Source organism: Tribolium castaneum, chromosome 4 (assembly GCF_031307605.1).
Source record: "Tribolium castaneum strain GA2 chromosome 4, icTriCast1.1, whole genome shotgun sequence".
Taxonomy (NCBI): domain Eukaryota; kingdom Metazoa; phylum Arthropoda; class Insecta; order Coleoptera; family Tenebrionidae; genus Tribolium; species Tribolium castaneum.
Window position 1 is genome coordinate 11397938 of NC_087397.1, and position 470717 is coordinate 11868654.

General features: G+C 34.1%; 42 protein-coding genes, 4 long non-coding RNA genes and 2 other non-coding genes across 79 annotated transcripts; 21 read left to right on the top strand and 27 right to left on the bottom strand.

The window, feature by feature from the left end:
• The first annotated feature begins 11594 nt into the window (after positions 1 to 11594).
• LOC107398531 (uncharacterized) lies at positions 11595 to 12900 on the top strand. The gene is made up of 3 exons (XR_010333780.1): positions 11595 to 11820; positions 11876 to 11953; positions 12659 to 12900. It is a non-coding gene; the product is annotated as an uncharacterized LOC107398531 (long non-coding RNA).
• Positions 12901 to 66608: 53708 nt separating this feature from the next.
• On the bottom strand, positions 66609 to 67549 carry trk (trunk). Its single transcript, XM_966853.4, has one exon. The coding sequence runs from the start codon at positions 67428 to 67430 to the stop codon at positions 66792 to 66794; it is 639 nt and encodes a 212-aa protein (XP_971946.1). The 5' UTR covers positions 67431 to 67549; the 3' UTR covers positions 66609 to 66791.
• Positions 67550 to 68839: 1290 nt separating this feature from the next.
• amrt (amaretto) lies at positions 68840 to 69660 on the top strand. The gene has a single exon (XM_966799.4). The coding sequence runs from the start codon at positions 69118 to 69120 to the stop codon at positions 69634 to 69636; it is 519 nt and encodes a 172-aa protein (XP_971892.2). The 5' UTR covers positions 68840 to 69117; the 3' UTR covers positions 69637 to 69660.
• RpS30 (Ribosomal protein S30) lies at positions 69646 to 70621 on the bottom strand. 2 transcript variants are annotated; one of them, XM_015982945.2, is made up of 4 exons: positions 70545 to 70621; positions 70285 to 70370; positions 70068 to 70233; positions 69646 to 69868 (listed from the first exon to the last, which is right to left on the bottom strand). In XM_015982945.2, the coding sequence occupies exons 2-4, from the start codon at positions 70357 to 70359 to the stop codon at positions 69708 to 69710; spliced, it is 402 nt and encodes a 133-aa protein (XP_015838431.1). In that variant the 5' UTR covers positions 70360 to 70370; positions 70545 to 70621; the 3' UTR covers positions 69646 to 69707. The 2 variants fall into 2 exon arrangements, with proteins under 2 accessions (XP_015838431.1, XP_971838.1); XM_966745.3 differs by having other exon boundaries at positions 70549 to 70617.
• Positions 69972 to 70061, bottom strand: Mir3833 (microRNA mir-3833). Its single transcript, NR_038655.1, is given in 1 exon segment — positions 69972 to 70061. It is a non-coding gene; the product is annotated as a microRNA mir-3833 (primary transcript).
• Positions 70622 to 70645: 24 nt separating the features above from the next.
• On the bottom strand, positions 70646 to 72476 carry Cdk8 (Cyclin-dependent kinase 8). Its single transcript, XM_966689.4, has 5 exons — positions 72083 to 72476; positions 71381 to 72036; positions 71136 to 71317; positions 70827 to 71086; positions 70646 to 70780 (listed from the first exon to the last, which is right to left on the bottom strand). Exons 1-5 carry the CDS (start codon positions 72299 to 72301, stop codon positions 70685 to 70687), a joined length of 1413 nt encoding a protein of 470 aa, XP_971782.2. The 5' UTR covers positions 72302 to 72476; the 3' UTR covers positions 70646 to 70684.
• Positions 72477 to 72703: 227 nt separating this feature from the next.
• eRF1 (eukaryotic translation release factor 1) lies at positions 72704 to 78704 on the top strand. Of its 4 annotated transcripts, none has more exons than XM_015982929.2 (7): positions 72704 to 73100; positions 73178 to 73353; positions 76325 to 76794; positions 76843 to 77193; positions 77242 to 77389; positions 77463 to 77573; positions 77757 to 78704. In XM_015982929.2, exons 1-6 carry the CDS (start codon positions 73015 to 73017, stop codon positions 77540 to 77542), a joined length of 1311 nt encoding a protein of 436 aa, XP_015838415.1. In that variant the 5' UTR covers positions 72704 to 73014; the 3' UTR covers positions 77543 to 77573; positions 77757 to 78704. The 4 variants fall into 4 exon arrangements, with proteins under 4 accessions (XP_015838415.1, XP_971668.1, XP_015838413.1 ...); XM_015982927.2 differs by having other exon boundaries at positions 72741 to 73100; positions 76316 to 76794; XM_966575.4 differs by lacking the exon at positions 77463 to 77573.
• LOC660280 (uncharacterized protein) lies at positions 78531 to 80121 on the bottom strand. Its single transcript, XM_966523.4, has 2 exons — positions 78964 to 80121; positions 78531 to 78920 (listed from the first exon to the last, which is right to left on the bottom strand). The coding sequence occupies exons 1-2, from the start codon at positions 79972 to 79974 to the stop codon at positions 78705 to 78707; spliced, it is 1227 nt and encodes a 408-aa protein (XP_971616.2). The 5' UTR covers positions 79975 to 80121; the 3' UTR covers positions 78531 to 78704.
• Positions 80122 to 80176: 55 nt separating this feature from the next.
• Positions 80177 to 84654, top strand: fbl (fumble). 6 transcript variants are annotated; one of them, XM_008202639.3, is made up of 9 exons: positions 80177 to 80296; positions 80352 to 80447; positions 80692 to 80827; positions 82791 to 82969; positions 83062 to 83235; positions 83284 to 83528; positions 83575 to 83751; positions 83840 to 83990; positions 84157 to 84654. In XM_008202639.3, exons 3-9 carry the CDS (start codon positions 80707 to 80709, stop codon positions 84322 to 84324), a joined length of 1215 nt encoding a protein of 404 aa, XP_008200861.1. In that variant the 5' UTR covers positions 80177 to 80296; positions 80352 to 80447; positions 80692 to 80706; the 3' UTR covers positions 84325 to 84654.
• LOC103315029 (uncharacterized protein) lies at positions 84592 to 87541 on the bottom strand. The gene is made up of 5 exons (XM_008202672.3): positions 87178 to 87541; positions 86847 to 87131; positions 86449 to 86745; positions 86124 to 86397; positions 84592 to 84832 (listed from the first exon to the last, which is right to left on the bottom strand). Exons 1-5 carry the CDS (start codon positions 87369 to 87371, stop codon positions 84665 to 84667), a joined length of 1218 nt encoding a protein of 405 aa, XP_008200894.2. The 5' UTR covers positions 87372 to 87541; the 3' UTR covers positions 84592 to 84664.
• Positions 87542 to 93771: 6230 nt separating this feature from the next.
• On the bottom strand, positions 93772 to 95218 carry LOC135266002 (uncharacterized). 2 transcript variants are annotated; one of them, XM_064356486.1, is made up of 3 exons: positions 94650 to 95218; positions 94513 to 94604; positions 93772 to 94458 (listed from the first exon to the last, which is right to left on the bottom strand). In XM_064356486.1, exons 1-3 carry the CDS (start codon positions 94912 to 94914, stop codon positions 93802 to 93804), a joined length of 1014 nt encoding a protein of 337 aa, XP_064212556.1. In that variant the 5' UTR covers positions 94915 to 95218; the 3' UTR covers positions 93772 to 93801. The 2 variants fall into 2 exon arrangements, with proteins under 2 accessions (XP_064212556.1, XP_064212555.1); XM_064356485.1 differs by having other exon boundaries at positions 94513 to 95218.
• A 198-nt stretch (positions 95219 to 95416) lies between these two features.
• Positions 95417 to 98185, bottom strand: LOC660090 (uncharacterized protein). The gene is made up of 4 exons (XM_015983115.2): positions 98041 to 98185; positions 96310 to 97992; positions 95621 to 96262; positions 95417 to 95570 (listed from the first exon to the last, which is right to left on the bottom strand). Exons 1-4 carry the CDS (start codon positions 98053 to 98055, stop codon positions 95445 to 95447), a joined length of 2466 nt encoding a protein of 821 aa, XP_015838601.2. The 5' UTR covers positions 98056 to 98185; the 3' UTR covers positions 95417 to 95444.
• Positions 98186 to 99109: 924 nt separating this feature from the next.
• On the bottom strand, positions 99110 to 100994 carry LOC135266000 (transferrin-like). Its single transcript, XM_064356481.1, has 2 exons — positions 99640 to 100994; positions 99110 to 99592 (listed from the first exon to the last, which is right to left on the bottom strand). The coding sequence occupies exons 1-2, from the start codon at positions 100964 to 100966 to the stop codon at positions 99162 to 99164; spliced, it is 1758 nt and encodes a 585-aa protein (XP_064212551.1). The 5' UTR covers positions 100967 to 100994; the 3' UTR covers positions 99110 to 99161.
• Positions 100995 to 101491: 497 nt separating this feature from the next.
• On the bottom strand, positions 101492 to 103364 carry LOC135266001 (transferrin-like). The gene is made up of 2 exons (XM_064356484.1): positions 102023 to 103364; positions 101492 to 101976 (listed from the first exon to the last, which is right to left on the bottom strand). The coding sequence occupies exon 1, from the start codon at positions 103347 to 103349 to the stop codon at positions 102048 to 102050; it is 1302 nt and encodes a 433-aa protein (XP_064212554.1). The 5' UTR covers positions 103350 to 103364; the 3' UTR covers positions 101492 to 101976; positions 102023 to 102047.
• A 510-nt stretch (positions 103365 to 103874) lies between these two features.
• On the bottom strand, positions 103875 to 107036 carry Tsf3 (Transferrin 3). Its single transcript, XM_015983124.2, has 6 exons — positions 106587 to 107036; positions 106025 to 106133; positions 105850 to 105977; positions 105671 to 105804; positions 104406 to 105624; positions 103875 to 104359 (listed from the first exon to the last, which is right to left on the bottom strand). Exons 1-6 carry the CDS (start codon positions 106660 to 106662, stop codon positions 103929 to 103931), a joined length of 2097 nt encoding a protein of 698 aa, XP_015838610.1. The 5' UTR covers positions 106663 to 107036; the 3' UTR covers positions 103875 to 103928.
• A 703-nt stretch (positions 107037 to 107739) lies between these two features.
• LOC659960 (uncharacterized protein) lies at positions 107740 to 112963 on the top strand. Its single transcript, XM_064356482.1, has 8 exons — positions 107740 to 108010; positions 108067 to 108303; positions 108837 to 108915; positions 108965 to 109251; positions 109339 to 109639; positions 109690 to 109868; positions 112164 to 112659; positions 112706 to 112963. The coding sequence occupies exons 3-8, from the start codon at positions 108858 to 108860 to the stop codon at positions 112909 to 112911; spliced, it is 1527 nt and encodes a 508-aa protein (XP_064212552.1). The 5' UTR covers positions 107740 to 108010; positions 108067 to 108303; positions 108837 to 108857; the 3' UTR covers positions 112912 to 112963.
• Positions 112964 to 113049: 86 nt separating this feature from the next.
• On the top strand, positions 113050 to 116881 carry LOC103312139 (major facilitator superfamily domain-containing protein 6-A). Its single transcript, XM_064356483.1, has 5 exons — positions 113050 to 113166; positions 115285 to 115851; positions 115899 to 116327; positions 116374 to 116619; positions 116665 to 116881. Exons 1-5 carry the CDS (start codon positions 113109 to 113111, stop codon positions 116838 to 116840), a joined length of 1476 nt encoding a protein of 491 aa, XP_064212553.1. The 5' UTR covers positions 113050 to 113108; the 3' UTR covers positions 116841 to 116881.
• A 3040-nt stretch (positions 116882 to 119921) lies between these two features.
• Positions 119922 to 120969, bottom strand: LOC135265918 (uncharacterized). 2 transcript variants are annotated; one of them, XR_010333789.1, is made up of 2 exons: positions 120751 to 120969; positions 119922 to 120331 (listed from the first exon to the last, which is right to left on the bottom strand). It is a non-coding gene; the product is annotated as an uncharacterized LOC135265918 (long non-coding RNA). The 2 variants fall into 2 exon arrangements; XR_010333788.1 differs by having other exon boundaries at positions 120383 to 120969.
• A 4501-nt stretch (positions 120970 to 125470) lies between these two features.
• LOC103315025 (uncharacterized protein) lies at positions 125471 to 127107 on the top strand. Its single transcript, XM_008202645.3, has 3 exons — positions 125471 to 125721; positions 126367 to 126507; positions 126556 to 127107. Exons 1-3 carry the CDS (start codon positions 125598 to 125600, stop codon positions 126891 to 126893), a joined length of 603 nt encoding a protein of 200 aa, XP_008200867.2. The 5' UTR covers positions 125471 to 125597; the 3' UTR covers positions 126894 to 127107.
• A 270-nt stretch (positions 127108 to 127377) lies between these two features.
• Positions 127378 to 134377, top strand: FANCI (Fanconi anemia complementation group I). Its single transcript, XM_008202664.3, has 15 exons — positions 127378 to 127757; positions 127805 to 128135; positions 128189 to 128472; positions 128520 to 128687; positions 128736 to 128974; positions 129023 to 129362; positions 129466 to 129689; positions 129739 to 130194; positions 130239 to 130399; positions 130444 to 130596; positions 130642 to 130982; positions 131031 to 131721; positions 132034 to 132208; positions 132254 to 132470; positions 132837 to 134377. The coding sequence occupies exons 2-15, from the start codon at positions 128043 to 128045 to the stop codon at positions 133252 to 133254; spliced, it is 3960 nt and encodes a 1319-aa protein (XP_008200886.2). The 5' UTR covers positions 127378 to 127757; positions 127805 to 128042; the 3' UTR covers positions 133255 to 134377.
• Positions 133251 to 133973, bottom strand: LOC659696 (U4/U6.U5 small nuclear ribonucleoprotein 27 kDa protein). The gene has a single exon (XM_965975.4). The coding sequence runs from the start codon at positions 133860 to 133862 to the stop codon at positions 133419 to 133421; it is 444 nt and encodes a 147-aa protein (XP_971068.1). The 5' UTR covers positions 133863 to 133973; the 3' UTR covers positions 133251 to 133418.
• Positions 134100 to 150204, top strand: hts (hu li tai shao). 5 transcript variants are annotated; one of them, XM_064356461.1, is made up of 11 exons: positions 134109 to 134373; positions 141959 to 143215; positions 144662 to 144788; positions 145318 to 145431; positions 145485 to 145770; positions 146016 to 146135; positions 146183 to 146254; positions 146515 to 146577; positions 148965 to 149032; positions 149079 to 149189; positions 149238 to 150204. In XM_064356461.1, exons 2-10 carry the CDS (start codon positions 141966 to 141968, stop codon positions 149187 to 149189), a joined length of 2211 nt encoding a protein of 736 aa, XP_064212531.1. In that variant the 5' UTR covers positions 134109 to 134373; positions 141959 to 141965; the 3' UTR covers positions 149238 to 150204. The 5 variants fall into 5 exon arrangements, with proteins under 5 accessions (XP_064212529.1, XP_064212531.1, XP_064212532.1 ...); XM_064356459.1 differs by lacking the exons at positions 146515 to 146577; positions 149238 to 150204 and adding an exon at positions 146703 to 148898 and having other exon boundaries at positions 134100 to 134373; positions 149079 to 149161; XM_064356462.1 differs by lacking the exon at positions 146515 to 146577.
• Positions 150205 to 158869: 8665 nt separating this feature from the next.
• On the top strand, positions 158870 to 187604 carry Vmat (Vesicular monoamine transporter). Of its 2 annotated transcripts, none has more exons than XM_008202659.3 (11): positions 158870 to 159043; positions 167509 to 167666; positions 179577 to 179741; positions 179790 to 179943; positions 180052 to 180110; positions 180636 to 180902; positions 183935 to 184036; positions 184090 to 184316; positions 184367 to 184550; positions 184660 to 184793; positions 186574 to 187604. In XM_008202659.3, the coding sequence occupies exons 2-11, from the start codon at positions 167531 to 167533 to the stop codon at positions 186640 to 186642; spliced, it is 1497 nt and encodes a 498-aa protein (XP_008200881.1). In that variant the 5' UTR covers positions 158870 to 159043; positions 167509 to 167530; the 3' UTR covers positions 186643 to 187604. The 2 variants fall into 2 exon arrangements, with proteins under 2 accessions (XP_008200881.1, XP_064212235.1); XM_064356165.1 differs by lacking the exon at positions 158870 to 159043 and adding an exon at positions 159585 to 159601.
• LOC659361 (pyruvate kinase) lies at positions 184799 to 186539 on the bottom strand. The gene has a single exon (XM_008202658.2). It carries the CDS (start codon positions 186514 to 186516, stop codon positions 184843 to 184845), a length of 1674 nt encoding a protein of 557 aa, XP_008200880.2. The 5' UTR covers positions 186517 to 186539; the 3' UTR covers positions 184799 to 184842.
• Positions 187605 to 190928: 3324 nt separating the features above from the next.
• Tc004500 (cuticular protein-like) lies at positions 190929 to 192023 on the top strand. Its single transcript, NM_001145915.1, is given in 2 exon segments — positions 190929 to 190949; positions 191406 to 192023. Coding segments are annotated over 2 exon segments (633 nt in total). The 5' UTR covers positions 190929 to 190934.
• A 2514-nt stretch (positions 192024 to 194537) lies between these two features.
• LOC659146 (uncharacterized protein) lies at positions 194538 to 201322 on the top strand. Of its 2 annotated transcripts, XM_008202655.3 has the most exons (11): positions 194554 to 194799; positions 194846 to 195236; positions 196958 to 197006; positions 197090 to 197198; positions 197247 to 197672; positions 197727 to 197994; positions 198046 to 198654; positions 198758 to 198908; positions 199915 to 200445; positions 200525 to 200815; positions 200867 to 201322. In XM_008202655.3, the coding sequence occupies exons 4-11, from the start codon at positions 197105 to 197107 to the stop codon at positions 201164 to 201166; spliced, it is 2670 nt and encodes an 889-aa protein (XP_008200877.1). In that variant the 5' UTR covers positions 194554 to 194799; positions 194846 to 195236; positions 196958 to 197006; positions 197090 to 197104; the 3' UTR covers positions 201167 to 201322. The 2 variants fall into 2 exon arrangements, with proteins under 2 accessions (XP_970568.2, XP_008200877.1); XM_965475.5 differs by having other exon boundaries at positions 194538 to 194799; positions 196958 to 197198.
• A 1066-nt stretch (positions 201323 to 202388) lies between these two features.
• On the top strand, positions 202389 to 203748 carry LOC659067 (uncharacterized). The gene is made up of 2 exons (XM_965401.4): positions 202389 to 202525; positions 202571 to 203748. Exons 1-2 carry the CDS (start codon positions 202456 to 202458, stop codon positions 203701 to 203703), a joined length of 1203 nt encoding a protein of 400 aa, XP_970494.2. The 5' UTR covers positions 202389 to 202455; the 3' UTR covers positions 203704 to 203748.
• A 3213-nt stretch (positions 203749 to 206961) lies between these two features.
• Positions 206962 to 209359, bottom strand: LOC103315027 (uncharacterized). Of its 2 annotated transcripts, XM_064356212.1 has the most exons (6): positions 209065 to 209359; positions 208685 to 209018; positions 208380 to 208639; positions 208166 to 208326; positions 207226 to 207556; positions 206962 to 207176 (listed from the first exon to the last, which is right to left on the bottom strand). In XM_064356212.1, the coding sequence occupies exons 4-6, from the start codon at positions 208301 to 208303 to the stop codon at positions 207070 to 207072; spliced, it is 576 nt and encodes a 191-aa protein (XP_064212282.1). In that variant the 5' UTR covers positions 208304 to 208326; positions 208380 to 208639; positions 208685 to 209018; positions 209065 to 209359; the 3' UTR covers positions 206962 to 207069. The 2 variants fall into 2 exon arrangements, with proteins under 2 accessions (XP_064212282.1, XP_008200875.2); XM_008202653.3 differs by lacking the exons at positions 208685 to 209018; positions 209065 to 209359 and having other exon boundaries at positions 208166 to 208445.
• A 4821-nt stretch (positions 209360 to 214180) lies between these two features.
• On the top strand, positions 214181 to 222259 carry LOC658704 (uncharacterized protein). 3 transcript variants are annotated; one of them, XM_064356132.1, is made up of 8 exons: positions 214181 to 214568; positions 219246 to 219397; positions 219520 to 220544; positions 220595 to 220772; positions 220888 to 221052; positions 221096 to 221408; positions 221671 to 221814; positions 221863 to 222259. In XM_064356132.1, exons 1-8 carry the CDS (start codon positions 214360 to 214362, stop codon positions 222179 to 222181), a joined length of 2505 nt encoding a protein of 834 aa, XP_064212202.1. In that variant the 5' UTR covers positions 214181 to 214359; the 3' UTR covers positions 222182 to 222259. The 3 variants fall into 3 exon arrangements, with proteins under 3 accessions (XP_064212202.1, XP_064212203.1, XP_015839059.2); XM_015983573.2 differs by lacking the exon at positions 214181 to 214568 and adding an exon at positions 218262 to 218888; XM_064356133.1 differs by lacking the exons at positions 214181 to 214568; positions 221671 to 221814; positions 221863 to 222259 and adding exons at positions 218257 to 218888; positions 221482 to 221664.
• LOC658642 (aldo-keto reductase family 1 member B1-like) lies at positions 221988 to 223483 on the bottom strand. 2 transcript variants are annotated; one of them, XM_064356135.1, is made up of 5 exons: positions 222984 to 223483; positions 222752 to 222937; positions 222341 to 222696; positions 222249 to 222295; positions 221988 to 222193 (listed from the first exon to the last, which is right to left on the bottom strand). In XM_064356135.1, exons 2-4 carry the CDS (start codon positions 222854 to 222856, stop codon positions 222250 to 222252), a joined length of 507 nt encoding a protein of 168 aa, XP_064212205.1. In that variant the 5' UTR covers positions 222857 to 222937; positions 222984 to 223483; the 3' UTR covers positions 221988 to 222193; position 222249. The 2 variants fall into 2 exon arrangements, with proteins under 2 accessions (XP_064212205.1, XP_064212206.1); XM_064356136.1 differs by having other exon boundaries at positions 222179 to 222295; positions 222752 to 222933.
• A 148-nt stretch (positions 223484 to 223631) lies between these two features.
• LOC658558 (aldo-keto reductase family 1 member B1) lies at positions 223632 to 224911 on the bottom strand. The gene is made up of 5 exons (XM_064356134.1): positions 224763 to 224911; positions 224437 to 224721; positions 224196 to 224390; positions 223794 to 224149; positions 223632 to 223748 (listed from the first exon to the last, which is right to left on the bottom strand). The coding sequence occupies exons 1-5, from the start codon at positions 224847 to 224849 to the stop codon at positions 223703 to 223705; spliced, it is 969 nt and encodes a 322-aa protein (XP_064212204.1). The 5' UTR covers positions 224850 to 224911; the 3' UTR covers positions 223632 to 223702.
• A 4610-nt stretch (positions 224912 to 229521) lies between these two features.
• LOC658097 (aldo-keto reductase family 1 member B1) lies at positions 229522 to 230880 on the bottom strand. Its single transcript, XM_964508.4, has 3 exons — positions 230706 to 230880; positions 229710 to 230545; positions 229522 to 229664 (listed from the first exon to the last, which is right to left on the bottom strand). Exons 1-3 carry the CDS (start codon positions 230778 to 230780, stop codon positions 229619 to 229621), a joined length of 957 nt encoding a protein of 318 aa, XP_969601.2. The 5' UTR covers positions 230781 to 230880; the 3' UTR covers positions 229522 to 229618.
• LOC658019 (aldo-keto reductase family 1 member B1) lies at positions 230874 to 232175 on the bottom strand. Its single transcript, XM_964433.5, has 4 exons — positions 232002 to 232175; positions 231662 to 231946; positions 231065 to 231615; positions 230874 to 231019 (listed from the first exon to the last, which is right to left on the bottom strand). The coding sequence occupies exons 1-4, from the start codon at positions 232071 to 232073 to the stop codon at positions 230971 to 230973; spliced, it is 957 nt and encodes a 318-aa protein (XP_969526.2). The 5' UTR covers positions 232074 to 232175; the 3' UTR covers positions 230874 to 230970.
• Positions 232176 to 234527: 2352 nt separating this feature from the next.
• Positions 234528 to 235994, top strand: LOC657943 (aldo-keto reductase family 1 member B1). The gene is made up of 5 exons (XM_964363.5): positions 234528 to 234665; positions 234731 to 234829; positions 234874 to 235158; positions 235301 to 235851; positions 235907 to 235994. Exons 1-5 carry the CDS (start codon positions 234585 to 234587, stop codon positions 235950 to 235952), a joined length of 1062 nt encoding a protein of 353 aa, XP_969456.3. The 5' UTR covers positions 234528 to 234584; the 3' UTR covers positions 235953 to 235994.
• LOC657859 (aldo-keto reductase family 1 member B1) lies at positions 235946 to 237194 on the bottom strand. Its single transcript, XM_964290.4, has 3 exons — positions 236971 to 237194; positions 236445 to 236924; positions 235946 to 236393 (listed from the first exon to the last, which is right to left on the bottom strand). The coding sequence occupies exons 1-3, from the start codon at positions 237040 to 237042 to the stop codon at positions 235989 to 235991; spliced, it is 957 nt and encodes a 318-aa protein (XP_969383.2). The 5' UTR covers positions 237043 to 237194; the 3' UTR covers positions 235946 to 235988.
• A 1318-nt stretch (positions 237195 to 238512) lies between these two features.
• Sou (Souji) lies at positions 238513 to 456813 on the bottom strand. The gene is made up of 6 exons (XM_964215.4): positions 456807 to 456813; positions 240054 to 240209; positions 239414 to 239968; positions 238985 to 239253; positions 238777 to 238931; positions 238513 to 238724 (listed from the first exon to the last, which is right to left on the bottom strand). Exons 2-6 carry the CDS (start codon positions 240187 to 240189, stop codon positions 238661 to 238663), a joined length of 1179 nt encoding a protein of 392 aa, XP_969308.1. The 5' UTR covers positions 240190 to 240209; positions 456807 to 456813; the 3' UTR covers positions 238513 to 238660.
• Positions 244828 to 249977, top strand: LOC657700 (NHL repeat-containing protein 2). Of its 2 annotated transcripts, none has more exons than XM_964143.5 (5): positions 244828 to 245012; positions 245064 to 245309; positions 245357 to 245523; positions 245573 to 246637; positions 249134 to 249977. In XM_964143.5, the coding sequence occupies exons 2-5, from the start codon at positions 245102 to 245104 to the stop codon at positions 249893 to 249895; spliced, it is 2202 nt and encodes a 733-aa protein (XP_969236.3). In that variant the 5' UTR covers positions 244828 to 245012; positions 245064 to 245101; the 3' UTR covers positions 249896 to 249977. The 2 variants fall into 2 exon arrangements, with proteins under 2 accessions (XP_969236.3, XP_008200647.2); XM_008202425.3 differs by having other exon boundaries at positions 245146 to 245309.
• LOC107398668 (uncharacterized) lies at positions 253726 to 260341 on the bottom strand. Its single transcript, XR_010333841.1, has 5 exons — positions 257679 to 260341; positions 257015 to 257632; positions 256866 to 256967; positions 254291 to 256822; positions 253726 to 254245 (listed from the first exon to the last, which is right to left on the bottom strand). It is a non-coding gene; the product is annotated as an uncharacterized LOC107398668 (transcript).
• LOC656649 (tubulin alpha 1-like protein) lies at positions 260980 to 262714 on the bottom strand. The gene is made up of 2 exons (XM_961399.4): positions 262573 to 262714; positions 260980 to 262418 (listed from the first exon to the last, which is right to left on the bottom strand). The coding sequence occupies exons 1-2, from the start codon at positions 262573 to 262575 to the stop codon at positions 261069 to 261071; spliced, it is 1353 nt and encodes a 450-aa protein (XP_966492.1). The 5' UTR covers positions 262576 to 262714; the 3' UTR covers positions 260980 to 261068.
• Positions 264672 to 265126, bottom strand: ATPsynE (ATP synthase, subunit E). Its single transcript, XM_964072.3, has 2 exons — positions 264999 to 265126; positions 264672 to 264920 (listed from the first exon to the last, which is right to left on the bottom strand). The coding sequence occupies exons 1-2, from the start codon at positions 265041 to 265043 to the stop codon at positions 264729 to 264731; spliced, it is 237 nt and encodes a 78-aa protein (XP_969165.1). The 5' UTR covers positions 265044 to 265126; the 3' UTR covers positions 264672 to 264728.
• Positions 265331 to 272169, top strand: Gpat4 (Glycerol-3-phosphate acyltransferase 4). Of its 3 annotated transcripts, XM_064356376.1 has the most exons (8): positions 265331 to 265649; positions 266903 to 267154; positions 267208 to 267453; positions 270276 to 270512; positions 270610 to 270843; positions 271078 to 271193; positions 271244 to 271594; positions 271641 to 272169. In XM_064356376.1, the coding sequence occupies exons 1-8, from the start codon at positions 265497 to 265499 to the stop codon at positions 271726 to 271728; spliced, it is 1677 nt and encodes a 558-aa protein (XP_064212446.1). In that variant the 5' UTR covers positions 265331 to 265496; the 3' UTR covers positions 271729 to 272169. The 3 variants fall into 3 exon arrangements, with proteins under 3 accessions (XP_064212446.1, XP_008200643.1, XP_008200644.1); XM_008202421.3 differs by lacking the exon at positions 270610 to 270843 and having other exon boundaries at positions 265332 to 265649; XM_008202422.3 differs by lacking the exon at positions 270276 to 270512 and having other exon boundaries at positions 265336 to 265649.
• mRpL43 (mitochondrial ribosomal protein L43) lies at positions 272067 to 272931 on the bottom strand. Its single transcript, XM_963924.4, has 3 exons — positions 272699 to 272931; positions 272546 to 272652; positions 272067 to 272498 (listed from the first exon to the last, which is right to left on the bottom strand). The coding sequence occupies exons 1-3, from the start codon at positions 272833 to 272835 to the stop codon at positions 272185 to 272187; spliced, it is 558 nt and encodes a 185-aa protein (XP_969017.2). The 5' UTR covers positions 272836 to 272931; the 3' UTR covers positions 272067 to 272184.
• On the top strand, positions 289434 to 404561 carry cpo (couch potato). Of its 7 annotated transcripts, XM_064356019.1 has the most exons (12): positions 289440 to 290146; positions 309471 to 309560; positions 328570 to 328599; positions 368369 to 368404; positions 390256 to 390333; positions 390536 to 390589; positions 393501 to 393563; positions 394084 to 394225; positions 398429 to 398577; positions 398930 to 399141; positions 401370 to 401550; positions 402215 to 404561. In XM_064356019.1, exons 2-12 carry the CDS (start codon positions 309528 to 309530, stop codon positions 402245 to 402247), a joined length of 1011 nt encoding a protein of 336 aa, XP_064212089.1. In that variant the 5' UTR covers positions 289440 to 290146; positions 309471 to 309527; the 3' UTR covers positions 402248 to 404561. The 7 variants fall into 7 exon arrangements, with proteins under 7 accessions (XP_015838930.1, XP_064212089.1, XP_015838924.1 ...); XM_015983444.2 differs by lacking the exons at positions 309471 to 309560; positions 328570 to 328599 and having other exon boundaries at positions 289434 to 290146; positions 394087 to 394225; XM_015983438.2 differs by lacking the exons at positions 309471 to 309560; positions 328570 to 328599 and having other exon boundaries at positions 289444 to 290146.
• LOC107398639 (uncharacterized) lies at positions 299312 to 300647 on the top strand. Of its 2 annotated transcripts, none has more exons than XR_001575440.2 (3): positions 299312 to 299752; positions 299802 to 300300; positions 300355 to 300647. It is a non-coding gene; the product is annotated as an uncharacterized LOC107398639 (long non-coding RNA). The 2 variants fall into 2 exon arrangements; XR_001575442.2 differs by having other exon boundaries at positions 299808 to 300300.
• On the top strand, positions 329941 to 331176 carry LOC103313123 (uncharacterized). Its single transcript, XM_064356020.1, has 6 exons — positions 329941 to 330166; positions 330224 to 330371; positions 330429 to 330476; positions 330526 to 330594; positions 330650 to 330774; positions 330835 to 331176. Exons 2-6 carry the CDS (start codon positions 330224 to 330226, stop codon positions 331144 to 331146), a joined length of 702 nt encoding a protein of 233 aa, XP_064212090.1. The 5' UTR covers positions 329941 to 330166; the 3' UTR covers positions 331147 to 331176.
• LOC135265829 (uncharacterized) lies at positions 338009 to 339343 on the bottom strand. Its single transcript, XM_064356018.1, has 2 exons — positions 339143 to 339343; positions 338009 to 339085 (listed from the first exon to the last, which is right to left on the bottom strand). Exon 2 carries the CDS (start codon positions 339083 to 339085, stop codon positions 338033 to 338035), a length of 1053 nt encoding a protein of 350 aa, XP_064212088.1. The 5' UTR covers positions 339143 to 339343; the 3' UTR covers positions 338009 to 338032.
• Positions 406597 to 408027, bottom strand: Prosalpha2 (Proteasome alpha2 subunit). Its single transcript, XM_963634.4, has 4 exons — positions 407887 to 408027; positions 407689 to 407765; positions 407226 to 407637; positions 406597 to 406844 (listed from the first exon to the last, which is right to left on the bottom strand). Exons 1-4 carry the CDS (start codon positions 407925 to 407927, stop codon positions 406670 to 406672), a joined length of 705 nt encoding a protein of 234 aa, XP_968727.1. The 5' UTR covers positions 407928 to 408027; the 3' UTR covers positions 406597 to 406669.
• Positions 430684 to 431907, top strand: LOC135265928 (uncharacterized). Its single transcript, XR_010333801.1, has 2 exons — positions 430684 to 430857; positions 430906 to 431907. It is a non-coding gene; the product is annotated as an uncharacterized LOC135265928 (long non-coding RNA).
• Positions 456814 to 470717: the final 13904 nt, after the last annotated feature.

Below are 470717 nucleotides of genomic sequence, written 5' to 3' on the forward strand. Positions count from 1 at the left end.
TGCAAATAAAAATAATAATTGATAAAAAGTAATTTTCGACCAAAAAATCAAATTCTAAATTTTATACTAAACCACGCGTATTCACTTCAGATAATTGTTTACGAAATTAGCGAAGAAAAATACCAATCAGATTTTGAATTAAACGCACTTTTACATTTTAACTTTAAAAATTATTTTTATTTATGAGTTGCTACTTGTGGCGTCGTAAATTTAGGTGATAATGTGAACTGTAATTGGGGTAAGATTGTAAAAGATTTCGTTGGGATATTTCAATGCAGGCATCAGTTTAATTGCAAGACTGTAAATAAGGGGCTTCAAAAAGATCGGCTACTGGTAACTGATCCCATTGTTGGCAAATTATACCATCTTCTAATAAATCACGCGTCTAGTTTGCGTCTAAATAAAAAAGACCGATTATTTCACCAACTAAGTAAAAATTTATAATTCTGATACCAGCGTTCGATGGGCTAGCAGGTAAGGATTAATTTGGTCTAAAAACTTTGTAGTTAAATTAACAGTTAGTGCCCAAAAGCTCACAAAACTGCAACGACTTTATTTATTAACAAAAAAATTTAATAAAAATCGAGAATGGTCCTTATCAATGTACAGGGTCGTGTGTAAAATTTCAGGATTGTTATTTTAGTTATACTTCTAAATTATATTTATACTTCTAAATAACTGCAAGAAATTTCGATTGAATTCCAAATTGCTGCACAGTTGCCGACCTTCGTGCAGTGACAACGGCGAAAAATTGCTCCTCAATTCGAGGCAGATTTTAAATGAACGTTGGTGGGGCTTTTGAGTGGGCGTCGGCAGAAATATTTCAAACAGAGGCACCATGACGAAGTAAATAAAAAAGTAAATAGAACCCCTCCGAGAACGACACGCCTGAGAAAAAAACGACAATGAAATGCAACTCATTTACCACAGCACCATGCGAGATGTTACATGGCGGAAAATTAAGTTGGGGTCGGGAAATCCACTCGCCTCCCCGTGTAAAACATATTTTCCACTTGGCTTAAAAACGCGATGGCAACACACTATTTTTAAAACATGATTTTTACACGTACCTTGTCGCATTTTCCACAATACACCTTGACACGGCGAGATGAATTATTAATAAAAAAATGTGGAAGGAAGATGCACGGATCCAGCAATAAATTTCAAAAGCGCGAATAAAACTGGAAATGTTTAATTTGTCGCATCAAATGTACAAAGTCACGACCGTTTTCATATTTTATAATGCGACTTTTTAAAGTTGGCAAACTTTAGCTTCGTGCAAACATAAAAAGGGGCAAGTTTATGGCTATGTTTTGCTTGCATTGTCCCAATGTATTCGGAAGCACACTTTTGAAGCGAACGGTTTTAAATCGCGGGAATTGCGCCCAATTGAATCAGCTTCGTGTAATTATGTCAACAGGTAAAATCGATTACGATTTTTAAGACTTTTACCAACAAAGTTTCAAAGGTTTGCAAACTGGAAAAGCCTTGTTGAGAGCATTAATTTCAGTCTACCACTTACCGTTTCAACTTCTATCTAGTTTGCTTTCGGGCTTTATGAGGAAATACCTGCCACAGTGTAATATTTATACGCCTAAGACGCTACTTCCCTAGATCACAACTCGCTTAATGCAAACGGACCAAATATCCCGTCTATCAACAGTTTTTGATTTGTAACGAAAATATAACCTCATAAATCAGGCTAGACAATACCATTATCCATTAATCAATGTGAGTGAATGCATTTTTAAAAGAATTAATACACGTTTGTCCATCATCCCCGAATTTACTGCAAATCAATAAAAAAAAGTTGATTTGACAGAATGGACGGATTTGTCGGGCAGTATCAATAATTTTGAAATTTGGATCGATTACAGCTCCGATAAAACAAAGAGTCTATCCAATAGGCCTTCGTACGTTTAGGAAATTGAAACGCTTGTAAACCTGCTGACTTGCAGCGTAGCAGGAAATTGAAATGTGATTAAAGTAAATACAATCCTGTAAGTTTTCGGACTTTCCAGTGTTATCCAGCAAAAACTAACTTGGGTTTGATTTTTATTCTATTTGTCGAGCATAAAACAGACGATTCTATTAAAATGTGTGGACTTTTCGGCACAGAGCAATCAATTTGTGTTGCCGTGTTGTGTATCAAACATTGTCATTTTATAAAATAATAAAACTGATAGAAATAAGGCGTTTATTTCGTTGAACACATAAAACTGGTTTATCGGACAAAGTACTCATTATGGCAACTTTGTAAAACGGTAACAAACTAGAGAATAAAATTTTAAGAGCCCGATTTTATTGTGTTTAGCGTTTTCAAGTAACATTTTAGTGGCAATGCTGTTTTGACAGGGAGATCGGACTCGGGCTGATAGTGACTGTTGACGTTTGTAATAATAAAGGCATTATCTTGCCATTACAGTTCATGATTCAACGCTTTTACCGATGATTAATAAACGAACTAATCAACATGTTGAGATTAATTTACAGCGGGCAAGATATTTCTTTGTGCTTGTTTAGTTCCTATTATTACGATTTTTTTCCAACTCTTATAATAGAATTAACGGGACGTTTGTTGAACTAGACTTACGGTTTAATTAGAACATCAAGCGCGTTCAACAATGGATAAATACTAATCACTCCCATCTCTCAATTTCATTTAATAGAAAATCGGAGATTCGCTTTTAACAAGCTCGGGTCACGGCCACAGGTGTGTGTATGTGTGTGAAAGCGAAACATCAAAATCGACTCGATTTCGATATAATGATGCTTTATTTGTTAAAATTACGACGTCGTGTTCTACGAGCCTTGTTGCTGCATCAAATCTGAATTATAGTCTAAACTTGATGTTACGGAGGGAAATTCGCTGCACGTATATTGCACACTATTATCACTCGGGATTTTTAAGCACAGAGAAAAAAGCTAAACCAGCAAAAGCTTTCCTCTATTTACGCAAATTTGCTAAATCTACATCACTGAGTGCAACTTTGAAGATCATACAAAGTGTTCTTGTGCGGTTAACCAATGTTTCAAGTAAGACAGTTGTAACCACATACCCCTATGGTTTAAATGAAACATTCCACACTCGTAAATTACCCGTATGACAATCAGGTTAGCGCAAACACAAAAAACTGTCACCGCATCGGGGCCACTCTGTCAATAATGAATTTCTTGTATTTTGTAATTAACATTGTGAAATGTTTTTGAATTATTGTGGTTAGATCGCCACCCACATAAATCACTCTGTCTTTGAATTTAAGTTTGAGGCAGCTACTGAAAATTCTTTCTTGAAGAGGGTATAACTCCCACTATTTATATCGATTTGGTCCCGACCTTAGCCCAGCGATTTTTTCTGAATGTAAATAAGCGTAAATTGCATCCGCCCCCGATTTAATTTGTCTGAGAGTATTTGGTTGAGAAGATCGTCAATCATGAGCTCGGCGCTGAGTAGTGCCCATTCCATCATATTTCTCGAATATTTTCGTTTATGGGGCCAATAATAAACACTGAATGAGCGCAACAGGAGGCCCCTTTAATTTGCCAGTCAAAGCCAAGCGCAGTTGGAGTCTCTCGAGATTGGAATAATAAAAAATCGTTGTTGGTGATTTTTCCGCAAAACTTTCGGAACGTTACAAATAATGCGAAGCGCTCTGTCAGCGGTCTACTTTCAACTTTATTTTAGAATTATTATAGACTCGGCGGCGTTTCGAGAAGGGGCCATGACGAATTAACAAAAGCGCGAATTAATACGGTCTCGATCCGAATTCTAAACCCACAACATGTGTTCAATAGACCTGTGCATCATTTTTTAATAAACCAATTCGAAATGACTGGCGCAGTTGGAATTCATTAGTCTGTTGCTTGAAAAATGTTGATAAAGTTTGCAGCTTAGTGTCGTGAGCTTTGAGTCAAACTTTTGATTGAAAATAAACAAATATTGAGAAAACAATTTAGACAGTAAAACGAAACAAGCAACTTTAATATCACCGCAAACCTGAGTGGAAAACTTTCAGCGAAACTGCAACAATACGCTGCATGGATAAACGAAATTATGTTGAACTTTCCTCGCTATTATGTTTTGGGCGGTGTCTCATCCCAACCAACAAATTACTCGCTCCTTATTATATATTTTTTTAATAAACGACTTTCCGCGGCTTTGCCAGCACAATATATATCATCAGAGCGGAAATCACCGGTAAAGTTGTAGATATTATGTAAATTTCGTCCGATTTGCATGAAACAATTTTACAAAGTTATATAAAACTGATAAACCCGGACGTAATGTAAAATATGTTAACGAACAAATCAATGCGATCTGGTGGCCCAGATAGGGCCAAACACTCACATAAATTTCGCCTGATTAATTGTAAAACGCAGCCCAATCACACAGTTTTTAATTCTCTTGATCTAAAAATTCGAGTGTCTAATTACTTGTAATTACCCCGTCTGCGCCACTATGTGTAATTAATGGAACATCTTGTGTTTGTTCCATCTTCGTTGCATGATGCATGACACCAATTTGTCATTGATGACGCGAGTCTTTAATTTACTTCCCCATCTTTCACTTTGTGCCGTTCCGTCGGACGTGGATTCTTTAAATAACTTCAAATCACCAATAATTAAAAACAATAAAGCGGCGAAATTTTCCAAACTGATTCAAGTGGAAACTTATTTTTCTAATCATTTTTCACTCATAAAGAGAACGTAATAAAACAGTTGAAAAGTTCCGACTTTAAGAAAGTACAAAGTAAACAAGTGTTGTGGACCAGAAGTTTCTAATTAAAGAGTAGCTTTGTTTAATCAGAAGTTAAACTTTTGTAATTCAAATTAATTGTAACAGAGGCTAGGAAAATTTAGTGCGCCAGCGGAATTTGTTTGTAGGTAAATAGGATATTTTAATTACGTGCTTAATTGGGAAAGACTCAATTCAATTCAAAAACCGTTTTTTAATCCGTGCGTCGACACTGCACATTACCAGTTTCTTGGGCTTAACAATAATTCGTTTGAATTGTAAAAATTATCAAGCTTTATTCATGTTATTACAAAATTTAGTTGTTATGTGCATTGATTGAAGCATAATGCAAATTTTCTAGCAAATATTCACTATTATACAAAATAAACATTGATTCCGATAATACAAAACATTTCCTATTTTTATATGCGTACTAGTCTAATCACAACAGATGCATAAAACAGTTTTCATTAATTAACATTCTGTGTTTTTACTATATTTTCTCTACACAGTTGCACAAATTGAATATGCATTTCACTGTTAAAATACACTGCTGCATCAAACACAACTTTTATTATTACTATTAAACGTTTCATGTCGATACTAAACAAAATTTGTGCTTCCCGATGGGTATTTTTTACCAGAGACCCACGATTGATGAAATTTATGATCTAATGATACCGTCAAAGTTCACACGGCGCCATAAACATCAAAGAAACTCGGCAAGAATTAATGACATAATTACCAGAGTGGCAGTAACTTTTATGTGCACACACTGCCCTTCTCTACCTGATGAACCAATAACAACGTACAAAAAGGCGAATTAGCAATAAATTAGGGCCCAACATCAAAAAGTGACATATCAAGTTAGACTTTTGATATTTTGTAGACGTTATTTTTGCTCTAAAACGTATTTCAGGAAAATATTTTTGATTATACAGAGTGGCTCAAAAAAGGACGTCATAATAATAGTCTTTTTTTGTACAGCATGCTATTATGTTTTTTGTGGTCATTATGATACCTTTTTAGCTTCTTACATGTTCCTAAATTTTTTTTTCTATTCGGTTCTGGAATTACTGTTAGAAAAATAGAAATAAAAAAAAATCGGTTTTACACCTTTAAAAAGTAAAATCAGTGCTTTTTTGACGATGATATTACTACGTAAGTGTTAAACAAGGTTTAACAGACTTATTAAGTAAGTTTGACTGATTTGAATTACTACAGGATGTTCACAATTTATTCCCAAACTTTTTAAATTTTACAGCTTTTTATTTTGCTTATTTCAAATGACAACCCCTGTGTGTTTTTATATCATCCGATGCAAAATTAAAAAACGAACATTTTTTCTTATTACAACCCTAACGTAAATTCTAACACATTCGAAGTTATTTACAAAAAACTTGTTTTTGTCTGCTATTTTATTAACAAATATAATGAATAAAAGTCGAAGATGGCTCCGACCCTGTTTATTTTTATATCACTCGATGCGGTATTAAAAAAGCAACATTTTTTGTTATTACAACCATTTTGCAGATTCCAACACTTCCGTTGATTTCCAAAAAACATTAACCATGTTCGACTTTTAATCATTAAAGTCATTTGTCATTGACTGAATGAGTTTTTATCAAATAACTCCGAATTTACTAGGATTTACGTTGGAGTTGTAATATAAAAAGTTGTTTGTTTTTTAATTCTGCACTGAATGATTTAAAAATAAATAGGGGTTGGCATTTAAAATAAGCAAAATAATAAGCTGTAAATTTTTAAAAGTTTGGAAATAAATTGTAAACACCCTGTAGTAATTCAAATCAATCAAACTTAATTAATAATTTTCGTTCAACACGTACCTAGTATTAAAGTCATCAAAAACCCACTCTTTTTACTTTGTGGTAATTTTTAAACCTAATAAGTGTAAAAAAATTTTTTTTGGTTTTTATTTTTTTAACAATAGTTCTTAAACCGATTTAAACAAGTCTTTAGAGACATGAAAGAAGCTAAAAAAGTATCATAACGAGCACAAAAAAGGAATAGCATGCTATACAAAAAGTTGATTATTATGACGTCATACTTTTTTGAGACTTTTTTGTATAGTCCAAAATATTTTTCTGAAATGTGTCCTAAAATATAAATAACATCTACAAAATATTAAAACTCCAACTTTAATAGTAACTGAGATACAGAAAACGGGAGCTAGGCTGGACCCACCCTGTAGGTATAATCTTCCAACCGAATTAGTGAAGATTGACTAAAATAATAAATCGCTGAATAATGCTGTTAAGGACAGATGATTAGCCTGCAGTTCGGCCTACAGTAATATACAGACTGATCCAGAAATACTGTGCAACCGAATTCGATTTTTCTTGGCAATTATTTGACGTACAATCCCACAAGAATGTTAAATTGTTGTTAACTGGATGCGTACCCCATTGGTATTCTTAAAAATTTAAATCCAGTGTTGCCAACAGATTCAGTATTTCTGGATCAGTCTCTATTTAGGGTTGCCTCGGGTAAAGATTTGTATTGCTTAGTTGGTCTTATTTTTCGAAACAGATGTTGTTGCAATACTTACTGAATAAAATTCTAATTTGCATTTTACTACAGACAGATTATCTTCTACCCTAAGCTGCATTGTTGCATATGATTTTTTACTTTAGTCAATCTTCACTATTTCGGTTGGAGGACTGTACTAGTAGGAGGTGAAGCACTGTTTGGTGATGTGTTGTCGTTTTTCCGCTTTGATTTTCCCTGATTATATCTTGTAGCAACGGCGTGACTTAACTGAGGTGAGAGGATGGTTCAACAATCCCTTACAAGGTTGTTACACAAGCAACTATGTAAATAATCGTCCCGTAAATATGACATTATTGTAGCGTATCTATGAAGAACTCCGGTCCCGATTCTTGTGATCTACTGCACTTAGCAGTCGATTGCAATTGCACACCGGTGCATGAATCACGTTCACCGAAATTCGTGACTTTCACTCGTGACCACAAGCATGGTAATAATGTTGTTTCACTGTCACTGCTGGAAGATGACCGATAGAGGAAAGCGTCATGACATCGAGCTTTCAAAGCTAAGCGTCTCAATTCGGCAGCTTTTCGCAGAAAAATCCTAAGACCACATTTTGCATTAAATTAGAAGTTTCGTTCGGGCATCACTTCAAGCACCAACTTTGGCGTTGTTCACGTTACGTGACATTAACACGTTACATCAAGCGACTAGACACGAAACGAGACAAGATCTTCCATCTCCGGTTCAGTTTTAAACTGATATATGACGAGTTGAATGCAGTACACACGCAATCCCCAATTACTTATGGAAATCAGGAAGTGGTACGGCATTGAACGCACGATTTGACTCATCTAATTCGATCAGTGGTGAAAAGCGTTTTCCTGTCTCGAAAAGATCACTCTCGTTTTTCTATTCGCTTATAATTCATTGTCATTATCGTGTTAACAACGGTCATCAGCCGGCGACTTTGGGTAGCGTGATTACGAAGCACAGGCGTAAACAACAAGGCTGGTGTTGCGAGGTTTCAGCCTCCATCCAGGTGCGGAATAAAATTTTTATAGAACAATCTGTTTTAAAAAATGCGCGCCACTTCAATTAATGCGTTTGTAATTAAACAGTGCAAAACATCGAATTATTAATTAAAACACCCGGGCGCCCACCACATCATCAAACCCGATGCATTATTTAAACAGACACGTTAATTAACGTAACTCGTTTCACACTTCTCCTTCGACAAGCTCCACTCACAATAATTCTTTTCAAAGCCGGTCCTGCGATCTGGTAGATGCAGAAGATAGTATAAGGTGTTATTAGGTGCACTAAGCAGGTGCCGAAAGCGACCGGCATCACGTCTGCTTATTACCAGAGTCATTATGTTGTTTGAGGCTGCTTAACCAGAGACCTTGCAGACCCACCTAACTCGAACACATGGTGTATTTATTGGAATAGCTCAGAGCCATCGCGGCAAAACTGACCCGCTCATCACGCCAAATTAAAAACCATTCTTTACAAATTAGAGAGGTTTGCACTAATCACCTGATAATTTCAGGAAGTGGCCCGAAGAGGGGAATTTCAGCAACCAGTCGCCAAATAAATCATCCAACCTTCAACTATTTTATTCCAACTCAAATCGTCCTGTGCTTCAGGAAATCACTTATTTGTACTACATTGCATAAATAGAGCGCTGAACAAATTGTTCTTCGTTATGAGGAATCCAAGCAAATGTGCTAGAGGTATCACGGTATGTGATAACGCGAAGCACAACTGTGGTGACAACGGTGACATCCGGAAAGAGGTCAATTAGCTATTTGCGAGTTTTTTGTTTAAATCTGACAATATTCGGGTTTTTTAAAATTCGAAATGCATTTGGCGCAAGGGAATGTTCCGTGCTAAACTTTTATGATTCCTGTGTGATTTCAAATCCACTTGAATTGTCGAGATTGGGTTTTGTCTCAACACGTATTTTGGAAGCGGGGCTTAAAACCTACCAACTCTATTTATACATTTCACTTTGACATCATTGCAATAAACGTGTGTGCGCTCAATCAATTAAATGAGTCGATAATAAATGGACAGCGAGATATAATTGAGGATTCCTGGAGAGTCAAAGAGTTTTTCTCGATGTCAAACGAGTTTAACAAGATAGATGAGAATCTAATCCCGAAGCCGGTAACCTAAATAAAAAGGAAGCGTGAGAAAACACAGTCGTATACATTTTATTTCCTCTTCGATAAATTACAATACCATTTACGTTCGGTGCGGATTTTTCGTCGCAAATCGATGGCAAAAATTTGCTTTTTGTCGAAAGTTTTGGAAGTTGCTTGGAAAGTGGCGTAAATAGGGGTTATCTGCTCTCCAGCGCATTGGAAGTTGACGGTTTTTCTCCAGCTGTCTTTGAAACAAGTCGAAATAATAAAATCAACAAACGTTGGTAATGAAACAGCGCCTTATTCATTACAGAAGACTCGGATGAAGTGACCATATAAAGCAAGCCCTGCTCGTTCAACTCCTATCAATCTTGTTCTTGCAGAGTTGAAGTTTAACGCGAAATTGCTTCCTGAAACGGTCTAATTGCAAAATGTTTTATTTATCGAGCTTTTTTAAAATTGATATCAGTAATTTATTTGAAAATTTGATGCGGTGATCCTGTTTGCTAATGGAGTAGAACATTGAACTATAACAGTTAATTCATCAAAGTGCTTATTATTCAATTTTTCCATCGGCATGCAAATGAAATCGCTACATTAACCTAATCAATTTGACCGTGCTAATTGCGATATAAACACCCCATTTACTGTTTTAATTAAGTTTTCGTCAATTTTACACTACTTGAATAATATTCCCCAAGTACGTGTAATAAATTATTTATTTTCGAAGCGTATCTCAACTTTTAAATTATGTTAATGGCTGCAAGTTAGAGAATTCATTAGGTTCAGGTACTGAGCGTATCGCAGCTTTAATTATAATTAAGGGCGCTATTTAAAATGCTCATTTAACTAATAAATTGCCTCGCAGCAATTAATAAAAATCCGATAACTTCCAAAAGCAGTTGAAGGGCTATTCGTTTTTTTTATTGTTTTCAAATTAAATTTAATCAACGATTTAACTTTAATGGCCATTTTCGCTCTCTTATCACACTCGACGAATTAAAAGTGCATTTGAGTAAATTAAGCCACCGATTCTAGCTAATCAACTCATAGTTATTTGGGCCTCGTTAGGGTAGAAGATAACGACCGGAAACGACCTGCCCTTTTCAAGTTATGAAAAGCCCGGCCAGTTCTGACGGAATATTTTAGCACAATTAGCCAACGTTTTCTACAAAATTATTTATTTCCAAAGTAAACAAACGCCTGAATAAATTTTTAGTTTTCATTTCAGTGTATCGCAATTCAGACGTAAAGAATTAATTACGAACTGTATGAGAGATTTCCCATCGCATTTGCATAACATTTTCTAGTTTCCAGACTACATTATTTATTAAACTAAACTGCCTTTCAATAAACGTTCGCCAATTAGCAACTGAGTCAAATTGGCCATTCTGTGCGACGTAAATCTGGAAAATCCGGGCATTTCCATGTTGAAAAACAAATGTTTGAATAAATCTTATTAAACTGGGAATAATATTGGATCGATCGCCGACCGCTAAGCCCTCTAATGTAGTCAAAGCAAACTGGTTCGAATAGGGATGAATATTGGCGAACGGTTTTGAATTTATTCAGACTCTCTAAGGTAGAGTCGTTGAGCGATCCATCGAAGCATCAAAACGAAAAGGAAAATAAGTGATTTTACAAACTGGACTCCGGAAGGCAAACAGGAAATCGCCCGGATTCTCTTATCGTCCCTTTTCATGAAATAATTGAGCCGGTGACGCAAATTTTATTTTTTGACACAGTAAATTACCCCGTGTAGATGACAGCTTTAAGAACCTGTTGACGTTTAGTTGCCGCCTCTGAAACCGCAAACAGGAAACGCTGTCAACTGCTTCGATAACGTGTTCGACTTTTTTCAGTTTTTATTTTAATTGCAAGCCGTATGTTGGGGAAATTAATTACTCTAAGTGAGCAAGGAAAGTGTTTTAAGGGTGCTAGATAAAAAGTGAATTCGCCCTCACAGCGCCATCTGGTTCTTTTAATGGTCGGAAATAATTGGCAGCTTTTTAACAGCAATAGTCAGACGGTAGATGTGTTAGTTAGATAAAATCGAGCACTGGAGACGATATATTTTTAGCCAGTGTAATTTAAAAGTTAAATTATTTTGTGAAATTTTGCTTTTGATTTGACGCTGAACTTCAGCCCACGCATTATACTCGAAAGAGCAAAATGATTAAACCCTTAATTAAGGTCAAAGGATCAAGGATAATCCGATCCAAATGTCACACATGTTCTAAAAAATCCAATTAAATTAACGATTGACTTGTTCTAAAGTCATTCCAGCGATAGATTTGACTTTCAGTTAAAGCCAATGGTTTTATAAAATTTATATTTAGGCTTTGGTGGTGCAAAAAGGAGAAGAATGTGTAAATTCAGGTCTCATCGCATCATTATTCATGAAAAGGCGGCTATGCTAATGGCAAGGTAATCATGAAAAAGGGTTTTGTTGGGACAGTTTGTGACAATCGCTTATAAATAGGTGCCATTCTTAACCGGATTTAAATACTTCTCGGGAACAAGAGGTAACATTACATGAACACCTGCCTACAATTCAATGGTAAGCTTTTTAAGTTGCAAATTTTTCATCGTGATTGCTATAAAAATTAAGCTTAAGGTGTCACCTTATAAGGCATCGTCATTATTTCCCAAAGACAGCCAATTTTTAACACAAACATCGCACACGAAGGCGAATCCATTTATTGCGATTTTTAAGTACGATTTAAGCACGCCGAAATCATACATGCAAATCCCACGACACACTTTTCCTTTTAGTATATTTATTTCGGTAATTTATACTGAAGAAGACACAAATCCAACGAAAAATTACGCGACGCTGAAAAACGACCTCTACATATTTAGATTAGGCAGCACATTTGAATTTCTGATTGTGGCTTGTTCCTGTAATCAGACACTATTTATTGGGTTTGATTCTTCCAGTTTCTAATCACTGCTTCAACTGGCTAATCCTTTATTTTAATTGCATAATGGAAAACGTGTAGAAATTAATTTGAGGCAATGTGGTTGAGTGCAAACCGCTTGAGCAGGATCAGGATGCTTCGGTTACTAACATATTTATGTAAATCCGCTCAACTTATTATTAGTCGAAACTAACGGTAAATTTAATGTAGATATAAACCGATGTAAATTTCAACCAACCATTCCGATAATTAAAACAGAACTTCAACCGCAGGTAATTTAATCTAGACGTAATGCAATTGGGTATCCCAATAGGTCTAGCGTTAATAACGAATGTTCATTTTAGTTCATTAAGGTCTGCACTTTTAAATATGGTGGTCGGCCAAACGTGTTAACTGTTGACGGAAGTAGGAGGTCCTAAAATTCATGGAAGATTAATCAAACCGGTCAGTGGGTGTCCATCAAAGTGGTAATGAGCTTCCATGTGAACATTTATTACCAGATCTTGATCAGCTGGGGGTGTTATGCTGACATATGACCAACATTACGACCCTATGCCCACAAGACCAAGTTTTGCTTGCGAATAAATCTGTGTAACAAAGAATGTTTAATGGTTTGCTGATCTCGTCGTCGCCGTCGGCTTTATTAAAATTCACATTTTAAGTCGCGGAATTTAAAATCATTTAGCACTTTTCACCCGCCAGCGCACCTCAACAATTCAACTTAAGAGTATTACACAAATGCAGCGTTTTTAAATAAAATACTCCGTATCCAGGAGCATTTTAAAACGTTACGGTCCTAAAATCCGACTGTAAACCTTTCGGATAGAAGCCCCTGGGTTTTAATTCGACCGTAATTTCTCCAACTATGTGTTTACGACAACACATTTCCAGCTCGTTCTTCCACATAGAATATTTCGTTCTTGTTACGAGACAATGTGAAAATAACACCCAGCAGTTTGAAATGACACCACAAGGAAGTATCGTTAAAAGTAAATACTTGTTTGACTCGTTAAGTCTTATCTAGGCCCCGGTGTGAATGCGACAGGGATCCATCTCGGCCATAGTTGCCTCCTATTGTAACTCCAGGTGCTTCTCAAGACAATAACCCCATTATTCGCCCAATTAACTCCACAACTACCAACATTATTCAGCTCTATTTTTGAGCGGCATGCGTAACATAATAAAATCGCCATTCCCAAACAGAATCAGTCCTATAATCAGGGGATTTCTCAAGTCGATAATTGCGAATTGAAAATTTCGGCAGGTCTCGACCGTAGCGCGCCCCAGAGCCCTGCGGGAATCAACCGAACTGTATTTATGCTGAATATGTTTCCAGAAGAGGCGCGGACTGAATACGGATAATAGAATTAAGGAAATCTCGCTCTTAGAATGACAAAGAAGAATGGTGCCTCAGAAGCGCTCTAACTTGTTTACTTTTATATCACGCTTGTTTTAAAGCTTCATTCCGACGAAAAAGGACGTGGTGGAAGAACACTTTGGAGCACGGCAACCAGGAGTCGAGTGTTGTTTATTGCAGGTGGAGTTGCCGACTTTATTCCATAGACGAGATAAATTCTAAACTGTGGCTAAATTATTTGGAAATATCCATAAATTCGGAAGTACTTACTGCAGTACCGGAATCGCCAACAAACAGGAACCAGAGCCAATAATTCCATCGAACGAGAGCTCAAACGCTCTTACCTATGAATTGTTCATTGGATTGCGGATACGAGCACATTAAAATTGAAAAGTGAACAACCAATCGACTCGATAAACGCAACCACACGGCATTAAGCCCGATTTTTGGACAATAACTTTGCTACTAAAGCCGTTCTTTATTAAACGTAATTGCTTGCTCTTCAGCAAATTCAAATTCTTATTTCATACAAACTGGGGCTGAACTCTTAAAACCTTTTAATTGCGGATTGGCTGTTCCTTCCGGACCTTTGGTTATTGGAAACTAGGCCAATTAATTAATTAACTACATTTTTCCCGAAGCAATTTGTAATTGTAATTGAGACTGGTGATGCTGATAAATGATATTTATTTAATTATTTTCTTTTCGTCTGGCGCGGACGATAACGATCGTTACCATAAATTGCAGCTTTCCTCGGATGTTTTCTTGGGTACAGGTAGAGGACACAAATAGTTTAATTTTAATAAAGCTCGTTGAGGCCGCTGATTTATGTTTAATGTAGGAGTCGGATGGACAGCGGTCGATCGTAAATTGAGCATCTGAAGCTGAAACTTCGCAGATTGCTGTGAAATATGGTCCTTCATTCACAGGCCGGATACATTGGCATGCATGACTGATTACAAATTACCAATGTATAGGGGCCTTGTCAATAGCTGCAATATGCAGGTCGCTGATATGATCTCGTTCGAGATAAGAGAAATTGACAAACTTTTTACGATTCGAGGAATTCGAAGCAATCGCGGCAAAACGGAGCTTTTTAATGTCGTTAACTCCATTAAGCTGTTGCGTGCAGCGAATAAATTTTATTGATTTTATTAATTATTAAAAGCCGGGCTTTGAGCCGTGCTCGGACTATTGAAACAAAATTGAACAATAAACTTTACAAAACTTTCTAATTGCAATGATCGTAACTCTTGTTTGATACAGCAAACGACGTCTGGAAAGTTGGAAAAGTTTGCCTTCATTAATAAATATGGGAGACAAAAAATAAGGTGGCCGCCGAGTGTGATTTATCGACGTATTTGTTGAGAGTTTTTCGCGGCGTTTCACCCTAAGATAAATAATAAATAAGCCACATTCCATAATTAGTGCAAAATTAATTTTCCTTGAGGGAATTCCAGCTACAAGTAGAATAAACAATTTCACGCTTACTTTGGTAAATTTCAAACGGAAATTTAGAGCTGCCGGCATCACCTCCTTAGGGAATAAATGTGCCAATCAAATTAGTTGCCAATAAGTCCCTGCAATCCGGAGTTACTTGTGCGCTTGGCGGCAGTTTATTTACCGTTTCCCTTTAGAGTCGTTTAAGGAAAAGTTTCGAGGTCTTTTAAGATTTGCGCGGCTATAAACGAAATATCATTTCCAAATCGACTACGTTTTAATTAAATCTTTAATTAATTCCACATTGAGAGGCAGAAAGAAGGAGGCGCTTGCGCTCGATTGCAAGGAACGATTCATGTGTTTGCAGTGAAATAATTGCGGTTGGTTGACAGACTACTTTGGACTAGCATCCTAATCCAGAGCACGGTTATTAATTTTAGAAATTCATTTCGCGAATGCAAAGTTGAAGATAAAAAGTAATACTCTTGGGGGTTTAATTTTACATCGTAGGCAAAAGCTCTTTCAAATTAAACGTCTACATGGTGATTACGGTAGACTTGGATATGGGAAGTTATATATCAGGAATAATCCTCTTAAACAAAGTTGCCTTTTTAGAAGACCAGACTTTCGGTCAGATTAAAGGAGATTATCCTAAATTCCGGAGAACCCTTTTGCCAGTATGTTTAAATTTAAATTGTTTAGATTGACTTTTTACACAGCTTTCTACTTTACAGATTAAAACAACATCCAAGTGATCATTTCAAAAAAATCCCACTTTTCAGCAAATTCCCGCATGTCATTAGAAATTCCTGACAAATATCCCTGCCATACCCCCAACTTTATTTTCATTATTTAGTACGAGAAGAAATCGCCCCCAGCTAACACACCTACAACAATCAACTGTATCTACCCCTCGAATGCACCCTCGCTTACTTTTATTACATTCCTTCTCACGTCAAAGCCAACTACCACTAAAAGGTAACATACCGAGCGAATTCCCCACGATACATCATTTCGCCGGCCCCACACATGGACTTTTTAGCTACACGAGGGCAAAAAAGTGTTGATTTGCTGAAGGGAAACGTCCCTCACTTGTAATCGTATGTGGTGGTAAGCTTTGTTCATCACTCGGATCACGATTCCTCCCTTGGGACCTGTCGGGATGCGCATGTTTCCCAGAATATCGTCTTGGGAGAGCCCGCATCCCCGAGGATTGCTCATTCGACGGGGCTACTTCCCAAATCTTCCAGGATTTAAAAACAAATACCTTAAGTTAATTGCAAGGTCTAGCCCCCTGACGGTTTAAACAAATACACTCCAAAAGAACTTTCCAAGTTTGCAAAAAGTGAGAGTGAAAATTCGGTGTTTTAAACTGAATTCCTTTTAAAGCAAATTGGAATGAAAAACTACATTCGCGGATATTTTAAGTACCATTTTGCGTTTGCATTATAATGGGTGATGTTCTTAAAATCAGAACATGCTTATATTTATAATTTTTTAAGTAAGTATATACTTTTGTAGCAATAAGTAGATGCTAATACTTAAGTGGTATTAGCATATGCTTAAAAAATATAAAAAAATAAGTTTCTACTTATGTCTATATTCATAAAATAGAGAAGTTACAAATAAAAATTAGCATGTACTTATAAAGTCACTAGTTTGCTATTCGTTATACATGTTTCTGCAGAAAATCAATTTACTGAAAAAGGCTTCGTTTACCGTATTAAGAACCCCAAGAAAACAATAGCGTTTTTCGGCAGAAAGTGTGCAGTGGTTGACAGTGATCCGGTGGGCTCACAAAAGCCGATTTATCATTTTAAATTTGTTATTGAAATTGATAAACGAATTTTTAAAAGCTTTTATTATTATCATTATTATTATTTCCATTATTTATTATTATTAAAAGCTTTTATTTAACTTGTCTGTTTTTAATTATTTATTTTTATATATATATATTGTTTAACTTGCTTTGTAGTCTGCCTGTCTGTTTCATACTTTTGGAGCCAAATTTGAAAGGGTTCCCATTGTCCTAATGAATTGAAATTTTGCATACTTACATAATGTGTGTGACAATGCAATCCTATGTGTTTAAATATCTCCTAAAGGGGTTAAACGGGGTTTTCCAATTTTAAGTTATGTTTACAAATGAGTTTTCGATGTGTGCATATCGTAACTTAATTCAACATTAACGGTATGTTAGTCATTGGGAAATATATTAATACCTAATCATTTTCATTATGTTTTGTTACAAACAAATGTCACTATTTTTTTTAATTCATTTATCTTGGATGATAGAGTATAGACACAGAACAGAGGTTAGGATGTGCTTTCAATGCTCACAGCTGTTTTCTATCACATACCCACTAAACAAGTTTGCACAAATCAGCAAAATAATAGTGTTACAATAATACGGCAAAACTAAATCTCAGAGAAAAGATGTTTAAAATAAGTAAAGACTAAAAAGCAATAAATGAAAAATTAAAAAAACATTTTTTTAGAAAAAGCTTTTATCTGAAAGATGCACTAAAAAGTAGAAAATAATGTTTTCCAATCAGAGGAGAATATTTTTGCTCATAAACGCTTTGGGAACAATGCTCAATTTAAAAAAGTATAATTCTGTAATGTAGTATTGTTATGACTTATGATGGTTCTCCAAGCTTTTATAAATTTTAAAATCCTAATTTGTAAACAAAAATATTCTCTTCTGATAAAAAAACTTTTTTTTTATTTTTTTATTGTGTTACGTTAATAGGCTGAAAACCGTCAGCTGTAAGTAGAGTTTAATAGTTTCTAAATTTTCAAGATGATTTTTCGTCGATTTCAATGCGTTTTGGCTTTCTCTGGGCTCATCATAAACAAACGAATAAGTTTGGGAGACATTTTTTTGAACTATGATGTCCAAAACGAAATACCGAATCTGCGTTTAAAGTCTACCAGATAGGAAAAAACCCGAGTAAATAGCTGGAGTTATAGGTTCGTCTGCAGATACCAAATTTTTTTATTTAAAAAAATATTACTCAAAACATTTATCAGTCTTAGATAAACACTCTTTAGATGTTTGGATTTCCAAAATCCTGCCAATAAGCATAAACAAAGTTTATTTTAAATAGGTCAATAATTCTCGAAAACTATCGGTACTAGCTAATAATGCTTAGCTTGTTCAAATTTTTGACGAGATTATTAAGTGATTCCGGGCAAAAAAAATTTCGTTCAAAAACGCTTACAAAATCATAAAGGTGTTTCTGTTTCTAGTTTCCAACTTGGCACATCAAAAATCTAGATAAGAACTCCACAGGCTGTTTTATCTTTTGAACGTCAAAATTATCGATTTTTGCCAAATCTGGCGGTAACCAAACAAGCAAATTAGTAGATACTTATGTATATTATAATGTATTTGCTTACAAGAATAAGATAAGCATTTCTGTTTGCATATGGGTTCAGGTATTTACTTTTAGGTTGAAGTAAATACTAATTTATAAGTAGATACAACTTAGATAGCACTTATCTGCAGATACTATTTTAATGAACATCACCCACTATGTGAAAAAGGAGCAAATCAAAACTGGAACAAAGGCGCAATATTCCTAATTAATGGCAAGCTTTTGCTGTCCTCATTTAACACAAGTGTGATTTCAGCATGTAATACTAATTAATTTTGTACTAATCCTGTACGAAATTAGACCGTATGTGGAGCAGATGGAGGCGACTTAGTTTCCTTTATTTTGGTTCATGTTTGAGTTGCTCTCCACATCAGTGCACAAAATTCAAATTTAATTAACAGAATGTTGTCTCGGACACTAAACGAATACAGTTGACCCGACCTGTGAAAGCAGCTCAATACTTTCCAAAGGTTAGGAAGGGAAATAGCCGATTGTCGAATAATGGGCTTCCTGTGAGTGTTCCAGCAGTTTCATTTCGCGAAATAGGGATTTGACTTGTCCCGATTTGCATTACAATCCAGTGACAAAATTGTAGTTATTTTACACAAGATCGTGGCGAGGTATTTAAATAAAAAAATGACACTCCCATGATGTATGAACCGCTCGTCATTGTGTAGCCAGTTGTCAATCCTCCGCAGACTTGCGATCGTCGATATCATTAGTTATGATTCAATCAGGCTAATCCGCGTTTGGACACATATGATTGATATCGGGATTCGTTTAGTGCCGCCATCCGATAAAAATGCTCCTAGATAGATTACGCCCGGAAATATTCGCACTAATGCTCCAACTTGTCTTTCCCAAAAGTAAAAGTTCAAAACTCAAAGCCTTATTTATTGTGCCATTCCAATAATACTCTAAAGATATTGGATTTTGCAATAAATGGAATCGGCTCTAATAAAAAAGAAGCGCTTTATTGAACGAAATTTTAAGTACCCTCTAGAAAATTAAGTTATAATTTTTTCTCTCAACGTCAGCCAGGTGCGTATTAGGCTTCGACTTAAAATAAAAAATTCTTGAGTGGATTTTCGGATTTTTCTTAGTAGTAAGAGGGCCTGTTCAAGACACACCAAAAAAATGTAAAAACACCCTGATTTTCAAGGGTAAACAAAAAAGCACAAAAATCGTTAAAACACCACCGATTTTCCAGGTAGTTAAAAAAACATCAAATAATCATAAAAACACCCCGATTTTCAAGGATAATCAGAAAAGCACAAAAATCGTGAAAACACCCCCGATTTTCAAGGCATATTTTAAAATCGCTTCGCTCATGAGGGCTTCGCCGGAATGTCAGCTCCAGCTGACGCTAATATCCAAACGGTATTGTATCATAGTTTTCTAAAACAACCCTCTTATCATAAATAAAACCAAATTCTTTTGTTTCTATTTTATTTAAAAGTTCTTTAGTTTTGGTATCTCTCGTAAATCGGTCAACAACCACTTTAAACAAATTTTAGGAATTCGCGGACAGAGTCCGCTCATGAAGCGAAGCGAATTCATACATATGTTTATGTGCTACTTCTGGAGCTAATTTTGTGAGTATAATATCATTAATTTTTAGATGTAGTTCAAGTTCTTCGTTTTCTGTTAGGTCAATTTTAGTTTCTTTGCCGTTTACTTGACAACAAAGATAAGGTTTACCGTTCTCTTTTAAAATTAAAGTTATTTTGTTATCCATTTATATTGAAAATTATTTAAGTTTATTTAGTAAAATCATAATCTTGTCTATAATACTACATTTAATTCCAAAAATAGATAAATCAAATTTATACGATTTTGTCGTTTGCAAAAATTCATGATACTCGTAGTAATTATTGTCTTTAAAGAAATAAATTTTTCCATTAATATATCTAAAGGCTTTATCAACATTAGAAGGAATACTAGAAAACAATTCAGCTATCATACCATGTTTCTTAGGTCTAAGCAGACATTCATCAAATTGTATAAACATTGTGTTGTCATAAAATATATAAGTTTGACCAGAATAAGTACTAAATATTGCATTAATTTTCTTTCCACTAGGAACACCCAAACTTGTGATAGATCTTCCATTATAACCGTTTTTAACAACGAAATTAGGAAAATCAATAATATAATATAAGTTGTTTGTTGTTAACAAAATAGTTCCATCTGGTCTCTGATAAATTTGTGATATTTCTTGAAAATTATCTGGTAAAAAAGTTAAATAATCTGTAATTAATTTTGGTTTATTATCATAGCTCATGTCTTTTAAATTAACAATCCAGACATATTTCTTGTAGAAAATATATAATTTATGATTTGCTATTAAAAATGTGTTAATAGTTTCACTTAAGCTGCATAAATCAGGTAATGAATCAGTCTTTCTAGGAGTCAAAGTAATAGGTTTTTTAGTTGTGGTAGATGTAGTAGTTGTGGTAGTTGTAGTTGGTATTGATTCATATTTTGACCGTTCAGGTATTCCGTATAAATATTGAATTGCCCACATATCGTCTCGAGTTAATTTATCAATATCACCTTTATAATATGCGTACATAATTGAATTATTATTGGCAGAGTGCTCAATACCTAATGTATGTCCGATTTCGTGTAATAATACTGTATAAAAATTAGTTTGATCATCAGGTGTATTACTTGATTCACCAAAATACCAATTTTCTGATTTATCAAAATGAATTCCTAGACATTCATCATTATTTGGAAAGAAGCCATGTGCTAAGACATTACCTTTTCCGTCAAAACTGCTAGAACATATTCCTTTTTGACACCTTGAATTATGATTATGTTGAAACAGCGTATTAGAAAATGAAATAAGTATGTCCGGTTTAACACTATTGTACTCGCCTACGGCGCTGGGCTGGCTGTGCCAGTACTCAAACTTTAAATTTGAAACAGATTCCCATTGAGCAAAGGCTTTTTGTGCTAATTCTTTCATCTCGTTTGTAGCTAACGAAAAATACCATTTAAGATTTGTTTTATTCCATTTTTGATAATGAACTCTATAAGCTGTTGGATTATCTTTATTTCCACATCTCGGCTGTTTAATCAAATCAAGTGTTTCTTGATTTAATGTTCCATCAACAGGTAAATTGTAATATTCTTGAAATCTAATTAATGCTTCATTTATTTCTATTAATGATTCAGCATGCGAGGCATTGCCAAGTTTTGTAGACGCTGACGCAAAATAGCCAAATTGTTCTAAATAACTCTGAATCTTCGATTCATCGTAAGGCTTTGCTGAACTCTGAATCTTCGATTCATCGTAAGGCTTTGCTGAACTCTGAATCTTCGATTCATTCGTCCGAATATTAACATCATCTGAAGATTTTACAGTAGCGAAAAATAGAAAAAGAATAATATAATATTTCATTTAATAGTGTAAATTTCGCTACGCTCATGAGGTCTCGCCCATTGGGCCTCGACTGGCGTTGCCAGGCTTCGTCCGAATTTAAACAAAAATCATCAATTACCGTTTAAGTGGGCTTTTTCTAGGTATTTCTCTCTAGGAAAATAGTTAAAGTTACTGACAAATTCCTCTTCACGTAAATTTATTTCTTTTTCATTTATTTTATCAGCCTTATATAAATGCAATAACTGTCGATAAAATTTATAAACCAACTTATATTCTTCAATTCTTTCTGATATTTTTAACCTCTTATCTAAGATTTCTATTACCCCTGCGCCAAGAGATAAACAAACTAGTGGAGGTAGTGCTAACGATGATAATCCCGATACACTAAATAATAATTTACTAATAGATAATCCGATTCCAATTTTATAAAAATATAAGTAACTTTTTCTGTATACATACAAGCGTTTTTGTAGATATGTTTCCATTTATAACATATAGATAATATATTTTTTTAATTACGTTCAAATATTGAAATAGTAGTTTTCTCATTTAAACGACACGGTATCTGTTTAAAAGAATATAATATATCATAAAAATCTTTGCCTCTGTTGACATTAATTATCACATATATACAGTAATGACCACATAAAACAGAAGAATTCATTTGTAGCTGCGTGCTATTCCACGCAATATTTTTTCCACTTCTTAATAAATACTTTTTAATTTTTTCTGGTGGAGAAATACCAAAACTGTCAAAATATAAAATATGTCTTAAATATGGTTTGTTTATGTAACATACCCAGTGTGATCCATAACAATTAGAAGGTTGAAAATTAATTATGCCTGATTCATCTTTTCTAATTTTTTTTGGTAACATGTCAATTGCAAAAACACCTCGAAAATTTCGCGTAGCTTCATGAGGCAAAGCCGAATTCGTCTTCGACTCATGAAGTGTTTCACACGAATTCTTCTCATTTTTCATAATATTAGATATTTCTATATTACTTAACCCCTTTTTCCTATCAATTTTATTCCTTGTCCATATGCCTTCGTCGTCTTTTTTTTACACCATCTCCAAAAGCTTTTTGTGCTAATTTAGTACCTGCATAACCAGCAGCACCTAACCCCAATGCTTTGGCTACAGCTAACGCTGCAGGAATTAAAGCAGGTAAAAATCCACCTATCTGTGTTGGAGAAAATTTTATATTACAATATTTTTTCTTCTCTTTTTTACACTTTTTAATTTCATCAATCTGATTTTCTCTTAATTTAATAGTATTATTAGGTCTTTCTGTTAAATCGAATCTTATATTACAATCTATTCTTTTTTCTTTACAACTTTGGAGTTTCTTCATTTGATTGGGTGATAAATATACTCTATAATCATTCATTGTTTTCGGTTCAGTCATCGTCGTCTTCGACCCTTTGGTTGACACAGGACTGGCCTTGCCAGTCATTTATTTAAATTAAAAACCCTCTACTTCATTTCCAAGTAAATCTTTTCATCTATAATATTCATATTTGCAATTCTTTGAGATTCAACTACAGCATATATGTAGTAATTAACATTTTGATAATCTTTTAATGTCCAATTAACTTCTAGTTCAGATGATTTTGTTTTACTAAATAAATTTTCATCATTTTCTCTTGTTACATCAAAAGCAACAACTAAATAAAGGTTACAAAAATCTTTATAGCTAACACACGTGCCTTCATCCAAATCTTTTTTATAATTACATGAAAGGAATGCTGCATACAAGCGTTGTAAATCCCTATTATTCACCTGATATTCATAAGTAGGATGTTGGGTACCATTGATTTTAATATTTATTCTTTCTAAATTCATATTATCAAAAATCATCAGTGACTTGGTAAAATTATCGTTTCGTTCGGCTCTAGAAAACACTATAAAAACTCTAGATATTTTATTTTGATTATTTACAACGCGCCAGTTTCCACTTCCAGAAGACCACAAATTACTACGGTAACAGTTAAGCGCATTCCATCCACAAAGAAAGTTAGATTTGCTAACTAATAATGAAGATAACATTTTTTCAGTTTCTAATGAGGGCTTAACTATTGGGATCCACAAACTAATATCAGATATTTCATAATCATAATTTCCATCAACTTTAGCGTGTAATATATTTTTTACCCTATTTTTACGTAATTCGATACGAATTTTTCCATTCAAAACTTTGTTACAGTCTCGTACAAACCGGAAAATTTTAGATAAAGGTATAAATTTTGTAATAGTTTTTTCATCTTTTGTTAACAACCATCTCTCTAAATATCCTTTATTGAATGCAGAATTATTTGTGATTTTTGAAATAATAGTTTTTATATCAACGTCTAAATCTTTAAATTTTACCGATTTATCTTGTGCCTCATATTTGTATTGAGACGTATCTGCTGAATCTGCTGTGTCTGGATACCAACACAATTGTGATGCTGAAGTATCAGAAACGTCTCCAGAAAATTCAATCAGATTTGAAATTAACGTAGCAACACCCACATAATTTGTTTCTTCTATTAATACCTCTTCATAGAATAGCCTCACATAGTCAAAATCATTTATCCCATTGTTTGATATAGTTGCATAATTATTTGGATTGTTTTTAATTTTAGATTTGACAAAAATATAAGCACCTGATAAATGTTTCCATCCACTTATATTAGTTTCGAGCGTATACTGTTCAAGTTCTTTCACATTGATATTACTTTCTCTTATTTCATTGTAAGTATAACTTTTTGTTGATTCATCGGTTACAGGCATTTCATCAATACGCCATAAATTGTCCACAACGCTTTCCATTTATTTAAATAAAAAGAAGCCTGGCAAAGCCAGTCAGAGGCGAAGCCGAAGTCTGATGAAATCAGCCCCAGAGCGTCCCTGAAAGGGACTACGGCTCCGCAGGCCAAAGGCGAAGTCTTTTAAGAAACTTAAGCATTCAACAGATTTTTAATGATATCCTTTGATTTTTTAGTTAATCGATTAGCTTTCCCCTTTTTTAATCCGTCGCCTCGTAAATGTTCATTCCACGATTTTTCTTTCATTTTGTTTAGAATAGGATTTATAATTTCTTCTTTATAAGTAGAAAAGGGCGGCGATTTTACGTATGTAGACGCTATATTTTTAAGCCCTGAAGTTACACCTTGAATGATATCTTCTTTATTATTTTTCCAAAAAGGTTTTAATATATTGCGATATAAAAAACCCAATGCTGGTATAGCAAATTTTTTTATAGATTGAAAAATATTTCCACCTCTAATATCTCTGTGATATTTAAGACCAAACCCATATTGTTTAGGAAATAATTGTTTTCTATGAACAACAAGTACCATTTATTCTACAGGAAAGAATAGCAATGACAATTACTGAATATCTAGAACAAAATTTAAACACTCTCCATTAAAATTTATCAATTGATTTAGCTGATTTGTAACAGAAATGCGAATATTAAATATATAATCCGTACGATTAATTGGTAAATATTTCGGATGCGTCGGTTCAATATTAATTAAAGATCTAGGTGAAATATTTGGGGTAAAAGCGTATATAACATCACTTTTGAGATTATTTTGATAACTAGATGAAACTAGGGAGCAGTGAATCAAGATTTGATCAATATCTTTGGTGATGTTACCAATTTTTGTTGCATAGTTTATTCCTTCTTTATATATTTTTTTATCAAATCCTAAAAGCTCATGTATCTTACCGTGGGAAAAGTCAATTTCATAGTCTTTGTCGCGTATAATTAGCATAAAACGATTAGTTGCATAATTTACATCAAAATTAAACGGGGGTGTTTCAAACGTTCCAAAATATTCTTGGATATAATTATTTAATTCATTTTCATCGTACAAACCGTTTGGTAATTTTAATATTTTCCACTCCGATTCATTTCTATCGTGTTCTTCGTCTTCGACTCTGGACACGCCTTGCCTGTCTTTCTTGATTTCGTTATTTTTGAGTTCGGTCTGCGGAGCCTTTTTACCAGACTTGTATTCGCTTCGCTCATGAGGGCTTCGCCTAAATTTTATTTCGTTATTTTTATACTCTTCGGTAATGTTATCCCAACTATACCAGAGACTTGCTGTCTTTAAAGCAATTTCACCTTTTAATCCAGATAAATTAATAGGGTTTTCAGAATAACTTATTTCAAAATCATTTTCTTTAGATCTAATGTGTATTAGGCTCATTTATTCAGTTTAAAAAAGCCTGGCAAAAGTTCCCGAGGGAATCGAAAGATTCCGGAGGCGAAACCGAAGTGGACTAGTGCTCCGCATGCAGCGTAGAGAATATCTTTTTGTGATCTGATTTTTTTATGAGTTTCAGGTTTAACAATTTATCAAGTATTTCTACGCATTCATTATATACCTCGATTGAATCATTTCCCGCATTTTTTGACGCAATTAATAGATCAAGACGTTCTACCATTTCATTCGGATCTGAAAAAATCAGGCATGGCCTGCTGAAGACCGAAGGTCGAATCTGGCCGCTTCCTGTTTGCTTCTCATAGAAGGGAATTTTTCGAATATCTTCTAAAACACTTTTATATTTTTTCAACTGTGAATACACATATTGTAAATTATCAATTTTTTCTTGTTCTTGTGATTTCTTTGCGTTTGTAAGGTGCGCATTTAATGATTTCAATTTAGTTGATATTTCGGGTATCGTCGTATCAATTTTTGCATTTCGACTTCTAATGTCTAACGATAATAAATGTGAAGGTTTTTCAAATTTAAATTGTTTTTCAATAATATCAAAATTTAAATCTTTATTAGGATCTAAACTTATTGAGGAAGGTGATTTTGGTAATGGTAATAAATTCGCTGCGCTCATGAGGACTTTGTCCGAATTATCCGATTCGTTTACATCATCTTCCTCAATTGCTAAAACATTTTTTGGATTCGTTTCGCTCATAAGAATTTGTTGCGTAAATTCAGTAATATTATCAAGTTTGTCAGTTATAGGTTTTTGTAGTTTTTTAATTTCTTCCTTCGTTAAATGTTCTTTAAATTGTTTTAAATGAATCCTATTCTTAATTATTTCACGATTTTTTAAAATAGCGTCAATTATTTCAGTTTTACTATCAGTGTTATTAGTCATTTATATATTATGAAAGACCGAAGTCTGATCCAGCTGCCATCTAGCGTCAGCTGGAGCTGACTCAGGTCTGCGACTAGTAAGGAATAGTAATAGTAATTAACAGTACTTTGCATACTGAAGTAGATTCCTGTCTGCATAAGGCCCTTCAAATTTTTTTTGAATTTTTGGATTCGTTTTGAATTTTTAGATTCGTTTTGAAATTTTATTTTACAACTTGAAACTTTTATTTTTGTTTTTATTTTTGACGTCATCAGGATTCGAACACGCAGCAAATGAATGCTCATGTTGGGAGTGCGACGCTTTAACTTCTGTGCTATCGCGGTTTAGCGATAAGCGTGCGTATTTGTGTTACATAAATGAATACGTCTTTGCCTATTCATTTTATTAAAACCGATGAAAAAGAACATTACAACATTAATAAATTAGCTCCAAAATGGCCTTTTATATTAATAATTATAGGACGAAGCGGTTCTGGTAAAACAAATACTGTTGTCAATCTATTAAAATATTTATTTTTTGATACTTTTTATTTGTATGCAAAGGATTTAGAAGAACCTTATTATCAATTATTACAAAATGTATTTGATGATGAAACGATTCAAAATATAATTGAATCGGATTTTTCGTCAGATATAGAAGACATAGTCAATGTAGACGAATTAGATAGAGATAAACAAAATTTGATTATTGTTGATGATTTCGTAACGGAAAAAGATCAAAAGAAACTGATAGATTTAGCTATACGAGGAAGAAAAATGAATGCTTCGATGATCTATATAACGCAGGATTGGTATAGAGTACCAAAATCAATTCGTTTACAATGTAATTATCTTTCAATATTTCCATCATGTGATGGTAATGATATAAGCTTGATATTTAGAGAAAAAGGATTGGATAAGAAAGTCAAGGAATACTATGAAAATAACATTAATAATTTTGATTGCTTAACTATTGATTTCAAAAATCCTGAAATAAAATATAGAAAGAATTTTACACCAATAAATGACTGGCAGGTCGTCAAAGACGATGACATCTGAATACGTTCTTAGAAAAAATAGACAAAAAGGTGGAAAATCAACAAGAGGACCACCTGGTATAGGGTTTAATTTAACAGAAAATGGCGATTATGATATCACAGGACACAAATTAGTTAATGTAAAACAACCAGAAAATCCTGGCGATGCTGTTAATTTACAATATTTAGCGTCAGCAAACGATAATATGATCAAAAAAGATGATTCAGAAACCGTTTTAAAAATGGTTAAACCTGAACTCAGTAACATGATCAAAAAAGATGATTCAGAAAGCGTTTTAAAAATTGTTAAGCCGGAACTCAGTAATATGATCAGAAAAGATGATTCAGAGAGTATTTTAAAAATCGTTAAACCTGAACTCAGTAATATGATCAAAAAAGATGATTCAGAAAGCGTTTTAAAAATTGTTAAGCCGGAAGTCAGTAATATGATTAGAAAAGATGATTCTCAAAGTATTTTAAAAATCGTTAAACCTGAACTCAGTAATATGATCAAAAAAGATGATTCAGAAAGCGTTTTAAAAATTGTTAAGCCGGAACTCAGTAATATGATTAGAAAAGATGATTCAGAAAGTATTTTAAAAATTGTTAAACCTGAACTGAATAATATGATCAAAAAAGAAAAACGATATATTGATATTGGTAATAGAAGATTAGTTAAAACTGCCGATGCAATTGATAAGCATGATGTTGTCAATAAAAAACAACTAGATATTTACGGAGAAAGGTTAATTAACTTGGAAACTGAATTCATGAAAAAAATTCATTATTCTTTTTTACAATTTGTAGGAAAAATTCATTTTGTTAAAGAAGTTCATGGACAAAAGGCTGTTACTTTGCTTGACTTTTCTTTTGATGGTGAACTATTTCTTAGAATACCAATGAATGTGGAAGTTATAAAATTCTACTCAACGGCTAATTTGAAAGATTTGGATATTAGTAGTAATAAAGGAACAATAGATCTTTCAAAACCCTTTACTGTTAAAGAATTTGATCTTCTATCTTTTAGAATAAAAAAAGAAAAGGTAAACACAGATGAAAATCTAGGTGGTTATAACGATAATAAACCTTATCTATTAAGAATTCCAATTTTTTTTTATATGCTAGTTAAGTTTTCGGTATAAAATTATGAAGATTTTTTTAATATATAAATGAGTGACTTAAAAAACAAACTAAACAGTTGTGGATATTCTTTAGAATATAAAAAACTTGTTGACTTGGAAATTAATACACCCTATTCAGTGACAAATTTCGAAAATGTTAATACACAATATGGAAGTAAATTAGGTGTTATTTTGAATAATAAGATTAAAGTAATTTTACCAGATAGATTTAAAAATATGTCCGTCAATTTTTATTATCCAGATTCGTTAAATATGATTTATAAAGGTAAGAAGGAAATTACAAATAATAGATCAATTCATGAGATTGTGTTTGTTGATTCCGACGCAGGCGATGCGAAACACTAGTCCGCTTTCTTTAAATCTTTTTAATAAAAATTCTTTGAAATTATCAATTGTTAATAGTATCCAACGTGTATGCGATTCATTGTTTTTTAAAACCCCGTTCTGACAAAAGTTGCCTTTCGTCTATAAATTATGGTAACTAAATGGATTATTGCAAAAAATGTAAAAAACAAACTAAAAGTATTGGTGAACCAAAGTTTGTAAAAAGGAGAAGAATATCTACTTGCAGAATTTGTCAATCAGAGAAAAATAATTTTTCTAAATCACCAGAAGATATTTTAATTTTTGAACTATTTAAATCCGCTAGGAAAAAATATCCAACACGTCGCTTTCAACACAAAGGTATTGACGATACTTGGCAAATAGATATTTATGTTTTTTATAGACCAAAAGGAAAAGCAGAAGATCCAAGCTATTCTTTAAGAACAAAGACAGAGTCGAAGACGAAGCCGAATGATTTTAATAAATTTAAAAAGATCAATAACGGTTTTATCTATATTCTAGTCGCTGAAGACACCTTTTCTAAATTTGTATGGGTAGAACCTTTAAAAACTAAATCAGGATTAGAAGTAGCTAACGCGTTTTTAAAAATCATACAACAAGCGATTAAAGATAAACACAATCCACCGAAAAATTTACATGCTGATAGAGGAAAAGAGTTTTATAATAAAGATATGAGAATCGTTTTAAATAAGTACAATATCAATCTTTATAGTACTGGAACAAAAAATAAAGCTTTCTTTGTTGAGAGGTTCAACCGTACTTTAGGAAATAAATTCAAGCCAATATTGTATGACAGTTCGCCGAAGGCTCACGAGTTGGCTCCGCCAAGGAGTTTTAATTGGCTTTCGTTACTTCCAAAAATTATAAAATCTTATAACAATTGTTATCATTCTACGATTAAAATGAAACCAAAAGATGTTAATAAAGAAAATGAAAGGCAGTTATTAGAAACCGTATATATGATTACATTAACAAATAAAAAACCAAAATTTGAAGTTGGTGATAGAATTAGATTGTCTAATATGGTTGATATTTTTCGTAACAAATTAAAAACAAACTGGACTGAAGAAATATTCACAGTTGTAGAAAAACGCGTATATAATGTTTGGATTTATTTTGTTTCTGATCTTAACGGTGAAAAAATTAAAGAGGGGATATACGAAGAAGAAATGCAATTAACATTATTATAAGAATTATTGAAATAATACAAATAAAAATAAATATAATTTTTTTCTTTTCTTTTTTTAATTCCACAATCTTTAAGTTTGCCTTGATTAATAAATTCGCTGTGTTCATCGTCGTCTTCGACACTGGACTGGCCTTGCTCTGTTAAGGTATAATCTTTTTTAATTATTATATTTATCTTTTGTTTAGCTGACTGTTCCCTTTTGGTATGAGCCATTTATTATGAAATAATATCTTTCTAATAAATGGGGAATAAAGATTGTCAGATTGATCATGAACAAACATCTCCGAATAATGAGTCGTTATTAAGAAAATGTTCCATTTGTCAAACCATAAAATCTCATTCAAATTTTGTTAAAAGTAAAAATCAGAAATATGGAATCGGATACGTGTGTTATGATTGTAAAAAAAGACGAAATGATAAATTTACTTGTAATATATGTTTTATGGATGTTCCGATACGATATAAAAAAAGACATTTCAAAAAAATATGGCATGAAAAATTAGAAAAATATATTAACGACTTAAAAGGATAATCTCATTCATAAATTCGCTTCGCTTCATGAGCGGACTCTGTCCGCGAATTTTTTTGAATAATTTTTTCCCTAATAAATGGGGCTCTCGAAAGATGAGCTTCGTAAAATGACCCTTGAGGAAATTATAAAACTTACTAATGGTGATTTAAAAAAAGTGGGCAACATAATTGAACAAATTAATAAAGAAAGTTCGTCTTCGAGTTCGACGAAGTCTCACGATGAATCAAAGATTCAGAGTTCAGATAAGAGTTCATCTTTGACACATGAGTCGTCCTCGATGGATAAATATTTTTTAACACCACAATCAAATAATGAGATTGTGCTAAATAAACTAAGTTTAAAAAAAATAAAAACCATCGCAAAAAAGATGGGGTTAAAAAACTATTCGCAATATAACTCAAAGACTAAATTAGATCTTATACAATTAATTCTAAAAGAAGAGCTCATCAATGCAGGCGATTGGTTTAATAAATTAAATAGACTCAATATTAAAAAATTAAAATCAATTGCTGAAAAACTAGGTGTAAAGATAAAGCAAAATAGTAAAAAGACAGCTCTAGTGAATCGAATTTCAGATAATGTAAACAATGAAACTTTAAATACTCTTCTCAACGAAATCGGGTCGTCAAGATTAGAGGAAATATTAGAGGAAACCATGTCAAAAAACGAATCGACTCAGAATACGTCTTTGACTAGTGCTTCGCATACAACTATAAAAGAATTAAGAAAAATTGCTAAAGAAAAGAATATCAAAGGTTACTCTAAAATGAAGAAGGCAGAATTATTACAAAAAATTGAAGAAATGGAGCCTTTTGCGTTCGAAGATAGTTATTTTAAAGAGTTTTCAAAAAAATCTAAAATTAAAATAATAGAAACAAATGCTGAATACACCAAAAGATGGAGGAAACATAAAGTTTACTATAAAGTTATATTATTGAAAGCCGAAGAGGAAGATTCACCCAAGTCTGATCTTTCAGACATAATAATGAAAAAAATAACTGTCATTAGAGAGGGTTTAAATGAAATGATTAAAATAGTAAAAGAGAAAACAAATTTCAAAGAAGGAGATTTAATGAATATAGTGGTTAATCATCCTGATCTTTGGAATCCTATTTCCACAGGGTTATCAAGAACTACTGAAATTGATAATTTATTAAACAATATTCAAAGTATCTTAACTTCAAATCAAGATTTAGATATATATGGTTGCACATTTCATGCCGAAGTTGTTAATATGCCTAGAGGCGCAGGTAGTGGGGTAAAGATGTTAAATATAGCTGAAGACTCAAGAACAAAGAAAAGTATAACACGGATAAATAATAAAGATAGATTATGTTGTCCAAGAGCTGTTATTGTTGGACTAACTTATCAAACAAATATAATACTCGGTAAAGAATTTAACGACAATGATATAACATATATTAGAAAAGGAAGAAATTTACAAACTACTTTAGCTCAAGAACTATGTAATCAACTTGGGGAATATAATAGAAATTATTTTACTTTAGATGATATTGCAAATATAGAAAGATTATTAAATATTCAAATAAAAATCGTAGCAGCCGAATGTTTTAATTCTATAATATATTCAGGACCTGAAAAAGATGTGAAAGTTTATTTATATAAAAATGGAAATCATTTCGATACAATCAATAGTATGACAGGTTTCTACGGTCAGTCTTATTATTGTAAAAAATGTGATAAACCATATCAAATCAAAGATGACCATAAATGCTTAAAAGTAAAGAAAACGTGCCTAATGTGTTTTAACCCTAAACACGAAGAAGACTCTAAACAAAGAATATATTGTGAAAAATGCAATAGATACTGTTTTAATCAAGAATGTTTAGAAAATCATTCAGAAGTTTGTGAAAGATTTTACAAATGCTTAAATTGTAATAAAATACTCGAAAGAGGTGATAAAATGGTTAACCAAGGTAAAAAAATGATTGAAGCAGGAAATAAAATAATTGAAGAAGGAAATAATAAGAAGGGTAATCAAATCATTAAAAAAGGTAACAAAATGATAGAAGAGGGTAGTAAAGAACACAGATGTGGATGGGAAAAATGTCGAAATTGTTATAAAGAAGTTGAAATATTAGAACATAAATGTTATATGCAATGGAAACGACAAAAAGGCGGAATATGTGAGACAATAATGAAAGACGGTGATAATAAATATAAAGTAAAAGGTTGTCAAAATTGTGATAGAAAAGGCTGCACTGTAACATACGACGCTTTTCCTGATGAAACAAACAAACAAACAAAGAAAGGAAAAGAAACATTATCACTTAAAGACTTGGAAAAGGGTTCTGAATATACCATAACAGATTGGAAACTTATTACTAATAGAGACGATAAAGAAATAGCTATAGTTACATTGAATGATAAATTTAACTTGTTTTTACCAGATAGATTTGCTAAAAGGACTGATGAATTTATAGGCTATATGTTAGAATATGATTTAGTTATGACTTATAATGGTTTAATAGATGTGAAAAATAAAGCAGGATTTACATATAAAACTCATGATATTAAATTTAAAAAAATGGACAAACGTCCTGATAAAACAAACAAATATCCTGATGAAACAAACAAACATCCTGATGAAACAAACAAACATCCTGATAAAACAACCGAAAGAATAAAATATTACATTTATCAATGCTGTGATTGCAAAAATCTTAATAAAAAACCACTGAATGATACGAAACCGTTTGAATGCGTTAAATGCCGTTCTAAATACCATACAACTAAATGTTCTTATACAGAAAAATATTTATTCTTTGATTATGAAGCGATGCAAGAAACAGGCAAACACATCGCTAATTTAATTATATCTCACGATTTTAGCGGAAATGTTAATTCTTTTAAGAGTAACGAAGATTTTTGCAAATGGTTAATTTCTAGAGATGATAAAGGATGTACAGCTATTGCTCATTATTCTAAAGGTTATGATTCTTACTTTATTCTGAAATATTGCGTTGAAAATGGTATCAAACCTTTCTGTATATATAACGGATCTAAAATAATGTTAATGGAAATAAAATCAATTAATTTAAGAATTATTGATAGTAGTAATCTTGTTCAAGGACCTTTAAAAAATTTCCCTAAAACATTCGGTCTAAAAGAACTTAAAAAAGGATATTTTCCACATTTCTTCAATACAACGGAAAATCAGAACTATATTGGAAAAATACCTGATACAAAATACTATGGTGTTAATTCTATGAAACCAAAAGAAAGGGAAGAGTTTTTAGAATGGCATAAACAAAAAAGAAAAGAAAATCTGACAAAGTCAGCTGAGGGCAAAGCCGATTATTTGTTTGATTTTAAAAAAGAACTTTATGATTATTGCAATTCTGATGTTGATATATTAAGAAGAGGATGTCTTGAATTAAGGAAACAGTTTCTAGAAATAGCTAACATAGATCCATTTAGATATGTTACAATTGCAGGGGTTTGTATGGCTATATATAGATCAAAATATATTAAGAAAGATACAATAGCTGTTGTTGATAATCTGAAAAAAGATCAATATTCTCAACAATCAATTTCATGGTTAAATAGTTTTCATAATCCAAATATAAAACACGCATTAAACATTGGTGAAGCGAAAATATGTGGATCAAAAGTTGATGGCTTTGATGAAAAATCCAATACTGTTTACCAATACCACGGTTGTTTTTGGCACGGTTGTACAAAATGTTATAGTTCAGATTTTATTAATAATAAGAATAACACAACTATGGAAGATCTGTATGAGAAAACAATAGAAAGAAGTGAGCAAATAAAAAAAGGTGGTTATAACTTAATAGAAATGTGGGAATGTGAGTGGACAAAGTCAAAAGAATATAAGAAAGAAATGAAACAAATTGAAGAAGAAATTAAGGAATTGGAAGAACTTAATCCTAGAAACGCATTCTTTGGTGGAAGAACGAATGCAACAAAATTGCGCGTTAAAAGAAAGAAATTGAAATATATAGATATTTGCAGTTTATATCCAACAGTACAATGTTACGATGATTATCCAATTGGACATCCTACTAAAATATTCAAACCTACGTATGATCCTGAATGGTATGGATTAATAAAATGTGCAATTTTACCACCAAAAGGTTTGTATCACCCCGTTTTACCTGTTAAAAATAAAAACAAATCTGGTGATGAAAAGCTAACATTTCCATTATGTCAATTATGTGCAAAATTAAATAATCAAAAAGATAAATGTTCTCATACAGAATCTCAAAGAATTATCAGAGGAACCTGGTGTACCAACGAAGTAAAAAAAGCAATTGAAAAGGGGTACAAAATAATAACTATTGATGAGGTTTGGCATTTTTACGGAAAATCATCAAATTTATTCAAAGGATATGTGAAAGCGTTTATGAAAATTAAATTAGAAACAAGCCCTTGGCAGGATGATTTTGAATCAGAAGAAGAATATAGAAAAGCTGTAAAAGAAAATCTAGGTATTGAATTGGGTAAAATAGAAAATAATCCTGGAAAGAGAGCTGTTGCGAAAATATGCTTAAATTCCTTATGGGGTAAATTTGGGCAAAGACAAAATATGGGTGTAACAGAATATGTTACAGATGTTAAAAGATTTTATGAAATTTTATTAGATGACAGACTTGATAATATACATATAAACGATATAAATGAAAATATGTTACAAATTGATTATAAGTTAAAAGATCGCTATATAGAAAATGATTTCAATACCAATATATTCATAGCTGCTTTTACAACTGCAAATGCTAGACTAAGATTGTACGAAATGTTAGATAAATTAGGAAAAAGCGTAGCATATTATGATACAGATAGTATTGTATATATAGATGATGGAAAAAACACTGTTAAAACAGGCTGTCTATTGGGAGATTGGACAGACGAATTAGGTAAGGATGTATGGATTGTTGACTGGTTATCAACAGGTCCTAAAAGTTATTGTTATAAAACAAACACAGGTAAAGTTGTTTGTAAAATAAAAGGATTTACGCTAAATTATGAAACGTCCAAAAAGATTAATTCCGAAAGTATAAATAATATTTTAGAAAAGAAAGACAGTAAAATCAGTACGCAATATAAACGAATTACCAGAGATACTAAAACTAAGGAACTCTTAAATAAAATAGAAACAAAAGAATTTGGTTTTGTTTATGATAAGAGGGTTGTTTTAGAAAACTATGATACAATACCGTTTGGATATTAGCGTCAGCTGGAGCTGACATTCCGGCGAAGCCCTCATGAGCGAAGCGATTTTAAAATATGCCTTGAAAATCGGGGGTGTTTTCACGATTTTTGTGCTTTTCTGATTATCCTTGAAAATCGGGGTGTTTTTATGATTATTTGATGTTTTTTTAACTACCTGGAAAATCGGTGGTGTTTTAACGATTTTTGTGCTTTTTTGTTTACCCTTGAAAATCAGGGTGTTTTTACATTTTTTTGGTGTGTCTTGAACAGGCCCTCTTACTACTTTTCTTTTTGCATTTATGGCTTCAAAGTTTGAGCTAATTAATCAGTTTACATACAAAGTAGTATTTTTGCAATTTGGCAAAGGCTGTGAAACCTGTTACTGCGCATACATTTATGCGAATATAAAATTTGAAATTGAGACAAAAACCGAGTAAAGTTCCTCCCGCCCCATAAAAAGGACAATAAAAAATTAATTATGTATTCTGCGAATTGAAATGGGGGCCGCCGAGGGACGTTCCGGCAATACGCCCCTGAAAAGCAGTAAAAGACTCTTTGTGCAATTTTGATGAGACTGGCCGCAATGTAGAGCACACGCAATTTGTTTTTGTGTTTTTATGTCCATCTTTATTACATCTAGGCAGCAGCTGCTTCGCGAAGAGTACATTATGTCGGAGCAGGATGGGACTTTTCAGCATGTGGACTAGAAAAAGGCAGACGAACAAATCCTCGTGATAGAATAACACGCCCTGTTGAATTTAGCTAGTGTATACCCGGAAATGAGAGATACCACCAATGTTTACCGGACTCTTGTGGACGATGAATTCGGCTCATCAATATCGCACATCCACGGAATGATGTTTGCTTGATATGTTAACATTTCGACGATCATAATACTTTTAATTCGCTTTGCTGCGCTGTGATAGGGTTTATGGCCAATTTCAACGCGATTTAGATGTGCTAAAACTGTTTTTTTACTTTTCAATATGGAACACTGGATGGGGCGGAAAAATGGACACACATAAATTACGCGCGCATATCTACCGAAATTCGCAATTTGTCGGAAAAATTCCGGATAATCCCGACAAAATTAATCAAGGCCCTATCTCCACAACTTTTTCCCTATTACAGATAACGGCTGTCTGGAGTCAATAAATTTACAAACTTAATTGCCGCATCCGCCAGAAACGCAATTTTGCACAAAACCCACATTGAAGCAGGCATTCTATTTTGTCTATTACGAGTAGCAAAAAACCCACCAGAAGCCAAATTCCAGAAACATAGTTCTTTAAAAACTGAGAACATTGGACAACAAATTTCAATTTTTTTTAATAGATTATATCCAAATTACTATTATCCTTTATTGTGGTAATAACACGTCAGGTTTTGTAGAAAATAATAATAATAATATGTCATTTTCTATCAAGTCAGTCATAGAAGATCCTAGAATTTGGAATTATCGAGGTATTCGTCGATACTGTGAAAAGCCTTATCCTGTAGAAATAATGACAGACGAGTGCGAAATATACTAAAAGACTTAGATTCCTTAATTTTTGGTTCCAAATTGTACAATTTAATTCCAGCATATGTAGGATCATGTTGACCAATATCCAACCTAGAATGTGGCAGCTTAATGTGGTTTCTTGTCCTTGTATTTACATATGAATATCGCTTTGTTTATTAAAAATGCCTATATGTTAAATAAACAAAAGTAAGAAATATATACGTTTTTGTACTACAAATACATTATTCAAAAAGCTGCTGGATCCCCAAAAAATAATTCTATAAGTAAGTACAGACTCGACAAGCTCAAAATATAACATTTTAAGAATATCACCAGACACAGTGCGCTTTAAATTTCTTATTGAAAAACAAGTTCCACTTAGCTTATTACACAACTTATTTATATGATTTTCCCATGTTAACTTAGAGTCCAAAGTTATCTCAAGAAAATTAATTTTGTTTACATTTTTATCGACATTCCACATAGTTTAATTAAAACACTTTAATCAGGCGTAACATTTTTAGGTAAAAATTTAACCATATAGGTTATCCAGATTAAGTAACAGCCCATTTTTTTACACCAGTTATTTAGACCAGTAGTAGACACATAATTTCCATATTCAACCAAGTCTTCATGATTCTTGTTAGTTCTTGTTGTTCTTGTAAATTATTGAAATCAATTTTATTACTTTATGCATCTTCGTGCTAATAAAATCTGTATACAGATGGATGTTCCGTCTAAACCTTACATTACATTAGAAGTATTGAAGGTTTTAATAAAGATATTTATTTGAAAGTTGGTACTTGGACATAATCCGTTAAGTTCTGTTAAATGAAAATATTTTCAAGATGGCAGCACTTCTGGTTATACCAGAAGTCGCTGTTAACTTTTTTATTTTAAATGGAAACCTGCGTTTTTGGATTAGTTGAGTTATTTTAAGAGAGTTTTTATTAGTTTTCTCTATACCTAAGTTTAACCGTTTTTGAGATATTTAAGATTTTTTAAAATTTCTTGGGAGAATTAAAAAAGAAGGCCTGTATCTGTTTTTCAGTGTGTTCAAAACTGAAAATGAACTTAATAAACCCAAAATTTTAAGGTTAGGTGTGAACAATTTCAAGTACTCATAATTTTTTCAAATGGGATATTCCAATTTTTATTTTACTAGATGGAAGAGAATTTTATTCTGCATCGATTTGTGTTAGTTTTTTCTACATTTATCTGTGATAATTTTCAAATTATGTTGTTTTTTTGTCATTGTAGGAAATTTCTTACTAACCACAGCTATTTTTGCAAAGTTTGTCATAAAAATATTTCTGATTAAACCGATAAACTCTGTCAAAAATTGTGTTATCCATCCTCTAAAAACAAAATAAATTCATTGAATGTTGGTTTAAAAAACTTTAATTTTTCACATTTTTTCATTCGTTACCATGGCGAAGTATAAGTAAGTGAGTATAGACCTATGACAAATGAATTTCTCAATCCCAACAAAAAGTTATTGTAACTTAAAAACTATTATACACAAGTACATGGAATGTTGATACAGATCGTTGGAGAAATAAATTCTCCACCATTTAGTGAAATAAAACTTTTGGCATTTTATTTGAAAAAATGAGTTATGGGTGCTTAAGATTCTCCAAACTTAACTTTAAAAATTTAGAGTTTGTTATTCTTTTTTAGAAATCTGAAAACACCAAAAGAAATATCTAGGCTTCCTCTTTCAAATGAGTTGAAAAATATTTCCAAATTTTTAAAAATGGCAAAGTTATCGATTTTTGAACTGGAAGATGTAAATCCAAAAAAGTTTAAAAAACCATAAATATTCCGTAAACGACTAAATTGAGGTATAGGGAAACCTTATAAAAACTACCTTAAAATAACTCTATTAATTAAAAAACGCCTTAAAAAATGTTGTAGCTTTCCATTTAAAATAAGAAAGTCGGTATAACTGAAAGTGCTGTCATCTTGAAAATATTTTCTTTGAGTAGGACCTAAAAGAATATGGTTGTAAACAAATTTTCAGATGACTATCATTGTTAGAACTCCTAATACTTCTTATGTGGGGTTTAGACGAAACAGCCTGTACATTGTAGCGCTCATTTATAAAGATTTTCTTTTTACTTGTCCTTAATATTGATTTTCAGAACATTCTGAAATATTTTAGTGCAACAAAAGTCACAATTATTAATTTTTTGAATGATTCGTTTGAGCACGCAAAACCATAGGTTTAGCAAACGGCATAGCAATGCTCTTTTGATTTAACTAGCTTCTGAAACATGTTTGAATGTCAGTTAATATGACTTTTTTATTTTTTTCTTTCTTTATTCACACTAATAAAAGAAAATACGCTCACATACAGTGAAATCCATGAAACATTTATTAAATTAAAAAAAATTCAGTGACCTTACGTGATGGCCAATTTTTGAGTTTATTTTTAGAATGTTCATAAAAAGTACATAAGAGACACGTCATGTTGCCCAGTAAAATCAAGGTATAGAAAAAATAGAAAAGTAATTAATCCCAGATTATTCCAGATTAACTTTGAATTTTGAAACAAGAAGAGTTTTCAAGGAAAGCAAAATGAGTAACACGCAATCATATGCATATGAATATGTAGTTTGCAAATCATCTGTTCTTCGTCTGTTCCACGTCGTTGACTTGTTATGCCTCCGAGCTAATATCATCGTGTTATTTCCATAAAAATGTTGTAAACTCACTTTGATCTGAGGTAATGAATGTGACCACTTTGAACTCTGAAATTATTACAGTGGCAGTGTCGGCAGTTTGAGACATGATTAACAAAAATTTTACGACGGCGTCGCTCGTCGTCAGAAAATTAAAACAAACATAAATAATTTTTCTTGAAGTAGAAATATCGGCAAGTATCCGCTAACATTGAATACTTTGTCCAAACTTACATACATTCTTTGGAAATTATTTGCTTCAGTCTGAAAAAGTTCTAGGGGGTCCGGATTGTTGGTTCAGGTCTTCAATAAAATACAAAGTAAATATTTTCTCATTTCGGGTAAAGGGAAGTATACAGTATACGACTTGCAATAGGCGATGGATAAACAAAATAAAAATATATTTGTTTGTATACAGAACCCGATGCGAGCATGAATGCTTCGAGTAAACATTTTACATGTTCACCCTGCATTTAAGGCCACCCCTGCCTTTTGTAATGCAGCCCGGGGCGTTTTTCGTTTTTCTGCAAATTTAATAAAATTTTATTGATTGGTAGAGACGACATTCTTTCTTTGACGTTGAGAACAATAAGCCTCGTCCAATTCAATTCAATTTTATGCTATTTGTGGAATTAAGCAGCTTCGACTAATCAAAAAACACTGCATTTTTGGTTCATAACGAAATGTTTAATTTTTGGGGCCGGCGCCATATGCCGCCTCCACCAAACTCACGATTGCAATAATCCTCCGCCATCTGCCGCCTCAAATAATTGCCGCCGACCAGAATTATTGTGCTTTAGTTACTTTTAGGGTCAGCGGCGGATGGAACAGATCCATCATTTTGGAACTGACAGCCCAAAAATCGCTCCAAAATAAATACGAGTTATTTAGTTAAGTTGAAATACGGACGCCAAGATATGATACAGAAAGGGTAAATTTTATTGGGCAAAAAATTAATACCGACCGAGGGCGGAACAGCGCTGTTTACTTTTATTGCTATTTATGGCTCACAACCGTAAGTTGGCGCAAAAACAGACACAAAAAACGACATAACTTGGGGTTGTCTATGACGAATAAAACCGTTAATGTTGACCCCAACTAGGGGCAGACTCAAGATGACTCAAAACTGAATAAATTTCAATAAAATTGGTTGCCGAAATATAGCAAAGTAACAGGGAGGGCAATCACTTGGGAATATTACATTATAAAATCAAATTTATTTCGTCCCATGTTTCTAATCATAACAGAGGATGTAATATTTTAAATTTCGAATACATTCCTAAAAGCAATTCATTGTACTGCTTATAAAAATGGCCGTAATAAATCATGAGCTAGCAAACGATTAGTTCACAAAAGTTAATTATCAAATGATAATTTCAGCTCACCTGAGCCGATTTTCAGGTGTTCTGTAATATTATATATTGGTTATTTATTCTGATAATAATTAACTTTTAATTATATTCACCAATGTTTACCCAAAAGTACTGTTCTAATTTATGCGAAATTTAGAACAACAATTCCCTACATGCGGAATTAATTTTAAAATGTAAATAGCAAGTTCGCGTTTTTAATAATAAAAATGCAATTTTATCTGCGTTAATAATGGCTTTAGTGAGATTTAATTTCGGAATCTTTCGGGCTGCGGTATTTGTTTTCGCTCCTTCTTTCGGTATTATGTTAATTTTCTTGTTCCAAGTTAGTAATTTAATTTCTTTTTCGGGAAAGAGCAATTAAAAGAGATTTAGACTGTTTTGTAATAAGGAATGTGCGCCAGCGATTCACGATTCTGTGAAACTCATATTAGTGATTTTATGAGAACTAGTTTATCTTCTAAAATAAACCTTGATGGAGGAAATTATTATTAGGTTGAAAGAAGCTCACATTAGTTTGAAGCAATTAAAATTCTTTTGGCAAATTGGATGTGCTCGTGTGAGTGTGACAAGCCTGGGATTGATAAATATAAGTGTGCGTTTTCAATAATTCTGCAATGGAATTCATCAAGGGAAAGATTATTTTGGATCAGGGAACATAAATGAGCGCACTTTCCTCAGCTGCAAGAGAGATTTGTCTCTGAATTTAAAAAGCCGCGTTATCTTTGCTACAAATCCCTAATATTATTCCCCGCGAACAGGCCAATATTTCATTTGTTCTCCGTCTGATGCAGCACCATGTCTCGTTTTGATAAATTGAATTAAACGAGAAATAAGCGTCTGGTGCACCAGTCTTGCAATAAGTCCCGTATTTTAATAAAACCCGAGAATTTTCGAGTTTTGTCTGTTTAATAATGCCGATTCGGACCAACGGCGTCCTCCACATGTTATAACAATATTCATATATTAAGGGAAAAACGCTGCAAAGCGTTTGATTAAACCGGCGCATTGTTCTAGTTGATCAAAGAATCTTGTCTGTAATAACACCCCCATCGTTGTAATTAATTTTTTCTGGACAAATCCAATAAACGCTACTTTAAACGGTGTTTTCCACTGAAAATGCCTTTCAGACGTCTCCCCCATGTATGTTAAGCCAAGATTAATTGATTGATGACTGCTGCAGGGGATGAAATTGTCACATTGCAAAGACACGAACGTTGTGGGTTTTTAGCACAAAATCAATACCACCACACGCGAGACAAATTTAATAAGAAAATTTACACTTTGTTACAGTGATGAAAAAATTTGCAAGTAGAGGTCGGTAAAAAATGCCCTTCATATCAAGCACCACTTGCGCTCCTCCGACCGTAGTGTCTATTTAATATGGTTCTTTATGAGCTGCTCTTATTCAAAGGACTTTGTTCTACTCTGTAAAATGGCTTTTTCAAATCCTTTCATCCAAAGTAATTCGTCCATATTGGACTTTTCCAACTTTTATTAAACTTGAAAAAATTTCGATAACGTGTCGGGTGGTAATTGAATTAGGACACGAGGTTGCGTAAGACGCTGTTTGAATCACTCTTGGTGGCAGACATGTCGGTAAACAAGACAGCCCTAGAGAACAAATGTCGTCGAAGATATTGGAGTGGTCGCTGAAGCGAAACTTTTATCTAGTAATTGGCCTTTGATTTCCCCGTCAGTCGGCCCTCGATAAGAGAATCGCGTCACGGAATCGTCAAAATTTAGGAATCAGTGTAATAACGACACACGTTGAAAGGCAGTGAAATAAAATAATGCAAAGTCTTGCTTCCCAGCTCCGAAAGATTCCAATATAAGATGAGAGCTTTTGCTCATTACAACGACAAAGGAGGCTTTTTGTTTTTATTATTGAGCTTTGAGTTATTTTTATTTCTTAGATTCCAGTGTACTTAAGATTCACTGGTTGCCTTCTCAAATAAAAAGGAGTTCGTTAAGAAGTATTTGATTTTGATGGCACAAAGCGAAATTTGTCACTTTTATGTATAAACACAATCGCACCGGGAAAGATCAAAAACAGCCGAGTTGTGCTTTGTCACGTCGCAATAATTGTTATCGATACAAATAAAATGTGGAAGAAGTTGCCCGCGGTTGGATTAAATTAGGTGTTTCAGAAGTTGCGGAATTAATATTTATTAAAGTTGACTGAGATAAATTCGTATTAGTACGTTATCTTATGAAGCAAGTTGTTTGTGGCTTAAAGTTTGAAACAAAAATTCGCGCTGTGTGTCGGGAATGTTTCTAATTTGATGGCGTTAAAGCGCCATTCTGAAGCAGGCATAAAGTTTAATCGGTTGGAAAATCTAGTCGTGAAACAAATTGCTTGCTGACTGAGCTCTGCTCAAAAATAACCAAGTCTCGCACCCCATAGAAACCTGAAAAATACACACAGAGCGTACAATCTCTCATAAGCAGGTAGAGTTGCTCGTCTGCAGACAGTAATCGGATTTCAGCCAAGCTCTGCATTCATCATCAAGAGAAACTATCAAAAGTGAGACTGTGTATTCGCGGAATTTGATGGTGCGGCAATCCACATAACAAAGCAATGCATCCATTTCGTTTGCGGCATTGCGCACACAAAACCAACTTATTATTAACTTTCATAATTATCTCGGAACTGGAAGACGCGTACAGATGCTAGTGCTTCTGATTAGTTTTGAAATGGCATGGTTAATGCATTACACTCAGAGTTAAACTAATTTCTCTGCAATTCTGAGTTTTGTAATCCTGGATTACATTTATGCAACACACAAGCTGAAATTTGTCATCGGGGGCTTTGCATTTACACTCTAAACGCCCGATCTGGGAGATGTTTGCTCATCAACTTCACATTTCTCATTTTTGCCAGGAATTAGTGAAATTAATGTCTGATTTCCCACCACTTTAATTTCTAGTAGAACGTGTTTAACCCATAATATTTAATATGCTTGGCCTCGGAACAATACGACCCCAGGGATAAAACTTTCTGAAATGTTACGTCAAAAGAGCCTTGTTTGCCTCACATTCGGAGTTGTGATACGTATAATAACAGCCCAATATACACGAAACAAAACCCAGTAATATAGTATGAAATGAGGAAGCACATACAACTAAAATGTAAATGAAGTCAATGAATTACCCATTAAATAAATGATACTCCACTGCAGTCCTTTATTGTAGTATTCTCCAACAATGCATTCTGGCACAGAATTTTACTCAGAATTGCGCCTCGTTAATCAATAATACACTAATTCGTGCGTAAAAATCACGCTTTAATTAAGTCTTAATGGAATTCCAAAAAAAACAAAATCTTTTCCGATAAATGCCTCAGATAGGAGATCTTGGCACCCTTCAGCTCACTAATAAGTGGTATGTAAGGCTAACGAGGTGTTCATCTGCAGCTGTTCGCTTTCAAGGCTAAGTCGGGTGATCCAACGCCGGTTAATTGCCATAATAACACAGTGTCCACTGTTTTTGCAAAAATAATTTTTAATAACCACCCGTGTTGATTTTGTAAAGAGTGCCAATTTAGTTTAGTTTTTGTTGCTTATTGATAGATTTTCGATTTCAGTGATAAAATGCCTCTTCACCCGACCATGAAAAGGGCAAAGTAGTCCGATTACCCAAAAGATAACCAGCCACCTAAAGCAATTATTAAGTGGACGAAATCCGCTCCTACAACCCTATAATTACATTTACCGAAACAGATGTTTCTGGATTGATTTGGCCGAAGAAGCTCAAACTATTACCCATCGGAGAAAGAAAGTGGCACACGCTCATTGAATCCATTGAAATTCAGTCCTTTATTGAATCATAACTGGCGAGGAAGAAAAATTGGGTCACTTTTATTTGCTTGACGAAAATTAGACTTTTCAGTCCAAGATAATTAAATTAAAGATAGAGACTGGAATTTTAGTCCTTTCTCTCAATCGTCTTTTTACTAAAAAGCTTTATATTTTAATGAGCTGAAATGGAGGAAATCCATTTCAATTGATCGCCTTGAAAACATTTCAAGAGCTGCCCCTTTTCATGACGGCAATTAAATCACACAGACTGCGTCATACGCTCATCTCAACATTTCCTTTATCTAACAAAGTCAATTGTCGAATAAGTGAAACAACACGCTGTAGAGTAGTCGCCTGAAATTCTTGAAAGAATGTGGGACTTTAGAAACGAGACAATGCTATCTTTTAATGTAACAAATAGCTCATCAAACTACAAAGAAACGAGAAGCTTCAGAAATGCTTTCTAAGAAATTATAACGTTTCAGTCTGATTGCTTCACGTAGCTGCAGCTGAAGCAATATCGGTGCTCAAATTTTCATTCGTTTAATGATTGTTGCCTCATTCGATGCGTTTTCATTTCAAACTTGCTGGAATTTTTTAAATGACTAAAAAATTATTAAACCACAAGCAAACTTCTAATTTTAGACTCATTAGCTTTTACATCAAAGCTCGTGTTTATCTATTTAGTACGTAAAAATCTTAATTAAAAACTTTGCGTCTAAATCAAACAAAAGTTGAGTTAAGACTCGCGATTCACCTGTAATAAATTATCATGTTTTCCTTTCATGTCGGCCAAATTAGGGTTGTAATTGAATCTGACGTCATTTTCCGCTGAATCATGCTCAAAAGGAATACTTTTTACGAACCCCTCGATTTTGTCTAAATTGACTCACTCTCCGTTATCGATTCCTTTCGCGCAGATCTGTCGCTAGTTAACACAAAACTTGAAAATTGACGAAATGTCGTCAGTTGTGTGACACCTCTATTACCAGAAGCGATTGGATGTCATATGATTCCGACATGTCTCCGAATCCAGCATGTAGGTGGTGCAACAGCTAATAGTCCCGCTCGTAAATCTCGCCGAAAAAAGAAAATAAAGCGAAAGCACCCCTGACTAGTATTTTATAGCAATAACTGCCTTTGTGCGATAAGTGTTTATTGTAGTTTAATGATGTGACGGCGTGTGGCGCTACCAACATTAAGCACACTTCCGGAAGCTGGCAACGAAACGGATGCGGAAACCGTTGTCTACTGAACAATAAGTCATTGCTTGTATCGTTACTTTGTGCGAACAATTGACAAAACGGGGAGATTCCGAGATGCTCCTAAAAAATACACCCACTTGTTTAATTACTAAAAAACTTTTACCCAAAGATCAAAGGGCATCAACTAAGCAAGCTGGTGCTCCTTTGATGTCCTTATACAGGTTGGGTGGGTTGAGAGATTATTCTAACACGCTTTACTCGTTGTCTAATAATAGAACGTGCTGCAGTAGAGGCGGGAGGTTTTCAAATATTAATTATTATTACTGCAGCTCTGCACAACTTTTACAATTTTAAACACCTTTCATTTGATACGGAACATTAACCGGGATTATCTAAAATTGGAAATTTCGCAATAAGGGACCGTTTATCCTTTTGTCTGCTCCCCAAACATTAGCAGGAGTCGACGTTCGATGAAGCAACATATTAAATTTTGGCATTCGCAAATCCGAAAAACGCGCCTGAAATGACCGGAAGCGTAAAATCTGGGTCAGTTCCGGCGATAGCTCCGGAGGGATGTCGAATCATCAGCATCTCGCTAATGGACAAGTTGGCTAATGACGAACTGCTGTTTACGGTAATGTGTAATTCCGGCGCCTCCGGACGAGAACTCCGGTTTCTCAATTTGTATAAAAATTAATTTTTCGGCTGAGATTCCGGGTCGTCACCGAAGGACCAGCGTGGCACTTGGCTGAAAGGGACAATTAAAAACGCATTTATCACCCGGAACAAAACTCGAGCAAAAGAAATAACTGAAACAAAGACGCTGCAATTAAAAGGAACCCACCACCACCGGTCGGGAGTTTCATCAATCGTCTTCTTTCTAATTGTTTCCTCGTGCCATTTTAATCATCTCGCCGTTACCTGATTTTGCGATGAAAGGTGTTACGAAATTGTATTAGTTCATTAGAGCAAACGTTTATCAAGCTATTAATTAAAATGTTCCCCTTCTTAAAACGTTATTCTGGAATAAAATTCATATTACACATTATTTATGTTTAATTAGCTAGTTGTAAACGGTGGAGGGTTGTGTTTTTAACGACGAAAGCAAATAAAGTAATTAATTTGATAGGCCGAGTTATTATAACAAATCTAAGGCAAATCTTAATGATTTTGCTCCGAAGTGAAAGGAGTAAAGTTTGCGGGCCTTCGGGGTACTTTAACTCAGAAATTAATATACAATTTCCAAGTTTACTCCCAAGTTCGAGACCCGAGGGGCAGGCATGGAATTTGTATGCGCCAAATGCAAAAAAACGCGAAATGAGCATTCTTGACGGCAGCGGATTCCATCGCTGTTTTCCAAAATATGCATTTATTAAATTCTACCACATGTTGGTCCAACAATTACTCCAAATTTTGTGTGGAAAGCAAGGGAAAAAGGATTTATAATACGCTTGATTTGCTTTATCCTTTAATTTACTTGAGAAGTTTCCCTTCTAGTAACGGGATCCTTCGTGAAATTTGTTCGAGTTTCAGGGGAAAATAAAAATAAATTCGACAGCCTCACGAAAAGCTAGTGAATCGGCGCTTGATTCAACTGACCTACGAAATCATACCGGAAGTTTTCAGTTGAGAGAAAACAGGAAATTGGGTGAGTATATTAAGAAATGTGAAATGCTGGGGTATTTTTCGTCGAAAGCTTCATTATCATTCAACGTCGTCCGATCTATCGATTCGATCCCAGCTTGCTAACGCTGTTATCTTGATTTTTTCCGGGGATATCCGGAGTTATGGTCTTTTTGCGAAAATAATAAAAGACACTCTAATTAAACGTCAGGATAAATCTATTGTCGGTCTGTTTGAAGGAAATCCTTTGTCTCATACATCCTCCTTTAATGAGAACCCTTAGCGATCTAATATATTTAGTCACAGACAGGAAAATTATCGAAGCGTTCATGCGATTCAGAACGAAATAATAAGGCACACTCCTGGAAAACCAACACCCCACACCCCAATGATTTAAGATCCTGCCCTCACAGAATGAAAGATTTGCAACCGTGGGGCTCGCAAGCATCATTTACTGTACATTTTTATGACTCTTAATACAAGTTACGGAAGTCAATGGCTCGTTCAGTCTATACGACCGGATTATTTGAGCTTTTTTCAAATATGGTAGCAGGGGGTCGACGAGCGAATGAAATATTTCAAATATAATTCCAAAGAAAATCACACGAACATACCTGCAAAAGAGATTTAATCGATTTAATTAACTTTAACGAACGAGATCCTGATTACGTATGGTGTAAAAGGAGAGAGCACAACATAACAGCCAATCATCATTATACTAACTATGCCAATTAAGAACTAAATAACTCGGCTAGATGGGAGCAATGTTCTTTCGTGATTATTACAAGATATTCTGGTTTTGCCAATCGGCTGCAGGAAAATTCACTCCAAGATGTAAAATTCTTGTTTATGTTCAACTAGTCTAGTTTATTAACAAACATGTACAAGATTTAGTTAGATACTTGCACGAACAGTTAGACAATACTGCAGAGTTGCTAAAGTTTACTCGCAAAACACCGATAATCATCAAATTGAGACACAATAAAGACAGGCATTAACAATTTAATCGATTTCCTCGTGTAAACACAAGGAGCAATATTTTATCCATTTCATGTAACACATACCACGTGCGCAGTCGCTTTAATAAAAAACACATCATTAAAACTTAATTGAGCACTTTATTCACAAAGTCAAAGCAAATATCTTCAATTATTAAAGGTGCACGAGTACAAAAGACCCAATTAGCGATTACACATTTCAACAAAACAATTACAGAACAACTTTATGTTCATACCCAAGAAAAATGATTGTTATCGCCGGAACATTCCACATTAATTGAGATTTTTATCCACGACATTATTTAAAGCCGGAAAATGTCACAACGTCTAATTTTAATTCGTGAAATAAGAAAAGTTTGCAGAAACCCAATATGCCCATCTTTAAATAAGAAAAAAGCCGGGCCTCATGTTTCACAAACTTTGTGTTACTGTATCGGGTTACGTACCCTTTCGAAAAATTCGATAGACGATTAAATAGTTAAACGAAAAGTAAATAAAATAACCAATAATGCGAGAGAATCTTGACCTATATAACCGCTTTACTGTTGGAAGTAATAAAGGAGGATATTATTTAAGTAAAGTGGAGTGTAACGTCGGCGATAAAATTTGTTTATCTTCTTGCAGCTTCACGGTGGCCAGTAAACCTAGTTTCATCGGCAATACACTAATAAATCGTGGAATAACATTAAGATAATATATCAGTTTCTTTACCCCAGCAACGTTACAGCGCGTACATCCCGTAGATAAGCATTAAATTACATCTAAAATACGATGACGTCAACATTTGCGACCTGATCTCACGTGTAATTACAAGATTAGGAGACGCGCTGATAAGGTGCACTAAAGTCCATCTCGTCTCGAGATCTGGAAATTGCATAAATTACTCCCAGCTAGACTTTGGCTTTTTACATCGACTAATTTACTTATCTGGAAATTGGTCTCGTATGATCAAATGAGGGAGATACAGCCCCGTAAGACTCACAAAATTACCTGCGAATAATAAACTCGATCTAATTTGCTGGTTGTCTTGGAGGAAAAGTGCGAAAATTGAGCCAGGTTGTGACAATCGAGAGCAAGCTCAGATTAATTGAAATTATTGTATGGTCGAAAGTACGTCGACTTTGGCCATTAAATTAATTAATTAGCTAGGCAGCCCTTTGATGTGCCTGTCTGTCATGGCAACACAAGTTTTTTGGCCAAGTGGTAACTGTATACCCCCGAGAATGTTCCAATTGTGAACAAATCGCAAGGTTAGTCGCGGACGTTTCGTACAGAATTTCAAGCGAAACATGTGGTCGTCCTCGGAGCCTTGCTGTAATTGTATATTCTTTAGTTGGAAGCACTCACAGGGAAACAGAGCTAAGTTTTCCGGAACTGAGGTTCTTGGCAATTAGTGATGCAATGCGCGAGGGTATCATTCACAACAGTATTGTTCCTTACACTTGGCTCGGCAACTATTAAAACTTACTTATAATAACTATACCCCAGCGGCTCGCTGAAACCCATCTACGACCGAGTTTCCACTTCTTAATAACATCCGAACAGTGCGCCAAGTTTAATCATTTTGTCATTTAATTAAAAAGCGGGGGTTTTGCCCTATTTTGCAAAGACCTGAAGTCGACCAAGGAAATTTTTGGCATCATTGTTTTTTTTTTGCTTAGGTAGGTATTAGGTATCAACTTATACAGTTTCAAAATTACTCCAACTCTAGCCTGAATTATTTTTATTTATAGCTAAACTAGCAGTTACTCCCGTAAATTTTAATTCGAGTGCTTATAAACGTTTTTTATCCAGTTGATGATGAAACTCTTTGTTCCAATGCTTATTATAGTCTCTGAATATTGTTATTAATAATGAAACCTTTTTCTCTTTTTTGTTTGAATGGGTAAAGTTATTTTATATTTTTTTTAAATACAGACACACACAACAACCGAGTCATTTGGACACAGCGGTGCAGCGAATTAGAATTACAAAGTTCATGAACATCTACAATGTGTTTTTAAATGATTCTCATCTAGTCGTCTGACAATTTCACATGTAAAATCAGAAAATGCTGCTTTATTAATTTATAAATTAAAAATTTAAATTTAAAGTTTTTCTGTGCTGTTTGGTTGCAATTGTCACCCTTATACCCAATAGAATTCACCAACATCGTTTACAGAAAAACATTTCTGAACAATGAACAAAATTTGATTTCAAATAAGTTTTATGACTGCGCAAACTTAAACCAATACGGGACCCTTTTTAAATGTATTTAAATTAGTCACTTTTTCTGAAAAAGACACATTGCCGCAAAATTCAGAAATACTTATTACCAACTATTTTATATTTTGTTTTATGTGTTGAAATAGATTGTGGAATCTGCAGTCCACTTTTGTTTAAGTTGGGCATCTTGAAAAAAGCTATGTTCTTATTACTAAAGACATCAGATTTTCAATCATGTTACTTTTATACTTATATAGAAATATAGCAACATATCTGTAAGTTTGTTATTACTGCAAGAGTAATCCAGCTGTGGCAAGTTTTTTGATTAACACCAATGGCCCTTTGATTCTTTTCTTTACATTTGCAAATGTAGTAATCAGTAATAAAAAAGTCATTATCATTCAAGTAACATCTATTTTATCTTCAACATTTTACTAAGGTGTTTGAGGTTAAAACGTCTAAGAAGAAAACATGTTGAAAGTAATCCCTCAACTCGGCGAACACCCGGAATGACTTAAATATTTAAGGATTACTTAGTCCCATTGCGAACAGCTTTCCAAAAATCTCAGAAATATCAATTTTCTCAAAAATATTTCTTTTATTTTTAACTTTCTTGAGGATAGAATTTTGAAAAATCCTAAAACGGGTGTTTTTTTTAAACCGAAAGCCCAAATGCCAATTTTTTGTAGATATTTTCTTTATAAATAATGACATTTCATATAAATTTTTACACCTCATTTAACCAATAATTCTGAAAAAAAATGTTTCTTTATTTTTAACCGAAAGCCCAGATACCAATTCTCATAAATATATTAGTTAAAAAACGACGGATTTTCGTATTAATTAACTCTGTTGGGAGTGGAAGTTTAAAAATTCTGAACTGCACAACTCTTTCTTTTTAACCGAATGTTCAAACATCAATTTTCATTATTATTACTTCAGCAATGAAGGATTTTTACATCTAACCCTCCTGGGAGTGGAATTCCAATAAAGCTAGAACGCGCGTTTATTATTTTTAACCGAAAGCTTAAGTCAACTTTCATGGATATAAGTTAAAAAATGAGGAAATTTTATATTTAACCTCTATTATAGAGGTGGCATTTCCGAACAGTGAAACACGCGTTTTTCTCCTTCCTGTAATTCCAAGTACCAATTAGCGTGATAATTTTGACACCCTAATTAACCCTTTAGGAATTGATTTTGCGAAAACCTGGAAATACGGGTTTCTTCATTTTTTAACCTAAAGCCCATATACCAATTTTCATGGATAAAACTTTAATATTTCGATTTTTATTTAATATTTTTACACCACATTTCTCCCCCTTAGAGACTGAATTTTAAAAAATCCCTTCTTAGCGGAACTCTACACCCTCTAAGGAACGTATCTTCCAAATTTCATGTTTCTAGCTTCAGTGGTTAAGTTTGTGCGTTGGCTGTCAGACACGGAACTCTTTTCTATATAGAGACAAAAGGACGATGGTAGCTCCTTTTTAATTGAATTTGAATTGAAATGAATTTTAATTGAAAATGGATGTGATTTTAAACTAAAGTTAAAAAGATTATTTTCCAAAAGTTTTAAAGGGTAGTAATAAAGCGATCAGTAATAAATTCGATTTTGATCAGTAAAAAATAATAAATGATCAGTATTTAATTAATTTTTGCACAATAAAAAATTTAAATGACAAGTAAACCATGCACAGTATTTTATTAAAATTTGTTCAGCAAAAAATCGTATATGCACAGTATCTAGTTTCAGTTTGCACAGTTTAAATAATAAATAAACGCTCAGTAGCTAGCTAGCAGGCTGGGACTTCGCCCCAGCGAACTAAAAGGAAACATACCCCTCGAAGGATTAAATTCGAAAACGTAAAACTCGAAATGTAGAATTCTGCACTCTCTAGTTTTGAGATGCTATTATTTACTGTGCATTTATTATTTTTACTGTGCAATTATTACTTTTACTGTGCATTTACTATTTTTACTGTGCATTTATTATTTTACTATGCATTTATTATTTTTACTACGCATTTATTATTTTTAGTGTACATTTATTATTTTTACTGTGCAATTATTACTTTTACTGTGCATTTACTATTTTTACTGTACATTTATTATTTTTACTGTGCAATTATTACTTTTACTGTGCATTTACTATTTTTACTGACATTTATTATTTTACTGTGCATTTATTATTTTTTCTGCGCATTTATTATTTTTACTGTACATTTATTATTTTTACTGTGCATTTATTATTTTAACTGTGCATTTATTATTTTACTGTGCATTTATTATTTTTACTACGCATTTATTATTTTTAGTGTACATTTATTATTTTTGCTGTGCAGTTATTACTTTTACTGTGCATTTACTATTTTTACTGTACATTTATTATTTTTACTGTGCAATTAATATTTTTACTGTGCAATTATTACTTTTACTGTGCATTTAATTTGTACCCAGTTTTAAATGTGGAAAATGATTTCGAACTAAAAGGAAACATACCCCTCGAACGATTAAATTCGAAAACGTAAAACTCGAAATGTAGAATTCTACACTCTCTAGTTTTGAGATGCTATTATTTACTATACAATGTATTATTGTTCTTTTTTTTTTGTCATTTACTATGTTTACTGTGCATTTATTATTTTTACTGCGCATTTATTATTTTTAGTGTACATTTATTATTTTTACTGTGCAGTTATTACTTTTACTCTGCATTTACTATTTTTACTGTACATTTATTATTTTTATTGTGCAATTAATATTTTTACTGTGCAATTATTACTTTTACTGTGCATTACTATTTTTACTGTGCATTTATTATTTTACTGTGCATTTATTATTTTTAGTGTACATTTATTATTTTTACTGTGCAGTTATGACTTTTACTGTGCATTTACTATTTTTACTGTACATTTATTATTTTTATTGTGCAATTAATATTTTTACTGTGCAATTATTACTTTTACTGTGCATTACTATTTTTACTGTGCATTTATTATTTTACTGTGCATTTATTATTTTTAGTGTACATTTATTATTTTCACTGTGCAATTATTCCTTTTACTGTGCATTTACTATTTTTACTGTGAATTTATTATTTTCACTGCGCATTTATTATTTTTAGTGTACATTTATTACTTTTACTGTGCAGTTATTTCTTTTTCTGTGCATGTACTATTTTTACTGTACATTTATTATTTTTATTGTGCAATTAATATTTTTACTGTGCAATTATTACTTTTACTGTGCATTTACTATTTTTACTGTGCATTTATTATTTTTACTACGTATTTATTATTTTTACAGTTCAATTATTACTTTTACTGTGCATTTAATTTGTACCCAGTTTTAAATGTGGAAAATGTTTTCGAGTAACAATTTTTGGTGCTTATATTTTCGAATAAGTTTGTTAGTTTAGAGCAGATTGCTAGTAATTGTAGTGCGAACAATGTCTGTTTGCGCCCATTTGACGGCAAACAGACGTGAAGCTGCAAGAGCTTTAGGTATGTTGTTGGTAGCACCCTTGCAATAGATGCTATCAAAACAGCTGTCATCCGCGAAGCTGGCCGTCACCGCAAATATGCACACAACAATTTAAATTCTCGTGACAGCGCGCGTTGCACAAATAAATTCCATTAGGACTCGCCCTATGTTTCCCTAAATAACTGTTTAATAATAAGTCAAAGCGAGTCGCCTAAAAACAAACCGTATGCATGCAAGTAGATTACCCGTCTAACAAATTAAACAATTTAACGACTGGCACAAGCGCCCCGATCATTAAAACCTGTACAAATCATCATTGCCACCAACTGCTGCTGACTTGGATTGCTTTACAGTGGACCTGTCGGGATTTACGCGAGGACTAAACACTTCCGATAGGGGGCCTCAAATATATTACCACTAATAACGACTTTTATTGCGAGCTTGTTTTTGCCGCTCGCTTCATTCCGGAGCTCATTTTTAGCCCCGGATGCGAGCTTTTATTACGGCCGGAGTTTATTCACGCAGCTGCCTATCACGCGCTTTAAGAAAGCTCGATTGATCAAAATTACACTGACCTACCGTCGCTGAAAATTTATTTCAGGATGTCCAACCAAAGGGTTCTCGAGCCTGAACTTGCTTTATTATTCAGAAATATATGGTTTCCGGGTTAATTTAGGGCTTGCAAGCGCTTTAACTCACCTACGCTCTACATCCGAATAATATGGGGTGTTTACATTACACCCTCAAGGTCACTGAATAAATTACCTAATCCTTACGGGTTAGATTAATCACTACAATAATCTCTTTTTTAATTAAAATTAATTCCGCTTTATTAGCAAAATTAATTTAAATCTCAATCTTACATTTATTTATTTTCCCTTCTTTGCAAAACACTTGAAGCGATATCTTTATCGAGACTGCCATTTCGTTTGCATATACAAACACCGAAATTATTTTTTCTCAGCTAGGTACACCGCTTGTTTGCTCTCCAATTTGTTTATTGTTGTTTGTTTCGTGTTACTCGCTCCATAAATATGTAAATGAAGTAAAAAGTGTTTTTTATTATAAATAAATATTCGTTAAAACAACAAGATGGAAGCAAGAATAATAATTTATGAAATTTAATATTTGATATGATGTCTCGTCTGATGGGAGTTGGTTTTTTGTTATTTTTGTCATCTTTACGCAAAAAACAAAGTTGTCTCAAAGGGAAACTGCTCTTAAGTACTTTTATAATTAGGTAGAGATATTTTTGCTTAAGATGCTGTAGAAGCTTTTAGCATAATTAATTCCAACATCAAAAATTAGGTACAAAGTAGAAAAACATCAAGGTTTGATTGAGTAAGAGTCGTTAATAAATTAAACGCTTGATAAATATTTAATTTGTTAAAATAACATAAACAGAATAAGAAACAGTCGGGAGTTGAAATTTAATTAATTTTTTGTCATTCTGCTGAATAAACTCTGAAAAGGAACGTTTTAATTATTGAGTTAGTGCAAAAATAATCCTAAAATATTCAGCGAGTAAATAAAAAACGTGGAGTAATGTACGCCCGCGCGAATTAATCATAACAGGACATCCTTGCTCGTTTCCTAAGGGATGTCAATTATCCTGCAACATGGTAGCAAGTTGGAAATCCTGCAGTCTCTCGGCGACCGCGCCTTCAAGGAAGTCCTTTAGGAGAGAAGTACACGTATTTACTTATGCATAAACTTTAAATATGTCTCTCCAGCGACTTATGTTAAAATTTTATCTTGCCACTTGAAATATTAATAAATTACGACGGTTGTTGCTTCGCACCTTGATACAACTTTTGCGGAAATGTCTGCCCCTTTGTCGACGTCTTTTCATTTAGAGACACAACAAAAATGCTACATTTTGTTCACAAACTTTTCACGCTTTGCCTACCATTTTAACTTTACAGCAATACTAGCGGAACGACGTATTTTATCGCGCAAATTCTTCGAACTTTGAGTTGAATTATTTCGGAAATAATCACACAACATTGTATTTTACTGTCACCAAAACTGTACTTTATTGTTATAGACTTGATGTGAACGACTTTTGAGCCCTTCCGTCATATTTCACTTCTTTTCATAGGAAAAACGTAAGGATCATTTTTCTCATGCTCGACCATGTAATAAACTTAAAGGGCGCTAAATGTAAAACCGTGACCTCGCCGCCAACACTTGGAATCAATTTCTCCAACTTTGTGCAAAAAATTCCACTAAACTCGATAACCAAGTTGTATAAAATTTTAAACAGAAAGGAAAGAATGTTTTAATTCAACTTCTACGTTGGTTTTTTTTTGTATTTTGCTGCTTTAGTCATGGCTACGATCCAACATTATGGTTAAATAGAAATTTGATGGTTTTTAACATGAAATTGCATGTCAATGGAATGTTTTTTAGTTCTGGAATTATCCGAAGAGATTGAAAACCTGCACGATTTTTACCAACTTTTTGCTGCAATCACGTAGACAGTCATCGATTTCTTTCACAGAATGAAACGCATCTTTAACTTCTTACCGTCTCAAAGGTATAATTGGTTTTTTCTCAGTCGAAACTTCTTACAACGAAATATAATAAGGTGTTGAAATTTAAATTATCGAGCAGTGGGGTTGGCCCGACATATCTATAAATCAACTTTTTTTAATTTCTTCGGCTTCCATCTTATATTTAAATCGCTCCACATGCTTCTGTTTCCAAGTTTCCTGTTATGAATATTTATAAAACCGGTGCTACTGCCTACAAACAATGTTTTATAGATTTGTCCCTTTTGCGGCAAGCCCTTCGATAATAATAAATAAGCTTCAAGTTGGTTATCGAATATTTCGAACGGTCTAAACTAAATTTAAATTAGCAGCGATAAGGTGCATGCCCAAGAGGCGGTAAATCATAGCAAGTGACACGATCGATGGTGGTAGTGTTTTATAACTTGGGCATTAATTAAAGTGGTGGCTATTGTCACACAATAATAGGTGCGCCCTAGGCATTACCAATCAATCACAATGACTGAAGTTCGGTTAGGTGACCACACCCGTTCTAATTACCCCCGCAATGGCACATTGCACATAGGCGGTCAGCTAACCCGATACAGTTTACAACATGGATTATTCAAAATATTTATGAAAACAAATCACCTCATGCATGATGTTTTGATTTACAACGGCCATTCCAACTCACCGAATTAGCCTCTGCTCTCGCATGATTTATTCCTTGCGGTGACGAGCCGTGTCGACCCATAATCATTCCCGAAACACGAATTTACTAATTAATGGAGGAACAACAAATCTAACAAAGGTCTAATCGCACCGCAAGCTCGGACAATATCATATACCAATTACGGATTTGATGCAAACTTACCTACACCAAAAAGCCCAATCCCGACCAGTTTAATCGCGATATAATTAAACACAGAGACATGGGTTTAGACAATTTACCAAAAAACCAATCAACAGATTAAAAACACACAGAAAAATTATTTCAAACTGGCTAGTAAGTAATGCAATTTTTCCACTGCCTGGGCCTCAAATCAAATCAAAACGTTAAATCTACACTTTTTTCAACAAAATTTCCTGAAATACTTAATTGCGTTTCCTCTGTTTCTTGTTTCCAGCTGAAAATGTTCTAAAACTTTAGTGATTTTGTGGCCCGGTTCTAGCAGTCTCGCGAAAGCCTCTGTTTTAAGCTACAAACGTGAGAAAATAGGACGTTTTTTATGAAATACTCGTAATTGCGTTCATTTTTTTATTTTGTTTGGTTTTAACAAAATCTCATGAAAAGACTGAGTTTCAAGAATAAAAATGTGCTTACAACCTTGAAAAGACAAGAATAATCTGGTAGATTTTAGATTTACTTTTGATGGAATTGTGAGCAATAGTTGTTTTAAAACACCAAAAAAAAATATTTTTACATTTTTGAAAGAATTTTAGTGACTGTTTAGTCTGGTTTAGCACAAAGTACACAGTTACGAAATCTGTGAGCTCAAAAGCATGCTCAAACGGTGGAAAAAGGTAAAAACTGCACTATTTTTCAATTAACTTATTGATTTTTTTTCGGTTATTGTTGACAATTTTGATTTAACAGAGCTCGAAAAATAAAAAATTAATGCCATATTTAACATAATGTATTTTACTATTCTTTAAGGTATTTAGTAGGCACATAATTGCGTTTCTTTTTCAAAAATATACGTTTTGGTTGTTTCATTTCAGTTCATAGTAGAATTGCAACAGCGCATTTAAAAAATAAAGCACAAATTGAGAGATTCTCTAAAATAAAGAAAATCTGTGTTAAACTAAATCTCAGCAACAAGTTTTGAGAAGAAAACCCACCAGAATACCATCGATTTGTGTTCCATTTCACTCCAAAAAATTCAAATGCGCTGTTGCAAAATTCTACTACTAAATATGGGATACACAGTTTTTCTCGTTATAACTTACGTTTCTAATTAATTATTAAATTTCAAAAATATAAAACATGCTTTTTATTAATTTTAGTGTTTTTTTATAGACAACAAACTGTTCCACAAAGTGTGCACGTGTGAAATGTTAGTTGCATAATGTTTAATTTTTCATTAAAAAATTAATATTTAAAAAAACGTAATGTTGTGAAGTTACTTTTTTACACCCATTACTGGTCATTAAAAATTCAGTGTTAATACTATATAATTATTTAATTAAGTATTTTTTTGATTAAAAAAAATGTAATCACTTAATCAGCAAAAAATCAAATCTTAAATAAATTAAATTATTAAATTTATTAAATTAAAATCTTAAATAATAGTAATACAGTAAAACCTCTTTAAAACTGACCCTCTGTGTAGCTGACGCAGACGAAAAAATATGTCCCAATTACCATAATAATGTCATACAAATTGACCTCTTATTATACATTTTATTATTATTATTACCTCTTATTATATTATTATACATTATACATTAAAACGATTTAAAGTAAAAAATCTGTTTACATATTTCCTTCTATAATGATTTTAATTTAAATTTGAAAAGTTTTATAGTTATAATGTTATAATACTATAGCTAATAATAAAAGATTTAATAACAAAATGTTTACTGTCACAAAAGATTGAAAGAATAAAATTCCCCTATATAAATCATATTTAACATATTAGATGTTTCAAAACAATAAAAACGCCAACGTCGCATTTACCAAATTATTTTTATTCTTCAACACTGTCAAAATTTACGGTTTTTTTCTGTGTAAGAAAGTTGTATCTGGCATTTCTCAATACGAAACGTCAGATTAATTTTAACAAATTTATTAACGCAATTGTAATCCTTGTCAAGTCTAATTTGAAGAATAAAATGTTGTATTCAACTCGTTTTCGTGTAAATCGGTTCATTTATTTCATCTCGACAATAAAGCGTCCGATTCACACTCAAACTCGGTAAATAAATACTAACTATTTTATATAAGATTTATAAAATTGTAAAATAATTGTTAAATTATTTCATTAAAGTATAAATTACATTAACTCTTATTTTTTTGGAGTGCATGAATAATTTATAACAGATAATTTTAAGAGGAAATGCGACGTTGGCCTTTTTATAGTTTTGAAACAGCTGATACATACTTAAGTTATTCAAGAATTCTGCGTACGAGTAAAACATTTTTTTGTAGAATAAAGTTTTATGTCGTTTTAAATGTGAATACAAACGTAATTTAGTGAATAATGCTTATAAATAACGCTTTTTTGCGAATTTTGTGGTGTTATGTTGAGAATTTTGCAGATCTTTTCTATACCTTCGGTGGCCACTTTGTCATATTCATATGTCATAGTACTTATAGTTGCACCGATTTGTTTATTAAAAAAATACATATTTTTATATTAAAAGTGCCCACTTCCAATTAGTGGACACGTCTCCTGAACAGACAATTGAAAATTCCCCAGCGGTGTCCGTTGTTGGGAGGTTTTACTGTAATAATAAAAATTATACAGGGTGTCTCAGCTAAGACTTTCGAGTTATTTGTCAACGGATTGTTATGAAATTAAGAATGCACATATTTTAGGAGGTGGTCTTTCAATTAGGGGCAAAAAATAACCTCAAGTTAAAAAATGAAATTTTATAACACATTTCTTTTATTCAAAATTAGGCCAAATTACCGTTGGATCATTAAACCCCCGAAAAATAAATGGCGACACAAAAAATTAACCAAATCGCTCGGCTGATCCAAAAAAAAATTAAATTTTTGTGTTAAAAGCTTAATCCAAATTTTGTTAGTAATTTGGGCAGTCACCTTTTGAAACAAGTGATGAAGCATTTCTATGTGGCATTTTGTGTATAGTCGATTTTTTTTATAATCAACTTTCTAAGAGCCGTCAAGTTGGCATTATGATAAACAGTAATTTTTTTGAATTAAGGTTGCTATAATTTTTAACCTGGCAAATTCAATTTCCAAATCTTTCAAGTTGTCTCCAATTTAAAACACGTACTACAATACATTTAGATATTTTAGACCACCTTTAGGCTAACGAATTAACGATTAACACGAACGTCCAATTTTCAAAAATGTCAAATCTGGTGTTTAAAATGTCAAATACAAAATACAGCCAGTTTCAAAAGTGGTTGGACATGAACTTTTAGGGTGATAGAGTCTGGTTTTTATCAGAATTTGGACACTGACAGTTGATTATATAGAAAAAAAAACATTTCCAAATACATGAATGTTCAACTGTCTAGAATTTTTCAGTTGTTGTTCAGTCTTTTAGTCCTTTTTAAAAGAATTAAAGCATCTAGTACCAAAAGTAAGTCAAAAATATTGTTTTTTAACTTTGTATGGGTGAGAGATAATTGTGAAATGTCCCTTGCGTGACAGTTACGTTTCTGCGAGTAGGATTGACCAAAATTCAATGGTAGTGCTCATTTGTTTCATAGAGATCTACGCTTTTGCATCTGTACCCACGTTTAACAGTTTATTTCTCATTTTTCTCGCGAAACAGACGTCTTCCACGTACGAGTTTTTTCTGACAGCATTTTTCACTGACGATAATTTTTTTAATATAGGTCTTAAAAGACTTAACATTTTAAAAAAAGTATGTAAAAATTACGTTTTTAAGACTTGAGTTGTTGCATTAATTGGATTTTAATCTTTATCTTCTAAAATATCTGCATTTTAAATTTCATAAAAATCCGCTGACAAATGTCTGAGATATCAGGCTCGAAGGTCTTAACTGAGACCTGTATAACAGAGCAACATTTTGAGCTTTGTATTTAAAAAAATAGAAAGCTCAAAATGTTGCTCTGTTAGAAATACACTCATTAGAAAAATAGTGATGTTGCGTCTACATCATTATTTTTATAATAAGTGTAATACCAGGTGTAGTACAGAATATTCTTCTGTTTGCTTTCATTGTCATTTTTAACTTACTTTATTCTTTAGCTATTGACCGTATTGCGAAAGTTTAATCTTTGGCAGTTCAATCAAATAATTAATTCGTTTGCTGATTTTTTCTTCAACTTTAAAGCCACTTTGCTCTTGGAATCGATATTTTCTTCAAGAGAAGGCTTAATCGGCCTCCACCCCTCAAAAAATAAGCAATTCGCGTTTGTGCATTTATCATCTCGGCATTATTTACTCTCGGGTAGAGAAAAAGTTGTCGGGTCCTAATTTATGCCTCGGTCGGCCGCCACCGATGTCAGTTCCACACTTCTCGAGCAAAATCTTGGGCCTTGTCGTCCATCTGAATATTAAATTCGGCAAAAACAAGGGTATTACGATTTTATTCGTAGTGATTCAGTCGGCTATCGATTCCCCCCAACTTTGTTTGGTTTCAAACTCCCCATATCTCTTATTGTTATTATCGATAATGCCCCCTCCCGCCGCACGTGCACCCCCAGGCTGCGTTTCCGCTTCCGCTAATTACCGGCCCGATAAGACTACCATTTTTATGGGACAATTAATGGGCAGTTTTTGTGACTGCGCTCCAGGTGAAACGGATGATCGAACAGTCGGGGTTTTTGCGATGAGTGTAATTTTTCGAAAATATTCAAACGGTTGTAATTGTTACTGGGTGGTTCCCATGTCAATTTTGGTGAAATTTATTTAGCTACGCCCTGCACGTGGATACAAAACACGATCTGTTCCATTCCATCCAAAACTGTATCGGATTTAATAGAGGATGCGCCGAGAAAAATTACACTCGATCGATTGGCTTTCAGTAATTTATCATCGGGCTGTAATATGATTATTATCGCAGCTCGAATTTTAGGCGAGGTTAACGATGTTTTGCAAAAAGCGGACCGTGGACTTGGTGGAGAAATATCAAATTTAAACCTATATTTTACAAAAGGAAAATATGTGTAAGTACATGCGATTTATATTCAACGTAGGCTTCATGATGTATTTGAAAACCATGAAAAGCTTACTCAGTTCGCTAGTTTCCCTCACAAAAGGAACAAAAACATGCAACCTGGCATGAACAAAATACAAAGTGGCTCGAGAGAATACTTTTTAAACGTAAATTCGTGGCTACTCTACAATTTTAAATATATTTTACCTATTCACACTGTTCAGGCTAACGACGTGATGCGAATGAAAGTCTAAATTTAGAAACACAAAATCAAAACATTCCCAACAATAAAATATACAAGTTTCAGAGCTGAAAACCGGACACAACATTCTGAAAATGAAAATAAATAATCCTCAAAAGAACTGCGAGCGACATCTTGTCATGCGGATCAGTATCTTTCGCTTCACTTTCGAAGTTATTAAAAATGTATAAGGGTAGTAAACTACAATTTTATATTACCTTGCATTTACCAATCATTTTTCCCAATTTTTTACGACCCAAGTAAAACGTCTGAACTAAATAATATGGGTATTTTTGCACGAGAGTGATAAAAATTGCCATTTTAAAATTTGTTTTGTATTATTTCCTCTGTCAGAAAATATAATACTTACTTTTACAATACACGCGGTGGTTTAGCCCAGTTCCCGTCTTCTGTAACTCAGTTATTATTTAAGTTGGAGTTATGATATTTTTTTGATCATTAGAATGCCTTTCTAGCTTCTTACATATCCCTTAAGTTGGTTTTAAAATCTGTCCAGGGATTACTGATAAAAAAATAAAAACCAAAAAAAAAACCATCGGTTTTGCACCTTTAGTTTTAAAAATTAATAAAAATAGAAACGGCACATTCTTGATGATACTATTACGTACGTCCTTCTTGAACTAAACCTTGACAACACAGATTTATTAATTAAATTTAATTGATTTGAATTACTACAGGGTCAGGGTGTTTACAATTCATTTTCAAACTTCTTAACTTTAGAACTTTTTACTTTGCTTATTTCAAATGGCAACCCCTGTTCATTTTTATATCATTCAATGCAGAATTGAAAAAGGAACATTTTTTCTTGTTACAACCCTAACGTAAATCCTAACACATTCAGAGTTAATTGTCAAAAACCTTAACCATGTTCGACTTTTAATCATTAAAGTCATTTGTCAATGACAGAATAAGTTTTTAGCAAATAACTCTGAATGTGTTAGAATTTACGCAAGGGTTGTAATAAAAAAACGTTCATTTTCTAATTTCCCATCGAATGGTATAAAAATAAACAGGAGTTGTTTCTGAAATAAACAAAATAAAAGGCTCTAGAATTTAAAAAGTTTGGAAGTAAATTATAAACCCCCTGTAGTAACTCAGATCAATCAAATTTAATTAACAAATCTGTAAGACCTTGTTCAACACGTTCCTAGTAATAATGTCATCTAATAAACGTTGCTTCTATTTTATATTTATTTTTAAAACTAAAGGTGTAATATCGATTTTTTTATTTTTTTAAGTGATTCTTGAACGGATTTGAAAAAAACTTTAAAGACATGTAGCTATTGCAAAACTATAAAAACGCTAACGTCGCATTTTTTCTCAAAATTAGCTGTTACAATAAATTATTCATGCACTTGAAAAAAATTATTTATACTTTCAATAAGAGATCTAAACATTAATAACTATTTTACAATTTTATCAATGTTGTTTAAAAAAATAATTCGGTAAAATGTGAGGTTGGCGTTTTTATACCAGCTAATAATAAAAAACTAAAAAGGTATCCTAATGAGCATGCCATTAATAGTATAGTCTTACATAACGAGAGTTGTAACATATTACGAGTGGAAAAAGTTGTGCACAAGCCGCTAGGCGAGTACAGTATTTCCACGAGTACGTAAGTGACTTACAATTAGAGTTGTGTACTATACTTTTTCTACGACCATCCAATACTAAGGTTACATTTTACTACCAAAACACTTTGCAGTATCAAATCAATGGCCCAAGGAGATGAATTGCTTGCTCACTTCCCCAAAATAGGCTAACACATTTTCCGAAAAAAACTAAACACTATTTAATAAGAAGATCCACTGTTGTATTTTCTGCTAGATGTCAAATTACTGGCGGAGTTCCAACAATTTCTTCTGTGGAGTCACTTTCACTCATTTTAACAATGAATAAATTTATTATTAATAATTATTAAACCAAAATATTGATAACTGATAAATATCAAATTAATATGTCTAAACTACTTGATTGATGCTTTGTCATAATAATTGATACGTAATATTATTAATTGTTAGTTTCTGTTCATTACGTGCATGTTTCATAATGCCATACTTACTAGTCAACAAACGATTGCGTTCTTGCCTACTTACTACTATGGGAGCAGAAAAAAATTATGTTCTCATACTTTTTTTGGGACACTCTGTATAATTAGTTAATCAAAAATATTTTCCTGAAATATGTCTTAGAGTATAAATAACGTCTACAAATTATCAACATTACTAATAACTCACCTACAGAAGACGGGAGCTGAGCTGTACCATCATCATGTATAATTTAAAATAATTCATGTCATAGGATTTACTACTTTGTCTATAAAAAGTGATTTTTTTCCTTTTTTTAACGGTTAATCAGTGTTTTTTGCTCAAAAATTATACAAAAAGTACCATCAGTGATCTATTTGATCTAAAAAATGCAATTGCGACGTTTCGATTTCCTTTATAGTTTCTATAAAACAATTTTTGGAACAAAATAACTGTTTAACGTGTCTTTGATAACGATAACACGTAAAAAAAAATAGAAAGTTTCATGAATTTACTTGTTTATCTATTCCCTGAGCATCCTTTTACCTGCACTCTACCCTAAAAATTTATGACACTTTAATTTATTCAAATATTTGTGAAGCAATCATTACAATAGGATTAAAAGTTGACTTTTAAATCTCTAGTTATTAACAACTTAGGTTAGATTACAAGACTTGCATTACCATGTAATAATAGATAAATGTTTGTACACAAAATGTTTTATTTAGAACTTATCAGATATACATCAGACATAATGCACTGTTAGAAAATTGTTAAACATAACTTGATTATGTTACAATTTTTAACATCAGGTACAGTTTAGGTCATTATTAAGTACTTAAGTTATGTAAACACATAATTAAAACTAAAATAATTTGAATATATAACAATATAACTGTTTATATTCTCGTACAGTCGCAGCAAAAGTTGACAGCTCTCTCCTCCCACACCCACAGCTCCTTTAAATCGTTGGGCAACCCCGCCACCCCCACTTTATGGTTATTTTTGCCCCCATTGGCACAAAACCCCTTTTTCCGCCGCAACAAATTAACCGAAAAAGATCTCGGTTTACATTTATATAACCCGAACCAACAATTCTCACTCAAACACACCACCGATTTCAAATATCTCGGAAAATAGTCCGGGCCTAAATCCGTCCATTCAATTTTCGATTTGCAATGCCACTGTTGCAAATAGTCAACACCTCTCTTGCTCCGATGCAGACCCAATTTCTTCTTCGAAACAACAACAAGATTTGTGACATCCCACGCGGGCTTATCGTCGAGTTGCTCGATAAAATCCTCGTCCACGTAGAAATCCTCTCCGAAGGAAACTCCGCGTTTGCCCCCGGTTTGGGGTTTGTCTTCGATAGGCTGCTCGATGCTCATGTAACGCGGGTTAAAGGCACCTCCGAGGATGTTTCCAAGAACTAACACCGGCAGCTCGTCGCATATGGAGTTTTTTTCCCAGCGGCTCAGCGGTGCGCTATCAACGACGCTCAGAATTGATATTGTCAACAAAAATAGGATTAGACACATTTTAACGAATGTTTGGACCACGGCTGACTGGTGGTTGACTGGTGGAGATTTTGCCCCTCTCTCGTTGCGTTGAGTGTTTACTAAGGATTACTTCAGGTAAAATGATCACTTTCTGGGAATAAGAGTTGTTAGAAACACAGCAGTGCAAGTTTTTTGCGATTAAATCGCTGAAAATGTGTCGTTTCAAGTAGCGGTTGAAAAAATTAGCCAAAAAATAATACACTATCAAAACTTAAAGAATAAATAATTTCATATACAGCTGTCCCAACTAAAATTTGCACCCCCTGTAATCTCCAATTCCATGCAAGTTTGGAAAAAATGCTGAAACAGGTCACTTTTGGTTTAAAAGGGGGGCAAATTGTATGTTAGTTTCAAACAAGGACGTTTTCTGCATTCCAGACCTACGTCTTCAAAAAATTTAAATAGTAAAAGGGGTCGAGTGACATCATTTTGAGTGTTATGCAACGATTAAGTAAGATGCGACAAAAACTAAAGCCAAAAATTTCAATACTTTGTTGGTGGAAAAATAAGTTGGTTTGTTGGTGAGGTCATCAAATAAGATGTTTTACGGTTGCACTGTCTTTTAATTAATGAAATTATTTAATTACAAAACAAACCAGCAAGTTGTTTAGCTTGTAAACTTGTCAAAGCATTTCTATTTTATTTTTTTTTTATTTTATTTTATGTTACGACAAAGTTTGTTTTACGTAGCCTTGAATATATTAGCTGTTTCAAAACTATGAAAACACCAACGTCGCATTTTCTTTCAAAATTAGCTGTTACTCATTAAAAATATAAATTACATTATCTATAACTTTTTTGAAGTGCATGAATAATTTATAACAGCTAATTTTGAGAGAAAATGAGACGTTGGAGGTTGGTGTTTTTGTAGTTTTGAAACAGCTAATATATACTTTTATATTTTATATTACCGTCACTTGTATTTTTTAGGAATGTTATTTATTTTGAAATAGTTATTAATAATACAATTGCGAAAATACAAGCTTGAAGTTTGAGGGCTGTCGGGTATGCAATGAGCGTTGTTATTATTATTCAATTTTTTTTTGTTGAAACAAAATTTTTTCAATTAGTTTTTTCAATTAGTTTTTTTAATTTATTTTAAATCATAAATTTAAACGTGTTTTAAATTAAGTTTAAATTAATTTTAAATTAAATTTAAAACACGTTGCTTTGGGAAGCGTGTTTTTATAATAGTAAAAACATGTTGATATGGGAAACGTGTTTTAAAATAGTGCATAAAAAAATCTAAGATTCAGATATTAAAAAGAAGCCTTAAAATGTTATTATACCCATTGTACCAACAGAAATAAAAGTAATAAAATAAAATAACACAGGATAAAAGATTACAGATTTCTGCACAAGATTTTAAGGGTTTGCAATATGTTTCGGCAGATGTCACCCGTTTAGACAAATATTTTCGTGTTTCCGCCCTTGTGTAAAAAAATTCACAATTTCGAAAGTTGTGCATTTGCAAATTATTATGATAAATAAATTCGAGACTTGAATATTTTTTCCACTGGTGTGCCATTGGAAATTGCGAAAAATCCCAAGTGTGGCAAGAATGAAATAATTCGGGTTTTTCTAGCTTTGGCAAATTTTTTTTGTATATTGTTAAAAGGTGAAACAACTCCCGTTGCTTCATTTCTTCGCTAAATAATGAGTGACAATGATTTCACTTGTGGTATTTTTGATCTTTCTTCAAAGTGAGGTTATATGGGCCAATCATACATTCAATCCTAGAGGCCCCCTTGTAAAGTGTTCGTTCCTCCCTTGGGAATTCATCACTTGCAAGGACCCAGTTGACCACAAGGGTAATAGAACGGCAAAGGAAGAGTTGGGTTATGGTTGTGTTAAGTTTGGTGGTATGAAATACGAAGATGTTGAAAGGACTAAAGTGGAGTGTACAGTTTTGGATAGGATAGAATGTTACGGAAATCGAACTTTTCTTAAAGAAGGCGTCGCTTGTGTGAAATATTCCGATCAGTATTTTACAACAACGTTGTTATACAGCATTTTATTAGGTTTTCTTGGGATGGATAGGTTTTGTTTAGGGCAGACAGGAACAGCAGTCGGTAAATTGTTAACATTAGGTGGAGTTGGTATTTGGTGGATTGTTGACATTGTACTACTTGTAACCAATAATTTAGGGCCTGAAGACGGCAGTAATTGGAACCCTTATGTGTAAATAAAAGACTTGTTTTACTTCTTATTTTATTTATTCATTGCAGTTATGAATATAAAACTTAAAATACGAAATTATGACGCTCCAGCGTTTGAGTTGGGGCCGCGGCGACGTCCAAAAGTGGCCACAACATTGACGAATCTTCTGTTGTACTGAATACGTCTCTTGGCGCGACCTGTCTTCTTCTTCTTCTTTTCTTGTTTTTCAACTTTGGGGGTCTGACCCTTGACTTTGCCTAAAAAATACAATACACATCAAACATCGCCGACTTACATTCAGAAATAAAAATGTCTGATACTTTCTATAGCGGCTTTAAAACCAAATTAAAACCACCTCAAACAGTTCAATTTTCTCTTGCAAGCTTCAGGAAGGCTGTTACTGTGATTTCCATACCAGCCTGCTGTGACTTGCCGTTAAAACTAACAAAAAATTACCTGCACGTGCCAAAGAACCGTGGACTTTACCACCCAACAAACCAACAGTCAACTCAATATCAGTATTTTCGAATTCTGACACCAAACTGGCATCGGCCACGGGAACACCGCTGGCGTAGAGACTGATTTCGCTGCTGTTCAGGTTTTCCAAAGCCGCAATGCGATCCTAAAATTGACCACTTGGAGAGAACATAACCTCACACTTTGATAAAATTACCTTGATTTCAGCAATGGTCTCATTGCTCTGGCACTCAAGCACGTGCGTTGATAGTCCGCGAAAGCACAACTGCATTTTGCTCGGTTCTGGAAGAGAAAAAACAATTTTTATTGCATCACATGGTGATTTTTACAAGCGCTTAAGTCTCGACTAGCACTAATTTTATTCAAAGGGACAACAACCGCACACATAGTACGACCCCAATCTTCAATTTTTGACCCAAAAGTCATAAAAATTTGATATAAAACGGAAAAACATACCTACCGCAAGCACTAATTTGACAAAAGGAATTCAAAATGGCGGATTCGAGGAAACGGAAATGATAGTCAGAAACTAAAATCCCTAAATAAAAAGCGCTCGATACGATTTATAGAAATTTATTAATGTCTTAAACCTAAATTTAAAATCTTTGTTGAAAATTCTGTTGTTGTTGCGACCCGTTATTATACATCATCTGCTGCTGATGAAACTCCTGTTGTTGCGATATTGGAATAGCCTAAAAATCAGTCATTACTTTGCCACTTAAATCAGAGAAACCCTACTTGTGGATTGACTTGGCCGGGATGGGCATTCCCCGACAATCTCACACGTTTTGAGGGATTCCCGTGATTATCCCCATTTCCAGATTGTTGCTGTTGGGATTGCTGTTGTTGTTGCTGCTGCTGCTGTTGTTGCTGTTGCTGGGATTGCTGCTGTTGTTGTTGTTGCTGTTGCTGCTGGTTTTGACGTTGCTTACTTTCAGCCTTCTCTTCCTGATCGTCATCAGTCAAAAATTCGCGCTTGGGATATGGGATTGGACAACCTGTGATTATTTATTGTTTTTTTTTATTTGAGAAATTTGTTAAACTGACCCGCGAAAACGTCCTGCGTAGGTAGAGGGTCTTCAGAAAAGTAGGCATCTTGCATCGCTTGTTCTGAAGTAATTCGTTTATTTGGGTCCATTAATAATAACTTTTGTAATAAGTGAAACGCTTTACTGTCAGGTTTAATCTTATGTCTATCCATGTATTTTACTAACGAACAGTTGATATAGCTGGAAAAGATTAACAAAATGACAAAAATTAATTGGCAACAATTTAATTTCCATTGTCTGTACCTTTGTTTTTTAAAATCTTTAACTAGTGTGGGATGTTCGGGCATTTTTTTGATATCTTCCCAGTCCTTTTCAAGGGGGAATCCCATAACGTTAAAAATCCTGTCTAACTGGTCATGATGGTACGGATTGCTGGTTTTGATGTCTTCTTGCCGACAATGAAAAATTGGTTCTGAGGTCAACAGTTCGGCAAAAATGCATCCAATGGCCCAAATATCAATTGCTTTCGTGTAATGGCGAGCTCCGAGCAATAATTCTGGCGCTCGGTACCAAAAAGTGACCACAACGGGGTCCAAATCAGCTAGAGGTTTCAATGGTGCGTTAAAAAGTCTCGCAAAACCCATATCTGCGATTTTAACACGTCCTCTCTCCGGCCCTTCACCCATAACCAGAATATTAGCCGGTTTTAAGTCCCTGTGTAACACCCAATTTGAGTGCAAATAATGAATTCCGTCTAAAATTTGGTAAAGCAATGACTTCACCATTCCTTTAGGGACCATGACTGGCTTCTTATTAGCTTTAGCGGCTCTGTGAAATTTAATAATGTGCCACAGGTCGTGTTCGGCGAAGTCGAATAAAAGCCACACTTTTCTATCATTGTGAGATAAAAAGACTCTAATTAACGTGATAACGTTTGGGTGTTTCAATTCCCTTAAAAGCTATAAGGCAATAAGGTTTATTAATAATACAGCACGCGATTTTTACCGCTATTTCTCTGCATGCTGACATGGATAGTCCTGTCCCCTCGATCTGTTTTAGGGCATAGTCTCGATTGTCCGACCCGTCTTTCCGCCGCCCTTTATACACATGGCCGTACGTGCCCCGACCTACCTTACAACCTTCGTAATCGAACAAATCCTCCACCTTTACCCGCTCATTCTGAGTCTTCATTTTAAATTCGTAGTCCATCATGAGAGTTGTCATAATATTCAATTGATCAGAAATTAGAGCACTTCGCGAGAAGTGCCAAGTTTATATGATAACACCGGTGATTCCCTAACAAATTTGCACTTCACTATTGGGAAGAACAGGAATGTTTGTAAATAATAATAATTAATCAAAATTTGTTTTTGACAAACGTCAACGTCTTGTCAAATGTCTAACCGCGACGAGCATGCGCAAAAACAACGCACAAACTAAAGAAAAAATGAAATTTAATTTTTAAATATCTACTGTTAATTTAATAATTAATTGCAATCAATACGTGGAAGTTTGTCGAATCAAGCAGAAGAAGTATCAATTATTTGAAATAATTATGATTTTGTGGTCCCGAGGTCGGGTTGGGCAACGTGGCGTGTCGAAATTCCCCCAGTTTGATTGAATAAATGGGAAATTCCGGTCGGAAAGTTGGGAAATCGTAGGGTCCTTTTCGAATTTCCTTCTGCGAGAGGCTGTCACCTGCCAGTTTTATTTTGTGATTCCCTTTGTTTCGGCATGTGAGTGACTGGAATATTTTTTCCCGCACTAACCAAGTCTCCGGGTCGCGCATTTCTGGTTATAACCAGTTAAAGTGGTTAAGTTACCTGCATAACCAGTGAAAAGTGACTCAATCAAGTAGTTCGTCGGCATTGGAGACCGCGCCATTTTGCATCGGGTCACATTTTTCGTATTTTTAGTTCATACGAAATCCAGCAGAAATGTCAGGAGAGGAGACTTCAGCCGACCGTAATGTAGAAATCTGGAAAATAAAGAAACTGATCAAAAGTTTGGAACTGGCGAGAGGGTAAGTGCAACGTGGTTAGAAATCCTTCAACATATGCCCACGAGTTTCAAGTAAACGGTTTTTTTGGCCTTTTGCAGCAATGGAACCAGCATGATTTCGTTAATTATACCGCCCAAAGATCAAATCTCGAGAGTTAGCAAAATGTTAGCTGATGAATTCGGCACAGCCTCCAATATCAAGTCGAGAGTTAACAGATTGTCAGTCTTGGGGGCTATCACCTCAGTCCAGCATCGCCTCAAACTCTACACAAAAGGTAAGCGCGAGGAGCCCCAGCCTGTGACACACCCTACCAAAATACCAGCGTTGAGCAATCGTTTATAATTAAAAATGCATACTTTGTACAGTTTATTATTTTAAAAACGAGCCTTTCATGATCACTTAGATTGCATGATATCCGCTTTAGGTAAACCCTAATTTTCCAAGCTGAGATTGCAAAAATAAATTGCTACCAATTAATTAAGTGGTGAATCCCGCTAATTTAAAACAAATTGAAAAATCTTTACTCATTCAGTTGTCATTTCCGATCCAACTATTAGCTGTTTCAAAACTATAAAAACGCCAACGTCCCATTTTACCGAATTATTTTTTAAATAAGGTTGATACAATTGTAAAATACTTATTAATAATTAGGTCTCTCATTAAAAATATAAATTACATTAGCTATTAATTATATGAAGTGCATGAGTAATTTATTTATTTATTTAGCTAATTCTGAGAGAAAATGCAATGTTTTATAGTTTTGAAACAGCCATTTATAGATTTTACAGTCCGTTCAGTCAGTACCTGAAATTTTTCGCTAGCTTCAATAGTTTCGAACTATAAGACAGTTATTCAGAGTGGTTTTATTTATTAAAATAAAATATATATTAAAATTAGACAGTGTACATTAAAAATTCTTGGTTTTGTTTAACAACGTAAGAAATAAGAACAACATTTTGTGATTGCGATAACGGACGGGACAGCAAAAGTTATAAAGATAAAAAAGTAACATTACTAATAATTTTATTTGCCGATTTCCATTTTTAAAGAACCAGAAGGAGAAAATACTCTTCAAAAAATATTCATCTGTTGTAGTATGTCAGTATTTTATGTTATCACCTAAAAGACATATATGCCATTTCAGTTCATAGTAGAATTTTGCAACAGAGCATTTGAATTTTTTGTAGTGAAATTGAGAGTTTCTGGTGGGTTTTCTTAGCTCAAAACGTGTCGCTGGGATTTAGTTTAACACAGAATTCTTTTCTTTTACAGAAGCTCTCAATTTGTGCTTTATTTTTTACTCCGATAAATTCAAATGCGCTGTTGCAATTCTGCTATGAACTGAAATGGGATTTATGTCTTTTAGGTGATAACATAAAATACTGTCATACTGCAACAGTTGAATATTTTTTGGAGAGTATTTTCTTCTTTCTGGTACTTTAAAAAATAATATAATTATAAAGTATAAATAATTTATACTTTCAATGAGAGATCTAATCATTAATAGCTATTTCACAATTTTATCAATCCTATTAAAAAAAATTATTCGGTACAATGCGACGTTGGCCTTTTTATAGTTTTTAAACAGCTAATATATTTCTAAAATTTAAAATATTCATTCTATCGAAGTGGGATTGTTATGATCCGGAAATACTAAGTCTGTTGGAAACACTGAATTTAAATTTTAAAATATACCAATGGAGTACGCTTCCCGTTAACAACAATTTAACATTCTTTTGGGGTTGTACGTCAAATAATTGTCAAGAAAAATCGAATTTAGTTGCATTGTTGCAAATTACGAGCAAAAATACTTTAAGATCTGTTGCCAATAGACCCAGTATTTCTGGATCGCTCTTTATTTAATGTCCAAAGAGGGGTGTTCAGAGCGCTTTCGGGATAGGATCCCATCATCAGTGTCTTAAAATTACTATGGTAGCGCTCAGCTCCGTTTGCGTGTGCGTCATCTGACATTTCTGTCACTACGTTTACATAGCAGGGGCATAGCGGTGACAAACTATCAAATATTTTTTGAGGTTACGAAGTGTTTAAATTATGAGTTGTTACAAAAAATACAGATTCACAAAACAAGAACTAATAAACGCAGAATCAAAAACCTAACGAAACGCAAACCACAAAACACAATAAACGAACAGAAAATACTTGCGATTAACACCGATAACACTTTCGACAACCATGCGACGACGTCTATAATATACTGTCAATGTCAGTTTGACAAATTCGTGACACTTGACGGTGTTGTCGAAGTGCACATGTAAATTAATGTTCAAGGATACCACCCTTAGATAGCCCTTAGCTGTTTAAATTTGCATTGTTTTTGATAATTTTTTATAGCTTTGTGTTGGTAATGAAAAAATGAAATTGATGACGCACACGCAAATCGAGCTGACCGCCACTATAACATCATTTTGAAATTTCGGTGTCAGGTTGCATTTTTCCTGGAATGGTTGACGACTTAATTTGTTATGTAAAGGACAAAAAATTACGGTTATCTGTACGCAATCCCTGGTCTAAATTTATACCACGGATAACTTATCGAAGGTTTATCCCTGCATTGCAAAAAAACAATTACGAATAACGAATAAAGATAAATAATATTTTGCAAAATATTGCATTTCTGGTACCTAAATAAAAAAAAACAAAAAGGGGAACACGAATATTATTTTTGACCCAACTTTGGGTAGTATGGATAAAAAGTAGCAAATGATTTTACTATAGTTTTATCTCTTTCTCTCTTAAAAAATATAAAATACGACAATCTTTTACTATTACAACAAAAAAGCATTTATTTCATTTTATTCATACGACGAAATTTCGAGTAATCAACTGATCAAACGCTTAGGTGAAATTGTGTCTAGGTTCAATTAACTTTGAAATAAAAAATTATTCATAATACCTATTAACTTTAATAATTATTATTAAAGAAGTAGAGAAAGTTTTGTAGTGTTAAATAGATAATGTTCGTTGTTGTGAATCTCAAGGATTTTTGATTTATTGTTATAGAAAGCGTAGTTTCCGGGCATAGGAAAATTAGTTTCCTAGAAATTTAGGGTTTCAAACATTGAAAATTACTTATTTTCAATTGAAGCACAATTTTTAATTACAAACGTGGATTTAGTTTTTCATGTTTTTGGCCTATTTTCTCCTTTAGATGATTACTTTAGTTAATTCATCTCTGGGAGAGAATACCTGTCTTTCCTCTTTTAGTATACAAACAGCTGTTTCAGTGCCGCCAAACGGCTTAGTCATCTACTGTGGTACGATCGTGACGGATGAAGGTAAAGAAAAGAAAGTCAACATCGATTTCGAACCGTTCAAACCTATCAATACCTCTCTGTACTTATGCGACAATAAGTTCCACACGGAAGCTCTAACGGCCTTACTGGCTGACGATAATAAATTCGGTTTTATCGTAATGGACGGTAACGGAGCATTATTCGGTACATTACAAGGCAACACTCGAGAGGTCCTCCATAAGTTCACCGTCGATCTACCAAAAAAGCACGGACGTGGTGGTCAATCCGCGCTGCGTTTCGCCCGTTTGCGAATGGAAAAACGGCACAATTACGTGCGAAAAGTGGCCGAAGTGGCAACACAACTCTTTATCACCAATGATAAGCCCAATATCGCTGGCTTGATATTGGCGGGAAGTGCTGATTTTAAGACTGAACTTAGTCAATCCGATATGTTTGATCCTGTAAGTCATTTTGCCCAATTTAGCAATTTTCATGACCAGCTTTTGTAGAGATTGCAAGCGAAAGTTATAAAATTAGTCGATGTGTCGTACGGGGGCGAAAACGGGTTCAATCAAGCGATTGAACTGGCGGCTGAGTCGCTCCAAAACGTCAAATTCATCCAAGAAAAGAAACTGATTGGCCGATACTTTGACGAAATCAGTCAAGACACCGGCAAATACTGCTTCGGTGTTGAAGATACGCTAAGAGGGCTCGAATTAGGTGCTGTTGAAACGCTGATTTGTTGGGAGAATCTTGATATTCAACGATACGTCTTGAAGAACCACACGACTGGTACAGAAACCGTATTACACCTAACACCAGAACAGGAAAAGGACAAGTCACATTTCACTGACAAAGACGTTAGTTGCGTGCCCAGTTTTATTTTTATGACTAATTTTTTTTAACAGAGCGGCGTGGAACTGGAATTGGTGGAGTGTCAGCCTTTGCTTGAATGGCTTGCAAACAACTATAAGAATTTTGGTGCTACTTTAGAAATTATTACCGATAAGTCGCAAGAAGGGTCGCAGTTCGTTCGAGGTTTTGGAGGAATTGGAGGTCAGTGTTGTTTGGGTTAATTGTTGATTTGCAAATTTTAAAAAATGATTTTGTTAATGCTGCAATCGGATAGGCATTCTTCGTTATAAAGTGGACTTTCAATCTCTGCAAGCAGATGAGCCCTTGGATGATGTAGATCTTGATGATTATTAAAGATTTACATGAACCAGAGCTCCTAAATCAGGTATAAGTGTTCTATGGTAGGAGTTTTGTTGTGGAATCTTGCACTTATTTTTATTTCCGAAATTTGTGTAGGTTTTTGTTTGTTAGATGATAGTACCATGCTTTGAATTAGTGTAATTTAAAGCATGGTATTTGTGTGTCTCGATTGTAAAGTGTGTTACTTATATCATGTTTTTTTTTACAGGTTTGTTACGATACAAAGTGGATTTCCAGAATTTACAGTTAGATGAAGAACTAGACAACGGCGATGATTTTGATCTAGACGATTATTAAATTCCTTGTAAGGACAATTAAACCAGCATTTTGTAGGAGTGGTGCCGTTTAATATAACGTGAAGTGGCCGTATTTTGCTCATATTAAATGTGTTGTTACAAATGATTGATATACATAATTTTTTAGTTAATTGTTAATTTATGTAAATTTCTGATCATAGGTGATTTTGTACAAGCCTTGTTTTATTTTCCAGTTTTGCGCAGTAAAATGGATTTGAGAATTGATACTTTTCATAATTATTTTAAATTCAAGGGTCAAAGTTCCCCGGGGATATATTCTTGTATGTTTGCATGATCTGTGAGTTTTTACCAAGATATTTTTTATTTTATCAAACTAAATGGAATTGTTTAAAGTACTAAATATAAGTTTTTCTTTTTAAATAATTGGATTTGTTCCTTTTGACAGTTCCTCAACCTCCACGTTGTAGTATAGTAGATTTACATTCCTTAAAAATTCAAAGGCAACTACTTCTATGAAAGCTTGCGTCTGTTTTACCAGTTTGTATCAAGCCGCATAATTTTACATACAAATTGTCTAAATACGAATTTTTACGTAATAGCCACTCATTGTACTTTTTAACGAAATTAAGGATCTTGTGCAGGGTTAGTGACCGCAGAAGACCCTTAATTGGGCCAACGACCTGTCACCACGTGTTGTATTTTTGTTTGTAATAAAATTACCACCATACAAGAAACTGCAGTTTATTTGCTGTTTCTACCGAGTGATCAAGAATGACTGTCAGCTGGCAACAATTCAGTTGTATTAAAACAAAATTCAAAGCTGCCAACTCACAGTCCTTGATTATTTTGTATAACGTGGTTTTATAAACTTTATTTAAAATAAAACAATTATAAATCAATTAATGTATAGAGGCTTCTTTTAATGACACATCTGGGTTGGGTAATTCTGGCAAGTCCGTGATGTCCAAATTGGCCAATTGCGCCTCCAAGTCGGTGGTACTTTTTGATTCGTCTTCACTTTTCATCAGTTCTGCTAATTCTTCCTCCAAATCATCGTTTTCGTTTGAGACAGGACCAGAAATCGCAGTTTGAATCTCCTCTTGGATGTCCAACATCTGGGGAAAAAAATTAAAAGAATTCAAATAAAAAATAACATACTTCTCCTAATTTGAGCATGGTGTCTTCAACGGCGTCCTCACTCAAACCGGTCTCTTTGAAGGTTGCATTAAAGGCAGAAAGGGCATGTTTGTAGGACTGCCACACGTTTGAGTCAGTATGGACGTCTTTGAGTTTCTCAATCAACACTTGTATATTATGCAAGGCATTGACCTTATGTGTGAGACGTTTTTCAATCTCGTGTTTTTTCTTAAGGCAAGTTTTGGCCAATTGTCTATGATTTTTCAATAAATGACCTTTCACTTCTTTAACACAATCTGAAATTTCATCTTCCAGATCCGCAACGTGTTTGGTGAACAACTTCTCGTTTTGTTCCAAAACATAAAGCGCAATATCAAACTCCGAAATCGGGTTTGTTCCCAGTTTGATAAGAAACGACTCCACTTCAAACGTATTCGGTTTCAAATTATAAACGTTTGCCTTTTTCTCACGCACAAGATAGTGAACTAAAAGTTTCATGTCCTCAGCTTGACTCAAATCTTTATTGACGTATTTCAAAAACTCGCCGAAATTTAGGACTTTATTAGGGTTTGCAGCTATTTTTTGCGCCTCTTGCCGAATGACCTCAACGTGGACGTAAGTCCGATTTGAACTGACTCGAGTCGTGAATAACGTGCGTTTGACTGTGTTAAGCGACCACGAAAGCGGCTTTTTGACTAGCAAATCGGCAGCCCAGCTGCCCCAACCTTGCGGCCCCTTCAGAAAATCCTCCAAATACTGCAAATCGCCAGTTTTGACCAACTCCTCCAGCACGAGAGCTAGACAACTCGGGGGCCGTCCATTTCGAATGAACTTCTGGCCCAATTGAGTTAACGTAAAGCTGTAAACCCCATTATTGACGCAATATAGCGAAATCAGATGTTTCCAAGAAGTAAGTTTCGTGTCCCAGTCGCGGGGGTTGACGGTGGCGCTGCGGACGGGCGAAAATAGGGAGTCGAGTCGGGCTTCATCTTTGAACTCTTGAGGCAACTTGTCTTCGGGGATATTTAACATCGAGGCACTTTACATGTCACACTTCTAACCTCAAAATTTGTTTACGTCGTAATGTTTTTATCGGCCGCTAGAGGGCGCACTGCCGCCACTTTTTTGAGCGATTAAATTGCGCATTCCTTTGCTGAATATTCGAACAATTGCTAATTTATGTTAAATAGGCCGGGTTATCACTTTGTAGTTTATTAAAATTTGTTATAATTGTGTTTTTGAGGTCGTTGTTAAAGTAGATTTCTGTTGTGAAACGTCACATTTTGCAAACGTCAAATTGTATGTCATGACTTGGCGTGTGGGTTTTCGCACTTTATTTCGCGTTTTTATTCATGTAAGAAATAATTAGTACCGTGCCTTCTTTTTCTAAATGACACGTAATGATCTAGTTGTGAAACACCAGCAAAACACATATTTCACCGTCGAGTGTAGTGTCATTTTACTTTGCTTCAAAATCGGCCAAAACGATACAAAAATGATGGAAGGTAATAGGTCGTAACATAAGTTAAAAAAATTACATAACAGGATAGCTCGTCACAGCATGTTTAATTAAAAAGCACACATTTCTAGCTTAATGCATGCAAAGTTTTATGCTGATATATTCAGAGGTCAAGGGCATTAGCCCCCTTCAGGATCACTTTTTGTCACTGACACGATACGTGTGCACAGTAAACATTCTTACACTTTAAACGCCTGAACTGAGCTCTTCATTTCTCATTTCGGTTTCAGAGGTCGTACATTACAATGGCCCCTCACAGCTGTAAACTTTACTTAAGTGATATTATCGCGACAATGGCCGAAGACAATAGAAAAGTCTCAATGGAAGTTAATGGGGTGAGCGAAAACGGCTTCACAGACGCTCCCTGTAAGTATTTATTTTACCAACAACTCATTTCTTTGGATTATTTTACTATTCACAAAATACTGTACAGCATTGCTTATAATGGCAAATTTGAATTGAATCGCTAATATACACTTTTATGGCTTATAAATTCAGTTACAAGTGCTCTAATTCCTACCATTTCCTTAATTGAAAAAAAGTGTAAATGTGGCCTTCGTTGTTCTCATTTTTTATTTAAATAACGCCTAACGAAACAAAAAGTAATTTTATTTAGCGTATTTGGCTCAGTATTTGTATAATTTTTCTTGATAATTGGTTTAAAAAGAAACTACATATTTTCCAATTGTATCAAACGTATTTCATAGTCGATTTAAGCTGTAATCGAGTCACAAAAATGACATATTCTCATTTTTTATAGAAATAGCTTATTCAAATAGAAATAAGCACATTCATTTTAACCAATTGATGCCAATTGCAACATTATTATTGTTTTATTTTTTATTGATAATCTATATTGCTTATTTAAAGCACGCAGCCGTGTGTTTAAGTCCAACTTTAAAAAACGCGCGTTTTTTAAAGTGTCCATGGCAACATCAATAATCCAAGAAACGTGAAGATAAATGGCAACTTTTATACTGATCTCACATTACATTATTTCAAATTTTTGTAATATTCATATCAGTATTTCTGTTTTCAAAGTGTATCAAATAAAAAATATTACGTAAAGCATTCGCGGATATCTGGTCTTTAAAACATTTGCTTTATTTCGAACACTCCGGCTACGCTGTTGTGCTATAAAAATCGCGCGTGTTTTAAAGACCTTAATACCCACTTATACTTTAATATACTATTTTGTGAATAATACTCAACAAGTTGTAAATATAAAACTTCGATTTGTTATCCAGTTAATTGTACTTTTAATATTATTTGGAAACAACCACATAGTTATTTTTTGTCGTAAATTTTGTGATTGCGCTGACTTCGCTGCCTTACTTCATCATACACTAGCACAATATTCCCACACTATTTAGAATTATGTATTTTTAGTCAAACAATCTTACTTTTCAAAAATTATTAACAGTTAATGGGTTCGTGCAGGACTCAAAAAGGGCACAATCAGTCGTTCTCGTAACAGTTCCAATTCATCGTAAGCCCGTAACTCGCAACGAGATACAAATTATTCGATCGAATTACAAAAACCAAAAAAAAAAATCTGATTTTCTCTGCCGAATGATGAAGTTTTATCCTTTTTAAAAATTCATAACTAGATAACTAAAATATTAAAAGGGTTGACAAAGCCAAATTTTTTAAAAGAACTTTAACCGGATTTCTTTTTACCGTAATTCAAATTTCAAAACTAAAAACGCATTAAAAAACTATAAGATCAAAATTTTGTTCTAAAAAATTCAAAATAAACTAAAATTTTACCTTGGAAGATTCGCTGGCCTACATAATATCAGAATTCGTCCAATTGTGACGTCTATCCCCGGAGAAAAAGGTCATAATTATTGCCATTAAGCCATTATGTAATTTTAACAAAAATCTTATTTTTTCGTTCATTATCGCATCAATTATTGTTTGGAGTAATTAGTGTTTTCGAGTTAAAAATATCAGCAATGCTAACCACACGTGCTTAGCACACATTGATTTTTTGTGAAAGAAAAAGATAATGCGAGTTGTTTATACAAAATACAACACACAAATTTAAATGTTATCAGTATTCTTCCACAAAAATGGTGACTACACAACATTACATGTGAATTTGACAAGTGTGAATGCAAAAATAACTTTTATCAAGATAACCGTTCCGACAGAAATCACTTTAATGAAAGAAAATGCGATAACATGGACGATTATTATCATTTCGACGCGTAAGTCCGCGATAAAAACCGGTGTTCATGCCTGAAAGCGGCTGCGATGGCTGAAATCGCGCACCCGCTAGGTGCGTTGAATATTTCACGTTGTCGTGAACCGATTAATGTTTTAGCGATGCCGTGGTTTGGAATGGACATTGGCGGCAGTTTATGCAAGTTGGTCTATTTCGAACCGAAAGACATCACCAAAGACGAGGCCGATTCCGAAGTGGAAACCCTACGCAACATCCGGAGATATCTAACAAAAAACTCAGCATATGGGAAAACCGGCCATCGAGACACCCACTTACAGGTGCGTAACGCTCGCGTAGTTTGGACCATCACGTGTCGCTCAAGCCCTATCAAAAGCCGCAAAGATAAGATAATGATTGTTTTGGTTTTAAGATGGACGATGTTTACATTCGGGGCAGGAGAGGCACTTTGCACTTTATTCGGTTTCCGTCGAGCGAAATGGTCAACTTTTTGGCTTTGGCCAAGTCCAAAGGCATGGCCAACTTGGTTACGACGGTTTGTGCGACGGGAGGGGGCGCTTTCAAGTTTGAGGAGGACTTCAGAAGGGTACAAGTCACTTGAGCCGCTATTTCATTTAAATTGGGCGAATTGCAGGAAGTTAACATGAAGTTGGAAAAATTTGACGAGTTCGATTCGCTTTTGAAGGGCTTGCAGTTCGCAGACGCCCAGAACCCGTCCGAGTGTTACTATTGGGCGAATCCGACCGACGATGCTTGCTGTTCTAAAGTCAAATACGACTTCTCGAATCCGTACCCGTTTCTGATTGTCAATATCGGGTCAGGTGTTAGCGTTTTGGCCGTCTATTCGGCCACCGATTACAAGAGGATCTCAGGGACAAGGTTTGGCGTTTAGTCTGCGGTCCGCCTTTCTTAATCCTTGTTACAGTTTGGGCGGAGGCACTTTTTTGGGCCTTTGCTGTCTGTTGACTGGTTGCAATACGTTCGAAGAGGCGATACAGTTGGCTGCAGAAGGTGATAACACACGAGTTGATAAGCTGGTGCGTGATATATACGGTGGTGACTACGAACGGTTTGGGTTACCGGGAGATTTGGTCGCTAGCAGGTAATAAAACCAGATTGCTCGCATGGCCTTTTCTGTTTCTTCTTGCTTCTTGTACTCTAAACTTTCTTTTCTTTATTTCGTCATTAAGTTTCTCGGGCTTTAGCTTTGGGCAAATGAACTCTCGCGAGAAGCGCAGCAAAGTCAGTCGACAGGATCTAGCGAGGGCTACGTTAGTGACCATCACTAACAACATCGGGTCTATTGCTAGGATGTGTGCTATTCAGGAGAAAATTGACAGGGTAAGTTGGCTTCTTTACTACGGAGGACTAAGAGGGCGCTGCGAACGTTCGGCCCTAACTATCTTATTAAATTAATTTATTTTTATTGAACTGAAAACTCGTAACCCCCTCGTATTTAAATGGTCCTCCGTGTTTTTTACTTGAGGCGTAGTATTAAAAAAATCAGGTCGTTTTTATGGGCAATTTCCTGCGAGTAAACCCCATCGCCATGAAACTGCTGGCATACGCCATGAACTACTGGTCCAAGGGAACAATGAAAGCCCTGTTTCTGGAACACGAAGGCTACTTTGGTGCTATTGGTTGTCTCCTTCAATTTCACGAGGCCAAAAGATGAATTATAAACATTCCAGTGAAAGGTGTTGGAGTTTAGTACAAAATAAAACAATGTTGGACATTTTTAGCAAATGAGGTTAATTCTTGGCGTTTTATTGTAGATTTTGTACACTGCTTTTATAAAAATAGTACGTATGTTTGAAGGTGTAGATTTTTTTAATGTATGGTTTTTCTACATTTTTTAAATAAACTTGATAAGTGAGAACTTGGTGTAGGCTCATCGGTACGTGAAATGACGCACATGTTTTATTTCAAAGGCACATGAAACTATTATTAAATTATTTATTGATGGAAATCTAAACAGAGTATGTGAAATATATTATTTTATTTACTTCAGACTTTTATTTCTTGAACCAAATACCATAATCCCTGATTTTGCCCCGATTAACTGAAAAGTTCAGCACGTTTAGGTGTTGATCAGTGACGGTGAACAAAAATTCCGCGTCGAATGACAAACCATAGACTGGGGAGCTTCTCCCGCGACGACGACAAGACTCCATAAAATACATCTTAGAAAACAAAAACAGTAGTTATACGCAAAGCGTTGTCTAAACTATATAAACAGTAAAACCTCCCTTAATAGACACCTCTTCACAACGGACATTTTTGTGAGAACGTAACAAAACCTATATTAAAATTTCCCACCTCCCATTAGTGGACACCCCTCCACATTCCCTATCGGTGTCCGTTGTTGAGAGGTTTTACTATACCGGGTTCGTCAAGTTTTACACTCAGGCACCTTTCACCTCTTTGTAATTTATCTGAAATTCTAAAAAAAATCGTAATTGATTTTATTGTATAGAAGAACGATTTGACCAATTTTTAAGATGATTACTTGTATGGTGTGTTTTTTCACATTCGCTTAGTTAACTATAGTCTAATGTCAACGATTTTTGGTCCATAGGTATATTTTGAGGTAGTGCATCGAAGTGCCTAAATAAATTTTTGGGAAAATGTGTCGTTGATTTTTAATTTCTGTTTTGATATTGGGGCAGCTTTTTTCCCATGAATTTTGGTAAAATTATAAATCTCTTCTACAAAAGGTCTCCATCAGGGTGGTGGTTTTCAAAAAATTATTGCATTTGTCGTAAAATTGGCACGCGATCGTTGTTGGGTCTAAAGGTTGAGGCAGCTGGTAAGAATTTTTCAGACCCGGATTACCATTTATTTTATCTGTTTACTCAAAATGGAATGTTAATCTTTAAATCTTACGGCAAAGGTTCATGCGAATTGTAAACGAAGAATTTGTTTGTGCTCAGACCACAATAGTCATCAATTTGAACATCTGATGTAATTTTTTAATAAAAACATTTTTAACACGTTAGTGTGCTTATTCCGGTCCTGGCTTTAAAACCGCCCGATGGGACCGTGCCGCTAGTTGTAAAATTTCTGCAGTCATTACTGTTATTGGGGTAGGTAGTGGATCCTTTTGTAGCGAAGATTTATTACTACTCAATCTTGTCCCTCATAAATTATACTGAAATTTCCGATAAATAATATCAAATTGGCTTTTAATCCAATTCTAAGGATTTTTTTCAAGTCAAATTTTTGCAGAATAATTTTATTTCGTATTTCCGATCCATTGATGTAAAAAACAGCTAATGCGATTTTTTGGTCAAATGGTTTTATCTTTTTTATTGGACAAATGAATCAATAGAAAAAAAAAATTTTTCCTAGCGAGATTGGATATCAGTGCAGTGGAATATATTTATTTACACATTTTTTTTCTCTCTTCTAAGAGGTGTAAAGTGCCTGAGTGTAAAACTTGACGAACCCGGTATAGTGTACTTTATGACTCACCTGGACACAATTGCTTCGTCTTGTATCCCACAAAACCGCCCTCCCATGATTATGAGTCCCACTGACTATAGTATTGAAAAAATCATACTGGAAACAGTAGACTGTGGCCCCATAAGGATCCTCCAGCACTTGCTCACAATTGCCAGTCCTCAAGTCCCACCTTCTTACACAACTGTCGTAACCTGCGGACCATATAACTGACGGATTTTCCCATCTGATGTCCAAAACACCGGCCCCCGAAATTTCGGGCGTAAAATTCAACACCGTCATGTGTCTAGAAGTGTTTTAACAAAAAATTTAAACAAAAACTGTGACGGGATTATACTTATTTAAATCAAAAATAGTTAGAGGGGGTGTAGGGTGTACCCCTGCTGTTCCTATGGCGAGCAACGATTTGTCTTCTTCACAAAGAGCGACAGACCATACGCGGTCACACAAATCAATTTGCTCGATAATGCTTTCATTGAATGGATTTCGCCAAATTCGGACAAAGTTGTCTCGAGAACCAGAAACAAGAATATCGTCTAGCAAGTCAACAGAATTGACATCGGCCCCTTGAGACACCTCTAAATCAGTGACAAATTTTTGCGTGTTTAGATCCCACAAGAAAAGACTTCCGTCGCTGGAATGATTTTTTTCTGAAATCGGCCCCAAAGTGACTAGTCCGTAAAGTAGACAACAGTCTTTCGCTACTTTACCGACGATTTCAGAAAAATTACTTACGTTTGTCCACTCAAAACTAAATTGTTTCTTTTAACAAAACGGAAAATGTCCGCATTGTCCCGAGATGTGATAGTATAAACGGGATTTCTAGTATCGATTCCCGCTCTAGTTCGTTTATATGCAAATATGTGTGCCCCTCTACTAAACCACAACAAATCGTTCTCCAACTGGAGACACGGAAAATATCTATCCTTGTTATAAAGTAACCGTTTCTCGTCATAAAGCCCAGAGCACCAATTTTTCGATATTCTGAGACGCTCAAATTGAGACAGCAATCGAAGAGATCTGCACAATTGTTTGAATTAATCGATTTTTGAGTGAAAATAAGTACCGATTGCTGATGACTGGATGCACTTGATTTGTGACTAGAAGCCCCACATTTGAGATAAGTAGGTGACCCCAAGTTTCAATAATTTCGTTAAATCGCTTACATGTTTGTTTAAGCCTGTACAAATCACGGATATCTAAATATTTGAAAATTTTGAGTAACAGTTCAGTGGAAAGAACGTCCAGTGATAACACCATTTTTCAGATAACACTAACTTAGGAAAAGATTTTTCTTTAATGCTAACACTGCCCATATTCATTCAACACTCGGATAAACACATTGTTGTGAAATAATTCGCAAAATATGAACACCACATAACCTCAAAGGCTCGTGGAGGAAGCAATGTCACCAACTCTGTGCATTTGTCAGGGCTGGGGTTGGCGACGCTGGTTTTTCAAATTTTTTAATTTTCCAAAAATAATACAAGACAACGTAATTTTCGTAATTAAAATTATTTTTGATCATTCTATGAAATTCGGAGTATATTGCATTTCAAATAATCTCGCATATTTCAAAAAAACAATTTAGTAAATAGTCATTTGTAAAAATTTGTCCAACTAATTCCAGAGCTAACGGCTCCTCTGGTGGCCCCTCGTAATATAAGGATAAGTAGGTTTTGGTGTTGCTTTTTATTATCTGATTAAATTCTACAATGTTTGATTACGATTATGAGATTTCTGGTTGTTTTTTGCTGCTCCAAGTAAGGGAGAGTCGCGCAAGATGAACCATCTGGGCAAAAAATAACCGGCAAAATAATTTCAAATGTAATTTAAATTTTTGTGCAGTATGCGCGGTAGCCACCACAGTTCTCTAACGTTTGTTGTCAAACTTGAAGAGGTAAGTCAGTTTTCTAAAATTTTGTTAATAAAACTAAATAATGCTCTTGCTGAATAGTTAATTTTTATAACAAATATTATCTTTTTTAAATTTACTTGAATGTACTGGTAGACCCATAATACATGGTGCGCAAAAAGAACCGGCCATAAAGAACCAGGTCCTTTATGACCGAAAATCGGTTCGTTTTTCCCGATTTATGCTAATTAAGTAATAATATTTAATTAAATACTAACAACAAGAAAGACAAAAATTGACGAAATAATAGAATCAATCAAAGAGGAAAAATAAAAAAACTGCCAAATCAAGTAAGCAGAAGAAGACTGAACACACTCTGATTTTTCCGAAACCTCCCATAGACTCACTAAACGAGCCATATGAAGCAGACGTTACTTGTTTGATTTGCGACGACACGTAAATCTGGTGAATCCTGGATTCAGTGCAATCACTGCCAACAATGGGCACATCAGTTGTGTGCAGACTATAATACTGGGGTATATATTTGTGACAACTGCAAATCTATGCTAAAGAGATTAAAATAAGATTTTTTTGTTGAATTTAATACAAATGACAGTCAATGCAACGTTGACAATGTATTAATTATTTTTTTTAGTTTGCATGAAATATTTCAGTTCATAGTAGAATTGCAACAGCGCATTTGAATTTTTTGCAGCGAAAAATAAAGCACAAATTAAGAGTTTCTGTAAAAGAAAAAAATTCTGTGTAAAACTAAATCTCAGCGACACATTTTGAGATAAGAAAACCCACCAGAAACTCTCAATTTGTGCTCCATTTGACTCCAAAAATTCAAATGCGCTGTTGCAAAATTCTACTATGAACTAACATGGGATATATGTTTTTTTTCCATAGTTTGTTATGCCCAAATTACGAATAGCCCAAATGTATTATCTACAATGATTTTTTTTTCCTGGACTAATGCTTTTGTGCAAAAAAAAAGAAACAAAAGCAACTTTTTGTAAATGATTTTTTTACGAAAACTATCGATTATTTTTGATGAGAAATTACTATTTTTGAATGTTTGTAGTTTTTGTCTAAATTTTTGCCACATTATGAGCCTAAATTTCATCATACTCTGTAAACTGAAGTGTCTACAATATTTGTAGAATTGCAAAAATTACAAATGCATAAAATCAAATTTTCTTTAATTCTATCTCTAACGTGACGCTTCTGATAAATCAAATCATGAATATCTGTAAAACGCTTTAAAAAGAGAGGCACTACTATCTTACAGTTAATGGAACAACGCAAATACGCTTTAAAAGAATGAAAACCAATGAAACGACAAGTTAATCAAAAATTCCGAATAAACAATACAAAAATTGTTTACAAAGTCCGCCCTTATTTGTTATTAGCTTAGGTATTCCACACGAAACAACCCGCCGAACATTTTTCGCTATACAATATGTGAACCCTTGAGAGAACACCATCTGCACTTCCGTAACACAGAACCATATCGGTCATTTCAGGATTTGTTTGATTTTTCATGATAATAAAATGGTCCACTGACACACAAATCAAAGCCGAACTAACAACAAACTAATCTGCACCTAGTATGGCGCTGGCGATAACACAAGTGTTTGCGCCTTTTTTTTGCTTTTAAATGTAGTTACCAGTGGCGTACTCATCTTTTGTGCTTAAATTTTACATAGGATTTTTGCCTTTATACGTCCATACGCATCGCCGAAAATGGCCTGAAGACTCTCCATTTTACAGAGTATGATAGAATCAGACTCACCCTGTATAATACACGGTTACTTTTTTTTTTTATTTAACGGAAGAAGAGTGCTTCAGCTGCGAGGCTATTAGCACCCGGTACAGTAATTTGGAATTCTATATACAAAGTTTCTTGAATAATTCAATGGTTAAATTTTGGATATCAGATTTGTTCTTTTAAGGAAGATTAGTATTTTATCTTCGTTTTTCGGGCTGAGAATATCTTCCATACGGTTGGGAAAATTGGCTTCGTTTAGCATGTCATGGTATTTTGGGCATTCGAGTAGGACACGGTTACTTTCTGGCAAACGATTGAACTAAAGTGGTTCTTGTTGCCCGAGTTTCCCCTGATCATACGATGAATATGTGTATAATGCAATTTCTAATGTTTAACTTGGAGAACAATTAAATAAATCATGTTTGTGAAAATTAATAATCAATCTATCGAACTTTACAAAAAATTGTCCAGCCGCTATGGCGACGTGGAATTATTTGCCGACTTCCGAAAAGATGAATTTCTCATGTCATTCAAATTTCTGTCACATTTCTCGACGCGATTTAATTAACCCGATTAAATTACCAGTTGTCGATATGATAAAATATGTCATGTAACTTTAAAAAATGCGTGTTTGTGCCCCGTTCGAGTTTTACGAGTGCGTTGTTTAAAGTCTTGGTAACGCTAAAGCTACTCCATGGAAGTCGTACCGGAGCCAAAGGGTCCACTCTGGAGGACATCGCCATGTACATGATCAAGCACTTTTGCTTAGACGGCGACATCAAAAGTCAAGTCTTGGCGTCTTTAAAATATGGAGTCAAAATGCATTTTATTCAGAAAAAAAAGGAGAAATTCAGTCTAATCTTGCCAGCGTCGTCCATCCACCTAGCACCTTGTCGCTTCAAAAACGAGGAAATGGAGCGCATTCATTGCCTTTTCCCGGCCAAGTGGCAGAGCAACGCCTGCAACGACGTGTGTGCGAACGAGGCTAGCTGTTGCGGCAAAAGGAGAAGGCAGGTCCCCAGGCCTTGCTGCCAGGACAGCGACGAGGAAGACGCCGAAGGAGGGACCTGTTTCACGTGCCCCATGAAGAAGCGCCCCAAGTCCATGTGCGCCCAAAACACCTGCCCCAAACCCCCAGCCCCCTCGAACAGCTGCGCCACGTGCCACACCACCCCGCAGAAAAACAAATCGATGGCGCCGTGCCCCAAAGCCCTTCCCCCAGCTTGCCGAAGGCGCGGCCGGCCCACCAGGTCCAAGTCCCTCTACGACGACTACTGCCAAATGTGTGGTGACTCGGAATCCGACGATGCATGCGATACATGCAGTCCTGCGTACAGTTACAAGGCTTACAAAAATTGTTCGTGTTGTAATAAATAAATCAATCGAGAGTACTGTTCCTCATAACACCAGTTTTTGTTTTTGTTATTCAAAATTGACAAAATAATGTCAAAATTATTCAGTTTGTAGCATTATGGCGCCTTATCCCTCTTACAAAAAGCACGTGAAGTTTGCAAAGTCGCGATCGCCTGTCGCGCGTAAAAAAGTCCCGAATACGGCCGATAGTTATGCAAATATTGTGCTCTACTACCTGTCCAAGTTGAAAGGTCTGTTTCACTCACCGGTAAACCACGAAAAAACGAGTTACTACGCCCGGGATGCGTACGATTCGTCCAAACCCATCTTGAGGAAAGATTCCCGAAAAATGGGCTATGGAGATAGTGACATTGATGCAAAGGAAAAAGCTTGTGAAATTGTTAACGCAGCGATTCAGTACGGATGTGCCAATAATATCATAGAAAAAGTCGGGAATTATTTCCTTCTGAAGAAGTCTGAGCAGCCGAAGCAAAGAATGGCGGTCCGGAGACCCACTCCAGGGCCTGACTACGTCCGGTGTGCTAGTTGTAAAAACTTGACCAAATTTTCCAGAAAATATAGTGTAGTGAATGTAAGAGAAAATAGACACAAATCGAAAAGACATAGGGGGTATTATGATGATTATGGACACACTTCTCCAGTTAGAAGGAAAAGAAGCGCTTCGAACACATCCACCATAAACTACTGCTCAAAGTGTTACGCACGCATGAGGTCCAGTAGGAGGTAGCCGTAATGTTGTTTTGTTTAATTGTCCGAGAATAAACCCGTTTTGTCCTTTTATTTAAACGTATTTTTTTTCTCTTTTGTCATTTGGTGTCATTTTCAGTTTCGGGTTTGGGGCATTTCACGCGAGGCGGACAAGGAAAAAAAATTAACATCTTGAAATTCGGTTATATTAGGGATTATTCTCCTAGAAAGCTTGATTGGAAATACCTAATGTTTTTTTGTATGACACTTATTTGTGAAGATATTGACGAAATATGTGAAATTTGACGAAATATGTGAAATTTGACGAAATATGAGACACAGAGTTTTTGGAAGCTATTATTCAAAAAAATAATGCATACCAAAATATCTAAAATAGTGCTTTATACAAGAAATTCTCTGTTCTTTTTGATTCTGAAATCAGTTTTGGAATTTGAAATTTTTTTCGTGGAGAAAACGGAAGTGAAGTTTTAAATCCAAATTTTAGTAACTTGGACAATTTTTTTTTAATATTTTTATTTCAAAAAATAGGTTATAATATCTAGTTTACGCAAGAAATTACGCGCTTTATTATTCATTATGTACTATATCTCCTAACGAATGGAGATCTCATTTTGCGACTTATAGTGTAAACTCTATTTACTTTAAGCAATTTTTTAAAATAAAAATAATTTTTAAAAAATGGTCCAAATTACTAAAATTCGGATTTGAAACTTCACTTCCCGTTTTCAATACGAAAAAAATTTCAAAATTCAAATTTGATTTTAGAGTTGAAAAAAACAATAAATTTTGTGTATAAAACACTATTTTAATTAACAGTTTACAAAAACTTAATATTTGGTCAATTTTTACGAGTCAATAACTTTTTTGATAAGTCGCTCACAAAAAAATCATTACGTATTTACATTCACACCTTTTGAGAGAATAATTGTAACCGAATTTTAGGTTGATGCATTTTTTTGAGTAGTTCGCTTCACGTGAAATGTCCCGTTTTGGAAATGCTTTGTTTTGGGCCATTCCAGGAAAAATGAGACACCGGAATTTTAAAATGATTTTAGCAATGTTAAGTTTTTTTTAAAACACACGATTAGGTTTATATTTAATGTATTTTGCGTCAAAAGAGTTTTTGCGAGAGGATAATCATTTAAATTGAAGTCATTTATTGAATTCTAACATTTACTTACATTGCCTTATAGGCGATAACATAAAATATTGCGTACTACAACTGTTGAATGGTTTTTTAAAAGTATTTTTCTAGTTTAGAAAATGGAAATCGGTAAGTAAATTGATTAGTAATATTTTTTTTTTATTTTTATAACTTTTGTTGTCCCGTCCGTTATCGCTAACATAAAATGTCCTTATTTCTTACATTGTTAAACAAAACAAGAATTTTTAATTTCCACTGTCTAATTTTAATATTGTTAACATTTTTAATAATTAAAACCTGTCTGAATAAATTTTTAGAACTATTTTCACACACATTTTTTTTGTCCCGTCTGTCATATCCCGTAATCAAAAAGTAAATTAATCAGAATTCGTTGTACATTGCATTATTTTTCGGTTTTGTGATTTCGAAATTTTTTACATATTCCACCTTTTACTTCAAAAACAGTTGTTGGAATTAGTGCCGTTTAAATTAACAAAATTTTAAAAAGATTGTTCAACGATAAAAATCTTTTTTCTACAGCCGTCAAAAAATCGTGACATTTATGCATGGTTACCTATGCGCGAAGTTTGACGTTTTTTCACTGTGAAAAAATATTATTTTTTCACGGTTTCACAGTGAAAAAATAATATTTTTTAACTGTGCAGGCAACTCGATTTTTCAGATCATTTTGTTCCAACTTATTTCTGTTACAATTTTAGTAACACGAAAAGACATCAACAGCAACCGAAATGAAGAGACGGATCGATAATGAGAGGTAGTTTTAAAGGTTTTATAATTATACAGAACAATATTACAAAACAATAATAATAGATATTTACTTTGACATATGAAAATTAAATGTGCATGACGAAAACGTGCCCCCGTTTATCCCCAGAGGCCTGAGTGAAGACGCTTGTAAATGAAAGTTATTTTCGCCATTAAAAGAAGCCGATGTAGAAGGTTGAGTGATTTTGTTTTCTTCTGTGGAGGAAGAAGGTTGAATTTTATTGGCAATTTCAATTTTATTATTCAAAGAGTCCTCGATGTAACTTTCTGCCACTGTGCTGCTTCTCCAGCCCCCATGACGTTTAATTGAAATTAGATCACCTCCAGCATTCGCCAAAAGAGTGGCAGAGCTTCTTCTGAAGCAGTGACCAGTATATTTTTTAGGTTCGTCTTTGTTAAGCCACTTTGCAATCAAACTTGGTATCTCTCCGATTTTGTTAATTCCAACATTTTGATTCACACATTTTCCGTTGGTATACTTTAAAAATAAACGGTCACTAGTCGCCCGTGGAGGCCGCAAAGCTCTATATTTTCTGACAATTTCTATATTTTCTAAATTTGAAACAGTAAATATTCGTTCGCAGTGGGTTTTTGTATCAGGCACCTTCACAATTAAGACAGACTGTTTATCTTCTATGTCAGTTAGCTTCATTTTAACTAATTCTTCACGTCGAAGGGCTCCCGATATACCCAAAATTAGCACAGTCTATAAATAAAACGAGTTGTTTTGATTTGTATTACACTAATATGATAAGTTTACCTTCATCAGTAAATATATCTTGTCATCTGCTTCATTAATAAACTTGCTAATGTCTTCTTTGTCTAAAATTTGCGACTTCTTGCTTCTGTAACCTACGCTTTTGCTTTTCAGGTAGGGCACTAACTTCGGAAACTTACGTGTATCGATATTCTCTTTAACGTTTAAGGTGGCTTTCAACATCGCATAAAGGGCCCAGAGTGTTGGTGGCTTTAAGGTGGTAGACTTTTCTTCCAAATACGCCAACAAAACATTTTCCGTTACTTGATCAATCTTTTTCATAGAACACCACTGCCGAAACTGAAGATACGTTTTTTCGTACTGCGGTCTTGATTTAGCAGGCAAAAGATTCGACACTGCCGCGCTTGCAATTGCATCTATTTCGTTTTCGCTGCTAAAATCCATCACACTTCTTCAACAAAAATACCTATTGTGACAAATTTTTCGCAACTATCACTTTTATTTATCATCGTAACCATGCAAGCAACTCGATTTATCAGACCATTTTGTTCCAACTAATTTCTGTTACTTTTTTCTTCATCTGGAGGCTGTAGAAAAAACGTTGTTTGTATTTCGTGGCGAAATTCATGTTTTAATGGCGCCTTCGAATGTCTTTTAGGTCTCGACCTGGCGGTCTCGACTAAAATAACATTCTCAGGCGCCATTAAAAAAACACTCATTTCGCGCACTTAATACAAAAATTACTATTTTGTGTCCCGTCCGTCATCAGTTTGTATTTCTTTTTCCTGCTCGTTTTCAAATTTTAAAAATATGGCTGTAATTGTAAGTTGCAAACAATTTGATTGCTACTAAATTCCTATTAAGAAAAATTCACGTCTCAAAATTTGTGCAAAGTGTCCCGTCCTTAAAATGTAATGGTCGTTTTTGTTCGAGAGAAACGAATGTGCAAGAATAAACAAGTTTTATTTCATAATTTAAACATATCTATCAATATAACTTAAAAATTTCTTTTTGTCCTTTACGAAATCATCGACAGGTTGTTGGTCATAGTCCTCGCTCAGTAGATGGACGTAGACTGAACCTTTCTCAGTGGCAATGATCTAGAAATAACGTCGATATTCATGCAGATTGAGCCAATCAACCGACTTACCATATACGTTTGTTCAGGAACACTTTCATCACTTGTAATTGTGGACAGTTTCATGCGCACAATATTTTCCTTGAAAGGAATCGAATAAACGGGAAACATATCACTCGCCTTCAAATTCCACACATGAACAGTGTTTGCTATATCTTTCGTGTAAAAAATAAACGGCCGGTTGTGGGACCATTGGATAATTTCGACTTTGGTCCGACTTTCCGCCGTTTCTTTATTGAACAGTACCATCAAAGGTCGCTCGATTACAGTCGAGTAGAAATTTAAATTCCCGTTATTGAATCCCGCGACGAAATATTGCGACGAAAAAGGGCACATTTCAAGGCAATTGGCTTGAGAGTCGCCAAGAAATTTTTTAACACCGCTTTTACCCCCACTCGTCAAACAGTGAATAATGTGACCATGATTGGTCGAAATGTATAAATTATTCGAGTCGAAATGACTCAACGCTAGATCAGTGCAGTTAAAATCGCCGATTTCGGGATACAACTTTTTCAGCGAAATCTGGACGTTGATGGTAATTATCACAGAACCCCAATGAGCCAAGCCTTGCTTTTCGACAATTCTGCCACGACTCTCCTCTTTCGAAATAACACTCCAGACTATAACTTCCCCATCCTCGTCCAAACTACAAACCTGCGAAACAATAATTAAATGAATTAATTTCGAGTGATTTGTTTTACTTCAGTTGCTCCATGGGCTTGAAACACATCAATTTCGGACTCTTTCCGCGACAAAGATTGAACCGAAATTACTCTAGACGAGTGTCCGTGATTTATTTCAGTCGAATAAGTTGGGCTCCGCGCTAATAAATTTTCGACCATTTCCCCACAAACATTTTCGTGACTTTTCGAACTTTCCTTCACATCCCATACGACCAGTGTCCCGTCCTTGAGCCCCCCCAGAATCAAATTCGGACACTCAAAACAACAAGTACAACACAAAACGTGCCCAAAAGCCACCAACACTGTCTCAGGCTTACTAACATCGGAAATATTCCATAAACAAACAAAGCTATTTGAAGAGTGTTGTGGACCGTGAACGGTCAAAATTTTCGTCGAATTGTTTGCACAAAAACAAACATCATTGAGTGGACGGTTTTTCAAAAAATCAAGCTTTGTGGTGTCACACGTAATCTGGCCCTTGCTGAACGGAATGTTATTTTTGTTGGTTTCGACGTTTGTCCTCATGTTGGCTTCCATTTGCAGATTTAAAATCAGCCCCCCTGCCCTTAATAAAAATGTCTCAAGGCTAGTTTCGTTGTAACAATTTTGTAATTTTTGTGTAGTGAGGTCGTCCCCCCCGACGCCCAAATAATCACACTTGTAGCGCTCCCAGAAAGGTTCCTCGTCTTCAATTTTGGTGAAGCACGGAGGGAATTGCGTCCACTTATTTTGATGCGTTATTTGATCAGTTTGTGTTTCTTCATCTGTGTGATCACCGGTTTGTACAGATGCTTGTATGGTGTTGCTTTTTCCGTAGTATTTGATAAAAATGTCGTAAGGTACCGGAGATAGCTCAAATAGTGTGAAACTGTAATGATCGAGTCGGATCATACTCAGAATTTCTTCGCCTCGTTTACGTCTCAGTTCCACGCTTTTGCGATGTTGGTACTTTCGTTGCGCCCCCAGAAAATTAATGAACTGCAACGATTTCCCGTCCTCGAACCCCTCGTCCGACAGAGAACCCAAATTGTTCGCAAAGTTTGCATTTTCCTTCTCGATTGATTCTTTGATGTTGTCCAAAATTTGGCGATGCCTGGGCTCGGGCAACTCGTAGTTGCCCGAATCTAACTTCTTCTCATCGTCGGTTCCAGCTGAGTTCACTCGTTTGGTGCCCGATGTTTGCCCAACACTTTCGGTACTTTCAGAGGTAGTACTAGTTGAAAGGTTTGAATCAGTCGAGTCGTACTCTTCAAAATCCGATTCATACGAATCAAAATCGTCCTCATATTCCACGGATGGTTCCTCCAGCTTGATTTTGGGCGCATCTGGTCCTACTATATTCTTATTAACGATGCTACCTTTACGCAAAGTGGCCGTTCTGGGCCTTTCCGACATGGAACTAGTCTCTGGGGACACGTCATTTGGTACTTTTTTGAGTGCATTAGAGTACATTTTTTTGCTGGGAAAAAACTGCGATTTAGTGACTCGACTACTTGGTGGCGTGGCAGGTGCTCGCATAGAACTCGTTGTTTTTTTGGTTGGTGTTGGTTTAATTCGTTTAGTTTTGGTTTTGTCTTCATCTTCTTCTTTCTTTGGTAGCCTTGACGTGGTTTTTATTTTAATAGTTTCTTTTTTCGGCGTTTCTGTCGGCTTTTTCGTTCGAGTTGGAGCAAGTGTTCGTTTTGGAATTGCATCTTTTGCCTAGCAAAGTGACAATAAAGCAACAAAGGGAAAAATTGATAAACCCACCTTTTTTGTAGACATAAATTAAGAGAAAAATGTCATTGAAGTGTGTCAAGTGCCAACTCTACGCGAAACTAAAATGTCCCTGAAATAATCAATATGAGGGTAGAATCTATTTCACGGTTCGTGCTTCTAAATCAATATTTCAAGGCGGGGTAAATGAAACACTCAACTGGCATAAAAAAATATTTAATATCACAGTGATCATAAGTACTTTTGGTTCCGAATTACTGTAAATTAAATACAAATAAATACATAACGAAGAGATTAAATACTACAGGAATTAAGGAAGACGCACCGTTACAATCAATATCACTAACAATAATATCTTGATACAGGCGTTTCATTTTATCAAAATTTCTAACAATCGGGACATTTCTCAGCCTTACAGTGTTATCATGAAACAGAATAATAGGCCTTCCATTATAAGGCCCAAAAAGCAGGAAAGGAGTCGTTAATGACTTGTAATTCCTTCTGCATTATTCTTAACTGCGTCCATGCAGTGTGTTGTGTTATCCGCTTTGAGACAATCTAAATCTGGTTCAACACCATACACAGCTGCCGATTCTCTCAACCACGAACATTTGGCGTTTTCAAGTACCGAAGTGGTACAAATCCTGATTGTTCTTGAAGGATGACACCCGGAAAAGCTATTAGCGTTCAAAAAACCAGTCGCTTGTTCGAGAAAACTCTCGATAGGTTTAATTGGTTCAAGCTTATTGATGGTCAAATGGAAAGTCTCAATCAGATTCAAGACAGCGGATTACCACGAGTAGCTATCCGCACTCGACAAGGAACTAACAAACTCTTGTACTTCTTGCGCTACTATTCGTTTTGACGAAACCACAGGCCATGGTTTCACCACCCAAACACAGGGGTTTGTACCCATAATCGGTTTGGTGGTACCATCCGGGCACAGAAAACTATAACCCTTAGGAGATAATTCAAAGGGAACAATTGATAAACTCACCTTTTTTGTAGACATAAATTAAAAGAAAATATGAAAGTAGAATCTATTTCACGGTTCGTGCCTCTAAATCAATTTTAAAGGCAGGGTAAATAAAACACTCAACTAGCATAAAAAAATATTTAATATCACAGTGATCATAAGTACTTTTGGTTCCGAATTACTGTAAATTAAATACAAATAAATACATAACGAAAAGATTAAATACTACAGGAATTAAGGAAGACTCACCGTTACAATCAATATCACTAACAATAATATCTTGATACAGGCGTTTCATATTATCAAAATTTCTAACAATTGGGACATTCCTCAGCCTTACAGTGTTATCATGAAACAGAATATTAGGCCTTCCATTATAAGGCCCAAAAAGCAGGAAAGGCGTCGTTAACGACTTGTAATTCCTTCCAAACAGCGTATCTAATTGTAGAAAAACATCGAGGGTATCTTTCATCCAAAGATCGGTACTACCAGACCTGACCATGGCTTGGCCAACTGGAGCCCAACTCAAATGGCAACCTTCAGCCTTATTCTCGCACAAAATATTAAACGAATTTGACTTAACTCGACCAAATTTATTTTCAATCGGACCTGAAAGAAATTTTGTAAAAACACAACTATACAAATTCGGTACTTACTATCGATAAAATCAATAAGTGAGTTTTTTGAAACGAAAGCAACATCTCCTTTCCCTTCTAATAGACACCTCAAAGCTCCAAATTCTCCCAAATACGCGTTACTATCGCAATTTTGGTCGTTTTGGTGCAAAGTTGGGATACAACTCGGGCCGAAGAAACTTCGAACACCTTCCGTGGAAGGACAATTTAGAAGTTTCTTCTCATGTAGCGTATGGACGACTGTGTTCCACGCAATTCCATCAAAAATTGGGAAACAAGCCTTGAAGCCTTGCAAATCTTCAAAATTGGAGATTTTGGTCGTGTTTCGAGTTACCGCGACCGTGAGGTACTTCCCGTTGTCATTGACCGTTTCATAGAAAAGTGTTTTGAGCTTGTAGGAGTTTATCGCTTTGTTTAGCAAGTCTGGTGGTACTATGACAACGTCGGCTGCATTATTCTTAACTGCGTCCATGCAGTGTGTTGTGTTATCCGCTTTGAGACAATCTAAATCTGGTTCAACACCATACACAGCTGCCGATTCCCTCAACCACGAACATTTGGCGTTTTCAAGTACCGAAGTGGTACAAATCCTGATTGTTCTCGGAGGATGACACCCAGAAAAGCTATTAGCGTTTAAAAAACCAGTCGCTTGTTCGAGAAAACTCTCGATGGGTTTAATTGGTTCAAGCTTATTGATGGTCAAATGGAAAGTCTCAATCAAATTTAAGACAGCGGATTGCCACGAGTAGCTATCCGCACTCGACAAGGAACTAACAAACTCTTGTACTTCTTGCGCTACTGTTCGCTTTGACGCAACCACAGGCCATGGTTTCACCACCCAAACACAGGGGTTTGTTCCATTAACCGGTTGGGTGGTACCATCCGGGCACAGGAAACTATAGCCCTCAGGAGATGATTCTGCGCCTCCTGGTACTAGCCCAAAGTGAAGCTTGACATTGTCCAAACGCGCCCAACTAATATCCCCAGCACCGTCTGTCAGACAAAAAAGGGACCCTCGACGCCCCCAGTACTTATCGGACATTTCGCATCGCGAGGGGTTATCGCAAAGTGCGCACAAATTCGGATATTTGGCCTTCAATTCCTGGTCGAGTTTTGGGTTGTTGACCCAAGGCCCGGCTTTGCACGCACTTCGGAAAAATTGCGATGACGATCGGATGCGATTTTCGGTGATGGTGTACTTAGTTTCCCAACTTTGGGGAATGACTGAAGCTTCCAAATACCACAAAAGTGATATTAGTTGGGAATTTTTTTCTGGAATTGGGTTCATTTGAGAGGATTTTGGTCCAATCAGTCTCGTAACCGTAGCTAGGTTGGCAGAAGTTTTCATTTGGCCCTACTATATTCTTATTAACAATGCTACCTTTACGCGCAAAGCGACCGTTTTTGGTCTTTCTGACATAGAACTAGTCTCTGGGGACACGGGATTTAGTATTGTTTTGAGTACATTGAGTACATTTTCTTTGCTGGGAAAAAACTGCGTTTTAGTGACTCGACAACTTGGTGGCGTAGCAGGTGCTCGAATAGAACTCGTTGTTTTTTTGGTTGCTGTTGGTTTAATTCGTTTACATTTGGTTTTTTCTTTATGTTCTTCTTTTATTGGTACCCTTGACGTGGTTTTTATTTTAATAGTGTCTTTTTTTGGGTTTCTGTCGGCTTTTTTGTTCGAGTTGGAGCAATTGTTCATTTTGGAATTGCATCTTTTGTGCAAGTGACAATAAAGCAACAAAAGGAAAAATTGATAAACCCACCTTTTTTGTAGACATAAATTAAGAGAAAATATGAAAGTAGAATCTATTTCACGGTTCGTGCTTCTAAACCAATATTTAAAGACGGGGTAAATAAAACACTCAACTGGCATAAAAAAATATTTAATATCACAGTGATCATAAGTACTTTTGGTTCCGAATTACTGTAAATTAAATACAAATAAATACATAACGAAAAGATTAAATACTACAGGAATTAAGGAAGACGCACCGTTACAATCAATATCACTAACAATAATATCTTGATACAGGCGTTTCATATTATCAAAATTTCTAACAATTGGGACATTTCTCAGCCTTACAGTGTTATCATGAAACAGAATATTAGGCCTTCCATTATAAGGCCCAAAAAGCAGAAAAGGCGTCGTTAACGACTTGTAATTCCTTCCAAACAGCGTATCTAATTGTAGAAAAACATCGAGGGTATCTTTCATCCAAAGATCGGTACTACCAGACCTGACCATGGCTTGCCCAACTGGAGCCCAACTCAAATGGCAACCTTCAGCCTTTTTCTTACACAAAATATTAAACGAATTTGACTTAACTCGACCAAATTTATTTTCAATCGGACCTGAAAAAAAAATTACAAAAACAAACTATACAAATTCGGTACTTACTGTCGATAAAATCAATAAGTGAGTTTTATGAAACGAAAGCAACATCTCCTTTCCTTTCTAATAGACACCTCAAAGCTCCAAATTCGCCCAAATACGAGTTACTATCGCAATTTTGGTGGTTTTGGTGCAAAGTTGGGATACAACTCGGGCCAAAGAAACTTTGAACACCTTCTGTGGAAGGACAATTTAGAAGTTTCTTCTCATGTAACGTATGGACCACTGTGTTCCACGCAATTCCATCAAAAATAGGGAAACAAGCCTTGAAGCCTTGCAAATCTTCAAAATTGGAGATTTTGGTCGTGTTTCGAGTTACCGCGACCGTGAGGTACTTCCCGTTGTCATTGACCGTTTCATAGAAAAGTGTTTGGAGCTTGTAAGAGTTTATCGCTTTATTTAGCAAGTCTGGTGGTACTATAACAACGTCGGCAGCATTATTCTTAACTGCGTCCATGCAGTGTGTTGTGTTATCTGCTTTGAGACAATCTAAATCTGGTTCAACACCATACACAGCTGCCGATTCCCTCAACCACGAACATTTGGCGTTTTCAAGTACCGAAGTGGTACAAATCCTGATTGTTCTCGGAGGATGACACCCGGAAAAGCTATTAGCGTTTAAAAAACCAGTCGCTTGTTCGAGAAAACTTTCGATGGGTTTAATTGGTTCAAGCTTATTGATTGTCAAATGGAAAGTCTCAATCAAATTTAAGACAGCGGATTGCCACGAGTAGCTATCCGCACTCGACAAGGAACTAACAAACTCTTGTACTTCTTGCGCTACTGTTCGTTTTGACGCAACCACAGGCCATGGTTTCACCACCCAAACACAGGGATTTGTACCATTAACCGGTTTGGTGGTACCATCCGGGCACAAGAAACTATAACCCTCAGGAGATGATTCTGCACCTCCTGGTACTAGCCCAAAGTGAAGCTTGACATCGTCCAAACGCGCCCAGCTAATATCCCCAGCACCGTCTGTCAGACAAAAAAGGGACCCTCGAGGCCCCCAGTACTTATCGGACATTTCGCATTGCGAGGGGTTATCGCAAAGTGCGCACAAATTCGGGTATTTAGCCTTCAGTTCCTGGTCGAGTTTTGGGTTGTTGACCCAAGGCCCGGCTTTGCACGCACTTCGGAAAAATTGCGATGACGATCGGATGCGATTTTCGGTGATGGTGTACTTAGTTTCGCAACTTTGGGGAATGACTGAAGCTTCCAAATACCACAAAAGTGATATTAGTTGGGATTTTTTTATTGGAATTGGGTACATTTGAGAGGATTTTGGTTCAATCGGTCTCGTAACCGTAGCCAGGGTGGCAGAAGTTCTCATTTGGTCCTACTATATTCTTATTAACAGTGCTACCTTTACGCGCAAAGCGACCGTTTTTGGTCTTTCTGACATAGAACTAGTCTCTGGCGACACGAGATTTAGTATTTTTTTGAGTACATTGAGTACATTTTTTTTTGCTGGGAAAAAACTGCATTTTAGTGACTCGACAACTTGGTGGCGTAGCAGGTGCTCGAATAGAACTCGTTGTTTTTTTGGTTGCTGTTGGTTTAATTCGTTTACATTTAGTTTATTCTTAATCTTCTTTTTCTTTGGTACCCTTGACGTGGTTTTTATTTTAATAGTGTCTTTTTTTGGGTTTCTGTCGGCTTTTTTGTTCGAGTTTGAGCAATTGTTCATTTTGGAATTGCATCTTTTGTGCAAGTGACAATAAAGCAACAAAGGGAAAAATTGATAAACCCACCTGTTTTGTAGACATAAATTAAGAGAAAATATGAAAGTAGAATCTATTTCACGGTTCGTGCTTCTAAACCAATATTTAAAGACGGGGTAAATAAAACACTCAACTGGCATAAAAAAATATTTAATATCACAGTGATCATAAGTACTTTTGGTTCCGAATTACTGTAAATTAAATACAAATAAATACATAACGAAAAGATTAAATACTACAGGAATTAAGGAAGACGCACCGTTACAATCAATATCACTAACAATAATATCTTGATACAGGCGTTTCATATTATCAAAATTTCTAACAATTGGGACATTTCTCAGCCTTACAGTGTTATCATGAAACAGAATATTAGGCCTTCCATTATAAGGCCCAAAAAGCAGAAAAGGCGTCGTTAACGACTTGTAATTCCTTCCAAACAGCGTATCTAATTGTAGAAAAACATCGAGGGTATCTTTCATCCAAAGATCGGTACTACCAGACCTGACCATGGCTTGCCCAACTGGAGCCCAACTCAAATGGCAACCTTCAGCCTTTTTCTTACACAAAATATTAAACGAATTTGACTTAACTCGACCAAATTTATTTTCAATCGGACCTGAAAAAAAAATTACAAAAACAAACTATACAAATTCGGTACTTACTGTCGATAAAATCAATAAGTGAGTTTTTTGAAACGAAAGCAACATCTCCTTTCCTTTCTAATAGACACCTCAAAGCTCCAAATTCGCCCAAATACGAGTTACTATCGCAATTTTGGTGGTTTTGGTGCAAAGTTGGGATACAACTCGGGCCAAAGAAACTTTGAACACCTTCTGTGGAAGGACAATTTAGAAGTTTCTTCTCATGTAACGTATGGACCACTGTGTTCCACGCAATTCCATCAAAAATAGGGAAACAAGCCTTGAAGCCTTGCAAATCTTCAAAATTGGAGATTTTGGTCGTGTTTCGAGTTACCGCGACCGTGAGGTACTTCCCGTTGTCATTGACGGTTTCATAGAAAAGTGTTTTGAGCTTGTAGGAGTTTATCGCTTTGTTTAGCAAGTCTGGTGGTACTATAACAACGTCGGCTGCATTATTCTTAACTGCGTCCATGCAGTGTGTTGTGTTATCCGCTTTGAGACAATCTAAATCTGGTTCAACACCATACACAGCTGCCGATTCCCTCAACCACGAACATTTGGCGTTTTCAAGTACCGAAGTGGTACAAATCCTGATTGTTCTCGGAGGATGACACCCAGAAAAGCTATTAGCGTTTAAAAAACCAGTCGCTTGTTCGAGAAAACTCTCGATGGGTTTAATTGGTTCAAGCTTATTGATGGTCAAATGGAAAGTCTCAATCAAATTTAAGACAGCGGATTGCCACGAGTAGCTATCCGCACTCGACAAGGAACTAACAAACTCTTGTACTTCTTGCGCTACTGTTCGCTTTGACGCAACCACAGGCCATGGTTTCACCACCCAAACACAGGGGTTTGTTCCATTAACTGGTCTGGTGGTACCATCCGGGCACAGAAAACTATAACCCTCAGGAGATGATTCTGCACCTCCTGGTACCAGCCCAAAGTGAAGCTTGACATCATCCAAACGCGCCCAGCTAATATCCCCAGCACCATCTGTCAGACAAAAAAGAGACCCTCGACGTCCCCAGTACTTATCGGACATTTCGCATCGCGAGGGGTTATCGCAAAGTGCGCACAAATTCGGATATTTAGCCTTCAGTTCCTGGTCGAGTTTTGGGTTGTTGACCCAAGGCCCGGCTTTGCACGCACTTCGGAAAAATTGCGATGACGATCGGATGCGATTTTCGGTGATGGTGTACTTAGTTTCGCAACTTTGAGGAATGACTGAAGCTTCCAAATACTACAAAAGTGATATTAGTTGGGGAAAATTTATAGGAACTGGGTACATTTGAGAGGATTTTGGTCCAATCGGTCTCGTAGCCGTAGCCAGGGTGGCAGAAGTTCTTGTCTTTGAGGTCGTGTTTGCTTTTGATGCCTGACGCATTCTGGATTACAGCCACCACCTCGTATTCATACTTGTCTAAAAGTTTTAATTTGGTTTATGTTTCGGAAAAGTTGTATGTACCTTCGGTGTAACGCAACTCGTTTGTGAGCAAAACCTCAATCTCGGAGTTTGTGGCCGTTACTAAATCTTCCGGGGTAAAGACTGAAAAATCGGCTTTTCCTTTGGAGATTTTACGCAAACAGTCTAGCCTATGGAAGCCAGTAATTAACTCAAGAAATTTATGAGTTGAATATACCTGTCTATTCCAAGAACACATTCAACTTTACTGTCTGGTTTATCCAGAATTGGGCAATAACGCCCTGAGCGTTTGAAACCTCCTCGTCCATCAACTACACACAGTTTGTCTAGAAATGCGGAAAAATTGTGTCAGGGACCAAAAAAATTTGCATTTTATTTAAATTCTCATCAATACGGAAAAACGAAAAAACCTGTTCTTATGAATCTTATGACGGCATTAAATAAACAAAATAAAATAAATACGAAACATTTTTATCAATTCCTGGTAGCACCAAACCTATTAAAAACTCATTATCATTCTTCTCTTATCATTTGTTGTCCTGGCAACATTTCTGTCTCCCGAGTTCATTCAAATATTGTTTACGTTTCTCCGTAAAAAAGGATGTGCAGTATTTATGGAACAACTTAACAACATATTAAGTTCAAGGTAGCGTAAAGTCTGACCTTCAGGTTTTTATTGTATCCCAAAATAAAAGAAAAGTGTCCGGTTTTGGGATAAACACCAAAAACGCAATTCAGTTATGATAAATGATAACAAGGTAGTTACCTAAAAGACTTACATTTCTCTCCATAGACCCAAGAGACGAGGAAAAAAAGCACAAGTAATAAAATAGTCCTCTCAATTTTTGTACTCATGACACCAACTCACTACTCTGCGGTATGAAAAACACTGATTATAGTTAATGCGTCCGTTGAGGGTCTATTCTGTTGTTTCTGTTCTTGATAAATGAAGGACATTGCCGCTGAGAGATTGAACCGCAAAGGTAGTAAGATTGGATGGATGGGTTTCCCGACATGTGCTTGGGGTTTTACGCATAGGTGGGAGGACCCAGCGACTACTGTTACAAGAAAAATAAGAAGTCGCAGTCAATTATCCTCGCGGGAATTCGCAGTAAACACATTACAAATAATTAACTGAGATTTGCATAAATTGTTTCCATAAAATGTTGTCCTTCAATACAGAAAAATAGAAATTGGGGTAATGTGCAAGTCGATGTCTTTTCACTTTCCTTGATAAGAGATTTAATAACAAGGAGTTTACGTCATAATTGTGTCGTATCTCTTCTAACATTTAGAATCTAATCAAATGAGTGAGTAAGCGTAAAACGATTATAATAAATCCTTCATTCAGTATGAAGAAATTAAGTGAGTTTTGTTTTCTGTTTTAATTGTGTAATTAATATAAATGGCATGGGACTGAATAGGCTACTTAATTAGGTTCCTCTTCATCAGCGGGAAGAAAAACATTACGCAACGCTTGAATGGCACTACAAATGTATTTTTAATAAATTACATAAGTTTGAAAGTTCTGACGAGAAACTTACACTTTTTATTTAGCGACTTTAATTAAATGTACACAATACGACACTAAACCCAAATTAAGGAAGAGCCAATTTAAGAAAAGAATAAAAATTCTTTTGGGTTTATTGCCACAGTAGATAATTATTATTATTAATTAAGACCGCTTACGGGAGAAACTACTATATTCAAGTTTTAAAGCGATACCCATTTTTAGTTTTGAAAACTTATGAATTTATGTTACTCAGGTTGAGAGTAATTATTATTTAATAATATTGTTGTTATTATTATGTTATTAGGCAACATGTCGCTTGGTTTATCTGTATTACGTGTTGCCTACCGTTTATCCATTTTTTAGCAAAAAAATTAGTTGCGAAAAATTCAAATCAAAATGCTATTTATACAAATTTATGGAAAATACATCGTTTATTACAACTTTAAACAATTTTTGCATCTACTTGTTTTAAACCTAGACTTTGTGGTGTTTTATGGGAATTTTCGAAGGGCTCAGGTAGAAATTCCTTTCACCCAACAACTTTCCCACTTTAGCATCAAACCGCTCAAAATGAATTAATCGTGTCAATGTCCAGTTAACTAAATGGGTCAACATTCTTAACACGAATCCATGAATTCATTAAAGTCGATACGGAGGAGAAAGCCGAGCAAAACTTTGTGCAAATTGAATGTGCGACAACTAGTGTTTATTTATCGTTACTGACTTCCCATTATAATTATTTTTAGAACAGTGTCAAAGTTGTTGCGTGGAGCGGTGATGTGTACGGTTTGCAATTATACAAAACAACTACAAGTATACAAAACAATATGCTATACCCTGCAGATATACAATAATCAGTTGGAAAGTGATAAAGCATGAAAGATGCTGATTTTAGTGGCAACTAGTGACAAAATAGGCAAAGGAGTTCAACACTTATCGAGGAACAGGCGGAGTAGTTTAACCAGACAGGAATAGATCGGATCGTGAGTATTTAAATTCAATCGGAGTTTTAATAATACGAGCAAAAGTGTGGTAAAAGTTATGTAATGTTTGGCTAATGATAATTTAAATGGACAGTTGACATTAGATTCCACGTAGTCATAAATTGAGCATTTTCAAGACACTATTTTCAGATTCAATAAAATGTTTGAAATAACCCATGATTCGACTTCTACGTTTATCTATTTACATTCAGATTAACACGTTCATTCCCCTTATTTTTTACATTGTTATCTCGGTTAGGGTTGTCTGTTTCAATTTTATTTAAAAACAGAACGGATTTTACAATATTTACTTATTTTAATAATAGCTGTAATTAGTGAGACTTAAAAGTTTATAATGACATAATTATAATGAAAATATCAAGCGCTGCAATGAAGCGAATTTGAATAGACAATAAAATTAATCATTAAATTAAGTACAGCAGATAAATTTTATCATTTAGTTGATAAAAATATGAAACTTGGCATTACCCACTCAACCTTAGAATTGAATCCTTCCTTGTTTTACCTTCCAGTCGAACCTTCATGTACTTAAAATGCACATAAACAAGAAACTGCTGCCCATAAAGGCGCACTATTTTTTCTTCATGGCAGGTGAGTCAATCCTGATCAGTTTTGCATTATTCTGTATTAATAATTTCAGCAATGGGGCCCATTTTGCCACAACTCTCCGTCTATGGTAAAGAACTGGGCATTTCCTCGGTCGTGATGGGCACAATTACCGGAATCTTACCATTTGCCTTTCTTTTTGCCAAACCTTTGTTCGGACTTTTGGTCGATATTTACCGAGATTACCGCAAAACAATTTTCATGATGCTGATTATTGTCATGACGGTTTCTTATACTGTTATGAATTTTATACCAGCAAGGGAGTTGCTAGAGATGGAGTTCAGGAACGTCAGCGCTGCTGTGGATTCATGTAATGTTACAGTCAGTAGATTAATGTTGCACAATTACTGATAATAGAGATAATTATGTTGTGGTTTTGTCTATAATAGTAATTAATTTATTTTTCAGGATGAATGCTCGAATCGCACTCGAGTGCTGTGCAAAAGTGATTGTTTTGCCAACAATGAGACGAGTTTTCTAGTCACGAGTGACTCAAGACCGCAAATTTGTGCCTTGACTGAAATTTCGAATAAAGCAAATTCGTCAAAAACGTGTGATATTTTCTGTAGTAATAAGGACTCGGAGATCCATCCCGGATGTTTGTACAAATCAATCTCTTTTTGGAGCTTTGTGATACTGATGTCGATCGGGACTATAGGTTTCAACGTTGTTAATTCAATCAGTGATGCGATTTGTTTTGACGTGATTGGTAACACTGTCTTCAAAAACGGAAAAAGCCTCTTAAATTCGAAATTTCAGGAGAAGACGGTGATTATGGTAAACAGAGAGTTTGGGGGACCATTGGTTTTGGCCTCACTGCTTTAATTTCCGGATACGTTGTTAACCTTTTTTCGGAAAATACAGTCAACTATACTCCAGCTTTCATAATTATTTTCGTCTGTTCAATTATAGACATCATCGCCTGCATCAAACTTGAGGTAATAAAGTGTTAACTTTTCAAGAAAAAAATTACCAGATCCGAACTGATATACAGGGTCACCTAAGGGTGCGTAATCGGTCTATAACTTTTTTGTTACTATTATATTGGTATATTGCTATATCGTTTCCATTATCCGATAGATCGACCAAAAGTCCACAAAATAATTGTTATTTATTGTTATTTATTTATATATGTGTTTTTAGAAAGCATTTTATTCACGCAAGAATGAGTAAGTCCGAGGGCGTCAGCCCGAGTGTTTAATATTTTTAAGTGGAAAAAATGGGTCCAAAACACGGATGCAATACAAAGCTTTATCCACAATCACCACATTGACAAAATGGAATTAATCGAAATTAAATTTTAATTTTTTATTATTTCATTAGTGGATAATACAATGTGTTCAAAAATGGTTGTTCATCAAGTCGGCTATGGAATTTAAACTCAATGTGCCGCTTCGTTCAAATGACTATTGTAGTCTGAATATTGCCACTTTTCTCAAATCTTTTAATTCGCTTTTTGCTCACTTTTTTGCATTCTTTGACAAAGCTGTTTTTAATTATAGGGTTTGTCTTTATTTGTATTTTGTTTTCGGGGTTTTTTGTTTGTAAATGAAGCCTTTTTACGGATCTGTAACTTTGATGGCTTTCACAATTTAAATTAAGCGGCACATTACGTTCAAATTTTATAAGTGACTTGGTGAACAACCATTTTTGAACACATTGTACATAGTAGTGGAATAAAGCTACTTTACTTAGTGAGTAATAGGTCTCTTTATACGCTTCATACGCTTTAAACGCGTAAGTGTGTATAAAACTTCAATTATAATGTGATAATGGATAAAAATATTTGTATTATACACAGGGTGGTGAACCAAAGTTCAATTTTTTTATATACCATGCGATTTTTTTTTAAATTTTGATCTAATTATCCATGACAGTTTCGCCAGCAGTGAAACGAATTGCGTAAATAACTTCAACATTCATAAAAATATAACATAAAAAATTATATTGGGATCTTATTTCTGTAATGGACATCGGGTTAACGCAACTGTCATGGATAACTAGATCAAAATTTTAGAAAATTGCATAGTATTTTTGCATAATTAGATTTTACACAAAAAAATAATGTAACTTTATATAAATTTATATGAGCCTATCTTTTTTCGTTTCGGAACTATTCACGTTTTGGCCAATTTTTGAAAAATCTCTGCAAAGTCGCCTATGATTATTTTTCGATAAATTTTTAACAGAAAAATTCAGAATGCCTTGCTGTTTTAGCAAATAGTCAACCTTTACTTTAAACACGCCGATAATGTACAGGGTGTACCAAAACGCAAAAAGTAGAATAACTCTTTTTTTTTTTCAAATTTTAAATGTACTTCATTACACGCATCGATAGCATTTTTATAAGCTTTTTAACGATGTGCGGTTTGTATAGAAAATTAGAAATATTTCTTAAAGTGTTAAATTTTTTTTTCTTTTTTTTAATTTATTATTAATTCTTGATGAGTAAAATTGATTTACGTATCAAATAATAATTAAATTACTGATGTAATTAGTCACATTAGTACATATCAAAAAAGAAATAACCATTTGACTTATCAGATTCTAGGATAACAAATTTTCATGTAATAAAATGTTTTTTTTGAAAAATCTCGAAAAATGTTTTAAAATTGTTATGAAAACCCTAAATCATTAGAAAGCTTATGTTAACTGTTATCGATACATGTAAAAAAATACATGGTGTTCCATTTGAAAAAAATGAGTTATTCAACTTTTTGCGTTTTGGCACACCCTGTACAAGCAAAAGTCGACTATTTGCAAAAACTGCAAAGTATTCTGAGTTTTTCTGTGACAAATTTGTCAGAAAATATTTATTGGCGACATCGTAGTGATCTTTCAAAAATTGGTCTTTTTTATAACAAAAAGTTGAATATTTCCGAAACAAAAGACATAGACCTATAATAATTTACACAAAATTACATTATTTTTTTATGTGCAATCTAATTATGCAAAAATATATAAACTGTTTCATTTAAAAAAGTATAATTTTGATTCTCCTCCGTGTATACAACACCCTTTGTATAGTAAAAATATTTTTAGTTTGTGTACTTTAAGTCGATAACGTATAATGAAAACTCCAGAGCAATATTTTATACAGCAAAAAAGTTATTGACCGATTGATTACAAACCCTTGAGTCACCTTGTATGTAAAAATTTGTCAGGTTTCTGTTTTTTTTATCTACTTCTATATTATAACTAAAAATATTTTATATTAAAACTAATTATTGCAGCTTCCTGTAATTCCGGTCCCCGAAAACATCTTCAAGGACTTGAAGAAGCTCTTGAATAATCGCTACGTGGTGACTTTCATCACTTTTGCCATTTTCGCTGGGATTCTCGACGGCTTAATTATATACTTCCTTTTTTGGCACTTGCAAGAACTGGCGGTGGCCACAAACACCCCCAACGTGAAGCTAATCGAGGGTTTGGTGGTCGCTGCTGAAACTCTAGGTGGCGAAGTAATTTTTTTCTCAGTTGCGGGGAAAATCCTCGACCGAATTGGCCACGTGCACTGTTTCAGCATGTGTTTTATTAATTACGCCCTTCGCTTGGGGTTAATTTCAATCGCACCCTCGCCGTGGTGGATTGTCCCGATTGAGTTTTTTATGCAAGGGCCAACTTACGCTCTTACTTACACCACCATCGTGGCGTACGCTAATGAATTGGCCCCACCAGGAGCCTCAGCCACTATGCAAGGAATTGCAGCAGGGATGGACGATGGGATTGGTGGGTTTTCATGGTTAAAAAACATCAAAATTACAATTTCTTTTAGGATACGCCATCGGGAGTATTCTTGGAGGAGTTTTGTACGAATATCTCGGAAGTCAATACACGTTGCAAATTTTTAGCGCGTTTGGGCTGATTTGTAGCCTTTCGCATTTATTGCTGCATAAGACTATACTTCGGCTGGAAGTTCCCGAAAAAAGTGTGGAGTACAAAAGCCCGGAAGAGGCCTACAAGGCGGCGGAGATTAGTTGATTTTTTGTTAATAAGTTATACAGACAGAATAAAAGTTTATTTTTTGAGTCAATATTATTTTTTTCCCTCAATACAACTTAAGATTTTAAGTACACACACGTGCGACCCCAACTAAATCTCTTAGACACACATTTGATAAAGATAATCTCGGAGACAAATTAACAAATGTCTCATTATGCGAGTAACATTAGTGCAACATGAAAATAAACACGAAGCTCCTACCCATTAAATTACACTATTTCTTTTTTATGGCCGGTGAGTGGCATTTACCAGTGAGTCTCTTAAAAGTCTGTACAGGGTGTTTCGCGTCATTTCAGACCTGCGTCTGTGAAATGCAATCAACAATACATATTATAATACAAACTCGTTTACAAACTTTGAAAAATTGAAGTCTTCTCTAGTTTGTTAACCGCTTCAAAAAAATTTCACGTTTTTAGTTAGTCAGCGAGTGAGTTAGATAAATTAAACTCATATTTATTCCGTCTCTTGATAGAACACATGAAAATTGTTTCCAAAAACACTGATTAGTTTGACAACTACCGTCATGAGTTTTCAAAAATTAAATAATTCAGTGTTTATTTTTTGTATCTGGTGTTCTGTGACTTTTGTACATTTGGGCGCGGGGTCGTAAAGTTGTGTGAAACACTCTGTATTTGCTATATCTCAAAAACTAATAAACATACTAAATTTAACGTTTGCGATCAAATTACTTTACATTTTTCCCCAAGCATCTGATGTTTTTCTTAATATTTCTTATTTTTGCTGTTTCAAAACTATAAAAACACCAATGTCGCATTTTCTCTCAAAATTAGCGGTTATAAATTATTTATTCACTTCAAAAAAATAATAGCTAACATAAATTATACTGTCAATGAGAGATCTCAGAAACTAGAAAAGTTCTCTTGAAAAATATTGAACTGTCGTATGACGTCAGTATTTTAAGGCATTGCATGCAAATTTTAGAATTCTATAAATTACTTCTGTTTCATTGATTATCTTCTCTCAAAAACTCTTTGGTCGGAAAATCTTTCGTGTATTTTGAAAAAAACTTAAGATTACTAAAATCATTTTGAAATTTCAGGATTAGGTTGCATCTTTTTTGGAATGGCTGATTCACCTAATTCCAATTAAATTGATGCAAACAATTATTTAACAACAATTTTTTAAGACTTTTTGCTGAAAACAATAATAAGCATATTTTTATTTAGAATGACATTGGAAATCATGAAATTTCGATTGAAATTTTTAATGTTACTGATGTTATTAATACAGAGTGATTCAAAAACACCGGACCAAACTTTCGGGTGCTGGTAAACGACATTAAACTGAATTAAAAGTTCTTATTTCCTAGGTTAAAAAAACTGTTTGAGCCTTTTTTCACGATATATAATACCTCTTCAAAGTTAATTTTTTAAATTAAGTTTTTGGTGCTTCATATCATATTTTTTTGACTTTAGTTAGCGAAAAAGACAGCTCTTGGAACATTATACGAATATCTCTTGAAAAAAATCAACAAATAATGTTTTATGAACCTTATGATGTACAAAACAATTAAAAAACTTCCAATTTGATAATAAATTAAATTCGACATTAGAGAAACCAAAAGGGCAAAAACCGATACCGTTGCGAAAAAAAACAAATTAAAAAATATATCAAAATTGAGTTTTTTGAAAAAAAATCTGACTTCATTTTTGTGCTTGACTGAACAACTTTAAACACCTTACGAGAGTTTGTCCGTCACTTTTGAATCATCCTGTATTTTCAATTAATTTTTTTATGAGTGTTTTTTTATTTATAAGCAAAGGTTCATCTGTGAACAAATTCCGTAGTCATTTTTTAGTTTTAAAGCGAGAAATTGCCTAAGAAATAGAATAAATTTTCTCCCAAAAATAATTTGGGTAGAATATTTAAAAATCAGAATAATTTAACTAATTATTATAAATTAATTAATCTAATTAATAATGTTTCAATTAATAAAATTAAACCGATTAAGAAAGGTTGGTAAATGAAAATAAAGATTAGTTTTTTTTGTTTTTTTGCTTATATCTCGAAAACTGTTACTCCTAACAATTTTTATCTTTTTACCAAAATTAAAGCTGATAAAATTTTCTACAAAATAGTTATTTGTAGGACTAACCATAAGCGAGTTATAGGGTTGGATATAAATAAACTTTAAAAAGAATGTGCTTTAAAAAAATGTTTAAAAAACTGAAAATAAACTAAATTTATTGAGTCCAATACTTTATTCATTGAAAAAATTCACATGCAGGGAAAAAACGCGAATTTCCGAGAGTTTATTACTTTTCGCGATATAGTAAAAAAATACTTTTAGCAGACTCATCTAGTATATAAGTTCTAACGTTTTGCAATCAGCTGTAGGTCCAATCCTCCCCCAACTGCCCCTTTTCGGGAAAGATCTGGGCATTTCCCCGGTGGTCATGGGCACAGTAACCGGGATCTTACCCTTCACATTTTTACTAACAAAACCAATTTTCGGCTTGGCAGTGGACGTTTGGAGAAACCAACGAAAAACAATTTTCGTACTTGTGATAATCTTGATGACTCTCTCTTTTGGCGCTTTATATTTTCTCAAATTACCATCAACAGTCACGTTTTACTTCCAATTTTCGGAAAACACCCACCTGGATTCGTGCCCAAACGCTACGATTTCGGTAGTTTGCAATTCGAGTTGTTTGACAAAACCGACTAATTTTGTGGCGAGTGTAATTGCGCCTCGGGCTTTTAAAATTTGTGCTTTACCAGTTAGCGAGTTGATTTGGTCTAAAAACTCGACTTGTGAATTTATTTGTACCGGGGAATCGGACTTGAATAATTCCGAATTGTTCACTTTTTGGAGCTTTATTATGCTCATGTCTGTGGGGACAATAGGTTTCAATATTGTTAATTCGATCAGCGACGCTATTTGTTTCGACGTTGTTGGTACGTTGATAGTAACAAATGGCCAAATTTTTTCGATTTGCTTCCAGACGATCAAAATCTTTACGGCAAGCAACGACTTTGGGGATCAATCGGGTTTGGAGCCACTGGATTAATAGCAGGATATGCTGTTGATTTGTTTTCCAAAAATCACACAAATTACGCCGCAGCTTACGTAACAATGCTTATTTGTTCAATGTTTGATTTACTGGTATGTTTTAAATTGAAATTACCGGTCATTGAGGCCCCCAAAAACATATTCAAAGACTTGAAGGTGTTACTAACTGATCGATACGTGAAAACTTTTATCGTATTCACAGTTTTTGTGGGAATGTTGGATGGTGTAATAATTTATTTCCTCTTTTGGTACTTGGAAGATTTAGCAAAAGAAACACACACCACAAATGTGAAACTAATCGAGGGTTTAATCCTCGCAGCTGCTTGTTTAGGCGCTGAAGTCATATTCTTTTCAATATCAGGTGAAACTAAATCCTGTCACGCAACGAAATTAAATTAAATTTTCAGGAAAAATTCTAAAACGTTTGGGACACGTCCACTGCTTCACTTTGTGCTTTTTTAATTACAGTTTACGACTGGGGTTGATAGCTTTGGTCTCCAATCCTTGGTGGGTCCTTCCAATTGAATTTTTGTTACAAGGGCCCACTTTTGCGCTAACTTATACTGTGATAGTGGCTTATGCTAACGAAATAGCCCCTGCAGGAATGTCCGCTACGATGCAAGGAATCGCAGCTGGAATGGGAGACGGCACTGGTGAGTTAATCAAAACTGGGAATTTTTTATCAGTTAAAATTTCAGGTTATGCATTGGGGAGTGTCCTCGGTGGTGTGCTTTACCGGTTTTGGGGCGGAAGAGTGACTTTTGTGGCCTTTATGGCCTTTGGAGCGGCATGTGGAGTGCTTCATTGTGTGTTTCATAAAACTGTTTTGAGATGTGATAATGGGAAAAAAGCCGGTTATGAAATTCTAGACTGATTATTTTTTATATGTATGTGAATAAAGAAAATCGCGCTAAATCGTTTGATCGTTGGCTTGGGGTGATTTTATAATAAGTAAGCGCAACGCAATAGCCTTACGTGTCGCCGCGTCACCTGTTACAGCTCGATAAGGTCTCACGGCTTATGACTTCGCATCAAGCTGTAAAAATCCTGTCACATATCTTTCGCTCCTTTTCGTGAATTTCCCTGTTAATTAAGTTGGATAACTTGAACCGACGAGACTTAAAAAAACTAAAAGAAATTGTGATTTTTTTTTCTTTTTTTGAATGGAATAAATGCTGAATTTAATACTGTAAAGTGGCCGTGGTGCATTCTCGCTTGATACAATTAGTAAAGTATCACTTGATCTAAATTCATACATGTTAAGCTAATTAATGTTCTTAACATAAACATATACTCCATACCGAGTGTGATATTACACTTAAAAAGCTTGAATTATGAACTGAAAACAAATATTCAAGGAAAAATTTTACGGTCGTGGTTAGCTGTCCGCACATTTGTTTAAGAAGTTTTTTAAAAAGTTGGCAGGCAATTTCCTGGAGACCCTAGGGTTTGAATAGACATTGGTAATGACAACACGTTTAAGAAAACCTATGGAAAATATTGTTTTAATTTATTCCCACTCTCGTGTGGTGTTCGACAGACTAGTTTTTGTCATTTTTTTCGAATATTTTGTTAAACTTGTTGTATTAGTATACAGGTTTTTGTAAAATCTGGTGGTTTTGATCCACAGACGTGAATTAAAAAAAAACTTATTCAAAAACCAATAGACTCAGAGCAAAAATTACGGATACTAATAAACTGCTAGATAAATAATATAGTCATTTTCTAAGTCAAACACTGTAAATTCTAGAAAAATAATCTAAACGCTAAGTGATAGGTAAAGTATTTTTAATAAGATATGTTAAAAAATAATAATAGTACTATATCCCTGGATATTTAACACCCACTTGCTAAGCTAGACATCTGCTATACTTGACATGAACTAAAAACAATTTTTGACGTAAAGATCTGATTGAAAACCATCTCTCTAAAAAAACCTAATGTTTTTTTAAAGAGGGAATGGATAAACAGCGTATTTAGAAAGGGAAATTAAAAAAGGTAGTAGCCTCTCTTTTATAATTAATCAAAGGGATTTGCATTGATTTAAGTATTATAAATTATCTTCAGTTATACTTACTGTTTTCACAAAGTGTTTGTAATTTTTACCTCGCATTTAATTTTTTCCCAAAATGGTAAATGTTGAGTAAACCAAATGAAATTAAAGGTTTTTTGGTTTTCATAATCGATAAAAAAATAATTGAAAGAGTACTTAAAGTGATGTTAATAAAACTTACTGTATTTCCCACTGTGAGCCCCTATACAGAAAAAACGTCCGCAAGTACGTTGTGTGGACATGTATAATGTGTATCAGAAACACGTGTCTTAATTTTAACAGGAAACAGAGCTCAACTGCTCAACAAATAAAATATCTTTTCTATTTGTAATTTTTCAATAAAAAATTCGCAAATTTACATAAAGTTTGGAAAAAGATAACATACTGAAGCGTGTACCCGCCCATGGGTACAAAAATAAGAGAGCCGAACTATTTTCGTTGTGATAGAAACGGACAGTTTAAACAATTTAAAACAACAATGAAAATTGTTGCTATAAATACAAACTATTTATTAAACAATGACCGGCTCATTTATACAAAAGAAAGGAAGAAAACAGTGAAAATTATAAAGAAGAATTTTGCAAAGTATTATATAGAAAAGTTGAATTTGAGTTTTGTTACGTGTTAAAATTAACACACGTATTTCTGATACACCTGTACAGGCTGAATTTAATAGTTTGGAATATAAAGCGTGTTAAGGAATGTATTAGCAAAAATTTAAAGGTAGATAGGGAATGACAAGACAAATCGATTAAGCAAAAATTTATGTAAATCAAAAATGCATAGTTTTACCAAAAAATTAAAGTCCAAAATTTTGAGATCCGCTGAACTAGAATTATAAAACAAAAAATTAAAGTCTCAAATTTTGAGAACCGCTGAACTAGAACTATAAAAATTAGCGTAAATGTTAATATTATTAACAAAACAGCAGAGGTAAATTAACTTCTTGATTCACTATGTTATTCTTCTAGTTCAAATTGTGTTTTGTTAATATGTTTTACAAAAAAAACACAAAAAATTTTATTGCCACAGGTTAGTCACAATTTTGAAAAATTTTCAAAACGTTTATGCACCACCATTTCCATTTTGTTTAATAAAAAAATTAACTGCTAATTCATTACCATAAGCCACACAGTGGCTCTCAACAGGTGGGTTAATAAAAATTTCTGAAGAAAGCACGCAATTTTTGGAAAAATGATATGAGGGTTTTTAACTTGTCTGATCATGACAAATTCACATGCGAAATATTCCTAAACCATGATTGTCGAGCTCAAAAGAATTCAAAATAGCTCAATTTGCTTTATCCGAATGTTTATACAATGTGTTTTTAAATGATTCTGATCTAGTTCACTATTTAAATTTAAAAAAAAAATGAATTTTCCAACTGACAGATGTGTCATTTATTGACAGACGATTCAATTGAGTAGAGCGGCACAATTTTTTTTACATGTAAACCAATTTCATAGTTAACTAGATGAGAATCATTTAAAAACACATTGTATAAACATTCGAATAAGGCAAGTTGAGTTGTTTTGACTTCTTTTGAGCTCTACTTATCTACTAACAGCCCTTAAAATATATTCCAAATTAACAAATTCACCCTGTATTTGGTCGATATTTAGCCGCAATAATAATGTTCGTACAATTAGCGAGTGTTATATATTCGTCCGCAGGAATGTGCGGACGGATAGCCAGAATGATATCCGTCCGCACAAATGTGCCGGTGGTAACACAAAGGTATAATCGTCATCACAAATGTGCGGACGGCTACCCACGGCCAAATTTTATTGTATATTTTTTGTATTGAGTTTCGAATTTAAATTCGAAGCTTAATAATTTTTTCTCGGTTGATTGAGTTGTGCTTGGGCTAATTAAAGGTCATTTAAAAAAAAAACGACAAAATGTTTGGGTTTAAAATTTGGAACATTTGGAACAACATAATCTTATTAATACTTTACATAACATGTCCCCGTAATACATAATTTTAGTTGTATAGCCCATTTATGTAATAACTAATAAGTTTAGGTCGTGAAGTTTAATTTAGGCATTTTGGGTCAAAACGAAGGAGTATCAGTGAATAGAATTTTTATGCTAAATATGGATATAATTCGAAAAATAATTTGCATGTCGTAATTACGAGTTGCAGACGGTGCAATTAGTTGGTGAAATACGTCCTGTATGTAAAGATCGGCCAGGTCATACCTAATGACCCTAATAATGACTATTTTAGTGGTAATTCTGTTTCCATAACAAAGTTGGGGCACACACACCTGAACATTCTCACCATTTGACGCGCAAGACTGGAATATCACCTGAAAGATAATCACCTAATGCTCTGCCATCTTTACACAACTTTACCCAACTTTAAACATTACACCGAACGGCGTTGAATTACAAGCAAAAAGGGGCACGGAACACTCATTCCGGAAGTATTTATGGACGGCTTTCTGTCGCCAACAAGTCAAAATTAAAAATTTTATATTGATTTTTAATGAAAATTTTAATCAACAAGTTGGTTTTTAATTTTTCGATCAAACAGGCGCACCTGTCCACATTATCAATTATCGCAAGTGACATCATCAAATGGTGTTACCACATGTGGAATCACACGGCTGAGGGTTGATTCGTAGTCCGGATGTAATAATTATTCGACGCGATAGCACCGCAGGACATCAAAACGGTCACACGCCACCGACAAATTATGCCAGTCTGTAATATTACAACCGCTTACCTCTGTGAATTTTAAATACCATTACACTAATTATGGTCTCTAAACGACATCACGATTTCGAAGATTGAATATTCCTTTTGATAACAGACCTGCGACAACGTAATTGAAGACAAGTCCACACAAAAACTGGAAATATTCCATGTTTGATTCAAGTCCCTTCAAATTATCGGCGTGGTTTATTAATGAAATCTTATGATATGTTGGTCGAACTCGCCGACATTAATAATAAAATTTTGTTTGTTTAGATTTGTTTTTATTATTACAGAATGCCGTTTGCGTAAAGACAACATAATATATCACAATGGCTAAATAATGGAAACGTGACATTCTGTTTACTTTGACATCAGACGACATGTAGACACAAGGCGATAAAAATCTCATCACGAATTTTATTTATTTTCTCTCTATACTTTGCCTTTAAATTGGCTGTAATCAACATTGCTTATTACAAAACAACCAAACATCAATAAAACAAACTCGCTCCGTCAATAATAATGAGACTAACAAAAGAGTTTTTTATTTATTTTATGATTCCTAGTTTTAAATCCTTTGTTTCAAATAATAAAGAAAACATAAACACATAAAACATAAAAACATATTTAAATGACAAATTTGTTGCCGATGGCCGTTGTCGAATACAAATTTAATTACAAGTAGCCTATTAATCAATTAACAATTATTATTTGTTTAATTCGTATGAATATTAATTATTACTCATTTGTCTTGTCTTTTTTTATATAAATCGAATTGTCCTCTTGCAAAGCGTTGTCTACTCGCCAATATGTACAGAAATTATGAATTTTGAAAACGGTATAAAAAGTTTATTTTACTCTTTGAAAAAAATCTCTACTTTGTAACATCTGAAGAACGACATTATTTAATCCGCTATAATGGTATTTTTTCGAAGTGATTAATTTTCATAAAAAACTCAAGTTTTATCAGTTTTTCTCAAAAACTGTTGGCATTATTTGGTCAAGACTTAACTCATTATAAATAAACGCTGTAAATATTTATAAATGTGATTTTATAATAAGGGACTAGTAACATCGGTTATGACGATATCAAAATAATATTTGCACATTTTCTAGGAAGATTTTGTCGATTAATATTAAAATAATAATAAATTCGGATAATTTTCATTGTCCTTCTTATAAAAGTAAAGAACATCAGTAGCATTAGTTTACAATGAATATCTTACTTCAGTTTTGCTGTTTTTGAGATTTAGTCAATAACTCTTACAAAATTTATAGGTCGATAACGTTTCCTCGTTATTACATGTAAATACTGAGGGCATGTTCTATTCCCTTATCACGACCAGGTAAAAATCGGCTTATGTAAGAAGAGATTTACAATCTTTTCATTCTCGTACATTCATAATTTATTAGTAGTAACAAAGGTAAATGTACCTACGTAAAACTTTCAGACAAAGTCTACCTGAAACACTAACGATTAGAAAAGAATAAACAGAATTACCAATTTAGAATTTTTCTAAAGAAAAGACCCAACCTGTGCATCGAACTAATTAGTATCGTTACGCCTCGCATTTTTATAGTAAATTAACAACTTGGTAGGTCAAAAATTTTGTTTTTTTTTGTCAGCTCAAGTGTTGTGACTAAGTTAAGTTATCTTATAAGTGCGATGTGTGTCTATTAAAAAAATAACATGGAAAAATAAAGTCTTTAGTCATTTCACGCTTTAACTGCCCGCAGTTGACAATGATCTAGGTGTCCTTGTTATTGTTTCAAATGTTTCAGTATCTACCTTCTCAAAAAGACAACAGACTGAAAAATGACTTCTCACAATTCCATCCAAAAATTAACGTAAACGTACAAGAGCCGATTTCAAACATCCACCTCTTATTTTTTGAATTTGGAATATTAGTTTCTAGCTCGCAAAGTCCTTCAGTTCCACGTCAAAATATAATATTCAAGAATAATTTTGTTAAAAGAGCATTTCGGTCCGGTTTCCGGCTATTTTAACAGAAAACGCAGTTTCAACAAAAGTAGCGGCTAGTTTACAAAACAACTCGCTGGCTAACTTAGTAAATAATTTCATTAGCAATAAACATATAGTCCAGCCGCAAAACATCATATTTGAGATCTAATAATTACTTTTCCGTTAAGAAACCGGTAAGAAAAAGCCAGACGTCAAAATCAGATTTTTTTTTAATTTATCAGGTGTCGAGTTGTTTTCTATGAAAAAAAATTAATAATTTGTGTGAAACAATGAATCATAATGTTTTTTCTGTTGCGGAACGCATCCCTCTAATAGCTAATTCTGAGTGAATAGGATTGCGATTAAAATTTTTAAACGGCTCCTACATAAACTATTACTTTAATTGATTGTTTTGACACAAATTAACATAAGTTTAAAAGCCAAAAGTCAACAAAAAATAAAAGAAAAGTTAAATTTTATATTCCACTCAAGTCCAAGTAACCATTTGCGAGCTAGCAACTAATATTCTAAGCATTTTTTTCAACAAAATTTGATCCCAAAAAATTTTGGTGCTACCAAAACATCAAAAACAACGTTGAATTACGTAGACTATGTATCTTTATTTTTAAAACAGATTTTCACAAAAACATCAATTTGAGAAAATGAGTCGATTTTCTAGTTTCAGTTGTTGAGTTTGAAATTGGAGTCTTTTCAAAAACACAGAAAATTAAGAAAATAACCTGTTTTTAAGCCCATTTTATCTATTAAAACATCATTTTTTTATAGAAAATACGGATTTTTATGCCAAAAATAAGAAAAACCACACTATTTTTGAATTAGGGCACTTGAGCACACGTACAGCCTGTATCAGAACTCGCTCCCCACCGGAAAGGTGTGTATAGCTTAGGAATTTCTGAACTTCCTTTACAAAAAATTTTAACTCTTTGCGTTTGGAAGATAAAAACTTTTGAAAGTAGCCAATCATGAACAGCCTCGCTCCGAAGAACTACATGAATAAAACACGTTGCTAGGAAAAAAATAGGTAGAACGGACAATAAAATAAAGTGAGCACGGACAATAAAATAAAGTGAGCATTTGAATTATTTTTTCTTCCTTAGTAACACATCCACTGTATACAATACACCTGGAAGCAGGAAGAGAGCTTCTGAGGTTGGTCACTTTAAGACCTTTGTATCTCGCAAACTAAGAATAAAAAGCCTACTTTATTGCATTTTTGCCATCTCCATTGCACCTTTCCGGTAGGGAGTGAGTTTTGATACACCCTGTATGATTACAGTTTCAGAAAATGAAATTTAAAAACACTTAAAATTATAATGAAAATCACTTTTTATTACAATTGTTAACAAAAATATTTGTGTTTATATCAAAGACTACAGAACCATTAACAGAAATAACAATTTATTTGGTACTTGTTATTTATGTAATCAATGATATGAGTGTAAAAAACAGTAGTCAAAGGTTTCTTTGTAAATAATAAATGATCAATACAATATTTTGATTTTATATTTTTGGACATAAGGCGATGTACTGTGAGTATCGAGAACATCAGACTTTTTTGAGTTTCATTTTAAACAATTTGTCAAGTATTTTTACTTTTTCATTATATACTTTAATTGAATCAAGGCGTTCTACAATTCATTCAAATCTGAAAAAATACCGGTTCCGGTTTGCTGTCCACTACTATCCTTTTCATAGAAAGGACTTTTTCAAATATCTTCTAAAACACTTTCATATTTTTTCTACTGTGAGTACACATATAGTAAATTATCAATTTTTTCTTGTTCTTGTGTTTCTTTAGTTTAGTTTTTAGTTGATATTTCCGGTATTGTTGTATCAATTTTTGTACTTCTATCTATTGAAATTGTTTTTCAATAATATCAAAATTTAAACCTTCATTTGGATCTAACTTATTGAGGCATGCGCCGAAGGTGTATTATTTTTGGAATGAAATAAAGCACAAAATGAGAGTTTTGTATGAGAAAAGAATTGGGTGTTAAAATTTTTGAGTCAAGAAAATCCACCAAAAACTTTCAATTTGTGCTCCATTTTACTCCAAAAAATGTAAATGCGTTGTTGCAAAATTCTACTATGAACTGATATGGGATATATTTTGCAAAATTATTTTAGACGGAGAAGAGATACATATTCACATTTCTCGGCCAAATATTATCTCGGAACAACAAATTTAACTTGGTCTTGACAAAACGAGAAGAGCATTGTTTTTAAATAAAACATATTGAATGAAAATGAATAAAAGTGACATGTAAATTAGGTGAAATATTAACAAATTAAAATCAACAATCCATTAATTTTATTGATTGTGAGAACGTCCTCAACTCTAATGCCTCTTGAGCTAATCGCCAGGTTTCATTACCCATAACAAGTTGGCGTATTATGCACATAAATAATAAGTTATAACAAGATACAACGGAATTAAAAATAAAGTAATTCATGCATAATAGAACCGGTTAATGCGTGTATATCGCTTTGGAACGATGGAAAATAATGGTTACTGTGTTGCAGTCATACATTTGGTCATATTATCGTCGAACTCGTTTAATAATTAACGAACGTTCTTCATGATTTTCACTCTAGAACGTGTTAGGGTGGAGTCTAGAAACCGTATTGTTCCAGCTCTTGGCAAACATACTTGTTGGAAAGACCGTTTGACCAATAAATTCCGTCGACTTTGGCGCAAGTCGGAAAAGGCGGGGTGTCCAGGACGCCGACGCCCACATTTTTCATAATAAATTCATAGCAACGTTATGTTATCGTAATATGAGAACATTGGGATCAAATTATCACGTGCCCTGACCATTGGCAGTGTTTATTTAGACTTTTGCGACAACAAACCGAAAGATTAAGTTATGTAGTGTTGGTGTTTTTTCCAAATGGATCAAAATGTTCACTACAATTTTGGCGGAGGCGCCGGGAACGGCCTCCTGCCAGTGTCGGCTTTCTCGGCCTACAGCTTGCTGAGGAGGTGCAATTATTTTCTGACACCACAAGCACCAGGTTTGTGAAAAAAACCAAAACCAAAGTCCGAAATACTAGCTTTTTGAGAGTCGAAGGAGTATTTTTTTATACTGTATTGTTTTATTTTTTAACAATACCAATTCAAGTTTGTCTGTATTCAAAAAAAATATCTCAAGATTTCTTTTAACAACTGATAAAAGAACAAATGATTTGTTTGATTTGTTTTTTAAACAACGAAACTTACATTTATTTCTTAATCTTATCGATTCAATCAGTATTTTTTGTATCTAAAAAAATTATCGTAAGTTTTTTTCAATGTTTAGGACATTTTATTGTTGTTTTAATCGTGACTTTGCGGTTTCTTACATGTCGTGTCATTTAATTAGGCAAAAAAATTAATTTACTTCTGAAATTGGCTTTATGTTACAATTTTTAAATCTGACAACTTATGCATGTTATCTGACCGCATAAAATTACTTCAGAAATTGGCTTTATGTTACAATTTTTAAATCTGACAATTTATGCATGTTATCTGACCGCATTAATTTACTTCAGAAACAATTTCTAGGAATAGTAGTAACATGAAATGATGATCACGCCTTACAACAACACGCAACACCTATCTCATCCCTCACAAGCCTTATCATTTTCTTAATTCCGGAAAAACGGTGATTTACGTTTCAGAAATTCACGCCAAAGCAGCACCTGTTCAAAGAATCCCTCCTGAAGATATCTCGTGCAAAGATAACGAAAAATGTTTCTTAAACCTACCATCACCACCCCTTTTTGGCTACCCTCACCATCTTCCACCAAACGAGCAACTAAGTAAGCCCCGAATCATTTTATTTTCAAAATCAGCATTGAAATATTTAGATACTCGTCTTAATGCAACATCTCCGTGCTCGTCTTTATATTCCGCCAACTTTCGGCGACAAAGAGGTGAGAAGAAACCAATACCGGAGGAGCAAAAAGACGAGAAATATTTCGAACGAAGACGCAGGAATAATCAAGCGGCGAAAAAATCAAGAGATGCGAGAAAAATGAGAGAAGACCAAATTGCGCTAAGAGCCACTATTTTGGAGCACGAAAATGCGATTTTAAGGGCACAGGTGTTGACTTTAAGAGAGGAAACGTCGTCTCTGAGGCAAATGCTGCTCCAGAAGAAAGCGCTAGAAATCGCCGCAAGAGACACGCAAATTTGCGGCTCTTGATTGGGAAACAAGAAGGAAACTGCAATCTGTGATTTTTTTATTTAGTTTATTGTATTTACATAAAAACACAGTTTTTACAAAATGATACTATTCATTATTAAAGCCTAGGCACAACTATCATTAGTCTTTAAGCAGGTACCTGACAATTGTTATTTTTTCTTTCAATAAATAAGCAAATTTAGCAAATATTGATTCTTCCAATTTTTTTAAAAACATTTTTAATAAAGTTAATTAGGGGATCATCATGAAAAATGAAAAATATTGGTGTGTGGGGAAGTTTATACAATGTGTTCAAAAATGGTGTTCAAAAATGGTGTTCAAAAATGGTGTTCAAGTTGACTATAGAATTCAAAATTAATGTGCCGCTTAGTCCAAATGACTATCGTAATTTTTGGGTCTTTTAATTAGATTTTTACTGACTTTCTAGCATTTTTTGGCAAAGTGTAGGGTTTGTCTTGCTTTGTGTTTTATATTTCCGTGATTTTTGTTGTTGAGTATTCTTTCGTTTTTGAATTCGAAGCATATTTGCATTATTTTGACGGATCTGTCACTTTGACGGCATTCACAATTTAAATTAAGCGGCACATTACGTTCAAATTTCAAAGGTGACTTGACCATTTTTGAACACATTGTACAATTTAGAAACGAGTTTTTTTCTATAGCAACAAATCATTCTAAAAGTTGACAGTCAACTGAAATAAACAATTCCACATTCAAATTCTACAATTTCTGTGCATTTTCCAATAATTCGGAATGAATTCGCCAATTTCGCGAATTATTAGACGAAGCCCCTTGCTTCTGAGACAAGGAAGTGTTTCAAAAAATTTCGTACGCACGGAGCTATGCGGTGGAGTCCTTGGAGAGGTAATTTCGCCAATTATTCGAGATGTGGCTCAATTTTTATTTTCCAGAATATGCCGTTCAAGTTTCACAACAGGTTCACTTTCACCCTAAAATGTTGGCTATTTTTTGTGCCCGCATTTTGGGCCCCTCAAATCGTCGTGGCTTACCAACTTCTCAAATAGTTATCAATACAAATTGTAGTTTTTCTAATAAATGATTGCTTTTTAAATTTAGCGCGAAATTTCAATAGTTTACAAACAACTGCCCACGACATAACCTCATATTTTCAAAAAGTTTCGCTCCAAAATGACTTCCATTGAGGAGAAAATACGTAAATTGGGCCAAAATCGCGACATTGAGGGCCTGCAAGACTACGTTAGCAATTTAAGTTTGGAGGAAGCAAGTAAAATTTGTTACTTTTTTAACTTTCCTAACCTAAAACTTCCTTAAAGCTTGTAAATGTGATTCGGACACGATTAACTAACTCGAATTTTACGTATACTTGGAATTACATTCTGGAAGGTTTGGCGGAAAGTCCCAACTCTCATAACAAGCGCTATGGGGTTGTTTTGAGTGTCATTGAAGAATTGGACAGGAGTGAGGTTTCAAGCTTTCACAGTAATGCTATTACGAGCCGAATTTGTACGGAACTTGCTAAGTTCCAAACGGAACATTTGTTAAAATTGTGTGATTTTTGTGTTGAGTCTTTACAGTCGGGCAGAGTTTCACAAATGAGGTTGGTAAAGGCCCACTTGCCACCAATTTACTACACCCTGATTTCAGTTGGAAAGAGATATTGCCCCAATTATTGAACGTTTTAAGTAAGAAAGAACATGTTGATGTGGAGGGTGAAGAAATATCAGGCATTGAATATAGGCATCAAGTCATTAACAACATTTGCACTTTGCAGTGGTCTCCTAATATCGTTGTTAATTTAACTCAGATGTTTATGTAATTTTCTCGCTTTATTGTGGACAGTTTTCAAGTTGATGATTTCAGCGACCTTTCTCTTTCTAAAGAAGAACACTTGCAAGTCGTTAACAAGTTGGCAAAACAGTTGGAAAAAATGACGCCGCAAGAGGTCCCACCTTTTGTTTACCAGTTGCTTAAATTTTGTAAAAATAGCAGTGCTAGCGTCATTTTCATAAAATTGCAGCACTATTTCGCCCTGCGATATCATGATAAATTCTTGGACCAAACCGCCTCAAGTTCAGAGAGTTCAGAAATGGATTTAATCGGTATGTCCACATACAAAACCTATCTTTCCGAACAATAATAATTTGTAGAGGATGCTTCAAGTCAAGACATTCTAGAAGCAGAAGCAACAGTTCTGTACCACATCCACAGTTTAGCTTTCGTAGGCCACAACTGCATTAAAGACCATTTAAATTTCCTAAAAAACATGTTGAGGACACCCGAATTTATTCTCCACCCCTTCCAATTGAGTGTCCTACTGACCCTATCCACAATACCACGCTACGAGGAACGAGTTTTTGAAATCATCAGGTCGTGTGTCTCTCGAACATTTCACGAAGAACAGAAGAAAATTTCCTCGGCTTCGTTCAGGAACTTGGTGCCTGGCAAAACCAGACTTGAAATAATTTTCGGACATGTTGTGACCGCAAGGTTTTTTGATCAAATTACCTGCGGCTTTGAAATTAAGTTGGCAACCACAACTTAAGTTCAAAGTCATAGTCCACTCGAAACAATCGCTACTTGTGTGTTTTAGTGCCCAAGACCGTGACTTGGTTCTTCAGGGACTTATCAATTTTGCCTTTGTGCTACTTGGAGTGGGCTCTGCTTTGGGTCGAGACCCAATCGCTGAAAAACAGTGGCAATTAGGGAGTATTATCTTAATTAAGATAATTAAACGGAAACGGCACACTGCGTCCATCATAGTGGAAACTCTGTGTAATAAAATAGTGACCGAACAGTCAGTGACTCAATATATTGGTATTTAACACACAAAATATTCAACGAATTATTCTAAAAATACTTTCAGAATGTCTTTATTTGATGACTCGAAAATTGGCGCTTCTAATGCTAGAAAACAAAAATACGATTATTTCGCTAATGGGAGGCTTGATTGAGATACCATTAACCAGTGCTTTACTAGTACTAGACGCGATTATTCCACTCACTAAAGTCTCACCTACCATCCGAGACCATTTCATTCTCTTGTTGCACAAAGCACTCCATTCAAGAGTGACCGAAACGCGCCAAGTTGCAGTCACTGGTTACTTAAAATTATTAGCAAATTTAAAAATCTCAGATTTAGCTATTTTGAGTCAAGGTTCTTACTCATCAGGTTATTCGTTATATACTCAAATTTCCATTACTCAAACATCACAATGCACACCAAGTGCCTTCAGTAACGAAGCACTCTCTTTAGAAGTTTTGAACAACCTGGAGGCGTGTTTCATGCAACCAGCCGAAGTCAGAATTCAGCTATACACAGGTAATGAAGCGGACCGCAGACTAAACGCTACCATTTCACTTTAGGTCTCTACGACGCTGTTTGTTTGAATCCCGATTTGGGGATCGCAGTTTTGGAAACGATTTGGCCACATTTTTGCGATTTTTACAATACTGACGAGGAAACGGCCGTTCCGTTGAAGTTTGATAAAATTACACTCACTCGAGACATCAATGTTTCGTTACAAGTTAGTACAATCGTCAAGTTTATGGTTATCTTATGCAATTTTAGGAGCCTTTGGGTAAATTAATTTACACAATCGGGCTTATTGTCACAAAAGTGGCGAAAGATAACAACGAAACTCCCACAGTTGCCCGAATTCTAAAGGTCCTAGAATCAATTTGTCAAAGAATGATTAAGTGTGAATTGGTTCATTTTGAATTGGTAAGTTTGTAAAATGATAATCAAATTGTTCAACCGTCATTTCAGGATGACGGTACCGATTTGGGCGATGTAATGCCCGAATCTCAGCACAAACTTTTCGTTCTGAAGGAAGCAATGAGTGTTTATGAGGCTTTGATTGGGTACAAGTTTCACTCGTGGGAACTAGACTCGGAAAATAACGGCAAACAAATCAAGGGTTTGTTTGAAGGTTACTTGCGACTGTCCAATTGTTTAAAAACCGTTAACAAACCAAAAAAATCGGACAAGAACAAAACAGAAAACGACACAACGTTGAAAAAAGAACAAAAGTCATCAAACAGATTAAAATTACCGGAGACGGTGCTCGATTTCCAAGTTTTGTCAAAAATTATGAGTTTTCTACACGAGTGAGTTTTTCAGTTTTTTGACCAGAAAAATGTAATTGTAATTTTAAGGACAATGGTTTCGTGGACCACATGCGTCCAAGCCAATGTTGTTAAATCAAAGAGAGAATTTCACCAACACGCCATGCAAGCAACTCTCAATTTAGTTACCTCACTAAAACACAAAAAAAATATTGAAACGCAGACTGCTAAAGTACTTTATGACCACTTGTGCGATATTGCGATGGTCATTTATGAAAGAATAATCAAACGAATGGACGAATTTGCAAGTTTTGATTGCACAACAGCTGTTTTAGCAGCTGAGTGTTTTCTGTTAATTTTGAACATTGTTAACAACCACCATGGGAGTAATTTGAAAGCATTTTTGAGTCGAGTTGGTGGTAGAGACACAAGCGAAGACCTTGTCAGCCATTTGAGCGAGTTTATCCAAACTTATCAGAAATTATTTGAAACGGATGAAGACGAAATTTCCGAGGATCCAGAAGTTAAAAAAATGTCGCTCATTGTGATCAATACTCTGAGCTTCTTCGCACATCAAATTCCCCCAAATAGCAATACCTTAGCGTTACAAATGATGGAATGGACGAAAAATTACGCTCTTAATAACGATTTAAAAGGCAGACAAGTCGTCAACGGGTTTATCACGTTATTGTTTGAATGCCACGTTAACTTCAAAGTTAGTTTAACTTTTTTTGAACAGGTGTCTGACCACATTGGTGATGTCACAGGTGTGATCACTGAGGTAAGCACAATTTAAATGTTTAAAATTTAATTTAAAATAAAATATATTGACGTATTTACTTGCCTTAAAAGCCAAGAACGGTTCCAGTAAATAAAACTGTTAACTAATAATTAAGTGACTGAATAAATTGTGAAACAATTTAATAAGTCGTCATTATAAAAACAATCTAATTGCATCAAAGTTATAGACAGAGTTACAAGTGGTATGCATAAATTGAGGGTGGAGATGAGCTTTTCCCTTTGTTATTCATGCCATAAAAATCACTTTTATTTATTGTGTTATTTTAATTACCGTCACAGTCGAATTTTTTAGGAGGAACACACCAGTGAAGAAATGAAAGTTTTGAATGAACAAACCGTAAATACCGTTTTTACGTGTTTGTGTAACAATATCAAATCAGTTCTTGAAGATATCGATTGGGTTATCGCACGTTTGAAAGCTGAATTTTCTCTAATGACTTATCCCAATGATGAAGGTTTGGAGAGAAGTAGGTTTTTCTAGTTTCAAGTCCAGTTTTTAATATAAATTTCAGGACGTGAAAACTTACAATCACGCGAACGTGGAGTTTGTTGCCAGTTATGTTTCATAGTCACAATTTTAACAAATTTGAGCAATTGTACTATCCCTCCCGGGGGGCTGTCTGAGGCCCTTTTAAAAAATTTGTTTTTGTTGTATTGCACGTTGAGTTCGCTAACAAAACATTTCGTTTTGCGGTCGTCCAAAATCAACCCGGTCTTCCAAAATGCCAAGTGAGTAAATGAAAACGTGGTCAACGATTTTAATCCACTTCTTCTCGAAAAATAAGCTTCTAAGAGCATTTTAACCAGTGATTTTAAATCGCTTTACGCATTTTTTATGGCACTAAAACCTTTAAAACTGCAAAAATGTCTATTATTTCGAAATATTGGATTCTTTTGATTTTTATCGAAATTCTGGTCGATTATCTCCCAGTAGCAGTTCTTTTAATTTTAATTAATTATCTACCTTTTGATAATATTGTTCTACGACCAATAGTTTTCGAAAGAAGTGATGCTAACAAGCCCAAAAAATTTTTGTTAACTTCAACACTTGATTACTGATTATTGTTTTGCGATACATAATTCTGAGTTTTTTAGATTTGAGCGATTAGTTAAATTAGCTGGCAAACAATTGGCTCCAGCTGTTTACAAGCTGATTACTTATATCGAGGAGACTCAGAAGGAAGAGCCAGAATCGCCGTCGAAAAAGTCAAAGAAAAAAGTTGAATCGACCACTTTGAAAAGCAAAGTGCTGAAGGAGACACGACTTATACCGAAAGTAGTTTATGAAATTGAACAGTTTGGTAAATTAGTTGCGCAGTTGTCTAACAAGACTAAAATTGATTTGGCCAAGTTCATGGGTCAGGGGACAGTTCGAGGTTTTAGGTTTTTGAATTGGGAACAAGTTGTGGAGAAGGCTAATGATGGGGCACCACAAACACAAGATAGTGAAGAAAATAATGAAGAGAGTGACGAGGAAACGTCACCACCTCCGTCAAAACAACGCAAAACTTAATTGTTACGTTTATTAATACAAAAGTTATTACAAATAAAATTGAAACTTAATTACGATGAACAACCCGTAAAGTTCTTCCCTTAGAAACAACACTTCAAAACTTTGTATACAACATAACACCATGAGGTATAGTCTTTCTCCTGATGATTGAGGTAAATAAACCTTTATGCCACAAAGTCCAAGGGGCGGTTGAAGCCCCCTTTGCGGTTCATGTACTGTCTGTATTTGCGTTTCAAGATAACATGAACCCCACCCACGTCATTACCTTCAACTTTCTTCCCTTTGGTGGTATCAAAACTACAAAAACCCATCAACTTCATCATTTCCTGTTCATCGGCACTTTTACCCTCCAAGTCTGCGGCAGTGACAACCGGTCTTTCCGGCTGCAGCGGTTTTGATTTTTTCTCGACGGATCTGGACCTGGACCTCGTCAAGGACCGGGAGTACCTCCGTCGGGGTTCCCTCTCGTGCCGTCTTTCCCTATCCCTGGACCTCTCCTTCGACCTTTTCCGTCTGTGGCGTTCTCTCTCTCGCTCCCTATCCCTGTCCCGTTCCCTATCCCGCCGCCGAGACCCGTAGGGCGATTTCGAGCGACTCCGACGTCCCATCACTCACAAAAACTCAAAAAAAAACAAATTTTTTCCACAAAAATTTTGACAACTGTCACGATCGATTGAGAAAAACGTCGATTTTAGTTATGATTTTTTACACGAAAGCGCTAGTGTTTCAAAATTGTGGCAGTTGGACGCCATTTTGACGCTTAAATCCCCTGGTGTTTAAGGCTCAGTTTCGGGTGCAGCCCCCACGTTAGGCTTGATGCGTATGCTGGGGCGCGCCCGCGCACTGCTTTCGGAGTTGGAGTTCGGTGGAAACTGCAGAGGGTACGCGAAACGAATTTCTAATTTTTAGTGACCGACATTGTAATCGTGAGTGCTCTCAGTCGGTATTTTTGAAGTGAAGTTTGCGATTCGAAGCTTGTTGAGGCTTCGCAGGGCCCCCGGCGACCGTTGAATCGATGGGGCGTATGCTCGCCTTGTGTCATTAGTGCATAGAGAAACATTACCGTCAGTTGAGTGATTTAAATAACGCCGGTCTTTAACCACATTCGAGGAAGCAACGGTAAGTGGATTCGCTAGGTAAGGGGTGTGTCCCCACCTGTTCCGGCCCGGAACCCCCTGAAGTTGCAGGGGTGGGCAGTTGACCGAAGATGTAACACCCGAGTCGGGCTGGGGCCATTATCAAACCAGTATTATAGAGGATGATCTCATCTTCCAATGAAAGTTGTTTATTATAATAAACGGACAGTTCCCAACGAAATTGCAATTGGGAATTGTGAAATAATTCTCATTGTGCCTCTAATAACCGTCTATTCTTCAGATTCCTTCGGCATTAGTCACGCCGCTCGTGTTATATAAGATAATAATATGTAGATTGTGTGAAATTGGAGAAAGGTGCTTCTCCACATTTCGACTTGTTATCCTCACGTTTACTGCATTTTCCGATTAGATACAATCGTTTGTTTGTTCCCATTTGATAAAAGACAAGGAACTCGTCCTATTGATTCGGTTTTCGGGGAACTGAGGTGAACGGTCGCCTCTCCAACAAAGAAAATAAATACACATGCTCAAAAAATTCAATCCAAATTGAGTTATTAATTGAAGCTTTCCAGTTGACGCTAACAGCATAATAGATGAGTTAATAAAGCAATAAGTCATCCACTTGGTATTCTCGACTTTCGAAATGTTGGTACCTGTTATCAGTACACACCTTTAATGATTGATTGTAATGTAAGTTTAGATAACTTTGTACTTTGAACAGACTACAAGTTTTACGGTGGATTAATTATTCGAACACGCGATGTCTCGGTTCAGACAAGTTCTTGTATTTCTTGGTGTGATTGTGAACTTGGATTCTGTTCAGTTGACTTCAGTGACTAATGTTGCAACGCGTTCAGAAAGAAACTGATTCAGGGGTTTATTTTTATCACTCACTGTTGTATCGAATGTTCTTCACATAGTAAATAGCGTAGTGGTCTATTTTGAATACAAAAAACATTAAATGCATTTATTTTAAAAGTAAACACGCACTGTGTACATCACTTATAAAAATAAATGTTTTATTCCTGGAATTCAAACTCTGCAGTCATCAAAACTGGACGGTTTGCTGGTAATGTTAAAAAATTCCGTTAATTTTTGTAATACACATAACTTGCTCTTTCCAATAATTATGTTCCATTAATGACACGAATTACATCACCACCGCTTTATAATTTGGGTTTAGCAATTTGCAGCAAATTGCGATTTGTTTATTATATTTGGAACAAAATCACAATCCAACTTGCCGAATTATAGAGTAAATGTTCGTTGAACCTGAACAAAAAACCACATTTTTGATACCTAGACAAATGTCCAGACCATAAAATGGTGCCCGAGAGCGGCATGTATTATCATTATCATCATTTAATGAACCCCTTGTGAAGAACGTCTGTTACAGATGACCTGGATGGAGCCAACCCGGTTGACCCTTGCATTATCATAAGATAATGTCATTCAGTAATTCGAAAATAAAAACACATTGAGAAGGGGATTATGTCATGAGTTCATCCGTCTACGTCACTTACCTATCAATTATTCATGAGCGTTTCTATTTCACTCGGGTATCGACTGAGTGAAATCAAGGGCTCGATCACGAAAAATTGACCAAAATTTATGATTTGATTATTGAGTAAATGTATTGCAAACAACATTTTGTGGGTTCTTATCAGCCTTTTAAACTTTATTGTTGTGTGGAATTTGCGGTTAATGGTTGAGTGTTGTTTTTTTGTACAAAATGTCACGGAAGTCGTCCGGAAACCGTTGGAGTGTTTAGTAGCTCAGTTACGTTACTTGGAATAATAAAAATTGGAAAAGTAGCTCACGTTTTAATATAATTTATCGATTAATCTAGATATTTGCAAGTTTTTACGTCTTTTTCATAATTTGAAAGTGCGAATTTAACTTCCCTGGTTAAATGTGGCAAACACCTGATAGCAAAGTAAATATCCACTTACCGGTTAATTAATTCCCTTTATTGACTTTTATTTCGTTAACGTCTGTCCGAGCCAACGATAAGTCACAAACTGAATAAATTGCGAGAATATCGATAAATCGTCATTTGCGAAAAATGATCAGCTTAGGTGATTAACTGATTATTGATTAATTGCAAAGGTGCAGACAAGGGAATTTGTTGGCATATTAACAAAAAAAATATAAATATGTAACAGTATTCTAGAAAATTATAAATATGTAACCCAAGATTTGATTGATTGGTTTTTGTGAATCTTGCAATTCATCATTAGGTTTTTAATAAACTTACATGGGCTTGGTTCGGCCGTAAATTAATGTTACGGTCTTTAGTCTTAACCATCTTACTCATTGCCAGCATTTGACGAGAGATTTATGGTAATGGAAAGACAGGTTCTGCTAATTTAAATGTTTTATGTTATTTTAACGATGAATACAAATATTTTCCATTTTCTTTAGTAATAAAACGACTTGTGAATTGCACTTTGTCGAAGACTGCAAGCCATATGTTCCAAAGCTCAAGTGCTACTGTCAAATGATTTGGATTATAAGCAGCAGTTTGAGAAGGAAATTCAAGCAATGATTTAGAGGCAGTAATGTCGATAATCTCCGGGTTGTTCGTGATTCAGCACTCTTTATTCTCTTGTAGTTAGTTGATGGTAAAATCCGTTCCAACACAGAGGAGGGCACCTGTTCAATTATGCAATTGAACTCTCGAACGCTGGTTTAACACATTTCCCGTTGTTTGATGACACCAGTGACGTCAGCAATTTAAATAATTTATATTGTATCGGGGCGTTTGTAGTGGGATGTGTTAATTTTGGAAGCGAAATTACAACTGTAACCTTGTAATTTTGGCCGTGGGCCAAATACTCCTCACCTCTCGTTCAGTTTTCCAGTTGCCAGTTTCATTTTGAATTGAGAAATGGGGCAAAATCGCGTCTCGTTCTTCGATGTGGGTGTTGGAGAGGATATTCAAGTTTGTAATTAACGGTAAAGCCACAAGGAAGCGATTTTTTGTCTGGGTACTTGCGTAGAAAGTGTATGATTATAATATCCATTGTTTTGTGTGGGATTTGCGTGCGGAAACGAAATTTTGGCAATTTGGTTACTACTCCAAGTTATAGACAAAGTGAATTGTTATCTGCACGCGAGCCCGAACATTGAACTTTTGACGGACGTGGGGTGGATATAGGAAACGCATTTTCCATAAATAAGGTGCAACAGGAAAAAGTTTGTACACGTTCGGCGTGTCTGTCGTCTGGCGAGGGGTTAACCACAAAATAAATATTTACGAAATAATTCTTCGTTGTGGCAAGCAAGCGTTCTTCAAGACATTATCAATTCTTTCGATTCGGCTAAATATAGACTTGATACAATGTTTATGCTTGGTGATAATTGAATTGAAATCACTCGTATCTGCTATTAACCCAGTTGCTTTTAATGATATGGTATTAAATAGGCGATGGTCGCGTAATTGCACTTGACTGGTCGTGAAATTAAAAATGACCTTGATTGGGCCGAAAAGCTGTAGGGATTAGGAATCCTTACGAGAATTTAGGTCGTCCACTTTCGATTTTATTCCAATTCGGAAGTAAAAAGTTGTAAAGAAATACGCATTTTCGTATCGATTTTGCCGGTGTTTCTTGGAGCAAAGCGACTCAATTTACGTCTTTTTATGGCAAGTTAGGCCGCAATCGATATTCTAGGATGGTTGTTCTACCATAACTTGGTATCAATTGGGGTCACTTAGCACGCATCACATTGGCGTGTTGTAAGTCAGGTTTTTATTACCCACTTCTGGGTTGTAAATCTTGACGTTATAAAGCTTCATGTGTACCTTACGTTTCTTATTGAATCGTAAAATTATTACGTTACTTCATTGTTACCACAAATAAACGCGGTGCGAAAAAAATTACTGAGCAAATAATACACAATGCGAACCGTTCTATAAATAATCTCGTTATGTCAGGATTGCAGTAAATCTCGCAGCTTTCTAATTTTTTGAGTTTGGTTTCCTTATCTTGAGTGTTTGGCTTTAATAATCACGTTTGAAGCCTCATATGGGCGATAGTTAATAGGTTTACGCGGATATAAAATACGTGATTGGTCGACAAATTTAATGTGATAAATGATGCCACTTGAAAATCCCTGAATTTGTGTCAGGTCTTGGATGGTAAACCAAGCTCATCATCATTACCCTTTCAACTTCCGCCGTTGACAATGTCTTGCAAATAATGATGTTTTAATCGGTCGCACAGGTTGACCATTTGCAGGTTATTGATCCTGCAGCATGTCTGCAAAAATGGCAGTGGTTCTGTGGGATTTTATTTAGGTTTTATTTTCGGGACAGAATTGCGTCAGAGACTTTCATCAAACGAGATTTTTACGACCGCTATCAACGAAGATAAAGCGTCGCGACGCCCTAGGTCGTTGACATTCACTTCTTGTGCCAACAAGGGATTGTCTTGTTGGTTTTTTGCGCCGATCGATTGTCCCCAAGCGAGCAGCACTATTTAAAATCTTTAACCTCAAGGTAGATTTAGCGATGTTAACACCTACTTGGTCACCAAGTCTATTTCTGTCGTAATTGGAATTGCATGAGGGTTTATCTTGTCGAGTTGATTTATCGCTTCCACTTTTACCCATCTATTTTTGGTGCATGTTGAAAAAATATTTTCGTCGATTGCATCTCCGTCAACATCACATTCCAGTGATCGATGTGGTTAGAGTCACTGGTTTTTCCTGGATTATTTTGGCGGTTCGCAACCTACTTCCTCCAGGCCGCCGTCCTGTTTCCAGGGCAACTGGACGGCGGCAGTGGATCGATCCACCACCACCACCGCAACAAACATCTGTTGAAATTTGCTAGACGCGTCGATTCTTGACCTTCTTTCACTTTCCGCATTCGAGAGGAGAGAGATGCGTGAGAATGCCAAGGAAATGGCATAAGACCACAAAAGCCGTTGCTTTGGACGTGCTTTTGATGACCTATTTCTGGGTTTGTGGAAAGTAAAGTGGGACGGTAGACGGACACTTGTTAGCGTTAATGGAAGACGAGTCATGTGCTCAAAATTAAAGCAATCACTTGAATACCACGAGGATAACCTGTGGGTTAAATTTGAACCAGTGGCGGTTCGACATCAAAAAAATTATGTTATTGAGTTTAGAAATACATTTTTTGTTGGTAACATTTTAAGCCTTCTTTTTAATACATGAAGCATAGATTATAAACACGTTTTCAACAGCAAATTTTGAATAACGCTTATGAGAAAACGCTGAAAGTTCTTGAGTATCTAGGTATGCAACTCGCATACGCTCGTTGCATAACGACAAGCCTCGAACTTTAAACTTGTGTTTTCGCACTCGTATTATTAATAACAATCAGACCATGTCTTTTAAGAAAAATATTTTTTTGTTTCAACCCTATTAATTAATTCCAAATCCCATCTAATATTATTTGTAACTCCGTCCTTATACAGGGTGAGTCAATAGTGGGTTATTTCTGTCCTAAGATGCAACAAAAAATACTAATTGCACTTAGAACTTAAAACTTCGTTTAATTTTTAAGAACATTAATTGAACATTGTTTTTTTTACTTTTAGATAATAATATTAGCTCTCAAAACTATAAAAACGTCAACGTCGCATTTTTTCTCAAAATTAGCTGTTATAAATTATTCATGCAATCATTAATAACTATTTTACATTTTTATTAACATTATTATTTTTAGAGTTACGAAACAGCTAATAGTCCATAATGAAATTTTAGCAAAACTGTTAAGATGTAATCGTGAATTAATTTTGAAATTTTTTAATGATTACCCATTTGGTCAGCTGGAGGCAGTATTATTGGCTGCAATTTTTTGCTCAAAACGACGTAACTAGATGATTTTTCGCGGTTTCAAAACAAGAGTTTTTCCTTTAAAAAGTGAGCTAAACAACAGATCACAGATCAAGAAAAGGTCAATTTTCAAGTATCTCGCTTAAGAACAAGATAAGTCTGATAAAAATCCCCAAAGCTTTGGTTTATTTAGTCCTATTAGCAAAATAACTAAGTTTCTCGCTTTAAAACAAAATAAATCTGATGGAGGAAGGGCAGAATAATGTAACTTTTGAATTTTATTTGTGATTTTTTGACTTATTTTAACGACGAACAAAAAAAAACAGTTTAATACCTAAAACACCAAACTTTTTTTAAATAAATAAATTCTTAAAATAAAAGTTTGGTGTGTGGGGTAATTAAACTGTGGTTTTGTTCGTTATTCTCACGCCAAGGAAATCCAACAAAAAGTACTATTCTAACGAATTTATGCGATAAAAGTGAATTTTTCGATGAAATATTTGCAGCAATGCTTGAGAAATATGCGTAATTTTTTATTCACGCTTAATTTCTGAACCAAGTTGAGCAAAATTTTGCAAAAAATTACCTTAAATGTGAGAAAGCTTAAAAATATTGTTTTCCTACTTTGGTTTCACAAATTGTTCATTGTGAAACTGAAAGTAGTTTCACAAAGAGAACTTTTGTGCAACTTTTTTTAGTAAATTTTTAGGTGTTGCAGATTTTGCAGTGCTGGGCTGGGGTGTCATCGGTTGTCACTGTAATTTAATGTGATCTGTCAACAGCGTCAAGTCGTTTATTGATAAAGCCCAAATAATTAACAACATTAAGAGGAAATAGTTTGAACAGATTTTGATAACTTAAACAAAAAAACTCGTTTTAAAAGACGTTCTATTGTGGCACGAATGGTTTTGGAGCACGACGAAGGAGTGTTCCAATAGAATGAGCAATATACTATTTTTAAATAATAATTATTAACGTGATGGTTTTTCGCACTTTTTTAGAGAAATTCGCAAAAATATTAGTTCCTTATTAAATTTTGCGAAACTGGTTAAGATAATATCATTTTCCATCATAAGAAAATTTTTGAAAATAAGAAAGTTTTTAACTCAAAATTAGATGTTTGGAACCCATAAGTCGTCTCTGAAGACTTATTTGGCCAATTAAAAAAAAACGAAGTGTTGTGGTTTTTCTACATATTGATAATAAGTGAATCACTGTTTTATAGCTAAAATTTGTTTACCAATTTCTTTGTTACATTTCTCTTAAAACTACTTTGTGTTTTATTTTTTTAATGATTAAAGCAAACCAATTTACTTAAACGAGGCCCCAAAGGTTGACGAATCGCGTGTTTGGTCTGGTTTTTTCCGTGACTGGAAACACCACTCCTGTTTTAAAGCCATCTCTCGTCAATATCACACATCCTAGTCCCCAGAGTCGTCATTTATTACTATGTCATAGATGTTTTTATTGCTTGTAATAACAAACTCATTACGGTTTAATCGCTTTTACTTCTCAAAAAGGCCATAATTTCAAGATTTAAGAAACGACACAAATTATAATTATGATCAACATTTTATTTTGTAGGGTAGTACACTTTTCCATTATTATATTTTTTCATTTTAAAATATTCGGTAATATTTAATCAATGCTGTTCTATTGTTTTATTGACACTGCAATTCAGTGTTTAAAAATAGAATTCGAGCCATCTGTGGACACTTAATAATAAATATGAGTCATGCATATTTTACATATTTGCAAACTGTGGGCGCTTGCACTAACTGTAGTTTTTGTTGCTTCAGATAAAAAATGACCGACAGCAGCGAGGCGGAATTGCCGCCCCAGACCAACGGTCTTTCCGATAGCATGGACGACGAAGAACGCGCTAAAATTCGTCCTGTGGACATCGACGCCGACGTGAAGGAGATGGAGCGTCGCAAACGCGTCGAAATAATAATGAACAGCAAAATGTTCCGCGAAGAACTCGAACGAATCATCGAAACACAACTACGCGAAGGCTCCGGCACCTCCGGCCTCATGCAACAAATCTCGGACATGATGGGAGTGAACAAACAAGCCGGAAACGTGTTCAAGAATTCGAACTGTGTGGTTCCGATCAACGACATTCGCGGCATCGAAGCCATGGGCTACAGCAAAGGCGAGAAGATCCTACGGTGTAAATTGGCGGCTGTTTTCCGACTGATTGACTTGTACGGCTGGACCCAAGGCACCAGCACCTTGGTCACGGCGCGGTTGAACCAGGACGAGGAGCACTTCCTGGTGAACCCTTACGGGATGATGTTCCACGAAATCACCGCTTCCAGTTTGATTAAAGTGGCGATGCAGGGCAACGTGATCGAGCAAGGCACCACAAACTTTTCCGTGAATATTTCAGCCTTTTCGCTGCATGCTGCCGTTCATGCTGCACGCCCCGACATCAAATGCATCATCAACGTCCACACGCCGTCAGTGGTGGCGATTTCCGCCCTCAAACACGGGATCTTACCGCTGAGTCAAGAATCGGTGGTTATTGGCGACGTCAGTACGCACACGTACCTCGGCGGTTTGCTCGATCCCGAGGAGAAGGATAAATTATCGAGGAATTTAGGACCGAATAATAAGGTTCTTTTGTTGTCGAATCAAGGGGCACTCTGTTGCGGAGAGACAATAGAAGAGGCGTTTTTCAATGCGCGAAATACCGTCCTAGCGTGCGAGTCCCAGCTCAAGTTGATTCCAGTCGGACTCGATAATTTGGTGCTTTTGAATGATGAGATCAGGAAAAAGATTTATGATGCGGCGCATAAACCGCCAGAGAGTAGTCCAAGGCCGGATCAACCCTCCATCTTAGAAGGGAAAGTTGAGAGAAAGTGGAGGGTTGGTGGGATTGAGTTTGAGGCCTTGATGCGAATGTTGGATAATGCGGGATTCAGGACGGGGTATATTTATAGACATCCCCTGGTCAAGGGGGATGTACCGAAACCGAAGAACGACGTTGAAGTACCCCCAGCAGTTTCCTCCCTTGGATATTTGCTCGAGGAAGAGGAGCTTTACAGACAAGGGTAAGAGGAAAACTAAATTTTTACTGTCTCTCTAACTTATTTTTTTCTTATTCAACTGAATTTTGTCTTTTACTACAATAAATTTAATTAACTAATACAAGGTGTATCAGAACTCACTCCCCACCGGAGAGGTGCTAGTGGTAACAACAATAGAGATGGCAAAAATGCAAAAAAATTTAGGTCTTTTATTCTTAGTTTGCGAGATAGAGAGGTCTTAAAATAACCAATTCCAGAAGCTCTTTCCCAGGTGTATTGCATACAGTAGATGCGTTACTACGGAATAAAAAATAATTCAAGTGCCCACTTTTATTGTCCGTTCTACCTATTTTTGTTTTCCTAGCAACGTGTTTTGTTCCCCTAATCCTCCAAAGCAAGACCTTTTGTGCTTGGATATTTTCAAACGTTCTTATCTTCCAAACGCAGAGTTAAAATTTTTTTGTAAAGGAACTTTTGCTTTAGAATTGCCTAAACTATATGCACATTTCCGTTGGGGAGTGAGTTCTGATACAGGCTGTATTAAATTATTGAAAAATAGTATATTAAAAAACAAGTTTCTTAAGACCAGTCTTGAAACACGAATTCAATTTCAAAAACGAATGGCGTTAGCCAGGAATTTTGTGAAAGAATGTGTGTTTCAAGATGAAAAGAGTTTTTTTATTTTATTTTTTGTAATTTACCTCCTTTTAAGGCCGTTTTTAAATCAAAATTGTTATTTTAATCGATTTAGGAGTTTTTGGTAATGAAGTGACTCAATTTTGAAAGTGATAAATTGATTTTAAATATTTGTTTTATTCAAATTCAGTCAAAAAACAGGAGTATGGATTATAATAGGAGGTAATGTTGTATGAACATTCCTTGAAATTTGTGAAAATGGGTAAAAAATACTGTCGCGAATTTGCTTCCTGCCAACTTAAAAATTTTTGTAAAATGTTCCGTCAAATAATGACCATGATAACATCGCACTTGATGTCGTTGCGTGCTTTAGTATGGCTATTAAAGCATCAAAATTAATAATAAGTAATTTCCTTCCTTTTTACGGTTTTTAAGTAAAAATTGTTATTTTAATCGATTTACGGATTTTTAAGACACTTGGTAATATCTCAGTTTTGAAAGTAAAAAATTGATTTAAAATCTTTGTTTTATCAAAGTTTTGTCAAAAACAATCTTCCATGAACACTCTCTGAAATTTGTGAAGTTCGCGAAAATACGGTCCCAAATTACTTCTTGCCAACCTAAAAATTTTCGTAAAATGTTGTACTATTTTCAGCGACTTTGTTTGTTAATTTTATTCTGAAAAAATTTACATTCGCTGAGTATAAGGTATTTAATAGCAAATCCTGATTATTAGTTCTTGAGATTCAGTAAAGTACTACTTAGCAGACTCGTCTCTGTATTATGGAGCGTCTTAAATATTTAACTTTGAAATGACTATTGATTTTTTTTCAGACTTTGGAAGAAGTTGGAAGGTGGGAGGAAAGGACACGACCGCAGCCGCTGGTTGAATTCGCCGAACGTTTATCAAAAAGTCGAAATTTTAGAAACCGGCACACCTGATCCTAAAAAGATTACAAAGGTAGAATATATTAAGTTCGAAGATAAGTAAAAATTTTATTCCCCATTCCCTTTGATATTTTAGCGTAAGTAGATCATTCCATGTAGGTTTGCTGCCAGGTGATTTTATTTTTTCCTCACTTTCGAAACAGATTTGGATTTTATCAAGTTTCGAAAGTCGGGGATAAAAGTTGAAATGATATTTACTCGATTTAGTGCAATTTAAGTTTATGTATATGTGCCATTTCGTGTTTTGCTACGCAAATCTATATTTTTTGAATTGATTTATAGCCATTGCGTCTAGTCGTAACGATCTGATGCCCTAAGAGTGTGTGTAGCTCTTGTAATCATGTAATTCGTGCTAATTTTATGCTTAGCTTATAACGCTCCTAATAATAAACACGATGGAAGTAACATTTTTGTATTTTTTAATCCTCTTCCTTGCATTTGTGTGGCAAAACCAGTACATTAGATTTGGCACACATAACCAGGTTTTTGCTCCTTTTTTATATTTATAACCGCATTACTAATGTGCTGGTTTTGTCTTTCAGTGGGTTGCGGAAGGATCACCAACTCATTCCAGTACACCTGTGAAAATCGATTCGGCCTTGCAGTTCGTCCCTAAAGGTACAAACCCGAAAGAATTCAAATTGAAGCAACAACAGGTAATTTATTCTCTCTAATCAACGAAATTCGACTCATTCATTTTTGTCTCCAGATCAAGGATTACCGAAGAGCCGATAAAATATCAGCCGGTCCCCAGTCACACATTCTCGAAGGTGTGACATGGGAGGAAGCTCGCAAAATGCAAGATGCTACCGTTACCCAAACGGGAGATCAAGTCGTCCTAATGGGGGCTGCTTCCAAAGGGATTATTCAACGCGGACACCAACACAACGCAATGGTGTACAAATCCCCCTACGCCAAAAACCCATTCGACTCGGTCACCGACGAGGAGCTTGACGAGTATAAGAAAGTCGTCGAGAAAAAAGTCAAAGGCGAATGTGAGTATTGCCTAAATCGCTCGAAATTATTTGCTCTATCATAAAAAGTTCTGCCAAGAGAGCAAGTAATTTGAAAATGTGAGATGTGTAACGGAGCACAACACTAGACCCCACAGGAACAATATCTGCACAAACCGCTTTACTGTTTGTAAATAATTCGCACGAGTTATGAGTTATAAAAGTACCGTTCACATTACAAACGTTTTATTGTTGCACATAATTACAGTCGCACTCTTTGTTTTCAGATGATACAGATTTTAGCGAGTCTGAAGGTTTATCTTCGGCTCAAATAAACAAAAGAATGAGTGATCACTTCAGGTCACCGACTTCCGTTACTAGCGAAACTGAGGAGGAGAGTAGAGATGGTTGGTACAACATGCAAAAAATTCAATATACAATTTTAATTTTTTAGAACCACAAGTTCTTCGGATAGAAACCAAACAAGCCCCAAAACCTAGCCAGCCCGAAGTTGTTTTGAGTGATGGTGAGTATCGATTTTTAATTTATTTTTGGGTAGTTTGTAGTTTGAGTAAAGCGTGCTTTATTTATATCTTGTTACAAGTTTGTAAAAAACGAAAGTGATGGACGAGGGGTGAGTGTTCATTATGGGAGCATTCTCATTTTAGAGAACAGATGAAATAGACACTCACTTGAATTTAACACTTAGTTATCATCGTCCATCAGGGTTTTTTAAGCGCTAGAACCTTTTTTTGCATGATAATTCCTTGTATTTTGCATGATTAGTTGAAACCTCACCAACCGAACGTTTCCTAAGAGCCGAGCGAGTTTCAGTCAACAGCCATCACAGTAAGTCTCGTAGTCGCTTCGCAATGCTTTGTTTTGCTTTTTCCCATTATATCATTACAGAATTCGATTTTGAGTTTTTTTACGTTTTTGACACGCTTCTTATCCACATAATCGCTTTCTTCCAGGTGTTAAAAAAGGGAAACGTCTACGTGTTAACCCAAGCTTGCCGTACTATCGCACCAACAATTTCGCTGGGTTACCTAAAGGCTCATATTCCATACCTAATCCTCAACACTTCCATATTGTGCGCCAAAATAACATACCTAAGCCTTTGCGACCCCTTCTTGTAAGAGTTGCCCCACAAACGCGTGCCACTCATTACGTTTTCAATCGGTTTAACATTAATTGCGATCGCAATAATCAAACTGTTACGATTAATATTGGCAATTATCGGGCAGTCTCCCTCGCCATGTCTATGCAAACGGTTGATGATTTTATCAGACCGTTTGCTAACGCTTTGAATATTTTAAATTCGACGAATTGTACGACCCGAGAAGCCCAAACTTCGTACGTTGTGCAGGACAATTCAAACGATTCGAGTTTCGAAAAACAGATCCTGCAAAACTTGCAGGCGAATCTCATCAATGACCTGACGAAAAGCGATTCATACTCGAGTGAATGTGAATCACAATCATCCGAAATTGATAAACACAACTTGCCAAACTCCAATCTTGATTTACGTGAAAGTGAATCCGAATCACCTGAAATCGTCGAATTCACTGAGGATCATTCGGTGGTCATTAATGAGCATTTGGCCGATTTTTCAACCAATCAATTTGATGATAGTAAACAGATGCAAAAATCGAATCTCATTATTGACTTGACGAAAAGCGATTCGAATGATTCGAGTAAAAGTGAATCAGCGTCACCCGAAGTTAACGATTTTCCAAACAGTTCTTTCGATGAGGGCTTGGGTGATTCGACCAAGTTGTCGCCACCGGCCCAGAAAGCGCCACCTGACGACCGAGTTGTGAAACTTGGCCAAATGATTTTCGAGTATATGTCCGAGCAAGGGTTTGAGGACTCGGATCTTGTGATTTTCCCCGAATTGAACCATGATGTTAATACAACCAAATTAATATCAAAATTGGTTGAAACGTACGGATGGTTGTACGGTGATGGTTTGACGAGCGAAGAACGCAGCGATTTGCGAATTGTGATTTCTTCGTACGTTTTAAACTTGATTGAGAAAGACGACCGAATGGTTTCGTCGACCGATTCGCTCGAATTTCCAATGGTTTCGGACAAGATTTTCAGCATTTCTGAAACACTCTCGAGTATCATGGACCAGTTTTTCGCCTCAATTGATACTCACTTTAACGGTAATCTGCACCATTCGACCCCCGAACCAATCAAAAACCACTACGAAGTAGTTGAAGAAGTGACCGCGTTCAAACAAGACAAGCTGGATAAGCCCGGGTTTGAATCTTACTGGTTTTCCATCGGTTCCCCGAGGGAACAAAAGATACGCGAGCCAACTCCGAAGAAGATTATCAATCTTGATGATAGACCCTTACCCCCACCCCAAAATTTTGATTTTAACGGCTCTGAAACCTTGTCACCAATCCCAGAGAAAGTGAACCGCAGTTTATTTAATTCTCCAAGGGAGCAAAAGATACGCGAGCCAACTCCGAAGAAGATTATCAATCTTGATGATAGACCCTTACCCCCACCCCAAAATTTTGATTTTAACGGCTCTGAAACCTTGTCACCAATCCCAGAGAAAGTGAACCGCAGTTTATTTAATTCTCCAAGGGAGCAAAAGTTACACGAACCAACTCCCAAGAAAATTAATGTTGATGATTATTCCTTACCTCTGGCACAAAATCTTGATTTTAACTGCTCTAAAACCTTGTCGCCGATCCCGGAGGAAGGCAGTCGCAACTTATTCAATGATTTTTTGGACGAAAACGAAAATATTGATATCTTGGCTGGGGGTGATTCATTTTTGTCCGATTCGTATGTTGCTTTCGATCAACCCGAGACTAACATAGTTGTGTGTTCGAATGTCTCGTTCCATCGCACTGTTACAACAGTAAGTTCGGCCTACGTCAAGACGGAGAATGTTAGTTTTAAGAAAAGTAATTCCTTCAACGATGATAGTTTTTACAGCGTTGAGGACGAGGGGGATTGGATGGGTTTTGAAAAGGCCAAGTTTTAATATTTTTTGCTTTTTTTATGTGTTTTGTATGCAAATAAATGTTTCATTGCATGTTTGGTTTAATAAACAATAAAACAAAAACAGCACGCTTAACCTCACTAATCACCTTACGTAACAAGAAATAACGACACACTAATTGGGTGGAAGTTGAGTTCTCAAGGTATTTATGTTGTTTTTGTGGCTGCTTTCAAGTTTTTGCGCCGTGGTCTAGTTTTGGTTTTTTTAGGTGAGAACACGGTGAACGGAGACCAATCAGATGCTCATATTAGTACCTTGTCCCAGAGTAGCAAAGAGGTAAACTTTCCGATTGGTTTGAACTTGTTTAATTGTGTTGGTTTAGGACCGCTCTATTTCTGAAGGGTCTCCCAAGAAGGACAAGAAGAAGAAGAAGGGCTTGCGGACGCCTTCCTTCCTCAAAAAGAAGAAAGAAAAGAAGATTCGTGATGCATAGGTATGTGGGTGGCGGCAAATGGTCGTGTTACTGTCTTTTTTGTTGCAGGCACTGCCTCCGTAATTTTTATAAGATGCCTCCATCGAGACTGCCAGCGACTCATTTTTTTAGTTTAGTAGATTCGAGCGCAGTGGCTAGAATTTTGCACTAAATGTGACAATGGACTTTGGTCTAATTATATTTTAGCTTTATCTGTACAGGATTTAAAGATTTATTATAATTAATAACTTCAAAAGTGCGAAATGTAGGTGGAGTTGAATAAACAAAGCAATTTTCTGAAATTTTCTTGACTGACATCACGTATTGGTTTGTTTATTCTCGAACGTTTATTTATGTGAAAATTTATAATTGCTTGATTGACTGCAAATAAATAAGTTTATATTTGAGATTAAATTAAATAGGCCATCATCACTTCTTATTTTTGTTTCGTAATAACGGGAGAGGGAGCACATATTTCTACTTTATTATACATACTACATACTTGCACAAAGTACTCTTTTTATGTATGTTTTCTTAATATTTAAGAAATAAAAAGCTTTTCTCGCTATTTAGTTCTGTAGTTTTTTTTTGTAAATAACTTTCTTTTAGGTGAAGTACCGTGTGATAAATGTTCCCTTTTTATACTTTACTAAAATGTTAACAATTTTCCGTTGTGCTCTGGGTAGTGGCTTTACGATGCTTTGTGGCAATTGCGCTTTAAAAACAATATGGAAATATTTTTATTCATGAAATTTAATAAATCGTAATGTTTATATTTTTTATTTAAAATGTAAAAAAACAGTTATTGTGCCGTAGTTTGTTTGATCTCATGTTTCTTTTTTAATGGATTTACCCACTTGTTATTGTTTGTTTAGTTGACACGAATCTCACTTTTTCAGCCGTGAAATGGTCAGATATCGTCTGAAATAGCTGTAAAACCTACCATTCTTGCGTATTAAGAATGCAATAGGGAGTAACTAAATGTAAAATTGAGTTATGTTATTTTATCACATGCAAATAAATTATGTTACGGACATTTTTTTCTTTATTTGAGTCGCAAGCAGCCCCAGAAATTAATTATCGATTTGTCGGCCGCATTGAGATATTTGACAATTTAATTTGCGCGAGTCCTTCTGGCAAATTGCTGTGGATAAAATTCGCGTTGCTGTTGAATAGGATAGCAATGAAGGGCCACTTGAGAGTCAGGTGGTTGTGTCTGCTCTCTTGATGTTCTAAATTGCGCCAATTTGAACCGCAATCGTTCCGGCTTTTTAAAGCAAGCGGAAGTGCTGAAAAATTGACTTGAATTTTTTCAGCTGGAAATTCGGACTTGAGTTCGAGCATTATGTCTTGGATTGCGTGAATTTTGATTGATTTATGTGTGCTGCGGCGTGACGCCCGCCTAATTATCCTTACCATGAAATTCCATTATTCAGATCATTTATTATGGGTTTGATTCGGCGACAATTAACTTAAAAACGCGATATTAATCTTGCGGCGACGGATAGCCTCGGAATTATAAACAAATATTTACGCCAAATTACACACAAGGGAGGTGTTTGTGTGATAACGCGCTTTCGCGTGTCGAAAACACGCGGATTACCATCTTTATGTAACGGTACAGAAATACCGGAATGTTACATAAAGGAACTAAGCTTAAATTAGACCTATTTGTTAACTGTTTTAATCGGTTTTGCTATCAAAATAAATACAGTTACTATATTTAACTTACGACAATTTCAGTTATTTTTTTCGTTTAGTCTTCAATTGAAAATTAAGTTATTCAAGTTTTACTGGTCATGAATTACGTTATTAAATTGTCTCTTGCAGATTACTATCCGAACCCTCGTACTGTGTTATAAATTTATTTTTGGGAGGTAGTTTGATTATATCACAGCTGTATTTCAACAAAGGCGATTTATGTGTCTGCTTAAAGTGAATAATCACCTTGTTAAAGGTTATCAGTACTATTTTTAAACATTGGTCATCAGTTATTATCATCACTAATCATAAGTGTTAGTATACAGAGTGTATCAGAAATACGTGTGTTAATTTTACCACGTATAAAACTCGTACAACAAATACAACTTTTCTATAAACCGTTTTGCTAAATTCTTATTATAATTTTCACTATTTTCCTCCTTCCTTTTGTGCATACTAGCGTTCCTATAATTGGGAGACTTGGAACACTGAATGTTAATTTTCGAAATTTTGTGTCATATACGTCCGTTGAAATGTGTAAAAAACAGATTGGAATAGAAATCAGTGGTGTTACACTTCAAATTTGGCGAAAAATCAAATAAATTTGTCAAAAAATGTTTCTATTTTTCGTCGACTAACTGCATTTAGAAATGGTTTAGACTGGCAGTCGTCGTCAATTCACGGTTTTGATATGAACTTCAAATCTTAAAAGAGATTTCTTTGTAAGTACAAGTACTTCACGTCTAAACTCTTCATCATAAACATTTTTCTCTTAACTTTAAGAAATGGTAATCATCGATGTAAGAGAGAGAAATTGAACCTTTCCTGCCAAGTTTTACGTTTATTATTAACAAGCATTTGGAACAGTGGATTGTCTAAATAATGTTATGTACAAAATCTATGAGATTTTGGGAGTTTGTCTATGCATTTACAAAATATGTAGGTACTTGAATCCAAAATTGGGTCTAATTTTTAGGAAAGTTGAACCTGTCGCTGCTTGGCCGCCTTTAGCATCTATGAGAACTTTAGATTCTGTTTCGAATTATAAAGTTATTGTAATTCACGATTTTGTTACGTTTTTTAGAAGAGAACACCTTCAATATAATTTTTTTTGGAAAATTTAAAAAAACGACGGGAAATATGAAGGGTTCTTGATAACCAATTGATGGGGCGATATGTTTAACTAAAATGTGACTGAAAGAAAAGCATTTTTAGCATTGAAGTGTGTGTTATGTTATGTATTTAATATTAAAATAAATATCGAAAAGTTTCAGAAACGTGAACATTAATATTTGTAGGTATTCAATTATTTCCTTTTTTGAAATAGTAATCCCAAAATTTCTACGTTTACTACGTCCCTGGTTAAATTTTAGGTAAAATTATGTCATTTTATGCACTTGACAAAAATATAACCTTGAAATTATTTTCGACATAAACCTCTGACATTGTATTCATAGCAACTATTGTTATTTTTGCACCCATAGGCGGGTACACATTTCAGTCTGTTATCTTTTTCCAAATTTTAAGTGAATTTTCGAATTTTTTATCGAAAAATTACAAATAGAAAAGTTGTTTAATTTGCTAAAACACCTATTTCTCATACACCTGTACATAAAATAAAAAAATGGTATTGGGCTGGTTGCATATTTTTTTATTTTTCCAAATGTAAAAATATAATTATACTTCTAATCAAAAATTAATTAATGCAAACCACAGGACCTTTTTTAAATATTCTTCAAATTGAACTAAAAGGAAGATGTAAAATTAAGAATAAGACAAAGTTGAAAATCCTAAATGGCATTCTTTTTATCTTTCATCAACTTAAAAAATACCCCTTTGGCAGTTTTGTTCAGCTTAAAAAACGCATTCTGTGATATTCGTATTCACTTTTTAAATATTTTGAAAAAAGCTATTCGAAAACCGGGAATAATTATTAAGAGTGCATCATTTCGAAAATTAATTAAACTGTGGTTGGCCAAAAAGGGGTTTATAATCGTTAAAGAATTTATATTCATTTTAAATTATTGATGAACGACTTTAAAAACGTCTCACACGCGTCGTTTTTTTTTGCATATAGTAGACTAATAGACTAATTAATACATATTGCTTTTCACGCATAATAGACTGAGTATAGACCAGCAGTCAGCGTTTTAGACACGGACACGTGCTACTACCCATAAATATAAGAACAAATGCAAAATCATTACATCATCAATGGGAACAACGACATCCAAGGTCTTTTCTAAAGATATAAAAATCTGGAAAAATTAGTGTAGAGAGATCAGAAAACAGTGAGACCAGTTCTAAAGAACTTCTGTTTTTAGTGGTTAATAACCAGTGTTTATCATCGACGTTCCAAAGAAATTGAAGAAAAAATGTAAGTTTTGATTTGTTTAACTTGTTCGCTTTTCCATCAAGTGATTATGACTACATATGCTGTTTTCCGGTTAATACATTATGATACAGTGTGTTCACAAATGTTTGTTCATCAAGTCGCCTATGGAATTCAAATTCATTGTGCCGCTTCGTTCAAATGACTATTGTAATCTGAGTATTGTCATCTGTGTCAAATGTTTGAATTAGCATTTTACTCCCTTTTTTGAGTTTTTTGACAAAGTTGTTTCAAGTGTTGGGTTTGTCTCCATTTGTGTTTTATATTTCCGTTATTTTTGTTGTGTAATCTTTTGTTTTTAGATTCAAAGTCCCTTTGCATTATCTTGACGGATCTGTCACTTTGACGGCCTTCACAATTTAAATTAAGCGGCACAATACGATTAAAGTTCACAGGTGACTTGATGAACAACCATTTTTGAACACATTGTGTTCAAAATATAATATTATTTGTTAATCGTCGAATATGTTCATTTTAAAACATGAATTTAAATATTTGACATAACTTGGTTGGCATGAGCTTGAGTTTTTTAATCGTGATGTTGAAATTTGAATTTACTTGGTTTTAAATACAGTAAATAATGAAATACGTTCTTCTTTGTCTCTCTACTCATAACCACTCCCTGAATAAGTTTCAATTTTAATCCTTATTTAAACATTGTTCATTATTACGTAAAAAAATGTTGACTTTCTCTGTACTAAGAACTTACAATAATTGATAAGAATAATTTTATCTCTTTGGAATTAATTTCAGACTATTATTGAATTATTGTTGTTGTCACAAATGTCCATTTTAAGTTTGTCATAGTTAAGTTTTTGGTGATTTGACATAAACTCTTTATGCACTTTAGAAAAGCAGTGCAAATTAGAAGTGTCCAGAAAATGTAATCTTTTTATATAACTTTTCTTTATGTTATCTTTAACAGATTCATATTTCTATACTTGTAACCATTATTTTTTATATTAAAATAGTTTAAAAATTATTAGAGTTTTTATGACTGCAACTCCTCTCTTGGGCACCGCTCGACCAAAAATCAGAACTGAGTCAAAAGAAATTACTCAAATTGCTCATCACAAAACCTCCGCTTGTTTGAAAGTGAGTTTGCAGGTGTTAACATCGCTGATTTGCCTAATAACTTCCCCAAATCAGGCAATTAATGAACGGGCACGTTACTGTGCCAAAAAAGTGCCGTCAAATTGCGGCTTATAATTTTTGATTTGCAAGTTTTTTAATTTCGCGTGCATATCTGGTAATCCAGGTCACGCCACCGAATTACTTTATTACTCGAATACTTTCGCGTATTCATCGAGTCGAAGACGAGCTTCACATGGACATTCCGCCTTGCTCCAGCTGGATGATGAGTCTTTATTGAATTCAGACGCCTCGTGTCTAGGAATTCCACAAATAGCAGAGATCGCTATAAGCACTTAACGACTGCAAATGACTTTCCTGACAGCTACCTTGAAATCCCCCAATAATTAAACTCCCATATCTGCGATAAACTTCCAACATTAATTTCGAAACATATCGACGGATGTCATCCTTGTTACTTTTTCCCGAACAAATCGTCCGGCTATTAGCTCATCGTGCGTTTAAGCACGGCCGTCGTTATTCTTACGTACCGTTGCAGCTTTCTTTCATTAGCTGGGACTCTTTTCCGACACGTTTTATTTTCGAGATTTGATTCTTTTCACGGAATTATGCTCTAAAGAGCGAAATGGTTTATGCATTGTCCGCTCTCATCGCGCGTAATCGCCTCAAACTCCAATCCAACAAAAATTCCAGGCATGCTTTATTACTACCCAAATATTTCGCGCAAGGATATCGCAAATCTATTAACTCTCCACGTGTAAACGAATGTGGAGGCCAACTAACATTTTTAGTGGTTTTCCGTGTTAAAGTCGTTACGACTGACACCGGATATCATCCTCCAATTCGAGTACTCGATCATGTGCCTGAGACCCCGTTTCACACGTACCGTCTTCGCCTTTCTCATTGCTCTGCCGTATTATTGTCGACACGATATCTCCGAATTTATTTCCCGCACGTTTTTACCATTATTTCACGATTTTTTCATCGGTCGGTTTGGAAATAGTGAGGAAAAATAGCTATGTAACAGCCACTTAGACTTGTTTATGGCATGCAATAATTATGGATTGGAAAATGGAACAATCAATTTTGTTAATGACTTAACCCACAGCGGCTATATTACCATCAATAATAATAATTAGCTGAGTGGATTTGCCTTTCGGAAGTTATAACCGTTGCAGCCACCAGTCGGGATTTATGGCGGCTAAGGACCAATACGGTCAAGTTTTCAGGCGAAAAATGGAAAGAATTTAACAAAAAAATACGAAAAAAGAGCGTTATCTACTTTTTAATAAAACCACGATTTTTTCTGTTCACTCACTCAAATATCTGGTTATTTTGTACGTGAATGATTTCTGTCAAAAAATATTTAAAAATTAAGCAATGATACCAAGCGTTAAGGATGGTAATTTACCAAAGCACCTTAAATCACAAGATGTTCCGAATAACACTTGTAGCTTATTTAGTGACATTTGAGTTAATTAACTTAATTAATATTCAACATCTAGAGTGTTTCACCCAAATATACAAAAGTCACAAACTTTAAATACATAAAACAGACATCTCATTTAATTTTTGGAAACCCATGGCAATAGTTGCGAAACTAATCAGTAATCAGATAATCACTGTTGATTTTAATAGACATAAGTTATAATTTTTCAGAAACAATTATCATGTATTCTATCAAGAGACAGAATGAATATGATTCTAATCTACCTCCCTTAACCAAAACCAAAACCTAACCAAAAACCTTGCAATTTTTTTTAGAACGCAAATCTATTTTAATAATATTTGGTTTGAATTTGAAGTTTTGTGCGAATGAATTGTTTCCACAATTAGTATTTCTCGACAGTGAAGGAACAGAGAAAGAATATTTTTCAAAAATTAATTTCTAAATACGGTAGGTACACTATTGTTATTAAATTCAAAAATTAAAATTTCTTTAAGTTAATATTACTTTTTCTTCTGATGGCTGTTACTAAGAAAACTTGAAGGACTTTCCTTCCTCATAATAAAAAAGATTGCTTGCATATGCTATTCTAATACCACTCTTAACTATAATAACTCTTCAGGTGATTTGATATTTACACTTGTTGAATACTAATATTAAATAAAATAATTTAATATTAAATAAAATATTAAATAAACTTGTTAAATACTAAAATTTAAATATAATATAAATAATGATTAAATAATCCGTAGGATTTTTAGATTAATAATAATGCGGAAAATTCCAAATAAATTTTTGTAATTCCAACATATTCTCGTAATTCTACCATAAGTTTGTTCATTCCAAAATAATTCTTAAAAGTTATAGCTCGGCTATCGGCCACTTTTCCCAACTTTTTCTATATGACATAGTGAAACCTTTTGATCAAAATTTGTCAGTAGGGTTCAGTTCTAAAACAAATAGTACTTGTTTTACAAAAATTCAAATGTTTGTAGCCTACTTTACCTCAAAATATTCAAAAAGTATTCCAGTAATTCTAAAAAAATTGTATCACGATTCCAATAGTAATTTTTAACCGAAAATTCTGCAATTTCAGCTATTGCCAACGTAATTGCCAAAACACTTTCTAGATCTTTTTGGATTTACCACAGTTTTCACCAAATTATTAAAAATCAATGTATTTATCATATATGATTTGAATTTGAAATTTGTTTATTTCAGTGCGAATGAATTTTATCATTAGTTCATTATTTTATTTTATTGCGATTAAAAAAGTTACTTATTGGACCTTTGTATTTGTTAAAAAAAAATACTTTTGGCTATCAGGTCCGTTTATTAATATAATAACGAAAACCAAAAGAACTAGACGTTTTTAAGTAGAACATTCTTCAGGCACTTTTTAACATGAAATCTAAATCTGTTATTGTATTTTTCAAAGCATTCTTGATGTCATAGTTGCAACACTCAATTTTGGTTTTTCTAATGGACGCAATATTTGACATTTGTATTTTTGAAAAGTGTTTTTGTTCCCGATTCCAATGATGTACCTACTACTTAAAATGATTTAATCTTAGATGTTGATTAACATTTAAGAAAAGCGTTTTTGCTAAGAGTGCTTTGAAAAAAAACGTTAAAAATGTTGCTTAATAAACTAAATTATAACAGTTCTATTAAATATGCGAGCAGAATTTTTTATAACTGTGTCTTGTTTTGTTTTACGAAGAATAAAATTGTAGCTTATCATGTCCTGAAGGTCTACATTTTCGCCAAGCTTACTTATTTAAAAACTAAGAGCCGCTTTGCAGAAAGCGAAATTAAAATTTAATTTAAAATTAAGCTAATTTGAATTAAGTTGCCATTTAAAATGCATTGACAAATGTCAAGTTCATTTCGAATTAAATTTTAATTGCGATTAAAACGTTCTGCAAACCGGTCCTTCTAGATCAAAATTCAGTTTTGTTTATAAACAAATTTTTTGTCGTCTTGTCACAAGCACTCTTCGGAAAAATGTTTTTTTCTTAATTTTAATCAGCACGTAAGATTCAATCGTCATGTGATACTTCGTTATAATCAGAAATAAAAACACTTTTCAAAAATACAAAAAGCGAATATGGCTTCCATAAGAATAACCAAAGTTGAGTGTTGTAACTCTGACATCAAGAATGCTTTGGAAAATACGATGACAGATTTCGGTTCTTGTAAAAATGTGCCTGAAGTTAAAAAAGTCTAGTTCTTTGGGTTTTCGCTTGAAAAAATTAAAACGAAAATTACAAATTCACATTTTCTTTCTATAATTCAAAACAAAAACCAAAAATGCCACATCAAATTTTCTTGCAAATAATTATTCAGCATAAAAATGCACAACTTTGCTCTTTTAACTGACCCCGTATCTCTTATAATAACTAAGATCCCCATGGTGGAGCTCAAAAATCAGACAGCCTATATATTATAATATACAATATAATAAAAGTACCTGATAGCTAAAAGAATTATTATTTTTTTATTTTTATTTAATCGCATTTAAATAGAAAAAAGCCTAGCAGAACTTACTAATTACAAGATTTTAAAATGTTTTACCTAGTGTAATAATAATCAAATTTAAACGTTTAAAAAACCGAAATCATCACGAAAGCAAGACGAAATCACTTTTTGGAATTCAGCTTACTGGTTTTAAGTGTAAATGTTTTATTAGATCTTAAAAATAACAGCGCGTGAGTTATTTTAGTTTGGAAAATTGGTGGATGCGCCGGGCCAGTCTTTATTATGTGCTCGTATTTAATTATTACGAATGTTAGCCAGTTTCTATTTTCTTAAAATGTGGGTTACTGGGGGCGCAAAAAAATCGATGAGCCCGCCTTGATAAAATTATCTTCCCCTAAACCCAATTTAGCAAATGTAAAATCTTCCTGCCCCCGATATGGTACGACCCTCTTCCTGGGTGTAGTTCACCCTTTGGTCCAACAAGTGGCCAGACCATAACAAATGGCATGCGTGAAGCGACCAATGGGGCCGTTTTGAGTGGGCCGGCGGGGATGATATCAGCGACGGAGACCTGGTGATGCCAGTCGGCGCGTGGTGACCGAGTCCTTGCGCAATCGCGAATCTGCAGGACCAGAGTACGTTCGAGTCGGTGGCGCGAGTCGGAGGCGACGGGCACGACGAGGCGGCAGGCCCCTGGCAGCCTGTCCGCCATGGACTAGCCACTCGCCAGTCCGCTGCAGGGGCTCCTCGCCACCCGCACATGTAAGTACCACCGCATGCTCACGTCTCCTACTACTCTTCCTGCGACTGACTTGTTGATTCGGGACAACCAAAGCCGGAAAACGCTTAATTCCATTACGCGAGATTTTCTTTTCGAATTTATCAACGGTTCGTCCATAACTTGCTTAACTGAGCTAATTGCTTCGGACCGACGACGAATTAATTACATCCATGCAGCGACGGCGCGATTTAATTCTTCGCAAACTTGCGCCAAACTCGATTAGCCATCGCATCGTTGGGTATATTATTGCATCTCTATATCGAACTGATTTTTCTTCAAATCTGTATCATATTTTACATTACATCATTTTTAATGATCATGTTTAAATAACCATATACCTCTTATCGGGTTTATTGTTTCTTCATAAAAGTGTTAAATTAACCATATACTCATTATTGGTTCCATTGTTTCTCAATAAAAATGGTGTTAATTACAAAAATAACAATTACGTTGTTATTCCGAAAACAAAGAGTGAGTAGCAACAAGTTAAATTCCGTAGTGGAACAGTTCTGAAATTCGTCGCATTAGAGGATTCATAGGTATAGTAACGCTTTGTGGTATTTTTTCTATAAAAAAATATTTTTTTATTGTAAATACTCTTGTAATTTTTTTGGAAATTTTGCCACTACTATTATTCGTCGTGCTATTACAATTATTAATGTTAACAATTGGTGGATGCGCCGGGCAAATATTTTATTCCATTCTAAAACACAGGATGTTTAAATATGTTTGTGCAAACAATACGTTAAAAAATTGGTACATGCACCCAAAACTATTTAATGAAATAAAAATAAAAATTCAAACAGATGTTAGTTTTTGGCACAAGACAATCTTTAAGCAACATTTGTCTCAGAATAACAATAGAAACCATAAAATTTCGATTAATTTATATTTTAATATTTTTAAGTGGATAATACAGGGTGTATCAGAAATGCGTGTCTTAATTTTAACATTACATATCTCAACAAATAAAACATCGTTTCTATTTGTAATTTTTCAATAAAAAGTTCGCAAATTTACTTAAAATGTGGAAAAAGACAACATACTGAAACGTGTATCCGCCTATGGGTATAAAAATAAAAGAGGCGCGTATTTTAGTTGTGAAAATTGTTGCTATGTATACAAATTAATTATTAAACAACACAAAAGAAAGGAGGAAAACAGTGAAAATTATAAATAAGAATTTTGCAAATCGTTATATAGAAAAGTTGTTGTAGAGAAAAACTAAGATAATTACTGTTTTCTTGTAACCTGTCACATAAGCAAGATGACAGGAAGTTAAGATTTCAAAAAAGTTTTTGGTGTAATGATCTTTTAGATATGTCAGCCATTTTATTTTAACGGACGGGACACTTTGCAAAAAGTTTTAGATTTTATTTTCAGTTACGAACAGAATCAGTAGAAGTGATTTTTTCTTTATAAGAACTTACAATTTGAGCCACATTTTTTTAATTTGAAATACGAACAGAAAAAAAATACAAATTGATGACGGACGGGGTTCAAAAAATACCTCACATTTTTATCGTTGACATTTGTGTTAAAATTCTGTTAATTTAAAAGGCACTAATTCCAACAACTATTTTTAAAGTAAAACGTGGAACCTGTTAAACCACAAAACCGAAGAATAAAACAATGTGCAACGACTTCTGATTAATTTACTTTTTGTTTACACATGACGGACGGGACAAAAAATTTTGTATGTGAAAATAGCTCTAAAAATTGTATTCAGGTAAGTTTTAGTTATTAAAGACTTTAACAATATTAAAATTAGATAGTGAAAATTAAAATTTGTGGTTTTGTTTACCAACGTAAGAAATAAGGACATTTGCGATAACGGACGTGAGGTTATAAAAATCAAAAATAATATTACGAATTAATTTATTTCCCGATTACCATTTTCTTAACTACCAGAAACTAGAAAAATGCTTTTCAAAAATATTCAACAGTTATATTACGCCAGGATTTTATGTTATCATCCTCTTTCAAAAATTCTTTTCTCGCAAAATACATTAAATAAAAACCGAATCGTGTATTTTGGAAGAGACTTAGCATTTCTAAAATCATTTTGAAATTTCGGTGTCAAGTTGCATTTTTCCTGGAATGGGCTGATCTGTAACATTTCCTAAGTTATTGCAATTTCAAGTTGCTGTTACCCTGGCCACTAGCACGGTTAAGCGCTGTTCGATTTTCCTATGTTGCGCCTCATTATTTCTTTTTCAAACATTTCGAGAGGAATAATCAAAAAATCAATTAATGTTAACATTTTTTACGTCTTAAATTGCTTAAAACTACGTAATTTAGTTCTAATTCATATTTTTTTGAACTTGTTTTGTCGATTTTTTTTTTAAATAAGTGGCTGTCTACTATGAAGAATTACTCACAATTGCCTGAAATTACGTAAGCGTTTTTCGATTAATGAGTGATTTTTGTGTTGGCATTATTTGGCAACGAAATTATTGATTGTTTATATCTGTTTAAAACAATTGAGCAGCTAATTCAATCAACTTTAATAAACATCACAAAATTAGTTTAAATTATGTTTGAATTTAAAAAAATTGTATCATTATTTTTTCTCATAGGTATTAATAATGTTCTGGCTTAATTTATCCCTAGATACGAAAAGAAATAGTAAGTCTTTATTCTACAAGAGGTTACTATGGTACATTATTTAATACCAAAAATTTATCAACCAAAAGAAAAAACGTTGTATTATACACGAAAAGGAAAGTTGACACCATCTGTTCGTGATCCCTTTCTGAAACACTTCGCCCACAGACAATCAACAACTTTTTTTACTTATATGATAAACTACTACATAGTTCTGCCAAAATAGTTACTTACCTAACGTGTTTGGAAAGTGCAATTTTCCACATTCGCACTTGATGCAGCACTCGCTGCGCTCGTGCAGCAAACAAGGTGTGGGAAATTGCTTTACAAATAAGTTAGGTACAATATTTTTTGTAACGAATATCTCAAAATAAAATATTTTTTTGATAATGTAGTTCTTTTTGCTGATAGGTTGGTATCTGATCAAACAATTACATGTCGAACCATTTTAAAAATATTATGGCTGTGTACTTTTATGCAAATGCTTCAGAGTAACTTAAGAACAAAAAAGACAATCATGTGTGATAATTATTCACTCTTGGCCCAAATATCGATTGGGGTTTTTCCCTTTCTGGTTGGTTGAATCAAATTCTGGAAAAGACGCAGCGAAAGTGAGAAAATTTTCCTTTTCGTCTTCAAGCACAATTTGACTGCATTTACCAATTTATGAACAGATTTTGCATGAAACCCGAAATTTTATTACAAATTCGCTCCATAAGAGCAACAAGTGCGTTCTTAAAAATGAAAAAGAGCACCACTTAGGCAAATCCACGACTACACTTATCCGTTTTACGACGTCAGCGAGGTCCAAATTACATTATCAATTTTACAACAGCGAACATTCGATATTAATGCAATTAATCGAAAATGGTGGATGCGCCGGGACACGAATTTTTCTAATTTATCATTTTTGCTAAATTGGAATAGATTAAAAGTGAAATAATAGTCGTAAATGACATTTTTGGGTTCGGTCTATTGATCGTAAACGGACGCTTCAAATCCGGAGATGCATACATAAAATAAGGTTCACATGTGATGCATTGAAGGGAAATCATTCGCCGTTGTTTATTTTCCGACAGGTAAGACGCCGGATTTGAGTAAATCAGCCGCAGGCTTACTCACAGAACTTTACGATAGGGTTTACCTTTCTTCCAGCACAATCAATTTTGCCGATCAAGGACACAATTGATTATTTTATGAAATATTACACCTCATCATTTAATACATGTTTCAAACTTTGGCTCAAACACCATTAAGGCAGCACGCAGCTTTAAAAGCTTCGGATGATTATGAAAATGACAGGTGTACTTGCAAAATTGCCGACTTGAAACTTGTTTTAGCGGACAGTTAAAAGTTTTTCACGACAAAATTTGGAATCCCGATTCTTGGAATTGTATTAAACCGGGCGTTGTGTAACCTAGTTATCACTAGCGAAGTTAGTTAATTCGGTTAAAACAAAATTAAACAAAGTGATTGGTTTTACCGAGCAAACACGTCTGATGAAGCGTATTGTGTGTGAGTACAGCAAGTGGTCTTGACTTTGTGTCAAATCGTTAATCCAATCGGGTAATTTTAATACAACAATTGGCAGGAATTAAGGCTTTTGAAGTCGAAAAAGTCGCCAGAATGGGGTTAAAGCGCTCGAATATGAAGAGCGAATGCCTCTGAAAGCAGGAAATTAAAAGTTCAAACGTTTGTGCGTGAGACGAAATTCATTTTGCACCATTATAAGAATAGATCAAAGGGTATAAACTCCAATGTGGAATTAAAAATTCAAGCAACAAAGAAGTGAGCGCAATATTTACGGCGGCGATAAAACAAGATGTCTTACTATAAATTTCGGTTATTATAGGAGTTTTATAAGGGAAGGTGAAAGCAGTGAAAAAGTAACAGCTTTCGGCATAGTTTTGTGATCGACAGCAGGATCAATAACGCAGCCAACAATGACAAACTCGTGCACTGGACCGCAATATTCGGGAGTTATTATTTTCGAAGAAAACCTATAACAGAACTAGTCATAAACAGAGGCGTACTAAGCGTATGGTAGCCAAGGGCCTCAAAACTCGGTAGAAAAAGTAATACATAAATTAACAAGTACTTCTTATGGCGTAAAAACAAATTTTTATTTCGTCCTAAATACACTTCCGTTTGATTCTTTAATTTTTTTTTATACTGCAAGGCATTGAAATGCGAAAAATAAATTTTGAAAAATGGTACTTTATTATACAAGAATAGTTGTTTATTGTCTGAAACGAGTGCGGAGCACAAGTTTCAGAAAGGAATCACGAGCAGATAATGCCAACTTTTCTTTACGTGTATAATACGTTTTCTCTTATAAGTACACTGAGAAATTTTTGTTAAATTTTTTCACTTTTATATAATTAGGTGTATTGCTCACCTCAAATCAGAGTACGTAATGTAAATCTAATTTCTCAGTTTTCTTTTTTAAGGCAATATGTACTACTTTAATACCCGATTTTGACACTGACAATTGATTATAAAAAACAGACCATAACTAAATGAAATAATGTACCATAGTAACCACTTGTAGAAAAAAGATGTACTACTTCTACTCGTACCTATGGAATAAACAACATTATTAATACCTATAGGAGAAAATAATTTTCAAATTATTTCAACCGTTATTACATAAAAATAGTAGTAAAAAAAATTGTTCATTATCTTGGGTAATGCCAACTTTTCTTTACGTGTATAATACATTTTCTCTTATAGTTAGCACTGCGACATTTTTGTTACAATTAATTGTTGCAACAAATAAGAATATTGTAACCACGACAGTGAAAAACGTTGCTGCATAATTTTGACACTGTCATGATTTCATTTGCCTTTACTGCAGTTTTGATCTGCTGGTCGCCTGTTTGATTATTTTAATTGAAATCGTTTCGAGCAAGTTTAGTTTGTGTTTTGTGGAGGTTTTTCATCAAATTTACGTCTCTGGACTACAATTATTGAAATACCGAAATGGTTGTCATAATTAGGACTTACTGCGAAGCACAAGGTAATAGTAATTGTTGGAATCGAAGCAGCAGTTCACAAACAAATCATGTAAATTTAATGATTTTCTGTTATAATATGAATTTTTATTTTAAGTAGCGTTTTGGGGTTCTTTTATCACTCATATTATCCTCTTTAAGTTTCAACCCCAGGACCGTAAACACCCTGTAGAAAACTACCAAACGCTATTTTATTATATCGTGTAAGATAAAAGATAACTAAATCAATTAATGTACAGCTGCTCAAAGAGAAAATGACGCACCTTTGACAGCATCTTTCATAAGTTATAAGAGATCGTAAACTAGTTTTGAATGATGTTCCACATTTCGTTTATCGTCTTTTGAAATGTTTAAGAATTTTTTTCAACTGGTTTATTTCATTTGTTAGTTTTTTTGCAAATTTAATTTATTATTTGGCTAATACAAACTAATTTTAATATGCAACTAAAATTTGCCGACTAACAACCATAGTAAACTCGGATTCTTTCTTCATTTAGATTAAATTGTTACTACGAATTCATGAAAAAAATGAAAATTTTGAATTTTTTAATATAATTATAAAATTAATTATTTAATAGGCTTTTTATATACTGGGAGTGATGTTTAATACGTTTTCTTAAAGTAAAAGTTTTTTGCAAAATAAAATAACGTGACAATTAAAAACAGTTTCGTTTAATTATCTTTTGCCACAATCTTTTTACAGTAAAAATAATTTAATGCAAAATAAATAAATTTTAGAACCGGTTTATAGAAAGCTTTATTAAATTTTAATTTGTTAACATCGTGAATAGACCAATCAATTTGATTCATTTTGGTCACGTGGTAGGTTAATCACGCATTTAATCACATACTAAATTAATGACGCTTCTATCAACCGGTCCTAAAAGACGGTTTACAGAACAGTTTAATTGCAATCTATTTTAATTCCTGATTAACTTGACATTTGTCAGCAGTGTATTTTAAATAGCAATCTTTTTAAATTGTATTACTACTAATTTTTTGAAAATAAAAAATTATAATTGTAAGCCACTTTACCAGGACTTTTTTTATTTCCGGAAATATTCAATTATATTCAACAAAACCATTTACTTTAAGTAAACATATTGAATAGCACTCCCAGCAGTTGGTAAAAATCTCGGTAAAAATTAAGTGAATCTTTAATTTTGTTCACGGTTTTGTTTACACGTTAGGCGTTCGTTTAAAGACGTGTTATTATTTTTTTTGGGTGACTATACCATAGTAACTACTTATAGAATAAAGGTGTACTATCTCTCCTCGTATCTATGAAATAAGCAGCAACATTATTATGAACATTTGGGATAAAGTTAAAGCATCAAATTAAAGCGGGTTAGAAACTCTATCGTTTCAATATCACTTTTTTTTAACAACTACAATTATTTATTTTTTCACTGGCACTAAAACTTGAAACACCCTGTATAATGTAAGAATTTTGAAATTACATTACGTAATAAAAATGGAAAAAACAGTAAAAAGCCTGTACGGGGTGAGAAAATTGGAAGATTTTTTTACATTGGCTAAAATTTACGTTTTTGCGGTGAGCGCACTAACAGAGACCCTTATTGCGATACCGCACTTCATCTCCGATGCAGCTTAGTTCGCGATTGCTCCGATTCGATAGCATCGCCGAATAATTCAGGAATTGAAAATTTCCAAGCACTTGGCTAAACTAGGCTGAAAAATGTAACACGCTGAAATTGAGAATGTTTTATCTTGCAAGTAACGAGGTTATAGTAGGAGGGAAATAGAGTATTTCGTACCATTCCAATCATGATAAGATTACAGCCGACTTATTTTGTTGACGTTATTGGATTTAGATCTGTGAATACGAGCAGATGGCTTCCGCGAGGCGTGCTATACATACAATTAGCAATGATGATCGGTTCCATTCATGCCTGGTTAAACTTGTCTCTTGTGTTTAGGGATCTTGAATTATATTACACAGCGTAATTTTTTTCAAGTGAAAATTTAGACCCAAACTGGGTGTTTGTTTCTCCAGTTATCGTTTTTTCTTGCTTTGCTGAAGTTGAGAAGTTTATTCGTTAACAAATTCCAGAGTTATTCGCGAGTTGTCGAAAATTAATTAATTACGCTTAACGATAGTGATGTTTTACAATTCGCAGAGTATTCCCCGTCTCTGGAGACACAATCACTAAAGCACTCTGGTTTGGATATTTTCCCATGCGATTTAAGTCGGTAAGCTGGAAATGTATTGTTATTACCGCCGTCCTCACTTAAAAACGGGGGCGATTCGTCATTCTCACTCATCACAAAGTACAATAATACGCTTTCAGGTTGGAACGGGAAAAAGATTGAGAACCACCTTCTCTGGACGCGAAATAAATAAGAGACTTGGCAAAATTAATCACTTTTTAGTGAAATCATTATTATGGCAATTATTACTAAGAGCGGCTTATTGGATTTGTTTTTATTGCCGGTATAATAGAAGCTTTAATAGTAAACGTCAAAGAGGAAATGCAGCAATAAAAGAAAATCTTCCGCGATATTGCGGTATAATCAGATAAGATCTAGTCGAGATTTTTGATTCTTATCCTCTCGGGACTCGCGAGTTTCTTCAGTCAAATCCGGGCAAAATTGCTTTTGTTGAAATTAATCTAAATCAATTCGTCGACACAATATGACTATGTTTTTATGAAACATCAGTTGTTTTCTTGGTGGTAACGCAGCCGGTGTTTTAATGTTCCCATCCAAACACTATTTACATAATCACCCTCTCTGAACACGGGAAAGTGAGACCTTTTCATTTTTGGCTGAACAAACACACAGTGATATAAAGTGTGTTTTAGATTTTAGGAGTTTAAAGTCATCATGACCGTGGTCAACGAATGGGTGGCAGGGACTCGTTTCGGCGGTTGGGTGCAGAGATGCCGGGAGTCGCGCCGCCTCGTGCTCGTCATCGTCGCCATAGCGCTGCTTCTGGACAACATGCTGCTAACCACCGTCGGTAAGTAACAGATTTACGTTTTAACCCCAAAAAGGTGTAAAACAGCATCCATTTCGATCAATTTTTTTATGCGGAAGAAGTAAAATGCAAAATTTAGGATTTAGACAAGAAAAAAAAAGTTTATTTTTAAAACAGACTTTATACATACAACATGGCTTCAGCATGATTGCAAAACGTGTAACAAAAAATAATTTTTGATTTTTGGGCGAACCATCCATTTTTTCCTGATATTTGCTGAAAACAAAGCTTATAAAGGACCTTCCACAAAAAAATAGTTATTAATGAGTGCGAAAAACAAGCTTAAAGTTTGAGGGCTGTCGTTATGCAACGAGCGGATGCGAGTTGCTTACCTAGACACCCGAGAACATTTTAATATAAAACACGTTGCTATGGGAAGAGTGTTTTAAAATAGTCCAAACGTTAATTTAAAACACGTGGCTATGGGAAGCCTGTTTTAAAATAGTGAAAATACGTTGCTATCGGAAACGTGTTTTAAAATAGTGTTTATAATCTATTACTCAGATATTAAAAAGAAGGCTTAAAATGTTAACAAAAAATATTCAATTAGGATCATAATGAATTTTTGGGTTTCTGAAACTATTAGTGTTTTGACATTGGCTCATTATTAGGCGAATCATGTCTGAATTTTTCCGAAACAAAGCTTGCCCAAAAGGACTTCGACTGTAAAAAAGTAGTTAATTGACAATTTATTACAGGTTTCGCTTCGTCCAAATGACTATTGTAGATTTTCTGTCAAATCTTTGAATTAGCTTTTTACTCATCTTTTTACATTTGCAAAGTTGTTTCAAGTATAAAGGTTTGTTTTGATTTTTGTTTCGTTTTTGGATCCACAGCCTTTTTGCATTATTTTGACAGATCTATCACTTTGACGGCATTCACAATTTAAATTATGCGGCACATAAATTAATTAATTAATAAATTAATTAAATTTCAGAGGTGACTTGATGAACAACCATTTTTTAATATATTGTATATCGGGTGATTAAAAAATATGTGGCATAATTTTAACCACGAATACCCCTCTAAAAATGAAAATAGATAGGATAGTATTTACTGACCCACCTCAAAAAATTGAAAAATTACAATTTTTCAGAAATTGGTATGGAAAAATGATTTTTTGAAAATATTTTTGTTACCGTTCATGCGATTATTATGAAATTTTGCATGCCAAGAGACACAAAGACGCTCTTTGATCTGGTGTAAATGGAAATCTTGTAAAAGCTATACATTTCCGGTGACAAGGGGGCCCTTCCAGTTTTTAGGTGATAACTCAATTTTTCGGCCTATAAACACGTATTTTTGATGTCAAAAATCAAAAGCCCAATTATTTTTTAATAAAAAAGGTACTCTTGCTTTATGTCGTCAAACTGTACCGTTTTCTAGTTATTTGGGATTAAACTAAACTCTACACTGCACTGCAGAATAGAAAAGTATAAATTTTGAGCGTACCATTACCTTGGAAACAGTTCACTACAAATGACACAGCTATCATTGCTGTCACATTTGATGTCAATTTCATTTAATCCAAAGTAAATTTGATTATTGGTTGTGTTCTTGGTCTCTGATCGTTTTAATTCTTCATTTGGATTATAGTTTTATAATGCAAGTATTGAAATATCGATAAAAACAGCGATTTGGAGGGAAAATCGTTTTCTGGTAGTGTGGCATCAGATCAAGTTGTGATGCCGGAATGGCTATCGCTAGCTCATGCATTATTTCTTCCAACACATAATCATGTCTTTTACTATTAATTATCATCAAGAAATAATCAAAATTTACTTTGGATTAAATGAAATTGACATCAAATGTGACAGCAATGACAGCTGTGTCATTCTTAGTCGACAGTTTCCAAGGTAATGGTATGCTCAAAATTTATACTTTTTTATTCTGCACTGCGGTGTAGAGTTTAGTTTAATCCCAAATAACTCGAGAACGGTACATTTTGGCGATATGAAGCAAGAGTTCCTTTTTTATTAAAAAATAATTGAGCTTTTGATTTTTGGTGTCAAAAATACGTGTTTATAGGCCGAAAAATTGAGTTATCACCTAAAAACTAGAAGAGCCCCCTTGTCACCGGAAATGTATAGCTTTTACAAGATTTCCATTTACACCATATCAAAGAGCGTGTTTGTGTCTCTTGACATGCAAAATTTCATAATAATCGCATGAACGGTAAGAAAAATATTTTCAAAAAACCATTTTTCCATACCAATTTTTGAAAAATTGTAATTTTCCAATTTTTTGTGGTGGGTCAGTAAATACTATCCTATCTATTCTTAATTGTAGAGGGGTATTCGTGGTTAAAATTATGCCACATATTTTTGAATCACCCGATATATTATGAACTAACTTGATTCTTCATTTGACTTGCAGCAAAAACATACAAACGTGATTACGTAACCTATGTTTAAACATTTTAAATGTGCTCAATTTTTACAACACACTTTACATTCAATCTGTTGGTCTCTCGGTCGTGTATTTGACTCCGAATCACTGCAGACTTTATAGTACCATTCGAGATCATCTTCAGTGTCAGTTTTGCTTTCTTCTAGCATTCGTTTTCTAACTTTTTGTTGAAATTTATCTTTTCATTTCTCTTTTTTATTATTTTTATCCGCATTGTTCTTTACTTTTTTTCTCCTTGGAATGATCTTCGGCCACAACTTTTTTTCGGCGTATCTATTATTACCACGATGTATTTTACATCCTAAATGGAACTTTTGAAAAAAATTCACAATTTTCGATGAAAATGTTACTTTTCCGGGGAACCACCAGCCCCATTTTAACGGAACTTTTGTCCCCTATTTCGCTTTGTAAAATGTTACACATATTCTGGCAAAAGTATTCAAATAAAGTTCGTATTACTATAACGACGTAATACCTGATAATGTTTACCACAGGTAAACGAGATCGAAAATATACTGAATTAGAGCAAGCCTTGAAAGTGAAGTGTAACTTTAGCCACATCTTATGCTGTGCCAAACCAACTAACAAAACAAAACCTCAGAAGAGCGGCCGCAAATAAACGGATAAAATGTCGCTAAAATTTTGCGAGCACAGCTTACTCTAATTGAGAATATTTTTGATCTCATGGTACAAATGTGATGTAAATAGGTTTTTGATTAATGGAGCTAGACAAAAAAGTTCAAGCATGGAAAAAAATACTTAGCTGACTGTTTTGTAACTCGGTGCATACAACCAGTCCTAAGAGCAATTAAAATGGCTGCAGAATGTAATTTTAGTAGCATTTCGCGATGTTTTTTACCACTGTCAGTACTTCTTTTTCTATGGCAAATATTTGCATGGGAACAATCAACCCCGGTAACTTCCAGCCCCGCTCTCCCCTACATTGATAAATGGCGCAGAAATTAAGACATTTTCAAGGAGCTGAAATTTTTTTCCTAAGAAACACAACTGTTTTTAACTGACTTCTGACGTTGTTTTATTATTGAATAAACTATTGAGCTTAATATCTCTTTACAATTCTTTAATCCCTTTAATCAAAATCAATCATTTAGCATCGTTTCTCATTCCTCCAATAAATTCCGACCTTTCTTCCCTATTCCTTAGTTTATTTTTAAACGTTTGTTTGTTTAGCAATGATTTATGGGCTTTTGCAGCACTTTATTAAATCAACTCTTCGATTTTATCAAATGAGACACTGTAATTAGGTACGTATTTAAATTGATTTAAAACCAGAACTGTCTACTTATTTGTTATTTGGTGATTTCGGTCTTGCTGATATAAACAGTCTATGAGCTTCTTATATCGTTTCAAATAACTTTTTGATCATAAAACTCAGGGGTTGTGGATTCAAAACTTTGAAAAATAATATATTTTCTTACAAAAGGCGAAAAACTAACGATTTTCAGCCAGAAACTTATTTATTTTGTATAGTTTTCGTTAAAACAGATCACAAATCACAAATGAGGTTCGTGAGAAGTGATATAATTTTGGTGTTTTTTACTAAATTTATCTTTAATGAAATTTCACCTAAAATAACCAGACTAGACAGAAATTTGACGTATTTTTGATTTACTCAAAGTGATTTAGCTGTTTTTTTTTGAGCTACAATACAAGCCTACTTGTTAACTTCCTTCCTGAATATATTCTTGCGTAAAACTACGGAGGTGTGTAATTAGGTCAAAATAATTGTGTTTGCTTTTTTAAGTACTTGAGCACTTTTTTCAGTAAAAATTTGGCCAAATTACCGACAGCTTACCGAAGTCAAAAATTGCGTCGTCAATATGAATGTTGCTTTGGTTTTTCGCGTTACATTTATCCTGTTTTTAAAAAGAAATTCACTTATTTTACGAAATTTTGTAAATAATTACCAGATTTGACAGTAAATGGCCTGTTTACAGTGATTTTAGCTGTTTTTTTAATCGAAAAACTCACATTTAAAAAACAGTAGTATTAACTGGATTACCTACAGCTAGATTTTACATATTTTTTATGTAAATTCCCAAAATTGTGCACTTTTGTGTGCAAAAATTTAAACGTGGGTTTACTTTCTGTTTTTTATTAAAAATATTGTTCATCGTTTACTACTCCAATTTTTCCGGCAAGGTTGTGTAGTTTCCTAAAAATAAATCCCTCGTCTATGAGCTTTTTATGTGGTTTCAAATAATTTTTTGATCATAAAACTCAGAGGTCTTGAATTCAAAACTTCAAAAAATAATATATTTTTTTTTTATTAAAAATATTGTTTATCGTTTACTATCCCAATTTTTCCAGCAAGGTTGTATAGTTTCCTAAAAGTGAATCGCTCGTCTATGAGCTTTTTATGTCGTTTCAACCAATTTTTTGATTATAAAACTCAGGTGTCATGGATTCAAAACTTCGAAAAATAATATATTTTCTTACAAAAAGCGTAAAACAACGTAGGTAATTAATTATTTTTGTTTATTTCAAATACTTAAACACTTAAAAAACTTACAGTTCTCGAGAATATTTGCTCAAACACACCGAAAGCTTACCACTAAAGCTAGAAATAATGTTACTTTGGTGTTTCTGTTGGTGTTTTTTTTATTAAAAATATTGTTTATCGTTTACTATCCCAATTTTTCCAGCAAGGTTGTATAGTTTCCTAAAAGTGAATCCCTCGTCTATGAGCTTTTTATGTCGTTTCAAATAATTTTTTGATTATAAAACTCAGGTGTCATGGATTCAAAACTTTGAAAAATAATATATTTTCTTACAAAAAGCAAAAAACAACGTAGGTAATTAATTATTTTTGTTTATTTCAAGTCTTTGACCACTTTTTTCAGTAAAAATTTGGCCAAATCACCGACAGCTTACCGAAGTCGAAAATTTTGTAAGTAATGACCAGATTAGGCAGAAAACTGCCTGTTTACAGTGATTTTAGCTGTTTTTTTAATCGAAAATCTTACATTTTAAAAACAGTAGTATTAACTGGATTACCTGCAGCTAGATTTTACCTATTTTTTTATGAAAATTCCCAAAATTGTGCACTTTTGTGTGCAAAAATTTAAACGTGGGTTTACTTCCTGTTGGTGGATTTTTTATTAAAATATTGTTCATCGCCTACTACCCCAATTTTTCCGGCAAAGTTGTGTAGTTTCCTAAAAATAAATTCCTCGTCTATGAGCTTTTTATGTGGTTTCAAATAATTTTTTGATCATAAAACTCAGAGGTCTTGGATTCAAAACTTCGAAAAATAATATATTTTTTTACAAAAGGCGAAAAACCACGTAGGTAATTAATTATTTTTGTTTATTTCAAATACTTAAACACTTAAAAAACTTACAGTTCTCGAGAATATTTGCTCAAACACACCGAAAGCTTACCACTAAAGTTAGAAATAATGTTACTTTGGTGTTCCTGTTGGTGGATTTTTTATTAAAAATATTGTTTATCGTTTACTATCCCAATTTTTCCAGCAAGGTTGTGTAGTTTCCTAAAAGTGAATCCCTCGTCTATGAGCTTTTTATGTCGTTTCAAATAATTTTTTGATTATAAAAATCAGGTGTCATGGATTCAAAACTTTGAAAAATAATATATTTTCTTACAAAAAGCGAAAAACAACGTAGGTAATTAATTATTTTTGTTTATTTCAAATACTTAAACACTTAAAAAACTTACAGTTTTGGAGAATATTTGCTCAAACACATCGAAAGCTTACCACTAAAAGTTGAAAATAACGTTACTTTTGCCTCTTTTAAGTGTTTTAACGATCTTCAGCCAAAAACTTATTTATTTTGTACAGTTTCGTTAGAACAGATTACAAATCATAAATGAGAAGTCATATAATTTTGGTGTTTTTCATTAAATTTATCTTTAGTTAAATTTCACCTAAAATAACCAGACTAGATAAAAATTTGATGTATTTTTGGCTTTTTCAGAGTGATTTAGTTTGTTTTTTTTTGAGTTACAAACCCTTATTTCACTAAACTTTCTTCCTGAAAATATTCTCGCGTAACCATTTAGGTAAGTAATTGGGTCAAAATAATTATTTTTGTTTTTTTAAGTCTTTGACCACTTTTTTCAGTAAAAATTTGGCCAAATCACCGACAGCTTACCGAAGTCGAAAATTTTGTAAGTAATGACCAGATTAGGCAGAAAACTGCCTGTTTACAGTGATTTTAGCTGTTTTTTTAATTGAAAATCTTAGATTTTAAAAACAGTAGTATTAACTGGATTACCTACAGCTAGATTTTATCTATTTTTTTATGAAAATTCCCAAAATTGTGCACTTTTGTGTGCAAAAATTTAAACGTGGGTTTACTTCCTGTTGGTGGATTTTTTATTAAAATATTGTTCATCGCCTACTACCCCAATTTTTCCGGCAAGGTTTTGTAGTTTCCTAAAAATAAATCCCTCGTGCAAATTCCGGGTCAAGTGTTGGAATTCTGTGGATGACGTAGCCGGCTGGTCTCATTGATGTATGAAGAGTCCTTTGGTTTGCGGTGGTCAAAGCACTCCAAGTCCGATTCAATTAACACAGTTTTACGTAATTGTGTTTTATCAACATTATGAAACATTGCTTGATCTAAGCTTGAAACTTTTCAATTTGGAAGAATATTAATGAAGTTTGGGGATTAGTTGAAACGTAGTATAAACTGGGTTGGTGAGGCAGCATCTCTGAGTCAATTAGGCATTTTCGTGCCTAGTTGCCGGACGTTCGGAAGCTCTTGTGCTAACCCAGACTATTACCTCTGCGGCCACATCCATTGCAAATGTTATCGCCGTCGATATTTCCACACTGGAGTGTATTTCTTATCAGTGTAATGGTTTTAGTTGGAGTTAACAAATGCGCTCATCCATTTTTAAACAGGCTGTCAACGGTTGGGAAACCCTTATTCTTTTTCATTGAATCAAACGCTGCATTTGTTGATCTTTCGTTCGAGGTCGGTTGGGATAAATTACCGCAAGATGGTAAAGTGCGCCACAAATGAGTCGTTACACGCTCTGCTCGTCTAACTAATGACTTGTGCATTGTGTACGTTTCCGAAGAGCGGATTTTTTCGGTAGTCAACCACTTCTTCTGGTTGATTGCTCAGGCTGACGTATTGCATTAAACATGAAAAGCGAGTGGTGGCTTTTAGGAGTTACCCAGGCGATAAGTTCACACCTCACCCCAGCTCTGCAGCTCACTCTCATCACACTTTTGATAATATTATCTGTTAAATTCTTTGATACAGGAAACTTCATTTTCTAAACATATAAAAGAGAGGCAATATCGGCGCAACCTTTGAAAAATTTCATTCGAACGAAGCAATTTTCACTTGCTTGACAAAAGCGGTGCAGTAATTGTTTTAAAAGGGAGGGCCCTTGAATTGTAAATGTAGTGAAGCAAAAGGTTGGAAGTGAAGTGGCTCGACAACATAATGGCACAATTTACTGTGAGAAATAAAGTGTCATAAAATTATAGAATTTTATTCTGCTCTAAAACGGAATCACCATCAAACGCTTTAGATCAAACATAATGACCAGGAATGGCATTCCGTGAAAGCAAATTTAATGGACGCTTTTATTAGCGACCTTAAAAACCCGGATTATGTCACAAGAATCGCTTTCATAATTCAATTATCCGAATTTTCAAAATCAATTTTACGTCTGCTTGAAAAACACATCAAATTCACACACCGAGCCATTGAATTAAGTCCCGGCAGCGAAATCCATCAAAATCTTAGGTTTACGACCGAAGACAATCCCAATCCACGTTATTGTAGTCTCGCGAAATAATTAAAACTTTGTTAATTTGTTGGAATATGGAAATGCGTGACAGCGAAAAATGCCGAGATAACGATTTCCTCAATTAACACAGTTATTTTTCGTGGAAATCCCAAGATCTGTGAAATGAATTAACTGTAAACGCTTGTTATCGTCCCTGAGGGCAAGAATAATAGGGCGACTGTAAGGTCGAGTTAATTGTTTCGCATCTGTGGTCATTCTCATTAGTCTAGATAATTGCTCTTCTCCAAGTTACAATAGACGTACAGTTACTTATCAACACAAAGACTCATTTAAATTGACCATTGTTTAACCAGATGCTCTGTATAAGATGTTTACAGTGATACAGCACTGCAAGTCTCAGATCCAATGAAAAAGAATCGGGGGAAAGCTCCGGAAAAGCCCCGATAAGAGGATCCAAGGTATTATTATTTTGGGAAAAAATTCCGATACAATTGGTTGCCTATCTTAAACCGCAAGTTATTAATTGCACTCGCGGGAAACATAATTTGCAAAAACAAGTTCAATCGATTTGTGTGGGTGTTTTACAACCCTATGACATTTAAAAATCAATAGTAATGTGTGTCTTAATTTGTCATTTTATCCCTTCAGGAATCCCAGCTAGAGGGTGAAAACATTTTATTAACTGTGACAATTTTACGATTCAATAAAGAGAAAGTGAAAAATGTCACGATTTAGAAATTTATAATATATCACACACACCAGCATTGCAAGTTACGTCACTAATTTCATGTCGTATTTAAATTCAGTTATGTTTATTTTTGTCTTAATTGGAAATTGTAAGAAACACATTTCTGGATAATTACACATTTGCATTATTTTTCACTTTTTTGGCGGTTGTACTAATCAATACACTTCACTACGTGTTAGGATAATTAATGTATTGCACGCAGTAAATTAATTATGTAATTAACTTTCCTAATCGCGGGTTAATTGTAACTGCAATTTGTTCATGTGTGATAGTTGATAACTGAAAATGCAGCATCATTTTATTTTTAATTTCATTTGCATGGTTTATTTCAGGGGCGCCCCAACACAACATGTTTAAAAAGATGTCTTGAAATAATATTCTTGTTGTTTCAAGCTTCACTCTAAACAGGCGAAAATAATACCGTTTTTGACATGCATTTTGAGAAATCTGTAAATTTTTGGCAGAAAGACGTACTGAAACGCTCCTTTTTTGTAAAAAACCGTAAAAAGACTAAAAATAAAGACTAAAAAGCAAACATTTTCTAATGAAAATTTAGGGGATTGTTATTGGACTCGCACTAAGCAGAAACCATAAAATTAAGTTCGATGTGTCTTTTTCGAGCTTGTTTTGTTTATTAGGGAATTACCGAATTCTGAAAAAATCCATATGCATATATATAAAGTATTTATCTCAAAGTAAAGTAGTAAAAATATACTTTTAGCAGACTCAGAGCATTTCAATAGTCCAAATATAGAAAAAAAAAAAATATTTGGGACTTTCCCACAAAGATACCTTGGTTTGAAGATTACTCTTTAAATTGCGTTTTCTTTAAATGTAGGCTAAAAGTTTTAGTATTTATTGTTATTTTTGGTTTAGTCGGTTGTAAAGAATAATAATATAAAACAATCTCTCAAAAAATAGTTTTATTTTGAAATAAAAATGTTTTAAATTTTTGTAATGTGCTTTTTTTATTTTAAAAAAAGTGACAAAAACTTTTTTTATTGCAAAATAAGGCCGCTTTTTCGAGAAACTGTTTTACATTATTATTCACCACACTCATCTACATCATAAATAACAATAAACAATTCAAAGCGCATCTTCAAACCAATAAATCTTTGTGGGGAAGTCCCGAAACTTTTTTTGTTTCTATTGGGTGTTCATTTTTCGAGCTTCATCACTGGGATCTTAGTTATTATAAGGAATACGAAGTCAGTTAAATTAGGGCAGTTACTCATTTCTAAGCTGAACAATTATCTGAAAGAAAATTTTGTTATTTTTAGTTTTTGAATTAAGAAAAATCAAATTTTTTTAATTTTTGTTTTTATTTTTTTAAGCGAAAATCAAAAAACTATACGCCTTTAAGAAAGACATTCTTCACACTTTTTTTTATAAGAAATCCAAATCTGCCATTGCCTTTTTCATGGCGTTCTTGATGTCAGAATTACTACACTCAACATTGGTTTTTATTATGAACGCCATATTTGACATTTGTATTTTTCAAAACTATTTTTGTTCCTGATTACAATGATGTATCACAAGATATGATCAAATCTTACATGCTGATTGAAATCAAGAAAAAATGCTTTGGAAAAAAACGCAAACAATTTGTTTAACAAACTAAATTTTGACAGTTCTATTAAAAATAAGAGCAGAATTTTTATAACCTTGTTTTTTTTTGTTTTGCAAATCTAGTTTGTTTAAAAACAAAATTGTAGTGTCTTTTCCAAAGCACTTTTCGCAAAAATGCTTTTTTTAATTTTGATCAGTATGTGAGACTCGATCTTATCATGTGATACATCGTTGTAATCAGAAAGAAAAACACTTTTCAGCAATACAAGTATCAAGTATGGCGTCTAAAAGAAAAACCAATGTGTAAGGTTGTAACTCTAACATCAAGAACGCCTTTGAAAATAGATTAAGATTCCTTGTAAAAGTGTCTGAAGAACGTCCTAGTTTAAAATGTCTAGTTCTTTTGGTTTTCGTTTGAAAAAATAAAAACGAAAATTACAAATTTCCGATTTTTTTCAATAATTCAAAAACTAAAAAAGCCACTTTCTACAACGCTCTGAACTCGGAATTCGCCAATTTTGAGACACGCTGTACACTAGGTGACGTGATCGTGACATTATGGATTTTTTTATTTGTTATTGAACTCAGTGCCGCAGAATTTGTAAGAAATTATAAATTTCAGCAAAGGAATAAGTTGTCTAAACTAGTTACTTTAATTAATACTTGACGTATTTCATGTCCGGGAAGCGCATTTTATTGTTATCAACTTATCAGTTGATGTAAAAGTGGTTTCTTTGCGACTGAATTGAATTTGCAAAGAATGTGTAGCGAAAAAGCTGAAACGCCGTCACAGTTTGTTGCTCGAGTTCAAGTGGCGCGTGGCACTTACATAATGTCATGCTCGAGCTGCATATTTTAGACAATAACAGCAATCTAATGAAAACGTTTTTGAGATTGCAATGATAGAAATATTGCGAATTGCGAGAGAAATTCAGCCGCTGAAATAGTTTTAATGAAAGATTAATAAATTTAAAATTACGAAGGAAATATCTTGTCCGCGATGGATATTAAGGTCACCTAATTGAAATCAGTAACCATGACGGCGAAACCTAATTCAAGTCTCAGTAGCTCATCATAATCAATTTCGGAATCAATTTCAAACTCAAAACACTGAAACAGCTTCATAATCGCCTCTTGCGATCCGGCGATCGATAACTCGCTTATTTTATTGGCATTCAAAACGTGTGTGAATTTTTTCCAAGTAATTATTACGTTAAAGCTCACTTGGAAGTTTTAAGCGTCATTAATTAAAGTTCGAACTCTTGGAAGATGGAAGGAAAATCCGCCTATTGCCTCAACTAATTAGAGAAGAAATTCTCTTTGGCTCCAATCAATCGTCCCAATATTGGCGCATCCGATCATTCCTCAACTTCTGATTAAAAATAAAACCAAAACCGCAATCCTGTTTTCAGTACCGATTATTCCGGAGTTTTTGTACGACATCAACCATCCCGACGCACCTTTGGATAAACCGAGTCGGGCCATAACAACCAAGGCCACACCAACTCCGAATCCATGTGCAAAGTATATGAAAAACCAAGATGTCAACATCACTGCTACGACATCGAACTATTTGGGTGCGTGAATCCGCCAGTCGAAAAAACGCAAAACATTCTTTCTTGCAGATAACATAACAACAACGCTAGATCCCGAAGCGGAGGAAAAAGAACTAAGACATAAGGATCTAGTCCAAGAAACGGTGCAAGTGGGAATGATGTTTGCTTCGAAGGCATTTGTGCAGTTATTGGCAAATCCATTCGTTGGACCTCTAACTCACAAGTAACTAATAACTCGATATTTTTTGCCTCTCATGCAATTAGAAATTGTTTTCTGGGAAAATTGGTGAAAGTGAATAAGAAGTTTTAATTGATTTTTATTAATTTTCAGAATAGGCTACAGCGTCCCCATGTTTGCCGGTTTCGTCATAATGTTCCTTTCAACAATAAGTAAGTGAAACTTTCCTGCCTAAATAACCGATTTAATGAAAAATTTTGTTTACATAATCGCCTATTTTAATTGTAAATTTTCGCGGTGTCGTCCCGGTGAAACAAACTCAATTACATCTTCAATGTAAACTTTCATAATTAGAAGGTTTCACTGTCTCTTTTAATTAAGGGTCGTAATAAAGCGTTGGGCAATCAATTGCGTCCACCAAATCTCACGAAAATCAACAAACAGTAGATTTTGGAAACTCATTTCGCGAATTTTTCAAGTCGGATCGATCCCTCTCGATGTCCTGATTAAACACCCGATAAATTGGTTAGTGTAAAAGGGCGAACATCTGAAGGCGCTTTGTGATAATTCCACGTATAAGTGGTCTTAATTAAATCACTTCCGGAAGCTGCGCTAATAGGAGTCGACTCCGAGACTAATGGAGGTGCGCCGTAGGCAAAATAAAACACGACTCGCATCCCTTCGAGGAATAATCTCGGATTTTTCCAAATGATTAATTGGAATTGTGTCCGTTTCAGTATTTGCATTCGGTCGAAGCTACAGCGTTTTGTTCATTGCGAGGGCACTCCAAGGAGTCGGATCTTCCTGCTCCAGCGTATCCGGGATGGGAATGTTGGCTGAAAGATATCCCGATGACAAAGAACGGGGCAATGCGATGGGCATTGCACTGGGTGGGCTGGCACTTGGGGTGCTCATTGGGCCACCCTTTGGCGGCGTCATGTACGAGTTTGTGGGCAAATCTGCTCCCTTTCTCATCCTCTCGGCGCTTGCTCTCGGAGACGGCCGTAAGTTTATTCAAAAATAATAAATCAAAGATAAATGTGTACAGGGTGCTGCATTTTGAATCTACGAATAGGGGATCTCTGAAACTAAGAGGTTAAGAGAAAAACGAGTCAAAACCACATCCTGCTATCGTCTTTTGTTTTCGACTTATCAACAAAAGTTGACATTTTAGCGAAATCTTTAAAAAAATCATATACTTCCTTATTATAAAAGATACTCATTTGAAACAAAGACATTATAAGGCTTTTTTACAGAGAATTTAATAATGTTATTAGCGTTTTTTTAATCATTCATTTTGTTGTAATAACGTAAAGTTATATTTTTATGAATAGAAATCATAGTTGGCTACAACATTTTTGAAAAGCTTATTTTTTTCTGACCCGAAAACAATATAAATACAGTTTGATATTTTTATATACTTTTTATAAAAAGACCAATTTTTGAAAAATTATTGCGAAGTCGCCTGTGAATATTTTCTGAAAAATTTGCAACCGAAAAACTCAAAATTTCCTGTAGTTTTAGTAATAGTCCACTTTTACTTGAAACATACAGATAATGTACAGGTGTGCCAAAACGTAAAAAGTTGAATAACTATTTTTTTTCAAATGGAACACCATGTATTTCGTTACACGTATCGATAGCTTTTTTCATAAACTTTCTAATGATATGCGATTTGTATAGCAAATATTTCTTAAAGTGTTTAATTTTTTTTCTTTTTTTGATTTATTTTATTATTAATTTTTGATGAGCAAAATTCATTTACGTATCAAGTAATAATTAGATTACTAATGTCACATCAGTACATATCAAAAAATAAATTACCACTTGACTTATCAGATTCTAGGATAACTAATTTTCTTGTAATAAAATCATTTTTTGAAAAATCTCGAAAAATATTTTTAATTTGCTATGCAAACTCCATACCATTAAAAAGCTTATCAAAAATGCTATCGATACATAAAAAAAGACAGGCTGTTTCATTTGAAAAAAATAGTTATTCAACTTTTTGCATTTTTGCACACTCAGAGTAGACGCAGAGTAGACACGCAGACAATATACAGAGTGTGACACTCTGTATATTGTCTGCGTGCTTTAACTAAGTCGTCTATTTGCTAAAACTACAAGGTATTCCGAATTTTTTTGTTGCAATTTTTTTTATAACAAAAAGTTGAATAATTCCAAAACGAAAAAAGATAGACTCATAATAATTTATATAAAGTTACATTAATTTTTGCGTAGAATCTAATTATGCAAAAATATAGGATGTTTTATTTAAAAAAATATAACTTTGGTTCACCCCCCTGTATACAACACCCTGTGCATAATAAAAATATTTTTAGTTTGTGGATTTTAAGACGATTTATCGCATAATAAAACCAGCATAACAATATTTCAATTACCAAAAAAGTTATAGTCCAATCACACACCTCCGGGTCACCCTGTAGATTTAAAATATTTGAAAGTATTTGGCAATAGAAAAATTATTTCACATAAAAGGTGTGAATAATGTAGAAATTTTATGAACGATTATTAACGTAAAAAATGTGAAATTATTAAAATACGATATGGTAAATAAGTTATTTTCACTTGAACAAATATACAATCGTCGCAGATTTAAATTGCAGAAAATTGAAAACGATGTGTCACTACTATTTGATTATTTTATGATTTAGTGAAGTCGTGGTGGTGACGTTGATAATGTTATGTATTTTTTTACCGCAGATGAGATTTAATTTTGGTGTTTGGATTGACATTTTTTTGTAAAATAAAATAAAAATATACTTTTGGTTCACTTTCATAAAAACCATTGTGGTAGAATTAACTAACCTGTTCCCATAACAACTCATAAAAGTTAATGCCAAGAGTACCCAATTTCCACCACAATGGTTTTTATGAAAATGAACTGTATATACAATTAATAACATTTTTTTTCCGACATTTCATGTTTCATTAGAAAATAAAATGTCAATGTAAGCTTGCCATTTTAAATCTAAAATCAAATAATTTTAGTTAATCGCAAAAATTTGATCTAATAAAAATTTGTTATGCTGTTTTTGAATTAATTAGTGTTTAAAAAATTATTAAATTATAAATACTTGTTAGGTAATATATTTTTCATTGATTTAATTGGAAATCCAAAAATTTTTCATGGCCTACTATAAAGAAAACGTGGAATGTTATGTTTTCTTTAATATTTAAAAATAATGTAATAATGTCACAGGTAGACATATCAAATCAGAAAATAATAAGATTTTCAAAAATATCACAGCCGCCTATGATTTCTATTTAAAAAAAATAAAACTATGATATTTCAGCTAAACGTTTTTTAAAGAAAATTGTTTAAAATGTGTATCTTTTATAATACGGATACAAACAAACAAAAGACGATAGCGGGGTGCGATTTTGACCAAAATTATTTTCTCAAAAAACGGACTCGAGGATGAGTCACTAGTTTTTTTCTAAACCTGTTAGTTTCGGAGATCTCCTATTTGGACAAAATGTACAACTAATTTCACTCCAAAAAATCCAGGCTAATTCCTACAATTATAAATTGGGCTAAAATTATTGTTTTCGGCCAAATAAAGCGACTCAGCTACTCCCAAGAGATTTTTAAGGAACCAATGCTTTTTTTTCAAGAAAATCAAAATTAAATATTTCGCGAAATCATTCCTAAATTCGCTGCGCTTAAACAATCCCTCGCGTCGCACCTCAATCAATACTGAAAATTGAAAAGGAATTGCGAGGGCAAATAAATCCTTCATTTCTCATCTCCACACACTAAATTTGCCGTAAAATCTTGAGTACACATCTAGAAGTAGAGGGTTGAGTATCTTTGAATCGTTTTTTATTTGTTGCAACTTTATATGGTGCTTGCGACTTTTATACGTTATGCTTCATAAACATGAAGGTTTTTCTCAGGTTGTGATTTCATTCGTTCCACTACAGTAAACATGGCGCCATAAAACACATCACCCATTGTCACATAACTAAAAATCGTAATTAATTTTGCAATTGGTTCGATTTCACTTTTTAGTCCTTCAGTTGTTGATGTTACAACCATCCGTCGTCCGACAGGAGTCCGACCCGCCGTCGCTAAAGGCATTAATCAGCGATCCTTATATAGTAATAGCAGCAGGTAAGTGACAGTGGCTAGACTAAACAATGAGAAAAATACTGTGATTGCAAAAGGTGCAATAACATTCGCCAACATGGGCATTGCAATGCTGGAACCTTCTCTTCCCATCTGGATGATGGATACGATGGGAGCCGAGCGATGGAAGCAAGGAGTGACTTTTCTCCCGGCGAGTATTTCGTACCTCATCGGTACGAACCTTTTCGGACCGTTGGGTCACCGTATGGGGCGATGGTTGGCCGCTTTGTTGGGCCTTGTCATTATAGGGATTTGTCTAATGCTGGTAACTTACAGAATTTGTCCCAAAACTTTTCGGCAAAATTTCCAATTCAGATACCGCTCGCTACAAGCATGAACCACTTAATCGTCCCAAATGCCGGTCTCGGGTTCGCAATAGGGATGGTCGATAGTTCCATGATGCCCGAATTGGGGTACTTGGTCGACATCCGACACACCGCGGTTTATGGCAGCGTCTACGCCATCGGCGACGTCGCTTTCTGTCTTGGTTTCGCTATTGGTAATAATTATTATTAACATAATCAGGACTTGCGTAACGAACGCTTTCTTTATCGCATTTTTGCGGCTTTTGGTATTTGTGCGTGTTGACTTCCTGCTTTCTCGTGCAGGCCCAGCTTTGAGTGGAACTCTAGTTAAGAAAATCGGCTTCGAATGGATGCTTTTCGGCATTGCCATACTCAATTTCCTGTACGCACCGCTTCTCATCAGTCTGAAAAACCCACCGACCAAGGAAGAGAAAAAGGTAAGTTATAACGGAGACGTTTTATTGTAGAAAAATTTTGTACAATAAACTATACGTTTTGGTCACCCGTTTTCTTATCACACGTGCAGTCCCCTTCCACTATGGGCCTCATAACGTACAGGACTCGGATCGTATCAGTGTACCCCGACCCCCTTTGTGACCCATTCACTGCCACGATGGGGTCCCCCGACCTTACAAACCCCCTCCACTTTCCAAAACTGATCCCGAAACTGATCCTAGCTTCAATATCTCGCCTCCAATCGTCTTTCCTCTCGACTTCGTAAAAAAGGGGGATGATTCCCCGGAATAAGTTCGCTTGTTTGGCGACAGTCGGATCACGTGTCACTAAAATAATAGGGCAGTTGGGCCGATACTTTGCCAGTGAATGGGCCGAACGTCCCGAAACTGACGTGACAATAATCGCAGCTGCTAGACACTGATTTGCAGCTTCGACTGCAGCTATGCAAATTGTATGCGACGTCTCTAGCGGAGGTCTCGCATGCCCGATCAATTCCCGAAAGTGGTGTTTGTACCAAATGGCCCCTTCGGCCTCTTTGCAAATTTTGGACGCGGCCCGAATGCACTCGATCGGGTGCTGGCCAAGAAAAGTTTCCCCCGTCAACATCACGCAGTCAACACCGTCAAGCACCGCGTTTGCAACATCGGTGCATTCGGCCCGAGTGGGTCTTGGACGTTTTATCATCGAGTAGAGCAGCTGATTGGCGCAAATGACCGGTTTCCCCGCTTTGTTACACTTAGCTATGATGCTCTTCTGGGCGAGGAAAAGCTTCTCAGGGCCGATTTCCACAGCTAGGTCGCCTCGCCCGATCATAATGCCGTCGGAAGCTTTGATTATTTCGTCGATGTTGTGCACACCTTGGTGGTTTTCGATTTTCGAAATGATCAAGATCTTGTTACCGGCCCGCCCTAGCACGTCTCGAACCTCCGACACATCGACAGCATTGCGGATGAATGAGGCGTGAACGGTGTCAATGCCGTGTTCGACGCCGAAAAGCAAATCCTCCTTGTCTTTTTCGGACACCACGGGTAAGTCGATATCGATTCCGGGGAGGTTCACGTTTTTGCAACTGCCAAGCATTCCCCCGTTTTCCACACTACATGTCAGGACCGAGCCTTGGACGCTTGTGCAAATCAGGGAGATGAGACCATCGTCCAGGAAAATACGGTTCCCGGGTTGGACCACTTTCTGGATGTTGTCGTAGTCGACGTAGATCACGCTTGAGCTGCCTTTCTCCAGATACGCTTTGTCTGTTGTTAGTTTGATTTGTTCGCCCTTTTTCAGCTCGACTTCGGCGGCGATGCCGCCTTCCATGTAACCGGTCCGGACTTCGGGTCCTTTAATATCAAGAGCGAGGGATAAGGGGTACATGACCCCGAGTCTTTTGCTGTAATTTTCGACGGCGGTTCTCACGTTTTGGATCAGTTCGGTGTGCATTTCCTGGGTGCCGTGGGAGAGTGTTAGGCGGGCAATGTTCATTCCAGCCTCGATCATTCTTTCCAACGTTTCGACATCTGTGGTTGAAGGTCCCAAAGTGCAGATTATTCCAGTTAGACGCATTTGTGGTGGATGTGATTGAATGTCAAGCAGCGAGTTGTGGTCGAGTTGTGTGTAAGCGGCTCCTGCTGTGAGTTGTTTCGGGGGTGAACAATGCAACGGTTTAATTTGCTCGCTATCGTCATTTTCGCGCGTGTACCAAACCATTTTGATTAAAAAAAATGTCAAAAAAATGTCATGATAATGACAATGCGTTGATTTCAGATGCTGCTGATGGAGGAGAAGACTTCGGTGCGTTATGTCACGTACCAGAACGAAGACGAAGAGGAATAAACTGGCAATGCATTAAAGATAGTTAATGTTCCAAAGAAAATTTGGATGAGGTATTGTTAACGCGCTCTGGGAGCGTATGAACAGTCTTTCAGAGTTTATTTGTGTTGTTATTAAGTTTTAAGAAAGATCGTGCTTCTGTACCCGAAATCGACTCTTTGATGGGAGTTGCAACCGTCAAAATTGTTTGTGTGGGGGCCCTCGTTTTTGGATTATTGTGAATGGCTGCACATAATCCAGTCCTGCGGGAGACGAGGCAATCAGAAGTCCCCAAATTCCGAAACCTATTGGCTTGAATTTGTGAAATACTGGCGCTCCCATCTCAAGCCCGGCTAATGATTGCCATACAGCATAATATTCATCAGTGTCTAATCTTATTTATAATTTGTGTAGCAACTATTCGGCTGAAATATGCATATAAGAGAATTGCTGAGCCAATCAAAACACATCATTTTGGGAAAGCCTGGTGTGCGGGGGTCAGCCCCCGAGGATGCAGTAAGGGGACCTTAATGTTGATGCTTATTTATCGTTAATTATGTATAACCAAACAGTATAACCTGTGACTCGGTCGTTGTGTTTTTATCTGTCTGTCGTCTCCGCAGATATTTTACCTTCAGGAGGTCCGAGCTCCAAAGAAGATTATTGTGAAGAGACAATAATCAGCATTGTAATCAGTCCCAATATACCTGTGACCAAATAAAAACATTTTCGTTTAAAGCTGGTAAGGGTCCGAACAACAAGGGCAATCATGCACAGCGCGTGATGCCGTTAAGTATTTTTGCTAAACAATAGGGCCGCAACGTGGCACCTGGTTTAGATGTAGTCTTAATTGCATGTTAGACATTATTCTTAGAGAGATCTATATAACACTCGATATGTAGGGTGGCTATAAGTGGTACTCAATGTTCGATGTTATGTCTATCTAATTTGTGGTGCAATAAATGGAACAAAAGTTATTAAACTTACACGATGCTCTTTTATTTCTCCCTTCTCCCCCTTTTTGTAATTCATAGTTTCAATAGTTTTCAACAATATTTAGCAAACATCCAGTCAAATTGATGTAATATTATACAGATTTTGAAAAGGCATTCGATAGCGTAGATCATCAATTGTTGCTTTACAAGTTAAATAATATAGGGTTATCTTTTCATCATGTTAAGTTTTTTGAATCGTACTTAAGCAACAGAACTTCAAAGGGAGTGATCAATAATGTGCACTCTCATTCGTATGTTCCAGCCAGTTCCATCCTTTAGTGTTCCGCAGGGTTCCAATCTTGGCCCTCTGCTTTTCACGTTATTTGTAAATGGTTTTCCGCCTACACTAAACTGTAATAAACTTTTGTTTGCTGATATTTTTAAAATTTTTAGTTCTATTACCAACATTGATGACTCTATTACTTCAACATCAGTTGAACAAGCTAATATGGTGGTGCAACAAAAACAAATTAAGTCTTAATGCATCTAAATGTACTGTCATCTCGTTTACAAGAAAAAACATCATTGACATTTGATTATCAGATTATTGATCATATTGTTGAGAGAACGCAATGTGGAAAAGATCTTGGAGTTACTTTTGATCAGCGACTAACCTTTGAAACACATTAATATATACAATAAAAGACTTCGAACAATGGAAATTATCATTCGTACCTGTAAAGATTTTATTGACGTAAAAGCTATTAAAATGCTATATTTTGTCTTTGCAAGATCGTCATTACAATACGCTTCTAAAGAAGACTAAAATCTGGTATCATATTTATAATTATCAAAAATATTTGTTAGTTTCGGTGCAAAAAAAATTCTTAAAATCTTTATATTTTAAATCTTGCAGTCGATATCCAAACAGGAGAGAATGTTCTTTGAAAGATGGAAGAAAGTTTTTTAGTAGATAAATGATAAAAGACGAATTTCTTCAGCACTAATTTATTTATTTAAATTAGTAAATGGTTTTATTAATGACTGCGCTATGTTATCTAAAATAAATTTTCGTGTACTATCTAATACTAGACTTAAATCAACATTTGCTGTTCCAAAGGTTAAATCAAACTTATTAAAAAATTTGCAGTTTATGCAATGACATCACTATTCAACGAAATTTCATCAAATATAGATATTCATTTTCTGTTCTGTAGTTAACCTGCTGCTAATTGCTCTATATTGTCTATATTGTCTGGCTTTTAACTGTTAGACAACTATTTAATAATAACACAGATAATAATAATAATTCGAAATTAAAAATGTTTTTGCCATCGAATTTATTTTGATTAATTTGCTTACCAAAACTTAAAATATGCTTTTATAAAAAAAATATGGCCCTATGTATTAAACGTTTATAGTTTTTTAAATTTTACTTTCTTATGAAACCCTAGATTTTAAAATACTAATAAGAGCCGGATAATACAGAGTGTTCACGAAGTTGAGGCGTTCCATTTAAGAGGTGATAGCATGCATTGTTCTTAAGAGTTTTAGCCTAAAACACTTTAGTAAAATGTTGATGATAACGAAGATACAATAAGTTCTTTTTTTTTATTTTGAAGCCGACCCTGTTAAGATCAAAAAAATCAAAGGACCAGTGGCGTAATCAACAAAAACTGTTACAGTTGTCATCTAATTAGTCGGAGAGACTTTATTTTACAATAATAACAATCTTGCAAATTTCTTGAAATTGAATGGGCAATGTTATCAGAATGCAGGTGAGGCATTTAAAGTGTACTTAGAGTATGAAAAAATAAAAATAAAAGGTACTTTTTTGAAAATTTGGTATCTACAATAATGAGGTAGATTATTTTGAAGCACTCATCTCAAAACGGCAGTTAGACAGAACCGGACTCAAGATTTTAGAAAAACTTAAAATTAGCTTTGTTATTAAAAACATTTATTAAAATTATTAAAAACTTCGCGAACAACCTGTAGAAAGCTTTGTTAAAATTTAATTCGCTACAGATCATATTTTTTTGACTTTAGTTAGCGGAAACATTGCAACATTAAACAAATACCTTTTGAAAAAATCAACAATTAATGTCTTATAATGTAAAACACGCTCAAAAAAACTTGCAAATTCGACATCATAGGAATTAAATGAGCAAAAATCAATATCTTTTCTAAGGAAAACAATTTAAAAAATATATGAAAATTAAGTTGCTTGAAAAAAAATCTCAACTCATTTTTGCGCTTAACTAAACGTCTCTTACCACCATACGAGAGTTTGTCTGTTACTTTTGAATCAGCTTGTATAAACCGACCTTACGATATGCGATTTGCTGAAAAATTAACTCTTTCACTCTAAACCAGCTAACAACTCAAAAATTACCTACTTGTCGTAGAACATTTTAGCTAGAATTTAGAGAACACGTACATCTCTTTTTAAGAACCAAAAATTGTGAAATTGTGTTAAAAAACCTACTGATGATATCACGAAAATTTGCCTTCATTTCAGGCCAATATAAAGATATACATATTTGCCAAGTTCGAATGTTTTAATTAGTTTCTGAGCTAACAGGAAACTCGGAAATCGGCAAAAAGCTGATTTTTTTGTAAAGTATTCCGAATAATTAGATTTAATATTGAAAAAAACCTTTCAATGGTTATTACTTTCTTATTCTTTCTCTTTGCATAGAGTCAGCAAAAACTGGACGTATGAAATCCATCTCATATCTGTGCAATCAAGCGCAAATTCCTCTTACCGATGGCCTGATAATTTTCGAATTTTTTTTATAACAAGTAAATGAAAAGTTTCTTTTTTAAATGTGTGCTTGCGAACTCTTGACACACTAACTAATCACTCACATAAAATGCCAAACAAGCCCTTTCGTAACAAATAACTAACGCAAATTGAAATGACAAGTCATTAAAAACTACAGGTCACTGAGACAAGCCCAGAAAGGCTTTAGAAAGGATCATTCGGAAAAAAATCACTTTTGCCTTACAAACTAATTTACTTAATTTATTGTTGTAACTCGTACTACAATTTATATCGAGTATTTCCGTTCATGTAAACTCAACACATAACTTGCAATCAACAACAAAATACACATTTTCCACTGATTTTTATGCATGCATTATGTACTTGATACATAGTAATTATTTCCCTCAGCCTGCATTACATATTTGATGAAAGTAATTCGCGTTTATGTAATGAACGTGTAAGTACTCGACGAAAAAGTGCAAAGTCGGGACACTTTCTCTATGACAAGGGCAATCGAATTCGTGGTAGATACGAGCCCACCCACCATATCTATAAAGCTGTGAACGCGCGCGGTAAGGGTGCAGTGTTGTTTGTAATTGTGTTTGGACATAATGGAATCAATCAAAGTGAGTATACACACTGTTCACATTTATTAATAAAATTTATCCCAAATTTTCAAAACATGGCTTGGTTCTATTTGGTATTAAAAACATCATGCAAACACCATTTATTATTTTGATTCAGAAATCATTTAAATTGTAGTGTAGTGCCTTTTTCCTCTAATGAGTAAAAAATAGATACATATTTCATTTCAAAATTAAATTAAATATCGGCTAGATTTCTGCTCTATCTCTGGAGGTTTTATTAAAAAAATTCGAAAAAGTGATTTTAAAATAAGATATTTTGGCTCAATAATTTCGTTTGAAAAATTATTTAACTTGTTATGTGATTAGCCGATTACACACATTTCAGCGAAAAAACCAATCGCTGGAGTAACCAACTAGAACAATTAGATCTAGTCGCATTTTCCGCTTTAATGGTTCAATTTCGGTTGCGTAAGTAATTTTTGCAATTTTCCATAGATTATCGGACTTTTGGCCTTAATCTCGCCCTCCTTGTGCCAATACGGCGGCCAGGGCGGTGGAGAGGGCCAATACCAATACCAGGACAATTACAACAGACAACCGCCGCCTCAAATCCTCACCCACAAGCAAGCGTTGAACCACGACGGCAATTTCAAATACTTATTCACGTCTGAAAACGGTCTCGCCCAAGGAGAAAGTATCGCACCGGACGGCTCTCGCAATGGGGGCTACTCGTACGTGGACCCCACCGGCCGCAAGATCTCCGTCAAGTACACAGCAGGGAAAGAAGGCTTTAGAATACTCGAAGCCGACCATTTGCCCAAAGCGCCCCAACCCGTGCACCCCGTCCCTGGGGCCGGTATTCCGGTGCAAGCGGGGCCCCAGAGCTTCGGGGCCTACGGCCGACAAGACGACGGTCAGTACAGGCCCGAGTTGTACACCAAACCGCAGCCCTATACTGGGGGCTTCATTCAGACTAGGTCGGCCTACCAGCCCCCGCCAGCTCCCATCGCCTCGAATAACATCGGGGGTGGTTTGAAGGAACCGGAATACAATGATGAGCCCGGGAAACCGCACAGTTTTGGCAACGGATACGTGTTTGAATTCGGAGGGTAGAGAATAAGTAACTGATAAGAGTTGAAGATTGTTTTTCTGTCTTTTTAAAGGAATTACATACTTGTTTTTTTCTTAAGCTTTTGACTGTTCGTCTTGAAGTTTTCAGACGAATTTTTTTGTTAGTGTTTTTACGAAATTTTGTAAATATATTTGTGATACAAATTTGTACTTCCTTTGCTCGCGCTGTAATATATTGACAGTATCAATGTGTTGTATTTTATTCTGTTTCTGTTCTTAATAAAAAGATTTTTCATCTATAATTTTTTTTTATTAACGCACTTCCGCTAAAACCTGTACCCGTCTAAAGTAATGAAAATAAATTGTAATAAACTACGCTTACATTAAACTAATAAACATAAAATGTTCAAATTAAATTTAATGACAAGAAGAAATATTCTCTTGGCTTCGACCTTATTTGCAATTGTTGCGCAACTGAGTTTTCAGCTTAAAATACCTAATGTATTTTTTATATAATTTGCTACATTTCTATGCAGGGTGATTCTCTCAGGGCCTACATTAAAAACTTTTTGGCTTCTAATATTATAGTTAGAGCTTTAAAATTTTGTATATGATCCAAATCGACCATTCTGAGTTCAAATAAATTATTTTCAAAATGGCTGAGCTTCCAGATCTACAAAAAATTGGCGCCAAGTTTGAAATTTTAAATACTAACCACACATTTTTATTGCATATTTGAATTTACCTTCTCAAGCTGAGTAAAATTTACCTAAGTTGTTGGTACTTATCTGTTCTAGTTTTTGACATATGTCAAATTTTTTGTTAAAATTCTTATTTTCAAGGGTTTATCTAAGATATTACAGCTTTTGAACACTTTGCGATAAGTGAATAATTTTTTTTGCATTCGATAACGGAAGGTTTGAAGAGTCTTCTAGAATTTTCAAAATTGTCAACTGTTTAAATTTATGGCTAGTATGTTTTTTTCAAAATGGTTTTCAAAATACTGCTATAACGCACTTTTTAAATGGAACGACCCTATTTTCTTAACGGCAATCGAAAGAACATCAATATTTATGGTGACTTTTATCAATACATTCTATACTTATTATCTCTTACAGTTTTTGAAAAAACTCACAAGAAACGGATTTTACTTCGTAATTTTTATAGTAATCAAGTAGACCTTGCAAATTCGTCAACAATTGTCAACTTGAACATTTTATTTAATTTTTTGACTGATTTATTAATTATCTAATAAGCAGTAAAATATTAATATTTAATTATGGTTTATTATCATAATTTATGTAAAGTAACTCATTCAGTCTGCCATCGAATTTTGAACTTCTTGAATGAAAACGGTGATCAAATAGAATTTTTTTTTAATTAATAGCACAATTTTATCATATTTTTCGAAAGTTTAGTTGATTAAAAATGAAAATAATTAGGTAAAATTCAATTTCTTGCGATTATTCCAAAATCTGTAAGAGATAGATATACAGGGTGCTCAAAAACTGGCGCACCAACTCAGTGGTACGTTATTGAGAAGCAAGTGCAGATTACGGGAAAAATGTTGAAAAAATTCCTAAAGTCGTATTTTAAAAAATCTGAAGCTACAAACCTATTGTGTTAACTTCTTTAGTTTTCATTATTTTTTTATATTATTATGTTTCATACCAGGTAATCGTTCCGTAACAAAACGATGAACAATTATTTTAAAATTTACTATCAGATTTTAGCAGTTTTTTAAATTTAAAAAAACTAAAATTCATCCAAAAAATCACAATGTGTAGATGTGCCAATACTGGGAATTATTTCCTAGGAAACCGTTTCAAAAATAATTTATTTTTATTGTTGCTCAAATTCTATTGCGATCATGACTATTAGACAACGTTGCCACATATCATTTACCTAAAATTAGTTATTTATCAATAACTTTAATACAAAGAATTTTTTTACTATTTTTACCTTTATATGTAACCACTTCTCTGCCACACACCATTGAGTTGGTGCGTCAGTTTTTGAGCACGCTGTAGAAGACTGTTTTATAATCATTTTTTAAATTATTTATGCACTTCAAAAAATTGATAGATAATGTAATTTATAGTTTCAATAAGAGATCTAATAATTTTATTTTACTGTTTTACTATTTTACAATTTTATCAATCTCATTTAAAAAAATAATTCGGTAAAAAATGCGACGTTGGCGTTTATAGTTTTGAAACAGCTAATACTAACAACTAGGGTATATTTTACTAATTCAAAAATGCAATAAAAATAGGTGGTTACTATTTGAAAATTTAAAGAATCAGCCTGTATGAAATGATCATTTGTGGTATTTCTTTGTTGGCGAAAATGTTTTATTTTTTTAAGGCGTTTAAATAAATTATGCGGAACAGTCGGTGGGCAGTGTTATGTTTTAAAATTTGTTGTTTTAATTATTGTTTTTAAAAGAAAATTTATGTAGAAATCATCCAAAAAATTCAAACCTAATTTCGCGCGACTTTTGGGGAAAATTTGTCGCTTGTGGTTGGTATCTGGGAATCAACAAACAAAAAACGCGCATGCGCATTAACGTCATAAACCGAAGAAGTGCATTTGTTGACGCCATTTTCCGAAAAATAAATCTTAATTGACTCTAAATGGCTAAATCGATTGAAATTAAATAAAACACAATGGAAGAAACAGACGTCTCCATGGAATACGACGGCGCCGACGTCGACGGCGTCGCCCAAGAGGAATACGAAGAGGACGGAGGCTTCGAAAACGACATTGAACTCGGAGATGACTTCCAAATGCGAGGCCGAGGACCTTCAGGGTTCAGGTATTCAAGTTTTAAACCGCCACACTTCCTAACGGTGTGATTACAGGGGCCGCGGACGCGCGTGGCCGGGTCCTCCAGGTCCGCCAGGACCGCGTGGAGAAGGTCCCCGGTTTCGAGGAAGGGGATTTGGGCCCGGTGGCCCTCCTCCGTTTCGTGGACGTGGAGGACCACCTCCTCCGATGTTTGGACGTGGGGGACCTCCCAGAAACCCACCACCAGGGCAGGGATTCAATGGACCTCCGAATTTTAATGGGCCTAACTGGGGAGGACCGATGGGGCCCCCGGGGACGATGGGTGGACCGCCCAATATGATGGGACCCAATGGACCGCCGTTCGGACCACCGGGCATGATGGGGGCGCCCCCGGGTGGACCCATGGGCGCTCAGGGCGGGACGACCAATGGGCAGTTTCCACCAGTAGGGCAAAATCCCACAACAGTAAGTTTTTTCGACGAGATTTTGCGAATTACCATCTTTTTGGAATTCGAATTTTTCAAGTTTATCTGTTCGAGTTATCAAATAATAAATACAGATAAGAATTTCACGTAGGGTTTCTATTGCCTACACTTTGTTTTTCTTGATTTAAAGTCTAGGTATTCCCGGGAAATATCGAATTATTACTAAATCTTAATCAAATAAAGAATTAAACTAGACTTTTCCAAACATTTTCAATAAAGATAAACACTTTCTTAAAATAGACCTGATATAACATTAAATTTTGCGGAAAACATGTCACCAAAAATAAAGTAGAATATAATTTATTTCGTAGTTTAACCCATCGAGAGTTCATCGGACGATCGGAGATTTGATTCTTCGGAATATCCTGATTATCCGTAGTTCATCTTTATGTAAAAATAACATAATTTTTGCTTTTTCCGTGTGCTGAAGCACGTTTGTTTGTCACTTCGATACATATTTTTTTCGAAAAATTGGCTGATCAACATTTCAAATCCAAACTGACATTATTTTGACTTGTATTACTCGATTAACACGTTTATGAACAAACCAAAAAAAAAAAAGGTAAAATAGGATTGAAACAATATATTATTATACGAGTTTTATAAGACGTTCTATTGCGGCACGAATGGTTTTGGAGCACGACGAAGCAGTGCTCCAATAGAATGAGTGTCACAATTAAGTCTTATAAAACGAGTGTAATATACTATTTTCTATTTTTGTTTGTTTCTGTTTAGTTTAACTTATCAAAATCTGTTCAAACTATTTTCTCTTAATTTTGTTAATTGTTCTTTTTCAATAAACGGCTTGACGTTGTTGATAGATCACACTAAATTACAGTGATGACTGATGACACCCAGCGCAGAACTGTCAATATAACTACAAATTTACTAAAAGGAGTTGTACAAAAGTTCTCTTTGTAAAACTAACAAGCGTTCATTTAAGAAGTGCTTTGAAAATAAAAAACAATTGATTACAAATGTTTGTGATTAATTCGTTCTTTTATAACTTTACTTTTTGGCAGTTAAAAAGATAACAGATTTTCATAAAGATATTTATTTATTATTTATAAAAACTTTTGGAAATGTTTTTTTTTGTTGTTTAACACACGTAACACATGGCCTTTGAACACTATTTATCACTCATAGGTTATGATGTTATGAATTTTGGTGAACTCGTGTAGTAGGAAATATCAGGCCATTCGGAGAGTTTTCTTAATAATGAACACATGATACTTTCAGTTTCACAATGAATAATTTGTGAAACCAAAGTAGAAAAAATTTTACCTTTCCAAACTTTTAAGACCTTTAAGCTGGTATTTGAATCAAAATCTCACCGTTTTTTTGCGAGATGTCATTAATACATACAGAAAAATCGCCAAATTACATTATTTTTGCCTTTTGGAGCGTTTTATCTTTTTTTAGCTATAAGCGGAATTACTTCGCAAGCCGAATAAGCACTAAATGGAACCAAAAATTGAGTTATTTTTTCACACTTTCAAATACATTTTTGAGTTACATATTTAGTTTTTTTCTTGTGAGTTTGCTGCACCGTGCTGAAAAATGACTAAATTAATTATTTTATTTAATTTTATAGCCTCGATATTATTTTTCCTCTTTCGTATGTTTTACCACTTTGTAAATAATAATTTATTATTTATCGAAGTTCGACTACAAGAATTCAATTGTAATTGTTTTTTGCAGGGGTTAGATGCAAATAGTGAAATTTGGGTAGAGACTAAAACCTCAGAAGGCAAGTCATATTTTTATAATGCTCGTACTAGAGAAACCACTTGGACTAAGCCAGAAGGTCCTAATGTAAAAGTAATCTCTCAGGATCAAGTGGAAGCAATGGCACAAGCGGCCACCACAGGTTTAGCCCAAGGAACGTCAACTGCAGCTCAGGCGGCGTTAGCGCAGGCTAACGTTTCAAATAAACCTGAAGGTACCTCTAATCCAATTTCTATCCCAAAAAAATTAACGAGAAATTTAGTTGAGTCAGAGGAATCGAAAGGCGATGCCAAACAAGCTGGGAACGCAATGCCTCAAAACATGTTAGCGGGTCCTCCGCCAGGTATGCCCCCATTTGGGGGTCCCCCAGGTCAGTTTGGAGCGCCTCCATTCGGCTTACCACCGCCAGGATTCCAAGGGACATGGCCGGCTCCAGGTCAAGCAGCATGGGCAGGGGGGCCACCAGGGGCTGCTCCGTGGGGTATGCCGCCAGGTCTTCTTACAGGTTTACCAGGAGCTATCCCAGCGATTGACGAAGCAGCGGTTTTGGCTAAAGTCGATCCGGAAATCATCGCCAAAGCGTCCGAATGGAGCGAACACAAAGCACCCGACGGACGCTTCTATTATTACAACGCCAAGAAAGGGGAATCGGTTTGGGAAAAACCGCAAGCTCTCAAGGATTTGGAAAGTAGGTTTTTTGCAACAAATAAAATAGTTTGTTTATTAATTATTTTTTGCAAAGCTGCGAAACTGGCTGCAGCTCAAGGGATTTCAACAAGACCGGGAACCGAAGTTATAGCTGCTGTTGAGACAGGTAAGCCAAACGCTGCAGTTGTCCAAGTGGCCAATGGGGACGCAGTGAAAGACATTGTCATAAAGGAGGAAGATGACAAGATCAAAAAGCCCCAAGACGAAACGAAAAAGAAGAAGGAAGAAGAAGAAAAAAAGGAAACTAAAAGTCAAGATAAATCGCGCCCAGTGTCAAGTACCCCCGTCCCAGGAACCCCATGGTTAGTACAATTAAAAAAACAAGTTTGAATTTTAACTAATTCTTATGTCAGGTGTGTTGTGTGGACCGGCGATGGAAGAGTTTTCTTCTACAACCCATCGTCAAGGACATCCGTTTGGGAGCGTCCTGATGAGCTAATAAAACGAACAGATGTGGATAAAATGGTAGCGACACCTCCCGATTCCGTCGGATCTCAAACCAAACCAGACGCTGAAAGTCCGTCGAAAAAACGCGTATCCGACGACAGCGACAGTGAGGAAGAAACCCCAGCTAAAAAACCGAAAAAAGAAGAAATAACCAGTACGAACGGTACCACTCCACAATCAGCTCGTAAAATCGATATTGGCAAAGAAGCAGCCATTGAAGCGGAAGTACGTGCGGCCAAAGAACGTGCTATTGTCCCACTGGAAACTCGAATTAAATCATTTAAAGAAATGCTGGCCGAGAAAAACGTTTCCGCGTTTAGTACTTGGGAAAAAGAACTACATAAAATTGTTTTCGATACACGGTATCTCCTTCTAACGTCCAAGGAACGCAAACAAGTGTTTGAAAAGTACGTTAAAGAACGAGCCGAGGAAGAGCGAAGAGAGAAACGGAATAAGTTGAGAGAGAAGAAGGACGCGTTTAGGAAACTGTTGAGTGAGTCGCATCTACACGGCAAGTAAGTAATTTCTAATTTATCTTAAGAAATATATTCTTAAAAAAAGCAAAACAAAATATTTAGTTTTAAATTATTCCACAACTAATAGAATAAATTGTTGCAGATCGTCGTTTAGTGACTTCGCACAGAAGTTCGCAAAGGACGAACGATTTAAAGGGGTTGAGAAAATGCGCGAACGGGAAAGTCTCTTCAATGAATATTTAATCGAAGTAAGAAAGCGCGAAAAAGAAGAAAAGAATCAGCGACGAGAACAGGTGAGAATGAGATGTTTTTTATCCCAAACATACGAAAAAGTAACGATGTAACAAGTTCCTTACTTGTTACATTATCGGCTTGCAATAGTAGCCTTTTTTAGTAAGTGTTGGTGATCTAATTTTAATTATTTATGTTAATCGATGCGAACCTAATCACGCGCACAATACTAAAAATTATTTACAGGTTTTCAGCACTCGGTATGTAGATGTGTTAGATTAATTTTATTTAAGGATTGTTGAAAATTGTGTTTTTGCCACAATTTTTATAACAGCGCTCATTAATATTATAAAGCAAGAGTTCATTAAGTCCGATTAAATCAATTCCACTTTGTAGCAACTTACTGAACTGTTGTTACCAAAGTTTGACATTTGTAACCAACCACAAACCATTTCACTTATTTTTTAGTGCAATTATGTTTGTTTTGGTTTGTTGTTGGTACGGTTGCTGTTTCAATGCCTATATTTTACGACCAATCAAGAACGCTAACAGATTGTAAATGATGAGTCTCTTATCCAGCTTCATTACTTTTTCAAGAGATGTGGAGTACGGGTGAAACACGATTTCTTCCATAACCCGAGGCTAGTGTGCATCGAGTCAGAGAAGTCGTCCCGAGGTGTGTGTCAGCGCTCCTTGCCGGCAATGGGGCTAATTTTTATTTAACGGTACTTAACCTACAAGTTAGTTGTTACATTTTTAAGAACAAAAATCAAGTAATTAGTAAAGATTTTTCGTACAAATACAACACAAATCGAAAGAAAACTACCATTTCTAATCATTTCAGTGCCCTGTGGAGGATGGATCCGAACAAACATTTTTCAAATTTGTGATTGATTCGTAATAAAATAATAATTGGAAAATGTTTGAAGACTCACTAATGTTGCCTTTTTTCCAGCTCTAATATTTTTTTCAGGATCGAGTGACCAGTTAGTGATAATTTAGTGATAAAACATAAATTTAAATAAAACCCTGTTGGTTTCTCAAACTTGATGATATACGTGTTTGCAGGTAAAGAAAGATTTCTTTGCAATGCTACGCGAACACTCTGATATCGACCGTCATTCCCACTGGGCCGATGTGAAACGAAAAGTTGATTCGGACGCTCGATACAAAGCCGTTGATTCGTCCGGACAACGTGAAGATTGGTTCAGAGAATATTGCAAGATACTTAAAGAAGAGAAAAAGAAAGCGAAAGAGAAAGATCGCGAACACAAACGTGATAAAGAAAAGCATAAGAAGAAGGATAAAGATAAGGATAAGGAACGTCATTCGAAAGACGAAAAAGAGAAAGATAAAGACAAGGAGAAAGATAAATCGAAGAAAGAAGAAGACGGAGATGTGTCGAATAAAGAAGTTGAAGAAACGGAACCGGAAGAAACCGACGACGAAAAAGCACAAGAACAAAGAGATAAAGATAGGCAAGCCAGGGCGGAGGCGAGTCTGAGAGAGAGGGAGAAGGAGGTACAAAGGACTCTAGCGACGCATATGAGGGACCGAGATAAGGAGAGGGAGCAACACAAACGGGACGAGGCTATACAAGTAATTAAAAGATTTTTTATATATTTTATCGACTCGCTCGTCTTTGAATAATTTTTTTTTACCAAAACATTTCTTCCAGCATTTTAATGCGTTATTGGCCGATTTGGTGCGCAATCCCGAGCTGAGCTGGCGCGAGGTTAAGCGCATTTTGCGAAAAGACCACCGTTGGGACTTGGCTGATTCGCTGTCGCGTGAAGATAAGGAAAAATTATTCAATGAACACATTGAACATTTGTTGAGGAAGAAGAGAGAGAAGTTCCGCGAGTTATTGGATGAAACCCCCGATGTTACTTTAACCAGTAGTTGGAAAGAAATTAAAAAAATTATAAAAGAGGATCCCCGATATACGAAATTTGCGTCAAGCGAACGGGTTAGTTGTGTTATTTTTGAATTTATTGAAAATAATAATTATTCTTTGCAGTGTGAACGTGAATTTAAGGATTATCTCAAAGATAAACTAATAACCGCCAAAGGACAATTCAAGGAATTGTTACAGGAAACTAAACTTATTACACATAAATCGTTATCTAATCTCAGAGAGAATCAAGGATTTATGCAAGAAATTGAGGATATTTTAAAGAATGATAAGAGATATCTTGTCTTGGATCATATTCCGCAAGAGAGGACTCAGTTGATTCTGAATTATTTGGAAGAACTCGATAGAAGGGGACCACCTCCGCCACCTACGGCTAGTGAACCTAATAGGAGATCTATTAAATAGGGAATTACTTTTTATCGTATTTATTATATTGTCTGGATGCTGAAGTTGTGCATTTTATTGTCTTAGTGGCTCCAGTTGTAGCTATTTGAACTGAATGTGTTACACGATTAATTAAATTTGATTTTATACTGTAATAGAATAAAAACTCCGTATTTACCAACTTGTTTTTGTTACCTCTCCCACTTCAACCAAAAAATATTGAACTTCTTACAAATATGCGGACTGGCTATCGCTTCTTAATTCTTAAAGCAAAATGTGTTTACATCTATATTTTTTATAATAGTTGTCACTTAAACGAGACAAAGGCAGCACTGAGGGGTGCCACCTGTGGAGAACTAAAACGTTTTGAACGACGAGCTGGAGATTAAATTAAAGATCAGCAGACTCTAAATTAATTCAAAACTTTTAGTACGCCAGTGGTTTTTAAATGTCTAAGAAGTTGCAGCAAACTAAAAGACAAGACTTAAAGCTTAAATCAGAAAAATGTAACAACATATTACAGTTTATTTATTCTTTTGACTCATTCCAAGATAGCAACACTTTTGATAATTGTCCATAAAAAAACAGCTTCCATTTGAAAAATGTGACTTGGAATAAGTATGCATTATTGTAGCAACGTTTTCTTTGTACACCATAAAGTTTTAGAACAGATAGTTGTGTTTAAGATAAGCAGTCCTCACAACAAGATGTTTTGACAAGGTGACAATAAGTCTGGCTGAGTGATTAGCTTGAAGCTTGAAGGGTCCTTGAGATTTGGAATAATCATAATAAAAATTTAATGGTGTACAAAGAAAGCGTTGTTACAATACACATGTGGACTATTTCGGTCACTTTTCAAACGATTTAAGTTCATTTCGAAAAAGTTCTACTATACAAATTACAAACGAATTAAAAAAACGTTTACGAATTTTTTCCATAAAATAACAAAAGAGAAAAATTAGCGCGGTATCGTATTAAAATGCAAAACGATTAGGAAACGAATTTTTGCCATGCTCATTAAACAATCAATGATAAAGGTCGCCACTTGTGTTCAATTTACAATTGAATCACTTGCAAAAAAACAACTAATCGGATAATCCGTAGACGGATTAGTTTCAAAACTACAACACTTAACAAAGAAATGCGTCAAACTGTCCTATCTGGGACGGCAAACAGTTAATTACTCACAGATCGACTTATTTATTGTCAAAAACCGCTAACCACTCTGAGTCTAAAGACTTATCTCTGATTAGTGGCAGGGGAAGCTCTATAAATTCACCCACGCTTAATTTTTTTCTTAAACCTTTAAAATGTTGCTTCCTGCACTCTTCCTCCTCTTGCAAGTTTCATTGGGAGATTTTTTCATTCTCCGAGCGCCAGGTATATAAGCACTTGTAAAAAAACGCAACTAATTGGAAATTCCAGACTGCAACATCCAAATCTCGAATTTGGACCCTGAACCCATTGTTGTGGACGGCACTTACACGTTTCTTTATGCCGCTCCGGATGCCTCATCAGTACTTGTAAAGTCGGGAGAAACAATCATAATTTCCTGTCCCGGAGGAGAAATAACAGTCGGTTCGACTAGCTTTAATTCAACCGTTTCAGCGACTTGTGTTTCAAACAGCGATTTTTCGGTTGGTTCCGCCACCATAAATTTCAACCAAATCGTCTGCTCCTGGAACCCGTTTCACACAGCGAGGTACACGGGAAAATCATGCGAAAAACAAGGCAAAGAAATCGAAGTTGGGTTCGTCATTAATGAAAATTTCGCCCGCGAAATTACAATCTGTTTCGACAATGCTAACTTGAACACTTTGTACTCCTCGTATGAAATCACCAAGTCTATAGGCCACCACGAAAGTGGCGTAAGTCGCCCGTTTTTCATCGAAGATGACTTCTACAACCTCGACGTAAAAGTCAACAGTTTGTATGTGCGAGGGGGGCAAAGAACCACAATCAACAGTCTGTTGGGGCTCCCAGCTGACTCAACCAAATACATTCAAGACGGCAACGACTTCTACCTTGCAAGGGGGCACTTTGCCGCCAAAGCCGACTTCGTGTACGCCCCCCAACAGACCGCAACCTTTCACTACGTAAATGTCGCCCCCCAGTGGCAGAGTTTCAACGGTTACAACTGGAACCAAGTCGAGAGTGATGTCCGGGATTACGCCGAAAAAAACGGAATTGATTTAAAAATGTACACCGGGACTTACGGTGTCACAACTCTGCCGCATGAGGAAACGGGGGAGGAAACGCCGCTTTATTTGTACATTGGGAGTAACGGGATTCAAGGGATTGCAGTCCCGGAACTCTACTGGAAAGTGGCCTACAATCCCGAAACGCAACTCGGCGTTGCGCTGCTTGGGATTAATAATCCCTATCAGAAAGATATAAACAAGAGTATTATTTGTGAGGACGTTTCGGCGAAAATTAATTGGCTGCATTGGAACGCATCTGATACAAAAGCTGGGTATTCGTACGCTTGTGAAGTTGACGCGTTCAGGAAACGAGTCACTTATTTACCTGATTTTGTAGTTAAGGGACTCCTGTTGTAACTGATAAAACACGATTGAAAAACAATGATAAGAATTAAGTATTAACATTTCTTTGTTTTTCCGATTTCGTAATCTACAAGTGGCTCATTTCCTTGATCAATTGAGGCCTCGCAAGGTAGCAGATTACTAAAACTATTTGTGATAAAAATTCACCAATAAATAATTACCCGTCCATTTGATTTTGCTACGACTATATTTACGAATAGAGCAAATAAATCTAAAGTTTTATATATTTTTATCGTATTACTGCAACCACTGTGCAGATAAAATTTTAAAAAATTAAAATACACGTGCATACTCACCTTGAGACACCTATTCTACTATTATTACCTCTCATCTTCTGAACGGCGACTTACTGTAATTAAAAAACAATGTCAGTGCAATGTACCATTAGAGTTAAAAATATACATACCCAGGCGTGTGTAATCGGTCTAGAACTTTTTTGCTATTTAAAATATTGCTATGCCACGATAGATCGATTTAAAGTACACAGTTATATTTTTTTAATAGAACGCCCTATATATTTTTGCATAATTAGATTCTACACAAAAAAATAAAGTAACTTTGTATAAAACTAAATTATTATAAGTCTATCTCTACGAAGTCACGAATGAATATTTTCCGATAAACTGCTACAGAAAAATTCAGAATACCTTGCAGTTTTAGCAAATAGTCGACTTTTACTTGAAACACGCAAATAGTGTACAGGGTGTGTCAAAACGCAAAAAGTTACATAACTCATTTTTTTCAAATGGAACACCATGTGTTTTTTACAATGATAGCATTTTGCATAAGCATTCTAATGGTGTAGGGTTTGCAAAACATTTTTCGTGATTTCTCAAAAAAAAATATTTCAAGAAAATTTGTTATCCTAGAATCTGATAAGTCAAATGGTAATTTATTTTTAATATGTACAAATGAAACTAATTACATTAGTAATTTAATTATTGCTTGATACATAAATTAATTTTACTCATCAAGAACTAATAATAAAATAAATAAAAAAAAGAAAAGAATTTTTTTCCACAAACTAAAAATATTTCTATTATGCACAAGGTGTTGTATACAGGGTGGTGAACCAAAGTTATATTTTTTTAAATGAAACACGCCATGTGTTTTTGCATAATTAGATTCTACGCAAAAAAATTAATGTAACTTTATATAAATTGTTATGAGTCTATCTTTTTTCGTTTTGGAATTATTCAACTTTTTGTTATAAAAAAGACCAATTTTTTAAAAATCACTGCAAAGTCGCCTATGAATATTTTCCGACAAATCTGCAACAGAAAATTCAGAATACCTTGTAATTTTAGCAAATAGACGACTTTTAGTTAAAGCACGCAAATGATATACAGCGTGTACGAAAATGCAAAAAGTTGAATAACTTATTTTTTCAAATAAAACACCTTGTAACTTTTTCATGTATCGATAGCATTTTTGATAAGCTTTCTAACGGTATGGAGTTTGCATAGCAAATTTAAAATATATTTCGAGATTTTTCAAAAAAATGATTTTATTAATTACATTAGTAATCTAATTATTACTTGATACATAAATGAATTTTGCTCCTCAAAAATTAATAATAAAATAAATAAAAAAAGAAAAAAATTTTTAAACACTTTAAGAAATATTTCTAATTTGCTATACAAATCGCATATCGTTAGAAAGCTTATAAAAAATGCTATCGACACGTGTAAAGAAATACATAGTGTTCCATTTGAAAAAAAAATAGTTATTCAACTTTTTGTTTATGTCACACCCTGTATACATTACCTGCGTGTTCCAAGTAAAAGACGACTATTGCTAAAACTACAGAATATTCTGAGTCTTTCTCTTGCAAATTTATCGTAAAATACGCATAGGCGACTTCGCAGAGACTTGTTTTTTTTTATACTGAAAAGTTGGATAATTCCGAAACGACAAAAGATAGCCCCATAATAGTTTATATAAAGTTACATTATTTTTTGCGTAGAATCTAATTATGCAAAAATATATAGACTGTTCTATTCAAAAAAAATATAGCTTTAGATCACCATCCTGTATAGTATAGTTTTAGTTTGTGGACTTTATGTCGATCTATCGGATAATGAAAACGGCACGACAATATTTCAAACAACAAAAAAGTTATAGACCGATTAGGCATCCCTGGGTCACCCTTTATTATTATTATTTACACAAAATTTAATTTAATTTCTAAAAAAACTAACCCTTTAATCTGGATTATTTTCTTCGGTGGTTTTCCTGCATTTCTCCCTGGAAACCCATTTCATTTACACACACTAAAAACCACTAGAAAATCTTATTAATCAGCAAAACTTTATTCTTTTATTTTAACAGTTTATGAGAAGAACGTTCGCGACATCAAATGGCAAACTGAATAGTACCATGAACGGCACATCAATGATTGTGTAAGAAAGAATAGTGATAAATAATTAACAAAAAATTAAAAAAAAATGTTAGGGTAATAAGAACAAGTGGATAGAGGTTTGGTCTGAATCGTATTGATTTTTGTTACATTACTTAACATTTTTTACAATACATATCTGATTTTTTCAGGACGGTGCATTTTTTTGTATTAAGAGTGTTTGATAAATGATCATGAAGAATAAAGGAATGAATCAACAAAGAAATAATGAAATAATTTCAAAGGAATATAGAAAGGCCATTTTTAAGTGACAATCAAAATTACTTAAGTAATGACGCGATCTCAGTTTTCTCAAAGGTGACTAAGATAAAACATTTATCTGATTTTAACAAAATTAAAATTTCAATTTTTCAAAACGCCTTGAGTTTTTTACTATTCTTGTTTCACATTTTTTATTCAAAAAATAAAGGAATTTTATAGCTACAAAACGATTACAATAATTTAAAAAAATATTTTTTTAATGTAATTCTTTACATTTTACGCTCAAACCATAAAAATTTGGGATAACTTTGAAGCATCAAATTGGAGCATATTAGAAACTCTATTGTTTGCGATATATTTTTTTCTTGTGGGCAGCTAAAAGTATTTATTTTTTGACCGGTACTAAAACTTGGAACATGCTGTACAACAATTCCACCGCAGTAGTTTTATCAAATGATAAATAATAACAAGTCACGTCCAAATAACCAAATTGTTCTACGAATAAATTAACAAAATTTAATCTCATTTAATCACCAATGAATTTTGCATTAAAAATCATATTGAAAAACAAGATTTATTTTAAATTTTCAATGCGAAACAAATCAAAAAACATGAGGCTGTTAAAAAATAAATGATAAAAGAAAAAAATATATATTTTAGGAAAGTCTTATCAACATATAAAAAATAAAACTGTAACAGTCTTAGTATAACTAGAAAACATTACATGTAACACAGTTTAGTTATTGCAAAGGTGAAACGCTGTATCCATCATTATTTTTGCTGATAAGGACTCCCACCCTGGGACTAGACGAGGCGCTCGAATCGTGTCCACAAACATCAATGAATGCTGAAAATCATTTTATAGAAAAATAATAATGAACGTTCTTTCTATTTACACAAATCAGCATCATTTTGCTCCCCCGGAATTATATTTTCAATAACCACATTTCTCACAGTCGGATCCAGTTGTTTGTCGTCGTACTTTAAAGTGATCTGAATATTTTTCAAATAAACCGAATCATCCACCTGAGTATGAACTTTCCTGCGGTAGCAACTAGACACTTCGAGAATAATTATTGCCTTATCTAATTTATTCTCAGATATTGTTAAAGCCGCTCGAGCTTGGTATTTCTTCAAACCAGGAAATCGAGCCATTAGGGATTCTATATTTTTGTTTCTTAGAGCCTCCCGTTCCGTGTTTGGCACCGAAGCCACCGGATTGGCTTTCTGGAAGAAAAATGCGGTGATCAGGAAAATACAAAACGATCGATAAAAAAATAAACATAAATAGAACAGTAATAAAGCACAAAAACGGTCCGCCTTTATGTTTGTATAAGGGACTGTTCACAGAATTTTTTCTTGGTATCAAGTTGAAGCTGCTTATTCGAGTTATATAGAAACCCAAAACAACGTTCTTTGTTGACTAACAAAGCAGAAGAAAAACAAAAAATTCAACGAAACTATTAATAAGGCAAAATTACCTACTTGAATATGACCATTACAAAAATTGGCTGGAACATGTAGGTATTTAGGTAGCAACTTATGTCATAATAAATATTAAAAAAAATAAAACATCAAAAAAAAATTTTAGGAGAAAAGGACATAACTTTGATCAATGAATCAGAAATACTAGGTTCAAGGTCTTGTTTTGTGCCTAAATATTATTATTAATGAATGATACAAAATAAACGTTTAACGTTGCAATTCGTTAAAAAACGTTTTTGAATTGCGCGGCAAATTCAAATGTGGCCCTAAGTACCGGTCTAAATCACATTTTAGTAAAAACACTCAATAATGAGCGTAATTTGTGGATAAATCGTGGGAAATCAAGCTTACCCTAACAATTTTTTGCTTTCGCTTTACAGGACATGGTAGGTTGTTAGCGGGATTTTCGTAGTTTTTCTCCTGGATTTTCCAAGGCGGTGTCATAACAGGATTCAAAATAACTTTCTTTGGGGCTGTGTTGTCACCCATTGTCTAAGTTTTACACTAACACACTGAAATTTTTCCAAGTTAACCTCTCAAAGGGTTTAATTTAACAAAACGGAACCAGTGAGAATTCTGCAATGTTGCCTCTGTCCTACCGGAGAAGGGAAGGGATGAGTAGGGATGGTTGGGAAAAATTCAAATTTTGAAATAAAACCATGGATTTGATTATCACATTTTGATAAATAATAATGCTAACAATAATTCATAAAATTTCAAAAAACAACTAATCTTGAACTGAAGTTTTGTTTATTGTTGACAAATCTTCAGCCTTTTCGACGAATGAATTAAGAACATTGCGCTCTGGCACGTCTTGGCTTGTTTCTAAAATATCTATTAAAACATATTTTGCGAGGAATTGCATGTTACCATCCGTTTTCTTTTCCGTGGTCACACAACTGGTTTGTTTTTTACTGATCTGATTAATCCTAATCGGCAAACTCCTCCGGTTCTGGTGCGTCTTCTGAATCAGATTCTTCTTATAGCACAAAAGCTTGCACCGCTTGGCATAGAGCATTTTATCAACAGCACAAAAGAAATCATTTTTGCACAAGACTAAAACTGTATGAAGTGTGGCTGGATGAGTATCGGGAAAAAGCTGCATCAAGCGAAGAAAATAGAAGAACTGACTTGAAGATTGTTGAATTGACGGTAATTGTTTGTCTTGAGACCGTGGCATCCCTAAGGGCATCTGTTTGTTTATCTGGGGAAGGAAATTAGTTGGGTGGAGTCGTGAAAAGTGATTTTACCCAAGGATTATTTAAAAAACGGTTAGGCAAGGTGGGCTCACTGCTTTGGTTCGAAGCTCTATTTTTATTACAAAGTGATGAATGATAAGGCTGCGAAGTTATCCAAGGGCACAAAATTGGCTGCATTCGGAAAATTCGCGAGTTTTTTTGGTCGTCCATGTCTGCGGAACCGAATAAAGCTTTCAACAATTTTCACTGATTGTGGAGTAAACAATATTTTGTTTTTTTCTGTGTTGTTTATATTGTTGACTTTTGGGGGTTTTGACAGATAAAAGGCACAGAAAGCTACGATTATTTCTAACAATTAGTGAGCTAATCACGTAAAAAAATCCAAGCACTTCCTATCGGCACTTTGCTAATTTCTGATTTCAAATGCAAAATTTTACTACGCCGGAAGCGTAGGATTGTTATCCTATTGTTTACAACCCAGGTTACAACAACCCGCGTTCATTCATAAATCCCATCCCAGGTCAAAATTGCAGATTAGGGAAATACTAACACAGCAACACAGCATGAGTTTTTCGGAAGGGTAAGGGTTGGTGATCTGTTGTAGTTATCAATGAAAAAATAGATCAATTGTTTATTAAGAAAAATGTTCCAACAAAAGTTTTTATTTTTACTTCATTCAATAAAAAATCAAAAGGGAAAGTCTAGTCTTTGTCCTCAATCTTCAACGCTTAATTTTTTTAACCTTTATTAAACTGAGATTATACAGAGTGTATCAGAAATACGTGTCTTAATTTTAACAGGTAACAGAACTTAACAAAAAAACATCTTTTCTATTTGTAATTCTACAATAAAAAATTCGCACATTTACTTAAAATTTGGAAAAAGATACTGAAACGTGTACCCGCCTATGAGTATAAAATAAAAGATCCAAACTATTTTCGTTGTGATAGAAACGGACGATTTAAACAATTTAAAACAACAATGAAAATTGTTGCTATGATTACAATTATTAAACACTGACCGGCTCATTTGCACAAAAGAAAGGAAAAAAACAGTGAAAATTACAAATAAGAATTTTGTAAAATATTATATAGAAAAGTTGTTGTATTTGATGAGTTTTATGACGTGTTAAAGTTAACACACGTATTTCTGATAGACCCTGTATTTTTATAAGAACTCATTTTTAAAATGTTAAATGTTTTGATGTAATTATTTCGGTCTTTTTCCAGGGCTTTTCCCTTGTAAAGCAATTAATTTGATGGACTTAGTAAAGAAGAACGATTTGATTTCTGTTATGTGCTATGTATATTTTACAAAAAAAAATATAAATTAATATCGGACCTTATTTTGATTATTATTATTATTATTATTATTATTATTATTATTATTATTATTATTATTATTATTATTATTATTATTATTATTATTATTATTATTATTATTATTATTATTATTATTATTATTATTATTATTATTATTATTATTATTATTATTATTATTATTATTTTACTATTATTATTAAAAACCGAATATAAATTTCGTATGGTGTGTGGTTTTTGTACCAGTCTGGTAGCAAGTTGGACAATTTCTTGCTTGAAATCCTGTAAATAGTTTATTGACCGTAATCATCAATGTACAAACGATTATTACTTTTGAAAGAAGAAATTTTTTTAAACCAAATGAAAACTGTAAATTCTGGTTCAAAGGTTCTGGTTCTGGTTCTTTGCTCAAAAAAGAAAAAAAAAATTGAGAATTGCAGATAAAAGCTTCATTCCGCCTGAAAAGAATATATTATGTTGTAATTTTGACGAAACGGCTTATTTCAGTCGATTCTTTGCATAGAAAGAAGTAAGCTTTTATAGAATCTACAAACATGCCGTATTCAGGTACAAAAAACCGAATTAAATTACAGTTTTTCTAGAAAACAACAAACTTTAGAAGATTCTTTGCTTTGAAACGAATTTATTTTTACTTCTTACTAATTTGCTGCGAATTAGGCAATTAGGAATTCAGGATGCTCAAAAACTGGTGCACCAACTCGGTGGTACGTTGTTGAGAAGCATGTGTAGATTATTGGAAAAAGCTTAAAAAAATCAGTCATATTTTAAAGAATCTGAAGCTCCAAACCTATTAAACTTATTTTGGTAACTTCTTTAGTTTTAATTATTTAAAAAAATAAAAAATAAAAATAATTTATGATTATTTTTAAATTTACTATTAGTCCCTTACAGGGCCGTCTCTAGTCTTACAGCCGCCGGGGTGCAAAGTTCTGAGTGTCGCCCCTGTTTTTTTTTTCTATTCAAAAATTACAGTCTTTTATTTTCAGTTTTCTACATTCATTCAAAAAAAAATTATCCAACATTTTCGCACAGATATTTTACTAACTTCTGGAAGAATCAGAAGATTTAATTAAAAATAATTTTTAATTAAATGTTGTAGTAGGTAATTTATAAGATATTAAAATAATATTTTACCTTCTAAATAGTATAAGTAAAAAAGAATTTGCTAAATGTTTTGAATAATTATCCAAATATGAATTAGAATAAATAAAAAATCATGCATACACTTTTTCTAAATTAAAGCAACGATTTTTTGCAGCATAAATTCTGCGTTACATCGCTTACCTATTTGAAAGTTCAAAGTTATGTTTGAAGTTCTTGTTTATCTTAGTGTTGAAGCAGAAAAAATCAAATACTTTCTGAACAATAGAAAAAAATTGGTTACATTCAAAGAATTTTTGGCAGCATTATTATGGTTATTTATTATATTATATTATATTATATGGTTATTTAGAGTTGAGCGTGGTACTAAAATAATGATTTGTTGAAATTTGATATTACAAACAAACAGTACAACAGATCAAATTTTCTATTACAAGATATTACAATGTTTTAAAAAAAAAGTACAATTTGATTGGCATTTTTTTAGTTTCTGATAAACCATTTAAAAAAAAATACCAATTTATTAAAATATTTTACATTTTTTATTTCAAAGAATCAAATATACTCGTAAACACAAAAATTGTATTAGCTGTTTCAAGACTATAAAAACGCCAACGTCGCATTTTCTCTCGAAATTAGCTAATGTAATTTGTACAATGTGTTTTTAAATGATTTTCATCTAGTTAACTTTGAAATTGGTTTACATTTCGGAAGTAAAATTACCGTTGGAGGCGCCACTGAGCTAGGTCGAAAACAGTAACCATAAATGGCGGGAAAATGTTTATTCGGATGTTTTGAGCGTTGTACGAATTTTGGGGATTCACAATTATTACATTGCCTATGCGGAATGATTATTGCATCTTTGATGCAAGAAACTTATGTTGACAAATGAGAGATGACGAGGAAAACACGAATAACGAATGACTGTTTGGTTCACTTTCTTTATTGGAAAATTATTACAAAGACATTGAAAAGCCTACCTTTTGGCATAATTTACGTTTAAATGTATCAGCAGTTGTTAATCTTTATTGCAGTTTTGTAGATTTACCGCAGCATTTCATGATTTTTTCAGTGGAAAATTCTAACCTAAAATTCATAACACTTCACTAATTTATTGGTTTCTTGAGCCAAACTTTGTGTTCGCTGTGATCCATTACTTATAATCTTTAATTAGACAACTGTTTGATAACACTTTGTAATCAAAATTTAAATATTTTTCACTTTTTATCCACTTTCAAGTTCCAACAATAAACACTTTATACCACGAAAAACTACAGAACCAAAGTCAACGCTAGTATTTACCACCACGTACTTTTAAAGTAATTCTTTCTATTGTAAGTAATTAACACTATACACGCAAAATTATTGAACAATTCATTAAATGTCAGTTAAATGTGGCATTACGAAAATTTCTTTACTGTTTTCGACATAGTTCAAAAGTCATTACCAGGGGGCGTCTAGTTAATTTTATTTCCGATTTAAATAAAATTGTGCCGCTCTACTCAACTGAATTCTGTCAATAAATGTCAAAACTGTCAGTTTGTGAAATTCACAAATTGTCAATTAATTTCTTTCAAAAATTTCGTTAAAATGCAACTAAATTGTTACATTGTTCCACTCCTTGCATTCCCGCTTAAGACAATCCGGAGTCCCTAGCAGATTTTTTAATTAAAAAAAATAAAATTCATCAGAAAATCAAAATTTTTAAATGTGCCAACACTGCTTACTATTTCCTAGAAAATCGTTTCAAAAATAATTAATCTTTATTATTAATTGCGATAACGATTGTTAAAAAACCTTTATTTGTAATTCATGAAGCATTTCTTTACCCAGGGCCGTAGCCAGCTCTTAAATGCAGGAAGGGCAGATGATTTTAATAGAAGGTCCAAGAAAATTTAAATGTATTTGTGTTGGTAAATTACCATTATTGAAGTTTATAAACAAAAATACATATTAGTCATATCATAATTATGTATACTATACATACTTTAACCAATCAAAGAAAAACAAAATATAAAACCAATAGAGTCAAAATCAATTTCCTGTGATTTTTTTTCTCGAAAGCCCAGTAGAGTAGCTAGATTTATTTTTCTTGGAAAAAAGTCATTCACACTCGATGTTGCATATCCGACCTGACTTCCCGGAAAATAAAAATACGTCTTTGTTTATGGTGCTCTTGAATTATGTCAAAATATACTTAAATAATTCAAAGAAATTTCGACAAGGCAAACATAATTTTATAATAATTATTATAAACTTCCTATTTAAGTTCTTTTATTATAAAACGTAACACCTGAAATTTGTCTGGAAAGGGCAAGAATTCTAGAAGGCTTCCCCGTGTGTTGCCTACGGTCCTGACTCCACCACACCACTGAGTTGGTGCGCTGGTTTTTTAGCACCCGGTATGTCGCAAAACCAAAAACATTCTTTATTCAAAAAATAAAAATAAAATACACTTCAAATCTGCTTTCTGGAAATAATCTTATTATGTAATATTGAGTTCTTCCCAAGGATCCAGCCTTTGAAAATAAATATTAAAATAAAGTAAAACAAATTATCCATCCTCTCCCGAAGGTAACATAAACATTCGCAGTATTGGCGATGTAAAAATACCCAGCAAATGCATTAGAAGCACGTTTTCCACATGTCGAGCGTTGGCATCTTCGCTGAAAAACTGGTGTCAATCGTTTAGTGTGTGTGTCTTTTTAATTGCTGATTTATATGTCAGATGGTACAGTATTTATACATTGTATTATCCCAACAACTGGCACTAACCGTCGACCGAGTCCAAGGCTCGCATGCTTGAGCTGCAAATAGCAGATTTCTAAACGTGAAGTGCCAAAGACGAACGCGTCCACGCATTAGACTTGTATATCGCACTGAAGTAAATGACTTTTATCAAGTTATGAGTTTCGTGAAGAAGATCTTCACTAAAATGAGTGGCCATGAAGATAATAAGGACAACGAAGTGGAGGAAGATGACGATGTCAGTGAGGAAACGTCCACGGAATCTTCAGACACCGGGATTTTCACCGGATTAAACAGCGATTTGGAAAGCTCAGGACATAGCATCGACACGGATTGTTCGCAAATTTCGAACTTTTTCGGATATTGGTGAGTGGTGTGTTGTTGTATTTTTGTCGATGATTATTTTTCTTGGAAGCCTTTTAATAGCCCGATTTTCATAATTACATTCCGTGTGACGTAAACACCCACCGCTTTTGGGCCGTAAAATTTCGACGCGATTTTTCGTAAAAATAGTCCAATAAACGGCTAACCAGTGTTTAAATAAAAAAAGACCCCAAATTGCAAAAAATTGACAAAGAAATTGGTTTTGTAGGTGATGAGAATCTATTTCTGGCTTGGGTCAACGACAGCAACTGCATTTTATAGCACTATTTTTGTTCATCATTAAAACTCATTTTAACGCCGCTATTTTTCATTCCATTTAATTACACCGGTGTTGAAAATTCGAAGGTCGCTTTACACAAAGAAATACGGAAGATAATTCTCGAAATTTACATTGGCGCCGGTTGTGTTTATGCCTCTATGTAGTCAAAATAATAACTTCCTTTCGGTTTCAAAGGATTAAGTTCCTCATTGTCTCTTGCCAAAACGCAAATCACTCAAAAGGAGCAGCTTTGCACGCGTTGAGTAAATTTAGATTTGTTTTTATAAACATTCAAATTAACAACTCATCCTGCGTCGAAATAATTTCGATTTTATTTACCGAATTGGAGAGATTGTTGATCCGGAATCAAAACTTTAAAGTAACATAAATTTGTTGGCTAAAAGAAATATCTGTTTGGGTTGGACTACAAAAAACTCATTGTTAAAAATGTGATGAGATATTAATAATCCACCGCCTCGCAATAATTTATTTCATCTAAAAATAAGGTGTGTAACCTTAACACCGTGTTCTAAAAAAATGTATTAAAAGGAACATAACTCGACCGCATGGATCGTACGGAACTCATGTTTTCATGCCACTGACGTCTGTTGGCGTTAAATATAACTAAATTGGAGGTTTTCAGATACCTAGAAAATAAAAGAGCTTATTTAAACTTTTCTATTCTTTTTTTGAAAGATTTATGAGCTTTGTGCTATTTTTATTTCGCGTTCACGCAATGTTTGTTGGTTGAGAAAAGCGCGAGAGCATTGCTTCAGAAAACATGAAATTACGAAATGTAGAGGTCCCCAGTTGCTCAGTTTACAGGTTGTTTTAGCCTTTGTTCTTCTGAATAAGTGAAACGAACCATTTTTTCATTGCGGGAATTCAAAATCCGATAAATTTGGAAAATTCAAAACAGTATTCTCGAAAAACTTCGTAATAATTAACAAGAATATTGTCGAATTGAGTCAAAAATCTTATTATTTTTGCATTTCGATTGAGTATGTTTTTTAAGCCAGATTTTTTTTGTATTAAAAATGGGACAAAAACGAGGGGTAAACCGCAACCCTGATTTTTCCGAATTTCCTCAAGATATTCCTTGATTTTCTCGAATTTCCTCAAGATTTTTCTTGATTTCCTCAAGATTTCCTCAATTCAAAACTATTTCCCATGAATTAATAGCGGAGAGAATGTTGAGACAATGTACATTTATATTATACATAATATTAATAATATTATACCATACTATTCAGGACAAAAACATGTAATAATTTATTAAAAATCCGAAATTATCTATTTTCTGTTTACTCGTTGTTACTAGTTACCATAGCTCTAGTTACATAAATCACTGGACAATTGATGTCAATACAAAAAATGGAAGAACGAGTGTTCTTTCCATTTTGTCGCTTTAAACCGAAGCGCAAATATTTATTTTGGATAGCGATTGTAGAAAAATACCTATTACCTGTTCACCGTAGATTTTTTTCAATCTATTTTTAATTTGTAATAAATATGAAATCATTGGAGATGTTTATCTTATCGAAATCAAAAGATAAGTCAAATTCAGAAATTTTAATATGATTATTTGATAGTGTTTTTTATCTTTTTCGATTTATTAAAATGCTCATTTGGTGATTTTTTTATTCTACTGGTGAAAAATTAATCCCAAAAATTTATGAATGTATCTACAAAAGAAAACGTTAAATTATACACGTAAAGAAAAGCTGGCACAATTTGCTCGTTATTCTTTTCTAAAACTCGTGTTCCGCACTCACTCACTTTACGTGTATAATAATAATGAACTACTATTGCTGTCTTGCAACATCCGTAAATAAAGCGAGATTAATTATTGAAAAATCAAAATCAAATCCGGGGATAAAACATAATCGGAATATAAGCAAAAATATTGGGTCATGTAACTTATACATATACTTACAAATTATACGAGTCTGAGAATACTTGACGATGGTGGTGGTAATAGGATAGCAAAACAGAGCTCTAGGAAATGTTATTCAATTTAGAATTTAGCAAAAATTGTACTTCTAAGAAACGCAGCAATATTAGAAGACAGGTACCTTGGTTGAAACCTACTGAATTATGATTACACGTAGGAGTAAGGATCTGTAAAAGATGTTTTCATACAATTTTTTGCTATTTGTAAATTTGTTAATGCATTTGTTATTTGTAACGTATGCAACTCATAAAACACACGAAGTTCAATCGTAGCGCCATCTTCCGGCAAAAACTGACAAGAGAACGCGTCGATGCCAATTGACTTCAGTTTAAAATAAATGAGTAGAGTGCCTGCACCATCCTATTACCATCACCTTCACGATCTATTGTGTTTTAGGTTTATTATATAGAGCGATTTTTTAAAACGAGACACCCTGGATATTTCAGAAAATAAGCAACCCGAACATATACCAGATTGATTGTGAATAAAACATTGTAAAATTGCTAATTAGTCTAAAATGACAGCGCATTTGCATTTCTTTGGAGTGAAATAGAACACAAATTGGGAACTTCTATGTAAGAAAAGAATATGTTAAATTGAATCCCAACAACAAATGTAGAACCAATAAAACCCGCTAATTTAAAAAAAATAGAAAATTGACAATTGTTGTTAAAAGATGAAACAGATCATAAGCATTTTTACATCAAAAAGCGCGTGAACATTATTTTCAACAGCCTTAATTCACAAAAGACATCTTTCGTCATATAGATTTCATTAATTGAAAAAAATGTTTTCTTTAGTTTTTGCTCGCTATAAACAGTGTAAATTGTACTCTTTATCATCATTCATCCATCATAAACTATGCATTATTGGAAGATTTCCTCGAATTTTCACTGATTTCCTCTGATTTCCCTTGAATTTCCCTGATTTCTTCTATTTTGTTCACCGATTTCCCCTGCGGTTTACCCTTCGGACAAAAATAACTAAATTCTGTCCCAATAATATTTTTGTTTTTCTGAGCGCTGAAGAACGTTCTTAAGCTAGAAACCAAATTGAATACTTTGATAGTACATCTACCAGCAGGTTTCTTGTAATTTGTCAAATGCGAATGCGTGAAACTACGTTTTGCAATATAGTGTTTTCCATATTTTTCAATATTTTCTTCAGTTAGTTGCGTTTTTGGTACTGAAATACTTATTAGCAACAGGTGGTTTCGACATGATAATTTTAAAACATGCATATACCACGAGTGTTAGAACCGTAGAATTGTTGTTGCCTCCCAATTATCTGAATTGCAAGGCCGTTCTATTCTATTTTGATCTTCTGGCCACTAGATATTATTTCAATTTCTTGTCGGAGTTTAAATTAACTCTATTTCCAGCTCCCCCCTCCAAAGCAGTACCACTGGATTTTCCAAATATTCTTATTGCTGAAATCCGTCTTGGATCCATCCCAACAAAACCCGCCAGTCGTTGTCCACTTACAGATCCATCATCCTCTCCAGATAAAACCCATAAATCGCACTTCGAAAAAAATCGCGTCAAGTTGTCTAAATTTAAACCCAAGTGAGCGTAACAAAACTTCAGTTGTGTTTTACGAATCGTCAACGAACGACTATGTTCTCGCTCTAAGTCCCTCAAAAAATGTTCAATTTCTTCCGTCGCTCCAAGAAAGAAACCGATCGCACCAAGTACAAAGACGCAGACGCATCTCCTACATTAGATATGTGTAAAAATAATAAAGTCGAGGATATCGTCGTGCCCACGACGTCGGAAATCGGGCTACGTAAAATTCCAACGAATGCAGTGATTAGTGACGAAAAAAACGACTCGAACGAAACAATGTGCGAAAACACTGCTCCCGTTTCGTACGCCAACATTGTGAAAAAACCGGAAAGGGAGTCCAGAGGGGTGAGTGTGAAGCCGTGCGGGCACGGGACCACAGCGATAAGCCCAAGTGTGCCCATTCTGACCGGGAAAAGGGACACCAACACTCCGCCCTCAAGCCCTAAACTCGAACTGAAGAAAACCACCAAAGCGGAAGTACCAGACTCCAGTGATAATTTAGTGAATGGAAACGATAGTGAGAAGTATGTTTGCGTAATTGTGTAACTCTAAGAGGGCTATTTTTGGGCTATTTGACGCCAAAACTGATTCAACGCGCCCACTTGAACCTAAATTTAAAATAAGTGGAGATAATGAAGCCTTGCATCCGCGATGCAAGCCTATTGATGGATTTTCTTACGTCAGAAAAAGAAAACCTTGTTTACTTACACCTGATATCATGTATTTTTAGTTTTGCAATCGAATCAAAATTTTCGAAACGGAAATGACGCACTTTGTTTTTTTTTTATTTAGAAACTCGCAACTCAATTTATTCAATTTGTTGCCTTTGATTAAGTAAACACCGTAAAACTTTTATTTATTGAATAAGTAACTCGTTTCAGGAAAAATCTAATAAACCAAGAAGCGAAGTTTCAAAGTCAACTCAACGATTTATCCAAACAACTATCAATCCGAGATGCAGAAGCAACCAAACTCCGTTTCCAGATGGAAGAACTCCAGCGAGATGTTTTTGCCAAATCTGCCGGAATGGATCGTAAGTTACCTTTTTCTTCTTTACGCAGAACAGCTTTTTTCCCGCCCCCCTTGCAACTCAAATGGCACAGTAAAACACAAACCACCGTTAAACATGCAGAATTGTTCTAACTGTTTTTTCAGGACTCGAAACTGAATTACAAGCCGCACACAAGGAATGTGAGCTTTTGCGTCAAAGAATCCGTTATCTCGAGAATGATCTTGAAAGTTACAAAAAAAGAAACAACGAATTACTGACCGAACTGACTGAAAAATCGGAATTCGTCACCAAATACGAAAATGACACCAAAGCAAAAATCGAGGAACTTGAAAGCACAATCAAGGAACTCGAAGTGAAAATCACGACTTTAGAAAACGAGCTGGACACACTGAAAAAGGAGAAGGAAAAACTGGAAGAACAACGCACTGTTATCCTCGCTGAACGCGACGCCGAGAAGCAAAAAGTTGACGAGATCCTTGAACAAGCAACAGCCCAGAAACAAGAAATTGAGAAGAAGTGGAAGCAAGATTTTGAGAAATTACGCACAATTAACATAATGAAGGAGCAACAACTCCTCGATGATTTCGAATGGAAGCTTCGTGAAGTGCAACAAACTTGTAAAAAACGCCTCGATGATAAAGACAAGAGTATCGAAGAGCGGCTCCAAGAGGCGTACAAGGAAGCAGAACGCAAGATGCAAGAGGCCGAGAAAATGATGCAGCAAGTAGAAGCGATGAAATCGTACGAAATTGAGATTGAGAAATTGAGAGGGTTGACTGAGGACCAGGAAAATGCAATCAAGGAGATGATGGAGCAACAGGAGCAAATGAAACAGGCGGAGAATAATTTGAAAAATGAGACGAAACGACTCAGGAATTTGATTGAGTTGGAGAAGGAGAATCTCCAACACATCCAATTAAAACACCACCAAGAGATTTTAGACAAGGAACGGGCTTTGCAGCAAACTTTGCACCAGAAACGGACTGAGATTGCGATGTATTGGGAGGAACGGCTGTTACGAGAGTGTGGCCGTTTGAAATCCGAACTTGAACAAATCCATAACGAGGAAAAACACTACGCTATGGAGACCATCAGAAGGGATAAAGACGAAGAGTTTCAGAAAGCACAAGCAGAGTGGGATAAAAAATTAAAAGAGTGTCTCAAAGAGGTTTGAAAGGCGGGTTCTTAAATTTTAATACCAAGGTAGCTAATTTGTAGATAGCCAATTTAAAACGCGCCCTAGTTCAAAAAGATGAGTTCTACCGGCAGGAGATGATCCGAACTCAGACCAACACTGACCGCGATATTATGGAACTGAGACGTTTGATGGACAAAATCGACATGAGTCACCACGATCGCTTCGAAAAACTGGTCCAAGAGCATGAAGCTGAGTTAGGTAAACAAAAAATTACATAACGCCGCTCCACATGTTTTTCATATTTGTTTTCACCTCGGTCCAAAAATATACCAGTTTGGACGCGCCTTTCACTCGACTAACCCGACTTTTTCAGAACGCGTGAGCGAGGAAACTGAACAGAAAATCAAAGAGATTGAGGATTGTTGGCAGAATAAGGTCGCTTCACTTAGCAATACTTTGGAAGTGGTCAAGGAGCAGATGGAGAAGGAGTCGCAACAAAAAATCGAGTCGCTAATCGAACAACACCGATCCGAACTAGGTATTTCGTGTGTTTCTTGTGTTCAATTAATATTTTTTTAAAGACTCTCAGTGGGAGAATCTCATTAGTCAAAAAAGCGAGGCTGTGAAACTAGTTGAAGATGAATACGTCACGAAATACAAAACTTTGGAGGAACGGTTTACCACGCAACAGAAATCGCACGAAGCGAGGGAAGTTGAGTTACTGAAGGCGATTGATAGTTTAAAGAACGAACTGGGGAGTAAAGAATCGGCGCTCGATGACTTACAAAGTAACGTGGATACGTTAGAAGGTGGTATTCAAGTGTTAAATAACGAGATAGCGCAGCAAAACGACCAGATCTTTAAAACCAAGAAAGAGACGGATCAAAAAATAAGGTAATCCTGTGTGCTAAAAGTGGGCATGACTGATGTACCATTTTGTAACTAATCAAATTTTTCCCTCCTTTAGATGTACTAAAGACATGTCGACGGACAAGCCCTTTCTAGTGCTTCTTTTCCCCCTCCTCTCATGGCTTTTATCCGACTCTCTCATCCACACCCTGGCTTTCATCATACTTTCATTGTTTTGTCTTTTACACTAGTTTGCATGCACTTCGCCCTTTTGTGTTCCTAATTCTTCTCCTTTCCTGTGAATTAGAGGTCTTCAAGAAACCATCTCCAAGCTCCACGAGCAACAGGAGAAGGAACGCGAAGCGTTCCGACTCAAACTGATGGCAAACCAGAAGCAGGCCCAAGAAACCATCGACCATTTACAAAGAAAATGCCAATGTCTCACAAAATTGTAAGTTCTTTGGATTAATCTCGTCCAGCCTGTGACCCATTATTGCAGGTTCGAAGAAGTCAGACTTCGCTACGAAAGAAGGGAGTCCCGACAGGAAGATTTGAACATAATCTCTGATTTGCGCCAAGTTATTGCCGAACAGGAGAAGGATTTAGCTTGTCTGAATGAGGAAAAACGGTATTTTCAAATGCGTTTGATCAGCTTGGAGAAGCGATTGGAGGAGAATGGATCAGGGGACGAGGACGCGTTTGAAGATGCCGAACAGCCCAAGAACGAACCCCCGAGCTACCCGCCCCCGGCCTACCCCAACTTTCCGCCGCCCCCGCCGTTTTCCATACCGCCCACAATACCAGAATGTGATGAATGATTTCGTACGTTGCTATTTTTAATTATTTGTATCATAACTTATTGTATATAAAAGGAATAAAAAATACTTTACTCGTCACTTCGTTTGAACGGATAATAGGTGTGTTCAGATGCTCTAAAAGTGTGTGGGTTACTGAAGGTTGTTGCAAAAAAGTCTTACTCTTTGTAGGGACAAAACCGGACGTTACAGTCCAGTGTGTTAATGGCTTTCATGTCCTCGTCGGATAACTCGAAATCAAAAATGTTGAAATTTTCCTGAAGTCGCACCTTGTTGACCGATTTTGGGATCACAACATGTCCGCGTTGGATGTGATATCTTAGCAAAATCTGAGCTACAGTTTTGTTGTACTTGACTGCAACTTTGTGCATTTTGGGATCGTTCAGTAGTTCTTTATCGCCGGGTTTGGCCCACGGCCTGTCTTTGGAACCGAGTGGACTATACGCCATTAAAATTATTCCCTTCGATTGCAAAAATTCCGACATTCGGGTTTGGGTCAAGTACGGGTGGCATTCGATCTGAAAATTGTTGGTAAAAACTGGGCAAAGTTCGAAAACTGCCCATTTGGACTACCACCGGGTGAATTTTCGCGTATTTGATCACACGTTCAATTTGCTTTCTGTTAAAGTTGGAGAGACCGATCGACTTCACCTTTCCTTTTTTACACACCCGTTCCATGGCTTTCCACGTGTCCACCTAATCAACATTGCTGAATATTAAGCGCGCGTCTTTACTGATCGGATATTCACTGCCATCTTCCTGGAGATTTGTTACGAAAAACCATGTTTGTGTGCCAAAAACCAACCTTTAGCCCCATGGGCCAGTGGATCAGGTACAAGTCGATGTAGTCAAGCCCCATATTGGCCAAGGACTTGTCAAGGGCCGGCTCTACCAAATCTGGGCGGTGATAAGTCCACCATAATTTGTTAACAATGTAAATACCGTCACGGTGGATTACCCCTTCTTTGATTTTTTCCCGAATTGTTTCGCCAATTTGTTTCTCGTTTTTGTAAATGTAAGCACAAGCGTTCAGACTGAAACTGATGGCAAACTATCGACCATTTACAAAGAAAATGCCAATGTCTCACAAAATTGTGAGTTCTTTGGATAAATCTCGTCCAGCGTGTGACCCGTTATTGCAGGTTCGAGGAAGTCAGACTTCGCTACGAGAGAAGGAAGTCCCGTCAAGAAGATTTGAACATAATCTCTGATTTGCGTTATTGCCGAACAGGAGAAGGACTTAACTTGTCTGAACGAGGAAAAACAGTATTTTCAAATGCGTTTGATCAGTTTGGAGAAGCGATTGGAGGAGAATGGATCAGGGGACGAGGACGCGTTTGAAGATGCCGAGCAGCCCAAGAACGAACCCCCGAGCTACCCGCCCCCGGCCTACCCCAACTTTCCGCCGCCCCCGCCGTTTTCCATACCGCCCACAATACCAGAATGTGATGAATGATTTCGTACGTTGCTATTTTTAATTATTTGTATCATAACTCATTGTATATAAAAGGAATAAAAATTACTTTACTCGTCACTGCGTTTGAACGGATAATAGGTGTGTTCAGATGCTCTAAAAGTGTGTGGGTTACTGAAGGTTGTTGCAAAAAAGTCTTACTCTTTGTAGGGACAAAACCGGACGTTACAGTCCAGTGTGTTAATGGCTTTCATGTCCTCGTCGGATAACTCGAAATCAAAAATGTTGAAATTTTCCTGAAGTCGCGCCTTGTTGACCGATTTTGGGATCACAACGTGTCCGCGTTGGATGTGATATCTTAGCAAAATCTGAGCTACAGTTTTGTTGTACTTGACTGCAACTTTGTGCATTTTGGGATCGTTCAGTAGTTCTTTATCGCCGGGTTTGGCCCACGGCCTGTCTTTAGAACCGAGTGGACTATACGCCATTAAAATTATTCCCTTCGATTGCAAAAATTCCGACATTCGGGTTTGGGTCAAGTACGGGTGACACTCGATCTGAAAATTGTTGGTAAAAACTGGACAAAGCTTGAAAATTGCCCACTTGGACTACCACCGGGTGAATTTTCGCGTATTTGATCACACGTTCAATTTGCTTTCTGTTAAAGTTGGAGAGACCGATCGACTTCACCTTTCCTTTTTTACACACCCGTTCCATGGCTTTCCACGTGTCCACATAATCAACATTGCTGAATATCAATCGCGCGTCTTTACTGATCGGATATTCACTTCCATCTTCCTGGAGATTTGTTACGAAAAACCGTGTTTGAGTGCCAAAAACTAACCTTTAGCCCCATGGGCCAGTGGATGAGGTACAAGTCGATGTAGTCAAGTCCCATGTTGCTCAAAGACTTGTCAAGGGCCGGCTCTACCAAATCCGGGCGGTGATAAGTCGACCATAATTTGTTAACAATGTAAATGCCGTCACGTTGGATTACCCCTTCTTTGATTTTTTCCCGAATCGCTTCGCCAATTTCTCTCTCGTTTTTGTAAATGTAAGCACAATCGAAAAGGCGGTAGCCGATATCGATGGCGTCTTTTATGGCCTGGCCTACATCTTTAGGTTTTGACTACACAAAAGTCAGTGATTTTGTGAAAGACTGGGTTTTACCTTCCAAGTCCCTAAGCCGAGGGCGGGCAAAGTCTCGCCGTTCTTGAGCTTGAGGGTTGGGACTTGAAGGGACAGACCTTCGATCATTGTGTGTATTGACACTGAGAATTTTGAAATGACAATAATTTTGACAATTATTAAGGGGTTACGAGAGTGGACAATTAATTATTTTTGTGTGTTTTTTTTAGCCCAGTCAAATTATTTCGTACGTTATTAAACGAAACTAAGAATTTTTCATTTCCACTGTCTAATTAAATATTGTTAAATTAATTAAATTAAATTAAAACCTGTCTGAATAAATTTTGTGGAGCTATTTTCACACACAATTTTTTGTCTCGTCTGTTATGTGTAAACTAGAAGAAAATTAATTAGAATTCGTTGCACATTGCCTTATTCTTAGGTTTTGTTGTTTCTAAAAGTTCCACCTTTTACTTCAGAAATAGTTGTTGGAATTAGTGCCTTTTAAAGTAACCGAATTTTATAATGATTTTTCAACGATAAAAATGTGAGGTGTTTTTTGTGTCCCGTCCGTCATCATTTTGTATTTCTTTTTCCTGCTCGTATTTCAAATTTTAAAAAAGTGACTCTAATTCTAGGTTGCAAACAATTTAAATGATCCTATTGCCCTAAGTTCCTATAAAGAAAAATTTACTTGTACTGATACTTTTCGTAAGAACTGAAAATAAAATCCGAAAAGTTGTGCAAGTGTCCCATCTGTTACAATGGAATGGCTGTGTTACAAATTAAGTGTTAGAAGATTAATTTTAAGACAAAAGTTTTCTATAAACATGTATGGAAAAATATTTCTTAAGGGAGCTACACCATTTGAAAGAGGTGTTTCTTCTAATGGATTTTGGTACAATCGAATTCGAAGGCCAAATGTGATTTTTTTATCAGGGGTGTGCGTCCCAAATTGGGGGGTGGGGGGTAAAAAAATCGCCCAACTATTGTGGCTTCCATTTTTTTAAAAATTTTAGCAACGTAATTCTAAATTTTATAGTTATATTATAATAATAAATAGTCTTTATTATGGGCGAAGTTTAGCCAAAGCTACTCCAACATAACCCAAACAAAAAGAAATGAAAATAAATATTAATTTTAATAGTAAAAAAAAATTCATTTTTATTTATATTCTATACGCTGCGTACTTAAAAAGAAAAAGTTTTTTAACTTTTTTACAAAAACTGTTTATAGGAAGTAATTTTAAATATGCATTTAATTTATTGTAAACAGAAACAAAATTATAAATAAACGAACGTTGATAGTTCTTTACATAAAAATTGTCTCTTGTGTTGTTTCGATACAACTCACCAATTTTGAGTAAAAACAACATGAAAATCAGAAGGACGATCAGAACCAAACTGAAATCTAAGTCTTTTGTTTGGGGTTAGACCGCATGAATTTGTAAGACAGTGTCGACGTTTCGCCCGTCCTTGTAATGGGTATCTTCAGGATATGTTCTGGTCGCGAAAGCCTTAGTTCATCCTTGATTTTCGTGCTGTTTATGTTCTGTAACAACGTTTAAATGAATGAATTTTACTCAAAATCGATGAATTGTATCGAAATAACACAAGAGACCATTTTTGTGTAAAAAACTATGAAATTTACTATTTTGTTGCTGAAAGTGTCAAAAAGCTAAAACTAAAGGACTAGGCACACTTCTTATGGGAATTTAAGGACCACTCAAATTGGATAATTTTTATATCAATCGATGCATCTCAAAAAGCTGATCAAATCATATCATTGCGCCAAACGTGTAGCTTGATTAGGAACGCCAGAAATCGCGATTGAATTTAAATTATTCCTATTGTTGGAGATATTAACTCCTGTCCGCTTAAATCCCTATTTCCATAAAAGTGTCTGTTTCCTATACCTGACCCCCAATCTAGTAATTGTAGTAATACCGCAGTGTTGTAAATCTCGAAGATTTACAAGCTCTTTGTACTCACCCAAAAGCCGCCCCAATGCTTTTCTTATGGGACAAATCTTTAATTTGATTGCAATTTCCCGCGTTCCTAATTAAGCTACACGTTTGGTGCAATGATATGATTTGTTCAGTTTTTTATGACGCATCGATTGATATAAAAATTACTCAATTTGAGTGGTCCTTAAATTCTCATAAGAAGTGTGCCTAGTCCTTTGTTAGGATATTTTTTACCTTACGCCCCCCCCAGTTTGAAACGTTCCTGAATAAAAGTTTCTACATTTAATTATCGAATTCGATTAGGCGTATAAAGGTTAGCAACTGTGCCAAATTTTGTAATTTTATCTGTAATGGTTTCTGAAATATTGAGAAAAATGTACTAAAAGAAGCACTCCTTCGAAGGGGTGTAAAGCCCAAAGATATTTAGAGGATACAACCCGAGTAACCCATAATCGGTGGTAATCTTTTACGACGGCCTGGCAATGGGACGCTGTAAAGTTTGTTTACCTACTCAATCGCTACCAGAATATTTCCAGGTCCGTATTCTGGGTCAGCGGTGTCATCACTAGTGTGAGGAAATTTTATGGGGTGGCCGTGACGCCACAACCGATCAGCTGACTCGTCGTAGCGCTCTCGCGATGTTCATATTTATCGATGAAATGGTCCGTTATAGCGCGTGCATTGGCGTAGTTTACTAGGGGTTTATACAATTAATGTTACCGGTTGATTCGTCAGAAACGTTACGATTTGTATATTTTTTTAAAAAGGACTTTAAAGAAGGATTATTTAGTTATCTACAAAATGTGCTCGAGGTGAAATTGTAGCGTATTTCCCTTTGAAACGTGGTGTGGTTGAAAACATTCCAAGGGCTAAAAATGGTAAATAATTAAAAAAATATTAATGTCACACCAAAGAATTCTTTGAAATGAATTACAATTTCGTGATTTAGTTCTACTGGGTCACTTTTATGCTTTTTAAATAAGTACATGAAATAAAAATGTTCTTTTGACTTTTTAGATATTATTAAAATTAACAGAGAGTTAGGGCGGTTAAAAGTAAAGGTATAATATTAATAGATAAGTGACATTAATTATTTTGTAATTATTTACGAATTACGATTTTTAGCTCTCGAAATGTTATCAAAGGCGATGAACACGCTTCAGAGGGAAATACGGTTCGGTTTCACCTCAGGCGCATTTTGCAGTAATTTTAAATTGCAATAACTTGGTGAGTCTTACAGATAACGAAATGATTCTTGCACCAAAAATTTATTTCAAGTATTAGCTTTATTTCGTCTCGATTATGTGGGAGTCTATCTTTTAAATTAAAAAACTTTCTCGCATCTCGAAAATTTCACTACACAATTATGCAACGTTACATGAAAATGTAATTTTTTTGGTTTCCCTTTATCAAAACTCAACCTTCTTAAACTACGTATAAATCTGCATTTATTGAAAATTTGTTTGCAAAAAAAACGGAGTTTCTAGTTTTATCCAGAAGGAAGATATTAGTATGTAAACGCAAAATGTGTCCAATTTTAGGTGTTTGCAAATTTTTAGCTAAAACGTCTTTTTAGCCCCTTCGCGAGGGTTGAAACAAAGAATTCTTTGTCTAAACATTTTTTAATACTCTTTTCTAACTTATATCAACAATGCAAGCTGTTCCACAACATTTCGATTTAAAGGTTTATCTGACTGCAAGCGCGCGCCCATGCACTAATCTTCGCCCATAACATTTCCTCACACTGGTCATCACTGATCAATAAAATTTGTCCAGTTTAACCAAAGTCAACATAAAATGTTTAATAAAGATAACTAATTAAATATTTTTATTCGGGACACATATAAACTATTTATACAATTTAATTGTAAAATATTGAGTACGGACCGTTTCGGAAGAAAATCTGGTTGGCACTCGCCTTGATGGGTCTTGCGGCCGGGGAGCTATAAAGTATATCTCTAAGGCGACGCTTGTAATCAAAACATGAATGGCGCAAAAACGCTTTAAAAAGAGAGGCGCTACTGTTTTTCGTGAATGGAATAACGCAAAAACGCTTTAAATGAATGAAAACGAGTGAAACGCCAAGTTAAGTAAAAACTCCAAATAAACAATATTCTTTCCACTTACATTTACAAAAATTGTTCACAAAGTCCGCCCAAATTTTTAATAAACGACTTGTCCTTCGACTTGGTGCAAGGTTGCAACCCTTGCTCTGAAAAATCTGAAGCTGACGAGTTAACTGCCGGGTACTTGTTCACGGGATTTTTTCCACAGCCTCAAGAAGACGACGTTGGAGGCCCTTATTCACATTTCGCGCTTATTCCGTTCAAAACAAACCGAAATAAAACAGGTCGCGTCGGGCATTTTTCGCGGTACAATGTGTGAACCCTTGAGACAACACCATCTGCAATTCCGTAACAGTGGACTTTTGTTGGATTTTTTATGATAATGATCCACTGACTCACAAATCAAAGCCGAAGTAACAACAAACTAATCTGCCCCGTAATACGGCACACCGGCGATAACATAAGTTTTTGCGTGGGACGCGATAAATTTTTAATTTATCGATGCTCTTAAATGTAGTTGTTACCAGTGGCGTACTCATCTTTTGTGTTTAAATTTTAAGTGGGATTTTTGCCTTCATATGGACGCATCGCCCAGAATGGAATTTTTGTGATTGTGCGAAATAGTCTGAAGTCCAGTTTACAGAGTATGGTGGAATTCAGACTCCCCTGTATATCTACCCAAGGGTTAAAGAAGCGTTTAAAAAAAATCCAATTATCTAGGAATTTTTCCCACCAATTTATTTCTCAAACAGTTGGAAAGTGAAACTCATTTTGTAATAAATACAAATTTATTTCAAAATTCTCATTATTTTTTAAAATGTGCACAGAAGGTTTACTAAACAAACAAAATCCGATGTTTTTTAAATTTAATATTCATCGTTGGCAAAAGGATGGTCCTTGTGTGTCACAGCACTGAAAAAAAACCTAAATAAGAGTCAAAAAATTCCAAAAACTTACTCCACATAAGGACAGATTCGTCCATTGCAGTCAAACGAGTTAATCAATTCGATATCATCGGCCCCAAGTTCAAAATCCCAAATATTGAAATTTTCCCGAATCCTTGATTGTGTCACAGATTTGGGAATCACGATATGTCCCCTCTGAATTTGGTACTTTAAAACGACTTGAGCTGGCGTTTTGTTATATTTCTCTGCAATTTTCTTAATTTTCTCATCTTCAAGTAAGAGGGGATCCCCCGGTTTAGCCCACGGTCGGTCGGGGGATCCCAAGGGACTGTACGCTGTGATGATAATACCCTTCGATTTACAAAAATCGGAAAGTTTCAGTTGAGTCAGATAGGGGTGACACTCAATTTGATTAGTTGCTGGAACAATCGTGGCGTTTTGTAGCAATCTCTCGATTTGCCGCTTGTTGAAGTTTGAGATTCCGATTAACCTAGTTAGGCCCTTTTTGCTCATTTCTTCCATAGCTTTCCACGTGTCGACGTAATCAACATCGCTATAAACCGCCTTTCCTGCCTCGTCCACCGGAAACAACTCGTCGCCTTCTTTCAAGGCAAAAGGCCAGTGGATCAGGTAAAGGTCGAGGTATTCCAGTCCTAAATTAGCAAGTGTTGTTCTGAGGGCTTTCTCGACCAAGTCTGGCCGATGGTACGTGTTCCACAATTTGCTGGTGATGAAAATATCCTCACGTTTGATCACACCTTCGGCGATTTTTGCCTTCAGTGCTTCCCCGACTTCCTTTTCGTTGCAATAAACGTGGGCACAATCAATGTGGCGATAACCGACGTCAATTGCGTCTTTCACCGCTTGGGTTACCTTCCCAGGTTTGGACTATAAAGAGATTGGCCTTCAAACGCATTCCCACAGCTATGCTAATGAAACTAATTGAATCTAAATTATTTGCTGCTCCTTTTTTGAATCAAAGCGGAAAAAAACGCTTGGGTTACGCAATCAAACAACTGTACCGTTTGCAGCATGCATCAAACTTTACCTTCCAAGTCCCTAACCCCAGCATGGGGATGTTCACCCCATTGTTGGTGGTAATATTTGGTACATTACTCGTCATTTTAGAATAATAATGCGAGATTAGTGTGAAGGTCGTCGCGTGGAAATTTCTAGCCGTGCGCAGGTTAAATTAGGAGCGAATGAAACACGCATGCGATACTAAATAATTTTATTTGGGAAAAATACAATAAGGGTGCCGTAAACTTAATAACTAGCACAATGTGTTAATTAATCCAGAAATAAATTAACGATCAGTATTCATCTCCGTGGGAGAACGGGTGATCTTTATGAGTCACAGCGCTGAAAAAACCAATCAGAAAATTCTCTCAACCTCTCAAAACTTACTCAGCGTATGGGCAAATCCGTCCGTTACAGTCAAACGAGTTGATGGTCTGGATGTCCTGCGGGCTCAGCTCGAAGTCCCAAATGTTGAAGTTCTCCTGGATCCGGGATTTGGTGACCGATTTGGGGATCGTGATGTGTCCCCTCTGGACCTGGTACCGCAGCACGACCTGCGCTGGCGTTTTCTTGTACTTTTCTGCGATTTTCTTAATTTTTGGGTCGTCCAAAAGTTTGGGATCGTCGGGTTTGGCCCAAGGCCTGTCGGGGGATCCCAAGGGACTGTATGCGGTGATTACGATCCCTTTCGACTTGCAGAATTCGGAAAGCTTGACTTGGGTCAAATGCGGATGGCATTCGATTTGGTTCGTGACGGGGAGAATGGTCGCGTGTTGCAACAAGCGTTCGATTTGTTTTTTATTAAAGTTTGAAATGCCGATTGATTTTGTGAGGCCTTTTTTGCACACGGCCTCCATGGCTTTCCAGGTGTCGACGTAGTCGACGTCGCTGTAGGCTGTTTTCTTGGAGGCGTCGACTGGGAATAGTTCTCCACCTTCCTGTGGATAAAAAATTAGATTTTTTGTGGTTGAATTTTTTGCGGACCTTTAACGCAAACGGCCAGTGGATGAGATAAAGGTCGAGATAATCCAAGCCGAGATTTTTCAGCGTGGTCTTCAAGGCCGGTTCCACCAGGTCGGGGCGATGGAAGGTGTTCCATAGTTTGCTGGTGATGTAAAGGTCTTCACGTTTTACGACGCCTTCGGCGATTTTTGCTTTGATTCCTTCGCCGACTTCTTTCTCGTTTCCGTAAACATGGGCACAATCGATGTGGCGGTAGCCGATGTCGATGGCGTCCTTCACAGCTTGGGTTACCTCACCAGGATTTGACTAAATAATTGACATTATAATGACAAGTTTTGAATGAAATCGGAGATTTTTTTACCTTCCAGGTTCCCAAACCAAACATTGGGAACGTTTGACCATTGTTGAATTTTACGGTTGGGACCTTGGCCATTTTATTTGAGCGAAAATTTGTTCAAAACAGTACGTATTTTACTCGCGAAGTTACAGCAACGACTGATTAATGCAACTGCTATTCGGCGTTTTATACCGGCATGCTCGACAAGGTTTGTCCATGCGAAGTAGCTGATAAAGCATTTATTGAGCTATTCTATTGACAAGCATTGAAAATATAAAAAGATTATTTCTACGAACTAAATTAAACAAACTATTATATCTACTAAATGAAAGAGAACAAGAGAAAGTCATTTATTGTCAGTTTTAAGTTAAAAATTCGAATGTGATAAGTTTCACGACTTCGCCTTGTGAAAATAAATACAATTACGCAACGAAAATAAAGTATTTCATAACTGATATGAAACACTGAGTATTGTTATTTAATAAATGATTGGTATCTTGTCAGTAGCAACATTAAATTTTTTATCGATTAATGGAAAATTTACGATAAAAATGACTAGGGAAATATGTTGTCGTAAAGCAGGGTTTTCAGCCGTAAAATCGTGTGAAGTTACGCCCCTGTAGATAAAAATAGTCTGCAATAAGTGGTCTTCAAAATATTCGCGAAATTTTCCTATTTCTTTTATGTAAAACTGGAAAAATTTAAACACATCTGTGGCGAAACCGTGGCTCTAATCAAATTTTTTTCGTTCTTTGATACAGAAGGCTAAAAAATCGTTTGCTATGCCTGTTCTGGTAAAAATAAAAGAAACATCAACCGAATGAACAAAACCTGAAATTTCTCGGTGTAACGGTTCCGGCTACAGAGAATTTTTAATTGTTCGCTAAAAAAATATAATTTGAAAACTAAAAGTCCTCAAGCTATAGGGTTTGTTTGGGAGATATGCCGGTTAATTTTAGGTAGGTATAGGTAGGTAGTATACAATTTTTTTAATTGTTGCCCAAATCTAGCTGAGCCAAAAGTAAGAGCTCTCTCGTAGGTATCGTCTTCTGGCACAGCACTTCAACGACGATATCCCAAGACTCTCAAATCCACGTTTTCGCAGTACAAACTACTTTTTTTTTGAGATTCACAGTTTCTTAGTAAAACTTGCTTATTATTTAATTACAGGGTGTCCCAACTAAAATTTGTACTTTTTTTAATCTTGACTGATTTTATTGTCGAGAATCACGAAATTAATTTATGGTCATTGATATTTTGAAAATTGTTAATCTTTCGTGCAAATTTTTATAGAATCTGCTACTGGTTTCTTCTCATTTCTATAACCAAATTGCTTTGTTTTTTTCTTGGCTTCATAATTTTTCAATATGTTAATTTTGTAAAAGGCCTAAACAAGTTGTTAGTTGGACATTTTATTAAAATTTACTTTAAATAAAAAAATAGAATGACATTTCTGTCATTTCTGTGCTCTTTTGATTTTTCTGATTTTTTTGCGATTTAAACTTTTGTATTCGCATACATTTATTCCTTCAATGTGTTGAGAACAAATTTGACGGTTAATGGTAATTAGTATTCATTTTACTCCATTTTTAATCATAAATAAATTTACAAAACGAAAAGCTGTGACAATAATTGAGAGATATGAAATTATAAGGAGCTTAGAAGAGGGAACAGACGAAGAGGTTGACATAAATTTAACTATGAGAGAACTAAAAACATAAATACAGGTAAAGCCGTTTAAAAGCGCTCGTAAAAAAATTAATTCTGAGAAAAATCAGAGATTTTGCTCCAAATTCTTTAAAGGAAAGGATTAAACTGGCCTGTTACAAATTAGTTCATTGTTCATAGTATATATGATTATTGCATTGTTGTATTAATTACATAATAATAATAAACATTTTAACAAAAAATAAATTCGAATGAGTGAACTACCTCCATTTTATGAAAATCTCTGTTTTTTTTAGTTTACATCATAAAAATTATTCAGATTATTTATAGTACTTTATAAATGTTGTGCTGCCAAAGAAAAGGTCGGCTGTATACATTAATCCCTTCGATTGCATTCAGGCACTTAATCTCAAGAACAAGAACGCATTCATGAAATAAATTGTGTCACAAGAAATTGTTGTTGAATGTCTCTCAGAAAAATGGTTTTTTGGTACACGCTCCCTAAAATGGTTATTTTGGAAACTGCATAGACAATGAAAACAGCTTCAAAATGATGAGTCAAGTAGACCCTTCTTGCCATTTAAATTTTTTGAAGGGGTGGCTTTGGGCTCAAGAGGGATGCACAAATAACTTTGAAACTAAGATAAAATTTGGTCCTCCTTTAATCTAAAAATGACATGTTTCAGCATTTTTTCTAAACTTGTACGATATTGGAGATTTCAGAGGGTGCAAATTTTAGTTGGAACACTTTGTATAATAAACGATTGGTATCTTGTCAGTGGAATGTTGTAATTTTTCGAGATGATTATTATTTAAGTAATGATTTACAAAAAAGCTTTGTACTGAACAACTTAATATTTTGATTTTATTTTTAATGTTTTTAATCTTTTTCGCGGTCATTTTCAAATCGTTTGCTGTCACTATCACGTGGCAAGTGACATGTTTGTGTTTTGCCGCTTCTTGAGCACAGTTAATTATTTAGCGAAGGATATCAGTGGAAAAGTAAATTTAATTAAATCTGTAAGTATCAAAACAGATAAGACATTGTATTACTTTTTACTAAATAAATAAATTAAACCCAATAGTCGCCTATTCAGTCTCTGATAGATAACATGGCAAGTGTCCCGAAAGTAAAATTCAACAACGGCTTACAAATCCCCATTTTTGGTTTGGGGACATGGAAGGTAAATTTCAAAGATTACAAAGCCACTGATTAATTCAGATCTAGTCCAAACCAGGACAAGTAGCTCAAGCTGTGAAGGATGCCATCGATATTGGCTATCGCCACATTGATTGTGCTCATGTTTACGGCAATGAGAAAGAAGTTGGAGATGCTGTCGTTTCCAAAATCAGCCAAGGAGTCGTAAAACGCGAAGACCTCTTCATTACAAGCAAATTGTGGAATACCTTCCACCGCCCTGATTTGGTGGAGGGCGCAATTAAGCAGACGTTGTCCGATTTAGGGATTGAGTATCTCGACTTGTACCTAATCCATTGGCCCCTTGCTTACAAGGTATACCCATAGATTTGATTAATTTATTGTAAGATTCCATAACATTACTAAAACTGATAACTTTTCACTACAAGGTTATACAAAGTTATCGGTTAATTTAAATTTTTATCTTATCAAACTAGAAACTAAAAATAGATTATAGGAAGGCGGGCCGCTCTTCCCCGCCGACCCCCAAGGCAAAATCCTCTTCAGCGACGTCGATTACGTCGACACTTGGAAAGCGATGGAGCAACTGGTCCACAAAGGCCTAACCAAATCGATCGGCATTTCCAATTTCAACAAACGCCAAATTGAGCGAATTTTGTCAGTCGCTACAATTACCCCAGTCACTAATCAGGTCGAGTGCCACCCTTATCTCAATCAAAGCAAATTGATTGAGTTCTGCAAATCGAAAAACATCACCGTGACCGGTTACAGCCCCTTGGGGTCGCCCGACAGACCGTGGGCGAAGCCCGACGAGCCCCAGTTACTGGATGACCCCAAACTTAAGGAACTCGCGACGAAATACAAAAAAACTCCAGCGCAAATCGTGCTGAGATACCAGGTGCAAAGAGGAGTCATCACCATCCCCAAGTCGGTCACAAAGTCGCGAATTCAGGAGAATTTCAATATTTTTGATTTTGAACTGACCGCTGATGATGTTAAATATTTGAACACGTTTGACTGCAATGGCCGGTTTTGCCCAATGACTGCGTAAGTTTCGATAAAAACGTTTAAAATGTTATAGTCAATCGTATTTTTTTTCTAGGGGGCTGGGGCACCCACACCACCCATTCCAAAACGATGATTATTAATTGTGTTACACTTTATTGAAGTTAATAAAAATATTGCTAAAATTCCACCCCTTCAAAAGGGTAGTGCGGCAGCCCTTTGAGTTCCTCGGCATGAACCGCCCGTCCGTTACAATTGAAACTATCCACAATTTTCATATCCTCCTCACTTAACTCAAAATCGAAAACATCGATGTTTTGCTCAATTCGTTGGGGATTGGACGATTTCGGAATTGGGATAGTTCCGAGTTGGATTAAATAACGTAAAATCACTTGAGACGCTGTTTTGTCGTATTTTTGGCCTATTTTGACCAATTTTGGATCGTCCAGGCGCAAAACTGGATCACCAGGCTTAGCCCAAGGCCTTGCCGGTGATCCGAAAGGACTATACGCTGTGATTTGAACACTTCGAGCTTTGCAAAATTGAATCAGTTTTTTCTGGTTCAAATTGGGACTTACTTCCACCTGAAACAAAAATACAAAGTTTTTAATTTCAATAATTAATAAAAAACGAACTTGGTTCATCACAGGCTTGATTCTCGCATTTTGCAAAACCCGCTCCAGTTGTTTGCTATTAAAATTCGAAAGTCCGATGCTTTTGGCGATCCCCAAATCAACGCACTCTTCCATCCCTTTCCACGTCTCGACGTAGTCATAGTCAATCCCGACGGCGTCTTTGAAGGGCAGTTTGATGTTGAATTCGCCCTTGATTTTTTGCGCAACGGGCCAGTGAATGAGGTACAGGTCGAGGTAATCCAAGCCGAAATTCTCAAGTGATTTTTTACAAGTCGGGACGACTTTTTCCCGTTCGTGAAACGTGTTCCATAGTTTCGTGACGATAAAAAGTTCCTCTCTTTTCACAGTCCCATCGGCGATTTTTTCGCGGATCGCTTCACCGATTTCTTTCTCGTTGCCGTAAAGCATGGCACAGTCAATGTGTCGATAGCCGGTTTCAATTGCGTGTTTTACGGCTTTTTGCACTTCGCCGGGCTCGGACTGGGTAAGAACCAAGTTATTGTGGTTACGAAAATGTGAAACATACCAGCCATGTCCCTAAACCCAGTTGAGGGCATTTTTTGCCATTGTTGAGCGTTATTAAAGGTGCCACTACCATTCTGCGTACATTAACGTAAACTGATTTTGTTTATCTTTTAAAAGTAGGCTTGCCAAATTAAATAACATACAGTTGGAGTTGATTAAGTAATAGTTGGAAAATCACGTGATGTTCATAATGCTATGATGCTAATAAATTTTAATGAGAGGCTGTCACTACAGGGTCAGGACGTCATTTTGTCAGCGAATATCGTATTTATAAATCTTGAACAATATTTTTAATTTTTTTTGTAACATTTTAAGCTTCTGTTTAATATCGGAACCTAGATTATAAACACTATTTTAAAACACGTTTCCGATAGCAACGTGTTTTCACTATTTTAAAACCCGCTTCCCATAGCAACGTGTTTTAAATTAAAACATTCCAACAATTTTTTTTACTAACATTCATACAAAAACGCTTCCCACTCGTATTATTAATAACGATAATTATTTAATTTAATCTATTTAATTAATGGACTCATTTTTTTAATGAAACACAGTCACTTTCTGTGGTCACTTTAATTAATTTTGTCTTTAAGTTTTCTTTTAAAGTGGTACAGTGTCTATAAATTAATGTGGAATCGTAGTAGGTGTTAAAAGTTTGCCGCTTGTTTAAAAAAAAAAACGAACAATGTTAGTTATATGAAATATGAAAACATTGGCTTTACTGGTTACTTGAACAGATAAAAATTTGTACGTTTAATAAATTTCATCGAAATAAAATAATTAAGGACCGGATTATTGAAGCGTCATTAATTTAATCCGCAATTAAATGCATGATTACCTGATCACGTGACCAAATTGGACCAATTTCATTGGTCCATTCGCGTTGCTACCTTTTAACAAGGAATTAAAACGTAATGAAGCTTTTTATAAACCGCTTTAAATGCGGCAAATTCAAATTCCGGAACCACCTGAGATCCTACACTCTTTTATAATCAGTTTGTTCAATTCCTATGACGTGAATAACGGGAATACGCTCTCGAACAGAATTATTTCGAAATGTTTTTTTGAGGATTGTGCTGTTTTTTAGGGAACGAAAACTACTCTATCAATAATCATTGTGTCAGTCTATAAGTATGGCTTCCGCACAATTAAACAACTACGTTTTAATACGTTTTGAAATTATTTAAATAAATTGTGGTTGAAGTCTCGGGATAATTCCCTTCGTTTTCCCTTTCAAAAAGGTCGTAAAATATCTCCGAAACAGTGGGTACGTGAATATTCTGCTCCTTTATTAAATTAGTACCTATTTTTGTTAAGTGCATTAGGGGAAATAACGCATTTCGAATTTTGTGTCGGAAATTATGAATTCATATGTATTTTATGAAGCAGTGGTACCACAATATTTTTTGTGTTATGATAAACTAACGGGAAACTGGGTGAAAAAGTCGGCAGCAAAACGCCTCAATTTGGAATTACCGATGTTTATTCGTTATATAACCATATATTATTTTCTTATGAAAGTATTAACAATAAAAATATGAAAAAAGTGGACTAAGTATTTAATCTATGTCAGTTTAAGAGATCACAATAGAACACAAACCAAATAAATACCATTAACAATCATTAGAAAAACATAGATAATATGTAAAAAATGTGAGTAACAATTACAATTAGCGTTGCTTGTGTGACCCTCAAAAATATATAAGTCTCGCATCTGAAGGGCTTTGTTCAATTGGACAGTACGGACATTTCATCCTATTTTGAGAAAAAAATTAATCTAAAATCACATTAATCACAAAACACTTACTTATTTCCATTACATAATTTGTGTAAAGCATCTCTTGATATTACGTGTCCACAGATAAGCCTCATTGGCGGGTTATTTTGGGTGGATTGTTGTCTTAAGATAGGACAAGCAAACATCGAGTGATATCTCCCCTCACTACCTAAATCAATCTCAATCTAAAATTATTCATTTTTAACGAATCCAAATGTCAAAAAATTAAATTCAATACCGGTAATTCATCCTTGCCATTCCAAATCCCCGTCACTTGTCTCTGCATCATTACTTGCTTAATATTAAGCAAAGCAGGTATAGCTGAACAACCAGCATTGATACACGTCCCTAAAGGGCTATTCACACTCACACCCAACAACTGACAAGCATCGTTAGTGAAAAGTTCGTAAATTTCTAACCACATCTCTGAATCTAACAAGCAACTGTAAGGTGAGCTGCCGATGCCGTTAGGGACGTAGAGAAGCATCCCCATTAAGGTTTGTATATCTGAAAAAAATAATATCTTGAACTGACTTTACAGGAAGCCTAGTTATGCTTAAATAATTAAGTTGCTATGGTTATAAATGCTTGTTGCTATAGTTATAAAGGCTTGTTACTATGGTAACATGAAAAAAAAAGAGAACCAGAAGACGCCACATGACCTTACCTTTTTCATGTCTAAGTACAAATTTCCTAAAGTGAATCCTAGCGTACGAGATAGCGTCGGTTTGATGGGAAGCACCTTGTTTCAACAATTCGATAAATTTCAACCTATGTAACTTAAATTCTAACGAGGAATTTTGCGCTTCAAGCGCGTCGTGGTGAGCAGTGGCCCAGGCTAAGGCTGGTTCCAAGTCTTTCGATTTAAGGCTGTCTAGTATGTGATTGAGTTCGGTGAAGGGCTCCTTATTGTGAATCTCCGGCGCGATGTCGGCGTCTTGCACCAAAGCCTCGGCCACTTCTTGCATCCCTTGTCTGTACAAATGCTGGCAGATCACTTTATTAATCAGATTAATTTTTTCGGGGGCCGCGAACACCTCCTCGCGACTAGTGGCCGCAAAATCAGCGATGAAGTTTCGATCTATGGCTTTGCCGACTTTGGAAACTGTGCTGTGTAAATCGCGGTGATCTGTTGTGAGTCTCGAGACGGTTTCTTTCACTTTTCCCATGCATTGTTTCAAGATATCGACCTGGACACTTGTCAAAGTGTGATCTTCGGGCGCTAAAAGCGGTAATTGCTGTATAATTAGAACTCTTTGTTCGAGTCGGGGGGAATGACTGCGAGGTTTTTTTCGGGGGTTACTCACCGTTTTCCAGCTCGGCCTTCAAGCGCTCGATGTGGGTTATCAAATCGGATAAAATACGGCCCGTGTTTTCATTGATATCGCCGAATTTCGTCAAAACTCTGTCTATTTCTTTTTCGACTGCTAAACAGGCGTCCATATTTACCTTTGCACAACTGTCACTTGTCAAGTGGTTGTCATGCGAGGGGGGACTTATCCGCACAAAGTCCTACAATTTGTAACTAACGTCCAGCAAAAATAACTTTGTAGCCAAAATTCCAGTTTTATTTGGACTCAGCACATACACGGATATGTGTAAATTTGCAACAAACGTGCAAACTTATTAAAGTTTTCATGACTTGATGTCGGCGAAGACAGCACCATGAATATTACAGTCGACCAGACAATCACTGTGCGCATGGAGCTAGCACCATTTCCCCACCATTTTCATTTTCTATAGCCAAGTTCACACCAGGAAAATTATCAAAATAATCGTAAATCATTATAAAAACATCAATAAGCTGTTAAGCTGACTTGCATATCACATTTGTAGAACGTCTCCTGACCATTCTAATGTGTTTCTATTACAAATTAAAACTTAACTGCATTTAATTTCTGCATTTTTATTCTCATATTCACACAATACAAACTGATTTTTTTTCACCCCCTTTGTATTCTTCAATTTTCTTTATTTTTGCAGGAGATTAAGCCCTTCGATAGGGCCTTCGACTGTAAAAAAATTATGTTTGGACAAACACCCCTTGGGACCTTAATGAATTTTTAGAGATTCTTTAAAATTTACCGATTTCGCAAACTTTATTTGATTGACTCAAAGGTAAATTTATCTGCCCATAACATATTCAGTAATAAATAATAACGCTCTAAAAGAGCAGAAACGGACACAAAATCCATAAAAATGAAAGTTTTGTCATTTCCAAATGATAACATAACCCTACTTTTAAAACCGAATTTTCTGGAGACCAAAAATTAACACAATTTGTGGCGATACCACTAATTTTCACACCAAAATTTTACATTATCGTCTCGTTTACACAAATAGAAGGAGGAAAATAGTGAAAATAATGAATCAGAATTTTGCAAAATGCTTTTTAGAAAAGTTGTGGTACTTTATGTTTTATTATATGGCAAACTTAACACACCTTAACATGCTCTTTATAAACAATTAAACACCTTTTTTTATCAAAATGTTTGACACGAGAAGTTTATTTTTGCTCTACATACATTTCAATAAATCTCACTGAAGTTTGTGTCGTTGACTCAAAGGTAGATTTATATGCCCATAACATATTCAATAATAATTAATAATGCTCTAAAAGAGCAGAAACGGACACAAAATCCATAAAAGTGAGTAAAAGTTTTGACATTTTCAAATGATGACATAACCCTACTTTTAAAACCGAATTTTCTGGAGACAAAACTAACACAATTTGTAGTGATACCTTTAATTTTCGCATCAAAATTTGACATTGCTACTTTTTGTTTAAATAAAAACGTGCATTTTCATTTTTCCATTAACTGCATGCAAAACTTTTATAATTTTAGACGTTTATGACATTTGTCATAATTAATTTTTTTAGATCAATGCTGTTCTATTTGGAATAATTCTATGTATGAATGTATTTAAATTTGACGGATTGTGCCAGTGAATATTTCTGGTGATGTACTGTTTTAGACTTCTTTGACGTCACTTCCGTGACGTGTCTCGAGGTTAGGTGTGCGGCGCAGGTGGCGAGGGCGGAGCAGTCGACAGCGAGCAGTGGTACGGGTCACATCGGGAGCGGAAGGCGAGGCGGTTTATTTAAATTATTGTGCCGTTTCGTTCAATTTATTCAGTTTGTTGCTGGCCGTTGTCGCGAACGGACGTGTGCTCAGTCAAATCTAAATTTACCGGTTTAAATTTTAAATTCGCGTTTAGTGTATGTGTTAGTGCCAATGGAATGGACTTTAAGGAGGAAACAATCCGGTTTAAAGGGTAAGTTTGCAGTGATTTATTTTTAGAAAATTAAATCAAATCTGTAATATTTTCAACTACTAATATAAGGGCACATTGTTCTAATTTTATTGTTTCTTCTATTGCAGTAGGTCCGTTTAAGAAGAAGATGGCATCGGAATAGAAGACAAAGGTCAGTGCATTTTTTTTTCATTTGCGGTTAATTTATTTTCATTGTCTTGCTACAAACGGTAGCAGACGTGCTTTTAATTTTTTAAATGCGGTGTTGAAAAGTGATATTTTGAGCGACACGTTTTAAATTCAGTAACTATAAATAAAATAAAACACTCAAATAATTTATTGCCACGTATTAATTTTGTCTTTAATTTCAATCGATCAAAGTGGCTTGCTCTAAATTTAATATGCAAATAAAGCTTTTTTATTGGTGTTGTTTTTAATTTTTTTTAATGCTACAAACGGTAGCCAACGTGGAAGCCATATGAAGGTAGGTGCATTTTTTTACGTTTTATCTTGTGATGTGTTGAATTTAATAGCTTGTGTGCCATATATTATACCGTATTGTGTATCCTTTATTCTGTATAATATTTATTAATGTCGCTTGTTGTAACTTTCCTACAAATTAATTTTTTTTGTTGGTTGTGTTTTTAATTTATTTTTTAGGTTTTGCTACAAACTTTGATTTTTGTGTACTATTTTTTCATTTCACAAACTAATAATTCTTTTATTCCCTTTATTTTCAAATAATCATTGTTTACCTCATCCTTATATCCTTTTTTCCTGGCAAGAATGCTCTAAACCTCCACGTGGTTCTTGCCGGACAAATTAGTTATTGACAAATTTGACCAATTAGAGCAATCCTTAAATATAACATTGTTGATTGTTTTTTACAGCCGTAAAATTATGTCGCTTGTTGTAATTTTCATGCAAATAAAGATTTTTTTATTGGTGTTGTTTTTAATTTTTTTTAATGCTACAAACGGTAACCAACGTGGAAGCGATATGGAGGTAGGTGTATTTTATTGCTGTGTCGTATTTATTTATTTCACAAACCAATAATTTCATAAAACTTATTACAAATCTTGTGTACACCGACTTTAAATGCGGTGTTGAAAAGTGATATTTTGAGTGGCACATTTTAAATACAGTAACTAAAAATAAAATCAAACACTCAAATAATTTATTGCCACGTAATAATTTTGTCTTTAATTTCAATGAATGAAAGTGGCTTGCTCAAAATTTAATGCAAATAAAATTTTTTTTTGGTTTCATTTTTATTATTTTTTTTTAATGCTACAAACGGTAGCCAACGTGAAAGCGATATGGAGGTAGGTCCATTTTATTTTTGTGTTGTTGTTTTTTTATTTCACAAACAAATATTTCCTTAAAATTTAATTACAATTACAATGTTGTGTACACCGGCTCTAAATGCGGTGTTGAAAAATCATAGTTTGAGTGATACATTTTAAATTCAGTAAATAACAAAATAAAACACTCAAATAATTTATCGTCACGTACTGAGTTCGACTTTAATTTCAGTAGATCAAAGTGGTTTGTTCTAAATTTAATGCAAATAAAGCCTTTTTTATTGGTGTTTTTAATTTTTTTAATGCTACAAACGGTAGCCAACGTGGAAGCGATATGAAGGTAAGGTGCATTTTATTTTTGTGTTGTTGTTTTTTTATTTCACAAACCAATATTTCCTCAAAATTTAATTGCAATTACAATGTTGTGTACACCGGCTCTAAATGCGGTGTTGAAAAGTCATAGTTTGAGTGACTCATTTTAAATACAGTAACTATAAACAAAATCAAACACTCAATGTCGCTGGTTGTAATTTTCATGCAAATAAAGATTTTTTATTGGTGTTGTTTTTAATTTCTTTTTAATGTTTTGCTACAAACAGTAGCCAACGCGGAAGCGATAAAGGTAGGTGCATTTTTTTTCTTCTATTTATCTGCGGTATTAAATTTCTAATAGTTTGAGTGCCACACATTACGTTGTATTATGTGTTCTTTATTTTGTATAATATTGATAACATGTAACTTTCATGCAAATAAAGATTTCTTTAATGGTGTTGTTTTTAATTCCTTTTTATTGTTTTGCTACAAACAGTAGCCAACGCGGAAGCCATAAAGGTAGGTGCATTTTATTTTTGTGTTGTATTTTTTTTATTTCACAAACCAGTAATTCCTTTATTTCCTTTTATTTTCCAATAATCATTGTTTACCTCAACCTTATATCCTTTTTTCCTGGCAAGAATGCTCTAAACCTCCACGTGGTTCTTGCTGCACAAATTCGTTATTGATTTGACTAATTAGAGCAACCATTAAATACGAATATTTTTAACGCAGTTTGCTAAATCGAGAAATTTTATGAAAAGCAAAAAAATTCATTAAGGTCCCAAGGGGTGTTTGCCCAAACACGAATTTTTTCCAGCCGAATGCCCTATCGAAGGGCTTAATCTCCTGCAAAAATAAAAAAAATTACAGGATATAAAGGGGGTGAAAAAAATCAGTTTGCACTGCTTGAATATGAGAATAAAAAATGCAGAAATTAAATACAGTTAAGTTTTAATTTGTAATAGAAACACATTAGAACGGTCAGGAAATGTTCTACAAATGTGATATGCAAGTCAGCGTAACAGCTTTTATAATGATTTACAATTATTTTGATAATTTTTTTGGTGTGAACTTGGCTGTAGAAAACGAGAATGGTGGGGAAATGGTGCTAGCTCCATGCGCACAGTGATTGTCTGGTCGACTGTAATGTTCATGGTGCCAGCATCATTTTTGGTGCTAATATTCACCGATATTATGACTTGACGAGCCTAGCGTCGCAAACGCCAGAAGGTTTATTGCAAATTTATGGGATTCCGAAAAATAAATAGAAAAACGAAAAAAAATTATTTCAGTATATTTCGTTAATGTTTTAAATTGTTGACGTGTTTTTATCACTTCCCTTTTAATTTTATCAAAGTGTGTGCATTTTTTGAGTCAACAACGGTTTTTATGGTGAGTCATAGATCCTCAAATAGTGAGACGATATGAATTTTAATTATTCAGTGAGCCAGTACTTGTTTTGAGTGGTGGTTACACAGTTAATGCGACTTTTGAACCGTTTTTTACCCTCCAAAATTTGGTTTAGACGGTTATTTCGCTCAAGAATGGATTCAGACAGCGAAGACGATATGCTGCATTATTCCCACCAGAAATTATCGAGTCTGATAAGACAAAAAGGGAATAAAAATGCAGCAATTAAGGAATATTTGGAAAACTTGAATTATCACCCCATCAAGGATTTCGCGTCAGGTATTCATTTGTTTTTATTGTTGCACATAACCTCACTCTCGTGCCAGGTCTTGAATGGTTCAATGTTTCCGAACCGTTGTCCTTTTCGAAGCATTTGAAGGGTAAAATTGTCGTGTTGGACTTTTTTACGTATTGTTGTATCAACTGTATGCATATTATCCCCGATTTGCGAGAAGTTGAGAAGGAATTTTCGGTGGAAGATGGGCTAGTTGTGGTAAGTTTTTTTCGCAAAATTCTAAGTTTTTTGCTCATTTGGCGCGCAGATAGGTGTCCACAGCGCAAAGTTTGAAAATGAGAAAGTGTCCTCGAATATTCTCGCTGCGGTGCAACGTTACAACATCACCCATCCTGTCGTCAACGATTTCAATTCCCAAATGTGGAAGAACTGCGAGGTTAGTTGTTGGCCGACTTTACTTATTTTGGGACCAAATGCCAACCCGATCGTCATGCTGATGGGGGAAGGCCACAAGGAGAATTTACGAACTTACATCAGGGCCGCTTTAGAGTATTACAAGGAGAAAAATCAAATTTCTGACCATCAAATTCCGTTCAAATCGGCTTATCATTTACTCCCTGACTTAAAAGGCCCTCTATTATTCCCGGGAAAAATCACTAATTTTGTTGCCAAAAACCAGGAAGAAATTTTAGCCATATCAGACACTGGTAACAACCGAATCCTTATTCTAAAATCAGATGGGACCATTTTACACCAAGTTGGTAGCGGAGAAATCGGTTTTCGTGATGGTAGTTTCACACAGTGTGAATTTAACGCTCCCCAAGGCTTAGCTTTCCAAAACGAGAACACTCTTTTCGTTGCTGATACGGAAAATCACGCAATTCGCAAAATTGATTTAGCGAAAAAAACAGTTGAGAGTGTCGTTGGGTCAGGTGTGCAAGGCCATGACAGAGTTGGCGGGAAACAATGGACGCAACAAGTCATATCATCACCTTGGGATTTGTGTATTTTTCGGACGCCTGACATGGATATGAGTTTTTATCCCGAGGGGAATCCCCCAATTAGGGAGATTTTAATTATTGCAATGGCTGGGACGCACCAGATTTGGGCTTTGTTTCTTGAGGATACGGTTTGGTGGAAATGTAAAAAATACACTGCTGGGACTTGTCTAAGTATTGCTGGGTCTGGACGCGAAGAGAATAAAAATAATGCATATCCTCACGCTGCTGGGTTTGCACAACCCTCTGGATTGGCTTTGTGCAGCAAAAACAAGGAGGTTTATATCGCTGATAGTGAAAGTTCAAGTGTGAGACGCTTGTCGCTAGTGGATGGAAAAGTAATGCCTGTGGTTGGAGGGGACAGGAACCCAAATGTAAGTATCCTCAAAGTAGTCTATAACTAAAATTAAGTTGGCAACATTAGCTCAAAAAAAATAAAATTCAACATAATTGTTGCAAAATTAATAAAGAAATTAAATATAAAAAATAGAACATACACTATCGGACAAAAGTAAGGCAACATGTTGAAAAATATACAAATATTGGTATTTTAAATTACAAGATAAGTCTGCTAAATGTATATTGCATTGTAATAGTCGTTTCAAAACGTCTTATTTAAAAATATAATTCGGTGAAATGCGACGTTGACGTTTTTATAGTTTTGAAACAGCTCATATCTGTTTATAAGTGGATAATAGTTTTTATGATTATCAAGCAATCTATGTTTTAAAAATGAACCAGTTATAGCGAAATTAGTTAAAATAATATAAATTATGATCGAATTTGATGACTTTTTATTCAGTTTTAGGGAATTTTTTGAAAGAAAAAAACTGTTTAAAAGTTGGCCCACTTTGGTAGATTTTGCAGAAAATTTCGCGAAAAAGTTAAGGTAAAGGTTAAACATTTTAGTGTGTTTCTAAGCCTTCAGGTGGCGCGGATTTAATTTTTCTGTTATCTATTTATCCATTCACTTTTTTCTGAAACGAAAAAAGTTTTGATATAGAATCGTAATTAAATGTGCGTCAACGTAACACTTTTTTAGTTTTTGACTTATTTAAAAAAAATATTTTGAAAAACCAAGGTAAAGCGACGAATCTCCATTTCTTGCTGATCACAAATGTATTTTTGTTTTCAAAATTCGACAACGAGAAAGCTATCATACCGCGAATTTTGTAAAATCTTGTCCTGTCTCAGTCTGTGTCCATATTAGCCACCAGCAAGATAATTTCAGTATATAGAAAAAAATAAAATTTTTTGTAATCAACAAAAAAATTCTGATTTCGTTATTTGGACAGAAAAGCATTTTTCTGTATTTTACGTTTTGGAAAAAGCAGTCTACCGATATTAATAAACATTCCAAAAAAGTCCTTAGTACCTAAACCTCATTTTTTTAAATCAATTGTCAGTGTCAAAAATTTTGAAATTCTGTTACAACCCTGCCACATTGCTGTAGGAACGAAATCTGAGCTGGCCGAATAATTTTAAATGGAGTTACCAATGTTGAAACAATTTGACAATTGATTTTAATTCCGAATAGACTTTACATTAGATTTTTTATCCATTAGATAAAAATTTAACCCCAATATCTAGAAGTCCTTAAGTAAAGGATTGGTTTTGTCTGTCCATACATTTCCCTTCAGATGCTATGCAAAATTTTTAGAACTATATACTTTTTCTGTTTCCTTGCATTCAATTTTTTCTACAATTCCTTAAAGTAATTGTTACCAAAGAATTGAAAATATTAATAGCTGTATTAATAAAATTAAAAATATGAAAACATTCATTAACCAAACTGTCGTTTTAAAGCAAACGATGCTTAAATGATGTTTTGTGCAAAAAAATTTGAAACAAATTCACGTAAGTACTAAGTACCTAAATACAGAAAGAAATAAGCATTTAATAACAAACACTGAATTCCGGATTATTAAACGAGTAGTTTCTATTTGTTTCGTCGATTTGTTCAGTCTCTTTCAGTTTTTTTTGTTACGCTTTTTCTTGCAAGGGTAAACAGGTGTACTTGGAATCTGTATTTCTGAAAATTTAATTGCACAAAAATACGAATTCAACGTTATTTGACATTACTTGCTGTCTACAGATTTCTCAATTTCTATTATCAGAAATCTTCATTACAAATTGATTTTTTACCGAAAATAATCAAATTAAATTTTGACCTGTTGTTTTCCAAAGTAAAAAGTAGATTTTGACGTATTCTAAACTTTTGATCATTTATCCATTTTTTCATTTTTGAGCAATGAAAAAGAAACATAAAAATTACTAACCAAAGTAACAATTAAACATTACTTCAAAAAAAACATCACTGATGCTTGATGCAGCACTAAATTCAGTTCAAAGAATTAATACGATAATTTTGTACGTGAATATCAGCAGATACAAAAACATCATCTTTCACATCTTCCATTCTTAGTTGATCCAGGTTTATTTTGTCGTCTCTTCTTCTTGCTTCTACTTAAATATGGGAAATTCTCGGTGGAAAATAAAAAATAAAATGAATATTGGCGTTTCGTTCAAAACTAATAATAATTTTTCTAGTTTCTTGGTCGCGTTCAATTCGTATCTACTCAATGCTTCTTTCCCCTACACGTTTTTTAAAATATTATAAATATTTCTTTAAACTTTTAACAAAAGATGTCAAATTTTTTCCAAAAAAATGTTACCTTGGCCCAAATTTTTATTTTTCGATTTAAAACATATTACAAATATCTCTAAAAATAGAAAACTATACTTGTCTTTGACGCACACTTAGTTTTACTGTCGTCTCCTGTAGCCTTAAGTTTTCAGCTGGAAAAAAGCTCAGTGTTGCCAACATAATTTCACAGTTGCTAGCCAGGAATTTAATTGGCTCGTTTCAGAATTTGTTCGCGTTTGGGGACAAAGACGGGACCTTGTTTGACGCCAAACTGCAACATCTTCTCGGCCTTGCGATGTCAAAAGACGAAGATTTGCTTTTCGTGGCCGATACGTACAACCACAAGTTGAAGAAAGTTAAGATTGTTGAAAATTCCGTGTCTACGGTCACCCTCCCGGCTTCCGACACGACAGACGGGGCTAAGAATCACCCATTTAGCGAGCCTGCAGGTTTGTGTGTTTCTTCAGACGGTCGAAAAATATACCTAGCGGACACTAACAACCACTGTGTTAAAGTTCTAACTCTCGGTTCGGATTATTCCGTCAAATCTATAAATAAATTAAATTTGAATTTGGGGGAAAAGACAGCAAATGACGAGGAAATTAAACACCAAATTCTTGAATATCCAAGTCTCACGATTAATAATCAAGGTGGGAAAGTGATTTTCTCGCTAAATATCGAATTTGCAAACGGGTTGAAATTGACAGAGGAAGCGCCCCAAAAATGGTCAGTAAAATTACCGGATGTTACATGGTCTTGTGTGCCGAGTAGTGGCGATAATTTGAAAAATATTGACGTGGTGGTTAGTGTCCCGAATCGAGGTCAAATTGATTTTGTTTTTGATTTGGTTACTTGCACTGTTGAGACGTGCTTACCCAAAAGCTTTATTGTCCGAGTGCCTATTGACTTGAAAAGTAATGTTTCGACGAGTGCTAATGCGAATATTAAGGTGGTTCTAGATCCGAATAATATTCAAGTGAACTAAAAGTTTTTTATTTTGCACCAACATTTAAGTACTAAAAAGTGATTATAATTATTTGTTGCAATAAATATTACATTAACACATATTTTTCTTCTAATTAATTTTTTAATCCTAAATCCTTGATTGTCCTTAATTTAATAATAACTTGAAATAATGAACTTTTCACGTGTTAATAAAACGCGAGAATAGTAACAAAATGTTATAATCGAACAACTGTAATAACTTAATATTATACAGGGTTATTCGTATTTATGAGACAATAAATGAACCTCAAAAAGGACCTACAAAATGATGCCAATTGAGATTATAACTCGTGTCCTATCGAAGCTGATAAGAATTTTACAGCCCTGAGAAGTAGGGGTATGAAAAGACGTTTTTGTACCATAACTTTGGAACCATTTGACTAAATATTACGAAACTTGGTAGATTTACTAAAGAGAATATGCTTTTTAATCTGGTAGTTACGAAAAGCGGATACATCCACCCAGTTTCCGGTTGCAGCATTTCCGGGTCACATTTTTTGTTTTTTCTAATTTTTTGTCCTTTTAACACTACTTTTTTATTGCCTAAATCGATAGATTTATTATAATTGCGAATAAAAAGGTATAACCTTTTACACCGCTAAAATGCACCATTTATTAGTTATTTTAATTTAAACAGAGGCATGCACTTGACCAAAATCAAAAAAGTATAAATTTTGAGCAGACGATATCCGTAGCAACGAAAGTGCATCTGCACTCAAAGCGCTGTCAAGTCCTGTCAGGCACTTGCCAACTTTAACTTTGAACAATTTGGGGCTCTAAATTGAAAATATTTAATAAAAGGGTTTAGTTCAGTCTCTTAATCTAACCTACAATAAATTTAAACTATTCTGGTAGCATTTTTGATTGATTAATTCATCGAAAATTCACAAAAAAGTCATTAGTCGTTACCTGATTATTTGTTCTATTTGCTACGTTTATTACACCAAATTTCGAAAAAAGACATTAAGATTCTTAAAAGTGCATTATTTTTGACTGGATTGTTTGTATTTTGTATTTTTTTTCTAAAATTTCGGCGATGTCTTCAAACACCTGCGCTGGTTGTACGTACAAAATAACCTGTAAAAATGATCCAAGAATTCCAAGATCAAGCTTGAATTTTCACAGTTATGTCGTATTGAAGACCGGCGCAGGCGTCCGTAGACATCGTTAGCCGAATTTCTAGCTGAAAACAATACAAATTCAGTCAAAATTACCGCTGCTTTTATTACAAAATAATGCAAATTAGTAGTGAACTGAGTGTTGTTCATTTAGTGTCTGGAAGACAAGCGAGTAGATGCACCCACTTAGTAGGGGTACGCTTTTAAGAGTTTTAATGTCTTTATTCGGAATTTGTTGTATTAAACGGACAGAATGGAACAAATAATCAGGTACCGACTATGATTTTTTTGTGAATTTTGGGTGAATTAATCAATGAAAAATGCTACCAGATTGGTTTAAATTTTTTTTAGGTTAGATTAAGAGACTGAACTAAACCCTTTTAATAAATATTATCAATTTAGAGCCCCAAGTTGTCCAATGTTAAAGTTGACAAGTGTCTGACAGGACTTGACAGCGCTTTGAGTGCAGATGCACTTTCGTTGCTACGTCTGCTCAAAATTTATACTTTTTTGATTCTGATCAAGTGCAAGCCTGTTTCATTTAAAATAACTATTAAATGGTGCATTTTGGCGGTGTAGAAGCTTATACCTTTTTTATTCGCAATTGATTACTCTATCGATTAAAACAATAAAAAAGTAGTGTTAAGAGGGCAAAAAATTAGAAAAACACAAAAAATGTGACCCGGAAATGTTCCAACCGGAAACTGGGTGGGTTTTCGTAATTACCAGATTAAAAGGCATATTCTCTTTAGTAAGTCTACCAAGCTTTGTAATATTTGGTCAAATGGTTCCAAAGTTATGGTACAAAAACATCTTTCCATACCCCTACTTCCCAGGGTTGTAAAATTCTTAACAGTTTCGATAGGACACTAGTTATAATCTCAATTGCCATCATTTCATAGGTCCTTTTTGAGGTTCATTTATTGTCTCATAAATATGAATAACCCTGTATCTTTCCGCAAAATCATTGATTATTATTTGCCGATGTATTGTCTTAGGTTGAAAAACACTGATCCCAACGAATACGCTTTTCTCAAAACAGAAATTCCCCAGTCGTAGTTGTAGTAAAACACATCACTGAATTTCGTAATTTGTATCGGTTTTTCGCAATTCATCAAAAAAATTATAAGGACTTTTTTGTTCTCGATATTCCAAATGTACCACGGTTGAGCCAACAGTGCATTGTAAATTTCAATTGACTAAAAATTGTGTATTTTACTTCAATTAACATTTTATTTATTGTGTGCCAGTCTAACGAGACTGGTGCGTGGGAGTATTTTTGAGTAAAGATGACTTTGAAATTTGGAACGAATTGGTAGCGTGGATTTGTCTTCGTTTTGGTGGAGATTGGCACCTTATTGAGTTCAGACGATCCTTGAGGTTGAAACAAAGGGAGGATCGCTTACCTTGGTCGCCGATCCGCCTGAAATAATCTCTCGGGGATCACTTCACAATGCACTCAAGAAAACACAAGTTTCAGCGAAACCAGCCGTTTATTTCACAACACTGACGAGCAAATGAAAGAAGGTTAATATTGGATACAAAAAATAAAAAAAAAGATAAGAATTCTCCTACTGATTACGCAAGCGTAATGGTCACAAGGACTATTCGATTTCGGAATCAAACAAGAACTAACTAAACTTCGGAATTTTGAAATTAGGAAAGCTCGCCTTCGGAGAGGGGCTACTTCCTAGACCAATAACTTAGAAGCATCCCTTGGCGGCAATTCTCGATCGGAACGTTGTTGCCAAATTTTTCTCTCTTACCCGAACTAACGCGAGGACCCAGAGAGAGGCTAGGTCTTTTGTAGTCCTTGTGACTTTGATGGATCGTCTCAACACTTGTGACGGTATACAATTTCTACGAATAATATGAATCAAGAGATTACACGGTACCACCGCTTGATTTTGAGTACGTTCCATCGCCTAACTAAGGTAGCCAGGACCTCGCGACTCTCCTGTGAATAGAAAGGTCCTGAATACCTGTCTGGTCTGGCCGATCTTACAGCTAAACAAGTTATACAATTACGTGAGGACCGCATTCATTGTATTTCTAGCATGTGGAGGCCAATTCCCTTAATTCGCGTCTAGTAATTCGGTTCCATGGACTTGATTATCAAAGAGAAACTATTGAACCGCGATTCTACGAAATGACCACATGTCCCCAATAACCAGATGACGACCGTTTCGGTCATAGAGGCGGTCGTCGGGGGTGGTCGAACATTAAAGTTTTCTAAAGAAGACGGCACTAATTTTGACAAATTTATGATTTCCCGTACATGAACTTAAATGCTGAAAAAGACTGATAAAGTGTCGGCCTTCCGAGAATGCAATCTGGTCGACACTTTCGAATTTGATTCATGTGACAAATAACGGTCAAACTGAAACTAAAGGAACCGAAATTACTATTTCGTCTTTAACAAATAACACATTTGTTACAATTGTTACCTCCATTTCAACGGTTTCTGTGGCATCAATAGCAGAGCAAAGGGTGCAAAGGTACATGGCACCACACAGAATGATTTGATATTTATTGTAATAAAATGTGCCCTGAAAAATTACGTCATACGTTTTCAATACTCATATAAAAATTACGGCTGCAGCGATGAGCAAAACGGAGATTCCCATAAGCGTTGCCGATAGGGAAAACGTTACGACAAAGGGTCCAATGGATTTATTTACTTTTGCAACATACTGTGCAATGTACGAATGTCGACGAACAAAAGTTTTGAGCTTTCGTGCCATGTCGTTTTGATATCGGGCACTGTAGAATAGACTGAGATCATCCACGTTGTTATCTTTTGTCATTGCTACAATACGGTCCACTAGGAGTTTTACTTGAAACTTAAATTTCCTGCTAAAATAAAGCATCCGGACAGAATTGATGGTCAGTATTGGATACATCACAACATAGTCAATTTTGTACAAATAATAAACAGTTCGAATCACTCCTCGAGGTACGACCTCTAGTTCCAGCAATATTTTTATGAAATAGTGATAGTGAATTTCATCTTTACTGGGTAGAACTAGACTTACACCGGCTACAAAAGCAAGCACTGAATTAAAAATTACGAAAATGGTAACGGAATTAATGTGTTGCTTGATTCGATTCTGGGTTTCTTTGCTTGCATCATGTTCACTCCAGTAATTGAATTCTTGCTGAAACGTTTCTAAATCTCGCATGAAAAGTATTGCGTGCAGAGATACAAGGGCCTGTTGAGCAATATTTTTGACTGTTTGACGTGCCACGGTACTTACGAAAATTGCTCCTGAAAGTACAGGGCCGTATTTAATTATGTACAACGATTCTGCATCCAGAACAAACTGGTATAGCATAAGTAAAAGTCCTAGTGCATTTGAAATCAGTGCCAAATACGCTAAAAATCTTATAAATTTTATGTGAAATATTCCTTCAGCTACAAAGTAGACGACGGGCATGGAAAAATCTGCATTTAATTATTGTTATAAATTTGTGATTTCTAAAATAAATGTACTGTACCGTCACTTTTATCAAAAAAATTGAAATTCATGGTGAGTCAGGCATTGAATTTGAACGGTTCTGACAAAATGACAATAATACAACTGTGTAACTTAATTAATATTACATTTATTTTGCACTAAAAAACACATTATTAATTTCTGTCTTCGTTACCGTAATTATCATTCGGTAAAATTCATTACGAATAAGTGAGTTTTTATTCTATAATGTCTCAGTTGTCATCCTTATGAATGGTGATTTTTATTATCATTGTGAAATACATTATTTTCTTTCATCGTTACCTTAATGTTTCTAACAAAATCATTACAATCTATTGCTTTTGTTGTGTTGGCTATTCTAAACAATAAAATCTAAGCTATCATTTTTAAACTAATGTTTTGTTTTCTTTTGGAGTGATTATTTATCGATATACAGGGTGTAACGAAAAGATGGGGACAACAGGGAACCAGAAATACCTCAGCTCACAATAGAGCGATTTAGCTCAACTTACCTCTATACCAAGTTGCACCGTTTAAAAGTTAGAGGGCGCAAAATTTCAAAAAATATTTTTGATTTTCTTTAATAACTTTTTCATTGAATAATCGATTTCAATGAAATTTGGTAAAAGTAATTTACACTCAAAGCCGAATGTTTTTTACTGTTGCTTTTGTTTTTTCTTGTTTGTAAAGTTCTCACCAATCAACAATTTAACACATTTTATGACATAGGTTAGCTGAGTAGCGTAATTGTTACCCGTTCTTTTTTAACAATCTTTGTAACATTTTGTAAAATTTTTGTATTGGTCTTGGTTTTGGAGTAAAAAAAACAATTTAAGTCGATGTGTCAAAATTTTAGACCTTCGCCCATTTATTATTATTATTATTATTGGGTTTTTAATTTTTTTTTATTTTGACTTTAGTTCCTGTATGTACGTGTATACTAGATAACAATAATGTAATTAGTTATTACTTTAAAACAAAAAGGCATTTTTTCACAAAACTGTAAACTTCTAAAAATCGTTCGATTTCTACCCAACACATTTAATTAAAATCTACACTGTCGGAAACATTATCACTTACAATTATAATAAGTAAAGTAATAATAAATAATTAAATGCATTTTTAAAACCAATAATAATAATAGACGATCGTCCGAAATGTTGACGCTTTTACATAAATTATTTTTTTATTCCAAAACCAAAACCGATACAAAAATTTTATAACATACACAATGTGTTCAGAAATAAAAGGCTTTCGAATAAAAAAAGAATTACACCATTCAGATGATAACGTATAACAAAAATATGTTTTAAAATGTGTTTAACAGTTGATAGGTAAGTACTTTACAATGACATAAAATCAAAAGAAATAGCCCAAAACATCTGGTTTTGATGACAAATTACTTGTACCAAATTTTATCAAAATCTAATATTTTGTTTAGAAGTCACTAATAAAAAACAAAAATAATTTTTGAACTTTGGCGCCCTCTAACTTTTAAACCGTGAAAACCGTAAAAAAGAATTACACCATTCAGATGATAACGTATAACAAAAATATGTTTTAAAATGTGTTTAACAGTTGATAGGTAAGTACTTTACAATGACATAAAATCAAAAGAAATAGCCCAAAACATCTGGTTTTGATGACAAATTACTTGTACCAAATTTTATCAAAATCTAATATTTTGTTTAGAAGTCACTAATAAAAAACAAAAATAATTTTGGAACTTTGGCGCCCTCTAACTTTTAAACCGTGCAATTTGGTATAGAGGTAAGGTGGGTTAAATCATTTTATTTTGACTTGGAGAATCTCTGGTTCCTTTTTATCTCCATATTTTTCTTACATCCTGTATAGTAGCCTGTTTAAGAACACTGAATCCAATGAATACACTTTTTTTAATGTTGAATTGAAGTAGAATGTGTTGCTAAACTTTGTTGTTTGTACATATTATGTTTGCAATTTGTTAGAAGAATTTGTTATGAGGGTGTTATTTTTTGCATAATGAAATGTTAAATTTTTTGCTAAAATCCATTATTTCATCGTTACCGTAATTATTATTCGGAAAACTCATAACGAAACTAATGGTGATTATTTGTCGATGTATTGACGCAAGTTGAAAAACACTGATCCCAACGAATACACTTTTTTAAAAACAGAAATCCCCCAATCGTAGTTAAAGTAAAATATGTCGCTAAATTTCGTAATTTGTATCGGTTTTTCACAATTCATCAAAAAAATGATAAAGCTTTTTCTGTTCGCTTTATTCCAACTGTACCATGGTTGAGCCAACAGTGCATTGTAAATTTCAACGGACTGAAAATTGATTGATTTATTTGAATTAATATTTTGTATTTACCTCCATTTCTACAGTTTCAGTCGCTTCAATAGCACAAAAAAGTGTGCTAATATAAATCGCACCACATAGAATGAGTTGATATTTGTTGTAGTAAATTGTGGCCTGTAATTATCATGTTTAAAAGTTCAAACAGTTGTGTAACAAATTACAGTTACAAGAAGGAGTAATACGGAGATTCCTAAAAGCGTTGCCGATATGGCGAACATGATGATAAATGGTGCAAGAAACTTATTCATTTTTGCGACATACTGTGCGATATATGCCTGTCGACGAATAAAAATTTTCAGCTTTTGTTTCATGTCGTTTTGGTATCGGGCATCATAAAATAAATTGGGATCATTCACATTGTAATCTTTTACCATTGTTTTAATACGTTCCACTAGTAATTTTACTTGGAAGTTAAATTTTCTGCTAAAATAAAGCAACCGGTTAGAATTGACGGTCATTATTGGAAACATCAAGACAAAATTAATTTTATAGAAGTAATAACACGTTTCATTTATTCCTCGAGGTGTTGTATCAAGTTCCGACAACTTTTTTAGAAAATAGTGATAGTGAATTTCATCTTTGTTTGGCAGAATTAGACTTGTACCAGCTGTAAAAGCAAGCACAATATTTAAAATTACGTAAACGGTAACGGAATTAATGTGTTGCTTGATTCGATTCTGGATTTCTTTGCTTGCATTATGTTCACTCCAGAAATGGAACTCTTGTTTAAACTCTTCTGTTTTTCTCAAGAAAAGTATTCCCCACAGGGATACAAGAACCTGTTGAACAATATTTTTATCTTTTTTGACCAACTACGACACTTACGTATGTACAGCCTGTAAGTACAGGGCCGTATTTAATTATGTACAACGATTCTGCTCCCACAATAAATTGATACAGCATGAATAAGAATGCTAGTGAATTTGAAATTAGTGCTGAATACGTGCAAAGTCTTATAAATTTTATATGAAACACTCCTTCAGCTACAAAGTAGACCACTGCCATGGAAAAACCTGTATTCAATTGTTGTTATAGGTTATAAGTATTTCATAAAATAATGTACCGCCACTTTTATCAAGAAATTTAATATTCATGGTGTCAGACGTGCACTTTAAACGACTGTTATATTATAATACACAAACAGTAATACCACTAACTTAAATATCAATTAAATGATTTAATTTTTTTCACCAGAAAATACATTATTATTTTCTTTCATCGTTATCGATTTACTGTAATTATCATTCGGCCAAATTCATTACAAAACGGATCTTTAAATGAGTTTTTATTTTAAAAAATAATGTCTAAACTACCGTCTTTGAAGTACATTTAATTAAAGACGATTATTTGTCGATGATATATCGGCGCAAGTTGAAAAACACTGATCCCAACGAATACACTTTTTTTAAAACTGCAATTCCCCAATCGTAGTTAACGTAAAATGTGTCGCTGAATTTTGTAATTTGTAAGGGTTTTTTGCAATTCATCAAAAAAATAACAAATATCCTTTTATTCTCATTATTCCAAGTGTACCATGGTTGACCCAGCAGTTTGTTGTAAATTTCAACCGACTGAAAATTCGCTTTAATTTAATTTAACTAATATTTACTTCACCTCCATTTCAACGGTTTCAGTGCCATCAACAGCACAAAAAATGGTGCTCAGATAAATCGCTCCATATAGAATGATTTGATATGTATTGTAGTAAATTGTGCCCTGAAAAATTACGTCATAGGCTGCAACATTTGTGTAAAAAATTACAGTTGCAACGATGAGCAATACGGAGACTCCTAAAAGCGTTGCCGAGATGGCATACAATACAACAAAGGGCCCAATGGAATTATTTATTTTTGCAACATACTGAGCAATATATGAATGTCGCCGAATGAAAAATATGAGTTTTTGTTTGATGTAGTCTTGATATCGGGCATTGTAAAATAAATTGATGTCATCCACATTGTAATTTTTTGTCAGTGTTTCAATACGCTCCAATAGTAACATAACTTGAAACTTAAATTTTTTGCTAAAATAAAGCACCCGATACGAATTTATAGTCATGACTGGAAACATCATGACAAAATTCAGTTTGTACAAGTAATATAAAGCTTGACTTAGTCTTCGAGGAACTCTCTCCAGATCCATCAAAATTTTTATAAAATAGTGATAGTGAATTTCGTCCTTGTTCGGCAGAATTAGACTAGTACCAGTCACAAATGCAAGCGCAGTGTTTAAAATTACGCAAACTGTGAGCGAATTAATGTGTTGCTTGATTCGGTTCTGGGTTTCTTTGCTTCCTTCATGTTCATTCCAGAACTGGAATCCATGTTGAAACTCTTCTGCATCTCTCAAGAAAATTATTCCGTACAAAGATCCTAGAGCCTAGTATTTAACATGATTTTTTTCTTTTTCACTTGCTCTAATACTTACGTAAGTGCTACCCGAGATTATAGGACCGTATTGAATTATGTACACCAATTCTGCATCCAAAATAAATTGATATAGTATTGCTAAAAATCCCAGTGTATTTGCAATCAGTAACAGATAGACCATGAGTCTTATAAGTTTTATTTGAAACAGTCCTGTGGCCACGAAATAGACGACTGACATGGAAAACTCTGCATTTAATTGATGTGACAGATAAGTAACATATTTTATAAAATATATCAAATTTACCGCCCCTTTCACCAAAAAGTTTACTATACATATTTGTGAGAAAAAAAAACCTTAGAATCTTGCCGGAATGTGATGACGATAAAACAACCAAATTGACTGTACCTATCATGTAAATTACACATTTTACAAAATTTTCTTTTGTTTTGCTATCCAGTAAAATGGTAGTGTTTATCATCTGGCAAAATGTTATTACTACTTATTACGAAACGAACTAAGAAAAATACCTACCATTAGTTATTTTTATATGTTAAACAATAACATCTAAATTATCAGTCTTAAACTAATGGTGATTTGTTTGTCGATATCTCGGTTCTCGGTCAAATGAAAACACTTTTTTCGAAGATTATGAAGAATGTGCTGTAACACATTTATACATATTAAAACTATTAAAAGTGTTGAAACGTAAAATTATACGGGGTGTTAGGGAATGCTTAGCAATATTTCGCATGTGCATTTGTCATAATCAGACGAGTTAAAAATCCTTACATCATTTATCCAAAAAGTGCGTACTTTCTTCAGAAATTTTTATTAACCCACATGTTGAGAGCCACTGTGTAGCTTATGGTAGTTATTTGTAGTTAATTTTTTCATTAAATAAAATGGAGATGGTGGCGCATGGGCGTTTTAAGAATCTTTCAAAATTGCGGCTAACATGCTTATTTGTATAAGATTCGAATCCCGGTCCTGGCAAGAAAAAAAATTTTTTTTCTTAAAATTTAATAACAAAACAAAAACTGAAATAGAAGAATAACGCAGAGGACGAAGAAGTTAATTTACCTTTGCTGTTTTGTCAATATTATTAAAAAATTAAAAAAATTAAATGAATAGTAAACCTCGCTCAGTATTTTATTAAAATTTGTTCAGTTTAAAGTGCCCAGTAAAAAAATCGTATATGCATAGTAGGTATCTACGAGTAATTTCAGTTTGCACAGAAAACATAGAACTCGAAATGTGTGATTCCAGACTTTCCAGTTTTGAAATGCGATTATTTACTGCGCATTTACTATTTTTCCTTTGCATCTATCATTTTTACTGTGCATTCATCATTTTTACTAATCAAAAATACTGTGCATTTCATTTGTACCCTTTTTTAAATTTAAATTCGTGCTTCAAAACTTAGTTTTTAATCACAAAATAGTCTGCAACCAACATAACAGGCATGCACACTTTGTGGACCATTTTACAATTTCTATAATGGTCTTTGAACAATTACTTCTTTACGGCCTACTTCGTCCATCAAACAAAAAATACTTTTTTTTGGAAGATTTTCATCTTAAACTGCTCTAATTCTAATGTTAAATATGGGGGACTGTAATGAACGATCTTTATTTACAACAATCATTGTAATGATTCCATAATTCAACTAGTCATTTTAAAAAGGTAAAGTTTTTCTTTTCTCACTCGTATTATAAATACGAACAGCTTGTTTGTTGAGGAAAATAAAAGCCAAAAACAGAGTTGGAAAAATGTATTGAAATAAATCAGACTCAAAGTTTCGTAAAAAAATCGGAAAATTTCGAAATTTTTTAAACGATTTGTCGTTTAATACTCTTCGCCACCTTCGCCTTCTCCTTCTCCGGAGTCCATGCCGACCTCTTCGTAATCCTTTTCCAAAGCGGCCAAATCCTCACGAGCTTCAGAGAATTCACCTTCTTCCATACCTTCACCCACATACCAGTGGACGAAAGCACGTTTGGCGTACATCAAGTCAAATTTATGATCCAAACGAGCCCAAGCTTCAGCGATAGCAGTGGTATTGGACAACATGCAAACAGCACGTTGTACCTTGGCCAAGTCACCTCCTGGCACGACGGTGGGTGGCTGGTAGTTGATACCAACTTTGAACCCAGTTGGACACCAGTCAACGAATTGAATGGTACGTTTGGTCTTGATGGTGGCAATAGCCGCGTTGACATCCTTGGGGACAACATCTCCACGGTACAACATGCAGCAAGCCATGTATTTACCATGACGTGGGTCGCATTTGACCATCTGGTTGGCGGGCTCGAAGCAGGCGTTGGTGATTTCCGCAACGGATAATTGTTCATGGTAGGCCTTCTCGGCGGAAATGACTGGGGCGTAGGTGACTAGAGGGAAGTGGATACGTGGGTAAGGTACCAAGTTGGTCTGGAATTCGGTCAAGTCAACGTTCAAAGCGCCATCGAATCGCAACGAAGCGGTGATTGAGGAGACAATTTGGCCGATCAATCTGTTCAAGTTGGTGTAAGTCGGGCGTTCGATGTCCAAGTTTCGGCGACAAATGTCGTAGATCGCCTCATTATCGACCATGAAGGCACAGTCAGAGTGCTCCAAAGTGGTGTGAGTGGTCAAGATCGAGTTGTACGGCTCCACAACGGCTGTTGAAACCTGAGGTGCGGGGTAAATAGCGAATTCCAATTTCGATTTTTTGCCGTAATCAACCGACAATCTTTCCATCAACAAGGAAGTGAACCCTGAGCCGGTGCCTCCACCGAACGAGTGGAAAATCAAGAAACCTTGAAGCCCCGTGCATTGATCGGCCAATTTACGGATGCGGTCCAAAACCAAGTCGACGATTTCCTTGCCAATGGTGTAGTGGCCTCTGGCGTAGTTATTGGCGGCGTCTTCTTTGCCAGTGATTAATTGTTCGGGGTGGAACAACTGGCGGTAAGTCCCGGTGCGGACCTCATCGACGACAGTGGGTTCCAAGTCGACGAAGACGGCCCTCGGGACGTGTTTTCCAGCACCGGTCTCGCTGAAGAAGGTGTTGAAACTGTCGTCACCGCCCCCGACAGTTTTATCAGAGGGCATTTGGCCGTCGGGTTGGATTCCATGTTCCAAACAGTACAATTCCCAACAGGCGTTGCCGATCTGGACTCCGGCTTGGCCGACATGAACTGAGATACATTCACGCTGGAAGGAAAACGGAAAATTAGAAAATTATTCCAGAACCGGCGTCCATCCAAAATGGCGGCCGACAAGCTCACGTTTTACCGGCAAAAATCGAACAATTTGGCGAAATTATGCATTCAAAACGTACACTAGCGTTAGAAATGGGATAACTTACCATTTTGGTAGTTGAGTTTTACAAATTACACCACAAAAGAGCAGAAAAACGGGAGTACGCTTCGGAAATACAAGCTCTGGCTTTTTCCAAACGACTTTGATTCGATTTTCAACTGTCGTTGCTATTTATAAGCTTGTTGACGTCAGCAACCAACGCCCGATTTCCAGACTTCTGATTGGCTCCCCGCCATGTCGGTACCAACGGTCTCTAACGGAAGATTGTTATCCTTGTTCTCGATCTCTTTTCAAATCAATATTCAAAAAAAAATTCGTTGGTTCCTGTGACCAAAAATTTAGTGTTTCCCAATTTATTTCCAGCATTTTCACACTTTGCCTTTCATTTTCGAATTACTTTTCCTTATGGCCTTCGACCATTATCAATTATTTTCAGATTTTTTATACAGCTAGGGTCCCGGTCGTTGCACCATCATAATCGTTCACTGCAGTGTGAATTTCTCAGAATTTTTTGTATAATAATATTAATTTTGGGACAGTTTCTTCAAGAAAACTCTACTTTTCCCTTCTTTCATAAGACAATAGATATGAAAACGTGTGATAAACTCCTTTTAAAATAGTTTCACGTGAGATACATAGACATCTGGTACCCTTTCCAAGTGCTTTCTTTGACCCCAAAATAAACTTGCTGGTTCTTCAGCATTGTAGACAGTTAAAGCTATTAATAACACACTTATTTCGAAACCAAGAAAAGGCATTAACTTGAGAAAAATTCAGTTTATTGATTAAAAGATTAGGGTTAAAATGATTTCAAATAAACTATGAGTCATGCCGCGAATACCACGTTTGGTAGGGATTTGTGATATCACCTCCATTTACGGCAAGTGTGAGGTCATCACGAGCCGCAAAGCCTTATAAATTCATTCAAATAAGGTGCTGCTTGTCTCTCAGCGGCCCACATAACACCCATTTGTGATTACGTGAACAGCAGACCTGTGCATAAGAAAGTAGGTGTTTCCTCAAGGCTGGTACCACGGTCAATATGTTTGCGTATAAATTTATTCGGAAAACATTTACAAGCCGCAGTCATTAGTTTATGGCCTGTAAAGATTCTTCTCAGTCTCAACAGTCTTATTAATAATAATAATAATAATAATTTATTTCGTCCCAAAAATACCATTAAATTGTATAAAACAAGTCACAAGAAAAAAGAAAAACAATAAGTATCACAAACAAGACATACATTCATTGATAGTATAAACACAGTGGTCATAATGAAGAAGTTGCCCTTTTTTTAAATAAATCAGAATTTCTACTTTGTGTCCTGGCTGGAAGCATCTTAAAAAAAATTGGGTAGTAATAAATCATATATACACAGTCTCTAGTTTCAGTTTGCACAGTTTAAATAATAAACGCTCAGTAGCTGGGCGTAGTAGATGGGGCTTGGCCCCAGTGAACTAAGAGGAAACATACTTCTCGAACGATTGATTAAACTCAAAAATGTAAAACTCGAAAGGTGGAATAATTGTTTTTATGGAGCTACAGCGACGTAGAATTGGTAGCCTGCAGGCTGGAGCTTCGCCCCAGCGACGTAAAAGGAGGTATACCCCTCGAACGAGTAAACTCGAAAACTGTGCATTTATTATTTTACTGTGCATTTATTATTTTTACTGATCAAAAATACTTGTCGTTTAAATGAAATAGGTGCATTTAATTTGTATCCAAAAATTTTTAACCCATGGGTTTTCTTTAAAAGTTTCGGTATTAGGTTTGGGCAAGTGAAGTATTCTTCTCCAGGAGGAATTTTAGTGTTTGTTCAGCAAAGAAGTGCAATGAAGTAATGAAGTTAACGTACAAACAGTTCATTCACACCGTTGTAATTACGAATTAAGTTATAATTATGCAAAAAAAAACTGTTCAAAAGTTGGATTACTCCTAAAAATCGTCGGTGTATTGTTGGTTGCATAACGCTAAAGAGCCATTAAAAAATTAACGAAAAGCTTATAATTAATTCATTAATTATTACATAAAATACAACATGTACTGTGGTAATATTTTGATTAGTTAATATGGACAAATTTGACAGGATTAGATGATCAGGATCACGAAAAACCGTGGGATATTTCATAAAAAATGAGACTGCAGTTATTTGTTGGTACCTTTAATCTACTAATTTACAAATAACAATCATTTTTGGATAATTTATTTAGCGAGCGCCTCCAACTCTGCGATTTCCTTGTCGGCAGCTAGTTTCTTTTCAGCGGCTAATTTCTCATCACGGATGGCTTTCTGTTTAAGTTCGACTTCTCTGAAAGCTGCCTCCTTCTTGGACAGCCTGTTCTGGTGGAATGCTCCGTACAAGACTCCGACTGTGAGCAAACTCCATCGGCTGAACTGAAATGTGAGGTTAGGTCGATTATGTAACTGAAAATGTAACCAAAGCAAAATACTATTATATAATCGAAATATTACTTTGATAAGTGGCGAAACGCGAACTGGAGCTGGGAGACCAGACATTTTTGGGCTTATTGACGATATTTAAAACTAATTTTGAGAATGGCAATCACAACTGTCAAACTAGTGTCAAATATGAGAGTTGACATGCGCGTAACCGTACAGTAAAAAATATTGCAATCGTAAAAAAATGTTAATTTCAATTAATGATTGCGCAACTAGTGATAGAAAATTATTGTATTGTTGTACGAATTATTTTTTACAAACGAAATTAAAAAGTCACTAGCGTTGCCCCAAAATCCCTACATCTGACAGTTAAACGTCAACTACGCATGTTTATTACTCCTCCTTCCTTTACTATCCCATTTCTAATTCAGTTACTTGATTACGAGACGAGTGATAAGAGCGTAGATGATATATATTTATTGTTATCAGCTTAATCATTCAGTATTTAGTGATACCATGTGCGTGTTGTGTCGTTAATGTGATTTTGTCAATTTAAATTTCGCTCTTACAATGGCTGGTATTTTATCCCTGGTTTGGTTTATCGGTTCCGTTTTAGTAACGCCGTTTTTGGTGATTTTATTATGTATTGTATTCCTTGCATCAATTGGAAAATCCTTAGGCGTTAGGAGACTTTATGTTAAACTTCTTTTAATCATATTTGAGGTAAGTGATAAGAATTTTTCCAGGAAGAATCATCACCGATCTGGGAACAAAATGCGTCACGAAGTCAGTGTTTTATGTTGTTATTCACGATGAATATTCAATTATTGGAAGCCAAGAGAAATCAAATGGACTTTGATTAAAGTGCAAGCACTGTCTTAGCTTTTTTCAAATATTTCAAGGTGGTTCCATCTGCAAGTCTTGTGCAAGTCACAATTTTCTGTTATTAATTTCGTAACAGGAATTTCAACTATGCAAATAAAATAAAGAAGTTTGCGTTTGATAAGTAGTTGGTATACACATCTCGTTTGTTTATTGGTGATTCCACCACGTGAAAATCATTTATTCCTTGTTGATAAATTTTATCCAACACGCCACGAACTGTGACCACTTAATGTTTAAAACGTGTTGATTTGTTATTCCCCAAATTGTAGACTGCAAAAACTGTTAATTTGAATAACCAGAAATGTTGAGATTTTTTCGTATTTATTCGCATTTATTTTTATCGTTAGCCTTAGATCAACTTCGACGACCTTGTCCTTGTAATGAATTCACGAAATGTTGCAGTTCGTCGTCTCTATTTTTGTCCTAAATGTTCCTTTCTTACTTTCTCCACTTCACAAACGCGTCCTTTTAAACTTTCTCCGGCATAAACTATGCTGATTTATGTTATCACTATCAGAGTAATAGTAACATTGTTTTTAAATTAGAAATACATTTTAAATAGGTTTTTATGCATGCTGTTGTCACCTAAAAACATTGTAAGCGCTGATAAATAATTAAGCCAGCGGAAACATTCCTTGTTATTTGAAATGTTTGTATTTTTTCCCTGTTATTGATTAAATGACTAGAAATTTTAATGTGAATCTCGATTCTTGCGTGTTTTATAATTTTCGGGTTCGCTAGGTCGCAATATTGTCTACAAGTAATAAAATAAATGATGGGACATGGTTCGAGGACGTGCACAAGTGTTTGAACAATGGGATAAATTTGCCATATTTTGAACCTTGATAAACAACGAATTACGAGTGGTTCAAAGTACAAAATAATTGTTTTTTAATAATTGCAACGATTGGTTTTGAGTTTGTAAACTAATTTATGAGTAATTATTACCCAAAAGTTTGACTAAGTAGGTTAGACCAAGGCTGGAGGAATTCCAAATAGATGGACTTTGATTTCTATTGAGTTTAATGCGTTTTGTGTCCTCTCAAGACAGAAATTAATGCCAAGGCTATAATTCAGCGTTTGTCTTCCAGTACGGTCGTGCAAACATTGAAACCGCTCAAAATCAAGCACACAGAAACGAAGACAGCGACGATGAAATCACTGCCCCCAACAACAACACCGCCAAAGACCAACTCATCAAACCGCCAAACGGAATCAAAAAACCCAACAATGGCTACGTGCCAAACGATAACTCGGTTATAAGCAGGGATGATAAACTGATCTTGTTGCCGGAACCTTTACAGAAAAAGGACGAAATAACTGGCGAAATAACCGAATCTAAGGTTTTTGACTCGATGAAAATAAATTTAATTTTATTACCGATTTCTCTCTTTAGGACGAATACAAGGAATATAATTTGAGCAGTATTTTTGATTATTTGAAGGCCGGCATGGAAGCCATCATCGAGGATCAAGTCACGTCGAGGTTTGAAGCTGAAGAATTGAAGAATTGGAATTTATTGATTCGAACGAATCGGAGATACGAATTTATTTCGTGGAAACTTACCGTGATATGGGTGTGCGGATTTTTCGTCAGATATTTCTTCCTGTTTCCGTTGCGTGTCACCATTTGCTTTTTTGGGGTACGTATCTTTTTGTCATTAGCTGCGAAAGTAATTATGATTTTGTGATAAAAACGGAAATGAGTCGGATATTGCGTTACAAACTGCTAGTTTTCAAACAACAAATTACGTAGAAAATGGTACATTTTCAGAACTTTGAACCAACTCACTTAATAATAGAGATTATAAACAGAATTAGCGGTAAAAATAGAATTTTTTGATAAAACAAATTTAAACAATTGATAAAAATAAACAACTGTTTCAAAATCGCATTATATAACAAAAAAAATTGTCTTAAACATTAGTGATCTTTTTTTATGGATTATGTGATTTTTTTAATGGTTGATGCTACAAACTAGCTAAAGAAAATACAAAAGTGAGTGTTCAGCATTCATTTTTTGACGTAAAACACGAGTGGTAACAATAAAATTGTTGTTCCTGATTCAGTTTATCAGTGAATTGTACTTTGTTCAAGATTGATCAAGAAAGATAAGGTTCTTACGTGCAAATAACCCGAAAGTACCCAGAATTTGTTTAGGATTTTTGTTTTATTTAAACATTTAAATTATTTGAAATAAATACACGGGAATTATATTTTCCGTTCATTAGTGCCACCATCGGATTAGTAAAAGCATCTTTTTTCTAGCTTTTATCTCTTTCTTTCTAGGTTTTTTATTTTCTGTTTCTTTTTCTAGCTTATTTTTTCCTTTAGACCTTTTTCTAGCACATTTTTTTGTATCTCTTCTCTTTTTTTTGTTTTTCTTACGGTTATAGCTCCTTTTTAGTTTATCTGTTTTTTAACTCTCGATTTTCTAGATTCTTATTTCTTTACTTCTTCTGTTCTCGTCTTTAGCTCTTTTTTCTCTAGATTTTTTCCTCTCTAGCTTATCTCTGTAGCTCTTCTCTTATAATAATATTTCTCTTCTGTTTTTCTCTTTTCATTACAGCTCTTCTTTTTTCTCTAGCTCTTTCATTTTTTCATTATTTCTTCTTTTTTCTAACTTCTCTCCTCGTTTTTAGCTCTTTTTTCTCTAGATTTTTTCTTCTCTAGCTTATCTCTGCTGTAGCTCTTCTCTGTTTTCTCTTTTATTCCAGCTCTTCTTTTTTCTCTAACTCCTCTATTTTTTTTTATTTCTTCTTTTTTCTAACTTTCGTCTCTGTCTTCCTAGTTTTTTTGTTCTCTAACTGTTTTATTTATGTTTGAGTTTAAAAGTTTGTTTTTGTCGGATATGAGAAACTTGCTTATTTAAAAAAGGGTTCCCATTATGAGACAGACAGTATGCGTTCTCAGTATGAAGCTTTTCATTTAGGGAACCAGGTTGAAGTTAACCAACCGCTTTACTGAGACATTTTTTATTGAAACTATAATATAAAATAAAAAATAAACAACAAACTTCCTAAAACAAATAGCAGTTTTTTGTAAAGCAAATTAACAATTTCTATCAAAATAAAAAATAACTGAAAACAAATTTAAAAATCCTTTGAGTTTTTATTTTCACAACAAAGGGCACAGAGGAACCTTTTTGGATTACATTTCTCCATATTGCGTCTGCACATATACAGGGTTGGGCAAAAGTATGGAACCAAGCATTTTGTGTCTAAACTATGTACTTCACGAAAAAACTAATTAGTACATCAACTACTTTAAAAATGTGATCATTTTTCAAGATTTTTTTTCGAAATTCCTTTTAGTTCTCGAATTATTAAAAAAATATTTTTTTTCCAAATGACATCCTACTACGGCAATTTTTTTGCTAAAAGGTTATACTTATTCAATAATATATTTTTTGAACCAGTGTTTTTTTTTAATAAATTATTAAAGTTGCGTCCAGAGCTCATTACGACGGTTTTCCGAATTTGATTTAATAATTTATTTTCAAAAAACCACTGATTTAAAAACAATATTATTGATTTAGAAGTAATTTCAAGAGCATAGTCTTTTACAAAAAAAAAATCGCCGTGGTAGGATGCCATTTGAAAAACAATTTTTTTTTGAATAACTCGAAAACGTAAAGGAATTTCGAAAAATATTATTCTTGAAAAATGATCACATTTTTAAAGTACCTTTGAAGTACTTATTGTTTTTTTCGTAAGGTACATAGTTTAGACACAAAAGCACTTGGTTCCATACTTTTGCCCAACCCCGTATGTAGACATTTCAGCGAGTTTTCTAGTGTCTCATATTAGCACTCGATGAAATTTTGTAGAGTTTTGAATTAATCGGAAGAAGTATAAAATATATCTCATAATAGGCTATTTTTATTTAATTTTTTGGGCATTTAACCACGTTTGGCCAAAAAGTCGGATAGAAAATGACATTATTTTGGCGTTTTTCATTTGTAAATAATTTGAAAAATCGTTAAAATTCCTAGCGCTTGGGACTTTAACCACAGTTTTGAAATCAAAACTCGATTATTTTTGGGATTTTTTAAGTCGGGACGAAAGATCAATAAATTGGATAAACAGTCGGCATGTTCGATCACAAATACAAATGGTGTTATATTTTTGCTTATTTAAATACTGTGCTTCTTCCAGTTATAAATTGGTATTTTCATTTAACATCACGTTACTAATAATAATTGTTACTACATTTTATTTCTTTTTAATAAGTTATTATTCTTTGTTTATTCATGAACGTTTTATTGTCTAATTTATCACTTAATAGTAATTTTATTAAATCAAACGAATCAATTAACTGGAAAATTGTGTAATCACAATCAAAATAAAAACATTAGAAATGAAATGTAAACAGTTTTTTATCAAATGAAGATTAAACGCTATAAAAAGCGAATAATTTAGTGTGGCAATCGATTCGCTATGTTTTAAATAAATATGTACAACAGTGCGTTTGGATGCTGGGCTCCACTCCGTTGTTGGGGGCCTTACCTGACAATTCCTTCAAGCGTTGGATCAACTCGAAAGCCTACATAATAGCCTTCCGTATTATGGCCCGTTCCCTAACTGGCGTAATTCGCATTCATAATAAGCAATACAGGCCAGCGAGGGGTTCCGTGTGTGTAGCCAATCACACCACCCCTTGCGACGTTGTTATTTTATCCACAGATAATTGTTACTCGTTGGTGAGTCGCAGGAGAAAATCATCCAGGGCTTCAATTTAGTCGTTTTGCTTTTTTGTCGCTTTATGTCCTTTATGTGTTTTGTGTTGTGGTTTTACAGGTGTGGTGGTTGACGCTGTGTACGGCCTTAGTTGGGTATGTGAAGGAGGGCAGTTTTAAACAAAAATTAAACAAGTACGTGTCAATTATGTGCTTTGGAATTTTGTCCAATGCGATATCGTCAGTCATTACGTATCATAACGAAGAGAATAAGCCGAAAAATGGGATCTGTGTCGCCAATCATACGTCGCCGATTGATGTACTTATATTGATGTGTGATAATTGTTATTCTTTGGTAGGTTGCCGCTTTGTTTGTGTGCGCGCTTACAGGTTGACCTCTATGTTATTGACTCGACCTTGGACCAGGGGTCAACAATCACCTCAATTTTCTGTGACTTGGGAATTAAGTTGGCTAATTTTCGACCGGTAATATTGTTAATATTGAACGATTGGTCAAAAAATAGAGGTTGGCCTGCGCTGCGTTTAGTCTGCAGTCCGGTTCCGTTTACATTTACTGGAATAATTGTAGATTGGTCAAAGTCACGGCGGTTTTTTGGGCATTTTGCAGCGAGCTTTAGCTCGCGCCTCTCCACATATCTGGTTTGAAAGATCCGAAGTTAGGGATCGCCACGCAGTTGCCAACAAGTGAGCCGCAGTTCAATTTTTTTAGATTTATTCTAATGTTGTTGCCTTAGGTTGAAAGAGCACGTGTCCAATCCGAAAAACCCCCCGATTTTGATATTCCCCGAGGGCACTTGTATCAACAACACGTCGGTAATGCAGTTCAAGAAAGGTAGTTTTGAAGTTGGTAGTGTTATCTATCCAGTGGCTATAAAATACGATCCACGATTCGGCGATGCTTTTTGGAACAGTAGTAAATACTCGATGATGCAATATTTGTACATGATGATGACCAGTTGGGCGATTGTTTGTGATGTCTGGTATTTACCCCCAATGCAGCAAGAAGAGGGCGAAAGTGCTATAGATTTTGCGAATCGAGTCAAAAGTGTGATAGCTAAGCAGGGCGGTTTGGTCGATCTAGTCTGGTAAGTGTCTTCATTTTTTTTAATTCTGGTCTTACGATATTGTTAGGGACGGCCAACTCAAACGCACAAAACCAAAGAAAGAATGGCGCGAACGGCAACAAGAAGAGTTCAGTAAACGACTTAAAATAGAATAGACCCTTGCAGTATCTTATTTTAATTCTGTTATTTTCATTTTTTTACACATCTAGTCTCATAATTTTTCAATTTGTTTCATCGTGATAGCGTAAGTAGAGTAATTTGGAGCAATTTTTTGGCCTAAATGTTATTTGTTTGGTGGCGCCCGTAATGGTCCGATTTGATGCTAAAGTCTTCAAGTTGCTCACATCAGTGTCAAAATTCATGTAAGAAATCGACAATATAATGAACTGTCTTTTTTTGTCCACAAAGCTTCTAAATGTTGTACAGTACTGGAAATGCATTTATTTGGAGAAGAGGCCTTTTCTAACTGTATAAAATGTATATTTGGCTACGATTTTTAGTAGTTTTAGTTTTAGTATTTATTACAGTGTAAATATAATTGTACATTATAGTTTTGTATTATTCCTTGTAATAAATACGGATTTACTTTTTTTCTACATACTTATTTGCAACTACTCCGCTCGTTTACCCTCCGGACTCCCTAAACTGCTTCTCTGGAACAACTCGAGGAGTTCCTCAGTTGCGGTCTTTGGTAAATGTTTAGGTCGTGACAGGTCTTGGTCAGGGAATTTCGCCAAATTCTCAGCTGGGTCCTTGAAAGTGTAAGGGGTCCAAGGTCCTTGGATGGAGGGGTGGTCCGTATGGAGCAGTTTCCGGTATCTGAAACCGGTTGTATTCCCTGACTGTGTTTTGATCAAATTCAACCATTTAATTATTTCTTCTTTCGCGAAGTTTCTGCAGTTGATGTATTGCTTATCGCCATTCACTACAAACACAAACTTAGCAAAATGGCAAATCAGTCGCAAACATTACAATATTCGGCTGAAATTACAGCAGTCCTGTGTCGTCTCGGTTTCAGATAAACCACAATTCCTGGATTGTTTTTGGCAAAATCAACTAGCCCAGACTCGATAAAATCTCTGAAAAAATATCGTCACATCCTAGAAGAGCCACAGGAAGGGGTACCTCATTCCTCTGCTCGAGCCGTTGTTTTTGCAAAACTTCAACACAACGCGTTGCAGCTGACACACGTAGCGCCCAACCCCATTCTGCGAAGGGGTCCTAATAAAGCCCGACTTGAGAAATAAGTGGCTGTTAGACATATTTTTCCTCAAAAACGTAAACTTTGTAAAGCACGAATTGAGGTTATGTCGTTATGTCACACTTGACACAAAGTTTGCGAAATTCGGGAATCGCGAAAATGTTCCTCTCATTACAACATTAAAATATATTATATTAGTAACAACAAAAAAGTTTGGGATTCAATTTTGGAGACAGTTACCTAGATCGGTGTCCCGTGTTTGCGTAATTTGTTTGTTTTTACTTTACTATTATGTAGGAATTCGTAATTGGGAGACATGTCGTCATCTTTCAAGTCGGTAAAGTAGAAGATTGTACCTTTTACCAGCCGTAGGAGGGCGCTGTCTGTTTCGCTCCAAAACGCATCAATAATTTGAAATTGTAATAATTTTTTTTAACTATTTCTAATTCGATTCGTTGTAAAACCAGTGGCTAGTGTTTTTTATTTGTTAATGCATAAAAGTAAAAAACACTCCACACCTTCACCTAGACACACTTTATCATCAAATTAAAAAAATTGGTGTGGATTTTTTTTTAATTTTATTATTTCATTTTCCATCCCATTATTTTAAATACGAAACAAAGACGCCAACGTTTATTATGGGGCACTTTCATTAAGCCGGGCGTCTCGTGGCCGCTTTAATTCATCAGTTTAATAATAAAGTGGATATGTGGCAACTTTTCAATGTGGAATAATAAAGGGCGGGTAGCAGCTATGAAAACGAGGATCGTGCCATTCACGCGTCGTCGGCCAAGCGGGACCGTATGAGGCCAACAGTCCTACATCACCGGAAGTTCCTATTAATTGATTTCGTCTTCATTAAAATTACTTTTTTTGCATTTGAAAACTCCAGTCTGTCACATTATTACTGCAAAGCCATTAATCGGACACTGACCCAACGTTGCGATTACCATATTATGCAAAAAATAGCGAAACAGATAACGACATAATTCGTGCTTTCACTATTATTGTCACTGGTGTAGGACAGGATGAACGAATCCGGCAGGAAGCAGCGTTTAATTAATTGCATAATTGCAGAAAATTACTCAATCCCAAAGGAAGACAACATTTTTACCGAAACCGTGTAACGAATGGAAATAATAACGCTTTGTTTCCTTAACAGGTTTTATGATTGACACATTAAATCACAATCGTTTCGCCGACGAGAAATTACGCAAATTTCTTATCTTTTGTATACACAGTAGGTGGTTTTAATAAAAGTGAGGAAAAGCGGGCGCCGAATGGTATCAGCAGGTTCATTTAAATTATATGGCATATGCTGGAAGGGAAGATTTCGGCATTAAATTTTCCACCTTCCCTTGATGAATTTTCACAATGTGAATAAAAAACGAATTAGGAAAGGATTTCAGCCCTAAAACAGTTTACAACCTTTCTATGCGAACAACTTAAAATTCATTATCTTTGTACACAGCAAAAGTTTTTTCCTGCGTGCGAATAAAACGAATAAATTTGTTTTCATCATAAAGTACCAGAGGCGCCACCTAAAATTTTTTACGCCCTCATAAAGTTAATGTATATTGCTTTCGAGCAGTAAATTGCATCAAAATCGGTTTTAAAAATAAAATTTTTATAGTCGTGTAATTTTCTTCCGGCCCTTGGCTCGTTTGTCAAGCCTTTACTGCAAATTCACAGTGACTAGGTGAAGAGCTAACTGAAAATTCACAAAACAAGCTTTATGTTTTCTTTCGACCAATAATAAACCCACATCAGGTAGATTAAACTTTACAAAAATTAAAGAAAACAAGTGTTTTTTTGACGTCAGTTTTCTTTTGATTTAAGCACCAAAGTGATGAATAATCCAAAAAATAACTCTTGTTTGTTAATAGCTTGCACATTTGTGGTTATTTTTCTAACTTTCTAGTTAGTCGTTGTTGCAGCTACTGAATATCGAAAAAGCCCATGTTCGATTATAAACACAAAATTTTGTTTAAGCAAGCCCAAAAATCTAATAATTATGTAAAAAATTACCTTATTTTGAACTCACTTATTTTGAGAAATTTGTTTTCATCGTTTTTTAATGTGAACTTGAGTTCATATCTTGGGAATATAAATACGGTCTTTCCGTCTAAACCCTACATTAGAAGTATTGAAAGTTCTGATAATAATATTTTTCTGAAAATTGGTGTGCAGCCATAACCCGCTGGGCCTTGTTGAATGAAAATATTTTCAAAATAGTGGCACTTATATTGTTATATTGAAAGTCGTTATCAACTTTCTTATTTTAAATAAAAGATTTGTTTTTTACTGCTTTTTTGCATTTCTCAAGTAACTTGAGAGGAGATTTTCAATAGCTTTCCCTATACCTAAATTTAGTAGTTTTCGAAATATTCAGGATGTTTTTTTTAATTTTTGAATTTGCACGTTTCTTTTCAAAAATAGATAATTCTGCCATTTTAGGGTTTTAGAAATCGTTTTTAGGAAATCAAAAAAGAAAGCCTATATCTTTTTTTCAGTGTGTTCAATATTAGAAAAAAGGTTTACAAACTCCAAATATTAACGTTATTTTTGGGCAACTTCTACAAGCTAAAAGTATTTTTTTCAATATGAATGCTCCAAATTTTGTTTCACTAAGTGGATGAAAATTTAATTATGTAACGATCTGTATTCCCTTTTTGTTGTCCTCAATTTTGTTGGTTTCCTTTGACACTGTCGCAACTTCTTTACTTGCGACTTGCGACTTGCAACAGATATTTTTGCAGTTTGAATGATAAATTCTGTTCAAAATTTTGCTGCCATTTTCGTTAAAACAAAATAAATTAATTAAATTAAGGGCTGATTTACAGAACGTTTTAATCGTAATTAACTTTCGGTAAACCGAGTCTTTATTTGATTTGAAAAACTTTGATTTCTTAGGTTTCCATGGCAACCTATGCAAAAAAACACAGAAAAGAATTTATCAAAGCCAAAAAAAAGTTCGTATAACTTGAAATAACGCGAAAATATAAATCATCGAAAGAGTTATATTATTTGGTTTAGTTTCTGTAATATCAATGAATCAAATTTAAACGTAGTTGAGATCAAAATTTTAATAAAGTATTATTAAACCACTGTTTGAAATTGAAAAATAATTACGTACAATCGTACAAAAGTGTAATCCTTTTATTGAACAAGATAATAAATAATAAACTAGTAAAAATGTCTTAAAAAAAGAAACCAAATTATTAATGTTGTCATCAAAAGCAAATTAAATCAAAATCCTGATCACAACAAAAAATTAGTCAATTGTCTAATATTATTATAAACTTATTACAATTAAAAGGGTTCAGAGTTTATGGGTTTATGATCGTTGTGACTGATGTTGTTTTGCTGATCGTCTTTGGAATTCGGAAAAAGTCTTTTTTTTATTTTACCACCATCAGCGGAACACTTCCTTCAAATTTGAATCAATAGTAATTATTATGACTATTATGAGTATTACCTATGCACTAAATGAACATGTTCGGCTTATTGTTATAAATACCTATTTAATAAAAGCAAGATTAATAATTATTACTAAATACTAACCATAATAATATTAATAAGTTATGTTACAACAAAATTATGTAAATGTATAAAGCATGTTCTTAATAAATTTTCCAAAATACGTTATGGTCTTATGTTGAACAGGAAAGCATTTACGTATTGACTTCTTGATTTCTTATTAATTAATAGACGAAAATTAACACGAAATATTATACCTGGACTGTATGTACTATAAAACATTTATGCACCTTAGAATGTAAATGCAATTATTATTAGGTGTAATTTCAATTTTCACAATTAATTTGAAAGGGTGTATTGATTTCAATGAAATTTAAAAGTTCTGAAATCTTTTTTGCAAATCTACGTAGGTAATACACAAGACATTTGTTTGTATTATCGTTGGAAAAGGTCATGATCATAAATTATGTTTGAAGTTTGACTCTAATTATTTGCGGTTACTTTTTATGTGGGGGTTGTAAATCTTCTTTTGCTCACTCGATTTTCGATTGCAAATAAGACTACTAAAGAGGTGTTATTTATAAACATTTTTTATCGGACTTGAAATTACCGGCTTAGACAACAATGATAATTTTTTTGTCGTTTTAAAAATTTGAAAAACCTCTTAAAATGGGTTTTCTAGAAATTCTCAATATTGTTCAAACTTTCTCTACCTTTATTACAGTTTGTAGGTAACCTATCGCAAATCTCTTTTAAATAAGAAAAAAATTTCTTTTACTCGATACCAAGTTTTTTAAAATATGTTTAGTAGTTTTTGAGGTACAAAAGTAGTCATTTACATTAGATCTGCTATAAGAGATTTAGCTCCGGACGGCTCTTAAACATAAGTATTGGGAATGTTAACACATCGTTGCAGAATTAAATTCTTTACTATTTAGAGAAATAAAAATTGTGGCATTTTATTATGAAGTTCTGCAAAGTTAATCTTAAAAATTTGGGGTTTGCTAACTTTATCCGAAAACGCCAGAGAAAGATCTAAACTTTCCCTTTCAAATAAACCAAAGAGGATTTCAAAACTTTTAAAAACGGCAGAGTTCTCGGTTTTTGAAGTCAAAGATAGAAATTCAAAAATTAAAAAAAAACTAAATATTTCAAGAACAACCAAATTTAGGTTTTCCAGAGTGCGGAAAACGAATTTTCTTGCACTGCGGTGTATTTTTACTTTGCAACAATGGCTAGGGACATTTAATAGGTTGGTATCGTTATTTATATAATTTTTTTACGATAAGTGACAGTCTTGTAAAATTTTTGATTTTTGATATGGTTCCTAACTTGTTTGTAATAATTCAGTCAATTCAAATTAGACAAAAATAAGGCGATTAGTGGAAAACATTCCTTGAGAGATGGATTTTTTAAAGCTTTCTTTACACTTGGGTAGACATATTTTAAAAGTACCCGAGGTTGGGGGGCGAGCTCGAGGAAGGGGGGGGCTAAAACTGTCTTTTTTGTTTTTTTGCTTATATCTTGGAAACGGTCATTCCTAGCAATTTTTATCTTCTTACCAAAATTAAAGTTGATAAAATTTCCCACAAAATGATCCTAGTCTTATTGTTGTAGGACTAACCGTAAGGAAGCTACTAGCTTTTGAAGTTTGGTGTCTACATGTCACTGGAAATAGTGTCTGTAAAGCTCCTTGCAACTAACCTAAGAGTGGAAAATAAAAGAGAAAAATACTTTCTTTCCTCGGGCTCTCCGTTGAAGGCCACAGTTCAGTATTTGAAGATGATCCAGAAGATATGATAGAATGAACTGTTGGACTCAATGCTTTCAGTTTATTATAAGATTTATTCAAAACATTTATATTAAATCATCTATTTATTAAAATTGTACTGAACAAGACTATAATTCAATTTTCAGTGTTTGAGACGAAGACGAAAATGTCTCCCCCTTTCTCCTTTAATAATGTGTTGGACCCAATAAATTCAGTTTATTGTCAGTTTTTTAAAACACAAGACATTTTTTTAAGCATATTTTTTTAAATGATTAATTCTTTCCAGCTCTGTAACTCGCTTATGGTTAGTCCTACAAGAAAAGTGCATATAACCATTTTGTACAAATTTGATCAGATTTAATTTTGGTAAGAAGATAAAAAATTGATAGGAGCAACAGTTTCCGCGATATAAGCAAAAATCCAAAAAAAGACTGCTTTAACCCCCTCTCCCTTCTCGAGCTCGCCCCTAAACCTCGGGGATTTTTGATATATGTCTACCCAAGTGTAAAGAAAGCTTAAAAAAACTCAAACACTCTAGAAAAATTTTCCACCGATTTGTCTAATTTGACTGGGTTATAAAACAATTTCCCACATTCGCACTTCATGCAGCACTCGCTCCGCTCGTACAGCAAACGAGGTATTTATGTGGGAAATTGCTTTCCAAACAAGTTCCAAACAATCGGAAATTTTAAAAGAACTATCAAAACTGTCAAAAAAAAAAACCGTTTCCATCTCAACAATAGCGATACCAACCTATTAAATGTCCCTAGCCATTGTTGCAAATTAAAAAACACCGCAGTTTTGGAAAGAAATAGCTATTTAAACGCTATAAGTACAAAAATTGATTAGGACCTAACGGATTATTGTTGTATACAAATTTTCAAAAGACTATCATTATTAGAACTTGTGGAACTTCCAATGTTTCTAATGTGGGATGTAACGGAACCTCCTGTATATTGGGAATTCCCAATACCGGAACTCTAGTGTGAACTTATCAGACGACGCTTCAAATAGATAATTAATTTCATATTTCATAGAAACTGTCATTAATTAAAAACATGTCAAAATTTCAAGTTTAAGTCCCCGAAATGTCCTCCTACAGCAAGCACACTGAAGATTCGCTGCCCAAAGTAATAATTTGCGGCATGACGGAGAACAACATGCCCAAACTGATAGTTTGCGATGAGAAGAAATTACAGGACGACAAAGTATGCACAGCTCAGTGTAGCCAGAAAAGTTCTCGTGAAAATGTGGCCCCGAATCTGTCCCAAAGACTCGTCAACATGCAGAAGCAGCTCGTGGCCGGAAACGCCGGTCTCACCGGAATGAGTCGCAAACTGGAATGCGACTTAATGCAGAAAAACCGAACGATTGAGAACTTGCAAAAGCAACTGTGCCAACTCCAGTGCGAAATGAACAACATTTCGAAACAGAACGCAATCCTCAACGAAAAAATCGAACAAGCGACTGGACACCAAAAGCCCGACGCGCAAATTCCGTGCGGGAAAAACTACGCCTGTTTGGAGAGTCGTCTAAACGAGTACACGGAAAACACGAAAGCTTTGGAAAAGCAGCTGTGCGAAATGGAAAGTCATGTCGAGGCGATGAAAAGCGCACTGACGACGGTGCAAGCGGAGAGGGCCAATTTGGAAAAGAGCAAAAATATTCTAATGCTGTGTCCGCCTCCGATGACTTGTCCGCGGCCAGTGTGCCCCAAACCGCGCCACTGCAGCTTCAAGGGGAGCATCTCCGACCAACAACTGGCCAATTTGGACAGTGGCGAAACGACGACTATTTTTAAGAAATTCTCGCAAATTTGGTCAAATAAATTGTGGTAAAGCGGTTGTGGTTTCATTGAGAGAGAAGGAGCAAGACACGCAGACAAATGTTAATTAATTTTCCATTTAAAGAGATTAGAGCCATCCATCAAGTTGTTCCGGCCGTATTGAGGGTTATTCGGATTTGTTATTGACACCCTTCTTTTGAAGGATTTTCTGCCATCATTGGCTGCACTCTGATGGAATGATTAACGCTGAAAAACACTGAATTGACACGTTATCACTAAACCATCTATTTTTAATTTCGAAACTGTGCCTCTTCCAATTTTTTTAATCTGTTGTGACAACGTTTGAATAGAATAATACACTGGGACAGTGTCGGATTGTGGGCAATAGAGCCCACCGGAAAATTCCCTGAAAGGGCCCAACAAAAAGTTTTTTATACAGGTGATTTTAAAAACGGTAGACGCTGTAGAAATTTTATTTCTGGACCGATTTTAAAAATTAAAACTAAAATAAAATCGCTTTAGACGTAGTAAGTTAATGCTTTAAATTTTTTCTAACTGTTTAGTATTTTTGGGCTATATTTATTCAACATTTTTATATTAAATTAGAACCTCTTCATAACCTGAAAGATTAATTTATTTAGTGCAAACATGTGCAATTTAATTTTTTACTAAAAATTTTAGTTAAAAAAATTAATAAAGTCGGATTAAATCTAATAATAGTACAGACTGATTCAGAATTATTGAGTCTGTTGGCAACACATTTGAAAGTATTTGTGCTCGTAATTTGCAACATTGCAACCGAATTCGATTTTTATAACCCCACAAGAATGTTAAATTGTTGTTAACTGGAAGCGTATTCCATTGGTATTCTTAAAAAATTAAGTCCACTGTTGCCAACAGACTCAGTATTTCTGGATCAGTCTGTATATTCAAAAATAAGTTTCACTTTCAAAAACGATTGGCGTTAGCCATGAGTTTTTTGAAAAAATGAGTGCTCAAGGTCTTATAAAACGAGTATTTTTACTATTTTTTGTAATTTGTCTCCTTTTTGCCGTTTTTAAACAAAAATTATTATTTTAGTCAATTGGTAGTCAGTTGGAAATATCTCAACTTTGAAAGTGAAAAATTGATTTAAAACAAGAGTTTGGATGACAATGCAGGTAATCTTGCATGAACGTCCCCGGAAATTTGTGAAATACAGTACAGAATTTGCCAACCTAAAAATTTTCGTAAAATGTTCCGTCAAATAATGACTATTATAACATCGCACTTGATAACGTTGAGTGCTTTAAGATGTCTATTAAAGCATCGAAATGGCGGCAAATTACAAAAAAGTTAAAAAATCTAGTTGCATGGTCTCAATAAAAATTATTGGCGTTAAAATATTCTTGGTACAAGTAAACTCGTTCTTTCAAATAAATATTTTAATTACTTAACAGATTGTTGCATGTATAGACGTTTTTTTATAAACAATTGTCAGTGTCAAAGTTAGAAAAAAAAATTGATGTATAGCATTAATTGAAGAAATTTATAAACAAGGTGTACTGCTCATCTTAAATTGGGATACGTAATGTTGATCTAATTTTTTATTTTTCCATTTTAAGGCAATACAAATCCGATTTTGACATTGACATTTGTTTATAAAAAAAAGGATAATACCAATATTTGAAAAAATATTGGTAATATTTTCTTTCATTTCATTTGCTGATTTTTGACATAACAATAATAATAACATTGTCTTATTTGATAGTTTTGATCTTAAAAATGAAAGTTGAATATAGCCAAGAATTTACTATGACATTTAGAAAATTCTTAAAACATCAGCTCATACTACATTAAAAACCATTTAATTCATTATTTTTTATTTTTGGAAATTGGGCAATTTAACCAACATTCTACAACGACTTCTGTTTTTTAAAATCAGCCTGTATAAGATATACATTCACGCGTACTATTATAAATACCTAAATCTTACACATTGTATTAAGTTTATTATTGTCTGAAGTTAATACCTTTTTTTGTGCAACATTTATTTAAATTAATCACAAAAATACGTTAGTTTATATCATTTTATTAGTTTATTATTGGTAACAATAAACGATTTTGGCTACACAGAAAATTGCTTAATGTGAGATCTCTAAATCAAAAATGTTTATAAGAAAATAAGTGACATTCCTAAGTTTATATCTTAAAAAAATTATTAGATAATGTACATACAACTAAAACAAAGTTTAAAAATCTAACACACCAAACGTTTATTTGAAAAACGTTTGGTGTGTCGGGTTTTAAACTTTGTTTTTGTTAATTTCGACTAAAAAAAGAAGTAGATAATGTACAAAAAATATTTTACATGAAATCTGTCACTAATAAAAAAATGTAAAGATATAAAAATAACCTGAAGATGGCGTTGATATTGTTAATCTTTTTGCCATAATCAAAACTTAAGTGTTTGGTCAATTTTTTTTGTACACTTCATTTTTACTAAAAATTAATTGCAAAAAAATTTTATTTCATAATTATTTCATTGTTATTTTTACTAGTTATTACTTTAATATCCTAAAGGTTAGAGTATTTCATATAAGAAACAAAATGAGCTATTCAACAATAAACAATACTACAGCCATCTATGAATTTAATTTAAAAATAAAACTTTACAACTAATTTGCTCAATGAAATTAGTGAGAAACTAGAGTATTAAATTTAAAACAAATAAGATTTTTTTAATGTCTTTAAAATGTCAATGTTTATACCTACAATATCGAAAAATAAAAAGCGATAACAAGTTTCGTTTATTGTCAAAATTATTTTCGTTAGTTATATCAGAAGAGAGTGAGAATAAATAGAAAATTATTATTGATATAATTTTTTAAAAAGTATTATTTTATTATAATGACAAACAAAAAATGACCAGGGGCCCAATCGGGCTGTAAATAAAATAAGTACATTAATTTTAACTGGTATTAAAACTCGTCAGGGCTAACAATTTTTCCTAATAACTTTCTTTTCAAAACGTTTTAGTTTTTGAGTTAAAATTATCTTAAACCTTACACAATTTTCTTAGACGCCACTGGAAACATACTTACCTAGGCGACAAGATTCTCGTTTTCAAGCAAGTTCATGAAAATTAAATTAAATTTATTATTACTTTTTTCTACTTTGGTTGCACAAATTGTTCATTGTGAAACTGAAAGCAGTTTCACAAAGAGAATTTTTGTGCAACTCTTTTTAATAAATTTTTAATTATTAATTTTTTGTCATTGTCACCACTGTAATTTAGTGTGTGATCTGTCAACAACGTCGTTTATTGATAAAGCCCGAATAATTAACAAAATTTAGAGAAAATAGTTTGAACAGATTTTGTTAAGTTAAACTAAACAAGACAAACAACAAAAACAGAAAGTAGAAGAAATAGTATATTACACTCGTTTTATAATTAATTATGACTCTCATCCTATTGGAGCACCCCTTCGTCGTGCTCCAAAACCATTCGTGCCACAATAGAACGTCTTATAAAACTTATAAAGTATAAATTTATACGGGGAAAAATGATTTTACAAAATGCGATTTTGAAAAAATGATAAATAGGAAAGTGTTAGTCTTGATGAGTTCTAGCACTGGTTAAAATTAATGTGCTTATTTCACTTACAGGCGGTTTCCTGGCGGCACAATCCGACAGTGCCTTGGGATAATCAGACGCGTTGCTTTTAGTCGCAATTAAAGATTTCGTTGAAGTATAGCGTGCCCTATCACAAACAGATGTAGGAAAGCATATAAAGCGAGCAATTCGTTATTCCATCAATTTATAACCAGTTCGTAAAACATTTAAATATATCGATGTAGAGACACGAAAGAAAACAGACAGGTGTAAGATAAGTTTTCGTTCCCTTAGCGTGCCCATAAATCGATATTGTTCAATTTTTAATAACGCAGCCTCGTGGAATTGTAATTATGGAGTTTTTGAATCGATGCTTTGAAACTTGTAAACTAAAATAGTGCATGTAATTGGTGTTCCAATTTCGGCTAATTTATTGGAATAATATTTTGCCAAGACATTTATTTAAGATCCTGCGGGTGGTGTGACTAACGAGCAAACTTGGCAACAGGTTCGTTTACATTTCCAATCATGTAAAAATACAGAAATGTGTAATTCATAATCCTCGAAACTGAAATAATTTTCGGCTAATAAATTTATAATACGGCATGACGGTTCAATACCTGGATTAATATGACTGCAACAGTTGACGTCACAGTCTCATGGGAGGTTTTATTAAAACTGAAATAAATATTCACTGGATATCGTATTATAAATTTAAATTTATCCCGGCAGACACTTCGCTTGGGTCGCCATTGATTTTTTCAATTATTTTTGGCTCTGCTTAAAAATTTACACAAATCGACAAAGAACTCAATTTTAGAGTTTTAGTTATAGGTCACTGCAATTAGCGAATTAATTATTCAACTCATTACAATTTCATTCGTTTTAATGCCCACACAAGTGAAAAATTGCTGGTACACCCTGTAATAACAACAAATAATTTTAGCTGAAAATAATTTGCAAATTCTAGTACAGCATTATTAAACTGATATTAATCACTTCGTGTATAATTTTTTTGTATAATACAACATTCATAAATTAAATTATTAATTACATTAAAAGGCCCCAATGTGCGCTTTATTGATGTGAATTCTGGTAAACAGACATACAATTATTTTTTAAATTTAATTATTTGATTTTATTGTTATTCGATTAATGAATAATAAACGAAATTTACTGCGAAGCGTTTTTTATTCCAACCGACCAATCAACGAGAAATTTGAAAAATAACCAAGATAAATAACCAAAATAATCTTGTTTCAAAGATTATTAACAATTTAGAGAAAGGGTTTTCTTTCGTATGAAACGTGGCTCAGTAATGGATTATTTATCGATGATTTGTAAGTACAGCGTCGCCTTTTGAATCGCAATCCTTCTCTCAGCGCTGCTTTAAAGAGCAGCCATAGAATAGTGTCCGAGATAAATTCTAAACTTGTTCAGGATTTCCCTCGGGACCTACAAACCAATCTGGCTTCTCGCGACTATTGTTTCTTGGAAATTCATTCGGCGAGCGGTGAATTGTTTAAAAAATGTGAATTTTTAATTTGGTGTTAATCAGGCAACCAATTATACACATGGTGAAGGAAGTTCGCTTGAGTGGCTGCACGTTGAAATTTCCTGGTGCGATTCGTTGCAAGCAACTTTGTTATTTATTTTTATGATGGCCATAATGTCGTAAAGTTTGGGTGAAGTCCTCGGGACGTGTATGGTGTGTAATATTAATGAGATGCCATCAGTTACAAATTACCTATGGCAGTCGTGATATTAACGTCGGATTGCCATTATTATCTAATGACATTTTAATGTACATCTGTATCATTTATTTCCGCCCGGCAGGAAGACGGGAATAAAGTTATCCCAATTAATTAAGAAATATTGTTTCAAGGAATAGTTGTTAAATTTATAGCCTTTCATGTTTGACATCTTAAATGTTAGTCATCTTTAATAAGAGATGAATGCCGTCTATTTCATCCAGCAACTTCACTCAGCTTGATGGTGCACAGTCAGGTGGACATTAATTTTACGTCTAACTGTACAATTTAATCACTGACGTGGATTATTTCACCCAACTTTATTTCCTTATCTCAACGATTGATATTTTTATTTTGGTCGCCGTTTGATAGCTGCTATTAGTTAAAATCGATGCCGTCCAACCATGGCAACCACTACTCAATACAGACCGAAGTTAAATCAATAATATTCATATCAAAGTCATGAAACGGTGACTCTACTTCGTATTATTGTCATTTGTGCAAAACGAAGATATGTTAGCGGATGCGACATAAACGCCACTTCCGTGTAGCAATCGTGGACTGCCTTAATACGACTGCAATTTGTATATTGCAAAACCTTATCATTGCTTTTATTACAGCTGTATTGTATTCCGCTCTAATTGAGCAATAACATGTCTAGAAATTATTCCCAGCAAAGTGCTAATTTTTCGAGTTCTAGCTCCTAAAACACTTTATTCACTGCCATTTTTTGAGCACTAATACACTAAATTACCCACTTTGCATTTCGTGACTAAGTAAAATTGAACAATGTCATGTCGTTTTTGTAATGTTGCAAACAAAAATTGAAACTTTAAAATATTTGAGTTGAGCAGGACAATGGATAATTGAGTAATAAGTTTCCCATTGCTAATTAACGTGAAAACGCGAATTTCGCTGCTGAAAGTATTTAGGTGAGTTATTTTTTAGATAGCGTTCCACTGAAATAGCAGCAATAATTCAGTAGCGTCCAATAATCCATTGTTCACGAAATGCCAATTGTAGGTGTATTTATTATTTGTGTGTGTATAAAAATGTATGTCTTTGATCATTACTTGGCAAATTGGTGTCACAACACCTTTAATCGCATTATAAAAGTTTTTGGAAGGTATTAATAGATTACGGCGGTAGGTGGCGGCTCAAACATGCAAATTATTATTTACGGAAGGTTCCACAATTCGGTTAAATATATGTGAGAAATTTTAAATAGCCGTGAACCGGATTTTTGTGGAATCTGGCGCGAAATGCAGCAAAAAGGAGGCAATTAAAAAGTTGAAACCCAAACAAAACAAACTTTTGTTCAGCTTTAATGGTTTCAGAAATTACAAATTGAAAAAAGTTTGTCACACTTAAATTGGCGTCAATTCGCATAGAAATATTTAGGTCGTTTTGCTAGACCTTTGATCAACACATTACAAATATTTATTAGGCTTATAAATACATTTCACAGGTTGTGCTATTAACGTTCAAAGTGCTTCATGTAAATTTTAAATCATTTATTATAATCCGCTTGGAATCACCTGTTGTGAAGTGTCAGCGATTTTTAAAACATAACTAATACGTTTTTTCCAAAGTAGACTTTTGGGTGGTGTCAGCGTTTTAAGATTTAATACCCAAGAACCCCGGAAATGTACTTTTTATAGATCACTACTTCTAACCAGATACCGAAGACCTAAATACGACTGTTTTTTTATTTGTATAGAGCATCAGAAATTTGATTTCGTCAAGTAGTCGCATTTTATCGAATTATTTTTTTTAATTAGATTGATAAAATTATAAAATAGTTACTAATAATTAGAACTCTTATTAAAAGTATAAATTACATTACCTATTAATTTTTTAAAGTGCATGAATAATTTATAATAGCTAATTTTGAGAGAAAATGCGACGTTGGCGTTTTTATAGTTTTGAAACAGCTAATAGTCTCAAAAAAATTCGTAGCTCGTCATAAAACAATAGTCTTCAATTTTTTCATTAAAATAAGAAACCATTCTTCTTTTATATCTATAGTTATCTAGGTTTAAAAAATCCGCATTTTATTGTTCTGAAGAATCTCAAGATATACAAGCTCGCTAAAAAGTATGGTAGCTAAATATTTTAAGTACGATTTATCAGAGCATCTTGAAATTTGGGGCACAGTTAAAAGTGTTTAATTTTTGTCATCTGAGATCTTTTTCAATTTTTATCCATCATTTATTTTCAAATACAAGGCAAACTGGATTTTTTAAATCCCACGAAGGGTCAAATTTAATAATTTTTAAAAGAGAACTTTTTTCTGAATTCAGTGATGTAACATACCCTAAACCCACCTTTATTTTTATTAGAATGTAAAAGAAGTATAAATTAAAAAAATAATCTAGATTTTTGAAAAAGTAAAACTAATGTTAGCTTTGAAAATACTGTTATTAGGGGTCTGTCACTTCTATATTGGCTAAAAATTAAACTTGTGTGCAATAATTAGTCTAACAATACTATATTTACGTGAAACTGAACTTATTGAAATTCTTCTTATGGTTGGTTATGGCGACAGCAAGTCAGGAAGTCAATGTAAATCATTTTGAACATTTTTTTGTACAATAAAAATTATGTATTTCGTATTTTTTTTCGTTATAACTCGACGTTTAAAAATCCAGTCGTGAAATAAAGATTTACACTATTATTAAAACATGTACTTTTTCCGTTAAAATTGTTATTATAACAATTAGACAACACTGCCAAAGCTAAACAAATTTTACATTTTTCAAAATTTTATTAGGTAGTTTGATATTTATTTATACCATAGAACTCAGAAAAAAATGCTCTTATTAAAAATAGTAAATTTGACCCTTTTTGCAATTAAAAAAATTCATGTTAACATTGTGTCCTCAGAACAAATGGAGATAAAAATTTGATAAACAATTTACATACTTTTAAGCATATACCTAATTTCAATAAGTTTTGATGAATAGTTATATTTAACTATATCCATACTTTTTAGCTACCCTGTATAATAAATGATATGTTCTGTGTCAAATATTTAATAGTTTTCAAAAAATGAAATAAAAATATTCCTATAATTTCAAAGAAGGGGTTGATCGTGTTGGTTCGATACAACTTCACGAGACAATAGTCTTTATTTTCACTACATTATAAGAAGGCTTTATTCTTGAATGTATTAAAACACTAAGTGTTTTCTTATTTTAAAAATATCGTGTGTGGAATCTTAATTTCTCGATAAATTAAATAAAACAGTTTCATTTATCACTAGATATAACAGCAAAGAGCAACTCTAATAATAATTATTATAATAATTTAATAATTATTGTTCATGTAATCATAAAATAATGACACCCTTTTCTTTAACTTGTAAAAAAACTGAAGATACGTAGGTTTTTTTTCCAAGTAGATATGATCTGTTGAAAATTTAGATGGTCTCAAAAAAAGTGGCTGGTTCTAAATGACTTTGGGGAGCGATTACTTTTATTTTGTTAGTATTAATTTAATTTGAAGAGTCTTTTCAACACGAGTTCTTTTTTCGTTTTCTAATTAATGATCATTGTTGGCTTTTTGAAACTGGAGTTAATAACAAAATTGTAGCGCATACTACTTAACTAATACTGTACTAAAACTAGAAAAAGAAAGTGGGTGATTTTCTTATTATTACCATTTCATACTTCATAATTTTTTCCTGGATTTATTCATTTTTTTAAACCACAAAAAAGATACGACGATTCTTTTATTTAAAGAATTTTTTAATAGTAGAGAAATAATTGACAAATAATTACTTGAATGTCCCATTTTAATTTGGAATTCAATGATGAAGAAAATTCTGTCCATCAAACTGAACCGCAATTGCGCTGTCCGTTTTTACAAATAGTAAAAAAATATATTCTGAAATTATGCATTAATTTATAAAAATATGAAATTTGATCTTTGAAATCTGGACGACAAATCATTTTAATTATTTATAACAGACATTTTTTGATGATGTGATTGAGTATGGAAAGATGAGAAATTTAAATGTTAAAAACAATTTCTTTTTTATATAAAAATCAAAAATTATGTTGTTAAAAATTAGGGTAGCGTTACGTGCTGTGCAATCAACATACTCGTATCTACCATACGATAAATGGGAATATTAAACGAAATATAACACAAAATGTGCAGTAGTGCAACAGCAATTGGAAAGGTGTATTTTTGAAATTTTTATTTTTGTGATTGGGCGCCTCTGTTTTGCGATTCGGTGCCGAGTGATTGATTGAGCTAGAAGTGAGCTTTTATTGTGAAAGCTTGTTCGTGGTTCGTTCTCGTGTTGTTGTAGTTGGAGGGTCCGTGTGTATCTGTGTTCAGGTAGGAGCCGGTGTTTGGTGGCGGCATCGGTGGCGGCGGCGTCGGTTCATGGCGCATGAGTGTCAAGGTGGTGTGCGCGCGGTGCCCGCTGCCTACCTGTCGGGCGGCGGGTGGCGGCGGGTGGCAGTCTGAGGCAAGCACTGGCTGCGACACCACCCCTGGCGCCGCCACCGCGATTACAGCACTGCAACACCTACTCACCTGAGTGCCCCACCCCCACCTGATCCTCCGGCGCGGCTTGCCACGACACCGCGCCACAGTCTAGCAGCGACCGCCAGCGGTTTCACAACAACAACTGGACCGACCTCCTCATCAGCAGCACTTGCCCCAGTTGTGACGTAGTGTTCAGTGCATGTGCTTCCCGGACCGACGCCAGTTCGACGCGACCGTCGCCGCCGCCCCCGGGACTTACTAGCGGGAATCGTGGAGACCGTCTTCAACACCACGAAGAGAGGCCGGCATCCTCTGGGAGACGACCTGTCCCCGACGCCTGCCGCCACTCCGCCGTCCCTGAAGAGGGCTCGACACGACTCAGAGTCGAGCAGCCCTCCACAAGCCTCAGACCAGGACATGGAAGCCCCTCTTGGCGTCACGCTCAGTCAAAGCATGGACTCCGTCAACACTAACAACGGCGAGGAGGAGGTGAGTCCGCACCACTCTTCCGGCGCACCCGCCAAAAAATTACAATAAGCTGAACCCCTAAAAATGACTAAAACAATAAAGAAGAGAAAAAAGAAAGACAACTCAAATCACAAAAACATTAACATGATCTTTCTTCTCTAATATTTGATGCGAAGTTCTTGTAATTTAATTTTGAAGAAATCGGCCCTACTTTTTCTTGGAGCTTTTGTTGGATGTGTTATTCATTCGATTGGCGAACGGCCAATTTTCGAGGCGAGACTGCACGTCGCACGCGATGCACCCACTATGCAGGTGGTGTCCACGCCCCACCCCAGCACGTTGCGTAACCGACTTCTCCAAGTTCTTCTTCTTCTGCTTCCTCCTCCGGCGAGGTCCGGTGATGCGTGCCGGCATAAATAACGCACACAAACATCGCAATCAGATGCCGGGTGGGCGTGACTCTCATGCCTCTTCATCCTTCGTATTGTTCTCGTGCCACGGACTACTTTTACGAAAAGCAAATTCAAATCATTTTCATAATTTCTTCCAAAAAGTCCGAACACCGCAAATCAAAATTATTCGTATCTTTTTGTTAAATAATTATTTTTCTGTTCTCTGAAGATATAACAGCGAAATGTTGTTTTTTCTTAGTTGAAAGTCCATTCGCGAGAGTGCCAGTTGAGTCACCCTGCATACAAGAGTAAAACCTCTTGTAACTATTTACTTTTAATCCGAACAGTCTGTATAACTGTTTAAAAATAGGCCTTGGTTATACTGAAACTAAAAGTAGTCAAAAACTGAATTAAGTTAGCGTAAAAGAAGAAAGTACGAGCTTTAGAGTTTTTAAAACATTTTTGGAGAGTGGCGCCGAGAAGTAAAAAAATGAACAAATCTCTTAAAAGTTGAATAAGTTAAAATATTTAAATGGAACACCCTTTTTTAAATCTTTGCATCTAAAATGCTTTTAATTTGTCGTTCTAAATACATAACAGTTAATTGTCTCTGATTACGAAAAGATATTTAACTTAGGGTCGGTTTCACCAAAGCAAGTTAAATAAGATAACTATCTAATACCGTTAGTTTTAAAATAATGTGACAGTATTTCACCACTTCAGTTAGAATATGATTATCAGTTAAACTACTAAACTACCTACTGGACAAAATTGATGAGTTGAGTTTTAGTCGGTTGTCGTTTTTGATATTTTTAGATTATACCATGCGATTTTTTAAAATTTTGATCTAGTTATCCATGACAGTTACGTTAGCTCGATGTCTATTACGGAAATAGAACTCCAACATATTTTTTTATGTTCTTCGGTGAACATTTTGGACATAGTGACAGATAAAGCGACGCTGAAGTTATTTACGCAATTCGTTTCACTGCTGGCGAAACTGTCATGGATAACTAGATCAGACTTTTTAAAAATCACATGGTACTAGATTATATTCGATTAGATTCAGTAGCGTTGTACACCTTATTTTTATCGATTTAGGTACTTTTTTAACAAATTGCCACTGCTAAATAGTATATTAAACTATAAGTGGATATTGAGGTCTTTGAAACACGCGCGATTTTTCGAGCACGACGGCGTAGCCGAAGTGCTCGAAATAGAGCAAGTGTTTTAAAGACCAGTTATCTAAGAATACTTTACGCTATATTTTTTTATTGGTTCACTTTGAAATCATAAATACTGATATTAATATTACAAAATGTGAGATCAGTACACCTTTCGTTGTCATGGAATTGATTGCCATTATAATAAAAAATTATTTAAAAGTTGCCATTTATCTTCACGTTTCTTGGGTTACTGATGTTGCCATGGTCACTTTAAAAAACGCGCGTTTTTGAAAGTTGAATTTATACTCGCTGCTGTGTGCTTAAATAATCAAAATAGATTACCAATAAAAAATATATTTTCTATTCTATTCTACAATCTGTCTATAAATAAATGCAGGAGCGTAGTAGGTAAAAGTTTGCCACTTCTTTCCAGACAAAATGAACATGTTAGTATACAAAAAATTTGGTTTTGCTGGTTGCTGAGTAGATAAAAATTCGCACTTTTAAGAAATTTTATAAAAATAAAATACTTTAATACGGCAAATTCAAATTCTAAAACCACCTGAGATCCTACTCTCTTTTATAAAGTTTAGAATTAATAAGATAGTGTAACAAACTTTCGTGTATATTGATGTACAGCGTGTCTCAAAATTGGCGAATTCCGAGTTCAGAGCGTTGTAGAGAATCACTTTACTAGACCAAATGTGGAAACAATATAAATATTCGGGGCTTCCCCACAGAAATACGTATTGGTTTGAAGGTGCACTTCAGGTGCACTTTGACTTACATGCCAAAATTTCAAGTGTTTATTGCTATTTATACTGTAGATGATTGTGAGAAATAATAATGTAAATCATTTTCCCGAAAAATTAGCTTTGTTTTGGCGTAAAAGATTTTAAAATTTCGTAATTTTTTTAAAAGATAGGCGGAAATTACCAAAACTTAAGATTTGTTTACTCCAAAATCAGGTAATTAAAAAAATGTTTTTTATTATTATTTTCCACAATCATCTACACCAATAATCTCAATAAACACTGAAACTTTTAGCTTGCATTTGAACAAAACGCAATTCAAAGAGTGATCTTCAAACCAGTGTAACTTTGTGGAGAAGCCCCCAATTTTCGGCAATTTTGAAACACCCTGTGTTACATTGCAATATTGAATAATATAATTTGAGTGTTTTATTCATTGTTGTAAAGTTAATTTTGTTTCAAAATCAAAAGTTGTCTTGTTGGCTGTTTGCTAATCGCGCTAATCAATGAGTCGGGCGCAGCTCGTTTGCTTGTTGTCTCCAAATGAGCTTTAAACACCCATGCTTTGTCGAGCGAGCTTTCCATTTGTAAAATCTTGTCTACAGAACATTAAGTTCCAGCAGTTTGAATGACCTTTCGTCCTTTGTTGTGTTTCAGCACGCGCATTTGCGTTTTGAGTATGAAAATTTCACGCCGGAATTGCTGTCTGATTAAATACCGACATCAAACAGCCACCGGTCATATTTCAAAGCTGTAATGAAATCAAACGACGACAATAAATAATTTTCTGTGAAGTTTGATGAGATCGTTTTGCTTCATCAGTATCGATAATGGCACCTCCGTAGATTGCGGTCGATCAAATCGAAATATGTCCCAGATAGCAAAATTATGAGATTCGGGAAAGTTTGCCAACTTTTGGCTAAGCCGAGTTTTCAATCTCAATTTACCTGCTTATACCCGCAATTAATTTCTCATTTTAATTCGGGGGGAAATAAGAGCACCATTAGTGCGCTAGCCACGTACAAATCTTTGCTTCGATCCAATTTCGGATGAGGGAAAGTCGGGATGCATTTTTCACCGCGTAAAGTGGGGACTTTTTGTCTCGTTAAAACAAATATCTGGTAAAGTTATCAACAAACAGCTGCGAAAGCTGTTACCATCACTCTCGTAGTTTCATTTTCTTTCTTTCTGTCGATTTAATTAGGAGCAAACATGTATCATTTCACACTCTTTTAAACGTATGGTAAACGCTGAGCCAAGAATTTACCTTTAGGTGGTTCAGGAATTGGGTTAAAGACTGGTCTGAACTTACCTCACGCAAGGTATAACACACTCATTGCATAACAATAATTGTAACTTTTGGCTGAAAACTTCAATAGAAATTGGGAATTTCATGCTCAAGTCGTTTCCAATGATTGTATTACACTTTTGTTCCGTCTAGAATGGAAGTGAAATTGCATTGCAGATTCTTGTTTATTTCATATTTTATGACTTTGATTCCTCTTTCACATAGTTTAGATTAGCATCGAGATTCAAGTTTTTTTTCTATTGTCAAGATTTCAAGTCAGCAGCTGCTACGGACTATTATATGATAAATATCATTCCGAGTTTTTCAGCTTTACAAACATTTGACTGAAATTGAAGTTTTTTCGAAAACCGTCTGTCACGTTCCACTTTGAAACTCTAACAAGTAATAGACAAATGACATGTTTTACGTGCGTTTGATGGTTTGATCTTGATGTCCTTCGCGAGTAATTCAATGAACACGCCTACATAATTATTAAGTTTTTTCCAAGGCAGACACGACCGAAACCAACACTTTTTCGAAACCAGGAACATATTTTTTATTATAAATAGCATTAACGAGAAAAGCGTGTCAGTTGGTTGGTGGGTATTTTATTTCAGGCGCTGCGTTAAAATTTTTGATGTGTTGTATCATCTTGTCACACATCTAATTTAAAATATAGGCCACCGGATTATTTCGTTCGATTTGTCGAAAAAATTGTATGCTCTAAAAGTTCGGTCTTGTTCCTGTACAATTATCGGTGTTGCGAAAGTTTTGATTAGAAAGTGTATTAATTTAGCAGTGCATGAAGTGGCACCGGTCTCAACAAAGCACTGATACCGTTAAAAATTAATTAGTATTAATTGGAAATGAGTTATGTAAATATCAACAAATCTGATGGCATTTTTCCCGCGTCTGGGGTCACTAACTTCTGAAACAATTGTTGCTGGTAGAAAAGTGAAGCAGTCAGGGACAAAAGAAGAGGTGAATCAGCCAAACTCATCACCGGGTTTGCATTTACGAGACGAATACCAGCTTGAGAATTATGTTCTTACGTGCTAGAAACCAACAGACCATATCTAGACCAGTTTCTACACGCCGTCACTTCTTTACATACTTGACTCGGACAGTAAATCGCACAAAAGCCGGAAAACACGCTCGAATTTTTCACTTTTCATGTAATGACAATCTTGCTGATTTATTAGCGCTGCAATGACGGAAGTGCAGCTTTTCTCCCGATCTCTGAAAACCGATGAAAATTGATTAGACTTTTGAGCAAGCTTCTCCAAAGAATTTTCCATCCAGTTTTTAATTAATTTGAATGTTATGCAACTGTAGTTTTAATTTGTGGCTCGTTCTGCTTCAGTACTTAATAATACAAGGTATGTTGCAGGAAATGACATCAACGTTGTCGTGTTGCTAATTTTGGATCTGAGATAAATAATTCGCGGCCAAAGGGCGCCATTACATAATGAAATTTTTTAAAGCCCATAAAACGACCAGTTAACGTGAAAAATTGTTATTTTATGTGCCAGTTTGCAAATAATAGAAACGCATATTATTGATGGAAAAATAGCAGTTACTCTGGCTAATTAAATGTAACTCTAGTTACCAGGCAAGGCCAAACAAACCTTAGCTACTTTCTTTTTGTTCGCATGTAACAGTATATTGTTCAAATCTGTTTCAAGGCTTCTTGCTGGTTTCGGGTCGGAACTATTGGAAATTACCAAAGGAAGTGTATCTGTTGTAATTAAATGGTCGGCAATTACTGGCTAATTGCCCGCGTTTGTAATTCAGAGGCAGCTGAGTATTTTTTAATCTGGGAATATTAAGCACAGTTACATGGTTTAAATTATGGGAAATTTAATATTAATTGCGTTAGTTTCCCTCAAACATGCAAAACACCGATCGAAAAATTTGCGATCATTCATTATGTGACTTTCACCATTCCCATGATGATAATTAGACAGTTTATCACAGCATCGCATAAATTAATTAAAGCGATCTGACCTATATCTAGTCGGATAAATGGAAGTTTACTTTTGCAACAACAAGCTTCCGGATTTTGACTCGCAGCGGCTAAACGGGGTCGTATTAATGCAGCTAATTTTTAAGACGTGTAAAGTGACCACATTTTTGCGTTATAAATTACACAGATTATGGATTAGTTTACTTTCCTCGTAATTGGACTTTCTACATGCGATGAAAAATGTAATCGATGGAGCGCTTGCACAAATAAAAGAAAATTCGTCTTTGATTGTTGTTTGATTTAGAAAGTTGCAGTTGGGCCCGTTCCAAAAGACGATAAAATTATTTCACAATTTTGGGTTAGGTGACAATAGCAGGTGGTCCATTAATTTTTAATAATTTGCACAAAACGGTTTTGTCGGTTTGAGTGTGTTGAGTGAAAAAGTGATGAAGACGATAAGAAACACGCCACTGAGGGAACTGGACCAGCTGGTGTGATGAGCTCGTTTCTTGCAAGCAGTGTCAGTAATAGGCTTCTTACCGAATTTGTGTGAAATTGTCATTAACCCCGCGTTTGATAAAGAAAATTAAAATATGATTAATGGCGTTTGGGCCGATAAGGCGACATAAAAACGGTCGAAATTCGTGCACTGATTCCATCTACACCGCTCATATTTTTCTACACAAATGCATTCGTGAATATTATCACAATGTTTATGGTGCATATCGTGCAAACAAATATTTATGAATCGATTCGGCATTTACATTACAATGACCAAAGAATGTAGGATAAAAAGATCGGATGGTGTATATTCCTCTTGACAATACACAAATTTAAATTTATTTCCGCAATTTATTCCTACAGTATCATTTCTTGTTTTGAGCTGTTTCAACGTTTTTTAATAAAAACAAACGCGGGATATTTTATTTTGGGTTTTCCTTATAAACTTTGCGCAAACTTGATATCATCAATTCTCTTTCTCCTGAAACCTTTTATCTTTTACAACTTGCTTTATTAGGACTACGGGAATTTCGCCAAATTGAATGCTTATTTCATGCCGAACGCAAAATATTGCATTCTTCGAAAACAATAGTCTTGGACATGCAAGCTGAACCTAAAATTATGTAATAATAAAATTCAAAGTGAGTCTGCTAAAAGCATATTTTTACTGTACCTCACAGCCTAATAATTTTTAATTAAAAACGGGCTTGATAATGTAGGTATTAATTATTTTTTTCGTAACGTAAGTGTATCAGGTGTGTCAAAAGTCGCGGACACGCTCTTGACAGTGAATACTAGTGGCCTCACTGACCCCTAGAAAAATTTAAAAAGTATTGCTCCTTCAAAGCTCGTAAAAGTTCAAAAAAGGCATACTTTAATGTGAAATTGTAGGAAAAGCAGACCTGTTAACTTTGTTTGCTATGATTTATTTTAATGTTTACTTGACTTATTATCTCCTTTTTCAAAAAGAATTGTGGGAAAACCGTTTCTTTGGTTTTTAAAATGAGTTAAAAACACCAATTTAAAAGCGCAGCAACATTTGGCAACATGTAGTAATGTATACAGGCTGATTTTTTTAGGGCCTACATTAGAAACTTTTTACCTTCTAATATAGCTAGAGCTCTGAGATTTTGTGCACAATCTAGATCGATCATTTTGAGTTGAACTAAATTATTTTCGAAATGGCTGAATTTTCGGAACTATGAGAAATTGGCGCTAACTATGCAATTTTAAATAGTGGCTACTTATTTATACTTACCTGTCATAGTTTTTGACGTATGTCAATTTGTTTTAAATACATTTTTATTTGCGCTGGGGTTCATTTAAAATATTACAGCTCGTGAATCCTTTACAACAAGTGAATAATTCTTTTCGCATTTGATAGCTAAAGGTTCAAAGGGTCTTCTCAAGTTTTTAGGATTATCAACTGTCAAATTGCAAGGATACTATGATTTTTTGAAAATGATAATTAAAAAATGATCATAAAACAGTTTTTTCAAATGGAATGACCCTGTTTTTTCAATGACAATCAAAAGAACATGAATTTTTATACAGACTGTTATTAACATCTTCTATATCTATCTCTTACAGATTTTGAAATAATCGCAAAAAACAGAATTTTAGCGCATTATTTTTATTTTTAATCAAGTAAACTTTTGAAAAATACGATGAAGTTGTGCTATAATTTAAAAGAAATATTCGGTTTGTTCACCATTTTCAAAATTCAAAAGTCAGATCGACTGAGTTACTTTACATAATTCACTAAGTTACAATAAACTATAAATTAAATATTAATGTTTTACTGCTTATTCGGTAATGAACCAGCTAAAAACTAAATAAAAAATGAAAGGTCTACTTAATTAAGTGTGAAAATTACGAAGTAAAATCCGTTTTTTGTGATTTTTTTCAAAAATTGGAAGACATAGGTATAGGACGTATTGATAAAAGTTCCCATAAATATAGATATCTTCTTGATTGCCATTACGAAAATAGACCTTATTTTCTATTTCCATTTGAAAAAACTGAGTTATAGCAGTTTTTTGAAAACCATTTCGAAAAAATCATACAAGCCATGAATTTCGACAGTTGATAATTTCGAAAATTTTAGAGAACTCTTCAAACCTTGGGTTAACGAATGCAAAAAAAAATATTCACTTATCGAAAAGGGTTCAAGGACTGTAATATCTTAGATAAATCCGTGCAAATGAAAATTTTAACAAAAAAATTGACATACGTCAACAGCTATGACAGACAAAAACCAACAACTTGGGTAAGTTTTACTGAGCATATGCGATAAAAATGTGTGGTTACTATTTAAAATTTCAAAGTTGGTGCCAATTTTTTGTAGTTCCGGATGCTCAACCATTTCGAAAATAATTTAGTTGAACTCAGAATAGTCGATTTGGATCGTATACAAAATTTTAACGCTCTAGCTATATCAGAAGTTAAAACGTTTCTAATGTAGGCCTTAAAAGAATCAGCCTGTATATAAATAGGTGTACTTGTAAGGCGTTGCCATTTTTTGTTTTTGATTGCAACTTTTTACCAAATAAAATTAAGGTTTTGTGATTTTTTTATCGAAAATAGTGTTCTGAATAGCTCTATCTAACGACTTTGGACACACACTTTGGGAAAAAACACTTGGTTTCATACATTTGCCCACACTGTATGTATTGTTTTGAATATAAATAAACAATACTTTTCTGTAGCAATTAAAAACTGAAAAACGCTTTTGTCTAGAGTCTAGACAACTTTGGGTCGCAAGACTTCCGAATTAAATTTTCTGGACGTAACCAGTTAAAATGCTTTACGACGAGTAGAGTTATGCGTTTCATTTTTTTTAAACAATTATAAATAATAATTACGAAAACACATTGGGGCGCTTACAGTGCAATTGCTCACTTGAGTAGCTGATGATAAGAATTATGGTTCTTATTGTTGCGGTAAGTGTATAATGCCAAACAATGCAGATGTTTGATAGTGGTATCTGTAACACCTGCAAGAAAATGGGAGTAATTTCATGGCAGGCGATTGCATCTGTTGGTACTCTAAATAATAGTAATCCAATATGCAGCGAGCATTATGTAATGCAATAGTGTGTTATTTATTGTAAAATTTCATTAAGTGGAGGAAGGGTTGCGGTTTTAATAATCTTCCAGACAATCCACGTCCGATAATTTCGGCGGCAAGTGCACTATGTAATCGAACACGTTGGTGTTGTGGGTGTTATTACAGAATAACTTCGCCTACACTTCGTCTGATTAGATATCCGTAAATTAATTATACGGAGTCCGGGTACCGACTAGATGATAAGGATTTGTGATGTATTGCTCGAGTTTCCCCTCGTTATATATTATTGCAATTACGCTCATAGCACATCTAATTTCGCTCCGTGTTTGCTACGGGTTAAAGGTATCCACATTTTGTGCCTTTGGCTCGCTTCTGTAAAACTACCCACACTTGTAAAAACCCGAACCGATAAAACAACCCTAGTTTTAGCATAGTGAGCGCCAGTTGGTTGGGTCGAAGAACCATGTGCTTAGGGGCAGCTGTCATCGGCCAGGTGAGACGACAGGTTGTTGCCACATATCCGACAGATGCTTCAGTTTTAGATAAAGTCCACGAGACGCCACTGCCATCCCCCAATAACGGTTAATTCACCAGATTTTAGTGAAAAACTGTATTAAAGGCGAATAATAAAATTTCTTTCTTTGCTTCAAGTTGATAGAAAGTTTTTCACGCTTGAGATGCTGAAATTGAATTTTTCAACTCGAAAATAACGGTGAAATAGCATCGGTGTTATTATTTTCTTACAAGCGGACGCAAACATGTTTACTCATCTCCGACGCTAATTATATTGTGTGTAAAATTGCGAGAAACTAATTCAGTTCCATGTCTCAACAACCGCTAAATCTATCCTTCAGCAGTGAATAGACGTCAACTAACACACTCGCTTTCGTTGCTTCAGGAGATACCAATGAGAATATTACGCGTAAAACTGTTAAATGCAGCAACGTAACCGACTTTCCAAATAGAGCATCTCGAAATTTAGTTTTCCGAAAAAACTATTTAGGTCACTTTTTGACGACCCGATAAATTACAAACATCAAGGTTTGTAATAGGCCTTGTGCGCTGCTATTGTTATTATTAAATTACCTGTTACAGATTACATGGCCTTGACATTTACATGGAATAGAGCAAAACCGAAACGCAGTAGAGAAATTGGCTAATTATTTTTTCAAATGCATTTATTTCAAATGTAGTTTTTTATTAATTTGAAAAAGATATCGTTCCAGTTAAACCAGCATTATTTTTGATTGTATATGACACGCAAACTTACTTTAATAATAGAAAATGAAATGTAATAGTAACACTTGCTGTGTTTGAGTAAGCAGCAGTTTGTGGGCTCAAAACTAGGTAAAGCCTTAATACAATGTGTTCAAAAATGGTTGTTCATCAAGTCACCTTTGAAATTTGAACGTAATGTGCCGCCTATTTTAAATTGTGAATACCGTCAAAATAATGCAAAAATGCTTTGAATTCAAAAATGAAAGAATACACAACAAAAATCACGGAAATATAGAACACAAATCAAAACAAACCCCACACTTGAAAAAACTTTGCCGGAAAATTCCAAAAAGTGAGTAAAAAGCTAACAAGTGTTCAATAATTGTTCTGGTCGTAGTTTGCTGTGGTTTTCTCTTTCTAGCATGAACGTAGTATGCGTGATAAGTTCATATGGTGTGCTGTCAACTGTATAAATGTTGTCTTAATTTTGCATTTAGGAGTTTTTGATAAAAATCACAATGCAAATCATGATAATTGTATGCAGACGTTCAATGTGAAATGTGAATTTTTGGCCGCATTTGTGTAAGTGGTCTGCACCTAACCTGACACTGACAGCACTGACAGCTATCACCTATCTTGTTTTGTAATGTTAACCGAGACATACGTTTTTTGTGACAATTGCCACACAGGCGATCTGACCAGAACAATTATTGAACACTTGTTAGTTCAAAGACTTGACAAAAAAATTACGATAGTCATTTCGACTATGCGGCACATTGATTTTAAATTCCATAGTAAACTTGATGAACAACCATTTTTGAACACATTGTATAAAATTCACAGAGCAAATTTTATTGTTTTTTGCAGCTATGATCTTCCGACTGTTCATTTTTTGATACTAAATACTGGAACGCATAAATTTCGTTAAAAATCAGAATTACTTTAAATCGCAGCAACTTCACGTGTGGTTCTAAGAAATGAACATTTATAAATATTACAATCGTATTTGTTTTAAAACGTGACTGGAATAAACCCAAGTCATTTTCTAATTGATAATAGATTTTTTGTGCTAACGTTCAAGCCACTGTTGTTTTATCGTCAGATTCGATCTGTGACAAGCAATGCTTCTAGCCTCATTTAAAAATAGACAATAGTATTATGAATGAAAAATATAAATAGGCGCCACGGTTCCAAAATAATCTCGTTGTACTAATTGATTTGTAAAAATACCCAAATGCGGTCCTGGCTCGGTTCGATATCCTGCCACACCTGTTGTATTTTATTAATGCAATGGAAGGGTACCTGCATCCGGTTCCTGTCTCGGAAACACATTTCGCATGATTTTGTGTACCTAACTGTCGTGTATAAATTTTTCCGATTTAGAATTTTTCTGACGCATTTTATAAGGTCTCATTTTTAAAAATAGTCCCCAGCCCACGGAATATCACTTGGCTGTAATCAATTTTGACTGGAAAATTTGTATATGAATTTATAGTGATCGTTGCCTCGCTTTGGACTCGTGCCATAACTTTTCTGATCCTAGTTAGAATATTAATGTCATCACTTAAGTTTACACGAAAACTGACGGTATTTAATTGCCGTTAACTCGATCGGCGCTCCTTTAATTACCACTACAATAATTGACGTGGAATTAAACGATTTCTTCGGCAATTAACTGAGGGGCAGGTCGCGGGGTCACAATAAAAATGTTCCTCTTGTTTATTTTCACCAGCCACTCTACTAGTAATTGTTGCGGAAAAACGCGATTAAAATTAATCCAAGGTCGCCTCATTCGTGTGCAATCACTAGTTGATTAGCTAAGTGCGTCACTTTTAAATTGGAAGCAGGTATTTTTCGGAAAATGTGGCAGTTGCACCGACATTGTCGGAATTAATTTCGGTCGACCCCAATGGAACGTGACAACAAACTACTGGAGCATTCATTTTACCCTTGTTGTTGAGTTTGCAGTTATCATAATGACTAAAATTTTCAATATATCATCATAACGTGAGGTTAATTTAATTGAATGACCTGCTGATGGATGATAGAATTATTCAATTGGGATTCACGTTCAGATGGTCGTTGAGTTGTGAAATTCATTGAACGGTTTGATATAAAGTTTGTAATACGTTATGTTTTCGACAATGTTGATTGGAAGACGGGTTTGATTGGCTTTCAATGCAACGCATGTAATGCTCAAACTATGTACTTTTAAATTATTGCAATAACTGCAGCGATAGAGCTATCGAGCTTTGCGTAAGTCGTCAACAATGACTCGCCCCTAATTATCTTTTTACAGTTTTCATTGTTTTTTTTTTAAGAATATCGTATAAACAAGAAAACAGTCATTTAAAAGTGTACAGTTGTAAAAATCGTCCAATGACAACATTTTCAAACTTCGTGAAATGGAGCACTTATCATCGATCGGAACAAATGTTTAGAAAAACTCGGCCAATAAACTGTCAGTTTTCTTTTACTCGCATTAAAATCTCGTAAAATATCATTGTTGTGGGTTGTTTAATTGTAAAAATGAAATGATCCGTACTTCAAGGCTTTGTCCCACTCATGTAATGAAAAGTGCGCAATTTTTCTGCTTTATGTGTTATTTGCGAACGCCAAAATTGAATTTTTCATCGTGTGTTTATTCAAAGCGCCAATTCTAATTTCGAATTTATTTATGAAATAGTTTGCATTATTTGCATAATTCCTTATATAAACACCCCTTTATTTTTATAGTTAGCTAGTTTAAAATATTGAAATTAGTTATGTAAATGCACTCGTTTTGTCGATTATTCATGATCGAGTGCTCAATGGAATGAGTTTCAAACTGTATGATTGATCGGCTGAAATTGTTTGATGCAATTTTTCAATAAAACGCGTTGCCTGAAATATTTATTTTTAATTTTGGGGCAATGCATTAATGCTCGCATGTTTGAGCAAAAATACCTAGCAGGAATTCGCCTGAATTTTTCGATCGAGTTCCTGTGTCTTTTGTTGAGTCACAGACAAATAAACTCAACCACCACGTTATGAAATATGCAAATTCTCGAATGCTTTGGTTTACAATCATGACCTTGCGTTCTAGTTATGTGTGCACATAGGATTACTTCTTGGAATGTTTAGGTCGATTTTCTGCGCACATTGCGTTCACCTGCAGAATTTCCCAATCGATTTTGGTGTAATTGCTGGAAATTCGGCCAAGAAATGGCGCCCACGTTTATTGCTGGGAAATTTAATAAAGTTGCAACCTTTGAGAAGAATGCTGTTTTTTTTGAGCAATCTTTGCTTTGACATTCCCGAGATTTCCGGAGGATGATTCTGTCCGACGCATCTCTTATTTGCCGGATGCGAATACCTGTATTAAATTAGAATTCGGTGGAAACGTCTCGAGCTGGCCATCATATTAAATAAAATAACTTTCCGACGTCTTAAAATATCATGTTTGGGAGCGTTTAATTTCATAGAGAGCGGGACAGAGACGGGCATTCTATGGCCCACAATTTTCAAGAGGAGACGTCTTCGCTGGAAACTCACGTAAAAGTGCACGTGTTCTGCATTAGATGAGATTAATCTGTGAAAAAGCCCTCGTCGGTCAGTGCTCGAGCTCCGAACGCTTTCCCACGAACCGACGAATTTTGCAGCTGTTTGGATTTTTCATAATTGCATCGACGTTGCGACGCCTCCACACCGACACTAAAAAATGACTAATGACTTGTTCTACCTAGGATATGAGTCTATTTTCGGGACGCGGCCATGTCGCAATCATTTTTATTAAGTTTAATTCGAGTTTTAACAGCGATTGGCAACGAAAGAGGAGGTTCAGACTCCAATTCTCAACTTCAGAACGTGACCTGAAGGCGGTGTCACGACCAGGTTTGCTGAAAAGCCCGCGGAGGAACACTGATCGATCCCTATCTTATTCTTCTGCCCTTGTTTATTTACAAATTCGCCAGCTTCTAAGGGCAAAATTAATATTAAATAGCTACACGGACCCCGCTATGATTTGTTTTTCCATCCATCGAAGATTTTCTCTAAAATTGCTACTATTATATTCCGGGCTTTTATTTATCTGCAATCGTCGAAAAGATTCGAGCGAATGAATCAGATGTAAGCCGAGTATCTACTTATTGAAAATTAAAGTCCCGAGTAATAAATCGCGGCCTTTGATGTTCAACAACTTTTCAATAAAGCTTCCTAATTATTTTTCTAACATTTGTTTGGGTTTTATTGAGTCCTTGTCTTGTGAGAGGACATCTGCTCCGACAGCAAAAACCGAACCGACGACCAAAAACCCGATTGGTTCGTAATTGAGATCATCTCAATAACGTCGTGACAGATATTTTCCCCAAATTCGGAAACACAATTCATTATCCCTTTCAAGTTTTTTGACAGAAAATCATGGAAATTCATTGTGCGCTCGGCCAATAAAAAAACCGACGTGAATGACGTGACTAATGCAAGAACGATGTTGCAATTGATTGCATTGTAGCTTGGTAACATGTTTTTGTAAAACAATGGAAATGTTAACGTTTTCAAAATAGACTGTGGGCAAGTTATGAATATGCCAAATACACGCACAATCCGTTAAGCAATAAAAATAAATCAATCAAAAATTAAATCAAATTTCCAGAAAATCGACCAATTCTCTTGGTGCGCCCAGTCGAAAGTTCTTCGTCGGCTGGTGATTTATTTGCTGTAATTAAAATATCATCAGTCGTAAACTGCGAAAATTAAGTCGGTTCTTAACATTAATTATTCCGATCACAATTCATCAAAAATGTCGGCGTTTGTTAAATTAGTAATCAGCAGAATTTTCGGTGTGTGGTGAGGGGAGCGATTCCTGTGTCAACACACATGCAGAAAATTGTTAATTAAATTTAGTAACAAGTACAATATTTGCGATGTGAGGAAGAATCCGCGCCGACAGCGACATCCCCATTGATCGTTTATTTTTCCACGTCGTTGAGAAGACAGATTGCACTTTTCCTCTTGTTCCAAATCTTTTAAAAGCTTAAGCACCGCCGCAGAATGTATTGCAAAATTCCACATATGTTCGGATCACAGTCTCAAATTTATATTCGTATGTTTTGCGCCGAACCTATAAAATTCCTATTTTAACATACATCGATGATTTATTTCCGTGATTTTTGACTGATATTTAGAGCACATGTATTGAGGAAAATGCGTTTCGAGGCGCTTGTTATAATTTCGTTTTTGTCGAGGAGCGACAGTTATCCTGCTTTACGGTCCCAGGACGATACACCACCTGCTTAACTCATCGAATATCGATATCGGTTTAATATGTTTAGCTCGTTAGATAGAGGAGGATTAGGTAGGTTGATAGGTTGTCAAGGTAACGGCACAGGAATGAACGATGAATGACATTAACGGAAGTTGATCTCTACCGAATTGAGCGCTTGGTTGATCATGTGTGCCATCATTGTTTGTACAGGCCGGATGGATTTTTTATTATTGTTCCTGTCCGCTGAAGGGCTTACGCAGGGATGACGGATCTGGGGGATTAAGCCACTTTTACAGACACGAGGGTCAAGTGTAACAAACTCTCATCATTTCTTCAATCCTCTAAGCAAAACGGAAATTTCAAACAAACTATTTTATAAACAAAACGGTAACAATGAATTTTATAGACGACCGAGGGCGCAGTCCAGGTGAATTAATACCGCGACTCTTTATTGTGGTGTGCAATACTCTATTATGTATTTTCTCTATACCGGAATTAACAGAAAATACTAACAAATGCCTATTACAAGTTATGTTTCAATAAAATAAAATTTCGGGAAACGAAAATTGTACTGTCAATGTTTCAAAACACAAACCGCGAGAATATTCAAGAATATGGGTTAATTTACAATGTAAAGAAAAAAATTGAAAATATACAGTACCACTGCGGCTAAAAAACTTGAATTACTATCTTGATTAAAACAAAGAACATCTGAGCTACAAAAAAAAACGTAGTTATAGCTAGTTATCAAGATACGAAAGTCCAGCTTTTTGATTAAAATAGTTACAAGAAATTTTATGCCAAGCCAATCTTTTTTTTAGATTTCATGACTAAACAAGACGGGTGTTATTTGACGTTCGATCAAATACCTACTGCCGTTTTTAAAAGACGCGAAATCATCGAAATTAAAATTTTGTTTACGCAATAATATCGCGAAGCTCATTTATGCTTTTGGTGTTTTGTCTTCGATGAAGGAATATTTTTTGTTTTTTCTGCACACTCTTTCTATTCCAGTCTACTTCATCCAGTAACCAATAGTATCTTCTTGTGTCTTTCTCTGATTTTTTCATTTATTAGTTAGCAGATATTTCTTTATCTGCATTTTTTACATTTTTGTTATTCCTCTTTCATTTTCTTCATTTTCACATCTATTTCATGCCCGCTTCTTTCAGTATTGTTCATCACAAACTTTCGCACTTCTACAGGCTAACATTCCCTATACTTATGTTGAACAGCTTTCAAGTTATACGAATTTTTTGTTGGCATTGAGAAATTCATTAGCCGTAGTTTTTTTCGCATTGGTTGGCATAGAAGCATGAATAAAATACAACGTGTTTCATATAACTTTACGAGGCTTGCGCCTAATGTTCGCACCCAAATATACACAAGTCACAAAACACTAGATACAAAAATTTATGTTGTTCACAAATAATTGTGATTCTAATCTATTTATCTTAATTACTAACTAACTAAAAACGTTGTAATTTTTCGAAGCGGTGAACAAACTAAAGACGACTACTTATCAATGTTTCAAAATTTGTTTGTATTGTATTATTGGTGGCATTATACAGGCACAGGTCATGTAAAATTATGTGAAACACCCTGTATTAGAAATCGAAATTTTTCAATTTTAAATTCGATGAATTTATTTTGTTTTTTTGACGGAAAGGAAAATACAATTTTGATCAAAACTTAGCTTTTATTTAATGAAAAATGTTTCTTTCTTAACCTATGCAAAAACATCTGTGGCTATAGCAAGGAATTTCCGGCAATGTCAAAGAAAACCAACATAACTTAAAAATTATCACAGACGGATAAAAACATTGCTAATACATATCGTTGCAAAATTAAATTTTATTCCACCTAGTGAAATAAAAATTAGGGGATTTTATTTAAAAATAGAATGTCCAAATATAACGTTAAGATTTTTGAAGGATAGATACAGGCTTTCTTATTTGATTGTCTAAATGCGATTTCTAAAACTCTACAAATGGTAGAGATACCGATTTTTGAAGTGCAAGGTGCAAATCCATGAATTTTAAAAAATCCTCAATATTTTGAAAACGGTAAAATTAAGGTACTGGGATAGCTAATGAAAATACTTTTGAAAAACCTCAAGAAATCTAAAAACGGAGTCAAAACATATCTTTTCCTTTAAAATAATATAATTGATCGAGACTTTCGGTATAACCGGAAGTGCCGCCATGTTGAAAATATAAACCCAACGGTTTATGGCTGTACACCAATTTTTAGACAAATATTATTAATAGAACTTCCAATACTTTGTCTAATGTGAGGTTTGGACGAAACAACCTGTATAACTTTCTGCTAACATTCCTGCAGTACCCAGTATTCCGTTTTTCTTACTTTTTTTTAGTTTTGTCCATTTTTATCCCCTTATACGTCCTCTCTAGTTCTTCTCTTTCATTTTGCTTGCTAATTTTTATTTTATGTGTAGGTACGTCTTTTCTGTTTTTTTTTATTTTAAAATCGAAAGTATGTGATTTTTTTCATCGCTGTTATAATTTTTCTTCGTATTATCTTCGACCTTCTACGTTCTTATTTTTGTTTTCCTTGGATAAACGTACCACATTTTTTGTATGTAACACAAACACTCACGAACGAAGCACAAAAGTCAATTCAAAAACTAATACACTTTAACTTTTTAGTGCCACGAGTAATTTGCAATATTTCGATAAATGGTAGAGTAGAGGAAATGAGCAAATTAAACACGACTGGAACACAGTGCAAAAACTAAATACGAGTATAACATCTGATTTCTAATTTCGCTCCGGATACTCAAAGGAAATTTTGTTTAAAAACCTTCCTCTTTGTAATTAACCGATTGTAAGTCCGCCGTAATTACCACTGTCTGGGCCGAGTATAAAGATTTGATTTGTAAAAATTCGTAATTTTCTTTTCGTCGTTTTGTGAATGAAATGTTGAAAAATGTTTGCTCAAGTTTCACCTGTCGGGATCAGTTTGGATTCTATTGAAAAGTTCAAAGAGACGTGGAAGTTAAAAGAATGTCCTTTATTTCGAGCGAGTTTTAAGAGTGTTGGGTCAAACAGAAATGCTCGGCATTCTCTGACAAACTATCTGACATGTTAAAACTTAATCCAACTGAAGTGATTTTATTATTGATTGCATCAATTGTGTAGCGACCGGACGTTGTCTGCGGGGCGGAAGCACGGTGTATTCGTCAAGGACCCGAACTAAATTTATCGGCATGGATTGGGCGTGTTAACCGTGATTGCGTAATTATTGTTAATGTTGAAAATTTGTACGCGGCGAGGCTGAGTTTCCCCATTTTGGAGAATCTGATTACTCCCTTGACGTGCCATAAATTATAAAATTAGAACGTGTATCTACAATACTCGGATAATAATTTTCAGCTCATTGCCAGTTTGAATGTAATTAACAACTGTAAGCGATTTTTCGCATAAAGAAACTCTGTTGTTGGCAAAGTTGGAAAGTTTCTATTATGTAACTTGTACAGTTTCTGCATAAAATCTTATTATCACGGACGTAAATAATGATCGCGCGATTTTTACTCGATCGTCCAATTAGGGGTGTGAAGAGTCGGCGACTTCCACATGTCTAACTCTTTAATTGGATATGCACCCGATCACTAATTTGCTCATTTGGTGTGACTTTACAAGAGCGCGTGCAATTTTAATGACTGCCGCCGCCGATTCATTAAAAATTCCCGTATTTTTAACAGTTTCTCATGTATTGATTTTTCTTGCAGGTATGTATCAAGTCGGAAACATTTTGAGGGTATTATTATAACATAAACCCGCCCACAATGTCACGTGAAAGGACAACACAATGGCGGACCGTAAGTAACCATGAATAATACATTTTTAACTACTTACTACGTACCACCATAATTGTGTCTGTTTACCGCGCTGACCTAATTTATTCAAACGTTAAAAATTAATAACGGCGACGTCACCACTATTAACCCGGACAGCTAAATGCAACAACGGATCGAACGATGGACACAGGCCCTTTCCTTGCACTATTTCGAACAAACTTTTGCTCATTGCTATTCTTAGACAGCTAATCAAAACTTTTAGTAGTTTTATAAATATTAGCACTATTTGAACGTGAGTGAAAATTATTCGGTGAAAAAATGAATGAGTATAAAAACTGGAGCTAAGTTTTATTTCTCCTATACTTGTATACCTACCTACAAAGATCAGAAAATTACTAATACCAACCTACGTTCGAAAAGCATGAAGTATTATAATATTTTTTGTGCGTCTGAATCTTAGAGTCCTTTGGAAAAAACCTTGTATCTCAAAAATAAAACATGGAACAACAGCCATTCCAGGAGCCTATTTCATAAAACTTTTTACAAGTGATTTACGCGTCATTTGTATACTTTTTGCATAGTAATCTTATGTAACTAGTAAACTTGTCACTTGTAAAAATCAACTTGTAATTTTTATGGAACAGGCCCTAGGAAAAATGCAACCTGTCCTCGAAATTTCAAAGTGATTTTAGTAATGTAGTCTTTTTCAAAATACATGGTTTATATTTCATGTATTTTGCGAGAAAAGAGTTTTTGACACAACATGCTGACGTAATACAGCTGTTGAATATTTTTTGAAGAGTATTTTTCTAGTTTCTGATAGTTTAAAAAATGGAAATCCGTAAGCAAATTGATTAGTAATATTACTTTTTTTATCTTTATAACCTCACCTCCTTTATCGCAAACTTCTTATTTCATACGTTGTTAAACAAAACCAATAATTTTTTATTTCCTCTGTCTAATTTTAATATTGTTAAAGTCTTAATTAATTAATTAATTAATAATTAAAACTTATCTGAAGAATTTTTTAGAGCAATTTTCACACACAAGATTTTTTTGTCCCGTCCGTCATGTCCCATCTGTCATGTGTACCTAAACAAAACGTAAATTAATCAGAAGTCGTTGCACATTGTTTTGTTTTATGGTTTCAAAAGTTTAAAGAGATTCCACCTTTTACTTTAAAAATATTTGTTGGAATTAGTGACTTTAATTAACAGAATTTTAATTCGAATGTTCAACGATAAAAAACGAGGTCTTTTTTCTGTCCCGTCCGTCATGAACTTATGAGTTTGTATTTCTTTTTTCTGCTTGTACTTCAAATTTAAAAAATGTGGCTCTAATTGTGGGTTACAAACGATTTGACTTGTACTAAGTCCTTTAAAAAAAATCACTTCTACTGATACTGTTAGAAAATACTGAAAATAAAATCTAAAAATTTGAGCAAAGTGTCTCGTCCGTTAAAATGGAATGTCTCACATATTTTTTTATCAATTTTATATAGCTTCCTAATCACTAAAACATCTATTAATCAACAAAAAAAACTTTCGGGTTAGGACTTTTAAAAAAATAATGCAATAAATGGCGCACTACAAAACTGAAAAACTAAAGAGCTCGATTTTATGATTTCTTGTATTAGATAAGATATTCTGTTAAAGGAAAATAAGTAGAACCAAAAGAGCTCAGGATTTGCATTATTTTGACAAAATTTCATTGGCTCGGCAAATTAAAAAAAGAAATGAAATGTGATATACAGGGTGTTTTACATAATTTTACGAAGCCTGACTGTGTAGAATTCCACTAATAATACACAGTCCAATACGAACTCGATTACAAATTTTGAAAAATTGCATTAACTTCTCTAGTTTGTTCACTTATTCAAAAAATTATAACGTTTTTAGTTAGTTAGTAATTAAAACAATTAGATTAGAATCTAATTCATGCCGTCTCTTGATAAAACACATGTTAATTCTGAAAAACACAAATTTATGACTATTCATGAAACAGTCACTAGTCTATCAACTACTGTAATGAGTTTTCAAAAATTAAATAATTACATGTGTATTTTTTGTATCTAGTCTTTTGTGATTTTTGTATAATTGGGTGCGTACATTAGGCGCAGGCTTTGTAAAGTTATGTAAAACACCCTGTATATTTTTTATTAATTTCGGCACTAGTAATAAAATGTTGAGATTTTTTGCAACACACAGTCTAATTTTGGGCCTCTATCAATAATATATACAAATTCAAGAGCTGATCGCTTTTGCAAATAGTTGTCCCTTATCGCAGAGAGATTAAACGTGGTCCTGATGCGAGGAATCGATGAGAATTCATTTACGTAATGGACTAATTTTAAGCTGCGTTTGTCAGCATGAAGGGGACTGATGAAGAGATTGAAATTAGCGAAGATATATTTTCTTGTGATGTCGCAAAATTGCATCCACCCTTTGAACGGAATGCAGGAGAAAATTCCATAGCATGAAAAACTCGCGTTGTATCAAATTAATAACGCGATTTTGTGAAATGATGGGTGTTAAATATAGTCGACATAAACATACCCAGGAATTTCGTTACTAGATCGGAATGTGTGCAGTGGGTAAACATTTCGGGAGCACATATATTTTTATAATACTCATAATGTCCCGACTTTCTTTTTATTAATCGTAAAATGAAATTAGCCGCGAAACTGATTGATTCAAACGCTACGCTTGGAATAATATTTATGTTCGCATCAGTGCAATTTGTGCTAACAATAACAAGGATATTTCGGGTCCAAGTCATTTTTGAGCTTTTGTGGCCCAAAATCCGGCCTTTGGCAATTATACGTCCACACATGCAATGGATATCGGAGGTTGCCTCACCCGTTCCGGTATCATTTTCCGAGGCCGTAGATCGTTACATAAATGCAAATGGTTATCCGATCTCAATGCGTCTTGCCCGTGTTAGTCACCGTTTTTCTCATTGTGGGCAATTACCCAGAGCTGTGACGTAATTAGGCGGAGGCTGAAATTAAACCAATAATTATTATCAAAGGATGAGCGCTTTTGTTGGGGTCAGAGCTAGGTCGCTCGCAATGGAACAAAGCTTCTACTACAAAACGGTTTTTCAGTTTTAACTTAATATCCGCTCAATGAATGTAATTCTAATTATTGATTGGAAATTAAACGCTCGGGGCGCTTTATCCGCGTCTAGATTCGTTACTCGCCCGTGCATGTTGCATACGTTTGTCTATAAATGGATTAATAAAAAGAAATAAACTGTTGAAAGGTTCTGGATCACGCATTTGTCTTTGTACCGGGGTGGACCAGTCCCCGATACATTATTGTGTTTTTCCGGCACGGATCTTGCTTGTCACCGCATCAATCTAATAAAATATTAATATAACCGTTCCATCAGTTACTGTCGTATTTTCGAATTTTTATATCAAGTTTTCGTGTTCCGCCTTTATATTCGGCGTTATGCATAATCCCCACGAACTCCAAGGGGGCGGAAAAGCCGACATTTCCTAATTTCTATTCAATAACAACCAAGGGCGGAATATTTTAACCAACGTTGCGATGACTTATCGCTAAGACCATTGATACAAAATCGCGAAATGTTGTAGTCACAAGATCTAATCAGCTTAATGCGAACTTGCTAATTGTCGTTTCAAATTCCCTACTTAGACTAATGCTATTACCCCCGAGAAATAAAATATTGTGTTTTTAAATTGCATTATGCAAAACAAGACACACGACACTATCAAAGGCGCGGGCATAATTTTTACCGAAATATTCAGAGTGGATTTGGAGTATTGATTCGTTGTATTTTTGAGTCGGTCGTTTGTGTTGTAACAGGACGTCACGTAAAAAATTTAACCGTGTTCTGGAAAATGGGTTGAAGTAGAGACAAAGCTCGAGTGGTAAAAATAACGTTGAAATAATTATGGCGATGGCCATTAGCGAACGGAATATGAATAGTTTGTAATTAATGTGCTTGCGTTACCATATCAAATGTAAGTTATAAATTGGGGCCGAGACGAGCTAAATTATGACTGAAACGTGCATTAATTGCTAAAAATCGGGAGAATTGTTTCCATTTAAGCAGGCGAAAGTAACTTTTACTAATTTGTTCTGACATAGATTACTTTACAACATTGCTTTTATTGTTCCAAGTTGGCTTTCCATTTGAACCCAAGTGGTGCTAATTGACCCAATGCACTTTTTGCACGCAACTTGCACTATTTTATGATTCATGCGGCAATTTGAAAAAGTGCTTTTCACGCAAGTCCTGAATATATTAGCGTCTCGGGTCAATCGATACAATTGTGGTTTTGTTAAACTGATTTATTAAAAAACCTCCCTCCTTTCACCCATAAATCCAATCATCGTTTTAATGTTACAGGTGGTGACTTTTTATTAAATTTTATCACAGCTCTGCCGCAAACCGGAAATTAAATCTGAGTTATGCTGCAAAAAGATAAATGCATCTGATACACTTTCACTAAATTTTATTTTTTGCGCCTATTAGAAACCGTCTTGCCTGTGTTTAGCGCAATAGAATGACACCGAAACATTAATTACGGGAAGGCTAATAAAATTTGAATGGCTGCACACAAGTTAAAATTAGATTTTGGGTAGAATGTATCCCTGTAACCGCAGCGTTGTATGCGAATATTGAATAGAACAAAAGTTTCAATTAAAAGCTTTCGAAAGTTTGCAAACAATCAGAATAACACCGCTTTCGTTTTACTCAAATTTTCAATCGCGGTGGAATTGCTCCGTAAAAACCGCCCGGATTGATATTTATAAGGTGCGAGAAAGCAAGGAAATCGACGACAAATTCGGATCATTTGTGGTCCAAACGAGCCCTTACAAGCGAACGGAAACGTACTTGAGTTTCACTGTATACATAAGCAATATGATCAGTTTTCGAAGAGTAGTTGCCCCATTATGGCCCCGCTTCGCTATGCATGAAGAGGGATCACCAAGACATCGCAGCTCGAATATTTTCATGAATACTTGAAACCAGTTACACAGTGTCGATTAATTTTGCAAAAAATCGCCCGAAATTTGTAATTTAAATTGTGGCATCGTGCACTACTACTGTCACAATAAGCCTTTAATGCGAACTGGATCTGACAGGTAATTAATTAACTTTAAAACAAATCGAAGTGTTTTACAGATTCAGCAGACAAAATAAATCGGCTCTTTAACCAAAGTACGGAAAGGTTTAAACTTGGATGAATTAATTTTGCCGAATTCGGATTACATTCCAATTTTGAAACACATTTTATTTCCAATCGTTTTTTTCAATTTGTCTGATAATCTGGTTTACAAAGCTAAGCTAAAACGGTATTTTATTCGATCAGGAAAGGGCCAGGCTTAAATTTCACAATGCATTGCCATAAAAAATGACAGTGGATTCTATTTTGGAAATTGACACAGACACAACAACACTGACATTGTTTTGTTGGCAAATGTGAGGAGAATATTTGCAGTATGTTTAGGAAAGTATAAAGTAGCCTCGGAAACGCATCATCGCGGGAGAAAATTTATCGTTGATGTTATGAACACTATCACTGCAATAAAACTTTAGCGACCAACATACAGGAAGTTGAAGTCATAACTGTTGTAATATATTTTTTAAATTTATTGTGGCACAACTTGGAGATATTGAAACTGATGCGTAAAGTCTTGATATTTGTATCGCTTAATTTATTAAGCGATAAATCAAGTGAAGTGAACTTGCTAGATTTTCGATTAGATGTGGCTCTGGGCCAAGATTTTGCCGAATGCTTCGACACTTTTTGTCATAAATTTCCATGTCTGCAAAGTTTGTGGAATTAGTGTGCGTGGACGTATTGATAAAGTGTAAACTCCAACAATCACAGATTAAACATGATATGTTGCCGGGGTAACAGCGGTTACTCGCTTCAAGGAACAAGGCTAGTAATCAGGTTACTCAAGAAGGATGCTTTTGCATTATACATACGTGCGAGCTTTCAAATATTCAAAGGAGAGGACACTGCCAAAGACGCAAACTGTTCTATTTACACCGGCCGCTATTAAATTGAGCCATTCTCGATTGTCAGCTTCCATGTTTTCTTTATACCCAGAACCAGAGGGTGCAAATTGTGCCAGGAACTTACTTCACGCTCGAAAAAGGTTTTATGCGTTCGAGACGAGGGTTTATCTAATCATTATTTCATGCAGACTTTTTCTGCCGCATAAATCGGGATTTTATTTTCTGTTAGAGATTTTTAATTTTACCACAATTGGAACAAATGTGACTGTGCTTGGTTAGCAAGCGAAGAAAATGAGGCGCATAACTTATATAATATACAGCGAAATCTAGCGTGAAGTTATACAACTTAATCCTTATACGAAAACACCTACAAAGAAAAACCTTAGTCTATAATTAAAACTATTAATAACTGAAAAAACATTAATGATTAATCAAGACAGTCACTGATTCTACAAAAAGTTTGTATAGTTTTAAATTCATATTACTGCAATGTTTGGCTTAAATAATTGTTTATCACTACAGGCTGATTCTTTAGGACCTACATTAGAAACTTTTTAACTTGTAATATACAATGTGTTCAAAAATGGTTGTTCATCAAGTCACTTATCAAATTTGAACGTAATGTGCCGCTTAATTTAAATTGTAAATGCCGCCAAAGTGACAGATCCGTCAAAATAATACACGAAAGTATACACAACAACAAAAATTACATAAATATAAAACACAAGTTAAGACAAGTGCTACACTTGAAACAACTTTGCCGAAAAATCTAACCAAGTAAATAAAAAACTAATTTGAGAAACTACAATAGTAGTTTGGATAAGGCGGCACATTTAATTTAAATTCCATATTCGACTATGAACTACCATAGCTAAAGCTTTAAAATTTTGTATACAATATAAATCGACCGATCTGTGTTCGACTAAATTATTTTCAAAATGGCTAAATTTTTGAATTTTAGCTTTAAAATTTTAAATAGTAACCATCTATTTTTATTGCATTTTTGAATTCACTTTCTCAAACTGAGTAAAATGTACCCTAGTTGTTAGTACTTTATACTCTGTCATAATTTTTGACGTTAATGTTAATTTTTTTAAGCAAATTTTCAATTGCAGGTTTTTTTTTTTAAAATATCACAGCTTGTGAACCCTTACAATAAGTGTATAATTCTTTTTGCATCTGATAGCCAAAAGTTTGAAGGATCTTCTCAACTTTTAAGAATTGTTAGCTGTCAAATCGCAAGGCTACTGTGATTTTTTTAAAATGATGTTTAAAAAATGATTATAAAACAGTTTTTTCAAATAAAATGACATTGTTTTTTTAATGGCAATCAAAAGAACATCAATTTTTTGCACACTTTTATTAGTAACTTCTTTATCAGTATCATACAGTTTTTGAAATAATCACAAAAAACTGAATTTTAGGTCATTATTTTAATTTTTAATTTTTTTAAGTAAACTTTCAAAAAATACGATAAAACTATGATTTTAATTAAAAGAAATGTTCGATTTGTTTGTCATTTTCATTCAAGATTTTCAAAATTCGATGGCAAACTGACTGAGTTACTTTGCATAATTCACAAAGTTGTAATAAACCATAATTAAATATTATTGTTTTACTGCTTATTCGATAATGAACTAGCTAAAAACTAAATAAAATATTGAAGTTTGCCAATTGATGACTATTTTTCAAGGTTTACTTGATTAACTATAAAAATTACGAAGTAAAATCCGTTTTTTGTGATTTTTTTCAAAAACTGTAAGAGATAGATATAGGAAGTATTGATAAAAGTTACCATAAATATCGATGTTCTTTCTATTGCCGTTAAGAAAATAGGGTCGTTTTATTTGAAAAAACTGAGTTATAGCAGTTTTTTGATGACCATTTTGAAAAAATCAAACTAGCCATGAATTTTGACGGTTGACAATTTTGAAAATTCTAGAAGACTTTTCAAGCCTTCGGTTATCGAATGCAAAAAAAAGTTCATTTAATAGAATCACCCTGTATTTCAATACCTACATTTCCTGTATTTTATAATTGTAAAATGTTCACTAATAGGTATTGCACTGTTCCACCCTCCATACAAAATAGCCTTCTTTTTGAATGTAATTACAGGGTGCTCAAAAACTGGCACACCAACTCAGTGGTACGTTATTGAGAAGCAAGTGCAGATTACGGGAAAAATGTTGGAAAAATTCCTAAAATCATATTTTAAAAAATCTGGAGCTACAAACTTATTGTGTTAACTTCTTTAGTTTTCATTATTTTTTATGTTTTTATGTTTCATACCAGGTAATCGTTCCGTAACAAAACGATGAATAATTATTTTTAAATTTACTTTCAGACTTTAACAGTTTTTTTAATTTAAAAAAATTAAAATTTATCCAAAAAATCACAATGTGTAGATGTGCCAACACTGGGAATTATTTCCTAGGAAACCGTTTCAAAAGTGATTTATTTTTATTGTTGCTCAAATTCTATTGCGATCATGACTGTTAGACAACGTTGCCACATATCATTTATCTAAAATCCGTTATTACTCAATAACTTTAATACAAAGAATTTTTTTAGTATTTTTACCTTTATATGTAACCAGTTCTCTACCACACACCATTGAGTTGGTGCGCCAGTTTTTGAGCACGCTGTATAACGTAAAGAATCGATTTCAATAGCAACACTGTATCAGTTATTTGTTTAAATCTATTAAAAACCTAATATTATTAGAAGACTGATCATTTTTTGCAATTAAATTTTCACTAAGTAGGGGATCGTTACCAAAGCCACACTAATTGCTGATTGTTTTATTTGAAACAAGCCAAATATTGTTTGGGTTAATATTGGAGTTAAAATGATTGGTAGTTAGTGTTAAAGCTCCATTGTTTACTATTAATCATTCCGGTGGTTGTACAAGTTATTAAACAACAAAATATATTTTAAATGCGTCTGCATTATTGTTATTCACTAGCGAATAACTATTAATAGATATTAAAAAAATCGCATTACGATTTAAAATGACATTTATCATTTTAATTAAAGTGTCAGTTACTAAAATTAATTTCATCCGCAGCCCTGTATCAGTTTTTTTGAAATCAATTTGTGCTCGACGATCACTATTGGAGTAGATTAATTAAAATTTGTGAAAGTTTGTAATTACTGACAATTAAATTAGGCATGTAGGACATGTAAGTTAACAAAAAAACTAATACAACTTTCATGTAAATCAAAGATTAAAAAATGGTTCTCCCTCCTGCTCTGCATAAAAATTCAAACACTTTTTCTACTTCTAATTGCAATGAGCAATTGCCTTTTGCGTTTGTTGATGTTTTAATTTTACATTTTGAAACGTAAACGGCTTAGATTGCGATATCTTCGTATTTGTGTTTGTAACAAGGCGAAACAATAAGCTCCACCTACGGTATGACTGGTAATTGCGCAAAGTAGCATTTCGCATTTGTTATTAGGGTAATCCTTCCAATTCTGGCGTTGTGATTGCTCATTATTTTCTGTTAGACAGTTGTGAAAGCCACACATGACTACAAACAACTTGCTTAAAATTCAGTGTCTCGTGCCCGAACAACTTTATCGTTGGACATTTTGCAGATCGATTCACACTTTTCTAATTAATTCCGGGCGAATATTCCTCACTGCAATTGTATAATTAGATTGTTAGGTGTACAGAATCCTTGATTGAAATTAATTAGGAGTTTCGGAGTTGGGACGATTAAAACGTCTCCCCTAGTTTTTCCAGGACTTTTTTAGTTAACCAGATCATTCGTATAATTTCTCATCATGAAATCGCAATTTATTAGCACGGCACTTAGGCGAACATCCAACATTTTTAAGCGAGACCGAGAGACATTTCATCTTTTCTCTTAATTATTCCAGCAAATGCAGATGGTGCTTCGCATTATCCTTCACAGAATGCAAGAAGGATAAAGCTTTTATCTTTCACAGAACTCGAGCTGCTTCCGCCCTCAAGCCGCATACATTAATAAAAAAATCACCTTTTAACCCGAATTATCCTTAAACGACTCGCTATTGATTTTTGGGCCGTCGCTATTTAAATTTCAGATTTAACTGAGACGCAAATGAAACTAAATTTTACACTCTAAATGCGCCCTAAATAAAAATAAGACTTTATCGTCTACACTAGCAATCAATTTAAATTCTGGCGATACAAAAAGGCGAGTAAGAAAAACCGCGGTCGATTTTTATATTATTCATCCATCTCCATTATATTAAAATTTATTCACCCCGTTTTTAGAAACATGCTTTATGTAGTCATTATGGACTTTAATATAGTGCTTTTTTCTTTCTTGATTCCGCGAAGAATAACGAGTGTCGTCACGGAATCAAAACCCAAATAATTTTCAACAAAACTTAATTGCAACGTATCAAACAAAACGCAATTAAAACACTGTCAAACGCTATTTATATCACGCCGGGACTTAAAATCTAATCGCGTTATTTGCCACCGGAACGAAGAAAGCTCAGTGCTGCGAACGGTGTTAACAGCATTGTAAACAATTTTAAAGTGTCGTACCCCTTTGATGTTACACAAACTAGATGTGACAGGTTTATTATGCGAGAGGAATGTACATTTCCGGCCAACCCCAATCACTGCAGCATTCCTGTTAAACCCTGCGCAACCCCGAAATATTTACAGGACTAACCAACTTGAGGAGAGGCAATTTCACAAACACAAATTTCGAGTGCGTTCCATCGATTGCAGAGAGAAAAAGAAAAGCGGAAGTTGGATGTGGAAGTTTCATCAAGCACGGACGTTGTTTGAAAACAAGCCAGTTTTTCACTAAACTTCCCTCAATTAGATATTTATCTCCGGTTTCACGAAGTGGCAACAGATCAATGTTTAATTTTAGGGTGGAGATTAGATACTTATCCGGACTGTCCCAACGCCAAACGAGGCCTTTGTGTGCCTAATTATGCTACTTTAATTGCGTCTAAACAAAGAATCACTGAACTGGCCCTGAATCGGGGATTAGGAGAGGCTCCAGACGACGAATTTATTTGACTTCGTTAATTTTTGCACGAGGAGCGAAAAGGGCGAGGTCGCAACCCTCAAACTGTCAACAGAAAATAAAACCACCAAAAACTATCAAATTTTATCAAGTAAAAGAAACAAGTCCAATTTTAGACATTTTGAGAAAAATATTGGAACGTATGTAATAAAATTCTTTCTTTCAAATGTAATAATTGGTTTTGCAATATACTGGTTAGATGTTATTAAACAATTTTGTTATAACACCGAAAATTTGTGAACCTTTGTTCAGCGCAATGGTGAGATAAGTCCAGCAATCATTTTGTCTCTACAAGTCTATAAATTAATTTAAATGTAAAGTAATATAATAAAATATAAATTTACATCTGACATTTCATTTTACGTATTTTCCATGAATTTGAAGACAATATTGTCACTAATGGAAAGTTAGTGACAATATTTTTAAAGGGGTGGTTTTTATTACACAAAAATGTTAAAATAGTGATTCTGGCTCGTGTTTTCATTTAAAAACAACAACTAAAAAAATTAAACAATATTTACGTCACTCTTAGAGACTACTGTAAAAATTTCATTAATTTATGACCACTTCCTGATGGTGGAAGTATAAAAAATTTAAAACTTTTAAGGACTGCTTCCCTTAGTGTTCTGTTTGCTGAAACGCCGATTTTAGTAAATTATTTATTTTATTTATTTATATTAAAAATCATTTGTTTTCAAATATAGAGCTTAGAGAAAACACAATTTTTTTATCATGAGTTTTCGGACTATAAGTTATGAAGAAGTAAGATTTAAAAAAAACAGAGGAAAAAAGACATTATTAATATTAGATGGACAAAACTTTAATGGATTAAAAATTAAAGCGCTTCTAATTTGAAAAAAAATTACGTCCACGTTTTAGTCCTTATAAAATTAAAGAAATAAATTATGTACATCATTCCTCCAATTCGTATTTTATACTATCTTTTATTTATTTATTTTTCAAACAAAATTTTACAATGTTCTAACTACGTTATTGTATAGTTTACATTGTCTTTTAGTTATTATCTAAAAACTATGCCACTCCAATATTAATCAGATTTGCAAAATACCAGCAAAGTTTGGACCTTCGTAAATCAGATTTGTTAAAATGGACTTATTTCATTATAATACTAAACACTCCAAATAACATGAGGTAATAATAAAAGAGAACAAATTAAATGCACAGTATGTTATTTAAACGACAAGTATTTTGTTCTGTAAAAATGACAAATGCACAGTAAAAATAATAAATGCACAATAAAATAATAAATGCACAGTAAAAATAATAAATGCACAGTAAAATAATAAATTAACAGTGAAAATAATAAAGGCACAGTAAAAATAATAAATTGACAATAAAAATAATAAATGCACAGTAAATAAATGCCCAGTAAATAATAGCATTTAAAAACTGGAGAGTCTAGAATACCACATTTCGAGTTCTACGTTTTCGAGTTTCTTTTTTGTTCGCTGGGGCAAAGCTCAGCCTGCTGGCTAGCTACTGAGCGTTCATTATTTAAACTGTGCAAACTGAAATTACTTACTGTGCATATACGATTTTTTTATTGGGCACTTTATACTGAACAAATATTAATAAATTTCTGTGCGTGGTTTACTTGTCACTTATATATTATATAATATTATATTATATGATCACTTCTAGTTTTTTGCTGTGCAAAAATGAATTAAATACTGATCATTTATTAAAATTTGGTACAAAATCAGAGATATTTTGTTAACGAGTGTTATTCCTGAATAGCAGAGAATCTGGGCACTTTCGTGGTCCAATCTCTTATAAAAACCAATAGTTTCAATACACAATGGGTTTGATCCGTGCGAGTTAGCCCCAATTTCCGTCAATCGCCGATTATTTGGCCCCAGAATAGGGTGTCCCAGACGCCCGAATAAAATCTAATTATTCAGGTGGATACTAGCCGTCCCGAAATCCCATTAGCGTGCTTCTGTCTGGCTCCCGGCATGATTTCAACTTTATTATTTTATATTTTCATTCGGATCTCGTTGTTTAAAAGATTCAGTTGTAATTAACTCCGTATGGATGGTGGTGGTGTATACATTTCGTCGTGACAGCCTAACACATTTTTCAGGTAGGATTTTCGATGGAGGAGCTTCAAGATAAATTATTCCGGCTTTTTGCTGTTGTAGGAGTAGTTTGATTGGGGCGACGTCGAGGGGTTGAACGAGGGTGTCGTATTCACGTAACTCAAGTAGCATATGCAGAAGGTTTCCCACTTCGTCAACGGCGAAGTGGGAGCCACAAATTCACGGAAAATGCGATACGAGCCGCTTTAATTAAAGGATTTTGTAATGAGTTGTGGAATGTAATGCAAACTAATGATTGCGGGATTTGGGGGCGAAAACAACGCGCATCACGATTTTTCGAACACTAAACCACACGAAAAAACAAACACAACAGTACAAAAACAATCTTCAAACGAAAAATTAAACAGACTTGTTAGGTCAGGTCATGCCAGGTTAGGTCAAGTCAAAAAGCAGTGAACCACTAGTTTTTTGCCTTAAAGAGAAGAATTTGTATTATATTTTGAAGTAAACATCAAACGTACAGCTTTCAGTTCATTGCTGATAGTCTGATGTGTGGATTAGGATGTTTATGGAGCGCAACCGGAACAGGCACGTGAAGAAGTCAACCGGGCGTAAGCTCCACTTCCGCAGCTGTTTTTTTCCTGTGATAATTGTCCACTTCCTTGAACATAGCACAAAGAGTGGGTAGCAGCGACAAAATGGCTTTTTCTCCCTGTAAAACAATTTCCAGCCTCAAGAATGGCTTCATGAGGCTCGCAGTTTAGTGCAAAGTAAGGTCGAAGGCACTTTTCAATAAACTTCGATGTTTGAAATTGCGATACAGTGCGTACAAAAATGGCTTTAGAAAAATCCCCTTTTACGCCAAACGCTGAATAAACATACCGACTCTATTGGGTGCCGCTATGTTGGAAAATACTGTTCCTAAAGGGGGAATTTTTCCGCGAACAACAGGAACGCGTATGAATGATTTAACGTTGCATTTTCCATGGAAATGCTCCTTTATCCCAAGACATTGTCAAACTGAAAGCGAAATTATTTATTACGGTATTATTAGCCCCGAACGCGTTTATATTCTTTAAAATCTTGATATGGCATCGGTTTATTGCAGCGCAGGGACGCTTCGAAAACTTACTTATTCCAAATAATATCTGTCTGTCTGGTCTAATTTCGTGAAATTATTTTATGGACGTGACGCATTGCTAGGGTCTAGGGACTCGAATTGTTTGCTACTCATGCAAACTCGCGTGCTCCCGCTAAATATTTGTTCATTTTTATATTTTGCCACGAAATGGAACCTATAAATATTGTCGTTTCTATTTATCAAACCGGTGGAAAAAACCAACAAGGGCTGATAGAGCCGATTTCAATCTTATTTTTGACAACCTCAATTTTTATTACCCACCACTTCCTGGCTAGACCATGTAATCGCTCTAATTATTTCTGGGTTAATTTGCTTACTAGCTGTAATTATTTTAATAAAACCCCGGTAATTAATTACCAAGGTATGTCCGTTAAGTGTAATGACACTTCCTAGTTGCGTTTTGTAAATTCGTTTTACATCCGAAGGGCTTCAAATATTTGTTTTTTCCAGTTTTTCCAGCGATTTAATTAAAACTGGCGCAGAAATTACACAAATCCAATTGTTTCTTCAGCGGATCCGATAAAAATACGTGATTGGGGATTATTTTCAATTGAACTTGTCATTTTTGTTGCGGTCGAGGTGAGTTTCAGAAACAAGCAGCTGGGAGGTTTTCATAGAAGAGCTTTGCGTCCGTTCAGGCTGAAAGCTTCTCTAATTAACTCCAGTGGACGCGTTCGCGCGTGTAGACAAACCCACAGTTTGTATCAACACTGACCAGTGGCTGTGCACCTGTTATCTCAGACCAGGTGACCTATACTACCATGCATAAATTTACCCTCCCGTCTCTTGCGTCTTTACACAACATTAAGCAAAGCTCCGCCAAGATAGCTTCGGAATATTTTATGATGTAGCGTCCAATAGAGAAAAACTCTCAATCAACGGCAAAACGGTTTCGGGACCATCTTTTAATTATTAACATTTTATAAGTTTGAAAATTGAAATCACGTGATGCTCGATAAATTTATAGCAGGAGTTAGGCATTTTCTGTACAATTGAGAGCGATGGAAACAATTTGTCATTTGTGATGTGGCGAGTAATTATCAAAGTGTTCTTTGTTATGCAGATACATCAATGTAACATTATTTGCTTTGACCATTTAGCATTAAGCAAATACAACATTTAAACACCGAATAACTTAATTAAAATGCTTCTAATAGATTATTTGTGGAGGAACTTTATTTATTTAGATGCGTTCGCTAATGTTTCATGTAAACATTTATTCTCTCCAAGTTTAATTAAATGGGTTTTCAGGAGACGACAACGTCAATAAAAACAGAGACGCGTCTATGCTTTTTTGCATTTTATTAACAATATATTAAGCTATTGTTTTGTGCCAGAATTGTTCACACAATTAGCTTTATAATATGACACAGTTATTGCGTTCAGTTTCCCATATTGTTTGTGAAACAAACAATGGAGCTCAGTTTGCTATGTTTGTAAATGAAAGTTGTTTGAAACATTCATTTGTTACGAAAATATATTTCCAATTACTCGCAATACAGAAAATTCAACTCCAATAATCCCAAACCAAAAGATTTACTAAACAAAAATTTAGGCTGTGCCTCTGCTTCCAAATCTACTAGTTTCTGTGGTTAAAGGCTAAGGTTAAAAATTTATAACACAAAAACTACTAATATTAATTGTAGCTAGCTTCAATAATTTCGCTGTAATTGGCATTTGTAAAGTGAAGTTTTTTGCGTTTTTCTGGATAACCATAAGACTTGAAGCAAAAAACATTGGGAATACGCTTCACATTATCTATCCTCCGGTGAAAACCCGGAACCGCTCCGGGCAACGGTTTCGATTACAGATGAATTTTTAGTTTTTTATTAAAAAAATTCATAACTCGAAAATTAAATGTCCTAGAGCGAAACGGTTAATTCCAGCGAATTCTACGGTTTATTTTACTACTAGCATTACTACAAGCTTTTGCTTACTTAAACTCCGTTTAAATTTAAACTAAGTTTAAACCGTAGTTGTGGTTGTGTTGCTCAGTGGGAAGTTTAGTTAAGCCGCACTGAACTTGTCACTTATGCAGTTGGTAGCACTGTACACTTGAGCACAGAAAAGTATGATGACTTGATGAGTGATGAGGTATGATGACAAAATTTTGTTCTGACAGTTCTGATTTTGAAAACTTAGGTTAAGATGGAATAATATCATAATTTATCAATATTTTGGTACATTGTAGGAATAATATGGTTAGAATAAGAATCCTAAGGTTAAAAATGTATCTTGGAACTCTTTCATGCGCAGCATTTTCAAATTCTGCTTCCTTGTGAAAAAGTGCAATTTATCGTTTTGTGGCTTTCCTCTCAGAACACAGCAATAAACTGATTTGCACAGTTTATTTGTTGCTTTTGTGCATTTGAAGACTTGGGTGTCCTCACTTTTGAAGCATAACAATTTATATAAATAATTTAACTGATTAAAAATGTGTGCCATAATTAAAACAACAGTATCATAGTATCAATAATTCTAACATCATTCTTCCTCTAACTATCGGATTTTGCTGCAGCAATTAAAAAAATAATGTATAATATCCTGAAATAAGAATAAGTAAATTATTATCATTATACTTCTTTTGATTTTTTTAATATAATAACTTACGTGTTGTTGCCATGGCTCTCCACTTATTACTGTTATTGCTTTAGTTTATTTGTTTATCACAAGTTTAACTCAAACTGAACTAAACTTATAGAATTTATTAATTCTTTATCACTAACTAAAAGCATTTTTTTCCACATTTGTGCAAGTACGTAGTATATGGGCTAGATGGCCCTTCAGAAGTCTGTTTTTTCTAAGATTGTTGGTCTGCATATTTTATGATTTTTTTAATTGTCGCATATTTTTCGTAGCAGCCTCTCTACGGGTGTCTGATGTTGTTACATTAAATCTTACTGCAATTTGGGCCCAGGCACCATTTTTTCACTGAACGTAGTCAAGTAGGTATCTTATTTACAATCCAGTGTTAGTTTATAATTTTGAACAAAACTGACCAATTTTTTTTCTTTGCGCTTAAAATTGCTACTTCGGTTTCATTTATTTATTTGTAACCGATTTCAATGAAATTATAAAGTTATGTATATTAATAAGTTTAATATTTAAACTTAGTTTATAGTTAAACTCGGTTTAAGCTCGAACTGAGCAACCGGGCCTTATAGTTCTGAAAAATTTTGCTTGATTTCCAAAGGCCTAAATTTTCAGCGATTTTAAACGACTTTTCCTTGAAATCTACTTATCTTTGGGCGTTTTAAGCTATACTAGAAAACCATATTTGAATGATTTAACGATTTAAAGTTGATCGTGAATTAAACGTTTAAACGTGTCGATTTTTTTAAACTCGATCCGAGAACGTCAATTTGTTGCTAAAAATAAAACCGCGAGTGTGGACATGCGAACAGAATGCAAAAGTAATTTGCGCAAACGTTTAATTATATCAAAAGCCGGCTCTAAAGCTCGCTGTTGTCTTTTGGTGGAATCTCGTAATTATGGTTCGTATGGGGTTATAATCAGTAGAGCGCTTATAGATAAAGTGGTCGTTGTGCTGTAAAATAATTATTTTGTGACGACAGAGAGAATGCGATTTAGCGAGATTTGCGAAAAAGTAGTTTAATTGCATTACAATACCATGAAGCATGACCAAACTGCAAGAGCCATTGAACTTTCCATCAGTAGTCCACCCCTGGATGTTTAATATATTTATCGGCGTTAAATCACGTCCGAGGATATTTTTCCGAAGGAGTGCAGACTCAGGAAGGCGCCGGAACCGACGTCGATCGCATCATCAAGAACCAATTGGTTAAATGACTTAGAATGGCCTCGCCACCTACTTTAATACATCATCATTCTTCCACACACTTCAAAAGCATTTGGCACTATTTTTCATCATCGTTCTCGGTTTAAGCCGATATCTGATGCGGAAGAGACTTCGGAAAACCACAAATCGAACAAAAAATAAGCATTGTGGGAGAGCTACCGTTGCTCCACTGAACTTTCTCACACTTTAAATAGATCACCGATTAACTAGATGGCAAATTATGAAGGAGCTTCCGTTATATATTACACGGAGATCAAACGGTTTTTCCCAATAAAGAAAACATTTTTCTGTGACTTTGCTAAGCGTCTGATCAAGAACCAGAACTACAAATGGGTAATAAAGCAGTGCCAAAGCAAGTAAACCCGTGATTTACGACGCTTTTAAAGTGGATGATAAGTAGAGGATTTGAACGGAACGGTGATCATCACACTTTGTTGTTAGATGGAAATCTAGTACTATTTGGTAAGAAGCACAAACAGACCGTGGATTCGAATGACGTAATGGTAATTTTTCCTTTAAATTAGCGAGAAACTAAGAAAAGTTGCCTTTTGAGATAGCATCAACTTACACACCGAAACGAAAAATAAATAAATGCTAACTTGATATAATAAATAAATCGCGTTTTACTGGCTTATCTACTCATATAAGAAAATTTATAAACCCACAAAACTCACGATTTGCATAAAAGATTTAGCAAAAGATTGGGATTTGGGCAGAACTTGGAACACTATTCATCAAGTTGACACAACTGGAATATTTCTGCTCGTTTTGAGACAAATCACATGAACGCACATGGGCACCAACAACCACGAGAAGTTTGAGAAATAGCCCAGGTGCTAACAAGGAACACTTGTACTTATAAGTTTGGTGCTTAAATAACACCAAAAACATGTTTCTATCTATTCTTGCAAATTTTAATATTTTTAAAAAGTTTCGCAAATTCTAATCAATTTTTGTTTTGTTGCAGGTAAGGATCGCTTTGTGCAGCTGTGAATGTGTGAGTACATAAAAGTGAAATACGAAACAGTTGTAAGAAAGTGTGAGTGTCGTCTCATATTTCAAACAAGTCTTGTTTGCGTGATATAATTAATAAAGTGTGTTAAAAATAATTGGCGCGGCAGTTTTTTCGGGATTTGTTATTTAAGTTGTTTTGCTCTTGGTATTCAATTTTACGGTTCGTCTGCTGCTCGTTTGTAAACTTCTTAGGAAGTTAAAGCAAGATCCTACTTGATGTAGACGGAATTTCAAAATAGACTGTGGTTAAAAGTGATTTATGATTGCGTACTTTTACCATTCCTCATAAACAAAATGAGTATTTTTTCGACGTTCTTGAATAAATTACTTGATGAAAAGTGAGTTTAAATTTCGAGGTAACCGTTATCCGGTAACAACGAAACTTGACGTGATCATTAGAGTAACCGCATAAGGGAAGCCTTCGAGCTTTCAAGTTTTAAAATGCAGTGCACACAACTACGGAGATAAAAGTATAGAATATCATTTTTCATGGCACATACCATATGACGTATATGACTGCACACTCCTTAGCATAAGCGAATTTAAATGGAGATGTATACGCTGGTAATTCGCCATTTCCTACCTTAACAAAAGGCAGAAAGTCATATTTGCGACATTAAATAAATGGTTTGTTTATGCCACGCTCTATATTTTATACTTAATAATAGTCACTAACGTTTTATGCAAAGTAAGGTTTTTACGTCGCAAGTGATGATAAAGGGGCTATCGGCGGCCTCGTGCTAGTTTCACTTTTAAATACGTTGTGATAAAACCACAAATATGAAAAAGAAATGCCTGCAGTGTACATTTTTCTAATTAAAAGCGATCGTGCTCGCGTGCGGGTATATCTTTTCGTAATTATGAGCACCAACGCCTTGCTGACCTTTTATGCGACGTTTTACCACCACATTTCCATTTTTCACTTCTTTTGATCGATTATTGTGCACTATTGTCGACGTCCTGCCGGAAACAATCCATTTTTGAGCCTGATTAAAATTCAAAGTGCGTTCGCAAATACGCATTATTATGCGCGCACCGACTCGAAAGCAAGTATGTTCCTTATTAGGTTTTTCTGCACAAGTTGGGCTAATATTGCATTTAATATGTGTTCATCAACAATAAACCTCTAATTAGCCATGAAAAACACATTTTGCGAGCTCGGGAGTGTAAAACGCCATTAACAGATTAGGGAGGGTGAAAAGTTCTCTAATTGGGGAAAAACATCCATGTACAAAAAGACCATGATATGCGTGCTTTATTTCGCACGGAAAGGGTCACATCGTCCTTAAATAGCTCCACTGTGTAGTGAAATGGAACGAAATATTCGGAGCGTTTCGCTGCCTGTGAGTAGTATAAGCGAACAATTAGTGCTAATGAGGTCATTATCTAATGACCGCTGCAACTTTCTCTTAATGACCGCTACACTTTGGCCGCTACAATTTTGCTATATGTCATACAATATATAAGACCAAAGAAAATTTAGGAAAATATTCAGTGTTGTTCTCGTGTTTGTTCTTGAAGAAGACGTCTTGGTGTATTGTGAAATTAAGGTAAGTTTTTTAAGAAATTATTTTAAATATTTATTAACTGTTGTGAATTTGTGTTAGATGCCTGGAAAACGTGTATCTTCTATGCCATTGAAAAAATCATCTCCGAAGCGTTTTAAAGCCCCAGGTGATGGTGGATGTGTAGAAGAAGAGGAAATTAGTGAATTTACCAACCTGCAACCCTCAACATCTAAGGCAACAGAATCAGGTAAATACTTTATAATTTATATAATAATAGATTAATCATTAATTATAATATTTACAGTGAATGCTTTAAAAAGACGCCTCCCTAACTTCGAAGATGGTCCTTTAGGTAATTAATTACATACTCATTTCTATATTATAAATGTACGTGTTTGTAGATACACTTGTAAATCAAATCGGTGCTGGTCAAATTGACGATAATGAAGTCTTTGAAAATTTTGCTGATGGTAAGTAATAGCAACAACTTATTGAATATGTGAATACTTCAATATTTTCTTACAGAATTTAACTTTATTAATAAAAATGGAGAAAATGAATCATTCATAAAAAAGTTTAATACATTAGCGAGACGTATGAGGTTTTCCTTTAAAGATAATGCGCCGGAGAATCCAATTGAATGGATGCAAGTAAGTGTCACGTTATGTTTGTAAATTAGTTAATTAATTAATGATATTTTCGTTTAATAGAATGCAATTGAAGAACTGTTGGCGCACATTTTTAGAGGATTTTCAAGTGATGACTATGTCGGCTTAGTTCTCGAAAATGAAGAATTCCCCGAGCGACCTGTTTACATTTCCTTCCGCAAATTATCCCAATATAATGTCGCAATGGTGATGGAAACTGTAGGAAATGTTCTTCAGAGCAATCGTGCGTTCTTTGTTAATGATCGTTTATCGATACGGGTGGACAGGGTGGCTTTACCTGTGGGAAAAGGATTTCGTACCGCCACCGATGGATTAGCCGTAAGTTATAATGAACATTGTCTTAGTAAAAATTAATAAATAAATAAATAAATCTAATAAATATGATTTCTGTGATTTTATTTTGATTTAACCCAGAATGTGTGTGTGTGTGTGTGTCGCGCCCGTCCCCGCGCCGCCGCCACCCCGTCCCGCGCCCGTCCCCGCGCCGCCGCCACCCCGTCCCGCGCCCGTTCCCGCGCCGCCGCCACCCCGTCCCGCGCCCGTTTCCGCGCCGCCGCCCCGTCGTCCGCGCCGCGCCCCGTCCGCGTCATGCTGGTGAGTAACGAGATATAAGGAAAGAAAGAAAAAACATGGATCTTGCAAAGTCTTTATTTATTCATGAAATATTTGTTAAACATTTTGTTGCATAGTTTGTCATTATTGTGAAAATCTTTGTTAAATAACTTTAGAAAATCATCAACAGAATTGCCTAATGCGTAGTTTAAAAGAAATAAAGTACAGTATTTGCCACAGACGGTTGAAGAAAAATCTTGAATTTGAGAAATATTGTAAGACCACATCATAGCATTTTTTCTAAGAAATTTTAAAATATTCGGAGGCGGCTGATTTCCAAAACTATCAAAGAAGTATGCGAAACCAAATTTATCAATGTAAACAGCCATCCAATGACTACCCGGGAGGTAATCAGGGTCTCTGTTGATAATAACCATAGAGGGTCTGGTGATTAGGACAGGTAGAGTGTTATACGCAGAAACAAGAACGTGGTGTCTTTTCTTCCGAGAGATCATCTCCAGACACGTTTTGAGTTGTAAAGTATTCATTGTACCAACTAGCCAAGTTTTGTACGTTTTGAACAGCGCACACCGAATCGCTGATTATATGATTCACACAACAATTCGTATCAAAATGTTCTCTCAAGTAACGAAGCGATGGACACTCTAAATCTTCAATGTTTACAATTTGACTTTTTGGTAAACGTTTCAAAAGTAGACGCTTCTTATCTATTCCTTTCACGTATATACACTTTGAATTTTTCGTAGTTTCATTCAATATTTCAGACAACTTTTCGTAGTCGTAATTACCGCAGTTCCAAGAAAGCCCGTGAAAGTTATTCGTCAACCAATCGGCTTGCTTCTGATAACGATGCGGTAAGGTTGAAAGATCATCGGGTGGTTTAAACAAAAAGATGTCTGGTGCGCTTTTGTTCGTATTAAATACAGCTAATTCTTTTATGGTTAAAGTTTCGGTACAATTACCGTAATTGAACCCTTGAAAATCCACAAACACAACCATTTCGGATGACGGGTAAAATGAAAGTAGCAAATTTTTCATTTGTAATAGCAATTTATTTATCACTTATATAAATTTATCAACTACTATAATCTACAATTACATTACGTTTTTTATCAATTTCTATTACACTATCAAATTCACCATACACTAAACAATTGACAGTTTCTGTAAGAGCAGTGTTAAAACCAACTTCTATTCGTAAACTTCCGTTCTTTATCAAATTCCATGAAAGAGCATTATGCGATGATAAGTCAGGTGTCAAATCAAAAACAGCTATTGAATATCCATCAGCATAATTATCACGTGAAATCCCATTTCCAGTGTTTAGAAAATGTATACCAGTACCAGAAAATAATGTGTGGTACATTGAAACAAATTTCTTATTTGGACCGATAAATGTAGGTTGTAAGGGTTTACTAGGAATTTGGTTACCATCCACGTACAAGGATAGATAGTTTAAACCAAAGTTTTCGAAATTAAATGGATTTAAGGAATAATCACCGTTAAATGCTTTATTTGTCACAAAGCACAATGCACATCTTTTTGGAAGTTGGCCCAAATAAACATTATCCAATGATTTTCCTTGTACTCCTTGCGGTATAGTCAAAACCTTTAATTCTGTTCGCGTAATTGGATATTTTGCAGTTGAAAGCTCTAAAGCCTTTGCATGCGCAAGTAATACGCTTGGATTTATCCGATTTCTTCTAATCATTAGAGTTGCATCAGTAATTTGAATTTTTCCATTAAGATTATTTGATGACATCAATGCAAAACTATCACGAGAACGTACAAATTTTAATCTCATTTCTACACCGTTGATTAAAAATTTTTCTTGATTAAATATATCACAATTTAAGTGACCAATAAGATCGACTTCTTTACTCGTCGACGTTAGTTTGAGTCTATTGGCGAATCCACTGTTCTCATTGGTTACTACATTCATTTTGCCTGCCGTATCGGCGTACCATAATCCACAAGTTAAATGGGAATTCTTCGCCCCTGAGTCATAATTTAAAAGTGTCTCCAAATAACATTTATAAGCGTATGTATTATTTGGTGGTGAAATCAGTTTTTGATTTAGGTATACATCAACTTGACTAAACATTGAGTGGAGAATATTATTAACTGGACCAATTGTATCTTCAGCGGTATAATTACTACCGTCATCTTTGCATATTTTAATACAAAGTGAAAGTAAAGTTTGCGATAAATCTATATAGTCTTCACCACCTGGTATTACAAATTCTAAAGGACTATTTTCAGATATACTAGATACAGTTTTGTAATGAACCCATTGACCGCTTTCGATGCTTGTTTGAGTTGGCGGTAAAGCAAAAAGATCCAATTCACTTTTCGCGCACTCACAACTATGAGGATGTAAAAACGACATTCTAGCTAAAGATATCTTGATGTTTAATAACTGAACTCGTTTTACACTTCTTTGCAGAACGACGTGAAGAACTATTCTGACTTTTATTTTGTACTAGCCTTCTTTTTATAGATCCAGATCCTACCAAGTTGTCTAATTTATCTTGAGCTTTTCGTTTCAAATTTTCAACTGACTCATTTACACGTGTCTTGAATGCATCCTTTACAGGCACCTCATTAACAATGTCGCCAAGAAAATTTGAACCAGTGCGTAGTGTTTCCTTACCAATTGTTTTAACACCACTCTTTATTAACGGCATTACCGTACGAAAAAGTCCCCGTAAAAAACTACCAATACCATAACCCTTTTGGTAACTAATTCCTTTGTAAATAGCACCTACACCTGAACCAGCTTGATTGATGTAGTAATCGTGATAATGACATGAAGGCATTACGAAATTTTTTTAAAATGAAGTTTAACGCACACTGTTCCAAACTGAAATGGCACTTTCTCACCAGTTGCACTTCTTATATCAATTTCAATGTTTTCAAATTCCCTTTTCAACAGAGGCACGTAATGCGGATGCGAAAATAATTGCGTATGATGTGTACCGTAAATGTAGTGTTTATTATCGATAACAACGATTCGAATTACTTTTGCCATTATATCGCCCACCAATTGTGGTTCAATTATATCACTGTATACGAAAAGTTGTGAAGGCAAACCCAACATAATGTTTGCTGGATGTGTTGAAGTTTTACTCAGTACATTTGTATCCGGTTGAAAACCTAATTGTAGACTTAATGTCGGTGAAAATGATAGACTTGTCAGATATTTGCTACTGCTTGTTACAGTTACTCTTTTTGAACCATCATTTAATCTGAACTCAACATTATCTTTTACTAAAACTCTTACCGAGTTTAGAGCATCCACAATAGATTCGATCGTTTCGTAGTTACCAGCTTCAAGCTTAGTCTTATATTTCGTCATAATTACATCGTGTTCAAATGTGATCGTTTTCATTTTAAGATCGCGCATGAATTCTTTCGAAGACTTGTATTTCCTTCTTCGAACCTGATCATCGATCCATGTCGCAAAACGGGGATCTTTAAACAATATGTCAATGGCTTTTTCACCTTTTTGCATAATCGCCGATAAACTAAATTCAAAAGAGCAGTAAATAATATTTTCACCACTGTTGATGGTTAAGAAGGAACACGGATACTGTATTTCCGAAAGTCCCACACACCATTCACCATCCAAATGAACAGTTTTTGGAAGTTGTGTGCAAAAGTGCGTTGTTGTATTTTCGGGAAAGTAATTGGTTGAGCTGTTTGATACCAAAGTTAAATAAAATTCGTTATTCATATCGATGTAAGGGAACTGCACGGAATCCACGAGTTAAACTTTGAAGGATAATTTTTCCACTGCACAAAAATTTCACATTTACCTCTTTTATATCGCTTCTTCAATACTTTTTCAATGTGAAATGTACTCTGGGGGTCGTACGTTACGCGCTGTAATTCGGGGTGATAGAAGACGCCCTCTATTGGTTCATCCATTAAATCGGAAATTTTGTACACAACGGGTTGTCTCATTATAACATCAGTTATTTTGAATATTTCACCGCTCCAATTACTCATGTAGCCTTTTTCAAATACGTGCTTGTACTTGGTGATTCTGACGTAATCTCCAACTTTGTACACATTTTCGAGTTTGATCGTTTTAATATTCTTCTTTCTCGTACTCATAATGTTATCGTATACTTGCGCAACGTTGTCAGGATTTACCTCGTTAGGAGCCATTTTAATAGTACGATGATAAGAATTATTGTAAGAGTGCATGAATTCGGGTAATACATCAATGTATTGCATATTATTTGCAAACGTAAAATATTTATGCATTTTTGTTTTTAAAGTTTTATTGAACCTTTCTACCACAGCAGCTTTTACATCAGGATTATTTGTTACATAATAATTTATATCATATTGTTTAAACAATTTTTGGACATTTTTCGCTAGAAATTCTTTTCCCTTGTCAGTCTGAAGATTAACCGGAACACGCTCATCAAATATTTCTTTAAAAGCTGCAGCCACTTCATTTCCCGTCTTTGTGTATAAAGGTTTAACCCATGCAAACTTGGAAAATACATCGATGACAGTTAATAGGTAATTTACACCTCGATTATGTTTTGCGATGTTTCTCATATCTATTAAATCAGCTTGAAATAAATCGTCTATGTTGGTTACATGATAACTATTTCTAGGAAATCGACGACGAACTTGCTTATGTAATGTATAAGATTCCACACCTTCTAGCCATTTATTAATTTTTTTCTTATGTATATTTGTAAACTTAGCTAAGTTGTTAGGACTCGAAAAACCAAGAGGGTCACGAGGTATAAAATATCTTTCCTTTATTTCATCCATTTTTGTCTACTTGCTTTCATACGGCGACCAAGGAACTCTCAAGCGTTTTTGTTTTCTTGATGACGATCGCATTGATTTCTTCGTTATTTGACTATCCTCTTCTTCTTCTTCTTCTTCTGTGTCAAACTTTGACGACGATATTGGTTTTACTTTCACTTCGTTTTTTACTTCTTGCTTTTCAGCACCTTGTTCATTTATATATTTCAAACGTTTTGGATTAATTATAAGAGTACGTGGAACGTTTATTTTATACAAAATTTCCGCAAAATTTTTCCATCCGACAGGCTCGGCATTTAACTTATTACTACTCTTCATAACATCAGTGATTAGATCAAATATATTGGAACCAGGAATTGTGTTTCCATCGTAGATAACGTTTCCGGTTTCATTCCATGCAACTCCATTGTGTGTTAAATTGTTTAACAAAGCATTCGCTTTAACTTGTAAGGGTCTTGGTAGGGAACTCAAAATGTTTCGAGTAATTCGTTCAGATTGTTCTAATTGATTTTCTTTAGAATAAATCACAGGTATGGTAACAGGTTCACGAGAACGACTTATCATTTTTAGATATCTTTGAAGCACTTGATTATACAAAATCCATTTTTCATTATCATCAATGTTTTTCGTATCTATGATTCTTTTCATTTCATGATCTAAATCATTTAGGGTGTTTGGCTGAGTGCTTTTGTTATTATGCAAACGTTCAAGTTCGGATGAATCAATGAGTACCATTTTTTTCGTATGTTCCATTATTTATTAAATAAATGACCCAACACACCCGAAATTATTGGAGCCAACAACAATGGTAAGAAAGCACCTCCTTTTTGCACAATTAGTTTCTTTTTTCTCTGGAGAGATAATTTACGATTTACTAAATTTCTCAGTAATTTTTTATGTTTCTTTAATTTGCTCTTTTGAGAACCATTTAAAGGAACTTTCCCTAATAACGTATTGTGAGCGCACTCGCATATACAATGCACCAAGTTTTTATCGGCAGAATTAAGAATTGATTTACGATAAACAGGTGTTGTTCTATGCAAAAATTTTAATAACTCGGCGTTTCTTTCTAACGCTCGCGACATCTCAACGACGACTGACGCATAAACTACTTACTTTTATATTTATAATCTCTCTTAGGTATGTATGCATAAGAAGGTTCTTCATCAGGTAGAATATTTGTTCGAATACGGAATTCATCTGGAGTATCTTGTTTTAAATCAATCAACAAATAACCATGCGGTCTCATTGTGGCATCCTTATAAGCTTCCTGGATAAATTTTATATTTTCAGGAAAAATCTGTCTAGCTAAGAAATTAATTTGAGCTTTATCACGAGGATTTTTAAAATAAACGATATAGTTCGCATTCAAAGAAATATCTCTCTGTCCTTTTCCTTGATGAAACAAATTTTGCGTAATGTAGAAGACACTAAGGTTTCGATGATGACTTCCCTTAGTGAAAATATCGACCACACTGCCATTAGTCTCTCTCATCAGATCATCCAAAATTATCAATGTCGCTTCTGTACCATCAAAATCATTCATATCAGGAACGCCTTGACGAAATTCAAGATTACTATTATTGATTACATTAGTTTGATACAACGGTTGCCACTCGTCATAAAACCAAAGCACTCGTTCAAATTTTTTATCACAGACCGAATTTATGTGGTTCAAAAATCGTATAATAAAGTGCGTTTTTCCGCAAGCAGTTGGACCAGCTATAATTGCTGTAAACGGAGATTTGAATCGTAAGTCCATTCTATTTCAAATAACTTTCATTATTCAACACCAAACCAATAATGATAACTTTTGCTACGCGGCGGAATATTTAAAGAAAACAGAGTATACATTTTATTTAATTATTTATTATCACAGACAGTTATAATCATTATTTTCCCTATAATATTGTATTCTATTTTCGACAGCAGTTTTTACATTCACAGGCAGTTTCAAAACTATCTCATACAAGGTTGCATTTTGTTCATACCGATTCTTAATAATATCATACAATTTTTGAGATAAATTTTTACATCCATTCTCCATAACATCAAGCGCAACATTATTTATAAAACTATCGTAACATGGATAGAATTTATATTGAATTCTTCTTGCATGAAGCAGATTCAATAAATGCTCGCCCATATTTACGACAGTTTTAATTGTGTTCAATGATAAATAAATGCCCTTGTACACGCTGGGTTGACTAGGTATAAATTGAAGAGTATTATATCTACAAACCACCACGACGTAGCCACTTAGCATACACAACATCTGACCTTCTGGAACACTAATTTCTTCTACTTCTTCGTCCTCCTCTCTTGATTCAAAGATCTTGCTCATTTCTTTTAAAAACTCTTCAAAGGTTTCAATAGAAAAACTTATCGCCGATGTTAATTCTGGATTATGTATCTTCAACAACGGCACAAAATCATGGAGTGGTTTTACTCCAATCGATAAAAGTTTGCTACCAGACTTAGTTATAGGATACACCACTTCATGAATTAAACGAAACTTCTCATTGATCACCATCCGAGCCGTTCTCTCAGCTTCATCTTTCTCACTTCTCTCAGCTTCATTTTTCTCGATGTTGTCGGCCATTTCCATCAACGATCGCTCCAACACAGGATCCGACCATTCAGCTGGTGTTATGATGTCTTCTTCAGCGTGGATAGGCTGAGGCGACTTGGGGGATGCAGCTTGGCTAAGACCTATTTCAGATACTCTCGCTAATTCTATGGATTGCGATGGTGGTGGTGGTGGTGGTGAAGCAGCTGGAAATGCTGACAAAGACGACTTCGGAACCGATGGAACTTGCGAAGCACTAATTTCCTCTTCTTCTACACATCCACCATCACCTGGGGCTTTAAAACGCTTCGGAGATGATTTTTTCAATGGCATAGAAGATACACGTTTTCCAGGCATCTAACACAAATTCACAACAGTTAATAAATATTTAAAATAATTTCTTAAAAAACTTACCTTAATTTCACAATACACCAAGACGTCTTCTTCAAGAACAAACACGAGAACAACACTGAATATTTTCCTAAATTTTCTTTGGTCTTATATATTGTATGACATATAGCAAAATTGTAGCGGCCAAAGTGTAGCGGTCATTAAGAGAAAGTTGCAGCGGTCATTAGATAATGACCTCATTAGCACTAATTGTTCGCTTATACTACTCCTGTGTAGGGAAAGTAATCAATCAATAGCAAAAGTTGGAAAGAAAGTTACGTCTGAATTAAAATATTCAATAGCGAATCACTTATTTCATATAACAAATGTTCCGAAAAAGGTTCACTTCTGAATAATAAATAGCAACAACGAGGATTGGATGTATAAAAACAACAAACTCTCCTGTTTTAACACGCGAAAATAAATAAACCGAACCACAGCGCTCATATTTTAAGGTTTAAAGACGCATTTATTCCTAAACTAATCATTTTAAAAATACGGTGGCAGGAGAGCAACGGTTTATTATACTTTGAAGCCAAAAGTCCAACAAAAACAGCAGGTACATGTTGCCGTGTTTATTAAAATTTTATTAAATGTTTAACCGGAAGATGAAAATTTATCTTGCATTCAAAGGTAGGTGCTTAGTCAACAATAAGGACAAACTGAAAGACCTTTTCAAATAGAAAAAAACCTTTGGAATAAAAAAATTGCATTTTTGACTGATATCAAGTCATGAAAAGAAAAGAAAATTTTAAGGAATTGTGCTAAAAATAAGCTGTAAATCAAAGGTGGTGTCTATACAGAGTGTCCACTTTTCGAGTCCACCATGGGTATCTCAGTTATTATCAGAGATACGAGGTCGATTAAATTAGGACAAAGTTGTGCATTTTTATGCTGAACAATTATCTCAAAGAAAATTTGATGTGTCTTTTTAGTTTTTGAATTATTGGAACAATACGGAAATTGTAATTTTCGTTTTTATTTTTTTAAGCAAAAACCAAAAGAACTAAATGTCTTTAATTAGGACGTTCTTCAGACACTTTTCTATACGGCATCTAAATCTGTCATCGTATTTTCCAAGGAGTTCTTCATGTCAGAGTTACAATACCTTTGGTTTGTCTTTTAGAAGCTATATTTGCTTTATGTATTTTTCGAAAGCGTTTTTATTCTTGATTACATCGATGAATCACATGATATGATCAAATCTTACATGCTGATCAAAATAGAGCAAAAAGCATTTTTGTGAAGAGTGCTTGGGAAAAAACGTCAACAATTTTGTTTTTAAACAAACTAGAGGTTAAATTGAATTTGGTTCTGGAAGGTTCACATTTCCTTCAAGCTTACTTATTTAAAAACTAAGCGGCATGATAAGCTAGAAATTTATTCTTCGCAAAACAAAACATGATAAAGTTATAAAAATTCTGCTCGCATATTTATTAGAACTGTCAAAGTTTAGTCAAAATTTTTGACGTTTTTTTCAAAGCTCTCTTTGCAAGAACGCTTTTTTAAATTTTTAAATAAACTAAATTATTTTAATTTTTTAATTAGCCCGTAACATGTGATCAGGAACAAAGATACGTTTCAAAACAGATTTAGATTTTTTGCAAAAAAGTGCCCGAAGAACGTTCTTCTTAAAAATGTTTAATTCTTTTAATGTTCCCTTAAAAAAATATAAACGAAAATAACAAAATTTTGATTTTTCTCAATAATTTAATAATTAAAAATAACTCATCGAATTTTCTTTGAGATAAATGTTCGGCAAAATGCGCTCTAATTTAACCAACCTCGTATCTCTTATAATAACTGAGATTCTCATGGTGGAGCTCGAAAAAAGGACACCTGTGTAGCTTCTCGTCTTATTGTGTGAAATTTCGCTAATAAAAGCGATACTATTTTTTATGCAAAAATTGCAATTTGTTCCAAAAATTTTGCCAAATATGTACCGAAACTTTCTCAGATTAGGTCAAAAATGGTGTTACTTTGCTTTTTTGCAATAAAAAGGTTTAAATTTTAAGAAGAGAAAGAAAAATTCGTGAAAGCTTAAAATCATCAACTGCTATTTGCAAATAAAACATCTTGCGGTGATTCATTAAACGTTTGTAATTGGCCTGTTTTGTAGATTGGAGTGCATTAGTATCCAATAACAAACAACTTTTAATTGTTTTGCAATTTTTTGTGCAGTAGACAAACAAGGAGCCCGATAAGGAGGTGATTTTTAATGGTCAAATTATTGTTTTTTATTGGTCAAATATTCGAGGAACAAATGAGGCACTAAAACGGCTCTAGGACTAGCCCTGTCACAAAATCACAATTTCCACTTCAAAAAATAATTAATCGATTGTAAATGGCCAATATTTATTTTTCTAGAATTACCAAATTAAGTCGCAATTTAAGTCAAAAATTACTTTTGTTTTTTTCAAGCATTTTAGCACCTTAAGTATTAGAAGTGTCCCTGAAATATTTTTACATTTTTTAAAATAAACCCTTAATTTTTTCATGACACAATTCTGAATACACCTCGCCCACGCTGTAAATTTAAATACTTTTAATTGAAAAAAATCACCTTGTGTTTATCGATTGGCTCATAAAGGCCGGAGGTCGTCGTCCTTTTTTATTCCTTACAGTCCTGTCTAATTGTTGTAATATTGTTGTGCAATAAAATTAAAATTTGGTGCGTGCCAGTTCTCTATGAAAACCACCCTTAGGCGAGGGAGCGTCGAGACGCAGGGTGCGCCTCCAGGGCGCGGTATCGCTGACGTCACCCCTAATGGAGAGGTTCTCGGTGCTGCACCGACCTATTTTGACCGCAAAAATGAAGCATTTCATTAGAGCAAACAAAGAAAAATTCACACTCGTAATGACTACGACATGTGATAAAGTCTTAATTAAAGCAGATGCAATATTGCGCTCGTGCGGCGTTTTTCTCAATTAGGACACTGATTTCTTCATATTAATTAAATTTAGCGCATTCCTGGTTTAAGTTAATTTCATCAATTTGGTCGGGGAGATAACACGTTAAATGACCCACTTTCTGTTGCTTTTCATTAATTATATAGTGTGTTTACCAGTTTTGTTAACTGCATTAGACGTGGCATTAAATAGTGAAGCTACCAAACTTTATTAACTTTAAAGAATTTAAGTTTACTTCCTGGATTATGAACATGGTTGATGGGATTACAACGTTGAGTGTATCCATATTTAAATTCACTTTGAGTAGTTCCTCAACAAAATTAAATTTTGATCGTCGCACAAATAGCACACATTACAACTTGCGACACGAAACCCTGATTTTGTATTTTTCATTAATAACGCAAAAATTACAAGAGGCATTAGCGTCCCAAATGAACTATACTTAATCAGACTGGACGTAAATAAAGACTAATACTTTTATTAATGTCCGTTTCGTTCGCTTTTATGTGAAATCATTACTTGTAATATGATGTTTTGTTATTTTGTTCTTCTGTCCATTTTATTGTAATATTTTGATTCAGTGGGGCCTTGCAGGGCCATAAACCTTTTTACAGCTTCGCCAGTTTTTACGTGTTGCATTTAGCCCTGTTTTACTGTTTCCAAGATGGATGCGGTCCCACCTGGAGACATTGTGTCCAAGAGTGGCCTCTAATATTTACTACACCGTAAAATATGTAAGGCAAAGACGTGATTTGATGAGTTCTGACCCCTCGACGCCATAAAGGAGTGAAAATTAAATGGAATCTTGTCTAAGAAAAATCCCATCTCATAGATCATTATTGAGTCATAAAGAGAAACTATAAATTTTTAACATTCAATAAAACAGAAATAAGGTTTTAAAAACAGCTAAAATATGTTATGATAAGTCTGGCAACGTTCCGATAGCGTAAGCCGTTCGTGTCGACGCCTAGATCCCGGTATAAAACTAGTCTCTCCAATCAAAAGTTTTATTGGTTTTACACAAACTTTCTTATTGGATGGAACTTTATGATTCCCTCGTAATTATTACCAAGTGACATCGCTAAATAATAAATGGGGTTTTACCCTTCATCGACTGATTTTTCAGCGATTGGAGGCAAAACACCAATACCTAGTGCAAAAGATTAATTTATCTCAAAATGATTTGTTTTCTGGCTGACGTTCTCGAGATAGGTAGTAATACCTAAGCAACTAATCCGATAATAGTTTGACGAAACAAAATAAAATTTTGAAATCACGATGTAAAGGTTGATTGACGTTGACATATTTTTCATTGTCAATAAGGTTATACAAATCTGAACCAAAAGAAAAAAAAACGTTCTGAAACATGACAAAAGTGACGATACAAAAATCGATTATAATTAAAATAAATACCTAAATTATTATTTTTTATTTAAATATATTGAAATTCTGTTTGGGTAACAGAAGGTTAATTAAGATCTCTTCGTTGGTGTATTCCAGTGTTTCCCAACCGGTGGTATAGAGTGTTCGCCAAAAATAGTATTGTAATGATGGAATTTTAAAACGTTAAAAAGTACAAAATAAATGTAAATAAAGTTAACAGACAAAATGGGCAGCAAGTCATCGTCTGCGTGGGTCACAAATTTTTTTTGATTATTGTTTTTGTCCCTAAAAATTTCTTTAAAAAAATAGTTATGTTTTCTTAAAGACTCATCAAAATTTAGACTTTTGTGGATTGTAGACAGTCTTCTGTTTGTATAACGCGTTATTAACGAACAGAAAGACATCACTAATTTGTGTCTATAAAGAGAGAACCCAGTGCTTATTAAAATTACATAATATTGTGCAATATTTTGGGAAAAATTGGCTTTTTGTACAAAAATTTTAATAAAAAAGGATGCTTTTAGTAGAAAAATTTATTTGTCGAAGGAAACAATAATTAGATGAAGATTGGCTATCAGTTTTCTGTAATTTATTTGAACTGAAATGGGCTTGAAGTTAAAGCAAGTTCTAAATTCTTCTTAAGCGTTAGTTTAAAAATAAAATTATCACTTTTTTCTATTCCTTCCTAAAGTGCAATGCACCTTAATTTAATTGCTTTCTATCACACATGAGTATTTTACATTTTTGTACTTTCTTGTTAAAAATTGGAAATTGCAGTGTTGGATAAACACTTTTTATCTCCTCATCTACATTAAAAACTGTTATCGATACTGTATCTGCCGTTTCTGTGTTTCCGTAACGAGTACGAGATTTTCATAAAGGAGTTCTTTACTAACATTTTATGACATTTTTTCCAAACAAATTCAACACTGACCTGACCTGACAACTAAAAATTATGACTAAATTGGCTACGGTGCCAACACTGTCAACGTTCAAACTATTTAACGTGTCTGTTTAAAAAACACCCCTTTGATATTATTTACTGATGCACTCTGTTAATAATAAAAAAAAATAAAACTTATAAAAAATATATATTACTAAACCAAAAGTTTTTTAAATTCAAAATGTGCAACAAAAAAACTTTCTTCTACCAAATTTTATTGCTGTTTTTTAGCTATAAAAGGGGTTCGCAAGCCGAAAAATGTTGGGAACCACTGGTCTATTCACCCACTTTCCAAGTGAATTACACCTATTTTATATTGATTTGCATTTCCTGAACTTATTTCAAATTTTGTTAATTTTCTGTAGATAACTGAGAAATTTATTACCGATAGTTTTTTTCATAAGTTGCCATTCAAACGAGAAAAAATATGGAAAATCAAAGTTTTTCAAACCTTAGTTTAATGAATTTTTATTGCATTGACGGATAGTATATCAACATTTTGAACGGGTAAAGAAAACGATAATTGCTTGTTATTTTTTTAACAGCAGTAAATTGCAATAATAATTACGACAATTACAAGTGAGATGTTGTGTTGAGTTATTAATTATTATTTTTAACATTAAAAATAATGACCATAATATTATGGTAAAACTTCGCCTCCTCATCTGTCTATAGTTATCTTATTTTATGTTATTTATTCTTTCCTTTTTCTATTATGATAGATACAACTATCCTTTTTGTTCTTATTTTGTATGTATTTTTTATCAATATCATTTAATAAAGGTCATTTATTGTTATTATTTTTATGAAAAAACAAAACGCCAGCCTTAAAGGAACATAAAAATGCAAAAATTGGGTGCCTTAGCGATTAAATAAAAACGTGTGTCAATAACACAAATGATTGTGTTGCTTTTGTTTACTTAGCGGCGAACCTTGAGCCCACACTGGCATAGCCTTGTTAGATAGAAGAAAGCAATTTGGTTTCCTTGTAGGTTAGCAAATTGCACAGGTAAATCAGCGTTATGCTGCATGCAAACTTCCGACAATTGGTACTATCGTGCTGGATAAATGGATATTTAAACGGATATCATGATTAGGATCACAACGGAGCTCACTGAACATCCTCATTTCTTCAGCCGACTGAAGCAATTTTCTATTTATAACAGAAATTTTAACGGAAACCTTGAAAATTAAGAATTGTGATTACTTGGGGCGTCGCAATTTGCGGCATCTTTCGCCCGATAAATTGCGATGTGAAAAAGTTTCATCCGGTTGTATAGGGGTGTTGAATGCTTCGGAGCTTTAATCGCAACGATCAACTCGCGCCAGTAGCGGCTTACGCCGAGATGTCGCAGTAAAAGCGTCTTACATCGAGCTTAAGATCCTGGAAGGATGATGGCCTTTTAAAAAGATTCCTACATGAGCGAGTCCCGAGCTAATCCTGTTGATAAATGCTGCGCCGCTTGCTCTTCCAGGTGTTAGTTTTTAATCCCAACCAATCGATAAATGGAAATAAGGGCCGGTGAAAAAATGCCACACCGACTGCAATTATATTTAATTAATCCGGCGCATTAACCCACAGTTTCGTTATAAACGAGGCGCTATTAATAATATAAAATTTTGCGTGACTGTATAGAACGTGGTAATAAAAGAGATGTAAACGATGATAAATCGCGCTCTGCCCATTTTTTAATTTCGCCAAAAAACCTCACACATACCGCAACAAAACAGCAAATTTTCGGTATGGAGGTCAAGAGCTAAGCTCTAACTTCTAAGTAGCTAAATTAAAACTCGCGGGCGAATTCCACACTGCAATTAGCAGAGCTGAAACAAGACCGAGTTAGCTTTATTGCCCGGAGAATTAGACTCGTCTCCTAGTTACACGCGCCAGTCCTTGTGACATTTACAAATATATTTCATTCCCGAACAAGGATAAACTTTTAAATTCCACAGGTTTCGGCAGCGCAGAGAAATTAATTAGTTTTAATGAGGATGCTTCAAGACGCGATATTTCACTCGTCATAATAGCTAATTATCAAGAGCACTCCTTGCCAGGATTATTTACTGCAAAAACTACTCTTCAATTCATCTTTTCGCCCTAAATACGTATCGATACTTTTTAAAGCACGAACGCGCGAGTGAGTTTTTTTAAAAGCTTTTATTATTATTATTATTATTATTTTTAACTTGCTTTGTTGTCTGTCTGTCTGTTTCATATTTTTGGGGTCAAATTTGAAAAGGTTCCCGTCGTCCCAATGAATTGAAATTTTGCCCACTTACGCAATCTGCGTGACAATGCAATCCTATATGGTTAAATACCTCCTAAAGGAGTTAAATGGGGTTTTGAAGTGTTAGGTTATGTTTACAAATAGGTTTTCGATGTGTACATACCATAACTTATACCAACATTAACGGTATTTTGGTCGTTGGGAAATATATTAATACCTAATCATATTCATTACGTTTCGTTACAAACAAATGTCGCTATTTTTTTTAATTCATTTATCTTTGACGATAGAATATAGACCCAGAACAGAGGTTAGGATGTGCTTTTAATACTAACAGCTGTTTTCTATCACATATAATGGTGTGACAATAATTCGGCAAAACTAAATCTCAGAGAAAAAGATTTAAAATAACTAAAGTCTAAAAAGCAATAAATAAAAAAATTTAAAAAATGTTTTTTTTTGAAGAAAGCGCTTATTTAAAAGATCCACTAAAAAGAAAAAATAATGTTTTTCTATTAGAGGAGAATATTTTTGCATAAATTAGGATTTTAAAATTTATAAAAGCATTGGGAACGGTCATAAATCACAACAATAGGGCATTACAGAATTATTTTCTTAAATTGAACACTGTTCCTAAAGCTTTTATATATTTTAAAAAACTAATTTGTAAGCAAAAATATTCTCCTCTGATAGAAAAACATTGTTTTTTCCTTTTTAGTGCATCTTTTAATTAAAGGCTTTTTTCTAAAAAAAAAACCCATTTTTTTAATTCATTTAATAGTCAGATTACTAACTATTATTTAACAAATAAGTATTTCTCTTTTATTCAGCCGATAAAATTTAAAATTCGTGCCAAATCACTACTATTGCACCTTTGACTTCAAATTTGTCAGCGGTCATTAAAATTTACTGTGAATTAGATGTAAGAAAAACGGTGGCAATTCGGTAATAACCAACTGTAGGTGATCCAAAGAAGCAAAGTGTAATGTGTGACTTAATTTTTGTATTCTTTCAAGTGTTTTTGTATAAATTATGTCTAAGAACGGGTCGCCAGGAGCCACAAAAATTGTACCTCAACGGATCGTTTTTATGCACACTTGCTGAAAGCAGGAATTAGTTGTTTAAAGGTCAACAAAAAAAATAATAGACACGTTTTTTCTCAGGAATGAATAAATCTTCCTGGGGCGAATCGCGCGCTTAACCTGTGATTGACTGAAAGCGTCTCAAGGTTTTGCGATTGGCATTTCAGGAATCTCGGGAGGCGCACACACTTTATGCATACCAGGATCCTGAAACGTCTGGATCCCGCAGGATTTGATGTTTACACTAAACTTTCCATATATTCACACTGCGAGTTTGATTCGATTCTCGCGATGCTTTTTACGATTCGAAAATTATTTGGAACGATTCTTGTAAGGAAAATCAAAAGTTTGCACTGACTGGAGACTCTTCAATTCCGGATATGAGAAGGATCTTTGTATTTCCGGACGTTCTACCGGGATCGGATCTGTCACAATTTACATACTCTATCGATTAGATTTCAATTTTGTGTGTCGTTTTGTGCATTGTTTTGAGACACATTTCCTTTATCTGATCTTGTTCAAACAGACAACTCGCTAACTGTTGTCGTTTTGTACGCCATTTTGTGCCACTTAACAAGTCAATTATAAAAACAGCGATAAAAAATGTGGGAACGTTGTTATTGCAGGAAACTTAATTTGACTATTGTGTTCGTATTCTTTATCAACCAAGTTAAAAATTTGTTTCGCTACCTCGGCACATATTTGCTTAATTCTTCAACATGTGAAGTGTCATCTGTTTTTGTTTGGTTCAATGTGTTAATTGGGAACAAAATTCTTTGTTACCGTGTTTACTCGTGCCCGGATACTGGCAACTCGTTATCCCAGAATTACTAAAGTAATGATTAAATTAATTATATTGCTTACCTGCATTGAATGTAAATAGTGACGCAAAAGAGGAATAAATATCGTTTTTATTGCAGATTTATGAGCTTTCATTTTGCCATATTTTTGCCATTATTCGGAACAAATGATGCATATTTTCCAAAATTATTAGTAATTTTTATATGTCGTTTATTTGTAAACGATTAACAGTTGAACACACGGTTTTGATTTATCGAAAGGCTACAAGAGTTGCAAAAATAAAAAATCTACCAATAAAATAATACTGAATGAAATCAAAGAATAAAATAAAAAATTGTCACGAAAAATAAGTAGGACATGAATTGTTAGTGGAAAAAATTGGTTTGAAATAACAATGCATATACTATACAGGCGTCTAAAACTTACGTTAGAAGTATTTGTATTTCTAATAATGCTAGTCATCTGAAAATTTGTATACAACCATAATCTCTTAGGTCCTATTCAATGAAAATATTTTTAAGATGGTGACACGTCCGGTTACACCGGAAGTTGCTATCAACTTTTTTATTTTAAATTATAGAAAGCTATGATTTTTAATGCGTTTTTAGATTTTTAGAGATATTTTAACGTAGTTTTCATAAACTCTCCCTAAACCTAAATTTAGCCGTTTACGAAATATTTCGGGTTTTTATATTTTTTGGATTCGCACCTTCCAGTTCAAAAATCGATAACTGCCATTTTTAAAAATCTGGAAAATTTTTTTGCTCACTTGAAAAAAGAAGTCTAAATCTTTCCTTTGGTGTTTTAAAATTTCTAAAAAAGAATAACAAACCACAAAAATTTCAAGTTAAATTTGCAGAAATTTTAACACCCATAACTCAATTTTTTCAAATGAAATGAAAAGTTTTATTTCACTAAATGGTAGAGAATTTAATTCTACATCGACCTGTATTAACATCTTCTATACTATGTTTAATAGCTTTCAAGTCACAATAACTTTCTGTTAGGATTGAGAAATTCATTAGCTATAGGTCTATTCTCATCTTTGCCATGCAAACGAATGAAAAAATGTGACAAATTAATGTTTTTTAGATCAACATTCAATGAATTTTTTTTGTTATCACGGGACGGATAACACAATTTTGAACAGAGTTTGTCGTTACAATGTCAAAAAAAACAACATAACTTGAAATAGGGAATGCTAATACAGATCTATGCAGAAAAAAAATTCCTCCATCAAATAAAATAAAAATTGGGACATCCCATTTGAAAAAATTAAGTTATGGGTACTTGAAGTTGTCCAAACTTAACCTTAAAATTTTTGGGTTTATTAACTTCTTTTCCAATTTTAAACACACAAGAGAACAGATATAGTTTTTTTTAATTCTCCAAATATGATTTTGAAATCTCTGAAACTAAGAGAGTTACTAATTTTTTAAGTGACTGGTGCAAATCCAAAAATTTTCAAAAAATCTTAAATATCTCGAAAACGTTTAAACTTAGGTATAGGGAAAGCTGATGAAAACGGTCTTAAAATAATTCAAATAATCCAAAAACGCAGTGAAAAACATAGCTTTCCAATTAAAAGAAGAAAGTCGATAACGACTTCCGGCATAACCGGAAGTGCCGCCATCTTGAAAATATTTTTATCAGGCAGAACTCAACGGATTATGGCCGAGTATCAATTGTTAAATAAATATCTTTATTAGAACTTTCAATACTTGTAATGTGGTGTTTAGACGGAACACGCTGTAGAACACATAAAATATAACAAACCGAGGAAAAAGAAAGGGCAATAAGAGAGAAATTAAAAGAAATAGAAGGAAAACGAACTTGTAGGAAGACGGAAAGACAAAGGGAAAAGTGAGTTTCACACTTCTCCACTTGAATTAGAACATTGTTTGTGAACAGTGGTTGTTAAATTTAGGATTTTGAAAGTGTGAAGTGACTTTCCTTGCAGTTGAAATTGTGGGAAACACTTTCGATGGTTCCCAAAATTGGAATGGTTGAAAGTCGACTTGGTTGCATTGTGGTGCATGTTAAAATCGTCTCGAGCTGTGCGAATGAATATTCCAGCAAACAATGGGCAAACCTTGGCACCAGGCACGATAGCCATTTATGCTTGCAGTAAATTAATCAAAATGATGAATCACTTGTCGTAAACGCATTAATTTTTTTCCTTTCGTTGACATTACCATAAAGCTCGCAAAAACCAATTTCGAATCGAAACAGGAGCACCATTTACGTCTGGTTCGTAACTAATGCATTTTCAGCTTCACGCCGCAAATTGTTGTAGTTTGTGAAGAGTGTCATGTGGTTCTAAACACCTGTAGAGTAATTTACACCGTTTACGTCTCGAAGCACTTACAAGCTTTCAATAAATGATATCGACGATCGTTTGTATCCGACTAATAGCAGTCGGGGAAATGTCGCGAGTTTTCGACGCTCATAAAAACATACTTTTCGGGGGAGTTGGTTCTTTTACGTTATTGCGTGCACGCCTGCGAGGGGAGCTTAAATTTGATAAAGTAAGTCCGGGCGAGGGCCAGGTCACTGCGTTGGCCACTTTGTGCCAGAATCAATCAAAAATTCACTTGCGTGGCCGCTTAACGTGGATCTGTAAACAAATAATAGGAACGGACTTATTGCTGGATAATTTATTAGGAAACGCTGCGCTTAGTAGGTTATCGATCGTTATAGCTTTATAAAATATTACTGATTGGACAATTTGAAACCGTTTTCCGTTTGTTTGCATGCCGGTTACCATGCGAACCCATCTATTTCGGTCGTCTTTTCCGACACAATTATTTCGATTAGGAGCCTAAATAGTGGACAAAACATATGAATTTTTCATGGGCTAGTGCTGACCACTTTGTTGACTTACAGTTTTAGCTCAAGTTTCCAACACATCTGATATTTATGTTCCGCTTGCTAGGAGAATTGGTCGGCGGTGGATGTTTGGATAATTTTAATTTTTAAACGACTTTGGCTTTCGCTAGGGAAAACTCCACGAAAATTATTCCTCTCAAACTTCGGGCTTTAATCGTTTTTGTCCATTTAACCAACAGAAACTTTTATTCACTTTACTTTATTGCAAGGGACGGGGAACGCTCTTTTACAAAATACAACACGACTGATTTCTGATGTACCGCCGCAAGGTGCGCCCAGTTGTTATCGTTCCAGAGGCATTTGATGAAATAAAATTATGTTTCGGTTTTCTGGCTTGGAACGAGTCAGGTGATGCAAATCGTAAAGCGATTTTGGAAAGTGTGGCACTCTTCCAGACACATTTACTAAACTTTACGATTTTTTTCGTATTAGAAACCCATATGAGAAAACGATGGATCGCTTCCAAATCGCAGCCCAACTTTCGAAAATTGCGTAGGAATATTTTACGTCCCTTGTTGGATTCCATAAATAATATTAATACATTTTGATGGTTTTACGGCAGTTTTACGAGATAGTAAAAGAAGGTAGTTAATGATAGGCATTAAATAACCGTAATGGGGTGAATCGCGGGACAAAAAACAGCTCACGTTGTAGCGATTTATTTTTTTGTGGTCAAGCACCGAAATAAAATTCACACGCGAGTCAATGTGGCCATCATGTCGAGAATATATATAGTATCATTAAAATAATACTAATTAAGTTGGTCGCCACATGTGGTCTCGGGTTACCGATCCAATTAACCATAAAACGTCCGGTCAAAATGTGAACAATTTTCGCTCCAAATAGGTGAGTCGCTACAGAGTCATAAATTACAATTAAGAAGTTCGTTGCGAAGGAAACTGCCTAAAACATGTCTTAGGGAAGATGGCGAAGTTATTGTACAACCAGTTTTGTGTTGCTAATGGCTTCCGTTATACAACAATATGAATGCAAGGCTGGATTAAGCTCGCACGTTCGAGAACTTTTCTAAATTAAATTCCCTGCGAAATGCTGCTAATTGTGCCCAAAAACCAACACGTATCGATTTCTAAGCCAAACTGTTTGGAATTTTAATTAATTCCTCGGATTTAGATGTTCGCCGTCGAGTGGTCAGCATGCAGTAAAGTGTCACAAAACGGCCTTTAATGATGTGTCACAACCAGCAGGCGCCACCCTCTATTCTACACGCCTCTATTCGTACCGTTCCTATCATATACACGCCGTCTGCTCTATCCATTGTCCTCTAGGACCTCATTAATTTTATTCCACTGGACAAACATCATTGCATTTCCCAGAAACAATAGCCCGCGCGCTATCTGAAAAATTTATGCCTTATCCTTTGTCGTCCCTTTTTTCAGCATCGAGCCGACAAATCACCTGTCCGGACATATGTCCGGTTAATATCGGTTCTGACGCATTATTAAACGGCTTGACCTGGGGCCATAACGTATGCATCCTGCACAAGATGATTTATTGAGTCCGGATCCTCAGGAAGCCAACCAACGTTCGGTTGTCCAAAGGATCAAACACGGGCTGATTGCTAACCAGACGGTATTGCAAGGTTTAGCGACCTGGACCGGCGCCTCCACCAAAATTCATTTTCTTCTTATTTATTATTTTATAATTTAAAGTGTTTGGGTAACTAAATTGAGCAATAAGCTTCACAAGGACATAGATAAGTGAACAAATACAGGCTGTTCCGTCCCACATTAGAAGTATCGGGAGGTCTAGTAATGATAGTCATCTGAAAATTTGTGTACTGCCATAATCTTTCACGTCCTGCTCAATGAAAATATTTTCAAGATGGCAGCACTTCCGGTTATACCGGAATTCGCTATCAACTTCTTTATTTTAAATGGAAAGCTATGTTTTTTATGCGTTTTTGGATTACTAGAGTTATTTTAAGGTAGTTTTCATAAGCGTTCCCTTACCTAAATTTAGCCGTTTACGGAATATTTATGGTTTTTAAAGTTTTTTTTGGATATTTACCTTACAGTTAAAAAATCGATAACTGCCATTTTAAAAAAATTGGAAATATTTTTCAGCTCATTTGAAAGTGGAAGCCTAGGAAGATCTAGATCTTTTCCTTGGTGTTTTCAAATTTCTAAAAAAGAATAACAAACTCCAAATTTTTTAAGTAAAGTTTACATAACTTTAAGCACCCGTGACTCATTTTTTTCAAATGAACTGTCAAAAGTTTTATTTCGCTAAATGGTAGAGAATTTAATTCTGCATCGATCTGTATTAATATTTCCTATAATTTTCTTTAATAGTTTTCAAGTTACAACAACTTTTTGTTGGGATTGATAAATTCATTAGCCATAGGTCTATTCTCATACTTTGCCCATAGAAACAAATGAAAAAATGTAAGAAATTAAAGTTTTTTAAACCAACATTCAATAAATTTATTTTGTTTGTCTACCATAAAGTTTTGTAATTTCTTCTATGTACAAGTGTTACTGTCTTTTTTTCTTTTATACGAATATATAATATATAATATATAATATATAATATATAATATATAATATATAATATATAATATATAATATATAATATATAATATATAATATATAATATATAATATATAATATATAATATATAATATATAATATATAATATACAATATATAATATATAATATATATAATGTATATTTTGTTTTTAGGGGATAGATAATACAATTTTGAACAAAGTCTATCGTTTGTATAATCAGAAATGTTTTTATGGCAAAGTATGAAAAAATAGGTGTGGTTAGTAAGAAATTTGATGTCAAAAAAAACAACATAACTTGAAAATTCTACAGATAGCTACAGGAAATGCTAATAAAGATCGATGCAGAAAAAATTCTCCATCTAGGAAAATAAAAGTTGGGAAAAAATAAAATTATGGGGACTTGAAGTTTATTAGGTTTATTAACCTCTTTTCCAATTTTAAGCACACTGGGGAACAGATTATTATTACTGATAGGTAAAGGGATATTATACATATCGATGCAGAACAAAATTCTCCTCCATCTAGTAAAATAAAAATTGGGACATGCCATTTGAAAAAATTAAGTTATGGGTACTTGAAATTGTCCAAACTTAATCTTAAAATTTTTGGGTTTATTAATTTCATTTTCAGTTTTGAACACACCGAAGAACCGATATAGACCTTCTTTTTTAATTCTACAAATATGATTTCGAAGTCTCTAAAACTAAGCGAGTTACCGATTTTTTAAGTGACAGGTGCAAAACCAAAAATTTTCAAAAAATTCTAAATAACTCAAAAATGGTTAAACTTAGGTATAGGGAAAGCCGACATAAACTCCTTTAAAATGACTCAACTAATTTAAAATCGCGGTAAAAAAGCTTTCCATTTAAAATAAGAAAGTTTACAGCGACTTCCGGTATAACCGGAAGTGCTGCCATTTTGGAAATATTTTCACTGGACAGAACTCAACGGATTATGACTGAGTGTCAACTTTCGGATAAATATCTTTATTATAACTTTCAATACTTCTAATGTGGGGTTTAGACGAAACACCCCTGTATATTTAATTTAAAAAAAAAACTGTAAAAATCATATGAGAATTTTTTGAATAACTTAAGTGTGTTAATTATATTCTTTAAATTTTTTGACTGTCGATTTTAGTTAGATTCATGACAATAAACTTAGCCAATTTCTGGAAAAGAAAGCAAATGTATTATTTTGATGATTTGTTCGAATTGCTTTTGCGAGGGCCTGTGCCCGAGTTATCCGCGGATTAATTAAGTAAGACGTCCTTTTGAAGTTTGAGTTTTCTGTCGATTTTGTGTGCGGGAGCAGCGAAGCGGCGAAGATGCAAAAGAGATGAAGTGGCTTTTATCGGGTTGTTTTTCTAAAATGTATGTTGGCTCTTTTTGTGGTAACATATTTTGAAGTGGCTGGAAGGCAGAAAGTAAGGTGAGGAGGAAATGTCGAAAAACAATGCGGTGAAAGGACGAAATTGAGACGTCAGTCTTAAGTCTCAATGTACTCCCTTCGGGTTGATTATGCCCGTCCGAACCAGGCGGTTTCGTCGGGATTAGCTAGGTATTTACATTTTGTGTGTAATTTGTTCGGCGAAGGGATTTGTGTTGGCGCTATTTTCGACACACCCGATCGGTTTATATTTTAATGTCATATTTAATTTTGATGTAATTTAAACGACTAATTGGTTAAATCAGCGATTGAAATCAAGTGAAGCTTAAAATTGGATGGGAAATTTAATTAATTATTGCCTGCATTTTCACAGGCTTGCATAAATAGAATCTGAAAACTGATCGTTCGATTTCCTATAAAAATGTCAAAGGAGTGCGAATATTATTGGAGATTATTAAATCCCGATGCACTATCGCAAATAATTCAATCCAAATTTTCTATAAGCCAGCGGATATGGAACGGTGACATTTACATCTCACCGGTTTCCGGACATGTATTATATAATAGAAGTTAATGGTAGTTTCGGGTATATGTCAATCAAGTGTCGCCACTATCGGGGTTAGGACACCTTTCAGTTGGCTTGAACATCCAGCAGCGAGCTCATCTCGACGTTTAAATAATTAAAATAACACAACTCGCCACTTTATGTTTCAAATATTTCGGCGCATTTAGAACGTGCTTAAATTTTTCATTAAGTGCACCAAATATGCATCGCTGACGTCATTCTGTTTCCATCTTTGAATATTAAAGTGTACACGCCTCCAGCCGATCGCCCGGAAAAACTCTCCCTCATTGAAAAGTTGCCAAACAAATCGGGGTTTTTCAACGTTGCACTTCCTTTACTTGATGAATACATTATTGCGCACAAGGGATGAAAATGAAAACCGCATTCCACGGCAAACGCGACCCATATTCATTTAGTTTGCACTTTACTAATCGTTTTTTATCCCAAATTGGCGACAATTCCATTTTCAAAGCGAGCTGTTTGTTCTTGTGTTTTAATTGCAGCAAGTACACAAAACCGCTCATAATTTAATTATTATACATTCTGCATCACGAAACTATAAACCAAAAGGGTTTCTAGATGCATCGGAGCCGTTTCATCTAACATGATTCAAAACTTATTTTTTTTAACTTATTGATTTCTTAGACCATATTTATATATGAGAAAGGTTCTGAATAAAAAGTGTCTGTACTGAGATATTTTAAGGGTATAATTTCCATTTTCAGATTAAAAAAGTCTACAAACAATAATGTAAATAACAAATATAATAAATTAATAAACATACCTTATACAAAGACTTGAGTGGTGGAAGGAAGACTAAAAGATGAAGAGTGGAAACTTCCAATAATAATCTTATTAATGTTACCGACACTACTTTAATTTTCAACAATAATTGTATAGTTTTTAATTTCTATAAAAAAGAAAGGGCTTATAATAAATATTTAAATTTTATGTCCTATCATCCACATCATCAAAAAATGTATACTATGTCTAAAAAAACTTCTTCATCGAGTTGATACGATTTTTCATCCTGATTTTAAAGTTAAAAACTAAGTGAATGTAGAAAAATATTGTTAAATAACAGCTACCCTGTTTACTTAATAAACAATGTAATTTAAAAAAAATTTAACAATGATATTAATAAAATAAAAATATCTATGTCAGTTTTCCTTTTGATGACCTTAAATCTAATATTGAATTATTAACCAAAAACTTAAACACTACACCAGCTTGGAAACCTATTATTACTATATACATGGAGCTCAAAAACTGGCGCACCAACTCAGTAGTACGTTATTGAGAAGCAAGTGCAGATTACAGGAAAAATGTTGAAAAAATTCCTAAAGTCATATTTTAAAAAATCTGGAGCTACAAATTTATTGTGTTAACTTCTTTAGTTTTCATTATTTTTTTATGGTTTTATGTTTCATACCAGGTAATCGTTCCGTAACAAAACGATAAATAATTATTTTTAAATTTACTATCAGATTTTAGCAGTTTTTTTAATTTAAAGAAATTAAAATTCATCCAAAAAATCACAATGTGTAGATGTGCCAACACTGGGAATTATTTCCTAGGAAACCGTTTCAAAAATATTTTTTTTTATTGTTGATCAAATTCTATTGCGATCATGACTGTTAGACAACGTTGCCACATATCATTTATCTAAAATCCGTTATTTATCAATAACTTTAATACAAAGAATTTTTTTACTATTTTTACCTTTATATGTAACAACTTCTCTACCACACACCATTGAATTGGTGCGCCAGTTTTTGAGCACGCTGTATATGATTTGTTACTTAGCAAATTAAAGGCAAAAATGAAATAAATTTAATGTCCAATGTTTTTGTATTGTAATAATAGGTACACCTGTCAACATGTTACAAATAGAATAAAACAACATAAATATCATTTATTCAATGCTAATATAGGACACTCAGGCCTTGTTAAACACTCCGTTGAAACTGGAGATTCTGTTAAATGTAACATCAATTTTTTACATATTGAACCTAATAAAGTTAAAAGGTTAATTTTAAAAATTTTGTATATCAAATACTTTGACAATGTCAGCATCCAAACTGACATACATAAAATAGGTAGCAGTTATAAAGATATAATAAAAAATAATATTCGTCATCGCTAATCAGTTATTTTATTTATATTTATATATTTTATATTTATTCATTTATATTATATTTTATTTATATAATGTTGTTTTTTGAATTTTAATTTGTTTTACTGTTTATTGACCATATTGTTATTTTAATATATTTTTAAACTAACATTATTTCTTTTATTTATACAATTTTTTATGTATTCTTGTTAGATTTTATATTTTATTAGACGAATATTTCGATATTTATATTTTTTATTATTATTAAAAGGTTTTATTTAACTGGCTTATTATTGTCTGTCAGTTTTTATTTATTTTATTATTTAACTTGCTTTGTTGTCTGTCTGTTTCATATTTTTGGAGCCAAAATTAAAGGGGTTCCCGTTGTCCCAATGAATTGAAATTTTGCATACTTACTTAATTTGCGTGACAATGCAATTCTATGTAGTTAAATACCCCCTAAAGGGGTTAAATAGGGTTTTGAAGTTTTAGGTTATGTTTACAAATGGGTTTTCGATGTGTACAAACCGTAACGTATACCACCATTAACGGTATGTTGGTCATTAGGAAATATACAGGGTGCTCAAAAACTGGCGCACCAACTCAGTGGTACGTTATTGAGAAGCAAGTGCAGATTACAGGAAAAATGTTGAAAAAATTCCTAAAGTGATATTTTAAAAAATCTGAAGCTACAAACTTATTGTGTTAACTTCTTTAGTTTGATTATTTTTTTATGTTTCTATGTGTCATACCAGGTAATCGTTCCGTAACAAAATGATGAATAATTATTTTTAAAATTACTATCAGATTTTAGCAGTTTTTTTAATTTAAAAAAATTAAAATTCATCAAAAAAATTACAATGTGTAGATGTGCCAACACTGGGAATTATTTCCTAGGAAACCGTTTCAAAAATAATTTATTTTTATTGTTGCTCAAATTCTATTGCTATCATGACTGTTAGACAACGTTGCCACATATCATTTATCTAAAATCCGTTATTTATCAATAACTTTAATACAAAGAATTTTTTTACTATTTTTACCTTTATATGTAACCAATTCTCTACCACACACCATTGAGTTGGTGCGCCAGTTTTTGAGCACGCTGTATTAATACCTAATCATTTTCATTACGTTTCGTTACAAACAAATGTTGCTATTTTTTTTAATTCATTTATCTTGGACGATAGAGTATAGAGACAGAACAGAGGTTAGGATGTTATTTTAATGCTAACAGCTGTTTTCTATCACATACCACTAAACAAGTTTGCACAAATCAGTAAAATAATGGTGGTACAATAATATGGCGAAACTAAATCTCAGAGAAAAAGACGTTTAGAATAAGTAAAGACTAAAAAGCAATAAATAAAAAAACTAAAAAAAATGTATTTTTTTAGAAAAAAGCTTCTCTAAAAAGTAAAAAATATTGTTTTTCTGTCAGAGGAAAATATTTTTGCTTAGAAATTAGGATTTTAAAATTTATAAACTCTTCATATTTAACCATCTAACCTTCACCTTTCAGTCTTCTTTCCACCAGTCAAGAGTGTAAGTCTTTGTATTAGGTATTAATTTATTATATTTGTTATTTACATTATTGTTTGAAGAAAAGGGAAATTATACCCTTGAAACGTCATTAAAGGATATCTCAATATAGTATTTTAATTTTTTTTACTTTGTTCCTTTGTTGTTGCGCAAAAACAAGACTTGGTAACATAATATCATTGGCGTAATAATAAGGGTCTGTATTTGCCAGTGCACCCAGAATTGCAATTGTTGTTGGCATTGCATTCCTGTTATCTTCGGAGAGGCCGTTAGCAGGGCGCAACGCAGTCAGGTTACTTTAGATTTATTTCCGTTCTTTCTCCGTTTGGAATATCTCGTTAGGCCTTTTGTTCTTACTGTTTATATCATTAGACGGAACTCAGCAATTAATTACAAAATCCTCTCTCGATTTAATGAAGTATCCACCCTTGGTCTCGTCGGAAATTACATAAAAGCGCGGTGTTTTGTAGATGCTGCAAAACAGCAAGTGACGGAATTACATCAGAACGCAATTTTCGCAGCAACAAACCAGTTTTTGATTTGCTTAGAAGGTGCGATAATGAATTTGTGATTGAAGCGAGTGCCCAATAAATCAAAGTCGGTCAAAGTCCGACGTAACCGGATTAAAAGCAGGTAACGCTCAAGTGTATTAAGTGAATACAGGGCAAGACACAATTCGAGAACCCGCTCATTACTCACTAATTACTCTCATTCGGTCTGTCTCGCTTGGCTTCACTCCACCCTGATAGGTATTAATAAACAGCCGCCACTTGGTGGCGGATTTGGGTGCGAGATTCACCGCAACTTTGTTGCTCTCAACGACTTTTCCCCGGTTATTTCTTTCGAAATGTCTTATTGAACGTCATATAATTAGTGTTGGTTTAAGCTAGCAATGCAAATCCAAACACAACCAGCTTCTGCGTCGCTTGATTGGAGGTATTATTGGAATAGTCTATTGCTCTTCATGTCTGAACCATCGCTTTGATAGTCGCTGTCAATACACAAGAGAGAATTACATTTCTATCAAACGAATTGATTACACGTTATTTCGCGGATATCTACATAATTTCACTTAATTAGTACCTTCCGTGGCGGAGATTATCAGTAAAGATCATCATCACGGCGAACTCAACAAAAATCTGTTTTAAATTAATTGCGGGAACACGCCTTTGCAAATTTCGCCTTGTTAAATATGTTCTTTTGTCGATTAGGAGCAAATATTTGGCACCGTGTAATTTCGCTTTGGTTGTTCTGGTTTCATGAAGCTCGACGTGTGTTCTTTTCCCGGTTTTACACACAAGGATTCCAATAATCAAAGGTCTTTCAATCCCTAACCACATTAACGGTTTTTTACAAAAACATTTAAAACCAATCTCTTGGAAAACCGTATTTTCTCTTAAATATGCTTCTCCACATTTGATTATTGAAGCAAGTTTTCAAATCTCAGCGCTGCTGAATAATGGTCGGATAGGAGCGAACAAACAGATTGTTCCGATAGCACAGTCCTTGTTTTCAGGACGATATTGTGTGCGTTTAATTTGGTTGGGAGTCGTGTACAGGGCGGTACCTACTGTGCCACTCTTGAATTATGACCAGAATTGATGTAAGCCCGGCTCCCTAATTAAATTACTGCGTTCAAATGCTACCGGATGGCCAAAATTAATCCAGGACAGGTGGAAAATATTATCGGGAATATTTGTTTCGTGTCGTGTTATCTCTTAATAACTCATTTGGGAGAAAAATGGGTACCGCCAAGATCATAACACCGAGCTAATTGAATGAGGAAAATAATGGTGATGTTCCTCCACTTAATTCAAACAGCCCAAGGACATGACATGAGAAACTGCTTTATAAACTTCCAGCGGCCCACTTAAGTAAGCTATCATGTATAAATCGCCCCGAGAGTTGATCCAGGGCTGTTATTTAGAAAACTCTATTGACACACTAGGAAAACTTTGCTTTTGCTCTAATTGCTTGCGCAATAAAATTTTTCCCCCCGTGTAAATTGACAGAAGGGAGGATAAATAAAGCAAGAGTCATTCAGGAGCGGAATTTCGTATTCCGATTGTCTGAAAGTTGAAGCCCTCTCCCAGAAGGGAAAGAAAGCATTGTTTCAACAAGGAGCCGTGTCTTTTTGTGACGCAACAAAACAACCCACAAATTATTTAGTTTTTCGCTCTTGTGGAGCGTTCAATAACAACAATCGGGGCCGCAAATACCACGACCTGCTTAACTGTTGAACTCTTTTCAAACAGGAAGTATCGATCCCTGCTAGTTTTGTTTCAGCAAATGTGTTCCCATTATGTCGGGCCATTTGTTTATATTTTCACATGATTCGATTCATTGATTAAAATTACATGGTTCCATTTTGTCTAGCGGTGAAACCGCAGCTACAATAGCGCTAATTGAATTAACAAGTATGAGGATCTGGCCGGTGGTGAAGCTCCCAAAACATAATGAAAATTGGTCAAATTGCGCATAGTAATAATCCAAATGTTTTTACTTGGCGATGGTTTTTAAACCCAAAGAAACTCTAAGAGCCGGTTTATAGAAAATCTCTGATAAAATTTAATTAAAAGTTAACAACGCTAATGGATCAACCAAATTGCCCCATTTTGGTCAGTCAGGTGATCAGTTAGTTAATCAATTATTTAATTGCGAATTAAATAAATGACGCTTCTATATAAACCGGTCCTAAGAGTTATACAGCGATTTTTTTGTTTCAAAATGTTTGAATTTTTCTAGTAAAATAACAATGACTGACTCGATCGAAAGTTTTGGTCAAATCAGGGTTTTCAAAAATACGTGTGTTAATTTTAATAGGTAACAGAGTTCAACAAATAAAATATTTTTTTATTTGTAATTTTACAAATAAAGTTTTGACAATTTAGTTAAAATTTGGAAAAGATAATATATTAAATCGTGTACATGCCTATGGGTACAAAAATAAAAGTACCGAACAATTTAAAACAACAACGGAAATTATTGCTATGAGTACACTAATTATTATTAAATACTGACCAGCTCGTTTACACTAGAGTTCCTACATACAGGATGATTCTTATATAGACCGACACAATTTCATCACAGCTTTCCAACGATAAGTAGAGACGATCTGTAGCACATTAACGCTTTTATTTCGTAGGGGTTGAGATCCCCTTAATCCCTGCCACTTACGGCGCTCATGAGTTTAAATTAGTTGTATTAGAACAAAATGTGCTTGTTTTCATCATGAATATCGGTAATACACAGTACATTGTCATTGAATAAATATTATGCTTTCTACTCACTGTGCTAATGCTACTTAGGAGCATATCAGTGGCGTACGCTTGATCTCCAACATAAATTTAAATATTTTTATTTCGAAAATGCTGATTCTGAGATTTTTTTACTATTTTCCCAGCATGTACTCATTTGATACTACCATGGGTAGAAGTTTGTCGGGTCTGTTTAAGAATCACGCTGTATATGGGAGAGTTGGGACACTGAACGCCAAACCGAGCTAATTTTGTATTATGTGGATAAGGTATATATTTTTATTTTTTTTTATTTAAATGTTTGTTAGCAAGTTACGTCAGAGGTTCATGTCGAAAATAATTTCAATGTTATAATTTTTTTCAAATGAATAAAATGAAATAATTTTACGTCAAATTTAACCAGTGACGTAGGAAACGTAGGAATTTTGGGATTACTATCTAAAAAAAGAAAATACCTGAATACCAAGAAATATTAATGTTCACATTGCTGAAATTTGTCGATATTTATTTTAATATTAAATATATAAATTAAAACATCTCGTCGCAAAAATTGGTCATCAAGAATCCAACATATTTCCCATCGTCTTTTTAAATGTCCCAAAAAAATTATATTAAAGGTATTCTCTTGTGAAAAACGTAACAAAATCGTGAATTCCAATAACTTTATAATTTGGAACATTTCTGAAATTTGTCGATATTTATTTTAATATTAGATTCTTCCAGTCACAGGTTTTAGTTAAACATCTCGTCCCAAAATTTAGTCATCAAGAACCCATCATATTTTCCGTCGTCTTTTTTTTAATTTCCAAAAAAAATAATTGAAGGTCTTCTCTTGAAAAAAACGCAACAAAATCATGCAGTTCAATAACTTTATGATTTGGAAAGAATCTATAATTTACGTAGAAGCTAAAGGCGGCCAAGCAGCGACAGGTTTCCTAAAAATTAGTCCCAATTTTGGGTTCAAGTATTTAAGTATTTTGTAAATGTATAGACAAATTCCCAAAATCACAAAGATTTTGTACATAACATTATTTAGACAATCCATTTTTCCAAATGCTTGTAATAATAAACGTTAAACTTGGCAGGAAAGGTTCAATTTCTCTTTCTTTCATTGATGATTACCATTTCTTAAAGTTAACAAAAATGTTTATGATGAATAGTTTTGACGTAAAATTCTTGTATTACAAAGAAATCTGTTTAAAATTTGGAGTTTATATCAAGAAAAACAGTGAATTCACGACGACTGCCAGTCTAAACCATTACTAAACGCAGCTAGTCGACAAAAAAGGGAAACATTTTTTGACAAATTTAATTTATTTTTCGGCAAATTTGAAGTGTAAAACCACTGATTTCTATCCCAATTTGTTTGTATACACATTCGAGCGGATATACAATGTGTTTTTAAATGATTTATATCCAGTCGTCTGTGAATTTCCCATGTAAAATCAGAAATGCCGCTTTATAGAATTAATGACAAGCATTTAGACACCGAATTAGTCCCCAATTTAGAAATAAGCTTTGATATTAAAAGTGTTTTCTTGCTGAGTGTAACAAATTAGTTGCATTTTAACGAAATTTTTAAAATTAAATAATTGACAATTTGGAAATTTCACAAGTGACAGTTTTGACATTTATTGACAGAGAATTCAATTGAGCAGAGCGGCACAAACTTTTTTACATGTAAACTAGTTTAACTAAAGTTAACCAAAGTTAACTAGATGAGAATCATTTAAAAGCACATTTTATGTGAAACAAAATTTCGAAAATTGACATTCAGTGTCTCAACTCTCCCAAAATAGGAACTCGATAGCTAGTTTACATAAAAGAAAGGAGGAAAACAGTGAAAATAATAAATAAGAATTTTGCAAAATCTTATATAGAAAAGTTTTTGTAATTGATGAGTTTTATTACACATATTTCTGATACACCCGGTGTACGACATCAACTCGCAAGCGAATTTTTCTTAGCCGGGTGAAACCGTGTGCTTGAAATTCAGTTGAGGCGTGCGTCGGCAGCTTTGAAGCTCCTGCGGTGGCACAATTAGTATTTTTAAAAGGTCTGCGGTCGTCTACGCGATTTGCGGTGTGGTGGTCGGTTTATGGACATTACTCTCCCTGCGTTGAAGCGGGTCGATACGGCTTTTGTGTGCGGAAGTGTGAGTAATTTGGCACAAGCCGATGACTTTGGGATCAGTCCAGTACCTAATTGTTGGGTCACCCCATTCCATCAGAGAATATTTTTTCCCCACTCTTGGAGAAAATAAATTCGCGAGCGCTTCAAAGAACGCATCTTCAGATAAAAACTTTGCTTTTCATTGAGATCGTAAATCATCTTCAACGTTATTTACTCGCGTTTGATGCGAACCACTCTCGCAGCGATCTATTTCCGTCCCCTGTGCGAACCTGCAAAAATCGCGCGGTTTTGTAAGCAAAGACAAACAGGTGTTGCGCTTTTATTGCAGGAAAACCGCACTCCAAGCGCCATCTTGGCGCCGCTTGCATCGATCGATCACCGTCCCTTCACCAGGTGTAGGTATAGAGGTGGTCCGAATTGATTCACCTCTCCAAAAATAAACGACAAGTCAAACACATCTGCACTGTTGCGAACTTAAAAGCAACTTAATTAATTCGTTCGGATGAATGCCAAGCCAGATGCACACACACAGTAATGCGCCACTTCCTAACTTTAATGAAACGATATATCTCGCCACTTCCGAAATAAAGACAATAACTTTTCGGACATTCGCAAACTTTATTATTACTTGGCGCCGCCGCCAGAAGTTGAATTAAGGGGCAAAGATCCGGCTTTAAAAAATACTTATGAAAGAATAGCAACGTCTATATCGCAGAGCAATAGAGTCGTGAGATCAATGAGCGGAGGAATGTTTAAACCGACAGCGTGGCTATAAAAACACTCTCTCATTGATTGCTTCCAATCGCTCTCCCAATTTATCGCACCCTGTGGAACGCAAGGCACTTTGCAAGAATCAGTCGATGCAGATTAATCCATGCTTGATAGGGTTTAACTGGATTACTTCATAATTTGTTCGTGGTTTCCGGGAATCCACAGCGTGATTACAACGAGATATCGGCAGAGTTACACAAACTATCGATCCGAATACCACGTGGTTTGCCGCCGATGACACGAACTAAATCAATTTTTCACAACATTCGGTATTTTACTCGAAATGCTGCCTCGACTCGACACAAGTTGCCGGAAGTGGTACAACGTCTTCGCAAACAACTCGGCTTTTATTTTCTTGCGAATATCGGGAAAATATCAAATGATGTGTGGTCTAATTGATGGATCGCAGTTTACCTGGTGTTAGCTCTGTCTATAAAATTAGCTTCGCCTCTTTGAACCGATCGATTTTCCCTATCGCTGATGATAAAAACATACGCTTTATCTAATTTGCACAGCGCTTGCAGAATTCAAAAATTAGATCTTTCCTAATAAATCGAAAAAATTACATTGCTTCAGTGACTGACGAACATGGAGAATAGAAATCATAGAAAACTTTTTATTTTCTCGTTTAAAGTTGTTCCGGAACCCTTAGAAACAACTAATCTCAAGATGATACCGTTGAATACAATATTTTCCACTTAGAGAGCAAATTAGAGAAAGATACAGATGAAATACTTGTCACAAATAAGAGAAATAAACAACTCATAGTCTCACATACCTTTAATCAAATTATTATTTTTATCCGCAAACGTCGCAAAAGGAACAACTTTTATGACTGGATGTCACACGTAAAAAAGTTTTAATTTTTAGCCAAAGAGTAAAAGTACGACTGTGGTGCCCAAGCATTTTTACTTTTACCAACTTATCAATTTTTACCAATTTATCAGTCGTACTATTATACGCGAGGAATAATAAAATTTGTCTAAGTATACAGAGTTGGGCAAAATTTTTGAACCAAGCGTTTTTTGCCTAAACTATGTACTTTACGAAAAAATTAAATAGTACATCAACAACTACTTTAAAAATGTGATCATTTTTCAAGAATAAATTTTTTCGTAATCATTTTGGTTTTCGAGTTGTTAAAAAAAAATTTTTTTTAAATGACACCTTACTACGGCGATTTTTTTAATAAAAGATTATGCTCTAAAAATAACTTCTACTTTTATAAAATTAACTTTAAATTGGATTTAAAGTGGATACAACTGCTTCGGTCAAATTCCAAAAATATTCGTATTGAGTTCAGACCGCAAAATTTAACAATTTATTTTTTTTAAAACTACTGGTTCAAAAACAATATTACTGGCTTAGATGTAATTCTTAGAATATAAACTTTAACCAAAAAAATCACCTATTTAAAAAAAAATTTTTTTGAATAATTCGAAAACTAAAAGGAATTTCGAAAAAATTTATTCTTAAAAAATAATTACATTTTTAAAGTAGTTAATGAAAACGCTTGCTTTGATATTTTTGCCCAACGCTGTACAATGTGTTTTTAAATGATTCTCATCTAGTCGTCTGTGAATTTCCCGTGTAAAATTAGAAATGCCGCTTTATAGAATTAATGACAGGCATTTAGACACTGAATATTACCATTCTCCATTTATTAAGTCTCCATTTCGGAAATAAGCTTCGACAATGAAAGTGTTTTCTTTCATAGTGTAACAATTTAGTTGGATTTTAATAAAATTTTTAAAATCAATTAATTGACAATTTGTGATTTACTCACAACTGACAGTTTTGACATTTATTGACAGAGAATTCAATTGAACAGAGCGGCACAATTTCAGTGTCAAAGTTAACTAGATTGTATAAACATTATGTGTCTTTTAAAACTGAATTATAACTTTCAGCTAAGGTATTTAAGTCGTGTAAACTACACTTTTTTCACATGTATTTCAGATAACGTCAATAGAAGATTAGTAACCTGTAATTCACTGTAGTAAATTTGATTTAAGAAACCATAACTTGTAGTTCAGATTTAGAAGAGTATTTCAGAAAATGTTAATAAAATTTCAGATTAGTAACTTAAATTTGAGAAAATATTTCTTATAATTCAGGAGTTGTAAATTCTAATTCATATTTGACTTTCTCAGTTGTATTTCCAAAATCAGTTTACCATTATTTAAGATAATACCATAATGTACTCAGAGCAAAATCAAAATGTAAGACGTTTAATATTTTTCATTTTAAAATAGGTAATACAATCAAAAATGCGCATCAAAAACATAGCTTTGATTTTCTGTGGTATTTCGTAATTTTAAAGTGAAAATACTTAAAAAATTGTTTTTCTGATTGTCAATTTACGCAGTCCGAGTTACAATTCACGATTTCTTAAATCCAATTTACTAATTTGAATTACAACTAACATTTTCTGAAATAAACTCAAATACAGATGAAAAAGGTGTAGTGTAGGTGATAATTAGGATAAACTTAGCAAGCACAAAGGGATTTCAAACTATTTGCAGGATATTGCTAGAGTACCAAACTAGCGAAACTCCAATTTAGCTGCTGTAATAATAATAAAAAAAAACTTTCTCAGGTTGTGTACCAAAAACAACTTACAACAAACTTACTCGTTTGATTAACTAAGAAATAATCGATCGCCTTGTCATTCGAATTGTGTTACTAAACGAATATTTCTTTTTTCCAGGTAAGAGCAGCTTATTCGGAGGTCGAGAACTTTAAGGTAACGCTAGTTCCCTGTGGCCTAATCTCGATGACTTGTATTTTCTCGGCTGGTATTAAAATCTCCGTTCAGTTCTAGTTACAAGTCAATCGATTGTAACTCTGCTTTGAATGCATGACGGAAGCACACCTAATAGCCTTACAAAAGAATTCGATTTTGTTCTCTCAGTTTCATATCCGCTTGCTTGTTTTCCCTTAACGTCTGAATAAATTTTCAATCGGCTAATTGTTTGTTCGAAAAAATAGTGTCGAGCGCACCGATAAAATATTTAGTGTTTTTGCAATCGATAAACAACAATGTCCAGAGGCCATCATTGCACGCGATGTGACTATTACCCAGTATTGACTAATTACATGAATCCTCTAGAGTTTTTCCAATTCAGAGAAACGTACTAAATATTGCATTGTCATTGGAGCAGCTAAAAATTATTAACGAGAACACGTCAATGATTTAAGATGACTCGTGTAAAAAGACCAAAGCGTTGTTGAAGGAGAACTGAAACTGAGATAAGCCAAAATAAAATTGACAAAAGCACAGCTTAGATACTGGGGATACACGAGATAAGGCGACACGAAGTGCAAGACTAGGAGACTTCCGATAATAACCTTAAAGGGTTCTAGCCGGTTGAGTTAAATTGCTGTGGATTTCTTAAATATCAATAATTTTTGAGACGAAATCTGCCGATAGCGCTGCGTGTTCCGGAGGAAATTACCACAATATTATTCCATAACAGCGGACCCTAATTAGAATAATTAAAGCGCAATTAAAGCATCTCATTAAGATAAAACGGTCGCTGGGGCCGCCAGGAGCCCCAGTGTCTTATTTTGCGTCGAATTTTCCGTTCACCGTCTGTCAACTTAGGTGCGCATAATATTATGTCGCAAGGGACACAATTCATTTTTTATGGGGGAAATCATCCGGAATATTGCACATGGCGAGCGGTTCGAAGCATTAAGGCCGAAGCCGGGAAACCGTTATTAGGATTTTCCTCGTGAGACGTAAACGTATGCGCATAGTTGCCATTCAAACCACGTGCGACGAGCTAACTCATGCTACAAGGATCTTATTGCAACCCTTCGAATCCCTGCCAAATGTAGGGAATTTCAGCCCGAAGAAAAATTAACGCCGGTCCTGATTTCCGATAATCGCAAAATCCTGAAGTGAATGCACGTCGTGTCTTTGAGCTCAAAGGGTTGTACACAGACACCCTTCATGGGAACAAGAGGTACTTGAAATGGAGAGGTGATGTTGCACGGAGTCAGCCTCCGGCTGGCTAATAATTAGTGTCGCCCTAGCATTGTATTCTGGAACACGCGGACTCCCAGGAGAGTGCAAAGGAGTGTATTGAAGTCGTTAGGCCTTCGCCCTTCTCCTCTAATGAACTTGCTTACGAGGATGACGTGCTGAAGTGCGCTTCTCACTTTCAAATACCGATATTTCGACATTGAACTTGGAGAAACAACACTTCCTCCGCATTTAGTTCTCTTGTTGATAAGCCGATTATTACAGAAGTTGCTTTTTTGTGAACTTTCCGTTTGACTTATTTATCTCAAAACTTTTCAATGAATGGAACATTGCGAGTTAGTTACCGACAGTACGTACAGTCGCCTAAAGTGAAAATGACGCGTCCATATACAGAGTAGATCTAAAGTAACGCATAAAATTTGTAGTTCTTTTATTTTTCAAAAATAAAAAAAAATAAAATACAGGTTACTTAGCATTTTAATCTAGCTCAAATTTGACCCAACTGGATCAGTTATGGCGGCCAATATGACGGCGTCATTTAAATGGAGTGGTACCATTTTTTTCTATAATTAGAAGCTGTACAACCCTTTACAACTGTGCTACTTGTTTTAAATGTGGGTGAACCATACGCGAAAAAATGTTTTTCAATGAATGAAACACTGCAAGTTAGTCTATACAGTCACCTAAAATGAAAATGATGCGTCTATATACAGTGTGGGCTTAAAGTAACGCATAAAATTTGTAATTCTTTTATTTTTCAAAAATAAAAAAAAAATAAAAAACAGGTTACTTAGCATTTTAATCTAGCTCAAATTTGACCCAACTGGGTCAGTTATGGCGGCCAATATGACGGCGTCATTTAAATGGAGTGGTACCATTTTTTTTCTATAATTAGAAGCTGTACTAATAGGTCTTTACAACTGTGCTACTTATTTTAAATGTGGGTGAACCATACGCGAAAAAATGTTTTTTCAATGAATGAAACACTGCAAGTTAGTCTGTACAGTCACCTAAAATGAAAATGATGCGTCCATATATAGAGTGGGTTTAAAGTAACGCATAAAATTTGTAATTCTTTTATTTTTCAAAATAAAAAACAGGTAACTTATCATTTTAATCTACCTCAAATTTGACTTAACTGGATCAGTCATGGCGGCCAATATGGCGGCGCCATGACGTCATCACAGAAATTTTTTAAATGGAATGATACCATTTTTCTACTAGAAGCCCTACTAATAGGCCTTTACAACTATGCTATTTATTTTGATTATGGAAAACCATACACATATTTTTTTTGAAATCATCATTATAAAGTGACGTATAAAATTTATATTTCTTTTATTTTTTAATAATTTAAAAATGGAAAAGCAGGTAACTTATCATTTTAATTGACCTAAAATTTGACGTAACTAGATCAGTCATGGCAGCCAATATGGCGGCGCCATAACGTCATCACAGAATTTTTTAAATGGAACGATATGATTTTTCTTTTACAATTAAAGGCCTTACTATATTATAATAGGCCTTTACAACAGTACTATTTACTTTGAATGTGGATGCGGCGAACACGAAGAAAAATTAAAATTTTAAATATGTAAAATTTATATGAATTAGTCGCTGAAACTGATCCAGTTAGATCAAAATATTACCTATTATAAAGCCCTATTACTATAGCTCCTAATTATACGAAAAAAATGGTACCGCTCTATTAAAAAAAATCTATGATGACGTAATGGCCCCGCCATATTGGCCGCCATGACTGATCCAGTTGGTTACCTGTTTTTGCATTTTTCTTATTTTTGAAAAATAAAAGAATTACGAATTTTATGCGTTACTTTAAACTCACTCTGTATAATAATTTAATAATCAGAGTACGTACCCGTCCTTTTCGGAGAACGTAAGGTAGTCGAGACAGAAGTTTGACGTTATTCGTTTATTATCTTTTGAAATGAGTGAGGATTTTCTTTGGAAGTGGTTGGTTGTTAAATATATTTTTGAATTTTTTTACGAAGGTTTTGTTAAAAGTAGGTGAAAATTACATTGTTTCAACTAACTTTAAACCAAAGATGTGCTTACTGCATAAGAACTTTACACAACAATAAATTTTAGTCAAGAGTAATGTTATTTTTGCCCTTCTAACCACGTTTTAGAGCTGAAGTCTGAATTTTATTTCAGAGATTTCGCTAGAAGATACCGAAAATTCACCCACGTAATGCAAAATTATCTGATTTTTACCTTTTCTATGCACATTTTTTCCACAATTTCGTTTAAAACATACCAAAAAGTCACCCACCTGTACTAAAATGGGTGTTATATTAGCCTTCTTCGAGTCTTGTTGAGGTATTTCAAGACTGATTTATTTTGCAAGAACTTGTCAAAACACACCTCAAAATCTCAAAAATTAAATAAAACTATTTCACTTGGTTTCGTTATAAGCTGAAAAATTACAAAATTTGGTCGAAAAAGGAGCTATTCCAACATTATTCACGCTTTCAAACACTATTTTGAGTATCTTCCCTAAATAGACCTAATTGGGTCAGTTGACTTTTGTTTTTGCTTAGAAAATACTTCATTTGTGGATTCTATTAGGGCCGCTTTTTCTTGCATTTCATTGCTTTATTACCCTCTGCTCGTAAAATTTTTACGAGCAAAGTTTGTACCGTCACCAATTCGCTTCTAATTATTTTTGCAGTTATTACAAAGTCTCCACTAAAAAATTATTAAGTTCATCTAATATTTACGACGTAATCAAAAGTTCCGGCTTCGAAAGTTCTTTGTTAATTCTTCGCTTAATATTTGCTCTTGCTTGGAACACTTGGTATCATTTCTCGAGGTATTTGTTCAATTTGTTTGGTTTCGTAGATTAAAATTCATTTTGCAGTGTATATCTTTGTGATTTAGTTGAATCAATAGTGAAGTCGGTCTATACAAGTCAAACATACATTGTATTCTGCAATAGTATTATTGACCTAGCAGTGTTTAAAAAGCTTGGAAATAACTGAAAGGAAACCAATTTTGAAGTGTGAGAGCAGGAAAGACGTTGAATGATGACAAAACTCATAAATCAATTACAAATGTCACCTCGCCATTGATCTTGAGCAGGTTTGTCCCGGATTTGCGAAAGGGGAGCTTTATAAAAGCTCGCGTTTCTCGTAAAAATTCCCTCACGTCGCTTCGGAACGTGCAGATCAAAGAATGCTTGCTTCAAGAATCCCCGTTCTTGTAAACAAAGTGGCTGTATGAACGCGCTAACATATTTTGGCTTGATAATTCCCAACTAAAGTTAGTTCGGGTTTACCTTCTCTTCATTGCTCGCAGGAATTTTCACCTATTGTTCGTAAATCTAGTTCGCGAAATATTTCCGCTCATTAGACTCTTCTTAAAGTTTGCAGCCGTTTATTTCATATTTTAGCCCGACTTATCTGTTATTGAATTCGGACAAAACCCTTTCTAAGCAATTACTTAGCGTAATTGCATAATGGCGACAGGGTATCGCAGGAAATAGATGGCCATTAAACCGAATTTACTCACAGGTCATTTACTTTATCTGCAAACGCAATTGAATAACTTCCACCTAATCTTCCTTACTTACGCACGATTAATTTTACCGCTTTTTTCATCTACAACTCCATCGCACCCTGATCTCACCGGAGGCGGGCTCAAGCAGTGCTAAATATGCCCCTAAAAATTGTGATTTTTACAATAAGTAAAAGCAACCAGCTGATCTATTTAACTTATTTATGCAAAAAATGATCCAAGTTTCGTATTGATAAAAATTGGTGTGTTCGGTCGTTTCACGGGTGATGAGCGTGAAAATTCATGGCAGGATAGTCCCGAATTCCTCGCAGGATTGGTTTGTCTGACCACAGGAAAGAATCTCGAATTTCCAGTGTGGGGGGTTAACGTAGCGTACCGTGGACTAACTCGTACTCATCCAACAAAAGAAACTTTAGCTCTATCGCTTTAAGCACTCATGCGAGGACTTATAGCCCAATGAAAGTAAATAGCAAATATGTTTCAGCATGCAACTGAACAATTCGTTTCAAAAAGCAATTCCGCCATTGATTCTTCCCCATACATTCCGGAAATTGGTGTCGAACACGTTGCAACAATGCCATAAAAATTAATGCTAATGGGGATAAAAAGCAAGGAGCCTGATCTCGAACAAATCCTTGACAAGAAGTGGATTGGAGAAGAGCAACGCCATCTCGTAAATTAAATTCCCGCCACTTTAACATTTTTCCAGCGATCAATCACGCACGAACGAATCTTAGTAAATAAGATGGCACTTGCTGCGCTTGGCTGCTTTATTGTCGATTACTTTAGTGGAGTATGCCGCAACGCATTGCACGGATTAAGGCCATCAATCCATTTTACCTTTGGAACGTTTCTAACGAGAATTACGAGAGCTTATGTGTACCGGTGCTGGTTTTGTGTTACAACGCTTGGCGAATGTCAATCATACGAAGCAAGGCTGACTCACGCTTCGTCTGACCTGTTAACTATGTAAATTTCAATTTCAAATTGAAAAGCTTCGGATTCGCGACGAGTATGGAGCGAAAAAGTCAAAGGAACGCTCCAAATGCACAGCGGAGTACATGTTCAAGATATCATTAACTCTGCTAAAAAGTTTCAAGCAGAAAAACGCCCTGCCTCCCTGGTCAATTTCACTATAGCGCAATTTGTCCCTCTTCTCCTTGAGGAATGCCAATTTGAAATGAGTTCTAATATTTATTAGAGGGTTTTTGAGGGAAAAAAAGCCAGATCAGAATGCACGTTTCACAGAATCTTAATTTAAAAAATTCTATTTTTTTATACAGTCCGTCTAAACCCCACATTAGAAGTATTGACAGTTCTTATAATGATAGTCATTTGTTGTATACAACCATAATCCCTTAGGTCCTGCTCAATGAAAATATTTTCAAAATGGTGACACTTCCAGATATAACGGAAGTCGCTATCAACTTCTTTATTTTAAATGCAAAGCTATATTTTTTAATGCGTTTTTGAATTATTAGAGTTATTTTAAGGTAGTTTTTGTAAGCTTTCCTTATACAATGTGTTCAAAAATGGTCGTTCATCAAGTCACCTGTGAAATTTGAACGTAGTGTGCCGCTTAGTTTAAATTGTAAATGCCGTCAAAGTGACAGATCCGTCAAAATCTAAAATCAAGAGAATAGACAACAACAATAATCACGGAAATACAAAACAAATCCAAACAAACCCTACAGTTGAAACAACTTTGCCTAAAAATACAAAAAAATGAGTAAAAAGGAATTCCAATGATTTGACACAGATGACAGTACTGAAACTACAATAATCATTTGAACAAAGCGGCACACTGAATTTAAATTTCATAGTCGACTTGATGAACAACCATTTTTGAACACATTGTACCTAAATTTAGCCGTTTACGTTTAATTTTTTTTGAATTTGTCAGTTCAAAAATCAATAACTCTGCAATTTTTAAAAATTTGGAATTTTGAAAGAGGAAGCCTAGATCTTTCCTTTGATTTTTTTCAAATTTCTAAAAACAAATAACAAACCTCAAATATTTAAGTTAAGTTTTCAGAAGTTTAAGCACCCATAACTCAATTTTTTCAAATGAAATGCCACAAGTTTTATTTTATTAAATCGTAGAGAATTTAATTCTGCATCGACCTGTATAGGCATTCTTTATATTTATGTTTAACAGTTTTCAATTTACAATAACTTTTTGTTGGGATTGAAAAATTCATTAGCCATTGGCCTTTTCTCATAGTTGCCATGACAATGAGAGAAAAAAATGTGGGAAATTAGAAATTTGAAAGTTTTTTTTAAACCAACATTCAATGAAATTCTTTTGTTTTCACAGGACGAAGAACACAATTTTGAACAGAGTTTGTCGTTTGTTTAATCAGAAATGTTTTTATGGCAAAGTATGAAAAAATAGCTGTGGTTAGTAAGAAATTTCATGTAAAAAAAAACAACATAACTTGAAAATTCTACAGATAGCTACAGGAAATGCTAATACAGATGCATGCAGAAAAAATTCTCCATCTAGGAAAATAAAAATTGGAAAAAAATTAAGTTATGGGGACTTAAAGTTGTTCAAATTTAACCTTAAAATTTTTGGTTATTAACTTCTTTTCCAATTTTGAACACACTGAAGAACACATATAGGCTTTCTCTTTTAATTCTCCAAATATGATTTCGAAATCTCTAAAACTAAGAGTTACCGATTTTTTAAATAGTGCAAATCCAAAAATTTTCTTAAATATTTCGAAAACGGTTAAACTTAGGTATAGGGAAAGCCGACAAAGACTCCCTTAAAATAACTCAACTAATCCAAAAACGCAGTGAAAAACACAGCTTTTTATTTAAATTAAGAAAGTTGATAGTGACTTTCGGTATAATCGGAAGTGCCGCCATCTTAAAAATATTTTCATTGAGCAAAACTCTACGGATTATCACTGAGTAGCCAAATAAATATCTTTATTAGAACTTTCAATACTTCTAATGTGGGGCTTAGAGAGAACAGGCTGTATACGACCGTTTTGAAACTACAGGGAAAAGAAATAAGAAATAACTGAAAAATGAATAAAAAATTTTGACTGCGGTGGCATGTTTTTTGAAAGAATCCACAATGAAATTGCGTTTTATAAAATAGTTTCATTTTATCAAATCAAATGGAAAAGGTTGAGTTATTTTTTTTCTGACTTTATGTCAAGAAATGTGTTTGTATGAACACGAACCTGTTATATTTCCATATTTATAAGAACTAATTACCTATAATTCATTCCGCAGGCTGTAATCATGATCAATTTTTTCCAAACGTCTATTAATACGCAAATTTGAAAGTGTTGCGGAAAAATAATTATGCATCTCCCCCTGGTTGGGTTTAATATTTGTTTTATGATTTCGATAAAACCAACATAAACAAACAAGCTTAAGCCGAATGTCCACTCTTGTACCGAGAACCCGTTATTTCCAGATAAGCTGCACTGATGCCCGGAACATTTTCAATTTGCGATCAAGCGGAGGAATTCGGTTGGTGAAGCTGTGTATGTTTTACTAAGCCACACACTGAAAGTGCGTTTTGTCGAAGCTTCATCTAAAAAACTGATAATATCTTTATCAAGGCTAATAGTTAATAATAGCGTTACAAGCGAATCCGGTCTCGTTCTTTGAGCTAATTTCCGGAGTTGGACTTCCGGCTTCTAGCGAGTTTTTATTATTTTACTTGCTCTTATCTTTGCAGTTAAATTGTCATAATACGTAAAACGGCAATTTGCGCGCTTTTGTTTGCATATTTAGATAATTTTAACAGTGCTAGAGTGCATTATCGTGCTATTATTAATTCGAACATGTCATGCACATATAATAGCAACATTCGGAACGGAGATTACATCGTCACAAACTACCGAATTAACTCAGCCCAGCCCAAAATTGCCTCCGGAATTAATTATTACAAGGCTTATCACAGTTCGATTAATAACTGAAACCGGCATGAATAAAAAACGCAAGTTCCGAGTTTACAAAATTCGTATTTCATCTTCCGTAAGCAATATTCCACATCTGCTATATAATTTCAAAGTAAGGGAATGCCCCCCGTCTTCGCTTTGTGTGACAGATGTTCATCCAGAATGTCAACTAGGAAGAAAACAATAACGTAGAACTCGACGTCGTTCGGTTTAATCCCGTGTGTTATAGCAAATGTGATTTTCAACGAGTTATTTTACACGAAATTAACTCCTGGAAACGACGATTTTATGTCGGATGCTTACTGAAAAGCTCTATCCTTTCATTGAACATATAGCTGTTGACTTTTAATTTCTGCGTTTTTTCAGCGACTCGCTTCAACTGCATTAAAACTTAACAGCATTACGCTGCAAGCTCGTTATAATTTCACTTAGATTTTTTGTCTCGGTGCTCTAATGCACTTAAAAGTGTACGGCCGGAAAAAATGCAGCATCAATCACTCGGAATTGCTTGATTTGGGGATGTATACGGCGGGTAATGGTATTAGAAGATAATCCGATTTAGCGTTTGGCACTTGACGTAAATTTGACATGTTTAACCTCATACGGTGATCATTCTCCGATACCTTTCCAAGAGTTCATCTTTTACAGCATGACGGGGAAAAACTGAAACTGTGGCCCAGAATTTAGACGTGTCTTAAGTTTCAAGCCAGTTGTGTAAAATTGAACTTCAGGTGGAGATATCGCCGTTACGAGTATCGTTCTTGGATGCGAGTTGTTTATTTTATTTAAAGCCGGCATTACCGCGGCAATAGGGGTGGTATATCTAGAGAGAAGTGGATGCTGACACCCCCAGGGAGCAGCGAACTGGCGCAATGTTTCAGAGATCCAATAAACCGAGCAACTATTAAAACACCTTACGACTTTAAAAGGTACTTTAATGATTTAATTGAAGAAAAAATTGGTGCGACTCGGGTCTAGGCGAACAATACGCCACGTCGCGTTCCATTGTTCCCGGTAATTAGTGATAGAGGACGAGGAAACTTCCGGACAAACAAAGAGGACATCTGGATAAATTTCTAAAGAGATTTCCACCAAATTCCGATCTTTCCTTTTCAAGCTGTAGCGGTCGGGGCCTTTATCTTCAGCTACCAGTTTCTACTAGAATTGTGCCACTCCACCACGAATACGGACACATACAGGCTGACCCAGGGGTGCGTAATCTATAACTTTTTTGTTGTTTAAAAAATTGCAATGCCGTTTTCATTATCCGAAAGACTGAATTAAAGTCCACAAACTAAAAACATTTTTATTGTTCACAGGGTGTTGTATACAGGGTGGTGAACCAAAGTTATATTTTTTTAAATGGAACATCCTATATATTTTTGCATGATTAGATTCTACGCACAAAAATAATGTAACTTCATATAAACTATTATGTGTCTATCTCTTTTCGTTTCGGAATTATTCAACTTTTCGTTATAGAAAAGACCAATTTTTGAAAAATCGCTGCAAAGTCGCCTATGAATATTTTCCGGTAAATTTGCAACGGAAAAACTCAGAATAACTTGTAGTTTTAGGAAATAGTCAACTCATTTTTTCAAATAGAACACCATGTATTTTTTTAAATGTATCGATAGCATTTTTGATAAACTTTCTATTGATATGCGGTTTTTATAGCAAATTTACAATATTTCTTAAAGTGTTCAAAAAAAAATAATTTTTTTTTTATTTATTTTATTATTAATTCTTGATAAGTGAAATTCATTTATGTATCAGATAATAATTAGATTACTTGTGTAATTAAACACATAAGTACATATCAAAAAATTAATTACCATTTGACCATCAGATTCTAGGCTAACATATTGTCTTGCAATAAAATATATTTTTTTGAAAAATCTCGAAAAATATTTTAAATTTGCTATGGAAACTCCATACCGTTAGAAAGCTTATCAAAAATGCTTTGAATATATTTAATAAAATACAGGGTGTTACATTTGAAAAAAATGAGTTATTTAACTTTTTGCGTTTTGGCACACCCTGTATATTATCGGCGTGCTTTAACTAAAAGTTGCGGATTTACTAAAACTACAAGGTATTCTGAATTTTTCTGTTGCAAATTTATCGAAAAATATTTATAAGCGACTTTGCAGTGATTTTTCAAAAATTGATCTTTTTTATAAGGAAAAGTTTAATAATTTCGAAACGAAAAGAGATAGACCCATAATTGTTTATATAAAGTTACATTATTTTTTGCGTAAAATCTAATTATGAAAAAATATATAGGGTGTTCCATTTAAAAAATATAACTTTGGTAACATTTTTAGTTTGTGGACTTTAAGTCGATCGAACAGAATGGTAATATTTCAAATAGCAAAAAGGTTATAGACCGATTACACACCGCTGGGTCACCCTGTATCTCCGATGATTTTATTCAAATTTAGGCAAATTTTAAGACAAAGTTTCTTCAAAGTTGATTAATATGAAAATAATATTCCTAGGACGCTTGCTAAATCCTCGAGCTTAAAACAGCGACCCTAAGCGTTGTTTTCGTTTTACTAATTTTGTGATTCAGAATCAATCGTTTGGACGAAAAGTTTATTACGGGCAATTGTTGTTAATGGATTAGGAACCGTTTACGTGTAACTGGAGTAATTTATTAGATTTTTCTATTGGAATATTGATTTTACTCGTCAGAAATTTTCGATAAATTATAACTTCCAGTAAATTATAACTTCCTTTCAGTTGGTGTAATTTATGTGGTCGATTACGGGTGATCCCTTGAAACATGGCGTATATTTGCTAGAATAGCAAATACATATAACCTTAAATAAAATAACAGGGAGGATTCCCGGAGGACACATTATCACGTTGTTACCACCAAAGGTAATAAATAGGTAATTTGCGTGACTAATCACCGGCCGGTGCTGAAAAATGATCGCTTTTACGCCCGGTATGGAAGAAGAAATTGTTTGACATGACATGTCCTCTCATTAATTTAGTTGCTACGACGGAATTAAGGGCCTCTTGAGCATCCCTTTAATGATAAAAAGTCATTCGCGTATTTAAACACTTGCCATTACGTCGAATTTAACAAAGAGCAAACCTGAATGGGATATTTAAAGAGCGCGGGTTCGCATAATATTTTTGCACGGTTCTTTTAATTTAATTCTAACAAGACTCTTGGGATTTCACCATCCATTGAAATCTTGTAATAGACACTGTTCCCGTTCCGCGCCGAATATAATGAGTTGGCAAAGATTATTTATACTTCATGTCCAGTCTTTGAAACTCAATTTTCCCCATTCTTATCAGAAATCTCGCCCTCGCATATTTAAAAACTTCGACTTGGCTTAATTTCCGGTTCGAGCAATTTGTATGTGGAGCGAGTGTTCGGCGTTGTAATTAACAATCACGGGAGGATTCGTTTTTCGCAATAAAATATAAAATTCGATTGATTTCATAGGTCGAGGTACGTTTAGATTCGTTGCATATATGAACCGGAATATTGGGAAACGTCTGTTAGCATAATTGAGTTACATGTTCTGTCGGGCATAGAATCATATGCCCGGCGTATAACTTGGCATTTTTCAATTTTACGGACGAATTTCAATTCCAAAAAACGGATGCAAAAAGTTTAATTGAATCTATAAGGGATGAAACTATTGGTTGGCCGCCACAATAGACGCTCTTGATGAGCTTTATTGCAGGCGATCACGTTTTGCGGAAATTCATCGACCGCGTTGCCAAAATGTGTGGTAAGGGCTTCCTGCAATTTGTCCGCTTTGTTGTTGTTGAAAAAATTGTCATTGAGCATCTGGGCGCGGAGACAAACGAGTCTTATTAAGCCGGCACCGGATTGCATCTCATTCCGGTCATGGATAAATGAAGCTGCAAAATACTCGGCGTGTTCGACGAGATTCTTATTCTAGTCACGGGACAGCGTTCCGTAAAGTAGCGCAGCCATCCTTCTAGCTGTCTTCGTACAAGATCATAGTTTGTTTTCGCAGAATAACCAAACACGTTCCGTAATATGTTACTCGCCGAAATGCCAGACGACCATTTCGAAAACGACTCTCTTTTATTGCATATTTTTCTTGTTAACGCGCTGACGGAGAGATCCGAATTCCAGGTGAAGAACGCACCCTCCGGGGAGATTTATAGGGTCGCTGATCTTACACGAATTACCTCCGGATACCCTACTAAATCATTTATTACATCTCTGATACAAAAGCTTTCGCGCGCTCTTCTTTTGCTTTCAATTTCCGATATTTTCTTCTTGTTTTGCTAGAGTTTTAATCGCCAGGTAAAAGCCGAAGTAAGTGGAAAAGTAAGTAATCTTGGCGAAGATACGCGATGGCCAATCGTTGTTGCGAGCTTTAAGTTTATACCCGGAATACGTGCCCGGCATTCGCGCCACTAAAAGCTTTCAGATAACCTTGTTATATCGGCGGCTTAAGATGTACAAATGCTCTCGCATTGATTATTTCATCTCTCGCGATCTACTGGAAAAAACATTTGTATTTTTCATTATTTCGCTTCGCTGCAAGTCACTTAGATATTTTTCCTACAATCTATTCGAAAGATGTCAATTTTGTCAAAAACCTGTGCATTATTATGTCAACAAAATTGTTAGCTTTTAGTAAGTTGTTATTCTGTTTATCTGTAAGGAGAGCTCAGAAGCAAGACAACTGGTAGGTGCGAATAAACGTAACAAACTTTGCAGCTTCCTTAAACAAATAGCCATTTATTTAAACCTAAAAAATCTAAAACATTAATACACAGGATACTCTTTTCGACGGTCCGCCGACATTCCAACATTTGAGGGCCATGATGGATGGAAGTCGACTACTGTGGCGATGATTACAGGGTTACAGGGTGATTCTTTTAGGGTCTACGTTCACAGCCATAAATCTTTTCGATATGATAGGGTTAATCTGTGCATTATAAAGTAGCTGGATATTGTGTAAACTGGCTAAACAGTTTGTAAATTATTGTTATTTAATTGTTAATGATTAAATTAAATTATAAAATGGTTAAGCTTCCGGAACTACAAAAAATTGGCGCCAAGTTTGAAATTTTAAATAGTAACCACAAATTATTATTGTATATTTGAATTTACCTTCTCAAGATGAGTAAAATTTACCCAAGTTGTTGGTACTTAAATGTCATAGTTTTAGGTATATGTAAATTTTTTTTGTTAAAATTTTCATTTGCAAGGGTTTATCTAAGATATCACAGCCTTTGAATCCCTTGCGATAAGTGAATAATTTTGTTCGTATTCGATAACCGAAGGTTCGGAGAGTCTTCTAAAATTTTCAAAATTGTTATCAAAAAACTGATATGTAAAGTTTTTTCAAATGGAACGACCCTATTTTTTTAACGGCAATCGAAAGAACATCAATACGTCCTATATCTATCTTTACAGTTTTTGAAAAAAATCACAAAAAACAGATTATACTTCGTAATTTTCATAGCTAATCAAGTAGACTTTGCAAAATGGTTAACAATTGTCAATCTACAATATTTTTTTTAATTTTTAGCTGGTTCATTGTTGACTAAGCAGTAAAACAATAATATTTATTATATTATACTATATTATAATTATATTGTATTATTAAATTTAATTATGTATAGTAACTCAGTCAGTCGGACATTTTGAACTTTTTGAATGAAAATGGTGAACATTGCTTTTAATTAGTAGCACAATTTTATCAAATTTTTCAATTTATCAAATCATTCCATTTGAAAAAACTGTTTTATGATCATTTTTTTGTCATCATTTAAAAAAACTCATAGTAGCCTTGCAATTTAACAGCTAACAATTCTTAAAAGTTGAGAAGACCCTTCAGTCTGCATAAAAATTGATGTTTTTTATTTCCATTGAAAAAATCATTTTTTAATCATTATTTTCAAAAAATCATAGTAGCCTTTAATTAGACAGCTGACAATCCTGAAGATTTGTGAAAACTCTTCAAACCTTTGACTGTCAAATGCAAAAAGAATTATTCACTTGTTGTAAAGGGTTCTCAAGCTGTGATATTTTAAATAAATCTCTGCAAATAAAAATTTGTATAAAAAAATTGACATACGTCAAAAGCTATGACAGATAAGTACTAACAACTAGGGTGTATTTTACTTAGTTTCAAGAGGCAAATTCAAAAATACAATAAAAATAGGTGGTTACTGTTTAAAACTTTAAAGTTGGCGTACATTTTCTTGTCCTTCCGAATATTCAACCACTTTGAAAATAATTTAGTTGAACTGAAAATGGACGATTTATATTGTGTACAAAATCTTAAAGCTCGAGCTATAGTAGAAGTTAAAAAGTTTCTAATGTAGGCCTTAAAAGAATCAGCCTGTATACTTATGAATCAGTTACCAATACAATGCAAATTACAAAAAAGTTTTAAATGCAATTCATCAAAATCTTTTTCAATAAATGGCTTTTCTCCAGTGTCGTAGAAAAAATAGTGTACAAAACTCGCTGGAAAGTGTCTATCAGTTGCTCTTGAGCTTTTCGCACTCGGCTTGCGCCGCACAATATGACTCATCTTCCAATATCCATTGAATCTGAAATATTTCGAAAACTGGACACATCACGTAGAAAATGTTTCGTTCAAACACAACCCTCAACTAATTCGTTGGAGGTCCGTAAATTTGACTAAAATTTTCAAAATTGACGTTTATTTATTATTGTAGTATTTTTTAATCTATCTTATTAGATTTACATCGTAGGGCACTTTTAATAAATGTGCTGGTAATTTTAAAAATTTTGTTTGTCGGGTCCAAGTTTGGGACCCATTTGTCGGCCCTAATGAGTCCAAATCGACCGCCATAAATTGCGCCCCAGTCCCGAATTAATTTTGATGTTTTCGGGTCGTATTAATGCTACAAAGCGTCGATAGCTGCACAACTGGGTCATGAAACAATGCATGGGGAGGATGCATGAATTATGATCGTGAGGGGCAATAAGAGTATACAATTTTCGTGAGCAAATAAGCGAACAATCACACATTATAACAGAGGGAAATGATTAGTCGGCGTTTCCATTCTCCACACACAATCAAAGCAGATGGTAAAACAATAGAGAGACGGCAATTGCAGGAACCGCACCACGGCGTGTGTTATCTCAGATCAGAAACCCCGTCTAGGCCATTACATAACCTAACCGCTTCGCCAAATGCTCTGTGTACACTGCAATTGCGACGTACCGACCGACGTGTTTGACTTGGAGCTTTCCGAAAGCTTTGCTACCAGAGCCACGCTGAATCGATAAAAATCCCTCAAGCTACAACTTATTTAGCCGAAGAAAGGGCGCAAAAAAGCTGTTATAGATTCACGAGACGATTTTTATTGCCCCGTCCAATGCTCCTTAACCAGTCCAAAAACGTCCAAAGGGCCGCACAACAGCACAAACTGGAGCATCGCATTAATCAAGATGAGTGCTTTGTAGGCAATTTAATACCATCACTTGAATGAGGCAGCTCATGTATAAATAATATTAGAAAAGTGATGGATATGCCACGGCAAGTAATAAAACCGCGCAATAAACGCGATATTTCTACGATTGCTTGGGTTAATTTTAAGCGACGCCGACGAGTTAATTGATTATCAATTCACAACATACCTATGCGAGTCAATAATGACTTTAGAGAGCAAACGCTTCTTTCTCGGCAGGCATTCAGTGGGGCTTTTGATATCGCAAAGCGCTGCTATGCATATTTCAAATGCTATATCTCATAACGTAAAGGAGAGACTCAGGGGGCACCAGCCGACCAACGTATATAGCCGGAACGTAACCGCAAGTTCATCCAAGTCCTTTATATTAATGAAGGTATTCACTAGTAATAAACCCCCAGTTTCGAGTCATTCTAAATAAGCTCCTTATGTTGTATGTGTGCTTGCCTCGACTTTTTATCTATGAAAATATAAATCGCTTTTTGGACGCAAACACAAACGCCAGCTTTAGTATTTGTGCAAGCAACTCTTTTTATAATTAATTGGTATGCTTGCAGTCTCTGACGCAAGAAAGCTTGCTGAAATTAATCCCGAAATATCGTGTGTGGCGGAAAAAGCGCTTTTTCGCCTCCTGGTACACGTTTGTCAAATGCAGGTGTATTTAAATCTTTATTAATTGGAAATGCCTTATTTCGCTAATGCTGCATTTATTAACAATGTGCTCACGTACATACGCGGCTGCGGGTTGTAATTACGGACAGGTTTAATGGCTTGTATTTAAATCGGATAATTGAAATCTACTGAACAAGTACTTTTACACACTTGATAAGCAGATATTACAGTAAATGACAATAATACGCCCGCAGGTCTATTCACACATGAAGAGCGTTCACAAAAACACAAAATTGAAAACGAGAAAGGGGAAAAAATTGTTATAATTTTTATAATTTCTCGTTGGTTCGTGTGAATTTATTATAATTCCAAACTCTAAAGTGAACGTCTAGTTCAAATTTAATTTGAAAGTGTAGTAAATTGAAAAATAATAACTTGTGCAAGAAGCTCTTCCATGAGACTTTTCCGTCTTGTTCTGTAGTAAATTCTCGTTCCGGTGCTTGTTTCCTAAACTTTGACTCGTCTTCAAACTTTAATATTTTGCCTTGAAAAAAACTGCATTATCACTAGTATGCGTTTCAAACTAAATTTATTACGTTTTACAAGACAATGAAAATTATTCGCCCAGATTTTTCCGTGAGTTATTCAATTGGTCAAGCTTTTTGCTAAATGGCTGACACGTATTGATTTTCGCTTTGTCTCCCGTTTTTTGCTTAGACGTAGAAACACGTTAAATATTAATTAATTTGTGAAGGGATCAGAATATGGGCATAAACGTAAGCTACAATAATAGAACGTAGGGGTTGTTTAGGAAAAATAACATTAGCTTTGTGCCATTAAAATTCATTACTGAAGACAAATAGGTGGAGCGTCGCTTTTCTTGTACCCAAACCGCGTCTTTCGCCAAGTTATAATCTCAACAAAGGCCCGAAATTCGTCGGTGTGTAAGTTTAAGGCCTCAATATTCCTAATGAAGTAGGAGATGCGAGTTAAACTGTTCGCAAAATATGTGTAATTCTTGGCTGTTAATTAAATAAAATAGCTAAAGTCGGTAATAAATACTCGGAAACTTGGATGCGGTTTCAGGTTGTTGAGAAAGCAAGCGAATTATGTCACAGATCTAGACAGTTTCAAATTGTAATTACAGCAATCTAACAAAGCTGACATATCCTCGCTGTTCACGTTAATATCGCTTTCACGATGCTAACAAGAAGTTACATTCGGAGCTTTATTGTCGATCCTCGCCTTAAATATTTATTAATATTCTCCGTAACATTTCTATGAAGTTGGAGCACGCGCCGAGTGCATAGCTAAAGGTAGGATCGTAATATACAGGCTGTCAGAAGAGACCCATTTCTTGCTGCTGTTGCTGCTAAAATATTTATGCATCGACTTGAGGCCTCTGCCGGCATTAAATATAAATGCCTGCCAACATTTCACGCCAATTCTACCTTCGGCCCACATGCGTGCATACCTACTGTCCACTGTTCGAACTTGACATATTTCCCCCCCGAATTTATGTTTTTGTACGGCAAAGACGGACGTCAAGGGACTCCACCACGCCCTTGCGGTCTGGATAATGCCCATCGGTGATAAATCGTCGTGTAAATGCACCTGGTCGATACGATACAGCGGAATTAATTCAAACAGGATGCTTTTGTAATTTAACACTCCAGATTTGCATGTAATAATTGGCAAAGAACAATACCTTGGCCCCAATTCTGCTACTTTTAATAGCCGTCACATCTCCCATTTGCCAAACTTGACTTGATTATTTAGTTTTCCATTAGACAAGGTGCATTACGCACGGTTCATGGAGCAAACATAATAACACGCCCAGATTAAATTCGAGGAAACGCAGAGATGAACGTTGTAATATAGGGGATTTTCTTGTAAACAGAATATGCTATACCTACTTAAAATGAGCTTTGCGAGAAAAATGGGTTATTTTAAAACAGTCAAAGTAGAATAACGAGAAAACCACAATTTCCCGCAAACCTAATTACGTTTTTCGCATCTTATGCAAACAAAAATTTCACGACTTACGCGAAGTGAAACATTTTTACACATTAGAGTGTTAACACATGAGCAGAATTATTCGGAGCAAAAATTGCTTATTTGACCTGGCGCCTCCACCATTTTTAACTGGGAGTAATGTATTAATAAACAATGTTCTCGCTTGAAGCTCAGTTTTTTGGTTGCTACATTTGATACGATGGCTACATGAAATGCAATTGCCTAATTTTCGACTAAACACTACCATATTATTATACAGAGTGTTCCGTCTAAACCCCACAATAGAAGTATTGGTAGTTCTAATAATGATAGTCATTTGAAAATTCGTATACAACCATAAACGCTTAGGTCCTGCACAATGAAAATATTTTCAAGACGGTGACACTTCCGGTTGTACCGGAAATCGCTAACAATTTTCTTATTTTAAATGGAAAACTATATTTTTTAATGCGCTTTTGGATTACTAGAGATATTTTAAGGCAGTTTTTGTAAGCTTTCCCTATACTTAAATTTAGCCGTTTACGAATTATTCAGGGTATTTAATTTTTTTTTGAATTTCCAGTACAAAAATCGATAACTCTGCCATTTTAAAAAAATTGGAAATATTTTTCAGCTCATTTGAAAGAGGAAGCCTAGATCTTTCTTTTGGTGATTTCAAATTTCTAAAAAAGAATAACAAACCCCAAATTTTTAAAGTTAAGTTTTCAGAACTTTAAGCACCCACAACTCCATTTTTTTTAAATTAATTGCCACAAGTTTTATTCCATTAAATCGTAGAGAATTTTATTCTACATCGATCCGTATTAGCATTCCCTATATTTATATTTAATAGTTTTCAAGTTACAATAACTTTTTGTTGAGATTGACAAATTCATTAGCCATAGGCCTTTTCTCATAGTTGCCATGGTAACGAAAGGAAAAAATGTAAGAAATTAAAGTTTTTTAAACCAACTTTCAATGAATTTATTTTGTTTTACGGGGATGGATAACACAATTTTGAACAAAGTTTGTCGTTTGTTTAATCAAAAATGTTTTTATAGCAAACTATGCAAAAACTAGCTATGGTTAGTAAGAAATTTCCTACAAGGACAAAAAAACCAACATAACTTGAAAATTATCACAGATAGGTATACGGAATACTAATACAGATCGATGCAGAACAAAATTCTCCTCCACCTAGTAAAATAAAAATTGGGACATGCCATTTGAAAATATTAAGTTATGGGTACTTGAAATTGTCCAAACTTAATCTTAAAATTTTTGGGTTTATAATTTCATTTTCAGTTTTGAACACACCGAAGAACCGATATAGGTCTTCTTTTGTAATTTTACAAATAAGATTTCGAAGTCTCTAAAACTAAGCGAGTTACCGATTTTTTAAGTGACAGATGCAAATCCAAAAATTTCAAAAAAATCTTAATTATTTAGAAAACGGTTAAACTTAGGTATAGGAGAAGTTGATAAAAACTCCCTCAAAATAACTCAACTAATCCAAAAACGCAGTGAAAAACATAGCTTTCCATTTAAAATAAGAAAGTTGATAGCGACTTCCGGTATAACCGGAAGTGCCGTCATCTTGAAAATATTTACATTGAGCAAAACTCACCCGATTATAGCTGAGTAACAACTTGCAAATAAATATCTTTATTAGAACTTTCAATACTTCTAATGTGGGATTTAGACGGAACAGCCTGTATATGTACTCAACGCATGTTGTGTTATGCGCTAAGAGAGCTAACTGATGTGTTGTGTGGCAAATTGGCCAATACCTTTAATGTGAACTAGAATTTACATTTTGCGAGTTGCGATTCACTCTTCTGTAAAAAAGTTTGTTGTTTCGAAGCTTTTACCTGAATCCCCCCGGGTTTGAGCAATTTTCCTTGTCAAATTAAACTTTTTCGAGCTGTTCCAACTAGCATTTACGTGACGTTTGTTAAGGGTTGTCCTAATTATGAAAATTATTATCAAAACAATAATTATAACCGTATTCTCGGCGGTACACCCGCTAAATTAACATTGATATAGGTTAATTCTAGATTTGTTTGTCACGTTATTTATCAAAAGTAATGAAATACCAAGCAAACAACAAACAATACCTTTATGTATTTTTTGGTTCGATATGCGTCAGAGCAATTATGATTTTTGTTTATGCTTGACTATGAAAACAAATTAATTAGAGCGTAAATTTTTCGAAACTGAAGGGAACTGCGTTTGATAAATAATCCGTCACTTGAACGCTGTGTATTTCTTAAAGAAGCGATTAAGTTGGGAAAGTATCACAAAGTAAACATCAACTCTTAAATGATGTATAATATTGTGCAAGCCCCCGACACGATCTGCGCGATTTTTCAATAGTTTGCGAAAGTTTCCCCTTAGAAGTCTTCCGAGACGCGACGTGAAGGGTATAAATCATAAATCCAAGTTTGCGGAGAATGGATGTCGATATTTCCCGCTTTCAAGTCACATTTAATTGACATCGAACCGGAATAAAACAACACTCGAACTTTTGCAGCAATAAACAAATTAATAAAATTGCCGGATGGATCGCTGCTTGTCGAGATGCCGGTTATTGAATTTTTCAAGCTGTTGACTCTGTCGCGTAATCTAACACATATGAATCACGTTTGACGTGAAGCAACATCCCCAATAAACGGTGAAGTGGGTATACAAAAGGGCGTAGGCACAAAGACAGGATATTTGTTTACTCGGAATGTTCATCCTTAGCTTTGGCGAGAGAACGCCTGGTTTCGTGTGACACAGGTTTTCTTTCATCCTCATTTCTAAAGCTCAACGACTACTCGAAAGCTCGCTGCCAGCGCACGTCTATAAAACAGTCGGCCACTGCAACGAAAGCTCGCTTAATTATTTAAATTGCAGCTTCAAACAATACACCCCCGGAATATTAATACGACATTAACTCATGTCAAATGTTGATTTTTTTCCAGTCGAGTGGAATAAAAAATTAATTAACGGTTATTCGGGAGAGACAAGTCGCCCGCTTGCACGTTTATTAACTTTCTCATCTCCCCGTCTTTAATATAATTTTTTTTCCAGGTGCGGACATTATTCGTAAGCGGACTACCTATGGATGCCAAGCCTCGGGAGTTGTATTTATTATTCAGGGCTTATGAGGTAAATTTATTTCATTTTATAGACCGTTTCACTTAGTCTGCCGTTTAAAGGTAGTTCATGTAATCCATTCTAGTCCAATTATTTTTAATTAGACCAAAATTTAATTTATGTGATAGAAAATCCAATTTAGCAACGACAATTTAAACACATTTATGGCTAACTATACGCTTCGGCGACTCAATTTCTGTTTTTCTTGTTTTAGGGTTACGAGGGATCATTACTTAAAGTTACAAGCAAAAATGGAAAAACCGCCTCGGTAAGTGTCCAACGACAAGTGTTAACAGACAATTTTTCCGATATTCAGAACTTTGGTGCTTCAGTTGAATATAAAAGAACGTCAAAAAAACATCTCTTTTCTTTAATCTTGCAAATTTTAAAATGTTTGTTTTAAATTATGTTAAAACTATAATTGAAAATAGAATTGAATAGTTAAATTATAGTTTTAAGTTGTAAAAATTTGGCTTTGGCAACTTAAAATACAACTTCGTCTTGAATAATAATATTGAAAACGTTTTAGTGAAAACCCTTTCTGCTCTCTAACTCAAGTTATTTCCATTTAAAGTTGAAATTATGACGTCATAACCGCCTATTGAGCATTTGGTCTAGTATACGAAGAATTATAACTTAGGAAACGAAACGAGATATAAAAGCGTACGATATTCTGTACCAAAAAAAAATTGGTACGGTAGAGTAAAATGAGGGCGCTTCGAACGTTATAGCGTCTCGGTGACAAATCGTTTTAAATTAATTAATTAAATTTTAATTTAAATTCAACCAGTTTACTAATTACTTGGAAAAAATATAGAAATATTAAGCTTTCCATTCTCAGCAAACTGAGAGAAGCTAACGACTAAAATTTTCATGAGAAACATGAGAAAAAATTACTTAAAATTTAAAATATGCCCTTCTTTCCGTATTTTTCAAAACGCTGCGAATACAATTAAAGATACAAGAAACATGTTCAGAAGAAAGTTGTAGAGAATTAAATTTCCTTTAAAAAAGTCAGAAACCATATCTTTATTTTCAACGGTTTAGGCCCTAAAGACGCTCAAGCGACGGATTTCCTTTAATTTCGGTCGGTGGTTAAGCATTGAGAAGTGAATTTATACCTAAATCGTTGAAGATAGAAATATCGTGTCACGAATTTTTTGTAGAAAATTTAATTCTCTACAACGCCATTCCTTACTTTTTTTATATCTTCAGCTGTATTTGCAGCGCTTTGATAAATAGGCGATAGTGCGCGAAAAATTATCGCTTAAAATTATCAATTTGTGTTCCACCTGATATTTTTGCAAATGCAGCAAATACGGTTGAAGATACAAAAATGTGTAAGAAACGAGGTTCTATAGAATTAAATTTTCTACAAAAAAGTCTGCGACACCATATTTCTATCTTCAACGGTTTTGGTATAAATTCGCTTTCCAATACTTGACCACCGGCAAAATGAAGGAAATCCGTCGCTTGAGCGTCTTTGAATGACTTTGGGGCCTAAATGGTTAAAGAAAGGGATATGGTCTCCCGGACTTTTTTACAGGAAATTTGATTCTATACAACTTTCTTCCTCACATTTTTCTTGTATCTGTAACCGTATTCGCAGCGTTTTGAAAAATATGAGGCAGAGTACAAATTGGTAAAGGTTTGAAATTTTTTTAAATATAGTTTAGGATATAATTTTTGCATTATTTTTATCTCCTATTGTTGAGAATTTAATGCTCTATGTGCCTTTATTTTTTATTTGCCTTGTACTAACTGTTATTTAATTACAACTATTTTTATAAATTCATTGCTCTAAAAACTTGGACGGTAATGGAACAACTGGCTCTGGCGACATTAACGGAACTATCACGGACAGGGACGTTTTATTTGTACGTCGTTTCATATCCTAAGTTTTAGATATCCGTATTTATGTCAAAAAGTAAAATTAAATGATCAAGACCTTTGAAATAATAAGCAAGTGTATGGTTCGGAATTGGCTGAAAAAACATAATTTAACACCAATTTGGTGGCTTTTTTAGCTTGGTTCAGCATAATTCAGTGAGTTTCTGGCAAATTGAATTTTTAAATATACGCACGAAAATAAAGAGGGATTTACTTCGCGGGTCAGATTGTAATAATTTTTTTAGCTGACAAAACATACCACTAACATAGGAAAGTACCTTTGCCACCACTAGCAGTGAATAATGATTATTGTTTCATCCTAAACACAGTTTTTTTGCTTTATCCGCCAATGACAATACCAAATCAAAATTCTCGCATTAAATAGGTACAACAAAAAAATACATTCGTAGCAGAAACTTTTTTAAGTTTTTTATGAAAAAATATTTAAATTTTGTTAAATACGCCGCTGAGTTTAGTTTATTTAGTTGGCGAATCTTGCAGGGATTTGTCCCCTGCAAGGTCCGCTCTTACCTTTCTTCTTTTTTTATTTTTGTATTAACCATTTCTGTTTCTACTATTGAGAATTTACTGCTCTATCTGTCTGTATTTTTTTATTCACCTTGTGCTAACCGTTATTTAATTACAACTATTTTCATAAATTCATTGCTCTGAAAACTTGAACGGTAATGGAACAACTGCGCCTCTGGTGACAATAACGGAACTATCGAAGACGAGGACATTTTATATGTACCTACGTTGTTTCATATCCTAAATTTTAGATATCCGTAGTCTAGTATTAAGTTCAAATGTTTTTTGTTGTGAAGCTATCTCGCTTATTTCCAATCGACGAAAATGTTGAAAAGAATACCTGTTGGTTTAAAACGAACGATATTTTCACTTTCTGTTAAAACATAAAAAAGGTAAAATAAGTTGCCAATGCCTTTAATAATAGAAAATACACACGTATTATCTTTGGAAAAAATGTTACTTTTGTTGGAGAATTTTATTAAATTGGTGGAGAACACCACAAGATTGGGGCCCAAAATTTGCATTTTCTGCTTGATTTTGTTCGATTTAGCTTACGCTTTAGCATGAATCGAATTTTTATAAAAAAAAGTGTTAAGTTAATAAGAATACAAGTATGCAAATTTTTGTAAAAGTTATTAAAACTTGAATGAACCAATCAAGAGTTCTTGTAGACCATTTTCAATTCGTGTCATTAAAAAAGTGAAATTGAAAAAAATACATAGATGTGTGATCCTGTGTCTAACCCATTCGTATCATTCCAGCCTGTGGGTTTTGTGACTTTCAACACTCGGGCAGGAGCGGAGGCAGCAAAGCAAGACTTGCAGGTGGGTCTCTCAGAGTGTTTAAACGTTAAGTTTTCCCTTGTAACATACTTCCATTGTGCCGCATGCACCCGCACTGTGTGCTTTCCACAGCATTAGATAACTGACTCCTTTCCTATTTTCCCTCAACCTTTCATGAAGTGCTCGCCTAAATTATTTACAACATTCGTTATGGAATCAGCTAATAACGAAAATTGATTGCCTTTTCGCCGGCAAAATGATTACGAACTCCCGGAATCATTTTTTTGCCGAGATATAGACTCAGCGTCTAAATCATGAGAAATTGCACCCCCGTGGATGCAATTGGACGGCTCCTGGCGCGGATTTGATGCATTGCCACTATTCCGGGGCTTATCAGCGCTCGATACCTGCCTTATCAGCAATCAGATTTTGTTGTGATGCGTTTAGGGTGCACTTGGTGTGCAGGACGCATCGGGGAGGCGCTTCCCCGCTGCGTCTTGGGCGCCGTAGCAATAAGGGCATATTGACATCACGGTCACACATTTTGTGGGCAATTTTGCAGCAGGGCGTACGGTTTGACCCCGACATGCCTCAGACGATCCGACTGGAGTTTGCTAAAAGTAACACGAAGGTTAGCAAGCCCAAACAGCAAGCTGCTAACGCCGCCAACACGCACCCAACTTTGATGCACCCCCTCACCGGACGTAAGTACACCGGCCGCCCTCTGACGGCGATACCCGACCGCCGCACACCCTTCCTCCACGTGGCTTCACCCCCAGTAGTCTCTACTAAATAAATACGAGATGTGACTAATAAACAATGCTCCTCTGTGCTTGTAAATATTTAGCAGGTGGTGTATAACCGTGTTTAATCTTTGATTTTACACAATTTGCACAGACAGGAAGCCCGCCTGGCAATGATATGTAAATATCCTGGACTTGTGGAAACGGCTGTTACAACTCGGGCCGTGTTTTGCATTTCCCCGCGATTGGCTATTTTTGGTCACAACTCGCATTTTTGTACAATAGATGCCCGATTCCTACCCTCATAACTGGATTTCCTACGTTTTGGAATATTCATGGATTAGGAGAGAAAACATTTGCATCTTAAAGGATATATATCGGCTCGAGTAAATTCATAATTTAAATTAATTATGGCGCGTCTTCAAGCTGGGACTGTTTTACATATTTATCCCCACTAACAATTTCAAAACGTACGGAATTCCAACTAGAGTAGTGCAAAAACTCAACCCTTTAGTTTAAATAATTAATTAAGTAGCTTTGAAAACACAACTGTTAGTTAGTACATTCGACTGTTCACAAAACCCTTTTGGCAACCTTTCACATAATTGAAAGTTTTTATTTTTTTATTCAGTTGAATGAAACCGTGTAACTATTGAGTGTACTAAATTTTAACTTATTCAGAGGCGTATTTACGGTTACAAAAATAAACTGTAATAGAATTTTGGTTTCGAGCTACAAATCATTAAAAATTTGTTCATTAGGTATAATAAAAAAATACGACTGAATATTCATTAATTAACTTGTTTGAATAAATTGTAGAAAAATTCTGAAAAATTCAAATGATACATAAGTATTAATAACAAAAGCAAACGCTGATTTCTGAATGATTATTTATTACTTTTTGAGATATGTGTGTTACGGCTAATGTGTAAAACTTGGCCGGTGTGTACACTAGTTGGTTAGTTTGTAAACTAGCCAAACCGTTGGCTATGTTAATAGAAAACGCAATTTCAACTAAAATAGCGACTAGTTTACAATCTAGCCAAGAATCTTAGCTAATTTACTTGAAAAAAATAGAGTATAATTTTATATTCGCATTTTAATCATTGTAAGTCTAAGTTGGATGGTTGGATTAAATTAGCTAAAATAACAAATGTTTTAATTAGTTTATAAACCTGACTCGGTAATCATGTAATCAAAAATAAAAAGATCTAATAACCTCATTTTCTTTTCCAAGTTAGTCAGCAAGTTGATTAGTTCGTCAATTACAATAGCTACGAAAAGTATGGTTTTCATATTACTCATATTAGCTATAGAATGCCTTGGATAGTTTATAAACTATTGAACTACTCGTATATTATCTTTCAACTAAATTACTAAATTAGCCAAAATTCTTAGGTTGTAAACTAGCCGCTATTTTAGTTGAAACTGCATTTTCTATTAAAACACCCAGTGGTTTTCACCAAGTTTACACAATAGCCGTAACAAGTGTAGTATACAGCGTGATTCAAAAGCACTGTACAATCACTCGCGTGGTTTGAGAGACCACTTAGTTTCATTTAAAAACGCAAACGAAAAATCTCAAAAAAAACTGAGGTAGATGCATTTCTTCAAAGTTCGCACTTTAATATCCATTTTTTTTTTTCTTAACGAAAGACGTTAAAACATCAATCTACAATAACAAAAAGTAAATAAAATATTGAAGTCTTATAAGAACACGTTGGTAAATGTTTGCTTTTTGTAGGATTAGGTAATGTCGGCAACAAAATTTTGTTGTCACTATGAATATACAAAGGACGATAAAGAAACGTAAAAAAGGTGTCTATGGTTACAAATTCTCGTATTACCACAAGTTACATACATTAAGGTGCAATCCGTCGTTGCCAGTATGTGCAATCGTTAAACGTTCATGTCTTTAGAATTATGTGCCGTAGAAAAATCCTAAAAGCATGATGTTTTCTATCATCATTTAAAATATTGTCCGACCCTTTTGAATCACTGTGTATACGTACAGTAAAATATACTTTTCTCTTATTACTTACTATAGGTAGGTATATGTATTATTAATGTTGTTGCTTGTTCCATAAATACGAGCAGAAGTAATACACTTTTATTCTACAAACCGTTACAATGATCATTTGGTGTTCTTTTTATTCTTTTGGTGAAAAATTAATCCGAAATATTTATTTATCAATATAACTAGAGGAGAAAACTTTGTATTATATACATAAAGAAAAATTGGCACTATCTGTCGTGGAACTCGTGCTACATACCGTTTCGGAAACACATCACTCACAGATAATTACTTGTATAATAAACTAGGTACTATTAGCCGACTCACCTTGTAATCTCCTTTTTATAATTTGTGTGACTATAACTTAGAAAACGAAACGAGATACAAAATCGTATTCATAAAAAATAGTATGGCAGAGTAAAATGAGGGCGCTTCGAACGTCATAACGTCTCGGTGCCAAATCGTTTTATATTAATTTAAATTCAACCAGTTTACTAATTTCTTGGAAAAATGCAGAAATGTTAAACTTTGCATTCTCAACAGACTGAAAAAACTGAAGACTAAATTTTTTATGAGAAACACGAAAAAAATATTTAAGCTTTAAAATTGGCGTTTCGTCCTGTATTTGTCAAAACGCTTCGAATATGGCTAAAGATACAAAAAAATGCTCTCAAGAAAGTTGTAGAGGACTAAATTTCCTTTAAAAAAGTCAGCGAGACTGTATCTTTATCTTCAACGGTTTAGGCCCTAAAGACGTTCAAAGGTGCTCAAAGTGACAAATTTCTTTCATTTTGCCGGTAGTCAAGTATTGGAAAGTGAGTTTACACCTGAACCGTTGAAGATAGAAATATGCTGTCTGGAAGTTTTTGTAGAAAATTTAATTCTCTACAATCTCGTTCCTAACACTTTTTGTATCTTGAATCGTATTCGCAGCGTTTTGTTAAATAGGCGACGGTGCTCAAACAATTATCGTTTAGAATTATCAATTTGCGTTCCACCTGCTATTTTTGCAAACGCAGCAACTACGGTTGAAGAAAGTGTAAGGAACTTGGTTGTAGTGAATTAAATTTTCTACAAAAAAGTCCGCGACACCATATTTTCATCTTCAACAGTTAGGTATAAATTCACTTTCCAATACTTGACCACCGGCAAATTGAAAGAAGTCCGTGGTTTGATAGTCTTTGAATTACTTTGGAGCCTAAATGGTTAAAGATATGGATATGGTCTCGCTGACTTTTTTAAAGGAAATTTAATTCTCTACGACTTCCATCTAACATTTTTTTTGTATTTGTAACCGTATTCGCAGCGTTTTGAAAATTATGGGGCAGAGTGCAAATTGATACAAATTTGTTTTTTTTTTTAATATAGTTTAAGATAGAATTTTTGCATTATTTTTATCTCCTGTTGTTGAGAATTTAATGTTCTATGTCCTTGTATTTTTTTATTCGCCTTGTACTAACCGTTATTTAATTACAACTATTTTTATAAATTCATTGCTCTGAAAACTTGGACGGTAATGGAACAACTGCACCTCTGGCGACATTAACAGAACTATCACGGACAGGGACGTTTTATTTGTACGTTGTTTCATGTCCTAAGTTTTAGATATCCGTATTTGTGTAAAAAAGTAAAACTAAACAATAAAAATCTTTGAAATAATAAGCAAGTATTTGGCTCAGAATTGGCTGAAGAAACGTAATTTAGCACCCGTTTGGTGGCTTTTCAGCTTGTTTCAGCGTAATTCAGTAGTGGTTTTTGCCAAAGAGATTTTTTAAATATACACGAAAAAAAAGGGATTTACTTCGTGGATCAGACTGTAATAACACTAACGTATTGGAAATTATCTTTGCCACCACCAGCAGTGAATGAATAATGATTATTGTTCCATCCTAGACACAGTTTTTTTGCTTTATCCACCAATGACAATAACAAATCAAAATTCTCGCATTATATAGGTACAACTAAAAAATACATTCGTAGCAGAAACTTTTTTGAGTTTTTTATGAAAAAATATTTCAATTTTGTTAAATACGCCGCTGAGTTTAGTTTATTTAGTTGGCGAATCTTGTAGGGGTTTGTCCCCTGCAAGGTCCGCTCTTACCTTTCTTCTTTTTTTATTTTTGTATTAACCATTTCTGTTTTCTTACTAGTGTATTTTTCAGATTTGGGAACCCCCTTTTTCCCGGGTGGTCCAGAACTGTGGCATCATCCGTTGGCTTATTCGGCGGCTGCAGAATTACCGGGGGCCGCTTTGCAACACGCAACACTCGTTCATCCCGCACTGCACCCACAGGTCCCCGTACGTTCCTATCTTTGACTATCTACAGACAAAACTCTGGACTCTCAGCTGCAACAAGCTGGCGCCCCAGTCCATCACCACGTTAGTTTTATTCTATTATTTTTTTAACTAAACAAACTGCGAAGAAATCAATCGAAGCCATTTTTCCATTGCGTTCTTCGCTTTGTGTTGACTTAATAATGCTTAATTGTGATGGTAGAGTTGTGTGATTGTCTGGAATTCGGTCTTTGAGTCAGTGGCGGCTCGTCGTCTAAACGAAAATTCGCAAAATAAGTCAGGTTTTGATTCACAACGAGCCGCTACTGCTGAGTACCTTGGTGCGGGTTGAGTTGTAATTTGATCCTCTTTGCAGCCTCCAATGTCTTTGCCGCATCCAACTGCTCTAACTTCAGTACATGCAGCATCTTTGCCACATTTTCTACCAAGTCCTGCCTTGGCTTCTCCCGTGGGGTCATCGTCCTCGCAACCTGGTTTGGGAGTAAGCAATCCGCCTTGCTCTACACTTTTCGTCGCAAATTTGGGCCAGTTTGTGTCCGAACACGAATTAAAGGAAATCTTTGCCAGGTTTGTGCGACTTTACCACTATAAAAACATAAAGAGAAAAAAACAAAGAAAAGAGCAACCATGTTAACTTAGTGCAAGTTATAGTGAATAATTGAGTTTTCTCTTCTGTTAAGAGGACTGTCTTATTCAAATTCCGCAACTCAGTAACGGAGGAGCTGTTGGCGCGGAAATCGTGTTTTGAGCACTTGTAAGTATAGATTGAGCGCCAAGATTGGGTGGTATAATCAAAAATTACGTAGATGCTAGTACTGCAGCACGTGGCCAACTCGACGAAAAGCTTTAAAAAACTTTAATTGATGAAACTGCTTAGTTTCAGGAAGGAATTAGAATTTTTGACAAAACTTGGCACCAATGTTTGACTATTAGCGAGTAATAAATGATTAAAATTTAAACAGTTTTACTCAAGCGTTCTATTTAAGTTCTTTTAACAGCAAGTATTATTCTTCCCATTTTTTACTTTTCTGACTATCCTTTTATATGTTTTTTTAATTCGTTTAGGTTTAAGTGCTCTAAAAGCGTAATTAGGCCTGGAGGCGAGAAAACCAAAATTACTAACAATTAAGTTACGAATAAGGGTTTTTCATTTAGATAAATTGCTAGTCGTTTAAATAGAAATCGAAGTACCAGTAAGCAATGTTATCAGTCATGACAGTGCGAAGAGAAAGCATACTTAAAAAAAATTAAGTCCAAAATGGTCGTCTTCGGATTATGGGAATAATTACAACACAAATTTCTAGCCAATGGGTGGGTTCAAAGTTCGTCTTTTATCACTTCGGACTGTTTACCATCAAAATTAGTTATTTGGACTCTTTCTTGTTGGATTTACTTGGTAAAGGTACTCCATACCTTTACTTCGAATTTCACACGTTTCGACCATAATGTAGACAATGTATACAGTATACAGTCTCCCTGAGGATGACCACTTCGTGGTTGAATCACGTTGTCTTTCCAAATAAAAGTTTTGGTGTGTCAGGTTTAAGCTGTTTTTGCTCACTCCTCCCATACCTAGGAAACCCAACAAGAATCAGTCCAAATGACATAACTCGATGGTAAACAGTCTGAAGTGAAGTACGACGACCTTCGAACTCAACCATCAGTCAGAATTTTTTCTTGTACTTGAATTATTTCCATAATCCGAAGGTGACTATTTTGGACTTCATTTTTTTTAAGTTTGCTTCTTCTTCTGCGTTTTCCTAGGTCTTCTATAATCAATGACCGATAACATCGCATAATGTTACTTGGATTACTATCCAAACAAATAGCATTTTCTTTAAATGAAAAACCTATTACCTATTCGCCTATTTGTTTAATTGTTGGTAATTTCTTTTTTGTCGAACTCTAGGCATATTATCGTTTTCATAACATTAAAACTAAATGGATTAAAGAACACTGCAAAAATTGTCATAAAAACAAAAAATTGGAAGAATAACACTTGATGGTAAAAGTAAAAACTCCCGTACCACGTAAATAAAATCGTTCAAATTTTAATCATTTATTACCTGCTAATAAATAGTCTGACATTCGTGCCAAGTTTCGTCAAAAAATTCCATTACTTCTTGGTGTTGCAATTTTTATGACACTGAGTATATTTCATAATTTTCAAACATAAAGTTAAACAATTGTGGCGTCTGCAAGGTAGAGACTGTTTAGGTCAGGTCAAGTCATGTCAGGTCTTCTTTTTGGCTTACAAAGAATAAAACATAATGTGTAAAAAACAGTTTATTTAAACTTTGAATTATTTTCACTCATTTTGAAATATGTATGAACTCAAAGAAATATGAAAAGTTATAACTTCAGTGGGAGTACAATGTAGTAAATGCTTCGTGGTAGCTGCTACTTGGTACTTTGGAGTATTGGCATTTACTTGATTTTGCAATCCCACCCAGATGCCTCTCACGGTGCCGCCGGGCGCGTTTAAGTCGATGTTGTACTTTTTTCACTATACCTTGCACATGTAGCCGTGTCCGCGTTCAATAAATGTGTTATTGAAAAGTAGAATTGATGAGAACTCGCGACGCGAGCACCTCCGTCTCCACCTCCCCTACTATTTTTGGTGCCGCATGTGTAATCAATGTTCTGTTTTGGTTCTGTTTTTTTACTAACATGGTGAGGGTCTGCTCTATATCTAACGCAGTCGCACACTCTGAATGTGTACTACCCTCGCACTTCCTGTAGTTAGCAGTAGTGCCCCGACACTGAGCAGCACTTGTGGTGTTCTTGTTGCACAGCTTCCCTGGCTTCTGTCGCCTGCGCATGCACAACAAGGGTGGATCCCCGGTGGCCTTCATGGAATACCAGGATGTGCGTTGCGCCGCACAGGTCATGGCAGCACTGCAAGGTTCCTTCCTACTCTCCTCCGATCGCGGCCCCATTCGTATTGAATACGCCAAAAGCAAAATGGCTGCAGAGGTCGGTTTACTTGCCTTTGCCTTAGTTAAATCGTTCTCGCGACTACTTGCCTAGACTTTTTACTTCAATACCACTTACTAATCGTACCCGACACGGAACGAAGCAATCCTAAACACTCCCCAGAAGCCGAGAAAGTCACAAGTACCAAGCAGAAGAACTCCTAATTCTTGGTTTTATCAAAACATTTAAACAACTTTTTGAGTCCAAGAAGATCCACCAAGAAGAAACAAAGTTTTACCAAGAAAATAGTTGACAAAAGCACTCGAGATCTAGAGTTGTAAACTTTGGATCAAATTGTAGAACACTTCAACAGACAGAATCATTCAAGAGGAAAGACAAATTTGTTCTCTTCCGAAGATGAATCATCTAAGGGAGAGAAGAGTTTTTCCTCCAGTGCTTCTTCAGAAAATATCGTTCCTCCATGGCCTTTTTGGAGGGTGGATAAAAAATATACAGGTGTTCACAGACATTATACTCTGGGTATAATGTTTTTATTAGAGTTTTCTTAGTTTGAAATCCTGTATGCGGCAGTTTTTCAGTTGGGTACTTGTGCTTTCTCCGCTGTGATGAAAATAAGCGGGGAAACGTGTTACTTCGTTGCTTTGTCCCGTGTTTGTGTATCGCGCCGGTGCCATGTAGCTGACGTCGAGTTGTGTGTTCGCAGGGAACAAAAGGAGAAGAAAATGGACAATCTTAATTCGTACATGCCGCTGAGTACTTGACAGAGAGCGATGGTCGTGGCTGGACACTGCTAGAGTGGTGTTGGCCGAAAAAAATCGCTGTTCAAAGCTTACCTATCTCTGTTAACTGTTGTAGTTGTACTGTTAGAATTGCAGGACAGTATTTACGTGATAAGTACAGGTAAACTGCATCAAGATTGTTTAATAACTTCATTTCATTGATGAGAATGATAAAAATATGAAGATAAGCTAAACCAAAGGTGCCCTAAAAGTTAAGTTTTAGATTTATTATTAAATTATTAGGGTGCGTCGTGAGTGCCTCACGTCCACTGACAGTATTGTTTTCTCGAGCTTTCTTTAGGTAATTAGTGGTATTGATATAGTGGTGAAAATTTATTTTTTCCGTTTGATTATAGCAATAAACCAATGACGAATACGCGCACTTGACATGTTTGGTGTGTAACGCTACAAAAACAATTTTTAAATAACTAACTTAAGAAACATATCATAAAATGGCTTTGCTACACCAGCATGAAAGTGAGTTTTAGAAAATTTTCTCCTATTTCATTCAATACGATTCGCCCAGTTTTTATCAGAGGAGTCGCCGGGGCGGCTCGTTGTTTTTCAGAATATTTCTTTAAACAACTTTATACTTATTATAGAAGAGCTTTTGCTTAAATTATAGACATAATAGAGTATGATGCATTTGTTATCTTGCAATCGAAGAATGCATGCAGTTATACAGGAATAGCAAATTTTATAGTTTTAGGATTGGTTTTATTGTACCTTGAGAAATAACAGGATGTACCTATATTACCGTCTCGAGCACAACTCAAGTCATTAGAGCCGAAATTAGCACAATCACGGTGATTCAGTCAATTATTAAGAAATTCTAATTAACCACAACAACGGACTGTGAACTAATATGGGTACATATTGTTTGTTATAACCAAAGTTTAGTTTAGGTGGCCCTTATTTATTTAAGACAAGTAGTTATAAAGATATTGTTTTACTAGTGTTGTAATTATTTTTATATAATTTTATAGTTTTGTACAACCTTACTAATCACTGAGATAACAGTCGAAAATGTATAATGTTGAAAACATTGGTAATTCTCTATTATCTAGATTATATTCATATAGTGTCGTAGTGCTTTTCGTGTGACGTTTATGTGATATATCTATTACTATCAATATAAGTGTATTTAACATTTAGAGCGTCCAAGCAGCGCATCATCGAGGGAAGAGAGTCAATTAGAGACCGTCGTGTGGGATGATGCGCCCCTTGGTCGCAAGATGCAGATAAAAGCGGTCCGTTGTTCGACGGCCGTTCTGCGTTTGTTTCCGTCCAAAGCATGTCGAAAGACATGTGCTGCAGCTCAATGAGCGTCGGTGGGTGGGTGCGGATCAGGGTGATCAGGCTGGGCAGCCAGCTATCTTTGGGACTATAGAAAACATATCAGCTTAATTAATTGATAAATTATAATACCTGTTATATGCAATCCGACCTTTAAATGTCGTCTTGTAACTGTGTTTTTTAACTGCAGAGTTCTGTGTTTTAAATTATATGTTCTTGAAAATTGTGGAGTTTAGTCCGTTCCAGGCAATCGGCGGCCGTTTCCTTCAAAATGAAACGAGCGCCGAGAGACGGAACCGAATTTTGTGATAAACTTATCAACGGTAATATAAACTAGCCACAATCGCCTTCTCTGCTTTAGGTCATAGGTTAATAAACACCACTTCTTAAACATATCATGATCTGTGCCCCTTGTCAAGTGACATCTTAAATTTTTAGCAATTAATAATGTAATAAAAAGATTTGATAATATTTAACAAATGAATTTACAAATATTATATAAGGAAAAACTGATTCTTTTAACAAACAGCTGATGATCTACACTAAATTTGAAGAACCATCGGTGTAGTTTTTAAGTCTGTAAAAAGCAGCTGCATGTACTTTGTACCCAGCAAGCAATCGGTGGGGGCGCAACTGTCCCCGTACCTAGCCTTAGTAGTCCTGTCAATCGACCGGGGAATGCATATCTTTATTGTAATATTGAATCAAGTAGGCGTCGTAAACTTAGTTTAATGTAAACATGTGTTGAAATTGTTGGTCTAGAAATATAAGTACAACCGAGCAACATAATGGGTACTGGCCGATGGTCAGTTGTTGTTGATACTAGTCAGATATTTGTATAACCCACCCCACCATCTTGCCCCTCTTTTTCAGATGAAAGCATTCCATACAAAGATTGTATTACCTGACAACGTACTTAGCTATAAATTGTATAGGGTCCAAAAGATGGGAAATAAATATGTATTATAAAATTCACTCGCCTTTTATTCCGACAAAACCCTCACTTGCATAAACTACATAAACTTTTTAAGAGAAGTGGTAAACAAGAGAAGCCAGCATCGAGATCCGATAGAATAAATATAGGGGAAATGCCATTAACGCCGAGTTTTGTACATTCTTATTCACATTCACATTAGTTTTAGTAGGGTATTTAAAAAAAAAAAACAAAATTTTAATAACAATAATTACCGCTGGTTTACATAAAAGGTTTTGTCAGTTGCCGTTGCCGCAAATTTAACAGTTTATTTTATATACTTTTGGGGTGTAGATTTCAAATTTGGGGTCCAAATTTGTCCATCCGCTTGAGTTTCCTTTTTAGAGCTCATTGACTTCCTACTCTGCTGGATTACGTTTGAGTTAAAAATTTTGTTTCAACATAGGTAGGCAACACATCAAACTCAATGGTGGCAAAACGAAATTTGTAAACGAGAGTATGTATTAGACAGATAGAGAAAAACTGTTTTTTTTTTTTGATTTGCTAATCTCTATATCTGTAGTGTGGTAAATTTATTTAATAATGTTGTTAAAAACAACAAATATTTAACGTGCATTCTCACCTAAACATTTAATCAGGACCAGATGAAACTTTTTTTCCGCGATGCGATCAAGGCGAAGGTTTAGTAACAATCCTACCGCCGCCCAATTTGAAGGCTTACAAAAAATGCCTAAGAGTTGTTAAAACTTCTTTACACAGAAAAAAAACTGTAAATTTTTACAGTGTCTAAGAATAAAATTACGTACAACCCTCAAATAATCGAGCAACCGTAAACCAATTGCACGGCCGCAAATTAATCGTTCAGTTTGGTAACTACATACTATTTATTTTGGATAGTAAAATTTGATACTATTTACAGTATCGATGATATAGTACAAAAGTAATAATTTTCAACAATGGTCGTATGTAAATCATGTATTTAGCAATTATTTAGAATGATCTGTACACTTCACATTTATCAGTTTTTTAATTTCGATGAAAAGGTCGATTGTGCTATTAATCAAGCTGAAAAGCCAAATAATTATCTTTTGAACATTAATATTCAATTATAATACATTTTTTCCTCAGTTCGTACTAGTTTATCCAATCACAAAGACACAAAACCGCCTCCTCTAATTATAAATCCAAATGATCGCATGGTAGTATTATGATCGCATGGTAGGTACTAATATCATGATCAAACAGTATTCTTGTTTATAATAATGATAATACTACATTACAACCAAACTAATGTATGATTGTACCTAATATAAACAAAATGAACTAACTATTGTGGACACCCTATTGTCTGTTATAACTAATTTTCCCACTATCTTTCATAGAAGTTCTAAAGCTTTTTGCACTAATCCGAATTGATAGTTGCATAGGAGTCTATAGTAAAATGTCAATGTTAGAGCTTATAAAAAGTGCGAAAAGTGCTAATATGAATTACTTATATCTCAAAAACTATAGCTGCAACAATCATTCAACACCAGCAAAAAATCTGAGGCAACAGATATGTAACCTAAATTGTTAAAAAAAATGTGTTCTTTATTAAAAGAAATGTTAACTTAAGTTAAGCTAATCTCCAAAACTAAGGCTGATAGAAAAATTCTGTTTGCACTTTTGAAATCAGCGTTTAGCAATTAATTAACAACAGCAAAAAAAACTTTGGCAACAGCTATACTATATAAACTAGTGTAATAACAAAAGATACACTGAGGTCTGGCATAATATGCATACTAGTGGTAATCGAAAAAAGTCGGTGTAGTAAACATTTTTCGATGAAACAATTTTTTAACAGATGGGCTATTTTGTATGTTTTTTCGAATAGAACAATCCGGTATCATATCGTCTAGCTGCCAGTTGTAATATTTTTTTACAAAATAAAATCGCGTATTTCATTGGCGCAGTCAGTAGGAGCCCCCGATATTCGCACATTTTTAGCTTATTCCAAGGTTAATTTAAAACTGATTTTTTCAATTAGAATATGTCCTGTCCATGCGCTAGATAATAAAGTTATAAAAAAAACTTAGGTAGATTTTAAAATATTTATTTATGCAAAAGCAAGATGACAATAATCCAAATACATGAGTGTACAAAAACGAATCTAAGGTATATTCGCCAAATAATCCTTAACATGAGAAGGCTCCAATCTTCTGAAGCCTGACTCATCACAAATCCCAACTTCAATATTATCCGCCGTCATCTGCCCCTCAAAGCTCTCTTTTAACGTCAAAATCGCAGTGTGAACTGCATCATCCAACTCCAAATCTTCACTGTATCTAAAGACCAAACAATACAAACGATTTTTTTCCAGAAATCATACTTAAAATCAACACAATTTTTTACATAATTTAAAAACAGCGATATTTAGAATGGCAACACAATTTTTTATACTCAACTATCGCCTCGGAAGATAAAAATAAATTCAAGTCCAGTGCTAACTATTGTAAAACAACGCACAAAAATTCATTTCTTCGTCAGAAATTTGACATAAGTAAGAAAAAATTTTAATGCTGAGGTATACATTACTTTTTTTCTACAATCGTAATAATTTAAATAATTGTAATTTGGCGTGTAACAAAAAATATTTTTGGTTGATTAATAAAGAGCGTCGACCAAAATGTTAAATACAAATGATAATATACAAAAATTATTATTACCTCTTCTCTAAGAAAGTCTTGCCATTGATGTAGTTTTTACCCATCGCTGTGGCCTTCCACGCGAAATAGGCCCCTGAGGGGTCACACTGGAACAAATAAGGCCTGCCACTGTCCCACCCACAAATCAACAAAGACACGCCAAAGGGCCGTACGCCCCCTGATTGCGTATATTCTTGCATAACAGCCGCCACACGTTGTACAAGTTGTACAGTAGGGATGGGCTCTCGGTAGGTGAGAAAATACTTCTGGGCCATTTTTCTCGCCTGTTTGACCAGTAATCTATAATCGGGGCCCATGCCCGAATAAATCATACCAATGTGTTTCGTTATCATTTCGACTTTATGCACACTGTGTTCATCATAAAGTATGGATTTGTGTTTGTTTTCGGTGGCAATAACGACTCCATTACAGGCTGCAATAATGATATTAGGTGAAAATTATTAAGAAAGAGGATCTGAGGTACCCTTGATCCCCACGGAGGGGGCACCTGCAGCCACAGCAGCTAAGGCATACTCGATTTGCACTAGTTTTCCTGAAGGGCTAAAAGTGAGGTTATCGGTGAAAAAATAAGTAAAACAGTAGCACAAAAACTATCAAATTGTGGGAAAAATCACAATTGTGATTTTTTTCCAACTTATACAAAGCGAAATCATGTTTTTACCTGAAAGTAGTTAAAGAAAAACTATACCGCTCAGATGCCATGATTACTTGCAAAACAAATTGTTTTTATGTTGGTAATGCTGTTTGTTAACTTTTTACCAAATCATTCAAACCGTCTCAGCACCATCTAGAAGCTTGGTTACGCACTAAGCAAAACTCTTTTACAGGAAACTGTAGCAGAAAAACAGTTGCTCTTTTGGCTGTAAGATATCAGCTAAATGTGCATTTTCCATTAATAACAAATTAAAAACTATTACAATTTTTTGGTGCTCTGATAAAAACACAATTTTTTTAAAATTTAGTATTAGCTGTTCCAAAACTATAAAAACATCGCATTTTCTCTCAAAATTAGCTGTTATAAATTATCCATACACTTCAAAAAAATAATAGCAAATGTAATTTATACTTTCGATGAGATTTACAATTCCATCAATTTTATTTAAAAAAAATCGACGTTGGCGTTTTTATAGTTTTGAAACAGCTAATTTATTATAAATTTATTCGTTAAATAAATTAGTATTAATTTTCAATTATTAACAATTTAGTTTTTATCAGATATCAGGCAGTGTTGAACTCTAATAAAACTATTGTTATTTTGGAATTCATTTATTTTTTTTTTTTTGAAAAATTACTTTTAGCACCCCATATTTTACATTTGATCAAAAAACCGTCTAAATCTACAAAATAAGTGTAAATTGGTTGTGTTTTGACAAAACAGGCTTCAAAATCACAAAAATAAAATAAAACCAATCGGTTTCACTCCAGTTTTTGGGCGAAATTTCGTCAAAAGTAGGTTGTAAAATGACAAAATTCGGTCAAAAAATGAGTTCTTCTTTCTTTTAAACACGTTTTTTAAATTTGTTGCCTCCTCACATTTTTTCTCTAATTAAGGCTTTTATTATATATTTTTTTAAATTTCTAAACTAGTTATCCATGAGCCATGACAGTTTATCTGTCAATATGTCGAAATTGTTTTTAAAGGAATAAAAAACATGCATTATAACTTTTGTTAAACCGAAAAAAGAAATTAGACCAAAAATAGTATTTTCCCCAACTTTTTAGTACATTATTGATGAGACAGAAAGCTAATTATTTGCAGAATGCATTGCATTACATTTCTTTCTTTTTTGTTAATTACTATTCTTCTATAAAATAATCGTAACCAGTAAAACAACTACTTATTAAAAATAAGGTTGCCAAATATTTTTGTTTTGTTTAAATTACTTGAATTTAATTGTGTGGAGCTGGCCCGAAAGCCAATCGGAGTCATGTCCTTTCAATGCGCTCAACCAATAAAAAGGCAAAGATAATGTATAGACAAAAAATTTCAAAGCAAATGTAGTGGTAGATCAATAGATCATCGCAGGCTGATTTCAAAATGGTTTGGAGGACTATACTTAATATTTAATGTTATAAAAATATTTTGGTTTAATTTGCATTCATTTCTCGTATAAATGAGAGAAACAAGTGATTTGTTTCATTATTTACAAAGTTATAAACACGCATTTGATCTAAAAATTTTGTTCGTTCTTGAACCTGAAATTCATTTATTTTCTATAATTTTGTCAAAACACGCCTCAAAATTCCAAGAATAAAATAAAAATGATGTTACTTTGCCTGTTTCACTCGATTTCGCGATAATTTTTCATCGAATAAAACTTTGTCAAGAATAAAAAGTTATTTCTACGTTTTTCAACACATTTTTGAGTTTAGTACTTAAATAGACTGAGCTGAAAATTGATCTTATTGGGTCAAAACTTAAAAGTAAAATTTATCAATTTTTTCGTCTTAGCAGAAGTGTAATACTTCTTTCGCAAAAATTGTCAAAATAAACCAAATGAAATAAGCAACCGTCTTTTGCTGTTTTTGTGTGTTAGACGACAAACTGATAATTAATTAAAGCAAACAACATATTTATTTTTTTGGCCTTATCTCAAAGTGTCGACACGTCGCACTGGGCATAATTATTTTATTTGTCATTAGTTCCAACCAACCATTTCCAATAAGACAATCCTCAATCATTTCAAAGAATGATGTTAAACTTACTTTAGGTTACGCGTTATAGACGCGTCATTTTCATTTTTGGTGACTGTACTTTTGGTTTCATTCGTATTAACTTAAGTCACTATAGTAATTCAAGTTTTGAAATAAGTATACAGTTGTTAGTGGAAGCGAAAGAGTTAAAATTTAGATGCTTTTGCTCAAAAACATCGCTCCCAACTTTAGATTCCTGTTCTAAAAACCACAAGCCTTTTTAATTTTGCTACCTGGTTTGTTGAAGAGCATATTATGAGATTAAAACATGATTAAAATAAATACATGTTTCACTAATTAAATTTATTTAATCAAGCGGAAATTTTGTTTTGTAAAATGTTTCTATTTTTGCTGTTAATGAACTGTTTTTTTACAAAACGTGATGTATACATTAATCGTTGTAATTTAGTACCTTCCATATTTAACATCAAAGCTCATAATTCAAATTTTAATAAAAAAAATGATGAATTTTTGCTTGATTTCGTTAATAATAAAACTGGGCTTAACACCGTCGTAACTTTCTTGCTTGACGCGAAATTTCGCAAAAGTCGTGTTTTGATAAACGTAACGTAACTCGAAAATGAAATTCCAGGCAGTAGCGGCACGTTAAACCGCATTTAAAATTTAAACGCGTCCAATTAAGTCGAGCAAATAACTTTATTGGCCAGGAATTGCGAAAATTCGCGACGTTATGGAATTTAGAAGCTTGGTTATTATAACAATGGCGTGATTCTTGGCGTTTGCCTCCGCTCCGATGGAAATTAATATGTGGATTAATTTGGGTGCGATTATATATCATCTGACACCGATGGCGAGATCATGCACAATGCTACATTGTTCAATCCGAGGATGCACAATTGTTCGTTCCTCTTGACTTATTCGAGCCACCGAATACATCGGTCGAATAGTTGCTTCGTTTTGCAACAATAGCACTGAATGATTCACTGGCCTCTTACCAGACACCAGCCACAAGTGAAATTAATATACCACAACGCACAAAAATAAATACAGAAAGCAAATTGTTTCGGCCAACTTTGCTAAATAAAAATGGGTAGTAATAAATCGATCACTAAAAAATTCGATTTTGATCAGTGAAAAATAATAAATAATCAGCATTTGATTCATTTTTGCACAGTAAAAAAAATAAATGACAAGTAAACCATGCACAGTATTTTATTAAAATTTGCCCATCAAAAAAATCGTATATATGCCCAGTATCTGGTTTCAGTTTGTACAGTTTAAATAATAACCGTTCAGTAGCTAGCTTGCAGGCTGGGGCTTCGCCCCAGCAAACTAAAAATAAACATACCCCTCGAACAATTAGACTCGAAAACGTACAACTCGAAATGTGGAATTCTACACTTTCTAGTTTTGAGATGCTATTATTTATTGTGCATTTATTGTTTTTACTTTGCATCTATCATTTTTACAGTGCACTTATTATTTTTACTGAGCATTTATTATTTTTACTGTGCATTTATTATTTTACTGTGCATTTATTATTTTTACTGTGCATTTACTATTGTTACTGTGCATTTATTATTTTTACTGAGCATTTATTATATTTACTGTGCAATTACTATTTTTACTGTGAATTTATTATTTTTACTGTGCATTTACTATTTTTACTTTGCATTTATCATTTTTACTGTGCATTTATTATTTTTACTGAGCATTTACAATTTTTACTGTGCATTTAATATCATTACTGTGCAATTATTATTTTTACTGTGCATTTACTATTTATACTGTGTATTTATTATTTTTACTGAGCATTTACTATTTTTACTGTGCAATTATTATTTTTACTCTGCATTTACAATTTTTACAAAGCATTAGTATTTTTACTGTGAATTTATTATTTTTACTGAGCATTTACTATTTTTACTGTGCATTTATTACTTTTACTGAGCATTTATTATTATTACTGTGCATTTACTACAGCCTGTATCAGAACTCACTCCCCACCGGAAATGTGCGTATAGTTTAGGCAATTCTGAAGCTAAAGTTTCTTTACAAAAAAATTCTAACTCTTTGCGTTTGGGAGATAAGAACGTTTGAAAATACCCAATTACAAAAGGCCTTGCTCTGGAGGATTAGGAAAACAAAACACGTTGCTAGGAAAACAAAAATAGGTAGAACAGACAATAAAAGTGGGCACTTGAATTATTTTTTATTCCTTAGTAACGCATCTACTGTATTCAGTACACACACCTGAGAGAGAGCTTCTGGGATTGGTCATTTTGAAACCTCTCTATCTCGCAAACTAAGAATAAAAGACCTAAATTTTTTTGCATTTTTGCCATCTCTATTGCTGTTACCACTAGCACCTCTCCGGTGGGGAGTGAGTTCTGATACACCCTGTATTTTTACTTTGCATCTAGCATTTTTACTGTGCATTTATTATTTTTACTGAGCATTTACTATATTTACTGTGCAATTATTATTTTTACTGTGCATTTCTATTTTTACTGTGCATGTATTATTTTTACCTTGCATTTATTATTTTTACTGTTCATGTATTTTTTTTACTTTGCATCTATCATTTTTACTGTGCATTTATTATTTTTACTGTGCAATTATTATTTTTACTGTGCATTTATTATTATTACTGTGCATTTATTATTTTTACTGTGCGTTTATTATTTTTACTGAGCATTTTTTATTTTTACTGTGCAATTATTATTTTAACTGTGCATTTATTATTTTTACTGATCAAAAATACTTGTCGTTCTGTGTATTCTGTGTATTTAATTTGTACCCTTAAAATAAGCAAGAGATGATGGATTTTCGCCTTTTGTTGGATCAAATTTTATTAAAAAATGTGTTTCTTTTTTAATAAATTTAATATTTCTTTGTGAATTTTATTGAATTTAAAATGACTTTCCGCAATATCTCATATTGCTTTCGCATGCAAAATTTCTTGGTGTGTGTATGGCTAAAAATAGGGTGGCATTTCACTCGCACCTGACAAATATTTGAGCATTCAATTAATTAAAATGCTCTTGTGGCGCTTAGACGGAGACTTCATGAGAGATTTACTGCAATTTGCTAATGGACTAGTCGTTGCACTAACTCACTTGACTAATTTTTTTAATGCGCTACAACAAGCAAAACGTTGTTAATTCGCCCTTTCTGTTCCTGCGACCAGATCTGGAGCAAAACTGACACTCGGAAATTACTCTCCCATTGAGGAGGAAACTGCTCGATGGTAAACCAACCTAGTTTATCCATTTTGGCCTTATTCACATCAAAAACTTAATCAAGTTGCTCCGTTTCCAGTTGAGAGATAAAGATCTAATCAGAGATGTCTCCTGCACTACTCCTCCAAGTCGGATGAAAAAAGTTTTATTCATTTATCAAAAATAATGTGACAGAACTGTTTCTCCAACATTTTCAATTAATGAATTTGAAATCTGCGAACTTTTGTCTTGCGCGTCACTAAATTACTAGCGAAAATAAAGACGTGAATTGAGCAAACACGAAATGCATTTTTCGACGTATTGTTTGGTACAAAACGCAATTAATCGTCTTTTTAACGTCGTAATTGAATTGTTGGCTGAACTTTTCGCAAGAAAGCCCTTGATTTATTGTCTATACATTTATTAATCTTGCTCAGGCGGTAATTAAAAGATTTGCCCCAAAATATGCACATCTATTTAAATGAACAATTTTATCCGTTTGCCGGGGGATTCATAATTTCTTCGAAATCCTGTAAAACACGAGGGTGTAATCTTGACTTGATAAATATTTAGTTTGATTACAAAGTAATACAAACAAATGATAACAATTATTCTACGTTTCCTGTCTTAAACTTCTCCTTAAAAGCTTGGCGAAGTGGGCGAAGTTAAGACCTTTTTAAAAGCGTAGGCACCTGCTCACTGATCGATCACTGGGAAAGGCTTATTAAATCCAACTTTTCGAAAAAACAATTAGTTTGCTGAAACGGCAAACAATGACATTATCAATTAAATTTTATCTAAATTAAAATCACCAAATGTAATAAATTTTGGATTTATTAATTAATTTCGAGTGTTTTTTGTCTTATTTTTGGCTCGTTTATTTGTCGAAATTAATTCAGAATATATCGCTGCTGAAACTATTAATAGTCGTAAAACTGAAGTAATTAATTTTGGAAGTGATAACTGATGTTATATTTATTCGGCAAACAAATTAATCTCGTCATGCACATTGACTCTAATTTATCGGTTGACATGAAAGCACATTCATACTGTTAAACTACCGTTATTGCTTCATACATTTTCGAAGGAATGTGACAATTGCATTTATGTATTCTTCCACCTTATCCAGGTATTCCTTTTCCGAAGTGCTTCCATCATGAGATTTAATTAAATTCCAAGGTTGGCACTTGAATTTTGTCGAGAAACATGATTATGAAACGTAATTAATTAGGAAATAAGAAAGTGTAATTCGAATTATTCTCCTCCTCCAATCTGCTTTGATCGCATCAATACGGCCTGGATTTCCGGCTAGAATGTTGCTATAATTTCTCATAATCGATACAGCAATGTCGGAGGATTTACGAGTATTAAGGATTTAAGGCTGTAGTAAATTCCGCTGTTAAAAGTTTCTGCTTTAGTAACTAACATAAATTGACGGGTTAGAAGTTGCAATTGCTCACAAAAGGATAACTTTGTTTATGAGCGGGCTTTTTCACACATCACAATGCGAATTACACGTTGTTTGGCAAATGCCTCAGGCTGACGTGAACTACTGTTGAATCCAATTTGTTCCGCCTTAAAATACCTCGTTTCCGACGCCGAAATTCTATCCTGTTACAACTATAACTTCGTTTCAGGGTTGCGACGAGATATTTTTTACTTAACGCACACTTATTTATTATTTCCGGGAAAGTTCGATTGCTTTACACTGTCACTCTGATTTCAAGTTTACACAAGTTTCAAACAACTTTATGAATACAACGATATTTGCAAGTAAAGCAAATGCGATTTTTATTCTACAAACACAAACTTCGCTTCGGCCACATCTCACTCCAGCTGTAAGTATGGAGGAAACTTTGTTTTGTAAAAACATTGATCCGAGTTTGGAATTTAACGATTCGCTCGGGTCTAATTCACAAAGACGCGGAGAAAAAACTTTGCCAAGAAAACATTTAACATCTCAACATGATTTAGCGTTTTTCTAGAAAAATGTACAACTAGTAGGTATTGGGGTTGTAAAATACAACTGGCTGATTGTCAAGACCGCTCCAAAGTCATGGTGTCGTTTTTTTTTCAGAAGAATTTCATCATTTATTAAATACGAGGACAAACCTGTAAATATCGTATCTCGGAAACTAATCGTTGGACGCGATTTGTGAAAAAACGTCGTCTTGATGAGAACTAAACGAAGGTTAAACCAAATTTTAAAATTTTTGACAGTCACTTTGCTATCTCATTTAGACCCGATTTCTGGTACGATTAAACCTCAGTTAAATTTTATCTCTCCGTAAGTTGCTAAAATAATGCGTATCTGCGCATTACTATGATTTAACTGGAGTTTAAATTTAACTCTCTGTTAAGTATGTTTTCAGAGACTGGGCCTTAGTCACAAAAGACGTAATTTATTTTATGTTTTTATAGGTACACCTGCTTTGGAGATGAAGGTTAAAGGGTCACTGAAGGAAGTTTATATAAGTTTGAAGAAACAACCCCTAATTTAATAATTTATTTTACGTCACGGGGTAGGATTTGAAGTGGAGAAAAACATAACTCAAATTTAAAATGTTTAGACCTAACTGCTTATGGTTCATGGGTAACGCTCAACAAAGCTACGGCTATAGATATAATGGAGTTTAAATAAATCGGACTGCACCGTGACATGTTATCTCTTATTGCTATTAGTTAATTAAAGACCATTTTGTGGTACGATTAAACTTCACTTAAATTTGATCTGTCAGTTAGTTGCTAAGGTAGTGCGTCTCTGGTTAGCGTCGTTGATATCTTTTAACTGGAGTTAAAACTTATCCAAACTTATCTCTCTGATAAATATATGTCCAGAAACAGAGCCTTACCCTCGGTTTCTTAAACGATTTATGAATAGACAAATTTTGTTGGTTTGATTGTTGCTAAGGTAGATATGACCTGATTGGTGTTTCTATAGAAATTATGGAACCGATGTAACTTATTAAACGGTAACTCGTTTAAGAAACCGAGGGCTAATCCGCCAAATGCCTGTCAGTTAGTTGTTAATAGTTTACAAATACGTGAAAATTTTACGATTTTTATTTCCGCTATCAAGAGTGAAATAATTCAACAAAATTAAAATTAGTGAGTACTTGCTTAACTTTTTAACTTTGAGTAAATTTTATTAAAAAAAGGTTTTTCTGCAGGAATGACTGAAGTCGGCTCGGTATTTTAAACAAAACTATGCAATATCATGGTAAATGTAATTTACTTTTTCGGCATATAATCATCTTATAGACCATAATACTATTTCGTTTACACACTTATTACTGAATTTTTAGTCATAATGGCACAAATAACAAAAAAAAGAAGCTTATCCCCACTCGCAAACCGTAGCGTTTTACCTATAGATGTGTAAACTTCGTTGTTTAGATATTATAACGTACACGTTATTATTATTATTATTATTTCAATAAAAAAACGTATAGAATTTTCGATTTCGAAGACGAAAAAGCATTGTCCTAGACCTTTCATCTTAAGCTGTCATCTACCTCACAAAAATTTCAATAAGTGTAGTTAAAAATTGAATAAATTACGAGCACTACGAGTATAAGCCAAAAAATTTGAATCAATCCGCTACAAATTTTCTGGAAAAACAGAAGACGCTCAAAAGTCCAAACCAGCTTAGAAGTTACAACATTAAAAAAGCTATTTCATATTTAGAATTCGAGAAAGAGAAAAAAGAATGTTAGGAGAATTTAAATTGATGTAAAAGTCTTTGGAATTAGTATGAAAGAGTTAAATTGAGTTGAAAAATCAGTTCAGTGCTGCTATATTTAAGTTATTGATAAACTTTGCTTTTGTGTTCAATCATGTTATTTATTAAAAAAAATATAAACGAGATAAGTTCCATAATTTAGCACGATAATTCTTATTTCAAAGATCAATAACTTCGTGGTTATGTGGCACTGCAGAAATTTGCCCATTTCTCATCTTCATGAGATCATCCAATCTGTGTTTTTCGTCTTTATCTCTATTTTTGGTAATATTGCATAAAATTACTGTTCTAAAGTATTCTTAATTTTTAAGCGACAGCAAGATCGACAAATCTTTTTACTATACCGAAGGTATTTTGAAATTTATTTCGTTAAAAATATTGTTTGAAGCGTTTGTATTAATTTTTTTTTATACAAATGAAGAATGACGCAATTTCTCATTATTCCGTTTTCAAATTGTGCATTTAAATTGCTTTTTTGGTGTTAAGTGCTATTTAAGAGAGACCCAGAGTACGTTTAGTTTAAACAAAGCTTTAGTTATAATTTTAAGCTTTTAAATACTTTTAATAAGTATTTATTTATTGTACATTATCACTGACACATATAAGTAGAGTTTATACAGGCTGTTCCGTCTAAACCCCACATTAAAAGTATTGGGAGTTCTAATAATGATAGTCATCTGAAAATTTGTGTACAACCATAATCCAATAGGTCCAGATCAAAGAAAATATTTTCAAGATGGCAGCACTTCCGGTTGTACCGGAAGTCGCTATCAACTTTCTTATTTTAAATTAAAGGCTATATATAGCTATATATATATATATATATATATATATATATATATATATATATATATATATATATATATATATATTTGTAATGCGTTTTTAAATTACTAAAGTTATTTCAAGGTAGGTTTCATAACCTATACCCAAATTCAGCCGTTTACAAAATAATTCTAGTTTTTAATTTTTTTTGAAATTGCACCTTCCAGTTCAAAAATCGAAAACCCTGCCATTTTTAAAAATTTTGAAATACTTTACAGCTCATTTGAAAGAGAAAGCTTAGATCTTTCCTTTGGTGTGTTCAGATTTCTAAAAAATAATAACAAAGTTAAACTTTAAGTATCCATAACTCCTTTTTGCCAAACGAAATACTTAAAGTTTTATTTCACTAAATGATAGAGAATTTAATTCTGCATCGATCTGTATTAACATTCTCTATAATTATGTTTAACAGTTTTCAAGTTACAATAAGGTTTTGTTGGAATTGAGAAATTCATTAGCCATGGATGGGTCCATTCTCATATTTTGCCATGGATACGAATGAAAAAATGTGAGAAATTAAAGTTTTTTAAACCAAAATTCTATGAATTTATTTTGTTTTTAGAGAATGGATAATACAATTTTGAACAGAGTTTATCGTTTAAGTTTATTCAGAAATTGTTTTATGATAAACTATGCAAAATTGCTGCGTTAGTAAGAAATTTTATACAATGTCAAAGAAACCTACATAACTTGAAAATTATCACAGAGGTACAGGGAATACTAATACAGATCGATGCAAAACAAAATTCTTCTTCATCTAGTAAAATAAAACTTAGGTATATGGAAAGCTGATAAAAACTTCCTTAAAACAAACTAAAAACATAGCTTTCACATTAAAATCAGAAAGTTAATAGCGACTTCCGGTATTACCGAAAGTGCTGCCATATTGAAAATATTTTCATTGAGCAGAATTCAACGAATATGACGGAGTACCAACTTTCAGATAAATATCTTTATTAGAACTTTCAATACTTCTAATGTAGGGTTTAGATGGAACACTCTGTATATTCTGTATAAAAGTGCAGTTAGCCCTTAGTCAATCCAGAACAGAAATATTGTATAAAAAATATTTTTATAAGAGTTTATTTTTAAGAAATTTGCTGGTACCTAGGGTTTAAATCACTTTTCCTTTGTCTATTGCAGCGACTGTGAAAAGTGAGATTAAAGCAAGAGAGATGGATTAATTTAATTTACGTATTATGCTAGTTCTTAACAACATTTCAATTTTTTCCTAAAATTGTATAGTGTTCATTTTTGCTACGTCTAGATTTTCAACGATTTTCGACGACTTCTAGTCGAAAACTATTTATTGTAGAGCATTTTAAGCTATCCTATCATATTCAAAGCGTGATTTTACCAATCGAAAACTCGAGATTTTCTAATTTTCATCAAACTCGATCCAAAAACATTCTATGCATTTTTCTGTACCTCTAGAATTCTTATAAAGGCAAAAATCTTTAAATTTTCATGATTCTTCTTTTATACGACCCCTCTGCGAGCCATATGTAGACTTTTTAACAAAATTAAATCGAATCCACCGCTAAGTGTATCCCAGAGAGCCGCAAAACGTAAAGTGAGCAGCGTTATTATGTAAATTTATGTGAAAAGTAAACAAACCGTATCATCTCCCAGTAACATAAAGAGTTACTTTACACAATGCAAATAAAGTATCGCAGCGAAATAGGTATAGAGAATGATCAGGAATGGGAAAGCTCTCGGATATCTCGAGCTCTGTATCCGGTCGGTCGTAACCACGATAAACCCTTAGATGTTATACCTACAAGCGACAAGCAGAGCACCCGCATACAAGACTCTTATCGTCAGGAAAAGTGTCACACTATATGGCAGCTTGTTATTACCTCCATAAATCAGAGAGACATGCATCCGTGAGGTGTTTTAGTGCGAACAAACTCGAGCAACAATAGATATTTGCCGCTGATTGAATTATGCAAATTTATAAAACGATATTTGCAGTTTAAGTGAAATATTAACGGTCATTAGCATACCAGGGACGAAATTATCGGTTGTCGACGGCTCTGGAGAGAGGGAAAGTCAGTCGATGCAGCCTGCAGGCCTGTAGTCCTGCTCTATAAATAGAAGCATCGCATAGTTTATCGAACGCCATAACTATAACTAATAAGGCCCAAAGAACGGGACTTAAATCATGACCTAAGTTAAGACTAAATTTTCTGCTTTTTCATCCTTAAAACGAATCAAACGATTTACTGTTTGCATTGTTTGACTAGGAACTATTCCCGGCCCCAGTTCGCGCTGATAGGGCTTATTGCGGTGCTAACTTCACGATTTTAGAGCGCCTTATTTGTTTTTATCTCGGCCGTGTCCCATATGGCTAATGTGTCAGACACGTTTATTAATGGAATTTGAAATTTTATCGCAGACATTCCTGACTGTTTGTCCGTACAGAATTCACAACAAAGGCTTATTTTTCAGCTTTATTCCACAATAAAAGCTCCAGTAAATAAATGTGTTGACAATTTTAAAACTAATTCCGAAATGTCGGGGTTTAATGAATCGTCGTAAGTTTGCCAATATTTTGCGGCGTTCCAATTACCAAGATTGATGGTGGCCGTGTCCACCTGGACGACAGGTCATCTCCTCCGTGTAATTAAGATTTTTTCAGCAATTTTTCATCATTTTTAATGAAGTCTGGATTTACTAAATAAAATCAAATGCAAATGAATGGAGTATTTTGAAACTAATTGGAGAAATACAAGAAAAAGTAAAAAATAATGTCATTATCGATTTTCGGTTTAAATATAAACGCTTGCAATGTAAGTTTTTGATTTAAAAACATTTTTGAGAAGAAATTAAAAAAAGTTTTACATCCTAATTTTAATTTATTGTTATTGAAATATGAAGTAAGTGCCTTTCCAAAAGTAATTAAATAAAGTGTTGTCTAAATGTTTCCTGTGATATTTCTAACAATTAACTGAAATGCGAAAACATCGTGTGAACGTATTGCTGAAGTTCGAACTGTTACGCAATGAAAAATACGTGCTAGTTATTATGTAGCAATAAAGCTATTCAACAAACTAATAGTTTATTATGGACAATTTATTAACAAAAAAGAGTAGAAAAAAATTTCTTATCAAATTATCTACATGGAAAATCTACAAATCATCATAGATCTTTTTTTTAATTATACAAAATTAATGAATAATTTTTTTAAATAGAAAAAAAATATTGGGTAAATAAAACTAAATATTTGTAAGTAGGTAATTTATTTACTTAGATAAAAATGTTGCTGGGGTAAATTTCTTCTCTTTATAGGCTCGATAACTTTTGGAAGAACTGCTTTAAAATAAGAAGTTTCTAATTTCAAAAATTGGAAATGTTTATTTTTTTTATTTTTTCAATATTCATTTTTTTGTCAACTTTTGAGATTGGCAAAAGTATGGAACCATGCGTTTTGTGCCTAAACTATGGATCTTACAAAAAACAATTTTTTTCATTACATTTTTCATCAAGTACATCAAGTACTTTAAAAGTGTAATCATCTTTCAAGAATACAATTTTTCGAAATTCTTTTCAGTTTTCGAGTTATATTTTTTTTTCAAACGGTACTTTTCTACAATGATTTTTTTGGTAAAAGACTCTATAACTTAATTCTAATTCAATAATATTGTATTTTTATTGGTAATCATTTTTTTCTGTGAATATTAATATTATATTTATACTTATTATATTTATTTATTTACCAATAAAAAAATAACATAAAATATTCGTGGATAACGAATTTTTAAAACACTTGCTCTATTTCTTAGCGCGTGTTTTAAAGACCTTAATATCCACTTATACTTTAATAATACTATTTTAAATCAGTGGTTTTCTGAAAATAAATTATTAAAGTTGTGCTCTGAGCTCATTGCGAAGATTTTTCAAAGCTGGCCGAAGTGGTTGTATTCATATTTATGAAAATTTTGACGAATCAAATTACTAGAATAAAAAGATCCATAAATACAACATCTTCGGTGAAATTCGGAATACCGTCGTATAATGAGCTCGGAACACAACTTAATTAATTTATTTTTAAAAAACCACTGGTTCAAAAACAAAATTATTAAATAAAAATTAATTTGTAAAACATTATCTTCTACCCGAAAATCGCCGTAGTAGGAAGCCATTTGAAAAAAATAGTTTTTATCTTACAGGTGCAGTTTTTTTATGTACATATATTATACCATTGTTTTCGGTGAGAGAAATCAAATTTCTTTCACAAAATAGGTAAAGCTGTCACTTTTACTCACAAGTGAGTAAATTTGGGAAAAATTAGAAAACAATGAGATTGTTTATTTCATAACTAAAGCAACACATCACTACGAAAACTAATTTACTTGAATTTCTTGTATTTTTTTAATGCATCTGTAAGATAAAACGTTGTATATCACACGTGATCGAAATGACAGTCATTTGACATTAAAGTCAAAATAATGATGCGTTTCTTATAATCATTTATAATATTATTTATTCTTCGACACTGTCAGAATTTCGGATTTTTCTCCTGTGTAAGACAGTTTTGACAACTGTTTGGCATTTCTCAATACGAAACGTCAGATTATTTTTAACAGATTTTAAGCAATTTTAAGCCTTGTTGAGTCTAATTCGAAGAATAAAATGTTGTCTTCAACTGGTTTTTGTGTTAATCGGTTCACTTATTTCACCTCGTGGATGATAAACCACTCGTTTTCACTCGAGGTTTGATTATCCACTCGTGAAATAAAACGTCCGATTTACACTCAAACTCGTTAAAAAAATAACTATTAATTACTCGAAAACTAAAAAAAAATTCGAAAAAAATATTTACAAAAATGATCACATTTTTAAAGTAGTTGATCATGTACTAATTAGATTTTTCGTAAAGTGCATAATTTAGGCACGAAACTCTTGGTTCCATACTTTTGCCCAACGCTGTATTCTGTTATACAAAATTCCCGATTTCTTCAAATAATGTACATACATCCTGGAAAACCTGTGGTGTAGGTAATAATATTTCTGCCAACAAACGGTAATTTTATTTCAATCACCTTGTAGAGTCATCTCCACTAGGAGCTAGAAATGGTTTTTCTTATAAAATAATTCGACCACACTTTTCATCTTCAATTCAGTTCTTCAAATTTTATTATATCTTTTAGGACACGTCTGAATAATAAGTAAATTTCTAATATCCAATATTTCTAATAATATTTTACAATGTGTGGTTTGAGATAGGATTTGTTTTTCGTAACAGTTTTATTTCGGTTGAGTCGAACTGCAGAATGATTTATGACTTTTGATGACCCAAGAGCCCTTAGACTTCGATCTAGGTAAAAACCAAAGAGATGTCTCTTTTACGTTGCGAAGAACTAAGTTAATAAATTAATCAAGCTATGTTTATGCTTTTTTTTTGAAAAATCGACAACATGTTCTTATTTGAGATGCCTTGTGATTACTTATTACTCCTTTCGTGTTGAAATTCTCGACAGGTAGCCTCTTAATAAGCCCGTATTTTTCGTCCCGATTTTCATTCAGTCGTCTCATAATTCGCACCGCGAATTTACGTAACTTTCTCACTAAATTGCTCCGCGAGTCACGCTTTTACTTCACGCTCTATTGGCAAGAATGTCGGTTGATCGATTGTCCGAAAAACCCCATCACCACTACACCAAAAATTCATTTTCCGTGCATACAGACCAGTGTACTTAACGTGCGTTTGCCTAACATTCGGGTCTTTCAATAAGCCCCGTCTGAAGCTTTTCCAATTCAATATCACAAAGACGAAATATTGACCAGCAATAGACCCGGATATTGCGACAGCGGCGCAGTCTAACCACCACCATATGCAAACATTTTCACACTGTGATTAGTTGCGACCTGAAAAATGCTTGACCCCGCATTCCGGCCGGCAACAGTGTAATGAGACGGTGATGATTGTAGGGGAAATGACTGGGAAATTTTCCCGCACTCCCCGATCTCTTTTCGATCGGATTTCGGGGATTGTGTGTTGTCTTAAGGAAACCCGAATTTAAGAGTTCGTTTTGCCGTTTTGTTTCATGTAAGCCTCGGCGCGGCTTTCACGAGACAAAAATATCGATTTTGATTTCAAGCCAGACCTGGAAACTGTTTTATATGGCTTCACACAATACCCATCCTTACGTTTCTTAAACAGCGACACGGCCCAAATTTCACACTCATATTTCAATTCGGAGGAAATCAAACCGGGAATTTATGGCAAAACTAACTCGGGTCTAAGTTTTTATCTCAATCGATTCGTAATAAACCTCCGAGATGTCACACTCACTTAGTCAGTACATAAACGGCCCCAGGGCCGTAAACCACACGCAGCGATTATTTATATTTGCAAATGTCATTGGCAGGCTTCAATTTTGCGAATCTTGTTCGCTATCACAAACTGGCGTTGCTTTTGATTGATGCGAAATGGAGACCAGCCGCCCACAGGTCAGCATCTGGTGAAGGCATACGTCCATTCCACATCAAAACATCTATTAATGATTTGTTAATTATTTATGATACTGTGGATACCAAAACCATTAATTCAAGCCGGAATTGATTGCCTGACGCGTTATTACAAACAAAACCGCACAATTTATTCAACTTCACTTACGCACTGAATTTGGTCTATCTTGAAGCCCATCAAACTTGCGCGATTATTTCGTGTATTTTATGCCCGCATTAGACCCCACATAAATTCCTGATATTGCGGCCTGCTCCTGACAGGTTGTTAAACTTCACGTATGTTCGGCAAAGTAGTGCGAAATAATAAAGCATAAATTGTTGCTTAATTAAAACAAAAAACACTTCCCTTAATTAAAACTCGGAGCTAAAGGTGCGATAATTTCGGTTTTGTTTAATATTGGAGTTTTATCAATTTCGCCGCTGAAATATTAGCTGTCACAGTGTCGATTTCACGGCTCAAAAATATATCAATATAAAGTGCGGAATGAAATATCCTTGGCACGTCCTTCCGCAGATGCCGTGTTTGGAATAGAGGAAAAAATCAAAAGGTCCGATCAAAATTAATGGGAGTTAGAAAAACGGTATTAAAAGGGGTCGCACATCAATTCATACGTCGCCGTAAACAAAAATTAACAACTGTTTTATGGGAGTTATAATTTTATGAAACTATAAAGCGCCGAGAAGTGGCACTTATGCTGGATCAAATTTTGACAAAAATTGTAAATTATGCCGCAATATTTTTAACATCGATATCTGCACTATAACTATAAGGTTAAGTGATTTCACTTGAAGTACGAGGTTTATGAGGAATAAACTATGACGTTTGGGAATAAAACGAGGATCTCCGACGAGACCGAGCACATAATTTTATAGTTAGGCCATTTCTGCAAGTTGCTCTAGGACTCATTTACAATTTTACATAATATTTAGAGACTGGATTTTTAGAAAGTTAAAAAAATTATTTAAGTGTCAAAAAAATCAGAATAATAATTTAGGATACATTTATTATTAATTTCTGTTTCAGGAAAAATAAAAACAAATTTTATTGCAAATAATTCTATTACAAAAACTATAACAAAGTTAATTAACTGTTAAACCTAAATATTGTTCTAAATTTGGTGATGTAAAATTAGTTGTTTTTCTGAAAGAATTCATCTCAAACTAGAAAATAAACTCACTGTATGGAAATACATACTAGTAGTAAAATCAGTCATCTCTGCTTTATGAAAATATTTTTTTGTACTCACAGCTTTTAGATAGCTATCTCTCACACGCTACACCAGCGTGTTGGAAAAGGACATTACTACATTACAGTGTTTTTTACTTTGCAACAATGGCTAATAGGTTGGTATTGCTACCGTTGAAATGGAAACAATACTTTTTTATGTTAAAGGACAGTTCTTGTCAATTTGATAATTGTTTGACCTGTTACCAACCCATCAGCAAAAAGAACTAAGTTATCAAAAAAAAATTTTTCAGGTATTCGTTACAAAAGATATTATACCTAGCTTGTTTGTAAAGTAATTTCCCACATTCGCAGTTCATGCAGCACTTGCTGCGCTCGTGTAGCAAACAAAGTGTTCTTGTAGAAAATTGTACTTTTCAAACTCGTTAGGTAAATAACTATAAAAAATTAAATAAATCACCCAATTTTTTGTTTTTGCTTCTCAAAGATTATTGAATTGTAGTTAGTTAATAACTAAAAAGATATAGAAACTTTCGATTTAATTTGGTACATTTTTGAGTTTATAGTCGAACAACAATTTTTTGCAGTTTTAATCGCATTTGTTTGGTCTGTTTTACAGTTGGGAATGCAATGTCCCTCCGATATACAATATCCAATGAGTAATGACAAACGTTTCCATTGTCTTGCAATTTTTGTGTACCAGATAAACAAGTAGTAAGTGATTTTTATATTTTTATTCGTCAATTTCTCATTCCTGGTACATATGAGACACCAGTAAAGCGGTTTTAGAGCCGGTTTTTCTCGCAGAACGGAATTTCGCCTTAGGTGCGAATAAAAGGGTCGATTCTGTTTAGTTTTTGAAAGAATTTGTTTTTTGTTTGATGAAAACACGTTTCTTTTAATTTATTACACAAAACTTAAGAATCTTATAACAGCAAGACTTTCTCAATTAAAATGTACACTGTCGGTTTGGAAAAATTAAAAATTGCAAGTTATAATAATTAATATAAATATTTTTTTTAATTAAAATTAACAATTGCCAAACACTGCAATTGTTTATTTTTATTCCAAAATCAAAGCTAATACAAAAATTGTTTAAAATTAAAAAATAATTTAATTTAGAGTATACATATTTTCAAAAATTAAAAGTTCAAACACGGACAAAACAACGCAAAAAACTAAAAATATGAGACCGAAATTCTGAAGAAATAAGCGACTGAAAAACTGAAAACAAAAAACTATATAACTGAAAAAGAGAAACTCTAATAAATTGAAATATTAAAGTCAGATTAAAACACCAGTACACTAAGAAACTGAAAAGCTAAAAAACTTAAAAACTGAAATACAAAAAAACTGTAAAATTAAAGTTTTGTAGTTCTAAAAGAGTGATAATTAAAAAACTATTAAATTGCAAAATAAGAACATTAAAATAAGATAAGATAGTAAAACCACAAAAAACTGAAAAATTGATGGAATGAATAATGGAGCTTATTCCAAATCTGGTAGCGAACTGACATTATCAAAAATGACTGATGTTATGTTTACTATTAAAAAAAATTGTTTATAGACGTTGTAATAAAATGACTTTTGAGTCCACTGTTTGTTTTTAAAAAATTATAATAAAATAGTAAGATAAAAAAACAGTAAACAAATTATTAATAATAATACTAATATTTCTATGTATCTTTGTCCTCAAAATTTATTAATGTTAAAATGTCAAGTAAGTAAATTTTAGAGAAAAAAATGCAGGCTTATGTATTTCATTATCTTAACTCAGTGGGTACATTTCAAGAGTCTTTTATTTCTCTGTCAGTTCGCTACCACAACCTCTATGAAATACATATTATGGGGAAATTAAGAAACTGAAAAGCTGAAATGCTGGAAGCCAGAGAAACAAAAAAACCTTTTATTCTTTAACACTGTCAAAATTTAAGTTTTTTCTCATGTGTAAGAAAGTTTTACCAACTGTTCGTCATTCTCAACGTCAAATTATTTTTAACAACTAAAAAGCAATTTTAGCCTTGATAAGTCTAATTCGAAGAATAAAATATTGTATTGACCTCGTTTTCGTTTTTTCACCTCGTAATCACTCGACGTTTAAAAATCCATTTGGCAATAAAGCGTCCGATTTACACTCAAACTCGGTAAATAAATAACTATAGATGTAAAATAAGTATTAAATTAAAAAACTAGAGTATCTATTGTTTTTCAATTAAATACACGTACTAATAAAAAGATTGACAAAAGTATCTGATTTAAATTAGGAAGGTTAAACACAACTGTAGGATGTTTAAAACTTATTTAGGATACAACAAATCAATTTAGGATTAAAGGAAAAATAAAAAAGGTGTGAAAGATTTACATTTTTCGAATTTTAAGAAAAGCTTTCAATAATGCCGTGTTATGTAAGTTTCCTACAATCCGGTCGCTAACAGTTCTCCACAATTTCTTTACTCGGCAATTTTTTAATGTAGTCAAAATCAAGTGCTGAAAAAAGGGTCGTAATGTCTGAAAAGTAGTTGAAGCACCTCGGCAATACTCAAAATCGTGACTAAATATTTGAGCAAAACTCCAGGAAACACAAAGAGGACAATCCGGCTTTCATTAGCATAAAACCTCAGTCAAATAGCCGATGTGCGCATAAGCCGTATTAAGATGTTCTTATTGCGGTGAACACATTGTCTTCGGTTTCAGGAAGCACTCATCATAATCAGCAAAACGTACAGACGCTCATTTCAGACGCAATATCGCAACACCATCTTCAGCAAATGATTAAACTGAGAGCTGTTCTCTGGACGGATTAATACCGAAACAATGGAGAAATATGCAGATGTATGGACGGGTAAAGCAGACGTCATGTTGACTGTCAGTCATTTCAATCGGCGCGAATCCGAAATATTCCTCAAGGAATTTTAATCGAACGATAAGCAACACGTTCGGGACGAATTTAATGCAGAATTTTTTTTTGTACTCATAACGTTTAGATATGCGGTGTTTTTACTTTACAACAATGGCTAGGGACATTTAATAGGTTGGTATCGCTATCGTTGAGATATAAACGGTTATTTTTTTTTCGATAAGTGACAGTTTTTGTCAAATTTTTGATTGTTTGTCCTGTTACCAACCTAATAGCAAAAAACACTAAATTATAAAAAATATTATTTTTTTGAGAGATTTCTTACAAAAAATATTGTACCTAACTTGTTTGGAAAGCAATTTCCCACTCGCTACGCTCGTGCAGCAAACCAAGTGCTCATGTGGGAAATTGCACTTTCCAAACTCGTTAGGTAAATAACTGTTTTGTACTCATAGCTTTTAGATATCTATTTTCTGGTTATCTCCAGTGTGTGGAAAATAGACTTTTTCGCATTGCGGTGTTTTTTACTTTAGGGACAATTAAAAGTTTGGTATCGCTACCGTTGAGATGGAAACGATATTTTTTTATGAAAAGTGACAGTTTATGTCATTTTGATAATTGTTTGACTTGTTACCAACCCATCAGCAAAAAGAACTAAATTATCCAAAAAAATTTTTTTATTTTTTTTTGAGATATTCGTTACAAAAAATATTGTACGTACCGAGTTTGGAAAGTGCAATTTCCCACTTGCTGCGCTCGTGCAGCAAACCAAGTGCTCATGTGGGAAATTGCACTTTCCAAACTCGTTAGGTAAATAACTGTTTTGTACTCATAGCTTTTAGATAGCTATTTTCCGGTTATTTCCAATGTGTGGAAAATAGACTTTTTCGCATTGCGGTGTTTTTTACTTTAGGGACATTTAAAAGTTTGGTATCGCTACCGTTGAGATGGAAACGATATTTTTTTATGAGAAGTGACAGTTTATGTCAATTTGATAATTGTTTGACTTGTTACCAACCCATCAGCAAAAAGAAGTAAATTATCCAAAAATTTTTTTTATTTTTTTTGAGATATTCGTTACAAAAAATATTGTACGTACCGAGTTTGTAAAGTGCAATTTCCCACTCGCTGCGCTTGTGCAGCAAACCAGGTGCTCATGTGAGAAATTGCAGTTTCCAAACTCGTTAGGTAAATAACTCCTTTGTACTGATAGCTTTTAGATAGCTCTTTTCTGGTTATCTCCAGTGTGTGGAAAATAGACTTTTTCGCACTGCGGTGTTTTTTACTTTAGGGACATTTAAAAGTTTGTTATCGCTACCGTTGAGATGGAAACGATATTTTTTTATGAGAAGTGACAGTTTATGTCATTTTGATAATTGTTTGACTTGTTACCAACCCATCAGCAAAAAGAACTAAATTATCCAAAAAAATTTTTTTATTTTTTTTGAGATATTCGTTACAAAAAATATTGTACGTATCGAGTTTGGAAAGTGCAATTTCCCACTTGCTGCGCTCGTGCAGCAAACCAAGTGCTCATGTGGGAAATTGCAGTTTTCAAACTCGGTAGGTAAATAACTCTTTTGTACTCATAGCTTTTAGATAGCTATTTTCCGGTTATCTCCAGTGTGTGGAAAATAGACTTTTTCGCACTGCGGTGTTTTTTACTTTAGGACATTTAAAAGTTTGGTATCGCTACCGTTGAGATGGAAACGATATTTTTTTATGAGAAGTGACAGTTTATGTCAATTTGATAATTGTTTGACTTGTTACCAACCCATCAGCAAAAAGAACTAAATTATCCAAAAAAATTTTATTTTTTTTAAGATATTCGTTACAAAAAATATTGTACCGAACGAGTTTGGAAAGTGCAATTTCCCACTCGCTGCGTTCGTGCAGCAAACCAAGTGCTCATGTGGGAAATTGCAGTTTCCAAACTCGGTAGGTAAATAACTCTTTTGTACTCATAGCTTTTAGATAGCTATTTTCCGGTTATCTCCAGTGTGTGGAAAATAGACTTTTTTGCACTGCGGTGTTTTTTACTTTAGGGACATTTAAAAGTTTGGTATCGCTACCGTTGAGATGGAAACGATATTTTTTTATGAGAAGTGACAGTTTATGTCAACTTGATAATTGTTTGACTTGTTACCAACCCATCAGCAAAAAGAACTAAATTATCCAAAAAAAATTTTTTTTTGAGATATTCGTTACAAAAAATATTATACCCAACGAGTTTGGAAAGTGCAATTTTCCACATTTGAACTTCATGTAAAGTGCTCATGTGAAAAATTGCACATTCTAAACTCGTTAGGTAAATAACTATTTTGTTTTTCACACAAGTGCTGCATGCAAAAATGGTGGAGGCGCCAGGCAAAATCTTTTATTAATTTTTTCTGTTATTTTCTTCTGGAGCTAAACAATAATTTTTAAAATGCAATTAGTTGTTTTATCGACAATCTGCTGGTCATCGGTCACAAACGCCAATCATTTTTTGATGTATGCGTTGTATCATCTGTCATTAGGCAATTTTGTGTACAATCACGAGCTCTCATAACGCTCTGGGAGTAATTAGTGTCCGAAGCGTCCAACCACTGAATACAAAACGCCCGACTTAAACAGCAATTTTCATTCGAGCAAAGTCTCCGTAATCAGTCTAACATCGCCGCGTGTGTAACGTAATTGCTTCTGGTCTCGTTATGTTTAATTAATTTTTTTACACGTAGAAAAAATTTTGCGGTTCCAGCCGATCAAACGGGCAAGCGTTCAGCCCCTGTTCATGAGAGCAATTTTCACTTTGTGAAGTGGCGATATTTCATACGTCGAACGAAGCGAAACAATGCAGAGTCCTGCTTTTGACATCCCTCCTCTTTTAGGCCGGGGGCACAATGGAGGCGTTACAACTAAAGAGACTTTGCCAAACAGTTGGCCAAAATTTATTAATATAGGAATGGAATTTTTGAGCGCAATTCCAGCACAATGTGAGCTTTGCGGGGAGACACGGATTTTTGGAATAATTAAACGCGCTTTCGGATTTCGCCAAATCATAACGTTTATGCAAATGAAGTTTGTTCGGCGTCTTGATGGGCAAAAAGTCACCCTCTTGCATCGCTTATCTATCATCATTAGTGCTTTTTGTCGAGATGACTGGAACTTTGCGTCTTGTCTCCTAAATTAAGCAATTTTTCGTTTTTTTTTGGCGCTCTTTGAGGTTGATTTAATTAATTGCCAAAATAATTAAAATTATGCAAAGCACGACCGGACAAATGTTTCGGATCGATTCCATGTCAAAACTTTTTAGTTAATTTATCGGCGTTCTAATTCAACCGTTGAAGCTTTTCAATTAGCAATCTGTATGACAGGTCGTTCAAAGAAACATAAACGCTGCTATCGCAGGTGCACACGAACTAAACACCAGTAAACTGCTAAAATTAATGTCGCAATTAAACTCGGGCTTTATACATTTTAATATTTTCTTCTTTATAACTCTAAAAGGAGGGATATTTTCGTCTCAAGTTTATGACGGCCGCAACAACAATAATTGATTGAGGAAAATGAGTTTTTAATTAACTTTCCGCGTTCTTTTCCCTCGGACTTTTTCATAATTACGGTATTAGAGCGAAACTTGGTCCTGTTATTAAATTATCGTCGAATTCGGGTAACGCAAAATAAATTATTCTTTACAATGTCGCATTTGTCGCGCAGTCATAAATAAAATTTAAGTTGTGTATGTGAAATTTTATTTTTTGTACATGGTCGACATCTCGTCATAATTACGCTGTAATTTAGCGCAGCAGTCGTGCGACATTTTTTGCAAAAATCGTGTATTGAATCAGCAAAGTTGGTAAAATGCAAGCGTTTAGGGTGATGGCGCATCTTCCATAATTTATGGCGAGTCGTTATAACACGCCGCACTGTTATAATGATTAATTAAGTGGGTAGAGGCATACAATTAAGGGGCCACAACCGCAAAAAAGCTTCAGGTTTAAGAGGCGAGCTTTACCGGCTGTCACTCGATCTTTCCAGGCGACGAATATTTTCTTTGAAAGGAAGTGTTTGCGTCTTGGAAAGGCGACACCGACTTGCAACCTAAAACCCATGTTAGTGTTTTAAGTAACTTTGGTAAAATGAGCTTTCACAAGACGCTCCAATCGGAAACTTGGGCAAATACAAGTCGCACTCTGCTTCCACCAAAAAATATTACATATCGGCATGACGTATGTACGCCTAGTTACTGGGTTTATGTTATATTGTATATCATCCTTCCTGTAAGAGCGCAAAATAGTAGTTACTGTAAATGGACATACATCATCTGAATAAAAATTGGAGTAGCTCAGAGTTCTTCAGTTCTTGGACCTTTTATTTCTATAGTCTGTTTATTAATGATCTACCCATCGTTAGGCCTGTAGTCTTTTATGCAGACGATACCTCTGTTGCGGTATCAGCAAAATGTAAAATTTTACTTCATCAATGTGTTTTAGAAATTAAGTCCAAATGATGTTATCAAAGCCATTTAATGTTGAACGAAAATAAGACTGATAATCTGATTTTTAAAAGTAAGGATGTTATTGTAACAAGATTTTTAGAACTCCAAGTTTCCAGTTTAAAATTTAATTATCATACAGCAAGACTAAGTTTTGCTTATTATGTTTTAAGTAGACTTAAACCGATTTTATCACGTCAAGCTTTGATAAAAGTGTATTATTTATTGGTTTATTGTAATATCAACTATGAGATAGAGCGGTATATGTCAGCAGGGTTTTTGATAGTCAAAAACCAATTTCTCGACAGAAATATATTTAAGGAGTATGCGATTTTAACAACAGCATTTCTTTATATTTGTTATTTGTATGTATTTCAACATAGTCATTCCATCGAATATTCCACAAGACATGGAGGCGATATTAGAGTCATGCTTCACAAATCTTGTCTGTTCGAAAAGTCATCATCTCACACATGTATGTTAATGAATAATAATCTTCCAGACCGTATGGAAGAGATTACTGTGTTTAATAAATTTTGAGTGAACTGTAAAACAATTTTTAATTAGTAACGTGTTTTACACAGTCAGCGAATTTCTGGAATATTAGTGTGTATGTTTTTATTAGTTCTTTTAATTATCGGCCCAATTATAGTTATTATTTATTATCATATGTAAAATAAAAAAAAATTGTCAGTCGGTTATCATTTGAGTTTTGAAATATTTTACTTCTTGAAATTGAGCAAAATTATGTGCGACAAAAATAAAGTAACTTTTATGAAAATAAATTTTTACTTGACTTTAACAATATGAAAGAATTAACTTATTAATTAATGGGATAACTATTATTGGCTGTGGCAAAAATGTCAAAAAGTGCTAACTCTTTTACAACGATACGGCATAGAAAGAATAAAATTTTGAGTGATATTAATTGAGAGATTTGCCCAAAATCACTGACTTTATCAGTCACTGATTGCTTGTTAGCACAGCTTGTGGTACAAATCCGACGTTTAACCTCTTTCCATGTATTCCATGTAATTGTACCGACCACCGAAGAATTTGGATGTCATTGCCTGAAGCTAATCCTGGACAACGTGAAATGTGTGTTTTGGATCATAATTTGATGAAACCTAAACTGCAAGGGCATTTTCTACTCAGTATAGAGCAACACGTTTTGGAGTAGGTCTTTGTGCACTAATCTTCCTACAGTACCGTCTGTGGAGTGTAAGGGATCTACTCAATTCTACGGAAAACAGTCCCTAAAAAATACACACCCTTGTCTGTCTTTTTTTGTTGGTATAAAGTACTTTGGATTAAATCTGTTGTTAACCGGGCGCTTTACACATCTCATCCAATTAGAATTCAAATTGTATATCAGGTTTCGGTGTTGAATAATATTTTTTCCAGTCTCCAACACTCCATTTTAAATGTCGTCGTGCAAATTCAACTCTGGTACGATGATTACCTTCCGAAACCAATAGTTTCCTGGCTGGACGTCTGCTGTATAGCTTTTCTTCAACAAATCTTTGTTGAACTTCTATTTCAGAGATTTGATTAATTATTCTTGACCAAAACATCTACAGATCTTTTTTAAAAATTCTATTAATTTTTTATACACCTAGAATGTTATTTTTTTTGGGTATTTTTTCTACATGTCCTCATACATTGTAGAGTGAAATTATTTTTGATACACTGTATTTAGACAACATAAACTCTCTAGAAATTTTTTTTTGTATTTCCTACCAGAAAACAGTTCACCACCATGTTTTTTAAAGCTAAACATAATGGTTTGCGTTATTTATTTCTGCAAATAACTTTGCAAATTAACGTAACTACCCATTAAAATATTTTTTTTTTAATTTACTTTAATTGTAAACATTTTTTTACACTAAATGAAAAAGTTGCTTTACTTTTATCGCGCTAATAAGACCCCTGTTTACGTAAATTGTTTTAAACTAATTTAAGTTTATCACAGCAGCCCATCATAAGATTTTGAAATAAAAGATTTCTGGATTCCGTGATTACCAATGGGATTTTAGATTTTCAAATAATTAATTTTATACTAAAAGTTGCTTTACTTTTGTCCGATAGTGTATATGTTCAGTTTGTAGAATATACGAAGTAAGCGCAATAAATTCCTGGCCCAACCAAGAAAACAAGCTCACATAAAAATTTATATTTTATTATTATTCAATATATTAACTTCAACACACTTGGTACATCGCTTATTTGGCAATTCTATCTCCCCATAAAAATGTTCTCTAAAAATTTGTTGGTAAAACAGTAATTATTTACCTCTTTTTCGTCAAGAAAATACCTACCCCGAAAGTCCTTTTTTAATTTTGAGGAGAGAAAACCGCATTCTCTTATGACAAGTTGGACAACCAGCTGTGTGCACAAATGCATTGGGACAGAAAAAAGAAACTTTGCGACCCACCTTGCTCTCACTTTATTCACTCCCAAATGGTCATAGTATATTCGGCAAATCGATTTTAACCCATTTTTTACGGTAGAATAAGAAGGCGAATCTTTACCGTATACGCCATCCAATCTTTGTTTAATTTCATAAAGGCTTAAGACCTTTCAATGTAAATAATTTGATGACCGCTCAGTACCCGATTTTTTCCAAATTTAGCATAATGGAAACCTAACCATTATCTGTAGAGATATTACTGCAAAACTAATTGAAGGTAGAGGGTTGAAATTTGACACAATTGCTAATAAAGAATCACACTTTTTGTAGCAACGTTTTCTTTGTACACCATAAAGTTTTACAACAGATAACTACAGTAAGATGTTTTGACAAGAGTGACCCGAAAATACTTATGATACTGATCGGTTCGTCTGAAAGACTACAGCTACAGCTACAGCCACTACAATAAATCACACAATAAGTTTGCCTGAGTGATTACTGATTAGCCGTGGTTTAAGGTAATTATAATGGTGTACAAAGAAAACGTTACAATACAGTCCATATTTAACATTTGGTCTGAAGTTTTTAGAAATGTACCAAGCCGGGGATTTATGACGCTTACCCCGTATGTTTAAATTTATGTTTTACGGTCGATTAATTACTTGTGATAAATGTCTTGTAAAGTACGAGGTCAACTTCATTATGGTCAAGAGTTTCGAATATGAGCTATAATATCTAATAAAGGTAAAAAACTGCTGGGGCCACTGTTACAACCTCGTCTCCCCATAAAATGACCTCATTGAAAGAAATAACAACGTGATTGAAAAAGAAAAAAAATGCAAAGAAAAGAAAAAACAAACAAAAAAATGAGAAAACAAAGACTAGTGAAAATGGAGATAATATCTGCGTTTCAGACAGTGAACCAGATGATGCCAAAGAATTATTGTCGTTATGTTCTTAAAATATAACTAAATTCTTATTTGTAGTCCATATTTGAGCCAAAATTTCAAATTTGTTTAATGCTCAGTGTTGATAGTTGCTATGGTTTATTGATAAAAATATAAGGTTGTTGCCTTGCTTATCTTAACAAAAAGTTATTTTTTAAATAGTTTTTTATTTTTGACCCAAAAACAAAATGGTAACCTATATTTAGTTACTGACCTCGCTTTACATTCTGCAAACTTCAGAGTTGAGTTTTCCTTGTTTTTTTTATAACAGTGAGAAAAATTGTTTATTACACTAATTACATTGAATTTCTATTTAAATTAAATTTAAATTCCTATTTAAAAACAAGTAAATTTCGTAGCTTGGAATAGATTTGTCCTGTGTAATATCTGTTTTTTTTGTATTCATCTTTTCGTTACACCCTGTCTAAATTCAATAAATACAAGCATAAACTTCATTTTCTCGCAGTCGTGTTCCAGTGACATGCATTTTGTGGGCAAACAGGCCCCTCGTGTCTCCATTTGTTCTAGTTTGCATTGTCATATGTGAGCGTGGGTTTATCATGAAACTCAAGAAGCAAGCAGCGTTAGATTGGAACCTCGTAAGAGCTGGATCCACTAAATTTAAACAACACACATGCTCGTATTTAATGCAGAATTTGTGTAGTGCCAAACATCGAATTACAATGCACGAAGTTAGTTGAACTTGATACAATACTCATTAACATTCTGTTGGTGTTGGTGGTAGTAGAGCGAACATACAGCAGTCACAATACGAATTGTCTTCATCCAGTTTCAAACATGTCAGTAGCAGACAGTGCAAGGCAAGTAAATTCCTGTGTGAAACTTTTCCTAGAAGAAACTTTGTGAGGCAAGCGTTTTTTTTATGAGCAACTGTCTCGTGTGATTGGATAAATCAATGTTGCGGAAAGTATCACAGCTGATAGAAAAATACAAGGAGCGTAAAACGCAGCCTTATCGATGTTAATTCAACCCCATTTTAAGTCGTACCAAGAGCTGTCACCACCAAGTAAAACCAACGACCGAAAATAAATTGCAAACGGCTCGAGAGCATGGAAATATAAAAACTGTATCATTCGAGCTTTCTTACAACTGCCTGTTCGTGACAAGCCGATATTTCCTTTTTAACGGGTCACTGGAGGCACCCGACATGCCACACTAATCGAAAGATGAACATTTTTGCGCTCTTGTTTCAAAACGCAAATATTTAAATGCAAAGAGTCGACGACCGCTTGCCTCGTGATTAATGATAATAACGACAGAAAAGGGGCTGGGCACTGCCCTTTATTGATATTTTTACTCCAGTTAATGACAATAGACGCTGTTTTCTTCGCGATGACTTTCACAATTCTTTCACTAAAACTCGCAGTGTTTTAGTTGTCATCGAGGCAAAAACCAATCGGTTCCAAATGAAATTTGTAGCGAATTAGTGACCACAGCCAATAAAAAGCAATTAAAACGGACACTTCAGCAGAATTTAAAGTAATAAATCATAAAGCGGTCAGCACCAGATAATGGAATGAATACTCCGCAGGACAGTTTATATTTTCCCGGAAAATAATGGCATACGAACGCCGCACAATGAAAATTAATGAAACTCGATTCGGTTCAAGATATGTGACGCTTGGTGTCTTCTAACACAGTCGAGTAATTAGAGAGGAACCCGATCGGCTCGTTAGCACCAATGCTCCGAATTCGGATCCGAATTTGAGGCAGAGAAAACCCGGTCGGATTCAAATCTGGCTCGTTATTCCGTAAAATAAAACGAAAAACCGCATCATTACGCGATTGAATTTCCTGTTGCAAAATCGGCCGAAACTTCGCAGAACTCGTCCTCGGGCTAAAATACGAGACGTAATAAGAGGCGTTTTATTTGTGTGCCGACGAATTTGCAGGTGCTAAAACGTCGAGCACCATCCTTGCGCCCTCGCAAAGGACGAGTATTCAACGAGCATCTCGAGGAACACAATGGGTCTATTGATTGGAGGCCAAAGTACTAACTTCCTCGTTATCTGGGTCTCGGCTCCTTAGTTTATTTAAGAGTGGTAATTGTCATTTGCAATATCTCACAAGCTTCCAACTTGAAGATAATTTACTTTACTCGAGGAATGTGACCTTTGGATCAATCGTTCACTCCAATATTGCTCACAAAGGATGACTTAATGAAAAACTAATTACAACCGAGGCTTAGACGTTTTAATCGATGTTTGTCAATCATAACCATAATTGAGACACAGCGTATGAGAGTCCACCAAACTCGGAAGTAAAGTATTTGCGCGTTCCCATTGTTTTATTTTCGTTTTAGTGGTTTTACGACTGCTTCTGCACAAAACTTCTTATCCAAGTTAACAAAGTTTAAGTACATAAAATATTTTACTAACTTGGGTTTTCTCAGCTTTGTATTAGATTACACTTAAGCGAAACTCCTCTAACACATCAATTGCAAAAATGAACGAAACAAAAATTGCAAAGATTTGTGATTAATGAGGAAGTTTCCAATTTTTCAAAATGTTATTATTTATTTTCAACATAATAATACTCAAATCAAGAAATGAAAAAAAAATATTCGATAGCTTTAAAAATAACAAAAATATGAGCTTTTTTTGACTGCCGGTTTAACTTTGAGCCTGATGACGTCACGCGGCATAAACTGTCCACATGGTAGCGGCGATTTACACACTACTGTCTCTTTCGGCATTGTATTGAAATCTCTGGATAATTTTATTGACTTAAAAGAAATAAATATTGTGAGAAAGTGTTATTTGTGATGATTGAAGTAATTTGTTTAAGTAGATACTGTAAGAAATCACTAATAACTAATAATAATCCATTTTAATAATCAAATTTCGAATTTTTTCAGATTTTTTCTACAATTTCATATAAATAATAAATATTAATTAATGAGAAATATTTATATTAATAAAATATTTACAAGTGTTCAATAATTGTTCTGGTCAGATCGCCTATGTGTGGCAATTGTCACAAAAAACGTATGTCTCTTACAAATGTCTATTACAAAACAATGACAGATGACAGCTGTCAGTGCTGTTAGTGTCAGGCCAAAAATTTACACGTTCAACTGAGCTTGCAGAGTAAATTCTTGAACGTCTGCATACAATTATCATGATTTTCATTGTGATTTTTATCAAAATAAGACAACACTTAAACAGTTGACAGCAAACCATATGAACTTATTACGCAACCTACGTTCATGCTAGAAAGAGAAAACCACAGCAAACCACGACCAGAACCATTACACTTGTTATTTTATTTAAAAAAATAAAAATATTGACTAATGGAAATTTTTATGATTTCTAGAACAAGCGATGCTTGCAAAATGTTTTGTACAAAAAATATGTAAAAAAAAGTGTTCTACAAACGACTTCTTATTAAAGATATCGACTCTTGAATAAACAGAAATACAATTTCTTTATTTGTCAATGCTTTTGAAGATACGTTCGATGAATAAGTAGATGTGGTTTATCATTATAAACCTAGAGTTTTCAAAGGTATGAAATTACGATTTTTTTGTTTTTAAAGATGTAATGTTCTAATTTTTTGATATCAAACTGTTTTATAACGTGAGATTTCTGAACTCTATTTATTTTATCTAGGGCTAATAGTTCATTAAACATTCATAAAAGATATCGGGTGCAATAACTAAATGGAAAAAATTGAGGAACAGCGAAGTAATTTTGGAAACATGTTAATTTTAACCAAATACAGCCCCTCAAAGAATCGAATTTTCCACCAGCTGAGTCAATTGTGCCGCGTGACGTCCCACCTAGCGAGACCAGTAAAGCGCGCGATCTGTCAAATTTCGAAATTTGAGGTCTCATAACTTTTTTATTTTTGCGCATATAAAAAAATAAAAAGTACCATTAGTTTCACAATTATGAAGACTATTAATGGTGTTAATTTAAAAAAAATGGAAACTTCCTCATTGTGGCGATTGCTTGAATGAAGCTTTATGGCCCGAGTCTAGACTGATGTGTTATTCCCCGAATACATAACGACTTCCATCCTGGAATTATCGGAAATCCATTTGAGGATCCGCGAAGTCCCCTCATCTGCTTCAAACCGCCGAAACACTTTTCCCAATCGTTACACTAAATTAAATTTGGAAAAATCGCCTCAAACCCAGATAGCATCCAAAATTTCACCATTAGAGCGATTTAATTATCCGACATGTAAGCACGATAACGCTAATGGTGAGTCGTTAGAGCTTAACGAACAAAGAGATATGATTTCGAAAAAGGTGTATAATTGATGATCCAGCGCAGTCGGTATTGTATTCTTATCTCTCTGCTTTCCACTCAATAACACAATTATGAGACCATTAACACCAAGCGTGCGGATGACACTCTCCGATTACGCCATTCATCCTATCGCCGATAAAAGAATTAGCAACCCTGGCCAAGGCATCAAAACTAGATAGAGATCCCATATCACCCCTCTTAACACAATATTTCAATAAATTCCCAACACCAGTAACAAGCAATTACTCGAACAGCACACATGTGGAACAATCTCCACGTCTTCCATGAATTTCATTTTCCGCACTCTAATTGGGCCGAGCTTTTTTGGTGCACTTCTCATTTTTATGAAAGCACGCAACATCCCGCGGGCCACATCAACTTTAGCTTTTAATTCAGGAAAAAATTATCTGCATTATTACACACAAACGACACTGATATTCATTTGAAGTGTAATATAGATATTTTTATTTGGGGCGTTAATTACATTGTCAATAATAATTCAAATCACAAGTCAGGAAGTTCTTTCGTCAGGCCGTTCCAGCGGATAGACCAACCAGCTCAGACTTCATTCTGTAATGAAGTAAAAAGGGTTCTTGAGTATTTATGTCAACAACTACAAGACTTAACATTAAAGGTAAATTAATATTAACTTATGAATAACTCTTAAGAACCATGTATAGCCAGATCTCTCGCACTGAACTGTACAAATCGTGCAATGGTCAGCCCGCTAAACCCTACTTGGTTAGCCTCCACGCTGACCTGATCTTGCAGCTCCTTCAATACTCAATCGTGTACTAGGGTGGAGTCCACCATCCCTTGATTAGTATTGGATAACCTCCACCAGATTGTGCAATAGGTCAACTTTACAGTCTCCCTAATCCTGGTCTTCGGATGGCAGTCACTACCCTGACTCCATCCGGGACACACCTCATAACATTACAACCAGATCGTGCAATAGATTGGAATCCACCAATCTGACCCTGGCCTAATGATAACTCAACTCTACCAGATTGTGCAATAGGGGTTGGACGTAACCATCCCTAATCCTGGTTTATGACATCTCGTGATCGGAGTTCATGATACATGGCATATTATACATTCTAGTTTTACTATATTACTAATATCGACTACAAATACTCTGTGAGAACCACACTCACCAAATTTACGCCTTCGTTCTGCTTTTGTCAGGATTGAAGTTCGTATAATTTGTTTATTATTATTTTTATATAGTTACGCACAAACTAATGTGATTCACAAACACAAACACATCATTGGTTAATAAATTTAGTATTTAACAAATTATTTTTATTACAGAAGAGTGTTTAGACAGGAGGTTTTGGAACAGAAATAGGTAGAAGTTGATTTGGTCGTGTTGGTGAAATAATTACTTACCTCCGTTAGGTGCGGTACATAAAAGAACAAAGTTCACATCCGGCTAGCTCTATATTTATCTTGGGAATGATCTCCCACGTTCATAAAATATTCAAACGTCTACGGTTTTGAGCGCAAAATAAATATGTCATGTATTTGCGATTGCATCGCAGAAATTAGGTAATCCCATACCAAACGTGTGTAATTCGATACGACGGGAAGTGGTGGAGTGGTGAGATAACGCACGTTTTCAATGAGTTCCGCTTTGATCAAATGACACGACCGCATTTTTACAAGAAGCTCATCAATGTGCCCGCATCGGGAATTAATAAAGTCGCTACTATAACCCCCTTATATTGAAATTTTCGTATTAATACGAGTAATAAGTTTTCGAACAAGCTTCGTGAATACTCAAACATTGTGCTTAAAATCAATTCGCCCCGTGATCAGAATGCATTGCAGGTAACGTCGATATTAAGTTCCGGTGTAATGAAGCTTAATATTACAAGCTGTGACAATGAAAACTACCCGCTTACCCAAAAGCACTCGTTAAGGGTTGGCTTTAAATATTTCTACAGATACATCATGGTATCTACAAACATACATTTATGTTTATTATACATTTATTATACATTTTAACAGTATATTATATTATAAGTGATAGAAATGCATCATTATATGCTAGTGAGAATTTTGACCCACGAGTGCGCTTGTTCACGAGTGGGACACTTCTCACGAGCTTTATAATGGCATTCGATCACGTGTGATATACGACGTTCTATCTTACAGTGCATTGTAAATTAAATCCAAGAAATTCAAGTAAATATCCGATTGTAACATTAGCATAATTCCATGTATCAGTTTTCGTAGTGACCTGTGTTGCTATAGTTATGGAATAAACAGTCTCACTGTTTTCCCTAATTTTCCCCAGATTTACTCACTTGTGAGTAGAACTGACAGCTTTATCTCACTTGTGAGAAAAATTTGATTTCTCTCACCAAAAACAATAGTATAATGTACGTAAAAAAACTGTCCCTGTAAGATAAAAACTATTTTTTATAAATGGCACCCTACTACCGCGATTTTTTCGGTAGAAGATAATGCTTTACAAATTACTGTAAATTTAATTATTTTTGAACCAGTGATTTTTTTAAAATAAATTAATAAAATTGTGTTCTGCGCTCAATATATGACGGTATTCCGAATTTCACCGAAGAGGTTGTATCTATATATCTTTTTACTCTAGTAATTTGATTCGTCAAAATTTTCGTAAATATGAACACCAAGGATACAACCACTTCTGCCAGGTTCGAAAAATCTTCGCATTAAGCTCGGAGCATAACTTCAATAATTTATTTTCAAAAAAAACACTGGTTTAAAATAGTATTATTAAAGTATAAGTGGATATTGAGGTCTTTAAAACACGCGCAAGTGTTTTAAAAATTAATTATTCACGAATACTTTACGTTATTTTTTTATTTGAACACTTTGAATTCATAAATATAATATTAATATTACAAAAATTGGAAATAATGTAATGTGGGTACTCAATTGTGAGTAGAACTGACAGCTTTATCTCTCTTGTGAGAGAAATTTGATTTCGCTCACCGAAAACAATGTTATAAATGTACCTAAAAAACTGCACCTGTAAGGTAATAGCGTCAATTTTATACTTTTTTGTACAACAAAATTATTCCTTTACTGTCTGAGACATTTACGAGCTCTAACAGCTAAATGTTTGAACGAAATCTCCTTTTATTTTTAATTATCAAAATGTTTTTTTTGCAACAACACTTTTTATTCATAAAATAAATAAAATATATAATACTTAAATAAATATATAATACTAAATATATAATATAATACTAATATATAATATAATATATATAATATAATATATATTATATAATATAATATATAATACTAATATATAATACTAAAATAAATAAAATAAATAAATACTTTTTGTTATTTATTGCCCAATTTTCAATCATTCGACCTTCAATTTGATGGAATGCCAAAACAGTTATTGCGTTTTAAATTATTAAAATAACAAAAGGAGTGGAAATTCCAACAAATGTTAAATAATTCATTTGGAATACTCACTCTGGAGGAAATTCTATAGCACAATTTGCCAAAAAAACGGAATATGGCCAATTCTTCAGTGGCACAGATTATTTAAGTATTATTTAGAGAGCAAGGTGCAAAAGTTATTAAAGAAAAAAGTCCTGGAAGATCACGAGTTTGACACAAAGGCTGCTACGACACTTAGTAAAATTTTGTAGAAGTTGCCACAGATTCACTCTAAGAGAAATCACTGCTCTAAGGATTGCAGAAAGATATTTCAATTGTTCATGGGAATGTTGTCGCAGATAGATAAAAAACAGAACTTGGTTTTGTAAGATAAACATTTGTAAGATAAAGCTTTGTTAAAATTTAATTCGTTGTTAAAAGTTAAGAACGCGAATGGACCAATCACATTTGTTCAATTTGGTTACGTAGACTGTTAATCAAGCATTTAATTGTGAATTAAATTAATGACGCTTCTATAAACCGTCGTTAATTTAATTCGCAATTAAATGCGTGATTAACTGATCACGTGACCAAATTGAGTCGATTTAATTGGTCTTTTCGCGTTATTAATTTTTAACATTGAATTAAAATTTAATGACGCTTTCCATAAACCGGCCCTTAGTGATGAATCTTAATTTGATGTATGCGTTAGAGATTCTGGAATTCTCGAAAATGAGTAATAAGAAATAAACAAGTGATCTTTCACAAAGTCTGTCTCAAATGTACGGTTAAATTTGCCAAGAAACAAATGGTATGGATGGGGAAGAGGATACATGTTTGCAAAAGGTTTTGAGCAATTTAAGTTCATAGATGGAACAGTAAATGCTATAATTCTGTAACAGATTCGTTAAAAGTATGCCAGCGGATGTGACCTGACAAAAGAGCCTGCGACAAAATATAGACTGATCCAGAAATACTGAGTCTGTTGGCAACACTGGACTTACATTTTTAAGGATACCAATGAAGTAGGCTTCCAGTTAACAACAATTTAACATTTTTGTGAGGTTGTACGTCAAATAATTGTCAAGAAAAATCGAATTCGGTTGCGATGTTGCAAATTAAGACTAGCGACAAAACACTCCATTAATAAAATAGCTCATTCCAACCACGTTGGACGTTAGTCGCATAAAAATGTATACAATCAATAAAGTGACTAAAAAATTGTTCTAAATTTTAAATGGTGAAAGCAAATTAAAAATAAAAAAATATACAAAAATTAGTTGTTCTTAGTAAGTTAAAATTTCAAACGAATAGAAAATTAGTTGAATGAAAATTCAGTTTTATTACGTAATCAAATAAAACTCAATTTTGCTAATGACGCTTATAAAAATTGTCCTTAATCACTGACAATGTTCGAAAAGTTTGAAACATTTAAAAATTATGAATAACAAAAATACAGTTATTTAAGGCAATTTCGGTAGAGATGGTTCAGCGGGTGAGACCTTCTATTGACATTATTCTGTTATAAGTCAAATTATGCGCCTCATTGTCATACCAGGTAATAGTGCTCATTTCATTAGCAATAGTGATGTGAAAACGCGGTGTGAAAAGACAAACAGAATGAAACATAAATTTTCAAACATGCTTAAAATTTATCGTTAGCTAGATCATGCTTTCTTTTTTGAAAAAAATCTTAAATTGAGTTCTTCTAAATGATTTATAACTGTTTCATTATACTGTGAGGAGTATGTTTAAGTTACGAGGATGACATCCTTCATTTTTTAAACAAAAAAATAGAGGGTCATTTCTCCCACAAGAGGTATGACCTAATTTTATATGGGATATATGGCTAACCATTTGCTCTTTAACACTCTTTATTTAACAAACTGAGAAAAAAGCACATGAGATTTTAAAAGCAAAAGTGAAAAGTGAAAAAAATAAAATGAAAAGTAAGACAGCTTGTAAAAAAAATCATAATCAGAAAAATTTTTATTCAATTTTTGAGACATATGATTCTATTAAAAGTATGGAACATGCTATAAAAGTGAATTGTGCGAGCTGAGAAGAAGAATCTAATCAAACATCAAAAAGGAACGATTGGATTGAGTAAGAGATTGTTGATTCAAATTTCTGAGCTTATGTGATAAATGTGGCAAGGTTTTTTGTAAAAAAAATAATTCCGACTTAAAATCGTTTAAATATCTTTGGGTCATATCACCCATAGTTAGTGGGTCCTCTCACCCTGGCACTATGGTAGAGATGTTTCATCACCAGATTTTTTTGTAATTTTTTTTAAAGAAAAGTTTTTGATAATTATATGTTACTTACCTGTACTCAATAGAACTGTAGTTATATATTTGTTCTAAATAAAAAAATACCTTCTTTGTAGTGTCAAAATTTTTTTTTTTGTAAATTTTCTAAAAAAAAATGGGTTATCTCTTCCTGAATTACCCTAATGTCTTGATTTATTTAAAGTTGGATTCAAATGATGAACAAAAGCCCGTATTACACAAATGATGAACAAAAGCCCGTATTACAAAAGACTTCTTATAGGGCAGGTTATATAAGCACAGTCGATTGAAGTGTCGATTAAAATTTTTCTCAAAACCTCTGTGAACGTTTAGACTTATTTTTTATTTTAGTCCATACTATTACCTTTTTAAATATATGTTTTTTTAACACCCTGTATTTCAGTAGTGTGCTGTTTTGTCGGTTGGCGGGACCTTTTTTCGGTGCGCCGCCAGCGGAAAGTCGAGTCTTCATTAAAGCCTAAGAAGATGTTACAAAAAATTACATTTTTCTACTTTGGTTTCACAAACTGTTCATTATGAAACTGAAAGTAGTTTCACAAAGAAAACTTTTGTGCAACTCTTTCTAGTAAATTGTAGGAGTTGTATTGGCAGTCCTGGGCTGGGTGTGATTAGTCATCACTGTAATTTGGTATGTAATCTGTCAATAGCGTCAAGTCGTTTATTAATAAAATCGGAATAATAGACAAAATTAAGAGGAAATAGTTTGAACAGATTTTGTCAAGTAATTAAACTAAACAAAAACAAACAACAAAAGTAGAAAAAACTATATATTATATTATATTACACTCGTTTTATAAGACTTAATTGTGGCACTCATTCTCCTTCGTCGTGCTCCAAAACCATTCGTGCCACAATAGAACGTTTTAGAAAACTATTATTAGTTTGACGTGTATTTTTATTGCAAAAATATATTCGTCCAAACATTTGGTTGTTACGGCTTGTATAAGGTACCTTGTTTTTAAAAATTACCCCGTGTTTCGATTCGGAAGCATTAAATTGATAACAAGACGGAGGAAGAAAGTTATTTTTTCAGTGAAATTAAAAGGGGTGTTGCTTGTGTTCGGTGACAAGGCGCAAAGCCAATCTCCGCTTTGTTCGGCCTTTAGGAAATCCCTGCCCAAAAGAAGTGATCGTATTTTTTGCTGTTTCGTGCAATACAATTAGTATTCGTCGTGTTTGAGCGCACCGTTTGCGACCGCATCTTATTGATTTTGTCGTTCCGGCGCCTGGTTGTACCAGTACGACGCCGCCACTGGCGATCGGCCAAATCCTGCAAAAACGACGCTACATTACGGTATTTTCAAAGATTAATCCCGCAGCGGCCACGCCGAACTCTTGTACTCGATATAGGAGGCTCGTTAGCTCGAATCGGTCTTTATTAAGGCAAGAAACGGACCTAACGACTGGCATGTTCTTCTTGCGAACAATGAAAATTACTCAGAAAAAAGTTAAGTAAGTCGTTTATCATTTTACGCGGAGCCTTAAGCTCTTGTCAAGGCTCCGAACCTGGAGCAAGAAGATCAGGATCTAATTGTATTGTTTATTTTTTAAAACATTAGGTATTAGCTGGCATTGTTCAAATTTCAGTAACAAAACAGTTGGGGATTTTTGGGGCTTTCCCTTTACTAGAGGGAAATCGCTTGTGGTTTTCTGAACTCTGAGAGTGTTTTAGTGTAAACTTAACTAATTATCCCTCTGTAGTCGAGTCGGTATTAAATAAACTGAACTTCCTTATTAAAAGACTCGTCAATAAACTTCGCCTCACATGACGACTTAGTAAAAGCGGGCGATGTTACGGAGAACAGCTTGCATCAATCACATAAAAAGACTAATAATGCGCCTTAAGTCCCATTCCAAAAGTAATTACATGCTTTAACGGTTACGACGGTCGTTCTTCAGGTGTGACCCTTCACGTTGTAACCGGGGCATTTCACTTGCAATTATTCCAGGTTAGATTAAACGAATTGTCAATAACTAAACTCTGGAAAGTTCTTTTCAAAAAGCTTCTGGTTGTGGAAGTTATGGTGGGCATTGCTTGAAACTCTCCTGGGACTACTTTCCTCGCTTAGCTCTAATGAATATAAATTGCCGAAAAGTCCAGATGTTTGCCAACTTAAGCAATGTTGAGGAAACCAATAAGAAAATGTAAACAAGAAGTTTTAATCATGTTTCGCCTTTCTCTCTGCAACTGACAAGGCACGTCGAAAACATAAAGATGACTTAAAAAGAGCACGAACTTTTCGAAAAGCCCAAAATTAGAATTTGCGCTATGTCTTACACACGTGGCAAGGAGACAACGACTGGATACGTGTTGAGAAAAATTGATTTTTCACTTCAAATAAATTTAATTCGGGAAGAATTATGCGTCCCTAAGGAAGGTTTGCTCTTATTTAAAGCTCACTTTAAATGACTCTTTGGCTGGCTTTTATCATATTTTTTCTAAGTGTACACAAGAATAAAACTGGATTTCACTCATATTAGATAATCCGACTTCTTATATTTTTCTCATTTTTGCAGAATGGGGTCGCAACGCTCCCGCCGCTACAAAATGGTTATATTGCATTTAATTTTCTCCATAAAAGAATATTACTCTGAAATGTCACTTGTAGCTTTCAGACATGTAGGTAAATTTTTGTTATTTTATTTTCTTTCATTCACGTTTATTGTCGACTATTTAAAAACTGTTGAAACGATGGAAAACTTAACGACTTATTTGAATTCTCTAGACGACGTTTTTCAAAGAACAATTAGGTGAAAGTGATGTTTGTTGTGCGTCCAAAACACCTCATTTGTGGCTTAAATTTAATTTTTTGAAATTTTTACAATAGGTAGCTTTCATAATTAAGAAAGGATTTTTAGAAAATGACCCCCTCTTTTTTTAAATAAAAAATCTGTTATTTTTAAAGTTATTTTCTTGAAAATTAGTATTTGGGCTTTCGGGTAAAAAAACAATGACGCGCGTCAGGATTTTTGGAAAGTCAACCCCTAATAGAGGGTTAAATGTGGTGTAAAAATTTAAATATAAGTTCGTCATTTTTAAAGTTATACAGGGTGCTCAAAAACTGGCGCACCAACTCAGTGGTACTTTATTGAAAAGCAAGTGCAGATTACGGGAAAAATGTTGAAAAAATTCCTAAAGTCATATTTTTAAAAATCTGGAGCTACAAACTTATTGTGTTAACTTCTTTAGTTTTCATTATTTTTTTATGTTTTTATGTTTCACACTAAGTAATCGTTCCCGAATACAACGATGAATAATTATTTTTAAATTTACTATCAGACTTTAGCAGTTTCTTTAATTTAAAAAAAATACAATTTACCCAAAAAATCACAATTTGAAGATGTGCCAACACTGAGAATTATTTCCTAGGAAACCGTTTCAAAAATAATTTATTTTTATTGTTGCTCAAATTCTATTGCGATCATGACTGTTAGACAACGTTGCCACATATTATTTATCTAAAATCCGTTATTTATCAATAACTTTAATACAAAGAATTTTTTTACTATTTTTATCTTTATATGTAAGCAGTTTTCTACCACACACCATTGAGTTGGTGCGTCAGTTTTTGAGCACGCTGTATTCTTGAAAATTTGTATTTGGGCTTTCGATTAAAAAAATAAGAAAGCCGTGTTTCACAATTTTCGAAAAATCAACCCCAACTTTTAAATTTTCAGTAATTAAAGTTTGTGTTTGGGCTTTCAGTGAAAAGTGAAGAAACACGTGTTTTAGTTGGAAATACTAACCTCAAGAGGGTTGAACATGGGTTGGAATTTGTATAAAAATCCGTAATTATTAATTTGTTTCCATGCAATTGGCACTTGAGCTTTCGGTTAAAATGAAAAATATTTGGGATCCATCATTTTTGAACTTATATTTATGAAAACTGGTATTTGGACAGTCGGTAAAAAATAAAAAAACACGTGTTTCATAATTTTTTTAAATTCCACCCCCAAAAAGGTTAAATATCAACATCCGTCATTTTTAACTGATATCTATAAAGATTGATATTTGGGCATTTGGAGAAATATAAAGAAACAAGTTTAGTATTTTATTATATTTTAGAAATTCCACTCCCAAAGAGGGTTAAACATAAAAAATCGTAATTTTTGAAGCTATATTCACAAAAAATGGTATTAAAATGGTATTAAAATGGTATTAAAATGGTATTAAAAATGAAAACGACGTGTTTCTGGATTTTGGAAATTTCACTCCCAAGAGGGTTAAATATAAAAATCTGTCATTTTCGAAGTTATTACCAAGAAAATTGGTATTTGAGCATTTGTCTAAAAATAAAAAACGCTCCAACGGGGTTTTATAAAAAATCCTTAATTGTTGATTTTATATGTACATAAAAAAATTCTTTATTGTTGAAGTTATACATACCAATTAATATCTTAGATATTCGGTTAAAAACGAAGAGACATATATTTCAGCATTTTTAGAAATTCCACCCCCAATAAAGTTAAACCCAAAACTCCTTCATTTTTGAAATTATATCCAAGAGAACTGGCAAATGGACTTAAGGCTAAAAATAAAGATGTGTTTCAGAATTTTTGAAAATTACATCTACAAGAGGGTTAAACAGGTAATGAGTTTGCAATCATTAAAAAAAAAGCAAAATTTTCTCGGGTGCTTATTGGGCCACGGTTTTAAAGTTCACATTAAAATTATGTGTTCCTACTTTTTATTATATTAAGTTTTGCATAGTTTTTCTGTGTTTCAAAATTGTTGTGAACATGCATGCGAAGCCGTGGCCAATTGCTAGTACTATAAATATAAAATTTGAATAATTTTAATATTCAGATGAAGTGAAAAAAGAATTAAAAAAAAGTTTTTTTAAAAAAGCTTTTATTTAAAAAATGCACTAAAAAGTAAAAATAGTTATTTATTCGACGAGTTTGAGTGTAAATCGGACGTTTTATTTCACGAGTGGTTTTTTAAACCTCGAGTAATAACGAGAGGTTCACCATCCACGAGGTGAAATAAATGAACCGATTTACACGAAAACAAGTTGAATACAACATTTTATTCTTTGAATTAGACTGAACAAGGCTTAAAATTGCTTAAAATCTGTTAAAAATAATCTGACGTTTCGTATTGAGAAATGCCAAACAGTTGTCAAAACTGTCTTACACAGGAGAAAAATCCGAAATTTTGACAGTGTCGAAGAATAAATAATGTTTTTCTATCAGCTTTCTCTTGTGACAGGAAAACATTGTTTTTTTACTTTTTTAGTACATTTTCTAAATAAAAGCTTTGTTTAAAAAACTTTTTTTGATTCTCTATTTATTTTTTTTAGTCTTTACTTATTCTAAACGTCTTTTTCTCTGAGATTTAGTTTCGCCTTTATTTTGCTGATTTGTGCAAACTAGTTTAGTGCTGTATGTGATAGAAAACAGCTGTTAGCATTGAAAGCACATCCTAACCTCTGTTCTGTTTATATACTCCTATCGTTCAAAATAAATGAGTTTTTAAAAAATTGCACATTTGTTTGTAACGAGACGTAATGAAAATGATTAGCTATTAATATATTTCCCAGTGACCAACATACCGTCAATGTTGGTATAAGTTAAGGTGTGTACACATCGAAAACTCATTTGTTAACATAACCTAAAACTTTAAAACCTCATTTAACCCCTTTAGGGGGTATTTAACTTCATAGAATTGCATTGTCAGGCAAATTAAGTAAGTATGCAAAATTTCAATTCATTGGAACAACGGGACCTATTCAAATATGGCTCGAAAAATATGAAACAGACAGACAGACAATAAAGCAAGTTAAATAAGAGCTTTCAAAAAGTATGATTATTATTATTGATGAAATATGAACCAATAACGCGAAAATTATTTATTGTGATTTTCACTTAATTTTACATTATTTTTAATGTTTTCGTGCGCTTTTCAATAGTTTTTACTTTTCATTTAAAGGCGGAAGAAATGGTAAAATTTATCGGGCAGTGTTACGGCTTATTTGATTAATTTTTCATTAAGAGAATTGACTCATCAGCTAACTAATTAGTATGTGTAATGATGAAGCTCGTTAGTGCCAATACCCCTCTGATGGTTACAAATTTATGGCTTGTTCTATTGTTGAGACACGTTGCCCACTTATCTGAATCAGCGTAGGTTGGTCTAGCATTAAAAATTATCGAGTCAATGAGAAATAAATCACGTAAATTGATCGTATTTTATAATTTAACACACTTTTATCCGGGTCTCAATTTGATACGAAATAATTTTTCCCCCGAAAATAAACATTTCAATCATGTAACCGGGATGAGTAATAGCTTTCATGTTATATTTACATTTTCGTTTTATATACATTTTAGTAAAAGAAGTCATCAATCACGGCAACATTACCTAATGGTATCTTTGTGTGCAAGAATCTGTACGTTTCCACTCATTTTAAAGTTAGTTAAAAATGAAGCCAGTTGAGAGAAATCGTATTTTTCGTCTTTGTGGATACAATTACGATCCAGTGCTCGCTTCATAAATTTATGTCAGTATGTAGGTTGTAAGTGGCAGTTACCGATCCTAGTTTACTACTATTGACCAGCGAGATGGTTTATTTTACACTTCCGGCCTCCATATAAAAATAATTTATCTGATTTTTCGTTTGAGCGCGGTAATTATGTTATCGAAATTTCTTCTGAGAAGAGAGCAGAAATTCAATAAAAATACCTGATTATGTGCGAGTCTTGAGATTAAAAACGAGCCTAGCTCGTGGATAAAAACACATTTTAAACTGATGTAATATGGAAATTGGGTTTTATAATCTGGCTAAATAAGCAAAGTGCTTTGGTCTCAAAGAGAGTGAGCAGACGAGCGAAATTAAATCGATTAACGTGGGACGGCAACTGGTACACAGCCAGAGGCTACAACAGAGATGTTGGGTCAGATTCTCCCCGGATTTATCCGGGATGTCGCGATGTGGTGTCACCTTTCCGAACCATTACTCGCATAATTACCACAAACGCAGTCACTGTATTTTCAATAAAACTTGCGGAAAGCAGCTTTTTTCATCTCATCTAACTCTCGAATTTTTCATTTGCGACGGCGGCTTAACGGTTCCATTTGCGGAAAGCTACATAAGGTACAACAATGCGCTTGAATGAAGATTGTTACAGTTGGATTATTTTGTAAAACTTGGCGGAGTCTTAAGGCAAGTTCGTGTTATTTCCGCGCTTCAGCATTATATTCAAATGCAAATCACATTAGCCACACTTCGATTACTCGAAATCGAACTGTATCAGTTGCTTCAGGCGTTCATTTAAATCGGCGAAGAATTTCCTGAAATTATGGTGTTTCTGTCGGGGTTTTGCTTCCTTTCATTGTGCTCCAAACAAAAGTTTGGGCCAAAAAATCGACTCACTGTGACAAATTGTTTGTGTGTTAATTTTTTCAATTGCAAGGTTTCATTAAGTTCCCTTTTTGTTTGCCTAGAGGCTGTGTTAATAAACCCCGGTTCTGATTGGGTGGCCTCGCAATATCTTTGGACGTTATCGTTACCCATGTCATCTATAATGCTAACTCCGAGTCATTAGTTTCAGGGTTTGTCGATAAAAGCTTGAGTTCAGCTTAAAAATCGGCACGATGGCCTTTTCTGATTCGGCGATTTGTTAGCTAACCTTTAGAAGTTGTTTTTCATTTGAAACCGAATATATGTAAATGCGAATTTGGTCTAAAGTAAAATAATTAAGCCCACACGCGGTCAAACAATAAAATATTTAGCACAACAAAACCAAGTAATTTTTTTAAATAACAATGAGTTTAATTGAGAAATACTCGGGGAATAATTGACCCGACTCGAGTAACTTTTCAGAGTTCATGGCGACTGACCTCCAAGTTCACAAACTAGTTACCTGGTAACTTGAAATCGGATTAATAGCAAATTGGATAACCATCTTCGAGTCGAGTTAACGACGTCGAGGAGTTGACCATTCACTTAAATTAATTTTAAAAGGTAATAAATACCGCCCTTTGCTCGAATCTGGAGATTTTCATTCAATGCTTGATGATAAATTGGCGTGTAACGGCGTAATGTGTGGCTTTTAGCATTCAAGCCAAGACCCGATTATTTATTAGCGTAGTAAAAGAGGCCATTATCTAGTCAATGTTTGTCGCAAAAGTGAAAACATGCTTGTTGTGTGGGTGATGTGTTATAATAACTGAACTTATATTATTAGAGATCGAACTCACCCACCTGAACCGTTTCATAGATCATTTGCCGAAACTAGAGAGCCCAATAATAAGTTAGACGCACGCTCGGACGAAGCTAATTACCTACGAGTGCATGCGGAGCTTCCAGAGATTTATTATTTTGCATTTCCGTAATGAAAAGCTTTGTTATTAATTTTCGAGTTTCCGAAAATAAAAAACACTGGTCTGCTACGAAATGCTCCTAAATAATAAAATATGAAAATTTTAACGTGCTTTCAATTCTTTACGACTTACATACAGGCTGTTCTGTCTAAATCTCACATTAGATGTATCGGGAGTTCTAATACTGATAGTCATCTAAAAATTTGTATACAACCCGTTAAGTCCTAATTAATGAAAATATTTTCAACATGACAGTACTTTCGGTTATACCAGAAGTCGTTATCAACTGTTTTTAATTTAAATAGAATGATATGTTTTTTACTGCATTTTTTAGATTATTTAAGTTATTTTAAAGAAGTTTTTATCAGCTTTCCTTATACCTACATTTAGTCGTTTTCGAAATATATTTGCGGTTTTTTGAAAATTTTTGGATTTGTTTCTTTGAAAAATGTTTTTTTTAGTCTAAAAGGTGCACCAAAAAATAAAAAATAATGTTTTTCTATCAGAGTTTAAAAAAACATTTTTTTAATTTTTTTATTTATTGCTTTTTAGTCTTTACTTATTCTGAATGTCTTTTTCTTTGAGCTTTAGCTTCGCCGTATTATGGTAACGCCATTATTTCGTTGATTTGTTTATTGGTATGTGATAGAAAATATCCAAATGGTTACTTTATTGTACTGAGTTTTTGTTGTGAGACTTTAATTGAAGAAATTTATATAACTAGGTGTACCTATTGCTCACCACAAATCCGGGTACGTAATGTAAATCTAATTTCTCAGTTTTCCCTTAACTAAATGAACTAATGTAACATAGTAGCCATGGAATAAATAACATTATTAATACCTATAAAAGAAACATTATTTTTTACTGTTTTATATAAAAGCTTTTTTCTAAAAAAACTTTTTTTTAAATTTTGTTATTTATTGCTTTTTAGTCTTTACTTATTCTAAAGGACTTTTTCCTTGAGATTTTAAATGAATTTAAAAAAATAGCGACATTTGTTTGTAACGAAACTTAATGAAAATGATTAGATATAAATAATTGCCCAATGACCAACATACCGTTAATGTTGGTATAAGTTACGATATGTACACATCGAAAACCCATTTGTAAACATAACCTAAAACTTTAAAACCCCATTTAATCTCTTTAGGGGGTATTTAACCACGTAGGATTGCATTGTCACGCAGATTAAGTAAGTATACAAAATTTCAATTCATTGGGACAACGGGAACTCTTACAAATTTGGCTCCAAAAATATGAAACAGACAGACAGACAACAAAGCAAGTTAAATAATAGGTTTTAAAAAGCACTGATACTTTTTCCGTTTCTAAAACTTTTGAAATTCTTTTTGGCTTATTTGAAAGAGAATGTTTCTTTGGTGTTCAAATTTCTAAAAAAAGTTAGGAAACCCTAAAATTTTAAGATTAAGTTTGAAGAAATTTAAACACCCATAACTCACAATTTTCAAAGGTTGCCATGGAAACGTGAGTAAAATATAAAAATCAAAGCTTTTCAAACTCAAATTTAATAAATTCATTTTGTTTTAACGGAAAGAAAACAACTTATCGTTTGTTTAATGAGAAATGTTTCTTTGTCAAACTGTGCAAAAATATTTGTGACTAGTAAGGAATTTCCGACGATGTCAAAAAAAACCAATATAACTTGAAAATTATCACAGGTATAGGGAATGCTAATACACCCCATTATAAAATTAAATTTTAAAAATTAGAGGATTAAAAAAATTGACTTATACCTTTAAAACTTATACCTGAAGGAAAAACAAAGGCTTTCTTTTTATTGTCCAAATACAATTTCTAAAACTCTAATATGGCAAAATTACCGATTTTTGAAGTGAAATGTACAAATCCAAAAATTTGCAAAAAATTATAAATGTTTCAAAAACGACAAAATTTAGGTATAGAGAAAACTAATGATGATGAATATCTCCTGAAAGTACTTCGAGAAATCCCACGAAAACACAATGAAAAACATATTTTACCATTTAAAATAAGAAAGTTGATATCGGTATAAACGAAAATGCCGCCATTTTTCAGCAGGGCTCAACTAGTTATAAGTTATGCGTTATGATATGACTATACAACAATTTTCAGATAGATATCATTATCAGAAATTTTTTGATATGAGGTTTAGACGAAACATTTTGTATATTTTATATAACTTTGTTTTTCCATTTCTCAAAGCTGAGAACTAGAGACAGCAGTGGCTCGTAAAGAATTAATACAAAATTCATAAAAACATTTTATAATAAATATCAAAATTACCAAAATCCAGATAGAAATGAAATTTTGTTTCCATTCGGTTTAAGCGAGAAACCAAGTGACTTTGAAAAATTTGTTTTTTGAGTTATTTATTTGTTTTTGTTGGTAACAATTTAGGCCTTCCTTTTAATATCTGAACCTTAGATTATAAAGACTATTTTAAAACAAGTTTCCAACAAGAACGTGTTTTCACTATTTTAAAACACACTTCTCATAGCAACATGTTTTAAATCAATGTTTTCACTATTTTAAAACACGCTTCCCATAGCAATGTACTTTAAATTAAAATGTTCCAACAAAATTTTTTTGAATAACACATGCGAAAACGCATGTGTTATTCAAAAAGTTCTCAGGTAACTAGGTATGCAACTCGCATACGCTCGTTGCATAACAACAGCCCTTGAACTTTGAACTTGTGTTTTCACACTCGTATTATTAATAATAATAACTAATAAAAGGGAAAAAATAATGCACATCATGTTGAATCCGAGTTTCAGACAGCGTGTAAAATAAGATTATAGTAACAATATTTTTAATGTGACTAGAGGTTATTTTTTGCCTGTAGTATTTGCGTATTTATCTTGAAAGAAAACAGCAATGGTTTTATCAGCTGCCATTTGCAAATAAAACACAAGTTTTTAGCGGTGATTTGTTGAACACCATGTGATTGGTCTGTTTTATAGAGGGGAGTGCACAGATCTAGGAATATCCAATGACAAACACCTTTTAATCGTGTTGCAATTTTTGTGCCGTAGATAAGCAAGAAGCTAGAGAAGAAAATAGTTTTGATTGGTCAAATTACCCCAAATTTCTTTTCAATTTTATTTATTATTATTTTTTTAAAAAGTGCTCCCGAAAGTGGGTCAAAATTCCGTCGAGTTGCCATAATCTGAATAAGAATCGGGTATCACACATATTATCCTCGAAGCCTTAAAGGACTTAAGGATCTAAGCGGATTAAGTAATAAGCGATGAAGTTACGAGTGAAGCGCGTGAAGTAGCGGACGAGGAAGTTAATACTTCCGTTTCCCTCCTGATCTGCGATAATACGGATTCCCTCCTTCCACCGCCAATTTTTATGTAAAATTTCGTGTCCATTCGCACGTGAAAGTGATAACGGCGACAAAACGACGCTTCCGGCGTGGCACCCACTGATTTTTGTTTGGATAACTTTATGACTCCGTAAATTCGCTGCAATATTGATATAGTTGTGTTATGGTGTGTTTTTCAAGCAGCGTTTGCTGAATTTATCTCGACGGGGGCTTCAACACCCACAGTGGATAAATATTTGCCCGCTTTCTTAATAAAACCACACCACGACAACAATTAAAAAGTACGAGTATTAAATAGCTTGTTCGAAGCTCATAAAACCAAACATGACGCTCGAAAACCAATAAAATTAATTAATGTGAATGAATAATTAATACCTGTTTTTAATTGTATCAACAGCCTCACTTATTCTGGTTACATATATTATTTGCATGATAAAACACACCAACGCGTCTGCAAAGTAAATAAACAAAGCACAATTTAAAGAGGTTTAAAAATTTACCTTATCCTTGACGGTTGGGTCATTCTTCTAATCAGAAAATATTTTATTACAACTTTTGGAACAAAGTCAAGTGTTTTATAAATAGAGCAAATCTGCGTAAAATAATGTCTGAAAATAAATGTAACGTAAATCTTGTTAGTGAAAGTGACGCAAAATTTCCAAATTTATAGATCAGGGAGCTGGAGTTGAGTTAATTAAGAACTCAATTAATGGCAAATATCAACTCGCAGCATTACGATTTAATGTCTGATATATACGTAATTGTCGTCTTTAACTTAATTGGCGTAATTTAGAAAATGCAAAGGCTCGTTAAATTTTTATTAGATTCATAATTGTGGGCGAGTACATTTAGCCTGAATAGTCGTTATAAATTTACAATATTTATTCGTTGTTATTACAGAAATATGTTAATTCGCATTACCATAAATACACAGGCAAGAAATTATCGCATTGACAAGACATTTTCATGTTATTGTCGTGTCTTGGTTTTAATGGCTTTATTATCATTTTTCCCTCAAACTTGCCCAGTTGTGATACACCCCCCGCGTCATAAATTTCTACAGAATGTTTGGAATTAAAACGAGTAAATTGACGGTAATGAGTGAGGCAGTCGGAAATGATAGCATCTGTGTCAAAATTAATTAGATTTTCCATTGTACATAATTTTAATTAAAAATGTCCCCGACATAATCAATCACTAATTGTATCGTGGGCGCGAGAAATGCAAAATAGGCGCTAAAAGCCCCAGTCATGTCGCCTACTGTGCCAATCCTAGATGTTCGACGAACAAACACAGCGAGCTTCATATGCATTTTTTCTTTCTTGGGAGAAAAAACAACATTATTCGGAAAGGCAAAGTTTAAAACAATAAGTACACACAAGAAATGAAGTAGCAAAATTAAAAAAAAATTATAGAAAAACATTATTTTTTACTTTTTAGTGCATCTTTTAAATAAAAGCTTTTTCCTAAAAAAACATTTTTTTTAATTTTTTTTTATAAAAACAGAAAATTTAATAATGTTATCAACGATTTATGTTATTCTTTCGTGTAATAACATAAAGTTGTATTTTTTTAAATAAGAATCATAGTTGGCTATGACATTTTCGAAAAGCTTATTTTTTCTGAACTGAAAACAGTATAAATACAGTTTAATAATTTTATATACTTTTGATAACAAATATATTCAAAATATTCGGAAGTAGTTGGCCATGGAAACATTATTTCACATAAAAGGTGTGAATAATCTAGAAATTTTGTGAACGGTTATTAAAGTAAAAAATGTAAAATTATGCAAATAAGTTAGTTTCAATTGAACAAATATACGATCGTCGTAGATTTTATTTACATAAAAAATGTGCAGAAAATTGAAAAGGATGTAATGACATTTTTTTATGATTTAATAAAGTGCATTGGAGGTGACGTTGATAATGTTATGTATTTTTTACCGCAGATGGGATTTTATTTTGGTGTTTGGATTGACATTTTTTTGTAAAATAAAATTTTATTAACAGGTAATCATACAATTAATAAGATTTTTTCCGACATTTCATAGTTAATTAGAAAATAGAATGACAATTTAAGCTTGCCGTTTTAAATCTAAAAACAAATAATTTTTATTTATCGCAAAAATTTGATGTAATAATAATTTATAATGCTGTTTTTGAATTAATTAGTGTTTAAAAAATCATTAAATTATAAATACTTGTTGACTAATATGTTTTTCATAGTTTTAATTAAATTTCCAAAATTTTTATATGACCTATAAAAAAAGCGAAATGTTATGTTTTATCTTAACTATTTAAAAATAATGTATTACACAAATAGACATATTAAATAAAAAAAATAAACTTTTTGGAAATGTCATAGCTATGTTACTTTATGTACTTTATGTAATTACAGCTAAATGCAAGATTAACAAAAAATTCCTGATAGCATGATAAAATTGTCTGTAAAAAATGCCTTTACAATGTTTCAAATGTGTATCTTTTATAATAAAAAAGATATGAATTTTTTTAGATTTCGCTACTATGTCAACTTTTGTTTATAAGTCGAAAACAAAAAACGATAGCGGGATGCGGTTTTGACCAAAATTATTTCTCAAAAAACGGACCCGAGAATGTGTCATTCTTTTTTCTCTAATCATCTTAGTTTCGGAAGACCCCTATTCGAACATCCAAATTGCAGCACCCTGTACATATCGAACACCTATTTGTAAACATAACCTAAAACTTCAAAACCCTATTTAACCTCTTTAGGGAGTATTTAACCAGATAGGATTGCATTGTTAAGCAGATTAAGTAAGTATGCAAAATTTCAGTTCATTGGGACAACAGGAACCCTTTCAAATTGGGATCCAAAAATATGAAACAGACATACAGGCAACAAAGCAAGTTAAATAAAAGCTTTCACAAAGCTTTTAAAAACAAGATACAGTAAAAAGCAAGACTTTATTAAAACTAAAAAAATATAGCAAGCAATGATGAAAATCAAAATAAAAAATTAAAGGCGTGAGAACAAGAAGAGAACAATTTTCACCGAATAACGGAGCAAAATATGGGTCACAATCTGACAAAAAATTTCAAAAAGAAAAAAAATTCTGGACTCCCCTTAAAAAGCAAGCCAACAAAATGAACAACATGGTGGACAAGAAAAATCAAAGAGGAAGTAAAAAAAAAATAGCACAAATACATGGTCACCAAAACGGAGAAACTATAAAGAATATAAGATACAACATATAAAATTCAAGCAAATGGTGAAGAAAAGAGACTGACAGTATAAGAAACTAAAAGCGTTTCTAGTATTAGAAGAAACTTTAGAATAACAAAAACACAGAAGAGTAAACAGTGCCCACAATTAAAATATCTGAGCTTGCTAAAAATTCATTCATTCATTTTTCCAAAAGTTTGAAATGGAATGTACATACAGCTTTTTAATGGGCGCGATTTTGCTCTTATCGTAAATCACTTAATCCGATTGTTATCTCGTCCAGAATCGGGAAAAATAAATTGCAGAAGTTCTCGCGCGAAGTCTGGGGCTACATTTGCGTAATTAAAATTCAACTCTGAAAAACATTAGCACCGGAATTATGATTCATACATCCCCAATGATATTGATATACATTCCGGGTCGGTAATTTTCATTTTCTCGCCGTGTGGGCTTAGCAAATGGCCACAATAAATAAACAGTGCGATGAAGGTTGCAGCAGGAAGTATCCGGCGAGCTCTGGAGGCGGAATGCCAATAAGTGCAACAAATGAGCTTTTTACTGACCTAAAAACTCGACTTTTTGCTTCATCGTAGTGTGGGTAAAATCCATTTTACCTTTGCTTAGTTTTATTTCAATTAATCACTCCCACATGCAGGGTGGGGCAAGTGAGAAAACCCTTGCTGAGCAACAAGATTTGCATTCATCACAAGCAATGATTTATTGTAGAAAATTTTCGGATTTTTATCACCTTGAGAGATTCCCATGTGGTTTATCTGGTTTTATTAGAGCAAGTGCTAAGTGGAGATAAATTACAAAACTTGAGACTGTCCGTAATTTACAGTATTCCAAACAAATGGTAGTTACTTCAAACAATATACTTGTGTACACTGTGAATAATGAACACAAACAGATTTTATGGCCGCAATAAAATAAACGCACATGAGAGCAATGTGTCTTGGTTATTTCACGGATGCTTAACTTGTAAGATCACCGAAACGACTAATTCACACATTTTGGCCAAACAATTCAAAAAGACACGTCTTGTTTGCGCGTTAAAGTTACCACTATTAAACCATTTAAGAATGTCTAATTTTAGTCGTTTTTAAAAAAGGAAACGGAACCCTTTTAATTAGGACAAAGTCAAATTAATTTTACATCAAAGAAAAACACGACCCAAATTTAAAATAAATTTATCATAAAGACACGAAAGGTGTATACGGCTAATTCTAAATTGATAAAACATTTACAAAAACTTTTGGGTGTTTGTATTATGCATTACTATAGCCACAGTGTTTTGAATTTAAAGCGGTGCATCACTTTTTCCTTGATAGTTGCTTTAGTCATTAAATAATGGATAAGTGAGTTTTTACGACACAAGATGTGTGCATAGAGTTACAATCCTTTTCAGAAACTTGGACCCAGACGATTTGTCCGCATATCCTTTAAAATTCCTGTGGTATGGCCGCCTTCACCCTGGTCTGAATCCATGGTGGACCAAAATCCTAGTCCCAGTTAACGTTTCAGTCGCTTTCCTTTACCTAGTTTTGGCCATAAAAGGAATTTTTTCGTCCTACAACCACGACACTTTTTTCACTGCGGAATGTGTGCAAACTTGTATTTTGGTGGTACATGTGAGTTATCTCGCATTAAAAATGTTTGATTAATTGAAACTTGTAGGCGATTGGAAAATTCTCCAATTTTTTGGTTCACAAAAACAGTTTGCTTCGTCTGGTTGCGAAAAAGTCGCAATTTTGGAAGCTTGAAAGCTTCGACGGCGATTTGTACAATGAGTGTGTTTGGATATCGACTTTTGTGAAAAAAATCACACGATTCTACTACTTCTTGAACTTGTTTGTTTTAATTTCTTTCGATTTGCAACCGTTCACTACGGGGTATTTGCCCACTGGGTGTTATGTTCCCGAGGGATGGTTTAATTTCTTGACTGGGCTTTTGTGGTACTTGTCATGTGCAGTCTTGTTTGGTTTGCCAGGAACCGATGGGTTTTTCTGCTCACTTGCTACCTCTCTAATTATACAGTTTAAATTGTTGGGGTACAAATTTAAAAATACAAAGTTGTACAAAAATGAACCAGACATAACGCTATGGAACAACTTGAAACAACTTGTGGATTATCACAATTATTTACTAAGGTTTTTTGTTTTTGGGTATGAAAAATGTAACCGACATTTTAGTTACAGCAAGGAATTGGATGCCACATTCAAGACAATTTTTTTACTACAGTTTATGATTTCGATTGGTTCAGCTTCAGTGTCAGTTTTTATTTTTATGCAACCGTAAGTTAAAGTAAAAAAATTAAAAACACTAAAGGCCGGTTTATAGAAAGCTTTATTAAATTTTAATTCGTTGTTAAAAGTTAATAACGCGAATGAACCAATCAAATTTGTTCAATTTAGTCACGTGATCAGTTAACAATGCATTTAATTGCAAATTAAACTAATGACGCTTCGATAAACCGGTCCTAAGGGTCGGTTTACAGAAAGCAAAATTAAGATTTAATTCAAAATTAAACTAATGTCAAGTTAATCGCGATTAAAATTTAATTGCAATTAAAATGGTCTGTAAATCGGTTCTAAGGGCCGGTTTATAGAAAGCTTTGTTAAAATTTAATTAAATTAATGGAATGAACCAATCACACTTGTTCAAATTAGTCACGTGATCACGCACTTAATTGCGAATTAAATTAATGACGCTTCTATTAACCGGTCTTAATTGTATTTCAGAGGCGATTGGTCAAATCGGATCAAATTTTTGTTGTATTTTGTTGCAACAATGGTTCAGACGGCTTTCTACTGTATTCCTCTTGAATTTGTAGTCAGTTCAGTAAGGAATAAGACAACGAAAAAGCACGAATAAATTGCTCTATTGTAGGCAAAACAAATTGGTGATTTTGTTTACGAATCAAACTGGTACCAAGTAAAAGACATAAAATTTGAGAAATGTTTTACTTTGATCCTTGCTAGGACACAGAAAAATGTTGTTTTCAGTGCTTATGGATTGATTTGGATTAATTTAGGGACATTCCTTGTTGTAAGTTTTGGAAACTTCTTTGTGTTAAAAATAATAGTTAAATATGTTCTAGATTTGTAAAACAGTGTTTAGTTTCTACACGTACTTAAATTCTGTCAATAAAATAACATCATGAGGACAGCATTGGATCAACATCTACAATTTTTCTGTTGTTAATTGTTGATTAATGAATCACACTTTGTAATAGTCAGAAAAATATTACACCTTAGCAGAGAATTATGTTTTGTTCTTTTTTTGAAATCTAAATATTTACTTTACATGTTTGTACCAAATATCTAACTAAATAAAGAACATTTTAAAATACTGATTGTTTTAAACTATAGGTATAAAGTAATGCGAGGAGTTAATTAAAAGCGCGAAAATCGAAATATTTTGAGTAATTTGGAGATTTAAGATAAGCCAGTTTTTGTGGCAGAAGTTTTCAGATTTATTACTTCTGACTGCTTTCTGATACAATTGTTTCGCTTTGTTTTAATCTGATTTGCTCCTAAATTTTTGCCAAAATTAGCAAAACTATGTTCGTCACATTTATTCCTTCCTAGAAAAAAATAGGATACAGAAAATACTTAGTCATTAAGCATAAAAAATAACATTTTATTATAAAATTTTTACGATCAAATATTTAATAGAGAGAGTGCTGATTCCAATAACTTGGATCTTAAGTGTCACATTAATGTTCTGGTGGTATCCTGCAAAAATATAATTTCTATTGTTGACTTTTATCTTACCATTTTTTTATTTTTTGTCATTTCTGTGATTATTAAAGTCTTCACAGATTTTCACATTTTTTGTGATATTTTTCTAATACAAAGACCTTTTTCAGTAGCAACAAAGTGGACTTTGAAAGCACTTTACAGGTGATACAAATACTTCCGTTTAAATGATTAATTCTGCCGTCTTTAGAAATGCCCAAAAGGAATATTAAAATTTTTCTAGTCATTTGTGTACAAAGTGACAAAAGAATGCTTAATTTCGATTTAACTCAAATAAATTTACTGGTTCCTTTAATTACAATAAAACTAAATTAATTTTACATCAAAGAAACCACGAAAAAAGTTAAGACACGGAACTTGCAACAAATTATGAAAAATTCAACAAGAAATTTTTATTTCCTTTGTCCCTATTGTTTTAAAGTAGTTGATTTTAATTTCTCACAGGACTTAATCAGTTAGTTGCCTCATTTGTGATCATAGAGATGTAAGTTACGAAATCATCAAATTAAATAATTACTGACTACTTTTAGGTCCCTTGACCCCGACATTTCTTTCAAAATCGTGGGGATTGGTGGTTTTCACCCAAAGCTGAAAGCTGTATGTTTATTTTTAATCCTTTTGGCAGTAAAAGGGATTTTAAATTCATTCTCTGGTAACATCTTTTTTGCGCTAGAATGTCTTGTTACAATTATTATCCAGGTCCACGTAAGTAACAGTAATTTTTTCTTCGTGTCGTTAAGATTTTATTTCAGGGAACCGGAAAATTCATTGTTTTTCATTCGGACAAAACAGCTTTAACCAATTCGTTGGCTAAAAACTTTCTCTTTTGGAAAATTTACAGTAAATGTATCAAAACCGCTTTTATTGTGAAGAAATTAATTTGGTTTTATCATTATTCAAGTGTTTTGTTTGCAATCTTCTGTAAATTAAATTATCAGCAATTCTAATTTTTGTTTTTGGGACGAATTGAATGCACTATTTTTGTTACAGTTTGTTTCTGTAACAATTTTATTTCAATGCACCAGTAAGTCAAAAATTATAACATTTCTAAGTTTTTTCAACAACTTTCGACACGAGAAGAAAATTGATCACATTAATTATATTGCGACAGAAACATAAAATAAAGTAAATATGATCTATGTATTTGCAGATATGGAAAGCGCATTACACCTACTTGAATCCTGTAAAAAAATGCTAAAGTAATTAATAATTTGTTGGCACAATATGTAGATATGCACTGTTCGTTGTAATAAAATCAGCAAAAACTACAATGTGTTTTTAATGGATATTTCTCCCACACAGTTTGACTCTGCTAAAAGTATATTATTACTATATACCTTAAACGGCGCACTGACAAAAGAGCCCGCGACAAAACTGCCCACCAATAAATACTGGGTGTTAAAAAAATGTAAAATCTTTGGGGAGGTAATAACATGAGATCGAAATTGAACTGAATTAGAGCAGGCTGTGCTTGTGGAATTTTAGCTACACGGTAGAAATTGATCAAAATTAAAAAATAAATTTTCAAACATCGGTTTCTTGCTTATTAAAATTATTCCGAAATTATGTTTACCACCCAACAAAGAGAGAGCTTACATTGTAGAAACCTATTTTCAGACGGGTAAAAAAATAAATGGATAGTGGAAACCTTTAATTGATAAATGCTTAACAGAAATTCGAGAGAAATATCTTAATTAAGTGTTTAAGTACAATTGGTTGCAACAAAAACGGAAAACTGAATTTTCTTTAAATTTGAGAATTAAAGTTATTTATTGTATAAGGGTCTTAGATTATAATTTATCCCCGCAAAGGTTCAATTAATTAAGGGGATAAAATACGTGTAAGTTGGAAAATTTTTATTTGACGTTTAGAAGTGACATTTGTCGAATTAATTTTTATTCGGCCAATCACGAAACGATTTTTCTATAAAACACGTGTGTTTTATGGGTATCATAAGACGACTCCTATTAGTGGTATTATGACCTAATAATTTTTTCTATTGGTACCAAAAAATTGATAATAAGAAAAGTAAACGTAATTTTTGGGTTAGCGACATTTTTATAGATACACATTTTTTGTACAAAATATTAATTAAGCATTGCTTGTTTTAAAATGGCACTTGAAATCATAAAATTTCTATTATTAAATTTAATATTTTATATTAAAATCAACATTTTTATTTAATTCAATTTTATTCAATGTTAATTTGATTAACATTAATTTTATGTTAATTAATGTTAATTATATAATTGTACAGGGTGTTTTACACAATTTTAGGAGACCATCATGATCATATAATTAGATACAAACTCGATTACAAATTTTGAAAAATTAAATAGCCTTCTCTAGTTTGTTCACCTCTTCAACAAATTACAACGTTTTTGGGTAGTTTTGGGTACATTAGAATCACATTCATTCCGTTTCTTGATTAAACACATGGTAAATGTTTCTAAAAAAACAAAAATTTATAACTTTTAACTGTGCTATTAGTAAAACGGTGATTAGTTTGACAATTACTGTCATGGGTTTTCAAAAATTAAATAATAAAATGTGAATGTTTTGGTATCTAGTATTTTGTGACTTTTGTATATTTCTCGTACGTACATTAGCCGCAGGCCTCGTAAAGTTATGTGAAACACCCTGTATATAAAATAAAACAAAAGTTACATGTAAAGAGAAAAATATATAGTGCAGCTATTTACTAGCAAACCCTGATTTCTGTGTGATTATTAGTTTTGGAACAGGTTAAAATATTTACATACTTTTAGTAGACCCACCTTGTATAACTAATAGCCACTATTGTTTCTAATCTTCAGTCATTTGGTGACTTATAAAAGTTGTAAAGTATTCAAAATTAAGTTTTATTTACTTTAAAATAAAAGAAATTTAGATATCTAAAATATTTCTACTAATTTCTTCAACACAAAACTTTAGTAAATTTGTTTAAAAAATACGACTATCACTGTTAAAGTAGAGGTCTGCTAGGTAAAAAAAAATGTATCAAAAATGTTCACTGCCTTATAGAAATTTACATGGTTTAATTATTATTTGAGCTTTTTTTCAATTATTGAATTGGTTAGAGACATAGTAACCTATCTGTGGTGATTTATTTCATGAATCAAAATGGTACGAAGTTGATTAATAATTAATAATTAATTTTAAAGTGCTAATTTGTGTTAGCTTATACTTGTAAATTTGTAAAATTGTCTTCCGTTTCTCAAAAGTTCATAATATAAGTACTTAACATTTTACAATAAAAACAGATCAAGTATGTATTTTTTTAAATAATATAGAAAACATGATTTGTGTTACCTCCAATACAAATTTTAAGTTAAAAAATCACAAATAAAGTAACCAAATTAACCAATTTGTCACAGTAAATGTGGTCACAAGACTGCTAACACCAACACCCAGCGCTTAAATGATTAATTCTGTCCCCTTTTCGTTTTAAAAATACTCAAAAGGAATAGTAAACTTTAAGGAAACAACAAAAGAATGCTTAATTTGGTTTTATCTCTGACAAAATTACTATTTTTACAACCACAATTGCGTCCCTTTTAATTAGAACAAAACCAAATTAATTTTACATCAAAGACACAAAATAAACTCATCAGACACAACCTAATTCTACTAAATGAAAAATTCAAAGAAAAGTTTTTTCTTGACGTTACTGCAAGTGGAGGTTTACATTTTGAATTAGTCCAATTTTACTCACTGCCGAATCAACAAATAAATATGTTAATGTAAGTTTTTGGTGCTTTGCGACAACACATTCATTAAATTCTAGGTCTCTCGAACCCGACGATATTTCCGCCGATTCGTTAAAAATTCTTTGGTACACTGGTCTTCACCCAGCACTCAGTTCTCGATTGATTAACATTTACATATATGCAAACCTTTTTTTGTGCTCCGTGCTGACGATTTTGGCAATAATAGGAATTGTATTGTCGTACACTAACAACATTTTCTTCGTGGCAGAATGTCTCGTGACGATCATTTTAATGGTCCATGTAATAAAAAATGAACAGATTTGTTAATTAAAGTAACAAAAAATTTCAGGCAATTGGAAAATTCATAGCTTTGCATTGGAACAAAAAATCCTTAATAAACTTATTGAAGAAAAAGTCTCAATTTTGGAAAATTGGAAGCTTTGATGGAGAAATTCACAATGAGTGTTTGCAAATTTCCACATTTGTTAAGAACATAATTCGCTTCTACTACGCTTTGAGTTTTTGCGGAGGCGTTTTCTTCGATCTTCAACCCTTCACTTCTGGGTTAATGCCTTCAGGGTGTTACGTCCCAGAAGGGTGGTCCAATATTTTGATGGGTGTCATGTGGTACATTACGTTTCCTGTGGTTTTCGTAGTTACGGGTACAGATGCTTTATTTTGCTCACTCAGTACTTCTCTGATCATTCAGTTCAAATTACTGAATCACAAGTTTAAAACATTGAAATTGACCAACAAATCCCAGACGCAATTATGGAACGACTTGAAAGAATTAGTCGATTACCACAATTTTTTACTGAGGTAATTTCTTTCAACAACAAATTAGTTTCACACAAAAATTGTAGTTATTGTGAAGAACTGGACGCAACATTTAGTGGTGTTTTTTTGCTACAATTTATCATCTCGATCGCTCCAGCTTCTGTCTCAATATTTATCTTCATGCAGCCGTAAGTAGCAACTAATTGGATTCTCTTAATTAGTTGCATCTTAGGGGCGCTTGGGCTAACAGAATGAAATTTATCACATATTTTCTTGCGGTAATTACCGAAACAACGTTTTATTGCCTCCCTTTAGACATTGTAGTAAACACGGTAAGACACAACGTTTTAATTAATTTACTTCAGATTTATATTTTCAGGCAAGTCAAGTAAGTGACGCTATTTATGAGTCAAAATGGTACGAAGTTGATGTTTTACATTTCAAGAAATGCCTAACTCTTGTTATAGCAAGGGCGCAAAAAAGCGTCCGCTTTACCGGATTTGGAATGGTTTATATCAATCTTCGCACTTTTCTTATTGTAAGCTCATTAATTCAGCTCAACACTTGCAAATTTGGGTTTGTTGTAGATTTGGAAAACTGTGTTCACGTTCTACACTTACCTAAATTCAGCGAAAAAAATCACGAAGTAAATGCAATGTCATATCTGTAGTCATTATACAATTAACACAAATGTAATTCAGTTAAATAGAAATAAAATTCTTGTTGAATTTGTTGTATGTTTTGTTGCCGAAAAAATATCGTTTTAAAGATAAATTAAGCGACAAATATTATTAACAAACTGAACGATTAATCGACAGTTTAATTTGCATTTAGGCATTTTTATCGACGAAAAGCACAAATTAAACTAAATATACTAAGGACCGGTTTATAGAAGCGTCATTAATTTATTTCGCAATTAAATGCGTGATAAACTGATCACGTGACCAAATTGTGCCAATTTGATTGGTCTATTCGCGTTGTTAACTTTTAACAACGAATTAAAATTGATGAAGCTTTCTATAAACCAGCCTTAAGGACCGGATTATAGCCGGTTCTTAGAGCCGGTTTATAGACAGCTTAATTAATTCAATTGCGCTGTTAAACGCAAATGGACCAACCGAACCATTTCAAGTTGATCACGTGATCAGTTAATCACGCATTTAATTGCGGATTAAATTAATGACACTTCTATAAACCGGTCTTAAGTAGAAGTAGTAAAAGTATACTTTTACAGTGGGTAGTATTTATATAATGTAGCAAAAGCTTTTACTATAGTTCTATCCCTTCCTTTCTAATAAAATCTAGATTACGCTATCCTTTCCAATTACAAGTAAAAGCATTTACTACATTTAATAAATACTACCCATTATTTCAAAAACTAATCAGCCTTTGCTATTAAATACCTTATAACATGAGATCGAAAATATACTGAATTAGAGCAAGTCATGAAAGTAAAGTGTAATTTTAGCCACATGGTATGCTGTGTAAAATCGGCATAAGAAAACATAACCTTAAAAGTGTAGTCGTAAATAATCGTCTAAAATGTGACTAAAGGCACAGCTTGCTCTAATTCAGCCTATTTTCGATCTCATGTTATGTTCTTCTATACG

Coding starts and splice junctions, on each gene's coding strand:
- trk (XM_966853.4), bottom strand. CDS start 67,430: ATGTGTCTAATCCTATTTTTGTTGACAATATCAATTCTGAGCGTCGTT.
- amrt (XM_966799.4), top strand. CDS start 69,118: ATGATTTCACTTGTGGTATTTTTGATCTTTCTTCAAAGTGAGGTTATA.
- RpS30 (XM_015982945.2), bottom strand. CDS start 70,359: ATGCAGTTGTGCTTTCGCGGACTATCAACGCACGTGCTTGAGTGCCAG. Junction 70,234..70,284: donor AGACCATTGCTGAAATCAAG/GTAATTTTATCA, acceptor GGTCAATTTTAG/GATCGCATTGCGGCTTTGGA. Junction 69,869..70,067: donor CGGTTCTTTGGCACGTGCAG/GTAATTTTTTGT, acceptor TGTATTTTTTAG/GCAAAGTCAAGGGTCAGACC.
- Cdk8 (XM_966689.4), bottom strand. CDS start 72,301: ATGACAACTCTCATGATGGACTACGAATTTAAAATGAAGACTCAGAAT. Junction 72,037..72,082: donor CAGCATGCAGAGAAATAGCG/GTAAAAATCGCG, acceptor ATTGCCTTATAG/CTTTTAAGGGAATTGAAACA. Junction 70,781..70,826: donor CCGGCCAAGTCAATCCACAA/GTAGGGTTTCTC, acceptor ACTGATTTTTAG/GCTATTCCAATATCGCAACA.
- eRF1 (XM_015982925.2), top strand. CDS start 73,015: ATGTCAGGAGAGGAGACTTCAGCCGACCGTAATGTAGAAATCTGGAAA. Junction 76,795..76,842: donor AATCCGATATGTTTGATCCT/GTAAGTCATTTT, acceptor CAGCTTTTGTAG/AGATTGCAAGCGAAAGTTAT. Junction 77,194..77,241: donor CACATTTCACTGACAAAGAC/GTTAGTTGCGTG, acceptor TTTTTTTAACAG/AGCGGCGTGGAACTGGAATT.
- LOC660280 (XM_966523.4), bottom strand. CDS start 79,974: ATGTTAAATATCCCCGAAGACAAGTTGCCTCAAGAGTTCAAAGATGAA. Junction 78,921..78,963: donor CCATGCTCAAATTAGGAGAA/GTATGTTATTTT, acceptor TTTTTTCCCCAG/ATGTTGGACATCCAAGAGGA.
- fbl (XM_008202639.3), top strand. CDS start 80,707: ATGGCCCCTCACAGCTGTAAACTTTACTTAAGTGATATTATCGCGACA. Junction 80,828..82,790: donor CGGCTTCACAGACGCTCCCT/GTAAGTATTTAT, acceptor TTAATGTTTTAG/CGATGCCGTGGTTTGGAATG. Junction 83,991..84,156: donor TTCAGGAGAAAATTGACAGG/GTAAGTTGGCTT, acceptor TAAAAAAATCAG/GTCGTTTTTATGGGCAATTT.
- LOC103315029 (XM_008202672.3), bottom strand. CDS start 87,371: ATGGTGTTATCACTGGACGTTCTTTCCACTGAACTGTTACTCAAAATT. Junction 87,132..87,177: donor CATCCAGTCATCAGCAATCG/GTACTTATTTTC, acceptor ACAATTGTGCAG/ATCTCTTCGATTGCTGTCTC. Junction 84,833..86,123: donor GACGAAGCAATTGTGTCCAG/GTGAGTCATAAA, acceptor TTGTTTTCTAAG/ATGTATTTTATGGAGTCTTG.
- LOC135266002 (XM_064356485.1), bottom strand. CDS start 94,914: ATGGATTTTAGCAGCGAAAACGAAATAGATGCAATTGCAAGCGCGGCA. Junction 94,459..94,512: donor AGATATATTTACTGATGAAG/GTAAACTTATCA, acceptor TTTTATTTATAG/ACTGTGCTAATTTTGGGTAT.
- LOC660090 (XM_015983115.2), bottom strand. Junction 96,263..96,309: donor AAGCCCATGGAGCAACTGAA/GTAAAACAAATC, acceptor ATTGTTTCGCAG/GTTTGTAGTTTGGACGAGGA. Junction 95,571..95,620: donor TTCCTGAACAAACGTATATG/GTAAGTCGGTTG, acceptor CGTTATTTCTAG/ATCATTGCCACTGAGAAAGG.
- LOC135266000 (XM_064356481.1), bottom strand. CDS start 100,966: ATGAAAACTTCTGCCAACCTAGCTACGGTTACGAGACTGATTGGACCA. Junction 99,593..99,639: donor ACTTATTGATTTTATCGATA/GTAAGTACCGAA, acceptor AATTTCTTTCAG/GTCCGATTGAAAATAAATTT.
- LOC135266001 (XM_064356484.1), bottom strand. CDS start 103,349: ATGAGAACTTCTGCCACCCTGGCTACGGTTACGAGACCGATTGAACCA.
- Tsf3 (XM_015983124.2), bottom strand. CDS start 106,662: ATGAGTACAAAAATTGAGAGGACTATTTTATTACTTGTGCTTTTTTTC. Junction 105,805..105,849: donor CGAGTTGCGTTACACCGAAG/GTACATACAACT, acceptor TAAAACTTTTAG/ACAAGTATGAATACGAGGTG. Junction 105,625..105,670: donor GGACCAAAATCCTCTCAAAT/GTACCCAGTTCC, acceptor TCACTTTTGTAG/TATTTGGAAGCTTCAGTCAT.
- LOC659960 (XM_064356482.1), top strand. CDS start 108,858: ATGCACATAAACAAGAAACTGCTGCCCATAAAGGCGCACTATTTTTTC. Junction 109,252..109,338: donor TGGATTCATGTAATGTTACA/GTCAGTAGATTA, acceptor TTTATTTTTCAG/GATGAATGCTCGAATCGCAC. Junction 109,640..109,689: donor GATTTGTTTTGACGTGATTG/GTAACACTGTCT, acceptor TCGAAATTTCAG/GAGAAGACGGTGATTATGGT.
- LOC103312139 (XM_064356483.1), top strand. CDS start 113,109: ATGAAAATAAACACGAAGCTCCTACCCATTAAATTACACTATTTCTTT. Junction 115,852..115,898: donor TATTTGTTTCGACGTTGTTG/GTACGTTGATAG, acceptor ATTTGCTTCCAG/ACGATCAAAATCTTTACGGC. Junction 116,328..116,373: donor CATATTCTTTTCAATATCAG/GTGAAACTAAAT, acceptor TTAAATTTTCAG/GAAAAATTCTAAAACGTTTG.
- LOC103315025 (XM_008202645.3), top strand. CDS start 125,598: ATGGATCAAAATGTTCACTACAATTTTGGCGGAGGCGCCGGGAACGGC. Junction 125,722..126,366: donor TCTGACACCACAAGCACCAG/GTTTGTGAAAAA, acceptor TTTACGTTTCAG/AAATTCACGCCAAAGCAGCA. Junction 126,508..126,555: donor TCCACCAAACGAGCAACTAA/GTAAGCCCCGAA, acceptor TGAAATATTTAG/ATACTCGTCTTAATGCAACA.
- FANCI (XM_008202664.3), top strand. CDS start 128,043: ATGACTTCCATTGAGGAGAAAATACGTAAATTGGGCCAAAATCGCGAC. Junction 129,690..129,738: donor GTCAGTGACTCAATATATTG/GTATTTAACACA, acceptor AAATACTTTCAG/AATGTCTTTATTTGATGACT. Junction 130,983..131,030: donor ATTATGAGTTTTCTACACGA/GTGAGTTTTTCA, acceptor TGTAATTTTAAG/GACAATGGTTTCGTGGACCA.
- LOC659696 (XM_965975.4), bottom strand. CDS start 133,862: ATGGGACGTCGGAGTCGCTCGAAATCGCCCTACGGGTCTCGGCGGCGG.
- hts (XM_064356459.1), top strand. CDS start 141,966: ATGACCGACAGCAGCGAGGCGGAATTGCCGCCCCAGACCAACGGTCTT. Junction 143,216..144,661: donor GAGGAGCTTTACAGACAAGG/GTAAGAGGAAAA, acceptor ATTTTTTTTCAG/ACTTTGGAAGAAGTTGGAAG. Junction 146,136..146,182: donor TGAGGAGGAGAGTAGAGATG/GTTGGTACAACA, acceptor TTAATTTTTTAG/AACCACAAGTTCTTCGGATA.
- Vmat (XM_008202659.3), top strand. CDS start 167,531: ATGACCGTGGTCAACGAATGGGTGGCAGGGACTCGTTTCGGCGGTTGG. Junction 184,317..184,366: donor TAGGGATTTGTCTAATGCTG/GTAACTTACAGA, acceptor TTTCCAATTCAG/ATACCGCTCGCTACAAGCAT. Junction 184,794..186,573: donor CGACCAAGGAAGAGAAAAAG/GTAAGTTATAAC, acceptor CGTTGATTTCAG/ATGCTGCTGATGGAGGAGAA.
- LOC659361 (XM_008202658.2), bottom strand. CDS start 186,516: ATGGTTTGGTACACGCGCGAAAATGACGATAGCGAGCAAATTAAACCG.
- LOC659146 (XM_965475.5), top strand. CDS start 194,651: ATGGAAGAAACAGACGTCTCCATGGAATACGACGGCGCCGACGTCGAC. Junction 194,800..194,845: donor CGAGGACCTTCAGGGTTCAG/GTATTCAAGTTT, acceptor GTGTGATTACAG/GGGCCGCGGACGCGCGTGGC. Junction 197,673..197,726: donor AGCTCTCAAGGATTTGGAAA/GTAGGTTTTTTG, acceptor TTTTTTGCAAAG/CTGCGAAACTGGCTGCAGCT.
- LOC659067 (XM_965401.4), top strand. CDS start 202,456: ATGTTGCTTCCTGCACTCTTCCTCCTCTTGCAAGTTTCATTGGGAGAT. Junction 202,526..202,570: donor TTTCATTCTCCGAGCGCCAG/GTATATAAGCAC, acceptor TGGAAATTCCAG/ACTGCAACATCCAAATCTCG.
- LOC103315027 (XM_064356212.1), bottom strand. CDS start 208,303: ATGGGTGACAACACAGCCCCAAAGAAAGTTATTTTGAATCCTGTTATG. Junction 207,557..208,165: donor GAAAGCAAAAAATTGTTAGG/GTAAGCTTGATT, acceptor TTTTTCTTCCAG/AAAGCCAATCCGGTGGCTTC. Junction 207,177..207,225: donor GCAAAATGATGCTGATTTGT/GTAAATAGAAAG, acceptor AATGATTTTCAG/CATTCATTGATGTTTGTGGA.
- LOC658704 (XM_015983573.2), top strand. CDS start 218,443: ATGTTCAATTTCTTCCGTCGCTCCAAGAAAGAAACCGATCGCACCAAG. Junction 218,889..219,245: donor AATGGAAACGATAGTGAGAA/GTATGTTTGCGT, acceptor AACTCGTTTCAG/GAAAAATCTAATAAACCAAG. Junction 221,409..221,670: donor GAGACGGATCAAAAAATAAG/GTAATCCTGTGT, acceptor CCTGTGAATTAG/AGGTCTTCAAGAAACCATCT.
- LOC658642 (XM_064356135.1), bottom strand. CDS start 222,856: ATGGAACGGGTGTGTAAAAAAGGAAAGGTGAAGTCGATCGGTCTCTCC. Junction 222,697..222,751: donor ACGCGAAAATTCACCCGGTG/GTAGTCCAAATG, acceptor AACAATTTTCAG/ATCGAATGCCACCCGTACTT. Junction 222,296..222,340: donor CGGTTTTGTCCCTACAAAGA/GTAAGACTTTTT, acceptor ACACACTTTTAG/AGCATCTGAACACACCTATT.
- LOC658558 (XM_064356134.1), bottom strand. CDS start 224,849: ATGATCGAAGGTCTGTCCCTTCAAGTCCCAACCCTCAAGCTCAAGAAC. Junction 224,391..224,436: donor ACTGGCCCATGGGGCTAAAG/GTTAGTTTTTGG, acceptor ACAAATCTCCAG/GAAGATGGAAGTGAATATCC. Junction 224,150..224,195: donor TTCACCCGGTGGTAGTCCAA/GTGGGCAATTTT, acceptor AACAATTTTCAG/ATCGAGTGTCACCCGTACTT.
- LOC658097 (XM_964508.4), bottom strand. CDS start 230,780: ATGACGAGTAATGTACCAAATATTACCACCAACAATGGGGTGAACATC. Junction 230,546..230,705: donor TGGGGTTAGGGACTTGGAAG/GTAAAGTTTGAT, acceptor ATCTCTTTATAG/TCCAAACCTGGGAAGGTAAC. Junction 229,665..229,709: donor CGAATCTGTCCTTATGTGGA/GTAAGTTTTTGG, acceptor GTTTTTTTTCAG/TGCTGTGACACACAAGGACC.
- LOC658019 (XM_964433.5), bottom strand. CDS start 232,073: ATGGCCAAGGTCCCAACCGTAAAATTCAACAATGGTCAAACGTTCCCA. Junction 231,616..231,661: donor ACTGGCCGTTTGCGTTAAAG/GTCCGCAAAAAA, acceptor TTTTATCCACAG/GAAGGTGGAGAACTATTCCC. Junction 231,020..231,064: donor CGGATTTGCCCATACGCTGA/GTAAGTTTTGAG, acceptor TGGTTTTTTCAG/CGCTGTGACTCATAAAGATC.
- LOC657943 (XM_964363.5), top strand. CDS start 234,585: ATGTTTGTGTTTTGCCGCTTCTTGAGCACAGTTAATTATTTAGCGAAG. Junction 234,830..234,873: donor TTGGTTTGGGGACATGGAAG/GTAAATTTCAAA, acceptor ATTCAGATCTAG/TCCAAACCAGGACAAGTAGC. Junction 235,852..235,906: donor CGGTTTTGCCCAATGACTGC/GTAAGTTTCGAT, acceptor TTTTTTTTCTAG/GGGGCTGGGGCACCCACACC.
- LOC657859 (XM_964290.4), bottom strand. CDS start 237,042: ATGGTAGTGGCACCTTTAATAACGCTCAACAATGGCAAAAAATGCCCT. Junction 236,925..236,970: donor TGGGTTTAGGGACATGGCTG/GTATGTTTCACA, acceptor GTTCTTACCCAG/TCCGAGCCCGGCGAAGTGCA. Junction 236,394..236,444: donor TCAAGCCTGTGATGAACCAA/GTTCGTTTTTTA, acceptor TTTTTGTTTCAG/GTGGAAGTAAGTCCCAATTT.
- Sou (XM_964215.4), bottom strand. CDS start 240,189: ATGGACGCCTGTTTAGCAGTCGAAAAAGAAATAGACAGAGTTTTGACG. Junction 239,254..239,413: donor TGTACTTAGACATGAAAAAG/GTAAGGTCATGT, acceptor TATTTTTTTCAG/ATATACAAACCTTAATGGGG. Junction 238,725..238,776: donor AAATTATGTAATGGAAATAA/GTAAGTGTTTTG, acceptor TTCTCAAAATAG/GATGAAATGTCCGTACTGTC.
- LOC657700 (XM_964143.5), top strand. CDS start 245,102: ATGCGACTTTTGAACCGTTTTTTACCCTCCAAAATTTGGTTTAGACGG. Junction 245,310..245,356: donor CATCAAGGATTTCGCGTCAG/GTATTCATTTGT, acceptor CTCTCGTGCCAG/GTCTTGAATGGTTCAATGTT. Junction 246,638..249,133: donor GAGGGGACAGGAACCCAAAT/GTAAGTATCCTC, acceptor GGCTCGTTTCAG/AATTTGTTCGCGTTTGGGGA.
- ATPsynE (XM_964072.3), bottom strand. CDS start 265,043: ATGTCTGGTCTCCCAGCTCCAGTTCGCGTTTCGCCACTTATCAAA. Junction 264,921..264,998: donor GCGTTTCGCCACTTATCAAA/GTAATATTTCGA, acceptor CTCACATTTCAG/TTCAGCCGATGGAGTTTGCT.
- Gpat4 (XM_064356376.1), top strand. CDS start 265,497: ATGGCTGGTATTTTATCCCTGGTTTGGTTTATCGGTTCCGTTTTAGTA. Junction 267,155..267,207: donor GCGAAATAACCGAATCTAAG/GTTTTTGACTCG, acceptor TTCTCTCTTTAG/GACGAATACAAGGAATATAA. Junction 270,844..271,077: donor GTGATAATTGTTATTCTTTG/GTAGGTTGCCGC, acceptor GAATAATTGTAG/ATTGGTCAAAGTCACGGCGG.
- mRpL43 (XM_963924.4), bottom strand. CDS start 272,835: ATGTCTAACAGCCACTTATTTCTCAAGTCGGGCTTTATTAGGACCCCT. Junction 272,653..272,698: donor GGCTCGAGCAGAGGAATGAG/GTACCCCTTCCT, acceptor ATATTTTTTCAG/AGATTTTATCGAGTCTGGGC. Junction 272,499..272,545: donor TGTAATTTCAGCCGAATATT/GTAATGTTTGCG, acceptor TTGTGTTTGTAG/TGAATGGCGATAAGCAATAC.
- cpo (XM_015983438.2), top strand. CDS start 290,075: ATGGAAGCCCCTCTTGGCGTCACGCTCAGTCAAAGCATGGACTCCGTC. Junction 390,334..390,535: donor TATTATTCAGGGCTTATGAG/GTAAATTTATTT, acceptor TTCTTGTTTTAG/GGTTACGAGGGATCATTACT. Junction 394,226..398,428: donor GATGCACCCCCTCACCGGAC/GTAAGTACACCG, acceptor TTTTCTTACTAG/TGTATTTTTCAGATTTGGGA.
- LOC103313123 (XM_064356020.1), top strand. CDS start 330,224: ATGCCTGGAAAACGTGTATCTTCTATGCCATTGAAAAAATCATCTCCG. Junction 330,372..330,428: donor ATCTAAGGCAACAGAATCAG/GTAAATACTTTA, acceptor TAATATTTACAG/TGAATGCTTTAAAAAGACGC. Junction 330,477..330,525: donor CTTCGAAGATGGTCCTTTAG/GTAATTAATTAC, acceptor ACGTGTTTGTAG/ATACACTTGTAAATCAAATC.
- LOC135265829 (XM_064356018.1), bottom strand. CDS start 339,085: ATGCCTGGAAAACGTGTATCTTCTATGCCATTGAAAAAATCATCTCCG.
- Prosalpha2 (XM_963634.4), bottom strand. CDS start 407,927: ATGGCATCTGAGCGGTATAGTTTTTCTTTAACTACTTTCAG. Junction 407,638..407,688: donor CCCCTCCGTGGGGATCAAGG/GTACCTCAGATC, acceptor TCATTATTGCAG/CCTGTAATGGAGTCGTTATT. Junction 406,845..407,225: donor AAGACTTTCTTAGAGAAGAG/GTAATAATAATT, acceptor TTTGGTCTTTAG/ATACAGTGAAGATTTGGAGT.